Source organism: Brassica napus, chromosome A9 (genome assembly GCF_020379485.1).
Source record: "Brassica napus cultivar Da-Ae chromosome A9, Da-Ae, whole genome shotgun sequence".
In the NCBI taxonomy this organism is placed as follows: domain Eukaryota; kingdom Viridiplantae; phylum Streptophyta; class Magnoliopsida; order Brassicales; family Brassicaceae; genus Brassica; species Brassica napus.
Window position 1 is genome coordinate 35191362 of NC_063442.1, and position 545171 is coordinate 35736532.

The 545171-nt window shown below is 34.9% G+C and overlaps 102 protein-coding genes, 6 long non-coding RNA genes, 1 other non-coding gene and 8 pseudogenes across 133 annotated transcripts; 56 read left to right on the forward strand and 61 right to left on the reverse strand.

Annotated features, from left to right (window-relative positions):
• The first annotated feature begins 2304 nt into the window (after positions 1-2304).
• LOC106414362 (proline transporter 2-like) lies at positions 2305-4512 on the forward strand. Its single transcript, XM_013855028.3, has 7 exons — positions 2305-2374; positions 2780-3004; positions 3177-3271; positions 3362-3551; positions 3614-3738; positions 3810-4025; positions 4110-4512. The coding sequence occupies exons 1-7, from the start codon at positions 2323-2325 to the stop codon at positions 4488-4490; spliced, it is 1284 nt and encodes a 427-aa protein (XP_013710482.2). The 5' UTR covers positions 2305-2322; the 3' UTR covers positions 4491-4512.
• A 4059-nt stretch (positions 4513-8571) lies between these two features.
• LOC106414973 (60S ribosomal protein L35a-2-like) lies at positions 8572-10071 on the forward strand. The gene is made up of 5 exons (XM_013855561.3): positions 8572-8726; positions 8828-8863; positions 9199-9427; positions 9543-9585; positions 9868-10071. The coding sequence occupies exons 1-4, from the start codon at positions 8698-8700 to the stop codon at positions 9582-9584; spliced, it is 336 nt and encodes a 111-aa protein (XP_013711015.2). The 5' UTR covers positions 8572-8697; the 3' UTR covers position 9585; positions 9868-10071.
• Positions 10072-10639: 568 nt separating this feature from the next.
• LOC106414974 (LIM domain-containing protein WLIM2b-like) lies at positions 10640-12579 on the forward strand. 2 transcript variants are annotated; one of them, XM_013855563.3, is made up of 7 exons: positions 10642-10793; positions 10874-10913; positions 11079-11250; positions 11381-11480; positions 11583-11620; positions 11714-11803; positions 12139-12579. In XM_013855563.3, exons 3-7 carry the CDS (start codon positions 11113-11115, stop codon positions 12376-12378), a joined length of 606 nt encoding a protein of 201 aa, XP_013711017.2. In that variant the 5' UTR covers positions 10642-10793; positions 10874-10913; positions 11079-11112; the 3' UTR covers positions 12379-12579. The 2 variants fall into 2 exon arrangements, with proteins under 2 accessions (XP_048597130.1, XP_013711017.2); XM_048741173.1 differs by having other exon boundaries at positions 10640-10793; positions 11583-11803.
• Positions 12580-12827: 248 nt separating this feature from the next.
• On the forward strand, positions 12828-14583 carry LOC106414975 (glucan endo-1,3-beta-glucosidase 2). Its single transcript, XM_013855564.3, has 3 exons — positions 12828-12853; positions 12995-14142; positions 14379-14583. The coding sequence occupies exons 1-2, from the start codon at positions 12828-12830 to the stop codon at positions 14133-14135; spliced, it is 1167 nt and encodes a 388-aa protein (XP_013711018.3). The 3' UTR covers positions 14136-14142; positions 14379-14583.
• An 823-nt stretch (positions 14584-15406) lies between these two features.
• On the forward strand, positions 15407-16142 carry BNAA09G35370D. The gene has a single exon (XM_013855565.3). The coding sequence runs from the start codon at positions 15512-15514 to the stop codon at positions 15842-15844; it is 333 nt and encodes a 110-aa protein (XP_013711019.1). The 5' UTR covers positions 15407-15511; the 3' UTR covers positions 15845-16142.
• A 742-nt stretch (positions 16143-16884) lies between these two features.
• On the forward strand, positions 16885-19000 carry LOC106414977 (sedoheptulose-1,7-bisphosphatase, chloroplastic). The gene is made up of 7 exons (XM_013855566.3): positions 16885-17212; positions 17320-17445; positions 17540-17725; positions 17796-18099; positions 18186-18286; positions 18363-18434; positions 18615-19000. The coding sequence occupies exons 1-7, from the start codon at positions 17099-17101 to the stop codon at positions 18891-18893; spliced, it is 1182 nt and encodes a 393-aa protein (XP_013711020.2). The 5' UTR covers positions 16885-17098; the 3' UTR covers positions 18894-19000.
• LOC125578447 lies at positions 18632-19521 on the reverse strand. The gene is made up of 2 exons (XR_007316561.1): positions 19380-19521; positions 18632-18896 (listed from the first exon to the last, which is right to left on the reverse strand). It is a non-coding gene; the product is annotated as an uncharacterized LOC125578447 (long non-coding RNA).
• Positions 19522-23201: 3680 nt separating this feature from the next.
• On the forward strand, positions 23202-24028 carry BNAA09G35390D. The gene has a single exon (XM_048741175.1). It carries the CDS (start codon positions 23285-23287, stop codon positions 23897-23899), a length of 615 nt encoding a protein of 204 aa, XP_048597132.1. The 5' UTR covers positions 23202-23284; the 3' UTR covers positions 23900-24028.
• An 882-nt stretch (positions 24029-24910) lies between these two features.
• On the forward strand, positions 24911-26754 carry LOC106368129 (glycosylinositol phosphorylceramide mannosyl transferase 1-like). Of its 2 annotated transcripts, none has more exons than XM_013808024.3 (6): positions 24911-25145; positions 25245-25444; positions 25536-25932; positions 26069-26241; positions 26321-26391; positions 26456-26754. In XM_013808024.3, the coding sequence occupies exons 2-6, from the start codon at positions 25245-25247 to the stop codon at positions 26614-26616; spliced, it is 1002 nt and encodes a 333-aa protein (XP_013663478.2). In that variant the 5' UTR covers positions 24911-25145; the 3' UTR covers positions 26617-26754. The 2 variants fall into 2 exon arrangements, with proteins under 2 accessions (XP_013663478.2, XP_013663479.2); XM_013808025.3 differs by having other exon boundaries at positions 26078-26241.
• LOC106415770 (nematode resistance protein-like HSPRO1) lies at positions 26724-28344 on the reverse strand. The gene has a single exon (XM_013808023.3). The coding sequence runs from the start codon at positions 28115-28117 to the stop codon at positions 26840-26842; it is 1278 nt and encodes a 425-aa protein (XP_013663477.2). The 5' UTR covers positions 28118-28344; the 3' UTR covers positions 26724-26839.
• Positions 28345-45417: 17073 nt separating this feature from the next.
• On the forward strand, positions 45418-46541 carry LOC125578193 (protein FAR1-RELATED SEQUENCE 5-like). Its single transcript, XM_048740535.1, has 2 exons — positions 45418-45705; positions 45942-46541. Exons 1-2 carry the CDS (start codon positions 45418-45420, stop codon positions 46539-46541), a joined length of 888 nt encoding a protein of 295 aa, XP_048596492.1.
• A 2987-nt stretch (positions 46542-49528) lies between these two features.
• On the reverse strand, positions 49529-51874 carry LOC106363539 (receptor-like protein 47). The gene is given in 2 exon segments (XM_048741176.1): positions 49529-51079; positions 51081-51874. Coding segments are annotated over 2 exon segments (2061 nt in total). The 5' UTR covers positions 51773-51874; the 3' UTR covers positions 49529-49710.
• A 5181-nt stretch (positions 51875-57055) lies between these two features.
• Positions 57056-60780, reverse strand: LOC125578448. The gene is made up of 10 exons (XM_048741177.1): positions 60163-60780; positions 59417-59661; positions 59043-59316; positions 58745-58859; positions 58549-58673; positions 58195-58276; positions 58011-58122; positions 57785-57942; positions 57597-57717; positions 57056-57505 (listed from the first exon to the last, which is right to left on the reverse strand). Exons 1-10 carry the CDS (start codon positions 60422-60424, stop codon positions 57245-57247), a joined length of 1755 nt encoding a protein of 584 aa, XP_048597134.1. The 5' UTR covers positions 60425-60780; the 3' UTR covers positions 57056-57244.
• A 688-nt stretch (positions 60781-61468) lies between these two features.
• Positions 61469-64651, forward strand: LOC106368126. The gene is made up of 4 exons (XM_013808015.3): positions 61469-61903; positions 61985-62256; positions 63966-64149; positions 64358-64651. The coding sequence occupies exons 1-3, from the start codon at positions 61606-61608 to the stop codon at positions 64029-64031; spliced, it is 636 nt and encodes a 211-aa protein (XP_013663469.1). The 5' UTR covers positions 61469-61605; the 3' UTR covers positions 64032-64149; positions 64358-64651.
• Positions 64652-71736: 7085 nt separating this feature from the next.
• On the forward strand, positions 71737-73776 carry LOC106364957 (protein yippee-like At3g55890). The gene is made up of 5 exons (XM_013804430.3): positions 71737-71991; positions 72281-72324; positions 72419-72527; positions 72633-72688; positions 72826-73776. The coding sequence occupies exons 1-5, from the start codon at positions 71752-71754 to the stop codon at positions 72893-72895; spliced, it is 519 nt and encodes a 172-aa protein (XP_013659884.2). The 5' UTR covers positions 71737-71751; the 3' UTR covers positions 72896-73776.
• Positions 73777-74770: 994 nt separating this feature from the next.
• Positions 74771-76545, reverse strand: LOC106368125 (peptidyl-prolyl cis-trans isomerase CYP21-2). Its single transcript, XM_013808014.3, has 8 exons — positions 76292-76545; positions 76154-76207; positions 76010-76079; positions 75701-75748; positions 75575-75598; positions 75282-75464; positions 75109-75184; positions 74771-75036 (listed from the first exon to the last, which is right to left on the reverse strand). The coding sequence occupies exons 1-8, from the start codon at positions 76370-76372 to the stop codon at positions 74898-74900; spliced, it is 675 nt and encodes a 224-aa protein (XP_013663468.2). The 5' UTR covers positions 76373-76545; the 3' UTR covers positions 74771-74897.
• A 586-nt stretch (positions 76546-77131) lies between these two features.
• LOC106364955 (phosphoinositide phospholipase C 7) lies at positions 77132-80213 on the forward strand. Its single transcript, XM_013804429.3, has 9 exons — positions 77132-77574; positions 77862-78058; positions 78196-78331; positions 78415-78654; positions 78742-78974; positions 79054-79171; positions 79265-79408; positions 79487-79573; positions 79642-80213. Exons 1-9 carry the CDS (start codon positions 77275-77277, stop codon positions 79933-79935), a joined length of 1749 nt encoding a protein of 582 aa, XP_013659883.2. The 5' UTR covers positions 77132-77274; the 3' UTR covers positions 79936-80213.
• Positions 80214-84533: 4320 nt separating this feature from the next.
• LOC106368124 (putative serine/threonine-protein kinase-like protein CCR3) lies at positions 84534-87419 on the reverse strand. Its single transcript, XM_013808013.3, has one exon. It carries the CDS (start codon positions 87201-87203, stop codon positions 84783-84785), a length of 2421 nt encoding a protein of 806 aa, XP_013663467.2. The 5' UTR covers positions 87204-87419; the 3' UTR covers positions 84534-84782.
• A 4833-nt stretch (positions 87420-92252) lies between these two features.
• On the reverse strand, positions 92253-94099 carry LOC106368123 (CTD small phosphatase-like protein). 2 transcript variants are annotated; one of them, XM_013808011.3, is made up of 6 exons: positions 93681-94099; positions 93331-93459; positions 93128-93251; positions 92979-93060; positions 92731-92884; positions 92253-92645 (listed from the first exon to the last, which is right to left on the reverse strand). In XM_013808011.3, the coding sequence occupies exons 1-6, from the start codon at positions 93942-93944 to the stop codon at positions 92511-92513; spliced, it is 888 nt and encodes a 295-aa protein (XP_013663465.1). In that variant the 5' UTR covers positions 93945-94099; the 3' UTR covers positions 92253-92510. The 2 variants fall into 2 exon arrangements, with proteins under 2 accessions (XP_013663465.1, XP_013663466.1); XM_013808012.3 differs by having other exon boundaries at positions 93128-93248; positions 93681-94090.
• LOC106365486 (E3 ubiquitin-protein ligase SINA-like 7) lies at positions 94100-97123 on the reverse strand. The gene is made up of 2 exons (XM_013804904.3): positions 96753-97123; positions 94100-96620 (listed from the first exon to the last, which is right to left on the reverse strand). The coding sequence occupies exons 1-2, from the start codon at positions 96912-96914 to the stop codon at positions 95955-95957; spliced, it is 828 nt and encodes a 275-aa protein (XP_013660358.2). The 5' UTR covers positions 96915-97123; the 3' UTR covers positions 94100-95954.
• Positions 97124-97453: 330 nt separating this feature from the next.
• LOC106364954 (jasmonate-induced oxygenase 3) lies at positions 97454-100567 on the reverse strand. Its single transcript, XM_013804428.3, has 3 exons — positions 99741-100567; positions 99178-99514; positions 97454-97851 (listed from the first exon to the last, which is right to left on the reverse strand). The coding sequence occupies exons 1-3, from the start codon at positions 100253-100255 to the stop codon at positions 97603-97605; spliced, it is 1101 nt and encodes a 366-aa protein (XP_013659882.2). The 5' UTR covers positions 100256-100567; the 3' UTR covers positions 97454-97602.
• A 24389-nt stretch (positions 100568-124956) lies between these two features.
• Positions 124957-128176, forward strand: LOC106368121 (zinc finger CCCH domain-containing protein 47-like). The gene is made up of 2 exons (XM_013808010.3): positions 124957-126023; positions 126279-128176. Exon 2 carries the CDS (start codon positions 126331-126333, stop codon positions 127969-127971), a length of 1641 nt encoding a protein of 546 aa, XP_013663464.2. The 5' UTR covers positions 124957-126023; positions 126279-126330; the 3' UTR covers positions 127972-128176.
• Positions 128177-131576: 3400 nt separating this feature from the next.
• LOC106368120 (xylan O-acetyltransferase 1-like) lies at positions 131577-135094 on the forward strand. Its single transcript, XM_013808009.3, has 5 exons — positions 131577-132266; positions 132362-132533; positions 132647-132846; positions 132923-133081; positions 134586-135094. The coding sequence occupies exons 1-5, from the start codon at positions 131668-131670 to the stop codon at positions 134932-134934; spliced, it is 1479 nt and encodes a 492-aa protein (XP_013663463.2). The 5' UTR covers positions 131577-131667; the 3' UTR covers positions 134935-135094.
• Positions 135095-135667: 573 nt separating this feature from the next.
• On the reverse strand, positions 135668-138881 carry LOC106364951 (probable glucomannan 4-beta-mannosyltransferase 14). Of its 2 annotated transcripts, none has more exons than XM_013804427.3 (8): positions 137689-138881; positions 137504-137602; positions 137156-137408; positions 136957-137067; positions 136741-136877; positions 136540-136653; positions 136076-136458; positions 135668-135995 (listed from the first exon to the last, which is right to left on the reverse strand). In XM_013804427.3, the coding sequence occupies exons 1-8, from the start codon at positions 138001-138003 to the stop codon at positions 135836-135838; spliced, it is 1572 nt and encodes a 523-aa protein (XP_013659881.2). In that variant the 5' UTR covers positions 138004-138881; the 3' UTR covers positions 135668-135835. The 2 variants fall into 2 exon arrangements, with proteins under 2 accessions (XP_013659881.2, XP_048597135.1); XM_048741178.1 differs by having other exon boundaries at positions 137509-137602; positions 137689-137925.
• Positions 138877-139992, forward strand: LOC106368118. Its single transcript, XM_013808008.3, has 2 exons — positions 138877-139082; positions 139217-139992. The coding sequence occupies exons 1-2, from the start codon at positions 139047-139049 to the stop codon at positions 139802-139804; spliced, it is 624 nt and encodes a 207-aa protein (XP_013663462.1). The 5' UTR covers positions 138877-139046; the 3' UTR covers positions 139805-139992.
• A 1213-nt stretch (positions 139993-141205) lies between these two features.
• Positions 141206-143830, reverse strand: LOC106368119. 3 transcript variants are annotated; one of them, XR_002653979.2, is made up of 7 exons: positions 143380-143830; positions 143130-143280; positions 142919-143007; positions 142666-142827; positions 142394-142569; positions 141868-142050; positions 141206-141419 (listed from the first exon to the last, which is right to left on the reverse strand). It is a non-coding gene; the product is annotated as an uncharacterized LOC106368119 (long non-coding RNA). The 3 variants fall into 3 exon arrangements; XR_007316562.1 differs by having other exon boundaries at positions 142673-143007; XR_002653977.2 differs by having other exon boundaries at positions 142666-143007.
• Positions 143831-144065: 235 nt separating this feature from the next.
• LOC106368117 lies at positions 144066-145722 on the forward strand (annotated as a pseudogene).
• Positions 145488-150836, reverse strand: LOC106368116 (UTP--glucose-1-phosphate uridylyltransferase 3, chloroplastic-like). 2 transcript variants are annotated; one of them, XM_013808006.3, is made up of 17 exons: positions 149983-150836; positions 149374-149551; positions 149141-149290; positions 148857-149018; positions 148581-148753; positions 148421-148487; positions 147855-148021; positions 147505-147663; positions 147250-147341; positions 147071-147165; positions 146874-146951; positions 146639-146734; positions 146441-146515; positions 146258-146349; positions 146022-146184; positions 145872-145935; positions 145488-145783 (listed from the first exon to the last, which is right to left on the reverse strand). In XM_013808006.3, exons 1-17 carry the CDS (start codon positions 150675-150677, stop codon positions 145662-145664), a joined length of 2628 nt encoding a protein of 875 aa, XP_013663460.2. In that variant the 5' UTR covers positions 150678-150836; the 3' UTR covers positions 145488-145661. The 2 variants fall into 2 exon arrangements, with proteins under 2 accessions (XP_013663460.2, XP_013663459.2); XM_013808005.3 differs by having other exon boundaries at positions 145488-145789; positions 149983-150835.
• A 599-nt stretch (positions 150837-151435) lies between these two features.
• LOC106368115 (probable inactive receptor-like protein kinase At3g56050) lies at positions 151436-154288 on the reverse strand. Its single transcript, XM_013808004.3, has 6 exons — positions 153925-154288; positions 153787-153832; positions 152829-153235; positions 152540-152730; positions 152324-152456; positions 151436-152250 (listed from the first exon to the last, which is right to left on the reverse strand). The coding sequence occupies exons 1-6, from the start codon at positions 154037-154039 to the stop codon at positions 151655-151657; spliced, it is 1488 nt and encodes a 495-aa protein (XP_013663458.2). The 5' UTR covers positions 154040-154288; the 3' UTR covers positions 151436-151654.
• Positions 154289-157328: 3040 nt separating this feature from the next.
• On the reverse strand, positions 157329-166728 carry LOC106368113 (protein HOTHEAD-like). The gene is made up of 7 exons (XM_048741180.1): positions 166632-166728; positions 162045-162095; positions 161307-161948; positions 159735-159946; positions 158258-158449; positions 157628-158166; positions 157329-157549 (listed from the first exon to the last, which is right to left on the reverse strand). Exons 1-7 carry the CDS (start codon positions 166660-166662, stop codon positions 157486-157488), a joined length of 1731 nt encoding a protein of 576 aa, XP_048597137.1. The 5' UTR covers positions 166663-166728; the 3' UTR covers positions 157329-157485.
• Positions 164030-166616, reverse strand: LOC125578449. 2 transcript variants are annotated; one of them, XR_007316564.1, is made up of 6 exons: positions 165355-166616; positions 165153-165207; positions 164969-165027; positions 164695-164881; positions 164474-164613; positions 164030-164340 (listed from the first exon to the last, which is right to left on the reverse strand). It is a non-coding gene; the product is annotated as an uncharacterized LOC125578449 (long non-coding RNA). The 2 variants fall into 2 exon arrangements; XR_007316563.1 differs by having other exon boundaries at positions 164956-165027.
• Positions 166729-167031: 303 nt separating the features above from the next.
• Positions 167032-170380, reverse strand: LOC106368111 (protein HOTHEAD-like). Of its 2 annotated transcripts, none has more exons than XM_013807999.3 (5): positions 170076-170380; positions 169336-169977; positions 167900-168303; positions 167276-167814; positions 167032-167197 (listed from the first exon to the last, which is right to left on the reverse strand). In XM_013807999.3, the coding sequence occupies exons 1-5, from the start codon at positions 170176-170178 to the stop codon at positions 167134-167136; spliced, it is 1752 nt and encodes a 583-aa protein (XP_013663453.2). In that variant the 5' UTR covers positions 170179-170380; the 3' UTR covers positions 167032-167133. The 2 variants fall into 2 exon arrangements, with proteins under 2 accessions (XP_013663453.2, XP_013663454.2); XM_013808000.3 differs by having other exon boundaries at positions 169336-169964; positions 170076-170324.
• An 8849-nt stretch (positions 170381-179229) lies between these two features.
• On the reverse strand, positions 179230-182642 carry LOC106368110 (protein HOTHEAD-like). Its single transcript, XM_048741181.1, has 5 exons — positions 182381-182642; positions 181652-182296; positions 180345-180748; positions 179718-180256; positions 179230-179626 (listed from the first exon to the last, which is right to left on the reverse strand). Exons 1-5 carry the CDS (start codon positions 182460-182462, stop codon positions 179584-179586), a joined length of 1713 nt encoding a protein of 570 aa, XP_048597138.1. The 5' UTR covers positions 182463-182642; the 3' UTR covers positions 179230-179583.
• A 4909-nt stretch (positions 182643-187551) lies between these two features.
• On the reverse strand, positions 187552-188991 carry LOC106368109 (peptidyl-prolyl cis-trans isomerase CYP19-3). The gene is made up of 2 exons (XM_013807998.3): positions 188755-188991; positions 187552-188311 (listed from the first exon to the last, which is right to left on the reverse strand). The coding sequence occupies exon 2, from the start codon at positions 188281-188283 to the stop codon at positions 187732-187734; it is 552 nt and encodes a 183-aa protein (XP_013663452.2). The 5' UTR covers positions 188284-188311; positions 188755-188991; the 3' UTR covers positions 187552-187731.
• A 2214-nt stretch (positions 188992-191205) lies between these two features.
• On the reverse strand, positions 191206-192857 carry LOC111200606 (ferritin-3, chloroplastic-like). Its single transcript, XM_022691822.2, has 8 exons — positions 192504-192857; positions 192336-192419; positions 192135-192195; positions 191961-192048; positions 191780-191841; positions 191633-191698; positions 191466-191529; positions 191206-191384 (listed from the first exon to the last, which is right to left on the reverse strand). The coding sequence occupies exons 1-8, from the start codon at positions 192794-192796 to the stop codon at positions 191338-191340; spliced, it is 765 nt and encodes a 254-aa protein (XP_022547543.2). The 5' UTR covers positions 192797-192857; the 3' UTR covers positions 191206-191337.
• Positions 192858-197013: 4156 nt separating this feature from the next.
• Positions 197014-197894, reverse strand: LOC111200336 (PRA1 family protein B1-like). The gene has a single exon (XM_022691155.2). The coding sequence runs from the start codon at positions 197892-197894 to the stop codon at positions 197283-197285; it is 612 nt and encodes a 203-aa protein (XP_022546876.1). The 3' UTR covers positions 197014-197282.
• Positions 197793-202249, forward strand: LOC106368106 (tRNA (guanine(37)-N1)-methyltransferase 1). Its single transcript, XM_022691156.2, has 12 exons — positions 197793-198025; positions 199071-199215; positions 199352-199449; positions 199547-199651; positions 199999-200061; positions 200221-200294; positions 200386-200851; positions 200927-201001; positions 201091-201234; positions 201517-201623; positions 201737-201811; positions 201902-202249. The coding sequence occupies exons 1-12, from the start codon at positions 197971-197973 to the stop codon at positions 201956-201958; spliced, it is 1464 nt and encodes a 487-aa protein (XP_022546877.2). The 5' UTR covers positions 197793-197970; the 3' UTR covers positions 201959-202249.
• A 106-nt stretch (positions 202250-202355) lies between these two features.
• LOC106368105 (biotin carboxyl carrier protein of acetyl-CoA carboxylase) lies at positions 202356-204591 on the forward strand. 2 transcript variants are annotated; one of them, XM_013807993.3, is made up of 9 exons: positions 202356-202628; positions 202903-203058; positions 203161-203231; positions 203359-203412; positions 203527-203799; positions 203882-203944; positions 204022-204090; positions 204182-204227; positions 204315-204591. In XM_013807993.3, the coding sequence occupies exons 1-9, from the start codon at positions 202595-202597 to the stop codon at positions 204380-204382; spliced, it is 834 nt and encodes a 277-aa protein (XP_013663447.2). In that variant the 5' UTR covers positions 202356-202594; the 3' UTR covers positions 204383-204591. The 2 variants fall into 2 exon arrangements, with proteins under 2 accessions (XP_013663447.2, XP_013663448.2); XM_013807994.3 differs by lacking the exons at positions 202356-202628; positions 202903-203058; positions 203161-203231 and having other exon boundaries at positions 203345-203416.
• A 928-nt stretch (positions 204592-205519) lies between these two features.
• Positions 205520-208722, forward strand: LOC106368104 (leucine-rich repeat receptor-like protein kinase TDR). The gene is made up of 2 exons (XM_013807992.3): positions 205520-208203; positions 208276-208722. The coding sequence occupies exons 1-2, from the start codon at positions 205752-205754 to the stop codon at positions 208572-208574; spliced, it is 2751 nt and encodes a 916-aa protein (XP_013663446.2). The 5' UTR covers positions 205520-205751; the 3' UTR covers positions 208575-208722.
• On the reverse strand, positions 208681-212281 carry LOC106368102 (eukaryotic translation initiation factor 3 subunit C-like). The gene is made up of 4 exons (XM_022691157.2): positions 212104-212281; positions 211921-211977; positions 210096-211832; positions 208681-209794 (listed from the first exon to the last, which is right to left on the reverse strand). Exons 2-4 carry the CDS (start codon positions 211939-211941, stop codon positions 208865-208867), a joined length of 2688 nt encoding a protein of 895 aa, XP_022546878.2. The 5' UTR covers positions 211942-211977; positions 212104-212281; the 3' UTR covers positions 208681-208864.
• A 136-nt stretch (positions 212282-212417) lies between these two features.
• LOC106368103 (probable sodium/metabolite cotransporter BASS4, chloroplastic) lies at positions 212418-216088 on the reverse strand. The gene is made up of 14 exons (XM_013807991.3): positions 215817-216088; positions 215630-215723; positions 215423-215530; positions 215260-215327; positions 214941-215019; positions 214425-214483; positions 214263-214331; positions 213968-214081; positions 213798-213819; positions 213545-213612; positions 213183-213268; positions 212901-213027; positions 212729-212830; positions 212418-212650 (listed from the first exon to the last, which is right to left on the reverse strand). Exons 1-14 carry the CDS (start codon positions 215985-215987, stop codon positions 212570-212572), a joined length of 1248 nt encoding a protein of 415 aa, XP_013663445.2. The 5' UTR covers positions 215988-216088; the 3' UTR covers positions 212418-212569.
• Positions 216089-219882: 3794 nt separating this feature from the next.
• Positions 219883-221111, reverse strand: LOC125578194 (annotated as a pseudogene).
• Positions 221112-225168: 4057 nt separating this feature from the next.
• On the forward strand, positions 225169-230799 carry LOC125578195 (annotated as a pseudogene).
• A 6661-nt stretch (positions 230800-237460) lies between these two features.
• Positions 237461-239752, reverse strand: LOC106363537 (F-box/LRR-repeat protein At4g14103-like). The gene is made up of 5 exons (XM_022691158.2): positions 239612-239752; positions 239393-239484; positions 238343-239322; positions 238092-238241; positions 237461-238002 (listed from the first exon to the last, which is right to left on the reverse strand). The coding sequence occupies exons 2-5, from the start codon at positions 239451-239453 to the stop codon at positions 237691-237693; spliced, it is 1503 nt and encodes a 500-aa protein (XP_022546879.2). The 5' UTR covers positions 239454-239484; positions 239612-239752; the 3' UTR covers positions 237461-237690.
• Positions 239753-240149: 397 nt separating this feature from the next.
• On the reverse strand, positions 240150-242082 carry LOC111200607. The gene is made up of 6 exons (XR_002654271.2): positions 241836-242082; positions 241635-241728; positions 241486-241544; positions 241243-241382; positions 240968-241047; positions 240150-240419 (listed from the first exon to the last, which is right to left on the reverse strand). It is a non-coding gene; the product is annotated as an uncharacterized LOC111200607 (long non-coding RNA).
• Positions 242083-246632: 4550 nt separating this feature from the next.
• Positions 246633-248740, forward strand: LOC106368101 (staphylococcal-like nuclease CAN1). Its single transcript, XM_013807989.3, has 8 exons — positions 246633-246853; positions 247047-247102; positions 247190-247304; positions 247390-247500; positions 247587-247774; positions 247854-247910; positions 248094-248322; positions 248405-248740. The coding sequence occupies exons 1-8, from the start codon at positions 246737-246739 to the stop codon at positions 248501-248503; spliced, it is 972 nt and encodes a 323-aa protein (XP_013663443.2). The 5' UTR covers positions 246633-246736; the 3' UTR covers positions 248504-248740.
• Positions 248741-248910: 170 nt separating this feature from the next.
• LOC106364949 (protein LURP-one-related 14-like) lies at positions 248911-249798 on the forward strand. Its single transcript, XM_022691823.2, has 3 exons — positions 248911-249255; positions 249330-249560; positions 249664-249798. Exons 1-3 carry the CDS (start codon positions 249001-249003, stop codon positions 249796-249798), a joined length of 621 nt encoding a protein of 206 aa, XP_022547544.2. The 5' UTR covers positions 248911-249000.
• Positions 249799-249990: 192 nt separating this feature from the next.
• LOC106368100 (alpha-soluble NSF attachment protein 2) lies at positions 249991-252442 on the reverse strand. The gene is made up of 9 exons (XM_013807988.2): positions 252166-252442; positions 251869-251918; positions 251729-251801; positions 251516-251595; positions 251146-251297; positions 250747-250906; positions 250610-250657; positions 250436-250516; positions 249991-250354 (listed from the first exon to the last, which is right to left on the reverse strand). The coding sequence occupies exons 1-9, from the start codon at positions 252308-252310 to the stop codon at positions 250274-250276; spliced, it is 870 nt and encodes a 289-aa protein (XP_013663442.1). The 5' UTR covers positions 252311-252442; the 3' UTR covers positions 249991-250273.
• A 1257-nt stretch (positions 252443-253699) lies between these two features.
• On the forward strand, positions 253700-256448 carry LOC106368099 (amino acid transporter AVT6C). The gene is made up of 4 exons (XM_013807987.3): positions 253700-254141; positions 254908-255264; positions 255531-255999; positions 256092-256448. Exons 1-4 carry the CDS (start codon positions 253784-253786, stop codon positions 256210-256212), a joined length of 1305 nt encoding a protein of 434 aa, XP_013663441.2. The 5' UTR covers positions 253700-253783; the 3' UTR covers positions 256213-256448.
• A 5624-nt stretch (positions 256449-262072) lies between these two features.
• Positions 262073-264397, forward strand: LOC106368098 (amino acid transporter AVT6C-like). The gene is made up of 4 exons (XM_048741182.1): positions 262073-262481; positions 263093-263449; positions 263718-264183; positions 264266-264397. Exons 1-4 carry the CDS (start codon positions 262124-262126, stop codon positions 264384-264386), a joined length of 1302 nt encoding a protein of 433 aa, XP_048597139.1. The 5' UTR covers positions 262073-262123; the 3' UTR covers positions 264387-264397.
• A 123-nt stretch (positions 264398-264520) lies between these two features.
• LOC106364948 lies at positions 264521-266228 on the reverse strand. Its single transcript, XM_013804425.3, has 6 exons — positions 266069-266228; positions 265878-265941; positions 265238-265345; positions 265055-265153; positions 264846-264971; positions 264521-264757 (listed from the first exon to the last, which is right to left on the reverse strand). The coding sequence occupies exons 1-6, from the start codon at positions 266096-266098 to the stop codon at positions 264618-264620; spliced, it is 567 nt and encodes a 188-aa protein (XP_013659879.2). The 5' UTR covers positions 266099-266228; the 3' UTR covers positions 264521-264617.
• A 7638-nt stretch (positions 266229-273866) lies between these two features.
• On the forward strand, positions 273867-275361 carry LOC106368097 (transcription factor bHLH61-like). The gene is made up of 4 exons (XM_022691159.2): positions 273867-274054; positions 274608-274730; positions 274819-274992; positions 275110-275361. Exons 1-4 carry the CDS (start codon positions 273974-273976, stop codon positions 275203-275205), a joined length of 474 nt encoding a protein of 157 aa, XP_022546880.2. The 5' UTR covers positions 273867-273973; the 3' UTR covers positions 275206-275361.
• A 327-nt stretch (positions 275362-275688) lies between these two features.
• Positions 275689-277312, reverse strand: LOC106368096 (BTB/POZ domain-containing protein At3g56230). The gene is made up of 3 exons (XM_013807984.3): positions 276969-277312; positions 276684-276866; positions 275689-276363 (listed from the first exon to the last, which is right to left on the reverse strand). The coding sequence occupies exons 1-3, from the start codon at positions 277179-277181 to the stop codon at positions 275908-275910; spliced, it is 852 nt and encodes a 283-aa protein (XP_013663438.2). The 5' UTR covers positions 277182-277312; the 3' UTR covers positions 275689-275907.
• A 1544-nt stretch (positions 277313-278856) lies between these two features.
• Positions 278857-279943, reverse strand: LOC106368095 (copper transport protein CCH). The gene is made up of 3 exons (XM_013807982.3): positions 279723-279943; positions 279350-279425; positions 278857-279234 (listed from the first exon to the last, which is right to left on the reverse strand). Exons 1-3 carry the CDS (start codon positions 279729-279731, stop codon positions 278999-279001), a joined length of 321 nt encoding a protein of 106 aa, XP_013663436.1. The 5' UTR covers positions 279732-279943; the 3' UTR covers positions 278857-278998.
• Positions 279944-282582: 2639 nt separating this feature from the next.
• Positions 282583-284371, forward strand: LOC106368093. Its single transcript, XM_013807980.3, has 4 exons — positions 282583-283103; positions 283261-283396; positions 283577-283637; positions 284009-284371. Exons 1-4 carry the CDS (start codon positions 282665-282667, stop codon positions 284150-284152), a joined length of 780 nt encoding a protein of 259 aa, XP_013663434.2. The 5' UTR covers positions 282583-282664; the 3' UTR covers positions 284153-284371.
• Positions 284318-285400, reverse strand: LOC106368094. Its single transcript, XM_013807981.3, has one exon. It carries the CDS (start codon positions 285113-285115, stop codon positions 284501-284503), a length of 615 nt encoding a protein of 204 aa, XP_013663435.2. The 5' UTR covers positions 285116-285400; the 3' UTR covers positions 284318-284500.
• Positions 285401-293621: 8221 nt separating this feature from the next.
• Positions 293622-295723, forward strand: LOC106368091 (WEB family protein At3g56270). Its single transcript, XM_013807979.3, has 2 exons — positions 293622-293951; positions 294465-295723. The coding sequence occupies exons 1-2, from the start codon at positions 293799-293801 to the stop codon at positions 295575-295577; spliced, it is 1266 nt and encodes a 421-aa protein (XP_013663433.2). The 5' UTR covers positions 293622-293798; the 3' UTR covers positions 295578-295723.
• A 2879-nt stretch (positions 295724-298602) lies between these two features.
• On the reverse strand, positions 298603-299556 carry LOC106364946. The gene is made up of 3 exons (XM_013804423.3): positions 299158-299556; positions 298899-298962; positions 298603-298822 (listed from the first exon to the last, which is right to left on the reverse strand). The coding sequence occupies exons 1-3, from the start codon at positions 299440-299442 to the stop codon at positions 298641-298643; spliced, it is 531 nt and encodes a 176-aa protein (XP_013659877.2). The 5' UTR covers positions 299443-299556; the 3' UTR covers positions 298603-298640.
• A 780-nt stretch (positions 299557-300336) lies between these two features.
• LOC106368090 (alpha-galactosidase 3) lies at positions 300337-303043 on the forward strand. The gene is made up of 13 exons (XM_013807978.3): positions 300337-300711; positions 300836-300894; positions 300997-301053; positions 301137-301171; positions 301258-301361; positions 301458-301530; positions 301611-301669; positions 301746-301811; positions 301888-301971; positions 302064-302128; positions 302215-302297; positions 302378-302468; positions 302557-303043. The coding sequence occupies exons 1-13, from the start codon at positions 300512-300514 to the stop codon at positions 302868-302870; spliced, it is 1290 nt and encodes a 429-aa protein (XP_013663432.2). The 5' UTR covers positions 300337-300511; the 3' UTR covers positions 302871-303043.
• A 161-nt stretch (positions 303044-303204) lies between these two features.
• LOC106368089 lies at positions 303205-306142 on the reverse strand. 2 transcript variants are annotated; one of them, XM_048741183.1, is made up of 8 exons: positions 305414-306142; positions 305159-305338; positions 304984-305076; positions 304694-304876; positions 304496-304598; positions 304213-304395; positions 303697-304136; positions 303205-303620 (listed from the first exon to the last, which is right to left on the reverse strand). In XM_048741183.1, exons 1-8 carry the CDS (start codon positions 305657-305659, stop codon positions 303282-303284), a joined length of 1767 nt encoding a protein of 588 aa, XP_048597140.1. In that variant the 5' UTR covers positions 305660-306142; the 3' UTR covers positions 303205-303281. The 2 variants fall into 2 exon arrangements, with proteins under 2 accessions (XP_048597140.1, XP_048597141.1); XM_048741184.1 differs by having other exon boundaries at positions 304213-304392; positions 305414-306141.
• Positions 306143-307416: 1274 nt separating this feature from the next.
• On the forward strand, positions 307417-308695 carry LOC125578450. The gene is made up of 3 exons (XR_007316566.1): positions 307417-307856; positions 308220-308334; positions 308550-308695. It is a non-coding gene; the product is annotated as an uncharacterized LOC125578450 (long non-coding RNA).
• A 3989-nt stretch (positions 308696-312684) lies between these two features.
• LOC106368087 (tRNA (guanine(26)-N(2))-dimethyltransferase) lies at positions 312685-314486 on the forward strand. The gene is made up of 5 exons (XM_013807974.3): positions 312685-313339; positions 313445-313645; positions 313740-314040; positions 314123-314185; positions 314286-314486. Exons 1-5 carry the CDS (start codon positions 312717-312719, stop codon positions 314388-314390), a joined length of 1293 nt encoding a protein of 430 aa, XP_013663428.2. The 5' UTR covers positions 312685-312716; the 3' UTR covers positions 314391-314486.
• Positions 314487-314593: 107 nt separating this feature from the next.
• On the reverse strand, positions 314594-315723 carry LOC106368088 (40S ribosomal protein S26-3). The gene is made up of 5 exons (XM_013807975.3): positions 315598-315723; positions 315411-315503; positions 315241-315325; positions 315023-315156; positions 314594-314848 (listed from the first exon to the last, which is right to left on the reverse strand). Exons 1-5 carry the CDS (start codon positions 315598-315600, stop codon positions 314771-314773), a joined length of 393 nt encoding a protein of 130 aa, XP_013663429.1. The 5' UTR covers positions 315601-315723; the 3' UTR covers positions 314594-314770.
• A 2190-nt stretch (positions 315724-317913) lies between these two features.
• On the reverse strand, positions 317914-319273 carry LOC125578451 (superoxide dismutase [Mn] 2, mitochondrial-like). The gene is made up of 6 exons (XM_048741185.1): positions 318942-319273; positions 318801-318847; positions 318594-318719; positions 318378-318434; positions 318167-318244; positions 317914-318045 (listed from the first exon to the last, which is right to left on the reverse strand). Exons 1-6 carry the CDS (start codon positions 319249-319251, stop codon positions 317938-317940), a joined length of 726 nt encoding a protein of 241 aa, XP_048597142.1. The 5' UTR covers positions 319252-319273; the 3' UTR covers positions 317914-317937.
• A 1900-nt stretch (positions 319274-321173) lies between these two features.
• Positions 321174-322196, forward strand: BNAA09G35810D. The gene has a single exon (XM_013807972.3). The coding sequence runs from the start codon at positions 321369-321371 to the stop codon at positions 322038-322040; it is 672 nt and encodes a 223-aa protein (XP_013663426.2). The 5' UTR covers positions 321174-321368; the 3' UTR covers positions 322041-322196.
• Positions 322197-323835: 1639 nt separating this feature from the next.
• LOC106368084 (probable LRR receptor-like serine/threonine-protein kinase IRK) lies at positions 323836-327850 on the reverse strand. Its single transcript, XM_013807971.3, has 3 exons — positions 327611-327850; positions 325966-327451; positions 323836-325552 (listed from the first exon to the last, which is right to left on the reverse strand). The coding sequence occupies exons 2-3, from the start codon at positions 327375-327377 to the stop codon at positions 324085-324087; spliced, it is 2880 nt and encodes a 959-aa protein (XP_013663425.2). The 5' UTR covers positions 327378-327451; positions 327611-327850; the 3' UTR covers positions 323836-324084.
• Positions 327851-329179: 1329 nt separating this feature from the next.
• LOC106364945 (two-component response regulator ARR17-like) lies at positions 329180-332291 on the forward strand. Of its 2 annotated transcripts, none has more exons than XM_048741186.1 (5): positions 329180-329992; positions 330132-330217; positions 330332-330409; positions 330498-330568; positions 330672-330828. In XM_048741186.1, the coding sequence occupies exons 1-5, from the start codon at positions 329902-329904 to the stop codon at positions 330766-330768; spliced, it is 423 nt and encodes a 140-aa protein (XP_048597143.1). In that variant the 5' UTR covers positions 329180-329901; the 3' UTR covers positions 330769-330828. The 2 variants fall into 2 exon arrangements, with proteins under 2 accessions (XP_048597143.1, XP_013659875.1); XM_013804421.3 differs by having other exon boundaries at positions 329188-329992; positions 330495-330568; positions 330672-332291.
• On the reverse strand, positions 332077-333868 carry LOC106368083 (probable WRKY transcription factor 70). 2 transcript variants are annotated; one of them, XM_013807970.3, is made up of 3 exons: positions 333345-333868; positions 332913-333014; positions 332077-332685 (listed from the first exon to the last, which is right to left on the reverse strand). In XM_013807970.3, exons 1-3 carry the CDS (start codon positions 333680-333682, stop codon positions 332295-332297), a joined length of 831 nt encoding a protein of 276 aa, XP_013663424.1. In that variant the 5' UTR covers positions 333683-333868; the 3' UTR covers positions 332077-332294.
• A 12045-nt stretch (positions 333869-345913) lies between these two features.
• Positions 345914-353032, reverse strand: LOC106363536 (annotated as a pseudogene).
• Positions 352094-352816, reverse strand: LOC106364943 (putative thioredoxin H10). Its single transcript, XM_013804420.3, has 4 exons — positions 352778-352816; positions 352513-352665; positions 352316-352438; positions 352094-352228 (listed from the first exon to the last, which is right to left on the reverse strand). Exons 1-4 carry the CDS (start codon positions 352814-352816, stop codon positions 352094-352096), a joined length of 450 nt encoding a protein of 149 aa, XP_013659874.2.
• Positions 353033-353171: 139 nt separating the features above from the next.
• Positions 353172-355088, reverse strand: LOC106364925. Its single transcript, XM_048741187.1, has 3 exons — positions 354405-355088; positions 353753-354025; positions 353172-353675 (listed from the first exon to the last, which is right to left on the reverse strand). The coding sequence occupies exons 1-3, from the start codon at positions 354972-354974 to the stop codon at positions 353409-353411; spliced, it is 1110 nt and encodes a 369-aa protein (XP_048597144.1). The 5' UTR covers positions 354975-355088; the 3' UTR covers positions 353172-353408.
• Positions 355089-355255: 167 nt separating this feature from the next.
• On the forward strand, positions 355256-358103 carry LOC106368082 (autophagy-related protein 18d). Its single transcript, XM_013807969.3, has 5 exons — positions 355256-355482; positions 355978-356714; positions 356986-357217; positions 357530-357653; positions 357796-358103. The coding sequence occupies exons 2-5, from the start codon at positions 355998-356000 to the stop codon at positions 357884-357886; spliced, it is 1164 nt and encodes a 387-aa protein (XP_013663423.2). The 5' UTR covers positions 355256-355482; positions 355978-355997; the 3' UTR covers positions 357887-358103.
• Positions 358104-360259: 2156 nt separating this feature from the next.
• LOC106368077 (F-box protein At3g56470-like) lies at positions 360260-361912 on the forward strand. Its single transcript, XM_013807958.3, has 2 exons — positions 360260-360407; positions 360553-361912. The coding sequence occupies exons 1-2, from the start codon at positions 360376-360378 to the stop codon at positions 361583-361585; spliced, it is 1065 nt and encodes a 354-aa protein (XP_013663412.2). The 5' UTR covers positions 360260-360375; the 3' UTR covers positions 361586-361912.
• Positions 361657-365154, reverse strand: LOC106368075 (stomatal closure-related actin-binding protein 3). Its single transcript, XM_048741188.1, has 12 exons — positions 364131-365154; positions 363920-364048; positions 363729-363821; positions 363504-363650; positions 363348-363416; positions 363168-363251; positions 362904-363075; positions 362702-362818; positions 362572-362630; positions 362362-362493; positions 362125-362274; positions 361657-362038 (listed from the first exon to the last, which is right to left on the reverse strand). Exons 1-12 carry the CDS (start codon positions 364413-364415, stop codon positions 362012-362014), a joined length of 1464 nt encoding a protein of 487 aa, XP_048597145.1. The 5' UTR covers positions 364416-365154; the 3' UTR covers positions 361657-362011.
• A 2186-nt stretch (positions 365155-367340) lies between these two features.
• On the forward strand, positions 367341-368876 carry LOC106368081 (adenylylsulfatase HINT1). The gene is made up of 5 exons (XM_013807968.2): positions 367341-367591; positions 368026-368083; positions 368243-368332; positions 368416-368533; positions 368658-368876. The coding sequence occupies exons 1-5, from the start codon at positions 367482-367484 to the stop codon at positions 368723-368725; spliced, it is 444 nt and encodes a 147-aa protein (XP_013663422.2). The 5' UTR covers positions 367341-367481; the 3' UTR covers positions 368726-368876.
• Positions 368877-369319: 443 nt separating this feature from the next.
• LOC106368079 (pre-rRNA-processing protein ESF2) lies at positions 369320-371328 on the reverse strand. Of its 2 annotated transcripts, none has more exons than XM_048741189.1 (8): positions 371192-371328; positions 370568-370833; positions 370423-370486; positions 370282-370349; positions 370094-370183; positions 369863-369993; positions 369625-369774; positions 369320-369549 (listed from the first exon to the last, which is right to left on the reverse strand). In XM_048741189.1, the coding sequence occupies exons 2-8, from the start codon at positions 370818-370820 to the stop codon at positions 369532-369534; spliced, it is 774 nt and encodes a 257-aa protein (XP_048597146.1). In that variant the 5' UTR covers positions 370821-370833; positions 371192-371328; the 3' UTR covers positions 369320-369531. The 2 variants fall into 2 exon arrangements, with proteins under 2 accessions (XP_048597146.1, XP_048597147.1); XM_048741190.1 differs by having other exon boundaries at positions 370568-370857; positions 371192-371303.
• A 206-nt stretch (positions 371329-371534) lies between these two features.
• LOC106368073 (pentatricopeptide repeat-containing protein At3g56550-like) lies at positions 371535-373942 on the reverse strand. The gene is made up of 2 exons (XM_013807954.3): positions 372117-373942; positions 371535-371906 (listed from the first exon to the last, which is right to left on the reverse strand). Exon 1 carries the CDS (start codon positions 373876-373878, stop codon positions 372145-372147), a length of 1734 nt encoding a protein of 577 aa, XP_013663408.2. The 5' UTR covers positions 373879-373942; the 3' UTR covers positions 371535-371906; positions 372117-372144.
• Positions 373943-374090: 148 nt separating this feature from the next.
• Positions 374091-376455, forward strand: LOC106368074 (ribosomal lysine N-methyltransferase 3). The gene is made up of 5 exons (XM_013807955.3): positions 374091-374238; positions 374321-374693; positions 374779-374975; positions 375324-375612; positions 375699-376455. Exons 1-5 carry the CDS (start codon positions 374228-374230, stop codon positions 376347-376349), a joined length of 1521 nt encoding a protein of 506 aa, XP_013663409.2. The 5' UTR covers positions 374091-374227; the 3' UTR covers positions 376350-376455.
• Positions 376456-377701: 1246 nt separating this feature from the next.
• LOC106368078 (E3 ubiquitin-protein ligase RZF1) lies at positions 377702-379878 on the forward strand. Of its 3 annotated transcripts, none has more exons than XM_013807963.3 (2): positions 377702-377808; positions 378711-379878. In XM_013807963.3, exon 2 carries the CDS (start codon positions 378762-378764, stop codon positions 379695-379697), a length of 936 nt encoding a protein of 311 aa, XP_013663417.2. In that variant the 5' UTR covers positions 377702-377808; positions 378711-378761; the 3' UTR covers positions 379698-379878. The 3 variants fall into 3 exon arrangements, with proteins under 3 accessions (XP_013663417.2, XP_013663413.2, XP_013663416.2); XM_013807959.3 differs by having other exon boundaries at positions 377713-377935; XM_013807962.3 differs by lacking the exon at positions 377702-377808 and adding an exon at positions 378015-378113.
• Positions 379879-380061: 183 nt separating this feature from the next.
• Positions 380062-382490, forward strand: LOC106364941. Of its 2 annotated transcripts, none has more exons than XM_013804418.3 (7): positions 380062-380501; positions 380647-380822; positions 380906-380992; positions 381079-381270; positions 381349-381413; positions 381522-381688; positions 381795-382490. In XM_013804418.3, the coding sequence occupies exons 1-7, from the start codon at positions 380462-380464 to the stop codon at positions 382148-382150; spliced, it is 1083 nt and encodes a 360-aa protein (XP_013659872.2). In that variant the 5' UTR covers positions 380062-380461; the 3' UTR covers positions 382151-382490. The 2 variants fall into 2 exon arrangements, with proteins under 2 accessions (XP_013659872.2, XP_022546886.2); XM_022691165.2 differs by having other exon boundaries at positions 380650-380822.
• Positions 382491-385023: 2533 nt separating this feature from the next.
• Positions 385024-388044, forward strand: LOC106368072. The gene is made up of 5 exons (XM_013807953.3): positions 385024-385568; positions 386190-386302; positions 386382-386753; positions 386838-387549; positions 387648-388044. The coding sequence occupies exons 1-5, from the start codon at positions 385322-385324 to the stop codon at positions 387728-387730; spliced, it is 1527 nt and encodes a 508-aa protein (XP_013663407.2). The 5' UTR covers positions 385024-385321; the 3' UTR covers positions 387731-388044.
• A 229-nt stretch (positions 388045-388273) lies between these two features.
• LOC106368071 (phosphatidylinositol 4-kinase gamma 8-like) lies at positions 388274-390664 on the forward strand. The gene is made up of 3 exons (XM_013807952.3): positions 388274-388461; positions 388566-388608; positions 388675-390664. Exon 3 carries the CDS (start codon positions 388762-388764, stop codon positions 390349-390351), a length of 1590 nt encoding a protein of 529 aa, XP_013663406.2. The 5' UTR covers positions 388274-388461; positions 388566-388608; positions 388675-388761; the 3' UTR covers positions 390352-390664.
• A 2571-nt stretch (positions 390665-393235) lies between these two features.
• Positions 393236-396847, forward strand: LOC106367993 (probable LRR receptor-like serine/threonine-protein kinase At3g47570). Its single transcript, XM_013807859.3, has 2 exons — positions 393236-395944; positions 396265-396847. The coding sequence occupies exons 1-2, from the start codon at positions 393283-393285 to the stop codon at positions 396624-396626; spliced, it is 3024 nt and encodes a 1007-aa protein (XP_013663313.2). The 5' UTR covers positions 393236-393282; the 3' UTR covers positions 396627-396847.
• A 2492-nt stretch (positions 396848-399339) lies between these two features.
• Positions 399340-400100, reverse strand: LOC125578196 (annotated as a pseudogene).
• A 3636-nt stretch (positions 400101-403736) lies between these two features.
• LOC106368070 (WAT1-related protein At3g56620) lies at positions 403737-405751 on the reverse strand. Its single transcript, XM_013807951.3, has 7 exons — positions 405488-405751; positions 405312-405374; positions 405095-405211; positions 404736-404964; positions 404499-404657; positions 404250-404404; positions 403737-404148 (listed from the first exon to the last, which is right to left on the reverse strand). Exons 1-7 carry the CDS (start codon positions 405673-405675, stop codon positions 403926-403928), a joined length of 1134 nt encoding a protein of 377 aa, XP_013663405.2. The 5' UTR covers positions 405676-405751; the 3' UTR covers positions 403737-403925.
• Positions 405752-411342: 5591 nt separating this feature from the next.
• On the forward strand, positions 411343-413827 carry LOC106368068 (cytochrome P450 94B3-like). Its single transcript, XM_048741191.1, has 2 exons — positions 411343-411864; positions 412668-413827. Exons 1-2 carry the CDS (start codon positions 411416-411418, stop codon positions 413698-413700), a joined length of 1482 nt encoding a protein of 493 aa, XP_048597148.1. The 5' UTR covers positions 411343-411415; the 3' UTR covers positions 413701-413827.
• A 1134-nt stretch (positions 413828-414961) lies between these two features.
• On the forward strand, positions 414962-417954 carry LOC106368067 (exocyst complex component SEC15A). The gene is made up of 2 exons (XM_048741193.1): positions 414962-415200; positions 415389-417954. The coding sequence occupies exon 2, from the start codon at positions 415393-415395 to the stop codon at positions 417760-417762; it is 2370 nt and encodes a 789-aa protein (XP_048597150.1). The 5' UTR covers positions 414962-415200; positions 415389-415392; the 3' UTR covers positions 417763-417954.
• Positions 417955-418941: 987 nt separating this feature from the next.
• On the reverse strand, positions 418942-423643 carry LOC106368065 (calmodulin-interacting protein 111). The gene is made up of 10 exons (XM_013807946.3): positions 423237-423643; positions 422463-422606; positions 421609-422381; positions 421318-421522; positions 421029-421236; positions 420029-420946; positions 419859-419939; positions 419594-419784; positions 419319-419512; positions 418942-419124 (listed from the first exon to the last, which is right to left on the reverse strand). The coding sequence occupies exons 1-10, from the start codon at positions 423531-423533 to the stop codon at positions 419073-419075; spliced, it is 3063 nt and encodes a 1020-aa protein (XP_013663400.2). The 5' UTR covers positions 423534-423643; the 3' UTR covers positions 418942-419072.
• Positions 423644-424479: 836 nt separating this feature from the next.
• Positions 424480-426923, reverse strand: LOC106364940 (fatty acyl-CoA reductase 6, chloroplastic). Of its 2 annotated transcripts, XM_013804417.3 has the most exons (8): positions 426531-426920; positions 426340-426443; positions 426048-426247; positions 425862-425962; positions 425614-425785; positions 425380-425541; positions 424812-425282; positions 424480-424734 (listed from the first exon to the last, which is right to left on the reverse strand). In XM_013804417.3, the coding sequence occupies exons 1-8, from the start codon at positions 426829-426831 to the stop codon at positions 424575-424577; spliced, it is 1671 nt and encodes a 556-aa protein (XP_013659871.2). In that variant the 5' UTR covers positions 426832-426920; the 3' UTR covers positions 424480-424574. The 2 variants fall into 2 exon arrangements, with proteins under 2 accessions (XP_013659871.2, XP_048597151.1); XM_048741194.1 differs by having other exon boundaries at positions 426340-426923.
• Positions 426924-440690: 13767 nt separating this feature from the next.
• On the forward strand, positions 440691-460077 carry LOC125578455. The gene is made up of 2 exons (XR_007316567.1): positions 440691-441003; positions 459892-460077. It is a non-coding gene; the product is annotated as an uncharacterized LOC125578455 (long non-coding RNA).
• On the reverse strand, positions 445113-445843 carry LOC106368064 (sigma factor binding protein 1, chloroplastic). The gene has a single exon (XM_013807945.3). It carries the CDS (start codon positions 445747-445749, stop codon positions 445300-445302), a length of 450 nt encoding a protein of 149 aa, XP_013663399.1. The 5' UTR covers positions 445750-445843; the 3' UTR covers positions 445113-445299.
• LOC106368063 (arginine/serine-rich coiled-coil protein 2) lies at positions 450032-452381 on the forward strand. 4 transcript variants are annotated; one of them, XM_013807941.3, is made up of 7 exons: positions 450032-450277; positions 450362-450501; positions 450629-451153; positions 451231-451374; positions 451578-451669; positions 451755-451823; positions 451957-452381. In XM_013807941.3, the coding sequence occupies exons 2-7, from the start codon at positions 450375-450377 to the stop codon at positions 452335-452337; spliced, it is 1338 nt and encodes a 445-aa protein (XP_013663395.2). In that variant the 5' UTR covers positions 450032-450277; positions 450362-450374; the 3' UTR covers positions 452338-452381. The 4 variants fall into 4 exon arrangements, with proteins under 4 accessions (XP_013663395.2, XP_013663396.2, XP_013663397.2 ...); XM_013807942.3 differs by having other exon boundaries at positions 451234-451374; XM_013807943.3 differs by having other exon boundaries at positions 450033-450277; positions 451988-452332.
• Positions 455075-457576, forward strand: LOC106368060 (rhomboid-like protein 20). The gene is given in 9 exon segments (XM_048741197.1): positions 455075-455307; positions 455384-455484; positions 455796-455903; positions 455905-455937; positions 456068-456134; positions 456482-456633; positions 456722-456823; positions 456957-457082; positions 457165-457576. Coding segments are annotated over 9 exon segments (882 nt in total). The 5' UTR covers positions 455075-455282; the 3' UTR covers positions 457333-457576.
• LOC106368059 lies at positions 457516-459290 on the reverse strand. Its single transcript, XM_013807936.3, has 6 exons — positions 458924-459290; positions 458768-458860; positions 458457-458687; positions 458271-458373; positions 457967-458196; positions 457516-457882 (listed from the first exon to the last, which is right to left on the reverse strand). The coding sequence occupies exons 1-6, from the start codon at positions 459247-459249 to the stop codon at positions 457654-457656; spliced, it is 1212 nt and encodes a 403-aa protein (XP_013663390.2). The 5' UTR covers positions 459250-459290; the 3' UTR covers positions 457516-457653.
• LOC106368061 (calmodulin-2) lies at positions 459755-460854 on the reverse strand. The gene is made up of 2 exons (XM_048741201.1): positions 460612-460854; positions 459755-460281 (listed from the first exon to the last, which is right to left on the reverse strand). Exons 1-2 carry the CDS (start codon positions 460685-460687, stop codon positions 459908-459910), a joined length of 450 nt encoding a protein of 149 aa, XP_048597158.1. The 5' UTR covers positions 460688-460854; the 3' UTR covers positions 459755-459907.
• Positions 460855-462781: 1927 nt separating this feature from the next.
• LOC106364939 (heavy metal-associated isoprenylated plant protein 18) lies at positions 462782-463916 on the forward strand. The gene is given in 6 exon segments (XM_048740536.1): positions 462782-462831; positions 462949-463055; positions 463168-463288; positions 463403-463485; positions 463604-463866; positions 463869-463916. Coding segments are annotated over 6 exon segments (672 nt in total).
• Positions 463917-464959: 1043 nt separating this feature from the next.
• Positions 464960-467463, reverse strand: BNAA09G36090D. The gene is made up of 2 exons (XM_013807935.3): positions 466926-467463; positions 464960-465569 (listed from the first exon to the last, which is right to left on the reverse strand). The coding sequence occupies exons 1-2, from the start codon at positions 467380-467382 to the stop codon at positions 465031-465033; spliced, it is 996 nt and encodes a 331-aa protein (XP_013663389.2). The 5' UTR covers positions 467383-467463; the 3' UTR covers positions 464960-465030.
• A 711-nt stretch (positions 467464-468174) lies between these two features.
• LOC125578454 lies at positions 468175-470203 on the reverse strand. Its single transcript, XM_048741200.1, has 4 exons — positions 470011-470203; positions 469583-469927; positions 469171-469295; positions 468175-468567 (listed from the first exon to the last, which is right to left on the reverse strand). The coding sequence occupies exons 1-4, from the start codon at positions 470054-470056 to the stop codon at positions 468367-468369; spliced, it is 717 nt and encodes a 238-aa protein (XP_048597157.1). The 5' UTR covers positions 470057-470203; the 3' UTR covers positions 468175-468366.
• On the reverse strand, positions 470020-472139 carry LOC106368055 (ycf20-like protein). 2 transcript variants are annotated; one of them, XM_013807932.3, is made up of 4 exons: positions 472027-472138; positions 471570-471772; positions 470856-471266; positions 470020-470776 (listed from the first exon to the last, which is right to left on the reverse strand). In XM_013807932.3, exons 2-4 carry the CDS (start codon positions 471719-471721, stop codon positions 470770-470772), a joined length of 570 nt encoding a protein of 189 aa, XP_013663386.2. In that variant the 5' UTR covers positions 471722-471772; positions 472027-472138; the 3' UTR covers positions 470020-470769. The 2 variants fall into 2 exon arrangements, with proteins under 2 accessions (XP_013663386.2, XP_013663387.2); XM_013807933.3 differs by lacking the exon at positions 470020-470776 and having other exon boundaries at positions 470852-471266; positions 472027-472139.
• On the reverse strand, positions 470021-470215 carry LOC125578868. The gene has a single exon (XR_007316950.1). It is a non-coding gene; the product is annotated as a U2 spliceosomal RNA (small nuclear RNA).
• Positions 471720-474197, forward strand: LOC125578197 (L-2-hydroxyglutarate dehydrogenase, mitochondrial-like). The gene is made up of 6 exons (XM_048740537.1): positions 471720-471739; positions 472182-472563; positions 472736-473017; positions 473115-473545; positions 473636-473795; positions 473894-474197. The coding sequence occupies exons 1-6, from the start codon at positions 471720-471722 to the stop codon at positions 474002-474004; spliced, it is 1386 nt and encodes a 461-aa protein (XP_048596494.1). The 3' UTR covers positions 474005-474197.
• Positions 474108-476411, reverse strand: LOC125578453 (ABSCISIC ACID-INSENSITIVE 5-like protein 2). The gene is made up of 3 exons (XM_048741199.1): positions 474844-476411; positions 474691-474762; positions 474108-474386 (listed from the first exon to the last, which is right to left on the reverse strand). Exons 1-3 carry the CDS (start codon positions 475534-475536, stop codon positions 474303-474305), a joined length of 849 nt encoding a protein of 282 aa, XP_048597156.1. The 5' UTR covers positions 475537-476411; the 3' UTR covers positions 474108-474302.
• Positions 476412-479197: 2786 nt separating this feature from the next.
• LOC125578198 lies at positions 479198-481059 on the forward strand (annotated as a pseudogene).
• On the reverse strand, positions 481039-483090 carry LOC125574785 (ABSCISIC ACID-INSENSITIVE 5-like protein 2). The gene is made up of 3 exons (XM_048741198.1): positions 481767-483090; positions 481614-481685; positions 481039-481308 (listed from the first exon to the last, which is right to left on the reverse strand). Exons 1-3 carry the CDS (start codon positions 482484-482486, stop codon positions 481225-481227), a joined length of 876 nt encoding a protein of 291 aa, XP_048597155.1. The 5' UTR covers positions 482487-483090; the 3' UTR covers positions 481039-481224.
• Positions 483091-483503: 413 nt separating this feature from the next.
• LOC106368049 (UBP1-associated protein 2A) lies at positions 483504-486160 on the reverse strand. 2 transcript variants are annotated; one of them, XM_013807928.3, is made up of 2 exons: positions 484691-486119; positions 483504-483927 (listed from the first exon to the last, which is right to left on the reverse strand). In XM_013807928.3, the coding sequence occupies exon 1, from the start codon at positions 486053-486055 to the stop codon at positions 484712-484714; it is 1344 nt and encodes a 447-aa protein (XP_013663382.2). In that variant the 5' UTR covers positions 486056-486119; the 3' UTR covers positions 483504-483927; positions 484691-484711. The 2 variants fall into 2 exon arrangements, with proteins under 2 accessions (XP_013663382.2, XP_013663381.2); XM_013807927.3 differs by lacking the exon at positions 483504-483927 and adding an exon at positions 484091-484420 and having other exon boundaries at positions 484691-486160.
• Positions 486161-486317: 157 nt separating this feature from the next.
• LOC106368048 lies at positions 486318-489805 on the forward strand. Its single transcript, XM_048741195.1, has 6 exons — positions 486318-486482; positions 486880-488595; positions 488674-488749; positions 488827-489224; positions 489319-489417; positions 489530-489805. Exons 2-6 carry the CDS (start codon positions 486907-486909, stop codon positions 489662-489664), a joined length of 2397 nt encoding a protein of 798 aa, XP_048597152.1. The 5' UTR covers positions 486318-486482; positions 486880-486906; the 3' UTR covers positions 489665-489805.
• An 8585-nt stretch (positions 489806-498390) lies between these two features.
• Positions 498391-499440, forward strand: LOC106368045 (calmodulin-binding protein 25-like). Its single transcript, XM_048741202.1, has one exon. The coding sequence runs from the start codon at positions 498561-498563 to the stop codon at positions 499245-499247; it is 687 nt and encodes a 228-aa protein (XP_048597159.1). The 5' UTR covers positions 498391-498560; the 3' UTR covers positions 499248-499440.
• Positions 499441-502782: 3342 nt separating this feature from the next.
• LOC106364938 (heavy metal-associated isoprenylated plant protein 45) lies at positions 502783-504590 on the reverse strand. The gene is made up of 3 exons (XM_013804415.3): positions 503685-504590; positions 503511-503586; positions 502783-503222 (listed from the first exon to the last, which is right to left on the reverse strand). Exons 1-3 carry the CDS (start codon positions 503730-503732, stop codon positions 502870-502872), a joined length of 477 nt encoding a protein of 158 aa, XP_013659869.2. The 5' UTR covers positions 503733-504590; the 3' UTR covers positions 502783-502869.
• A 9477-nt stretch (positions 504591-514067) lies between these two features.
• On the forward strand, positions 514068-517129 carry LOC106368043 (aladin). Its single transcript, XM_013807922.3, has 14 exons — positions 514068-514301; positions 514366-514421; positions 514498-514662; positions 514851-514965; positions 515039-515138; positions 515234-515413; positions 515489-515547; positions 515751-515838; positions 515926-516007; positions 516206-516305; positions 516377-516428; positions 516513-516650; positions 516739-516826; positions 516914-517129. Exons 1-14 carry the CDS (start codon positions 514244-514246, stop codon positions 516959-516961), a joined length of 1329 nt encoding a protein of 442 aa, XP_013663376.2. The 5' UTR covers positions 514068-514243; the 3' UTR covers positions 516962-517129.
• LOC111200340 (50S ribosomal protein 5, chloroplastic-like) lies at positions 517084-517903 on the reverse strand. The gene is made up of 2 exons (XM_022691173.2): positions 517711-517903; positions 517084-517551 (listed from the first exon to the last, which is right to left on the reverse strand). Exons 1-2 carry the CDS (start codon positions 517784-517786, stop codon positions 517196-517198), a joined length of 432 nt encoding a protein of 143 aa, XP_022546894.2. The 5' UTR covers positions 517787-517903; the 3' UTR covers positions 517084-517195.
• Positions 517904-518274: 371 nt separating this feature from the next.
• LOC106363523 (probable protein S-acyltransferase 1) lies at positions 518275-521166 on the forward strand. Its single transcript, XM_013803245.3, is given in 6 exon segments — positions 518275-518453; positions 519080-519259; positions 519345-519620; positions 519707-519928; positions 520011-520196; positions 520198-521166. Coding segments are annotated over 6 exon segments (1008 nt in total). The 5' UTR covers positions 518275-518396; the 3' UTR covers positions 520285-521166.
• Positions 521167-521371: 205 nt separating this feature from the next.
• On the forward strand, positions 521372-524611 carry LOC106368042 (probable protein S-acyltransferase 4). Of its 2 annotated transcripts, none has more exons than XM_013807920.3 (6): positions 521372-521790; positions 522160-522348; positions 522429-522737; positions 523247-523480; positions 523558-524192; positions 524296-524611. In XM_013807920.3, exons 1-5 carry the CDS (start codon positions 521734-521736, stop codon positions 524188-524190), a joined length of 1422 nt encoding a protein of 473 aa, XP_013663374.2. In that variant the 5' UTR covers positions 521372-521733; the 3' UTR covers positions 524191-524192; positions 524296-524611. The 2 variants fall into 2 exon arrangements, with proteins under 2 accessions (XP_013663374.2, XP_013663375.2); XM_013807921.3 differs by having other exon boundaries at positions 521381-521790; positions 524301-524611.
• A 77-nt stretch (positions 524612-524688) lies between these two features.
• Positions 524689-526890, forward strand: LOC106368040 (magnesium-protoporphyrin IX monomethyl ester [oxidative] cyclase, chloroplastic). Its single transcript, XM_013807916.3, has 5 exons — positions 524689-525306; positions 525794-525858; positions 525941-526268; positions 526342-526440; positions 526520-526890. Exons 1-5 carry the CDS (start codon positions 524833-524835, stop codon positions 526781-526783), a joined length of 1230 nt encoding a protein of 409 aa, XP_013663370.2. The 5' UTR covers positions 524689-524832; the 3' UTR covers positions 526784-526890.
• LOC106368041 (probable aquaporin SIP2-1) lies at positions 526689-527993 on the reverse strand. Its single transcript, XM_013807919.3, has 3 exons — positions 527617-527993; positions 527264-527524; positions 526689-527193 (listed from the first exon to the last, which is right to left on the reverse strand). Exons 1-3 carry the CDS (start codon positions 527893-527895, stop codon positions 527029-527031), a joined length of 705 nt encoding a protein of 234 aa, XP_013663373.1. The 5' UTR covers positions 527896-527993; the 3' UTR covers positions 526689-527028.
• An 899-nt stretch (positions 527994-528892) lies between these two features.
• Positions 528893-530726, reverse strand: LOC106364937 (annotated as a pseudogene).
• A 141-nt stretch (positions 530727-530867) lies between these two features.
• LOC106363520 lies at positions 530868-532449 on the reverse strand (annotated as a pseudogene).
• A 5339-nt stretch (positions 532450-537788) lies between these two features.
• Positions 537789-541131, forward strand: LOC106364936 (phosphatidylinositol 4-phosphate 5-kinase 4). The gene is made up of 8 exons (XM_013804413.3): positions 537789-539006; positions 539173-539340; positions 539418-539583; positions 539665-539781; positions 539850-540043; positions 540218-540348; positions 540436-540508; positions 540586-541131. The coding sequence occupies exons 1-8, from the start codon at positions 537799-537801 to the stop codon at positions 540872-540874; spliced, it is 2346 nt and encodes a 781-aa protein (XP_013659867.2). The 5' UTR covers positions 537789-537798; the 3' UTR covers positions 540875-541131.
• Positions 541132-545171: the final 4040 nt, after the last annotated feature.

A 545171-nucleotide genomic window follows, 5' to 3' on the forward strand; every position in this document is an offset into this window, starting at 1 on the left:
TTAACAATAAGCCGACAAATAGTCATATTTCAAGCCACATCAACATTAACAAAAATGTGAATGGTAGCATGTTTAGCAACATGATTGGATGATTCCTCAAAGTTTACTCTTGGCTGTTGAAGAAAACATTTGAGTGTTAGTAGAGATTTGTACTTGTTAATAGAATAATCAGAAAACACTGTGAATTGCATTTGTACGCACATTAGATCCCAAGTTATGTTTTGAACAAAAGAATTGTATTTCTTTTCTTCAGAAGCACATTACTTCTCATCTTTTAGAATTTGAAGAAGTGTCATTAGTTCAAATGTTATTCATGGATCGTGTTGTAATACCTGAGATTGATGACTCAAAAACATTAGTTGATGTTATGGAAGTAGCAATGTATGATACTGACATTGGTGAAGATGTTTCAGCTAGAGTAGGTGGTGAAGTTGCCTCTGTCAAGGAAACAATTGAGAAGCTCTTAACAGAGTTATGAGTGGTGAGCCAAATAACGGAACAACAGAAGCAGATGGTGTAACGTTTTGTGACAGTCAGAAACACATATGAGCTTAATATAACTTTATCTTGTTAGTAATGAAAGTCGACTGCATGTGAAAATGGGATATCAATAATAATTTTGGTAAGACTTGCCATGTCGATCAACGAAACTAAGTTCCAAAATCATGACTCAAGTGTTTCATCATATACCTTTTTAACAACTTCCATCACAGATCATAATATCGGAAAGATGTAATAAACTGTTCCCTGAGTGTTGATTTTTCAATTTCCATAAAGTCAAGCTAAGTAGGTTGCGTAAAGGCTTTTATTTTAAAATTCGGTTTCTAGACATTCATTTTTACTCCCAACTTTAGCATATTCTAAATAATCAACTTTAGTAATTCACCTTCCTCACCGTAAGATGTTAAATATACGTAGTGTTTGAGATCTCAATATGAGTATTGGCCAAGTATTTTTTAAACAGTTTTAAGAAAGATATAATATTGACATTTACATAAAGTGGTTTACAATAAATATGATATCAACTTCCGAAAAATACCTTATTCAAAATAAGGTAAGTTAATAACAAACGAATTAACGAATGAGGTTCATTAAGTGCAATTACAAATAAACAATACTTTTACTATATCAATTTATATTATCTTGTACCTTATTCAGTTTCGTGATAAGGAAACTTGTTCCAATTATTCAATATTTTATTTAAAATATATCTATTATATTTTAATTAATATTATAAAATTTTATAATAAAAACAATTTCAATAAATTTTCAAAAATTAAAATTATAACTTTCTAAATATAAATTTTATATTTTTTATAATTTTATGATTTTTGATATTTTATAATTATATTAAATGTAAATATTATTAATTTATTATTTGACTGTTACCGCATTAGGTAGTTAACCAGTCATAAGTCACCCGCAAACGCACTAATTTTTAACCGCAGTACCAGTCGTACAAATCTCTTAAAACCGCTAGAAACCGTAACCACCCGCATCCACAAACTCCCGTAACCGCTGCGTTTGAACCAGTCAGGCCCTTAGTAGTCTATTAAGATAATTAATTTAGTAGCATCAAAAGTAGTCAAATAAATTCAGTGTCATTATTAGTAGTCAAAATAATCAAACAAAAGATGTAAGCTGAAGTCAAAGAAGAATTGGAATGAATTTAATATCATTATCTTTAGTCAAAAACAATCCAAACAAAAGATGTCAGCTAGACAGCTAGCGTGTGTGCTTCTCTGACCTTCTCAGGAAAGCCCCATTAGGGAGTAGCTAAGGAAGTAAACCAAAAAATTGGAAAAGGTGGAGATAGCAACCAGGAAAAATTGTAAGATACTTTATCCGTACTTGTTGCTTTGTGATTGGTTTACACTAATTATGTAATTTAAATAGAAGGATCTATTAAGTGAACTAAATCATTGACTTTCCAAAACTAAACAGATCTTAGAATCTTAGATATGCCAAAGATTCTTTTCTATTAGAGAAAAATATTCTTCACTGAAAAAACGTTACGTTGTCTATCTCTGGTTGTATCTCGTGCCAAAATAACTCTCTCACACACACATAGACGTATCAATCTTTCTGACACATCAATTTAAAGTTGACTAAAAGGATCAGACACCTATAAAACAGAATACTCCACATCTTTACATTCTCCATTTCACAGTTTTTCTATATTAATAACTTTGTTTATTACGCGACAAAGGCTGTCTTTTTATATATTTCTTGAAATCCAAAGAGGAAGATAGAGACAAGACTTAACTGATTCTTGTCGGAGTCATTGATACAAGTGAGGCTAAGAACCGTAAAGTCGTTGCAATGAAACAGTTCGATCTCGAAGTCCCTGAGACCGCTCACAAGATTAGCAGCGGTTCGGACTTCTTTCTCTTTGAAACTTTCATTAACTATTTTTGTCCTATGTTCTTTCTCTTTTCCCGTTGTTATGTTGAATAAACTTGTCGTTGATCTCGAGCTTTTTTAAAGAAAAAGATTTTCCTTTGTCTTTGGAATACCGAAAAAAGACTCAACAGAGTTTATTACCTATTTGTCGTCTTTGTCAGATTAACTGAAACTTTGTCAGTTTATTTTACGTGCATATGTCACTGATGCATGCATAGCAAGTGTAATATTTTTACTTCAGCTGCAGAAAACACTAAAACGTAAACCAACTGTGATGACTTTTATGATGCCCACTTGTGAAAAATGTTGTCTTTGGTGATTTTGATGGTGCCTATTCAGGCAAAATGTTATATTTTGGTGACTTTGGTTTGTATAGATTCATGGTTTCAGGTATCATTCGTTTTGACAACGAGTATAAACAGCGCCTATGTGTTGGGATATTCCGGGACAGTCATGGTCCCTTTGGGTTGGATTGGTGGTGTGGTTGGTCTCCTTCTCGCTACAGCAATCTCCCTTTACGCAAACTCTCTTATCGCCAACCTTCATGAGTTTGGTGGTAAAAGACACATTCGTTACAGAGATCTCGCTGGCTTCATCTACGGTAACAAAGTCCCATCTCTCTCTCTCTATCTCTTTCAAGTGTTATGTTAGTTTCAATGTTCAAAAATCATTAGGCTCTATATAGAGGATTTGTGCTTAGGTGAGCAATTTAAAATCAGTCTTAGAAAATCGTCTGGTTATAACCGATTTGCCACCTATGCTTGTTTGATCAGGTAAAAAGATGTACCGTGTAACATGGGGATTACAATATGTAAATCTTTTCATGATTAACTGTGGCTTCATCATACTTGCTGGTTCAGCCTTAAAGGTACAACAATAACAAAAAAAAAACTAATTTATTGCAAAAAACAAAGTTAAGTTAGTTTCCCTCATTGCTCTGTTCTTGCATTATCTGTAGGCTGTCTATGTACTTTTCAGAGATGACAGTGTAATGAAACTACCTCACTTTATCGCCATTGCTGGTGTTGTCTGCGCGATTTTCGCAGTCGGTATACCTTATTTATCTGCTCTTGGAATCTGGCTAGGAGTATCAACAATCCTCAGCATGATCTACATTGTTGTTGCAATAGTCCTATCAGTTAAAGATGGTAACGATTCTTGATATTACTTACAAACCTCATAAATTGTTCTAATAAATTGACTTCTCTAGGAGTAAACAAACCTTCAAGAGACTATACCATACAAGGATCATCAGTAGACAAGATCTTTACCATAACCGGAGCAGCAGCAAGTCTAGTTTTCGCATTCAACACGGGAATGCTGCCTGAAATACAAGTCAGTCTCATCTATTTTCATGCTACAATCTTTTCTCTGTTCTTGACACTAACTCTTCTGCAAATGATTAGGCCACAGTGAAGCAACCAGTGGTTAAAAACATGATGAAGGCTCTGTATCTTCAATTCACTGCTGGTGCATTACCTTTGTATGCCGTTACGTTCATTGGTTATTGGGCTTACGGGTCCTCCACCTCGACTTATCTGATGGACAGTGTCAGTGGACCTCTCTGGGTCAAAGCTCTCGCTAACATCTCAGCTTTTCTTCAGTCCGTTATCTCTTTGCACGTATGTTTATCTTCCTACACTTGTCTTTAGTAAAGCCTAAACCATATTAAAAACAAGATGAAGGTCTCCTTGCTGTTTTTGTAGATATTTGCAAGTCCGACTTATGAGTTTATGGATACAAAGTATGGAACCAAAGGAGGAAGTCCATTAGCATTGAAGAATATCTTGTTTAGAACAGCAACAAGAGGAAGCTACATTGCTGTGAGCACTCTTCTCTCTGCGCTTTTGCCGTTTCTTGGAGATTTCATGAGCCTCACGGGAGCGATAAGCACGTTCCCTCTGACGTTTATACTAGCAAATCACATGTATCTTGTAGCTATGGACAGTGAGCTTAGTTCCGTTCAAAAGCTATGGCATTGGCTTAATGTTTGTTTCTTTGGGTTAATGTCTCTTGCGTCTGCTATTGCTGCTGTTAGACTCATATCTGTTGACTCCAAGAACTTTCATGTTTTTGCTGATGTTTGAATGTCTTGTATCATTTGTTTAATGCTGTAATCTTTTGTAACAAAAAATAAAATCATAATCCTATTTATTATTACTTGTAGTCTCTCTTTACAAACGCAATTAGACATTTTATAGGGTAAACGCAAGCAGAGTACTTAGTATTTTCGCTATACTTAGGAAAATACTATGATTTAGGAAAATATGTTTTGGTTCATTAACAAAAACGAGTTTCAATCCAAACAAAGCCGAGTACTCGACCAATATGATATTTGTCTTATACTTTCGAGTAATTTAAATAGATTAATTGATATTCGATTTGATCAAACTAAGTATTCAACTTTATAGGTCAAAAGTAGCAAGTAATAAGTAATTGTGCCTACCCCTGCTTGCATGCACACTCTCCCAACTGATGATAAAGCAAATACTAGCATGGTATAAAAACATTGTATTGCATAAGTTGTATGCTTTTGTTAATGTAATTTGTATAAGTGATTGGTAGAGTAGTAAACTATATATAAAATGATCAGATTATAATGTATCATGCATCAGTTACAAAATTATCCAAACAATTTATATATGAGAAAAAAACTAGAATAACACCAAACCAAGTTTTTGTTCCCAAAGTAGCACTCAAGGCTCAAAGTCATAAAAATAGGTTTCATTAAAGAGGTAAATATACACTTATACCCCTTGGGTTAATTAATCCAAACCTTAGGGTTTAGAGTTAAGGGGGTGGGATTTTGGCATTAGAGTTTAAAATTTTATAAAAAATAAATATTAAAATAAAAAATAAAAATTTTTAAAACAATTTCAAAAATTATTTTTAAACTATAAAAAGAAAATTTGAAAAAAAATAAAAAAAAATTTCAAAATTTTTTTTTAAAAAAAATTATAAAAATTTCGTATCTGAAAACATATAATCTGAAACTATAAAAAAAAATTTCTTTTTATTTTTATTTTTATTTTTTTATTTTATTTTATTTTATTTTATTTATTTTTATTTATTTTAATTTTTTTTTGTTTGTTTATTTAATTTTAAACCAAGGGTATTAGGGATATTTTATCCTTTAATGAATGTCATTTTTGTGACTTTCTCATTCAAGTGCTATTTTTAAGACATAAAGGTGCTATTATTGACAATTGCCCTTTATATCAATACTATTAAAACAGAAGACCCTTTTTTGAGGTACCCTCCTATTTCAACAATATTTACAAGACATTGCCACTGGAATATTTTTAAATCTATATTTTTTTGTTATAAATATATTCATCGTGATCTTTTTTGTGGTATTAAATGGTGGGACCCGCCCCTCTATCATTTAGGATACAAAATGTTTTTGAAAACAAATTGGATTTTCTATTGTTCTCTTCGATTCTTCTGTTCTTCAGACTCTTCTTCGTCCCAGCCTGCTAAAAATATGCGACATTTTTTTTTGAACAAATATATGCAACATTTTCCGAAACAAAATTATTCTCAACAAACATGAATCATAATTTATCTGCACATTTCTAGACATCGAACATGAATCATATTATGTTATTATATTATGTTTTCATATGTCAATCATTTAAAATTGTCATAACTTTACCATTTTCTAATAGGGAAATAATATATTTTGTTTAACCTAAATATACTAATAAGTAATAATCATTGACCAATATCTCACATATATCGATCAATATGTATGAAAAATACCTAACAATATATTCTCATATATTTTTACAAAAAAAAAAAATTCTCATATTCCATATTTCCATGTCAAATCTTGACCACAGTTTTTTTTTTTTCAACAAAGAAGCAACCACAGTTTAAATAGTGCTTTTTTTTTTTTACAAATACATCCTACATTTATGGCAATTTTAATTTAAGAGGATAGTTTTTTAATAATCCCAAATTTATTTATGAATATTCCTAATCGTAACTAATGTACCTTATTGTACTCAAAAATCGGCATTGGAAATAGTTAAACTTATTTTAACAACAAATATTTTAATTCCTAATCTTCAAGAAAAAAATATTTTAGTTCCTAATCTTACGCTCAAGAATATCGTAACTATATCGATTATTCGAATGTATAACCCTTAAACCTGCAAATCATATGAATATAGTCATCACCATCTCCACAATTCAACTAAAAAAAATAAGCTTAAACGTGAAGATCCTACAGCTCAAACCTGAAAACACAGCCGTTGAGACCATTCACATGTCTGTATTGAGAATGTTCTTCTATTTTTGTTTTGTTTGCTTAGAATTGTTTACTTTTACTTTAAACGCAAGAGTACGAAGCTGTCTTTGGTAAGGAAGAGAGACTAAGGAAAGAAGGTAAATAAGCTTTGGCGAAACAAAGGACATTACTGGAGAAGACTAAACAAGAAAGGGACGAGGCTCTTAGCATCATTCTGCAAGGAAAAAATGATAAACAATGAGGAACTTGGACGCAAAGTTGAAACTGAAGAGATGTTGAGGAAGGAGAAATAAGAACACTGAATGTTCTAATGTCAGACGAGTGGTTGAATTTTATATTGATTTTATAAATTAGGGATGCAGTTGTAAAATGAACAACTGAGAGAGGAAAGAGCTGGAGGAATCAGTGAAGAAACAAGAGGAAGAGCTTGAGAAGACAAAGAAGGAGAAGGAAAAAGAGCTGCTTAATAAGCAAGTACTTGATACGTCTAATATGAAGACAAGGTAATTAATTTTAAGACTCAGTTCAGAAAACAAGAAGTTATATTAATCATCGTATCAAAATTCATTTTGACAGGTGAGGCAGAGGAGAGAGTCAGAAGAGTTATTCAAGAGAAGAACAGAGTAGCTTGAGAAAGTGAAAGGAGAAGCTAGCTCTCTAGGACAAAACTTCATAAGATTTTACAAAGAAGAAGCAAGAGGTAAAAACGTAATAGAGGAAGAACTCAGCTGAAAAAAACTTAGCTAGCTCAGTCTGTTTAGAGATTCTGCTGCTTTTCCGTAACTACACTCGCCGCCATGGAATACCTTCTGGATTCTCCGATGAGTATTCTGTTACTCCAGGTACTTTAAACAAAACCAAAACGCCAAACCGAGCCTGAAATGTGTATTTCTTGATATGCAATGTAATTTACACTAGCTAGAGTTTTTTTATAACAAAAAATATTATTTTTTGTTTTAAAAGGAAACAAAACTCTTATTGGTTTATTTATACGACCAACATAATAAATGACACATTACTAAATTATAAATTACAAAAAAATTCAAAAAAACATAATAAACTACAAATCGCACTGCATTTTTGAAAAGATTAGGACTCGACCAACAATAAAGACTTTCCATCTTGTGTAGTGTGTGAAAAAAATTCTTTACTAATATCATATGGTCCTATTTAAAGAATATTTGAACTATTGCAACAAACGACAGATTTATCAATATATTATATACCTCAGTATATTCTGAATATATTAACTTTATAATTTGTCACATCCATAATAAATTAAACATACCATCATTATAAATCACTATACCTCAGTATATTCTGAATACATTAACTTAACAAATTTTCGCACCCACAATCATTATAAATTCACACTTTACCATTACGATATATCATCGAAAAAAATATATCTTAACGTGTTTCACCAAAAAAATATTATAATTCTCATAATAGTTAGAATTGTTTACCGTTGAATCAGCTACGAAATAATTTTTATTATTTGTAATAGTATAATTAATCAGACGGCTAAAAAACGTGTTTTACCAAATCTACGGGTTCTATAACCAAAATAACATCTGTGAAATCAAGTCACAACCAAAACATTTATCATAACATATCGGAGTAGCTGGAATATGTAAAAATTTCATTAAATAAAAGTTTTATCATAAAGTTATCCCGCGCTTTCAAAGCGCGGGTCAAAATCTAGTATCTCTATTAATCGAATGAACTTAAAACTAGAAAAACCAAATGAGAATCGAAAACCAAAACCAAATGGTTAGTCATATGATCCCCATCAGACATAAATTGACTCCGGCCCAGTGTGCTACTTTTGTTAACTTCAATGTTGGGCAAGCTTTATTACTATTTGGGCCGAACAGTAAGAGAAAACCTAGACATAGGCCCAATAGAGCATCGTAGTGCGCTTATTTATGAATCCACAGATATAACGTTTGACCTAATAATCTCGAAGCTAGGGTTCTTCTCTGTAATTCGCTCGCCGGCACAAAAGAGGAGGAAGAAGACACCCAGCATCAGGAGTGAAAATGAAGGGACGCCAAGGAGAGAGAGTTAGGTAATTAGCGTTTCGGACATGAACAGACTTCTTCTCTGTTTCAAATGTAGTTCTTATTCGGCTGATCAAACCTGTGTGTTTGCTGTTTTTTTTCTTTGCAGATTGTATGTTCGAGGAACTGTCCTCGGCTACAAAAGGTACTTGCGATGTCCCTCTTGTCCATTGTGTTTCTTCGGTTGTTTTTTCATAACTTGATGTTGCATCTGTGGTGGGACATGATCATTGCTTGTACTAGTTGTGGTCTTGTTAGTTACATAACTTGCTCATATAATGCCTTTATGTGTTTTGTCATAGTCTTGCTTTTCGCCTACTTTGTTACGGTTGCGCCTTTTGTTTTTTTGATTCTAGCTGATGTATGCAGCTGTTTGCAGTTTATTGAAGTTATAAGCAATTGTTTGAAAGTCTTGTTTGATCATAGAGAGAGAGAGAGAGAGTTATAAGATTTGTTATTAATTATTAAGTGAATTTTCAGGTCGAAGTCAAACCAATACCCCAACACTTCTCTCATCCAGATTGAAGGTGTGAACACTACAGAGGAGGTTAATTGGTACAAGGGAAAGCGTATGGCTTACATCTACAAGGCGAAGACAAAGAAGAACGGTTCCCACTACCGTTGCATCTGGGGGAAAGTCGCTAGGCCTCATGGTAACAGCGGTGTTGTCCGTGCCAAGTTCACTTCAAACCTACCACCTAAGTCTATGGTAAGTTTATTTTTATTGGAAGATATTTTGGTTAATATGATGTTTTTTCTTTTCTTTTTTAATGGCTCAAGTCTGTGACTCATGATTTGTTTTTTTTTTGTTGTGTTATTCTCAGGGAGCTAGAGTGAGAGTGTTCATGTACCCCAGCAACATATGAGGTAAATTACTCTACATCCATCTTTGTAGCTTAATCACAGTTAGGATTACGTATCACTATTACTCAATAAGCATGTCTTGTGCATAGGAGATTAGTTTAGATTAGCCGTTTTGTTTCGTTTTGTTTCAATCGTGTCTTTATCATGTTAACTTATAATAATCGAAAGGTTTGAGACTGTAGTTTCAGAGCCATTAGATTCATCCATGTAATGTATTATTACATGATAGTGTTATCCTATGTCTTCTGAATCGATACAGATCCTGATTTTATTTCATGACTGCAGAAGGAGAGTAGATTCAGGACCTGGGTCTCATTTCACAAGTATCAGAAGGAAGCTCCCTTTATCATTTCCTAAAAGCTATAGTTTATCCTTTTATTCACATTTTGTCTTAAACTCTCTGTTGGTTTTGTTCATCTCTAGACGAATTAAAACATTATTTTTGATGGAATCCGAGCAGAAAAGAAATTATCTAAATGAGTTCTTTAATTGTTTACTAGGATCCCATTTATATTCTTCATCTTTTAATATCAAATTTACAGAAGAAAATGAAAGTGGTCAAATCGAAATTTCAAAACTTGATCATGATGGTAACTTGTCTAGACTCGTTCTTATATTCAACCTTTTAACGAATTGTATTAGCCATCAAATCTAAAAACAAATTATTATTATTTTTGCAACAGACGCTCACTAGTCGTCGCATATTTACTTTTGATTTCTCTGTGTACGATAGAGCATATTAAACTTTCTCTTTGGTACACGAAAGTGCTAAAATATAATATATTTTTTTTTTGACATCAGTGCTAAAATATAATAAAAAGACTAAAAATCATCATATTTTATGGTAAAAGAAAGTGCACGAAATCTAATAACAAATACTTAAAAATCATTTATATTTTGTTAGGTAATTTAATTTTGAATAAAACAACAGTTATAGTTTTCAGTTACCTAATTTTGGAATTTTTAGAAAATGGAACATAGTCCAGGAGAATAAACAGGTAATTAATCACTTTATTTGGTAAAATTACAATAAGATTAGTTGTTACATTCTCTAATTAAAAAAAAAGGAGATTAGACAAAAGCCAAAGTGGAACCCCACTGTCTCCTCCAGCAAATAGAATCCATAAAAAGGCGAGATTTTTCACCCCAATCTCCGATCTTTTTATTCTTCTTCATCTCTTTGATCGTCATCACACAGATCCTCCATTCTCGTAAGATTACGCAAAACCTCTCTTCTTTTACTATGTTTGACTTTTGCCTTCTCTCAATCTTCTTGGGTATGTTTTTGCAGTTTTCGTTCAGATCTTGGAAGGTCCTCAGCTCAAGGAGAGGTAAAAGATCCATCCTTTATACCAATTCCTCTAAAGGGCAATCATATGTTTCAGTGATCAAACGGATCGGTTTTGATTTTGAGCATTTGAAAGTATATATGTGTTTAAAATGATGGGTCTTGTTATCTTACGTCATTGTTTTATGGGTTTTGAATATTTTTAAAGGAGAAGAGGAAAGTAAAGGGAGAGACTTTGAAGGATGTCTTCATTCACAGGAACTCAGCAGAAGTGCAAGGCTTGCGAGAAGACGGTGTACCCTGTGGAGCTTCTCTCAGCTGATGGTGTTAGCTATCACAAGTCTTGCTTCAAATGCACTCACTGCAAATCCAGGCTTCAGGTATCTTCTTCTTCACTTTCCATCTCTGTGTTAGTAGTTGCTTTTGGCTGCAGGATCGAGTTTACAAAATGATCAGTTGTGTCAATAAGCAGATATTGATGAAGTCAATGTGGTTTTTTTTTTAATACAGCTGAGCAGATACTCATCAATGGAAGGTGTGCTGTACTGTAAGCCTCATTATGAGCAGCTCTTCAAGGAGTCTGGTAGCTTCACCAAGAACTTTCAGTCACGTATGTATTGTCCTCTTCTTCTTCCTGCTGCTTTCCATCTAATTTCCCTTCTTGTTGTTGATATCCTATTAATATGGTCTTACTACTTTTCTTTCCGCACAGCTGTTAAACCTGCGGCTGAGAAATCAAGTCCTGAGCTGGTAAATGTTTCGTTATCTGGTTTTGACTGTAAGCTCTTTAGATACATTGAAGTTTTCTCTTATATCGTCTTCTTCTTCTTCGTTTGTTCTCAGACAAGGACCCCTAGCCGAGTTGCCGGTATGTTCTCAGGGACACAAGAAAAATGCGCCACCTGCAGTAAAACTGTGTATCCTATCGAAAAGGTTAATATTTCATCTCTTCCCTCTTGCCTTTTCCATTAACTTAACCTTAGAATCACCTTTATGTCCTCTATGCATCTGTGTTAGGATACTTTTCAGTAAAACATAGTTGGATCTTTTGCAATGATCCCCACATACTTTCTCTTTCATGTTGCGATTAAGTACAAACTTCCCTTAATTACAAGGAACATAATGTTTTATTAAACAGATGCATAGATGCTGGAAACATTGATTCTTGTTGCTTTAGTTTGCGCATGTGCTTGATTCTCTTATAGCAGGCCTTAATCTTCTTTCTTGGCGAAATATTGACAACATGACTCTTTGGTCACGAACTGCAGGTAACAGTGGAGAGCCAGACGTATCACAAGTCCTGCTTCAAGTGCTCACATGGAGGCTGCCCAATCTCGCCTTCAAACTATGCAGCTCTTGAAGGAATCTTGTACTGCAAGCACCATTTCGCTCAGCTTTTCAAGGAAAAGGGAAGCTACAACCACTTGATCAAATCCGCTTCCATCAAACGCTCTGCAGCTGCTGCAGTTGCTGCTGGTGCACCTGCAGCCGCCGTTCCTGAATCTTAAAACTCAATAATCCTCTCTTCTCTCTCCTCTCTAGTCTAAAATTGAAAACTCAATGCCAAACTGATTCAGTTTGTTTTCTCTTTTGTGTCTTTATGTGTGAGCGTGTGTAATCTATCTCTTTGTTTACATTGTTATCTCCTAAAAAGCTTGTTTGTTGTCGTAACTTTGGTATCTATATATAAAAAACTGAGACTTTCCTTTTTCAGAAACTTTCATTTTATACAAAATTGTTGATTAGTCAGGCGCCTAAACCGATATTTAGAACGGTTATTCTAAACATTTTTTAGTTTAGGCTTTGATTAGTTTAGGCGTAGTGTAGATGGACTTTTATAACACTAGTTTCGAACTTTATTGTCACTAAATAATCCATCGTTGTGCTTAAGTAGAAAGCCTCTGAATCACTGAGAGGGTATAGATTCTATCGTATGACTTTTGGTCAAACATCTACGATGAAGACACGTGTACTCCCGTCAACGTAGGAAGTCTATAGTATCAAATATAGACTGCACCACACTGAATCTCTAACTCCTCTAACAGAATCCTCCCGCCAATTATCTCACAACTTCTTCTTCAACCTCTCTCTCTCTCTCTCTTCCAAGAAAGTAAGCGAGTGAAGAAAAATGAACTCCGTCGCGTTTTATCTCCTCCTCCTCCTTATCTCCGTCGCCACCCCGCCGTCAACCTCCGCAACAACGATCGGAGTCACCTACTCAACACCACCGTCAATCTCCACCACCTCCGCCGCTCTCTCCCCGGACAGAATCGCCGCGCAAGTCGTCTCCATGAAGATCCCGGCCGTTAGACTCCTCGACTCGAACCCCTCGATGATCCGCGCCTTCGCCTACACCAACGTCTCCGTCTTCCTCTCCGTCCCCAACCCCCTCGTCCCCCTCCTCGCCTCGAACCGCTCCCTCGCGATGCGCTGGTGCTACCGCCACGTCCTCCCTTTCTACCCTCGCACGAAGATCACCATCATCTCCGTCGGAAACGACGTCGTCTCCTACTCCCCCGACGTCTCTCCCTTCCTCCTCCGAGCGATGCAGAACGTCCACCTCTCGCTAGCTGATCTGAGGATCTACAAGATCTCCGTTTCAACGACGTTCTCGTTCTTCAACGTCGTCCCCACGGCCTTCCCTCCTTCCTCCGCGCAGTTCCAAGAGCCTACCGGAGAAGTCATCATCCGCCCGATCTTGCAGTTCTTGGAAAGAACCAACTCCTCTTTCTTGATCAACCTCTTCCCTTACAACATGTACCGCTCCAGCTTCTCGATTCCGATAGGTTTCGCTCTGTTCGAGGAGGGGCCTTTCAACTTCAGAGACGATCTCACCACGGGGGTGAGGTACCGTAACTTGTTCGATATGATGGTTGACGCTGTGATCAGCTCGATGGCTGTGATGGGACATGAGAATCTCCCGGTGATTGTTGCGGAGACGGGGTGGCCTAGCTCCGGGATTGATGCTGGTGAAGTTGATGCCACGTTGCTGTATAGTGAGATGTTCTTGAAAGCTTTGTTGGGGCATTTGAGGAGTGGAGGTGGGACGCCGTTGAGGAAGGAAGGTGTTGCGGAGGTTTATGTCTTTGAGCTTGTTGAGAAGGAAGCTAAGCAAGGGGTCAGGAACTGGGGGCTTTTGCATCATAACATGACTAGCCAGTATAGCTTTGAGTTCTCCGATGGTGGTGGAGGGAAAGGAAGAAGATTTGTGGAGGTTTTGGTTGGGTTCTTTGTGGAGGTGGTGATGCTTTGTCTGTTGATGTAGACGAGAGGTATACTTACTATCTCTGATGCTTTCTTTGGTGCTTAGGTTCAGATAGATTAGTGCTATGTTTTGCTGAAACTGGAGGCTAATTGTTTGTTGTGTTGAGTATTGATATGAACAAAGATGAAAGCTTTTCAAGCTTTTGGAGAGAGTGTTTGGATTAGTTAGTCAGGGAATTTCAGTTTGATATTGAGGCAATTATGTGTGAATCTTTTTACTAATCCTGAGATTGATCAATGGCAGATAAATATGCTCACATCAAAACCAGTGAAGTTGCAGCACACCAAGATTCATTTGACAGAGCAACCATGTCTTGTGTATTCTTAGCTTGAAATGGTAAAGAGTGTGTTTTCTGCGGTTTTACTTTTTCAGTATACTTCTTCTGCCAATAAACATTGTCTTTGTTATATGAACTTTAAAGAGAATTAAAAAAAAACAAATGTTTACTCATATGGAGCAATGGAATTGAATCATTTGGATGCAGTATAGCTCTTTTGCCTCATATACAACATATTGTGGATATTCATTGCTATAGTTATTTGGAATCCTCATAGCTTATTGCAACCAAAAAAATAAGCTTGGACACTAATTCTAACTCATTTTGTTTGCTTAAGGAGAGAGCTTGGAAACTTGCAACTTTATTTTTGTTTCCACCACTCCTGTGTCTTTGTTTCGGCCATGTTTTGCTTTGTTGTTTCACAATTTTACTTTCAAACGAATTCAAGTTTGTTTAGTTTCTTTGAGTTCAAGTGACCAATTGTAAAGTGGGGTTTATAAGCCGTCTAGCTGCATATATATGAGACAAACCTTGCAAAATAAAAAATTAACCAATTAAATCTATACAGAACCAACTCAGTAACAGTAGTCAGATCAATGGTTCTTACAGTCTTGATGGATTTGCTGTATTGGAAACTGAGGAGGATTTTTCTTGATCATTGGCGCATAGTAACGCGTTTCAAATAAATAATCAGGTGGTATAGTAAAACTTTCAAAGTCCACATTTGGGAGAGATGTTAGAGCATACTTCATGTGTTGTTGATTTTTTTTCCCATTGCTTAGAACGATTCAAACGTTTGACAGAAAAACGAGTAAAACATACAATTATTCAGTCTGCAAGGAACATTATATATTCATGTCTTTTTCTTTGAAAGTTCACCAGAATAGTTCTTAAAAGTTCTCCTACTTAAATAATAATAATAAAATTCAAAGATAAGACATTGACAGGATGAAATTCATATAAATAGCGATCTCCTACTTAAATAATAATAATAAAATTCAAAGATAAGACATTGACAGGATGAAATTCATATAAATAGCGATTTATAGAAAGCAAGGCAAACACATATTGTTCTTCTCGGTTAGTGATAAACAACAAAATGGCAATGTGCAAATCAATTAAACCAATGGCTCAGATGTTGCTATTACTACTAGCGATTCATTGGCATATCTTAACTGTTGGTTCAACAACCGAGACCTCTGCCTCATTCGCCAAACATAGTTCCGTCACCGTAAATAAACCGTCTTCTGAGATCGATTTTATAGTTTGGCGGCGAGAGCTAAGAGGTGGTGGAGGAGGAGGTCGTGGTGGTGGAGGCGGTGGAAGGAGTGGTAGCGGCGGTACAAGCAGCGGTAACTGCCTCAAGCACTATGGTCTGTCCAAAAGCCTATTATTCATCGGTATATTAAGCTATTTGCTTGGTGTATGGTAGAAAGTTTTAAAAGGTCATTTAACTTTTTAAGAAAAACTAAATAATGTATCAAGATGTTGATTATGTGGTTTGGTGCACTGATGCTTGATTTGTAATACTCTTTTCCATCGTATGTTTTCTATATTATGTAATAACCCAATACTATTGTATATATTGTGCGTCATACGTTTTGTAATAACCTAATACTATTGTATATATTGTGCGTCATAGGCAAACGTTTGCGTGTGTTATTTTTTTTTTCCAATATTCGTTATATTGCATTTATTAATTCAAAGTTTTAAGAGTCTTGGTTTCTAATACTTTGAATAGGCCAAATGATGTAAATGCAGAACCTCTGAATATGATGTTTATGATTGATTTTGGTAAAGGAAAACATTGTGACTTTGTATGAATGTTATCATGGGCTCTAGCCGGTTCAGGACCTTGTACAAATAAAACAATCCGGTTCAGGACGAATGTATTATTCGGTTCATTTTCATAAAATATTTGAATATCTAGTCTGTTTGGAAGCCCCGGCCAAGTCTTGAAAGGTCACACATATCATTACCAATTTTTTTAATCCTATTTTTGTGTTTAATAGCGGACGAAACCTTAGTTTGATTTCTTCTTAACGGTTATTTAGAAAACCATGTGGATCAAATCCGCAACGTATTCACATTTTCACATTAGTTCAAACGGTATATAAAATATGTAAAGGCGTCTATAATAGAAATAACTCAGATAAGACCCAGCAAATATTTGTTAAATATTCTAACATCTCCACTGTCTTTCCATTAGATTATATTGATAACAAAAATTGTTCTATCAATAAATCAGAGTGGCGCAGCGGAAGCGTGGTGGGCCCATAACCCACAGGTCCCAGGATCGAAACCTGGCTCTGATAAATTGGTGAACTTTTTTTTAATTTCTCGGTTAAGGATATAACTGAACCGAAATCTAGCGTAATTAGACCGTACCGGCCTTTATGATATAATCTCAAAATGATAAAACGGACCATGACCACACAATAAATGAATGATGGCAAATCAAAGCCTCAGCGAATCTCTTTGCATCACTCTCTCTCATTCCCCAATTGTCTATCACCAGAGCCATAACCATATCTTCTCATATTGCCACGTGTCAGTCTCAGCGTTAACCATCCTTTATCTTCCCCAAGACAACTTGAGTTTGGTTTCTTGTCTCCACCATTATCCTCTGTATAGAGCTCTCTGCTTCTTCTTCCTCTTCGATCAGCCTCTTCAGAAAACATTATCAATGGAGACTAGCGTCACGTGCTACTCACGCGGGGTTCTCCTCCCACGCGTGTCTTCTCAACGTTCCTCTTCATTGGTTTCTCCTCCTTCCTTCTCCACATCATCCAGCTTCAAGGTTAGTATCCTCTACAATTATACATATGACTTGACTTGAGTTCACACACAGGAGAATGTGTTCACTGCTAGACTAGAGAGTGTGACAACTTATTTTTATATGAGCAGGGTCTTAAGTCAAGCTCTATCTTTGGAGATTCACTCAGAGTAGCACCAAGATCGCAGTTGAAAGCCACCAAGGCTAAGAGCAATGGTGCTTCATCTGTGACCAAATGTGAAATTGGTCAAAGCTTGGTAACAAAAAGACTCAAATCTTTATTTCAAATCTTGTGATGATGATACAATCTTTGAGTGAATGTTTCTTACTTTTGAGTGTGTGTGTGTATAGGAAGAGTTTTTGACACAAGCAACACCAGACAAGGGATTGAGAACGTTGCTGATGTGTATGGGAGAAGCATTGAGGACAATAGCTTTCAAAGTCAGGACAGCTTCTTGTGGTGGAACAGCTTGTGTTAACTCCTTTGGTGATGAACAACTCGCTGTCGATATGCTCGCTGACAAGCTTCTCTTTGAGGTTTGTTTCAATAACGTGTTTCTCAAGTTTCATAATAATTAGGTTTTGATTTCTGTGTTTTGTTTTATAGGCTTTGCAATACTCGCATGTGTGTAAGTACGCGTGCTCTGAAGAAGTACCTGAGCTTCAAGACATGGGTGGTCCAGTGGAAGGTGGGTTTAGTGTGGCGTTCGATCCATTGGATGGTTCGAGCATTGTGGATACAAACTTCACTGTGGGAACTATCTTTGGGGTTTGGCCTGGTGACAAGTTAACCGGAGTCACGGGAGGAGATCAAGTGGCTGCAGCCATGGGAATCTATGGTCCAAGAACCACTTATGTTTTGGCTGTTAAAGGGTTTCCAGGAACTCATGAGTTCTTGCTTCTTGATGAAGGTACTCCTCTGCTTTTGTGTCTAATCTAGGGTTTAAAAAGATTCACTCTTTTGTAGCTTTAGACTAAAGGTTAAAATGTTTCTCAGGGAAGTGGCAGCATGTTAAGGAGACAACAGAGATCAATGAAGGGAAGATGTTCTCACCAGGAAACTTGAGAGCCACGTTTGACAACTCTGAATACAGCAAGGTTCTTGCTTTTTGTTCTGCTTTAATCTAATCACTAATCTATACAAATCTCTGAATGTTTTTCTTGTGAAAACCAGCTGATTGATTACTACGTGAAAGAGAAGTACACCCTTCGGTACACAGGAGGAATGGTTCCTGACGTTAACCAGGTTTGTTCCTTTTTGCCACTTAATACATGCATAGCCGGATGAATTCGGTTTAGTCACTACATGGCTTCCAAATTGTAATTTATTTAAAATTAGTTAATTTAAAAATATTTATGGCCCCTTAATCTCATATACTGACTGCAAAGAACTTGAGTTAAACACTTCATTTGTCATGGCATGTAGATTATTGTGAAGGAGAAAGGAATATTCACGAACGTGACTTCGCCTACGGCTAAGGCAAAGTTGAGGTTGTTGTTCGAAGTGGCTCCTCTTGGCCTGCTCGTTGAGAATGCTGGTGGGTTCAGCAGTGATGGACACAACTCTGTGCTTGACAAGACCATCGTCAACCTCGACGATAGAACTCAAGTTGCTTATGGTTCAAAGAACGAGATCATCCGTTTCGAAGAAACCCTTTATGGAACATCAAGACTCAAGAATGTTCCCATTGGAGTTACTGCTTAGAACCTCATTTAAAATAAAAACTGAAAGCATGTTTTTTTCCAAAAAAAGGATAATGTATGTACTTTTGCTATTGGGTTATATGAGAAGCAACAAAACTATTGCCATTGTTTTAACTAGGTAAGAAACCATGCAATATCGCGTAGAAGCTCATTTTATAAAATAAAAATATATCATGTTTTATATAATTACTTCTGGAAAATACATGAATTACAAAATTATGTTGCATACAGCTATATTTCTTTATTAATATTACTAAAAATCTATATTTTATTTTTAGGTTAGTTGTAATGAAATTACAAAGATTTTAATACCAAATAAAATATATGTCTTATTATCCGTTTAGCCGAGATATTTAGAAATCTCGAAAACAACTGAATATTTGAAACTAATTAGAAAGTAAACACATTCTAATATAATCATTTACTAAATTAGTAAGGTAACTTATAACGACAATGTGGGACTTGAAATATAATTACTGCTTAGAACCTCATTTAAAATAAAAACTGAAAGCATGTTTTTTCTCCAAAAAAAAAAAGAATGTTTATTTTTCCATAAAACGGATAATGTATGTACTTTTGCTATTGGGTTATATGAGAAGCAACAAAACTATTGCCATTGTTTTAGCTCGATATCACGTGGAAACTAGTTTTATAAAAAATATATGCCACATTTTATATAATTACTTTTGGAGAAATACATGAGTTACAAAATTATATTGCATGCAATTATATTCTTTTATTGATATTACTAAAAATCTATATTTTATTCATAAATTGGTTGTAATAAAATTACAGAGATTTCAATGCCGAATAAAATATAAGTCTTATTATCCATTTAGCCAAGGTATTTAGAAATCTCAAAAAACAAATTAATATTTGAAACTAATTAGAAAGTAAAAACATTATGTTATAATCATTTACTAAATTAGTAAGGTAACTTATAATGACAACTCGAATATTCATGATTCAGTTGAAACCATGTAAAACATGTGTGGTCAAAAACATGATTACCTGTTAATTTTAAGAGATCTTGTTCCTTAACATATGTTTCTTAACATATCACAATCATATTCTTCTTTTCTTCTTCCTTATTTGTATCTTTTATAAAAGAAAGTCATTTCAAAGAATTACATACTTACAAATTAATAAGGAAGTCTTGGTATAACAATACTCATTTATAATATTACCTTGAATTTCCGGAAGAGTGCTTATAAACCATCAACTTTATTATATTAAACTAACAAAATAATTAAATAAAATCATTTAAATTGATAAATTACAGGTTTACCTTTTTGAAATCATTAAAGACTTTTATTGGATCTTTAAATAGTATTTGAAGTCTATGTGATATTGAGATATAAATACTCTAGAACTCTATCGTTTTCTCAATCAAATTCTTCAATGTTAGGCTAAGATACAAAAATAACAAATAAGTTTTTTCATGTTGATATGTGTTTTTTAAAAGATCTTTGAAAATTATTTAACAACAAATATCTCCCTCTTCTAAGAGCATCTCCAATGTTCACCTCTATAATTTTCTCTAAAATAGAGATCTCCATTATAGAAGTAAAAATGCTCCAATGTATGCCTCTATAATAGAGTTTCTCTATTTTAGAGAAAAATATAGAGGAAAGTTACTTTTTGCCTCTATATTTAGAGGTGAAAATATCATATCTCTATATTTTCCTCTATAAATAGAGGAACTCTATTATAGAGGCATACATTGGAGCATTTTCACCTCTATAATAGAGTTTCTCTATTTTAAGGGAAAATATAGAGATAGAAATAGAGGTGGGTTGGAGATGGTCTAATCTATTGTGATTGTTGTGACTTGTCAATGTTCACAATTTCTTATATAGATGACTAAAGATGCCAAGGATTGATAAGCCAATCATTGCAATGGTTAGCTAAGGGTTAACATCAAAGTAGAAATGATTTGTTACCTTATACTACAATCACCAATAGTTTCAGTGGTTCATCACCAAAGATTGTATTGATTCTTCACTAAAATTTATATTCACCCATAGTTGCTATGTTTCATTTAATCATTTGCAACTGTTCCACCAAAAGATACAATGATTCACTTAATTGGTTGCAAAGTTTCACTTAAATCGCTAAAAATCATCTCTCATTTTCGTTTAATCAGTGATTCACTAAATAAATATCAAACTCATGCATAAAACAAATGTTTTAATTAATGCAATTCTTAGGATGAAAAGACATATATTTAGACATTTTGACAACTTTTAACCTCATACAATTAATATGATGAAGAAACAAATTGTTAGGATGAAAAGACATATTTTTAGATATTTTGACAATTTTTTTAAACAATGCAATTTTTAGGATGGAAAAACACATCTAGAATGGTAAGATTTGTGCATATATAAAAGCATAACTATAGACATTTTGACAACCGCTTGAAAACTAATGCAGTTTTTATAGTGAACACACACATATTTCGACTGATAAGAATGATAATGCATATCCTTAGACATTTTAAACCTCTAAAAACCAATTCATTTTTAAGGATGAAAATGCACATCATTATGAAAGACGTCTTAAAATATATCTTGAAAAAGTATAATTTTTTTGATGAAAAGACAGATTCTACATTATTTCCACACCTTAAAAATAGGAGGAGAATCTAGAATTAATTATACTGGTTACACTAAGAACAACTATCCATAACTACCTATTAATTCATGTGATTTTATCTTAGAAAACACACAAAATATAAAAGTGTGTATTACAATTTTAAGATAAAAATTCACATCATTATGAAAGTATAGATCTCTAGGCATTTTGATAACTTCTTTTTAAAATATGCAATTTTTAAAGATAAAAAGACACATCCTCATACATTTTAACAACTCTTTAAACCAATGTAAATCTTAATATGATAAGACACATTGTTAAGATGAAAAATTCTCTGAAAACTTCTCTGAAAAGAGCAATCATACAAACTTTGTACAAATATTTATTATCACTACAAAAAAAAAAGAGTGAAAGACGGTAATTAAAAAAAACTCTTTGGGCACAAAATCAAGTATTTATTATCACTAATTCAGAAATCTCTTTCATCTTCCTTGTATTTTGTTTTCAAGCACCGATTGAGGAAATTTTCTCTGAAGATAGTAATCGTACAAAGAAAAGAGATGAGAGAAATTGTAATTAAATACAAAGGCATGGTTTCTATTTCAACTACAATTTTCAAAAAAAAAAGAGAATGGAGAATCGTCTGAAGATGCTTGCTATTTAAGGTAGTAAACTTGGTTGTGAATGCAGCTCAACTTCATGTTGCAAAAATTCACGTTATAGTCGTATATCTTTTGCAACTCATCACTTTTGAGAGTTGCAGTCCAAGAAAAAGAAATGAGTGGAGAACATTCCGTTAATTTATATATTGTGAATACTTACATTGGTAAAGTGTATGGAGTCACGAAGCCGGTGCCGCCAACTACTCTTAAGATAATAATTAAAGAAATCGCCAATCTTAAAAGAACGAAGTATCGATCACACAAGGAGAGGGATAAGCTACGAGACATGTGAGAACTTTAATTTAAAAAATTGCATTTAAGTCAAATAATATAGTGAATAAGGTAATATTATGATTGAAAAAAAAATTAATATTGATTTTTATTACTATTTAGAGAGAATAAATAATGTTTGCGAAAAAATATGTAAAAAATAAGGAAGACATTAGCAAAAAAAAAAAAAAAATGATAACGAAAAAAATAAAGAGTCCGAATAAGATACATAATATGTGTTGGAAATTTAATGTGATAATTACATACATAATTCCACAATAATTGGTCATTACTAAATCTTCATTAGTTATTTTTACATCAAACTTATGAAAACTTTACGATTTAGAATTAGTTTGCATCAAACTTAAGGGAGTTTACTGCAAGGCAGATTTCTAAAGATTTTAAAAATATCAGAATCCTTTTTTATTGGTTAGCGGATTCTTAAATTCTTACTAAAATTCATTGTTATTGGTTAATAGATTTTTAAATATGCAATTTTTTTATTCTCTAATTCTATTAAAATCTCTGTTATTGGAAGATGGATTCTTTACACTTACTCATATACCAAAACATTCAAAAAATCAAGGATATACATGGAAAGAAAATTTTAATTAGAGCTATATTGTTGATGTTATGCAATTTTAAACGCTTTTGTGGTATTTTAAGTTTTCTCCAAAATATAATATTAATAAATTGGGATTCAAGATAAAAATATGAGTCGGGCCAAAACTGTGAGAAGCCCATTTAAATCCAAATAAACTTTTAAAATTACAACTCCTCGTTGACCTCCCTTCTTCTTCTACCTCCAACACAAGAGAGCTTAAATCGATGAGATCAGTGCAACACAATTAGAAGAAAAACGATGAGGAGACTTCTCATCAAGAAGAATCCAGTGTTCTTCCTATTTCTCCTCATCACTACTTCTTCTTTAACTATTCTCATCTTCTCTTTACTTCGATTACCGGAATCACCTCCGATCATCATCACCGGGAAACTTAGAGCCGATCTCTCCGACGAACTTGGATTCTTCGGGAACACGATGGTCGAAATGCTCCCCGAAGATCTGGTTTTCACTGCCTTTGTACCGTCAGAGAAAGCATTCAATCGAGATCTGGGGATGACGAAGCCGAACAACACAAGGAAATCAAAATCACTTGAAGACGAAGAAAACACATACGCCGTCGTATCGAGGATCTTAGGTTTCGCTGTTGTTCCGTATAGAGTGGAGGAAGTAGACGTGGGGAAAGACGAAACGGCGTCGTATGAGTCGTTGAGTGGTTTCACGTTGAAGATTTGGAGGAAGAGTAGAAATGGTGGTGGGCTTGTGGTGAATGGTGTGGAGACGGAGAAGATGGGGTTGAAGAGAGGGAAGATAATGGTTCATATCATGGATGGTGTGATAATGGATTCTGATTTCGCACAGTCAGTTGCTTCTTCTGATACTACTCCACAAGATGAAGATGAACCTAAGCCATAGAGACGAGGAAGCAAGTATAGAAACAATCCTTTGTAATTTGTTGCTAAAATAGGAAAGCATACACAAATTGTTTAAACCTGTTATGATCTGAAAAAACTTGTATTGACAATAGACAGTGACGTTTTAATCTTTGCAACCATCTCCAATAACCAATATAATACTCTAGTTAAGACATAGTGTGACTATAGAGATTTTACTCAACTCACCTGATTTGGTAATTTAGCAGTTTTGGACGAAACTAACATTACGTGTTACTAGTTTTGAAATAAATCTTAAACTCAGCTATTCATATTCATAAGATATTTGTTGTACTTTGATTGGCGAATTTGGAATCCGGGGATGACATTTTTATGGAGTCTTGACGAATCAATAAAAGAGAAGTTATGGCGTTATTGGTTTCAAAGAAAAAAGAATCTCAACGTCATGGATAGTTACAACAAAACATATTATCTCCTGCAGCGGGAGTGTTTGGGACGGATTGCGATGTAACAGATGGATCGCATCCAATGATCTTCTTAAAAGATGGCATTTACTCATAAGAACTGAGAGCCACAAAAAAGATCTTACAAGACCAAAAACGAAATGGAAAAAAGCTAGCGAATCAGCCTATCCTACGAATGCGTTAATAAGCATCGTGTTACTGCTATCTCTATTAAAAGTTTTCTTGATGTAATTTATGATTCATGTAATATATTACATTTGATTTGAAATCAATAAAGATAAGATATTATAAAAAAATAAAAAAAAAAATCTTAAACTCAGTTAATACGTCTTCTTCTATTTTTCAATAATTTAGCATCAGCTTAAACTCAGTATTATTTTTTTTTAAAGCATTTTCAACTCATCTTTACAACCACAGAAATTACTATTTTCTCTATATGTTTAACAGAAAAAATAACACTATTTTCTATTAAAAAAACATATATGAAAGTGAAATTTATTTTTACACGTGTAAGGATTTTCTATTAACCGTCTTACCTTCCACATTTTAACATAAGAGAAAGACAGTTTACGACGTCAACAAGGAATCGGGAACGTCAAGAACGTGGTTAATGAAGCTAACAGTAACGCTTAAAATCCTTACACGTGTCTATAAACTTCTCTCTTACCGTGCGCCTCGCCGCACCAGATAACTCCGTCGTCTCTGATCTGCGATAAGTCGCCGCGATGACCAAAAAAAAGAATGAAAAACCAAAAAAAAACTCCGCCTGAGAACGAAGACTGAGTCGACTCGCTCTTCAACACGGTTTGACCTCAAACTCATCTTCCTCTTCCTCTCAAAATCATACGCCTCGCATCGCATCTACTTTCTGTACGACCTCAAACTCATCTTCGTTATTTTCAGATGGGAGGAGGAGACGTCTCTAAAGAGATGGGAGCCTACCGCCGCGGAGATCACAAGCTGCGCAAGTTCGTGACGGCGAGGAGCACCAAGTTCCTCCTACTCTCCTGCATCGCCTTCGCGTTGATCACACTCGCTTGCCGATCTTCACGGCCGTGGTTCAACACTTCAATCGCCGTCGCGGATCAGATCTCCAGATCAAGGTGTCCTTTAACTGCAAATCTTACTAAGTTTGGTTTAGATCTATAAATAGCAACTCTCGGATTCTTAATTAGGAAAGTAATCTCTCTTCAGGAAAGGCTATACTCTGTTGATGAACACATGGAAGAGATACGATCTGTTAAAGAAGTCTGTTTCACACTACGCGTCGTGTTCTCGGCTTGACTCTATCCACATTGTGTGGAGTGAGCCTAAGCCTCCTTCAGAGTCTCTCAAGGAGTATCTTCAGAAGGCTATAAAGAAGAAAGCTAGAGATGGACATGAGGTTGAGCTTGTGTTTGATGTAAACAAGGAAGATAGTTTGAACAATAGGTTTAAAGAGATTCGAGACTTGAAAACAGACGCTGTGTTCTCGATTGATGATGATATTATATTCCCTTGTCACACGGTCGATTTTGCTTTCAATGTTTGGGAGAGTGCTCCGGAGACTATGGTTGGGTTCGTGCCTCGTGTGCATTGGCCTGAACAATCGGTATGACCCCTTCTTTAAGAAGCTTACAGTACCAAAATAGTAAAAAAAGCATTCTCTTTTAAGTTGTTTGCTCTTAAGAGCTCTGTTTGGAACCATCTTTCTTTCATTATACCTGGAATAAGAAAGTTAAGTTCAGTCTCTGCAGAGTGGTAAAGCGGAGTACTACACGTACAGTGGATGGTGGTCTGTTTGGTGGAGTGGTACATATAGCATGGTACTCTCAAAGGCAGCTTTCTTCCACAAAAAGTACCTCAGGCTTTACACGAACGACATGCCTGCATCTATCAGAGAATTCACAACCAAGAACAGGTTCCTTGTCTTGTTTTCTTTGTATGTCTGGTTATTTGATTGAACACACTGACTAAGCATGAGATGCATCTAATAATAGGAACTGTGAAGATATTGCAATGTCATTCCTTATCGCAAATGCTACAAACGCTCCTCCTATATGGGTTAAAGGTAATCCATTGCAACCCTTTTTTTATGAAGAGTGTATCCTGATCGTTTGGCATGATTCTTGTAGGTAAGATATATGAAATAGGTTCAACAGGAATCAGTAGCATAGGAGGGCACACAGAGAAAAGAACACACTGCGTAAACCGGTTTGTAGCAGAGTTCGGAAGAATGCCACTTGTATACACTTCAATGAAAGCCGTGGATAGTCGTAGTTTATGGTTCTGGTGATTGTTCTTTCTCTTCCACTGTGGTTACTGCTGCTCTTCACTTTCTAGCCTAGTGTATGATGTACCCTATTGTAACTGTTGTAACATTACTGTGAGAAAAGAAACTCGTTTTATGCTAAGTAAAAATGAGTTTTATATATATATTCGTATACTGATCGTTACATGTTTCAAAAAATTTCAGTAGTGTTACAATATCTGTGGATAGTGTTTTAATTTAGTCTGTGTCAGTGTCGGGAAACCAAATTGCTCCAGAACTCTCCTAGGAAAGTCTTTGCAGCGTCTAGGCTCGGGTAATACGTTGGCTCCATAAACACCTGAGTCAGCGAGTCACACGTCTCGTGATGACTCGCCGCCGTTCTATTCGCGTTAGCCTCCGCGCTTCCCATCATCGTCGCCGCTAGCTTCTGGTACCCGAAGAAGAATCTCTTGGAAGCAGACTCAACCGCCTGCATCCCCTGTAGCAAATGTATCTTCTCGTACTCAGTCTTACTCGAGTAAAGCTTCATCGCAGCTTCTTGCAACCTCGGACCTCCTGTAGGGTCCACCTCAACCTGGAGGACAGCTGGCACTTTCTGTCTGAGCTCTCTAGACATCTTGGCCATTTCCACTAACCCCTTGGACCTGAAACAAAACGCGTCGTTTTGTGATGTAGACTTGATCTTTAACTGTTTCTTGACCTTCAAGAAGTCTTCTGGATCCATCAGAATGTGTAGATCCTTTATCTCACTCAGAAGGTTCCATATCGTCTCTAGCAAGTACACGTCGGAAGACGCTTTTTCAAACTTCGCCTCGTCGATTCTTGATTCGATTCGGTTTAGGAGATTCAGTGAAACGTGAATCCAAGATTCAAGAATCTGGTGAATCGTGTAGAGCGTTTGGTTTTCTTGATTCCCGATATGATCAGCGTAAGGGTTGTTCTTGAGGCTTTGTAGCTCTTCCGGGCGGCAAACGACGTCGTATTGGAGATACGGTTTTCCGGCTAGGTTCGGTTCACCTAAACCGAGTGTATACTTACACCAACGCATTTCGTTCTCGACCGTACACAAGATCTTCTGACCAATGCTCTCCGTTGTCCGACACGTGGCTATCTCGGACAGCAGGCTCATTGAGCTCCAGCCATTGCTAACCGGTACGCATTCGTCATCGTCTTCGCAGAGTGACGCAACGATCTTTATCTGGCTTGTGACGAGCGAGTCCAAGCGTCGGGTCCACTCTTGTCGGTTGATGTATGGACGTGTGTCGGAAGCAACGGTCAAGATCAAACGGAAAGTGATCTCAAGAGCCTGAAGAGCTGGTTTGAGGACCGGCTCGGTGACCCATTGAGGAAAGCCAAGAGAGGACCAGATGTTTCTGAGTTCCGGCAAACGGAGGTAGAGTTCGTAAGCGGCGGCGGAGGATGAAGAGGAGATGGGAGAGGAGACGGAGATGTCAAAAAGCTCCGGAATGGTGACGTGGAGCTTCTTGGGAGATACCATCTTCCTCTCCATATCCAAATCAGCCATCTTCTTGAAATAACGATATGGTTTTTTGATGAATATATATATTAACAACGAGACGAGTATGCATTGTATATATAGATATTATGAGACCATGTGAGAGGGAAACAGATAGGAAACAGAAAAACACGTCATTTATGTGGAAAAATTATCAAAGAACAAAGATTGAAAGTCAACGTACAACAACGGCTGTTTCTCTTATTGTTCTTTCCCTTTTATTTCATTGTTTTTGGAATAATGGAAACTTTCAATAGTGTATTCAAGTATACATTTAGTTATATACGGTACGTTTACCTTACTTTTAGGGATTTATTCAAAATCTTTCTTTATACAGAAATGTTTTTTTCTTCTTCATTTGAAACTTCCTTTATAGAGGGATATCGAATGATCTGTAAATAAAACTTGTTAATTAATAACTAGGGGTGGACACTTCACCCGATATCCAAAGCCGCACCCGAACCCGATCTGAAAAATCTGAACTAAAATTTGAACCGAAGTAGCAAAATATTCGAACGGATATTGAATTAGGAGAGATTGGATATCCGAATCCGAACGGGTAATATTCAAACCCGAATGGATATCCAAAGATAATCGAACATGCATATGTATAATTAACCATATATTTCTAGTTTATATCTCTCATTTATAAAAAAAATATTTATATTGACACTACACATACTTTAAGTTCATATGATATACATAGAATTACGTAGAAAATGATTTGCTATTCACTTAAAATATATGTCAAATTTTTTTATTTGAAGAATTAACAAAAAGTTACATCCAAAATTTAAAAAAAATAACTAAATTAATGTATTTTTTAGTTTCAAAATGTTATGTCCAAATCTATTAACCATTCAATCTATTAAAAATAAAAAATTATTTAAGTGAAAGTTATTTTTTTAAGTACAAGAAATTTGAGAAATGAAAAATTTAATTTTTTTTTCAAAATCTAAATATTCGAACCCGATCCGAAATAACCGAACCCGAACTAAAAATAACCGAACCCGACCCGAAATACAGAAATACCCGAACGAGTTCTATACTTATATACCAAAATACCCAAAAAATCCGAAATACTCGATCCGAACCCAAACGGGTACCCGAACGCCCATCATTATTAACAACTACGAAGAATACCACCAAGGCACCAAATAGTGATAAGCTAATGCAAAAAGTTGGTTTGGTAAAAGTAGACTTATGCATATCATTCATAATTTTGAATTCTGCTAAAATAAAGTTAGCTAACTTATTTGTCATTTTTTATTAAGATAAATTTATAAAAAGTGGTACTTTCTTAATTTTTGTGCATTAACCTTAAATATCAAATAAGACGAAACAAAGAGAGTATTTAACTAGAAGAAACTATATCTTAAGATTTATTAGAAAATTTGGAGCAGGATTAACCATCAGTATTGTTTTTTCTAAAGAATTAGTTGGGTTTTGAACCATGCATTTTTATTAGGAAAAATTGTTTTTTTATGCCAAAAAATGATAACTATATCTCATTAGGTTAATTTCTATTTTGTACCACTTTTGCATCTAATGCCTTTTAGTATTTTAAAAAAAAATCAAATAAATAGTTTTACAAACTAAAAAAATTAGAAAAATAGTAACTACTGATAAAATACATATATGAACTTAGTGGTATTTTATTTCAGTTCTAAAAATATTTAAATCATAATTTCAAATTATGTTCTACATAAAGTAGAATTGACATTCTACTAAGTAGAAAATAAAATTCACTTTTTTTCATTAAATCTACTATGTTTAGAATACATGATCTACATAAATAATAGTACTCTAAAAATATTTAGAATACACATTCTGCACTTAGTCTATCGCTCTAAAATATGTAGAAATCGGAATCTACAGATCACTATAAATTTAAAACCTGTAGAAATTGAAATATATACATTACTATAAATCTAAAAACTTGTAGAAAACAAGTTCTACAGATTTACTGTAAATCTAAAATATGTAAAAATCAAAATCTACACATTACTATAAATCTAAAAACCTGTAGAAACCGAGTCCTACAAATTTATTGTATTCTACGGATAAGAATAATCAGTTTCAAAAAATATGAAAAAGAAATATTTGGAAATATCAGTTTCCATATATGAAAAAATAGAATTTTCAGAAGAAAAAAAATCATAGGACATAAAGTGTAGGTTTAAGTTTTTTTTATTCGAGGATTTTTGATGTTTTCTTTTATTTTAATTACTTTAACTATTTATTATATTTTAATATTTACAATTGTTTTGATAATTGTAATTTCGAATTTTTAATTGAATTTGAGGGCATTATTGTCATTTTGAAAATAATTAGTCTAGTGGGACATAAAGTATGTGAGATTAGTCTAATGAGACATAGTTACCATTTTTTTGGCCTAATTTGTTTTTCCTTTTTATTATTAAAAAGTTAAAAACAACCATGTGGAAAGAGTATCGAAGTTTTAATTTTGTTGGGTTTCTTATGGTTATTATTTTAGAACAAGGGATAAGATCTAACGAAGTATGACTTAAACTATGTCAAGTCTAGCGACCAGCATAAAGAAATTGAAAAATCAAGCAAAATAAAATAGGGAAAATTGTTTTTTTAGAGTAAAAAATGATAACTATGTCCCTTTAGACTAATATCTATTTTGTGTTATTTTTACCGTTAATACTCTTTAATATTTTTGAAAATAAATTTAATAAATAGTTTTACAAACAAAAAAAATTAGAAAAATAGTAACTTTTGATAAAATACCAATATGAACTTAGTGGTATTTTTTCAGTTTTAAAAATGTTTAAATCATAAATTTCAGATTATGTTCTAAATAAAGTAGAAATGACATTCTACGAAGTATAAAACAAAATCCACTTTTTTTTCTTGAATCTACAATATTTAGAATACGTGATCTACGTAAATAAGAGTATTCTAAAAATATTTAGAATACACATTCCGTGCTAAACCTACCGATCTAAAATTTTTAGAAATCAAAATCTACACATTAATATAAATCTACAACTCGTAGAAACGGACTTCAACATATTTACTGTAAATCTAAAACATGTAGAAATCAAAATCTACATATTACTATAATTTTTAAAACCTGTAGAAATCGACTTCTACAAATTAGTTGTATTCTACGGATAAAAAATCAGTTCCTAAAAATATGGAAATAAAATATTTGGAAATATTCACTTTCATATTTTGAAAAAAAAATCGATTTTTTATAAAAAAAACAAAAAAAAACCAAAAAAATTACAAATTTAAGGGCATTATTACCATTTTAAAAATAGTTAGCCTAATGGGACACAAAAGTATATGAGATTAGTCTAATGGAACATAGTTATCATTTTTTTGCTCTAAAAAACAATTTTCCCAATAAAATAAGAGGACACATGAGGTTGGTCGGAATCCCTTTGAATGGCGTTTAAGGACTTTGGTGAAAAAAGAGTGGAACGGGTCCTAATGACTTTGGTCTTCCTTTTTCCTGTTTCTTAATCCCCGTTTGTGTAAAAGTTCAACATTCCTAACGTGACGTTCCAATTATATATCTTTTTATTTTGTCGGTGTCATCCGTTATTTATTATTTACAAGGATTTGCACCCAAAAAAATAGTACATTGATTTGGTTATTAAAAAATTAATATCAACCCTCCATCTTTGAAAGTTATTTGTGCTTATCGTATCTACTTAAACGGGACCGATATTTGAAAATTATATACAGCTAACCAGATTTGTATCCCTCGTTTTAATAAAGCATTTTTAAGAAATGAATTCAACTAAACTTTATCACGTTTTTAGCTTTAGTTAACAAACTGGTCTATACCAACTAATTTAAAATATAACATTTAACTCTTATAATTGTTTCGTATCAGAAGTTAACATTTTATAGTTTTAAGGATCAAGCAATTGGTACGGATACACTAATGTATAGTTGACTCTGAAGAATATAAGAGCATGATCGACGCAATATACTTCCATTGTAGTTTGAAGTGGTTTATGGTGCAGAAGTGGACACCTAACTTTAGAGGTTAGATCTCGGTTATAAATGTCTACATAAAAAAAGAAGAAGGTGAAGCCTTTTTACATAAGAGAAAAATAAAGAAGAAGGTGTAGTTTAGTAATTGGTTGGATTTTTAAGGAATGTAAAAGCAAAAGAAAATTTATAATCACACGTCGAAGACTTAGAATACTACAGTAAGAAAATTATCGACAGTAATTATTATATTTTGAGTCAAACTATAATGACATCCAACTGGATAAAAGTAATTTTATGTTTGTCAACAGTGAAAGTAATTTATGGGTTTAGTTTATATATAAACATTAAACTTTAAACCCTATAATTTCATATGTAACCAATAACACCCAATCATACTCCTTATATTTCAATTATTTGATTCTTAAGGTTTTAACAAGTTGATTATAAAAATATGAAATTTATTTTAGTTTATTTCTTGTACACTTTTTATATTAGTTTATTTCTTGTACACAAAACATCATTAACTAAAACAAATTCAACTAATAAAGAGTACACTGCATAATAGTCATAAAAAAACAAATGTAACTTTAATATTTTGTAAATAAATTTGAAAACATCATTTTGTTAAAAAAAAAATAAAAAATTTAAAAACATCATTTAAAATAAAATTTTAAAATTTCCTAAAACATCAATTATATTAAAACGGATGGAGCATTATACTCCAAAGTCTTGCATTTTTGAAGATTCAAAAAAAAAAAAAGAACTCCCTGGTTAGACACTTATAGGTGAAGAGAGAACAAATTAAATAGAGAAAGGAAATCATTAATATCGCTTAGCTGTTATGAACACTGAAGATAAGTCATCGACATCAGTTGTGGTGATAGGATACGAATGGGAACGTATTCCATTCAATACCCAATATCGAAGTTGGAGATCATCATATTGAGCAACCAGCCACCTGTCACCGAGACAATATATGCTACTAGTTACTAAAGATTTATACTAGTATAAGCCAGTTACGAGAAAAAAAAAAAAGGATTTATACTAGTATAGTCGACATGCACACTACAAGAAAACATCGGGATACTGAGGGAAAAAATCGTCGGTATGTCGTCGGAATAACGCTATTCCGACGACATACCGACGAAAAAAGTCCTCGGAAATATCTCCTCGGAAATTCATACTTCCTCGGAATTCCGAGGAAACAAAATTCCGAGGAAACTCCGAGAAACATATGTTCGTCGGATGGTTCCTCGGAATATACCGATGGAATTCCGATGGTCAAATCCTCGGAAGTTTCGACAAAACATTCCTCGGAATGTTTATCGGAAAATTCCGAGGAACATATGTTCCTCGGAAAATTCCGAGGAACATATTTTCCCTCGGAATTTTCCGAGGGAATGGAGTTCCTCGGAAAATTCCGAGGGACAAAACTCCCTCGGAATTTTCCGAGGACTCCATTCCCTCGGAAAATTCCGAGGGAATTATGTTCCTCGGAATATTCCAAGGGAAGAAAGTTCCAAGGGAGGAACTCCATTCCCTCGGAATTTCGAAAAAAATTATTTTTTTTAAAAAAATTAAATTTTTTAAATTTAAATTTAAAAATTTAAAATTAAAATTAAAATTGAATAAAACATTAAATAAAACATAGTAGATAATATTCAAAGTTAAATAAAACATTCAGAGTTTTTGGTAAAAAAAAAAAAACTACGGGTCTTGGATGTTCGGGAACACCTCGTTCGGGTACATCCTCTTCATCATCTCCATCATCTGCTCGTTGAGCCTCTTCTGGGTCTCATAGCCCGCCTGTTGAGCTGCCATCTGGGTCTCCAACGCAGATATCCGATCATCCTTGTCCTTCAGCTGAGCCGTAAGAACTTCCGGATCAACATATGGCGGTGGTGCAGAAGAAGGAGCAGCCGACCGGGAGCGACGACCCAAACCGACCATACGTCCCTTCTTCTTTGGAACCGACTGAAATATAAAAAACCAAATTTAGATAATATAAATTGATGATAAAATAAAAATCAAGAAATAAATAAATTGAACTTTTAAAAAAAAAACTTACCGATTCAACGATTTCGTTGATTCGAACCCGGGACAAGTTGGTCGAAGCCGTCGAATCGTCATCATCGGTTTGAAGCTGAGACACTTCGTCGTACACCTGAGTTTGGACCAGGTCGACCACGTCCCTCACAAGACCATCATCAATCTGACCGGTCTTCTTGTTGGTATACGCCCTTTTCATTAGGGCGAGATCATCAACCGGCTCGCCCTCATTTTCTTCCGCCTTGAAAAAAAAATAAATTAAACAAACATTAGAAATTTGAAAAAATGCATAAAAAATAAAATTCTGAAACTTAAATAATTAAAGAAAAAGCGGTTGAACTTACCATGCGATCCGCGAGAGTGGCAATAGATTGGGCACCCAAGTTATGCTTGTAGATGCCCTTCCCTTTACGGTCGCTCCTGCGGTTGTTGGAGTTGGTGGAAGAAGTTTCTTTCGTCTCTTCCTTATCCCAATGCTCACACAACTCCTTCCATACCGTGTCGTTCATCGACTTTGGGACCTTTTAATTTAAAAAAAAAAAAGTTTAATAATTTAAAAAAAGTTTAATAAATTAAAAATTGTTAATAAATTAAAAACTACCTTGTTTACTTCCCACTTCTTCTTCCACTCGTACATCTGCTTCCCATAGTTGTCCATAACTTTATGGACAAAATAGTTATAGATAGAGAGCGTATCATCAGAATTCCAGTTGAATTCTTGCTGAAATAGTTTAAAAATAGTTTTTAAGCACAAAAATATAAATAGTTTAATAATTACAAAAATAGTTTTAATAAATAAAAAATAGTTTAATAAATATAGAAAATAGTTTAATAATTACAAAAAAAAAGTTTTAATAAATAAAAAATAGTTTAATAATTAAAAAAATAGTTTTTAAAATATTTAAAATGTTTAATAAATATAGAAAATAGTTTAATAATCACAAAAAATAGTTTTAATAAATAAAAAATATAAGTAAAAAATTTGAATACTTACCGCAAACTGACGAAACCACATATGCTGCTTCTCGACGGGGAAGTGAGTGAAAGTCGGATGTCCCTTGTCGAGGGCAGAGTACATCATACGGTTGATCCATGCGCTGATCCCGTTCCCGGATCGGTTGAACCTAATAAAAAGAACAAATTATTAATAATCAATCAAATTTTAAGGAAAAAAAATAAAAGTTTAATTACCATGTTTGACCATGTCCATGTGGATACTCAGTGAGATAGGGAAGATGGTCACGACCGGGCTGTCGAACCAACTCCGCAACACTCATCACTCCCGGAGGACCCGTAGGAGCAGGAGCGGGTATAGCAGCGGGAGCGGGAGCAGCAGGAGCGGGTAATGGAGAAGGAGATGTATGGTAGGAGCTGTGGGGCGAAACGGAATCCTGAACATGGCTGGACGAACCCCGAGACTGGCTCCCCATACCACCCCGGCTACGACGCTGGCGAGGCCGGATCTGATCATCATTAGACCTGTAAATTAAAAAAAAAATAGTTTTAATTAAAAATAATTTTTAATCATAAAAATATAAATAGTTTAATAATTAACAAAAAAAGTTTTTATAAATAAAAAATAGTTTAAAAATTAAAAAAATAGTTTTAATAAACCCCAAAAACAGTTTAATAATTACAAAAAATAGTTTTAAAAATATTTAAAATGTTTAATAATTACAAAAAATAGTTTTAATAATATTAAAAATGTTAAATAAATATAAAAATTTATATTTTATATATAAAATACATAAAACGTTTTATTACCAAAAAAAAATGATTTTGAATATTATATATATATGATTTTTAATCACAAAAAAGTTTTATAGATTTTAAAAATCATTAATAAATATATAAATGATTTTAAAATGCAAAAAATAGATTTTATATACAAAAAACGTTTTGAATATATACATATATAATTACAAATTCGATTTTTATAACCACAAAATCAATAAAAACCAAAAAAAAATCCAAATCAAGTGAAATACATAATCAAACTCGATTTTACACAATCCTACCATTCAACCTAACAAAAATCTATAAATCTCATTCCAAAATCATCAAATCTACTTCAAAACCATACAAATCTACCCTAAGAGAGTGGGATAGGGTTCTTACATGATTATGGGAGTGGAAATCGCGAGGGAGAAGAGAGAAATCGCCGGAAATCGCAAGGGAGAAGAGAGGAGTCGGCGGAAATCGCAAGGGAGAGAAAGTGAGGCGGAGAGAAATGGGGAAGAAGATCGCGTTCGACCTAATAAAATGACGCGTCCGACGGAAACTATCCGTCGGAATTTCGTCGGAATTATTTAATGCATCCGTCGGAATTTCCTCGGAATTCTTTGATTCAATTTTCGCGAAATATTTGGCGGCTTGGTTTACCCGGTTAAATGAAAATATTCCGAGGAACCATGATTCCTCGGAATACCCTCGGTAATTACCGAGGAAATTCTGAGGAACCAGGGTTTGGGGTTTTAAAACATCGATTATTTTCGCCGTATTTCATTTCTTATACAATTATAATGCATACCATTGAGGATTCTTTGTATAGATGATCATAAACCATGAAATAACACAATTTCAAAAATAATTGTAAGTATTCCCTTTACCGTTTATTAAAGTGTATAAGTGTTTCTCTTATGTTGTGTGGTTTTCGTTCATGGAATCGTAAAAGTGTTTGTTATTGGATAAAACACCAAAGTTCCTAGTTCCAAACATCATAATCTGGTTAAGACACTTAATGAAGGTTATATACATGTTATTCAATCCGTAAAACGTTGTTTTCGGTTTAAATTCCTCGGAAATTTCCGAGGGAATTCCGAGGAAACAATCAAATGCCCATGTTCCTCGGGATTTCCTCGGAAATTTTCGAGGAAATTCCGAGGAATTCCTTACTTCGTCGGAATTTCCTCGGAAACTTCCGAGGAGATTCCGAGGAAAAGGAATCTATAATCAAGTCCCTAAATCGAGAAGATCTATTCCGAGGAAATTCCGAGGAAAACCTATCTGTCCTCGGAATTTCCTCGGTATTTATATTTAAAAAAAAAAAAAAAAAAAGTCGACGCTAGTCTGTTTCCGAGTCGTCATCACCAGATGAATCTGAATCTGGATCTTGGTGAAACTCTCCAATCACTGGTTCATCCTCTACGTGAACGGCGGCTTTCTCTCCGAAGTCGGTTAAATCGACTACAAGGCCAACTCCACCTAAATCTTCTGCTGCACTTAAGTTGCCGGATGTGCTTGGTTGTAGTGGGTCTTCCAGCTCAGAACTTCCCTGAACTCGGCCTCTCGGGTTGAGTCTTGTAACAGTAACCCATGGATCATCTCTGTTCCTTACCCGGGGGTACTTGATATAACAAACCTGATCGGCCTGAGAAGCAAGAATGAAAGGATCATAATATTGCAGCTTCCGTCTTGAATTTACTGATGTAACACCAAATGCATCTGTTCTCACACCTCGATCTGGAGTGTTGTCGTGCCAATCACAATAGAAAACAGTACAGCGCAATCCAACCATGCCCAAATACTTGATTTTCAAAATCTCATTTATGTGTCCGTAGTATACATCATCTCCTGATGCAGAACAAACACCAGCATCGTAAGTCGTACTCGAACGTCTCCTCTTCTGAGTTGTGAATGCATATCCTCGAGTACAAAATCTCGGATATGACTTCACAACAAAGTTTGGTCCAACGACCATCTCGCGTATCCAATCGTCAAATGTTTCACCTCTTGCCAAACCATCACTCACATAAGTAAACATCCATCCACCAAATTCTCTCTGCTTCATTTCTTCTAGTTTGTCCTCTGTGGCGTATCTATATTCGAACCGCTTTTCTGCCATGAAAATCCTTTCATATTGAAGAACATCTTCGCAGTTGGTGAGTAAATATGTTTGCAAATGACTGCGCTCCTGATCAGTAAGTCGACGGTCCTTTGGTTTTCCGCTAAGTCGTCCAACGTCTGTGAAAATGTCTGGAACCTTCCAATGATATGTTGCCCGTTCGCCTCTATCATCATGCCGAGCAGGTCTTCTGTTTTTGGTCTGAACTTCTGCTGGAAAGTAGTACTCGGCAAAGTTTGAAGTTTCTTCATTGATCATCTGTGCGACTATAGACCCTTCCACCCTACTTAAATTTTTCACCATCTTCTTCAAATGGAACATATACCGCTCATACAGATACATCCATCTATACTGCACAGGACCACCAAGTTCCAATTCTCTTACCAGGTGAATAACAAGATGCTCCATAACATCAAAAAATGAGGGAGAAATATCTTCTCAAGGTTGCACTGAATCACAGCTATGTTAGTCTTCAAATTTTCAATACCTTCAAGAGTCACTGATCTTGTGCATAAATCGCGGAAGAAACCACTTATCCCTGCAATTGCTTCATGAACATTTCGTGGTAATAGTTCCTTGAAGGCAAACGGAAGGAGGCGCTGCATCATTACATGGCAATCATGGCTTTTCAAGCCAGTAAACTTTCCTTCCTTTCTGTCGATACAGTTACGCAAATTAGATGCGTAACCGTCTGGAAATTCCACATCGTTTGAAATCCAGTCAAAGAACGCATCCTTTCCCGCTGCATCAAGTCGGTATATGGGAAAAGGAGCCCTACCACTCTCATCAACATGAAGTTCTGAACGATCACATATATCGACTAAATCGAGTCTTGACTTCAAATTATCCTTTGTTTTACCTTGAACATTAAGGATCGTGTTCATGAGATTGTCAAAAAAGTTCTTCTCAATATGCATGACATCTAAATTATGCCTTAGTAGATGATCCTCCCAGTATGGCAGATCCCAAAAAATACTTTTTTTGTGCCAGTTATGTAGGTTTCCAACACCATCTACCGGAAAACGCTCATGTCCACCGACGTCTGGCGTCCTTTCTGCACCAAAATCTCTAAGTTGTGTCTTCAAATCTTTCCCACGAATTTCCGGAGGTGGACTGTCAAACACCCTCTTGTTCTTCGTAAACAAATTCCTACTTCTACGATATGGATGATCTGGTGGTAGAAATCTCCTGTGACAGTCAAACCAACACGTTTTCCTTCCGTGTTTTAGTTGGAAAGCATCAGTGTTATCTTGACAATATGGACATGATAGCCTTCCATGCGTTGTCCATCCAGATAACATACCATATGCTGGAAAATCACTTATTGTCCACATTAGTACTGCCCGCATTTGAAAGTTTTCTTTACACGAAACATCGTATGTTTCAGCACCTTGAGCCCATAGTTGTTGCAACTCATATATTAGTGGCTGAAGAAACACATCAAGTGATCTCTTAGGATGCTCTGGTCCGGGAACGAGAATCGAGAGAAACAAAAACTCTCGTCGCAAGCACAAGTTTGGGGGTAGGTTGTATGGTGTAAGAATGACTGGCCATAGAGAATACTGTCTTCCACTCTTGCCAAACGGGCTGAAACCATCAGTACATAATCCAAGGTAGACATTTCTTCTCTCATACGCAAAGTCGGGATACTTTGATTGGAAATGCTTCCACGCTTTTGCATCTGAAGGATGTCTGATCTCACCATCTGTTGAGTGCTCCGCATGCCATCTCATTGGTTGCGCTGTGCGTTCAGACAGATACAGCCTCTGCAACCTTTCCGTCAAAGGCAAATACCACATCCTTTTATATGGTACTGGAACTCTTCCACTCGTATCTTTATAACGAGGCTTCCCACAAAATTTGCATGAAACCCGCTGTTCATCCGCCCTCCAATAAATCATGCAGTTGTCTCTGCATACATCTATTACCTGATACGATAAACCAAGACCAGCTACGAGTTTCTGAACCTCGTAGTATGAGCCAGGAGCTACATTATCTTCGGGTAGAATACCTTTTACATAATCAGCAATCGCATCCACACAGTCTTCAGCCAAATTATAATCCGTCTTAATGCCCATCAATCTTGTAGCAGATGATAAAGCTGAATGACCATCTCTGCAACCTTCGTACAATGGTTGCTTTCCAGCATCCAACATATCATAAAATCTCCTAGCTTCGGCATTGGGTAAATCTTCCCCTCTAAAATGATCATTACCATCTGCTCAGTACCTACACCGTAATCTACATCCGTTCTAATTGGATTCTAATCTAACCGCTGGCTGAGGTTCGCTAGTACTACCATGTTCATAATCAGTTTCTCCATGATGATACCAAATTTTGTAACTTCGTGTAAACCCACTCAAATATAGATGAGTCCAAACATCCCATTGTTTAATAACTTTTTTATTTTTACAATTAGAGCAAGGACATCTTAACATACCTGTTTTTGCTTCCGGTTGTCGGTGAACTAACCCCATGAATTCGGTTATACCTTGTTGGTATTCTTCCGTAAGCAATCTCGTGTTCGGATCCAAATGAGGTCGATCGATCCAAGAACGAAAATAATTTGAAGAAGACATGTTTTTTATGAATCAAATTCGTGTGTAAAGAAAGTGAGAGGGAGGATGAAGATATGGAGTGAATGAAGAGGAAGAGGGGTGCTTGTATTTATAGTTGAAATCCTGCCGACAGTCCGAGGAAATTCCGACGGAATTCCGATGCAAACGGCTAGTTCGTCGGAATTTCCTCGGAATTTTTAAAATCCCCCAACGGCTCTCCAACGGCTCTCTAACGTCTATAATATTTCCTCGGAATTCATCGGTTTTTTTCCGAGGAATACTAGTTTCCTCGGTATTCCGTCGGAATATTCCGACGAGATGAATTTTCCTCGGAATTCCGTCGGAATATTCCGAGGAAATTCCGAGGAAGCCAAATTTTGTGTTTCCTCGGAATTGCCTCGAAAATTCCTCGGTATATTCCGAGGAATTCATTTTCCGTCGGAACGTCCGTCAGAATACCGCTGTTTTCTTGTAGTGGCAGTTCAACAATTCACGATTTTATACACGTTCCCATCGTGACATAACATGATGTCACACATTCCTCTCATGACGTAGACTCTTTGTGTTATCATGTTTTGTGTGTATTTTGGTTACCTAAAGAATGCCACAAATTAAAATATGTTTTTAGTTTTTTTCTTTAAGCTTGTTTGTCGTTAATTCGTTATATTCTATAAATGTCTCAAGAGGGATTATGTAACGCCCTGATGGGTCTTACGTCCGTTCACTAAACCTATAAACTTCATAACATGTGCTATGATCGGCATGTTATTTTTCGAAAGTTTAAGACATTTGTTAATTGATCATATAATTACCATATAACTTTTTCTGTGCTTTGGCATAATTCACATTATCTTATTCTTCCACTGTCCCAATTCAAATATGCTTAGCTTTGAAGTTTTTTAAAACAAATAACCGAAAACGTGAACACATGTTTGTAATATAAATAATTAAATTAATTAACATAAATTACCATATATCACAGACTGAATTTTTTTTTTGTAACACCAAACTTATATTAAAAAGTTGAAAAAAAATTTCCTACCTACACGAAGTTTACCATAATATGGTGAAAACCATCCAAGTTTAATAAATCATTAAGTTTAATAAATTACGGATTGACCCATTAACTTAGCTTAAAATCAATTAAACCCGATTGTGATGTTGCCACCATATTATTATTTACTTTGTACATGTGACATGTATTAACATAAACTTCGTGTAGTTATTGACATATTCTAATATATTGGATGGTTTCTACCATATTAGTGTAAACTTCGTGTAGCTAGAAAACTTTTTTTCAAAAAGTTCAAAGAGCATAAAAGTTTACAACTGAAGCAGAAGATCCCAGAGACATGCTCGACGGTAGAATGAAGCTAGAAAACATTACAAAACAACCATCTAGGGGCGAGTCATGCTTAACGAAATGAAGAAACTCAAAGGAAAGCTCCACTTTTGTTCCCATTGCAATTGTTCGAAAAAAATAATTGATAGTCGAAAATGACGTTGATACATCTATAAGAAATTGGAATGTTGACTGGCAAAAACTTTAGGTGAGAAGCTCCAGAACCGTAGGCAACATTGACAGTACGAAGTCCTATCTGACTTGATATGACGTTGAAACAAGCACAATCAATTTTAAACCCAACAAAGCTTACCGAAGAGATTAGGTGAATCTCAAGCTCTAGCTTTGCCTCCAAAGAGTCTTTTAGGATGAAGTTTGATGACAGAGCTGATGATTTAATTGGATCCAAACCTCGAAACTCAACATTAACGTGTCGAGTCCAATAGTTTGTAACCGAAAGAGATCTAAACATATACAGTTATCACACTTGTACAACCAGATCATGTGTGAGCAAACATCGGACAAGGGGTAAAAAGCTTCGGGATGGTTGGGTTTCCGTGCAACAATTCTGATTTAAAGGTAGCGTAGTTGACTATGTGAAGAATCGCCGATGTTTGAGACGGCGTATTGTGATGGAGGCGCAGCAGTGATGTAGTTAATAAATTTGGAGAATCCACACTCTTGCACAATAATTCTAACGATGAAAAGATCGAAAAAACTACAAATCCAGTTTTGTGAAGATCCGTTAGTTTAAAATTGCAATCTCATTTCTAGATACTATGACTATATATTACAGAAGTAATAAAAAGTTGTATAATCTTTGATTTCCTAAAGATAAACTTGATTTGAATTTGGATACGATATCAACTCCGTAGGTGGCCTTCACTCTAGCTCGCGTGAAAAGAACAGAATCATCAGATTTGTACGTGGCGAAAAATTATGACTTCGACTAGGAATCCATGTGTATTAAAAGTCGACCAATCAGGTAATATCGCGCGTGACCAAGCCAACACGTGGGGGCTCTGGTCAGTATTAAGTGCCACGTGGTGGAACCAAACCGAGTTGACGGCTGGAACCAGATAGCCACATTAGTAAATACAGCTAGCTTCACATCTCATTGGCTTTCTCTCTGCCGCGTCTGACTCGTGGGTGGACCCGGGACCCTTCACTCAGCAACCTTTTTACAAATGTTGTTGTCTCTTTTAAGCTGCTCTTGTCTCACCAAACAACCTTTTTTGCTTTATCGGCCGACACCAACAACTTTTTTAAAAAAATTGTAATTAAGTACGTATTTTGCATTTTACCAAAAAGTACGTATTTTGCATTGTCTTAGATACGACATGACAGAAACCATTGTCTTAAACCGTTTAAATTAATTGTTTGTTCAGTGTCTTGATGAGATCAAAGACTTTATCATACCAGATCAACGAACTTACGTTTCATATCTTCTGGATAGCATTCATTATCGTTACAATGTCACACCTTTTGATGTTCAATGGTCCAGTGTGAATTTAAGAGGCTAGAAGCAATGGTTCACCTAATTAAATTAACCATCCATTTTATAATTTAGTGTTTAATATGTCGACTATATATGTAACTGATAAATAATCAAATTTTATATTTATGTATATATAATATTTACCATGCAAAGAAAAACAGAGAACTTACCAGATATACGTTATCTCATTATCTGAAACTTACAGTCAGACTGAAATAGATAAGATAAGAGAGACTGAAATAGATAAGACTATTTTCGAGATCAAAATCGAGCTTTTTGGGAGCAGCCGAGTAGAACCAAGTGGTGGTAGTCTAGTGGCAATTTTTTGGGGCTTGGTGTATACCCACATCATTATGAGTTCGATTTCTCGTGGGAACTAAATTATCATTACTTGGTCAGTCTGGGCTTAGGATTCGGCCCAAGTGGTTTACATGGATCGTTTCACCCCCTGGCATTAGTCGGGAGACCAAATTTGAGTCAGACAATGTAATAGCCAGTCTACTATATAGCACAAAGTGTGTTCCTCCTGAAACCGATCGGATCAGACTTATCAAGCAGCCGAGCAGTATCAGCATCGTCTAGCAAATGATCTAGCTGTTCACAAGCTTAAGATCAAGTGAGTTCTAAGCCCAGATGTTCCAGTCTTGGGCTGGGCCTAGAAGTGACTAGCCTGCACTGAGGGCCTGAAACACATGTAATTTAGCAAGCCAAATTATTTGACAACATTAAAGTACAACATAAGCTAGGCCACAATATTGGCAAAAATAGCTAGGCAACAATTTTCTAGACGTACTCAAAAAAGCTTTGACCATCTAGCACTTGACACTCAGAAAAAAACATAGAAAAAGCTTGCCTTAAGCATCCGTATAGTATCCACTGAGAGATCAGAAACAACTAAAATACAATTAACAAAACGTTCAAATCACAGTACATGGGCTAAAGGAAATTGAAAATGAAGATTTTATAGAAGAATAATAATTAAGACCTAGAACTTGGTAGTCATGTAAAGTAAATTTTGAACAGATAGATAGAAACATCATAAATTAAAACCGGGCCTCATGGTCTGGTGGTAAAGGAACTTCGGCTGAGGTACCCGCCATCACGAGTTCGAGTCCCGGCCACATCGGATTTAACATGGTTTATGTTTGGCCTCCAGGACCTTCTTCGCCAGTTCTGGTTGGACGCGGAGGGATAGTCGGACTAAGTGAGAGGTCCGGATACCTGAATTACCAAAAAAAAAAACATCATAAATTAAGGACAGAACTTGGGTTCACCCCCTAACGTGAATTTTATAATTCACTCCACTTCTTTACACCAATCACTGCCACATAGGATTAATGAAAGAAGAGATTAAATTTAGAAGAAAAAAAAGAAATATAGCTTTAAGAAAAGGAACTAACGTTGTTAAGCTACGCCGCCGTTAGTTTTGATCTGATTTTTTTCTTCTTAATCCATCGGCGTCTTCTTCTTCTTCCCAGAAACTCCTAAATAATTTTTCACATAACTTACAGGTTTGTTTGAGATACGTCATCACTCAATTAACATAATTAATCTCAAGTTTAATTATGGTTTGTTATATACATCTCTTGATCATATTAGAGAGATTGAGTCAATTAGGTTTTATTGCTTTATTTTGATCGTGACAAAAAATCAATGACTAATGATTATACACCATTAAAGTCACAATTGTTCTGGCAATAACTAATAACTATGGGAAGAAAAGAGTTTTGATGACTAATGATTATTACGTTTAGTGGGGCTCCAGTGAATGAATCAAAGTTATTTATTGGGAGATTCTATTGCTTATCTTGTCATGGGAGACATCTTAAATTATTTTTCATCAATTCCCACATGCCTCTACGCCATCTGTTCATTTATTCATTAGTTAATTTTTCAAATTTTGATGAATTTTTTGTCATGTATAAGAGCACATAACTAAGGTCAAATCGTGATGTAAGAGCCTTTTTGTTTCACTCATAATTGTTCTATGTTATCTAGACTAATTTTTAACTACTTTTTATATTTTTCTATATAGTTGCAATGGAGAGTACTCATTTAAGTGGTAAAGAAATTGTTTCTGCTAATCAAGATGAATCTGGTTTGCAAGTCTTAGGTGAAACTAGTTTCTTAAGTCAAAATTCAGATGAGTTTTTAGCCGAGAAAAAAGATGCTACACTCAATGATGACGATGCTTTAGTCAGCGATGAAGATGCTTCTATCAGTGATTTCAGTGAAGAAGAGGACATAAGCAACAATGAGAATTATCTTCAGGTTGAAGATGTTGATGCTTTAGAGGCAAACAATGAAAATCAGAAAAACATGAGCTCTGTATTAGAATGGATTTCCGTTCTGATGAGTCTGCATATAAAGCTTATAGAAAATATGGAGGCAATCATGGTTTCGGCGTAAGGAGACAGCGGACTGCGAAGAAAAACAACAAGCTAGTAAGGATGGTTTATGTATGCTCAAAAGAGGAACTTAGGCAATAACCTAAGGTCAAGAAATCATATGCACGACCAACCACAAGGTGTGGTTGTAAAGCTCGCATATCTTGCTATCTTCAGAGTAACGGAAAATATAAGATTGTGAGTTTTGAGCCGAATCATAACCATGATTTAGTGAAGACACCTATGAAGCATTTGCTGAAGAGTAACCGAGCAATTTATATCTCTCAAAAACAACATGCTGATAATGCTGATATGTCAGGAATTTCAGCAAAAACAACCGTTGAAATGATGAGCAGAGAAGTTGGAGGGCGAGCAAATCTGAGTTTTATGGATAAAGTCCTGAAAAACTACATATACCGTAAGCGAATGGCAGCAATGGAAAAGAGAGATGCTGGAGCTGTTTTGGAGTACTTTCAGAAAAAGAAAGAGGATAATGCATCTTTCTTTTACTCAATGCAACTTGATGAGGACGATATGATCACTAATATCTTATGGGCAGATAATCGGTCAATTAGTGATTACAATCTTTTTAGAGATGTCATTTGCTTTGACACAACTTACAAGACCAACGAATTTGATAAACCGTTTGCTCCATTTGTTGGCGTCAATCATCATAAGCAGACTATTTTGTTTGGTGCTGCTCTCATATATGATGAAACCACAGAGTTTTTTGAGTGGCTTTTTCAGACTTTTCTTGGAGCAATTTCTGGAAAATAACCGCAAACAATTCTTACAGACATTTACCAATAGGGAAAGTGTTCCCTGAAACAAAACATAGGTTATGTGTTTGGCATATTTACCAAAATGCTGCAAAGAGGTTGAGTCATGTATTTCATGGACCAGATCAGTTTGCCTTAGACTTTGGAAAATGTGTATATGACCATGAGAATGAAGTAGAGTGGTTATCAGCATGGAGTGAAATGCTTGAAAAGCATGGATTGACAGAGAATAAATGGTTGAAGAATTTGTTTGAGTTAAGAGAAAAATGGGCAAGGGTATATGGTCGCCAAACTTTCACAGCTGATATGATGAGCACACAGCGTAGTGAAAGTATGAATAATATTTTGAAAAAATATTTGAAGCGCTGTCATAACTTGTTGCACTTCTTTGAACACTATGAGAGAGTGTTAGACGATCGGCGATTTAAAGAATTAACTGCTGACTTTGGCATGATGCATACTTCGCTGGTCTTATCGGCTCCTGTAGAAATGTTACAACATGCAGTGGATGTGTATACACCAGAAGTCTTTACCTTGTTTCAGAAGGAATACACAGCTATTGGTGATTATGTTGCCAAGAGGGTCAATAAGTCTGAGATGGTAAGTGCTGAATACAATGTATCTTTTCGTGGTGTTGGGAGAAATCATTTGGTTTACTATGTTGCTGCAAACGAAACGATACACTGTAGTTGTATGAAGTTTTCTTTTGCTGGAATCTTATGTCGTCATGCGTTAAAAGTGTTGGCCAAGAAAGATGTTAGAAGAATTCCACCTACCTACATTTTGAATCAATGGAGTAAAGAGCTAAAGCACGAACCATATCTTTTTATCATTCAGTGACACCTAATGATACAGTGAAGCAATCAATCGGAAAACGATATAGTCATATATATCGTACTTTTTGGGAGATAGCATTTGTTGCTGCTGAACATATAGAATTGACGTTGTGTGCAGATGAAGCTGCCTTTCAGTTGCTTGACACATTGAAAGAAAAGAAAAAGGAACTTGTGAAAGCTAATAAATGGATGCTTTCTACTTCAGATTCTGAACTTGTGGAAGAAGAAGAAGAAGTTCTAAATGCACGTGGAATAAAAAGAAAAAATCGTCCTGGGCGACCAAAGAACCAAAAAGTTGGTCGCCATGATCGGTATTTGAGTGTGCTTGAAACGAAAAATCGTGGAATATCAAAATCATCCAATAATGGTAGAGCAAAAAAGAAGTTATCGTTTCAGGTATTTGATATTTTTTTTGTCCAATATTCATATAATTTTGGGACTTAATCAATATATATATATATATATATATATATATATATATATATATATGTTTCAGGACTCAAGTCTTCCTCATGATACCCAGTTATCTGTTTCTGCCACTAATCTGACCTTATACAATGAGTCTTCTTTTTCACAACTGCTCCAGGTTAATACTTCATTCTTTATACTATATATATTTGAGTTATCTGTCATTTTCTAAATTGTTTTATGTCTCATTTTTGTAGGGATTTGACAAGAATCATGGGTTTGACAAGAGTCATGGTGGATCAACGTAATACTCTGCTATTTTAAATGTGAAAGGAGACAATAGTTATGTTTTTGTCAAACCGTTGTTCTTACTTTTGGTGTTTATTCATTATCATAATGAAAGTACTCTGTTATTTTGATGTCTTAATTAATCATACTCTGCTAGTGTTGTAATTGATGAACGTAGATTGGCTACACAGAACAAATTGGTAAGAGCAATTTTATTAGACTATTTAGTTAGCTAAGCTGTATGAAGAACATGATGGTGAACTCTTCTGGACGTTTATATGAGTCTCCTGGATGTCTTGATGAATCTCCTGGTCGCCAAGGTCTTGTTTGCAATTGATTAAACCAGTGAGCTTCCTTAAATAGAACCCATTCGGATGAACTGTATGTCACCTGACTTGTAAATGGTATATCTCCTAAACCATTAATATTTTTGGTATGAAACCAATTCGCCGCGTGCTCTGGTTAAGTTGAAAATCTATAGCAAGTAGTTTCACGGTCAAATTCCTTATGGTTGAAAAGATATAGCATTTTGATTGCACCTATGTCCTGGTTGGCTTCTTTAGCTTTCCTCAGCTTCATGTTCTTCACTGATTTGTTCCTGGTTCCTTTGATCGCTTCAGCTTTAGTATTTATCATTTTTAAAGCATGATCAGCTGGTGAGTAAGCCTCTGGACGTGGCTCCTCCTTACCTAGACCTTCGTCAACTTTCTGAACAAAGTGCAAGTGCATCATACTAGTGTTTGGATAAGTAGGATTAACCACTTTAATTTCAGAAATCACATTATCAAGTGTAGGACTTTCTTGCGCAGCAAGGTTGGGTTCTTGTTCCTTGATTTCCATGTTAGTACCTGAAACATTTTCAACCTTTTGGGCATTAGACAAGTGTGTTAAGACAATCATGGTATTACTAGAAACAGAATTAGACCCAGCTTTAATCAAGTTGATAAGATCATCAAACTTTTTATCTATTCTAGCGAAGGAATTATCCAAGCTCAACTACTCTCGGCCAGCCTCTTCATCATATTTGTTTCTTTTGTTTACTCACTCTTAGTCTCTATTTTTGTTCTCACACTCATGCTTCTTCTTCACTCTTCTGTTTCTTGCGGCTCAGGCTCTTCTTCTTCTTCCTTCTTTGTATTTTCTTCTCTGCTACTCTCCTTTGTAGCTTGTTTGATTTGGCTTGGAGAAGGTTAAACTGAAATAAGATTTTGAGAGAGAGAGAGAGAGAGAGAGAGAGAGAGAGAGAGAGAGAGAGAGGCCGCCTGGCTGGAGACTAAAGTCATGGAATCAGAGCTACATTATAAAATTTTATAGCATAATACGTAGATCCTGGGAAGTGAGGATGGTTCAGAGATCGCAACAAGAACGTTTTGAATGGAGATGCGTTACTTGCATTACTATGGAGGCGTGTTGCGTTAAGTGCCTCTGTGACAAGACTTCAGAGACAAAAATATAAAGGAAATCAACTCCACCAAAAAGTGCATACTCTCACAACAATACAACGAAAAATAATTATTGAAGACGTTACAATATAAATTCAAAACAATGGAGATGATTATAAGATGGTAGATAATTTGACCACAAAAAGAAAAGAAGAAGACAATAGATAGATACTATCCGGCAACTGATGCTCTGTTAAGCAAAAGAGTGAAAAATCCTCATGAACCAGTAAGGTTTATATAAAGTCAGAATGTGGCCAATGGTGAGTCCACAGAAAACAGCTGGTACATAGGCTATTGCAACAGCAATCCAGCTCAACACTTGATCATTTTCTTCCTTTACTATTTCATATACTTCTTCTCCTCCACTACCGCATGTTTCTTGAAGAGGAGCACCGCATAGGCCAGGATTCTCCGCGAATGAGGAACTATTCTGGCTTTGAATCTGAGTGCCTCGTGGTATTGGACCTTCGAGCATGTTGTTGGAGAAGTTCATCAACGCTAGAAACGAGAGTTTACCAAGCTCTGGCGGTATATTACCAGATAATCTGTTTTCGGACAGATCTAGTGATTGGAGATTGGTCAAGTTTGATATAGATGGTGGAATATGGCCAGTGAAAGCGTTGTTTGACATGTTGAGCACAATCAGTCCCTTCAGCAAACCGATGGATTGAGGAATATCTCCTTCCAGTCGGTTTCCGGAGACATCGATGGTTTTGTACATTCTGAAACCACTCCCAAGCAACTCCATCTCCGAACCTTTGATTGCTAGAACCACCGACTTGTGATAGTTCGAAAAGCTAAATCCCATAAACCTCTCTTGTTTGTTATCTGTAACGTATGCAACTGAAGACATTGCACTCCAGTTAGCAAAGTAATCCAACGGCATGACTCCAGTGAAGATATTTTTCGAAATATCGAAGATTCGAAGCCTGGGGAAACTCAGAGAATATATTGGCCCGTGGAACTCGTTAGAACGAATAACAAGAAACTGCAAATCAGGCAACAAACTCAACCAAGAAGGAAAAGTGTCGTTGAACATGTTGTCTTCAACGTTGAGAAACTCGAGGCGAGTGCAGTTCATCAAAGACCTGGGAAGCTCTCCTGATATCTGATTGCCACTGACATCAAGTGAAATCAATCCCACGCTGATAGATTCCTCAGGAAACTTACCAGAGAGGTTGTTGTTCCGGAGATGCAAGAGCGAAAGCATAGTGTTGAAACTCTTGAAACACCGAGGTATAGAGCCGATGAATCCGTTGTTGCTCAAAAGAAGCGTGTCGAGAGAAACCAATCCGCAGATCGTCGTCGGAATCTCTCCCGAAAATTGATTATCAGAGGCTGAAAAGAACCTAGTAGAGTTTGGTAACAAAGGAAATGGATCTTGAAAAGCGTTTGAACTTATATCGAGCATTTCTAATGGACTTGTCTGAATAGCATCTTTTGGTCCGTCAAAGCCGGTTAGAGCATTCTTCGAAATGTCAACGTACACCAGCTCTGACATCCATAACCAATCCGGTACTCGCCCTTTGATCCGGAAAATGAATTTGACCGACATCAAAGTGCACCAGTTTGGAGAAGCTACTCATGTTAGATGGGAGGTTACCTTCTAAATTGTTAGAACGTAGGTCGATCCACGTAAGCTCGGTTAAGTTGAGTAGTGCATGGTGAAAGTTCCCACTGAGCTTGCTCGTCGAGAGTAGCAGCTTTGTTAGTCGGTTTAGTTTGCCCATAGATTCTGGTAGCTCACCGGTGAAACCATTGCCTTGAAGATCAAGATGAGTGAGATAAGAAAGGTTTCCTATAGAAGAAGGAATATTCCCGAAGAAACCACATCCGTAGAGTTGTAAGACCGTCAAGTGTTTGAGGTTGCCGATGGAGTCCGGTAGAAAACCCGCGAGATTATTGGAGCTGAGATTAAGGCTCTGAAGATGTTGTAGTTTAAACACACCGCTGTTTGATAGCAAAGAGCCGTTGAGAGAACTGCCGCAGAGATCTAAATCGATGACGTTCCCTGTCTTGAGATCACAAGAGACACCATCCCAGAAACAACAATCAGTGTTGTTTAGCCACCTCTGTGTCTTCTCGTTAGGGGCCATCCCACTGAAGTGAAACTCACTCTTGAACTCCCAGAGAGCATCCCTCTGGTCTGGACGACACAAGTGCTTAGCAGGAGAAGAAGCGAAAGCAAGTATTGAGTAAGATAGTGAAAAGACTAAAAACGAGCTCCATACTATCATCTTCCTCAGAGAATGCATTGTTTTTCTTTAGCTTTTTTTTTTTTCTTTTTGTTTCCTTTGCTGTGAAACGAGAGAAATATGAAAGCTTGACTTAAAAAGTCTCCTGCGAAGTCTTTTTTAGATCAAAAGTCTCCCGTGAAGTCTTAGTCCATGAATGGTCCAAACAGTCATGGGTCCTCCACTGACTCTTATCATCATTTTGTGCCCATCTGGAGAAATTTTAGGGAAACTTCTTTCGGTTATTAACAAACAACTTATAAAACTACAAAGCTATAGTTTCCTGAAAAGGTTTACTATTAACGGTTTAGTGATAGCTTTATAGTTAATTTGTCTTCAAAACATTTAGGAGTTGCTTGTAGGCCTGGAATATGATTCTTTATCCGCGGGGCCCGGCCCATTTGACCCGCCGCGGGGCGGATGCGGGCCTAACAATTTAGAAAAATCAATTTGCGGGTGCGGGTGTGCGGATCATGAGCATTTTATGCGGGGTGGATGCGGGTTGGTGGATTTTGAAACGCGGGTACCCGCCAACCCGCAATTTTTTCAATTTTTTTAAAATATATATATATATATATATATATATATATTCGTAAAAATGTATATTTTTTAAAGAAAAATATGGGAATTTTAAAAAATAATAATCAAAATATTTTAAAATATTTAAAATTTTAATTATAAATATATTATTTATATTATATTTTACAAAAATTTAATTAAATAAAAAAAATTAAAATAAAAATTTAATTCGCGGGTCCCGCGGGTTACCCGTAAAATTAAGCGGGGCGAATGCAGATACAAATTTATTTGTTCGCGGATTGTGCGGATCAGATTTTTTGACAAAAAAAGACTTTGTAATCCGCGGGTTGGCGGGTCAGCGGGGCAGGTTTGACCCGCAACCTAGTCCTAGTTGCTTGGCCACAATATGTTTCAAACTTTTCAGGAAAGTATAGTAACAAACATCTTATTATAATGGTTTAGGCAGGATCCGGCCTAAGCCGAGATTCACGGATCTAACAGAAAAAAATATCCAATAAATTCTTTACTATAAATCTAGACCCGAACTAAACCTGTATTTTTGAGTCGGTTGCGGTTCAAGTTTTTGGATATAGGTAAAAATGTAAAATGACCATGCCTAGTTGACAAGTCATTCCACACACAGAACAAAAGACTATGAAAGTCTTTACAGGAGAGCTCATCTGTAGTGCGAGGATCGTATCTTCCAATCCAAGGTCAATAACAGTTGTCACGCTCACACATCTAGTCAAAGCATGTTTCCTAACTCTAAGAAGTGCTTCCCTACCTACTTTCATCAACTGAGATTTCTTGAACGAAGGAAGAGATAAGCTCCATCCCAGCATCGATCAAAAGACCCGTAGGATCTCCATGATCAGGGCATTTATCCATAAAAGCAAATGCCAACTGATTTTTACTATACGAACCACAATTTGAGAGCTTCTCTACAATTCAAAGTATTGGAAGCAGGCTAAGTGATATATCAATATACATTGCGCTTGACATTAGCATTATCATTCCTGATTCCACTAGTTGGATCTTTCGTTAAACTTGTAGATGCGAGTGAATGTCAACAAAGAGGAGAAAATAAAAGGAAAAGAAGTAGAGAGAGAGAACATCTGAGACGCCATCACAATTCTGATGAATATGTCAGTTTTGATAGAGATGTCAAAGAGTCACCATCCCATAAACCTGGTAATGATCGCAAAAAAGAATCAAGAAAGGTACTCCCAAGTCCCAATGGTTCCATCTTTACGATCGGGTCCTGAGCAAAGTTGCAAAATCTAGAGTGTTTTCTTTTCTATGTTGGTTTTAGTTCTTTTTATTTCAGCTAATTATATACAGAGTCGTAGCTTTGATCAAAAAAAAAAAAAATTCGTAGCCATAAACCACATATCACTAAACCGTTAACAGTAAGATGTTTTGAAGACAAATTAACTATACTTTTCTGAAAAGTTTGAAACAAACGGTGCACGAAGAGAACTAATATCTTTATGACAGTCATATCTCTTTCTAAAAACTACATAACAAAATGAAATACGTGGTAAGCCATAAGCAACTACTAAATGTTTCCAAATGTTGAAAGCTTTGTAGTTTTATAAGTTGTTTGTTAATCACCAAAAAAAGTTGTCCTAAGATTTCGCCAAATGGCCGCTAAATGATAACTATTACAAAACTTGTCCAAGTGGACGATGTAATACGAGCAAAATATATGGCATTATATTTGGTGACGCTACCCGTTGGAATAGACCAAGGTTCCTTCCTGCAACGTAAGCGAAGCTCAAAAGAGACACGAAGCTGATGTCGACGGTTCATTGGGCGCCCTTGCCCTCCGGTGGCTTACACATGGCTCAACTTCTTTTTGTTTTGGCTCAACCTTTTCGTTTCTCTCTGACTTTTCTTTTACCCTATGATTACAATGTTTTCAGTTATATTTCTGGCAATTTCGTTTTTTTTTTCTTATTAAAACTGAGTCTGATGTTGACAACATCAAAACACTATATGAATCTTATACCATCTTTGTCAACATACCAGTCGTTTTATTTAAATCACCAGATGAGTTTGTTCAAATACAGTAAATTACTATAAAACAATGCTAAAACTTTCAAATTTTATTAATATAAAACATTGTTTTAATTTTTCAAACATATGTTTATAATAATAGTATATTCAAACTTAAAATGTTAATAAAAATGATAGTATATATAAAACTGAAGCTATAATTCAAAATACGGATAAAAGTTATTATTTTATATTCTTTCAGTATATTAAATAGTAATTTATATATTATATTTGAATGCGGATTTTAGATGGATTTACAAAAATTATAATCTTATAGACAAATTCGAATGATTAGAACTAACATCATAAATATATGTGTGTATATATCAGAAAATGTAGAAATATATAGTATATAATCATATAGTCAAGATCCCTGAATAGGAAAAAAAGTTACATATGCAAATTTTTTTTTTGAATAGGAAAAAAAACTTACATATGCAATTTTCTTTTCTTTGAAAATATCAATAAATATTTCAATTGAATAGAATGGCAGCTACGTAATTAACATTTTTCAATAAAACAATAATTGATTGATTTTTTATTAATACGTACCCATAAAGGCCAATAGACATGCCTCTTGTGACTTGTGAGTGCATAGGTACGAAACTTCTTTCAAATTGCCTCTTGTGAGTTTCATAGCTAAGAAACTTCTTTCAAATTACTAGTCGCTAGTCAACTCCCGCGGCCCTCAAGTTACGCTTCGATACTTAACCTCGTTTTAAATGGGATGCTAAATTCTCAAGTCTACTTTGATCTTACAACATTTCATCCAAATCAATCATATACATATATCAAATTTTATTCAACTAATTATTTTCCTTTATAAGAAAACATGTTGAACTTTTTACAAGGAAAAAAAAAACATGTTAAAGTCAAACTATTTCTTGCATGCAAGATTAATTAAGGAAAAACATAGTTTACCATGTTTTTTGGTTAGTGCAGTCTCTTGAAGTAATCATTTTCGGGGTTCACAAGAAAAAACGTAATCATTTTCGATCTTGAGTTTCTAATATCACAACATTTTGACATGCATAATTTCAAAAAGTTATACAACTGAACCAAGCGAGGACGGCTCAGTCATGAGGGAGCTTTGGCCCCAGTTCGAATTCGGATTCGAATTTTGCTGGCCACCTTCGATTAAAATGAGGTAAAAAATGCGGTTTTCCATAATGTCTTCTATGGAGGTATATCTAGGCGCTAATCAGGTTCTTTTCGGGATGTCCGGATTACCTGGATTATTAAAAAAAAAAGTTATACAACTGTTTGTTGGTCAAATGTATTGAATAGAACTAAAATATACTTAGCTTAAAGATACTCTTTCAAACAAGTTACATGAGAAAATAGCGGCATGTGTTTAATAAGTGCTCACATGGTGAAATTGTTCGGTTCCTCCATATCAGCTTTAGTTTTGCTAACGTACCTCTTTCACTTTCCTACAAAATGTCTAGAAATAACAGTATTTTATAACAACATTTTTTCTTTCAATCAACGCCTGTGGTCATCTTTTAATTTATGTTTAAATACACTAGAGCCTTTCTTTGCGCTACGCGCGGAAAAGTGGGTTGATGGTGTACTCCTCGATGATAAGTTTCAATATTTCTGTTTGTAATAGGAGTGTGTTGATGGTGTACTCCCCGATGATAAGTTTCAATGTTTTTGTTTGTAATAGGGGTACTGATTTATCCAAAATGAAGAGAAGCTTGAGTGCCAAGCTTTATTCGGAGAAACCATTGTTGAGAAATGGTTGGAAGGAATGTAATCAGAGAACTGGTTGCCTGATGAATAAATAGATTTCAGACCGGTTGACCGGTTAATCTCAGGTATGTCACTGGATAAGGAGTTTGTTCATTATGCTAATGGTGCGTAAAGCCGAAAAGTCCATTATGGGTTCCTGAGTATGAGTTATATGAGGCACTAACGCAGTATCGTTTGTTATGTTTGACTGGATCGTGTATCTTTATTATTCTTGAACTATTATTACTTAACCAAAAACATATAAGATTTGAATGCTCGTAACCCGTTTGCGTAAAGCCAAAAACAGTAATGTTTTAGATCACAATATTTAAAAAAAAAAAAATTAATATATGTGAATGCATAGGTAATATATAACCCAATCCTTCAAACATCCAAACATCAATGATGTGGAAACATTCAAACATCACATATTCATTATAGTTCATTTGACTATGTATTTGTATTAATAATTAATTTTTTATTAAGTATTATTCTCAGCTTTTTTTTTGTGAATATATATTTTCTAGATCAGTTGACAAAAAAATCAATTAAACATTTTTTAACTTTATATAAAACATAGTTAATAAAACTTTATATAAAACATAGTTTAAAGTTCAAAAATATAACAAAGCTTTTATATTCAAATATAACATAGCTTACATATAAGTCGTAAAAAAAAAAGCTTTCATATTAAAAAAAAAAAGCTTTTATATAAAAACGGCTGCTCTCATAGCTACTACAAAATACTTAAAAATAATGTGCATGTATCTACTGCAAAATAAACACATTGACTGCATCACTTTCTTTTTTTTCTTAGTCATTTTAAAGTTTGATTGGTAAAACACAGCCATTCTCTGTGCCTACTAACAATCTTAGTTTCTTCATTTTCAGAGAAATGATTAAGTGCAGGCTCAGTTATAACATGTTCTGTTTAAGGGAGTATCGAAAGAAAAAAATCAAGCAAGCAAACTAAAAGTTAAAGGCTCAATCAAAGATGGAAAAAGCATCAGATATAACAAAAGTAAAATAACCAAACATCAAACTTGAAGAAAAAACATTAAAATGAGTGTAACCATCGTTATTTTAAGAAAGATAAGTTCAATGTTGCAAAACCAAGGTCTGAAAATGAAAAGAAATGAAGCATAGAATTTTAGTAACCATAAAACCACCACTAATCACACCTTAGCCACATTTGGCTCTCTTAGGCTCTTCTCCCTCAATCTTTTCAGCAGCCCTTTTCACCCTCTCACCATCGGATTCTTCTAAATTGACTCCAATATCTGGATCTTCTGGAGTGAGCACCTTTGTCACAGTCAAAGTTTGGGTCTTGCCAGTCAAATTGTGGGTTGATACCTTCACAATGAACTTGCGAGTCTGGCCTATGGTATCAATCAGAGCTTGAGGGACCGGAACCAAGTGATCAGATCCTTCATCCTCGTTGGCCTAATATACATTTAAACAATTGTCACTATACATTTTTAAATATATTGGGAGTATACAGTTAAATAACAAAGCCAGACAGGTTTGTAACTACCTCGAAATAACTCTCAACCAACTCAGAAGCCTTCTTCCCAGACAGCTCATGACCAGAGTCACCAAGGAGCACAAAAACCGCCTGGTCATTATTGTCGTACACAGATATCTTGGCTAGGTACCTGTATTATGAGAAGATTAATAGTGAATGCATCGAACGCATGAGTATAGGTAAAATGAATCACTTACTGTGCAACACCAACAATATCACTCTTCCCACACTTTTTACACATAAGGGTGGTAGGCCCTTTGGTTGCCTTTGTGTGGCACCCACCACAGCCTATGTAATACCATCCCGAACCATGTACAACATCACCAATGGTGGCTATGCACTCAAACCAAGCAACCTGCACAATACTTTTTATCAGAAACTAAGACTATCCTACTGAATATTTATACATTGATAATGCACGAACTTAGCATCTGCCTGCTTCATATAAGAAAAGAGCTCGCCTATGGTCACTGTCTCAGTCTTAGTGACAACGTCTGCATCAACTCTCTTAGCAACATCCAAGTTCGAGTTCAACCTGAGGACAACCTCCAAACATCAATTGCGATACTGAAATAACAAAAACGATATTTAAAACAGGAATGCTTACCAATTGAGATAATCTTGGGTTGCTTGAACATCACTGTCCATAAATATCCTTGACGACACCATAGAAGAGAGACATAGGGCACCTACAACGGTTGCAATGTTATAATACATAGGAAACTATAGTGTAAAACGAATCGTGGAGTTATGCATATATATATCTAACATTTGTTATTGCAGAACCTATTGGGGTTAATCAACTATCAATTATTCACATACTTTTCAAATGTCTCATAGCTGATAAGCTCTAAATTCAATTAACGCAGGTCTACTGCTCAAAACTAACCTAACCAGATAAGATTCCTTGACCATCCTATGCAACTTCTTAAAATGATAAGAAAAAGCTGATGATACAAACCTCCATATCGTTTCGGGTTTAAGGTGGTGACTAAGATAACACTCGCAGTTCCTCCAGACGCCTTGAATCTTTCACCAAAGTCTGAAGCAGCCTTGTCCCAGAGGTACATCTTCATCACCGGACCACTATAACATCCAATATACATGTGGTAAGAGAGTCGATATATGAATATGAAATGAGATATAGAGTAGCTTACTCATGTGTTTGAACATGAAGCAAAACTCGTCGGGTTGAAGCTATCTCGGCTTCATCTACCACGAGACTGTCATTGAGGACCTGCCCATTCACAAGTTTGATGTGGCCAACATAATCTGCAAAAGAAAAAAATCAAACTCAATACTTTATATTTTATAAACCCAGCCATGAAACATAAATACCTAAGACTGGATCAAAACATTATCATAGCCTAACAATGCTGGATATATTTCATCGAGTAAGAACACATCATATATGATTAGATTAAACATGATACTATACAAACAGTGAGAACTTACCATAAAGATCCCCTTTCAAGTCGCAGGCAGCATTGAACTCCTCATATCCATAGAATCGGAAACGGTCCTCAGGGAAACAAACCGAACTGTCCTCTAGATCAGAGAGGACAGAGGTCGATGAGAAGGTGATGGTGACACTTGGCTCGGATACCCGATACAATGTCTTGTTATTAGACCCGAAAAAATTATGGAGCCTGTAAATGCCACCAGCTCTCATGTGTGGCAAATAAGTGTCCATCCTCCCAGCTGGGATGAAGCCCTGAATAATAGTTTCCTGTTAACAACATTAAAGAGATTGAGTTGAATTAGAAAAGTTAGTCAGTAAATCTTTTTTAAAAAAAAATTATCATAAGCTTTGAATAAACGGCTTATACCTCTTGGTCGATGAGAAGCATTTCGAGACCGATAAGCAACTTCGTCCGAACATTGCGAGCTTCCCAAAAGTGGATCAACCGAAACCTCAACTCGCCTTCATGAGCTCCAAATTTCACATCTTTGAAAGACATCACTCTCCCAACGTTGGCGGAGACAATAGCTTTTCCCCTGACGCCAGAGGAGACAGCAGCTTTGCTTCTTACGCCTGAAGAGACACTGGTCTTCGTGGTCTGAATGATCGGACCTACAGAGAAATATGAGCGTTGCCATCATCATATAATTAGTTTCATCTCTGTAACACAATTGTATATGTTTTTGTATGTACCGTAGAAAAACTATTAGAAAAAAATTTACTTGTTTGATCTCACTGTCCTAAAACACAAACTCAAACTGAATAATTTTTTTTTTGGGTTATCAAAAGGATTTGGTCGGCTATATGGTATCAGAAAAAAATCATTTTCTAATATAATAGCTAGAAGCACTTTTAGCAAAAATCAAACGAAACGATTCGGTTCTTACCATTAACACAATTGTATATGTTTTTGTATGTACCGTATAAAAACTATTAGAAAAAAATTTACTTGTTTGATCTCATTGTCCTAAAACACAAACTCAAACTGAATAATTTTTTTTTTGGGTTATCAAAAGGATTTGGTCGGCTATATGGCATCAGAAAAAATAATTTTCTAATATAATAGCTAGAAGCACTTTTAGCAAAAATCAAACGAAACGATTCGGTTCTTACCACTGGGATTCTTCGAATTAGGTGAGCCGATCGAGACGCCGGAAGAGACACCTCTATTGCCGCTGGGTTTGGTCAGACTTGGAGAGGATACCAAAGCATCGCCTTTGGCTTTCTTCGAGTGGGGATTGCCGATTGAGAGGCCGGAAGAGACATCGTGTGTGCCGATAGGCTTGATCGGACCGGAAAAGTCGCCAGCCTCACCGTCTTTTGGTTTCTCCGAGCGGGAATCACCAGAGAACGCAGATTTTCCGTTGGAACTCATTGCAATAGCGATGTACTAATGAGAATATAGAACGAAGTTTGATCGAAATAAAACTTCGATCGAGAGCTTTATAAATAAAATCTTGATGAGAAGAGCAAAGCGAATCCATAAATGAGAGTAAAGAGAGACGAAGTGGAGGATGTATTGTTGGTTCGAGGATCGAATCGTGAAACGGAACGGAGAAGAGGAAGATCAAAAGGTACCGAATTGATAAAGGGAAGTAGGGTTGAAGGACTGACGAAGGATCTCGAGTCGGCACTTCTCGTTCTCCGTCTTTAGAAATAGTGGGCTTTATGGCCCAGCTAATATCACGTCAAATTTTTATGAAACCGCGAGCTTCATAGCCCAAACCATATCACGTTGGTTTTTAAAAAAAAATGCAAAGCTCAGATGACGTGTCAAAACATTATAAGGTGATTGGTTGATTAAACTGTCCGACGTGGACAGCGTTTCTGATCAGTATATCGCCCTTTTAATACTTGTTTGATGCCGCAAAAAATTTTATAGGCGTTGATTGGAAGAAAAAAAATTATTATAAAGTACTATATTAATTTTACATGCCGCAAATTTCTAACAAATTACTCTCTCTATTTTACAAATAATTTTTAATTATATATATTAAAAATAATTAATGCTCAAATATAAATATATATAGTTTTCACTAAACAATTTTCTATAACTAAATCAACAGTAATTTTTACAATATAACTTTTGTCGCTAATTATTTCTGATATCTAATCAAATTATGCCAGGACCTAGAAAATACGAAAGCAATAATAGGATTAAAAATTTACAGCTACATCCATTCTATATACCCAACCAACAAAATCAATCGGAAACGAAATGAAGCAGGCACGTATAGAAAGTTCTTGTCGATTAATTCCTATAACACGTACCCAGTCATATTATAATGTTCTAGAATAGATATTCCTTGGAAAAGACGTACAAAACAACATCATCTCAAATGTTATACTTCAACAGAAAAACGTCATTATCATTACCAAAATATTATTTATTTATACACAAATCACACATCAGCATTATCGTCAGCATCGTCAAATTGTTGTATTCTTCAATCCTTTTAAAAACCTCTCAAGAAAAGTCTCTTTAAAACAAATAACACTTGCATCAATTATAAATCCTCTGTGAATAACAAAAACCCTAGAGAAGAAACTCAAAACATGGGTCTGATTAGCAAAGAAGAAGTTAGCAAGACCAGAAGATATTCATCTTCTCTATGGAGAGGAGTCAAGACTATCTTCGTTCTCTTCACTATGCTCCTCTCTTTCATCCTCTTCTCTGCTCCTATCTTCCTCGCCGTCGCAGACGCCATCCTCCCCTCCGCCATCCTCTCCTCCTCCTCCTCTCTCCTACGCCTTTCTCCGGCGACTGTTTCTTCTCATCTAAGCAACTACGACTTCAGATACTCCCTCATCGATATTCCTATCATCTCCATCATTAGATCTGCCATTATACTATGTAAGTACCCCACAAGCTAAGTGACTAGAACACTAAAAGTCCATAGCTCTGTTCTTGAAGTTTGTATTTTTTGTATAACAGGTGTTTATGGGCTATGTGACGGACCAAAGTTATCAAGAGGTCCGTATCTGACAATAACGATGTTCTGCTCGATATCTTCGTTGATCTACGTGTCTTGTAAGGCAGCGTTTGTGTTTGGTGAGCCAGTGATCGGAGGAGGAAGTTTCAGAACAGAGGAAGTGGCTCTGTTTGTGTGTTCGTCGGTCTTAGCCATCGGTCATATCGTTGTGGCGTATAGAACAAGTTGTAGAGAGAGAAGAAAGCTACTAGTCTTCAAGATCGACATCGAATCCGTAAGTTTCTCAACTTTTTTATTTAATTATATCAACTTTAGCCGTTACAGAAACATTATGGGGAGAACATTATTAGTATTTAAAAATTAAAAGGCAGTTTTGAATTGCTTAATATTCAAATCTTGTATTATATATTTTGATTTAAAAATATATATGTAGATATGCTCTTCTTCTACCACTAATAAAAATCAGACTCGGTCAGGAATAGCATGTGACTTTAGATATTATTTATATAGTCAACGATTTGAATTAATTTACACATTTTTGGCACTATAGGGTTCTTGAAGTTCATATGTAGTTTATAGGTTAGAAAATGACTGGTCAATTTAGAAGGTTTGATTTTTCATCCCCAAAAAGAAAAATTGAATTTTGAGTAACAAGACACATTTTCATATTTAAAACAATTTAATTCAAACCTAATTGGATAGTGACAGTTAGGGGCCCTCAAAAGAATAAATCACATTAGAGTGAAACGGATGTTTCCGAGTGGGAACCGTGTGGGATGAATAAAATAAATCATGGGCTGCTTTACTAATCTTCTAAGATATTTATAAAAATTAAATCCCTTATATATTATTTGAGAAGCATTGCAACATTTTTTTGTAGCCACATGTCATCACTAGAATGATTTTTAGAATCCTTAGAAAAATAGGTTGGTCCATCTAAATATATAATAAACTTTTTATTAAACCACAATAAATACATTATTAATGTGCTTTATTATTTCCTTAAATAAGATTACGGAATTGCCTAATAAGGCTAAAGTATATATGACAATTAATGATTTTGAATAATAAAGATTTGATAAGAATAAGTGTGTATTATAATAATATTTGTTTAATTTTAAGCTATTAAAATAAATTAAACAATCATAATAACCATATAATAAAAATTAAAAAAATTATTTATATATTATATTTTGAATTTTTAAAAACGAGTATAAATTCACATTCAAATTTTGTGATCTATCATTTAAAAATTTTGTAGTTATGACATGATACAAATAATTAAAAAATAATATAAGTTGAAAGTCTCATTTAATAAGTATCAAAAATAAAAGATATATAAATATATGTATCATTTTAAATTAAACTATATGCCATATAAAAATACATAAATATCTTAATTTTGAAATTTACTTTGAACATTTTGATAAAAAATTTGAAAAAATATTGAGAACTTAATTTTTTAAAATATTATAAATTATTTAAACCATAAATCTCACAGTGAAAATTTTGTTATCACTAATTTAGATTTTTTGCTATAACAGATACAAATGATAAAAAAAAAATATGAGCAAAAAGCATCATCTAATAAATATTAATATTAAAATATGCCGTATATATGTTACTATCATTTAAATTTAGTTAAATTTATATATTATATGTTCGCACCAATTTAATTATATAAGTAATAGATAATGAATTTTTAATTATTCAATATCTATTTATTATTTCATAATATGTTATAAACATATAATATATAAAAATTATTTTATATATAATGTTCATTCCGCGCAAGGCGCGGATCTTAACCTAGTACTGTAGATATTAATAAAGCATTAGGACATGACAACGTCACTAACACCTAGGACATGCCACGTGATTTTAAATTTAACTGCGACTAAATAAACTTTTTTTTGAACACCTACTGTGACTAAATAAACAAATTAAGGTTTTAATCTTGTGTTTGTGGTAATCTGATTGCAGGTTTCAGCTTGTAAGAATGTGTTTCCTCGATACCAGAAGATCCTCCTACAAGAGAGACTCAAATAGCTAATAGTAGACAAACGACACTTGTACATATTTATACTTCCAGTACAGCTTTATGTATATAAATATAAGTATCAAATGCAACATCTTCTGAATTTTGGTCTCTCCTTTCAAGTTTCAGGTAACAAAATCCACCCCATCGTTGTTTATACTATTGATATTTTCATATTATGAGGACCACCAACTTGCATATACTAACTATAAACTTGATTATTGAATATAAAAGTTGCTTTAATTACTATCATTTTCGGAGTGTGAGTCATGTATAGTGGAGGTAACCAATTTGAGAATATTTGTATTGATAATGTTGTTTTTTTTTTTTGTAACAGAAAGGTCCAAAGGATAATCTGTAGAGGGAAGAACAGATAACGAATGGGGCTTACTATAACACACTATGCTTTTCCGTGTGAGAATACAAAAGACAATTCCAATGGATTGGCAGTGTTACTATATTATAGATTTTAAATTAGGTAGACACACACAAAAAACGAATCATTATAGTTTTGATTTACTCTTTCCTTTAATGAATGATCCACCGTTACACTTTTGTCTTTTTGTTTTGTTTGTTGTATAAACAATGTTTTCATCAAATGAGATAAGAAGCCGAAGGCATCTTTCTTCCACTCCTTTCTAAGCAGACAAATAAACAAAAAGGATATGTATGTTTGTAAACTTGTCTATGGACATTTTTGAAACTCCGCAAGAGAACGTGAACCTCGTGGATTTTTCTCACGGTTGAAATACTTCATTTTCTTATGTGACAGTCGAATTCAAAAACTTGTTGTAAAAGCGTGTTTTATGTGGTAAAGTACGTTAACTAATTTATTAAACAAGATCTGATGCTGAATTTAGAAAATATACTCACAAAAAAAATCCACAACTCAATACAAAAATAACATTATCGTTTATATCATCAATAGATACTATGACAGACTAGAATAAGGTTATGAAACCGTAATCAGTTTACTGGATCGGACTAATTAAGCCGTTGATAAGCTATACTTAGTTGGAGGATTTGGTCCAAATGTCTATCGTGTATAGTCCGTTAGAAACATGAGGTCGAGGGCCTTAAAACTGGACCTAACGATTGAGACAAATATAAATCGAAAACATGCTTTCCTCTACTTATTGTGGACAATGACAAAAGGAAAACTTAAGTAGACTTGACCCATGAGGAGTGAATGAGTGAAGATCAAAACAGTAAATGTTAAGAGGATAGCAATCAATACACACGCGAGGTTAACCGGAAGTCCACACGGTTTATCTGCGGAAATTTATCATCCGTTGATTCTTATTTGGTTTTTTCATATTTCTAAATTTTTGGTTCATATTAAAATGTTTAACTACACGTAGACTCTTCGAAACTTATGGATAAAAAAATGTTATGGAATTTTTCGTACGAAGAATAATTCGTATTTTAGAGACAATATTTTGTCATGAAAATTGTGAGAATGACCTACTTCTCTACTAGCTAGATTACGAACTAAGGAGCACACCAACAAGTGTTGACCCGGTGTTCACCGCACCACACCGTTAATTAGGCGTGGCCGCTATACCTCACCGGAGCTGGGATCGAACCAGCAATAGACTATATCTTCAACGTGTGAACTCACAGCTTGAGCCACCGTCTCTACAACTCGATCGCCTCGCTCTCTTTCTCTCTAAGAACAAGAATGGTGATTCTGATAAAACTGATCTAACAACCTAATCAGCTCAGATAATCAACCTTATCCACAGCTAACCAACCTTTATAACAACCAGGATGATTAACCGTCACACGCGTACAAACCACACGTATGTCACCTATGAGAAAGAGAACCGGTACAAATCAATTACAACTCAAACCAAACTAAACCCGTTCTGAATCTAAGCTTAATTGACAACCACCTAAACCGATCATGAGACTTGACTATAACCAACAAATCTCCTCCTTAGACAAGTCTCCCTCATCAAACAACTTAGACAAGATCTATGTTCCTCAAACTTGAAACATTATAAACCTCAGAATCAAGTACCTGATCCTCTTGCGAAGCTTCAACCAGCTCCTACCTGGAACCCATCACCGAGCTCCTCCTTGAGTCCTTAACCAGACTCTTATAGTTCTCATTCTTCAGTCTTTAGTTACCCGAAGCATCTTGAGTGCTTCTCGTAATTTGTAGACTGGCAGAACCTTCGTGAATATATCTGCAGGATTGTTTGCAGTAGCAATCTTCAAAACTTGAACTTCTCCCGCACTTATAAGATCTCTTATAAAATGATACTTGGTTGCAACATGCTTTGTCCTCTCATGGAAAACTGCATTCTTTGAAAGTGCTATTGCACTTTGCGAGTCACAGTACACTTCAACTGAGTCTTGTGGAAAGCCCAACTCCTCAGCAAATCTCTTCAACCAAACTCCTTCCTTTACTGCCTCTGATAGAGCAATATACTCTGCTTCAGTAGATGAGAGAGCTACAACCTTTTGAAGAGAAGACCTCCAACTGACTGGATTTCCTCCGACAGTAAACACCATGCCAGTGGTTGACTTCCTTATATCTAGATCTCCAGCGTAATCGGAGTCACAATAGCCTCGAACCACAAAATCTCCTTTACTCTTGAAACTCAACTTCGTATCAACTGTTCCTCTAACATATCTTAAAACCCATTTCACGGCTTGCCAATGTTCATGAACCGGTCTTGACATGAATCGACTTATGACCCCCACAACATACGCCAAATCAGGACGAGTTCCAACCATAGAATACATTATACTTCCCAGTGCACTCTGGTATGGAATATTCTTCATACGCTCTTCCTGTTCCTGATACTCCTTATCAGTAGGCGTTTTCAACTTGAAATGAGCTCCTAAGGGAGTAGTAACTAACTTTGATTGATCCATGTTAAACTTCCCCAAAAACTTCCAGAGATAATCTTCTTGAGAAACAGATAACTCTCTCTTGTCGCGATTTCTCGTTATCTCCATGCCTAGGATCTTCTTTGCATCTCCAAGATCCTTCATATCAAATTCAGAACTGAGCTCTGCCTTTAACTTCTGAACCTGACTCTTGTCGACAGAAGCTATTAGGATGTCGTCGACATAGAGTAACATATAGATGTAGACACCCTTCTCATTCTGTTTGAAATACACGCAAGAATCATACTCACTCCTGATATAACCTTGCGCACGAACAAAATCATCAAACCGCTTGTTCCACTGTCTCGGGCTCTGTTTCAACCCGTATAGCGATCTCTTCAGTCTGCACACTTTGTCTGGAAACTGTTTATCCACAAAACCCTCTGGCTGTTCCATAACTATAAACTCATCAAGGTTCCCGTGAAGAAAAGCCGTCTTCACATCCATCTGTTGAAGTTCCATGTCATAATAAGCAACAGCTGATAACATGTACCTTATAGACACATGCTTTACCACAGGAGCGAAAATCTCTTGATAATCCACCCCTTCCTTTTGAGAGTAGCCTTTAGCAACTAATCTCCCTTTAAACCTCGGTGGTTCTACCCCTGTGATGCCTGCTTTTCTTTTAAAGATCCACCTGCAGCCTATAGCCTTTTGATCTACAGGTCTGTCTATCAGCTCCCACGTATTATTTGCTTCCAGTGAAGTCATTTCCTCAAGAGCTGCTTTGTACCACTTGTCACTATCAGCATCCATCATCGCTTCCTGATATGAGTTAGGCTCCGACGCTGTATCTTCTGACAGTAGACACACGTAGCACGCAAACTGATCTTCACCATCAGTATCTTCACACACATAATCTTTCAGTCGTGCTGGAAGCTTCGTAATTCTTCTGGCTCTGTCTCTTGCCAACTGATAACCTTCTTCTTCATTTGTATTTGACGTTGAATCAGTGCTTGACTGTTCCTCAGAAGATTCTCCCAAGGTAAGACTCTTCTCTTCCTTAGCACTATCTTCACCAGACTCTAATCTGATAATTTGAGAATCTGAATCCTCATTCTCATGTTCTGTAAGTCGAACCTTGACTTCCTTATATACTTTATCTTCTTGAAAAACAACATTTCTGCTAATAACCATCTTCTCATCCTCCAGAAGCCATACCTTGAAACCTTTTGTGCCTTCAGGATAACCAGTAAACACGCCTTTCTTAGCTCGTGGTTGAAGCTTACCTTCCACTGAATGAACATATGCTATGCATCCAAATCTTTTTAAACCACTGAGATCAGGCATAAATGATGACCACCGTTCTTCAGGGACCTCAAAATCCAGAGCAGACGACGGTGACCTGTTGATGAGATAAACCGAAGTAGCAGCTGCTTCTGCCCAGAATTTTACTTCCAAACCACTCTCACTTAACATGCTGCGGACCTTGTTCATGATGGTGCGGTTTAACCTCTCTGCTATGCCATTCTGCTGAGGCGTATAGGTACACGTCCTGTGTCTCACTATCCCATGCTCCTTGCAGAAGTTGTCGAACTGATGATTACAAAATTCCAAACCGTTGTCGGTTCTCAATCTCTTTACTTTCCTCTCACTCTGGATCTCTACCATCTTCTTCCATTCCACAAAGCTTTGAAATGCTTCATCTTTAAATCTCAAGAAGTACACCCACACCTTCCTACTGTAGTCATCTGTGAATGAAATCAAATATTGCTTCTGACTTAAACTCGGAGGAACACTCGGAGAACCCCAAAGATCAGAGTGTATGTAGTCCAGTTTGTCTTTAGTGTTGTGCTTTCCTTGTGAGAAACTGACTCTGTGTGTCTTCCCCTTCACACAGTCTTCACAAAACTCCAGATCACCAACTTCGCTCTTCCCGAAACAGTTCTTCTTTTTCAATACTTCCATTCCTTTCTGGCCTAGATGTCCCAATCTGCTGTGCCACAGTTGAGTGTTACTTAAAGGCCGGCTTATTGTGGTGACTGAGCTTGATTCTCCCGATGAGAACGAATAGTTCTTTGCCTTGGCTTGCAAAAAATACAAAGATTGTCTCCGTGCTCCTTTCATGAATACAGTGCACCCCTTGATCACTTTGAGAACTCCATTAGCTGCTTTAAACTCGCAGCCTCTTTCTTCTAACGTTCCCATGGATATCAAGTTTCTTGAAATATCCGGCATGAACCTCACGTCTTGTAACAAGAAAGTTGTGCCATCAGGATTCTGAAACCTGACCGACCCAACGCCTTTTATCTCAGATACAGAGTTGTTTGCCATCCTAACTCTCCCTGCATTAGTCTCTTGAAGGTCGATGAACACATCCCTTCGTGGAGTCATATGGAACGAACATCCAGTATCCAACACCCATTCTTCCTTATCTGCTTCAACGGTATTTGCCTCTGCAACTAGCAGTCCAACAAGGTCTTTCGCATCATCTCTGGCCATAGATGCTTCACCTTTATCTTGTCCATGCTTCTGATCCTTGTTCCTTTCTAACCATTTGTAACATTGCTTCTTGAAATGACCCTCCTTTCCACATATCCAACAAAGTCTCTTACCGTCATTGCTCTTTGACCTTGGCCTGTTGTTGTACTTGCTTGTGGAGTGGTTTCGAGTTCTGCTCTCCGTTCTACCCCTCACATAGTTGCCTTCGCCACTTGACTTTGCAGGAGATGAATCTTTATACTCCATTTCCTTGGATTTTGCTGCGCTAGCCACTTCATCCAATCTGATAGCTTCTCTGCTATACTTCAGAGTTTCTTTGAGAGAGTCATATCTACTTGGCAATGCGTTGAGAAGCAAGATAGCTTGTACTTCCTCTGGGATCTCTATGTTGAGATTGCTGAGATCCGCTATGAGCTTGAGGAAGTCATCAACATTCTGATCAATTGTTCTGGAGTCTTGCATACGGAACGAGTACACCTTGAGCTGAGCATGTACTCGATTGGGCAGTGTCTTTGCCATATACAACTTATCCAGTAATTCCCATGCTTCCAACGCTGTTGTGCACTTATCAAGTTTCCTGAGAACATGATCTCCTACACTCATGAAGATTATGTTCATCGCCTTCTCATCTCTCTCAGATCTTGCAGTTTCTTCAAGATCTCGTTTCTTCTTGGACTCCTCGTCTTCATCGTCTGTCTTCGCCGTCACTAAAGCTTGTGATGGTGGTGACAGAGTGTCTTTCAAACCTTGAACGCTCAGGTTTGCGATCATCCTCTTCTTCCAGATACCGAAGTCACCTGTTCCATCAAACATCTTGATTGATATCTCCATCTTCATCTTGTGCGTCGTCATCGCAAGATCCTTTCGCGATTATCCGATCGAATCACCTTTCTTGATTTCCGACTCTTTCGATCTCGACGCTTCTTCGGAATCTTCGTAACCTCAGCTCTGATACCAATTTGTGAGAATGACCTACTTCTCTACTAGCTAGATTACGAACTAAGGAGCACACCAACAAGTGTTGACCCGGTGTTCACCGCACCACACCGTTAACTAGGCGTGGCCGCTATACCTCACCGGAGCTGGGATCGAACCAGCAATAGACTATATCTTCAACGTGTGAACTCACAGCTTGAGCCACCGTCTCTACAACTCGATCGCCTCGCTCTCTTTCTCTCTAAGAACAAGAATGGTGATTCTGATAAAACTGATCTAACAACCTAATCAGCTCAGATAATCAACCTTATCCACAGCTAACCAACCTTTATAACAACCAGGATGATTAACCGTCACACGCATACAAACCACACGTATGTCACCTATGAGAAAGAGAACCGGTACAAATCAATTACAACTCAAACCAAACTAAACCCGTTCTGAATCTAAGCTTAATTGACAACCACCTAAACCGATCATGAGACTTGACTATAACCAACAAAAATATATTTTATTATGTAAAAACAAAAGTAAAGAGAGTGCATTTTAAATTCCTCAGAGTGGGATTATTATATTCCGCTAACAACCTCGTCCTAAGAACCTCATCCTAAGAGCACCATCAATGGAAAGCGTTTGATGGAGTGCTTCTTGGTGGAATCCACCATAAAAGAAGAAAACAGAGTGCTTTAGACGTCTGATTAGGCGTCGATGCTTGAGCTGTTTTGCAGGCCCCACTGACATGTGGCGGCCCGCGATTGGTTCGTTTTTATTTTTTTTATTTTTTTAAACAGAGAAAAAGATAAAAAATAAAAATAAGCTAGGATTAATGATGGTCTAAGAATCTCCATTAATTATGTTCTTAGTCTTTCCTTTAAGATTGAGCTTCATAATGTGGTTTCTTAATTTGCGTTTGTTCTTTGCTTTGCTGATTTATTCAGTTGTTCTCAGACGTTTAAAAGAAAAACAAAAGTAAAGAGAATGTTACAAAAACTTATACAATTAGGTTTATTATCACGAGAGCCCCCCAGGATCTTCCATTTACGTGTTCTTCAAACAGATACACGTTCACATCAACAGAAAATGGTAACAATACAAAAGACTCGGGTTATTTCAGACTATCATAAACAAATGTTTTTTTTTCATCAACAAATGTTTGATTTCCGTATCTACCTAGTCAAAGGAGATTTTTCAATAAACGTTTGTATATTATTAATCGAAGTGAAGATTTTGTTAAGAAAAAAAATGTATTTACTAGCCCTAAAAGTAATAATAACTGTATGTGATTAAAGAAAAATCTTTTGGTCGCCTAATACCTCGGATATCTAGTTGTTAAGAGTGTAGTATCTTTACATTTGAACACCAAAAAAAAAACATTTCATATCCACGTTTCTTGCTATATATCACAACTTCCAAATCTTTGATTAGACCAAATCATCTAGGTATAACAACAGTATGTATACGCTACCGAAAACTACTCCAAAAGTCTTAACAAATCTCCCCTTGATTTCCTCACTTTCACTTTATAAATCAAAAGACTCAGACTTTGGGGATCATTCAATTCACAGTCGAGAGACACTTCTTGTCGTTTCAACCAAGATGGGAAGGGTTTTTATCGTGGATCTGGAAGGGCAAATCTATAGTTGCAAACACTGTAACACCCATCTTACAAAAGAACAAGACATCATGTCCAAGGTTTGATCTCTTCAATATCCATGATCTTCTTCTGGTTTCACATTAATATGCAAATGATATTTTCATCTAGGGTAAATTAAAAGGTTTTGATGTCATTCATCAATAACATATACTCCCTCTGTTTCGAAATGTATGATGTTTACAAAAGTTTTTGATGTTTTAATAAGTAAAATGTTTCATATTTTAGGTTGACCAACAGTTGTGCATTAACCTTAAACATCATACATTTTGGATCACATGGAGTAATATATATAGACTACACTATAGTACTGACATTGTGTTTGTGCAGTCATTTCAATGCAGGTATGGACAAGCTTATCTCTTCAATGAAGTGTAAGTTTTCTGATTTCTTATATCAATTTTGTACTTTTAGTTCGTTATCTCTATTCCTAGTTGCGTTTTTATTGTTGTTGTTGATGATGATTAGTGTAAACATTTCAACTGGAAATGAAGAAGACAGAATGTTGATGACGGGACTTCATACGGTAACTGACATCTTCTGTGTTGGTTGTGGATCAAACGTTGGCTGGAAATACGTAAGACACCAATTTTATTTAATTAGTTGTAGTCATAATAATAGTCTAAGTTCTATTTTGATTCAGGAGTATAGTTAATCTTGGTTTTGTGTTTAATGTTTTCAGGTGACTGCCCATGATATTAACCAAAAATACAAGGAAGGAAAATCAGTTCTTGAATTGTAAGAGCCCTTTTTTTATTCTTATCAAGCATTAATCACATTTGCAAGTTCTAACATAAACAAATGCTACAAGTTTTGATTCAAGAATGTATTTGAGGTTTGATCCCAAACATTTATATCTTTTGATTTTGCAACAGGTATAAGATTGTGGGTCCTTACGATAGCAACGACTTGGTCTGTCAAGAAATTTCACGACTTGAGATATAATAATCACATGATTCTGATGACTTCTCTTGAGCTTTTTTCCTTCGCTTTTTGAGATTTCTCTTAGAATGTACATTCTTCAATTTTAGCTTATTTTTATTTATTTCTTTTTGGAATAAGTACATTTGGTACCTGAAATGACGCCTAGTTTCATAGGTTTTAATTTAGAGTTTAATCTCATTTGGGCTTTTGAGCTTTTAACAAATCTATGCCTTTCTTTGATCTCTCTTTCCCTTTCTTTGTTTGAATTTTTTTTTCTGCTCCAATCTCTTCTTCAATTCTTGAATACTTGTCTCTAATCAAGAAAATGAACAAGATCAGCCACTTACCTGAAGCTCTACTTGTTCAAATACTCTCTTTGCTTCCAACCAAAGATGTCGAGTGTTCTGACTTAACGATGGAAGCATATTTGGAAGATGGTGCCTAAACTTATCTCAATCAAAGTCAACATGAGACGTTTTCAGAGAATGTCTGTAGGCTTCTGCTTTCTCATAAATCTTCGATCCTAGAGAGTTGGAGTCTCCGTTTTAGTTAAGATAGCTGCGATGGTATGGATTTAGGAATGTGGATTGGCATCGCATACGCACATCATGTCCACCAGAGATGATTACATTTCCTTGTAAATGTACTATCTTTCATCAGTTAGTACATTTGGAGCTAAGTACAGATAAAGCAGATTGGTGGAATCTACATACGCGCATGATCAATACGTCTCCTAGATTAAAAGTCCTAAAGCTTGTCGGTGAGTGGTATTACGGAAAAGTTGGTGTAAGTTGTAAAGAATTGAACCAATCGAAGAACGTTCCTACAAAGACCAACAAGAAGAAGAGAAAGAAGTTGCCAAAAAAAAAAAAAAAAGAAAGAAGTTGCCAAATACATCCTAAGAAACGCAAATCGATTGAAAAAAGCATGTATCTCCATAAAAGGGTTTAACTCGGACGAGAGACTAGAGATGTTTCAAGTATAGTCAAGGTTTCAAATTCATCATCATGCCGCATTCTAGTTGAATGAAAAGAAAAGAAAAAACTTCTATATTAATAACGAGTCTTCTTGTTTCTTAAATGTATTCTATTCAATCATTCAGTCGAATTTATCTTTGAATGAAATAACTACAGATTATGCTTTGATGATTTGATTTTTAATAAGGTGCAAATGAAAGTATGTTATGCGAATTTAACATTTACACGCAAAAAGGTATGTTATGCTAATAATCCCCACTCATGCAAGTCATCTTGCTGATTGTTGAGATTCGTGTGCTGAATGTGCCTGAGTAAATGAGTTATCACTTTACTTACTGTTGTGTTGATTGTTAGGATGAAAGTAGTGTTTTTAAACCTGTACCGAACCGGATTAAACCATATGAACCGTGAACATATCCGGATCAGGTGAATCAAAACTAGATTTGTTTATAATTTACTAATCAAAATCAATTTTAGAAAGGAATTGTTCAGATTTTTACCAAAAAAATGGTAATTTAAAAAAAACATACAAACAATTTTTATTTATTTTTCATTATATTTGTAATTAAAATATTAATTTTATATTTGAAGTCAAAATATTGATTTTATATTTTATTTTCATTTGGTTTATATTTAAATTTAATTTATAATTATTTCTATCAAAAACTAATAACTAAATTTTATTATGTTTGTAAAATTTATCGAAAATAACAAACCAAACATTTAAATGATCTTTTGCATGTAGATCATATACATTCCCATTAGAAGTAATTCAATTTGATGTTATAAAAAAAATCAAACATTTAGATTTAATTGTATTTTTATTCTATAATTGAACTCAGTTGAATTTGGTTGAACCTAACTGAATCTGGTCGAAACCTTATTGACGCGTAACCTAAATTTTTTTTGGTTCGGTTACTGGTCTGGTTTTAAAAGCATTGGATGAAAGAGTGTAACACTTGATCTTTGTGTGTGTTTCACAAAGATGAAGAAAACATACAATATGGTTTCGTTTTTGAAGTTTCTAAAACTGGAAGAAAGATAATTTACAAAGAAACTTCTCCACTGTCCAAAATGATAACTTTGCCTTTGGGCTCTCCACTGCTTTGTCCTTGAGCCTCGATCTTGCGCACTACTTTCATTCCAGACAATACCTTCCCAAACACAACGTGATGTCCGTCCAACCTTTTTGCCAAAACACCGTTAAAAATCTCATAATCAGATAACGCTGAAAACAGAATCATCAAGCCTACTTACCAACCCGTGGTGACGGTTGTGATAAAGAACTGTGAACCGTTGGAGTCTGGTCCAGAGTTTGCCATTGATAAGACCCCTAAGATCCATTTGCAGACTCAACCCCGTAAGCTTTTCTCTTTTCATTATGTATTGAGTTTTTTTACTAGCCTTAGAAGGTAGCTTTAGAGCGTTACCTGGCCCGGTGTGTTTGAGTTTGAAGTTTTCATCAGCAAACTTATCGCCATAGATCGACTCTCCACCTCTCCCATCGCCTCGTGTGAAGTCTCCACCCTGAATCATGAAGCTAGGAATGATCCTATGGAAAGTACTTCCTTTGAAATAAAGAGGCTTCCCCATGTTCCCAACTCCTTTCTCTCCTGCACACAAAGGAGAGGATAAAACATCAAAACCCCAAAAACACTCTTTTGTCTCAAAAGATTTAAAGACTACGAGTGTTAAAGAGGGGAAACAGAAGCTACTTGGCTACCCGTGCAAAGCGCTCGAAAGTTCTCTGCAAAGAAGGAAAAATCAATGGATTCATTAAACGGAAATCACCCCAGAGAGACAGACAATTTGAAGATGTTTCCCATCACTCTTTGACTCGAAACTGTACCTGCAGTTTTAGGAACTATCTTCCCAAAAAGCCCAATGAGAATCCTCCCTATATACATGAGAGACAAAACGTAAGCAAAAGTTTACTCTATGAGCATTAGCTTCAGACAAAACAGTCACAGTTTCACTTAGAGACAAGAGTGACATTGCAAAAAGGAGAAAAAAAGAAAGCAGTTTCTGATTCAACGACTTAAGGCTTTTAAATTATATCATACACTTTTGTGATTCAACACATAAAAATCAGATATATTTTTTTGGTTTAAAATTTTCCAAATTAAAATAGAAAAAAAAAGGAGGAAACTTTATGAACCTGCAGGTGAACCATTGATCTGAATATCAAAGTAAACTTTGTGGGTAACTCCTTCTAAATCCTCTCCTACCTGATAAATCTCAAACCTTTAATTACAAAGTCTGATCAATCAAACACACGATTGTTATGAGCTCGGTTGCTAACCTGATCAGGGACCTTCTCATTGACCATAGGATCAGCAACATCAGTCAATTTAATCTGATTTTGCATTAGTGAAGCCACAAAACGTAAGTAATGTCGCAGACACAGATCGAGAAACTACCAGAGAATCAAAGTTTAAACCTGGATGAGAGCAAGTGTTACGAAGAGGACGACTATCCACAAGAGAGTCAGAGATACCAATCTTGTCGCCGTTATCGCCATTACTTCGATTTGTCGGGGATCAAATCAAACTATGTTTCGTGCTTCTTTTGTTCCACCCAGATCTCTCTCCCAACAGTTCTGTTCCAACAAAGCAGATCCTCGTGTTGCAAATTTTGGGAAATATTGTAAATGTACCCTCAAGTTATAAAATGTTTTCAGTATGACCCCTTATTTAAATGGTTTGCAAGTTAGATACATATGAATGCCCCTCCATTATTATCATATTTACGTGGGCATGATTCGTACTAAACGAGACAAGCATTGAATAAAAGCGTCAGAGATTAAAAATTGGGAACTTTAGCCATTCTCATCAAGTTCAGAAGATGGTAGAGACATGTTCTTCATGGAAAGCTATAGTGCAATGAGATATTTTTGCTTCATTTTCGGTGATGGGCCTATTGAATGTGATAACGATATGGTATTGGATTTTAATTTGCGATTGAAAGAAGAAAATAGAGACTTCCATCCGAAAATAAATCAAGACACATTTTCTGTTATTTTTGACATTTTTATCCTTTGTTTTATGAATTAAAATATTTGTTAACAACTAATATTATACTTTTTCTTTACTAGTTTCCTCAAATACTTTACTTTGCTAAGCACATAACTCGTTCAAACTCAAATCTTTGTATACCTTTTCTGGCATTGTAGGCATGAAACGAACTTATCTAATCATTAATTAGAAAGAAAGTATTAAAAAAAAGTCAAAGAAATATCTAATTATTATTTATTATCATGCCGACAAACAAAAAATCGACGTGGACCAATAATGCAAATCATTCCTTACATCCCAAGTTTTATAGAAAAGCAATCTTTTTGCGATCAAAACCACCAAACGAGAAAGTTAAACTAAACAACTCCGATTCACATACAGATCTCTAAAGAATCGTTCTTCTGTTCCAATGTCGAAGCAAACATACAAAGTCTGTTTCTGTTTCCGTCGGAGGTACCGACACACGGCGTCGGTTGCACCGCCTGAGATCAAGACCATTTTCGATAACTACTCCGACAAAGGGCTCATGACTGTTGATCATCTCCTTAGGTTTCTCACCGATGTTCAGAAACAAGATCAAGCGACGAGAGAAGAGGCTCAAGCGATCGTCAATGCCTCATCTTCTCTTCTTCACCGCAATGGTCTCCACCTTGACGCTTTCTTCAAATACCTATTCAGTGCCAACAACTCTCCTCTTGCTTATCATGAGGTGATCTTCTTATTTAAATGTTAACATTATGCGATATTCAGGATTAGATTGAAGTTTTGTATTTGGAATGCAGATAGAAACATTCGTCATTACTCCCAAATTTTAAATAGTTATTATGCATAGGTCAAATAATCCTCAAAATTGTAAAACTTTTAAATTATTAAGATTAACTTTAAAATGTTTATGGCCTCTAAACCTCAGATGCTATCCTGGATAGGAATGTGATCATTAGTTTTATTTTTTTCCTGGAGATTGATTCTTATGACTATTGGTATGTTTTTTTGCAGGTGCACCAAGACATGGATGCTCCATTGTCAGATTATTTCATATTTACGGGGCATAATTCGTATTTAACTGGTAATCAGCTGAGTAGTGACTGCAGTGAAGTACCTATAATAGATGCATTGAGGAAAGGTGTCAGGGTTATTGAATTAGATCTTTGGCCAAACTCAGATGAAGATGGTATTGATGTTCTTCATGGAAGGTAAATGTATAATGCAATGAAATTTGATTGTATATGTTTGCCCGATTTTTAATTGTAGCTATTAGTCATCTAATGAATCATGGTTTCTTGATCTGTTCTTAGATGTTAAAACTGTATTTGATCATTTTTTTTAATAGGACACTTACATCACCTGTGGAGCTGAGCAGATGTCTGAATGCTATTCAAACATATGCATTTGATGTGTCAGATTATCCAGTTGTTGTAACTCTTGAAGATCATCTTACTCCAAAACTCCAGGCTAAAGTTGCTGAGGTGTGAGCTTGTTTTGCATTTCTCTTAGAACTTCTCTCTGCTATAGTTTCTCTTTATAATGATTTAGAGATGTTTTGTTCTAGATGGTTAGTGAGATCTTTGGAGAAATTTTGTTTACTCCTCCTCCTGGAGAATGCTTAAAGGAGTTCCCATCACCAGCGTCTTTGAAAAAGCGTATTATCATCTCAACCAAACCTCCAAAAGAGTACAAGAAATCGACAGATGATGAAGATGTGGTGAAGAAAGATAGGAGTTTGGGTGATGAAGAAGTTTGGGGGAGAGAGGTTCCAACCTTTACTCGCAAGGACACAAGTGATGACAAGGTTTGTGTAGAGACACACATCATGTTCATTCAGTTTCATGGGGGTTTTCATATGTATAAGTTGGTTTTTGTTTCTTTCTTGTTGTAGAATGATTCAAATGATGATGATGACGATGATGATGACGACGACGATGATGAAGGAGATAAGTTAAAAAAGAATGTGCCTCCACAATATAAGAATCTGATTGCAATCCAGGCTGGCAAACCGAAAGGCGGGATGGTTGAATGTTTGAAAGTGGATCCTAATAAAGTAAGAAGGCTTAGCTTGAGTGAAGAACAACTTGAAAAGGCCTCAGAAAAGTATGCTAAACAGATTGTGAGGTATTGCCTTTAATAACATGTCATGTTTCCAAAGTGTTCTAAGAAACTATGTTGATCATTCATGGAGTATTGATTGTAGGTTTACTCAGCGGAATATGCTTCGGATTTACCCAAAAGGAACTAGAATTACTTCATCAAATTACAATCCATTGGTTGGCTGGAGCCATGGTGCTCAAATGGTGGCTTTCAATATGCAGGTCTCCTCTTCATTTTTCTCATTTCCAAGCTATCTTGTTCCATTATCTTCAACAGAACATATTAAATTTTTGAAATGACTTATTCTTGTGAAGGGACAAGGAAGATCACTATGGGTCATGCAAGGAATGTTCAGAGCCAATGGAGGATGTGGATACATCAAGAAACCAGAAATTCTGTTGAAGTCTGACCCTGTGTTTGATCCGGAAGCTACATTACCTGTAAAGACAACACTAAGGGTCAGATATATATCCTTTGCGTAAAACCTCATGAACTTATAATATTTTTGATTTAAGTACTTGTATATAATTTTATAGGTAACTATCTACATGGGAGAAGGCTGGTACTATGACTTTCCTCACACACACTTTGATAGATATTCTCCACCTGATTTCTATACAAGGGTAAAAATAATTTGCAACCTTATAGGTTTTAGTTTTGAGGCTGAAACTGATGATCACAATATTTTCAGGTGGGGATTGCTGGAGTCACAGCAGATACGGTGATGAAGAAGACGAAAATGTTAGAGGATAATTGGATACCAGATTGGAATGAGGTTTTTGAGTTCCCATTAACTGTTCCAGAGCTTGCTCTCTTGCGCATAGAGGTACATGAGTATGACATGTCGGAGAAAGATGATTTTGGAGGCCAAACTTGCTTGCCGGTTTGGGAACTGAGGCAAGGAATACGTGTTGTTCCTTTGCATAATCAGGATGGGGTGAAGTGTAGATCCGTGAAGCTTCTTGTGCGGTTGGAGTTTGTGTGAGTTTATATGTATAAGAAATGTTCTCCGGGTTTAAGCACTTTAAACCGGATCTGGTACAGAAAATAAACCGAGTTTGTGATTGTGGTTGGATGAGTTTGGTAATGGTGAGATCGTTCCATATTGGTTTTTTAGTGTTGAGCTGTGAGTGTGAGTGAACAAAATTTTATGCTGATTTAAAAAAAACTGTGTTGCCATCCCATTACTTGCACACTTTTAGTTTTAGGCTTCTGATCCGTAACATTTGAATGGTTGAATGAAGTAAACATGATATAACTAAATACTTGCAAGGTCATTTCTCCGTATATATTTCTTTGATATGTTTTTTTCTTGCATCAAGGTCATTTCTCCGTATATATTTCTTTGATATGTTTTTTTCTTGCATCATAATGAAATTTTGAACTGTAAGCTACTAAGCTGCAAGTACGAACTGAGAATCTTTAAGAATTCTCCGATAAATCTTGAAATTAAATAATGTTAAAGTGTTATTCAAAAAAAAAAAGTTAAAGTATTAGTATTTTAAGAAATCTTTTATTATTATTTTTTAAATGTTGGATAATTATGTATTGCAAATCCTCTATTATTCTAGTGGAAGTGTATATTGTATTGCTGTTAGATCAAGTTGATTGTAAAAAAACTGTGTTGCCATCCCATTACTTGCACACTTTTAGTTTTAGGCTTCTGATCCGTAACATTTGAATGGTTGAATGAAGTAAATATGATATAACTAAATACTTGCAAGGTCATTTCTCCGTATATATTTCTTTGATATGTTTTCTTCTTGCATCATAATGAAATTTTGAACTGTAAGCTACTAAGCTGCAAGTACGAACTGAGAATCTTTAAGAATTCTCCGATAAATCTTGAAATTAAATAATGTTAAAGTGTTATTCAAAAAAAAAAAGTTAAAGTATTAGTATTTTAAGAAATCTTTTATTATTATTTTTTAAATGTTGGATAATTATGTATTGCAAATCCTCTATTATTCTAGTGGAAGTGTATATTGTATTGCTGTTAGATCAAGTTGATTGTAAAGGTCTGATATCAAATATAAAAACAATAAGTTAGACAAGAAGACACTTATTTGTTTGCCGTCCTTACCGCCATGGCTGCCCCACCACCTTACTGCCGCCACACTTCTTAAAAATAAGATCATCCGTGTATATCTTCTACGTTAGTTTATTCCGCGTGGAAGAACTTTTATTAATATGGTGTATATCTAAAAGTTAGTTCCATGGCCCATTGTAGATCATTAATTCAATTTTGAAGTTATATGGCCCATCATTTTTTCTTTTCTTTTTTAGATATGACTTTGAAGTTTAGTATTTTTCTTTTTGAAGTTAGGGCATCTCCAACCCCACTTCATATTTTACTCCAAATTTAAAAAAATGGAGTAATCCTTTTATTTTTTGTTCATCACTCCATTTTTCACTCCATTTTTTCCATTTTAGAGTAAAATATGGAGTGGGGTTGGAGATGCTCTTAGAAGGACCGCTCAAAGTAAATGAATGGGATTTCAGTTAACATTAGCTGTAACACCTGTTGTATGTGTTTTGATCCGGACTCTAGGGATCATGTTTTATACCGCAGATAATGTTGGATACTGCATTAACAAACCACACATTCTTTTGTTAGGATCAAAACACTTAAACACATGTTTGGAAGCTTCATCGAAACTCTACTTAACTTTGACTGAGATTGCCCTTGAATTTGACAGAATTATTGGAGACGCAAGAAAAAATTTCCGACCTTAATGAACTTATTATTTGATGTCTTTGTATAAGTTGACCTAATTTCTATCTTTCGTATTAAGATATATTATAATTTATATATTCATCATTCTAAAAATACATCAAACTATCGAATTATATATTTCTCCTTAAAATATTTTTAGTTCATATTTATAAAAAAAAATCAAAGTTCTTAGTAAAAAAAAAAAATTATAGAATAACTTTCGTCAAAACATAAAGCAAAACTTTAATGACTTGGAAAATTCAAAAAGAATAAAAGACGGAAGAAACTGTTGACCGCTAATAAATTGGAATCTTCCAACTCAACAGATTCGGGTTTGCTTGTCTGCATGATGACATGTCAACCTAAGAGACCACACACGTGTAAGAAAGGACCCACTTTTAACTTTTCCTTAAATTAATTAATAACTTCTCTTTCATGAAATGTCTATGGCTGCCTTCACAGAAAGAGAGTAGAGTATACATTATAACTAGGATAAGATCCGCGCTTTGCGCGGAATTAAGTTATTATTTTTATTATATTTTGGAGAATGAAACAATAGTTTAGCTTCATTTGGATTACGGGAGTTCAACCCGGATATCGGGTTAGTTTTGGTTCGGTTCGGTTTTTTCGGTATTTGGTTAGTAAAATATAACTACTATTCTAAATCCATATTTACTTTGACTTTAGTCTTTCACATACTTTTGAAAGATTTCAACTGGACGACTAAATTGATCAGCCAATCTTGTTGCTTTAAATCATTAGTGTTATATATATATATATATATATATTATTTAGTTTGAATATTTATTAAATAAAAATTGATATGCGTTATATTTTATGATCATTTGTAACTTATTATAACAAAAAAATAATCTATTGATCACAAAATTTTCAGAGTGGAATATTCAAATTTCTAATAATATATAGACGTTTTGAAAAATTCAAATATAACATATAAGAAAAAATATAAATGTTTTTATTATATATTTAATGTGATTTTTTAATATCTTTCAATAATATAAAATTAAAAAAAAAGAACTAAGATACCAAAATTGTTATCAAATATTTATTATTCATAATAATTAATTTTCATATATACGTTAATCATATTAGGTAATTTCGTAGCTTCTAATTAAGGAAAGTGCAAAAAAAATTTTGGTAGATTATTTATCAATTCGATAGTTAGTTTAATAAAAAATATAATGTAAGTCAAGATGGACCAACCTATTTTTCTAAGAATAGTATATTTTATATAGTCATTTATTAAATGAGAATTTATAATCATACAGTTCTATGATCATTCATATCATTTTATAACTGAATATTTAAATCATCGATAACAAAATTTTCAATGTGAAATCTTTAATAAGTTTATAATTTATAAATGTTTTTGAAAATTCATTGAAAGTTTTAATATTAAAATATTTATGTAATCTTATGGTATATAGTATAATCTATATATATATATAAATATATATGTTTTATTATTAAATGATATTTTTTACTCATATGGTTTTAAAATAATGTGTATCTTCTTATAATATTAAATAAAAGTTCATATTAATACAATTTTATGATCATTTGTAACTTATTATGACAAAAAAATAATCTATTGATCACAAAATTTTCAGAGTGGGGATCTTCAAATTTCTAATAATTTATAGACGTTTTGAAAAATTCAAAATATAACATATAAGAAAAATTATAAATGTTTTTATTATATATTTAATGTGATTTTTAAATATATTTTAATAATATAAAATTAAAAAACGAACTAAGATACAAAAATTGTTATCAAATATTTATTATTCATTATAATTAATTTTCACATATACGTTAATCATATTAGGTAATTTCGTAGCTTTTATTTAAGAAAAGTGCAAAGCATTTTTTGGTACGTTATTTATCAATTCGATAGTTAGTTTAATAAAAAGTGTAATATAAGTTAAGATGGACCAACCTATTTTTCTAGGAATAGTATATTTTGTATAGTTATTTATTAAATAAGAATTTATAATCATACGGTTCTATGATCGTTCATATCGTTTTATAACAAAATATTTAAATCATCGATAACAAAATTTTCAATCTGAAATCTTTAATAAGTTTATAATTTATAAATGTTCTTGAAAATTCATTGAAAGTTTTACTATTAAAATATTTATGTAATCTTATGGTATATAGTGTTTAATATATATATATATATTTGTTTATTTTATTATTAAATGATATTTTTTACTCATATGGTTTTAAAATCATGTGTATCTTCTTATAATAAAAATGTTAAACCATTGATCATTAATTTTTAACATAATAATTTTAATAGTTTTAGTCATTTATTGTCGTTTTTAAAAATTCAAAATATAACATATACGAAAAAATCTAAATTTTATTTTTATAGCTAATTTGATTGTTTAATTTATTTTAACAATATAAAATTAAACAAAAAATGATGGAGGAGATATACATTGTTATCAAATCTTTATTATTAAACTCATTAATTGTCATATATATATTAGTCATTTATGGTAATTCCGTAGGTTTTATTTAAGGAAAGAAAATATCATATCATATCATTATATCATATAGTTTGACCAATTTATGTATCTAACAACATATAAAAATCGAATGTGGACCTACTTATTTTTCAATTGAATGTAATTGACTACCTAATTGAGTGCCACCTATGCATTGGGGCCTCTTTTAATTAATACAAAATTGAGGTTACATCTTGTTCCTCAATTAATATATAAGGGATTCCACGCCAAAGTCATTATCCAATATCCATCGTCTCCCTACCATGCTGGTGGCTCTACCAGCATGAAACAACACACGGTTTGACCAGATGGTCCAAAACAACGACATCATAATAGTGTCACACAAACTTTTCTTTCTTTTCAAAACAATGATCCAATTTTAATATTCGCTCTCCGCTGTCCAGATTATACATTTCCCAACCAAAAGGTTAGACCACGAATGTTGAATATTCAAATTCTCCTAAGCAACTACCACTAATGATTAATTACAAAAACAATTATCCAAGAAAAACCAAAAAAAAAACTAGAAAAATAAATAAAATCCTCAGGTAAAAAAAAATCATCTATGTAAAAATAGTTTTAATCTCTTTCAATCTCGGAGACAATAGAGCAAATGCCACTAGAGATACTCCCATGACTATCTCCACACAACTCCAATGCTCTCTCCAAATTTCCGACAATATCAGTCATTGTCGGCCGATTCCTCCCTTCAGCATTCACACAATGCATCGCCGTATAAGCTACCAGCTCCACCGCATCTCCTTCCCCTAACTCCGGCGATCCAACTCTAGGATCCAAAACCCGACCCAGCTCACCCATAGTAATCGCCGAAACAGAGTATTCCACCAAATGCACCGGGACACACCCTTCTTCCACATCCCCACCGTTCCTAAAAATCGCTCTTTTACCGGTCAGCAGTTCCAACAACACAACTCCCAACCCGTAGACATCACTCTTGTCCGTTAAAACATTGAGACTGTAATATTCTGGATCGATGTACCCGACCGTTCCAGCAGCTTTCATCGGAGGGTGCTGATGATCTTTCCCTAGCTCCGGACCCATTAACGATAACCCGAAATCCGAAACTCTAGCGACCCAATTAGAGTCTAGCAAGATGTTCGATGACTTGATGTCTCTATGAATAATCGGCGGCACGGCGTAGTTGTGTAGATACTCGATCCCTCTAGCCGCGTCCAACGCGATTTTGATCCGCATTTTCCACGAGTTGACCAAACTGCTGTGTTTCTCCACGTTGTTCTTGTCGTGAAGATGGTCGTAAAGCGCACCGTTCTTCATGTAATCGTAGACCAGAAGCTTCTCCTCTCGCTCCTCGCAGTACCCAACGAGCCTCACCAAGTGCTTATGGTGAAGCCTCGATAGAAACGCGATTTCCGAGTCAAACGCGGTTTCTTTCTCCTGAAACTTCTTCAGTTTCGCGTTTATCTCGCCGCGTTTTATCGCGACTTCTCTCCCGTCGCTGAGTTTGCCTCTGTAGACAACACCGAAGCTCCCGGAGCCGATCTTGTTCTCTAAGGAGAAGTTCCCGGTGGCGGAAGCGAGCTCGGAGAAGGAGAACTCCTCGGCTTTATCCGCGTGTTTCATCGAAGACGTCCCGCTTCTCTGTCTCCTCATCGAAAACATTCTCGATCCTTGACGTCTTATCGTCAAGGACCGAGAAGGCCCCGAGCTGCTTGACCGAGTACTCGAACCGCCGCGGGTTATCGTCGGTTGAACCGAGTTATGAACTTTCTTCTTCCCCAAGAAACCTCCGGTCCACAAACAGTAAACCACACTGCAAACGCCAGCGAAAGCTCCAACTGATCCAACGATCGCAAACGCTAGTAATCCTCTCGTTAACGCCTTCGACGGCGGAGATGAGGTTGACTCTGACGGTGGTGGTGGGGGTGGGGGTGGGGGTGGTGGTGATAGTGGTTGTGGAGGAGGTGAGATTTTGCATTTGCTGCAGATCGAACCCGAGCCGGAGCACAGCTGATCAGATCGTGGATACACACCGCACGTGCAAAGAGATGATTCAACGCAAGGACCTGGTAAGATATCTTGGAAAGGAAGGAAGATTCTTGAGAAGTTATTAGGGCTCCAACACATAACGGATAGATTACCGGATATCAACCCGCAGATTAGACCCGACCCGGATGTAACTGACTCGAATGAGATCTTTTCGGTTACACTGTTGAACCTCTCTGTTCCTCCTCCCCAGCACGTTACGGAACTGTTCGAGCTTCGCGTCGCGCAAGTGAAGTTCGACCCGAGAGAGAGATCCGAGTAGAGATAAGGTTGACCCGATGGAGCATTAAGCTGACCCGATTCGTTGCTTCCGATGCAGATCAAACTCCCCGTGGAGTTTAACCCGCAAGCGTGCGACTCCCCGGCCGATATGCTAACCATCGTTTGGTTTCCGAATCCGGTTTGGATCTGACCGGATTTAACCGGATCCTTTCCCCAGCAGAGGACTCGGTTGTTTCGAACCGAGACGCCGCATGAGAACCCAACGCCGGAGGAAATTGAGTTCAACCCCTCGTTCGGAGGCGTTGACGGATCGTTTCTCCAGCATTTCACGGCGTTTGTTCCGTTAACGGTGGCGCAGATTTGACCATCGCCGACGGAGAGACTCTCGAGCAAGACGGCGTCGTTGTAGTAGATTCGCTTCGGTTTCAGAGTGTAGCTTCCGATGTTCTCCCAGCAGAGGAGGCTGTAACCGCCGGATCGTATCCCGCAGAGGAAATTCTCGCCGGCGGCGATCGAGGAGAAGGAGACGCCGGGGTTGAGAGTGAGGTTGGTACGGAGGCGCGTGTTGTAGCAGAGGATGCGCTGCGTGGGCTGGCTGGAGATCAACGCGCAGAGGGTGTCGGAGCCGTACACGACGGCGTAAGTTGAGCCTGAGCCTAAAGCGGCGGCGGGAATCGGGAGGAAGAAGACGACGATTGAGATAACGGCGACGGTGACGGAGAACGCCACGGTGGAAAAGATAGACCTTTTCATCGATAAAGGTTGAATTTGACTGCCGTCTTCGTCGATTCTAAATACGACTCATTCATTTTCATGAGTCAAAAACTCTGCTTGAGAGAGAGAGGGAGAGAGAGAGAGACGAAGACGAAGGGTGAAAGAAGACGAAGAAGAATAAATGTGTCTTTAAGAAGACAAAACAGTAATTAAATAACATATTAGTAGGATTTGGTTAAGAAATGACTTTTTGATATGTTGTGAGTCATGCATGTTTCTTTTCTTTTTCTTTGTATTTATTTACGTTAATTAATAGTATAACTGTATAGCAATAACTCGAAAACATTACTATTGCTAGATTTTAAAATGAAATTCAGGACTTTTATGAATAAAAATACGAGTGTTTTCTGGTTATTGATTAAGATATATTTCTATCAATGGCTTATATTTGATGGTTCTCAAACAAATTTGAATTGAAATCTTACGACCGTTTCAATATTTTAATACATCAACAACTACGTTATATGTGTGGTGTATATTATATGCTAGATTCATATTTTTCATGCAACAACCGCTCATTTGGTAAAAAGTAATGTGAATAATATAAATAAACTGAATTTCCCATGTAAACAGTAAATACAATTCAGTCTGACTATTATTATTAGTCCATGTTTCCAAAATGGTGATGGTTGAACTCATTTCTTCTTTCTAACTAATTTAATTGTCAATTTCTGTTTGTTGAACTATCTATGTTGAACTCATGTAAACAAACTAACGCAATTAATATCCACCCCTAACAATGGGTCAATTTAGGAATCAAAGAAATAATACGAAATTAAATATGACCATCAATGGAAATTTGTCTTACCATAAAAGCATATCTTTTCCTTTACACAAAATTGTGGAAATTAATTATGATCATATTAGTGGAAATCTTATTACCATTAATATTCTTTTCACGGATTCTCTTTCGTAACATTTATTTTTTTTCTTCTTCTTTTTTCTACCTGAACCGAGACTAATTTCTAAGGTCCATTGAAATTCGAGCATTCAACAAAACAAAATCATTAACCCATATCACTAGTATATGCTTTTCTGCTTTATAGAAGTATATACTCCTCCGCTTTTCTATAAATGATGTTTTAGATTGTGTACATAAATTAACAATATATTTAAATTTTTTATTTTTATAAAAATAAAAACATTATCAATAATTTAACTAACCACATTTCAACCAATAATAAAATATAAGCTATAATATCATTGGTTATTTACAATAATTGTTGATAAATTTTACATAGAAAATTTAAAATGTCATCTAATTTAGAACAAAATATTTCTTAAAAACTTCAAGTATCAAAAGAGGAGGGAAATCATCCATGTTTTTTGAGGAAATTGTTTCAGAGTATATAATTTTATATTTTAATGTATTTTTATTAGGTAACAATGGTAAATTATAAACTTTAAAGAGCTTAATTGTTTTTATTGAATTTTAATTGACTAAAATTGTAGAAAATAATTAATCACCAAAAAAAATTTATCATAAAAATTTAAGATGTTATAACAATATTTGTATAAATTCCAAAAACGTACATTTTGAAATAGATTAAATATTTTATAAAATAACACATTTTTACAATGTCCCAGTAAAAAGGACATATATAATTAAGGGACATTATTTTTTACGGTGAAACAAAATTGAAGAATTAAGACAAATAATTTCTCTAATACTAATGCGCATTTACTTTCTTAACGAGTTCCCGCTTTGGAAAAGAAAAAAAGAAAAATTCATTGACGCACGGAAAGTTAGTTCGGTAATGAGAGGACAATATTAAATTTGAAAAAGACAGAAAATTATTAAGCATGTACTAATTCAATGGCTGGCCGCATTTGACCAAAAAACTTCTAGTACTAAACAAACATAGGTGGCGTGTTTTTCTTAATTACGGTGGTTTATATGTAAATACAATAAAAAGCTTTATAAGTTGTTTGATGTTCATTCATTAGATACATGCCGCTTATTATAATTTATAAACAGTCTTATCGAAAAGCATGGGCAAGAGATCTACGAATACACACAAACTTGCATGATCTTCACGTCCTGGAATATTTTTTCTTTCAAAAGTAAAATACTTTATAAATGTGTTCAACTGTTCTGAGTGATTTACATAGGCTGCAGCTTTCATAAACTCTCTTGTTTTAATGTAATTACGAGTGCTGGTATTCGTTGCAGTAGTCCAATTCTAAAAAAGAAACACATGTGACAAATTATGTTAAACCATACTATACGGAACTTAAGTTAATAAATGGATGTTCAAAATGGCCAAAGCATTTAAATTGTTTTAATCATGTAACACGTTCCGTTTACCAATTATCATTTCGCATGCACAACTAGTTCTCAAATCGTCTGGAACTTGTGGTCAAGTTGTAAGGGGAAGGGTTGGGACGCCAACACGTTTTAAATTTGATCTATATGCTATGCGAAATTAAGTTACATTTTTCCTGGACATCTAACATGAATATTGGCTATTACTTTCGGTCCATTTAAATATCCGAAAAGAGAGTCTATCCATGGACTGCACTTCCCATTGAAAATTATTATGGACCCTTTCACAAATCCGGAATACTTTCAGATTAATAAAAAAAAAACTAGTTCTCAAATCTTGAAAATGCATAAAGAAAGCATAATTCTCGACACTAAAATGGAGCTCGAACTAAAGAAGCAAACACTCTGTTTCATAACACAGAGTTGAGATAAACGGTCAAACCGGTGATAAAGCCCAACGAAGTGAATACTCAAGTAAGGCCCAATACCAACTCTGTGGTTCTTCAGTCACTCAACGTAAACAAAAGATGCTCTGTTGAGCTGTAAAAAACGACAACGATGAAGAAACTGCCTCTCACGCTGCACAACAAATATGATCCTCTGCAATCCCTAAATAACGCCAGCTGTAGGGTTTTGGTTGTGTAGTACTCTGTATATATATAGATCCTTAACAAACATTGTAAGCGGTCAAGTCTGATATCAATAAAGAAGAGTTATTCAGAAAATCAACTGATCAACATCTTACCCTCGTCTGCGCTTCAGTTTCAAACCCCATTTGAAGTTCTTCATAAAAGAAACCAGACTACTCGTATCTCAGAGTCTTTGGCAGCGCCTGTTATCCGTGTCTGAGACCATATTCTGCTCACAAGCTTGAACCACGTTCCTTGTAATGCGTTTTCCTTGGATACAATGCTGACTACAAAGGATACCGATGTTTGTACCCTCCTACTGGCCGAGTTTACATAAGTCGTCATGTAATTTTCGATGAGAAACTGTTTCCTTTCACAGGTCAGTTTCAACATCTCATTCCTAAGTATCCAACAACATTGCTTCAAGCTTGGCAACAGGCCACAATGCCATCTCGCAATATGTCTTCTTCTCAAGCTCCATCAGAGATTCTACTACCTGCTCCTATTCAACCTACACCTCAGGTACCTAATCTCAATGCTCAGCCTATATCACCTGGCACATATGAGCATGGAAGTCAGAATAATCACGACGATCATATCTCTGATCAAGAAGAAGAAAATGGCGAGGTTGTTCAAGATATTCCTCAACCGAACTTGCATTCTATGACCACAAGAGCCAAAGCAGGAGTTCACAAACCCAACCCAAGATATGCTCTGTTGACAACCTCTGAACCACGGTCTGTCGCTGCTGCTCTAAAAGATCCGAGATGGACACAAGCTATGGAAGAAGAGATGGAGAATCAAAAGGTAAACCATACCTTTCATCTTGTACCCTATGAACCATCAATGAGTGTTTTGGGCAGTAGATGGATCTTCAGACATAAACTGAAAGCTGATGGATCAGAAGATAAATGCAAAGCCAGATTAGTGGTGAAAGGAAATGAGCAAGAAGAAAGGGTTGACTACTTAGAAACGTTCAGTCCAGTGGTGAGGACAGCTACTATCAGAATTGTGCTTGGTGTTGCCACATCTAAGAACTGGCCTCTCACTCAGTTAGATGTTAAAGCAGCATTCCTTCATGGCGAGCTCAATGAAGATATCAATATGACACAACCACCGGAGTTTGAAGACCAAGCTCATCCCACACACGTATGTAAACTTGATAAAGCCATTTACGGGCTTAAACAAGCTCCAAGATCTTGGTTTGATAAGTTCACAAATTTCTTCTTGGAGTATGGGTTCAAGTGTAGCACAGCTGATCCTTCTGTGTTTGTGTATCACACTAATGGTAAGACCATAATCCTTCTGCTATATGTTGATGATATTATTCTCACAGGCAGTAATAGTGATCAGATTCAGCAGCTCATTAAAGATCTAAGTCTACAATTCTCTATGAAGGATCTCGGCTCTCTGCACTACTTTCTTGGAATACAAGTAGAGTCCACACCAAATGGGCTGTTTCTGCATCAAAGAAAATATGCAGAGGAAATTCTGTTTCAAGCTGGAATGTTGGAGTGCAATCCCATGCCAACTCCCTTACCTCTGCAATTATTCTCCGATGCACCAAGTGTAGTGCATGTAAGTAGTAACATAATAACATCTATCTGATCTGATTCATGAATACAATGAAATATGAACCAAACAAAATCTAGAAAAATAGATAATTATGTTCCGATATCTTTCAAATGTGCAATACATGAATCCCAATTACTTACATTCCTGATTTTTTTTTTAAGTTTATTGATTATTGAGTATAATATTATGCCTTTCAAAACCACTCCACTTCAAAGGAAGGCAACATTTATTTATATTCTCATACTCCATCCGTTTTTTTATATATGACGTTTTATAGAAATTTTTTTGTTCCAAATTATTTGACGTTTTCAATTTTCTATGTAAAATTTATTACTAGTTAATACTAGATCAATAATATTATAGTTTTTATTTTTTTATTGGTTAAATTGTGGTTAGGTAAACAGTTAATGATGTTTTTGTTTAGAAATTAAATATTTTTTAATCTATGTGCACAATCCTAAAGCGTCATATATAAAAAAAACGGAAGGAGTACCAAACCATAGTCTATACTTTAGTTTAGACCATAACAAGGTATATCCAAACCAAACCGGAAAAGGAAAAAAAATAATACTTGATCATTAACAAAATTACAGAGAAAGCTAGAGAATTACATGAAATCAAGAATGTGTAACAGATTTTTATCTTTTAAAAAGCAATCTACCAAAGATTATAAACACTAGGAATGGTAGTTTATGTGCCCTTCTCACATATTTTTTTCATTGCTGAAACTACTGTACCAAACAAGTCCTTTGCCTTTTTTTGTGTGGACCAAAGATATATTTCCTTTTTTTCACCATTAGTTTCTGCTTAAACCGGTTAAGGATTCCAGCAAGAAGGTGGTATGCCTTGCTTCTCAAACCATTCAGGCATGCGGAACCTATCATAAAGTGTCGGTCTTACATCTTCTTCCTCTGAAAGTTGCTTCAGAAGTGGTAGAATAACGTCCAAAAGCTTCAAGTTTCACAATAGTTCTGATTAGTTTCAACACTAATAATAAACAAATGTATAAAGAGAAGAGTAGTAAAGTAATAGAGACCTGAGTGTCATTAGGCTGCCCGGCAGAGAATGCAATACATGGAATCCCATTTGATGGTTGCAACAGAAAACTGAAAGGATTGTTGTCAACGATTACAGTCCTAGACATGTTCTTTGATGTGGTTAACAGATCCTTCACGTGATCTCGGTATGGTCTGATTACAATGTACAACAAAAACCTCAATAAACCTCCCCCAAACCGGTTCTTGAAAGTACAAAACAGAGCAACCCTGATTAAGTACAACTTACGTGCTGACTGTTGAAGGTCGATAAAGCCGGTTACTAAGCACTTTCCTTGTATCTATTCTATCCACAAGCGGTCTCGCATAACCTGTGTTCAAGAAACATAGGTCAGGATTACAAATCTGAGTATGCATTTGAGGGAGAAAGTGAGAGACCTTCAAGACCAGCGGTAAACAGAACAAGATCAGCAAACTGGCTGAGTTTCTCCAAGAACTCGTGCAACCCTGGACGCTCAAACACCGTCACGTAATTGATCTTAGATTTACCGTCGCTTTCCTTCTAGACAACAAAGAGAGACACGTGTCATAAAAAAAACGCCAAACTCAAACTTGAAGATAAGTACCGGAAGCAAACAAACCTTGTCAGATGACAAACACTCAAGCTCGAACCAGTTCAATCCAGCCTCAATGGCTTGGTTGCGTAAAGCAGCAGGTAGACTAGAGGTCTCGTACGCACACACTAACGTCTCATCCAAGTCAAGAACTACCTACAAACACACACATCTTCAGTTACTAAGTCACCAAGCTAAGAGCTTCAAAAGGTCCCCTTAAAACATTTCACAGAAAGGGTAAAAAAAAATCAAACTAACTAACTCTTTCAACTCTCCACCAATCAAAAGGTTACACCTTTCACAAAGTCTTCAACACATTTTCACAAAAAGGTTTCACCTTTGAAGCAATGAAAGGCCTTTTGATTGAAAGCGTGTACCTTTAGTCTCTGGAACCGGTCTCCGGTGGCGGAGGAGGCGATTTCAACGGTGGTGGGAGATTCCGGCAACTCGATGGATGGCAAGGGTTTAAAGCCATCGGCGGCGGCTTTAGAGGAGGAGGAAGAGAGGAGAGGATGGTAGCCGACGGCGCGGAGGATCTGGAGGAAGATCTGGTAGAAGAAGGCGAGGCAGTTCATGAAAGTCTTCCACACTTGGAGGGAGCGAGGCGAGTAAACGACGTCGGACTGAGTCAACTCGGCCATGACTCGGTGGGGAAGGGAACTTGAAGAGGAAAGGAAGCAATCAAAGTACTTCTTCCTTCCTTTGCTAAAATGATATGTTAATTTAATTAGAGAGAGAGAGAGAGAGAGAGAGAGAGAGAGAGAGAGAGAGAGAGAGGTTTGCCTATGGCGATGGTTCGATGAAGTCCTTTAAAGCGACATTTTTATTGATTACGATCCACGCGCTCTGGGATTGTAATTATTGTTCAATAATGTTCTTGTCATAAGAAATAACTAAAGGATTAATTAAGAGAAATTTAAATACTATTCCGTCGTACAACAAGAAAAAAAACACCACACTCAAACATAACTAGATGAAATATAAATTTGACAACGAGTAATATAATGAACATTTCCAAACAATGATTTTACAATAAAATCCAATTTCATTTTAATGGATATTCTGGATTGGAGTATCAAATTAATCAAGGTATATTTCATCATTCATACTGATCTAACTAGATGGATGAAATGTTTTAATATATATTCATATTAGAAGGTTAGCAATATGCACACACACTATAAATTATAAGAAAATATGCACACACTAAAAATATAATATTTATAAAATTTAGTAATTACTGAATACTTTAAATAGTAAATACTAACTAGTATTCATATACTTTCCCAATTGCTCAAAGTTCAAAAGATCACTCAAATCTGATTATATTTTTTTTTTGGACATTTTAATAGATTTAGAGAACCAGCATTGATTATAAAACTTATTTAGTTTCTTTCACAACAAATTTTAATATTTACAATAGAGAAAGCTTAACAAACATCAAAATAGTTTCCCAAAAATTTGATACAGTAGATGACTAATTTGGACTATATAGCTGTACAAAAATGTTGAATTTTATCTGAGAATATTTTTTGATGTGGCTGTCTCTGCATTATATATAAAAGTTAAATATGAAAAGAAAAAAAAAGTATTTCTACAGCATAATTTTTATACAGTTTACAAATATTGATTTAGAAAATAAGGTTTCTAGCTACCATTTTAGATTATAGTTTTAAAAACTAATATAAAATTTGATTGATATTTTAAAAGGCTATAGATGAAAATTAAGTTAAGAAAATTATTACATCTCAACCAATAAATATTGTAATCTCTAAAAAATTTATATTTTGTAGTATTATCTTCTTTTTTTTTTTAAATATGAAGAGACTTACAGAAGCAAATAAAGCCTAAATATTTAAAACCAAAAGACCAATTGGAAAGAAGACGTGAAAGCATGTGCTTGTAATGAGAGTGGGAGTTAAAAGACAGATATTAGCCAATTGGAAAAAAAAAAAAAAAAACAGATATATCAATTGCACGAAGACGCTTCTTCGATCATTCGTTTTTTATTTATTTTGTGTATAATTTACTTTTCGTCCTTTTCTCCATGTACGCAACTTCCTTAACCTGACGTATATCCGGTTTGGTTTATTAAATTCGGCTCAACTCCCATTTTGTTTACAAATCATTTCTAAATTTTCTGTTATTGCCTACTCAATTCAACGGAACAAGATTGAACCAATTCGAGATACTTGACATATCAACAAATCGTTTGGCACTAATCTTCTAAATGTACCAATCCGTCAAAGTTGACCAATTCAAAACCATCATGTGGCACATGTTTCTTTTTTCTTTTAGATGTTTGCTCAATTTAATTTGATCCATTCATTGCTATTATGATGTTGAGACACACGTCTACACACACACGAGCACATGCGTACAACTTTAAATATTCAGTCGCTCTCTCTAATCCCACATCGACAATTATCATGTGAGATAGAAGGAGACATGTTTGTCCTATTTCCAAACCTTATCTTACATATTCATTTGGGTTGGTTACTTAAACAGTCAAAAGCTCGTTATTTCTTTCTAAGAAAAAGAAAGCTCGTTATCAAACTCCTTAAGCACAAACCATAGAGTAGTTAAGAGTAACAATGTGGCTGATGAAAAAAAAAACAATGTGGCTGATGATCAGTGATGAAAGTAGTAACTTATTCATCATCATCTTCAGTCTGCCGATTGATGCATATATAAAATTTGTAGTCAGGGCACATGCATGAAGGAACCAACATAAAATGCTCATCTGGTGGTTCATCGCTCACTTCAAGAACTCTTTCGAGATCTGATTCAAACCACAAGCGATCAGAGCAATATGAAAACAACTTGAAGGTGTAGGATAACTCTTCTTCTCCTGGTCCAATACAACTAGCATAGAATATTCGACCTTGTGGTGTGTCAAAACACTCTACAATAACAATCTCTCCTTCTCCTTCTCCTTCTGTAGTCTGTTCCTTGAGAATTACCCTCTTGCCACTCATGGGGTATATAAACACGGGCTTTCCACACTCAAACATATACGAGGACTCACAGTGTTTAGCAACGCTGTGTTCATATAAATCCTTGTTAAAGCAAACAAAGTCGCAGCTGGTGAAAGGGCAAGCACGTTTGGTAAAAGCACAGATCTCTAAATGTGTTGATGTTTCAGCAAAAGAGATAATCCCGGAGCAACCAAGTTCTACATTTGGACATGGAACTCTAAGTAGTTCAAGAACCCGTTCCATAGCTCTATTGCGTGAACGAGTTTTTAACGAGCATGTTGCACATTTTTGCTTCAACTTGTGGAGGCAAGTAAAGCATGCTATATGACCATTATCACACTGTATGGCAAAAAAATAGTTGTGTGAACAATGAAACGTATATTCAATAAAACATTTGGAAAACTTTGAATTTCAACTAGACGTTGTGAGAGAAGAAATGCATGTCATGTAGAAACATGTGAGAAATGAAACCTGGAAGATAGGAATGGTGAGAGGATTGAAGCAAAGAGGACACTCGATAGCATCTAGATCATGCAGCGTTGCCGTGCGTTTCTTCTTCCCCTTCGTATCACCCGAAGTACGTTGCCTCTTTTCCGATGTGCTGTTGTTTCCATCCTCGGAGAATCCTACCATTATCAGAGAGGCAAGGCTCGTTATCAAAATTCAGTATGAATGTATGATGAACCCCGAATCCAAAGCTGACCTAACTGATGCAGACAGGACCTAACTAAATGTGTTGTTGGGTTATTCAGCTACTGGGCTTTTTATTCTTCCTTTTATGATTTGAAAGCCCATTATCTTATAAAGTCCGAATGCGAAGGGGCAAAAGATTCTTTTTTATTCTTGTCTGCGCTGCCTCATCCTGAATCACAGGGTGAAATCATCTATTCCTGACAATACTGCTTATGCCATATTAAAAATCTCTTGTAAACATTTTTTTTAATTACGTCACCTGGAATTCGAACCTAGACCTAGACATAAAAATCTTTAAACATTGACTACTAAACCACGGTGTTTTCACAGAAAATAAAAAATTAAAAAAATTATATTATTTTCTTTCCTCGTCTACAATATTCTTCCCACCATTTCGAATCATCAGTCAAGTGTTATTGATCTATCTACATATCAGTAGAAATTTATGATCGAACGAAATTGAGTTAGATATGATCAAGAACTTAAAAGTATAATTCAATATTTATACAAAAGAAAACATAGTTCATTATTTAACATAATGTAACATCATATCTACATAAAATACACACAGTTCATTGTTTAGACAAGAAAAAACTCGTCTGTGTAAATTCAATGTACGCATGTTCTACTATCGAGGGGATCTAAGTTCGTCGATATGAGACTTGCTACGTGGACCTTGCGTACGTATGAATTGACGGTATTGATCATAGGTCGTGGAAGAGTAGAGAGCTGGTGAATCTTCGGTCACTAGCTCCTTCAATGGCTCGATTGGGATGTTGCCCTTTGGGTTGTAGAAGAATGCCAATGACAACCTCTCCTTTGCAGGGCTCACGATCACTCTGTGTTCTATGCTTTTGTATATTGAATTGGTCAACATCTAACCACACAACAAATTGCTCAATGTATGTTAAAAATTATATCAATCCAAATAATGCGAGATATTGAATATATATCCTGCAAAAACGACAATGATATCAACCAAAAAAGAAAGACCCCATGACATTTGTCTTTGGCCTTTAAGAAATTAATCTTTTTTTACCAATATGCAATTGTTAGATTTTGACCAAATGACACAATAATGACAAATACAAATAAACAATAAACGATTAGAAATAGAATCAACGAGCTATATCCCACGAGAAATATCACATAGAATCATATATCTTCCGAACTATGATCCAGCTGTATTTATCTCCAAAATAGTTTCAGATTTAATTTCCTATTTCTTAAAGTTCAAAATCTAAAATACCATAAACCATGATATTTGGTTTACTGTTTCTAAATTATACTATAAATCATGTTAAATAGATATCTAACCATATTAAAACTCGAATTAGATCAAATTATATAATCAAGTTCATGTTTTAATTTCAGTTAAATGTCAACTTAAAATGTTTACAATTAATATAAAAACAGTAAACCAATTATAATCACGTATGTGTCATATTAGTTTTAGATCTTAAACTTTGAAAACTTGGCTCAAACTATTGTTTCGTAGGAAATTAAATCGAAAAGTATTATTTTCAAGATATATAAAACGAGGTTATAATTTGGATGGCATTTGATATTATATGCTAGTTTTCTTGGAGAAATAACTAGTATACTCTTAAAAATACTATGCTTTGACTATGTACGTAGACGTGTTTGGTTTTAGCACGTTTAAAACATGTGAATATCTGTGAACTAGCGCAGTCGTTGAAATTGTTTTTGTCTGTTTCTTGATTTAGGACTCCTTTAATGGAGGCACATGCAGAATAAAACAATATTGCAGCGTGGCTTCATGCCAGCACCTAATTGACCCCATCAACATTATGTTTTTATATTCCATTAATTTTTTGACTAATTTATATTCCATATATTCCATTAATTTAATTTTAATAATACAGGAAAATAAAAATAAGAAGAAATATGCATGCACGTGCTTAATAACTTTATTAAAACTAACAACTTCAAGGATAAACGAAGACGAGAATCAAATCCCATCTACGTGATATTTACTCTATTTTTAGCCTAATAATAATTAAAAAAACAGCATAATAAAATTATATCGAGTGCTCGAATCTTCCCAACGAATGTTAATAAGTTAAACAACTAGAATGTCAGATTTTCTAGTAATTTTAGTGTCCGTTCAATGCTCCATGATCTAGTTATTAAGAAAATAGTTGATGTTAATTACACGAAAAAAATCAAAGAAAATATTCACCTGAATTTGGTCACCAATGTTAACGATGAGAGCATGAGGAGCTGGCTCGACTGTGATCCAAGCGTCGTCACATCCACGGACCTGAAGGCCGGCTACTTGCTCGTCCGGCAAAAGAATGGTCAATCCACCGGGATCGGAGTGTGGTGAGAGGCCGAGTGTTAACTCTGGCTGAGGGCACTTTGGGTAATAATTAACCCTTAAACATCCTCCAGGTTCCTCTTTGCCACCAAACGCATTTTGAAGGATGTCCTCTTGTAATCCCAAGTTTCTCGATAATATACTCATCAAGTTTTCGCACAGTTTAACCATTTCCTTGCAATAATCCTCCAATATTTCGCTATATACCTCAATAACAAGGTTACAATTTTTTAGTTTCAATTTGTCTCTTAAAATATATAGACCGAAATAAGTAGTATATTTCATCTTTCACTTGTGGTTGCGTTATAAACTTATAATTAATAATCCACTGATAAGTCGTACTAATGCGTCAGTGTTTGTTTTCTAAGATAATTATTTTGTATAGTAGCAACGTTGATTTATTAGAAGGTTTTGGACTAAAATACCGGCGATGAAGAGATAAAGAAGGCCACTTGGTGTAATCCTTCAAAGACAAAGGGCAGTAATGAAGATAATAGTAATCACTCCAATCAAGAATAGCTCCCTTCTCTACGCCAAGTCGGCTTCCATATCCCTCATAAGTTTTTGGCGAATTAGCATGCATGTTCTTAAGCTCCATGGGAAGATGAAAGAAGTCTCTCCATGTTTCTTTTGCTCGGTCCATGAGCTGAGGACTCATCCCATGGTTAACCACTTGAAAGAACCCCCATTCTTTACAAGCTTTTGAGATCTCGTCGAGTGTTTTCGCATGTAGAGTTATGTCGTTTGTGTATAAGCCACCTAAGTCAATGATGGGGATAGCGGCGGTGACAGGGTTGTGTTTGTTGTGGTGGTTTTGAGAGGGTAAGTTTGGACGTTGAGAGAGAGGCTTGACGTAGCGGTTTGGTATGGCTTTGAGGTTGCTTTGGGATAAGGATTGGACACGGACTATAGGCTCAGGCCAATCTTGGAACATGTTCATGGCTTTGGTTAGATTTTTGACTAAGATCTCAAAGAGATGAAAGAGGAGTCTGGGGATGAAACAAAGGAGTATTAAGAAGTTATATATAGAGAGAAAGATAGATTAAAAAGGGAGAGCTAGAGGGATTCATAATTACTAACTTGTCATATATTAACTTAAAAATAATATGTGCAATAACCAATATAATGATACAACGGCTGAAAAATTATCTTATCGAAAATAGGAAAACGGTCGAAGAAACATTTTGCTTGACTACATTATGGTGTCGTCTAACGGTATGTGGACTTTGGGAAGATTCAAATTCGAAACAACTTCACAACATTAAATTTGTATGAACACTCAGATATAAAATTAATTAATCAAAAATATTATAACAGAACAACAAATTTGTGTAACCGAAAAGGAGCATTACAGAAATAATTTTATAAATAATGTAGTATTTTACTTGTAATTTAATATTTAATTATGTATTCTAGTTATAATTTTATATTTCAGTATAAAATTTTATTAATTAAAATTACTGTAATATTTTATATATGTGCTAGTTATTTATAAAAATTCTATAGATTTACATTAACTAAGACAAATATAAGAACTAGTGTAAAATACAATTGATTTTAAAGTTAAGTTTAAAATTTTTTTTTTGGAAAACAATATTTTGAAATTTCAAATATATAGTTTTGCAAATTTTAAGATAGGATTTTTTTTAAAGATACTCCCGAATCCCGAAGAAAGTAAATTTAAAATAGTTTAAACCTCGTCATGAGAAGATGTAAATGAATACAAATCCCAAAACTTTTTAGTCATTAAATAAAGTTTTAAATTTTAATGTGTCTCAAGCAGACAAACACAAGTTAGGTCCATATGTATATATATCTCGATCAGTTCGGTTAGACTATAAATCTATACAAGTACACATACTAGAAGTCCTATTTTACTTCTTTTGTTTTTGTTTGAATAAATGTTAAACTAATTCAAAAAGAAATTAAACCGCTTTAGAACATATGTGACTCTGTTTACTGTAGGAAAGTCTCATCGGTAAAAGAAATTTATGTCCTCTTTTAAATATATTCGTAGTTATGTAACTTATTTTATTACTTTATTAGGACCAAAGCAAAACATTGGTTTTTATAATTGAGAGATTAGCTATTCAGCGAGCCACTGCTTAGACACATGCATGACAATGTAGAAACGACAACCGGGGAGATCTCAGGCACAGATGCTTACCAACATCATAAAAGTAAAATAAAAAGTGTCCAGACCGACGTTATTCTAAAATGTTGATGACACTTGTCGAGGAGGATCATTTACTGAACTTCACACGTTTTGTATTAGACTATTTAAAACAAGTAATACAAAAGAAAAAGAAAAAAAAAACACTTATTAAATTTAGATTTTTGGTGCAGATAATTTGAAAACTAAAATCATGTAATTGTGTGAGTGTGTAGAGATCGAACAAGCGGAATGCTTGTTTATACTAAATCTAATCTATTAAAAGAGGAGTACAAAATTAGATTATCCCTTAGTTTTCCACTATATTTACAATGGTATGCCACTAAAGTTATTAATTAACCTATCTTTTAGGATTTTTGTCTTTTCTCTTCAATTAATGTATTTCCAAAATCAAATTCTAACTAAAAAATCATGGCAACAATAATTAATAAACTTAACTTTTAATATTTTTTGTCTTTTCCTTTTTTAATTATACATATGTGTGTCTGAAAATAATTAATTCCATATATACATTTTGTAATTACATACCTTATACGGTAATTATTTTACTAATTCCACATATACATAATAAATAGTATACAACAATTTTATTATACATAATCATAAAATTTTGATCCATAAAACCAGTTTATACAACAATTTTATTATATATAATCATAAAATTTTGATCCATAAAAAATAAAAATACATTTGTGTGACTTTATATGTCATATTCTAAATAAATGGATGATATAACTAAGGGGTTACATGATAAAATAAAACTACTCAATATAAACTATAAAATTATTGTGTTTAGAAATGTCATATTAAAAAAAAATTTAAATATATATTATCATTTATACAAATAAATATTCATTTATAAAAAAAACTAACACCTGCGCGGGTGCGCGGGTCAAGCTCTAGTTGTCTGTTAGAACACTAGTTTTTCTATGAATTAAATTACAGTACTTAAATATGGAAATAATCATGGGATTCTAAGAAACTTGATCCTAATATAAGGTGATAGCTATCATTTGTTTTTTTTTTTTTTTTAAAAAGCTTCGATCATTTGTTGAGTCATATTCATATACAAATGATACTCTCCTTTTTATCAACAATAAATAAAATACCTCGAAAAACACTGATACAAAATCTTAAATCAATGAAACAAAATCAAAATAAATCATAACATAAAACAAATTTTGAGTACTACGTGCAATTTTTTTTCATCATTGTGTTTTTGATTTTGAAATATATTAGATTGCAAATTTAGTAAAACAATTTTTGAAATCCAAAGGATACTTTTTGGATAAACATTTCTAAGAGGCACTTTGAACATATTGAAAATCTCCAGTTTAGCTTAGGTAACAATTTATCATGAAAAAAATTGGAAACTTATCCATGAAACCTAAGCATTTGTAAGTTGAAAATGTGAGATTCAAATTTCACACAATATATATATATTGCAAATCTTGTTTAAGAATGGGAAAAACAAAAATGAAGTTACTATTTGTGTAAAGACAATTTTTTTAAAAAACTCATGTATAGCGTAGGACAAATTAGTTGAAGCTGTAACTATAGATTCTTGATGTATAATTAAAACTTTTGGGTTAAATGTATGTGATTAAAAAAGAAAGAAATCACACATTACTGGCTTTCTGTTGCCCTAAAACATCTCTACTATAAAGTGTAACAAATACTTAGTTTGTGAGCTATGTAGAGCCATTGCGTAATTTATTGGAAAAAGTCACTTTTCCATTAAATTGAAGGAGAATGATTGATATTGGCGTTAACTCTAACTTTCTAAACTATTAAAACAAAAATACAAAAAAAAATAACTCTTATTTTTCTTAAAGAATTACCATCCTATGCCACTGGATTTAAATACCATTGTTTAAAAAATTATTAAACGTCCATCCAAATTAAATTGATAGACTTAACCATATTATTAAAACCAATGATATTCCATAACAGCTCCTAACTAATATTACGATATCAATCTTTACTTAACATCTCCTATTTTTCAGCTATTAAATTTCCTAATGCGACTTCAATTTTTTTTTACTAATTCGAATTTCCTTTAAAACCAATATATTCCAAATATCTAATGAACAAATTGTATATGGAATTATCGGTTATAGGAATATTCCTTCTATTGTACCACAACCCAACTTAAGTCTTTTTAATGTTACAAATCTAAAATATAATCGCAACTAACCAAATCAGATTTTCGTAATAAATGTGTAAAGTTTTATAATAAAAAAAATCACAATACCTATTCATCTATCTTATTAAGAACTAAAAAAATTGCTATTAATAAATAATGAAATATTATAAAACAATACTATATAAACAAACAAATTGTTTGTTTTAGTTAATTCACCTTTAGTGTTATATATATCTATGTTTCATTGCTACCTCATCATGATATATGTATATATACATATCTATATATTTGTATACATAACCGAGTAAGACAATTTGACAGTTTAAAACAATTAATAAAATTGATGCAAATAGGTCTGTATTGGTTAGTCGTAAAACTATATACAATCAAGCATATAAGAAAAATTATGAACAATATAGAAATTAAAAACAAATACCCGCACAGACGTGCGGAACAGAATCTAGCCCCCCTATATATTAAAAGAGAAATCACTTTAGTGAGCTCTAGTGACGTGTCGCTCATAGGTGAAGTTTCAAAAAAATTGTTATAATTTGATTGGTCGATTGTTTTTAATTTTTATTTATTTAAATTAGATCTAAAAATTTAAGGTAAGTCTAAAAACATTTAACATCACTTGCCATATAATCTAAAGAATATTACAAATAAAAATTTATGGCAACTAAATCTCGAAATTATAGAAAGATTAATAATGTTATATTTATTACTTTTAATATTTATAAACTATGAAATATAATGAACGAATTTTTATATAAGATAATTATAATAGTTTTATACTCTACTTGATGAATTGTATTCGAATATAATTATATAATAACTATTTTTAATATTACAAAATCCAAACATGTTTATTAATATGATTTTTAAATTATTTATCGTTGTTTACAGATTAAATTTATCAGAATTTTAAAATTATTTATATAATATTATAAATTATTTATAAACATATAAATCCTACTATATATTGATTGAGAAGTCACATAAGTGATTTTTTATTACGTGTTGATCATAAATGAACTCTTCAAATTGTTATAATTTGATTGACCGATGATTTTTAATTTTATTTATTATAATTATATCTAAAAGGAAAGGATAATTCAATTACCACTTTCTAAATAATCTACATAATATTAGAAATAATTATTTATGTTAACTAATTGTTGAAACTATGAAAAAGTAATAATGCGATCAATTTTTTATATATTTATAAATTACATAAAATAATAAAAAGTGTTTATTTGAATTGATATAATTATTTTATATTCGTATAGAAAGAATTATATTTGTATATAAAGTATCATAATAACTATTAATGTATAATAATTTAATTCATGCTTTATAAATCATTTATAAAAATCAGACGTTTTAAATTATTATAAGAGGTTCTAAGTCATTTATAGAAGCTTATACATTAATTTTTTTTTTTTTTTTTTTTTTTTTGTCATCAAATACAGACTCATACTGACTCTGTAAACCACTCCGGTAGATTTTGATCCATGTGAACGACAAACAACGGTTGTTTCCTGGCACTGCGTGCTAGGCTATCCGCTCTTGAATTTTGCATCCTTGGTACATAGATAATCTCCGAACGTGTGAAAACCTCTTTCAGGGACTTAATATCTTCCAAATAACTTGCAAATGCGGGCCATTCTTCTGGTTCCGAAACCATCTTCACCAACTGAGAACAATCCGTTGCAAATGTAACCTGAAACTGGCGTAAATTTTTCATACATTCCATTGCCCAAAGTAGTGCTTCTATCTCCGCATGTAGAGGGGATAGACAAGCTCGGACATTCCTTGCTCCTAACAACCCATCAAAGCCTTCTAAAGTACTTAGCCAACCTTGCCCAGAGAAAACTTCATTCTCCTTCCAAGAACCATCTGTAAAACACCATCTCCCCGGAATTGATGGGAGAGTCGTAACCTCAACATGGGACCCTATCCTGGTCTCGGTCAATACATGTGCATTAGCCCAAAGTGTTGACTCTGTTTCTGCTAATTTGAGCGTGTCTCTTGGATCCATGTCCATATTACTGAACACTTTATTGTTCCTTCCTTTCCAAATATACCAAAGTATCCATGCAAATTGATGGTCCTCCATCGGTGGAGAGACTCTCCAGAAGAGATGATCCATATTTGTAAAAAGGGAACTCGTTGGGAACATAGTTGGATTTGATGGTATCTTGGAGAGAGCCCAAACCTGAAGTGCAGGAGGACATTCAAAAAACACATGATTGATCGATTCCTCCTCCGCTCCGCAACGTGCACAGCAGGTGTCACCTTGTATTCCTCTCGCTTTCAGATTCTTCTTGACTGCTATACAACCTGTAACCAATTGCCATAAGAAATGTTTTAACTTTGGGGGGCACCGTATTTTCCAGCAGAAAGCCTTCAAAGCATCAACCGTGGGTCCAAACTTTAAAGGTGGTCTTTCCCTGTCTGGATAAACCCGTTCGATCTGATATCCTGATTTAACCGTATACTTCCCATTGTTTGTGAAATGCCATCCATCCCTGTCCACCATCTGGGTTTTACTCAGTGGTATACTTTCTATAATTTTTACATCCTGGGGATCTATTATAGCCCTGAGTGCATGCGAATTCCATGTCCGCGAAGTAGAGTCAATAAGAGAATCCACTGTGAGGTTTGGATCGAAAATATATTGATTTTTATTTGCTGGTCTCGGGCGAGTGGTTGGAAGCCATGGATTGTTCCATACAGATATAGATGATCCTGATCCCACCCTTTTGATTAGTCCTTTGCTTACCAGAGATCTAGCAGAAACTATACTCCGCCAACCATATGACGGAGAATAAGAGCGAATCGGTTCCAGGGGTGATGCATTCCTGTAATACCGTCCCTTAAAAACCCGGGAAAATAAGCTTATACATTAATTTAATTTATAAAATGTATTTTGAAAATTTATCCTCCTATTACAATATTTTGAATTTTTTTTCATTTTAATGGTAAAAATCTTGAACTATGTTTACTTAGTGTAAAAACCCCTAAACTAAAGATTTACTGGTAGTAATAGTAATTATGACCTATCAGAGTTTAATTCATTAAATAAAGTTAGTTTAGGAGGTTTTTTATTAAATAATTAGTTTGAAGGTTTTTACCCAAAACAAACTTATTTGGGGGTTTTTAATGTTAAAATTCATTATTATTTCCTTATTATGTATTATTTAAATCCTTATAGTGAGATTTATTTTATCAAAAACCAGTTGCAATCAACTGACGAGATATCTTCTTTCCTAATATCATGCATTTAATATTTGAATATATATAGCAAGATTTGAGTTACCAAAATTATGTATATATTATAATCAGAATGTCTTTAAAAATTTATTAGAAGATATTCTATCTCATAGCTGAATTAAAATTTATTAGAGGATATTATATCTCATAACTTCTCTTGAAAACTAGGTCATTTAGATACTTAAACTAATTTGCTATATAAATATCACGCCATCCCATTAGTTTCACGCATATATCTTTTAAGTTTTCATATGTTTTTGATCGTTATAATTTAAATTCTACTTTTGTGATCTTGCGCAGGTGTATGATAATCAATAAGTAACTCATAGACAGGAACACCATTAGTGTTAATTTTATGAGGGATTCTTCTTCTCCGTTTATTTTTGTTCTCTTCCTCTCTATGTTGTATCTCTATCTATATATTTGCATCAGTAGTGATTCAACTAACAAAACAGACGACTATGTTTATCCAGACTGATCATCCCTTTCGAAAAATGTAATTCTTTTTTTTATAAAGTTAAATCACTTATCAAAAATATAATATAAGATATGTATGCTAATCAAGTGCAATTTATTTATTGTGCGTGATTCTCCTCAGTATGTTTGAGAGCCAAAGGTAATCTCAAAGCTTTTTAAAAACTTTGAAACTCATTGACATTCTCCTATTAATTATATAATGTGTTATCTTTTGGAGATTGTTTACATCTTTAAATATTGTTTTTAGAATTACTTTTTTCTGACTCAAAGCTTAGAGAAGGAAACCCGTAAATCATCTCTGCTGTTACAATGAAATCAATGATAATAATTCTCATGTAATTCAAATCTCTCTTTTATATTTCATGGTTAATTTTTTTATTGGGGTTATGCGTGAAATATTTGTTTTTTCTCAATTATGTTTTTCTTATGTTTTAAGATTAGTGTTAAATGTGATCGTTTTCTAAACGTTCTAATTTATTATTTGTGCATATTAACATAGTATAAATATCAATATGTAACATCAAATCTTTCATATTAATCATATATATGTAATATAAGTATTATATAGTTGTAAATATAATATCAATTTAATATTAATGTTAATGCCGCAAATGTTAATGCCCGCACATGGGTGCAGGCGGTCCAGCTAGTTATACATTAAAGCAAATATGATATAAACACATTCTTTTACCAAAAAAAAGATATAAATTTACACCCAAAAAAAAAAAAAAAAGATATAAACACATTTTCGGTGTGAGATGAACTTAAAAAAAAGGCTAAGGTGATCTGGAAACTGCATGTATGCATTTCGGCGCCGTAACCAAATTCAGCACGGCGTTATCTCAATTTTTTTTTTTTTTTTGCGTTATCTCAATTTTATGTATTTGAAATTAAAGATTTATCTGTACGTCCGGTAAACAATTCATCTCGCCGCCCACCTTCGTTTATATGCGTACTACCATACCCGTTGAGATTCCGACATGCAGCACTACCATCGTAATGTCGGTTTTTGCAAAGACGAAAAATGCAAGACATAACCAAAAAAGTACATTACAAAAATATTCGATTCCAACAAGTAACTAACTCTCCAGCAGTATAAATAATCAAGCTACATCTATCTATACTATTAAAAGGGAAGAATTTTTAAAAATCTACCTATGAAAAGTTGTTGGACCTATTTACTAAAAACTTAATATTTGATATTTACCTTAATCAATTAAAATATATCAATATCATTAAAATATGATCTTTCCTAATATTACTCCTACAATATTTCTGTATCCAACAAATTAATGTCGTAATCAGTTGAATTAGTTATGTTTTTGTCCATGTTATTTAGTTAATCACCAATATGCAATATCATTTACATATCTCCATTTACATATGATTTCCATTCCATCTCACATGCCTCATCGCCGTCAACTAATAAGTGGGTCTACATATGGATTCTATTAGTTTATACCACACAATCTTACTTGTGTGACACATCTATTAATCCACACATTGCAAATTTTCAAAACTAACACATACACTATTCTAAGTTTCAACCAACCCGATGCTAGCCATCATAACCAAATTGCACAATACTAATTTTATGTGAAATATATATGTTTTCCTATCTGAAAATCTCTCATACACAATATGCACATCTTAAATGTAACCAATTACAAAAACTATCACAACAAAGTATACCATTCTAAGTTTGTATACCAAACCATTATAACCATCCAGAATGATTTATATAACAATCTAACCTTCTTAAATAATTTTAATATTATTTTATGACATTTAATTATTCATTAATATTTTCTAGATTTAAATTTGACACAAAATATGACATACTCAAAAAAAATTGATAGGCAGTATTAAAACATAAATTATAGAAAAATATGACATACTCAAAAAACAATTGATAGGTAGTATTAAAATATAAATACATTTAACATAAATTATAGAAAAATGTTTAAAACATAAAAAAATTATCAATACAAAACAGGTTAAAATATATAATAGTTTGTTTTAAATTATACTATTAAAAATAAAATCAAAGCAAAATAAGTTAAACAAACGGGTTAAATAAATAAACGTGTAGGTCAAAATTATATGAAATCTTCAAAATTTTAGTCTAATTTAAAATAAAAAATAAATCATATAAATAACTTTAACGTAGATTATATAAAAGTTTTAAAATATATAAAATATGAAAAAATTATTTTTATTACATAAACAAAATTTTCAACTGAATATTAATCCCGCACTTTAAGCGCGGGTCAGAATCTAGTGGTTGATTAATATGCAATTACATGGTTGATGTCGATTGTTTTGTCATATTGGTCAAATGGGATTAGATTTTTACTAGTATAAATAAACATGACAATCTCGTTCCCATCCCATACCTATTTCGGAATTATATATATATATATATATATATATATATATATATATATATATATATATATATATTATTCCATCTATTTCTCACACTTTTATAACTAACTCAATACATAGATGAAATGAACGACAAAAAAAAAATCGTTACATATCTGAAATTGTCTTATTTTGTTTAACATATGTATATGTTTATTTTATTTTTGATTCATCTTTATGGGACTATAGTTTTTTGTTTAAAATTTTAGTTTTAAAGCAATATGATTTATTTTTCCTATCTTAATTCGAACATATTTGATGAATTGGAAGAAACATAATCAATATATATTTACGATTTGAAAATTGCAAGCATATTTACTTGTAAATTTTTCTCAGTTTTGAAATTAGTTTTTAATAGAAATTTTCGTTTTTACCTGGTCTCACTATATTTATTTTGTTTTCATCTCAATCTTTAGTGATTTTATAAATAATTCTATCTCTTTTGTCTTTATCTGCTCTCGAAAGATATTTTTTTTAAATAATCTCGAAAGATTTTGTTTTGATTGTTTGTTTGTTCATGTATTGGTTTTTGGTCAATTATGTATTTTAAAATATATTTTGAACTTTGATCAAGTATTATACTATCTCTATATAATAACAAATCTCATTCTAACATTCTTTTTTTCATTACATGAAAAGTGTCAATTTAGTATTTCAATGCAAAATTATATTTATTTTCACCTAAAAATTAAATGCATATTGTATTGATTTTATAAATGATTTTATTTATCTCAAATATTATTTTTCAGATATGTGTATATAATAAAAAATTAAATACATTTCATTAACTTTTTTAATCTTTGTAATAAATGTCAAAGTGTCACTTATTTAAAAACAGTAAAAGTACTAATTAATGAATATTTATGTCCTAGCGGTAAATCAATCTTACACATGCACGTCAAAAAATGTATACATAGAGAATTTTATATTTGTTCTTCAAATTTCTATATACGTATATAATTAGGTTCCACAGAAAATCAAGTAGTTTGTTCTGCATTTAAAATTTTTTCTATGAAACAAGTTATTCCACAAACATTGAAGAAGGATCGAAGGTTAAACAATTGAAAAACAAATAGAAACATATTCTCTTATATTAATTTTAGTTAGGTAAATAAATATAAAACCTTAGATAATGATACCAAGGAAAAATAATCTCTATAATATTATTTGAGAAGTCAGTTTCTTACGTGTCGCGTTTAAGTTAAATCTCACTATAGTTGATTACACTTATACCCTTAATGAATTAAAAATATTACATTTAAATACTATTATTGAATTTTTATTTAGTTTTTTTTTAAAAAATTTCCAAATAACATATATAATAAAAAAGAAAATTATAAATTAAAAAAAAAAATTAAAACGAAAATATATGTATATGTAATATGATTTCATTAAAAAGAAAAGTTCACAAAATAAAAATATTTCATTTAAAAAATATTTTTAACATAAAATATACTTTTGAAGTAATAAAATATTTCTTTATATCTTTATTTTCTTAGATGAAAATATATATTTTCATATAATGTGATTTCATAAAACAACATTCACACACATAATCTTGATATTAGAAAAATAAGTATTATTTTTTAAACATAATTTTAAACAATACAAAAAATAATTTTTTTCAAAGTAATAGAAATAATTTTTATATATCTATCTATTTTCTTAGATGATTACATAAACTTGTATATGTTTAATTGACTAAAAATAGTTTATAATCAGTATTATTGAAATGTTTTATTTATTTTTCATATATTTAGTTGACTATAATATCTTTCAATTACAGTAAAAAAATCTATAAATTGTATTTTACTTATATACTATGATTTTTAAAATACAATCACCCAATTTTTTCAAATTTCTTATTTTTAAGAGATATTGAAAATAAAAAGAATTAACAATAAATATTTTTTGATCTAATAATTAAAAAATATTTTAAAATAACATAACACTATATACTTTAACGAGGTAGATATATTATATTTAATCATTATTAAATTTTCTTTTAAATTTTATGTTTTTATGTTTGTGGAACTTAATATAACTATAATTAAAATACTAAAGCAAATATGAATTTTCAGTTTAAAGATTGTTTAAAATAAATTTCAGTTTACCTTTTAATAAATCCAAAGCATAAAATTATTTAGAATTTATAAAATATTTTAATTATTGTAAATATTGATATGTGTTCATGAGTTTCCAAAAATGTATCACTAACTTATGTATGTAACTTTATATTGATCATCGCTTTATTTTCTGATATTTTGTTTAAAAAAATCAACATATAATTTGATAAATATTATGAAACATGCACATTTAAACGATAAACAAAATTAATCTCACTTAAGTTAATTATAGGGGAAATTGTCACAAATACCACATTCATAATACCACTTTTTATGTTTACACTAACCACTTTTACCCTCACTTTTAATAAAGGGTAAAATACGATTATACCCTTAGGGTTAACTAATCTAGACTTAGGGTTTAGAGTTCAGGGGTGGGGTAGGGTTTTTGGAATATGAAATTTATGATTCTAATAAATATATAAATACTTAAAAAATATATAAAAATTTTAAAAAATAGTTTCAAACATAATTTTCGTTTTTCAAAAAGAAATTTGAAAAAAAAATTAAAAAAAAATTAAAAAAATTCGAAAAAAAATTCAAAATTTTTTTTTTATAAAAAGTTCGAATTTGAAAAAGTATAATTCGAAAACATAAAAAAAATTTACATTTTTTTTTATTTTTTTATTTTTTTATTTATTTTTTATTTTTTTATTTAAATAATGATTTATTATATATATAAATAACAATGGCATAACAGTCTTTTGCCACTTAATGAAGAAGGTATTTTTGAAAATGTCTCATTAGTGGTGGTAAAAATGAAAAGTGGTATCATGAAAGTGGTAAACATGTAATTTCCCCTTAATTATAATAAAAATAATTATACTTAAGTTTGAATCCTAAAGGATATATGTGATTCAATATACTCACAACATGATTAACTCAAGTAATCCAACTTATATCTAAAACCATAGATTTAACTATAATAAGAATATATAGTTTTATAATAATAATTTTTTTTATAAATGTAAATTATAGGATGACTCAAAACATATTAACAAATGAAACTAAAATATCAACCAACTGTTATAATTTATTTCTTTTGTAAAATTTATATATATGCATGAAATTGTAGAATATTATCGTTATATTAACTTACATAATTTGGAATCAGACACTTTTGTTTATTTTATATTTCATTCTAAGCACAATATATCTTAAGTTATACATAATCTTCTTAAATATATTCATATATCTAAGACAACAACCAATGTAAATGCAAATAAGAAAATTATTCATATATTATATTTAAAACAAAAAAAATATTATAGTTGAATTCAGAGAAATATATGAAATCAAATATACGCAAATGATAATTAAATCGACTATAAAAAATAACAAAACCAACTAGATATAACATATCTAAAATCATATGTCTGATTAAAGTAATATAATATTATTAATAAAAAATTTGCTTACAAATTATAAATTAATTTAAAATAAATAACAATCAATTATTATAATATATTTTTTTATAAATATTTATATCCGTGCATGAGCACGGAAAAATCACCTAGTTATATGTATTTAGGTATCACGAATAATATTTTGTAATAGTCAGATTTGATATTTAACAACAAAAATATTCCTTTTTCACTTTTCTAATTACTTGACAAATTATGCCATTAATAAACTGAGGGAAAAAAATACTTCTCATAATTTTGTGAAGCACGCTTAATGCATTTGCTTCGATGACAATCTATATTAATCATATAACTATGGCTGTCAAAAAAAAATCATATAACTAAACTTTAGTATTTTAAGGTTGTGTTTTGCATATGCTGATTTCTAGGTTCTAACGATTTCAGTGAATGCTCATACAGATAATTACTATTTGAATCGGAGTATTTACAAGATGATTATGGGTTTAGGATAGATTATTGTGAGAATATAAAATTTTACAATTAGAAGTTTAACTAAGACATGAATAATATATAAAAAAAATTAAAGTCAACTCTTTTATTATTAATTGATTTTAAATTGAAAACACATAATAAATCTGAATTTAATATACTAACAAAACTATATTAGGACTAATCCATTTAGAGCAATCTTATGGGTTGATATTGCATTGGGATATCCAAAACTAAAAAATATTGTTAGTTTAATCTGTTTTGTCTAAAAAAAATTAATTTTATTTTTAAATTAATTCAGTTGGAGAAAAATATATGGCCATGTCTATACTATTAAAAGAAAATCATTTTCAAAATCTATTTAAAAAATATTGTTCGACCTTTTTATTAACTAATTATTTTTTGGTTATATCTAATATTTTTCTAATTATCTTTACTTATACGGTAAAATTAATGTTGCTACCGATTCATATGCATTTAATAGTATAACACATTAAACCTTTTATAAATATGTTGATGACAGTAGCAATCACTTATGTCCTCAAGAGATTCACATACATTTAAAGTATAATAACACATCAGTAAGTACCAATTCATATACGTTTAATAATATTACACATCAAATAAATACCATTTATATATACGATAGCAATGGCTTCTATTTCCAGCCAAGATCTATAACTTCTGGTTTTTCTTCTTCTCCCTACCTCATTAACAGACAGCAAATTATTAATCAAACCACCTAAAACATAGCCTTCAAATCTCAAAATTTAAAATTTAACCAACGAACACCATAGCTTCTTCTCAAAATTATTTAACTAATTTGATACCAAATTAGGACTTTGGCTAAAAAAAATTATTATTATAAAATTAATTTTTTTATAAAATAAAGAAAATATAAAATTTTAAAATAGATTAACACTAATAAAAATAAAATAATATTGAATTATAAAATATTTTTATTTTTTAATCACTATTTCTACATTTTATTTATTGGTACATGAAAAATTTTATCAAAAATTAAGAATCACGAATCAAATAGTTTATTGGACTTTATTTATACTATTAAAAAAATCATTCTAAAATCAACTGTAAAAAAGTTGTTGCACTTATATATAACAATTTATTATTATTTCAAAATTGTAAATATTTGAAATGAATCATATTAATACTCCTTATTTCATATGATTCACTTCTTCTTTACAATATTTTTATCACTTAATATTATGTAGGTCCATATTGGGTTTGGATAGGTTATTTTGGATCCGGATCAGTTCGAGTCTATAATTCAAAATAAATTTTGGTACATAATGGATATGGGTCAGTTTGGGTATTTAGAATCAGAAAATATTCAAAGTATTCGAAAATCTGAAAAACCAAAACACAAGAATCTAAATAAATACCTCAAAATATTCAAATACTCAAAAGCCCAAAATTTTATACGAGGAACCAAAAATATCCAAAGTTTTATTCTAATAGTCGAAATATAATTTTAAAATTTTGGAATTTTACTGAAGCCCGAAATTATAACCAAAAATCCAAATCTAAAATCTAAAAAACTCTATAATACTGAAAACATATACAGAATATCCAAATATACATAATATACACAAAACATTTCAGGTACTTTGGGTAACTGGACTCGAATAAAGACCTGCAGGTCCAAAAACAAAACTCAGTATGTAGTTTCCTCGATCCCAAACATGTATTTTCGTGTTGGTTTCGGTTCAGTTTTTGGATCCAGGTAAAATACATGTGCCGTTGTCTCTTACTTTCTCTTCCTATCTCTCTCTATTTTCTTTTCCAAAATCTAATTTCTCTTTTTTTTTTTTTGTTATTTAGCAAAAAAAAAAGCCCAAAAGTAAACCGGAAGGTAATTTTTCTATTTTCATGGATAATATCAATAGCGAACAGATGATCCTGTCGGAAATTGGTCGTTTAGATGATAGACAGCTAAAAATTGGGAGCACCACCTGAAGACAAAGAAGATAGATAGTTCACAGCCCTCCAATAAATATAAGCCACGTATCACTGACTGCTAAGCGTCGCCGTGTGATTGGACTTTTATGATATAGGTTAATCTTGTGATATCGACTCTTATGTGGCTACTTGCTTTATTTGTGGCATTCTATAAAACACGCAGTAACATTTTTTTTTTTTTTTTTTTTTCAGAAAAATTTATAGCGACTTGTAGATTTTAGAGTTTTCTTTTTGGGCAGTGAAAGTATACAGCGGCATGAGCGTGTTAAATGGTGCGGAACTGAATAATAGTTTCCATTCACAATAGTTTTATAATTTATGCTCAATCGCACTTGATAAGATTTTATTGAACCGCACTTATAACTATAACACACCAATTATGTCGTGAGTTTAATTATTATAGTGCGGTACAACATAAAAATATATTTTAATTTTTTTCTTCTAAAAACTAAAAAACAGTGAATATCATTTGTATTTATTAATTCAGTTTTATTTGAGGCAAAATATTTAACTAAATTATAATTTTATTTTATTATTTAAAGATATATTATATAATGCAGTTAACTTTGTTACCATTCAAACTTTATTAGAAACTGATTTTTTTATGTTAACTGCTTATGTTCTACAATATGTGTTTTTCTTATAAAACCACACTTGAACCGTACCACATCATATTATCCGTTTTATCCGCACTGCTCAACTTACTGTAATCATTCGGAGCCTTGGTTTTGAATATCTGATTTATTGTCTATTCAAGATTATTTTAATGGTTTTTCTCAAGATTAGAAAACTTGTGTTTGTGTATTTTCACCAATTATCCAAGAAAAATTATAAACCGTATTTGCTTGGGGGATTTTATCTTCAAAATCAGCATGGTCCACAAAAGTTTTTTTTAATTATTAACTTGAAAATTCAAATGGATTGAAAACAATGATATATATTCATATTTATGAGTTTTGTTTACATAATTATTGAAGTCTGATATTATTTTGCAACTTTTGAACAATTAAATCCATCTCGCCGAAGATAAAAATGTAAACCTATAAGTGGTCGATTAATTTTTTCTAAAACTATGTATATGTAATATAAATAACTAAACCACAAGATATAGTATTTCTAGGATTTAAGGGTATTTAAATAGGAAATAGACAAATATAAAAGGTAATCATTTTAGAGAATTCTTTATAGTTTTAATTTTTGGGGATGTATTGAATTGAAATTTGAAATGATTTAATTTTTAATGAGTCTTTAGATGATTGTAGATGAATCTGAGAATTTAGTGTGATTTTTGTTAAATAACTTAAATTTTGTTCAATAACGGTAGATTTCAAAGTGTTTTTGAAATGACAATTTCAATAATACTGAATTTTAAAGTGTTTTTCAAAATCTACATTTGAATAACAGTAATTTTTTTATTTTAGTACAAATTACTTTAAACTCTTAGTTGAATATATCTCCTGTAGTTTCTTGTTATATAGAAAAGTATAGAGCATGGATATTTTAGTCTTTGTTTACGTTTTGTTTAGATTTTGGTATCTAAATATTTGTTTATGTCCAGGTTTTAAAAGTTTGTGAAGCACATCTATATATGTATGTGGCATTGTTATAAAATAAGAATTTAGGTCATTCATATACGTAGACCAAATATAATTTTCCACTTTTTCTGATATTAAAATGAAGACCTAGCTTGTACCAAATTGACTATTTCACTAGTTTTATATTTTAGCAAGAACAAAATTTTATAAAAGATATAACAGAAATATACGTTAAAAGGAAGACATATATACAAAAGCTAACAGAAGTGATTGGTTTAGCTCTAGATGCTTTTTGACAGCCAAAATATAGTTTATAACCATATATATATATCAACCAATTAAACTTTTATCTTGTTAAAAAAAAGAGCAAATTAGCTCAATATACTTAAAAGGGTGAGATACCATACAAATGGGAGAAAATGGTAATGATGGGGGAAGAAAATTGGAGGGATTTAGGGTATAGAATGCAAATAGGGGATACTTGGTGTGTAGAGAGTACAAATTCTCTATAAAAAAAATCAACAGAAAGAAATAAAAAGGCTACAAAGAGCTTTATTTTCCAGAGTAAAAATTAGTTATTTACAAAGTTACATCAAACAAAAATTACAGAAAATAAATTTACACTTTAAATTTTATAGCAAAAAACATAAAATTACGATTCATTCCGGTCATCTCCAAGATGTCCAAAAATTGATGTTGATACTTTATACAGAGAGTGTTGCTGGAAGCCATCTTCAAGTAGAATATAATTTCTTTTCATTATTTCTTACGTATATTCGTTAACTAATTAAGCACACATGCCACAAATTAAACAACCTTAATCAAGTTTTTTTGTTAATTATCAAAGTAATAAACCCTAAACACATAAGCATTGATGTTTGGAACAGTTGAAACCTATCCTACCGATTCGAGACTCGAGCAGCTATGAACCAGTCATCTGTAGTTGTAACAATGATTAGTATATTATAGCCGCGTATGTCAGCTCCTCTTCTGGATAAAATCATATTTAAGATAACAATGATTTTCCATATTGACGAAGCGAGATATAAAGTTGAAATGGCAAATATAGCTTTGGAATAGTACAAGTTGTATACGCAACTCCAAGATAAACTTCAATTTTCACGTGCTGTAAAAGATGAAAGCAGTTATTCAACAACTTGGTCAACTGGGTATTATGAACACACCAATTGGCAAAGCGGAAAAGTGAGATTAAGTGAAGCATATCGTCATCTTCAAATATTAGTGGTTTCTGAGTCATTTTCTATAACTAGGTCAAGATTCAATAACCAAACAATATAATAAGATTAATCAACCAAATAAACAAGTGGTTTTAGTTTCTAAGATCCTCTATAGGATCATTTAAAAAAATGTAACATTTAGTTTTTACTAAATTTAAAGAGACTCTACTAAGGTATCACTTAATTACTATGATAATTTAGCTTACGTGACAGCTAGGGATGTTGTCATGGGCAAAAAAACCCGGCCCGGCCCGAACCCAAACTAAACCCGCCCAGAAAATACCCTAAACTATAAAACCCGAAAAAACCCGGTACTATTAGGGTAACTCGCGAAAAACCCTAGAACTTTAGGGTTACCCACGGGTACCCGAAAAAACTCTTTTTTGAGTTTTGTGGTTTTTTAGTTAAAGTTTTATAGTTTTAACTTAAATTTATATGTATTGAATATTTAATTTTAATCATGTTTTGTATTAAATTTGATTAATTTTCAATTATCAAATTTATTTTCTGTATAAAGTAACAAATAAAATTTTCATCATTCATAATTTTCAATTTGCAAATTTATACTATATCCATAATGTAAGTAAATAAATAAGTTATAGAAAGTGCAAAATTTAATAGTGGGCATTGTATGTTTTGATTTATACATCTAATTTTTGATTTCAATCATTTAAATCCTTAAAAATTAGGGTAAAAGTAGTCCTTTCAATTATATATATATATATATTTAAAAACCCATAGGGTACCCGAAACCCGATAGGGTAAAACCCGAACGGGTAATTTATAAATCAAGACCCGCCCAAAATAAACCCGCGAATTTTGAAAACTGAATATACGGGTTTTGGTTTTTAAATTCCAACCGGGTTTAGGGTACCCTATGGGTAAAAACCCATTGTTAACATCCCTAGTGACAGCTTAAGAATCAATTGAAAAAGTGTTGTTCCAAATCCAATTACTAAGGAATATTATATTAACATAAAATATAAGAAGCATATATTTTTTCCTTAAATAAAAACTACGGAATTATGATTAACATATACTGATAATTAATGATTATGAAGAATAAAGATTTGATAACAATTTTTGCATTCTTCTTCATTTTTACTTAATTTTATATTATTAAAAAATAAACAATCACATTAGTAATATAATAATAATAAAAATGTTCTTATATGTTATATTTTGAGTTTTTTAAAATGATTTTAAATTACAAAAATGAGAAAACCTTACATGTTTTATTTTAAATTTTTTTAAACGACTTTAAATTACAAAATGAAGAAAACTTATATGTTATATTTTACTTATATGTTAAATTTTGAATTTTTTAAAAACGATTTAACTTATAAAAATGTAAGTTTTACTTAAGCATATGATTAAAAATATTAAAATGACATGTATCAATTCGATGGTTGTTCTGAAACATTTCAAAACCATATGGAAGATAAATATCAAAATAATTTAACTATGCAAACAGTACTGTTCATTTTTTCAAAAATGTGTTCGGTTGAAAAATTAAGGTTTTTGTGTCATAATTTGTTTAATGTCCAATCCGATCAATCCATGATATATTAATTATAGTTTAGTTCCACAATTTTTAAATAAAAATTGATCTGGTCCATCATAAAGAAATTATATAATAACAACAAAAAATATTGTATATGTATAAATAAAATGATCAAATATATATAAAAAATTATCGATAATATATACAAATAAACTCGTCGTGCGTAAGGCGCATGTCTGATCCTAGTTTAATAACTAAACAAGATTCGATAATCAAACAAGTGGTTATAATTGGAGAGAAACGAGAGAGACTTAAGAGAGAGAAAGTAGATCTGGTTCCGGTGAGCGGCCGGCGCGTAGGCAAGCGTGCCGTCGCCGGAACCTCTTGGTTTTTCCTTCCGTTTAAGCAGTCCGTATTTTTGTCGTTCTCTCGTCATCCTCCCCCTGATTCGCTTTGCCCGAGCTCTGATTGACTCTCATCCGGAGACGATAGCTTGAGGAGCGAACCGTCATCAACGGTGGCTGGGTTATTGGAGTGAAGGCGCGGTCGTGTGGAGGTGAAAGTGTGGTGAAGTTATTTTCCGGGAGGTGGAGGCTAATAAAGCTCCGCCGTCGCCGGCTCAAGTCTCCGGGAGGTGGTTGGCTTCTTCAGCAACGTCTCGTCGTTTTTGTCTTCGGGGGGTGAAGGCTTACACAGCCTTGCGTCGCCGGCTCTAGTGGTGAGAAGTGGTGGTTTCGTTTTTTTTTTTTTTTGGATCGGGTATAGCGTGTGTTGTATGTGTTGTTGTGGGTCGCGGCTCTCGTAAGACGGATGAGATCTCGATGAGATCGAGGATGCTCTCCGCAGAGAGTTCAGAAAGCTGAAGAAAAGTGGTGACGTTGGAGGCTCTCCGGTTTCGAGCTCCGGCGTAACGAGGGTGTCGGTGGCGGTGCTCAGGCGGTTTCTCGTGTAGGTGACGGTCAGGTTGAGGCATCGGTTGACGCGTGGCGTGCTGAAGATGAGATTTCAACACGCGTCCCGTCTCCTTGACGCGTCGGTCAAAAGGAGAAGTCTAGGCCGCCTAGTTTCGAGTTGAGTGAGGTGGGCTGCAGGCCCGTTTTATGTTTTGAATGGTTGTCCATCTGTTTGTGGGCTTTTGGTTTGTAACATATTGCTGGGCCCGGGTCCAGTACTGTTGGGTTCGGGCTTTTGTTGTTTGTTGTTTGTTTTTCGTTTTGCAATATTAAAAAAAAAAAACCTTGACGGAAAAAAAAAAAAAAAAACAAGTGGTTATAATTTGCTCATACATTCTGTCTGCAATTTTGTTTAATTATATTGTTTTCATCTCTCCTTTATTATGTAACAGGAGCTCACATATAACACAACAGATAATTAATTTATCATGAAAATGGAATCGCAACCTTCTACGAATCGAGCCCATTTTTTTTTCAGTGCGAACTGTTCCCCATAAGTTTCAACTGACATGACAATCAAAACTGCATTTAGTAGAAAACAATGTGGAGTGCCAATGGAAAAAAATCAAGTATATTTTAATAGTGGGGTTTTTCTTTACTAAATTAAAAGTTTAGTTTACTTTAAAATTTTCTCTTTTATTACACCTATGTGCTGTCACTGGGGTTTAGTATTCATAAATAGTCCATCTGTCCCATTTTATAAGATATATGTTTTCTTAAAAAATATTTACTTATGAGATTTTTAACAAATTTATATACAATAATGAAATGTATTTAGTTGTGTATTTATATTCTGCAGTATTTTTATTGGCTAGATTTTTTATTAAATATTATAGTTTTTAGTTTCCGAACATAATTAATATGATTTTTTATTTATAAAAAATAATTAATATGTTTTCTGAATCCATGTTTTTAGCCAAAAAGCTTGGTTCAAATAATCAAGACTAATAAAAAAAAGAAATCCAGAGTGGAATAATTTATATTCATTTAAGGATCAAATGAGTTCTGAATATTTTAGATTAAGAACATGCAGCAGGAGTCTCTCAGCTTTGCTTGTTGAGATAGACTATTTACTTTAGGTAGTCTCATGTATGAAAAACATGAAAATAACTTTGATACGGTTCAAGACAGACTGCTTGAACCTAGTGGATATGACTACAATCCCGGTGGATTGGCCAACATTCGCAAAAAAGATCGAAATGTTCCAGAAATTACATGAGGATTTCGAGGATTAAGCATATCTCATATTCTTTGGAGTATGAATGATCGGACGGACACATTAGTAAAAAAATCAAAGATCAAAGATTATATTTTTTCTATATAGATCAAACCCGACTAGATAAAAATGCTCTTAGGAAAATCGGTTCGTTCGTCTGATCATCATTTGATGGGCTGTCGACAAAAAGTTATGTATATATATATATATATATAAACGAGTTGTGGCAATAAGATTTGGGTCATTAAAAAGTGATGTCCTAGATATATGTCCAAAGCCTGATGTCTTTGGACATTGCTCCAAAGTAGCAGTTCTTTGGGTACATTGGGCCGAAGTAGTAAATTAAAACTAGTTTCCATTTTCCTAAAGTTAGCCTAACTTAGAGAAATGTGGTTGCCCACGTATAAGTGTTTTAATCAGGGTTCGGTAAGTTAAGTCGTACGGAGCGATAACAAATAGTAGATCATAACAAAACAAAAAAAACTCATAGGTCAGACAACTTGGTTCAATACTATAATTTTTGGTATAACTCTACAAATCTTAACTTAACTTTTATCATACTCGACGAACACTTCCAAAATTACATACTGCATAGCAAGATTACAATTTATATAAATTTAAAGTAATGATGTTCATTCAGTCCGGTGTGCTAGACTCTTAGTCCAATATATAGTTTCCCGGTAAGCTCAAGATCGGCCAAGAGTTAGCTTTTTTTGTTTTCAAATTAGATCTCAACCTCCTCGCATATATTTAATGGATAGTTACAGCCAAAAACGATATAATCCATCCATCATTTTTATATATCTTACTAAGTCTAACGATGTAGTTTATTTCATGTTATCTTTTATAGAGTAGGGGCCATTTGCAATAACCCAAGTGGGATGGGATAACCTAAAGAAACTGTTTTTCGTCAGTGGGGGATACACGAACTATTGCGAGGTCCAACAAAAGTGGCCTTTGTGATCGATGGTCACATAATAACTATATTCCCTACTCCATAGTTACTCTTTAATTAAGCACCCTTGATTTGAAAAAAAAAATAAAAAAATTAAGCACCCTTGCTTCCCAAAGGCCATAGCATATTTTCATAAAAGTTGTCAGACATATTAGAGCATCAGCATTGAGGCCAGTTTCTTCCCATTAATTTCTCATCATATAATAATAATACTGATGATTAATTTACTAAATTTTAAATAAAAATATAATTCAGCCAGTCATTATATGACAAGTGTAGAAACTTTTCTACAATCGATTCTTCACTACTGTATGTTTCTTGTCTTTTTCTTTAGTTTCACCTTTTCTATCTTAATTTTACATTGATTTTTTTCCGAGAATTTGGGAAAGAAACCCAAAGATGATCTTAGACCATGATTATCGCTATAAACGTAGTGCACGGTTTTTTATGCTCAATTTTTTATTTTTATTTTTATTTTTCTTATTTTGTTTAATTAAAAAAACGCATTAATCGTGAGCCGCCACATGTCAATGGGATCCGCGAACAGTGCAAGAAATAGACCAAAATCGATCCTTATTTCGTGACTTCTGGAACTGATTTTAGAGGTTTTTGTGGGGTTCAGATTATAAAGTTTGTTAAGAAACTCACTAATCTCCCGCGATAATCATGCTCTTAGAATCAAATATGACATCTTCATTTACAAAAAAAAAACAAAATATGACATCTTCGGCTAGGCCAATTCAAGTGACACCTCCTCCGTCGTAATACTTGTAAATTTATTTTATTTTTTGAGAATTAAAATACTTGTAATATTTTCGTAGTCCAAAATCTGACCTATCGAAAATGTTGTGGAATATATGTGAGAGATGAAACGCTAATAATTGGATGACGACATTATAAAATATTTGTAATAATGATTCTGACCATGAATGCATGCAGTCTCTATTTTTTTCAAGTAATGACTCTTCAACCCACTTGTACATATGATAAGATAATATGCTCCCAAGTTGCCGAAATCTATATAAGTAACGCCCAACAAGTCATGATTGTTTATAGCAAATAAAAACAATGATAAAAACAATCATGTTTCGTGTGATCACATTATCGTATAAAATTATAAGGGATTTGGGAAGAGTTAATTTGGTAGTGGGCAAATAAAGTAAGGAGAGTGAAGAAGATAATTGTGTCGCCCACACAAAGGGAACGACGATTAGAAGAACGCGTGCTTGACTCTATTTCCTTTTTCTCTTCCTCACTGCGCTCACCCAACGCGTATGAATCATCATCGCACGTACGCTTGAATTTATTTTTGGTTAATTCTGTATTCATTATTTGCATCTTGTTTTCTTCCTAAAATAGATGTGTTAGATGATTGTTTATGTTTTCTCGTGTATATATCCGTGATCATTTAAAATCTAAATGTTTATAGCTAATAATATTTATTTACTAGTGGAAATATTTGAAATTAGATGCAAGAAACCAACAGGCATATCTGGTCATTGGAATGTTCTTACTAAAATTAAAATTCATACGAATAACAAAATTTATACAGTTACAAACGGAATAAAGTTTGATTTGAGAGTTTATATAAACAAAATTAAAGCTCAAGATAACAACAATATAACTTTTAACTCAAAACTAGTGCTCTTTTTGTCAATTACCATATTTTTAACCAAGTCAAAATTACCCTATTTTGAAATAATGAAACGTCAGTCGAACAAAGGTAACATTTATATTCTGAGTTTCTTATAACGAAATCAAATTATATGATACGATACAAACTCGATTGAACTACAATTAATGAAAAGGCCGAACATAATCTCTCAGTTTCCACTCGTTTGGATTTGGCACTGATTTTGATGGAAATCAGACAGCACAGCTCAACTCAACTCAAAAGCAAGTAGTAGTAGTAGTAGTAGTAGTAAGAGTTTGACTGGCAAGAGTCTCTCTCACGTGTTCTTCAAAGCGCGTGTTTCCTGTCTGTGGTGGACTCGCACACGCGTGTTGAACGGGTACCGGTTTAGTCGGTCAGAATTTTTAATGGTGGGTCCTGCTTTATCACTCCCCAACTCCAAACTTACCATAAAAATATAATTAAAACTATTTTATTATTAGTGTTACAAAAAAAAACTATTTTATTAAAAAGAGTAATTAACTGATTAGTTGGTTTCCTTGTCAAAAAATATAACTTAAACTATTAACCATATCCACCCAGAAATATAATAAAACTATAAATTACAAAAAAATAAGTAGATGATTAGTTGATTTCCTTGTCAAAAGTTATAACTAAAACTATCAACCATCTCCACCGAGAAATATAATTAAAACTATAAACTTAGAAACAAAAAAACAAGTAGATGATTAGTTGATTTCCTTGTCAAAAAAATAAAAATCAAACTAGTAACCATGTCCACCCAGAAAATATAATCAGTACTATAAACTTATAAAAACAAGTAGGATGATTAGTTGATTTCCATGTCAACTTCACGAAAAAATACAAAAGAATTTAAGTAGAAAAGTCAGCAGAAGAGCGACATCCTCACCTTTGAAAGTTTGGTTTCAACTTTTTAGACTTTTTGACCTAATAAACCATTTCTATGACGAGGAATTAAAACTATATTATACTAAAAAAAATAATGAAATAAATAAAGAAAGGAAGAGGAAAGAAAGAAGGCAGCTTCCTCTCTCCTTCATCGCAACGAAGCCTTTAAAGAAAAGTCCTTCATAGTCTCTCTCAACCCCATTCTTCTTATAAACCCCCCATCTCTCCACTTGTTTCATTCATTCATCATCACCCAACTCTCTCCAAACTTTCTTCTACCATCTTCTCTCCCACTTTCAATTCCAAGGTTTGTATCTCCTCAATCTTCAATCTCCTTTAGTTTTCTTCAAAGGTTACAAGCTTTGATTTAGTTTTCTATCTTTGACCCCTTTTTGCTTTTAGAAGTTTTCAACGAAGAAGAAAAGAGTAGTAGTAGAAACGGTCGTTGGCTTGTCTTAGTACAAAAGTACTTAACTTTAATTATAAATAGAATCTTAGAAAACGGATAAAGTTACTAGAAACAGAGCTTTTAATTAACAGTTTCCTCATATATCATGTGCAGAGTTATAAGAAACAGAGCAAAACAGAGCAACCTCTGTTATTTTTTTTCCACAATGGGTCTCCTCGAATACGCCGCCTGTGATGATCTTCCATCGTTCCAGAGAGAGATCGAAGAGAAAGGTCTCGACTTTGACGAGCCAGGCCTCTGGTACTGCAAAAAGCTCGGGTCTAACAAGATGGGTCTCGAACAGAGGACGCCGCTCATGGTTGCAGCCATGTACGGAAGCAAAAAGGTTCTGACTTTCATCGTTTCCACCGGAAAATCCGACGTGAACAGAGCTTGCGGCGAAGAGAGAGTCACCGCGCTTCACTGCGCCGTTGCTGGATGCTCTGTTAATATGGTTGAAGTCATCAACGCTTTGCTTGATGCTTCTGCTTCGGCTAACGCCGTTGATGCTAATGGGAACCAGCCTTTGGATCTGTTCGTTAAGGTTTCGAGGTTTGTGGCTTCTCCGAGGAAGAAAGCTGTTGAGTTGTTGCTAAGAGGAGGTGGAATGATCAATGAACCTGTTGAAGAAGAAGAAGAAGAAGAGGTGAAGATAGTGTCTAAGTATCCAGCTGATGCGTCATTACCTGACATAAACGAAGGTGTCTACGGAAGCGATGAGTTTAGGATGTATAGCTTTAAGGTCAAGCCGTGTTCGAGAGCCTACTCTCACGATTGGACGGAGTGTGCCTTTGTCCACCCTGGCGAGAACGCGAGGAGGAGAGATCCGAGGAAGTATCCTTACACTTGTGTCCCCTGTCCTGAGTTCCGCAAAGGGTCTTGTCCTAAAGGAGATTCCTGCGAGTACGCTCACGGCGTTTTCGAGTCGTGGCTTCACCCGGCTCAGTACAAGACGCGGCTTTGTAAAGATGAGACGGGTTGCGCGAGGAAAGTCTGTTTCTTTGCGCATAAACGTGAGGAGATGAGACCGGTTAATGCTTCGACTGGCTCTGCTGTGTCTCAATCTCCGCTGGAGATGATGCCTGGTTTGTACTCTTCAGGTGTTGCGACACGTCCTGTCTCTCCGATGAGTAGTAGTGTTGGTTCTTCTCCGAGAAACGGAGGGTCGTGGCAGAACAGAGTTAATTCTCTGTCTCCACCTGCTCTGCATCTCAATGGTGGAAGTAGATTGAAGTCTACATTGAGTGCTAGAGACATGGATATGGAGATGGAGTTGGAGATGAGACTTAGAGGTTTCAACAATGTTGAAGAGACTTTTGGGTCTTATGTCTCCTCCCCAAGTAGGAACTCTCAGATGAGCCACCAGCATTACCCTTCTTCACCGGTAAGACAGCAACAGCCTCCTCCTCCTCCTCACCACTTTGACTCTTCAGCAGCTGTGGCAGCTGCAGTGATGAACGCAAGATCATCTGCGTTTGCGAAACGCAGTTTGAGTTTCAAACCTCAAGTAGCATCATCGCCGTCGAATCTTTCGGATTGGGGATCGCCGAGTGGGAAGCTGGACTGGGGAGTGCAAGGAGATGAGTTGAGTAAGATGAGAAGAAGTGTTTCATTTGGAATCCATGGAGACAACAACGGTAACAATGCTGGGAGAGATTATAGGAACGAGCCAGATGTTTCTTGGGTTAACTCTTTGGTTAAAGACAGTGTGGTGTCTGAGAGAGGAGGATTTGGGATGAATGAGAGGGTGAGGATAATGTCTTGGGCTGAGCAGATGTACAGAGAGAAGGAGCAGACTGTGGTGTAAACACACACACACACAGAAACTTGTTTATTCTTTAATCTTTTGTTACTTTTTTAATTGTTGCTGTTAGTATGTGATTTGTAGTCACTATGAGATAGAAAGATAACTGGACTAATAGCTTATTAGTCTCCTCTATATTTGTCATTTTTTCTTGTAATTTCAAACTATGAAATGTTCTAGCAATAATAAAAGACATTACTTCCGTTTATCTCTTCTTCCTGTTACTTGTACTGTTGTACATAATGATGACAACTGGTTTGTCCCGCTCCGCTGCAGGGTTTGTTGTCGGCCGGCCATAGACGTATGACGGGCATTCTTCCATTGTATGCACAGACCTACAGACTTGCACACGCCATAGACACATGATCAACATAAGTTTGAGCAAAACTTGTTGTTTACAAGCATTGATCATGAATTATAATAAGTTCGATTCAAGTTACAATTAGTCACTGTTATAAGAACGGAGACGAACTTTAGTCATACATTATTAAGGTTGATTGAAGTTACAAGTTGTCATTACTCATAAGTCATAACAAAAGTGAAGTCCTCGAATTGTACACCTATTTTCTTCCTACTTTGTTTGGTTTTCAAGTTTGATTCAAGTTACAAGTACTCATTGCTTCACGTGTGTAATTCAAATAACATTCTTATATCATGTCTACTGAGAAGAAGAAATTATACATGTGAGCCTCTCTTGTCGATGAATGGAAGAAATGAAGAAGAGAACTCAATGGAAGGGAAGAAGAAGAACCGTCACACTTGGCAAAAACGAGATGAATGGACTGATAAGAAAGAAAAAGCTCTGTTGTGTTCAGTTCTTCATCTCTCTCGAGCACGCAAAAATATCCAAATGGCTCTTCAACTCAACTAAAACTCAACCCAATTCCGGGCGGAATAGGCCTGCTTAATAATGAACATGGAAAAATGATGTCCAAACCCGCTCCACGACAAGCTTTTACGGGTATTTTACGGCCAGGCCCGCGGTCCATATCCTCACCTGCCCTCTCCACTTGTATAAATGAGTTTTCTTATGTTTTGGCAGTTCATACTAGTATGGCCGGAACGTTTTACACCAATAGACAACCAAATTTCAAGTGTATGCTTTTCTATTTTTGGGCTTTGATCAGATGTGGCCCATTATTGATCCATATGTGCGAGTTGTTTCCTGTAATGATCTTTATTTCGATTTTGGGATTTTTATGAGAATTTATTAGATTTTGGGCTCCTCTTTCGAATCACAATAACATGCACAGTACCAACCGCATGGATGTTCATGCGCCTAGTTAGAAGATTGTCGTTACTGTGGATCATAAATCACTTGCATTGAAATTATGCTCTCCTTTTGTGTGTCATAGTGTTATATTTTTGGAAAATATGATTAGGATTTCGAGGAATACAAGTTAGTATATGGACTTCTCTATAGACTCAAATCAAATTACTTCAACGAGACCGCGGTACACAAGCCATCAGAAGCTTTGCTGCATAAACGAAAAAACTATTTTCATTACTTTTGATATGACAAGTGTGTAAAGTAAAAGTACATTCAATTCTTAGTGTTTTGCTTGACTCCACCATATATTATATATCGGTTTATCATTCAGATTCTTTCATCACCTTCTTTTTCACATTATTCAAATTGACATATTATAAAGAGTGCAACTGGTTAGTCACTCATCCGAATAAAACAAGCTATTAAAGCAAATATTCTGATAGTGTGAGTGTGTCGGTTGTAGATGAAATAAACAAAACAAAACAAAACATTAAAGTGAAGATTAATTGTTTGAACAAAGCATATATATACTAAGTAGTGGAGCCAAGAACCCTAAAAATATTCATCAAGAAGAGGTCTTTTCGATGATGTAAAGAAATCCGCCACGAATGTAATAGTTGGATATGTACAATGTCTTTGGGAATGTAGAGTCTAGATTACCTTTGGTCATTTAGGAACATAGTTTCCAGCATGATATATTTGATCATTAAATAAATGGATAAGGTGAAGTTTAACAAAGTCTATTTTGAAAATTTTCATCAATATATATAGTAGAGTGTTCATAGTCTTAACTCTTAATAAGACATTGCTACAGATTTTATAGGACAAACGTGTGCCTCAGACACATCATACGCACGTGGTGAACTTCAAGCAAAATAGTCGTCGAAATAAAATGGACATGTATAAGTGTGTCAGTGTGTGTCTGACTCACACAAACCAAAAATACAAAAGGTTAGGGTTAGGTTCCTTTGGCTTTGGTTCGAAGCAACAAGGATTCAAATATTGAACTAACAGCTAAAGCTAAATGGAGTCGTATTAAAGTTGACAATACCTGCCAAAAAAAATAAAGATATGTTATAAATATGTAGAATATGATGATGTATATAAAATGGATTGGTAATGGTTGGTCTGTTTCTATAATGTATGTGTATTATGAAGAGATTCCTTAGCCTTTACTTTTCTCAAATAGAAAGCTTCATATATCATTTAGAATATCTTACTTATCCTTTTTAACTTTTACTTTTCCAAGCGGAAAATATAATTTTATCCTCTAAACGACCACGGATGCTTTACCCAACATGCGATGGCGGATGGACGAATGATTGTTACAGAAAACGAAAGAGTAGTTTTTTTCGAAAACGAATTATTAGGTTTGTGCTAGTCTAGTTTTTAAGTTGTGATTAGAGGAATAAATTATACGTTTGACACAAAATATGTAAATGTATCACAAGTATCAAGACTGCTGCTTAAGGTGAAGCTAATTTGGATTTAGACGCAAGATACATATTGCTTTTTTGTTTCCATCTCATAATTATGCTTATACGCATATTTGTTATGAAAAACTAGAAATTTTTTTTTTTAGAAACAGACAGCTATAAATAAAACATAATATTGCGCGCAAGCCCTTTTTCAAGAAATGATTGTGATGTCATAGACAATTTATCATGCACATACATCAATCTTTAATCGAACTTTGGTTTAGTTCCTAATCTACCTTTTGTAAACCAAATTTGCATACGTGAATGATGCTGAAACATGGTTACCTGGCACATGAGACATAACATTTCAGGTTTGATCCTAATTTTGAATAGAAAGCTATGTTTTGGAAACAAACAAATCCTTAGAGAAAAAAATTGTAATCCATGATCCGAAAATATAAATGGATAAAACATAAACTCAGGTTGTAGAGAAGTGGGAAATAAAGTGGATAGTGAAAATGAAAGGAAGTATGCTTCTAAAAGTGTTGAAGTATAAATGTAATCAATAAGATGTTGCTTCTACAATTTGTTCTTTCTATAGTCCTTTTCTTTAGGTGAGGATCGAGACAATCTTAAGAATCTTTGAAACCACTCTTCTCTCCAAACTGTATTTGCTATAACAACAACTTCAAAATAGATTAGTTAAGCGAATTAGATTACGTTTTAATGTCATTCAACAACTTAGTTTTTTTTTAATCAAAACCTTTGAAAACCAGTGCAAGATAAAAACCCCTCACCAAACTATTATAATCACAAAACTAATTAACGTTAACAATAACAATTTCATTTAAAAAAAATATTATTACCTAATCCTTTGTAAGTTGCTGATATATTTCCCTCGATCTTTCTCCCTCTGTCACAAACATACTGACATTTTAAAGAGCCTCTGAAGATTTTTTATTTTATTTTTTAAAATTCACTTCTCTTCTTATACTATTTCTTTTAAATCAAATGCAACCCTGGAGAAGAAAATTTCCATTGTTCGAAACAGGAATCACAATGAAACAGAGAAAGAACAGTAACCTCTCTATCTTCGCCGTCGTCTTCTCTGTCTTCCTCTTCGGCATCTTCTTGTACAACGAAGACGTCAAGTCCATCGCCGATTTTCCTTTCTCCAGCTCAAAACCTAGCAACGTCCAAGAGAGCCAAGAGGAGGCTAAACCGACCACGGAGATTACGTCACTACCAATTCAAGAACCGGTCAAGAACTCAGACCCAGCTCAAGAACCGGTCAAAAAACCAGAGCCGGATCAAGATTCAGTGAGAGAAACAGAGCCAGTTCAAGAAGAGGTGTCGAAAGCAGAGGAAGGGAAGAAGATTGAGCTGTTTGCTGTGACGGAGGAAGAAGACGACGGAGGTGACGTGGAGTTACCGCCGGAGGAGTGTGATTTGTTCACCGGAGAATGGGTGTTCGATAACGAGACGCATCCGTTGTATAAAGAGGATCACTGTGAGTTCTTGACGGCGCAAGTGACTTGCATGAGAAACGGAAGAAGAGATTCTTTGTATCAGAACTGGAGATGGCAGCCAAGAGACTGTTCTTTACCAAAGTAAACCAAAAAGCTCTGTTTTGTACACCGGTTATTGGAATTGGTTTAGTTTGGTTTACTCTAAATTTGTTTTGGTTTTGTTTGATTCGGTGAAGGTTCAAAGCGAAATTGTTACTGGAGAAGCTAAGAAACAAGAGAATGATGTTCGTTGGGGATTCACTTAACCGGAATCAATGGGAATCGATGGTTTGCCTGGTTCAATCAGTGGTTCCTCCCGGTCGAAAGAGCTTGAACAAAACCGGTTCTCTCTCCGTCTTCCGAGTCGAGGTAATTAACAACTATATAAGATAACGTATTTGATGGAGTTGCTGATTATGAGAGAGTAGTTAAGTTTGGATCTTTGCTAGTAATTAATATTTATTTTTTTTCGTTATGGAAAGGATTATAATGCAACGGTGGAATTTTATTGGGCGCCATTTTTGGTGGAATCGAATTCAGATGATCCAAACATGCATAGTATACTTAACCGTATAATAATGCCCGAGTCCATAGAAAAGCATGGAGTCAACTGGAAAGGCGTTGACTTTCTTGTATTCAACACTTACATTTGGTGGATGAACACATTCGACATGAAAGTTCTGTAAGTGCAGATTGCATTTGCATATATATGTTTACAAGCTATGAATTAATTGAGATTGTGGAATTGATGAAAACAGACGAGGATCGTTCGATAAAGGGGACACTGAGTACGAAGAGATCCAACGGCCAGTTGCGTACCAGAGAGTGTTAAGGACATGGGGAGATTGGGTGGAACAAAATATTGACCCTCTACATACCACTGTTTTCTTCGCTAGCATGTCTCCTCTACACATCAAGTAACCAATCACCTTAACTATCATTTAGATTTTACATTAAATTGTGTCTTGCTTAGTTGCTTAATCAACTGATCTGAACTAAGGAATGCTTTGCTTGCAATATGAAATTACTCACAACTTGAGTGGTCACACTCTCTAGACTCTAGTCTCCGTGTTTGACGAGTAGTGGTACCATTTTCAGAGAAAGAAACAGAATGTAATTTTGTGTGTGTTTTGAGTGCTATTATATATGATGTGTGTTTCTTAGAACCTAGCGCATACCATTTATTGATCTGACCCAGTGGCGGATCCAGAAATGTTTTTAATCAGGGGTACTATATATTTATAAATTAATTATTTTTAATCAATATAATAATATACAATAAAAATAACTAACAAAATTAAGTTTAAATTTGGTACCAGTATATTATAAAAAAAAAACTAATCTTAAACTATTTTGGATTTTAAAATTTTGATTTTAATATTTTTTTTTAAATAATGTAGGTGTCTTATTGTCTAAATATTTTATCGAAAAGTATAAAGTGAGTTTTTAACTAATTATGTAAAATAAATGTTATATATATATATAGAGAGAGAGAGATGTGAGCTAGGTAAATTGCTTAAATGAAATGTAAAAGAAGATAATTAGTTTACCAAAAAAAAGAAAGATAATTAGTTAGAAATACAAACAGATGATGTAGGAAAAAAAAGCCACAGGTGATAAAAATGAAAGTAGTAATAAGTTAAAGAGTTAGAGTTAAATGTAAGAAAGAGGCTGTTTTTAAATTTTGTTATAGTATCAAATGAGATTCACACGAGAATAAAAAGTAAAAAGAGGAAATAAGAGAGAATGGGTAAATTCATATGGGTAATCGACTCTTGGTCAAATATCTAATAGGGGAACTTCAAGCCACTGAGCTACGTAACTCATATTAGTAAAGCATGAAACGACATATTTATAAAAGTAGTCGGGGGCACATGACCCCGTACTTATAAACGTGCATCCGCCCCTGAATTCTGACCTGCTAAACAAGTATATAAATTAGAATTATATAGTAATACAATCTATTGATCTGCTTTGTTTCTTTAACATTTTTAATACATTTCTTGCTTACCATTTTTTTTTGTTTGCTTATATTTTTCTTTGTATTAGGTAATTAATAGATTGACAATTACAATGACACTTAGCTTATTCGTTTATTTATGTTATAACATATAACGTTTTTCATTGTCTGCCTCCCAAAGCACATAACAACCACATGTACAATAATTTATAAGGACCACATGAGAATATTATTAACCTCATGCAGACGTAACGTAACTTGAAAACCAAGCAACTACCAGAAAAAGAGATAACAAGTCTTTGTCCTTTGAAAACCCCATAAAATAACATAAAGCATAAATTCTCTATAATCTTGTATTTTATAGAGTTGGTGTAACCACCACATATAATATGTTTTAACCGTGCTGTGTTTATCTTTACGAATAGATTTATCTAATTTATTTGCTGTTGTTCATACCATAGGAGCTTGGATTGGGAGAATCCAGATGGGATAAAGTGTGCTTTAGAGACGACGCCGATTCTCAACATGTCAATGCCCTTCAGCGTAGGAACAGACTACAGGCTGTTTTCAGTAGCAGAAAACGTCACGCGTTCTCTTAAAGTTCCGGTTTACTTCCTCAACATTACGAGACTCTCCGAGTTCCGGAAAGATGCTCACACTTCGGTTCATACAATCCGACAAGGCAAAATGCTGACGCCGGAGCAACAAGCTGATCCCAACACTTATGCTGATTGTATCCATTGGTGTCTTCCCGGTTTGCCTGACACTTGGAACGAGTTCCTTTACACACGTATTATTTCACGTTCCTGACCAAAGAGACAAACAAAAAGTTTGGAATATCTTGAAATTGTATTATTTTGATATCATAATGTTCATAATTTTTCTTGAATTGTAATTGTGAAATGTTTTTTTTACTTATGGTTATTAGAGTGTCTATTAGGATGAAAATGGAAGGGACTTTTTAACTGTTTTTGTATTCTTGAACTTTGGAGTGAGGTGGTAAGCACAGGATGCCAAATGTTTTTGCCTTTTTGTCAATTGATTGGGTAAAACTTACCCAACTTCGACAGTGTCTTTAAGTGGTCGATATGCTATTTATGGGAACAATGGATTGTGTTCAAAAAGGTTTAAGACTGATGTTGATAACCAGCTTAAGCCAAAAGATAAGTTTTGTCAGTTCAGATTTGGCATAACCAAGTGAAATATTGACATTGAATCTTCAAAATTTTAGAAGCTAATATATAAATATATGCTTCATTTATTTAAAAAAATTGAATTAATTTTTGTACTAAATTGTTTATGGCTCCCAAAATTTTGATGTTATAGATTCAGTGTTTTAGATAAAATCATTGGTCGAGTGTCTTATCCCGAATAAGAAAATTTTAGTGAGTGAGAGGAAAGTAGTATTGTTGGGATGTAATGCTCGTGTGTAGATTCAGGTTTGATTGTCTATGATCATCAGTTTTGGCTAAGCATGTAACAAATTCTTGATCAATCAAAGTATTATTCAGATGACAGAAAAAGAAAGAGGGGTCAGTTGTGATATTTTGAATAAATTGTTAGGTCTTTATTTATGAAACAAAGAATCTTTCAATGAAACTGTATAACCTGATGACAAAACCACATCGTTAAATCTCTATACAATCGACCCTTTTGTAAGAATGAATGTGTAGTAGAAGAACAAAAAGAAGTTAAAACGTGTCAGTGATGATCAACTCGGAACCGACATACCAATATAGCCAACTCCAACAATAAAGAAAGCAGTGGACTGCAAGAAAAGGTATACATAAAGGTATGTCTTCCCAAACACAAAGTCATAGTATCCACATATGAATAGATACATCCCAACCATTATCTCTCGCCATCTGAGTCTGCAAAAACATTCGACCACATCACAATCACATCATTGTACTAACAACTTGTCATATGTCATGCAAGAAAATGATCAAACCTTTCAGGAAAGCTGTAGTGAGTAAGTAGGTTTTCTCTGAGAGTGTTATACTCTCCTAGCTTCTGTGTCACAACCCATTCTTTAACTCTACTAGTCTCTAGCAACCCAATGAGAGTTCCTTTACTCCTATGCATCGCCATAACGTTCTCAAACAAGATCCAATACAGTATTAGGTAGAATGATTTTGGTGTTGCAATGGCGTTGAGGATAGTGATGGTAGCTGGAATGTAGATAGTTGTCCACTTAGGAACTTCTATTTCAGGGAATATAACGGTAGCAGGCAAGATCAGACAGTAGAAGACGAATGTGAAGATGTGTACAACAATCTTCCTTACAAAGAAGAAGTTGTATATCAAGTAAGCCTTCTTCCATAAAGACACATTCTGTATCAAACAATATAAGGTCATATAGCTTTACTTGTGCTCCAAGAAAGTCAGTTTTAAGGGTTTATGTGATGTACTAACCTCCTTTTTGATGATCTCCATGGCCATTTTCTTGAAGAGGTTCGCTGGACCACAAGACCAACGATGCTGTTGATACCGATATGCTCTAAATGAGCTTGGTAGCTCGTTGCTCACCTGTAACCACAAACTTTTTTTAGGTCATTTACAGTACAAGTTAAGTCAATGGTCTTACTCCAAATGGGAAGTTTGTTAATTTTAGACCTTAATGTTGTCGACAAACACAAACTTCCAGCCGTTTAAGTAAGCCCTAACTGCTAAATCCATGTCCTCAACGATCGTGCGGTCCTGCCATCCACCAGCCTCATTCAAAGCTGAGATTCTCCACACACCAGCAGTACCTAAAAGTCAACGATGTTCCTTGAATAATGATCAGATAATACAAAACACACAAAGGAGCTTTGGTATTTGATGTTCCACCGTTGAATCCAAAGAACCCATGCATGGAGGATCCAGACTTCTGCTCCACAGCAAAATGGTAGTTAAGAGACATCTCTTGTATTCTTGTCATACAACACTCATCTGCATTCACTGTCAAACACACAAACAAAGCAAGATCAATTGAACAAATCGACTAGTAACCGGTCTTTAGCTAACTCGTGAAGAAGAAAGATCTTACCGTATTTCCAACCGGCTTGTACAAGAGCTATCTCAGAGTTATGTGCAAGAAAAGGAACAGTACGTTCAAGAAAATCAGATTCAGGCTGAAAATCTGCATCGAATATAACAACAAACTCGCATCCTTCCACATAACTATGCTTCATTCCTGCAGTGAGAGCTCCTGCTTTGTACCCGTTTCGACTGTCTCTAACCTCTGACTTTATGTTAATGCCTTCACTCGCCCATTTCTTACACTCTAATCTAACCAGCTCCTATTTTATTTCCAATAAAAACCCTTTGTCACATTGTTATAACCGAGGCTAAACACAAAGATCAATGAAGATTCAAACGGGTTTAAGGAAAAGACCTTACTGTGTGGATCAGTTGAGTCATCTAGCACTTGGACAATCATCCGATCCAATGGCCATGATAGCTTGCAAACTGCTCCTATAGAAAGTTGGCACACCTGTAGAAAAATTATCAGTAGTGAAACAGAGTGCTCTGTTTTTTGAAACAGAGTGCTCTGCTTTTGGGTTAGAAACCAAGTCAAACCTCTTTTTCGTTGTAGATTGGGATCTGGATGAGAACCATTGGATGATTACTGGAAGGAGCTAGCTCAACGTCATCGGTCTTGAAAGATTCCCATCTGAGAACTTTCTCAGGCGTTCGTCCACGTAATTTGACAATGGCTACAACTATAGCCATGTAAGATGCATCTATAAACAACAACAAAGAGATGACCTGACAAAGATTCACCAGAACATTCAGAATCGGTACGAGGAAGATGAATCTTGTTTGCTCTAGTACATATCCGATCACTCCCAAGAAGTTCATGTCAGCGAACAAACCATCCGAAGATGTCGCCATCGCGGAACACTTGAGACTTGACAACACAGACACAGAAGAGACAAGAGCAAAAGAGAAAGCTTTAAAATCTCTTCCCCCTGAAAGAGAAATGAGCTTCAGGGAGATCAGGAGACATTCTTTTTGGCTTTACTACCTTGTCTTTTTGATTTAGTAAAAGTCTTTGTCTATTTCATTAATATAATCAAAAGTAGACATGTATAGACGTGATCATAAAAGTTAAAATTAAATGTGTTTTGGTTGAGCTGGAATTGGTTGTTTCCACATCTCACCATGTCTTAGTTCTTATGTTGAGATTTGTATATTTTATGAGATAATCAGAATCTGACTTTTGTTTAGATTTTAAATGTCTAATTAGATTAGTAATCGCTGCATAGTTGGACCCGTCAATGATAGCTACTCTTTTAAATTAGTTTAAATGCTCATAACAACTACACCCTCAAGAGATAACTGATAGATATGCCCCCTAAGGATGGATAGCTATCCAAATTTTGTAATATTTGGTAAGAAAAAAGCTAAGAAAATACTATAGATTATCTTATCTTTCAATTTTCTTAATTCCAAATATATATATCATTCAATTATTTACATGTGTGAATTGTCACTAAAGACAAGCGGTTTAGATGGGCCCTCTCTCATCAATGCAAACAACGACTAATCACTTGCAAAGTCAATGATTAGTAGACCATAGCAGGATAGAAAAATGTAAAAGCTTATAAAAACTTGTTCATGAGCTGTAACTTGTACCTTGGTAAATAAAGTTTAAAAAAACAAGTTTTTAAGTAAGGCCTCAAAATTTACCCAAATAAATTAAAAAGGCCTAAAATGGGCTTTAAGTGAACCAGTTGCGGTTGTGTTCCTCTTCTACAAGAGATGATCACGTGGTTTCCACGCGCTCTATCTAAAAAGCGAGTGAAAGAAGAGAACCTAATCTTGTATTCTCTTCTCTGCTTAGAGCTTCACTGCCACAAACACACAAAGCTCTTTCCCTCTTCGTCTTCTTCCATATGCATCGCTCTTAAGAATTACGTTCATCTCTATTCAAAATGGCCGTCGCTGTCAACGCCGGCTTCAGTTCTCCGGTAAGTATTCTTCTTCTTCTTCGACTACGATAAGATTCATGGAACTGAGTTTAATCTTGGTAAAGCTTGATACTTTCACATGAGCTTTTGCTTGATTTGCTGAAACTAACAATACCAATCTTCTCTCTTTGAAGCTTCATAACAGATCCCACCCCGTTGTAAGATTCTCAACACAAGTCACAACGTTAAAGCCTTCACCTTTAACGTTCCACACATCTCCAAGTTCGTTACTTTCAAGCAAAAGGAGATTGGTTTTGTCTTGTTCGAAGACAAATGACGATTCCATCGCAACAACATCGGTCAATGACCCTCCTCCACCCTCTCCGGATTCATCAAGCAAGCCCGTTGAATCAAGCAACAACAACGGTTCAGCGAAAAGAGCACCGTTGACAGCAAGAGAGAGGCTAAGAGCAGCTCGTGTGCTTAGCCGATACACAGAAGCGACACCGAAACCATCAAAACCCAAAATGGGTAGCCAAATCCTGGAGGTGCTCAAGGAGAGTGACAAGAAATCGAATAGGAAACCGGGTTTACCCGAAGCTCCGACCAACATGCTTGATGATAGCAAGAGAGGTATGCCGAAGAAAGGATTAACCTTTGATCTACCTGGAAGTGCAGATATACTGGTGATTGCTTTTTCGTTTGTGTTTATAAGTACGGTGATGTTTGCTACCACTTATGTTGTCTGGAAACTTGGTGGCATTCACTTCAATGAGAACTAAAGACAAGTTTCCAGAGTTTGGAAACCTATTGAACAGAGATTCAAAGAGTTGTAGTTGACATGTATACTTGGGGGAAGTTTATCACTTGGCAAAGATGGTTTGATTGTATACTGTGTAGTAGTCGTTCACATAATTTTGTCATTACATAATCTCTTCCTGCTTTATATTCAGTTTTAACCTTTACATTATACCCAAGAAAAAGCCGATGCAACCATATGTTTGTTGAACCCTGACCCAAGAAAGAAGTCTTCAAAAGTATTGGTAGTTTAGTACTAATGCAAGAGTGTTCTTCTTTTGTGTCTTGAATGTAAACCATTTTCAATACAGAATGTTAATTTTTTAAATCATAGTTTTCAAAACAATAGACTTTGGACCTAGTGGGGCTTAAAAAGAAAAACAAGTTGGTTACTTCAAAAAAATTCCAGCCCTGAGAGAAAAGGGATGATACCAATGGGAAAATGAGTGTTTTACTCCTCAAATGGGTATGTGATCTATTCTACTAGGAACAAACTTAAGAATGAAAGACTCCTATACTAATGATTTAAGTTGCTCATAAAATTATTTTTAAATCAGTTGTTGACCGTGTAAAATTGAGCATGAAATAATAATCATTAACACATAAATGAAAACCAATGATTTTCAATTTTTCATACGTTTTTAATAGTTGACTGTCTCATGTTAAATTTCACAGAGTTAATAATTAATTTGAAAATAATTTTATACAAGCAATATTTGAATACTAAATGCGTCTTACTAAGCGATTACAAATACTTAAAGCATTTTCATCTCATCTTTATATTTACTAGAGATTTTTCCGGGCTACGCCCGGGGTATTTGTATAGTTTCTGTTGTGTGTTTTAACCCCACTTGGAATCCTGTAATTATGCACTTTTTCTTGACAGACAGAGTTGAGAAAGTATAAACTGAAGTCATTTATTGGATGAATGGAGAAGATACTTGTGTACTGCTCCAAGTAGAGAATTATTTGCAATACATTAAAAAAAAAAGAATATGAAGAAAATATTATGTATAAATGTTATAAGATTCCATTACTAATGATGGAATCTCTACGAAATAACCTCTACCTTTTTTAAATATATTATAATTTTACTACAAAGGAGAGTAGTGTTCTCCACTAAGCACATAAGTGTAATATTCTATCGCTATATTTGATGAAACATAGTATAAGCTTATAGTATTGTACTATTGACTTCTGATAGCAATTAGGGATTTATTAGTGAGAGATTTACTAACTGATCTACTTGCTACCCATAGCTTTTCAGTTGTTCCATTTGTTCGAAAGCCCAAAGGCAAATCATATTTCTGTTATATGGTTCTTAACTTTTATAACCTTTACTATAAAGGTAGATTCAGAACTTTTTGAAAATATTAGCCCCTTACCGAGACAAAGATACGTCACGTGGTAGAAACGCAGCTTGGGCACTGTCGGGATAGGTCTTGAGGTCAAACTCACTGTCGAGACAGTAACGCAGGAGTATTATGGTGTAGAAAGAAATCAAACCATATATAAACAGTATTGTAGTCCCAACCATCCTCCTTCTTTGGCAGCTTTAAACAAATGAAAGTATTTCAACTCCACATAGAACGTTATATCCTGCACATACCCCACATGTTATAGACAAAGATGATCACCATGAATTAATTGACTAAGAGAAAAAGAACAATTATTTTCTTTGAACCTAGACGTTTTTGGTCTTGAAAGTTTTGTTCATGTACGCTTCCATGTGGTATATGACAACAGATTTGAATGCTATTTTGTAATTTTCTAGCATTTTATAAAGATAAAGATTACGGTATTCAAGACCCTATACACACATGTCAGAATATGAAAGAATCTAAACAAAGAATCATATTCTAATACACACCATAGAATTCTTGTACAGTTGTACTCACGATCAAACAACAAAGAAAAGGTTGACAACTTTCATAATGATTTGCTCTCACATGTCACTACTATTATCAAGCCAATCACCTTTTAGACTTTCGAAGCTACTTTCTACAAATAGAAAACACACAAAAATTATGGTAAGTAAAAAGGTCACCTTGGAAGGATCATTGAAAATTCTCATGAGACCATGGTTGGTTTCTCGTCCTTCCACATTGAACCTCAGCTCGAAGGATCAGGAGAGAGCCAGGTCTGTGTTTGGAGCAGAATATGGGCTATACTTCAGCTTCCTCTGTTTCTTTTGAGAGCACACATATTCTTGACCAGTGACCACTTACACCTGAAGAGTTGATTAACAACACTCTGATAAGTATTATACACTATGCAATCTTCTTGCTCTCAAGGTTAATTATGCAATCCTGATTTGTTGTCTGACTCTTAGTCCTTACATGTTTGTATAGATATATATATAGGCACGAACAGGCATGTCAAATAGACTATAAACAGAGAAAGAAGAGCAGTTTAGCACACAGTTTCGGATCAATAGATTCAGCCAAAGAACAAAGACTGAAAAAATCAGAACTTCTCGGATCTAGAAGACAGAGCAGGAGCAACCCACTACCACTGAGAAAATAAAGGAAAAACAATATAGAGAAGACTTAGTCGTGGTCAAGAATAAGTACCTTGAATATACCACCAGAATTGTATTTACAACACTGACAACTTCATTTTCCCTTTTATTGAGCAAGCTGTGAAGAGAGAGAGTGATGAAAGATAAAAAAAAGAGACTGGATTTGAAAATCCCAGACTGCATTGGAGGGCTCTGCACAACTTGAATTGTATTTCCAATCATAACCAACTGCTTTCATGGTAAACAAACAATACATTAAAAACTCTTCAAATTTATGTGAGAGCATAACACTGTATTCAGAGAAACATTGAAGAAGTTAGTTACCCCATACATTGTCCCAACCACTGCAATGGCTCTAGGGATCTCTATGTAGTTCTGGTTTCCATGTAGGGTAAATGGAGTCCGTCAGACCCTTTTGGCTGCATCTTCATCTTCCAATACAAATCTGGCTAATTGTCTAATTAACATGTCTCAGCTATCACATAGCTGAGATAAAAAAATATTTTGAATGGATAATGAAACTATTAGAGGATGCAGTAGAAGTTAAGTTGCTAGAATAAAAAAAAAAAGAAGGGACCTGAAGAAGTGCAGAGATGAACATATGAAAAGCATAGTGTTTGGTTGATTACAAACTCAAAAATCAGCAGCAACACACGGCATGTGCATCTGACACGAAACAAAATCTTAACACTTAACGTTTTTCAACAAAATGAGAAAGGAAGGGTGAACGATACCTGCAAGTTTCTTTGATTTCATTAACAAAATAAGCAAGGAGTGATGAACGATACCTTCTGAGAAATGATTTCCAAAGACTGGTCGAGTGGAGTTTGCTCGAAATACTCATGCTCTGCTGAGATCTATTGAATCTGAGTTTTTGTTGTGCTCATCCAGTAGATCTTAATTTCTGGCATAGCTTGTTAGGGTTTCCATGGCTTGCATCTGGATTATATAAAGATACAAAGAGGAGTCGAAGAGGATTCATGATATCAATAATGGGAGAAGTAAAAAAAAACGCCTTTGAGTGGCAAGTAAACTCACGCTCTCTAGCTCTCTCCTCTTGTGCGGTGCTGTCTAGGGTTTTGGAGGTGGCAAGATCTATGGCTCACGCCGGAAAGCTTCGCCGCCTCCTCCCCTTCGGATTATGAACAACGTGACGGAGTAGTGGTCGTTTGGTGATGTCGTTGAAGCTTTCTCTCTTTCCATCTTGGCGGATCTGAAGGATCTCTGGTGCGGAGGTTCATAGGAGGGCTCGAAAGCTCTGGTGGCTCGTTCTCCAACGGAGTGCTCTCCCGGATTGAGGATGACTGGGAGACTGACGGTGGCGACTGGTCAGTCATTGGGGCGGCAGAGGCTCATCTGATTGTCAGGGAGTGAGATGGTGTCAACGGATCTACGGTGAGGCTCGTCTGCTTAGAATAAGAAATGGAAAGGTCATCAAATGGCGAATACAACGGAGAAGACGAAAAAAAAAGGGCTAGACTGGCTTTTGGACATCGTGTGTCTGATGTGGCGAAAACTGTTTTCTAATTGGCCGGTTTTTTAAAGTGACGTGGACACACTCTTTACTCCTCATATAACCTTTTAGTATAGGTTAGATCTCTATAATAGTATTTATAAGTAAAATCACTCTAATCTATTTCTAATTTTTCTATTATATAAAGATTGTTATTTCATTCTTTATTTACAAAAGAATAAACAATATTATTTATATTTTACTTAATTACTTGTTTTAAATAAGAAAAAAACAAAAATTAAATTATCAATAAATAATTACAATATGCTTCTTATGATATTCGGGTTCGTGAACTATGGTCAACAAACTTACAAGCTGTAAGATATATTGGTCACACTAATAGTTTTATATTAGAACAAATTCCATCTTTATTATAGGTTTTTGTTATCTTAGAAAGAAAAAAAAAAGCAGAATACATCGGAAATGGTTAAAGAGAATAAAATACATTCCTGTTGTTTTATTATGGGCGTAATAGGCCTAGCTACTCTAATCACAGGCCCATCGAGACTGTCTTCTTCCTTAATCTTCCAGTTAAACCCTACTACGCAAAATCTCATTTTTACTAATAATCTCCGGCGCCTTAAATTCGACGATGTCTCTTCTCCGGCGATACGTTAAAGAAGCAACAACCAATTCGAGATTCATCCTTCAATCGATCTCCGTACGTTCGTTCTCCACCGCAAATACCAATCCAATTACTCATCCTCCTCGTCGACGTACCACCACCGAGTTCGATAACCTCATCTACGAAGCAGGAAACTCCGGCGACTTCGAAGCCGTACGCCGTCTCCTAAACACCCGCGTCGTGAACGCCTGTTTCAACACCACCGCAACTTTCAAGTTCCTAACCAACACCGCTTCTTACGCCTCCTCGCTCGAGGATCTCCGCCGCGTTTTACCTCAGACTGACGCCGGCTACACTCGGAAGCACGCCTACGAAACGCTCATCGCTCGTCTCTGCAAGCTCGGCCGCGTCGACGACGCGCTGGTCCTGATCAACGACATGGCAGTCGGGAGATTCGGTCTCTCGTCGTGCACGTTTCATCCGATTCTGAACGCGCTCACGAAGAAGAGCAAGGTCGAGGAAGCTTGGCGCGTGGTGGAGGTTATGAGATCTCACGCGGTTCCGATGGACGTGACGGCGTATAATTACTTTTTGACTTCGCACTGTTACGACGGTGACGTGGCGGAGGCGAGCGAGGTGTTGAGGAAGATGGAGGGGGAAGGGATGGAGGGGGATACGCGTACTTACGACGCGCTTGTGTTGGGCGCGTGTAAGTCGGGGAAAGTGGAGGCGGCGATGGTGATCTTGAGGAGGATGGAGGAGGAAGGGTTGCCGGTATTGTACTCTACTCATGCGCACGTTATCGGGGAGATGGTGGAGTGTGGCTATTATGCGCAGGGTGTGGAGTTTGTGATGACGTACGCTGGGAAAGATCAGAGGTTGGATGAGGAGAGTATGGGGAGTTTGGCTAGTAAGCTTGTGAAGAGAAAGAGGTTTAAGGAAGCTAAGTTGGTTTTGAAGGAGATGAGTGTGAGAGGGTTGAGGATGGGAACTGCTTTGCGTGAGTTTTATGAGAAACAATGTGATTGATTCAAAGGGCCAAACATGCACAAGCGTGTCACTTAACAGTTAGAGACAGAACGGAACACATTGGATATAGAATGGTGGAACGATTGTGTTTAATTTACAAGGGAAGCAGCAACATTTACATTACAGGCAGACACTACCTACTGTTTATTTGCAGCATATGTGCTGTATTACATGAAACTTTCTACTCTGGGAGGCTTAGATTATTGGATAGAGTTAGTTTCGAGAAACATGTACTTGTTCAAGTTGAATGTGAGATCCATTGAGTTTGTAGTTCCAGTACCAGCTTCCTGTTTCCCTTACCTCTTCTTCTATTGCTTCCAAGTTGATGCTTAAACCTGAATCTATCACCAAATCAATCAATACTAGTGTCAGCTTTGCCTGGTTTCTTATGTATCATTGCTTTTTTTAATAGAGTTCACTGACCTGGACTTCTTCCTCGTGTGATTTTCAGTCTGTGGCCATCAGGTACTTCAAAAACATGGTTTCCCTGTATCATCCACCAAGAGAGAGTATATATCACTTCATTTAGAGTAGAGACTCTAATCTCTGTTTTGCACATTCGAGTTACTGTACCTCTATAGTTACATTGCTGGCTTCGAACTCTGCATTTCCGTGCAATATGATTTTACAAGTCTCGAGCCGGTTCACATCGTTTCTCCAGTAAACATTTGATTTACTGTTCCAATCGATTCCTCGGTTCACGACTTTGACGTTATGCAGTTTGCATTTCCCACACCTACCAAAAAGAATAAAAGTTTCTTGTGAGTTCAGAATGCAAGTACAAGAATGTTATCAACAACTGATCTAACCTTAGTCCGTATTGTAATATTGGTTCACCCTTTTCGTTAATTGTTGTTGAACCCATGGCATTTTCAGCATTGATGACCAGGCTACCATCAACCTATGCGACATGAGCTGATTTTGTATTTACGAAACTCAAAACAATGAAAGCAATGCTAAATATAGTTGGCAGAGAATAAAACTTTAAGAACCTCAACATTGTTCCATGAGAACTCTGCAATCTCTAGTTGCAGTTCTGAGCAACTGGAAATTGACCCTCCCTTGAACTGCAACAATGGTAAAAAAAAAAAAAAGAACAATTACAGTAAAGGCTTTGCTACGATTTTTGAAAAGCATAAAACAAAAGCAGAGTGCACTTTCTAGTGTCAAGAATCGACTTATTGACTTACTTTCTGTCTTGAAACTTCCCAAAGAGGACCAAGAGCAGGATGCAGAAGGATTAGATACGGTGGTGGGGAATCCACATATTGATCATTAGGTTCAACCTGGAGAAGTAGAATACCACTATTAATTCTTGAATTCCTTTTTAATAAGACACGTAAAACAAGTCGTATAAAGAGATGATAATAAAATAGCGATGATAATAAAAACAAGTCGTATAAAGAGATGTATGTATGAACTAACCATGGGAATTTTAATATCACATTCTGTAAGGAGGTCATATGCATTTCGGAGTATATCCAACAATGCACCATCTGGTGTCTGTAAGGAAAAAGATAAAGTTGAAAATTAGATCAATTACATTTGAGTAAATAAATTAACGCAATGATACAAGAGAATAAGACAAAGAAGGGCTACGCAAGTGGTAAGAGAAAGATAACCTGGTGTAATGCAGCACTTGCGTGTGGTTTCTTCTTCTTAGCTGATGAAGTGACCCTCCTACGTTCGTTGTACACAATATATGTATCCAGTTTGTCTGGTAAGATCATATTAAGAGAGTAATCAACACCTATTTTCAGGCATACAGTCAAAACTCCGCAACTTATTTAAATAACTCTACCTTCTAGGCTGCCCTGGCATCTAGATGTAAATTTATTTGAGAAACTGTCTGCTATGTTTTGCATCGTGCACTCCAATCTACCTCCCATAACGCTGCCCAAGAAGGAAAATAGTAAGAACGTTGCTGACTATAACAAGGAGTCCAAAGGAACTGGAATGATTCCATTTTAGCTACGCAGTAGTCTAGATATGACGAGAAGAATGGTGACTATAACAAGGGAACATAAGTCAGCATAAGTGTTCAAATCATACAAACCTGTGATAGTCTCCGTACTGATCAATGTACTCAATTCGCTTCTTTGTATTGAGAACCATGTTTGGCAAACTTTTTACGTTACTGCTCGACCCAATTGATTCGGCAGAATGTAAGTCTACATATAGAATGTTTGTATTGGCAGGGAAATCAGCCTGCAAACTTCAGAAGCAAAAAAATAAATTATGAGGATTGATAAAGGTTCACGTTAATAAGTAGCACTAGATCTAACCAGAGAACAGAAAGAACGCCTAAAACTAAAGTCAGCCAACAAAAGTGTAGATAAATTACAGCTAGAAGAAAGATAAATGCACTTTTAAGTATGAACAAACTCAATGACAGAAATCTCATACCCATTAACAGTTGGGGATCTGTTGGAGATTCCAAATTTATCAAATTCAGTGTACTCAATGCATGATATACCATACTCCCACTTCCCATCAAGATTCTTCTTCTCCATCAATACATTAATTCCTTCCGTAGCTCCAGCATTTCTTTTACATGATGCAAACCCAAGTTTCTGTCACATTAAGATTCACAACATATCAAGGTTTGTGGTAGTCTTTTCAAGCTCAAAAGGAAATCATTTCACTTTTCTTATCTTGAAATGGTAGAGAGGTGATAACCCATAGTTAATATAGTTAACTTCAATGAAAACTAAGTAAACAAAGTTTGAGGCCTATGACCACTAGTATGCGAGTTTGGAAAGCATAGCTCATATTTCTACAGGAACTTATCCATCACATGTACGCTAAAGAAACTTTACTACGTGATATAGAAATCTTTTTCAACCCCAGCGAACATGGGACCATTTGCAATCAACACCAGATTCTCATCCTTCTCGTCACCAAAACTGACATTATTAATCTTTTGTATCTATGTCTAGTGTGTGATTTCTAAATATAGAATGCAAGCCTACCTTCTTATACCGTAAACCAATCCCAGCGAGGGCCAAGAGAGTCACATCTGTGGCAGCGACAACATTACTGCAATATCGCAACTATCAACACTAAATCCAGAGTTCCAAGAAGTTCTGATTTTACTTTAGTGAACAACTGCACAAGGTATAAGTGACTAACCTAACTTGCCGAACCGTTGCTCCTTTTCTTCCATGGTCATTGAACCATTTAAAGACACCTTTGTCATAAGCCAATTTCCAAATCACACCATGACCACCAGGTTTACTAACAGGCACGAAGGGCTTTGATACTATCCATTGGCCATCTTCAGCGCTGACAGCTGGGACGAGGGGCTAAAAATCAAATGCAGTTTTAATCGTGAGTATACTGAAGATACAGCTGTAGCCAAAAAGGGTATACATGAAACAGAAGAAAAATTATGTACATTTCCTATACCTGTTCAAAGAGTTGGAAATTTGATTCACCTCTTCCGAACCATTTGAGCCTTTTACAAAGCGAGCTAACATGCTCATGGTTCTTCTTTGCAGCACTCGTCATAATGGCAACGGGTGTCACACATTGCTTTCGATAAAGTTTGAAGTAAAGGAACTCTCTGGCCTATAAATTACAACAAGTAAAAAGGATAAACAAATAACGTTACTACCTCACATGAACAAACACTGTTGTTCATATTCCCTTTCATTCACTCGAGTAATCTCAAGTAATAAGTGAACATGTACCTGAAGGTCTCTAATAAGCCCCTCCAACAAAGTTCGTCCACAATGGGTAAGCATTGCTGCAGGAAGACATTCTCCTGTTTCCGGATCAACCAAACCCAATCTGTCTGCTGCACCTCCTAGGGGATATATTTCACCAAGGTCTGGCAATCCCTAATACGCATACCAACTTATAATTCAGAAAGCAAAAAAACAATATTCAGTTTAACACTGAAAGAAATAGTACCCATACTAACCTCAATTCCCCATAGTGCAGCCTGGGAGGCATATTCTTTCTCTTTCGTAAGGTCAAGAACGCTAGGAGTGTGCATTTCTAAGTACTGGCAACCCAAAGATTCTTCAACAAGATGTGACCGGTTAGTATTATGCTTCTTAGTCGATTGGTGAAGAAGCTCAAGAACCATAACTTGATATCTGACAAACAATCATGCATGTCTTACTAGTGAATACATCAAAGAAAGAAATAGCATTCTAAGAGCATTTGTAACTGAACCCGAACCAAACCCCAACCGAAAAACCTAAATCCATACCCAATTGGATCATGTAGAACAGTACTTTTGGTTATAACCCAATCCGAACAGGAAAAACTTGAGCCCGAAGTATTATTAACCAAACCCGAACATATATAAACCCCCCAAATGGTGGGAGCCTAATGTATCCCGAATATTGATCCGAATCCGAAATATTATTAACTAACCAGAGCCAGACATAAATGCATTAAAATCCAAATGGGGTCTAAGAAGTTGTACCCGGAAACTCAAACACCCAGGCCTAAGCATTCTTTCTAGTTTCTACTCCTAATGGTTGATCAAGTTTCTGAAATAGAGGAGGTTAAGAATCGGTACCCGATGATTCCTCCAATGCAGTCGTAGAACTGTTCAATCTCACCCAGAAACGTCAAGAACTTTCTAAAGTGAGCAACGTTCTCCGCGTCTAAAACTCTACTTCTATCTTTATACCCACTACTGTTCACATCGAAACGCTCTATCATCTCAACCAACGCGTAAAGCGCGGTCTTCACGGAGCTTCTCACTGTATACTCCTCCTCCTCCTCCTCTTCCTCAAATGTTTCCTCGTAACCTACACAGAGCGCGTGTTCCTGCCCCGCAGCGATCACGCACTTGACGAGAAACATCTCTCTCGAATCCAAACCAAGCGAGCCTAAAACCTTCGATAAGCCGCCTCGATTCTCGCTGAAGAATCGACGGACTCTGGAGTCGGAGTCGATGACCGCTTCCTTCCTCCGTTGGTCGTTAGAAACGTCTAGTTTCGTTAGGAGAGACTTGAGCCGATCGATTTCCGATGAGAAATCGTCGGATTCGGGAGGAGTCGGCGTGGAGTACTCGACGGGCACGGTGGAGACACGTGTCGCCTGGTGGTTACATTGCTGCGAGGGAAACGACGAAGGGAGAAAGAGCAGAGGAGGCTTTTTGAAATGCGGAGAGGTGAAGGAAGGAGGAGGAGAAGGTGTGGCTCGGAAGCGGAAGAAGGAGAGGTGGTTGTGGTTGTGGAGAAGCGGAGAAGTTTGAGGATTAGCCATGGGCGAGAGAGGAGGAGGTAACAGAGGAGGAGGAGTGTGTGTGGGGTTTTTGAAGAGGACCCGGAGGAGGGATAAGGAGAGATACTCGAAGCATATACTCTTCTCCTCCTCCCCTAAGCTCTTTCGATTTTGCTTCCTTTTTTTATTTTATTTTTTTATTTGTTTTTTTGAATGTAATCCAATTATCAGCGAAGGAGCTGATTGTGTAGACGATGTGTGATTGTCGTGCGATGCAATCTTTAATCTGACGGTCCACATGGCATTGCTTTGGATTACGCCGATGGGGCCATGTTCATGCCGACTTCTTGGGTAGCATATTTACATGGGCCGATGGGCGTTTTATTTTATCAGCATTTTCCTAAATATGTTGTTTGATTATAAGCTACGAAATTTCGCATGTGTTTTTTTAAAGATAGGTTATGAATTTCACTCATTCAAAACTTCATGAATTCAGGTATTATCCAATTCTTGTATTTCTTTTCTCTCTCTTTTTTTTGAATAATCAGAGAACGTTTTGAACCAAAGTATCTCCCTGTCCGAACCCCTATCTGTAGTTTCTCAGGGTCCATTACCAACTTGCAGTACTTGTTTCGCCTCCAGCATCACAACAATCTATTGTACTACTTGGTACTAGCTGTATCAACGCCAAGCCTCATCCTCGGCTATATTTTCTGATCGAGAAATCTTTATGATGGTGTTTATCAATGGTACTTGGAACACGATTGATTGGAATTTGATGATAATAACTAATTTACAAATACAATAACACAAGAATATGCATTACCAAAAACGAGTATTACCGTGATCACGAATTCTTTCACCAGAATTTTTGAGTCGTTAAAGAAACTAGCATAGATTTATATATAATGCCTAAAGACAAGTAAAGAGCTCCCAACGAGACGCAAGAACACACACACAAACTTCACATTTATAATAATACTTACAGATTCGTTATGAAGCAACGTAGTACTCTTTTTTCACGCAGTGGACAGCACTTCCAGCTCTGCCCACCAAAGAGCTGAAAGTTTCGGAATAGCATCGTCCGGTGACAATCCTGTGATCTCTCGTAACCTCCCTGTGACTTCTTTCATCGTCGGTCTTTGTTTCGGGTCTGCCCTTACACAGCTTTTTACCACTTCGCCTATACTCTCAATCTTCTCATCAAAACATTCCAGCGTTGGATCCACCATCTCCCTCAGAGTCTTTCCTCTCAAGAAATCAGCCAAACCTGTATCTACCGAGTCACCTTTTCTAACAGACTCCGGGAGTTTCCCGGTCATCAGTTCGAATAACAGCAAACCAAAGCTGTGGACGTTGTCTTCTTGGGTTGTGACTGAGATGTGCGTATCTATGAGTGCATTGGTGCTGGTTTCTGTCTCCGATGGACCCTTTAGGTAACCGAAGTTGAAATCTGCGATTTTGACTGCGTAATCCTCTGTGAGTTGAACTGATGATGAGATAAGATTGCTGTGGACTATAGGTGGCTTAAGCCCGTGCATATGGTCAAGGCAATACGCTACACCCATTGATATTCTAAGCCGCATTATCCAGTCCAAGTGTTCTGATTCTTTATCTGCAAAAGAAAAAGTAATATTGTTAAGGAAAAGAGACAATTCATGTGAGTAAAGAGTTTTTTTTTTGCTTACAGTGTAAATGTTCAAAGACAGATCCGTTTGATGCATATTCAAAGACCAAGATCCTAGTGAAAGGCTCATCTTCTTCACAGTAACCGAGAAGGTTGACAAAGTTCTTGTGGTTTATCTTGGATAGCATTTCAATCTGAAATTATCAAAAGAACATAAAAAACGATAAGACGATGACCCTTTTTAGAAAATAGAAGGGAACTGGTAGACAGTGAATACCTTCTTTCTGAACTGCATTTCAATGTTATTAGTCCATTCTTTGGCAGAAGCAGTAGCAACAGAAGCCACTGCTATTTCCACCCCAGTCGATAGTGTCCCTTTGAACAATGTACCAATAGGACAAGATCCAATGACATTGCTGAAATCTTCACAAGCAGCTTCAATCTCAGATCTTTTCAGTTTTGGGACACCTAAGTAAGACAATCAGACAAGAAGTTTAACTTCAATATTCCAGAACAAACAATGCCACTTTACATGATGTATCAAGTGAGTAAGAAAATTGAATTACCAGTTATGAACACTTTCTGAAGCTGTCCACTAAGACCTGTACTCCAAGGATTCACAGATTTGCCAGCTTTACTTTTGAAAAAGAAGAGACCAGTAGCTAAAAGAAGCAAAAACACAGCACCGCCTACGCAGCCAGCCACAACGGGAACCATGCTGCTTGAAGAACTTCTTACACTAGGATTTTTTGAAAGAGGCACAGAATGAGGTGGAGCAGAAGAAACATGCAGGGCAGGTGGACTTCTCCGTGGTGGATGCAATGCTGAAGATTTTCTGGTAGTAGTACCTCTATGAGAAGGAACAGAAGATGACGCTGGTGCAAGAGCTGCCACAGGAGGACGGTCCTTGTTCAAATGGGTGTATGGGTTACGGAAACGGCCAAGTAACTTCCTGTGGAAACTAACACCTCTCCTAGAAGAAAAAAAGGTAAAATGAAAATGAGTTTACGACAGAGGAGATAGCAAAATGATTATGTCGACTAATATAAATGCACACACTGACAACAACTTCTTTTCTACAAAAGTGAAGATTCAAGATTTAGAAAGAGTATAAGTTCACTCTCTAACAATCTAAAAGCGTAGTGTTGAAGTAGTAGATCTACTATACCCAACTACATTGATGTTGATGCCCCAACCAGAATTCATTTCTCAACTTCCACATTCAAATCAATCAAGTTGCCATGTAAGCTTTTTTTTTTTCTTTCTATATGAAGTTCTGAGCACGTAGGGAGACCCAAACTATGTTAAATCAACTCTTCTTTTCGAAAACAGACGAACTTGAACATGTGAACTCTTAAACCCTTAAGCTAATAATCCAAGAGATTGAGCCACTAAACCAACTATTATTAGTTCAGTGCACATTAGATCTTCATCATCAAGAAGTACTTGTTTGCCTTCAAGATTGAACTTAAGTGAAAAGCAATCACATATTAAAAAAAAATCCAAAAAGCTGCTGAGACTTACAAATCTAAGGCGTATCTATCATCAGGCCGTAGATCTCTCGTCACACCTGAAAGAGGAGAGGAAAACAAGTTTAATTAGGAACTCGATTCCATTTATAGGTAAGGTGAAACAAAAATAGAAACGATAACCGATTGTTACCTTCTTCGTTTCCCAGCGAAAAACACGAATCGAAGCTCAAAATCGCTAGAAAAACCATTAGAGTACGCATTTCGAGCCTTAATCGAACAGATTTCCAGTTCGTACTCATCGTCATACCCAAAAAAACAACGAGAAGACGACAGACAGCTGGATATAGGATTTAAGCAGCACGAAGTAAGCTAAGTAAGTTGAGAAAATCGAATCTCGATCTGGGGAGGAAGAAGAAGAAAGCTAGCTAAGAGGTTGAGTTCGCATGGCTGCTGATTTGAGAGAGAGAGAGAGAGAGAGAGAGAGAAGCAGCAAAAACGACTTTTCAAGATTTTTATTTTTTTCTTCGGCACAATTAAAAGTATTTTTAAAGCGCGTGTCCCCGTGGTTTGGCCGATAATAAATTACTCCATAAAGGATGTAAGCAATAACTTCTTCTTGTTGACAAACACACAACTCTAAATAAAATAAATAAAATCTACAATAATTTTTTTTTTCTCATGAAAATATTTTTTTTTTAATTATGTTTAGCGATTATAGAGAATGAGATTAGCATTTATCGTTGTAAAGATTAATGTTTGATTCGCGGCATCTCTTTAAACGTGTAGGATAATGACGGTTTATATTATATTAACTTTAGTGTATAATAAAAACAAACACAAGACAACATGTAAAAAAAAGAGAGGAGAATCTATGGACCTAAAAGATGCCAGAGCTAAAAAGGATTCAAAAGAAGAGGCCAAAGCCACCCCACCACCGTCGATTAAGACTTTTGCCGTTAGCCTGTGGAAATGTTTTTTTTTTCTTTTTTTTTTGTAGGTTGTTTACCAGAAAATGAGGGAAAAAACATATAATAACGAAAATGATGGTAGGGTCTACGTGCCACGTGGTTTTTTGTTTTGGTGTGTGAGGGTATATGGATGATTGAAGTTGAATGATTGTGTTATTGTTATGGTCTTGTGGATTAATAATAGTATTTGAGTTAATAATAAGTACGTGGAGGAGTTTCTGACTAATTCAACGTGGAGGTTTTTGCTTCGCTGTTAGTTTCTTCGTTTTCAATCCAGCTTCGTTGCCATGTGGGTTAGGGGTGGGCGTTCGGGTACCCGTTCGGGTTCGGATCGAGTATTTCGGATTTTCGGATATTTCGGTATAGAGGTGTAGAACCCGTTCGGGTATTTCTGTACTTCGGATCGGGTTCGGGTATTTTTAGTTCGGTTTCGGTTATTTCAGATCGGGTTCGGATATTTAGATTTTGAAAAAAAATATTAAAATTTTCATTTTTCAAATTTCTTGTATTTAAATATATAACTTTCACTTAACTATTTTTTGTATTTTTAATAGATTGAATGGTTAATAGATTTGGACATAACATTTTCAAACTAAAAAGACATTAATTTGGTTATTGTTTTTAAATTTTGGATGTAACTTTTTGTTAATTATTGAAATAAAAAGTTTGACATGTATTTTAAGTGCATAGCAAATCATCTTCTACGTAATTGTATGTATATCATATGAATTTAAAATATGTGTAGTATCAATATAAATATTTTATATAAAATGAAAGATGTAAATTAAAAATATAAGGTTAATTATACATATGTTCGGTTATCTTCGGATATCCATTCGGGTTCGGATATTACCCGTTCGGATTCGGATATCCAATCTCTCCTAATTTAATACCCGTTCGGATATTTTGCTACTTCGGTTCGGATTTCGGTTCGGGTTTTTCGGATCGGGTTCGGGTGCCACTTCGGATTTCGGGTAAAGTGCCCACCCCTAATGTGGGTAGTATAGTCATGGATGTAATGGGAATACCCCCATTTTCTACGATATTTTAAGTTTTTCTAATACACAAAATAGTAGTTTATAGAAGTGTCCCATGATTGTTGTTATCAACACCGCCCACGTTTTGTGGTCTTTATCCTAATAAAATAAAGAAAAAATTACACACAATCTATCTATGACTTGCCGTCAAAAAAAAAAAAAAAATCTATCTATGACTTATATGTTTACTCGTTTGATGTTGTTTTCTTGGAGTCTAACACGAACCAAATGTAATCCGAAACAGCTTCTAGGAAGAAAAAAAATCCGGGCGAGTGGATAACAACCAATCTATGCATAAACATTACCATATTCAACAATTACAAATCTAATATGTATATATTCACTGTTTCAAACAAAAATGCATATGTTCATGCATAGACTTTTACCACATTTTGACATTCATCAGTTTAACTACTGTCTTTGATGCATCCAATGCAACTATGTTTCATGCATATGCTTGTTCGAGAGTGTGCATCAAAGAGGACCCAAAAAAGACTCCAAATATAATGACTTTGATCATATATGACCATCTACTTGCAAGGGCATATATATGAAAAATAAAAACTTAATAAAGAAAACCAATTTTTGGAATAAATTTAGATATAACAAGTAGTAGTATATAAGGTTGACTTAACGGTTTCGCCGTAATCTGAAAGCCATCGGAATTGATTGGGTGAAGAGAGACCAAATCATAATAAATATTATAATGTTTTGCAGTGCACCGCCATGTCCTGACAATCTAACTTCATCCTTACGTAGTATGCTGTCTTTACGTTCACATGTTGACCTAATTCGTGATTCCCTTTCGACCTCTAAACTCTGTTTTAACTTTTATTTTTGTTTATTTAGAAAAAAAAACAAGAGTGCATGTTCGCTTCCATGTGAATATATATAGCGCATAAGACATGAACTTTCATCGTGACTGCGTTTGAAATTTTTAAAAAGTTGAAATTGTAAAGGCCATGCATTCATTAATTTTGTCACTGGCTTATTAAGTGCTACAAACCATGCATATGGGAGCTCTGAATGGTCTAGGATCATCAACCATTGTCGTATATAAATATATTTGATACTATATAGTAAAATATTTTTCGGACCATAATAAAGTTTGTTACAAAGATCTGAAAACATTGAATAATTCTTTTAAAATAATATAAACTATTGAAGTTGCAATCACACGTTAGCGTACATATACATGTTACGCTGTTTTTCCTTACGTCAGATCTTATTTGTTTCTTATGTACCTCTATAATGGAATTTGATATGCATTCTTTCAAAACCTTATAAATATTAAAATAAACTAAATTCTGAAAATTCTTAGATTTCTAAGATCACATATAGCAAAAGTATACCCTATGTACTGGTATGTTACTGAAAACAAACCAATCAACAATGTCAGGTCGTCATTTCCTAATTATACTTTAAAAGTTTTAGTGATTAATTAAAACATCAATATTTACTCATGTTCCAGAGCAAAATAACTTAGGCATCATGAATGAATATTGATATTATTAACCACTAAACTTTTAAAGCATGACTAGGAAATGACCTAACATTGTTGAATGCTTTATTTTAAATTACTTAGCATCTTAGACCAAAAAAATATAAATAATAACTTAGCATCTTTAGATTTTAATGTTTTTCTTATATAACATTACATCACGTACAAGAGAAAATGCACATGCAATATGTGATCTTGCAAGCAACAGTCTCCAGTAACAAGAATTTTGAAGCATATTTAAATTATCATAGTTCTTCTTTAGTTTCGAGAAAATCCGCCCTCTCTCGAAGAATCTTCTGCCCCACATACCTACACAATTAACTTTCCAAGAATTATATATGTGATATTTAAATAACTTATGTGGATCATTTATGAGCAATTGTTTACCTTCCGAGCATCATGATCGTGGCTTGAGGATTAGTCCCCGGGGTCTTGAGAAATGTGGATGCATCGACGACTCTCAAAGCATCAACCCCTAATACTTTGTAATCATTGTCGACCACTTTTCCAACTTGACAACCTCCATGGTAATGATAAATAGTCATCACGGTATCTTTACAATATTGCTTCAAATCGAACAATGAATTTATGTGTCTTGGCCTCAGATTGATGGGAAGGGCAAGAATGAGATCCAACAATCCACGCCCGGTCACTCCAGGGAACTTGTACTTGGAGTAATTCTGCGAATTTATCACTTTAATTATAGTACTAAGTCCTTCAACACAGTTATTCAAATCCTCTGGGTCTTGGTAGTAGTTAAATGTCACTGAAGGGTTATCATCTGGATTCGTGTTCCGCAGCTCCAAGTGACCTCTCGAGATCGGTCCATACACTTTCTGAATCATCCCACCTGCTTGTGTTGTAATGTTGAATCGTAGATCCAATAATTTGAAAAAGTTTGAGAGGGTTTTGGTGGGAAGTTTTATCTGCATAAAACATCATACCAATTTTAACATATAGTCTTGTAAGTGGCAAAATTGTATAATGTTATAATTTAAACGTTAATTGATTATATACCTCATTGAGAAGATTTATAACACCATCGAAAAAGCTATGCGTCAAACTAATAGAGAGGCTTAACCCACTCAAACCTTCAATGTAACTACCAAAGTGAGGGATTCCAGCGACTTGGACAAGGGACACTTCTACGGGTTTAGGAGAAGGGATGACGACGGCGTTCATCGGATTATCACCCATTCCTTGTCCGACCACTACAAGAAAAAGCACCGCATGCCGACAGCCATCTTTGTCGGTAAGTAATAGGAACAAGCTCGAACCGATGGTCTTCTGAGAAAACTCAATTAGTCGGAGTTTGGGTCTCGGAAATGGATTGATGTCGGAGCTGTGTCGGAAATTTCCGACGAGATATATCCTCGGAAATTTTGTCGGAATCGTTTGTCGGAATACACCGAGACCGTTTCGATGAAATGTGAAGCCACAAACTCGTCGAAGCATGCTCGGAAGTTGGTTTGTCAGAAGTTAATCGGTATTTACCGAGGCCTTTCCGATGATACATGACATTGAATATACCGAGGAGAAATCGTTACTACAGTATTTCCGGTGAATCTGTTTTACACTTCTGGGAAATTGTTTGAAGACCACCGTAATACACTAATACATAAAGATGTTTTTTCTGGAAATTTAATAGATAAAGACGTTCTTAACAAAGGAACAAATATACACCATTTGATTATTATAAAGATATACACGGGATATATATTGCTTACAAGAAAAATACAGACTAAATAACTCATAAAAACTAAAAAGTATAAAGGTAAATGTATTGAAACACTAAAACTAAATTTTAAAATATTAAAAATATATCTTCTTCATCTTCGTCTTCTCCACACCTTCTGTAAACTCAACTTCTTTGTTGACAAGAAGAATCTCTTGATGTGCATACTCAAATAGCTTCTTAGTGTCTTTAGCCTTATCTAATCTCAATTGTAAAATCGATTTTCTGCAAACACTCGTATATATGTTTTCAAATTTCTCTAGTTCAGATCTACACATGAAGACACACATGAACGCTTATATAAAGAAATACTGAAAAAGCCATGGTTGGTTTTGCTTCGAATGGCGTCACATGTACGCTAGAAGCTATTATGACAATTTTCCGTCAAATCTTCCGAGATCAATTTCTCCTCGGTAACTGCCGAGAAAGAGCTCCGACAATTTATCGTCTACTTTTCCGAAGCCATACCCAGAAAATAATTGATTGTCGGAAATTGATTGTTCCGAGAAATTACCGTCAACATTTTCTGAGAACCTTCCCACAAAACCTGTTCCTCAGAAATTTTTTTGGTTTCCGACAAATTGCCGACTATGCATCTCGAGAAAACAGCGAGAAAATAGATTCATCGGTAATTTCCGAGATGATCCCGACATAATTCATATGTTATCGGAATTTTATCACAAACATGTCGTTACCTTTCCCACAAAAGAAGTTCTCGGTAAATTTCATCGGAGTGGCCATTGTTTTCTTGTAGTGGACCATGGGGTGATCTAGGATGACAGGATCCACCCCATGGTCTGCTAGATGGGCCGCAGGGCCAACACCACTCAACAACAGTAGCTGCGGGCTCGCGATGGCACCCGCTGATAAGAGCACTTCATTCTGTGCGTTATGCGCCGCTAGTTTTGCCGTGTGGAACACTCCATTCGCATCCTGGAAGATCACTCCATTTGCCTTTGGCCTCATAGTTCCTGTAAAAAAAAATCTTATCCGAAGCGTAGAAAAATAATGTGTATGGTGAACGACGGATGACAACGAACAAAATGATCACCATAATTATTGTCACGGCTCTGCATGTGTCATATAATTTTTTTTCCATGAATGTATCATATAAAAAAATTATATGATACATGCAAAGTCGTGCCAATGATTTTTGATGTCCCCCAAAAAAAATTTAAAATAAAATTGTTTATGATGAAATTATATGGTAAGTCATCAAAATATTTTGAAATAAAGTTTTGGTAGAAAGTATATAATTTTAGTTACCGTGTATGTTTAATTTATAAATATGAAACATAAACATACAAATAATTTTGACATAAACTAAGGTTTCTAGTTTCTCTCACTATGCACGGCTCTGGATACATTATTCCTTACAAACACTAAAGCGAACAATTGAACGTCAGCGCTTAAAATGAATATTTAGACAAAACAAGAAGTTTCTAATTTGAACCTTGAGTTTTTTTTTAACTATGTTTTTTTGTGAAACTTTTTTTATAACTATGTTATCACAAAATATGTTACTAAGTAGCATGTACTCGAAAGACGTCTAATAATGGACATAAAATCATAATTAGCAAACAAAGTGACGAGGTTTTTTCCCTTTCTTCTTGAGCTTGGTCTTGAAAAAATATATAGATAATTACTAACTAAAAATAAAATATTTTCCACCACACGTAATTTGATTACATGCAAGAGATAAGTCCTATCTCTTCCACACCTTACGGTCATGGTATCTCCTTCATCGATCATAATTTTGTATAAGCTTAATCGAGGAGTTTGTAGACTCAAATCCATACGTTTTCACATTCAACTAAAAGCTTTCAATATCTTTCCAAATAGGAATCAATCAAGGATCTCAAAGAAACATGGATTGTTTTTTGTTTCTCTTCCAAACGGGGTACCAAGCTAAACGCAAGGAGCATTTGGAGGGTCTGGAAGCTCACAACTAGTCCAAGATCCACTTGGTTCATCAATTTAAATTTCTTTAATGGAAAACCTAAGTAAAACCTCTAATAACTATTGATTATGCAGTAATTTAAATTTTAGTGAACCAATAAGTTGATATATACATTTGTTAGACGGACATTATATCTTTTAGGATTAGAAACCACATTTAGTAGATAAAGAAGTTTTCCGAAGAAAAAGAATATCAGGTATAGAAGTTGTATATATACGGATCTAAAGGGATGTAAATTATTAATTCACATAATCAATATACTAATTTTAAAATGAATATTTGCCTCAATCCAGTTTTCTTTCTATCAATATTTTTGTTTGAATCGTGATTAATTCACATTTGTTCATAACGGAAACTATCAATCAAATTACCTGTGGTGGTGAAGAGGATCTTATGAGCAGAAGCGTGCAAGTAGACAGTAATCTTTTTTGGATCAGCATACTCCAATAGATCCGCTGCCGTGTGTCTCCGACCATCCGGATCAAGTATCGTACCGCCAACTTTCGTCCCATAGATATGTTTGTACGTGAAACCATTGTATGGAGTCACTCCAGCCTCCAAAAGACCATCTATAAACGCCGTTTGCCATCCCTTAATCTGTGGTTCGAACACCAACTTCTTCTCGACCCACTCGTAAGCCGCTTCGACCTCTTCTCTGTCCCAACCAGACTCCGCAACGAAGTCAGCTTCCGCACGTGAGTAGAATCCAGCGTTTATCACCGTTCCTCCTCCTAGCACGCGTGCACGTGAGTTGAAAACGCCGTCTTCGGAGATGAAAAGCTGAGACCACGAGTTTGGAGTTGTGTTCAAGAATGTGTTCAAGAAGTTTCCTATGTCTGTAGCCAAGGGGTTGTCGTAAGGGGAACCACCGCGTTCAAGAAGTAAAACGGTGGCGTTTTGGGATAGCGTTGCTGCTAGTGCACATCCGGCGGTTCCTCCTCCGATGACTATGTAGTCGTAGTGAGATAAGGTTGGTGCTGATTTTGCATCTCTTAAAAAACTATAATAACCAGCTTCACATAACAAAATTTCATCAAAAATTTGGACTAAGTATATACTAGAAAACCTAAAATTTCATAAATGATTAGAGAAGGAGGTAATAATCGTACCTTTATCAGAATAACACGAGCCTTGGAAGACGAAAACTGCGACGCTAATAAGGGCTTTTTTCAAAATCAACCTAAAATTTGGAGTCAATTCCAAAACCAACCTCTTTTTTTTTGTCATTACTATTCATCCTTGAAAGTTCCAAATCCTCCTTATGTTTTTCAATTATTTACCAAAGTGCCATTATTAAATAATTATTTAATAATTTTGAAAATGAGAAAAAACCTATTACACCCTAAACATTTCTTCTTATTTACAACAATACCATTATCATCAATTTTCCAACCACCATAAACCACCATTTTTGAGCTCTTAAAACCTCAAGAATTCAATTTGTAACCACTTTTTTCTCTTTCTAAACTAACAAATCTTCATTTTCTCTCATTTCCTCTTCATTTTCATCTGAAAATCTTTCATAACTTCCATTTTTGTAATCTAAACTTTCATATTTTCGAGTTTATTCAGTGGTTAGTCGAAAAAGGTGGTTCTTTTTGGTCATATTTGGAGCTTGGACGGTGGTAAATGGTGGAAACGAGCTTTACACAAAAAAAAAGATAACTATTTACTGGGTTTTTGTCATTTTTCATATCTGTGTCGCGATAGTAGACTGTTTTGTATGTCTACTCTTATGTGTAGACGTACGATGCGATCTATTGTTCAACGCACAGGTTACTTTTGCAATTGACCAAAATAATTTTTTTTGTATAGTAGACTTCCTTAGAAGTCTGCATCTTAACCTTTGAAAACAAAAACAAAAAAGTAGGTAGACTTACTAAGAAGTTTACGTAAAGAGGTTAGTTTTTGCATTTGGCCAAACTCTATGCAACTTTTGACTTTTCATAGTAGACTTCACGAGAAGTCTACATTATGTAGACTGCTATGAAAGTCTACAAAAAGTCAATTTTGCATTTGACCAAAACTTTAACTCCGTTGAATAGGTTAGTTTTGTATTTGACTAAAAGATTATATAGTTGACCGAATCAAAAAATAGTGTAGACTTCATATTCAGTCTACTATTCTCAGGAAAAAAAAACGTAGATTGCATATGAAGTCTACTTTTTTATTTTGGTCAAATGCAAAACTAACCTTTCGAATTTGGGGTAGACTTCAGTTGAAGTCTACACATGTGTAGACGTTCATATCAATCTATTTGTACAAAGTCAAATTTGGTCAATTGCAAAAACTAACCTGTTTTAAAAAATTAAAAAATGTAGACTGTAAATGAAGTCTCCTTTGGAAAATCAAATTCTGGTTGAATTCTGGTCAATTGCAAAAACTAACCTTTTCAAAATGTAGACTGAAAATAAAGTCTACTCATATAAAATCATAACTTTTTTTTTAAATACAAATGATAACCCATGGATTTTTCAATTGCAAAAACTAACCCTAATTATAGACTAACTTGACAGTCTACAAACGTAAACTGAAAAAACAGTCTATTATTATGTAGACGGATTATAAAGTCTACATAGAAAAATCTATAAAAGATGGATTTGTGTATTATTCGTAATGTATTTTCAAGATTTTTTAGTTTGACAGTGTGCGTTAGTTAATCCTAATGGTCTTGAGGTATTTTGAAAATATAATCTTTTATAATTATTAAATTACCAACATTTTGATTTTACTATCTAGTTAGCTAATAAGTGTAGATGTCTTTATAAGTCTACTTTATAATTTCAAAAGTGAAAAGAGAATACTTGTTGTGGTTGAAGAATGTTAGTTTATGGAAGAGTGATATGTAAGATCATTTCTACGTACCTTGAGAAAAAAATCAGAAATATTAGAATGGGACTCTCTTATGTTGATTATTAGTATTTATGTGTTTTTATTTACTCCTTACCGCACATAATTTTACAATAGAGATAGACAAGTGTGAAACTTATAAACTTATATTGAATTTGTGGTCTTGAGTCAGTATTATGTGCCATGTTTTATTGCTTTTAAGTTGTGTTACGTGATGACATTTTGTTGAACTGTGAGTCTTAACTTTGATGTATTCATTTGGAGTTGTATTAAACAAGTCTACTTTCGGTCGAGTACACTTCAGTACAGAATATCCAAGAAAATTACATAATACAGCAGTGATACAAAAGCACAATACAATATAGCTAGTACAAAGGCATATAATACAAACACCTATTACCAAAAACTTCATATCCTCCAATTCTAGCCAAAAAATGGTTGCACAATCAGGGCAGTTGAAGCGGCCACAAAGAGTGCAATCAACGATAGAACATAGACTTGGCCAATGAATGTGGCCATGGCTTAAAATACAAGAACTCCATAGACATACTGATGCTGCAAAATTAAACAGAGGAGAGTTGACTTTTAATACACACTCATGGATCTATAAAAGCTATGTCTATCTAGAAAACATAAGTTCGGTAATCTAAAAATCAATTTGCATTAATAAAAGACAAAAATTAGAAACCTGCAATGTCCGTAACAGTTGGTTGTGATACAGTATTGACAGTGGATACAAAGCTTCCGCCTTCTTGCAATTTTCTCGTCTCAGAGAGTTTCAAGATCGCTATTGAAGTCTACAACCGGTGGAGAATCTCTCTTAAACGCCTGTTAAACAAACAAATAAACAAAGTAAGACTCAAATCTTTTTTTGCTCTTATGATTAACAGAATTAAAAGTGGGACCAACCTAGACCGAGCCATGCCAGGACTGTAGGTCAGTCCTCTAAAGTGAAAGTCCCAGCCTGATAACCGATAGGCACCTCACTTGCCAGCAAGCTGTCAATGCCGGTTATGGCAGAAGAATCATCACTACTCTAGCTAGATTGCTTATAGCCTACTCATGATTTCTCTTGAAAAGAGTAGAGAAGTTGAACCTGCAAGGAAAAATCAGACTAGAAATGTCAAGGGAAAACTCCAAGGATTAACTATCAAGTTCAGTGAATATTACGAGCTGAAGTTACAATATTGTTGTGATTAGTTGTTTTGAGGTGGCCCTCTTCTTTCTCAAGCCCTTCAAAAGCTGCAAAAAAACAACCACTCGAACTTAAACCAGGCCCTTACGGGTAAAACAAAACTGAACTCTGAGATTTATCGAATCAGTTTGTACATTCACACAAGACATGAACCAGATAAAGAGAAAATTACCTCAACAGTTGGATAGAGAGACATACATACACAATGTTCCTTCGCCGGCTCAGATCTGAAAAAAAAAGCAAAAAGTTACTTAACAACAGCACGACTACGACACGACTCTGACAACGACGACGAGACAGGACATCGACAAAGACTTCAACAAAGACCAAAATCTGTGAATCAACATGAAACAGAACAAATCGAAGACTACTACCTTACAGAGGGAAGATATAGCAGCAGCAGCGGGACGGCAACCAGTGTAAGCGGCAGAAACGGGTTGACTTCACCGGAAATCGCCCGAGAGAGAGAGAGAGAGAGAGAGTAACGGCCGCTAGGGTTTGTCTTTTTTTACCAAATGAAGACTAAAAATTGTATTTATATGTCGGGAAAGTTATCCGGTTAGGTTAAAACTTTTCTGGTTTAATACTTGTTAGATTATATTATTTTGGTTAAATTAAATTGTTTCCGGTTCCGTAGACACACAAGTAGGTCTACAATCGGTATGTCTATTACAATTTTTTATATATATATTTATATATTTATATAAATTATTTTTTGTTCTTTATTTATATATATAATTTATTTATTTTTTCTTTATTTTTATAATAAGTTTAATATATGATATCATTTCCGTTTCCATAAAAACAAAATTTAATCAATCTTTTTTGTAATTTCAGGTCTTATTAAACTAAAAAAGACGTCTACTATACCCTAAATTAATCAATTGTATCCTAGTAGACCAAAAAGACGTCTACTATACCCTAAATTTAATTTAAAATTTAAGATTTTTTGTAAATACCAATAAAATAGACTGAAAAGGACGTCTACAGATAAATAGACTTTATTGTAGGTCTACGAAACCCTAAACCCTAAACCACAAATCTCAAACGCTAAATGTTTTGCTTGATAATCAAAAAGTCTCAATTGTACAAAATATAAACTACTAAACATTACTATGCAGATTTAAGATAACAAAACAATAAAAAAAACAAAATCTAAAATCCAACCCTATGAAATCAACTACTAAAAGACATAACATGTAAGAACATTTTGTTTCTAAACTATGAACATTGTCTAACACATGATAACCAAATTAGTATATATTCTTCAAAATTGTTCAATTATATGAAATTTTAATTTATTTAGTTCATATTATCCATTATATTGATGATTAGTTAAAAATATCACAATAATTATTTTTATACATTTTCAAAATTAAATTATTAGATCAAATTAGAGTGTAGACTACAAAATAAGTCTATAAGGTAGACATCGTAGGAAATCTATATATATGTAGACTTCTTTTATTACGTGTAGACTTCCGAAGGATAGAAACGTAAAATACATTTCTGTTTTTTTGTTTGGTCATAAGGGTTAACTAGTATTTTCACTACCCTTTTAGGTTGGTTTTGCATTTGACTGAAAGTGGGGTACACTTTTAGATTTGACTTGAATATTTGGGTTGTTTTTAGCAAATGTCCCCGCTAATAAAACGAAATAATCGGAATATATGGAAATCCATTCTGGTGTAAGATTATACTCTAAGTTTCTTTCTACTTTCTACGTATATCTTTTTGGGGTAAAAAGAACTAGGTTTCATGCGATTATATAATACTGAAGTGTATATCATCAAGGTCACGGTAAAGTCTTATTCGATGGTGGTTTTGGCTTCTTCTAATAATTTTTTGTTTTTTTAATTTCCGACGCAATTAATTTGGTCCATATACACAACTACGTTCCTTGTTAGATCTGTTTGGTAAGAAAATTTCCACGTTAATTTTTTTTCCTAGTAATATATGGTCGATGTAGATCGGATATGGATCTAGCTTTTCAGTTTAGGTTCGATTTTAACCTAGTAAAATAACTTAGCATCTTTACATTTTAATTTTTCTTATATAGCATTTCATCACGTAAAAGAGAAAAATGCACTTGCAATATGTGATCTTGCAAGGAACAGTCTCTAGTAACAAGACTTTTGAGCATATTTAAATTTTCATAGTTCTTCTTTAGTTTCGAGAAATTCCGACCTCTCTCGAAGAATCTTCAGCCCCATATACCTACACATTTAACTCTCCAAGAATTACATATGTTATATTTAATAACTTTGTGTAGATCATTATTGCGCAAGTGTTTACCTTCCAAGCATCATTATCGTGGCTTGAGGATTAGTCCCTGGGGTCTTGAGAAACGTGGATGCATCGATGACCCTCAAAGCATCAATTCCTAATACTTTGTAATCATTGTCGACCACCTTTCCAACTTGACAACCTCCATGGTAATGATAAATAGTCATCACGGTATCTTTACAATATTGCTTCAAATCGAACAATGAATTAATGTGTCTTGGCCTCAGATTGATGGGAAGACCAAGAATGAAATCCAACAATCCCCGCCCGGTGACTCCAGGGAACATGTACTTGGAATATTTCTTCGAATCTATCACTTTAATTATAGTACTAAGTCCTTCAACACAGTTATTCAAATCTTCTTGTTCTTGGTAGTAGTTGAATGTCACTGAAGGATTGTCGTCTGGATTCGTGTTCCGCAGCTCCAAATGACCTCTCGAGATCGGCCAATCAACTTTCTGAACCATCCCACCTGCTTGTGTTGTCACATTAACTCGAAGATCCAATAATTTGAAAAAGCGTGATAGGGTTTTGGTTGGAAGTTTCATCTGCATAAAACATCATATAAAAATTACATATAGTCTTTTAAACAACTCTAGTAGTTAAATAATGGAAATATATTATATGAAATACCTCATTGAGGAGATTTATAACAGCACCGAAGAAGCTATGCCACAAACTAATAGAGACACTTAACCCACTCCCACCTTCAATGTAACTACCAAAATGGGGGATTCCAGCGACTTGGACAAGTGACACTTCTACGGGTTCAGGAGAAGGGATGAGGACAGCATTCATCGGATTATCACACATTCCTTGTCCCACCATGGGTTGATCTAGGATGACCGGTTCCACTCCATGGTCTGCTAGATGAGACGCAGGGCCAACACCACTCAACATCAGTAGCTGAGGGCTAGCGATGGCCCCGGCTGATAAGATCACCTCATTCAGTGCACTATGTGCAGCTAGTTTTGCCGTGTGGAACACTCCATTCGCATCCCGGAAGATCACCCCATTTGCCTTGGGCCTCATATTTCCTGTAAAAAAGCGTAAGAAAATCTTTATCTGAACCGTGGAAAAATAGTTTGTATGGTGAACGACGAATGATTGTGATGGATGACAAGTGACAACGACCAAAATGATAACAATAATTACATTTTCCTTACAAACACACCAACGCGAGCAATTGAAAGTCACCGTTTAAAATGAAGATTTAGGGCAAAGACGAAGTTTATAATTTGAATCTTGGGTTTGTTTTAATTATGTATCACAAAACATGTTATTAGCATATACTCTTAAGACATCTAGTAAATAAACATAAAAAATCATAATTAGCAGTAGCACACTTAGTTTATAATTTGAATCTTGAGTTTGTTTTAATTATGTATCACAAAACATGTTATTAGCATATACTCTTAAGACATATAGTAAATAAACATAAAAAATCACAATTAGCAGTAGCAAACTTAGTTTTTTTTCTTATTTATCTTGGTCAAGAAAAAAAAGAAAATTGTTAACTAAAAAACAAGTTCTGAATATTTTCTCTTTGTTTTTTTTCTAGAGCCATAATTTGATTACATGTAAGATAAGATAAGTCTATCTATATCTTCCACACCTTACAGTCATGTCGTCTCCTTCTTCAATAATAATTTTTTTAGTTATTAATCGAGCATTTCTAGCTAGACCAAAATTCCTACATTTTCACATTGAATTAAAACATCAACATCTCTCCCAAATGGGAAAACATTTGTTTCTCTTTCAAAGGCTCAACCGAAAGAACATTTGGAGTGTCTTTAAGTTAGGACTAAGCTAGCTAGTCTAAATGGTCGGTCATGGGCATAGACTAATCAAATACTGGCAAAAGGTCTCTAAATTTTTTGAAGAAAATTATATAGAATTAAAATCCTAAGTTTGTAAAAAAAAAAATTAAAACCCTTACTAAATTATCTACAGCCACAGAATCTCAAGACTGGCCCGCCCTGAGTCTAAGATCCTCTTGGTTCATCATTCTCGAACTTCTTATAATGGAAAACCTTAAAATGGACCTTTAGTTACTATTAATCAAATACCTGTGGTGGTGAAGAGGATCTTATGAACAGAAGCGTGCAAGTAGACAGTAATCTTTTGTGGATCAGCATACTCCAATAGATTCGCTGCCGTGTGTCTTCTACCATCCGGATCAAATATCGTACCACCAACTTTGGTCCCATGAACATGTTCGTAGGTGAAACCATTGTAGGGAGTCACGCCAACCTCCAAAAGACCATCTATAAACGCCGTTTGCCATCCCTTAATCTGTGGTTCGAACACCAACTTCTTCTCGACCCACTCGTAAGCAGCTTCTACCTCTTCTCTTACCCAACCAGTTTCCGCCACGAACTCATCTTCCGCACGTGAATAGAATCCAGCGTTTAGCACCGTTCCTCCTCCTAGCACGCGTGCGCGTGTGTTGAAAACGCCGTCTTCGGAGATGAAAAGCTGCGACCATGAGTTTGGAGTTGTGTTCAAGAATGTGCTCAAGAAGTTTCCGATGTCTGTGGCCGTGGGATTGTCGTAAGGGGACCCACCACGTTCGAGAACTAAAACAGTAGCGTTTTGGGATAACGTTGCGGCTATTGCACATCCGGCGGTTCCTCCTCCGATGACTATGTAGTCGAAGTGAGATAACATTGGTGCTGATGTAGCATCTTTTGAAAAACTGTAATAACCAGCTTCACGATAGCAAAAATTCATTAATTTTTTTAAGTAAGGATACACTAATAACCACCTAAAGATTCATAAATGATTAGTGAAGGAGTAATAATCGTACCTTTGTCGGAATAACACGAGCCATGTAAGATGAAAAATGCTACGCTAATCGAACGAAATAATCGGAATATATGAAAATCCATTATGTTGTATCTTTTTGGCATCAGAAGACCAGATTTCAGGCGCTTTATATAATGGTGAAGTGTATGTATATCATCAACGTTACTAGAGTTTCTCCTCAATGAAAAATTCACCAATAAATTACTAATATAATAATATATTTAAGTTAAAGAAACAAAAATGTAGCATAATTTTATGCCTTTTATTATTTTTCGAGCGAACAACTCTTTTTTTTAACTATTTTTTGCAATATTAATTTTTTTTTGTGTGTGTGTTTTTATGTGATTTTTACAAACCCACCCTTTGTCTTCTTTGAAAAACTAGCATGAACAAAGTCATAGTGGTTTTGTCTTCTTCTAATATTTAGACTTTTACAAAAAAAATCTAACACGATTAATTTAGTCCACATACTCAACTTCTCCGTTTCAAATTAGTTTGGTAAGTAAATTTCCACGTAAGATTTTTGTTTTATGATTAGTAACTAGAGTTTATCCCGCACATCGTGCGGATATATTTTTATTTTACAAATACTAGGGGTTTTCCGGCGCTACGCGCCGGTTTTGTACGTTTTGTTGTCTAATAAGTTGTAAAAGATTTGTTGATCCATTTTGGTATTGGTTAGTGATAGTAATATATTTGTATGTTTTGTAGTTGTTCACGCAAAAAATGAGTATCGTAAATGATAGGAGCAGTAAACTATAATATTATATAGGTGCCAGTTACACCAAAGTAAATATAATTTGGATAATAAAATGAGTGTGTATCTTTACATATATCAAGTGAAGGCTTTATGTATTGAATCAAGGACACCTCTAATCGACACATACTTCTTAGAGATATATTTCCCAACCAACACATATTTAAGCTGTGCTTCTTTCGTGGTCTAATCTAATTTATTTAAATATAACTTTAACAATACCACTCATAAGCGTTGCGTGAAAGTGAGTGTTTGTTTAGGTTGGATTTGCAGGAGTTTGGGCTGCAAGTTATTCTTGTAAAAAGATGTGGGATTAGAGGAGATTGCATGGGAACGCAAAGAGAAGGGTTAATAAGTATATAATATTATTGATAAATTGAAGTTTTTTTAGCACTTTAGAAGGAACGGATATTTAGAAAAAAAAAAAAGGAGAGCAGGAAACAAAGCATAAAGCTACAAAGTCAAGATCAACATAAATCTAGAAATTTATAATGGCGAGAAATAAAAATATCTAAAATGTGAGAAAGAAAAAGAAAAATATCAAAAAGAAAAATATCTAAATGAGGACAAAAGTGACATAAGTGATATTGGAAATTAGAACCCAATAAACTTTTTATTTTTTTATTAAGTTGGCATCATAAATTATTTTCTCTACATACCGAACAATTTATTTTTGTAGGAAGCCACCTGATCAATACAAGGAAAATGGAAATATTAAAATTTAAAAGTATGTATGTGTCGTTAATGTGGGGTTGTATGTGTTTTGATATTTTATGTAATAGCGATGAATGATTATTGTTCAGACAAAGTATAATAAGAACAACTCGAAACACTCAATTCTCACTCTAAACATGGTGAGAAGAGTCATAATAGTGAGGCCCTAATTATTGGGTGTAAAAGTCTAAAAGCGTATTCATATTTTCTTAGTTACTGATTACGATATCATGGCAAATTTAATTATGGGTATGAATACTTGTTAGAAAATACCACGACTTAAACCCAAATCAGACAGACTGCCTTCGTAAGTGTGTTATGGACTATTGGCATAACAATGACTCGAAGTCTCGAAATATGCTTATATTAATAGTGCGCTTAATTTAACCAACATACGTAATAGTTTGAAAAACAAAATAGAAATGCAATGACTGATAAATAAACCACAGCAACATGACAACATAACGCTTCCATATTCATCTAACCAATACAGGCCTCCTTATAAGCAAGCTCATTTGTCTTATAAGACCACAATATTTGTTATATAAATATTGTTCAGAACTAATTATTTAGTGTTGTAATGTTGTTCACAATTAGTCATTTAGAGTTGTTGAAATTCGATATTGAAGAATATGTCAAGCATAAAATGTTTTTATCAGTAATTGATGTTCAAAGAGAAAAAAAGAAAAAAATAAACATCTGTCTAGGTTTTGATGCTGCCCTTTTGAACGGTTAAAAAGTTCCATGTGACCTGTTAGATAAAAGCATGAGCAGCGTAAGTTGAGAGTCTGAAACTCCCTTCTCTTCCATTCTTCTTCAACCGTCACCGAGTTTAATGTTGAACATAACTCGTTTTCCTGATAGTCATTTCTTCATCTTACTCTTCTTCTATTCCAATCTGAAACATAGATGGGAGGAAATGGTGTTCCCAGCTTCTTGAGGCGAGATTTCAGTGGAGCAGCTTTGGTTCAATGAAGAAACTCACCACGTGAAATGTATTACAGCGATTCCCCTGCAAAAAAAAAAACTTAATGCTGGGACCATTTGCTTAAAATTTTATCACTTACTCTAATACTCATTTGCTATAAGACCATAATATGAACCATTTTGCACCACCAATTAATGTATACCAATGAATTTACTAAAGCAAACTATAAGTTCTCCTTAATCTTTTCCAATATCATTTTGTACATCAATATCATTTGTTTCCAAAAGCTAGCTATATAAATATCAATCGAAGACTTTGATGTAGTGTATCTGTAGATAGGAAAAGGTGCCTTGAATGAGCTGCACAGATCATAGTGGGTTGCAAAATAAGTTCGACCTTTTTTTGGTTAAGTTTTGTATATGCTTAAAGGTTAAAAACAGAGAAATACAGAATGTCCTATTGATTCGGTTTTGGGTATTTGGCTTGTAACTGAACGCTTAGCTTCATGTATCTTTAGTAAAAAAATTCATTTAAGAGAACTTATTAAAAACTTAACAGTTAAGAGACTCACTATTGTCATCTCCCGTAGACAATATAGTGCCAAAGCTTCTTCATGGAGGCCAGTTCTCTTTTGGCTCCTGCTGGTTGATAGAAACATTCAGTATCATAGAACAACAAACCCAATCGAACAGATCAGCCAAGAACTTTTAAAACATAAACATAAGAAAGCTAAGTAAAAAGGAAAAAAAAAATAAAGTTCTGGTTCAAGAAGAAGAAGATGACAAAGTTAAAAAAAAAATTGAGACTTTGGATAAGATCAAACTCTCATTACCGTCAAATTAATTTAATTTTAAAATTAAAAATTGAGAAACAGAAGAAGCTAAGAACAAAAAAAAAAAATTGATCTCTCTTCTCATGAAGAACAATAACACTAAAAATGGAAAAAAAAATACACAGATAAATTTGATCGGATAGAACATACCTTCCATAGTTGAGGATTCACAAAAAGGAAGTAATGGTGGAGATATTTTTAACGACAGCATTTAAGACATTGTTTCGATTGATCCTCGTTCTGTAGTCTCCAATTTTGGTGGCCGGTAAGATGAAAAGAAACAGAGCTTTGACGGTGAGAAGTTCCGATCAAGGCTGCAGAGTCTTCGAGAAAAAGAGTGTGTGGGTCTATTTGTTTGCCTTTCGAGTTTGTGTGAGTTTGGACTTTGCATGCTAGGAAGATCCGATATTTATAGATGTAGATTTAGGGGTTACAGTGGAAACGAAAAGGTACATCGAAATTTTAATGTGGGAGTTGTGGACTAATGAAGGGAAAATCCAAATTTAATGATGGATTAAAGGATTTGTGAGATGTTACGGTTATCAAAGGAAACTTTTGGTGTTCAATCCGGATATCGGTTCGGTTTCGGTTCGGTTTTTTTCGGTTTACGGTATTTCGGTTAGTAAAATATAACTACCATTCTAAATCCATATTTACTTCGGTTCGGTTCGGTTTATATACCGTCGGTTTTTGGTTTATTCGGTTTTATACCAAAAAACATAATTATTTTGTTTGAGATCATATTATATGAATTTTAGAGTCATATTGTCAACACTGTCATTTATTAAAAATATATTACATGTTCAAATAAATGAACAAAAAAGTAAAAATGCTTTTACCATCAAATAAAATAATCAAATCTATAACTAAAATCAAAACTTTAAATTTTGAAAATAAAAATATGAAACAAAACAAAAACATGAAAGAAAAGTTTTTCCACTCTTCCATATTTAGTGTTCATTAAAGTCATGTTTTTTCAATTGAAAATTTTCCATTAATTATTATCCATCAAATTTATAATCTTCATATTAATTTAGTGAAGACTAAAATAAAGCAGAAAGATTAAAAAAAAACTTAGAAAATAAGATGTCTGAATTGTGATGTATTGTTATTTAGTTATAGTTCAAGTGTTTTACAAATTAAGGTTTTTTATTACTATAAAATTATGGTAATAGTTATTAATACAAATTTAACTTATGTAACAAATAGATTTTCATGTATCGTTATAAAATAGATACATATTTACATGTTTCTACTTTTAATCGGTTTTGTTCGGTTTATTCGGTTTAATCGGTTATATACCAAACCATATCCAAATCCTACGGTTTTTATAAAGTTATATCCATTCGGTTTATATGGTATATACCAAAACCAAACCATATTGTCTATTTCGGTTCGGTTCGGTTCGGTTTGGTACGGTTTTACCATATTGAACAGCCCTAAAGGAAACTCTGTGTCGTTTCGTCAGAGAAGAATCAGCCGCAAGAAGGAGGAAGAAGAAACTAATACATATGGGCCTCAAATAAGAAACAGGCTCAATAAAAATAGAAGTGAAGCCCAAACTGAGCCTACATCACTTCACCGCAACAAACTTAACGCGCCCGAGTGTAAGGTATGACATGGCAAAATAGAAATCTCTTATTGGATGATTTTTTAGTCCAACGTGGACAGGCTAAAATCACTTTATATCTTCCTTTTAGTATAGGATAGATTTAATTTTGATATTATTATATAAATTTAAATATACAATTTATATGTTAGTGTTATGTATTTTATAACTCTTTAATTTTATTGTTTAGGTTTCTTATTACTTTATTAATATAGGGGTTTATTTTATACATGTTACCTTTTTTATTACGTTTTTGAGTTTTCATAATTTGAAATAATCAAATAAAAAAAATTCTTCAACATATGATTTTTGAAAATATATAGCTGTAGAAATAAATTTTTAACATATGTTAATAACTTCATTTGTATAAAAAAATCTGACATGATTAATAAATTTGAACCCGTTTTAGTGGTAGATGACAATTTATTTAAATGAAAGCATTATATTACTTAATTACGAAATTAATTAATACAATATTTAATAAAAATTATTTAAAAATTTATTAGGATTTTGTTAGATTTTTCTTAACAGATTTTGTTATAACTGAAAATAACATTCAAATCTATAGTTAAAATTAATTTATTATTAATATTCCTATTAATTATTATATCATATTATGTGATTAATGAAATGGTCCTAGTAGACTTCTAAATAGTAGATAAAAATGGTACTTTTCTTTTAATAGAGAAGATATATGGTTAACTAGGTGGTTTTCTGCATATTGTGCAATGAAAAAATTTTAAATTTAAATTATATTTTAAAATAAATTTTTTTACTGTTTTAGATTTTCTTATTTTTATACCAATATTATAATATAAATATTAATTATTAAAACATAAAATTATGATAAAATGATTAATTTGATATATTTAAAACTATATTTATATAGATTTTCATTTATTTTTTGGTAAAAATATATTAAATTAACTTGTATAAATTAAAAAAAAAAGATATTTTTTATAATTATCAAAATATAAAATTAAACAGACTCTCTAAAATTGGTAGATATCAAAAAGATAAAACGATATAACGATTAAAAATTTATATTTTTTAAAAAATAATGTATAAAATTTGGAAAATCTTGTTCATAATAAAAATTATATGATTAAAAATATACTTAAATAATATTTCAAAAATTTTAAAATATTTATATTTCTATTATTATATTATTTAATGACATATTTGAATACATTTATTTTAGTGATGATTTATGAATTATTACCGTATTCTAAAAAAATTACCAAAATATAATTCTACATTAAATGTAATTTCCATGTCATATTTATCATAAGTTATGTCATAAATTCTAACATAGGCATGTTAATTAGGGCTGAAGTCCGCAGTCCGAGCCCGTCCAGTCCTAAAAATTACCGGGCTTTGGCTTAGTTTTATAAGCCCCAAAAATATTGGGTCTTTTGGGCTATGCCCATTTGGATTTTGGGTTTTTTGGGCCTAAGTCTATTTGAGATAGGGCCCATCTAAAAACCCAAAATTTTATATTCTAGCTTAAATATTATTATTCTTACAATCAAAACCATTATTAGTATTGACATTTTATTTTAATATTTTAATCCAAACTCTAATAGAGCAAATATAAAAATTGTTAATGCACTTTATTGTTTGAATATTACAAGTGTCTCTTTTTAAATTTTGCAAATGTACCTTCTGCTTTCATGTACAACATATTTTTTTATTTCAAAATACAGAAACGTTTGACCATGTTTATCATAAACTTTGTTCTCTTATATGTTTAGTTTTAATTTATATTTGATTATTTAAATATTATTAAATTTGATTTGTTAATCATATTTTTTAAAGCATTCAAAAAAGTAAACATTTTTTATCAAGAAGAAAAGTTTAAACTCACTTTATATTTTAAAACAAAAAAATGAAACTATTTTTTTAATGAAAATTCACATGTATTAAAACGATAGAAATGACAATGACAAATTATTTTTGGAAAAGCCCAAAAAAATCCGAAAAGCCATATAGCCCTATAAAGGCCGGGCCGAACTTTGAATTCTAGACCCAAAACATTTCCGGACCGGACCGGGCTCAAATATTTACAATCCATAAATTAATATTCGATAAATTAATAAACACGGTAAATTAATAATTGTTTTGATCCCACGTTAGACTGGTTCAAAAATATGACCCAATCGATAAAATAATAAAAGGAAAATTACCAAAAATACCATATTAATTAATACCATAAATCGATAAACTAATCTAAACTTAGGGTTTAGAGTTAAGGGGTGGGTTAGGGTTTTGGAATGTGAAATTTAGAATTCTAATAAATATATAAATAAATACTTTAAAACATTAAAATAGTTTCAAAAGGAAATTTTGAAAAAAAAATCAAATTTTTTTTCAAAAAGTGTCAAATTTGAAAAAGTATAATTCGAACACATAATTTATTTTATATTATTTTTGTTATTTATTTAAATAAATATCTATATATATATAGTGAACAAGAGTATAAGAGTCTTTTGCCTCTTATTAAGAATGTAGTTTTGAAACTTTGGTTGTCGTAAACATAAATAATGATACTACGAAAGTGATAAACATGAAAATTCTCATATAGTTTATTCATTTGAGAAAATTCAAAATATCAAAAAAAAAATTTCAAATCAAGTATGATACATATTTCTAAAATTTTGAAATTAGCATATTATAATATGGTATATACTTTAGTTTAAACAATACTAACATAAATAATGTTTTTAATCTGAATATAAATTAGATAAAATTTCAATTTACTTAGTTTTATCATAATTTGTATCTTGTTATAAAAAAAAATTCAGTATAGAACTACAGTTTTAGTAATTTATAATCACTTTTATTATAATGTTATAATTAATGTGATTGTCTAATTTATTTTAATAATATAAAATTAAACAAAAATGAAAAAAGGATACACAAACTAATCAAATGTTTATTCTTTAGAATTATTATTTATAATATTTTAATCACATCAGATAATTCCGTAAATTTTATCTATGGAATTTTGTTTTTTGTAGATTTTAATTAATTTTATGATTAATTTTGTAACAAATATAATATATATATAGATGAACCAATTTATTTTTTCTAAAAAATCTAAAAACTATTATATTAATGATACATGTCATAGCTCAATGTTATAATGCTTTTCTTTTCTGTTAATATACACTGGATCTCGATTCGCACAATCGCGCGGGTTTTTATTTTCATTATTTTTATATAAATATTTTGTTTTTAATTCTAAACTGGTATATATTATAATATATGAGTCTATCAATTTTTAAAACATAATAAGTTTACGGTATACTTTTTTCATTGAATATATTGTTTTAAACTTTCACATGTATTTGTATCTTCTCCTATATATATTTTCGGATTATTATTTCATTATTAAAATCATAACTATATATATAAATATTAGTAAAATATTGTTTTATTGTCATATTCAAAGATATTGTAACATTTCACAAATTTAGAAAGTTTTTAAAAAATTAAACTTTTCGCTTCATAGATTTATATTATCGAGTAAATATTAAACATTTGTTTTTTGTTTAATTTTTAAAATAAAATATATAGTTTAAAATTTGTTTTCATTGGTTTAAGGTAGTACTAGTAAAAATTAATCATTGTTAGATAATATGATTTTTGTTATTTTAAAAAAAATTATAATTTTAAAAATTAACATCGACAAATATTTATATATTTAATTTATAATATTTATAAATCCAATGGATCATCTATTCTTTAAATCTAATTATTGATAGTCCAATAAAAATTTCTGGTAGACACAAAATTTAAATGATAAGATTACAGATTAAATGTAACATGACTTTATAAGAATAGGTTCGTTTTAAAAAAAAAAAATCACATATGAATCAAAGTTGTTATTTCTGTTATAATACATAAGAAGGGTTATGGTCAATGTTTATTTTTATCCATTCATTTCACAATGCTACATCCTACATGTTTTACACGTTCACGCGTTTTTTTTTGGTAGAGACCTTTTTTCATTAGTTGTGAACTATTTCACCTACCAATAACTACAAATATAGATTCAAAAATGCTATGCAATAGTTGCATCAGAAGTGCAAAAAAAAAGTTTCTAATAAACATGAGAATCGGAGTAATTTCTATTTTTATCTTTTTCTTTAACTAAATTTATTTTATCGTAGAGATACATTCCATATAAAATAATGATGAACTTGTTGACAATAAAATAAAATAATGATGAACTGACCAAAGCCAATTATGGGGATTGTGACGAGGTATGCTGGTCCAGTATATGTGTCTGTGGTCTTTATACACATTCGTCTTTAACTTCTAAATGGTGATTTTTAAATTAATTAGGTTCATACATAACAAAATATACGATGTAGACCAAAAAATAATCAGCAACTGCAGATCATTTTCTGGTCAAGATTACTAATAATTAACAACATCAGTAATCAATTTGTTCATGAACAAAATACCTTCACATATTTCCTGTTCAAAAACAACATTATACAATAATTTTTTTTTTTTTGTAGAAAAGAAGGGTTCAAAAACAACATTATACAATAAATTGATGCCATCAGAAATCTCTTATTCTTCAGACGTTGAAGAGGAGTGTTCTCATTCTCCAGACTTTTGACAATCATTAAAATCTAATGTTCTTCTTTTTTCTTTCTCAGAAAGCTTCCCTCTCTCGAAGAATCTTCTGTCCCATATACCTACACATTTTATAAGTCTCCAACAATCGCATCTTATATTGAAAAACACGTCTTGATAAGTTTGTTTCATTAGGTTTATGCATGTATTTACCTTCCGAGCATCATGATTGTGGCTTGAGGATTAGTCCCTGGAGACTTGAGAAACGTGGATGCATCGATGACCCTCAAAGCATCAACCCCTAATACTTTGTAATCATTATCGACCACTTTTCCAACTTGACAACCTCCATGGTAATGATAAATAGTCATCGTCGTATCCATACAATACTGCTTCAAATCAAACGTAGAAGTTATGTGCCTTGGCCTCAGATTGATAGGAAGAGCAAGAATGAGATTTAATAGTCCACGCCCGTTTACTCCAGGGTACTTGTAACTGGAATATCCCTTCGAATCTATCACATTTATGATAGCACTAAGTCCTTTAACACAGTTATTCAAATCCTCTGGGTCTTGGTAGTAGTTGAATGTCACCGAAGGGTTATCATCTGGATTTGTGTTCCGCAGCTCCAAGTGACCTCGAGAGAGAGGTCCAGACACTTTCTGAATAATCACACCCGCTTGTGTCGTCACGTTTAATCCAAGATCCAACGATTTCAAAAGGTTTGAGATGGATTGGCTAGGGAACTTTAGCTACATAATAAAAAAAAATAGTTTGTGTTAAACCAAATTTATAATAATTAGGTTATATGAAATCTCTATAACCTAATTAATTACTTACCTTATTAAGAAGATCTAAAACGCCATTGAAGAAGGTACGAGTCAAACTAATGGAGAGACTTAAGCCACTTCCACCTTCAATGTAACTAGAAAAGTTAGGTATCCCAACTACTTGGACAAGGGATACCTCTACGGGTTTAGGAGAAGGGATGAAGACCGGGTGCATTGGGTTATCACCCATCCCTTGTCCAACCATTGGGTGGTCTAAGATGATAGGATTCACCCCATGGGCTGCAAGATGGGCTGCAGGGCCTACACCACTCAGCATCAATAGTTGAGGACTTGCGATGGCGCCCGCTGATAAGATCACCTCACTCCTTGCGTCTTGTACCGTAAGTTCAGCTGTGTGGAACACTCCATTTGCATCTTGAAATATCACCCCATATGCCTTGGGCCTTGAGTTCCCTGTAAAACAAAAATATTCACATAAAAATGATAGATAAGAATTTATGGTTATGTTCAACAGCAAATGGCTGCAATAATAAAATGATACGTTATAACTTAGAAACAACAAAGCTATTAAAACCATGATTAATGCTGATTTCTTAGGATGAGGTTCTTATATTTTTTATTTAAAAAACTTTCTTAGATTTTTTAGTGAAAATTAATTTAAGAAATGTTTCTTATATTATATTACGTTAAGAACCTCACCCTAAGAGAATCACATTAATCATGCTCAATAATCGAAAGTCACCATTTCGATCTGAATTGAGATTTAGTATTACAAAAAGAAGTTTCTTTTGTAAAATTTGAGTTTGTTTAGTTATTTATCATGTCTTCATCTCGGTTAGTATTATGTACTTGTGTCATAACCAAAGTTTAAATTTGTAAATGTGCGTTTATGAATGATGTTGTAGGCTTGTAGCCGTCAGAGAAAAGGTACTATTCACATTATGGATTTACTAACTAAACATAATTCTTTAGTTATGGCTTAAAAATATAATATTACATCTTTCATGTTACAATATTTTTGAACAATATATGCTCTCATTAAATATAATGACACATTATTAGCATATCTAGCTAATGAATAAAAAGTTAATAAATTAAGGAAGTGTTAAAAAAAAATTTTGTTTTCTATAATTTGTTTTTTTCTTTCCTACTAGATATTTTTTCTTCTGAAAGGAACATGTCAACTACAGACACAATTTGTATCATAATTAAACAAAATATTAGTTTCGTGTAACCTACGCCATCTCTCTCGCCCTTCCTAACCCTCACGAGTCATCCCGTCTCAGTCATAAATCATGAAGACATGCATTATTTTTAGTTTGACATCGCATGCATGCAATTAATACAAATCAATACCTTTAGTGGTGAAGAGGATTTTATGGACAGAAGCGTGCAAGTAGACAGCAATCGTATTCGGATTAGCATATTCCAACAAATCAGCCGCCGTGTGTCTATGACCATCCGGATCAAATATCGTACCACCAACTTTGGTCCCATGAACATGTTCGTAGGTGAAACCATTATACGGAACCACTCCAGCCTCCAAAAGACCATCTATAAACGCCGTTTGCCATCCCTTAATATGTGGCTCGAACACCAACTTCTTCTCGACCCACTCGTAAGCAGCTTCGACCTCTTCTCTTACCCAACCAGTTTCCGCCACGAACTCCTCTTCCGCACGTGAATAGAATCCAGCGTTTAGCACCGTTCCTCCTCCTAGCACGCGTGCGCGTGTGTTGAAAACGCCGTCTTCGGAGATGAAAAGCTGCGACCATGAGTTTGGGTCGGTTATGTTTATGAGTGTGTTTGCGAAGTTTCCGATGTCCGTGGCTGCCGGGTTGTCGTAAGGGGACCCGCCGCGTTCAAGAACTAAAACGGTGGCGTTTTGAGAGAGCGTTGCGGCTAGTGCAGATCCGGCGGTTCCTCCTCCGATGATTATGTAGTCAAAGTGAGATAACATTGGTGCCGATGTAGCATCTTTCAGAAAACTATAATAACCAGCTTCACCAACAACAACATTTCAACAAAGGTTGAGTTAGTATACTAATGGTATCCTAAAATGCATAAACTAAATGGTAATCGTACCTTCATCTGAAGAACACGAGTCGTGGAAGATAAAAGTTGCGACGAGAATTAACCAAAATAATGGGGAAATGTAAAGATCCATTATACTGTAAGATCTTGGTTTGCAAACCAAGACTAGGGGTTCACCGAAATAATGGGGAAATGTAAAGATCCTTTATATTAACCCCATGGATACTGACCACGGACCATACGATGGTGGCTTTGGACTTTTGGTTTCTTCTTCTAGTTGTGCAACATGGTTTCTTCTTTTCAAACCTTTAATTTATGGCACCGTTAATTGAGTCTATATCTTCCACTGTTGGATAGCTTTTGTTTTCACTAATTAATATGGTAATAATAGTCAGCGTTACTATGCACTCCTTATTATGCACGTTTTCTCGTTTACACAAATTTGTTAATATGTATATATAAGTATGCGGACATATTTTTAGAAACAGCAATGATGTCAAGGGAGTCATGATTTGTCTAATTATTTTAATTTATATGGAATTTTAATTTACTAAATTAAGGATATTGATCATGGTTTGGGAGATAAGATTTGCTTTTCAGGACATTTATTTGATAAATTGTCCATTTTGTATAATAAGATAGCACATTGCATGAAAGTATCACATGTTCAAAATTTGTTAATTGACAGACTATTGATATTTTATTAGTCGGGGATTTTCACACATTTTTTTTGAAACATGCTTTTCACAGATTATCTGTCTAATCTACTCTGTTTGGCCAGATTAAAAATCATCGTTTGCATGAACACGTGAAGACATTAACAGAATATTAAAATTGTAAAACGTAAGTTTCAAAAGTTCAACTTACTTTTATAATGCAAATATTACATATGTAACATTAAAATTGACCATAAATTTTACCAAAAAAAACTGACCATAAACAAACTTGTTCGCTATTTCTATATATTTTATCTTTAAAAAAAAAACATTGTGTAAACTGTCAGTTAATTACAACACGTTGTTCATAGTTATGAAGACAATTAACTAATTAGGATGAATAGCTGGACATATTTTACTATATCCAGAAAAAGTGATTGGTTTGAGAAACACACACACACGTGTATATATATATATATATATATATATATATATATATATATATATATATATATATATAATACTCTTTATATTTCATATTAATTGTCATTGCGGAAAAAAATTCTCATTATAAAATAAGTGTCGTTTTTGACTTTCAATTAAAAAAAATTATTAATTTTATTCAATAATTTATTTTTCTATTGGTTGAGATATAGTTAGTTATATAGGTAATTGTGTTTTTATATAAGAAATATACAAAATTAATTATTTATTTAATTTGTGTGCACAAATCCAAAACTACACTTGAAATGAAATGGAAGGTGTATATAGTTTTTTGGTAAAATATATATAATATATATATACTTTACATTTATCAACATTTTTTAGTTGTACTCCTGTTTCAAGTTGTGATTTTTCTCTTTTTTAGTTGTGATTTTCTTGCAATTTTGATATTTTATATTTCTAACATACAATTACTATCATTTGTCTCAATTTATTCCTACTGCTTATATATTTTAATGAACACACTACAGTAAATATACATTATAAAGTAAAGATAACTGGCGATTACACATAATTTATCAATATGTGAGATAAAACTAAAACATAATAATTTGAGAGAGGAAGATAAATATTAGAATCTAATATTTCCAAAAAATCGTATTGAGATGGTAGAGGACGGCAGGTCTTCCGTTTGTGGTTGTGAAGATGAATCTTATATCATTTTTAATGGTGATTAATGTTAAAGATCAGAAAATAAAATATTGTCTTAATGTCATATATATTAACTATGTGTTGTCACCTCCGGTAAACCCGTCTCAAAAATGTCGCTGATATAATTGAATGTATTTAATACTGAAGCTATACTGCAAAAAGTTTGGTACACTTTTAATTGCAAGGGCAAACTGGTAGTTGGAGATCCTATAAGAGACCTGTAAAAATGTTTTTTTTTTGTAAAAAGAGACCTGTAAAAATGTTGCTGGATATTGTTGTATACTGATGATGAAAATACTCACATGGTAAAAGAAGGAAACAATAACTATATGATATATAATCCCCACATGATTAGAAAGCATGTATAGTTTTGCAGATAATCTTCCCATTTCACTACAAAAAAATAGTTATATTGTGACCAAATTATTTGTCACAATAAAACACAATTCGTTACAATAAAAACACTGTGACATATTTGTGACAATTTCATAGTGGTTACAATACAGTCGTCGCAATTTTTTTTTTTTTTTGTAACTTAAATCGTCGCAAATTTTGTTCGCAACAAAAATTGTTGCAATGTTACGACCATTACATATAGTAACTATTCTGTCACAAATAGCAACCATATATAAAAGTAATAAAAATGATACAATTACCAACTACAATTAACATAACAAATTTGTCATATTTTGTGACTATCACAACGTGCTAATTCCGTCTCTGATTACCACTGAAATATAGTCTCTAACCGTCACAAATAAATAGTAAGAACATTTCTTGTAGTGTTTCGAATATTCAACACTTCATAGTTTTTGCATACAAATTAATAGTAAAACTAAAACCAAAACATGAATCAGTCCATCAAACGTCCAAGATGTTGTCTCGGCTCTCTAACACATGATAGATTACAAAGATTACTGTATTTTGTTTCTTAAGTTCACAAACAATCTTCAATGACAACTGGTTCATGGATTGAATAATAATGAAAACAAAACTCATGTTAAAATAATGGTTAAATATTGAATAACAATTAAGTTATACCAAATAATTGGCTAGTTTTTTTTTGTTCTAAATGCACCTCTCTTATTCAAACAAAAACGTTTTCTTGTACCTAATATTTACTATAGAATTTTAAATTAAATACATATTTATATTATAAAGTAATTATGGAAGCAATATTATACTGTTATTTATGTTTCCAAACACCATAATTTACTAAATAATATAATTAATTTTGTGTTCAAACAATATAAAATATTATAATTTATGAAAACATTCAAACATTTAGATAATTAATTTTGTGTTCAAACAATATAAAATATTATAATTTATGAAAACATTCAAATAATTTATGAAAAATTGATAAACAAGAATAAATTATTTTGCAGGTTTAGATAAAAAAAAATCCAATCAATATAAAATCAATTAAATTAAAAGATTATTCTATTTATATTTTCATAAATAAAATTAAATTCATTTAAATTTAAATAAACTTTCATATTAAATTAAATAATTTATAAATAAAATGCAATAAAATGAAACCAGATAATTTTTTAGTCATAAGATTTATTTGATTTGATTTTATTGCATTTTATTAATATCAATTATTTAATTTAATATAAAAGTTTATTTAAATTCTATAATTGAAAATTTATGAAAATATTTCATACAATTATTCAAATAAATTAAAAATAAATTATTAAATATTCATAACAAAAAGAGTTGAAATAATTAAAAAATAAAATTAAATAATATCTTATAAAATTTCATATTTAATAAATACAAATAATATTATTATTTATATAAATATTCAAATACACTAAAATAAAAAAGTTAAAATATTTCGATTTTGTAAATTATATTTTCCTAAAAAATATTCCCACACTTTAAAAATCTACAAAAAAAACAGTTTATATTGAAATAACAAATAATCTGCATGGTCGTGCATATCCAAAAAAAAAAACATAAAATGATTGTACATATGTTTATTTGTTTTTTTTGTAAGGCTGTTAGATGATATCTTCAATTTAGAAATGGATAATTACAAAATCTGTTGGGCCAAATCTCTATTTATTTACATATCTGTTTTTTGTTGGGTGAATTCTTTTCAAACAAATCAGAATGAATGATTTCATAAAATAAATATATATACAAAAATAACGTTATAGAATATTATATAGCTAATTGAGTAAAATTTACATACATTTTAATCAATTAAAAATTTTAATTTTATTTTATAATAAAATATATAGAGCAAAAAAAATAGAGCATAAGAGTATGTATATGAAGTGTAATTAATATTATATATATGAACACAAAAATATATTCATATTTTTTTATATGTTAGCAACATCAGTTATTTTATATGCACTAATCTACAATCTAATAAAACATTATATAATTTTTTTAAGTAGTATGAGAATTCAATAATAGCCATTACATATAATATATGTATAAAAACATTATACATTGAAAATAACTACATTGTACAATATATATAATAACAAAAATCATTATAAAAATGTTCAAATATATTATCTGAAGTTAAGTGCTTAACATTAATTATAAGGAAAAAAAATAAACTGTTTAGTATAAACCAAGTTATTAGCAATATAAATTACACAAAATAGTTATAATAATGTTAATTAAGCTACATAAATAAATATTATACGTCTAAAACTTCTCTTAACACCAGACAATTTAAAATAAAATATGTGCTATCCCGCGGGACCATGATCTAATCTCTCTTATTAAAACAGAAATATTGCATTGATTTTGTAAGTTTTTAAATTAAATACTCCATTCTATTATAAAGTTAAACTCATCTGAATGTACTAATATTTCTTCCCTTATACTATTGCTTAGTAACCACTCCCTTACTTATACAACATTATACTCCCTTCTTTATAAAACATTAATATTTCATTCTTTATATTGATGGTTAGTAAATATCTGGTCCAAAAGCTGTATATCGTTTGAATACTGGATTATATATTATACTATTCCAAAAATTAGTATTCATTCATATTTGACCGATCCATCATTCTCTCATGCAGATTTTTAGGTTTACCGGTTTAACTGTGGATCCAAACTGGATAAAATTATTGACACATATATAATTCATATTAATAACATAAATATGTAAATTAAGATTTTAAAAAATAATATTTAATATCAACTAACATTTTTAATCAAAAAATCAATTTTACGCAGCTCAAAATCCAGTTATCAAATTAAAAGGCAAACTGGCCTATTTCTTTAACAAAGGTCTATTGTACACAAATACTGTTGACTATTGATGATACATTGTTTCTCACGATCCACGTATGGTTTCTATATATCATTTGGAGTACCACATTAGACAAAAGCATGATAAATTGAAAAGTTCTCGTAGTCCAATGAAGTTGAAAGGGCCATGAAATAAAGGAGTTTTGCCATTATTTTATTATCCATCCTACTCTTTTACATGGAGTTTTTGAAAATTAAAAAAATAAACTCAGAAGGTTTGGCCGCTTCATAAGATAATGATGTCAAACCCCAACGTTTTGATCTCAACGATCTTCACAACATAATGATCGAGGTGTTTGAACTCTATTCCTTGTTTGAAACTTCTTCTGAAGTTTCGTTCTTCAGCTCACCACAATCTTCAATCACAACTGGTTCAGAAGTAGCTCCCCTCTCAGACCCAACTTTCTCCATCGCCTTCACCACATTGTACCCATCAACAACTTTCCCAAACACCACGTGCTTCCCATCGAGCCAAGCTGTCTTATCAGTGCATATAAAGAACTGAGAACCGTTCGTGTTGGGACCAGAATTAGCCATAGACAAAATCCCCGGACCAGTGTGCTTCAACTTGAAGTTCTCGTCCTGAAACTTAGCCCCGTAAATAGATTCTCCACCGGTTCCATTCCCGCGGGTGAAATCTCCTCCTTGGCACATGAACCCTGGGATGATACGGTGAAAGGCTGAGCCTTTGTAGTGCAGTGCCTTCCCTGCTTGCCCAATACCCTTCTCTCCTGTGCATAGAGCACGAAAGTTATCAGCTGTTCTCGGTGTCACATCTGCGAATAGCTCCATCACCACACGACCCGCCTTCATCTTTCCTATCAAGATGTCAAAGAAGACCTTCGGGTTTGCCATTGTTATTCAGATCTCTTCACTCCAAATCCTGCCAATAACAAAGTCATGAATCCTAAGTTCTATCCATCAACCTAATGTAACGGTTAAGACAACAGAACTTGTGTAACAATATATAACCTAACTAACTAAGTGATACTGTTGTCACTAGGGATTCAATTATTCAGACCAGATCTATTCAGATTCTAATCAGTTTGTTAAAAAAATACAGAACAGTGAAAGAAAATGTCCCATTCATTAGAATTGTCGATAAGAAAGAGAGGGATTCTTATAACACAGAGATCTTTTTGAATCTCAATGAATGGTTTTAAGATTTAGCACAAGTATTGAGCTCGCAGGCGATTTAAACTATACGTTATCTACAAGCCTTCGATATGTGCTTTTACGCAATTTCAACGCAAGTTTACAGAGATATAAACCAACAGTGGGTCGAATTGAAGTACAGAAAAATTCAATACCGTCGAAAGGAAGTACCTTTTTGCAGATGGAAGTCGTCTTCTCAACACGGGTCTGTTGATTTTGGTTTTCTATGAAGCAGGTGAGCAGTTATATAACGGCTCAGTGGACTGAGGGAATTGGGAGCTAGGGTTTTACTAGGGCTTTTGACAGATTGAGACCGAGAGATTTATTTTCGCATCGGTTAATAGGCTCATCGAAAAGCCCCATTATATGATTTAGGCCCAACACTAGAATTACCATCTAAGAAAACTTGAGTTTGGCAATGGATAATGATTTTCTCCCTTTTATCTCAAAAACTAAAAAGGGTTTTACTGATTTAAACCTCTAACTATTTTTAGATCGTATGGAAAATCCTCAACTAAAAATTTATGTTTTTAAACTCTTAACTATTAAACCGTTAATGTCGTTAAATTTTCGTCAACAGAATCATCTTTTATGAACAAAGATCCGTTAAATTGAAATGCAATGTTTCATTTAATCACAGAAACGATATGAGATGCGTAAAATCCATTTGGGTTTTAGTGATTTAAACTTGCAACTATTTTTATACCAGATGAAGAAAAAAAACCAACTAAAATTGTATATTTTTAAACCCTCTACTATTGAAACGTTAATGCATGTAATCCTCCGTCGATTGTGTCGTCTATTCTGAACAGAGACCCACTAAATTGAAATGCGACGTTTCATTTAAATACATAAACGACATGAGATGTTTTAAAACAACACGATTGGTGTCAAAACGGCATGATTTTTAGGTGCATTAAGAACTTTAGTTTGGTTGTTCATGGTGGTTGGTGTATTGATGGTACACACAATATCGTAAATACTTGAAGATGAGGATGATAGGGTAAAATGTTCATTTTAGAAAGAAAAAAATAACAAACAAAAAGTAATAGTACTTTTGTGAATAATCTGATATTTTAGAATAAACAGAGCAAACGAAATTTCCAAAAAATTCATAAATTAGTTTTATGTTTGATTTTGAGTTTTGAGTCAGTTTTGCAAAAATACTAAGTTTATATTCTTAAATAAAGTTTTGTAAATTGTTCTTGTTGCGTGTGGTTGATTGGTACTATAATCTGCATCATAGTCATCATACATCAAACTGAAAAGTCACGAGAAGTTATAAAGTCAATTTAATTAACCATTTTAAACCTCGACACCTAGCTTAAAGAAATTCAAAAGGCTAGCATGTGGATTAAATGAACATGCATCATGCAGGTTTGAAGATGCCATACTGCCGCAGTAATGGGTTATCTTGTGGTTTGTTCTTGCGAGGCCGGGTCATTTTTTTCTTCCCATGCACATTAAATGTGGAGTAGAAATTTGGACATACTATAGAGGTATTATTGACATCTCACTAACCCCTGCACTCATGATGTGTATATATCACGAAGAAGAAGAGTGAATATGAAAAGAAATAAAACTCACAACAGACGAGAGAGAGAGAGAGAAAAATTGAGGTGTATACACTGTCACTTGTTTCAAGTTCTTGTCAAAGGAACTGTGGAAAGATTGCTATACCGTATCCCTTCGGAATTGGAAACAATGATTGGTACGAGTTCAAATGCAAGAATTTCGTCCCGTTTCTGCCCAGGATCAGCAAGGAAGTGTGGTCCAAATCGATCTTCCGAGACCATTAGCGAACGGAGATGACTTAGTCGAGAAGACTCTGTAGAGAATACTATGGTATTCACTACAAAGGAGTTAGAGAAAGCGATAGAAGGCTTCAGTTTGGGGAGGGTGCTTGGCCGAGGTGGTCGAGGGACTGTGTTTAAAGGCATGTTAACTGATGGAAGGATCGTAGCAGTTAAGAAATCCACGGGATTGGACGAAGACAGAGTTGGGGAGTTTATAAACTGATCATCCTGTCTCAGTTATCCCAACTGTTTGGGGCCTACTGGCTCTCTTTTTAAGTTTATGTTTTCTTCTAAGCTCTTGCTTGTGATACAATGTTTGAAGTACTCAATGACACAAATAAATATGGAAGAGTAAGGTATATTTAGATTCAGTTCTGTAAGTATTTTGAAATATAAGATGTGAAGATATTATCAAAATCGTTTTAAAGCCGATTTGATTCCCTATACTGTACTTTCTAAACCAAAAAAGAAACAAATTAATCAAAATCAGAAAATATGAAAACCAAAAAGAAAGAAAGCCATTGAACATCTTTAATCATATAGTTCACTGAATCCTTGTTGAATCCCGTGAGGTCAGTTTGTACCTTTGTTATGGAAAAATGAATGAGAAGTTGAGCCCAAAAAAAAAAAAGAATCCTTGATATATAAAGGATGAAGGCTTGTGTTTAAGGACGCCATTGTACACATTCGTAAACCACTGGAGAAATAAAAGAATAGGGTTCAAGCTTCTTTAGCATTTCAACGCTGTCTTGCACCAGACATATACCAATCAAACCATTGATAGTAAGATGTTGTCTACTCAAAACGTTTGTGAATCAGAAATGTGAACAAAAACTAAAGGCTTAATAGTCCAGAACCAAAACAGATCAAAGCAACAAGAGTTTATAAGAGATTACAAACAAAATAGATTTAAGCAGCAGCAGCAGTTCATAAGAAGAAGACTACACCAAAAACTAGATTAAGCTGCAGCAGCTTCCAGAAGCCCTTGATCGAAATGCCATGTTCCTAAACACATAAACAAAGCGTGAGTGGACGAAACGAGGAACGTGTACTTATTATTTTTAAAGTGAGAAAACAAATGGTTACCATGTCCTTTGCCGAGTCTTCTGAGCTGAGCTACATATTCAGAGATTTTCTTAATTGCTTCAACCTGCGAAAGTCAAATTTATATTTTAATATCGTTAGATCCCCTTTTGACAGGGCTTTAGATCATCATGTCTTTGCCACTAACATATAACGTGTTTTGTTTTTACCTGTTCGTTCAAAAACTCGCTCTCAATGAAGTCTGCCAACTGCACATCATCGTTCTTGGAAGCCACCTATTCAAATGCAACAAGTTGTTTTTAAAACATTAAACTTAAAAAGGACTTGAATAGCATAAAAACAAGAAATGGTCTTACACTGTGCACGTTGAGGAGCTTCTCATTGACCAGTTTCTCCAATGACAGAGCCAGCTCCATGGCTGCAACAAACAAAGAACCTCATTATGCATATCCTAACAAATTTCTAAAAATTAAAAGACACAATCTTTTGTTTTTTTTTCCTGATCCACAATCTCAGAAACGGCAAACTGAAGCTTACCATAGAGAGCATCTCCTTTCTCAGCGTGATCAAACTCAGACTGAGGCATCACCATAGGCTGTAACTTAACCCTCCCACCACGTTTGTTCTGTAAACCACATGACGAAAAAAGATGTTAGACACAAAACTCAAATCAAACAGGGCTAACAATATGAAACACATTGGTCAACAAACCTGATACTCCATCAACATCTCAGCGTGGTCTCGCTCTTCCACACTCGAGTCCTTGAAAAACCTGATAATAACAACACATCAAACAAACTCATTAATCAAAAACAAAGACACAAACTTTAGCAAGACAAGACACTAATCAACACAAAGACACAAACTTTATCAAAGAACTGAATTAAAAAAATCTAAACTTCTTCCACTTACTTGGCAAGACCTTTGAGAGCAACGTTGTCACGATCAAAGTAAGCGTACAAGGCGTGATACACATACGACACGTTGTACTCAACACTACAACAAAAAGAACCAATCTCATCAATCAACAACAGATTGAAAACGCTATAAACGTTAGAATCCACCACGAAAAAAGCTTACTTGATTTGCTCGTTGACGGCGGCTTCGCACTCTGGAGAGTATAGATGGCGAGCGAGCGAGAGCTGTGGATTCGAAGGGACGAGATCGAGCTCCTTCTTCACCTCCTCAAACGGCTCGAAAACGACGCCGCTCAGGGTTTGCGTGGAGGCAGAAACAGAGAAGGAGAGGTTTCTTGATTTTCCCGAAGAAACGGGAAGACTCAATGAAGAGGAGGAGGAGAGGGGAGAGGTGTCCTTGTTGACTCCTCCATGGATGTTCACGAGCGAGAAAGCAGAAGCGGATTTGAGAAGCATTTTTGTATGAATCTCGGACAGAGGAGAAGAGGGTTTTTGTGAGGCTGATGGTGGCGGAAGAGGAGAATATGTAATGCGAGGTTATGTGGATGATGACGCTGTCGATGATTGACACGTGGGTGGACACGATTGAGAGATGGGTGAAGGCGCGTGGCAGGCTTGTGGCGTTGTTGCTTTGCTGGAAGATTTTCTTTCCTTTTTTTTGGTTTGCATTGATATTTGCGTTAGATTTGGAAAGGAATCATATACTGGAAAATAGTAAATATCTTTTTTTGGGGTAAATAGTTAATATCTTTGTATAAATAGAAACATTCTTTAAGTCAAAATGCTTTCACCAATAAACGAGAATAGTAATAGGAAACTTAAATATTCAACTTTCTCTTTAGATATTTAAAATCTTATAAATATATATTATTTACGATTTGTCTCTATGATTACATTATTGATTTTTCCCTAGCATATATTAATTATACTAGGTATTTTCCTGCCACATGTGCAGTCATAATTTTTTAATTAAAATTATATTTAAAATAAAATTTTATTATTGTTTTAGAATTTATTATTTTCTTACTCATATTTTAATTTGAATTTAGAATTAACAGAATATAAAATTAAGAAAAATAAAAAAAATGTTTATTTTAATTTATATTTAAGAGTACATATGTATATATTTAAAATTATAATCTTCGATAGATTTTTTATCTATTTTTTGGATAAAATATTAAATCAACTTGTATAAATTAATAAAACAAAATTGATATAAAAGTTGTATAATTATCAAAAAGTAAAACTAAACAGTATTTCCAAAATTTATAGATATATAAAATAAACTATTGATATTACGATTAAAAAATTCTAATTGTTTAAAAAGTTGTAAAAATAATCAAAATTTTTTTACTAATAAAATTGTATAATTATAAAAAAATAAAATAAATAATATTCAAATTTTGTAAAGAGTTATTATATTTCTATTATATATCATTCAGTGTCATATTTGAATAGATTTACATTAATGATTATGTATAATTTACTACTATATTCTAAAAAATTACCACAAATATAAATAAACATTAATGTAGGGGTGTTAAAATGAGCTAGCTCAGCTCATAGTGAGTTCAGATCTTTCATGAGCTAGTTCAATTCAGCCATTTATTAGATGAGTTTCAATATGTAAATTCGAACTCAGACCATCTAGATGAACTAAACGAGCTAGCTCGCGACCTAATATAAAAAAAATTATCATAAAATAAAATATTTAAATATGTTTTATTAAGTTTTATAATATTAAAAGTATGATTTCTATATTACTTATCTATGTTTTATAAAATTTAAATGTAAAACAAAATATTAAGTAAGATAATTATGGGTGATTTCTAAATTATCTCTTAGGAATATTTTGATTTACATCTAAAATTTAAAGATAGATATGAGATGAAGAATATATAAAAAATCTTTTACAGTTTCTATATATATCTAATTTTTTTTGGTTTTACATTTTAATTTTAGAAGATAAATATGTAAAACAGAAATTATCTTTTTTTTTACATAAGATATATATAATTTTAATTATAAAAATGACTAAGCTCAGGCTCATGTTCGTTAAAGATCGTTCACATAACTCGTGATCTAATTTAAGCTCGCTCATTAAACTCATTTATTAAAAGAGCCTAAAAAATAGAATGCTCATGGAAAATCAAGTTGAGTTAAGCTAACTTATGAACTGTAGCTCAATTTGACACTCCTAATTAAATGTAACTAGCTTTTGATCCGTGCGGACTGTTCATGTTGTTAACTTTTAACAATCTCATGAACATAATTATTTATGTTCTTTTTATATATTTATAATTTTTGACAACGTTGTGTCATGTTGGATGTGTTTGGCTCCCATTTATAAACTATGAGATTGTGTTTATATTTTATTATGCTTTTATTCATTCTACTTGGTAAAGTAAAAATTAAAGTGTGAAGTATAAAAGTATAAAAGTTTAAAGTATATTTATTGGTTTTATAAAATTATAATATTAATATTTGGATTTAAAGTTGACATATTTTTAAACAAATACATTATTTAGAGAGAATAATTAATAATAGTGATTGCAAGTTACGAAAAACATACAAAAATAAACACATTTTTGCTAATTTTATTAAGCAAGCCTAACTTAAATTAAACAATTGGACCAATTTGTTATCATGAAAAATTAGGTACTTAGGGTCTGACTGGTTCAAACGCAGCGGTTGCGGTTGCGGCTGCGGGCGTTTGCGGATGCGGGTGGTTGCGGTTTCTAGCGGTTTTAAGAGATTTGTACGACTGGTTCTGCGGTTAGAAATTGGTGCGTTTGCGGGATACTTATGACTGGTTAACTACCAAATACAGCAGCGGTTAAATAATAAATTAACAATATTTACATTTTATATAATTATAAAAATATAAAAAATCATAATATTATAATAAATATGTAAATTATATTTTCAAAGTTATAGTTTTAAATTTTTTAAATTATAGAAAATATTTTTATTTTAAAATTTTATAATATTAATTAAAATATAATAGATATATTTTAGTATTTTTATAATTCCATTTTAAAAATTTTATTTTTATTTTTATTTTTGTATTTATATGGTTTTTAAAAAAAAAAGAAAAAAAAATTATCCTCCCGCAACCGCCCGCAACCGCAAACGCTAGCTGGAACCAGCTTTTGATTTTAAGAGGTTTGGAGCGGTTTGAAGCGATTTGTAGCGGTTTGTATGATTGTTTCGAAATGCTGTCAACCGCTACCAATCGCAAAAGCTGCATTTGCGGGTGATAGCGGGAAAACCAATCAAGCTCTTAATAACTTTACAATATAGATCGTCGTGGATATTAAACATGAACCAAAGTCCATGTATTTTTTTCGGGAAACAAAACAGAACAATAAAATTTCAAAACTAATAAGGAAAATAGAGTTTTGAGGTTTGGAATGAAAAAAGCATAATTAGTTTAGATTTTGTACTCAGATAAAATCTAATGATATATTTATTATACTAACTTACATAACAAAGTATTTTACAGAAATCATATATCGGCTAAACCATAAAATTGCTATTATTATATCTTAGATTAATATACTGCGTAATCAAAACCGATGTAAAGAATGTTAATTTGACTATATTATCTGATCTTTATGTACATATTATTTATTAGATCATTGTTTTGGCATGAAGAAATCAAATCTAAGTTACAAATTTCATGTTTTTTAAAACTTATCATTAATCATTTGGTTTGTAATGGGTTAGCTAATTTATAAAACTACTGGTCATGTGGTTTTGGTTTTGGAATAATATAAATAGTGATAGTGATTATAATATGGGCCTCGTATAATAAGCCCAAAAAAATATAACACTATTCGAAACCAAACCCACGACTTTACGGTGATGTCAACATAATGTGTTAGCGACTTTTTAGGTTAGGGTATAATGTTATAATTTTTGAGGAAAATTCAAAGGTATTTCATATTTGTACTCTTGTTTTAATAGTTTAGATTATTCATATCATATTTAGTCATAAATCATATTATTATTTTTAGTATATTATTCACATTTATGAAAATGATTGTAAAGAAAATCTAGGAGATTTGTTCCTAAGAGACAATTAAATCAACATTTGTCCACTCAAGCTTGAGAGAACATAGAGAATAGACTTAAATTAGCTCACCTTCTAGGGACTGCTAACTAGTTTACATGACCGACAGACAGACTGATGACGAAACGGTTAAAACACATTAATGAATACTTGAAGAATCAAAGAAGCTACATGTGAGTCTAATTTGAGATATTCGACAAGTTACCGCAAATGTATCCATATAACATTCTAAGTAAGAACCGTAGAATAGTGTCATTTAATTACTAGTGTTCTTATTATGAGCTGCTATTAGAGCAAAGGTATTGGTGATGTCGATAACACGTTAGATAATGTCATGACAAACTATTTGATTTTTTGTTTGTTAAAGACGTTCACGATGGGAGATGAACACACTATTAGCTAATGTCGTCTTGAGATAAAAGCAAGACTATCGACACCAGAATTAGCATTATCGGTATCTGGAAACAAATTCTCAATATTGAGAAATCTAACTTAATCAACCATGAATCACATAATTTGTTTTCTTTTTGTCGACTATCCAGACAGCTAAATCATGTTTAGTAAGAGGGTTGTTCCGAGGAGCGTCACCTGCACGAACATCACATGAACTAAGCTAAACATCAGAAACAAAACACGTTGCTCTGAAGGATCATCAATTCCCAAGAGAATGTCAGCTAGTCCAACGGGAATTCAATTGAATCACAAAGCTATTTGATCAACTTAAATAAATAATAAAAGCAAGAAAATCATACATCTGTTCCAAACGAGCAAAGACATAATCGACCCTAAAATGATTCCACGTAAGCAAAATAAACGATGAAGCAAATGAATCATGTTCAGAATCGAACCCACCTCATTGAAACAAACTCAAACTCTCCCGGAGGTAGCAGAACCACCAAGGAACGAGAGCAACCCAGCGTTAGCAGGCTCCTGATCATCCATAAACAAATCATCCGGAACCACAAACGCACCGTGCAAACAAACAATCGCAACCCCAATCATCAACGCCGACGTCAAAAGCGATCCAACGCTCGTCATAAACACCACAACGATCGTACACAGCGCAAGGCCAAGGAGCGTCTCTCGATCAGAGAAAGTCCGTCCAAACACGACGAGCGGCTGATCCGCCGGGCGGAAAACGTAGAGGAACATCCACCCGGCGAGGAGGCCGACGAGGACGAGGAGGGAGAGAGGGTGCGAGAAGAGCGAGAAGGCGAGGACGAGGGAGACGATGGCGGCGTAGTTCACCTTGAAGTAGGCGAGATTCTTCCTGATCCGGGATAAAGCGTCGGTGAGGGACTCGGGCCGCGCCATGGAGCTTCGATCCACGAGCTCCGCCCACGGGCGGCGCTGGGATAAGCCGTCGCGGATCGAGGTGGAGAGGCGTGAGAAGAAGGTGCGGAAGGCGGGTGTGTTGATTGGAGGCTGAGATTGGGCGGCTTGCTGATTGGTGACGGGGATCGTCGGTGGACTTGCCATGGCGGTGGCGCGTGAGGTTGGGTGGGGGTGACTTTGGCTGAGAGGATTCTCGATCTTAAAGATTGAAATAGAAACAATGATTGGCCGATTTGGCTGGATCCATGAAGGTTGTGCAGGTCTAATACCATCAGGTCACGTGTTCGAACAGATATCAAATATTAAATCAAATAACTACATTTATTTTCTAATTATTTAAAAATCATCATTTGAGTATAACCAGATAAAATGAAAATTTTTAGAGATAGACCTGGATTTTTAAAAATAAATTTTTTAAAAAAACTTATTCTAGTTATACAAATTAATAAATTACGTATATAAACTCATTTTAAATACTGTATTACTAGATGGTGATCAGCACTTCATGCATTAATATTTTTTTCACCGTTTCACGGACATTGCAGTTTTAAAATTTTTACTCATTTTAATAACAAATTTTACAATACCAAAATAATTTTAATTTAATACATAATTTATAAATAAAATTATTACTATGTATAATCTTTTTAATTAATATGAAGAATGAGTAAATAAAGTATAAAGTTATACACTATCTTTGTGAAACAAATAGAAATTTCAAAACTACTATTTTGTGAAATATAAATAGTATATATATCTAGTTGACAAAAAAAGAGTATAAATATCCAGTAAATTTTAATTTTAATAATATTTTATTTAAATCTAAATTATTAAATTAGTTAGACAAAGAAACAATATGTTTTTTTTTGTTGACAGTATTGTTATGAAGAAAAATTTATTGGTGGAAAGACGTTAAGCCAAAAAAAAAATATAACGGTATACATCATAATAAATATATATTAAATAAAATTTTATAATAATATTAGTTAAACTAATAATTTATTTTAAAATTATAAAGTAAATGACAAATCAGCAAAATTATTTCACAAATAATAATAATAAATAATAATATAGATATATTTTTAAACTATATCAATTATTCTTAGTGCATAATTATATATACAAAGTTCTTGAAATTGTGAAAACTATTATTTACAGTACAATGAGATAAAAAAAACGGAAAATTCATGGAGTCGAGTGTAATTTTGTAAAACGAATTTTCCCTTATTAGATCAATTTTTTTTTTAATCAAACCCTAAAAGACAGAACAGCTACGGCTTCACTTACGCACGTGTCTGGTCTGGTCGTTCTTTTGTTCAGCCGATTTCCTCATCTCTTCCTCTAGTAGTCTTCTTGATACCTGGAACAGAATGTTGGATGAAAGCAAGTTCGATGTCAATCTCAAGCTGTGGGCTCTTCGGATTCCCCGTGAACTCTGTAAAAGCGCAACTCGGATACTCAACGGGTACGTTTTCTTCACCTCCTAAAGATTCGATCTTTATGCTAAGGATGATATTAAGCTTCAAAAATTGCCTCTTTTGATTTGGTTTCTGTTCTTATTGATGAAAAAGGAAGTCTTATTGGTTGTGATAAACTTGTAGATACATGCTCAACATGCCTCGGATTAAACCCATCACTGAAGAATCTGGTTATGAAAAGACTCGTTTGGTGATACTGTCGGAAAGTGTTAAAAGTGCTGGTAAGTTTTGTTCTTTTATCTGGGAACGTGTTTTAGTCGATGGTGGAAAGTGGCGTGATTATTAGTATTAACCAAAGCTCTTTTTGTTATAGGACAGACTTGTCTGAGATACCAGATGAAAAACTAAACCAGCTTAAGAAACTAAGTGAAGTTGAAGTAGTTCCTCATTCTGTTACTCTTGGCTATTCCTATTGGAGTGCAGGTAAGACAACACATTCATTAGCACTGCTCTTCCTATGCGTTTGTATTTTAGATTTATTAGGACGTTTAGAAGATCTGCTTTTTTTTTCCTCCTGCAAGCTATTCTTTATGTTCTGTTTGAAAGAATCTTCTCTTGAGCTCTTTAATCTAGAGTTTTTAATACATGTGTTCTTGTAACTATTGTTGGTTCGTTTTCTTCTCCAATTGGTTTGTGGTACCATGAACTATGATACCCTTGTTGTCCTGGTTATTACTCATAGGCTATTGTTATATGGTCTAACTGTTTATTTAGTTCCTTAACCTGTTGGGTGTTTTGAAACCTTTCTGATATTGGTCTTTAACTCGCAGATCAAATATTGAAGAAGATACTGCCAGATGGAGTGGACATACCTTCATCTTTTGAAACCATAGTTAAGTATTAACTTTCTGTCTACTTGCAAGAACATTGTTTACATGAGTTTAGCAGTTTTCTGTCTAAAGATAATGGGTATATGTTCTTGCTAAGTTTCAAAGCATCATAAAGATTGACTCTCTCATGAGAACCAACATCTCTTTGCATATTATGTGCAGGTCATATAGCCCACTTAAATCTACACGACGAGCTCCTTCCTTTCAAAGACGTGATAGCAAAGGTTATCTATGATGTAAGTTATCTGACCTTCCTCTCATGACATCTCCGTGCCATGACAGCAAAGAAGTCTGATGTTTCTACTTGATCTTTTTTACATTTTGTAGAAAAACTATCCAAGGATCAAGACAATTGTCAACAAGGTCGGGACCATCTCCAACGAGTTCCGAGTGCCGAAGTTTGAAGTGTTAGCCGGAGAAAGTGGGATGGAAACAGAAGTAAAGCAGTACGGGGCGAGATTCAAGCTGGACTACAGCCTTGTTTATTGGAACTCGAGACTGGAGCATGAGCACATGCGTCTTACGTCTCTGTTCAAACCTGGAGAGACCGTGTGTGACATGTTTGCTGGGATAGGACCTTTTGCTATTCCAGCTGCACAGAAGGGGTGCTTTGTTTATGCAAATGATTTGAATCCGGACAGTGTTCGGTACTTGAAGATCAATGCGCAGTTCAATAAGGTTGATGAGTTGGTTTGCGTGCACAATATGGATGCTAGAAAATTCATTTCTCAGCTGATGAAGGTCTCTGATGGTGGTGATAACAAAACAAAGGAAGGAGTGGCTAGTCAAGAAGGTACTTCTTTTGATTTAAACTCAGTTTTTGGCATAACAGTTAGTATAGTTTTGACGGTTGGTTAAACTAATGTAGAAGAGACGAAGGCTGGAATTAACAGAGAGGAGCCTGTTGGTGCTAATAAGAAGCCATCTGGTGTTTCAGAGACAGGTAAGGAATGTTTCTGAAGGTTTCTCCAAGATATTTTAACTGTTAATGTGCCTTTTGGGAACCGTCATTGAGCTGTTGGTTAAATGCAGAGAATGGGGTAGGGAAAGACTGCAAGACTGTAGAAGGAAACGCAAAGAAGAGGTTGAAACAAACGGTGCTTCCAATCGCAAAGCCGTGGGAACATATAGACCATGTTATTATGAACCTTCCAGCTTCTGCCTTGCAGTTTCTCGGTATGCTACCAATGATTCTAGTTTTTTTTTTTGGTTCAAAATTTGGGACTATATTCTTGTGTTCTTTCAAGGCATTTACGTAAGTATGCAGTCCATCGATTGTTACATGTTGATTATGTTTTAGTGTGAGAAGAGAGTTTATCAATTCCAATGTGACATCAGCAAATTAATTAGGACTAGGATCATTAAAAACAGGAGATGCATCATGCATTAAGGCTTTGTTTGACTGTTAATTCTTATTCTCTAATGCGTATTGGCTAATGTAATTTGTGTTGTTTGCAGATGCTTTCAGTAAAGTCATTCAAAGGAAGTATTGGAAAGGACCTCTTCCTTTAATTCATTGCTACTGTTTCATTCGTGCAAGTGAAACCACAGAGTCTATTATTGCAGTAAGAATCAACCATCGACTCTAATTATGTTTCCTTTTGTTATTGCATCTCTGGTAGCATTATTTCTGCATGCCTCTTGGAATCTAAAGTAGAGGTTTTGTAATGTAATGAAGGAAGCTGAAAGTGCTTTGAAGTTCCATATAGAAGACCCTGTCTTCCACAAGGTCAGAGATGTTGCTCCAAACAAGGTAAGAAGATCCATCCCCATTGTCCTGTTATAGAACACTCAAGTACATCATGTGTAGCTACTGAGCTTGGAACTATTTGTTGGGTTGCAGGCGATGTTTTGCCTAAGCTTTAGACTGCCTGAAGCATGCTTGATGGAAGAAGACTGATCGAGGGAAGTGAGAAGAATCAAAAACACATGCGTTTGAATTTTTTTTGTTTCATTTGGTCTTTGGTATCATAAAATATTAGGAATGAATGAAAGTGATGAGTCTTGCGTCTCCGAGTCCTTGGTATCTTACAAAGATGCTAGCAGTTAGCAGTTTTGCCATTATCTGCAACTGCAAATTATGTTTTTATACTGAAGAAGCCATTTCCTTAATCTTGTTAACCTTTCACACTAATCACAGTATTGTTTGTTGATTGGCAAATGATCCCTTTAATATATAAGTTACCAGAAATATGAAGATTCTTATCACGAAAGCGAAAACAATTACTAAGAAACAATTTGAGTGAAGACATCTTGTAGTTCTGTAAAAATAGTATAAATCAGTGAAGGATGTGAGCACTAGAGTACGCTTATAATAGAGGCGTATGTTAGATAGAATAGTGACCGAGTGACAGTAGCTGCGTAGGACGGAGTTACCAAAGAGAAGAGAGAGCCGCTCAAGAATTAAAAAGTGACCAAACCAACCCCAACTGCCATCTTAGCTTTTATCTAACCACCACCCCCACCTTTTATCCTTTCTTGCTCACTCTCTCTACCTCCCTCCCTCGCTCGCTCGCTCGCTGCCTTGTTCTTCCCAATGGAGTCTTCTGCAGCTCTCGGATCTCTCCGTCGTGAGTCTCTTTCTCTCACTCTCTATCTCTCTGTGCTCATTTGTTTTTCTTGGTTTGAAAAACTAGAAATGGAGGGAACATGAGTGTGAAATGTATTAATCCCACATGTCCGTTAGCCGTCTGGTTCGTACAGTTACTCTCTTGTTGGATAGATCTGATCTCGATGGTTCGGATCTGTTCTGTCTGATAATTCTTTAGGTGTTTTGCAATTAGAAGAAGAATAAAGTGGATTTAGACTCCTTAACTATGGTTTATTCTCGCTCCATTATTACAGAGAGTTTAGGATCCACCGTAAATGTTCACTCGCTTTCTGGTAACTGGTCTGCCTCTGGTAATTCTTGTGCGCCACGGTGGAGTTTGTTCAACAGGAACATGCTTGTGTTGCGTGCAGACTCCTCTAAATCTTCAACAACAACAACCAAAACTGATGGTGAGGTTATTATATCTTTCACCACTCTTTGTTCTTTTTCATCATCTTGGAGACAGACTACACAGTGATGTTTTTAAACTGGAAAATCTTTTGATTTTGTAGAATCATCTGATGCCTCAAACGGGACTAAAACTAAAACTGTTCGAAGGACAACTTTCCCTAAAGAAGTTGAGGTTTGTTCTTTTGCTTTTCTTTAGAGATTTAGTACATGTTAGGTTTCTAGGAGTTGATTTTTGACTAAGTGTTATTTCTACATGGTGTATATTGTAGTTAGATTGAATATTTTATGTTATGTTACAGGCACTGGTTCACGAGATGTGTGATGAGACTGAGGTTGCTGTCCTCAAACTCAAGGCAAGTCTCCTCTCACTACTGCATTCCCGTCTTATTTGACTTGTGGCTCTGATACTGTAACGTAGGTTTCAACAATGTATCAATCCTCTCTCTGATGCTTTCTTTCACTTATAGGTTGGAGATTTTGAGATGAACCTTAAGCGGAAGATTGGACTGGCCGAAACTCCCATTCCCGTGCCTGATATTTCTCCATCTGTAGCTCCTCCAATTCCTTCTGAGCCCATGAACAAATCAGTTTCTGCTTCTGCTGATGCTAGCCCATCCAAAGCAAAGCCTGCCTCTGAAAAAGTGTCTCCGTTCATAAATGCTGCATACCGGAAATCATCAAAGCTGGCTGCTTTGGAGGCAGCTGGATCTAACAACTATGTTCTAGTCACATCTCCGTCAGTAAGTAAATGCTTTCATATTCTTTTTGATCTTTGTTTTGTCTTTTTTTGATCTGTAATCTTGTTTCTTCTCTTGGTAAAAGGTGGGTAAGTTTCAGAGAAGTAGGACTGTAAAAGGAAAGAAACAAGGTCCTACCTGTAAAGAGGTAAAACGACTCGAGATTCATTTAAAAATAAAAGATCAAAGATTGTCCTAATCTTTAGCAAATGATTTTTCGTGCAGGGTGATGCAATAAAGGAAGGTCAAGTGATTGGATACTTACATCAGTTGGGAAAAGAACTTCCAGTAACGGTAATATAAGCTTTTAAACTAATGTATCCATGTCTCTTCTTTGAAACTATCATATTGGACTCTCATCGATCTTTGCTATTTATGGAAACAGTCAGATGTAGCTGGGGAAGTTCTCAAGCTTCTTTCAGATGATGGAGGTAAAAAAGAGAGAACGTTCTGTGTATTCAAAATCTTCTCACTTTTGAGAAATGGTCCCAATAACTTTTCATGGTTTATGTGAACAGACTCTGTAGGTTATGGGGAGCCTCTGGTTGCCGTCTTGCCATCGTTCCATGATATCAACATCCAGTGATACTCATCCGGAGACTGTACTCTTTCATCTTCTCTTATCTTTCTTTTATGGAGTATGTATTCGGCTGATTGCAAAGAGCTTGAGATTCTATTTTGATCTTCATCTTGATCATGATTTGTGTGGAGATCTAATTCCTGAACATGTGACGCAGCTATATTGTTTTTTTGTCACTCTTTGGATTTTGGTTCGTCTTAGTATGGATTATCTTATTTTCTGCACAAGAGAAAAAAAACTATAGATTGTTGAAATGAGCATATAACTTCACTCTTTTGGTAAGTTGTATGTTTGTATCTAGGATGATGAGAAGCTATAAGATTCTCTAGTTGAAAAATACTCTTAGCTGGCCATAAGTAGTGGAAGATCCACAAAAGTTTTGGCGAATCTGTTATGCTTTATTTAGCAACTTGTACGCTGCTTTCTTTTTTTGGAGTTAAAAGGCTTTATCAACGAGGCTTATTGATAAAGAGAGAGCATTTTCTTTCTGTGCAGTACATATACGTTGATCTTAGGTACCAATTGAAGAATACTTTGAAGGCCTTTAATGTGATTTAATATCAGTTTCTGGTTAGGTAACTTCCAGATATGGGGGTAGTTCATTGAGTTCTCTAACGTTTAAATATATATACACCTGAATATGCTATCTATTTACTCAGTACCTGCAAAATGTTGTGAGCCGGATATCAAATACTTGTAGCTACTCTTGTCATATCATATTGACATATTCTTGTAAAAATACACTGCACTGATGCAGCAATGGATGGTGGACTCATCTTTTTATAAAGTTCTTTCAATGTTTATTGTCCCAGCTGCATTTTAGAAAACTTACTATCTGTTCCAAAAGTAATTATATGCTTATTCACCTCTGATGATAACACATGAACATAGAGAAGCATCATTTTGATGATTGATTGTATGACACAAATTCTTTTATTCTTTTATCCTTGTACTTAGAGCAGAAGAAGATCCTTTTTTTTCTCACAGGATGCTTATCTAATCAAAAGGACATTTAAAGTGGAGATCAAAGACATGAAGAGCAGTGCTTTCAACGATAAGACTTTGTGTTTGTTTGTTTGTTTGTTCTCATATGTGGGTGTTTAAGTTACATCTTCCAACGTATACATTTAAGTAATAAACATTTTACCTTTTGACCAAATGATTTGAAAAATCTAGTAATAAACAAATAAAACAATCAATGAGGCCACAGCTTTTTCACTAAAGAGCAGCAACACACTTCCCCACACACACACAACTTTCTTTCTTTTCGTCTCTCTTCTTCCACTGTCAGATTCTTCTTTATTCATTTCTGTGATCTTCTTGTTTCTTCTTTCACTTTTGTTTCCTCACAGATCTCTCTCTTCTTCCAACTCCAATGGAGTCTAACTGTAAACTCTATGCTTACTTCCATCTCTTCCTCCTCTTCTTCACTTCACTAACACAAGCAGCTGACCCTCAAACAGAATCCCTCCTCACCTTAAAATCACTACTCACCGACAACAACTCCAACACCTTACAAGACTGGTCCCTCAACTCCAACACCAAACCAGTCCCCTCCTGCTCCTGGTCCGGCATCCTCTGCAACCAAAACTCAACCTCAGTCATCTCCATCAACCTCTCCTCCAAAAGCCTCTCCGGAACCTTCCCAGCCACTCTACTCACCGCCTTCACCGACCTCCTCGAGCTCAACATCAGCGACAACTCCTTCTCAGGCTCGCTCCCACAAGAGATCTTCAACCTCACAACCCTCAGAAGCCTCGACATAAGCCTAAACAACTTCTCAGGCCCTTTCCCAAACGGTGCCTCCTCCCTCAAAAGCCTCACCATCCTAAACGCCTTGAGCAACAGCTTCACAGGCTCCTTACCAACCGATCTCCCTCTCCTGGAGAGTCTCAAGGTGCTGAACCTCGCTGGAAGCTACTTCACAGGTTCGATCCCTGCTCAATACGGTTCTTTCAAGAGCCTAGAGTTTCTTCATTTAGGTGGGAACTTACTCAGTGGTCACATACCTAAAGAGCTTGGGGGTTTGAAGAGTATGACTCACATGGAGATTGGTTACAACTCTTACCAAGGAGTGATCCCTTGGCAGATAGGCTTCATGAGTGAGCTCAAGTACTTAGACATAGCTGGAGCCAACCTCTCTGGCTTCTTACCAAAGCATTTCAGCAACTTAACCAAGCTTGAGTCATTGTTCCTCTTCAGGAACCATCTCTCTGGTTCCATCCCTTGGGAGCTTGGAAGCATCACTTCTCTTGTTAACTTAGACCTTTCAGACAATCATCTCTCTGGGACCATACCTGAGAGCTTTGCGGAGTTAAAGAATCTTAAGCTGTTGAGTCTTATGTACAATGAGATGAGTGGGACTCTCCCTGAAGGAATAGCTCAGCTTCCTTCTTTGGATACTCTCTTCATATGGAACAATTACTTCTCTGGTTCACTTCCAAAGAGTTTAGGGATGAACTCTAACCTTAGATGGGTTGATGTCTCCACCAACAGTTTCCAAGGAGAGATCCCACAAGGCATTTGCTCAAGAGGCTTTCTTTACAAGCTCATGCTCTTCTCCAATAACTTCACTGGGACTCTGTCGCCATCACTCACTAATTGTTCAGCTCTTGTTCGTATCCGGCTCGAAGATAATGCCTTCTCTGGTGTGATACCTTTTAGCTTTAGCCAGCTTCCTGATATCTCTTACATAGACCTCTCTAGAAACAAACTCACTGGAGGGGTTCCTCAAGATATCTCCAAAGCTAGAAAGCTTGAGTACTTCAATATCTCACATAACCCTGAGTTGGGAGGCAAACTATTACCGGAGATTTGGTCTTTGCCGCGTCTTCGCAACTTCTCTGCCTCCTCTTGCGGTATCTCCGGCCCTCTCCCTGAGTTTGAGTCATCATGCAAGTCCATCACTGTTATTGAGCTGAGTAACAACAACATATCAGGGACTATAGCACCGTCTGTCTTCTCTTGCCGGTCTCTTTACAAGATGGATTTAGCTGGAAACATCATTGCAGGTGGTGTTCCTGAGGAACTAGCAAAGCTTCCACATCTGAAAGTCTTGGATTTATCAGACAACAACTTGGCTGGTTCCATCCCTTCTGACAAAGTGTTTAGATCAATGGGGAAAGAAGCATATGAAGGGAATGCAAACTTGTGTGGACTTCCTTTGAAGCCATGTGCTGCTTACAGTTCAAGAAAGCTTGTGTCTGTTCTGGTGGCTTGTCTAGTATCCTTTGTAATAATAGTAGCTGGAACTTTGGGGTTGTACTATGTTCGTCATAGAAGTTCAGGGAGGTGGAAGATGGTGTCTTTCTCTGGTCTCCCTCATTTCACAGCAGATGATGTTTTGAGAAGCTTTGGTTCACCTGAAGAGCCTCCACAAGTATCATCCTCTATGTGCAAAGCAGTTCTACCAACAGGAATCACAGTCACAGTGAGGAAAATAGAGCTTCAAGGCAAGAAGAGAGGTGTTGTGTTGAAGGTTTTAACGCAGATGGGGAATGCAAGGCATGTGAACCTTGTTAGGCTGCTTGGGTTTTGTTACAACAACCATCTTGTGCATGTGTTGTATGATAATAATAATCTGCATACCGGGACTCTGGCTGAGAAGATGAGGACAAAGAAGAGAGATTGGGTTACTAAGAAGAGGATCATCAGTGGAGTTGCAAAGGGACTTTGCTTCCTTCACCATGAATGTTACCCTCCAATTCCACATGGTGATGTGAAGTCTAGTAACGTTTTGTTCAGTGATGATAACAACATGGAGCCTTGCTTGGGTGAGTTTGGGTTCAAGTACATGTTACATTTGAACAAAGGCTTGGTCTCTTCAGGTAATTAACCATGACGAAATTTTTTAGCATTAACTATAGTAGTTTCTAACACTAAACTCTCTAAAAATGCAGATCAGATGAACGATGTGATACGAGCAGAGCAGCAAAAGGACGTTTACAGCTTTGGAGAGCTTGTTTTGGAGATCTTATCAAATGGTAAGCTGAGGGATGCAGGTAGATTGGTACATAACAAGCCTAAGGATGTTCTTCTACGAGAAGTATACGCCGAAAACGAAAATGTTGTTGAACAAGAAGTTAAAAGAGTCGTTGAGGTCGCACTTCTATGCATATCAAGTAACCACTCTGACCGTCCCTCCATGGAAGATGCACTCAGATTTTTATCTGAATCACATAGTAGTAGGATTAAATAGCTACTGCAGATAGTTTCCCTTTATATAGTATTGTGTGACGTCTTTAGTTCTTTGTTTGAACCATATGTTATATTGATGATGTTGTTCTTGTATTAATGCCTTGGTGTTACTATTAAAACTGAGTTTGAATAGAAACAATAATGTTCAACTCTGAAACAAAACAAAGTAATTTAAAGTTCTGAAGCAAACTTATTAAAGACAGATCCAAACTTTAACCGACGACAAACAAAAAAAAAAACTTAAACAAAAAGGTCTTAAAAAGAAACCAACACTATCTGGAGAAAACTTCTTTAAGTGCGAACACCTCGGTTAAGACTCACCATACGGGTTGAGCCATCCATTTGCATTCCACCACCTCTGTTTCCTGAGCCAGCTCTTGATGCATATCCTCCACCTCGGTTCTGGCCCGACCAGTCTCTAGGTTGTCCTGGTCTTCCTCCATATCCAGATCTGTTGTTACCTTGTCTTCCTCCATATCCAGAACTCATGTTGTTGTCCTGCCATCTCCCACCACCTGATGCTGCTCCTGCATAGTCCTGATTGTTGTCCCTTCTTCTTGAGCTCAGATCAAGACCACCTCCACCGGTTCTTGCTTCCATTGCCCTTTCGTTACTTTCTGCCAAAACCGATAGTTTCTCGGTTAACTGGAAAGCCAACGACTGTAGTCTGCTGTGTTGCACTTCATGGAAGACGATGCATCGTGTTGGCTGGTCCCAGCTTGCGTGAAGCTCATCGTTGATCATCATCTTGCTAACAATGCTGTGAACCTGTGCTTCAGTGACATCAAACATCTTAGCCAGCTGTTCAAGGCTTAGGGACTCGTAGGAGCTCGAGTAAGTGAATAGGTAAGTCCTTAGAGCTTCTTCTTTGATCCTAGCTTTGACCATTTCTAGGATGCTGTCACGGTTCTTGAGCATTCTCCAGACCTCAAGAGAGTTCAGAACCTCAAACGCGGTCTGGAAATCTCCTTTGGTCAGGGCTCTGGTGGCTGCCATAACGTGATCACGTACATTCTCAGGTGGTGCATTGAACGCTTGCCTCTCGCTGATCTCAAGCAGGCGACGGAAGTTCTTGCTGATCACTCTGCGCCTGGCTTCAAGCGAGTTTGCTGCCATGTTTGGGACTTCAAGTAGCATTGCACCGATGAGATGAACAGCCTCCAGTAGCTCGAGGTTTATGTGCATGTGGTATGGCATTTGTCTTCTCCTCTCCATCCTTTCCTGTTAAATCAAGAGTTTTTTATATCACATATAAGTAATACTGAATGAGACAACATGACCATAAGAATCCATGTTGAAATAGAGAAAACAGATTTGTATGAAAAGGAAACAAAATGCAGAACCCATGCAGCAAAAAATATATACTAGAAGCTCAGGTATTTGAATAGTTGCTGCATACTCAATATGATAAGTCAGACTAATAGTGTTCGTAGTAATGCTTCAGTCAGAACTATATGATTAAGCAATTCATTCATTTTTCACATTCTATTTGTATCAGAAGATGACAGAAAAGAAAATTTACCTGTTCGGGTGTCTTCTCATGATATCGACTTTGCGAGACACCTTGGGCAAGCAACTCCCTCACTCTCTGACCAGAGTACAGCTCGGAGAGGCAGCTATGGGACTCAGTGATCATTCCAACACGGAAGGCACAAAGACCAAGCTGCGCCATGGTCCTGTTAAAGAGGATCTGTGTTGAGATGTCCATGTGCTGAATGTTGTCTTGGAGATGACTCATCAGCAACAAGTCTCTAGCAGTCCCAAAGTTGTCCATCAAAGCATGGTGATAGATATCACATAGCATTGCACGGGCCTTGGTCCTCTCATCTCCATTTCTGTAGATAAGGGACACAAGAAGATCCATCATTGCCCGGCCGCTCTCAGGGAAGGTAGGCTTACGGGGAACAACCTCTGGAACAACAATGAATGAAGAAATAGGTCCACTTTCCTCCTCGGCATCCTCAGCTTCTTCATCTTCTTCAACCAACTCAGCCAGCTTCCTCATAGCCTCATAAACCTCCTGGGGCTTGTAATAAATTGACTCAACACGTCTCAAGGCCACCTTTGCAGCAGCTTTGAAATCACCCATCCGCTCAAAGTAATCTTGGATGTTCTGAGCAAGGGCCAGGAACATAGGCTCATCCCTCAGTCTCTCAACATACTCACGGGTGTGAGGATCAATTGACTGCAAGCTCTTGAAAAACTCAGTGTCAATCCGCTCAATGAACGCAACCAAATTTCCCCAGACCCGAATTGTTCCATCATAATCTGCTGGCTTGGAAGTTTCGTTCTCCTCAGGCTCGATTGTGTCGTCCACAACGATGTTAGTGTACTTGACAAGAATGTCCAGTATGGTGAGCATGTTGAGCACGCACTTCTTCCAGACCTTGATAGGCATGTGTCCGCTGAGACCAGGATTCACATCAAACTGTGCTGAGATAACGCTGAACAAGATCTCAAGCTTCTGCGCAGGAGTCTTGGCAATCTTCGTCAAGTGTGTAAGCTGATCAACTAAGTCAAAACGAGCAGTCCCCTTCCTCCCACGAGCAGCCATAATCTCTTTAAACTTCTGGTTGACCCAATCCCAAGTGATCTCCTTAGGATCTTTACTAAGCAGCTTCTCCATCTGCTTATCTTTCTTGTTAAGCATCGTCTCCCAGCGAGTATCAGTAGTTTCATCCACCTCCTCGTCAGTCACAGCCTCTTTGCTATCATCGTCTTCCTCATCCTCGTCTTCCTCATCGTCATCATCCTCATCTTCCGGCTCATTCTCCTCCTCAACCTCCGGAGCCTCCCTATACTTATTAATCTCCTCCTCGTGCAGCTTATTGTTCTTCTTCAGCTTCTGCCTCATCGCATTCAAGGCCTTGGAGTTGCTAGGACTCATCTTCTTCTTGGCCTCCTTATTAGCCAAGGCCTCGTTCAAGAAATCCTCCAACATCACAAGCGTCTTGATGTACAAGGTGGGAGGCTTCACAGCCTCAGTGATCCTCATAACTTTCTCAAGCTGTTTGTTGACCTTGTCGAAATTCTCCTGGAGACTGACCCAATCGTTGATCTTCATAGCGTTCTTCATCTGCTCAACGGTGTGCGTCATCTCCTCGAAACGCTTGTCCTTGGTTGGCTTGATGACACGTTTGGTATCAGTGTCGTCGTCGTCGTCGCTGTTATCCTGGAGGTAACGGTTGTTGATGTCGTTGTTCTGAACCTCCTGGATCTCTTCCTCGATATCGCTCTCATCCTCGCTGTCACTACCACCCTGTGAACGAACATAGCAAACGAAATCGATTGAGAAACTGAATCTAACAAGAGAGAGAGATTCATGTGTAGCGAAACGAGAAGGAAACCTGGGCGAAAAAACGAGACATCTTCTTCTTCTTCTTCTTTAGCAGGAGAGCTTAAACCTGAGAACACCATAACCAGAGGAGCAGATTACATACAAATCGATCATATAAATTCAGATTCGAACGACTCAACAGTTTATCACGAAGAAATCGAATCGATTTACATCAAAGAGAAGGAATGAGTACCTCAATGGAGACGATGGAGATGAACGAAGGTAGAGATGCCTGATGAGAATCTCTGTGAAGAAGATAAGTGGTAGCCGTCGAAAGTGTTCGATTCGAGATTATTAATATATGGAATGGAATTAGGGTTTTCTAGTCACGAATTAAACCGACGTAGTTCTTGGATGGAGCTTAACCGGTCCGCTTGGTTTTTATGCGCAGTTAATAAACCGTAATTCTAATTGATATCTCAAACCGCCCGGTTTATTATTTACTTTTGTTCTTTACTGCTTGTTGGATTATCTATGAAATTGTGGATTGCTTTGTACAATTAACAATTTTTAATCACAAACGGTTTTGATTAGTCAATACAATAAATTTTACGACGTTTCAGAAAATTTATACAAATGAATCTGCAAAACAATAGGACTCAAACTCTTCCATGATCTTCAACACAACAATGGTTTCATAGCTTCTATCTCACGCTTTCTTAAGCTGTCTTTACATCAGTGGAAGAAGATGCATTACTCTTCCGGAGCCATACGTTGACAAGAATTGAATCAATCATGATCTACACAAAAGTATGTTAAACGATAAGAGTATGCACAAAAAAGTATCATAATGGAAGGGGGACAATACAACTTTGAACCTGGTTTAAGTGTGCAGCTACACAAGGAAGAACCAAAAGCCCTGGTTCACCAAATGCGCCACGCAACTGCTCCACCACCGCCACCATTACCGGTAATGTTTTCTATAGGGACGGAAACACCGAGCCATGACTTTCAAATTAAGAGATCAGATCGGTGAAATTTTGTTAGTACCTGGCTTGCAACGAGCAAAACTGCTGTGCCGTTTCCTTTGGAGTTCTTACTATTATAATCACCTGAAAGACCTGACAGGATGCGGATTGAAAGAGCATTGAATGCTAGTAGAGAAAGATGCAGCAATCTGTAGAAAGACATAAAGGTTCTTCTGTCAATACGTGTGTTTCCCAATTTCTAGCAAACCAGTCAGATGTTCTTAACAACCACACAACTAGAGAACATTCATCTTTCACATGTTATTAATAAAATGACTCATGTTAAAGAAGAATTAATGCATACATTCCAATGCCAATGGCGGCAAGAAAAACCTTAGGCTCAACGGATAGTAGCAGTGATCTTGACCTGCTAACTTGGATCCATGGCACCTAAAATGGTATCACGAGATAAGCATACTATCAAGTTCCTCCCCAGAAAAAAAACAGGTACATGCAATAACGAAATCAAACCATTTGACGTAGCGTGAGAGGAAGTGGTCTATTTTATAATTTATACTATTTGATTCAAGCTTTGGAATGGCATTAGGCACATCAATTCCATGGAGTAGTTTACTCTCAAGCTATAGGTGAGGATAAAGTTTTAACTTCAGGCGAATGAAGTGTCAACATTAAGATTCCTGCTACAAAGTGTTTAGAAATCTTTACCAAACTGAGGCAGATTGCGTTCATTCTCGAAAAGAGCTTGCGGTTATTGTCAACAAAGTTTGCGAAACCTGTAATCACACATTTCAACAAGAGATTCATTGTCACACTAAAGTGGCTAACTGTTTTCATTGGTTTGTGTCATTAGCATCACTTGTGTGTGTCACATTTAAAAAGTATTTGAGATGACTAACCATAGAGTTTATATATTCAATTAGTTTCACCAAAAAGGGAAGAGATAAGACATGAGGCTCACCTTTGAATGATTCCCGAATAACCTATAACAGATAAACACACAAATATGTCAAAGCCCCACTCTTAAGTGATAAAATAGCTGTTGGCAACAACCGCCACTGAATAGTAAAATCTGAAATGGAATCATCATTGCAATAACAAAAGGTAGGACACACAGAAAGATGGTCTCACCTTGCCAATGATTAAAGGAACTAACAGAGTAACTATAAGACTTCTGAATAGTTGGTCAGTAGGAAACGAAACCCCTACTCCTCCGGCTATGTATCTTGATACCCAAAACGGAATCTGACAAAATGGGTTAAGTCAATCATGTTAGCATCAGTGACTGGAATCATAAAACTTGTTCTTAAATACAGAGACGCTATGCTATTTTGAAACGATAACACCAGGAAGCAATATGACTAGAACTATCCTTGATTCAGCATGAGCAACTCCTAGTTTCAAATGAAAAATATGGTTTACTTACAGTTAAAATGCCTAACAAGTTGGATGCCACAGTCACCGCCAGAGCAAGAGCAGAGTTTCCCCCAGCAAGCTGAATTTTGGAAACATGGTAAGTCAGTGGAGAACGCAAGAAAAACAATTATGCACAAAATATTGAATTGGAAAAATATATCAAACTGAGTACGTGAGTGAGGGCAACACCACTTGATAAGGTGGTTGGCATACAGCAAAATATACCTAGCCCTGTAAATAGGTATGAGGATATAGTTACGTTTAGAGTCCTCAAATCTCTGCATCAATTAAGTGATTAACTGAAGAATAAAGTATCAAGAGAAAAGACTATAGGGCACTAACTAATCAAGTTGCATTTAATATTATGCAACTTGTATGCTTTTCCTGCCCGTCACTCTTAAATAGAAATTAAATAAGATCTAAACAAGACGTCAATGTGGATGCTGTTGGATACAAAATCACAAAGGAAATGAAATTGGCTCTTTGGTCAACCAGTATCATCAATCTGTCTCAGAAACTAAAACTAGTTGTACATGTAAAACTGGTGGCTATCTATCAAACCAGATACAAATGAACTCAAAACTGTAGATTTACTTACGGTAAACCAACGCAAGTCAGTATAAAGCAGTATCAATCAGGAAAGAGCATGATATTTATTCTAGTTGAAGAGAGAGAGGGACAGAGTAACCTGTAACAAGCTCCTGAGGTTGGAGTTGGAATAGCATAACTAGCCTTGAGAAGGATGGAGTGAGCAACAAAATAGAGGCCTGAAAAAAAAGAGAGACAAATCTTAATTAGGTAGTATATAACTAACATAAAGCTAAGGAAAATCACTACGAAAAGGTCAAACATTCTGCAAGTCATAAAACATGACTGAAGAAAAGTACATTGGGGGCAATAAGGGGTTTCTACTCATTACATTGTCTTATTAGCAGAGGAGATCTAAACTAGAGAAAAGATGAACCATTCAGAGAACGTATGAAAGCTAAAGAGGAAACAAAACATACCAGCCCGAAGATACCAAGAGGCCATCCTTTCACAGCAGCACCAATCGCTTCAGTACGTAACGTCAACCCTAATTCCACAGTACAGAGAATGAGTACACAGTGGACTTATCAGCTACATCAACATAAAAACAAAGAAATTGTACATATAGAATGAGAGAATCACCTGAGATAATAAAGATCCCACAAGTGCTGAACTTTGAAAGAGAGTATTTGTCCGCAAGACAGCCAAGAGTTGGGTTTGCAAAGCCCATTCCCACACCAGTAACAAGAGCTGTACACAATTAACCCCACATTGCACAAACATCTAACTGAAACATCAAGAAGTAACATTAAATCTTTTAAATAATGCTTAAACAGAGAGTGCATTCACCTAGAGGCAAGAAATTATCTGAAGCAAAACTCAGCAACTCATTCCCAAAATGGAAACTTTTAGCAGAAGCTGAGACCCCTCCTTCACCACCTACCTATGGAACAAAACAATTTGGTCTCCAACAAGTCAAAAACAAGTTATTTTCAACAAAGCTTAGATCTTTTCAATGGGGGCAGCGATGGAGAACCTTGTCGGGAGGTTGGCAAGCTCGAATGAATCTGGGAATGGTAGGTGTTCGCCTTCCGCAGGGCTCTAGGTAGCGGCGGAATACGACGGAGCGGCTTCCCGGATACAGTGGTTCGCGGAAGCAGGGGAATGGGTTTCGGGTTGAAGCTAGCATACTAGCTATGGTTGCCATTGGTAGAGTCGGAGTTGAGTTAGAATCAAATACTGAGCCAAATAAAGATAAGATTTTTATTTCAAAGTGTGGCTGCCTAAACCTTGCATTTCAGAGTTATCATCACATTATACTACTAGCGATGCTCTCTGTTACCATAAAATAAATGTTTGGGAATGCCGTCTTTACCATTTTTATTATTCATTTTTACCATATTTTCAAAAATATATTCCTTTAAGGAAAGTACCATAAATAATACATTCATAGTATCACTTTTCATGTTTACACTAATCATTTTTATCCTCACTTTTAATGAAGAGTAAAAGATACTTATATCCTTAGGGTTAACTACTCTAAACTTAGGATAAAGAGTTGAGGGGTGAGGTAGGGTTTTTAGAGTGTGAAATTTAGGATTCTAATAAATATATAAATTAATACTTAAAAAATTTAAAAAAAAATTTAAAAAAATAGTTTCAAACATAATTTTTTATTTTCAAAAGAAATTTGAAAAAAAAATTCGAAACAAAATAAAAAAATATTTATAAAAAAGTTTGAATTTGAAAAAGTATAATTCAAAAACATAAAAAATAATTTTTTTTAATACTTTTTTATACTTTTTTATTTTTTATTTAAATAATGATTTATTATATATATATAATAACAAGTATATAATAGTCATTTGTCACTTAATGAAGAAGGTATTTTTAAAAATGTCCTTGTAGTGGTGGTAAAAATGAAAAGTGGTAGCATGAAAATGGTAAACATGTAATTTCTCTTTTTTTTTAAGTATAAAAAAACTCTTATACAGTTATTCTCTATATATAATAAATAATTATTTCAATAAAAGAAAAAAATAATTATATTTTCGAATTAAACATTTTGAAATTCAATTTTTTATAAATTTTTTTTTTGAATTTTGTTTTTCGAAAATCGAAAATTATGTTTTTAAAATTTTTTATATTTTTTAAGTATTTATTTATATATTTATTAGAATCATAAATTTTATATTCTAAAAACTTTATTCCACCCCTCAACAATAAATCATAAGTCTATATTAGTTAACCATATAAATATAAATATCTTTTTTTCATTAAAATTGAGAATAAAAATGGTTAGTGTAAACATAAAAAATAATATCATAAAAGAAAGATAAATGAAATGAAAAATAATTAACGCCACCACAAATATTTCATAAGCATTTTCTTATAGTTAGTAAATGCTAAATAGTACTCTCTATGTTTCATATTACATGATATTTTACATCAATACGCACATATTAAACAAATACTTTTTATTTAATTTTTTACTAAAATATAATTAAAAGCTAACTTATTTAATTATAAATATATATAACAAAAATACAATTGGTTACACAGTTTTTGATAAAATTAAATTTTTATATATTTGTGCAAACATCATCTATTATAAAACAAAAAAATCTGGGGAAATTGCCACAAATACCACATTCATAATATCACTTTTCATGTTTACACTAATCACTTTTATCCTCATTTTTAATAAAGGATAAAAGACACTTATACCCCTTGAATTAACTAATCTAGACTTAGGGTTTAGAATTGAGAAGTGGGGTAAGATTTTTGGAATAAGAAATTTATGATTCTAATAATATATAAATAAATACTTAAAAAATATAATTTCTTTTTTAAAAATAGTTTCAAACATAATTTTTGATTTTCAAAAAGAAACTTGAAAAAAATTCAAAAAAAATTCAAAAAAAATTATAAAAAGTTCGAATTTGAAAAAGTATAATTCGAAAACATAAAAAAAAAATTATTTTATTTATTTTTATTTAATATTTAAATATAACAAAATTTGGCTCTTACATACATTGACCATTTATAAGGGATGAGAGGGGGACTCGAACCTAGGTCTGAACAATGATAAAAAAATTAAAAATAGTTTCAGAAATTTGAAAATTTTTAAAAAAAATTTAAAAAAATTGAATTTGAAACCATAAGTTTCGAAAACCAAAAAAATATTATTTTTAAATTATTTATTTAAATAATTATTTGAGAGAATTGTCATATTTGAATGAAACATTCATTAGGTATCAATAGGGAACAATATAGTTTCCTATTGATAGTTTCAGAAATTTGAAAATTAAAAAAAAAATAAAAAAAAATTGAATTTGAAATCATATGTTTCGAAAACTAAAAAAATATTACTTTTAAATTATTTATTTAAATAATTATTTGAGAGAATTATCATATTTGAATGAAACATTCATTAGGTATCAATAGGGAACAATATAGAACATAATCAACAAATTCCATACATCAACTAACAAAAATTGGCTTTTACATACATTGACCATTTATAAGGGATGAGAGGGGGACTCGAACCTGGGTCTGAACAATAATAAAAAAAATTAAAAATAGTTTCAGAAATTTGAAAATTTAAAAAAAAATTAAAAAATTTTGAATTTGAAATCATATGTTTCGAAAACTAAAAAAATATTATTTTTTAAATTATTTATTTAAATAATTATTTAAGAGAATTGTCATATTTGAATGAAACATTCATTAGGTAGCAATAAGGAACAATATAGAACATAATCAACGAATTGTGTTTGACATAGTTAATGGACCCGTTGAAATATTGTTCAGATTCCGTCATTTTTGACTAACGGGTAACTGGTTAATATATGTAAAAGCTGAATTTTGTTAATTGATGTATGAAATTTGAATATATTATGTGGGGATGTATTTTTCAGCAATTGGTCCGAGTATATGTACTGATCAAGACCGCGGTCCTCTGTTGATGTATGAATTGGCCGATTTCCCCAGCTTATATGCATCAGTTAAACAAAGTCCATAGCTAGGTTGCATGGAAGCTTCATCGGATGTTCGATACCCGCTTCAGAATCGAAATCTTGTGGAAGCTTAAAAAATCTCGCTTACAAAACGCTTCTAAATTATTTTCTTTAAAAACACTTTAAGATTCCATTTTCGAATCACGCTTCCGTCTTTAAAAAAAACGCAATGTCATAAATCAATAAAAAATCTAAAATCATAGTATATAAAATCCAATTTTAATAGTAATGAAATAGGGAGAATATAAATATACAGATATTAAATATCTAACATATATTCAAATATATTGTGTCAATAAATTTATGAAGTATTAAAAATAACTAATACAAAATTTCTTTTAAACTTAATTTATATGTATTTTCACAGTTTTAATATGAAATCATAACAAAATTATTATAAATGAATAAATGTTTTATTTTAAATTTAAATCATATAATTTTTAGTCCTAAATTTTATGAGATTTTCATTTATTTTTGAATATATACTTGTCTATTAAAGGATAAACACATAAAAATACAACCAAACTTATTGGTAAACAGATACTAGTGTCTCAAAAAAAAAGACATAGGATTTACTAGCAGTAAATGGGTAACGCAAAATATGGGTTTTGGAGCCATGGAGTACCCATATGCGATGATAATAGTTTGAAATGATAACATAATTGTTGATTGTTGCCATCGGAATTATGATCCTATCCTAGAATTCTGGCGGAAAAGCCGAAAATTCTATGCAATACATAACTTCCCATGAACTCTTGTTTATGTCCCATATTTTGAAGAGAAGGTCGCTGTCACCAAGACGTTTTATTATGTTTTTATGATTACATTGTTGTCCATCTGCAATCGGAGAGCAAACATGATGCTGCTAACGCCTATGCCGAAGCTGCTAAGTGCTCTTAACTTAATTTATATGTATTTTCACAGTTTTAATATGAAATCATAACAAAATTATTATAAATGAATAAATGCTTTATTTTAAATTTAAATCATATAATTTTTAGTCCTAAATTTTATGAGATTTTCATTTATTTTTGAATATATACTTGTCTATTAAAGGATAAACACATAAAAATACATCCTAACTTATTGGTAAACAGAGACTAGTGTCTCAAAAAAACACATATGGTATTTGCTAGCAGTAAATTTGTAAGGAAAAATATGGGTTTTGGAACCGTAGAGTACCCATATGTCATGATAATAATTTGAAATGATGACATAATTGTTGATTGTTGCCACCGGAATGATGAACCTATTGTAGAATTCTGGCGGAAAACACGAAAATTCTATGGAATACATAACTTCCCATGAACTCTTGTTTATGTCTAGACCCCATATTTTGAAGAGAAGGTCGTTATCACCAAGACGTTTCTTGAAGATGCATGGACGATGATTAAGAATACACATGCTTAATTCATGGCAGTCTCTAGACTCTAGACTCCAAATCCTGAGTAGAATAACTATGAAACGTCTCTGTGTGAAGATCAAAAGCTAGTAGATTACAGATGCACGGTTGGTGGTAACCCATCTCTTCCCTGTAGAAGCTGAAGCAGTAGAGCACTCCATCCAAGTGAATTATAGGTTGGTCAAAGTAAATTAGACAATTGGGTGGATCTACGTATCTCCAATTATTAGAATCAAGAGCAAAAACCTTGCACCTAGTAGATTCATTCACCAATCTGTCATCACAATGGAAAAACCATAATAGCTTATACTTTGGACTCACAAAGCTCTCTCTTCCGATCCCTAGCAAAGAAAATCTCGTTTGCCCATAAACTACAAAAGAAAACCAAATTTATACAAACAAAAAGAGCTTATGAAAGGGGTTTTGAATAATTAAGTGTAGATTGAGTTAATATTTAAGTACCTTCATCGAGGGTAGAGGTGGGCGCAGGGAGTATGCGGAGGCTATTGGTAGCAGGATTGACAAGGTTAAACTTAAAAATTTTGGTTTTGGTGTAGACACAAAACAAACCGTCGCAAGGCTCTGAGACATTGAAATCATAAGTAGGTCGAAAAGGTTTGATGGGTCGATATGGACAAGTCTGTATGCTTCCACTGCAAGGCGTGATCAACAGCTTTTCTAGACCGAGACTATTTCGTCTTTTTTTTCCTGATACTGACAGAATCCTCGCTCCTCCTAGAGATTTCTGATACCTTATCTGTTTCTCTATGAAACACGTTGATTCTATGCTTCTTCTCCATTCTTTCGACACTACTTTGAATCTCACCAGAGACTTCACAGGTACCTTCCCCAGAATCTCGTCTACTATGTCATGTGGAATGTTTACGCCTCTTCTTCTCTTCCCCTCCATCGCTACCTTTAATTAGGGTTGGTTACGTTTCTTTCTCTTTTTTTTTTTCAACTCTAGTTTTATTTATAAGGTTATACTAATGCACATCTACATGGGCTGAGTTTTACACGAATCACCCACTAATTACCCAAACTGGGGTAAAAAGGTCATTAAGACCGCCCAAGTATTGTAAATTGGCCTAAAAACCACAAAGTTTTCTCAGCTCTATTTAAGTTGACGAGGTTGATTTCAACCCTAAGAAGTCAACGTTAGCTAAACTACAAAAATCGTCAGCCTCCTTTTCTAAGACTCAATTTTAGGTATCCTGATAAACCATTGATTATCTACTTTTACACACACAAGCGAGAGAAACTCAGATTCTTCTTTACATATCTTTTTTCTTGCAAGAAACTCAGATTTCTACTGATATCTTTGTTTATTGTGATAATTTGATTGGTTAAAATTAGTTTTTTATTTATTGTAATTAAAGGCATCACTAGTAAGGGCGGTAACAACCTATACGAGCTTTTGCATCTCATAAGTCAACAAGACGCATGAAATAAACACATAACTGAAGAACCTTATATATATATATGTACTAACCGTACGTGATATGCTTGAAACTTTTTTCTTTTAAGGTTGGTAGATGGCAGTATAAGATAAATCCATATTCGGATATTACATTAATATATAAATATCCATTGCTCATGTATGCCTTGAAGACATAATACTACATTAAGATGTATTAGTCTGAATCTCTCAAGCTTGGTGCAGCATGTTCAGGTAAAAACTGTCACTGGAGAGAGTCTATTGTTCATTTGAGAAAGGGAAAAACAAGTTGATGATCAAGGTTTACATGACTGAGCATATATGTGTTCGGTCTGGTTATTCTAAGGTCTTGAAGACAATTGCACAACTCTTTGAAGACAGGTTACGGAGGAACCCGAATTTGACAGCAAGTGAAATGGTAGATGAAGTTAAAATGAAGTATAATCTGATTGCTAGTGCGGACCATGCAAGAAAGTAAAGACAAAACTCGTAGCGGAAAGGAAAGCTTGTCATAAAATATGGGATTATTATTATTAAGAAATAAATACATATGATAAAGGGCAGGGGTGAAGCCATGTTGCCTAATATGCTGGCCTGTGCACCCATAATTTTGTTTTTATATTTTAAATTTCATGAAAGAAAACATATGAAATCTGTTAGATAGAGTGGAAAAGTCGTGATGTACACCCACAGTAACCCAAGTTCAAAACCTTCTTCTGTATTTTTCTATTTTATCATCAATGTTGCACCCACTGGATAAATGTTCTGGCTTCGCCCTTGTAAAAGGGATGAACAGATTGTACAAGCAATTTTCCACGTAAAACGGCTCTCATATTTTGTTTTTTTTTTCTTGAAAAAATAAACGGCTCTCATGTTCCCACCAATACTGAGAAGTGATATTTTAAAGTTGAGTAAAAAGAAAAAAAAATTAAAGTTTTAGTTGATTTAATGCCACGGTTAACATTGAATTTTTAGGGTTGAAATGAACCTCGTCAACTTAAACTTCAAGGTTTTTTTAGAGCTGAGAAAACTTTGTGGGTTTTTTTGGCCAATTTGCAATACTTGAGGGTTTTAGTGACTTTTTTCCCCCAAACCAGTTAGTAATTGGGTGGGCTAAATGAGATAATATGGTTAAAATACTAATGAACGTGTACAGTTGAACACGTGATCGATTACTTGACTCATTTATAAAATAAACTAGATTTTGACCCGCGCAGGCGCGCGGGTGTATATTTTGAAAAATATGTTGATATTTGTTTTTCATGTAATTATTAGGATTTGAAAAAATGAATCCGAGGAACATAACCGATACCGATCCAAACATATAGTACCAAACCCAAACATAAATTGATTAAATATTCTAATTATTCAAAATTTTGTTATTTAGAGAACCGAATCTGATCCGAACCGAAGTATTTGGGTATCCGAATTTATCTAAAAATAGATTTATATACTTATATATATTAATTATTGGGATTTTTGCAAAATTGACCTACAACTTAAAGTCAAACACAAAACTAACCTCCTTTTTTTTGAAAATTGGTTTTGCCCTACTCACCCCACAAGTTCATATAATTTACGAAAATGCCATTAATTTTTTTTTTTTTTTTTTTTTCGAAAATGACATTTTTACTCTCTCACCTTCATCATCTTCAAGTAATTACAAGATTGCCATTGTCATCAATACCACAACCACCATGAACAACCAATTTGAAGCTCTTAATGCTCCCAAAATCGATTTACCCTTCTTCTTTTTCCATTCTTGTGAACTAAACACAACATATCTCTCACTTTTCTCTCCACAATGAGCTAAAAAAACCCAAGATTTTGATTCTAAATTTTTTATGGTTCATAGAGTCATAGAAGCTAACGATTATGGGTGGGTGACTTTCGTTTGTGATTTTGTGTGCTTGGAGAAGCCTTATGTATGCTAAGGAACTTATCTCACCAATTTAAGCTATGACATCGAGTTTTTTTTCCAGATCTGTTCGTCAGACGACTTACTTGGGAAGTCGTCTGGCTGTAGACGACTTACCTTTCAGTCGTCTGGCTGTAGACGACTTACCTGGAAGTCGTCTGGTCAACGCAGAGGTTATTTTTGCAATTGACTTTGAAATCTGTAACCTTAGACGACTGAAAGTTAAGTCGTCTACTATTGTTTGGTTTCAAAAAAAATTCCAAAGAACCTAGACGACTTACATTTCAGTCGTCATAGGTTACTTTTGCATTTGACTGGATAATTTCAGAAGTTTGACTTCCCCAGACGACTTACATTTCAGTCGTCTGGCGAAAATTAAAATAATAATATTTTTTTAAAAGCAGACGACTTAAAGTTAAGTCGTCATAGGTTAGTTTTGCAATTGAAAAAAAAAACTTCAAGATTTAATTATACACAGACGACTTATAATTCAGTCGTCCACCAGACGACTTAATTGTAAGTCGTCCAGGACTTTTTTCCGAGATTCTGGTCAAACCTCGTAAATCCTGGACGACTTACATTTCAGTCGTCTGGTGGACGACTGAATTATAAGTCGTCTGTGTATAATTAAATCTTGAAGTTTTTTTTTCAATTGCAAAACTAACCTATGACGACTTAACTTTAAGTCGTCTACTTTTAAAAAAATATTATTATTTTAATTTTCACTAGACGACTGAAATGTAAGTCGTCCAAAAAGTCAAACTTCTGAAATAATCCAGTCAAATGCAAAACTAACCTCTGACGACTGAAATGTAAGTCGTCTAGCTTTTTTGGAGTTTTTTTTTTAACCAAACAATAGTAGACGACTTAACTTTCAGTCGTCCGAAGTAACAGATTTCAAAGTCAATTGCAAAAATAACCTCTGCGTTGACCAGACGACATATAGTTTAGTCGTCTAGACAACTTAGATTGAAGTCGTCCGCGTCTTCCTCACAAAAATTTAAGTCTTCTACGTTAGTTTTTGAATAACTTGTATTTTTAAGAGTGATAAGTAACTTCAAGATATGTAAAACTCATATTTACAAAATATGTTCTCTCCCTTAGTTTTACTAAATTTGACTAAGTTTTTCAATGCAAACTTATAAAAAATATGATATGCTTTGACTAGTTACTATTGTTTGTTTCCATCTCTTACCAACATTCTTGTTTATTATGATGAGAAAAAGGCCATTGGAGTTTATTATTGCATATGAGATATCCAAAGATAAGAAAAATGCTACTGAAGTCTATTATTTCATTGATTTGTAAATGTGTAAACACATTGTTAGCACATTTAATACATCTTGGAAAACATTATTACTGATTTTACAAAAAATTCACAACTAAAAGAGTATACATGCAATTCACAAAACAGACCACAAACAAAACTATTATAGATCATTCATCTACAAAGACAAGCTTGGATTCCACTTGAGTAGACAAGACCAGACAACTTTTAAGAAGTCCAGACGACTTCTAAGAAGTCCAGACGACTTCCAGGAAGTTCAGACGACTTTGCCAGAAGACTTTTAGGAAGTTCAGACGACTTCCAGACGACTTCCAGACGACTTCCAGACGACTAACAAGTAAGTCGTCCCAGAAGTCTTCCAGATCTGAAAAACCTGCATATTAAATCCAGATCTGAAAAACCTGCATATTCAAAAACGTTCAAATGGCTTAAAAACAGAAAAAAATGAGTGGAAGATTAGATAAATCTACCTTTACAGAACACACAAAAATATATATCTAAAAATAATATATCTACCTTCAAATTAGTGGAAGATGAGAACCATCTAACTAAAAACCTGCAAAAAAAAAATAGATTAGTAAGAAAGACATGAGACAAAATTGAAAAATTCATATAAAGTTTGGTGTTTTCAAGTCAAAGAGATTAGAGTGGGTTTGGAGAGTTTTAGTTTGGGAAAAAAGTAAGAACTTTATACAACAAGAAGTTACCAAATGAAGAAAAATCAGACATAAGAACTTACCAAAAATGATACTTTTAAATTGGTTTAAATACTTGAAAATATATATAGATAGTCAAAAGTAAATATCTGAAATAGCTAAAGTATACTCAAATCACCAAAAATACTTAAAATTAATAATTATTGATTTCGTATCCAAAATTTTAAATCAAGCCAATTGATATGTTAAGCTTAAGTATTATGACATATGTTATTCAATTTTATACGTAATATATTATTTTATTTATACATTTTGAGAAATTTAAAATATATAATGATTTAAGACTTTAAAAATAATTTAAATTAGTTATCCAAACCCAAACCAAACCCGCAAAGATCCAAATCGAACTCAAACCAAAATTTAGAAACATTCTAATAAGGCTGAAATCTTTGACCCCGAAAACCCAAAATACAAACCGATCAGAACTAAACCCGTATGGGTATCCAAAAGCTCATCCCTAGTCATTATTATATATCGTATTTTATCATCATATAATTAATCGTATTTTATATGTACCATCATATAAGTAATCATATAATTAATAGTATTTTATACATACCATCATATAAATAATTACATATATTATATTTTTAAAACTTAATATGAAATATGAAAACCATAATTTGAGTTGGTATTTCAAATTGGGCTTTGTATTATATTTTTCTTATATATATTGACAATATTTTTTTATAATGGTTATTGAAAAATAGTTTAGTAAAAATCCATTTGTGAATATATGTATATTTTTGAATCAATTTTTGATATAAATCAAATATGAATTATTATTTTGATTTGAAATATGTATATAAAGTTTAAATTTTGTTTTATGGTTAGTTTAGAAAAAAAATTTTTAGGGAATTAGATTGACCCATTTTGGTATATTTTAAAAGTGGCCTAGATAACTTTCAATTTTAAAAAAAAACATAAGCCCATTACTTTTTTTCTTAATACTACTATCCTTGTTTTCAAACAAAAATATTTTTTTTTAAAAGACTGCAATCCATGTTTCCAAACACTCCAAATTTTTAAAAGTCCTATTTAAGTCTCCAAACACTCCAATTTTGTACTTGAGTTTTAATAAGATAGATGAGTTAATATGGTTAAAATTTAACTCATCGATTAGTTGAATCTTATTATTTTTGTTGCTTTTGTTGATGATTCCACCACCGTTTCATAATCATACTCATAGACTTACAGAAGCGTTCGTTAGCTTAGCTCATTCATCGATCACCATAACTTACTAAGTCAACATTACTGCACATGCTCTACAGTATTCACCCAAATAAATTTAGGTCAACACAAGCTCTACAGTATTCAGGTACGCAATATTATTTATCATCATCAATATATAATATGTGTAAAACAATCAACGGGTTATCGAATTTAATGATTTTTGTCATTTTATTCAAAACATATATATATACTGCAAACCTCATGTATGATGTATACATATATTCATGCATATTGGTATATCATCGCAAAAATCTGATTCAAAATGTGGATATCGAATAGTGGACTAGAGAATAGCATAACTCTCAACAATATAGCTTCGTGGACAGTACCATTGCTTGAAACTCGAAAGCTAAAAGAAAGATAAAATATGTGACACAAAGTATATAAGAATTGATCCTTGTTCTCTTGTTTTGTTAAATAAAGCGATGTGGCCTTTTTTATTTATTTACCACGTATAGTTTAATACATTGATCGGTTTGGTACCATGTTTATTATCTTTTGTTTTTTTTTGTTTCATAGTAATTCACAATTAAGAATAACTAGATTAAGACCCGCGCCTAGCACCTCTGCATTCACAATTAAGAACGTTTACATTTGAACCTCTCAAATTTAGTTACATGTTATTAATCACGTGATCCATTACTTGACTCATATTATTTTTGTTGCTTTTCTGCATGCACGTTCATCTCAAGCATCTTTTCTTCTTTTCCAAGCAATGTCTCATAATCTTGGTTAGAGAAACGTGTGTTAGCTTAGCTCACGAGCTGATGAGCACTTCGTTCTAACGTTTCTCCTTACCATTGAAAGTTATTGGAGAGATCTCTAATTTGTTATTTTTTCCACTATACAGTTGTTTTGTCAGGTTTTCCTTCATCTGCTTCGTGGCATGATCTCAAGGTGAGCATTTAACACTCTTAAGACGTCAGTGTGGATAAACTCCTTCAAAGTTGTTTGCATAATCATCTTTTTTTGTGTGTTTAGGATCACATGCGTAAAGGAGAAGAAGTCTGTTTCTCGCAAGTGTTCCGTGATGGATGTTATATATTAGGTTCCTGAAGGGCTTGGAAGTTATGCTGTGTCTTCTACAAAGGCTCAAGCAAACTGGTAAAAGACACATGATCATCCTAATCTTTCTTTCTTAATTGCATTAAAGATTTTTAGATATTACAAAACATGTTTTAAAGGTATGGAAAAATACGGGAAAAGTGCCAATTTCGACCCAAACTATTTCAGTCGTGCCAAATACGACCCGAACAATTGATCAGTGCCAAATACGACCTCAACTCAATTATAATTCAAAAAAACTAGCAAAACTTCTTAAAATGTGCCTAAATCTACATTGACTCTAACAGAAGTTAGTCAACCGTTAACAAGATAAAACGACGTCGTTTGATATACGAGGAAAAGTGCCAATTTCGACCCCAATACTCTCAATCGTGCCAAATAAGACCTGAACAAATGGTCAGTGCCAAAAACGACCTCAACTCAATTATAATTTAAAAAAAAATTATCCAATTTTTTCTAAAACGTGTCTAAATCTACATTAACTCTAACAGAAGTTAATCAACTTTTAACAAAGATAAGACGATGTTGTTTTGATATATGTATTTTTTTAAAAAATATGTTCATTTCGGGATTCAAATACGTGCTGGGATATCCTTTTAAAGGGGTACACTAACAACTAGACTAAAAAATTGTCACCAAAATTTAAAATTGGATAAGATGAAGAATAATAATAGTTTATATAATTTCAAATTTGTAATAGTATTTTAAAAAGTTACTTTTATCTAGTTGTTAGTGTGCCTATTTAAAAGGGTATCACAACATGGTTTTAAAATTCCATAAAATACTATTACAAATTTGAAATTATATAAACTATTATTATTCTTCATCTTATCCAATTTAAAATTTTGGTGACAATTTTTTTCTGATTTATATAAATACATTAACGTGTTTTTCTTATTTATCATATCTTTAATAAAATTATATCTTACTAAAATATAAATAATAAAATATTTATTATTATACGATCTTAAATATGCTTACAACTTTGAATTTATTTATACAATTTTCTTATATAAATTATTTTTAATTTTTAAAATTAAGTGGGAATTTTTTTAGTTTTCAAAGTTGATATTATATATTTTGATATTTTGTTCAAAAATGTTAAGAGGCCTTTTACCTTTCTTTCACTAAGATATGTTGTACAAAATATTAGACAAATTAAACAATAACTAAAATATATAAAGCAATCACCAAAGTTTTAAATTGGATAAGATGAACAAGAATAGTAGTTTATATAATGGAGAATTTCAATTTGTAATAATATTTCAAAAAATTATTTTAGTCTAGTTGTTAGTGTGCCCCTTTAAAAGGATATCCCAGCATGGATTTGAATCCCGAAATGAACATATTTTTTTTAAAAATACATATATCAAAACAACATCGTCTTATCTTTGTTAAAAGTTGATTAACTTCTGTTAGAGTTAATGTAGATTTAGACACGTTTTAGAAAAAAATGGATAATTTTTTTTTTAAATTATAATTGAGTTGAGGTCGTTTTTGACACTGACCATTTGTTCGGGTCTTATTTGGCACGATTGAGAGTGTTGGGGTCGAAATTGGCACTTTTCCTCGTATATCAAACGACGTCGTTTTATCTTGTTAACGGTTGACTAACTTCTGTTACAGTCAATGTAGATTAGGCACGTTTTAAAAAGTTCGGGTAGTTTTTTTGAATTATAATTGAATTGAGGTCGTATTTGGCACTGATCAATTATTCGGGTCGTATTTGGCACGACTGAAATAGTTTGGGTCGAAATTGGCACTTTTCCCGGAAAAATACTTGATGCATGGAAAGCAAACCAAGCCTCGGCCTCAGACCGATAGGAAGCTGCAAGGCTTGTTATCACGACCCTAAAGGGGCATAAGAAAGCTGATGTTCAGGTACTAATTATGTTTCAAAGTTGCAAAAATACTACACATTTTGTACAGATTTACTGAAATTTTGTTTGTTAATGACATTACCAGGGACTGTTGTCTTTCTATAGACTTCCTTCACCTGGTAAGCTCGATGAGATCCCTAATTAATCACCTGTGTCTGTATCTGAAGGACTTAAATTTGAGCTTCAAACACTTCTGGTTAGAAAACTTTATTAATTCTTATAAAAAAGGTTATTCTTTATGATGACAATGTTGCTGATCAAGACATGTTCTAATTGCAATAATAAGGTGGATCAAAAATCTGTGGCAGATGGAGATACAGTTACTGTGTATGTTAGTAGCACTGACCCTACTGTGTCATCTACACTTCCTAACGAAGTGAGTCTTTCAGCGGCTAAAAGAGCTAAGCCCGTGAGAACAAGAATTCCACAAAAGCAGATGCACTTCACAAAAAGATCATAGCTTCTGGTCATAGGTTTGTGTTAGTGTCTCAAATCAAATTGAGCTATGAAAATCATAAGTCTTATGACCCTTTTTCTTGTGTTTAGGATGATAAATGTTAACAATAAGGAAGTGCTTGGTAAAAAGTTCTGAATTAGACTAAGGTAAAGCACTCTCATCTTAAACCTCTTGAATCAATGCTATCTTGGAGTGTTTTTAAGAACAACTTGGGAATGAAAACAGGGGAATTGATGCACCGGAAAGCAAAATGCCGTTTGGAAAAGAGTCACATGATGAGCTACTTAAGATGGTTGAAGGAAAAAGCTTGAAGGTGTTAGTCTATGCAAAGGACCGTTATGGAAGATGTGTAGGAGATATATACTGCAATGGAAAGTTTGTACAAGAAGTAATGTTAAAGAAAGGTCTTGCTTGGCATTATCTAGCCTATGACAAGCGTCCGGAGCTAGCAAAGGCAAGCTTTTGTAAACCTTAAAGTCTCTTTGTATTAGTCTTTATTATGTTTAACTTTTTTTTGGTGTTTGAGATCAGTGGGAAAATGATGCTAAGCAGAAGCGTATTGGCTTGTGGGCAGCTAAAAAATACAAAGTATATAAGAATTGATCCTTGTTATCTTGTTTTGTTGAAAAAAGATAGGGCTGGGCAAATAAACCGAACCCGAAAACCCGAACCGAATCCGATCCGATAAAAATGAACCCGAACCGATCCGAACCCGACGTAAATACCGAATGGATCTTGTTTTGTGGTATTTCGGGTTATGGGTATTATCCGAACCGAATCCGAATCTAAATGGATATCCGATAGAACCCGAAACATTCAAAACCTCGAAAAGATCTTGTACCAAACATGATCTCAATTCCTAATATGTATCCAAAATACACTAAGAAATATTGAACATCTAAAATACTTATCTATTACATGAAGGTTGGTGGTTCTATTACATGAAGGTTGATGGTTGAAGATGGCCGTTGAATCTTGAAGTATTTAGATTTTGATTTTGTTTTCATTAAACAATGTTTTTCATTTCATGAGAACTTGGTTTTCATTTTATGCTTTTATTTATTTGGTTTTCTTTTTATCAGTAAATATGTTTACTTTTCGTTTGATTTTGAATGATCAAGGATGATGTTCCTTATTTTTGAATCGATTTTTACTTAAGTTTTGGTTACAAAATAGGTACAAATCAGGTATTTTAAAACTGAAAAACAAAGTTTACTCATGTTTCGGTTATAAAATAGGTAAAAAATCAGGTACTTTTAAACCGAAAAACCGATTGGGACCCGAACCCGAAAGTATATTGGGTTGTACCGGTTCTTTGAAGATTTACTAACCCCGACCCGAACCCGATAGAACCCGAACCGGTCCCGAACCGAACTTTCATATAATCCGAATGGGGCTGATTTTGATAAACCCGAAAAACCGAAACCCGATTGGATAAAACCGAAACCCGTTTGGGACCCCGAATGCCCAGGCTTAAAAAAAGAGATGTGGCCTTCTTTTATTTATTTTCCACGTAGTTTATTACATTGGTTTGGTACCACGCTTCTTATCTTTTGGTTTTTTATTTTCATTGTAATTCACAATTGAGAATAATTCACATAGCTTCATCATCATCAGGTCAGCGACATGATGACATCACCGTTATTTAATTATCATTCGTCATAACAAGTTCATAACCGATATTATTGGGACTAGCTCGAATCATCTCATCATCCCCATAACTTATGCATATCAATTCATAATTATTTACTGCGTATCATGTTCATTAGGAAGCTGAATAAAATTGTATATACGAACATGCCCGGAAACTAGACATGCAGTCAGGAGGAGGCCCAATTGATGAAGAATGTCAGTAAACAGTAAGGGGACAGTTGCATATCAGAAAACGAAGCGCCAGAACTAAATTTTTTATCTTGATCATAGTTTTTTTTTTTTTTTGATAAAGGGCTTATCTTGATCATAGTTAGGCATGAGAAATTAAACAATGGATGCTCAATTAATATATACCTTGCTAATCGGAAAGAACGGCTAGGATGCTATCAAACAAGGTCCAGCACAACCCAAATGCCAAGCAAACCAGAATAACAACAAGCCAAATTTGAAACTCCAATTAAGCTACGAGATCCATGAAAATATATAGGAAAAATCACATTTTAAACTCCGAAAATATCATATTCTCGCACTTTAAATACTAAACGTTTTTGACTAACATTTTAAACTTTGAAAGTGATATTTTTATCGTAACAAACCTCCAATGAAGTTTACTTGTTTTCTAAGTCAATTAGGTGACATGTACTGTTTATTGTACACATATGGTTTAACAGATTGCACAAGCAATTTTCCACGTAAAACGGCTCTCATGTTTTGTTTTGTTTTCTTGGAAAAATAAACGGCTCTCATGTTCCCACCAACACTGAGAAGTGATATTTTAAAGTTGAGTAAAAAGAAAAAAAATTAAAGATTTAGTAATTGGGTGGGCTAAATGAGATAATATGGTTAAATACTAATGAACGTGTACAGTTGAACACGTGATCGATTACTTGACTCATTTATAAAATAAATGAGTTAATATGGTTAAAATTTAACTCATCGATTAGTTGAATCTTATTATTTTTGTTGCTTTTGTTGATGATTCCACCACCGTTTCATAATCATGATCATAGACTTACAGAAGCGTTCGTTAGCTTAGCTCATCATCGATCACCATAACTTACTAAGTCAACATTAATGCACATGCTCTACAGTATTCACCCAAATTAATCTAGGTCAACACAAGCTCTATAGTATTCAGGCACGCAATATTATTTATCATCAGTATATAATATGTGTAAAACAATCAACGGGTTATCGAATTTAATGATTTTTGTCATTTTATTCAAAACATATATATATATACTGCAAACCTCATGTATGATGTATACATATATTCATGCATATTGGTATATCATCGCAAAAATCTGATTCAAAATGTGGATATCGAATAGTGGACTAGAGAATAGCATAACTCTCAACAATATAAGTTTCGTGGACAGTACCATTGCTTGAAACTCGAAAGCTAAAAGAAAGATGAAATATATGACACAAAGTATATAAGAATTGGTCCTTGTAATTCTCTTGTTTTGTTAAATAAAGCGATGTGGCCTTTTTTATTTATTTACCACGTATAGTTTAATATATTGCTCGGTTTGGTACCATGTTTATTATCTTTTGGTTTGTTTGTTTCGTAGTAATTCACAATTAAGAATAACTAGATTTTGATCCGCGCTTAAGAAGCGCGGATTTGAAGTTTTTAATATTTAATAAATTTTAAATCTAGTATAATTTTTTTGTTTTACATTATAACTATTGATTTTTAATGTTTTTATTATAGATTTGTTTGAAATAGATTTAAAGATGATATCTATATTTTTAGTAGTAAAGATATTCATTATAAAAAATATATATTTTAATTATTGAACTGTATTAACCAATGTTTTGAAAATCTGATCGGACCGTACGATCGAACCAGTCGGATCTTGACTCGCTCTTCTAACTTGTTCTGAGTTGGGCTAAAAACCGAATTTGAGTTAAATCGGACCTAATTCAATATTAAAACCCAGTTTTTGCAAATTCAAGTTAAAAAAAAATTGCAAATTTTAATAAGATTTCATCAAAATTTAATATTGTTTTCTACTACAATTATAAATAAATTAGTTTTAATTTTTAATTTTTTCATTTTAATTTTCCATATCAATTTTAAAATATAACATTGATATAAACTTATATCAAAATTAATTTATAGTTATACTTACATATATATAGTTACTTAATTTAAAATTAAATTAAAATTAAGCGGTTAAACCGGTCCGACCATTGATCCAGGTGCAATGTTGAATCAGTGTCCCGTTCGGTTTTCAAAACATTGTAATCGACCACAAGCTATCAATTTTAAATTAAAAATGAATTTTCCTTGCATATATTTATATCATAGTTACAACTATCAATTTACATTATTAAAAAACCAATTATTTTTAGTATTGATATAGTTTTCAATTTCAGATATTAAATTTGTGATAACATTTCATAAAAAGAGTCAAGAAATACATGAATAACATATCATATAAAAAGTGCAATGAATATTGTTAAGTTTGTAATACAAAGGTATGCATCATATGTTCGATAATCTATATGTAAGGTCCAAAAATATGTACATTAATATTGATCCGTTTGTTATGACTATTTCTTTAAGTTATTTTCTGTATTAAGAAAATAATAATAAAATCTTTACGTAAAATATCGTTGTTAGTTACAATATCTCTTTTTGTACATTAAGGAAATTATGAGTTGATGTATGGAATATTACTTTGACTTAAAATAGGCTGAATTATGTGGTGTTAGTCTAACTAATAAGTCCAAACAACCTTGCATAAGTAGATTTTTTAAGAATACTTCCCTTTTAATAGTATAGATACCAATAACCACATAGCTTCATCGTCATCAGGTCAGCGACATGATGACATCACCGTTATTTAATTATCATTCGTCAAAACAAGTTTATAATTAGCGATATTATTGGGACTAAAATCATCCCCATAACTTATGCATTTAACACTACTGCATGCGTATCAATTCATTATTAATTACTGCGTAACATTAGGAAGCTGGATAGAATTGTATATACGAACAAGCCCGGAACTAGGCATGCAGTCAGGAGGAGGCCCAATTGATGAAGAGATGTGGGATCAGTTGATGATACCACTAAAATAGGGAAAAGTGTCAATTTCGACGCGAACATTTTCGGTCGTGCCAAATACGACCCGAACAATTGATCAGTGCCAAATACGACCTTAACTCAATTATAATTCAAAAAAATTACCCGAATTTCTTAAAACGAGTTTAAATCTACGTTGACTCTAAAAAAAATTAGTCAACCGTTAAGAAAATAAAACGACGTTATTTAATATACGAGGAAAAGTGTCAATTTCGACCTTAACAATTTCAGTCGTGTCAAATAGGACCCGAACAAATGGTCAGTGCTAAAAACAACCTCAACTCAATTATAATTAAAGAAAAACTACCCAAACTCTTAAAACGTATATAAATCAACATTGACTCTAACAGAAGTTAGTCAACCGCTAACAAGATAAGACGACGTCATTTTGATATATATATTTTTTTAAAAATATGTTCATTCCAGGATTCAAACCCATGTCGGGATACCCTTTTAAAAGAGCACACTAACAACTATACTAAAGTAACTTTTAAAAATATTATTACAAATTGAGATTCCCTATTATAGAAACCACTATTTTTTTTCATCTTATCCAATTTAAAACTTTGGTGATTGCTTTTATATATTTTAGTTACTGCTTAATATGCCTAATATTTTGTACGAGAAATCTTAGTGAAAGAAAGGTAAAAGGCCTCTTAACATTTTTGAACAAAATATAAAAAATACATAATATTAACCTTGAACAATAGGAAAATGTCCACTTAAGTTTAAAAAATAAAAATAATTTATATAAAATTTTCTTATAAATAATTCAAAGTTTTAAGTATATTTAAGATCTCATAATAATAAATATTTTATTATTTATATTTTAGTAAGATAGAAGTTTATTAAAGATATGATATATAAAAAATATGTTAATGTATTTATATAAATCAGAAAAAAAATTATCACCAAAATTTCAAATTTGATAAATGAAGAAAAATAGTAGTTTATATACTTACAAAATTTGTAGTAATATTTCAAAAAGTTACTTTTATCTAGTTGTTAGTGTGCCCTTTTAAAAGGGTATCACAACACGGTTTGAGTCCCATAATGAACATATTTATTTAATTTTTATTTTTTTCAAAGATATATATATATATATATATATATATATATATATATATATATATATATATATATATCAAAAAGACGTAGTCTTATCTTGTTAATGATTGATTAACTTTTGTTAGAGTCAATGTAGATTTATGCACGTTTTAAGAAGTACTGGCAGTTTTTCTTAAATTATAATAAAGTTGATGTCGGTTTTGGCACTGACCATTTGTTCGGAGTCGAAATTGGCAATTTTTCTCGTGTATCAAAACGACGTCGTTTTATCTTGTTAACGATTGACTAACTTCTGTTAGAGTCAATGTATATTTAAGCACGTTTTAAAAAGTTTGGGTAGTTTTTTCGAATTATAATTGAGTTGAGGTCGTATTTGGAACTGATCAATTGTTCGGGTCGTATCTGGACCTAAATTGTTGGGGTCGCAATCGGCACTTTTCCCCACTAAAATATTATAAAGAAAAATTTGTAAACACTGTTAAATAATTAATTATGGTACGGCTAGTCTTGAAAGCACAGCAATTAACCCGAATGTGCCCTCGACATTTGAAGTTTTTTTCTTAAATTCAGTTACGAGTTAGACATGTATGATCAAATCTATTTCTTGTACGATACAATGGTGATATTATTTAATTTATTAATTTTACAGGACGTTTCCCAACTTTGTAGATTAATATGGTTAAAATGTAATGAACGTTTACATTTGAACCTCTCAAATTTAGGCACATGTTATTAATCACGTGATCCATTACTTGACTCGTATTATTTTTGTTGCTTTTCTGCATGCACTTTCATCTCAAGCATCTTTTCTTCTTTTCCAAGCAATCATGAGCAAGTCTCATAATCTTGGTTAGAAAAACGTGTGTTAGCTTAGCTGATGAACACTCTGTTGTAACGTTAACGTTTCTCCTTACCACTTATCAATCGCCGTCCTAAGCCGCAAGGTTCCGTCCTTATCTCTTAATCCGCTTAATTAGATAAGGCCCACTTGGGATATGATTAGTGAGAATATTTTCGATGGCATAAGCATAAATAAACAATTATTTAACAGTTCACTGAGCTTTTTATCCAAATTGACCAGAGATGGTTTGTGTGTTTACTGTTTATTATTCAACCATATAAGCTTTAAGGAAAACAAAACTTTGACGAAATGGCTAGCAGCTTGTTTTAATGCCGTAAGTGGCAAGGAAAGAAATAAAGTACATTAAAAAAAGGAACGAAGAATTTGATTTAAACATAAATGATTAGTTCAGGTCTTGAAGAATTTGATACAAAACAAACATTGACTACACCACAGCTTTCAACATAACAATATAGTAGTTCTATATGAATAGGTCCGAGGAAACAATCTTAGCATCTCTCGCCTCATTTTCAATTTCCTCTGTTTTTCTTTCAACATATATATGGTTGCATATTCTAATACTTTAGATCAAAGACGTAAGAAAATAAAAAAGCACAAACAAGTCATGAATAAAACATAGAACACAGCCTTTGAGTTTCACATCAACAACAGACTTTGAGTTTACACATCACAAAAGACCGAACATAAACATGCTTTGAGTTCAACATCATCAGGACAAACACCAGAAGAGAGTTTTAGAGGTTTAACATCAGCAGACAAACATCGGAACAGAACCATAGACAATATTAGATCTTTTAGGCAAAAGGTTATCTAGCTAGCACTCACGCACTTGGATCCTGCACATGGGTGAAGCCTTCCCTTGAATCCTTCGAATTCCTCTTGATAGGTTCATGCGAGTCTCAGCACTTCCATCACAGTAAACAAGAAAGCTCTCAAGGTGAGGCATGGTGACCAAGAAGTGTCTCACCATGCCAATGAAGCGGTCCATCTCTAGAGCGGCTTGGCCAACGTCGTAGATCTTCAAAACCTTGACCGGAGATGCTTGTAAGCAAGAATGTGCTGGAACCACACCACCCTCACACCTACACACGTTTCCACATGTGTTCTTAGGTTGATGAGTGAGTCCCTGAAATGATAAACAGATTTATGTTATAATCTTTTTTTTTTTAAATCTAAAAGCTATAAGCCAATGTCATAAACTTTGAGTTTGTTTACCATGAAAACAAGAGTGTGTAGCTGGGGGCAGTTGTTGAGCAGTAGAGGCACTGAATCCCAATCTGATAGTTGATCATGATGATAGCTTTCAATGATCAGCTCGGTTAGGTTGGGGAAAGGGTGTATCGTGAGGCAGCCGAAAGCGAGAACCTTAAAACAAAACGCAAATCAGAAACAAATAAGAACTAGCTTCTTAGACACAAAGACATGAAAGCAAATAACGTTTAAGGAGATCAAGTTTGTGTTTAAACCTGAAGTGTGTCAGCGTGCAAGAGGAGCTTCTGAACGTTGCATATTGCCTTGAAGAAGTCTGAAGCATCTTCTTGCTGTGGGATTTCCAGTTCGTCTTCATCTTCATCTGAATCTGAACCATCCCCTTGCTCTACCCTCAGGTGAAGACGGACTTCGGCTTCAACGAGTGAAGCAAAATCCAAAGCTTTGTAGTCTCCGGCTGTGTCGTCGTTGTAGTCCAGGTAGAGCAGGTTTGGTGTCACAAAAGACACACTCGCTGGACGTTGATGGCGCTCGTCTTCGTGCGCATAGAAGTCCCAACAAATGCTCAAGACCTTGAGTGTTGAGCTGCACACAGAGGAAGAAGACCATGCAAACCAGGCCAAGTCTTTCATTTCTAGTTCTTCGATGATTGGACAACCGCTCAGGAGGGTGTAGAAGCCTTGGCCGTCATCTCCGAGACCCACCATATCGAGCCTGAGAGACTTGAGACATGGTAGAAGAACACTCACGGTGGAAGGAAAGAGAGTAGCATGGTGGGAAGTGGCGATATGCAACTTCACCAGAGAGCTTGCTACGAAGATTGCTTCGGGCAGTCCATCATACTGATGGGGCAACTGATAGAAGCAGAGGGTGAGAATGGTTACGCCTTTGGCCAGTGAGAAGTTGATCCACTCATTGGCGGATTCAAACAGAAGGTTGCCTTGATCTGCTTCATGCCTATCAATCACCCTGTGTAGAGTGAGATGAAACTTGCGTAGAGGAGAACGATCTCCATCTGGTCCACGAATAGACACGATCCTGTTGACAAAGCTGATGAATGGAATCATGTCATCTGTATCATCGTCCAGCCTGAGCTTAAGAGTAGGTGTCATGCAGAACTCATCACGCCAATCTCTGGACAGGGAAGAAGTCAGAGCAGCGACACGAATAGGAAGAAAGGACAGGAGGTGACGCCGCATCTCGGAAGGCAAACCACTGATGATACCAACCATGGTTCCTGTAGAAGAAGGAAAAAACCACAGAGAAATGAGATAAACACAACAAAATGGAGAAATCAGAAAACCTACGGTTGTTGATGTGGGTGCCCTGAACCTCCTGGATCTCTTCCCTAGCGAAAAAACGAGACATCTTCTTCCTTCTGAAGCAGGAGAGCTTAAACCTGAGACACGATATCCAAAGATCACACATACAAGTTCAGATTCAAACGACTCAATACGATTAGTTCGTAACACGAAAGACACTCGAATCGAATCGCACTCGAACAGAGATGAGGCGAAATGGATTACCTCAACGGAGACGAACGAATGGAGGAGATGCCTGACGAGAATCTCTGTGAAGAAGATACGAGTAAACGTCGAAAGTTTCCGATTCGAGAAAGAGAGATGGCAAATGGAACTAGGGTTCAGTAGTGGCGAACTGAAGCGACGTAGTTATCATCGGATAGGGCATAACCGGTCGGTTTGGTATTTATTCGCGATAAATCATTTCTACAGTTTTAATTGATGTATCAAACCGGTCGGTTTGGTATTAACTTTTGTTCTTTCTTTACTGCTTGTTATTGAGATTATTATTACCTTTCTTTATGTAATTAGATATGATTGCTTACTACGCATGTAATTAATCTTCTTCTTTTGTCAACTTTTTTTTTTATTAATTCCAAACTGGATTAACCAAAAAGGTAAAGATACAACCTCGGGATCATACGGCTCCACAGATCTAGAAACTCAGCAACACAGACACTAAACTAAACACACACTTAAACACATGCAAGGACTACATGAACAAAGACAAGGAAAAATAAAAGACCCAAACCCAAGTCATAGAGAGAACGAAACCTTGCTGTATCGGTGGGGTACTGGTCGTAATTAATCAAAATCACAAACGGTTTTAGTTTAGTCAATACAATATTTTTTTCATAAAATTTATACAAATGAATCTGCAAAACAATAGGACTAAACCTTCTGCATCACTGTGGTGGGTTTTCATTGCTTCTATCTCCTCTCGTTCTTAAGCTGTCTTTATTACATCAGTGGAAGACGCCTTACTCTTCCCGAGCCATTCGTTGACTAGTTAGTGTATTGAATCAATCATGATCTACACATGAGAGATAAAGCATACTATCAAGTACTCCTCCCCAAAAAAAAAAAAAAAAAAAGCCAGGTAAGTGCAATAACAAAGTCAGGCCATTTATCCTTTTTAAGTGATCAACTGAAGAATAAAGTATCAAGAGAAAAGACTATAGGGCACTAACTATTCAAGTTGCTTTTATATTATGCTTTTCTTGCCCGTCACTCTTAAATAGAAATTGAACAATATGGAAGAAACCCATCAAGGTTTAAACAAGACATCAAAATATGAGATTCAGCTCTTTGGTCTACTAGTATCATCACACTTATATGTCTCAGAAACTAAAAACAGTTATACAAAGGCTAGTTATCAAACCAGATACAATTTAACTCTGACTGTAGATTTACTTAAAAGAGTAAACCAATGTAAGTCAATACAAACAAGGATAAAATCAGGAAAGACCATGATTTTTTCGAGTTTCTACTTCATTCTAAGTTGGAGAGAGAGAGAGAGAGAGAGAGATAGAGAGAGAGAGAGAGAGAGAGAGAGAGAGAGAGAGAGAGAGAGAGAGAGACCTATAACAAGTCCGTGAGGTTGGAGTTGGACTAGCATAACTAGCCTTTGAGAAGGATGGAGTGAGCAACAAAATAGAGGCCTGAAAATAAAAAAAGAAAGAGATAAATTGCTTGAGCTTAATTAGCAGTATATATAACTAACATAATGTAAAAAAGGAAAATCAATACCAAAAGATCAAACATTCTCATAAACAAAATGACTGAAGAAAACTAAATTGGGGCCAATAAGCAGAATATAGCAGAGAAGATCTAACTAAACTAGAGAAGAGATGAACCATTCGGAGAGGCTATGAAAGCAAAACAGGAAGCAAGATCATACTAGCCCGAAGATACCAAGAGGCCACCCATTCACAGCAGCACCACATGTGCTGAACTTTGAAAAGAGAGTTTTTGTCTGTTCGTAAAGTCAACCCTCCTGTTCCACAAGTACAGAGAATGAGTGTACAGTGAATCATTTAGCTATATCAACACTCAACAGAAAACAAAGAACATCACACCTAACAGAATGATAGAATCACCTGATATAATAAATATGTGCTGAACTTTGAAAACCCCAACCCCACACCAGTAACAAGAGCTGTAAACAATTAACCAACAGTAACAAAGTAAGGCAAAAGAAAAACATTTTAAAATCTTGTTAAGAATGCTTAAGCAGAGAGTGCATTACCTAGCGGCAAGAAATTATCTGAAGCAAAACTCAGCAACTCTTTCCCCAAATGATATCTTTTAGCAGAAGCTGAGAAGCCTCCATCACGACCTACCTATGGAGGAGCAAAACAAAAGGCATTCAACGAGCAGGTCAAAAAAAAAAAAGACAAGTTCTTTTCCACATATTTTAACTAAAGTTTAGATCTTTTCGAATGAGAACCTTGTTGGAAGCGGGTGAATAGTACGGAGCGGCTTCCCGGATACAATGGTTCGCTGAAGCAGAAGAATGGGTTTTGGGTTGAAGCCAGCATACTACCTATCAAAGCCTAGAAGGTGTTCACTAACGAAGAAGGATCACCTCGGAGATCTGTGAGATTCAGTGATGATGATAAACGATGATGGTAGAGAGAAGACTTGATGAAGAAATTTGCAGAAAAAAAAAAGACTTGATGAAGAAGATAATGTTGTATTTTTCTTGATTAATTTCTCAAATGGCAAACCGTGCCTTACTTAAACTGTTCTGAGATGATAAACCAATAACTAAACCAAAATTGATAAATGACATTACTAAACCGTCTAGTTACACTTTCTTTTTGTAATGGAAATGAACGATTCATTGCTTCGGACAAGATCCAGGTGGGACGCTGTCTGGAGGATCCATTTAATATTCCTTTCTCTTTATTTTTTCGTTACAAAAGAAAGTAACACAAAAACATCCGTCTTTCCTTTTACACTTGAGCCCTGATGCAATCGTTCACCAACTTTCAATAAATGTAGCTTTGTTATGGATTGGAGACTAATGTACTCCATACGATTTTATTATAGTGACTATAGTAAAACAAACCACAAAAACACTGTTAGGTTTAATTCTATAGATGTAAACGTACCTCCACGATCCACCTCTAATCGTAAAAATATGTGACGAGGGACTTTTTCATATGTGAACCGGACGTCCACCTATAAACATGATGGGTAAAAATATTGTTCACCTTATTTGTTAATCATCAATCAAACAAAACGTATGCTTAATTTATATTAGATTTACTAAACGATAATCCGCACGTATGCACGGAACAAACTTTTTTATACTAAATGGTTCTAATATTTTGCAATACTATAATATTTATCGATTGTAAAATGACAAATACAAATGTTGGTCTCTTAAATGTATCATTGTTATTGAAAAATTAACGTATTACAGCTCATTTTAATTATTTATAAGATTTCATATGCACAAAAAGAGATTATTTTTTGCAGCTGTCACAAATCACCAAAACCAGATAGGCAACATCGATTATAAAATGACAAAAATGAATTAAGTTTTCTGCTCTCGATTTGTTTACTATTGACTCTTAGTAAGTGATTTCATTTTCTACATCTATAAAATTGTGCTTTCGTTCTCATTTTGTTTCACTGATAAAAGTTTTGTTTTTTTTTTAACTTCTTCTATGAATTTGGTGAATTACATAAGTGTCAATTTAAAAATATGGATATATGTAAAAATTAGTTTCACTCCATATACATATGATCTTTATTTTTTGGAACAATACTCCACTTACATATCTAAGAATCAAATTTTTGAAGAAAAACACCGGCAAAATCTATTCACAACTTAGTGTTCAAATATAATATATCAAGTTGTTATATATTCATAAGTTCGGTCTAAAAATCATCTAATTCTAAAACTACAAAAATAAATTACTTATTTTATTAATCTACGCTTTTGAAGTTTAGTTACTTAAGAGTATATCGATAAATATATATATAATACTTACCATTCTATTATATGTAAACTATGTATAAGCTAAAAACTGTTGATTTATTAATTGATAAACCAGAAAATTTATAATAGATAGTTTAAATCTCTTATTCTTATAATTATAATAGCTAAATAGGATATTAGTGAGAAATAAACATTAGACGAATGATCAAATCTCTCATTCTTCGCAAAAGGATGTTATTGGAATGTTGTCATGATATTTCATTAAAAACGTTTTAGGAATAAAAATCAAGTTTAAATTGTTTAATCCGAATGAAATAATAGATACATAGGCTTCCAATATTAAAAATCACTTCTATTGAAGAAGTGTATTTTGGGATTGTCAGGATCAAATAACATATTAGAAATCACATATTTAAAAAATAATTTGTATACATAAAAGTATATACATTATAGTAGCACATAAAACAAATACAATCATGTTTTTGGTAGATAAATCAAAATAATCATTTTATTTACTGTATACAGTATATAATTAAACTTTAATGATATTGACATAAATATATATATAGAGAATATTTTAATATAAATATTTATTATTGACACTTTCTACTCATATGATTTTATTAATATTTGTACATTTTCTATAATAAAAGTTTAAACTATTGATCACAAAAATTTTAATGTGAGATTTTTCAATATAAACTGCAAAATTAAAATATTAAAATCTCAGTAATTTTTCAATGCAAATTTACATTTAACATATTTTTATATACTATATAATTTAATTTAAATTATATTTATATATATATATATATATCACAAAATGAGACTTCATCATTAAAGGTTAGTCATTTCTGTCTTGTGAGATGTTGACTCTTGTTCTGTTTGTTCTATTACAGAATGAAGAGAAACTTTGTCAACGACATGTTGCATTAGACTTTTTAGTTTCTTAATTCATTGTTTCATTATGAAATTGTTATCTCTGTTTTTATGTTATATGGTTAGTATCATTATGATTAAAATTATAGTTATTTTGAAAAATTACACAAATCAATTTTTTGGCAATTTTCATTTTCATTTTGATTAAGGGTTTAGCATATAGGAACACACTGAATTTATATGTGATCACTATCTTATAAGATAAGCTTATCAAACCTGAAATTTGTTTGAATGAAAGTGCTTAGCTTGTACAGATTAAACATATGGATTTAGTCTCACATAGCATATTTATCATTCAATTAACTTTATATTTTCACAACCATTTGATCAACCATATGTCAACTTTAAAAACCTTAAAAAATCTAATACCATAAATTTGAATCTGAGCATCATTAAGATGGTCTTCAAATTTGGAAAATCAACGTTATAATTATGAGTAATGATGCATTTATATTCTTAGTAATATCTACCAATAAAATTGTTTTCTTGCCACCTGAATTGTGAGTCTCAACTCATTTTGACAAATTAATTGTGATTTTGTATAAATCGACTAATACGAATTGGTTATTTTTCTTTACAACAATATATAAGTTTAAAAGTTCTACCATAATTTTATTTATTTTGTTCTAAATATGAAAATGAGGAGAAAGAGTTACGAAAATATAAAATATCAATATTTTGTCAAGGGAAGAGATTATGTAGATAGTAACGGTTATGTGAATTTTTTTCCACGACCTTGAAAATCATTCTTAGCACTTTTGTCTATGTCACTGTTTATCAAGTTGACGTCTCAATCTTTTAATTCTAAAGGGTCGGTAACCAAATTTTGGCATTTTCAATTTTTTTGGAATTGTGGGGTATGAAAACAGAGCTGAATCCACCGCTTAAACTGTCATGAAGAATTGTTAATTCTTCGGTTTAGTTGGTTTAGCTTTCGACTTCGTTTTAGTTTTTATGTGGGCTCAGGTTAGTTCTTTATTGGACTTTTTTCATTTAAAGCCTAGTGGAACTATATTTCGATACCATTTCCATAAAGTTTAGTATATACATGTTTGTTTTCATTTAATTAATGGTAGTTATTTAGTATTAGGATCACGAGCTCTTTGAGAATGTTTTTGCATTAAGCAACAAGTCACGTTTGATTCTCATTGTAGTCAGTGTTAGGAATTTTAATTCTAATTGTATAAGCAACAATTCACATTTTAATCGTATCACAAAAAACATTCATGTTCCTTTTGTAGAAGAGCCTTTCACATGATATCTAAAGAGAGCAATCATTCACCGACTTTCATAAATGTAGCCATATCCAAGAGTTGACCTTACTTGCTATACTCTTTTTTAAATCGTCTCAATTTTAATTAAATTAAAATTATATTTATCCCACAATTTGTGGATCCAATCAAGTTGATTTCGAATCTTGCATAAAAGAAATAATCTGTAAATAATTAGTTAGTGTTGGCAATTAACATATGACAATTTTTTTAAATAGATCATTTTCAAGTTTTGATCACAAAAATAGACCATAAAGAGAAAAATGATCAAAATATTTCATCTAATAGGTAAAAAGATTGTAATATCCTAGATATATAAAAAAATAAAAAAAAATTTAATTTTTTTTTTAAAAATGGTTTTTTATAGTTTTAGATTATATGTTTTCAAATTCAAACTTTTTTATAAAAAAGTTTTTTTTTTAGTTTTTTTCCAAATTTTCTTTTTGTAATTCGAAAATACTTTTTGAAACTATTTTAAAAATTTTTATTTTCAAACTTTTAATATTTATTTTTATTTTATAAAATTTTAAATCTCAATCTCAAATCTCCACCTTTTAACTCTAAACTCTAAGGTTTAGATTAAATAACCTTGGGGGTATAATTATATATTTACCTCTTTAATGAAACATTTTAGTCATTTTGATCCTTAAAGTCTATATTTGTGATATAATTTTTTTTAGTGCTATCTTAGCGTATTTCTCATTAGCATAACCTAAATCTTGAAATGAATTTTCAAAAAGAAAGAAAAAGGTTGTAAAAAAATCAATATTGTAAACTAAACAAAAGAGTCACTAGATAATGCGTATTATATGGGTTGTTTATTAACTTGATGATGTCTCCAAGTCCATTGATTTTTATGTTATAGTTAGCTTTGTAAATTGTTAGTTTTTTTACACAAGTATATAATGTTATTAGTACGTCATTAAAGATTGCTTAAACCCCAAATTGTGATTTGTGAGTTTAACATAAAGTCAATAAAATATAATCTGAATATAACAAGGCAGGCACCACAATACTTGCTTTACAAAAGATAACACATTCAGTTTCTTATCCAATAGTAAACTGCCACGTATATTAGCTTCTTAACTAAACAATCTAACTGCAAGACTCTTTCGTACCAGAAAAGAAGGAAGAAAGATCAAAACTCTTTCTTTGAGGTTTTTCTTGTTTTCAGATCGAATCTAAGAAATGGGCAACGCTATTAGGTTACTCTACCGGAAATGTTGCAGCCCCACGACGGACGATAAGCCTCACGGCGTTTCAGCTCTTTCACGTGATCTCCTTAGCTTCGAGACCACTTCTCAGGTTTCTCTTCATTGCTTTCTCATAAACTTTCTTTTGGATCAGCTTACTAGTTTTAGGTTTGGTCCCTATTACCATCTAAGTGTAATCTTGTGTAATGATCTTTTGTCTCTTAAGCAGAATCAAATACCAATTCACAATATTTTTTTCTTGATTCTTAAGATATTGATCATGATTGAAAGTAAATTGATCTTAGGTTCCTGAAGAGCTTGGAAGTTATGTTGTGTCTTCTATAAAGGCTCAAGCAAACTGGTGAGAGGAACAATACACATGATCATCTTGAATCTTTCTTTCTTATTTGCCTTGAAATCTTTTAATATTCCAAAATCTGTTTTTAAGGTATGGAAAGATACTTGAGGCCTGGAAGCAAGCCAAGCCTCGGCCTCAGACCGATGAGGAAGCTGCAAGGCTTGTTATCACGACTCTAAAGGGGCATAAGAAAGCTGATGTTGAGGTACTAGTCATGTTCCAAAGTTGCAAAAAATAATACACATTTTAGAAAGATTATTGAAATTTTGTTTGTTAATGACATAACTCAGGGACTTTTGTCTTTCTATAGACTCCCTTCGCCTGGTAAGCTCGATGAGATCCCTAATGAATCACCTGTGTCTGTATCCGAAGGACTTAAATTTGAGCTTCTAACGCTTCCGGTTAGAAAACTTTATTAATTCTTTATAAAACGTTATAGTTTATGATGACAATGTTTCTAATCAAGAAATGTTCTAATTGAAATAAGGTGGATCAAAAATCTGTGGCAGATGGAGATACTGTTACTGTGTATGTTACTAGCACAGATCCTATTGTGTCATCTACACTTCCTAAGGAAGTGAGTCTTGCAGCGGCTAAAAGAGCTAAAGCCCGAGAGAACAAGAATTACACAGAAGCAGATGCACTTCACAAGAAGATCATAGCTTCTGGTTACAGGTTTGTGTTTTCATCATAGGAATCATATTAAGCTATGAAATTCATAGTTCTTCTGACCCTTTTTTTTTCTTGGGCTTAGGATGATAAATGTTCAGAATAAGGAAGTTCTTGCTAAAAAGTTCAGAATAAGACTAAGGTAAATCACTCTCTCATCTTAAATCTTTTGAATCAATGCTTTCTTGAGTATTACGTTAGATGAAATGTCTAAAACTAATTGGTGAGTCGATCTCTATTATATATTACTTAAAATATTCTTTTTTAACTTCCGAACGTTGTCTCTAATATTGAGTGTCTAAAAACAACTTGGGAATGAAAACAGGGGAATTGATGCACCTGAGAGTAAAATGCCTTTTGGAAAAGAGTCACATGATGAGCTACTTAAGATGGTTGAAGGTAAAAGCTTGAAGGTGTTAGTCTATGCAGAGGATCGATATGGAAGATGTGTAGGAGATATATACTGCAATGGAAAGTTTGTACAAGAAGTTATGTTAAAGAAAGGTCTTGCTTGGCACTATCTAGCCTATGACAAGCGTCCAGAGCTTGCAAAGGCAAGATTCTGTAAACCTTAAGTCTCTTTGTATTATTCTTTATAATGTTTTAACAGTTTCCTTTTTTGGTATCTGAGACCAGTGGGAAAATGAGGCTAAGCAGAAGCGTATTGGCTTGTGGGCGGCTAAAAATCCAGAGAAGCCATGGGAGTGGAGAAAGAACAAACGTGGAGGAAATTAACACTGTGAACCCTAAGCGGCTACGTTGCTTCCTTCTCAAGTTAGGGTTTGTTCCAATTCTTGGGGTTCTGGATGCGACAGATACCTTCTATTTTCTATGTCTAGTTCGGTAACAAAAGTAACTATATTATTCTGTAATGATTAAAGATGTGATATGTTGTTGTAACTGTAAGAGCACTCTGTACATGTTTCATGTGTTGATAAGTTGTTGGCAATGGAGAATCTCTCTTTGAACCTAGAAATAGCAGCTTGCTTAGTTGTTCTGTTTCTAAATTTAAAGAACTAATTAGTTTTATTTTTAGGTTTAACAATCCAGGGTTAAGAACTAAAAATCTTACAAAGTTGTAACTTGTTTTCTAGTTGTTATATTTGCTAAAAAGTAATGTGAAAATAGTTTTTGATAAATCTTTATCATAAGGAGTGGATTATCAAGGGCTCTAGAGCCAGAGCCTTTCATAATCTTTTGCAATCTTTTTCTTCTTCTTTGAGTTTACATCGATGCCAAAGAATAAGAAAACAGAATGGCAAGTGGGAGATCCTGCAATAAGCGTAGTGAGTGGTCAGTTCTGTAATCCATACCCTATGGATCTAATGGTGAAGAGGAAAGTTCAGAATTTCTCAAAAGATCATTACCAAGTGTTTGATCCAAGTGGGAATCTACTCCTGCAAATTGATGGACAGGCTTTTGGGTTTAACCGTAAAAGGGTTATGCGTGATCCTGCTGGTTTCACAATCCTCACAATGCGCCAAAAGGTTACAAATAGATTCAATCTTTAAAATCACAAAAGGACTCTTGCTTGAGATTGTATGTGTGTGTGTGTGTATAGGGGATTACGTTGAAGAATAAATGGGAGGTGCATGGAGGAGAGAGCAAAGAGAAAGAAGACTTGTTGTTCACGGCACAGCAATCTTTAGCGGTGTCTTTGAAAACATCTTTGGATGTTTTCTTGGCTGAGAATAATAATGTCAAGAAGGGCAGTACTTGTGATTTTCATGCTTCTGGTGGATACTCGAATATTTCATTCAAAGTTTTCAAATCGGATGCTCTCATTGCAGGGGTAGGGGTCAGTTATAAAACATTTCTTTATTTATGAACTTTTGGTGCTTTTCACACATTGGTCAAGAACTGAGATGTTACAATGGATGTGGGGATGTTTGCAGGTGACACATAAGTTTACATGGGGAAGTTTCTGCAAAGGAAAATATAATTTCAGGGTGAGAGTGAATCCAGAGGTGGATTATGCTTTTATCATTGCTTTGCTTGTTATGGTTGATGACAATGAGAATTGGTGTTAGACTTTCTTAATCAATATCTTACGTTTGGTTTCATTCACATGCTGTCTGTGTGTATGTATTGATTTGTTTCAAGTTGTATGTAAGAACTTTTTCAATGTAACATCTGCTAATGCTTGTCAGAACTGAAGTGGCGCTTCCATTGTTTGGTCGAACAATGACCTTTCCACACAAAAAACTATTGTGAAAGTGTGATCGCAGAAAGATGAAATTTATTTGATGAAAACAATCTTACTAGATGTACACAAATCAAATCTCCAAGTAGTTGAGAAGTTCACAAAGATGAAGTAATGAGAGACAGAACAAATGTAGTCGTGATATCAAACAAACCCGTTTTGACCAAACCTCTTAAGAAACCTTAAAACTCATAAACCAGACACAATAAAGAGTCGAACATGAAGTAGTACGAACACAAATGATGAAAGCACACCAGTAATAATGAATAAGACCAAAGCTTCGGATGGATAGAGAGATGTGTTTAGGTAAGATCATCCTCTTCAAGCTCCTTTGCCTTCAGCTTCTCCTTCACCCTCAACAACATAGTTGTCTTCCATGAGTCCTGCAAGAATACCAATTCCATGATAAAGATCAGACCAAGGTAACAAGACAACATTTGTATGAGATTTATGGTGTCCCGTACCAGAGGAGTCATGCTATCAAATTCCTTGACAACGTCTGTGAACTTTGCGATGTCTTCTTCATCGATAGCAGAAGCAAGGTCCTATCCATGGGAATTAATGCACTTACTTTAGCATACTTTATGTAAAGCTACACTCTCTCATAATCAAATACAAAACTCAGTTTAAAGCCTTACAGATAAGAATTTGCATTCTCGTGTTCCAGTGAAAGTTGGATCCAGATCCTGCAGAAAAGTAGAAGTTAGAAATTATGCCATAGTTCTTCCAAAGAAAACACCAGAATGCTTGTGTGTGGAAGAAGAAGAAGAAGAACCTGATATTTCTCCAGAGCGTTGGTGATGGAAACGACATCAGCTTTGCAAAGGTGGCACATGCCAGCATTGAGAAGATGGCCCTTAACTCCATACTTAAGCAAGTTATTGCCGAGTGAATGGCGTGCTATTTCTTCATAAATCTTGATTGCCTTCTCATATCTGTCAAAAGATACATCAAAACTTTATCAATCAATCCATCCCAACCAAGGTAAACAAAAAGCTATCATTACTGCCGTGCATAGTGCACATGATGGATATGAACAATGTTGAGTTTATGGATTGGTCCTAGAATTTTAAAGTCAGGGGGTTCCAGCTGAGTATTGTACAGCATGTCAGCTGAGTACCAAAGGACGAGAAAGCCAAAAAAAAAAAGAAGAGGAAGGTTCATATAATCTTACTGCTCCAACTGGGAAGCATATTGCGCCACCTTTAGATTGCACTGGTTTGCAGAAGTGGTCACTTCTTCATTTTGAAAGAACTCAGCAGCCTTTTCAAAGTAATCAATAGCCTGCTCTATCTTCTGGTCTGCTTCATAATACTCAGCAATTTCCTGTCGAAATAACAAAACCATTGACGTACCTTAGTAAAAAAACATTCACAGAAACAAATCCGCACCAATATTACTATATAGTGTAAAAACACATATCCACTGGATAAAGGAAACAAGAGCAACGAAGGGGGTAATTAAGAAGTGGCCTAATTAAGCTATTGACTCAATATCTGTACTTAAAAGAGTGTAATATTCTGTTCATGCGCAAAAGAGAATACCTTGTAGTATCTTGCAGCCATGTTGAGCCTCCCTATCTCGCAGAAAATATTCACTGCTCGCTCTAGACAAGATGCAGCCTCTGCATACAAGAACATGGCTATATTAGGACACATGCATAGCGAAAAGCAAACTCACAAAGAAAGTTGATAACCAATCTTATATTAGCGGAACTGTCAATTCAAAAGGAGAATAGCTTTTGCCTATCTACATACCATTAGTGTCAACTTTCTTGTAGCATTTAGCAGCTTCTGCATAGGCGTTGGCAGCATCATGTTTGCTATCCGACTGCACATAGACAGCAATGTTATCATAAACACAATAGCTCTCAATATTTGTAGGCAAAAGAAGTTACCTTTAAGTGACAGTCGGCAACTTTAAGATAAGCCTTTCCAGCTAGATCCCCTGAGAAAATCATACATCAAACACATTAGCAAGACACACTTGTGGAATTGAACATTAATCTATTAAAAATCAATCAAAATTATACACTGAAATGTTGAACCTTTCTACACGTTACAATCAATCAATCAGCCACAAGTTTCTTACAGATCAAATAAGCCTAAACCCTACATGTGACATGATCACCGTAACCTAAGATCAGATCATATCAATTTCTCGGAAACCCCATAAAGAAAAACGAAAACTTTACATGATTTGGCGAGCTTGTAGGAATTAGCAGCTTTCTCGAGGAGATCGGCAGCATCCTCGTGCTTAGATCCGAATATTCCCCATCCATTGAGCTTCTTCTCTGCTTTCTTCTCAAATTCCTCCGCTCTCACCAGATGATCCCCCATAACTTCCCAAATCGACTCCGATCGTATGCTTTCGATTGTTCTTTCAGATGTCGTTTCCTTTAAGAGGGTTTGCTTCGTTGCAAATGAGGGAGGAGAAATCGATCGGGAGCGAAAATTCAGACTTTACTTCGCTGGACGAAGAAGAGATTTTTCCACCGGTTTAATTGGGCCGTATATGGGCTTTTAGGCCTTCGTCTTTGTTTATGACTTGAGCCCATCTACGAAATGCCTTTTGTATTTGTTAACTAGTCTAATTTCTCCTTATCTTCTTTGCAAAATTTGTACGGCTTCGAGTTTATTTAGTTGATTATTATGTCGTTTGTTTCTGATTATGGTTAATAACGTTGCCATATCACACTTTGGCTTAAGTAATCAACCGTGTATTATGGATTTTGTAGTTTATTTGGGTCATGAAACTGGACATATACAGAAATGTTACATGCACAAGTATATTCAGAACGTTTTGTATATTCTCAGCTTACTAAACCAAATGCATTTATGTTTTCTGTTCTAATTACATGCAAAGTCCCAAAAAGTTCCTAAATTAATCTTGAGATAACCAATGACCACCTAACTAGATAGTTGATATTATTCGCGAGAGATTGATTCATATATTATACGATATAAAACAAAACAAAATAGATTATTCTTAGTTCGTTTGACTGATCACGTCTTCTATTGTTTAATCGATATGCCATTTCGTTTTCGTGATCAAAAGTCTCAAAACGTCTGCTCTTAAGTTAATTTCTACACGTGAGCATATGGTTCCTGCCGCCTATGACAAATTCAAAACGAGTTTTGGGAGCTTATACTCGATTCTAAGTCCAATTAGACGAGAAGTGGTAATACACTTCTTAGCCATTTTCCCGTCTAGATACATTCTCTTCTGTAATGAAAATGAACGATTCATTGTTTCGGACAAGATCCAAGTGGGACATTGTCTGGGGGACCCATATAATACTCGTATTTTTTTATAAATGAACAATAAAAGAAAAAAAAATTGTTTATAATACTTATGTTTTGTAATAGTGCACAAAAATTAAAAAAAAAATACATTTCTTTAAAAAAAGTATTTTAAAAATATAATTTTAAACTCAGTTCAACCAATTAGACTCCTTTCAACTCGTGAATCCTGCGTCGGAACAAAAACATTATTTTCCAGATTATTTTTTTGTATTGTTTATACGTTTTTAAGTACGTGACGAACGATCATTTGGTGATCTCAGTGATGTGATTAGCCCAGCCTGTCTGTACCGCCAATGATCAAATATCATTCTTCCGATCTTACCCCCAACAGTGAAGCCACTATGTTAGACGTCAACGGGTGTTTATGTACTTTCATTATTTCTCCCTGTGGCTATAAGAAGCCGCCTCTTCGTGTCACACATTACAAACAAAAAGAAAAAAGAAAAAATAAAATAAAAATTTCCTTCCCGCCGGCGTGTTTTTCAAGTTTCTCCGGCGGTGGAAAAAATGTCTCCTCCGATCAAAACTCCTCTCTTGCCAAAGCAAGAACCGTCTTCCGAGAAACATGGCTCTACCTCCGGCGTCGTTTTCAACGTGTCGACGAGTATAATCGGAGCCGGTATAATGTCGATGCCGGCGGCGTTTAAGGTTCTCGGAGTAATCCCAGCTCTTTTGATCATCACGATCATCGGTTGGCTCTCCACAATCTCTGTTGGGTTTCTTATGAAATCAACTCTCGCCGGAGAAGCGACCACGTACGCCGGAGTTATGAAAGAGTCTTTCGGAAAGACAGGTTCTGTCGCTGTGCAGGTTGCTACAATGGTTGCTACTTTTGGATGCATGGTTATCTTCTCGATCATTATAGGTAGGCTTCCGGTTCGGTTTATTTGGTTATTGGGTTTCGGTTTATTCGGCTCGGCCACAATCCCACATAAGTGAACCAAAAAACTTGGTTTGGCTTGGTTTTTGGTTAATTTCGATTTTTAATTTTATTTCTGAAAAACTGATTTTTTTTTTGTTTTCGGTTAGAATACGGTATAATTTTTTTTAAAAAAAATCAGATATGTTTTTAAACAATGAAGTAAAGGTTACAAGCTCTCATCATTGCAATGCAAAATTGCTAGAGTAAAGGTTACAGGAAGGTACAGTTTGAAAATGATTGTAGCAAGATGATTAAAATCTTAAACAATGAAGTGCTTCATTTTACGGGATATAACTGGATTCGAGAAGTGAACTGGTGGAAAAGTAAGTTTGAAGACATATCATTTACGTGGATCGGAAGAGAAGGGAATCAAGTGGCAGATGGTCTAGCAAAGAAAGAGATTCCAAATAACATTTCTTTTCTATATCATCATTTTGTTCCTAATTGTATTACTCATCTGTTACATTACGATCACATTCGATCTTAAAGTTAATGCAAGTGAAGTTAAAAAAAAAAACCAGATATGTTTTTTTGTTACATTCAGTTATTTTGGTTAAATTAGGTTTGTTTGGTTATTTTGGTTAAATTCGGTTTGTTTGGTTATTTTGGTTTGGTTATTTTGGTAATTCGGTAAAGTTGAATCGTTTGTTACTATACGAAGTAGTAAGAAGAGATTGCTGAGTTTGTGTTTGGTGTTTTGTCATCTCAGGAGATGTGCTCTCAGGTAATGACAATGGAGGATCTGTTCATCTTGGAGTTTTGCAAGAATGGTTTGGTTCTCACTGGTGGAACACGAGGATCTTCGCATTGTTGTTTATCTACGCCTTCGTCTTGCTTCCATTGGTCTTGTGCAGACGTGTAGAAAGACTTGCGTTTAGTTCTGCGATATCCTTTCTTCTCGCTGTGCTATTTGTCGTCATAAGCTCGGTGCTAGCGATCTCCGCCTTGATGAAAGGCCAAACAAAGAATCCGAGACTGTTTCCGGATTTAACCGATGGAGGATCGTTCTGGAATCTCTTCACAGCTTCTCCTGTTATAGTAACCGCCTTCACATTTCATTTCAACGGTAAGAATCCACCTTTGTTCAAAAAATAGCTAGGCCGTAGTTAAGAGTTTTATAGAAAATTATTAACTAGGTTGGCTTCTAGACCTGTTTTTTCTAATGCCTAAACAGATTTTTTGTAAAGGTCATTCAAAAATTGTTTCATTTAACCCGACAGTGTAGACGGCCACCTAGACCGATTTTTAAAATACTGCTTACACCAAACGAGTCTTGTCTCTCTGTTTATGTCATGTTTCTGAGTTTGTTTTTGTTTTTTTTTTTTGGTGCAGTTCATCCAATTGGATTCGAGCTGAAGGATCCTTTACATGTGATCCCAGCAACTAAGATCTCTGTGATCTTGTGCGCTGCAATCTACTTCGCCACTGGACTCTTTGGATATCTCTTGTTTGGAGATGCAACAATGTCTGATATTCTAGTGAACTTTGACCAAAGTTCAGGCTCTTCCATTGGTTCTCTTCTCAATGACATCGTCAGGCTCAGCTACGCGCTTCACCTCATGCTCGTCTTTCCTCTCATGAACTTCTCATTGAGAGCAAACCTCGACGAGCTCATGTTCCCAACAACGAAGGCTCCATTGGCAAAAGACACAAAAAGATTTGTTGGACTTACTCTAGCGTTACTGATCTGCTGTTTCTTGTCTGCGATCGCTGTGCCGGACATTTGGTACTTCTTTCAGTTCTTGGGATCAACCACCACAGTTTCCATTGCGTTCATATTCCCAGCCGCCATTGTTTTAAGGTACATAAGCTTTCATTGTTTCCTTTATCAGTTGCTACAACTTTTCTTGTAGAACCTTAAACTCAAAGTGTTTTATGATTTTGAAATGGTAGGAATGTCCATGGTGTATCGACCTCAAGGGAGAAGATTGTAGCTGCGATAATGCTGGTTCTTGCTGTTGCCACTAGCATCGTCGCCATCTCGACGAATTTATACAGTCTCACATCAAACTGATTGTTTGAAAAAAAAGAGTTTTGGAAACAGTCCCCTCTATGATCACTTCAAAAGAAATCTGTAAAATTATTAGCTTCCCCTAGCATTTATATTTTGTTGTATCTTTGTGAAATAGAGATTTGTCAGAAAATGCAATGTAGTAGCTTTAGGAAGTGCAATATTTTGTTACTACATGAATCAGAGAAACCGAAACTAATGTAAAATTTTTGAAACTTATTCCTTATCTTGTTTTCGTAGACCAAAATTCAATTGAACAAATAACATTAGAATCAGACAACGAGGTCTCTTTATCATGAGTATGTTTGACATGTAAGTTGAAATATCTGAATCATCCGCTGAATCAGGAGTTGATTTGACGATAGAGAGTGCTCCTTTAGATACCAGGAAGTTGGCAGCTTCATCTACAGCAAAAGAAGAGGTTAAATCCAGCTGTATTTGGCTTTAAGCATACTCAAGAAGATGAACATCCTGAAATCCTTATATCAAACGAAATGCATAAGCAGATGTGATAAAATCAAAGTATCACCTAAAACCAGCACGTGACAATTCAAATCACAAAAAGCCTTTAAAAAAAAAAAAAAAAAAAAAAGCACACAACAACAAAATGTTCAAAGTGGACATTGTCTGAACCCATATTTTATTCTTATTTTTGTAAAAGAACAATAAGAGAATTAAAGAAAAGAAAAAGAGAAAATTAGGTGTAACTCGTGAATCCTGCGTCAAACAAAAATATTATTTTCCTGATTTTTTTGTATTGTTTATGCGTTTTTAAGTACGTGAAGAAAGATCATTTGGTGATCTCAGTGATGTGATTAGAGCAGCCTGTCAGAACAGCCAATGATTAAAATATCATATCCTCTCGATTTTACCCCCAGCAGTGAAACAACGGTGTCCAATTGTCAAAGGGTGTACGTACCTTCACTGTTTCTCCCTGTAGTATAAGATGCGGTCTCTTCGTGCCACACATTATGTTGAAATGTGTTTCAGTTCTGGTCAACAAAAGAAGAAAGAAGTCACGTATCACAAGCCACCGGTTATGTTGGTATATATTGGTTTGATATAAGTTGATTGTAATTTCCGGTTAAGTCCTTATTCATATAAAAGGATTAAACCGAGAGCTTTGGCACAAGTTGTACAGAGCGTAACAAACACTGTATCTCTTCTTCTTCGAGTGTTCTCTGATTTGAGAGAGAGCTCGATCTTCGTTGATAGTGGATTGCTGGCTCTGCCCAGCCCCGGTGATGTGTAGCGGCTTCTCCACATCGGAGAAGTGCGGTGAACACCGGGTGAACAAAACCTCTTGTGTCCTTTATTTTCTTGCTTCGTTTTCTTTCGTACAAACTGAGAGTGAGAGTTCTTGAGCTGAGAGAAGAGTGATCATAATCTGAATCAAACACTTAGGGTTTCCGCGTAACAAGTGGTATCAGAGCCGTGGTTTGGCGATTCATAGGTTCAATCGATTCACGTAGTTCATGATTCCTCGAGGTGAAGAAATAGAAGGATGAATCAAGTTTCGTCGAAGTCGGAGACAGAAGCAGTAAGTTCTTTATCGGCTTCGATGGAGTATCCGATGAGCAAGAAGAAGTTCGTCGGTGAAGGCGGTATCTGATTCGTTGAAGAGGTGTAAGTTAATTTCTTCAAGTCAGCTGTTCATAAACAAGAGAATCGACGAAATCGTTTGGTTCTGCATTATCGGGATCTGGAAGGAGGAAGATTCTGTGGCTGATCTTGGATTAATTCTTTATGGAATCCACGAGAAGGGGATATTTAGCGAAGAAGATTGGTTTTCTGGCTTTCTGGAAGATGGAATAAGCAAAGTCGTTGCTTACAGCCTGAAGTGCTACGAGTTTTGCGTTAAGTATCGCAAGTGGAAGTACAACAGACACTGGAGAAATCAAGATTCAGGAATCAATTTGATCATTGGTCACTAGACACAAAGCCTTGGAGAGATCTGCATATTTCTATGTGACTCCAAGGTAAAAGTATGAAACTGATTATTATTCATTAACCTTTTGTTTCTTGTTCTGTGATTGTCTTGGCAGATTCAGGTACAGAGAGATATCAATCTTGTGATGTGCATAAAAGAGAAAGGTCATGGAGACATGTATCTTTTATGGAGGTTTGCTGCTCATATTGAATTGCTATGAACTGATATAAAGTCATATATATATATATGTATTGTAGTACATGTTGTTAGATAACCTGTTGGAACTTCTTAGAAATTTTATGTCTAGGGGACGCCTTAGGAGTAAAATTTCTTGTGTTAATGACTGGTTTGACACTATTTGAGGCTTTAGGAACTCAGGGAAGAATTGCAGCTAAATGTGAATCTAAGACAGGGAATTATTTAGAACAAGAAAGGTTTAATAGATCTATAGTTTCAAAGTTATTTTGGCTGAGGGTTAATAAGTCAAATGAATGAACTTGTGTGGTGATGATCATGTTCTTGGTAGAATCTTTGTGTTGTCTCTGTACGTAAGAAAGTTTCAGGTACTTGGCAAGTCTCACATCAAGTTACATGAAGCTGGTTTGCTCGGGACAGTAATATTGCGGGTCTTAGCATGGATGAAAAACAGTTCTTTGCAGTGATTATTGATGTGAACTTGAGGCGGTATAGTAGACTGGAAAGATACTTAAAGCTAGTTGGTATATCAACACCAACAAGTGATCGTTGTGAAGCTGTTCTGGGTGATACAGAGGCTGCTCAAGTATTTGGTGTTTCAAGCTCAGATTATACTGATGCAGTTAAAGCTTCGTGGTTTACAGCTTGTGATGATCAAGGTTTATTTAAGATCATCAGGAAGGAAGCAGCAAGAAGAAAATACAAAAGAAAGAAACTGGATAAAGTCTCTTGTATTGGTGTGAAGCTTCCTGAAATTTTCAGAGATCAAGATATTTGTGTGTGCTACAACCAGTTGTGTGCTGGAACAGATGGTTCGTGTGATAAGAACAATTGGGAACTTTTTTGTGAGGTCTTGTACGTCATTGAGGCAGACACAAGTTGGAGTTCTCAGTGAGAAAATAAGCTTCGGAAATGGTTCAAAGTTTCTGCAACAGGAGCATGTGCAACAATTGAAGAAAGTCTTATTCAGTGGATGTTAACTACGAAGTGGTGATTGGCAGTGGAGGTTGCATATTCTGTGTGGAGGTTTCTCAGTTTTATCATGCAATGGGATATGCCATAGTAGTGTGTCGAAAGTCTTTCTAATATTGGGTGTTAGACGGCGTGTCTTGTTTGTTCAAACTATCAGTTTGTCCAAACAACGGTACACATTTGGTATATGTCGGTTTTGCTGAAGAAGAGGTCAAAGGTTTTTTTGGTTTCAGGTCTGAGGTGGAGATTGATGAAGAAATCAGACTTAAGGTTGTCTACAATCAGAATGTGTGAAAGGCTCCAAGCTAAATGCTTACTGAAGGATAAGGTGGCTCGTGATGTTTCTTCAAGTACATCAAACAACTTGATGTGGGTGCAGAGTTTGGAGAATTAAATCTAAGTGAGTGAAGCTAAGGTTGATTTAAAAATAAGCAAAGGAGTGTTCTTTATCTTCTGGTACAAGAAAAACTGAAGTGGCTGCAAGATGAAGAATGGTGTGTTTGGGACTGATATCCAGTACAACATGGAAGCTATTCATTCAGCCTGTTACACCAGGGTTTATAGTGGTCAAAGTGACAGTGAATGGATGTTCAGCTCAATTAAGTTTACAGAGACATGGAACTTCTAAATGATTCTTGGTTCCAGGTGGAGTGTTACATTTGGGTTGCTTCAGATAAATCAGTTGGTCTGGTTATGTGATCTGGTTTGTTCAAGACTAGGAGTTGGATTTGTTTACTGTGAAAGTTGAGGCTCATGGGTGTTCAGTGTCTTGAGAAGACAAAAGGTAATCAAGATCGTGTTAGTGTAAGATGTTCAAGCATGGACTGGTCTCATTCGATGACCAAAAGGAATGTCTTGTTGAGTTCGAGAAGGAGCTTGTGGATTTTGATAGAAGTATGGAGATACAAGTTGCAAGTTCTCTAAAGTTTCAGAGCAGATACTAGAGTATGAGCTTGAGATGAGGATAATTTGAAGTGTTCAGTGGGATCTCTGAAGAGATATTGAGGGAATAAATTCCACATTAGCATAAGCGATTGCAGGTCAGAAACTTCAAAGTAGCTGGAAGCTGTTATATATTCATCATAGTGAATATGCCATCTCAAGGCTGGAGATGAAACTAAAAGAAAAATCTCAGAAGAAGACGAAAAATGCATGAGAGATCAAATTGCATTTGAAGATAACGACTAGACGTGTTCTAGTGTCGGCATCATAAGAAGGCTTAGGGATCATCTCAGGGATCACTTACATAACAGTCAAGTGATGAATTCAGAAGTATCAGAGGCACAGTACAAGTGAAGCTGATTGGTTATAAAGAGATTCAAGTCAAGTAGTATCTGGTAAAGATACATGAAGCAAGTTTTATGGTGGAGACTGCATATGGGAGAATGTATTGCAGGATACTGTTACAGCTCAAGGTCATCATGGATTCTAGATGTGATGTAGAAGCGGCTGGAAGGAGTTGTCTCAGGATATGAGACAGAGTATATGAGTGCTAGTAGTGGGTTCCAAAGCTGCTAGTGGGTTCTGTTTTTTAACAGGATGATTGAGAAATCAAAGTGTTCAAGGTTATCTGGTTAGACAGGTTGTTGTAAAGGTGGATCTCAGGTTTCTGCAGTGGTGTCAGCTGTTGGTGAGATTGGTTACAGGGTAAATGGAAGAGTTTCAAGATAGAAACTTCAACATTTGGTGTTCTTTGCATCTGGTTCTAGTGGATTTAAAGGGTTTTGGTCTACATGCGCATGAGGAAGAAACCTAGAAGCTAGCAAGGTGATGTCAAAGGGATAAGTGAGTTTCAGTCACTGCAACAGGTCTGTGGTATTGACAGAAACTACAGAGGATACTGTGTGATTGGAGGGAGAGTTCATGAGTAGGTGGAGCTTATGGAGAATTCTGTTGTGATTAACAAGTTCGATCAAACAAACGTAACTTGTTAACGGGAGTTGCTGAGTGGTTCTCGCAAGTATTCAAGCTACAGCAGCATGAAGAAATCAATGGGGAGTTTTGCTAAAATACAAGTCAGTGTTAAAGCTGGTGTATAACTCAATAGAGGATTGGAGTGTTAGCGACACAGAAAATCAGTGCGGAGTTGACGTTCACAGAGAAGGTCTCGCACGTTCTATTCATTGATGGCGCTTCTAAAGGTCTACCGGTTAGCAAGCTCAGTGACATGTCAGACTTGCTCAAGGGTGTAGAAGCTTGAAGGAGCTTAAGGCTCTGTTGCTGGAGGTGTAGATTTCAGAAAAATCCACAGGAGATCACGAAGATGTTTTAACACAAGAGATGAAGTTGTTGAGAGCTAAAATAAGGTGGAGAATGTTGAAATGTGTTTCAGCTCTGGTCAACAAAAGAAGAAAGAAGTCACGTATCACAAGCCACCGGTTATGTTGGTATATATTGGTTTGATATAAGTTGATTGTAATTTCCGGTTAAGTCCTTATTCATATAAAAGGATTAAACCGAGAGCTTTGGTACAAGTTGTACAGAGCGTAACAAACACTGTATCTCTTCTTCTTCGAGTGTTCTCTGATTTGAGAGAGAGCTCGATCTTCGTTGATAGTGGATTGCTGGCTCTGCCCAGCCCCGGTGATGTGTAGCGGCTTCTCCACATCAGAGAAGTGCGGTGAACACCGGGTGAACAAAACCTCTTGTGTCCTTTATTTTCTTGCTTCGTTTTCTTTCGTACAAACTGAGAGTGAGAGTTCTTGAGCTGAGAGAAGAGTGATCATAATCTGAATCAAACACTTAGGGTTTCCGCGTAACACATTATACAAACAAAAGATAAAATACAAACTTACTCTTCCCGCCGGCGATTTAAAAATGTCTCCTCCGATCAAAACTCCTCTCTTGCCAAAGCAAGAACCGTCTTCTGAGAAACATGGAACTACCTCCGGAGTCGTTTTCAACGTGTCAACGAGTATAATCGGAGCCGGGATAATGTCGATGCCGGCGGCGTTTAAGGTTCTCGGAGTAATCCCAGCTCTCTTGATCATCACGGTCGTCGCTTGGCTCTCCACAGTCTCTGTCGGGTTCCTTATGAAGTCAACTCTTTCCGGAGAGTCAACAACATACGCCGGAGTTATGAAAGAGTCGTTCGGGAAACTAGGGTCCGTCGCTGTACAGGTTGTTATAATGGTTTCCACTTTTGGAGGCATAGTTGTATTCTCGATAATCATAGGTAATGCTTGAACCTTTTGGTTGTATCTGAAGTAGGCATGCAAGGACGTTTTTACTCCAAACTGAAATCCGAAACTTAATCTGAACCAAAAGAAAAAAACTGATTGGAATTGAACCTTTATATAAAACTATCCAGACGGAATTTAAGAGCTAGGTACTTTCAGATATGGGTATAACCCGAACTGAAATCTAATTTAGAATATGAAAATATCTGAAATTAGTTAAACATACTAATGTTTTTATATATATTAAAGTAATATAGATAGTTTAAAATATTTTAAATTTGTAGCTTATTTAATTTGTATTTTGAATACTTATTAGTTAGTTTAAGTAGGTTAACTAGATTTTAATTGAATTTTAAATAATGTATATATTTTGAGTTATTTTTTGGTTAATTTTTTAAAAAATTATTATAGATTTTTGGGTGATTAGACAATGGTTATAATCCTATCTGAACCAAATCCAAAAGATTTTAAACTGCACCCAGCCTGAAAATTAGTAAAAACCCTACGTATGAGCATAGTATCGAAAATCTGAAATTTCGATTCAACCAAACCGAATCTGTAGTAAGACAGGTTGCTGAGTTTGGGTTTGTGTGTTTTGTCTTATCAGGAGATGTACTTTGTGGTAGTGACAATGGAGGATCTGTTCATCTTGGAGTTTTGCAAGAATGGTTTGGTTCTCACTGGTGGAACACGAGGATCTTCGCTCTGTTATTTACCAACATCTTCATCTTGCTTCCATTGGTCTTGTGCAGACGTGTAGAAAGACTAGCGTTTAGTTCTGCCGTATCATTTCTTCTCGCTGTCTTCTTTGTCGTCATAAGCTCGGTGCTAGCGATCTCCGCGTTGATGAAAGGCCAAACGAAGAGTCCGAGACTGTTTCCGGATTTAACCAATGGAGGATCGTTTTGGAATCTCTTCACAGCTTCTCCTGTTATAGTAACCGCCTTCACATTTCATTTCAATGGTGAGAATCCATCTCATACACACAATATTCAAAAAATAACTAGGCAGTAATTAAACATCTTATAAAGGATTATTGATTAGGCAGACGTCTATGCCTATTTCCTAAATGACCAGACCGATTAGAACAAAATCAGTTAAAAATAATCGCTTCCTTTTGCCTGATTATACCGTAGGCGGACAGTTGCCGCATAGACCGATTTTTAAAACATTGCTTACACCAAACCAGTCTTGTTTCTTGTTTTTTTACATGAGTTTGTTTTTTGGTGCAGTTCATCCAATTGGATTCGAGCTGAAGGATCCTTTACATATGATTCCAGCAACTAAGATCTCTGTGATCTTGTGCGCTGCAATCTACTTCGCCACCGGACTCTTTGGATATCTCCTGTTTGGAGATGCAACGATGTCTGATATTCTAGTGAACTTCGACGAGAGTTCTGGCTCTTCCATTGGTTCTCTTCTCAATGACATTGTCAGGCTAAGCTACGCGCTTCATCTCATGCTCGTCTTTCCTCTCCTGAACTTCTCATTGAGAGCAAACCTCGACGAGCTCATGTTTCCAACAAGGAAACCGTTGGCAGAAGACACAAATAGATTCATCGGGCTCACTCTGGCTCTACTGATCTGCTGTTTCTTGTCTGCCATCGCTGTGCCGAACATTTGGTACTTCTTCCAGTTCATGGGATCGACCACCACAGTTTCCATAGCGTTCATATTCCCAGCCGCCATTGTCTTAAGGTACAAAAGCTATCTTTGTTAGTGTGTTTTAGTTAATCAGCTGCTTCAACTTTAATGTAAAATCTTTAATTTGAAATGGTAGGAATGTCCATGGTGTATCGACCTCAAGTGAGAAGATGGTAGCTGCGATAATGCTGGTTCTTGCTGTTGCTACTAGCATCATCGCCATCTCAACGAATCTATACAGTCTCACATCAAACTAATCGTTTGGAAACAGTCCCCTCTATGACCACTTCAAAAGAAATTTGTAAAGTTATTACTACTTGAATCAGAAGTCTGTCAGAAAATGCAATGTAATAGCTTTAGGACATGCAATATTTTGTTGCTACTTGAATCAGAGAAACCAAAACTGTTTCAAATTCTTTAAAACTTATTCCTTATCTTGTTTTTTATAGAGTACACCATTATTCAATTGAACAAAAAAAACATTGTAATCAGAGAGAAAGGTCTTTATCATCTAGCTTCTTGAGTATGTTAGACTTGTAAGTTGAAATGTCTGAATCTTCCGCCGAATCAGGAGTGGATTTGACGATAGAGAGTGCTCCTTTAGATCCCAGGAAGTTGGCAGCTTCATCTGCAGCAAAAAGAAAAGAGTTAAAAATCCTGATGCATTTGGCCTTAAGCAGACGAATCACAAAAGAATGTGTTAACACAAGACTTGCCTGATTTAGAGAGAGCAGCAAGAGCTTTTAGAGCTTCTTTCCTTGTCTTGTCATCTTTAGCAGCGCCCAGCATATGAAGAAGCTCTTGAGCCCCACCCAACTCTACAACCTTCATCCTCCTCTCATCTTTTATAGAACCAAAAACCAAAATGATTACAACACATCAGTTAGAAACAAAACCAGATCAGTTAAAACCGTCAAGGCTTTACCATCAATGGCGAAACGGGAAAGCCTAGAAGCTCCTATCCTCTTAAACAAGGGATCCTTCACATGTAAAAGCGAGACTGACTGCTGAATCAAAGTATCACCTAAAACCCCAGCAAGTGACAAGTAAAAAACCTCATCAGTAAAGCACACAAGCTGATTTCTGAATCATAGAGATGCGCACATACCCATATAAGGGAAGAACTGGTATCCAACATAGGTTGCTGTCCCAGCAAAGAAAAGCTTCAGCATCCAGCCTATCTTCCTCTCAGCTTCTTCCTCCAATGTAAGGTCCTCTAGAAAACGGAAGCAAACATCAGCAAACCCCCAAATCTAAGTCCCTCCTCTACTCTTATGTCTCTTATTTTCTCCACTGTAACTAAGAGTAGACTACAAATCTACCAACTGAAGTGACAACTTTGGAGTAAAATTACAAGTAAAATGTGATTATTCCGACTGAAACTGAGACTCTCCACTACTGTGAAAGTGACAATGGACTTGATTACTAGTTACTACTACTACTACTGAACCCAAAGCTCATCAATTATCAAGTCAATTGTTATTTTCATCACCGTAACTAAAAGGAGAGATACTAAAGTACCTAACTGATCAAACAAAGTAACCACTTTGGAGTAAAATTACAAGAAAATGTGATTATCCGGATTGAAAATCAAATCTTTTTACTACTGTTACTACTACTGAACCCACTCATCAGATTATCAAATCAAATGGATTCCAACTCTTATCTTAACCCCACAAGACGATCTCTCTAGGGAGATTATTAGAGGAAATTGAAAAATAAGACAAGAGGAGATCAAAAGGAGGCACCTTTCTTGGTCAACGAGGAGAAGTCTCGAGATCGAGGATACCCATTTCTCCCTCTGCGAAAATGCTGCAAATTTTAAAATTCAGATTTCAGACGAATCGGTTGTGACGAACGACCCGTTAAGCCCATTGATATGGAAAACAACAAAAAGGTACAGGGAACTTTGAAAAGATGAAGAGTCTTGGGAAATTACGTTAGCGAGGCGAGCAGCAAAGATTCGCATGACTTATCAGAGCTTGTGTGATTTTCGTCTCTCTCTCGTCTTCTTCTTCGACCACTCCACCTGTGTGTGTTGAGGTTCTTTGGTCCTAGATTGTAAGAAACTTAAATCTCAGGTAGCTTTGATGTAAATTATAACAAATTCGAAATAGAGTTTTTAATGGGCCTCTGTATTTTTCAATTTGAAACTTTGTATGGGCCGGTAGTCTGTTTTTTTATTCCATTAAGCATTGTATTTAATTAATATAACTTAACATTTAAGCTCATGTATTATTATCAAAATTGTCATTTCCTATGTGGCAATACCACAAATTCTCTCACACTTTATATTCAAATACCCTTTGTTAACTAGACTAATTACAAAAATTGTCATTAATCATTAGATTATAACTTGACATAATATACTATAAGCTTTGACTAACAAAACAAAAAAACACGTCAACATTTAATGCGCAGTCATTATTAGTTTCATATATTCATCAAAAATATTGACTCATGAATCATGATATATTTTCGTAATTATTATTAGTTTCCTTGCGGTATTTTATATTAACAAGGTTGAAGGATTCATATACTTCCCTCCTACACGAAAGATTTCATAAACCCTTATACTTGATGGTCCTTACGTTTTGTGAGTTTTTTCTACATAACCTAATTTATGAAGACGTTGATCAAGTTATGTAACTATATTCTTATAGTTAAATAGATTGAGACAAAAATAATGTTTTGGTTTTTACAAGTATTCATCATATAGCATTTATATATAGTTAGACATTTTGTATATATATATATAAACACAATTTAAGTTGCAACAAATTATGTCAAAAAAAAGTTGCAACAAATTAAATGTCAATTTATAAATATATGTTGTCTACAATGCATCAAATCACCACACCCTTCTTCTCGAAATTAATTATGAAAACATTATCGCAAGCAAACTCATGGCTGGCTTTAACTTCGTTTCCAATTTGAAACCTTTCAAGACAATTTAGAGAGTGATAGTGAATATTGAACCCAATGATCCAGAAATTAATGCTTTCAGAAAGAAGAAAATCATTTCGTTTAGTGAATTTGGTAAGTAAGTATGTTTTGTTTGGTAAACTAATTCTTTATTATTTCTCTCTACAGGATTAAAAACCAAGAGTTTTGAAGATCCTTTTCATATTATTTTAGTTTTATCAGTTTTTTTCTTTGTTTCTTTATAATTTGTTTCTTTCGTATTTTATTTTTCTATTACTTATGTTTCTTTTGATATTATAATGATAATTTTTATTATGAAATCTGTAATTATATTTCCTATGTTTTTTTAAAAAATTCATAATAAATTAATATAATTTTTTGCATACTATTATATATTTTTCATAAAATATATCTAATTTACACCTAACAAATTACACAAGCACTTAAAAAAAACAAATAAACTTACATTATATATACATGTACAATTTCGTTTGATATATATCATTAGATCTAATATTTGTGCATATAACTTTAAAATTTCTAATATCTATAGATTAAAAATTAATAACTTTAAAACCAGTCACATTATATATACATGCACAAATTCAAATTGATAATATCTTTAAATCTATTTACTTCGCGCAGAGCGTAGATTATCACCTAGCTTTTTTTGTAAACAAGTGTTGTTTTTCCTTTTTGAACATGCTATATTCGCTGAGCGACATGCAAATTTTCATACTCTTCAATAATGATCGCTCCTTCCAAGCTGGGTCATTATGTAATTAACCGACTAAAATGTAAATAAAACTTCTTAATAAACTACTAGATTTTGACCTGCACGTCCGCGCAGATGTATTTTTTCAAAAATATATTTTTATTTGTTTTTCATGTCAATAATTTTAGGTATGGGTAAAATACCCGATCTGAAGAACCGAACCGATCCCAATCCGAAAGAGTAGTATCAAATCCAAACCAAAATTGATTAAATATCCGAATTATTCAAAATTTTGATTTTTGAAGAATCGAAACCGAATCCGATCCGAGCCGAAGTATTTCGGATACTCGAATGTATCCGAAATATATTTATATACTTATAAATTAATTATTTTTAGATTTAATGTTTATATATATAATACTTTTAAGCTGGTTTAAATACTTGAAAATATATACAAATAGTCAAAAGTAAAAATCTAAAATAGTAAAAATATTCTTAAAACACCAAAAATATTTAAAATAATTATTGATTATCTATCCAAATATTTGAACTGTTCTAATTGTTATGTTAAGTTTATGTATTCTGACATATGTTATTCAAATTTATATGTAATATATTATTTTGTTTATAGTTTTTGAGAAATTTAAAGTATATAATGAATTTTAAAATTTAAAAGTAATTTAAATGGGTTAGTCAAACTTGAACTGAACCCCGCAAAAATCCGAGCGAACCCAAACTGAAGTTTAGAAATATTCAAATGGAGCTGAAATTTTTGACTCCGTAAACCTGAAACCCAAACAGACATGAACCGAACCTGATTAAATACCAGATAGATAGTTTATCATAATATAATAAACTTCTAATTTTTCTTAAAAATACAAGCCCATTCATTTTTTTAAATATACTGATATCTATGTTTCCAAACAAACCTCTTTTTTTTAAACTGCAGTCCATGTTTCCAAACAAACTTTTTTTTAAACTGTAATCTATGTTTTCAAACAAACTTTTTATAAAAAATTGCTATCTATGTTTCCAAACAAACCTAATTTATACTTGAGTTTTAATAAGATAGAGACTATACTATAAAATTTTGATGTCTTAAATTTTTATAAAGTTGTTTATATGGTTGTTTTCTAAGGTTGCTAAAAAAGGGGTTGTTTTCTAAGTTTTAACTCAGTTCAACTCTGACTCCTCCAAGTATTTCTCTCGGATAGGAGATATTTTTGAAGGATTCATTTTTTTCTTTGATAAAGACAAATTTACTGTCTAAAATGTATAAAACACTATATTGTGTAAACCCAAAATACTAGAAAAGCTAATAATATATTTTCTTCTATTGTATAATATATATATGCTATGTGAAAGATAGAGAATAAAATTATTTGAAAGAAAAAACAACGAGTGATGTTTGATTTGTAGAGAAAAGCCGCCCCCGTGACCTAACTCTCTAAGATAATTTTTTGGCACTTAGGAGAGGAGAGTGGGGCAGATTGGAATGGGTATTGTTTTGTGCACTCTTGTTAATATATGTTTTCAATGTTTAGTTTTGTCCTTTCGGTTCTTTCTAAAGTTTCAATTACGGTCCATGCAAATTCACATCTTGGAGTTTATAACTAATGAGTTGTCTTCTAACATCCATATGTCACGAGAGATAGAGAGAGAGACAGAGAGACATGGACAATGCAGCATATATATATACCAGGAAATATTTGTGGATTAAAGCCGTAAATGATAGAAGCATTTCGTATCATAATTCAAATGAAAAGTTGAATCACTCCGTTACGTATGTATAATAGATCATTACAATTAAATTGTATCAAAACGGGACAAGAAAATTTTTCCCGTCTGAAACTTTTTTATTTAATAAAATTCATCAAAGACAACAACAAAGAAGTTAATAGAATACAAGCATCAAAAAGTTTAAAACAAGATTTTAAGAAATACATCTAAATAATTAGAAATATGATATGACAAATGCAACTTCAGAAAAAAAACAGTGGTAAATCCAAAACTGAAATTAATGTGGGTTTTTGCCAATACATTGATATCATAATCTTGTCAACATTTTATGACAACATTGAAGTTATTTCCCGCATCACAACTGACTTCAGTCACGTTCATTGCATACAAAACAAAAGTTTACCGATCAACGGGGTTGGGCTAATAGTACTTGAAAGATAACTCTAATGCGGTGAATCCGCCTGTTGGTCACCAAGAGGCAAAGGATTTACAAATGTCAACATCGTAGGAACGCACAAATTAGTCGGTTGGCTTCCGTTACGGGACACTGTGGTTAATTCAAAAAAAATATCGTTTTAGTTAAATGTGTTTCGAAAAAGATCACTTCAATAAAAAAATCTAACTTATCAAAAAACTTACAACAACCATTACAAAGAAGATTAAAGCAAAACGAATGTATCTCAAATTACAAAAATTGAAAAGAAAAAAAGAAACAAAAATGTCTTCAAAAACTGTCGAGAAAACATAATAATATCAAACAAATAATAAGAAAAAAATAGAAGAGAAATTCTATCGCAGTGCTATGCAAACCACCAATGCGGGACGGCTAGGGTTTTTAATACCACGGATCATAGAATATGAGATAATGGAAAATTATTAATTACCAAATTTAAATAAGTATAACACGAACCGTATTCCTTAGAACAATGGAAGTCGTCTAATGATCTCTTCTCACGTGGACGTGGTGTAAGTCTAGTGCCTATGCAAGAATGTTGGATTTTTCAGTTTGTTTTAAAATCGCTAAACTAATAAATATATGCATTTAGGTGTCATATGGAATAATATTTGATTCGGAAAAGATAAACAATACATATAGAGAGCAGACAAAAGAAATATAGCTGTCACAAACACGAGACCCTCTTACATTTTTATATTTTGTTTTTATTACGGATAATACAGGGAGAAAAGATGAAGAAATGACGTATATAATTGTTTATATATTTATACTATATATACTAATCAAATAAGAAAAAAGGAAACTTAGTTTATTATTAGTCCCTTACCCATAGTAGTTAAATTATTACGTTATTTCTAAGCCACCTTTTTGTTGTGTGAAATGATTATAACAACTTGAATACAAATGTATATATGAAATGAAACTAGCAAACCAGAACCATATTCACTCGTTGCAACCTATACTCTAGTTATAATTCTGAATAATATCAGTGTTTATTTAATTATATAAAAATGTGTGGTTTCAACTTTCAAGAACTGAGTTTTATTCAACGTAACTTTAAAAACCAGTTGACATACTTCAACCAAAAAAGGATTTGTGACAATACCGTGATCAATTTTGTCTTCTCGGCCACTCCTCTCTTTATGTCTCTCTAGTCTCTACAGTACACCAAAGTCCACATTTGTATCAACCTCACGTGTCATATTTGTGTTTCTTACTACACACACACACATATACAGGGGCGGACGCAGGTAGTAACTAGGTGTGGCATGTGCCCCATACTGTTTTTGATTTTTCCTTTAGTAACTAATAGATAATTTATTTAGCTGTCCTCAATCAAAATATTTGTTACAGTGCCTGCCCCATGCTAAACAAAAGGCTGGATCCGCCCCTGCACATATATATATATGTGTGGAAATTATTTAGTAAACGATTTGACTGGCAGTGCAGCGCATTTTCTTTTAATGTGTTATCATTCAACTATTTTCACGGGATGATTTAATTTCGTTCTTATATTCTCGTAGAATGTATCGGAAGAGACAGAGTCTCTTTTGCATATGAACTTTTGATGTCCAAACTCTTTCGTTCACGTCCCTTTCTCTCTACTATACGTACGCCATGGGCAACGAAAGCCATTTATTTCCTCAGCTTTAAAGATTAATATGTTTTTTTTTCTTTAAAAAATGTATTGTCAAATTATGCATGTGAATACGAATGTACTTCCCGAAGTGAAAGTCACGTGAGTGCCATTTCTTTGCTAAATACGAGCAATTAAAATCCTAACTATCTATATCTAATTAAAAATAATTAAAGAGTAGAAAACAGACTGTAAAACTAGAAGAATATGAGAAATAGTAGGATATCGATGAGGCTATATGATAAGAAAGGGCTTGTCCATTGTGTAGAGTGTTTGTTATTTTGTGATGATATGATTAATCGGTACACATGTGACATGTGAATTGATGGATATTTTTATGTCCTTGTGGATGAATAAATAGAAAATTTCATATATTCGAGATCACATTTCTTATGATATCTACGCGCTTACATGCATACGAATATGCCTCATGTACAGTTGAATGTTTATAAAGTGGTATGTGAAGTAATCAAGAAAACTTTGTGTACTTATATGATAAATATTTGATGCGTTCCTAACGTAAAGAAGTTTTTTCCTATCTAAATTGTAATATTCAGTATCTTTTTACTAATTGTGCTTGAATTTAATCAGTGTGGCAAAGAAATGATTGCATCGTAACTACATGGTCTTGGTAGTATTTTAATGGGATAATAATAATTATGTATTCCTATACTTTAGGGATTTAGACTAATCTATATGTATTCTTATTCTTAGTTAGCATATGCGATACTCTTCGTATAAATACCACCATTGGTTTGATGAATAAATACACACTTTACATTATATTTTATCGTATCACAGCTACAGATCTCTAAGACCTAAAAAATTTCAAGACTACTGTTGATCATCTTTTCTACGACTACTACATCATCCATCAAAAATTGGGTGCTCGTTAAGAATTGGATGTATGTTTTATCGATGCATGCACTGATGCACATATGTAAGGTTCATATACGTAATAATACGTGTATAATTATTATATATAACCACTAATTAGATGGTGGATAGTGAAGAGTGATGAGGGAACTCATAAAGATGCCCGTGAGGAGTGTTTGGAGGCATTCCAAAATCGCAACTAACATTCTTCTGTTTGCTTTTATCCTCACCTTTCACTTCTTTCGATGCTATCATATATTTCAGTATTCTGTATATATATATTTAAAGCTTTATTCCTTCCCCCATTATGGTTCACTTCTTCGTTTCTATTTTGCCTTCTCCACATTTCTGGAAACCTTACATACTCAAGAGTCACTCACGCACAAATGTATATGACTTTAACGAGAGGTGGTCAAGATAAATTAAAACGAGACATGGACGATGAATGTAAATCATAAGCATAATTAGTGCTCACTAGAATTGGACCCTTGTAGCACATATACAATTGAACCACTTTTCTTGATTCCTTACCAGCCTTGAGAAATGAAGAAGAAGAGATCCCTATCCCAATCAGATAATCTTTTACCGGGAAGTTTTGCGGTTCATGATTGGAAGTTATGTCTTAAACGTGATGGCTGTATCTTTGTGTATTTATGAAATTCAAGTGTATATATGCCACAGCGGAATGACATAGGTAATGGTTTCCACTAGCTTATCACCACTTACAAAAAAAACATTGAGAACTTATTTTATTTTATGTTAGAAACAACGAAAATAAAATACGATATAATAGATAAAATAAAATAGAATCGCATACTTATAAATATATTTCTTAGCTAGTTACTATTTGAAGGCATATAAAATGTAAAAACAAATTCCTTAAATTGCATATATAGTTAACATATTTTTCCTTCAATAACAATAATAGTTCTTAATATATATATATACACACACACTAGCATTGGATATGCTTTCTAAATCAACAATATTAATATTTATGGGCCATTTAAATTTTATGTATGGGAGATGGTTTTCTCTTCTTGTAAAGAAGGTCATGTTGACTGAGTGTAATCCTATCTCTACTTTTTAATCGCTTCAAGTTAGTTCAAAGTTTATCAGTGATTGTTTCTAGATGCGCATGTACAAGTTCATAACACCAAAAATTACCCTCATGCGTTCTAAGTTTTCTAACGTAAGTACTGTATATATATTGATCAAAGACAAAGTTCTGTATATATAAAATAATAATATAATATGGAAAATCGTGTAACTAGACATAGAGGCAATCAAGTAATTCACGAGATACCAAAAGGATTTTTGTCCGTATGTATCACATTTTGTAGCGATGAAGAGATCATCAGACTATAAAGTAGACATGTGAGAGGCGAGAGGATTCTATAAACACTTAAGAAAATCAGATCTCTAATTCCTCTACATAACTCTCTCTATATATAGAAAAGAAACCGAAGAGGGGAAGAAGCAAGCATTGAAGAATATGGTTTCGAAGGAATACAAGAGAGATTCCTCTCTGCGTGAGAAGTTTCAATTGCTTCGCTCAATCACTAACTCACATGCTGTAATTAGATTCCACCACTCTCTTCTTAACTTTGTTTATATTGTGATATGATTCGATCTCTTCTTTATTCATAAACCAATTCAGTCGTACTATTTATATATGCACCATAAATCATAAAAGTTCCATTGATTATATTCAGACATATACCAATTTATCCGTGATCTCTATCTCTGTTTCTTTCATCAGCGATCAAACTCTACTCCTTTTCAGTGTATAACATAAGCTTTTTTTGTTTGTTTCGTACACCGATTAAATCTATATTTTAACTAATTCGGTTAGTGATATGTTATTTAATATTTTTTTCTTTGAGTCTCTTCAGTTTATAGTTGCCCAAAAAAAAACTAATCCGGTTAGTGATGTGTTATTTAATATTTTTTTTCTTTCAGTCTCTTCAGTTTATGCTGGATTCCTTCCCAACCATAATGAATATATATATTATAACAAGATACATAAAAGATCCCAATATGATAATTGAAATTAGAATTTTCATGGACTAATGTACTTGGAGAATCTAAACTCAACCAACCATATATACTTATCGCACATTTTTCAGGAGAGCGAAACATCGATCATAGAGGATGCATCAAAATATATCAAAAAGCTTAAGCATAAAGTAGAAAAAATCAACAATGAGACCACGTCTGAGCAATATTTCTGTGATCCTACCGACCCTATGGTATATAAACATATACGTACCCTTTGAGTCTTTGACGCATTAACGTTAAGAAGCGTCAGTTGATTTTGGAGTTTTGTACTGATGATAGGTTACAGTGGAAACCCTAGAGAAGGGATTCATGATAAAGGTAATGTCAAGTAAGAATGAGCCAGGCATGTTGGTTTGTGTTCTTGAAGTCTTTGAAGATCTTGGTCTTGAGGTTGTTGAAGCTAGGGTTTCATGTAAGGACTCATTTAGCTTGCATGCCATTGGAATATCAAATGTATACACACTAATCCCTCGTCCTCATTAAATACTAGCTAGTACATTATATATTCATTATATTTTATCACTAATGATTTATGGATAATAATTTCTATGTAATTTGAATTAATCCCAGAATGATGATTGTGAAAGCATGGATGGTGAAGCAGTGAAACAGGCAGTTGCAGTAGCAGTCAGTACCTGGAGTGATAGCCAGGATCCAAAAGGGTAAAGATGGATCAAGTATTCATGATTCTCTCTCTCTATATATATATATGTATAAATTTGTTTGACCTAAAAAGGGTTCTTTAGTTAGACATATGATCAAGGAAAAGTCAATTATATGTCTCTTATCTACTTAATAAATGTCAAGTAAATTTCTTTGGGATCAAGTTAGTAATTTCATCAAAATAAACATTCAGAATTCAGAAGGACACTTTTCTGTCTTTTCTTCAAAAATAATTGTAAATAATGAACTTCCTTTTTTGTCGTCCATTCGAATCACTAATATATCCATTTACTCATTATTAACAATCTTTTTTTTGTAAAAAGAATTATTTAAGTTTAGTACCGCAACGGACGAATTAGCGATTCGAATGGGGTAATATAGTGACAATGGACTACATAAATCTAACGGTACATGAACGATATATGACTGGGATAAACAAATTAAGTATGAGTACACATGAATTCAGTTTATACAGAAAAGCACATATTGATTACTAAATTATCTCGATGCTTATTTTAATATTGCTTCTTTTGGCATCATTCAAAAGAGAAAAAAAAAGTTGTAATATGAACGTGAATGTGTACAAGGGTCAAGGGCGAGTAGTGAAGTCATTTAATTTGCTATGGAGCTAGCTTGGAGGATTAAGAACATCTGTAAACAACAAAACATACAAAAGCTTATTACACTTTTTCATCTCTCACTAATTTAATCACGTCTCCTGCTTCTCATTTCCATCAAGAACGCCCTAGTAATTTGAACGCATAAATGCTGGTTTTTCTGAGAAAAAGCTTCGTAGTTATCTGAGAAAACAATGTCGTCCATGTTTCGCACCACAAAACCTAGAGCAGCTTCCTTTAACGTCTTGCTCGAAGCAAGATCCGAGACGTCAAGAACATCAAGAGCGCTAGATATTTCCAAGGAACTAAGCATATATTGCTCGCAGAACTCTTGCAAGTAATGAATCATGTACTTATCGGCTGCAACAAACAAGGCATACACATGCTTCTCCAACTTATCTGAAGCCAATGTGCCGGTGTATAAAAACTCCAAGAGAGCTTGAAGTTCCTCTGAGTTTAGTTCTTGCAGAGTTATGGCGTATTCTGGAGCGGTTTTGCAATCGTCTGAATCTAAAATATTCTTGAAGATCTCGGATTTTGAAGCCTATAGCACACAATTTTTTTGATATAGATGTAAGTCATGATTGAAAAACAAACTTATACAGTTGCATTATTTGTGTTTACATATTTATATCCCTTTTTCTTTTTTAATAAATAATAAATTTATTTCATTTATTTTAAAGAAAACAACCATATAAAACGCAAATAAGTTTTATCAAAGCAATATAAACTACGGTTTGATGCGAATGGAGAACACATTAATATACCCTATAAATGCAGAAAAACCACAAAATCCCAAACAAAAATAAAACTAGTGCATGCCATACATATATAAGAAACATAGCTAGAGAACATTGAATTTACCAACAAAGCTCTATGTGCAGGAATATGAGGTCCATCATCGCCAGGTTTTAGAAGAATATCAGTATGAAGTTGTTCTTTGAATCCCGAAACAAAGCTGCTCAAGAAGACTATTCTCTTCTTCTGTTCCTCTTCTGTTTCTTTCATGTTTTTTATCCATTTGATCACCTTTTGTAATGGTTGCGGCTGGAATATAACATATGAAACGGACAAATTGATGTATTTTGATGTATATAAACTTTGATAGCTTGTTAAAAACATACGTTAGAATAACTATATGAAGCGTACCTCGCGAGAAAACAAAGGAGAAGAAGAAAGAGAGGAGCAATTGTTGACGGTGGACTTATCGGTTGATTTGTCATGATCTTGATCTTCGTTCGCGCCCTCAAGCTTCTTGAGCAGCGCGATAGTGGTTCGAGCCCCTTCGTAGCATGATCCGCATATCGTGTTCCTCGGCGGTCGTAGAATAGATGGCATTGTGGTGCATATTGAGCAATCCATTTTGTGGTTTTTGGGAGAAAACTTGAGAATGTGAAGAAAATCAACAGAGGAAGATAATGGACGAGCAGTTTCTTGCTTTGAATTCAAGTTGTTAAAATATTGTTCAAGAGTTGGTTAGAGATGGCTACGTTCTTGAAAACATTTTTTTATATATATATTTCATTGATAATCAACTCGAAACATGATTGTTTCCGTAAAGAGTTGTTGAGCATAATTTAACAAATAAATGAAATGATTAAGTCATGAAGGAATCTTTTGTTGAGGGGGAGTTGTCTAGTTGGAACATGGAACCTTCGTTGAAATTAATATATATGAATTAATTATCATGGATATGCTTCGTATGTACATGAACGATGATACGTTGATTAATGAACAATTAATTAGAAAGGAGATAAGAATGTGGCGGTTTGAGAAATGATAGCTTCAAAAGCTAAAAGACTGAAAAGTTGGGAAAAGGAAAAGGACTTTCCAACCATTCAACAGCAAATATGTGTAGTGAAAGCACGTTCTTCCATCCATTCATAGATATAGCTCAATATTAATTTAATTTTTCGTAAAATATTAATTAACTCATAAAATTTACTAAGGATGAATATTGAAGTGTGCTTTCCTAGTCTTTTTTTTTTTGTCACTGAAATATTTCATTAGAGAAAAACTAATTTGAGTTGAGCTCCAAAGAATTCAATTCATGAAGTCCATTACAAAATAAAAAAAGCTGAAGAGCCTTTTTAGTTAAACTAGAGAAGTGCAGAAAATAAATTGTTGCAAACTCAGAGGAGATCGATTGGATGTCTTTCACAATTCCAATGATTTCTTTTGACTGAAGATTGCCGGAGATAGCTCGAATGAGCGTTAAATTGTCGGAGAGAACCTTGAGTGTGGAGAACTTCAAAATTAGCGCCATGCAAAGTACCAATCGAATCGTGATGGCCTCTACAATAAAGTGTGAGCTGATGAAGCTTTCAACCAAAGATCCATCGTTTGGAGTCTCCGGACCTGGACCCAAGAAGACCCATCCCAATCCTGTTGTTAACTTGTCTTTGTTCCAGGCCGCTTCAGTCATACATGATACGAAACTGCTGTCGAGATGGCTACTTGGTGCTTTTCTGACCCAATCTTGATGGAGAGAAGTTACTTTGTTTGCTTCCTTGGCTTTTCCTTGCACTTGAGACTGGTTCTGGGCTAGGTGAACCCTGTAACATGACACTGAAAGTAAACTTTGGGCTAGGTGAACCCTGTAACCTGAAGCTAGACGGTGGAAAGCATCTGAGCTGTAAACATTGAGCAGAACTGTAGCCACAAAACAACCCACTGCCAATGTACCAACATCCAAAGTGCAGTCCTCAAGACTTTGCTAGTCTTAGCACAATTTTATGTAACTTTAAAGCCACGTCTAGAAAACAACCATAGTGTAACTGAATTTGGACTGGTACAATAAAACCCAACCTTTAACCTTGTCTTATAATCGTTTCAGTTTAAACATATAGTCATTCATAGGCCACGATCGAAATTCTTAAGGCCGGATCATCTTACAATTGTCTCGAGTATGGTCCATTTTTTTAAAGAAAGGTGCATGAACGGTTAAGTTAATATTAATTCCCGTAGTATTTTATCAGTTAAAAACTTATAAAAAAAGAAGTTGGAAGAACATGGGTTTCCAACATCTTGTTTTCAATAGTTGAAAAGTATTAGGTATATAGAGAAACCATAAATCTCTTTGTTCTTACAATACATAGGCCAACGATAAAAGAAGCATTGCAAACACGGATAAAAAGCCTCATTGTCATCTTTAGTATTTAAACTTGCGATGGCTTAGTCTAAGCTTCTGCGAGTTTTGGTTCAGCATCAGCCTTTGCATCAACCTTAACCTCAGTCTTAGTCTCAACCTCAGCCTTAGGCTCGGCCACAGATTTTGGCTCAGCCTCAGCTTCCACAGGCCAGTAAGAAGTCTTTTTTCCAGTCTTTGAAACTGTTTGAAAAACTGCTTCAGGTTCAACATTACCTTTCACTGTCACTTTTTGCTCTTTTATATCAATGTCAAATGACTCAACCCCTGAGATTGTTTTCATTAACCCTTTAGTCAGCGAATTACAAGGCATAAAAATAAAAATGACTAATAGAAAGTATCTAAGAAAATAACAAAAAAGATTATTAGACGATTACATTACCTTCCATTTTCCCCAAGACTCTGTTGACGGCTCCAACGCAGCCTTGGCATGACATACCAACTTTGAGGACAACGGTCTGTATTTATTAGGCATTTTAATTCGAAAAGGTTAGAACCAAAATCCATATATATATAAACAGGTAATTTTATATCTACATCAACAATTAGTCCTAAACAATTTTTAGCATCTTTTGGAAACGAACATGGCATGCATGTTTTTTTAGTGGTCATTGGCTCTTCAAAACATTAATTTATCTATCTATAGCCAAGAAGAACCAGGCGTATAAAAAAAACAGATGTAAACCCCAAAAGATGAAAAAGAAAAAGATAAGAGACGAAGAGATCAAAGTAACATAAGAAAAAAACATAATTACCTGAGACATGGCTACAATTAGATGAAACGAAACGAGAAGCTTTTGAGATGGATGATCCGAATTAGATAATATATAAGATCTTTGTAATTTGTTGAATGAGAAGAGATGTTGTGTTCTTGATAATTTATAGCAACGCAAAAAGCAAAGATTCCTCAGTGTGGGAGTTAGCGTGAAGGAAACGAACTCATTATTAGAATGAATGCGCGTACCATATTCCAATAGAATAAAAAGTGTTAGGAAGGTTAGTTATACCAGTTGTGGAAAAAGGCATACCAACTTTAAAATCCACTAATGAATCGTACAAAGTACAAAGGAATGAAAGACTGTTGTGAGGTCTTCTTGTACTACACATTTTTTTGTAGTACCAAGTACTTACCTTTACATCTTTATATGGGTTCCTTCAGAAGTTCACATTCTAAGTTACTAAAAAAGAAATTACATTCTACGTTGGTTTGCTCTCAAGTCACAACTATATGTCGGTTTTGAATAGTATTGGTTGATGCGACAGACTAAACTGTTCTATTGAATTATTGAGTAGATAAAGCACACGAGAAACAATATATTATAAGTTTGCATTTTAGACTCTTTTTTTCTTTGTCGATTATGTTCACTCTTACTGTCACTATTAAAAATAGTGATTATTCTCTTATATGTTAATTTGCAATTCTAAATAGTAGATAGTAAAGATGGGACGGATCCGGATCTATGGTTTTTAGATATCCGGATTTTGGATATTCGTCTAGATATTATACTATATTCATATCCGATTCGATCCGTAAAGTCATTAAGATAATTTTTTAAAAAATAATTATATTAAAATTCTAAAATAATGCATAAATTAATATTTATATAATATTTTATATATGTATATAATAATATAAAATTACAATATAATATTATAAGACTAGTTTTATGTATAAATATTCATATAAAATATAACTATTAATAAAATTAAAATTAATATATTTTAAAAATACGGGTTTGGGTTCGGATATTCAGACTTAAATCAAGATATTTGGATCCAGTTTTGACGGATCCGAGATTTTATTATCCGGATCCGGACATTCTCCTATTTTCGGAGTGGATTTCAGACCGAATATGGATCCAAAAAATAAGTCTCAACCATTGTAATTATAACATTTTCAATAGAGGTATCAAATCGAATTTCTCAAAACTAAAATAATGGAAAGTAATGAATAGAGAGAAGAAATTGAGTTTTTCAAATGATAGACCATAAAATAAAGTTGAGAAACTCTTATAACACATACTTTTATTACATTGGTTTAGACACTTTTTATAATTTCAAATTTAATTGTTTAACTAGACTAAAAGTATTTTATTATATCGGTAAGATATCCATATGTGTTTCTTACCATTAATGATTCAATATTTTAGTGGAAGGTTTTTGATCAATAGTTGAACAAAACTTTATTTTTCTACACTTAATTTGGACTGGCTGATTGCTAAATATATTGATATTCATATAATAATATCCATATTTCCAACATGGTAAATAATGAAGCACTTATTCTGATTCCATATTTCATAAGTATGATATAAATAAAACTATCTACCATTAATGATGGTACATATAAAACTAATTAACTGTTGTAAAATAGTTCATAATAATTATTATTTTCGTCCTAAGGGATGTTAGTGAGATGTGAATTTCTAATAATTGTTAAAATTCTTAAATTCTAGTGATATTGACTAATGGATTCTAACATTTTTACTAAAATCTAGCGTTCTTGGTTTTATAATTGTTTAATCATTTACAAAAATTTTTGTTATCTAAAAAATTGGTTCTTAATGATTTTATAGTTCTGTCAAATCTAATATTATTGGAACTTGAATTCTAGAAAAATTTATTCAAAATATTTTTACAAAAAATATTGCATACAACTTCTAAATTCTTAAAATCATTAAACTACTACTCTAAATTCTTAAAATCATTACACTACTATATCTTGATTCTTATAATCAATTGTATCTTGATTCTTTAGCTGTGCTTTATGTTGATTATACCCACCTGTTTGGTTTTCCGAGCCGGGAAGTTTCTTATCATAGTTTAGTTATTGTTGTCAAAAATTACTCCCACTAACCCCTCATAAATGTTAAGATGTTTAATTAATACATCACTTAATATCAGAAAAAATGTTTTCTACAATATCAAATTATTAATGTAACTGAAAAACACCCTTTTTGGGATAGACATGGTATTTCAATGTTCTAAAATGCGGCCGCCGCGGGCGACTTTCCGGCGATTAAACGGTCGGCGGTCTCCTGGCGATTTGGTTGTATGCGGAGGATTAAGCGGTGTGGTACAGAAAGTTTAATTTTTTTGTTAATCTGAAGTCAAAATTGGTTTATATGTGGTAGATCTACAAGCTTATAATGCAAACTACAGTTAAACCCCAAAGGATTTAAAGATTAATCAAAAAAATCTATGGCGACCGCAAAAAGTTCTTACAGAAATCGTGAAGCCCTTAAAAAATTCTGGAGAAAACGATGAGTTATTTATCTAAATGCCATTCATTTAAAAAAATCGAAAAAAATTAAGATTGAGTTAAATGGGGAGTCAAACCCGAAGTTAGAGAGGAGGCAGAAATTTTTGTGTGTTTACATACATAGTATTATAATAACCTAAAAACAAGTCGGCGATTAATCTCTGTATACTCTTCTGTTTTCTATTGGGCGCTAGGCCTAGTCCAAGCGCCTGACTAACGTGTAGAGTAGTTGTGAACAGGGTATACATAACAATATGTATCGACTTTTGATTTTTAATGAACTAGGCCCACTAATAATTTACCAAATCGGGCCCATTGAACTCCTTTCCTCCACAGCTCTCAACAAGACTTCCTCAGAACTCTTCTCCTTCCCAAAATTACCTTCCCGCCAATCTCCTCCCCCAAAACCCTCAGATTCCGACTCACCGGAGAAACATGGAACCTCACCGCCCAATCGCACGAAGACTACATCGCAAACCCCTCGGAGACTGCACCAACACCGTCTCCCAAACCACCAAGCAACAGTCATCTTCTTCCTCCTCCGTCGTCAAATTCGCGAACCCGAGCCTCACTTGTTCTCTCAAGAGGTTAGTCGATCAAACCTCCCTCAAGGAGAGAAACAACAACGACGACGTCGATAGCTCAAAAGATGGTCCCGAAACCGCTTCCACGAGCTTAAGGGCCGTGACTCGCCGTGTATCCGCCGATCTGATTTTTCCGGCGACTACGCCTTCTCGTCCTTCGAAACCCAAAGATGTTGAGAAAACAGAGGCTGCTCCCACGCGCGGAAGGCCCGTGACTCGCCGTGTGTGTACCGATCTGGGGTTTCCGGCGTCTGCGCCTCTTCGTCGCCAAAACTCGCGCTCCGGCGAGGGTGAGTTGTTTCACCTGCTATGGGTTGTAGTGTAGCGTATCGATTACGATCTAATTGCAGTGGATTTGAAAATTTGTTAGGGTTTTCAATTGAATTTGAATTTGTTCTGTGTCTTTATTATATTAAGATGATGTTTAAGAGGTTGCTTATGCTTTAGGCGTTGGTGGTGAGAAGGAGGTTGCTGAGCCTTACTCTGTTTACACGTCTAGAAGGAAGGCTTCTTCTGGGAGAAAAAGGAGTAACCACGCAGTGGCTGCTAATCTTCGTCTTGACTTGATATCAAGCCCTGCTGGGTATGAAACTCTTTCAGTGTATATATGATTGTATGACTAATGGTATGTAGAATCAGGGTAGAACATAGTATATGCTCTCTAGTTAGTGTTGAACCCATCAAACTTGTTTAGCATTGTGTGGCCTGTTAAAATCTGAGATGTTGTTGTTTAAGTGAGTCTTTTTGAAATGTGTATTCACAGGAAGAAAAGACGTCAAGCAAATGAAAACACAGTCAAGCCCTCGAAACTGGCTCCCATAAAGGTGAGTTAAGGAAAGCTCTAGCTAAACTTATCACAAGTGTTATAGTTTCTGTGTTGCTCACATCTCTCTCTGTGTGGAAAAAATAGTAATTGTTTTGTCTATCGTTTTGTTTTGCCTCGAGCAAAATGTATATTACTGCATCTTATGTTTCAACATTGTTATGTAATCATTCCTATAACCGGGGTTACACATAGTTGGAAGATGGATGTCTAGTATTTCTATTGCGTTTATATTCTTCTCTTTATTTAAAAAGTGGACTTAGTATATTCTCATTAGGTTACTCTGTTTAATGAGATATAGCTTGTATCCCTTTGAGGGGCCTTCTAAGTGTTCTCCAGTTTCTAATTTCTGCATCTATGGTTACCTTACAGAGGCAGCGAACAACAAAGCATGAGGAAGATGATTTGGCTAACGGAGTTTCTCAGGATTACATCGAGAAGCAGAGAGCTTACTTTGCAGAGATCGATGCATTTGAGCTTGCAGAAGAAGAGGTATCTGATAGCGACTTAGACTAAGTGATAAACTATCTTAAGGATATCCATGACACACCTTAACACGTTCGTTCGTTCGTTCATATCACTGTATAGCTAAGGCTTCTTCTCACATGAAAGTATCACTGATCTATCTCTTAATACAGATGACATGCCAATATCAGTTTATAATCTTTGACTTGGTTGTACTGGGAGAACTTTATTGGTTATGCAATGAAAAATGCCAGTTTACACTTTACAACACAAGCTTTATAGATATATATATATATACATCATAATACATTCATACATCAAAGCATTATAACACTTTTTCTGTTCAAAGAGGCAAAGCAGTTCATAGGACGTAATCAAGAACACAACAGATTCACATACTCAAGCTTTGTTCACGTCGCCGGATCCATGTCTAGGACCAGAGAACAGAGCTCTCTTCATACTCCCCATTGAAGAAGTAAACCCTTTTCTTCCACCATTGGAGTAACACAGAGTCGAGGTCGGCGACGACGCAAGCTCGTGCTGTTTGTGGCTAGCGAACATAACCTGTGATTTGTTACCGTGACTGAGTGGTTTTCTCCAAGAATGTGGCGGCGAGGAGGAAAGGGAAGATGAAGAAGATGTAGACGTAGACGACCACGAATACGATGGCCCTGAAGAGACATAGTTGGTCGTCTTCTTGCTACTGTTGCTGCTCTTCCTGAGATCATGAAACAGAGACATCGACAGGATTCTAGTTAGTTTTGTTCTCACCTTGGTCTGTGACGTCTGTCTCTTTGGCGTCGACAAAATCTCGGATGAGTAATACGACGGAGGCGGCGTGAGAGGCTGAGAAAAAGAGCAATCGGGAAAGTGATTGTGTTTTGGTGTGCCTGGCCTTGACTCCCACGTGAATGGTATAGAGGCCCCGCCATAGTAGGAGGCTCTATCTTCTTCATCTTCTTGATCCTCATAGACTGCAGAGTACTCCATGTCATCTCTCACTCTTTCCGACATCTTTAAACAAACTCTCTGTTTGTGTTGTGATCTCTTATGTCTTTGAGTCGGGTTCTTGTCGGAGTTTAAGTACGATAATGGAAACAAGAAGTGCCAGATTCAAAGGTTGTCACACTAACACAAAAGTAAAGGGAGAGGAGCACCTTGTAGAATAGTCTTCTTTGCATGGTTGTAAGTGTGGATATTTATCATGGTTTGATTTTGTTGCTATTAAATTATTTTGGATTTTTCTATAGGGAAGAATTCATATGGATGAGCATATTACATGTATAAGAAACGATATCTCGAAATAACACATAGGGAAAGAAATGGTTAGATAATAAATGAAAGGTGGCTATCATACTGTTGGACGTGTATGCATTACTTAATGCTTCCCCATTAACTATGGGAGAGACGTGGAGATCACATTATTGGTAATGGTTAGTTATAAGTTTCAAAGCTATATGCATTGCTTAGAGTTTTAATCCCTTATATATTAATTGAGGAACATTTGAAAAGATGTAACCTCAATTTTGTATTAATTAAAAGAGGCCCCAATGCATAGGTGGCACTCAATTAGGTAGTTAATTACATTCAATTGAAAAATAAGTAGGTCCACATTCGATTTTTATATGTTGTTAGATACATAAGTTGGTCAAACTATATGATATAATGATATGATATGATATTTTATTTCCTTAAAGAAAACCTACGGAATTACCATAAATGACTAATATATATATGACAATTAATGAGTTTAATAATAAAGATTTGATAACAATGTATATCTCCTCTATCATTTTTTGTTTAATTTTATATTATTAAAATAAATTAAACAATCAAATTAGCTATAAAAATAAAATTTAGATTTTTTCGTATATGTTATATTTTGAATTTTTAAAAACAACAATAAATGACTAAAACTATTAAAATTATTATGTTAAAAATTAATGATCAATGGTTTAACATTTTTATTATAAGAAGATACACATGATTTTAAAACCATATGAGTAAAAAATATCATTTAATAATAAAATAAATAATATATATATATATATATATATATATATATTAAACACTATATACCATAAGATTACATAAATATTTTAATATTAAAACTTTCAATGAATTTTCAAGAACATTTATAAATTATAAACTTATTAAAAATTTCAGATTGAAAATTTTGTTATCGATGATTTAAATATTTTGTTATAAAACGATATGAACGATCATAGAACCGTATGATTATAAATTCTTATTTAATAAATAATTATATAAAATATACTATTCCTAGAAAAATAGGTTGGTCCATCTTAACTTATATTACACTTTTTATTAAACTAACTATCGAATTGATAAATAACGTACCAAAAAATGTTTTGCACTTTCCTTAAATAAAAGCTACGAAATTACCTAATATGATTAACGTATATGTGAAAATTAATTATAATGAATAATAAATATTTGATAACAATTTTTGTATCTTAGTTCTTTTTTTAATTTTATATTATTAAAATATATTTAAAAATCACATTAAATATATAATAAAAACATTTATAATTTTTTTTATATGTTATATTTTGAATTTTTCAAAACGTCTATAAATTATTAGAAATTTGAAGATCCCCACTCTGAAAATTTTGTGATCAATAGATTATTTTTTTGTCATAATAAGTTACAAATGATCATAAAATTGTATTAAGATGAATTTTTATTTAATATTATAAGAAGATACACATTATTTTAAAACCATATGAGTAAAAAATATCATTTAATAATAAAACATATATATTATATATATATATATAGATTATAATATATACCATAAGATTACATAAATATTTTAATATTAAAACTTTCAATGAATTTTCAAAAACATTTATAAATTATAAACTTATTAAAGATTTCACATTGAAAATTTTGTTATCGATGATTTAAATATTCAGTTATAAAATGATATGAATGATCATAGAACTGTATGATTATAAATTCTCATTTAATAAATGACTATATAAAATATACTATTCTTAGAAAAATAGGTTGGTCCATCTTGACTTACATTATATTTTTTATTAAACTAACTATCGAATTGATAAATAATCTACCAAATTTTTTTTGCACTTTCCTTAATTAGAAGCTACGAAATTACCTAATATGATTAACGTATATATGAAAATTAATTATTATGAATAATAAATATTTGATAACAATTTTGGTATCTTAGTTCTTTTCTTTTAATTTTATATTATTGAAAGATATTAAAAAATCACATTAAATATATAATAAAAACATTTATATTTTTTCTTATATGTTATATTTGAATTTTTCAAAACGTCTATATATTATTAGAAATTTGAATATTCCCACTCTGAAAATTTTGTGATCAATAGATTATTTTTTTGTTATAATAAGTTACAAATGATCATAAAATATAACGCATATGAATTTTTATTTAATGAATATTCAAACTAAATAATATATATATATATATATAAACACTAATGATTTAAAGCAACAAGATTGGCTGATCAATTTAGTCGTCCGGTTGAAATCTTTCAAAAGTATGTGAAAAACTAAAGTCAAAGTAAATATGGATTTAGAATATTAGTTATATTTTACTAACCAAATACCGAAAAAAACCGAACCGAACCGAAACCAATCCGATATCCGGATTAATCCAAATGAAGCCAAACTATTGTTTCATTTTCCAAAATATGATAAAAATAATAACTTAATCCCGCGCAAGGCGCGGGTCTTATCCTAGTATTTAGTATTAAATGTTACCTTATATATATTCTTCCCTCATTTGACGTTATTTCTGGTGTTCTTGTTATTAAGGAAATAATGATTAGACTAGCTAATCTCCACGTTTAAAGCTATAGCCTATAGACATGAAGACTTAACACCTAACGAAGTTTAAAAACCTTGTTTGTCGTAATAAGGAACTACTATGACCAAAAGTTGGGGTATGTTTATACCCAAAACGATATATGGTTACATTACATACTATTGAATTAGGATATGATGATAAATTAGTTATCGGATAATGTGTATATCATCAATTATATGAAAAGTTTATATATATTCTGTTACTCAACCGACCAATGTCTTGAAATATTTTATCACGGATATAGTAGTGATCAACCACCATAGCTATCAGTCGCGAAATATATATACTTTTTGTGTTCCTTCATTAGATTTTAAAGAAAATTATTTTGTTTCCGTTTTAAACTGTTTTATAAATGTATATGAAATTTTAATATTAGTTTGTATTTTTAACTCTCCAAGTCCTAAAGACCATTTTATGACTGCTAAAAAAAATGTTTGTAATTCATAGTTTATCTTAAAACTAGTTTATAACAAATTTGCGCGTTGAGAAATTCCTTAGGATAGCTATTTATAAGTTTTTTTATCACAAAATTAGCCATTAATAAAAAAATGACCAAAAGAAATTTTATTAAAGAGTAAAAATGCATTTATACTCTAGGGTTAACTAATCTAGACTTAAAATTTAGAGTTACGGGGTGAGTTTTTGAGAAAAAAATTTCAAATTTAAAAATAAAAATAAAAAATAAAGATGAAAGTTTTCAAAATTAAAAAAAAAAAGATATTTTGTCATTTTCTTTATTGAAAACTATTTTTGTGACAAAAACTTAAAAAAAATGTTATTTGAAAGTATTACCCATTTATCATATCTTACATTTTGGGGATAGAAAGATTATCTTAATGAGTGTGTACGAGGGAAGCACTCTTAACTTGCTTAAGTTTATTAACCTTGAATATTTTTTGTTTATTTTTAAGTTGTAAATGGGTTAATTAAACTCTTGAAGTAGAGAGAACAATCTATCGACAACTAGACATTGAAGTTTTAGATATGTACACAATTATATAGTACATGACAGTATGAACTAGACTATAAACTAGGGTATCAGTAGAGTGGTTGGTAACTGGTAAGTCCCAGCATTATTTGATTAAGAAATAGTTTGTCGGTTCTAATTTCATACATATGCGGAAAAAGAAATAGAAACGTGAGAAGGGTGATTAATGATAAAGTGGCGATGATGATCTTGATTCTTGAGACCGTTGGATGAAAGGAGAGGAAGACGGTTGAGACCGTATATAATTTAATGGAGGTATTGCTCGTATTTGTACGTGGTCCATTCTCCTCCTACTCGGATTGTGCATGCTTTAATTAGATGGAGAAATATGGCCACAAACTCTCTTTTTAATAATGAAATGTCTACAAAGTTGGTTAGAAAACTATATGAGAAAGCTCCACATATTTATTTCACGCACTCATTTTCTCTAAATCATAACGTAATATCCCACGGGAATATCATGTCAACTCCCGGATACTCCTATATATTAATCTTATAGCATTACAACATGTTTTTCTAGTCATATATCATCACTAGAAGTATTTTTAAAATCATTAGAAAAATAAGTTGGTTCATATAAATATATATTATAATTTTTATTAAACTAACTATCAAATTGATTAGAAGTGTACAAAAAAATATTTTTAATTATTTCCTTAAATAAAAACTACGAAATTACCTAATATAGTTAACATATAATGTATATGACAATTAATAATTATAAATAATACATATTTGATAATAATTTTTGTATCCTCTCTCTTTTTTATTAAATTTTATATTAATGCATAAATTTAGTTTTTTTCATATATGTTATATTTTGAATTTTTGAAAACGATTATAAATTACTAAAAATGGTAAAAATTCCATATTGAGAATTTTGTGATCAATGGTTTAATATTTTTTTGTTCAAACAAGATACAAATGATCATAAATCATATGAATATTAAGTCTCATTAATAGATATACATAATATATATATATGTATATATCATTTAAAATAAATTATATACTATATAAAAATATAAAAATATGTTAATTTCAAAGTTTTCATAGAAAAACTATTGAGATCTAAATATTTTACTTTTGAAAATTTTATTGATAAATCTCACATTAAAAAATTTATGATTAAAGGTTTAAATTTTTGTTACGGAAAATATACAAATGTTAATAAAATCATATAAGTAGGAAGTGTCAATAATAAATATTTATATTAAAATTTATATATATATATATATGTCAATATAAATAAATTTTAAATATATACCATATAAAGTAAATAAAATGATTGTTTTGATTTATTTAATAAAAACATGATTGTAAATAAACAAAAAGGGGTGTATTCGATTGAGAGTTTTAGGTGATTTGCAACAAAATGACAAATCTACTATTATTCAAACATGAATTTTAAAATCTCAGTTAAAATCTAATGTTATTAAACTTGACATTTTATAAACTACTCTCAAATCCAGTGTTATTGAAAATATTTTAAATTGTGGAGTTTTCAAGTGATTTTAGAGCGTTTGGGTGAAATTTTTTAGTTAAAAATTTTAAAACTCAAATCACATGGTTTTAGATGATATTCTGGGGTGGTTTAACAAAATTCATTTTAATTTCTACAATTCAGTGAAATCATCTAAAACTTCATTAAAACCAAATCAACTCAAATTTTAGATTGAATACACCTCCCAAAAGGTATTGGTTTGGATTTATGTGATTACTCTAATATACATATTTTTATGTATATAAATTACTTTTTAAATAGGTGGCTTCTAATATGTTATTTGATTCTGACAATCTCAGAAATACACTTTTTCAAATCGAAGTGATTTTTAATATTGGAAGCACTATATATATATATATATTATTTCATTCAGATTAAATATTTTAGTCTTGATGTTTATTCCTAAAAATCCTTTAATGAAATACCATGACAAGATTCCAATCACCTCGTTTGAGTTTGTTAGAAGAATAAGACATTTGATCATTCGTCTAATATTTGTTTTTGGCTATTATAATTGTAAGAATGAGAGATTTGAACTATTTATTATAAGTTTTCTTGTTTATAATTTAATAAATCAAATAGTTCTTACTTTATACATAGTTTACATATATTAGAATGGTAAAATATTATATATATATATATACTTTTATCAGTATACTCTTAAGTAATTAAACTTCAAAAATGTAGGTTAATAAAATAAGTAATTTTTTTTGTTGTTCTAGAATTAGATAATTTTTAGACTGAACTGGTGAATATATACTAGACATATATTTATATTTCGTGTCCGCACTTATATTCTATAACAGCTTGATATATTTAATTTGAACACTAACATGTGAATAGAGTTTACCGGTGATTTTCTTCAAAAATTTGATTCTTAATATGTATCTAGAGTGGAACTCATTTTTACATATGTCCATTTTTTAAATTGACACTTATGTAGTTCACTGAATTCATAGAAGAAGTTAAAAAAGAAACAAAATTCATATCAATGAAAAAGAAACGAGAACGAAAGCACAATTTTATAAAAGTATAAAATGAAATCACTTATGGAGAGTTAATAGTAAACAAGCAGGAAACCTAATCCCCTTTCAGCGTTTTACAATCGATGTTGTCTATCTGATTTTTGTGATTTGTGTCAGCCGTAAAGTTTAATTTTTTTTATGCATATGAAGTCTTCAAAATAATTAAAATGAGCTATAAAACGTTAACTTTTCAACAACGATGATAAATTTAAGAGACCAACATTTGTATTCGTTATTTTACAGTCGATCGAAATTGTCGTTTTACAAAATTTTAAAACCATCTAATGAACACACATTAGTATTAAAAACTCACTTTGCGCATGCGCGCGAGTTATCATCTAATGATATATTTGAATACAAACAACATAGCTTTTGTTCTATCAGAAAATCAGCCTACACTCAGTTTATATTGTAAGAACAATATGTAACATCTACAATAATATATGAAATGGTTTATAAAAAAATGACTACATAGATATCATAAAAGTACAGTTCTTTTGTCATACATGTAGATTTTTTTCAAAATTAATCACGTTTGATCTAAAATATATCAGTTAAAATTATGTCGGTATCTTGTGAATGAAGATAAAATATATAAAAATCATATAGTGATTTATTAGGGATATATATCCCACATCGTGAATTCTAATGGACATTAACTAATATATAAAGGGTTAGGGTCAATCCACTAATCACCGATTGGTTTTAAGTTGGAAGCCCATAATAAAATATGAATCTAATATAGTGTCAGAGCCAAGATCCTAAATACCCTAAACTCCTAATTAAAATTAAAATTAACCCTTCCGATCGGGTATAAAGGTTGTATTAAACTCGCTCGACCGAGTATAAATGTCCTAAAGTTTGAGATTTCTGGCCGATAAGAGCTATCATCTCAAGGAGGGGTATTAGGGATATATATCCCACATCGAAAATTCTAAGGGATATTAAGTAATATATAAAGGATTAGAGTCAATTTAGTAAACACCAATTGGTTTTAAGTTAGAAACTCATAGTAAAACCCGAGTCTAACATGATTACAATAAATATTTTTTCTATAAAAAAAATAATGCATCAACTTTCAGACGAAAACTGAAATTCACGAACCAAAAGAAAAACATGGGAGCTCACGCACAATGGCGGTCGGGGTTACAAAGACGTTCACATAATATGTAAGGGTATGATTAACTCCGGTCTTTTATTCAGAGTTCTTAATTCATGATTTGACATCTTTTAGTTTTTTTTACACTTTTCGGCTAAGAGACAGCTCTTATATCTCTTATTTAAGAGACGGTTCTTAGTTTTTCTTAGTTAAAATCTAAGAAAAACTAGGAACCGTCTCTTAGCCGAAGTTAAGAACTCCAGTTAATAGACTGGGGTTAATCATGGTCTAACTGTACCAATAGTTATTACTTTTTCTAGTAATGTTTTATGTTCTAAGGGCATCTCCATATCTACTCCATTTTTTCCTCTAAAATGGAGTAAAAGTGAATATGGAGTAAGGAATGCTCCAACCCAACTCCATATCTCACTCCATAATGAAAATTACTCCATAAATGGAGTAAACTATTTTTTGTTTGGTCATCACTCCATTATGGAGTGAGAAATGGAGTAGGATTAGAGTAATTTTACTCCATTTTCACTTTTACTACATTTTAGAGGAAAAAATAGAGTTTTACATTGGAGATGCTCTAAAAGTAGAGGTGCTATATTTGTTAAGGGATCTTGTCTTCGGTCCAAAGAGATTATGAGTTTAGCTCCAGAATTTCTTACAAAAATAATAAATATGTAACTGTATTTTGTGCTATCATATACCTTGTAAAGTTCATATTCTTATTTTATATACAGTAATTTTGGTCAACTTATACACAAGATTATAAATGACGAATTGGCGACCTAAATTCGTGTTTTCATAGGTTGGTCATGCCACGATACCTTTAGATACTTCCGTGATCAGTGGCCCAAGTTAGCTTCCTTAATCAACGGCCCAAGAACACCAAGTTTCACGTCAAGTATAGTCAAAGAGAGACAGCATACGTTGATTATGAGAGCTAAAGAACCAATCAACACAAGCCACGTACACACCCTTATTATCCTCATTACGTTTCTTTTAATCCTGCCTTGGTCGTTTTGACTCATTAACGAGAAAACACAATGATAGCGAATCACTAGTTCAAGAGCTCTTTTCTTTATAATGTCTCCTTCTGCGCAGTAACTATGATTACTGTGATGAGCTTCTCTTTAAATTTTCTTTACCTTTTGAGTTTTGACAAACCATTTTGTTGTTCTTGAGGCTGAGAATGGCTGAGAGGAGGCTTCAAAAGAACCCTGCGGCGGAGGCCATTCCCGGTACACCGAGAATCCGGGATGTGAGAATCGTATCTGGGTCGGAGGTAACCGGATTATGTAGTCGTGGGTCTTCTCGGGTTCCATTCAAACTCAAAGACAATTACGTGAGTTCTGTATTTCTTTTAACTCTTGTTGTGCAATGTATGTTTAAGTATGTTCATATGTTTCATGTATAAATTCATTGCCTGCCTAAAATTTTGGAGGCTATAAACAATTTAAGGGCAATTAGTGAGATTTTCATAAAACTTTTTTACAAATCTAGGAACTTTTGTTTATTTAAGTTATTTTAAAATTTTAGGAGCCATATAGATCAATGTTTCATTTACCTAAATCCGGACCTTTCCTCTTTTGATGTATTGTGTGACAGTTTCAAAGTCGTCTTGAATTGTCGGCTCTGGTCTGTGGTTAGGTTAAAATGTTATTTAAGCCATGTCTGAAAGTTTCAATGTTTACGTGCATATATGATGTTGTTGCTCTCTAAACCTGGCAAACTATATACTCATTTTTATTTTATTTAGCATGAGAATTATGTAAGATGCTACATTACAGTTACGTTGGTGTCTGAAGCATGAGAACATGGTTTATAATATGTTTTTGATTGTTTGTTGATTCTCCAGGACGGTGTGGGAGAATATGACCTAAATAAAATGGAAGAAAAAGCAGCAAAGCTTGAGAAGGATCTAATCATGAAAGAGTTAGAAACTCTAGATTTTCTAGAAGCTCTTGGATCAACAAAAAAGATCGTGAAAGACTTGAAGCTGGAGCTGCAGCAGCAACAACCCATGAGATGCATGGAGAGCCCTGAACATCTTCGTTCAGAAATCAAAGAGATGAACCATGATGAACGTTGCCATCGTACTCCCATGAGGTCTCCAGATATGATCTTCATGGAACTGAAGCAAGCCAATATGAATCTTGGTAAAACCATGGATGATCTTTCGATGATACGATCCTACGTTGAATCTTTGAATATGAATACGGTGGAACATAAAGATTTTCTTGGGGTGGCGTCTCTAGCTGAGGAGCTCAACAGTTTGAGGTTAAAACATGATGATGAAGAGAGATTCATTACCAAGAATGTATCCGTGAACCCGCAGTGCGAACAAGTTAAGATGGTTGTTGAAACCAATGATAACAAGCAGAGCAGCACATGTCTTAAAACCGCAAGAATGAGATTGGTTGCTGCAAGAAAAATGGAGGAAGCAGCTAGAGCAGCGGAAGCACTTGCGATTGCTGAAATGACCATGCTATCCAGTGCCAAAGACCAAGACGAGTTTTGCTTCCCAGAGCCACCAAGGTCACCTTTAACACTCAAAGAACAAATGCAAGAAGACATATCCATTGAGATCATGAGGAAGCTGGAGGAAGCTAATGAAGAAGTTAAACAAAGCCAACAAGCCTTAGAAACTGCGTTAAACCGGGTGGAAATTGCTAACGTGAAGCAACTTGAAGCAGAAGATGCGGTTCGCCAGTGGAACATTGAGTCATGGAAAGATCAGAAAGCTATTAAAGCAAAGCGGTCCATGAAAGATGATAACATTCCTCGACGCTCCTTCTTGAGCCATGTGAGCCAGCACGAGCCGCTTGACAATCTCGCTAAGCCGATGCTAAAACGTAATGTTTCAGTCGGCAGTGGCCTAAACCGGAAACAAGTCCCTAACACTGATGAGAAACATTTGAGGAGAAAGTTTAGATTCATGCACAACACGGTTCCTGAACAGACAGAGTAAGCAAAACCACAGCCTTTAATGAATGAAAACATGTTTTGCTCATTTCATTTCGTTTTTTTTTAATTATCTTTTGTTTCTAATTCGTTTGATCATATATGAGTGTTGTTTGCTTCTATTATAAACAAACCATAATGATTATTGTGAAATGTGTCGTCTTGATGCAAAATGTGACCAAAAGAAAAAAAATATTATGAAAAAGCCTAAAGCTTTTTGTAATGATAATTGATTATTGGAGTTAGTGAGCGGCACTGCTCATACTATGATTTAGGTGGTGAGCAACTTCATTATTTTATGAGATTTAATCAATGTATTAAAGGGTTAGATTAACTGTCTGATTTGGTGATCCGTAATGAATAAACTCAACTCAACTACTTTATATACTTTTTGTTCTTAGCCTTCAAAGGTGTATTTTTATCTATTTATCTTATTTTGAAAAAGTAATTTTCATACCTTTATTGCAAATTCTTGATTCTTAAATAGAAAACTGTAACATTCAGATTGTACTGTCATACTGTGGATAAAAAAGGAAACTGTAATTATTCTTTCTACGAGTTTGGCGTTGACGTCGATATCAGTTCAGAATGATGACGTGGCCATGACTTTGAAGACAATCTTAATAATCCAGTAATAAAATGCCACGTGTTTTTGTCTGCTACATTAGATATCGTCGTGTTACCTTCTTAATGGCTGGAGAGTAGGACCGAGGAGTCACGGACAACGAAATAAAGAAAAAGGGACAAAACCTGAACAGATAAATAAATAATTAAGAGCGGCGTGGGTTAGCAAAATCATGGTCTCTTATACTAAAATGTATCCAACTCCAAACACGTGGGCTGCACTTTTCGCCGTGTCGACGATCCGACGGTACGTTCGTGCTTTTTAAATTAGGTTGCTTTGCTGGTCTCGTGTCAATAATCCAAAGACAATGTCTTTCTCGTATTTATTAGTTTATATTTTAAAATGCTGTCGTTAAAGAAAATTGTTATAATACTTCCTGCTTTGCTTATATAAGGAGAGGATATACAGTCCATCGAGATGCAGATCAAACTCCATGAGATAGGGAAAAACGAGAAGGAGAAAGATTGGTCGTCCATTGTATGGCGGCTTGACCACCGTACATCTGGCTCGACGGTTGGACTCACTCTAAACCATGGTACCGTACGTATGCAAACACTCTGATTTCATTCTTGTTATTTCCTATAGGCATATAACGCATAATAAGTTATTCTGAGAATATTATATATGCAAACTATAAAATGCAGGTAAAAGTAATCTCAGGCTAAAACCATATGGAGAAGGAGAAGATCTTTTAGGCATGAGTGGGATTTTCGAGATAAAGGTGGAATATTCATATATTTAGTTCATGGTCGGATTATAATATAATTAAATCGGATTAAAGTTTTGATCAGTGGATTGCTCTGAAGTCTCAACTAAGTGGGGGCTCGTATTCCAATCTTGTATCAATGTGTACTTGGGGTCAGTAGTATAAAGCATAAGCATCAAAGTATTAGAATATTCTCCATCTATGTTTTGTTCATCCCGCATTAGTAATGCGGAGTTGCTTCTCTAAATGTGTGTCAAACGGCAAGTCATTTTTTCTGGCTATCATGTAATGCAGTATCGATTAGTTTTCCACTAGTTGTATCGATTGCGTTTTTATGTTTATCATCTCTGGTTAATGATTATTTTCTAATAAACATATCAGTACCAAAAAATCTCAAGAAAAGATCTTGACAAAACATATTATATTTAAATAATTATAAGCATTAGCACTTTAGCACATCTATAACTCACTGGATGAGTGTTTCCATTGCATATATCAAGCTTTTGAGTTCAGTACTGTAAATATTCAAACTGAAGGAGGACAAGACCATACCCATACACAGCCATTAGCTCATCTTATTCCATCATATTTAAAGTATTGGTTAATTATCAAGCATCAAAATCAAAACTAATTCATCGTCTCTCAATAGATTTTATAGTTCCCGATGGCACGGGGGTATATTGCTTTTATGGCTAATTCAGAGGAAGAGCAACTCTAGACGAGCGTCAAACTATTACACACTTAAGACAGTATTCTTCATTATATTAGATATATATAAATGCCCATTGATGTAATCTTTCCATGATATTTCTAGAATCTGGAATGGTTTCCGAGTAGAACTCGAGAACCTTCATCAAAAACATTATAATTTTGAACAAAGAAAGGCCTCGGAATTGGATAAAGTCAGCAGAAGCTTCATAAAAGAAGCTAATCAGTCCCGAAAGATGGTGTTCTTTTCTACATATCTTATCTCTTCACTGGCAAGCATAAAACGAGAAAAATGGATATATAGGTGTCATGGCCAGTCCCAAACGGTAAAGGCAGCAACGCCGCTCCGCAAGGCGACGGAATATGAGACCCTTCCGGCGATGCTTCTAACGGAGAAGCCCTTAGGCTCCTTCTACGTCTTTAGCTACCGTTTTTCATTTTATTTGTGACGTTTACTTTGAGGGTTCTGCAACCACTGATTCTAGATTGCCCCTTTCTCAAGTAACCGATTTCTTGGAGAGAAATCGCGTCAAATCATAAAGACATGTATACAAACAACACACAGACGTTTAAACGAGAGATAAAAATCGATCTTGGAGAGAAGAACATGTGTAGAACTTTGTTGTCTGCGTAGCAATATTTATAAAAACCCGGCGGAAACCCTAATACCGTTATTTTTAAAAGCCCATACAAAAAAAAAGGATTTAGTCAATGCTTTACCCAATACCCAAAAGAAAGAATGAGCCCACTGAAAGAGAATAAACTGGTTTGTCAAACTTGAGGGAAACAGAGTGACCTGACACTCTGACAGTAACATTTCATAAACAGTTGATTATCTTCATACCTTCAAGGCTTCAACTATTCTAGTGTTTTTTTTTGTCTATGTGTTTCTCAGGATCTCAATAGACATGATTTTTGTTTTTGGTACGCAAGTAAATTTCAGCTTTTATAAGATAACACAAAATTTGAAGAATAATTTAGCTAGCTACCAAAAAACAGAAACAAACATTCATATATTCTGAATTGGGAAATTAATCATCTCTAATGAAGAGTCTGGTGAAGAAATTTCCAGAAGGTTTTGAGGGATTTTGTAGACACGAGACATGAACATATCTCCCTAACTTGTCCACTTGTCTTGCCTCACCCCTTGTGTCCTTTTTGCATACCTTACATGTTTTGTCCACCCATCCTTCTTCCACATATTCTCCATCCACTATAAACAATTATTTCAAATATTCATAACAAATAAAACCATCATCACTTCTAGATGAATAATTCTCAAGAATTACCTTCAACGTATGATTTAAAAAAGTCCTTGTATGTTCCTCCTATTTTTCTTCTCAAAGCCCCATACTGTACCATTTCGAATATATCAAACACAATTCAATGGTAATACAATAATTATCATAATTAGATTTCTCATTCCAACATGGTTTTGTAAAATAGTTTTACATGAAATACATAAGAAGCAGTAAAGGATCGGTTGCTACGGTTACTTGTGTCTACCAAAAAAGATGTTAAGTGGTGTGGTTAAGTAAGAAGACTGACCTGTTCTTTGTTCATCTTGCCACCGGATTTGGTGGCTTCACGGGCCTCGTAGAGAAGCTCAGCGTCTTTCTCCGACCGAACCTGTGCGAAATCCAACGCATCCGTTAGTCTAGTGAACAACGAAGTCTCGTCTTCCTTCTTCTTCTCCTCATCTTTCTCTTGCTTTGCTGATACGACGACCCATCTAGGTTTCTGGCTTATCCTCGGCAAGGTTCTTGAGATCGGGACTTTGGTCGTGGCGACGAACCCACCGCTGTGCTGAAGAGGCAGTGCTCTTAGACCCATGTCTTCCGTATCAGCTCTCTAATTCCAAATAAATTAGATTGCATACTATATAGTAACACATATATGTGGTGTGTATGTGGTGGAGTTGAAATGGATTTGGGGCCACAAATGAATAATATGGTTGTGGTTGTTGTGTTACGTGGGAGTTTAGTGATCTGGTAATTTATGAGGCCTCGAATTTTATTTTATTGTGTTTATTAGAAGAGGTCAACTAGAATAATAACTTAGGAATAAATTATAGTTATTTAACGATTTCAAAAATTCATACCCATTTTAATGTTTTTCCTGAAATAAAAAGATTGTTGACCAATGACTAATGGTTAGGTTTATTAGTTAAATTGTTCTTGTGGATATTAAATATTAAGGAGTTGTAACTTACTGGGGTTATCATTTTTAACAGTTTTACTAGTTCAAAAGAGAAGTACAGCGGTAGATAATACAACAGTCAACTCCGAATTATCTATTTAGCATAATAATTTAAGAATAAAATGTACAATTAAAAGCCCAACTGAGGCCCAATCACAGAGAACAAACACCAAAAATTCCTATAATCCAGTTTTCCAGACAAAGTTGGTCTATCCTCTGTATATATATTAATCATTGTATATGTTTGTCAAAAAACAATATATTAATCATTGTAATAAATTACACAAATCTCTTACAACATTCGGGACCGGAGAAATCTTAATCCAAAAATGATGCTTAACTAAAAAAGTCTAAAAACACAATTTGTATGTATGTTTGCAGATTGAGAAATGCGATTTGTGTGTCAAACTAAAAATGATGCAGATTTAGATACACTCTCTTATTGTCAAACCATCTCCTAATTTTAATTTATATTGAACTTAAAATAGTAATAAATGAAAACGATATATGATGATTCGTAAGCATATTCTGGAACGAACTAGTATTATTATTCAATCCAACTCTTTTAGATATATCGATACGACTCCTCTATTATCAAAAACCACTCCTGTCTTCTTGACCATTTGGTTCACTCAACAAGGACACGTAGAAAAAAAAGAAGAAGAGAAACCTGTTTAGGACATCCCCGGCGATTACTACAAAGATGAAATTGCTCCTCGTTGTGCTCTTCTCTTTATCTGTTCTGGTCTCTCAGACGGTCGGAGGAAGAGTCAAAGCTCCGTTATTGCGGCAGAGCAAGACTAATGGATTGGTTTTCAGTAAATCATTCAATTCAATTTACGATACTTCTATGTACGGTCGATTGCAGCTCAACAATGGCCTCGCTCGTACTCCTCAAATGGGGTATGTGTTCAATAAAGGAACTAGCTTTTTTCGATTGTTCTGCTGTTCCGGGTTTTGATGTGAAAAAGGAACAACCTTTTTGTCTCTTCTTGAACTTTGTGTGTGTTTGGTTATAATCTGACAGCTGGAATAGCTGGAACTTCTTTGCTTGCAATATCAACGAGACAGTCATTAAGGAAACTGGTAAAAAGCTACTCTCACATGTTTCATATGATTACTTTTTTTGTTATTGTGTGTTCATTGTAGTTACTGATTTTTATTTTTTTTTTAACTTCAATTAAACAGCTGATGCTTTGGTCTCATCTGGCTTGGCTGATTTAGGATACATACATGTCAATATTGGTACTGTCCCCTTTGAACCTGCCTCATCATTACTTTTTTCTCTGTAACTGCTTCATGTTTCACAAGTTTTTGTTTTGTTGCAGATGATTGTTGGTCCAATTTGTTACGTGATTCTAAGGTAATATTACTTGTATTAGAGATTTTATGTTTGATCTTCAAAGTACTAATTTGCTTATGTTCTTCTGTAAAATGTTGAATTCTCAGGGACAATTGGTTCCACATCCTGAAACCTTCCCATCAGGGATTAAGCTTCTTGCTGATTATGTTCATTCAAAGGGTCTCAAACTCGGTATATATTCTGACGCTGGGTAGGTTCAAGATTCATGCCCCACCTCTTTTGTATTTATTACAAAAACTCAACAAACAAAGTGATAGATTAATAGTCTCCTCATTTCTTCTTTCAGTGTTTTCACTTGTCAGGTTCGTCCCGGATCCCTTTTCCATGAAAAGGATGATGCAGACATTTTTGCTTCTTGGGTTAGTTTTCAGCCACTGTCCTTCAAAACTTGAGTATTCAATGAACTAGTTACAAACAAAGATTTTGTCTTGGTTTGCAGGGTGTGGACTATCTGAAATATGATAACTGTTTCAACCTGGGGATAAAGCCAATTGAAAGGTTTGATCTTTTTGTGATCTGAGTAAAGAGTAAATTTTAGTAAAATAACATGTTATGTATGGCCTATGGTTTCCAGATACCCTCCAATGCGTGATGCTCTAAACGCTACTGGTCGCTCAATCTTCTACTCGCTCTGTGAATGGTACATCTTCACATAGACCGAGTAAGAGTAAATTTTAGTAACATTTATTTACTTTTTTGTGTGTGTGTGTTTGCAGGGGCGTTGATGATCCTGCCTTGTGGGCAAAAGAAGTTGGAAACAGTTGGCGCACAACTGATGACATCAATGATACATGGGCAAGGTGGGAAGTCTCTTAGCATTTGCTTTTAATAAGATTTGTTGCTTAGAGAGGGATTTGGTTTGTTTAAATCATGATCTTATTTGTTTTTGAAGTATGACTGCGATTGCTGATTTGAATAATAAGTGGGCTTCATATGCTGGACCTGGTGGTTGGAATGGTAAACAATTCATTTCAAGATCTCATAGAACTTAGTACACTTAGAGTCCTGATGTACTGATGACACTTGTTTCCATTTTGCATTAGATCCGGATATGTTGGAAGTTGGGAATGGAGGGATGACTTATGAGGAGTACCGTGGTCATTTTAGCATTTGGGCTTTGATGAAGGTATGTAAACTAATTTCATGGCTTATTGATCTTATTTTTGTATCCTTGATTTGATCTCTAACCTTGTGGCTCTCCTGCAGGCACCACTTTTGATTGGTTGTGATGTAAGAAACATGACCGCCGAAACTTTTGAGATTTTGAGCAATAAGGAGGTTATCGCTGTAAACCAAGGTGATCTTTTTAATGTTTTTATAGACTTGTTAGCTTCACTGCATACATGTTTTCTAACATCAATCTGAGAAACACTTGTGGTTTGCAGACCCACTTGGTGTTCAGGGAAGGAAAATTCAAGCCAATGGGGAAGATGATTGTCAACAGGTGTGGTCAGGGCCTTTAACTGGTGACCGTATGGTAGTTGCTCTCTGGAACCGTTGTTCAAAGCCTGCAACCATTACAGCATCATGGGATATGATCGGTCTCGAATCTACCGTTAGCGTCTCGGTTAGAGACTTGTGGCAGCACAAAGATATAACAGACAATGCGTCTGTCTCTTTTGAAGCTCAAGTTGAGGCACATGATTGTCACATGTACATCCTCACTCCCCAGGCGGTGGTATCACGCTCTGATGTATAGTCCCTTCTTGTGAGGCTTTCAAATCCAAAGATTGCCACTGTGTTTGTGTACAACTTGTTAAGTAACGCATGAAAGTTGTTATTATTCAGACGACTTTCATAGTGTCTTTTGTACAAAACCTAGAACATGTGTGTTCATGAAGTTACTACAATAAAGAAATGCTTTTGAGGTTATTTGTGTTTTCTTCAGTACCTTCCAATCTATAACATACAACTAGTGTATGTTCTGTCCTACCAGCAACAAAGAAGAAATCTCTCATGAAACATTGGTTCAGAAGAAAGTAATCAAGTTTCTGATGATGAATCTTTTGAATCCTAAATGTAGTTTGTGCATGTGGTTTAAAGAGACAAACTAGTTATATCCTGGAGGTACACTCAGACCAACCAAAGATTCTGTAACAATCATTAAAAGTCAAGAACCGTTCAACGTTTGAGATGATTTGCTCTCCTCTTCTTTGCCATTTCCCATGTCCAGTTTGCTGCTTGAAGATATAGAATCTACTAGTTCTTTGCCGTTTTCTGGTGGTGAAGACTGGCAATTGTCATCAACCTCCAAGTTCTCTGATCTTAGAGATTTCAAAACATTTTGATCTGTACAAGTCTCTTGTTTCACACTTTCTTCTCCTTTGATACTGGCACAAGAAGTAGACACTTGATTAGAAAAATTGCAGCAGCTACTGGCTCCATTGTCATCTGCTGCCTCGGCTGAAGATTCTAAATGATGAGTTGGTGATTTTCTGTTGTATAAACTCTGCAACAACCAAAGAAAAAGAAATTTAGAAGTTAAACTCCAAGCCAATAAATGCATAAGCTGAGAAGTCACATACCATGTCAGGAATATAAGTTCCCGTTCCTCTAGTTTTCCCCATGTTTTGAGAGCCATTAGTTAAAGAATGCAGTGGCAAAGACTGCACCGACGTAGAACCATTCAGACTTCTAAGATAAAACTCGTTCTTTCGGTAACTCACAAGGTGACGGACAACATCCCAACCACTTGCCTCCCTATGACTATGATACATTTGACCATACACAAGCCGACCAAAGTAACCTTCAAAATCTCCACTCAGTTCAGATAGTTCTGACCTTCCAGTACCAAACGCTGTAACAGGATCATTCACATCTTGTCTTTGTCCCTTACCATTCCTCTCCAAAGAATTGCCAAAGAACTTCTCCAGTCTCCAGCCCATGGTTTCACCAGGTAGTGAAAGAACATCTCTGAGCTTTCTAGCTCCCAGTGTAAAAGCATGCATTATTCGTTTGAAATTTCCTAACAGAATATCAAAAATAAATAAAATAAATGAAACTGATACAATGGTTATGAAAATTATAATCAATAAAAGTACCTTTTGTAACACTTTTTCCGAGGTTGTTGCTGTGTTTAAGAGGATCAACTATGTTGAGATGTCTGATAGGAAAATCAAGACCATTTGTTTCAACAGTCTTAGTTGGAGCAGAGTATAACTCTACACAGTCTCTTAAAAACTTCTCATCAAGTAATAACTCATGCCCATTTTCTGGAGAAGCTGCTGGAAAGAGAGACAGAGAATGCATCAAAGCAAAACGTTAAATAAAGACGAGAAAAAGCTTACAAAAAGATGAGTCTGTGATTTCTAACATCATCCTTACCAATAAGTTCTGGAAGACAAGATATAGGCACAGGACCACCGACACTGATGCAGTAGTTGCTCCAATCAAATGAACTATAGTAATCCAAGAACTTGTACAGAACCTGTTTAAATATATGAAATTAATCTTATATAATTTATATATATATATCACTAGATGTAGATGATGCCAAAGTTTCAGAGAAATGAGAGTGATTACCGCTAAAGGGCCGGATAATGATGAATGAAATAGGTTGATGATATACAAGACTAGTACTGCCAGTGCATACGTCGAGATCAACCCAGTGTTAGCACCAAGAATTCGACTCTCGTAATAGCACCAAGCTTTAGTTAAGATGATGCTACGCTTGAAAAGATGATCTCTCCCAAAGAGTTGGTCAACCTTCAGAATACATCAAACCACATATTAACCAATATACAAGAACCAAAGCTGGGGTAATGATATGTTTAGTAGACTACTAGAGCCTACTTTTGAAGAGGTGATGGTACCTGTTCCAGAAAACATAAAGCGCGAAGCCCAGCGGTTTGATTAAAGGAGATATCCACAGCAATGCTCCTGATGTTGCATTTTATGACCTTGACCTACAATCCAGATTTCTTGAGCAAGATTTGAAGCATTCTTGAAAACACAAAGCCATAACCAAAATGAAATAAATAAACAAACCTGTGCAGGGATAAACTGAACATCGGTTATATGGAATTCAGATTTCCCTTCTTCACTTTTAAGCGTATCATACAATTTTTCAAAGAATTCATCCTCCATGTTTCGCTTAGTTAGGACCGTTAGATCGATATCTCCATCTGGGAGATAGGTCTTTAGCGGCACTGAACCAAATGAAAACACCTGTAGATACAATTTGCCATTTAAAACTTAACAAAAAGAAAGCTTAACAAGCAAAGAGTTATAGGGGATTCTAACCTCAATTCCATCATGACTCTTGATTAGAGTATGTACGTAATCAATGATCTCATTCCTACTTCTATCTGAAACAATAGCAGGTTGTATAGTGCTTAGTATCTCGTGAGCTCTCTCTTCTGCAAACATCCAAAACTCCCCATCTATTGGCAATGAATCCGCTTTAGGTTGTGCAGTTGTTAATGACGATGAGCATGTTGAAGAAGACGAAGATGATGAAACCGACAATCTTTCTTGAATGTCAACCATGTGAGCATAACTTCAAACTAAAACATCAATGGATAATACACAAATCCTCAAATCCACTGAGACGCTTTATAGGAGTTTGACATCTACAAACCACATAGACAAGTTGAACTTTCAACAAAGAAGATAAAAAGAGTTGACTTTATTGTGATCATATTAGACAAAGAAAATGGCACTAAAGCAAAGGAATACAAGGTAAAAGCTGGCTGTTTAACTTCAAAATCACCATGGATCAAGAGAAAACAGAGAAGAACAGTTTAAAGATTAGTACCCCAAAAAAGCTACATTGGATTTCTCCAATTTTTCAATCTGATTAAAATATATATAACAAATGAATCTCATCGGGAGACTTAAGTGATATACATCCTAAGCAAAGAGAAGATAAAACCGAAACAGAGTAATGTCAATAGTGAATGCAGTATTTGTTAGTATCCTACAGATTTTAGCACCTCAAGGCAAAACCAAATACTGAACATGCTTATCTATCTTCTGTCATGATTAAAACCAAATACTGAACATGCTTATCTATCTTCTGTCATGATTATTTCTACGGCAAAAACTAGCTCACCATTCTTCCAAAATCAGATTTTTAACGCAGAGACTTATATAAAACTGATGTTTTAAGTTCGAAAGCGTACCTGCTGTGGATTTAGTCCATTTGTCCTGAGATTCTTTGGAGCTAATCTGTGAATATTCAATACGCTTTAATTTCTGTAACAAATAAATAAAGAAAAAAATCAAAACTTTGGAACATGGTTTGTGATTTTAACTATTAGACATGAGAAAAATAAGGCCTTTTGGAATTAAAAAATCATAAAAGTACGGCCTTTTCGTGTTGGTATCATCTTTAAGCTTTAACAAAAAAGGACCACGACCGATTGTTCCAGGCAAAAGAGACACAAGAAACGAGTCTCACGCCGATTCAATTAATTTGTTTATTTTTCTCTGACAATTGATATCAAGTTATCAACAACACAAATCAACAGAAACAAAGACACCCAAACAAAAAAACGAGACTTTTTCCATCTCACGCTCATTGAGAAAGGCTATTTCAACGTAGATTAAGATTAATTCACCTCTCCACAATGTTACCAGCGTTTGATTTTCAGATCTTATTGGATAGGCACAGACATACACGTTACACCAACTTTTTTTTTTCTAACCAACAAAAAATAATCTTACATGAAAAAGGATTCAGACAATAAGTAAACGAAACGGATAGCGAATGCTTTTTTTTTGGTATCAAGAGAATAAGAAACCGAAACGATGAATAAAGATAATGCAAAGGGATTTTATAAAGAATAATTAAAATATAAAAGAAAATTATGGAAGGTTCATAAAAGTGGGAGACCTAAAACAATCTTTCAGTCCAAGAAAAGAAAAAAAAAAAAGAGAGAGATTTTTATTTTACCTTCTTTCTTATTTCTCATTATCGTTCTCGGAGACTACAAGTCTTTTATCATCTTCATGTTCAACGCCTCCCAGTAGAATAACGTTTATGATTCAACAAAACCCTAATTTCCATTAACCCAGCAACAGTAACTCAAAAAAATTCCATGAAATGGAAGAAGAAAAAACGCGTATCGGGGTCTTCGGTGGTGTCGAGTGTAGACAATCATACGCGTTAAAAAAGTGGGACCTAATAATCATAAGCTTGATGACGTGGCTTAACACATCGGTGCTGATACGAGGTTACATCTCTTCCGTACACGTGGATTTATATCGAATGGGACTGATTTACTTAAACTATCTATCTATCTATATATATAAAGTGGAGTTTTCTCTCACTTCCTACTGCCACATCATCTCTATGCATAGGGCATTTTGTGCCACCTGTCCACTTCTTAAAAAAAACTATCGGCAAGTTTATGTTTTCACTGTGTTTTGTGTATTGGGCCAAGTGCATTGAATCATGTTTAATTCATAAGACCCAATAGTGCTGGTCCACCTCCGTATCTCCTCGGATCTCGACGCCTCCGGCAGCGGCTACCGTTTGTATTCTTCTGACGTATTAGATCAACCATTTACGTTTCAGTGGGCTTTAAATACATATGCTATAAAACAAAAGATTTCTATTGATGAATTTAAGAAACAGGCATGTAACCAGACGGTTGTTACACGTCTTCTATGTTTCTTGAGGCGCTTGATGTGAAAAGAGGGTGAGCTCATGGTCGCGGACATGATGCTTCTTGATGAAAAGGTATGTATCTATGTGATAAGCTTCTACAGTCGTTAACCCCAAATTTGCGGAAGGTTCCCTGCGTTCCAAGAAGTAGATTGTCAATATTTTTGATTTGTGTTCTTTTCCTTGAGTCCCTTGATAATGTGTTTTACATTGATTTGGTAGCCATATAAACAATTACCGTACTTTAACTTTCAGGTTCTTCCATATTTTTTTTCCTTAAGTTTCTAATGTATAATTATGTTGGTTTGAACAGCCCTACTGCAATTCGTGTGCTTAAAGCAGCACTCAATGATCAACATGTCAGAATTCAAGTATGTCTCAGATGCTTAGTTGTAGTGACAAACTCATTATAAAAGGATTTACAAACTTTTTTTCTAGGATGCCGTGAATGAGAGACACTCTTATTCTATGGAACCGAAGAAGCTACTAAAGAAAGAAAGTCTTACTGCTTGAAAACTCTGTTGAATTTCCCAGTAAACTCTTGACTGGAAAGGTACTTATAACTTTCCCTGCTGATATATAGTTTCATTTATCTGCCTCCAATGATCGTTATTGGTTGAGTTCTGCAGAACATGGCCTCCAAAAATCAATCAAAACTGTATGAGCCCATAGAAGAGATTGATATAATGTTGAACCAGACATCATCCTCACCGGAGCTCCATTTTTCTTTCATATCTCAAAGTCACCGATTGTTTTTTTTTTTGGCAGGTGAACCTAAGGAATCTGAAGTCACATTCCTAGCTTTAACATTCAGTTATAAAGTTAATCACAACACTGAGTTGCTACCTTTGGTACACTCCCCAAGTCCTACCAAACAGATGTATGTATTTTCTTAAGAAATATTTTTTCAAATCTTTGGAAGTGTTATTATATTATTTTCTTGACAATCTAATACATTAATCTTATTAGTATTTACAAAGAAAATGTTACATTATGTTTTATTAATGCATAAAACATGGATATAAAAAACATAAATATGTCCAAAGCTTAACCTGAGACGTATACATGCCCCTCTGAAGCTCACTTGAAAGAGTTTTTCATGTTATCTCTTACGTTTTATATTTATTGCTTTTATTTTTAACTTATTCATTTAAAATTCGTTAATAATAATGTATAGATAAAAGTTAAACTATCGTAAGATTATTACTGTCTGTTTGAGAGGGTGGTTTATACTTGCAAGGTTTGGGTAATTATAATTGCATAATTTTCAATAACATATAAGAAAAATTCATAAAATAGAAGTTAAGAGTGTCAATTAGCGATATTGTTTTTAACATTTCATCAACGTAACTCACCAAAAATTTTAAACATTAACTCTGCCAGTTTTTGTTTTCATTAATAATCATTAAACCCAAGATAATAGAAACTGACAAATTGTCAGTGACAATACATTGAGGAAACCAGCGAAAAATTAAAACATAATTGGAAAACGAAGGGTGACCAACTCGGGAAACAAACCGGACATAGCGATAAATTATAGGGATGTGTTAAAAACTGGGAAGTCAAGCTACGAAAAGACAAATCAGAAATTTATGAGTACAAATCAGAAATTAAGAACGAGATGTGAGACTGATTGTTCTGTACGAGCAATAATAGCTCTAACAAATGATAGAAAAAGTGGCAGAAGAATATGGCAATGATACTTTTACTTTAAGATATGCAAACATATATATATTTTAATGAATAATGATGCTTTCACTTTTAGAGATAGAAAAGGAAAACACATAGTATAAAAGAGAGCGGAAGCAACGCAGCTTGCATAATTGGAGAGGAAGGATGCTACAAGAATAAGTGGAGCTAAGGGAAGGCTGTTACTACTACCCACTTATGTGCTCCAATGTTCCAAGTTTGGTTTAGATCCAGTAAGGTCCACTATTATGTCTACTCTGTTTTTCTTTCATGTAATTTGAATCAAGATCAGTTAATAAAGACATAGTTTTCAACTTTGAAGAGTGACGGAAAGGTTGAGACATGATTTTCATTACGAGAAGATGATCAAATTTTGAGAACATATACCGATCGAGCTACTCACACTTAACGAAAGGCTATTTATAAAAAGCTAACATCATGTTTTTCTTAACATACTTTCTGGCATACTCATTGCACTTGCACATCACTAATCCTATATCATATTACATTTTCTATTCCTATATCATATTACATTTTCCTCAATAGAAGAAGAACATCCTTAAATATTTGGGCCAGTAAGTTTTATGGTCTCTTTGTAACATTCTTACATTTAAGCCGGTAGATATGGTTGTCAAATGAATAGAAAGATTAATAATGCCAAAAAACAGTTGACTAACTACTGGTCACTCTAAAATAAATGTAAGTCTATCGTCATTAAATTGAACCAAACAATAGTAACTGAGTTTCCTTACTTTTTCGTTCGGAGAACAATAGCATTTTTTGTCGTTTTGGTATTAAAGATCAGACGAGGCACTCAATCACCTACGCAATTCTGCAAATGCAAATTATCTTTGTGGTTTATTACTTTTGTGCACATGAAAAATCAAGAAGAAAAAAAAGTTCCTAGATACCCTAGACTGGAAACGCACACTACCTACATCCGATCGTTGCTGGAGAAAAATTAAAAAAAAACACTCAGTCTCTTCCTATTCAGCTGGAGGGCGTATATCTAAAAAATATGGCTAGACTCGAACCCCCAAAAAGTTGCGACCTCCAAAACATAAATCATCTATGCAAGAATTGTTACTACTTCATAAGAGTTGAGAAATTTGTCGATTACATTGTTCATAAATAAAAAAAAATGTCATTGGTTACTTTGATTTTTAAAGACAAAGCTGATTTTACATTTTTTCTATCATGAATATTTAAAAATCTTTAATTTATTGTTTGCTTTACTTTTGAAATTAATTATTACTCCGTCATGTACCTCCTGCCATCAACTTTCCGTTTAGGATAAACCCATAAAATTCAAAAAGTAAATAAAATTCTTTATACATACGTAAACCAAAAAAATACATTTCCCCCATAAGTTAATTTTTGTTTTTGCATTTTCACTAACATGTACTCATACAATCCATTATTAGTCACGACCCTCAATTCTTAATTAGCAAAAACTACTAATTCTAACTCGACTGGATAACAACTAACAGATGAAAAATGAAACTAATTGAATTCAAAAGAGAAAATAACGTCGAAACCCGGCGCGTTGCGCCGGAATACCCCTAGTAACTGAATAAAATATGCTTATCTCGAGACTTTAATTAGACTCAATTTAAAAAATAATATCGAATCTGAACCAAAGATTAAGATTAATTATTTAAATGGATCCAAAATTATAATATCCATAACAAAAAAAAACAAAACTGAATCGAATTTAAACCAAAATATTGTACATACTTAAAATTATATAAATATATTAATTATTTTAAATTTAATATTTATAAAATATTTTAAATACAAACTATATTCAAAAACAACTAAAAAACTTCACAAGTAAATATTTTAAAATAGCCAAAAAATTCAAAACATCAAAAATATATAAAAAATATTTATTTATTTTCTATTTCATTGAATTTTTAATGGATGGACATCTATATATTTGAATTGGAGTTTGGTCAATGTTATGCAACAAAAAAAATTACAAAGAAAAATTTAAAATTTTATCAGATGGATGATTTCCAAACTTAATTATTTCGAGAAAAATAGAATTGCTTTTTTAACCACTGAAGCTTTATTAATTTAGATCGTAAAATGATAATACAATAAATTAATCAACTAGACAAGAGAAATATGAAAAAACATAGTAGAACTACTTTGGTGAACAGTTTCTCTAGCAAGAGCATCCGCAGCTTGATTTCTTTCTCTATTTACATAATCCAGCGAGCTTTCCGGAAAAAGATCCATCCAATGACGAATATCACATAGAAAGTTCCCTAAGTCCACATGTTCCTTCACTTGATTAATAATTGAATACAACTCCTGGTTATCTCCGCCAACCCGAATCCAAGTTTGTTGAAGAGCGAGGAAACCCAAAGTTTCACCTTCTAACGATGTCTGCATCTTTTGTACTTGAACACATCCAGCTCACAAGAAATCTCCTTTATCATTTCTTAAAATCTAACCAATTCCATCCAAATTATTTCCAGAACAAGAGCTATAATCCAAATTACATTTGACCCCAATATCTTGGTGGGGGATCCCAGTTAGAGGATTTTACAGGTTTTCTTATAAACCCTGAGTTAACATGGATAACATTTTGATGCCATTCCATATTAGCATCAACAGCTCGTCGAACATTTTCAATAGGGTGGACATTCCTTTTACCGAAGAAGATAGCTCGTAAGAAAGAGTCTTCAGATTTTAGTTTATGTGTAATAATGTATTTTCTTCGTTTTAAATTTGCAATTGTCTGCATTTTAATTATTTTATTTGTAATGTTATATTTCCTCTGTTTCTTTCTGTTTGATGTTTTAGATAATATTTTTGTTTCAATTTGTATGATATTTCGAAACTTTTATGTAAAAACTATTATATCAATTGATTAAAATATTAAAAGTCAATGTGTATTTTTGTTTTATTTGTTCAAAATAGTAATGATTAACTACTTTTTATTATTTTTTGTAGTAAATAAGTGTTTTTAATAAAAATATATATTTTTTAAAAAATTGTGTGTTTATACTAAAACATCGTACAGAAAAAACATTTTTTTTTAATTTGTGTGTTTATACTAAAACATATCATACAAAAAGAAAGAGAAGGAGTATTTTATATGAATAAAATAGTTGTTACTTCATACCAAAAAAAAGAAAAAAATAGTTGTTACAAAAAAGACAAAAGAAAAGCTCCTACTCTTAATTTAAATAAAAGAAAAAACAAACCAATTCCCAGATTTCATTTCCCGCCGCAATGTTGTTAACCCTCTCTCCTAAAACCCTATCCTCTTCTTCTCCCTTCCCTCTTCACAAATCGCAAATCCCTAGACGCAAACCCCCAAATCCATCTCGATTCAACAGGAGATGCAATCCCATTTCCGTGAAATCGGAAGCCCAGATCGAGAGGGGACTCGAATTCGATCCCGGGGCGACGTTCTTCCGCCACGAAAGCGCCAGAGGCCGCGACCTCGGCGTGCTCTCCGCTTCGCTCTACAAGCGATCCAACGGAAGCTTACGAGTCCTCGACGCCATGTGCGGGTGCGGAATCAGGTCGCTCCGTTACCTCGTGGAGGCGGACGCCGATTTCGTGGCGGCTAACGATGCTAACGACGAGAATCGGAGGGTCATCACGGAGAATCTGAGTAAGATTGAGAGAGGTGAAGGGGACGAGAGGAGATGGGTGGTGACTCATATGTTGGCGAACAAGGCGATGATTGAGAGGTATATGGTTGGTGATTTCTTCGATTTGATTGATATTGATTCGTTTGGGAGTGATTCTGCGTTTCTGAGAGATGCGTTTAACGCGTTGAAGCTGGGTGGGTTGCTTTATTTGACTTCAACGGATGGGTACTCTTCTGGTGGTCACAGGCCTTATAAGTGAGTTTGCAGTTATAAAGTTTGATACTTTACAAGTGGGTTTAGGAGATTTGGAGGTTTTAAAGTTTAAAACATTTATTGTTTTTTTTTTACTGTGTGGTGTAGTTCGTTAGCAGCTTATGGAGCGTTTATTAGGCCGATGCCGTTTGGGAATGAGATTGGGTTGCGGATGCTTATAGGTGGAGCGGTGAGAGAGGCTGCTCTGCTTGGCTATCATGTTACGCCTCTTTTCTCATACTATTCTTATCATGGACCTGTGTTTAGAGTCTTGCTTCGGGTTCACCGTGGGAAGCTACACGAGGACAGGTTATTTATCTCTACGTTTTTGAATCTGACTAAAAGGTCTCGAGTTGTGGTTATGTTTAGTTCTAATTGGTGTTGTCTGGTGTTTTAACTGCAGGAACTATGGTTTTGTCACTTTCTGTCAGCTATGTGGCCATTCTGATACAGTGAGATGGGATGAACTTGGTCTGTTGGGATGTCCCTGCAGTGATACAAAGGCTTCTTCTTCATTAATAGTTTCGGGACCAATGTGGCTTGGACCGCTTCATGATGGATCGTATGTTACCGAGATGCTGGATCTGGCTAAGGAATGGGGATGGGTGAGTGAAGGCACCGGCATGGATTTGGAGAAACTTCTCAGCATAATGATAGAAGAGAGCGATCCGAGACTGCCACCCGGATATTTCAAGATGGATGAGGTCCTTAACCATCATAATTCACTTACATATATAAGAAAGACGCATTCGTTACATGATGATAAATTGTTTGTGTTGTGATCAGATGGCGAGCCGTGCGAAGATGAACTCACCTTCGTTGAAGAAGATGATGAGTGCACTTGTTAAGGTAAACTACTAGTTGCATTCGCACAGCTTTGATCTTTGAAGAAATAAATGCTAACCATTTGATAATGTAACAACTGCATGCCCTTTTGGAAAATTTGCAGGAGGGATACGCCGTTAGCAGATCTCATATTATATCCAATGGTCTCAAAACAGATTGTCCCATGTCACATTTTATAAAGATTGCCAAAGATGAATTGCAGAGTTGACTTTTGTTTCTCTTTTGTGATTTAGTTCAATGTAGCTGCTTAGTATCAGTGATGCTTCTGCTTTTAGTTTATAAAGTCCAAGCTATTTAACTCAAACTTGACTAAATCTCAAATGTTAGTTCATGATATAAAATAAAAATTAGTAGACTGTTGATATTCTCATTATAGTTTGTAATTTCTCTTAAAAAATGTATTGGTTTGAATGAACTATAAAAAAAATGTATTGCCAATGTCAAAATGAACTGATAAATAGTCTCAAAGCTCCACATGACAAAAATCATCTTTAACCAAATGTAGAAAACATGTTCAAAATTTTCGAACAACGAAGAGACTGAAACTATAACATAAAGGTGTTTGAGTTGCCAGCTTCTTGCAGTCTTTTAAGCACGAGGAGCAGCAGGGGCACCACCAGCAGGGCGAGGGGCCTGACCAGGTTGTCCCGGCTTGGGAGTATCCTCCTGAAAATTCATCATTTTCAAAACTACTCAGTTAACAATACGAACAACAAAACATAGAAGCTTCAACAATACAAATAATTTTAACCATAATAAAAAGCAAAACAGAAACATTTTTATCTAATTACTGATTATCAGAACTGAATGTTTATAGAAGTAATCGTGTTTGGAGGTTACCTTGCGTCTAGCAAAACGAGGAGGTGGGGTACGAACCCTTCGGTTGGTGCGGGATCGGACTCTCACAACGTGTGAGTGGATAGCGCATGAAACACAATATTGCATCTTGGCGTACAACTTTGGGAGAGTGTAACCTAACCATACAAAGACAATCACATTAGTTCAACGACAAATTTAATAACACACAAGTCCAAAATGAAAGATACTCAACAACATACCATCGTAAACACTGGCTTCTTGAACATCTCTGATAGCAGCTTGCTCAACAATGTTCCTGACAAGGAATCTCTTAATTGCCTTATCCTATCAACAGATGAACTGAACATTAGATCAAACATTCAGAAAAATCTAGCTTCGGACAATGATTAAACAGGAGACCGAACCAAACCTTGGGACAGCATTTCCCGCAGTTGGAACACCTAATGGGGTTCACATGACCACGGTTGTGCTTGTTCCTGCCACCGTTTCTACGCTTGAAAGTCTGCACAAGAAGACAACCCACGGATTCATTACACAATGCGAGCTTGTTATTATGTTCCTAAGCGATTAATCTATCAAAGAACAGGAAGACTTGCCATGTTGCAAGCAATGAGTTTCAAGCCTCTAGTGCGATCTCTTGTTTTCTTCGTTACGGCGACAGGCGGAAAGTTAACCCTAGAATTGATCGTTATATTTATATATATGCACGCACTGCGTGCCGTTTTAGGTTTTTATTAGAGTGGGCTTTGATAAGGTGTGTTTGATCCTTAAATGTAAGCCCGGACTTGGCTTGAAATTTATGCATTGTAAGTTTGTAACCATTTAGAGCACCCACAAATCCTTAACAAAAAATCCTTAACAACACCTTTTAAAATATTTTATTATTTTTTCTTTTTTTTTGTCCGAATTTTAAAAAAAAGATTGGCCAATCGCGGATTCCCACACAGCAGTAGAACCCACAGTGAAGAGATTATCAGAAATGAGAAGAGATTATCAGAAATAAGGGCCGTAAATAAAAACTAAAAGAGTCAACTGTGGCACAATCCTTAATAAAATGAGAGACTCACTAAATATCTTAATATTATTTTGCTAAAGATTTTGGCATAAAATCCGCTGTTGCGGTTGGTCTTAATTATAGATTACATTATATGATTTATCGGAACTTGTTTCACAGTATGTACAAATACAATCATCATTTTAAGACTACGCGGTATTATATCAACTTTCGGGATGACACATATTTAAGTGGCATTTTCTGAAAGATGTAGAGCAGCGACATGTAAAACAAATTAGATCCATCTCTTATATATTAAAGGAGAAACATTGTAATAAATGTATTCACACTATAATAGACACGTGGCAGCCTCACGATAATTTGATAATAAATATGCTAATGCGTTCACACTATATTCATAAATGTGTTCACACTATATAATTTATATTTTTAATATAAAACTCATATGCACGGTTCCAATAAAACTTTGGATTTTTCGTTTCGAATCAAAACAAATAACGAATCAAAATCTAAACTATATATATATTATTTTTATTGTTTACGGATAAAGTCAGGCAAAATATTTCTAAATTTTGTTTCCATTTGTTATCCGTTTTGATTTGAACAAAAAAATATGGATATCTGTAACTCTACGAAGCAAATCAGTTACTAAAATATAATTAAAAAAAAACAAATCACAAATTCCAATATTTTTAGGAACAGATATCAAATTCGATCTGTTATATGCATATATGTACATATATGTACAGAATTATATATATATATATATATGTTATATATATTATAGTTTATATAAGTTTACAATATTTTATGAATTAAATTTATTATAATAGGTATTAAAGTTTAGAAAGTTAAATAATATTTTATTTTGTAATAAAATGTTATTATTAAATTTTTCAATTATTTTATAAAATTTATTTTATTTACAGATCAAATAGGATATTCTTTAAAATTCTAAATCATTTCGGTTATCAGAGTCACCGACTATCTAGGTGGCTAAAGATTGAATCGACTTGAATGCCTCCAAATACCCAGATATTCAATATGTGCACACCTCTATTTACGGATACAATTGATTTTTCTTTATATGGAAAAAATTCACTAATGTCAAGGCCTTTTTAATTTTTAATTAATTTTAATTATATCTTTCATGTATTATTTAGAACAAAAATGTCATTTAATATTAATTAACAATATCTTTATATATTTGTCATTTATTCTTATATACTTTTACATACACATACATATGCACATTGATGTGAGCACCTTATAAGTATTTACCACCACTGAAGTATCTATTTTTTTTTGGAAGTTGAAATATTTTTTTTCTTAATGCTTCTTCCACTACCGACCAAATTGTAGTGAAATGATTTGTCTTAATAGTTTTTTTTTTTTCTTAAACTATTATCCGCTTACAAACTATGATATACAACTATTAGTTCGACATGACGATTATCTTAAATTTATAACATGAAAATAAACAAATAATAGTAATTTTTAGTTTTTTCTAAAAAACTAAAAAATCAAACATTCTAATAAAACAAACCAAAATAAAATATTAATTTAAAATAATGGTTATATTTTAGGAGATTAAAAACAAAAAAATAACTTAAAACCGAACCGATATCCAGATTAAACAAATTTAATGTGTTTTTATTAAAAATAACAAAACAAATAATCACATTCCGCGCAAGGCGCGGGTTATTACCTAGTAAACCATTATTTAACATCCTTATCGCAACTTTATTTTATTCCAAGGTAGATAACATTTTTACACATTATTTCATCTTCACTACTGAAACCTCCAAAGCATTCAGTTCTGTAGTAACTACACTTTTGAAAAAAAAAAAAAAAAAAACTACCAACTCTATCCACATGTTATATACACACATATGTTATATAAGCACATGTGTTATTTCATCTAAAACTCGTTTAGATCTCGGTTGTGCTTCTCGAATATGTCCGAAGCATATTTCCAGTTGATCACAGTCCATATGTTCTTCAAGTACTCCGCTCTTGCATTTTTGTACTATACATAACCCACACCAATTGATGAAAACTTCATATTAGTTGTGTACCTCGTTGTTGGCTACCAACAATAAGTTATAGTATTACTTTATTTCAAAGAATTACAAAAGTCAGTCGTGTACCTGTGGATAGTAGGCGTGCTCCCATACGTCTATTCCGATTAGAGGAACCAAGTGTGATCCTTTAGTCACCAATGGATCCTACAGTTTTTGTCTTTATAAGTTTTTCTCTATTTCCTTTCCAAAAATCTTGTGATACAGTATCATATATTTTTAAAAAATTGTGATAATCTGTTACTAAATAATCAACTTTATTATAATGAACTAAATATACCTGATTAGCTGTGGTCTCAACGACAAGTCTCTTTAGCTCTTTGTCTAGTCCAAACCACTAGAACAAAGGAAACACACGCACACGTTTTGCATTGTAAAGTTATTCACCAAAAGAGTACAAAACAATTGAATCTATCAAATAAACTTTTCACAAGCTGTCGTGACAAAAAAAAAAAACTTTTAACAAGCTGATGAGAGACTTTAACAAAACGCTTACCACCCATCCAGATCCCTGCACAGCAGCACCTTCAGTGTTCATCTTTTGCATTAATTCTTCTAAGGATCCGAAATGAGCATCTATAGCCGACGACAGAGGATCGTTTGGTGGCTTACCACCTCCTTCCTACATATTCAAATCAATCCATTAGTGAAAAAAGAATCTATAACAAAATAGTGGTGTGACGACAGAAAAAGGTATTTGTACATGAACAGGGGCTAAGTTTTTCCAGAAGATTGCATGGTTAACGTGACCTACAAGTAGCAAAAGTAGAGCGCAATCAGTCAAATTTCTTAAGATCAACAAGCACCTGATGGAAAGATAATAACAAGGGTTCTGAGGTTTTACCTCCGCCGTTGAACTTGATTTGGCTCTGAAGTTTGACGACGGAGGAGTGATCACCACTGGACAAGGCGGAGCGGAGATGGTCGAGGGCTTTGTTGTAATTAGTAACGTAAGTCTGGTGGTGTTTCAGGTGGTGCAAGCGCATGATCTCCTCGCTGATCGCTGGCTCAAGAGCATCGTAAGCGTAGGGTAGATCAGGTAGTGAAGCGGTCTTCATCGATTCGAGACACGGTTCCATGGTGGTTTTTCCTGTTCCGACGTCAAGGCTCATCGCAAAAACAGTAAGAAGGAAGATAGAAACAACGATGCTCATGGTTTTATGTATATATACACACTTGAAATGAGCGAGGGTGTGGATTTATATAAAAAGATGTTATGACACGTCTCCTTTGACTGCTCCACTTGTCTATCTCTAAGGCTTTATAGATTTAGGTGTTCTGCACAGTTGCTAGATTTGTGTCGCAACATAACGTTACAACTTTTCTATATGATGTTGGTGTAGTGTGTGTGTTTTTGTCGTTGTGTGTGTTTGGCACGAGAAAAGTAAAACTTGATCCAACGCTATGTTATATAAACCCAAACCTCAGTCAAATGATCCAATCCTTACATGTGAAAGATCAACGCATCTAACCATCCGATCAGACTGTTATTTACATAATGTATTCACGTCGTCTATCAATACTATTAAATTAGAAACATGACCTATTGATATAGTTTAGTCCATCTATTTTATCTTTTTTTTTAAGGAGTCACTGGACCTATTTTAAAATAAATCAAATTTCATAACCGTAACTAAAGAAAAACTACTTCTAAGCTGTATGCATATTTTGTAACGTCACCCTTTAATTCCAAAATATTAGGAATCCACTACTTTCAATATATAAAAAACTGTCGACTACTTTTGCCTTTAGTTACAAAACGTGCGAAGTCCACTAAATAGAAATTATGTCGTTTGAAAACAATAATATTGATACTATACTTTCAATAATATTATTTTCACTACAAATTAATGGAAATGAACAATATATGGTCAGTAATTTAATTAACTTTTTAAACATAATTTTACTTTGAACCGGACTACTTTTCGGTCAATGAGTTATTGGATTGACCGTGGAGAACTATGGTTAGTAGTTTAATTAATTTTAATATAATTATAAATATATTGATATTAAAATAAAATAAAAATCAAATATGAAAAAATTACAGAAAATGTTACATATTTACAGTAACATAAAAAACCAAAAAATTACAAACCAATACTATACATGCGGATCAAGATCTAAAACAGACAAATATAATTTAAAAAAACGGGTATACGGACATATGATTACAAAAAACTGAGCGATGCCGGATCAACTTTTAAATTTCTGTTACTTTATAAAATTAATTTTAATTAAGATTTATACACAAATATGATTAAAAAAAAACACAAATATAATTACAAAAAAAAAACACAAATATAAAAATTAAAACAAAAATATACCCGCCCTTTTAAAGGGCGGGTCAAAATCTAGTTTTCTGTTAAATCTCAAAAGTATGTATATACCTCCTAAACATGTTAATAAAAAAATTTGATTACATACCTCAACTTTTAGTGTAACTAATAGAGATATGCCCGAAAATATTTTATTCACTTTAATCAGGCTATCCACCACATGTTTCACGATGATTATTAATTCAGAAAAAATCTCTGGCGCTTGGAAAAAGAATCATTCATACTTGAAAGAGAAAAGTGTGTTATGGTAAATGCCATCTGGGGTAAATGAGGCAAAACCCAAAACTTTCTTTAAAATCAAAGGCCCAATCCATTACGATGGATGGTACAACTCGGATTCCGACGTGGCACATCCAAATGCTTAAATTAGGAAATGACGTGGATGACACGAGGTCACCGAAAAATAAATGCTGTATCAGCGCGTGGCCGCGCATGCCATGCACACAGCTAAACCGCGTCGCCACGTTCTCTTTGCCCATTATCAACTTCACGTAGTCACAGCCGTCCAATTTTGATCAACGGCTGCTATTACATCTTTATTGTGTCTCTTTCGTGAAAAGTTTCCAGCTAATTATCACCTACTTGATTTTGCATGAAGCATGAAGAATAAGTAAAACGAGATTTCGATGATCTATTAATCTCAACCGTCCGATCAAACTCTTACACAAGCCATGTCGGAGAAAAAACAAAGTCAAAAATATAATAATATAATAATAATATTAATATATATTAACACATGATTGCCATTGGTTGTGTGTGTGGCTGAGTCAGTATAACGTATATAGAAACACAACCATTGGTGTGATTAGGTTCTGTAATAGATTTTAAGGGAATCTACATAAGAGATTCATAACGTGAAGCAATCTCCAATTCGATTGCATCATCATCGAGTCTCTATCTATATATGCATTATTGTTTCGCCTCTGTAAGCGGAGATGGCGAGTATTCGTTGCGGCGGAGGAGGAGGAGGACGCGCATGTGCCGTTCGTTCTGATCGGCGAACTTTCACCGTTCGATCATCATGTGTGGTTCCGGTGCTTAATCGACGGAACTGGGCTGATACGGGGAAAGTTTCGATGACGGCGGCGGATATGGCGCCGGTGAAGATCGGTGAAAGGAAACGCGGCGGATCGGTTGTGTCGAGAGAAAGGATCGAGCAGTGGCTGAGAGATTCAGTTGTTGAGATCGTGAAGAATCTGAGAGAGTCGCCGTTGCTGGTGCACTTATACGCGGAGGCGAACGGAGGCTTGAGTACGACGGCGAAGAATCCGGAGGCGGAGGATTGGAAGGCGATGGTGGGAAGGTGGGGTAGAGGAGAGGAAAGGACGCCGGAGGGAGTGATCTTCGTGGAGAAGCTAGCTGACGATGAAGGAGATGATGATCACGGTGGATACAACGGTGGAGAAGGTGCAACAAGTGCTTGGGGGATAGTGGCCCAGGGAAGAGGAACGGATTGTGGACCGGTTTGCTACCTGTTGAAAACGACCCGGGTTGGGTCGGGTATGGGGACGGTTTGCACACATTTTTGCTTGGTGAAGGTGAAGAGTTTTAGGGAGACGGCTATGTTACAGTTGAATAACTCTTGGTTGGTGCAGACTGGTCAATGAATTCAAAGTATAGGTTTAATGGTTCCTTATTTAAAGGCTAATAAGGGATGGATTGATCGTGTAATTATTCTCTTTGGGTTTGAATTATAAAAACCCTTATTGATGATCAAAGTACCTTTGTTATTGTTACAGGCATATACATTCATCTTTCAACATTTTTTCAGAAACTTGGATTGGTGATTTAAGTAGTGGGAAAATTCTTTGGCTATGGGGTTTGATTTGATCAAGAAGAAATGGTATTTTGTTAGTAGCTGAAGTTATACGTTCCTTTACACATGAATACGCAAAGAAGCGGATGGATTGGATTTCAAATAAAAACTACGAACTCAGGATTCTAGATCTACTAATCATACAGTATTCCGGTGTAAGGCGGTAAGGGGTAAATTACCTTAGATATTTTACAAACTGGATAAAGTGAGATCATCACCTTGAAAGAGGTCAGCATTTGATTTAGTTCAAAGCCAATAGTACCACTTCTCCACAAGACAAACCACGTATGGGACCCGTGTACTTTTAACGTGGATATTTTAGTGATGGGTTTATATTATAGGCCCATAAATACATATCGTACTGAGACATTTATTCATTTGGGCTATTTTTTCTCTTTGGGTTTATATTTGGGCTAATATTACTAGCTTTAATGAATAGTGATACTGATAATGATAATACTTGAGGTTCTTTTCCCAATCCACAGCTCACAATCACACACATCTCCAAGTCACCACACATTATTAGACTACACACGTCGATCAGTTTTAAGTTATTCGGTCTTTCCCCAAAAATTACATGGACCATGGTTAATGTAGTATTAGCATTAGAAGTTATTTTGTGTTTCAACAGAAAAAAGAGAGGCAAAACATGTCAAAATCTTACCTAAAACATTGATAAATACATACAATTTGTGTTTGAGTGAGTTAGTATAAGAAGTAGATTAATAAACTGAAAATTTCTCCTAATCCTAACCTAGATCCTAACTAACGTTGTTTCATGTTTCATTTTTAAATGGAAAAAGGGTTAGAAATTGGCTACGAAAGTCAAAACATTGGATACCATCTCAATTTAATGCTATAGTTGAATTTCTTACTTACCGACAAAAAAAAACTGGAAATTTTTGCAAATTACCTAGGCTCTGTTTTTTGCTACTGACAACATAAATGTAGCAAACACATCGGTGTCTTCTATTCTTTTGTTGAGATTCTAAACTAGTACATACTTCGATTTCATGAATCTCTTTCTTTCTCAACATCGAGAAAGAAAAGAAAAGAACGTGGGTCTCGTTCACACAATGGCACGCCTCAAATCCTCTTTTTCTTGGCCATTGAAACTTGGGTTCTTCTATTGTGTATTTTATTACAATACCACTTCTTGAGACGTTTCCTCGATTTTCATAAATCCATTTAAGAAAGTTTCAGACTCATTAATTCGATGTGTTTTTTTGCATAGTCCCATGCACATGGTTGTTGCAGCAAATGAAGCTTCTTATTACTAATTTAATTTTAATTCAGACAGCATACATCACACCAACCATAGCCATATTTTTTCTCGATCTTTTGCTTTTATCCAACGGCTTACAAGGCACCTAAGTGGCAAATTAGACATAAACAAAACGATTTTAAAAAAAAATCAATCTAAGCATCAAAATTTGGTTTATGCATCCATATAATCAATAGTTTCCTATAAAGCTCCTAATTGCCGACTAGCGATTTGTTCAGCATTGCTTTTATTTTGATTACCCTAACTTTTCTTTTTTGCGTATCTCACAAGTTAATGGTAATAGAAAGTAACACAAGAAATGTAAGACCACAATCTTTGTTTCCTTCTTTAATAATTTAACTTTTCAATCAAAAGAGTCTTAACAAATCCGATTGAAAACCTAAATTGTTATAAAGAACAACAAATAAACATAAGAAGCTACACCCCATTTGAAACGAAGCTAACATACATAAAGAAAACACACAACTGATTATAAAAAAAAACAACAACACATACAACACAAGGGATCTCTCTTACAAAAACAAGTTAGCTTAATTTTAAAAATAAATTTTCAACTCGATCCCAACTCATCAGAGCTTCCTGAAGGACACCTGATCATTCTCAATATGTTAACAGCTTCTCCCATATGCGGTCTACTCGATGGAACCTGAGAAGTGCAAATCAACCCTAGCTTTATCACAGCAACAGCCTCTTCCACAGGAAACTTCCCCTGCAGCCTCATATCAACACACTCCTCTGCTCTTCCATCTTCAAGAGCCTCTCTCACCATATCACAAAGAACCACAACATCATCTTCCATATACTCCACAGGCTTCTTACCCGTAACCACTTCAAGAACCAACACTCCAAACCCATACACATCGCATTTCTCTGTGATCTTCACCGTCCTGCAAGCAAACTCTGGAGCCATGTATCCCAACGCACTCTGTATCTTGCTGCTAAGGACATACCTGTCTAGCATTGGCAACAGCCTCGCTAACCCGTAGTCTCCCACTTTAGGCTCGCCAGAGCTGTCTAGCAAGACGTTGCTTGATTTGATGTTGTAGTGGATGATGTTAGACTGGTGCAAGTAAGCTAAGCATTTCGCTGTACCGAGGATCACATTGAACCGATCGTTCCACGAAAGAGTACTGCTACCTCCCGGTGCTTCGTGCAAGTGTTTGTATAAACTCCCACCAGAGAGGAACTCGTAGATGAGTAGCTGAAGAGACGTTGTCCAGTAATAGCCTTCGAGCTTAACAAGATTAGTGTGTCTTAGCTTCCCAAGCTTCTTCACCTCTCTCTCAAACTCTTCCTGTGACTTGACAAGACTCGAGACAGTGAGCTTCTTGATAGCCACAGGATACTCATCTCTGATAACAGTTCTGTACACAGCTCCAAAACCTCCTCTCCCTAGCTCACAGTCTTTGTTAAGCAAAGCATGTGTCCCAGTGCTGAAATCAGGTTCACCAGAGAACATAACAAGCTTCCCTGAGTTGCTATCAGTGGTAGGAGACCGGCTAAAGTCATCTCCACCAGAGAACGCGATCGGCACAGCTGATCTTGAAACCGTTGTAGCTCTCACTCTCAGGTTAAGAACCGTGATGGCTATCACACCAACCACAATGGCAGCAGCAGCACTGATGGCTATCAAGGAAGAGATACTAAGTAGTATTCTTTTGTGGCCAACAGCACCAAGAGGCGTCGCTTCACCGGAGTCAGGATCAAAAGTTGCGTTGGGATTCAAGACAATGGGTTTAGGCGAGACGGCGGGGCATGACTTGTTGACAACGGCACCGCAGATTCCTTGGTTTCCTGAGACGGAATCAGGGGAGATGCCGTTGAAGAGTCCACCTGCTGGGAGCTCTCCGGAGAGATGGTTGTGAGATATGTTGAAGGTGTGGAGGTAACCGAGGTTAGCTAACTGTTTAGGAAGGGTTCCGGTTAGGTCGTTGAATGATAAGTCAACTTCTTGGAGGTTTGTGAGTCTTGCCATCTCTGGTGGAATAGCGCCTTGGAGCTTGTTGTGTGACAGGATCCTGTTGACATAAACATGACAGACTCATTAGGCATGCGGTTTTTCGGATATTTTTGGTTTCGGTTTATTCGGTTTAGCCACACTCCCACTGAAGTGAACTGAAAAAATCGGTTCGGTCTGTTTTTTTTTTAGTTTCCGTTTTTAATTTTATTTCCTAAAGTAACTAATTTTTTTGGTTTTCTATTAGAATTCAGTATAATTTTCTTTAAAAATCAGATATTTGATTAAATTCGGTTAATTTCAGTTAAATTTGAGTAGTTTCCTTTAGTTCAGTTCGGTAATTTCAAAACCCTAACGAACTCAAGACCTTAACCAAACCAAAAACCGAAAAATTTTGGTTTGGTTCCAGCTGGTTCGGACAAAATGCGCAGGCCTTTGTATAACTGAACACAAGTTAAAGGAAAGGAGACTTACAAAGACTGAAGTGAGCTGCAGTTCTTGATGGAAGATGGGATAGTTCCTTCTAACATGTTGTTTTCAAGTCTCAACTCTTCCAAAGAAACAGCTCCACCGGTTTCTTTAGGAACAGTTCCATTAAGCTGATTGTGACTCAAATCCAGGACCCCCAAATGCTTCAGGTCCCCAATGGTACTTGGGATAGGACCAGTAAGAGAGTTTCTCGACAGATTCAAACCCTGCAAGTCTCTAAGACCCCCAAAACCAGCTCCAATCACACCAGAGAAAGAATTGCATGACAAATCCAACACCTGAATCTTCTTGACACCTCCAGTGGAGTTACCATCTTGAAATAACCAAACCGGAAGCTTCCCAGTTAGTAAATTCCCACTAACATCCAATGCCATGAGGCTGATACAGTTCCCTGTAGAGTCAGGCAAGCTACCAATAAACCCATTACCAGAAAAGTTCAAAACTTTCAGCCGCAGGAGATTACCAATGGACCCTGGAACCTCCCCTGAGAACTTATTCATCGAAAGATCCAAACTTTCAAGACTCCTCATCTCACCAATCCACTTAGGAACCTCACCGTCTAGCAGATTCCTCCCCAAGTTAAGATAATAACACAAACTCAGCTGCTGAAACGTGTCTGGTAAGTTCCCCGACAGAGAGTTCTCACTGAGATCAACACTCTTCAGCAACATACAGCTCCCAATCTCACTAGGAATGGGACCAGACAGCCTGTTCCTACTCAAATCAATCGCTCTCAAGTTGTTCAACCTCCCTATCTTCGTCCCCAACTCTCCTTCCAACTCGTTCCTCGACAAATCAAGAGACCTAAGAGTGTTCAAACTCCAAATCCCCAAAGGCATCGAACCAGAGAATCTATTCGAAGACAGGTTCAAAGAAGCGAGAGACGAACACGACCCAACACTAACCGGTATCTTCCCGGTAAGCTTGTTCTCCGCCACGGAAAAGACCCTTAACGACCCACATTGTCGGAAAAACCCATCGGGAAGCGACCCGGAAAGCCCATTACCGCTCAAGTCGACAACTTTAAGGCTCCCAAGACTCGAGATCAAGTTGGGGTTAACGGTTCCGGTGAGGTTGTTGTTGGAGAGAGAGAGCTTGTGAAGAGACTGAAGCTGGAGCAGTCCACGGCCTATACGACCGGAGAGAGAGAACCCATCGAGGGTTAGCTCGGTGACTCGATTCGTCCTCGGGTGGCACTTGACTCCGTTCCAAGCGCAAGGAGTGTAGTCGTCTTCGTTCCAAGACGCGAGCTTTTGGTCCGGATCTCGCAAGTCGGACTTGAACGCAACGAGGCCCAAAACGTCGTCGTTTAGCGGCGGGTCTAGAGATCTAACCGGAGGGGGAAAAGGCAAAACCACCGACAGGAAAAGGAGTGTAAAAATCGAAACTTTATTCATCGTTTCGCCGCTAACTTCTTCAAAATGTGCTGACTTTAGTTGCTGGAGAGCTTCATTTTCTGGGTAATCTCGAGCTGGAATCAGAAAGAAACAAAATTGATTAAAAAGGAGTAAGCTTTGTTGGTTTGAGATTTGGGTTAGAAGCAAACAACAAAGATCTTTAACACAACGGCTACATTTTCTACAGGGAAGTAAAAGACAAAACGACGTAGTTTCAGTGAGTTTTGACTTACTCTTTCCGGCGAAGGAGAATGTAGAATTTCAAGAGAGGAGCTTCTTGTTGAACGTTTTGGGATGAATTTGTGGAGAGAGAGGAAGCAAATAAAGAAACAAAGGAAAAGCAGAGAAGAGTGAAAGAGAAAGGGGAAAGGCTGTGTAATTAAAAGCTGCATTTATCAACGAGCTGTAAAGAAGAGAGAGTGGGTCCCGGTTTGGATGGACGTGGGGCCCGAGGAAGGTGGGTGGACTCATTAACTCGGTTTGACACGTGGATTAATATCGTTGGGTCTTGATGATATGACTTGGCATAATGATTGGCCAACTCATAATGAAAACTGAAAATACATTACTAAATAGCCATGGCTAAATAGTAGAACTTTCTTTAATGGGATACACATGCTCTAAAGTCTAAACCTTCTTGGTTTTGATTCAATTAGCTAAATATCAATCTTTCACATAATATGTGATCACGGTTGTGCTATTTTTCATGCAGTGAATGGGCATTTTGGGTAGTATGATGAAAAAGACAGTGGTAAAATGGTCACTACAATTTTTTTTTTTGTTTTGAAGAAAAAACATTAAAGTAAGCTGGTGAGGATGGTGACCTGGAAACTAATTTTTGGTGGTGTTAGAAATCTATTGTTAGTTGTTACATTAATAATTGCAACAACCATACTACATCATTAATTTGTTTGCAACGTCCTACAAAAGCCGACAATGTAAATGGTGGATAAAAATTAAACCATGTTTTTTTTTTAATATATATCATAAACCCTAAGGATTTGTGGTTGACTTGGAGGAAGAACACATGTTGATTTGGGATCTTCTGTTTGTGCAAAGAATCATCCATTATATGAAACTTTTTACAGATTGAAATGCGGTTGAATAACTAAGTGTTAAACACTTGGTGCCACAAAATAAAACAGTTAGAAAGACAGATAATAGAACAGGAGTGAATTATAAAACAATATAATGCACTTGGAATTATTTTATTGTAGTCTTCTCTAGTTCTCTTCATGTGTGAGATTTGGTCCGCGTCAAGACATGTTACCAGACTTCGGTCTCTCTCTCTCTCCATGCCGATGTTTGAATTTTAATATTCCTTTTGACAGTAAAACTATTTATTTTAAAAGATTACAATGGAAAATGGAAAAGAACTCTTTTCCCTATGGAGAGAAAACAACCCATCATGGAGATTTTGGAATTTACTATTTGTTTCTAACAAAGAGGCTATTTTAAAACATAAAGTTGAGGGTCAATTTCCAGAGCTTAGGAAGTTTTTTGGGCAGTGTGAGTGAGCCGAACATAGATAATTCACATTTACTATTCTTGCACTTTCCCATCTAATGTTGTTTACTCTTTCTTGGTGTATACATTATACACTAGTATTTATGTCCATATTTATTTTCTTACTCGAAACTTCATCTGTCATAACAGGATTGGCATTTAGAACCAAGTCCAACCATTAAAAGATAGAAAATGAATTTGTTCTGCAGTTTCCAAAATTTCTTTATTCTCCATGGTGTTGATTGGTAAATAAATAAATAATTTTGATAAGATGGGTGTAGCGCCCGTTAGAGAGGCCTATCTAGGAGATGCCATGGGTTCGGCTAATTATTAAGGCCTATAGACAAATCAAATAAGGCTTAGCACTATGTGTAAGAAAAAGGCCTCGGCTGATTAGGCCTTATGTCAAGTGGCCCTTAAAAGTCAAAAGATTTGCGAAAAATGTTTGGTTATGATAAAGTACGGAGCAACAAGTAAAATCGAAAAAATTATATACATGATCCAGTAATCCAATATTTTAAAATTCAAAAAACTATAAGAATCGTGGGGATTTCGGATCCAAGATTCTGATTCAGATTTGTGATCCATTTTTAAAGAAATAAAAATGATTAGCATTTGCATCTTCACTATCTCCACGATTAGAAAAGCCAAAGGAAAAGGAAAATTAAAATTAATTTTTAGATTTTCGTTATCACCGTATATGATCACAAAACACTGTCACTGACATAAACACCAAGTTTCTTACCAGTTTCCAGAGAATCAATACCAAAGAACAAAAACACACAACTTGTTTCTTAAACTATAAGCAAGATAAAATCATATCAAATCATTTCTTGATACACCGTTATCCTATATGTCCATATATAAATAGAAAACATAATGTTACAATCATTATAAAATCTTCATACATTCATACTCAAGTCTTTTCGATTTGTCAATACTCCTCTTTCTTCATCTGTACGTTTGCTTCCGTTTCTTTAGGTTTATTTACTCAGCTGCTTTACTGCACAGAGTATCAATGGAGGAAGAGCTCCATGTTTTAGCAGTAGATGACAATCTAATGGACCGTAAACTTGTGGAGAGAATCCTCAAGATCTCTTCTTGCAAAGGCAAATTATATTACTCAAACTTCCAATTTTTTATTTTCCTTTTAAATCCCAAGAACCAAGATTCTTCTATGTTATGGTATTATGGTAATATTACCTCTTAAATTTTGAAAACTGATTTACATTTTTTTTCTCTTTGCAGTGACAACAGCAGAAAATGGGATCAGAGCATTGGAGTACTTAGGCTTGGGAGATTCACAACAGGCTGATTCATCAAGTACCAACAATGTAAGAATAATCTTCAAGTTATTTAATCCTCAGAGGACAACATTTTGATTGGTGTAGAGAGGATCCAATTGTGTAAATCCAATGACTTTGTGACATTGTGTTGTATTTTTACAGGTTATGAAGGTGAATCTTATCATAACTGATTACTGTATGCCAGGGATGACAGGTTTTGAGCTGCTCAAGATAGTAAAGGTGTTTAACAATTTTTCTTAGTAATGAAAGTCTTCTTGAGAAGATTCAGAGCCTAACATTTTATTTGGTCTTTTGTAATTGACAGCAGGAATCGTCAAATCTAAAGGAAGTACCTGTTGTGATATTGTCATCAGAGAACATTCCTACTCGCATCAACAAGTAACCTTCTTATTCCTTATGATATGACATATTGCTGTTCTGTTTTTTTTTAATGATTCAGTGGTGAATTAAGATTCTGTTATTTTCTTGATGATCTTTGCAGATGTTTAGCCAGCGGAGCTCAGATGTTTATGCAGAAGCCACTGAAACTGTCGGATGTAGAGAAACTCAAGTGTCATCTCTTAAACTGCAGAAGCTGAATATCTGCTCTCATAGAGTAATTTTAAAAAAAAGATTGTGTTCCTAAACAATGTCAAAGATCGTCTTGGTCATCTCAAAGACACTTCCTGTTATTTATAGATTTGTGAAAAAACCAATAATTCTCTCTCTCTCTCTCTCTCTCTCTCTCCCCCTCTCTCTCTCAGATAATTATATTTTGTGAGTTATAAAAGTTTTTTGGGGTCAGATTGCGAGGAACCTTAGACTACAAGAAACGTCTAGAATTCAACGAAGCAACAGTAGATAGAATCTGAATTCAAAATAAAAAAGCAACGAAATTAAACATCTCTTCCACCTATGATCTATGCATTTGTTGTTAATTTGGTGAGTGATGAGATGCCTTTCTTGGGCCGGTTTTTCACGTTTTGGGATCCGTACTTTGAAACTTCATTAAAAATACCTTTGATCATTATCACTTCGACCATGTGAATGGCCTTTTTGGCGATAACCAAACCGAACCCAAATTTAATTCGGTTAATTTCGGTATAGTTTTCAAAAATTTTGGTTAACCAAAAACCGACGGTTCGGTTTCGAAAAATCGAAGTCGCAGGGCTAATGGACACATTCCAAGCATATTGATAGGTGTTGAACTGTTGATTGTTTGTAGATTTTAAAATAAATTTTGGTTTTAGATTAAAAAACACTTGACAAGTCATTCAAAATTTAGATTATAGCTTCAGTTTTTGTAAAAAAGCTGTAAAGTTTTTTTTGGCAAAATTTAACAAATAAATTTCTTAAAGTTTAGGGAAATTAGTTTTCAAAGTTTTTCTTATCATTTTATGAACAGAAACCAAAATCCGTAAAGTTTTTTTTGGCCAAATTTTACTTTTTAAAACCAATAATCAAATGAATGTTATTTTATTTAAAACTCACATAAAATTTGCATGATATAATAGAATTTCTATAATAACATAAAATAAAATTTTAATATTTAGTTTTATGAAATAAATATATGTATTTTATCTATATTGTATTTTCTTTATTTTATTAATCATGAATCATTGAGGTATTATTTCTATATAATAAAATTATAACATAATTTGATACGTTTATTCAAATAAAACAACAACTAAAATCAAAAAGCATTAAATGCTCTATTATATTGAAAAAAATAAACTAAACAAATTATCATTCAAGCTTAAAAAACAAAATCTACAAAAACCCGAAAAACTAGAAACTAAAAGTTAAAAACTAAAAACCAAAATTATGTACACGGATATTTCGGAATGATAGTAACAAAAATAGTGAAAAGGATTGGGGGTATGAAATATTAATTAAAGAGACGAGAATATAAAAGTAGAGAGTATTATTACATATCCTACAATATGTACAATACATACACTCACTGAAGAAGAAGACAATATATTTATGCTCCATTCCACAAGCCTGATAATTATTTCTCTAGACAAGATGACAAAATATACATGTTCCATTGTATATAATGTAAGCTAGACTCGAACTTGGTTCGAGGTAAGAGAGCTGCTCATTGCAGTTGAACCGGAAATCACTACCAACTCCAAAGATCTGGGGAATCCAAACCATTGACACTAGTTTCACCACAACCATAAATAGCCTCATGATGATGCTGAAGATGTTCTTCTTCACACACCAATATTTCTTGCCACACTAATTGCAAGTCACTCTCAGTGGAAGAACCATGATGATGATTCTCTTCCTCTTCCTTCATCGTGGTCGTCAAACTTGGACTATCTTCAGAATGCATAATGATCTCATCATGATGAACACAAGGCTTGATCTTGGGTGATACTTCTTTAGTGTTACACGTGTGGTTTCCTATGTATGTGATGTTGAACATCTTGGATTCGGGCTCTAGCTTCTGCACTTGCTTTGTTGCCTTGCACCCTTGAGTGAATTTATGTGTGCACCGAAAGTAACTTCTGCAAAACATTAATGATAAAAAGAAAAATTTAGATCAAATGTATATAATCCATAACCAATTAAATACAGACAACATAGGTTGTAGATAACATTTACACCAAAAAAAAACATAGGTTGTAGATATAAATGCGCCTCATGTATAATAATATCCCGGCAACATGTCACATATCATCAATACACACATATCTCAAATATGGATGAATACACAATATGAGTAAAAAATAACCTTGGGAATATGGCATTAAGAATCTCCTTCTGTCCATACTTCCTCCATGAAAATGCGTCATCAAGTACGGTCGACTCTACAGTCCACGTCTCCGATCTCTTCCTGCTCAAAATGTTGTGAATAAATTAAATACATTTGGCTTTTTATGTAATTATTATTCTTGCGGCCTAAGCTAAATATCCTGTTTATTTGTGGACCAACTACAACACTAGATGCTTAATGATCGCCTTCTTTATTGGTATGAATCCAGATTGATATTTATATTGTATGATCAACATATAAAAGAAAATAGAACCACAAAAGATTATATACAAATTCTGTATCATTATGGTAAATAAGTAAAAACGGAGACGTAAGATTATAGCCTAATGGTTTTCATGTAATAATTAGCTCGGAAATAAAAAGAGGTAACCGAGAGAAGGTTAAACTTACTTTCTTTTGTAGCATCCTCTTTTACCCTTAACGGGTCCAAGTCTTTTCCGACTATCACCGGAATCCTCAAGCTTGCCGTCGTTGTCGCAGGAAGCATTTTGAGAGCCTTCAACGGCGGTGACAAGAGAGGAGGAGGAGGAGATGGGTTCTAAGGAATCAAGAGCAGAGATTGAGTTATTGAAAGATCCCAAGATTTTAGCCATCAGATCATCCGCTGAGTTAAGACCCAACCCATGTTGAAAGAGGAGATGCTGAAGCTTAGTGGCCACCTCGCGGCCTTGAACGAGTTGGTGCCTAGCTTTTAGCTTTATTGCTTTGTTATTATTAGCAACATCCATTTTGGTGAAATTGAGAGAGTTTTTGGTGGGTTTTTCTCTCTCTATTGGTGTGGGTGATATGATTAAAGGGAAGAGAAGTGTGTGTAAATATAATGGAGATAAGAACTTGCAATGATGAGATCTTTTTTTGGAGAGAGGAAGATGTGAGGAAATGAGAAGGAAGAGAGAGATGGGTTAAGACAAGAGAGTGTGATATAAACTTATCCACCCTTTTCATTTGCTTAGGAGAGCCCCGTGACGTTTTCCCGAATGACAGAGCGATCACGTCACTCGTCCCTTGGAACGGAATAATACATAGTTTTTTTTTATCAGCCTTGGATCGCAATTCGTATTTTCACTGATTGCATATCATTTTCTGAAATAGAATCCAACTCTTATTTGATCTAGTAAGATATTGATTACATAAATATTAATTAAGTTGAAATAATCATATGAATAAAAAGTAATATCGACTTTTTGCTATAACAGTATAACTCATTCGCTTTCCAGTTATACTAACCTACCAGGTAACTTCGTTAATTATAAAATACGGTGCATCAAAACTCAAAAGCAAAACGTCTCAGCTTCTACTTTATTTTATATTGAACTTTATTTTATAATCTTTTTTTGAAAAGTACTAGTCACTTTCGATGCATTTTCGTGAAAAAATATAGTTAGACTGATAAACCCTAATTTCTTTAATAAAGAGCATATGTTATTTTGTGAAAAGGTATAATAATATTAGCTTGTATTTTTATATCTATTTAATTTACTTCTTTTGTCGTAATATCATAGAAACTATTTTAAGAGGTGTTGATAGTCGACTCACTGGTCCCTCACTATCTTAATGCATCATCGTATAATACATCCGTGGATTCTCTTCGCTTAAATATGCCTACCTGGTATAGTCGCCCTCACTCATCTAACCAAGTTTTAACTAAAGATTGGTGATATTTATACAAACCATTGGAAAATTTGATAACGAAACAGTACAAAACTATATGAATCTGTAGACGTTTATCACTTTTACGGTTGCGCAGGTACATGAGTTTTACTGCAGTGTTGTAAATTCAGGGAACTAACACGATGAACTTAAGCCGAAAAATTTCCTTTTTGATTCCTTTATATAATTTCTAAAACACAATACTATAAGGACTATGTAAAAATGAAATTTCCTTTTCTTACTTACGGCGTGCTATATTTCTTTTTTTATCTTTATTTTTTGTAACTGGCGTACTGTACTATATTTCGATCCGCAGTATTTCTATTCTAATTTTAGTGGTCCTTATGGAAAAGCACTAGGATTTTCTAGTTAGGTAAACAATAAGTTGTAGGTATGCAAGAGTTAAATAAAAAAGTTGTATGCAAGTTTAATACTAAAATACAAAAAGAAGGTTTTTGTTTGTTTCAAATACTTTTTTTTTGTTTCTTATGATTCTGCCAGTTAATAATAATTTTCTTAAGAAATTTTCATTTATCTAGTATTATATATTTTATATTAATCAAATTTTTAGATGATGAAAACTGTGCTATCAATTTGCATACATAAATTCTTCCATGTTATTATCATTCTATTCTAAGTTAAGTTTATTTAAAAAGTGTTACTGTCGATTATGTTATATATATATATATATATATATATATGTATATATATATATATATTCTTATCGGTATATTCACATTATGTGAATTCTTAAAGATCAAACATGCGCACACGTTAGATAATCCATTGATTTTTCTTTGCTAAGGTTTTTATCTAGAGAATCTCTGATGTATTACTCCATTTTTATTTTAAAATGGGGCACCACCAAAAGAAAGTTGGGTTTTACTCGAATGTATTATTCCATTTTTTATTCAAAAAATATTTCAAAATGATTTCACTTTTATTTAATTAATAATTGTTAGTAACACATTCTACTTATAAAAATTATCAAATAACCCCAACTATCTTATGTTTATAAAACTTATATAAAAAATATAATTTATTTATATTAAACAATTATTTTAAAAAAGTACAATAATCATATATATATATATATATATATATATATATAAAAGATAGCATAGTTTGGTCAATAATGAGCATTGGAATATTATTTTTACAAATGGTCAACTAATGCATTCATAACGAATAATGAACTTTTTTATCTTTGATTTTTTTAAATCGAGCAAGAAAATGTTGAAACAGTCATTTTCATCGGTTGGACAATACTTCGTCGATTTTGGCAGTTCCATAAATGATTTACTGAATTATTAGATCACTTATTTTATGTTATATTTATTTTACTTTTTATGTTTAGTTTTGGTATTCTTATTAGTTTATGCATCTTTATGTAAAATTATTAAATAATCTTTTATAGAAATCATATTTCTTTTCATGTTATTATATTGTTTTTAAATTTAAATATGAAATAAAAACATTCAAAATTTAAAGGACTATCGTATAAATAAAAAAATTCAACTTCAAAATGAAATAATGAATAAGATTACTCCATAAATGGAGTAATACTAAGGGCATCTTCATCTCTACTCCATTTTTTTTCTCTAAAATAGAGTAAAAGTGAATATGGAGTAATGAATGCTCCAACCCAACTCCATAATGAAATTTACTCCATAAATGGAATAATCTATTTTTTGTTTGTTCATCGCTCTATTATGGAGTGGAAAATAGAGTAGAATTGAAGCAATTTTACTCAATTTTCACTTTTACTCAATTTTGAAAGAAAAAATGGAATTATACATTGGAGATGCTCTAACCATTACTCTATTTTGGAGTTAAAAATGGAGTAAAATTGTAATATATTTTATCCCACAATGATATTTAAAATAGAAAATAGAATAGGGTTTGGAGATACTTTTAGTAGACTAATTAAACTGCAAACATATGATCACTGACCAAGCAATTTTACAGCTCAAACTAAATAAAATAGTAACTACTGACTAACGACTACAATTAGGAAATAATTTTAGTTTTAAGTTATTTCGGGGTTAGCTACCATATAGTACACCTTCAGAAGCCAATAACTTCTGTTCAGATTTGAAGGCAGATTCATAAATGAGATGCATTATCAATGCTCTAAAGTGTGGTTGTTGAGTCACAACTTTTTCATTAATTGAAAAAGTTGGTCTCTAGTCGAAGTTTGTATGTAATGAGATATAAAACAATTGGCAAATTCATTAATACATATTTTAGTTATGTGGTCAAAATTATTAGGACGGCATTTTTCTAATTTAAGAGTCTTTGCTCACAACGCATCTTTAATATAGTGAGAATAGTCTCAGAGCTAGGTCGACCAATAGAAGAGATCCAATAAACTATTTGATAACTATTGATTTGGTCGCCCATCGGAATTAATTTATAGTGTTACAATACTGTTTTTCAAGCGGATGATGCGAGGAAAAGTCAATGGGAGAATATGTGTTAACAAGGAAATAAACAATAAAAATGATTAAAAGTATACTTGTGCTTAATGTAATCTGAACATTAGCTGTCTTCTTAGAATTTTTTTATTGTTACTTGTTAGTATCATCCATTAACAAATCGGTATTATAATTACATCGATTGAAAAGCTCCCCAGTGGTGACCTATCTTTTGTTTTGGAAGGCGGCCTATATATGTCTACTTTAGAAAAAGTACATTCCATTTGCATTATTTATTTCCTATGATACAGTATGATACACTTAAAAAGATATGTATTTTTTTGTCTATTGCATCGAATGCATTGGACATATATTTTCGGTAGATAGATAATTAGTTACTGTTTTGTTCAAAAAAAAGAAGATAATTAGTTACTGTTAAAGAACATTGAACCCACCTCTTTTTTCTTTCCTTTTCAAGATAAATGAACTCGCCACTAGTTGAAATAGATAACCCTAGTTATATAATTTATACTAGCTGGCGATATGGGTCCTGCGCGGAACAAGATAGTAAAATGTTTAAGTTACATACTTGTGATCACATATATTATAGTTTAGCTTGACATTATACTATATTTTATTCTTGTTTTGAAAACTGGACCGGACCGACTGATCTGACTGTGAATCGTCAATATGGACTGGTCTGACTGGTCTTACTATGAATCACCAATATAGCCGAGTCCGATTTAAGTTAAAACTCAGATGTGATCTAGCGCTAAAACTAATTGAAAACCGGCAAAACCAGTGACCACATTTCTAATTTGCATAATTTATTTCCTTTTTTGTGTTACAGTTTAACGCAAATATTATTATAATTTGTTTCGGAAAAAATTCTATTGTTACTCTTTTTTTTATTTCAAAGCAAATAAAGCAGAATTTGTTAAACCAATTCTCATTTAAAACAAAACTTATGATTTTTATATATATATATATATATATATATATTATTAGATAAACCCACAGTTATATAATTTATATTGTTGATATTAATCCCTAATCATTACTGCTATTATATTGCCTAGTTCCTAACCTATGCTCACACCTAAGACTAAGAACAAAACATGTTCCATCGAGCAAACTCTTGCCTACCATTGCAAACAAGTTAACTAATCTTAACAAAAACTATTTCTATTGTAATTCTACTCATACAGTTATGCCCACTTTTCTTTATTGCAGCAAAGTTTCTAACTGTTTTAAGAGAACATACTCATTTCTAAAGACCCCTAATATATATTCTCACATTTATCAGATCTTTTTAATATCTTCGCAGCTCCCTTTAATCCATGTATGTTGTTTTTTGAGCAACATCCATGGATGTTTATACTCTTAAAAACATTATGTCAAATCACTTGACACATGCATAGAGTTTTAAGTTTTAACTAATAAACGCTTTTTAGCCACGATAAACTTCAAGTTAAGTACCATCACGTTTTCTAACAGTTTTGTTGAGTAGGTTCAATATAACGGTCAACATATTGCACTTTTATTATTATAGGATCGCATCTTAAATTATATATTTTGAAATGTACATATGTATAGACATATAGTATATGGTTTAAATTTTCAAATGGATCAGCGTATAATTAATGAAATATAGTAGTATCATCAAGTTGTGTAGACAACTAGTATGTCTATTTATAATACTATAATGTATATGTACTCGAAAGATAATTTAATAAGGGGTGGAGGGTGGGGGCTATTGTCTGTGGATAAGCTATATATGGTGACTGATCAATCACTACAAGACAACACCCCTAGCTAATTAGCATGTTGGAGGTTGTACTAGTTTCAAGAAATTTATGGCATAAGTAATTTATATTACACACGTACTGTAAGATTTAGGGTTCTGATGATATTAATCTTCAAATTAATTGACCACACAAAAAGCTGATATATTTTATGAATAGTTTAAATTGAGGAGGGGTTGAAATTGTTGAAGTTGCTTATTAGTGTGGTAACTGTTATGTGATTAACAAACATTGAGTTATAAATTTAATCGATTAGAGTGATTAAGATTAACTTTGTTTAGCCATTCTATACGGCTCAACAATTTCATATGATTGGAACGGTCAGTGAGCGTGGATCAAATATGTACAGTTGATTGAGATGTGTTGATAGAATTATGACAAAAAGTGGTGAGTGGGTATCGTATGCTGAGGCCAATAATTGTACAAACAACCCAAAACATTTGTCTTTTTACCAAATTAATGTGGTGCGATCAAAAGGGAAAAATACACAAAGGAAAAATGGAGGAAGCTTCATATATCATGTCTACAATGAGAAAGTTCTCATTGGAAAGAGAATATTTTTTGTTTGTTAACATACTGATAAAAAGATTTATAAAAGAATTTACATGGAAAAATACAAAAAGGAAGATATAAATTTTTGATTAATTGTTATAAGAATAATCCACAAAGCTGAAGTCACAACGTTCTGGTAAAGAAACGGAAGCTTCTTCCATGACTCTCGTGCTGTCCCTAAAATATAGTCACAATCTCCATAGATTCGATTTTTTCTTCCAAACCCTAAAATCGAATATATATTATATGTTGTTTAATTGTTTTTAGTTTGAAAAATCATTTCAATAAATGTGTTCTCTTCTAGAAAATGACATGGCAACATTTCGAACGACTGAGAATTTTCCAACTCGAATTTATATATATATATATATATATATATATATCAATCATTTCAAGATGCGTTTCATTTTTTCAAAACATGTAAAAAATTCAGTGAATTTGTCGCACAAAATTAATATTAGAAAGTTATAATTTAGGGGTGTTCAATCCGGTAAAACCGAACTAATTAGAACCAAACCGAACCAAAATAAAGAAAGTGGTTTGGATTTAGTAATACCGAATGGATATTATTTTCAAGAAACCACGTACGGGATATGATTTCGTATATAAATTGATCAAACCGAATAAACCAATCAGTTAAAATCTAGTGGTATAATTATATGTAATTATATAATATAATTAATAAAATATACATAATTTATTTTACTGATATGATCTTTATACTTAAAATGTTGATTTTAGCAATTTAATATTTTATTTTAAGGTAAATTTTTTTTTATCAAATTAAACTAAACGTAAATTTTACTTTTTTTTGTTGACAAATATGTGTGCTAATATTCAGTTATTTAATAATATTATGAATTACTAATTTGTTCTTATTTTTATTCTATAAAAATTATTATTATAAATTTAATATGTTTACTAATTATTTTAAATAGTAGAATAAAAAATAAAATAGTCTATTTAAAAACCAAAATATTTTTATGTTATATTAAAGATGATATCTAATCATATAAAGAAAAATTCATAAAATATTATAGGGAAATTGCCACAAATATCACATTCATAGTACCACTTTTCATGTTTACACTAACCATTTTTACCTTCATTAAAAGTGAAGGGTAAAATACAATTGTACCCTTAGGGTTAACTAATCTAGACTTAGGGTTTAGAGTTGAGGGGTGGGGTAGAGTTTTTAGAATGTGAAATTTATGATTCTAATAAATATATAAATAAATATTTTAAAAATATATAATTTTTTTTGAAAAATAGTTTCAAACATAATTTTTCGTTTTTCAAAAAGAAATTTGAAAAAAAAATAAAACAAAAATTCGAACAAAAAAAATTCAGAAAAAAAATTCAAAAAAAAAATTTTATAAAAAAGTTCGAATTTGAAAAAGTATAATTCGAAAACATAAAAAAATTACATTTTTTTTCTTTTTTTTTATTTTTTTATTTTTTTTATTTAAATAATAATTTATTATATATATAAATAACAAGAGCATAAGAATCTTTTGCCACTTAATAAAAAAAGTATTTTTGAAAATGTCTTATTAGTGGTGGTAAAAATGAAAAGTGGTACCATGAAAGTGGTAAACATGTAATTTCCCCAATATTATAAAAGATAAATATATTTATGGTTTTTGGTATAAAACTGAGTAAATCGAATACATTATATAAATCAAATTAAACTAAAGTAGATATGGTTTTAATATGTTATATTTTTTTAAATACCAAAAAACCGAACCGATATCCAGATTGGACACCCTTAGTTTTTTTTTTGGATCAAATGACACCCCTAGTTATATATGAAACGCAAAGGAAACTACGGAATTGCACTTTCCGTCCAAAAGCTTAGGAAAGTTTTTTAAAAGATACAACTCAGCTCATGGTGACCTAAAACAACCGAGGATAGTCTTTTGAACCACGTAAAAACCCAACGTGACCATAAACCCATGCCTTGAGCTCATGTAATAAGTAATAACTAATAGGGTTGATTAAACTTTTAACAACTAGATTCATATATTTGTTCAAAAATAATAATTAGGTTCATATTTATCTAAAAAACAACTACGTTCATATACATGTGTGAGTGCAGTTCTGAACTTTTAACAAGTACGTTCATACATATATAGTACGTGTGACGTGTGAGTACTGCAGTTATGAACTTTTAACAAGTAGGTTCATACATAAATATTATATGAGTGTGGTTCTTGATAATTTTTAACATCATGCATGTTAGCATGTAAGGATGTGATAACGAATGCTGGTTATGCAACTCCCTCTCATCTCATTAAATAAAGGTCAATGAATTTTCAAGAGAGGGAAAATATTGCAACCAAGGGAAGTTGAAGATACTCCCAAACCTAGACTTGTAATCAAAGGTAAACTAGACTAGTAAATTAAGCATTAACTATATTTTTTGTTTTAGTTTTTTTGGGAAATTTAAGTTTTTATATTTTTGTTATTTTTTGTAATAATATTTGTGTTTAATATTAATTTATTTAATATAATTTTGATAACTATGTTAAATATGTCAAGTTGCATAAATATACACTTGTGCTATATGCATTTCAGAAATTATTTTTAGACTTTATTCCTAAAGTTTGCAACATATTATATTTTCTTAATAATTCTTAATATAATTAGTCAAGAATATTCGTACCCAAAAACTCTGACTCGGAATCGACCTGAAAATCACAGTCTCATACTCTATTAGACCTTGTGTATATACTTGAACATTTTTAAAATGTTATATCCGAAAACCAATATCAAAACTAACCCGAACCAAAATATTTTTAACATATTCTGTTAAATGTATGGCATTTGGTTAATATGGTCTTTACTAACTTTAAATAAAATCACATTTAATAAATATTTTTTAACCGAATAATCTATTTAAAATCGGTTAAAGTAAATGATTTTATATGAATATTTATTTTTATTAAATCTACTTGAACCCCATTACCAAAAACACAATGGTGAACATAATAGTGGACACGTGTAATATATGGTTGAAGGTAAAAACACAGATGATTAAAAATTCATGTGGGAAGATCACAAAAAATGATTCGTTGATAATATCAAACGGTTATTAAAAGGGAGTTGGGATTATACTTGTTGCCTTTATTTTTGGTAGTCCACTAAGACAAAAGTAGTTATAGTTATAAATATACTTTTACGATTCAAAATAGTTACATATATACAAATTGTTTGGACATAACCTTTATCAACCGATCATGTTCCTGTTTTAATAGAGTACATTATATTGTACTTTTAAAAGGTGGGATTACTCTTGTACAGAAGCAGTACACGCCGTGGGTTTTGGATTTGATTTTTGTTTGGTTTGTTTCAAACCCTACAAATGACTAAATGAGTAGTAGTTGACCACTTCCTGCACCCGTGAAGAAGAATGATATAATTACGTTAATTATGTACGACGATCATATATGATATTTGCTTGAATGTTCTAATTTCTTTTCTTCTTTTGATCAACTGAATGTTCTATTCTTTTGCTTAATGTTTTACGCAGATTGTTAAGAGGTTGGAACTCATGACGTTGCAATATGAGATTGTTTTACTTTTTTTCTGTATGAGAATCCATTTGCAAAGAGACAAAGGAAAAGAACTACTAAGCCAATATAAATAATTAATTACGTTATTAAAACAGCACGTTGTTCTACTGCTACATGATGTCTCCACCACTGAGATCAAACATGTGTTATTTGCAATGGCAAACAACAAATCTCCAGGTCGAGATGGTTATACAAGTGAATTCTTCAAAGCTGCGTGGGACATTGTTGGGGAGGACTTTGTGATTGCAGTACAATCCTTTTTCAAGACTGGATTCTTGCCAAAGGGGATAAATTCTACAATACTGGCTTTGATCCCAAAGAAAGAAGACTCAAGAACTATGAAAGACTTTCGTCCTATATCTTGCTGCAACGTCATATATAAAGTCATATCAAAGATCCTTGCCAACCGTCTGAAGATCATTCTCCCAAAATTCATATCTCCCAACCAGTCTGCTTTCGTCAAGGACAGACTGTTAATGGAAAATGTTCTATTGGCTTCTGAATTGGTCAAAAGCTATCACAAGGACTCGGTCTCAGCAAGATGTGCTCTTAAGATTGACATATCAAAAGCTTTCGACACTGTCCAATGGCCTTTCTTACTCTCTGCTCTTACTGCCCTTGGGTTTCCTAGCGGTTACATTGTCTGGATTGAGAAATGCATTTCGCTTGCCTCTTTTTCGGTCCAAATAAATGGCAAACTAGCGGGGTATTTCAACAGTAAAAGGGGGCTTCGTCAAGGGTGTGCTCTGTCCCCTTATTTATTCGTCATATGTATGGAGGTACTTTCAAAAATGCTTGACCGAGCAGCGGTTCAGCGGAAGTTTGGATACCATCCATACTGCCAGGACCTACAGCTCACACACTTAAGCTTCGCGGATGATTTGCTTATTTTCTCAGATGGTCGGAGAAGCTCCGTTGACGGCATTCTTGATGTTTTCAAAGGCTTTGCAGAGGCTTCGGGCCTGCATATTAGCATGGAAAAATCTACTCTCTATCTAGCCGGTTTAAATGATACAGAAAAACTAGACATGCTCAGCCAGTACACCTTCTCCAATGGTGATCTTCCGGTGCGCTATCTTGGGTTGCCATTGTTGACAAAACAAATGACTGCTCAAGACTATGCCCCACTCATAGAGAAAATCAGATCAAGAATAAGTTCTTGGACAGCGAGATTTCTCTCCTTCGCAGGGAGACTCCAGTTAATAGCTTCAGTAATTCACAGTCTAACTAACTTCTGGATCTCTGCATTTAGACTACCTAAGAAATGTATTCAGGAGATAGACAGTTTGTGTGCTGCGTTCTTATGGTCTGGTCCAGAGTTAAGCACAAAAAAAGCAAAGGTCTCGTGGAAGGATTGTTGCAAGCCTAAGGATGAGGGAGGGCTGGGCCTGCGATCAATCAAAGAAGCAAATGATGTTTCATGCTTGAAGCTGGTTTGGAGGATCATGTCATCTAAGACGTCGCTATGGGTTAGATGGATAAACAGATATTTGATTAGAAAGAATTCTTTCTGGTCGGTTAAGGACAGTAGCTCTCTGGGATCATGGATGTGGAAGAAAATATTGAAATATAGAGCACTGGCGATGGGGTTCTTAAAAGTGGAAGTCAACAATGGTTTATCGACATCTTTTTGGTTTGATCGATGGTCCCCCCTGGGCAGACTTATTGATCTAACAAATGGCAGAGGTATGATTAATTTAGGCGTCAAGCTTACTGATACAGTGGAGAAGGCCCTGCGTCATCACCGCAGAAGAAGACATCGAGAAGAAATATTCAACGTCACAGAAGAGAAGGTCACAGCTCTAAGACTGCAAGGCCTGAATCAGAATGAGGATGTACACTTGTGGAAAACAGGGGATAACAACTACACAACACACTTCAGTTCCAAAGCGACAGGGAATCTTATCCGTGCTGAGCAAGCGAAGGTCAACTGGAGCAAAGGTATCTGGTTCCCTTACAATACTCCTCGATTCTCTTTTATGGCTTGGATTGCGGTTCAGAACAGGCTCCCCACAGGAGATAGGATATTAAGTTGGAATACGACGGCGAGTACGGCCTGCTGCCTATGCCCGGAACCGCTAGAGACTCGTAACCATCTGTTCTACAAATGCAAGTTCTCTGAAGAAGTCTGGAAAAACCTTACATTTAAACTACTGTCCCTGCGTTATACAAATGAATGGGAAGAGGTAGTCCGGCTTCTAACAGACCAGACTAGCAACTCGACCCGTCTGTTCCTGATCAGATATGTTTTCCAGTCGACTCTGTCTGCTATCTGGAAGGAGAGGAATGGCAGACGACATGGAGAAAGCTCTCATAGCCCTGCAACTTTGATCAAAGGAGTGGATAAAGCAGTTAGAAACCGTATATCCAGTTTGCGTCTCCTAGGGGTGTGCAAGTATACTACAGCCATGGAAACATGGTTTTCAGTCAGATAAACTTTGAGTTATTTTTTCTGTCTTAATTCTTATAAAAACTCTCAACCTCTGTTGCATTCTTTGTAAATCCGATTTTTTCTTGAATAAATTTAACATTAATTCAAAAAAAAAAAAAACAGCACGTTGTTCGCTTATATAGGTCAAGTATGGCATGTTGTCTATAAACAAGGTTCGTCTTTTGAGAGAAAAAGGAATCATCAAACTAATTAATTACAGTCGCCGCCGGCTGGGGCTTCGCCGCTGCGACAACCACCGTCTGGATCGTCCAAGGACGAAATTTCCAAACTTTTCGATTTAGCTTAATCTCCTGAACTAAGATCTTTTCTCAGCTCATCTCTATAGTTTGAGTCTATAGGCGTAACTTGTTTAGAAGTTAGTAGGAAACAATTTGGATCGTTTTAATGGAAAGACGAAAGCTTTGATCTTTGACTGACCCATCACTTTGAAGTATAGATGAGACTTGTGATCAATGCTCTGCCCGTCTCTAGGCATGTGCTCAAGGCACATTTGCACAGGCACATTGAGTAAGTGGGAATCACATCTTATTTGAACATGTTGTTCTTTATGGATACATCCATTTGATTGGTTAAGTAAGAAAAGTTGGAGGTAAAAGTCTTGAAAGTAAAGAGGGAAAGACAAACTGAGCAAGCTTGGTGGAAAGAAATGCTTATCTGTTTTTAATATTGTCTTCAAGTTTTCTTTGGCAAGGACAATACATCAGAGAGTGATCCAGATGAGTTGGTGAGAGAACGCAGTGGTGAAACCATGTGTGAACGCATCAGGATATGCCGTGGGGAACCAATGGGAGTATCAATTGGTAGTGTACTAAGAGGTGAAGTTTGGGTTTGATATAACGCATGACGCAGACCCACAACCTCAGAGGTTCGTCTTGACTTCTCATTCTCTTTCTGGAAATGCTCTAAATGGTCTCTCAGTATCTCCTCTTCAGATAACACTAAACCTGATGCTGATGCTGGTGTTGGTGTATTTTCTTCAGTGTCACCTTGTTTAAATGTCTGCCTTAGGTTCACTTCCTTATCTTCTTGAGACGTCTCCAAATCAAACGTGACCCACTCTTCCTCAACTGTGTCATCAAGACTGAGCCTGAATATATCTTCCTTTGGTTCAACTCTCTGGTCCAGTAACATTTTTTCATTTTCAAACTTCTCCAAGTGCAGAGATGCTCCATCTTCCGCCATTACATGTACCTTAAGCGCTTTGGTTTCACAATCATCCACCAGCCAAGGATCATCATCCTCCTCCTCATGATCCATCTCTCTTTCTTTTGGAATTACATGGTCGTTTGGTTCAAGCAGTGCCCCTAATATCATTTCGGTTCTGCTATCGCTCATCACCTGGGGCTCCTCCTCTTCCTGGTGGAACACTGCTCTCAGCTTTGAACTTTCGTGGCTATTGAAGGAACCCGTAGAACTGGATTCCGAACTTCCATCGGCTTCATTGTCTGGTTCAAGCAGCTCAGGCTCATGCAGATAAAACTTTGGAGTGCTTTCTAATGTCTCTTCCAGTGTGGTTGATTCATATCCGCACTTGTCAAAGTGCAATGATGGTCCATCTTCCACCACCACACCAACAACTTGTAGCTCTTTGGTTTTGTTATAATCAACTAGCCAAGGCTCCTCCTCATGGTCACTGAAGGAACTGGATTCTGATCTTGCTTGACCTCCCTCTTCTGGCTCATACTCAGGCACATGAAATGTTGGAGTCGTCCATTCAAATGGGTTGCTGTAGTAGTTCTCATAGTTGGTTTCATATTCCTCCAAGTGCAATCCTGCTCTATCTTCCCTTCCATAAACTCCTTCATAGCAACTCTCGTTTTGAGACTCCATATCTTCCTTGTGGTTCAGCCAAAGGCTGAAACGCCTCCAGTTTCAAATCATAAAATTTGCTGTCACAGATAGAATCTCCAGTATACGGAGATTTCTCCAAAAGCAACCCACGTTTCTCTCCCATGATGTCTTGCCGTTTAAGCTCACCTAAGTCAAACTCCTGAGTGTTCTCAGACATTAGGTTTGTTTCACAGACGTGTTCCTTATTGTTTAGAGGTTCCACCAGTCTATCTGCATCTGTCTCAGTTGAATCACTCATTCTTTCTACTAGAATCTCTCCATCTCCAAGAAGAGATGCTTGAGCCCTTAACTTGTGGTTCCACTGAGGCTGAAACGTCAAATCTATAAATTTGCTTGATATGCTTCTTATCTCTTCTTTAATCCCCATATCCTCCTCAAACGTTTCCCACTTAACAGCATCGGTGCTAACATTGCAGACTCTATCTCCAGAGCCCTTGTCTGAACTCGAGAGATGATGACTATCTGAAGCTGAATCCTCAGCAAAACTTGTGCGGGAATCCACAAATCTAAGTAAATCAAGGAGAGTAGTATCTTCCTTCTTTGTAATAGATAACTGAGAATCATGCATCCGAGACTGCTGAGAAGACCAGTGATACTACTTTTGATCAGATGTCTCACCTTGGAAACGAACAGGTGAAGCAGCAGCAGAAGATTCTTGAAACCAGCCTTCTCGTTGAGACCCGTGAAAGGGACTACTAGTGTAGCCATAAGAAGAAGGGGAAGGAGTAGCACTTGTCATCCATTCTCTGCGGATATAAGCAGTTTTTGAATGATAACCTCTTTCAAACAAAGGTGATGATGATGCCCTCGAACTGTACTTTCGGTAACTACTTCTCATTGGAGTTTTACTACCACCACCTTCTTCAGATTCCATTTCCCAACTTTTTGCTGCATCCAAAGAAAGAAGACAAGAAAGAGAGGACACTAAGGACAAGGAAGAGTAGGGGTTAAGGGGGAGCTAAAAGAAGGCTATTATTGTACCTTGGAGAATGGAGTCGCATCCACTGCATTTGTAAATAGTCACATCTACAGGTTCTTGGAGAAACTTGTGGCACTTGGGACATCTCACGACTCTAGACTGAGAAGACAGTCCGGGCACGGGTATACTACTCATGCCTCTGATCATATGCTTCATGTCTTTACCACTTGCCAACTACAAATAACACAACAGAGCTCAAATTCAGAACCGGAGAACAACGGGTAATAGGAAGAAGAGAGAAAGAAGATAAATATAAGTCACCTTAGAATGGAAAATGGGGAGAAGCTTGGGTTCAAGAGTTTTCTTCTCGGTGGATCTACTCTGTTTCTTTTTCACCATCATGGTTTGAAATGATCTTTTTTTTTCTTCTTCAGGGTATAAACCTTTTTCATTGATGATCTTTCAAGCAAGCAAGGAGGAGAGATATTACTATATGAATCAGATCAGGGACATGAAAACTACTATAAGAATGTTGTAAATATTATGATCCGAGACAAAAGTTGAGGTCCAGTTCATAAGTCTTTTAACGATTTGGATTTGAAGATGGCCAAGAAACAACTCTTTATTAGCTCTAGATTCCTTTGTTTGTTTTTTTCTTTCAATTTAAAATAGTTTGCATGTTTCTTTATGAGAAACAGCATGAATCACTTGGTTATTCGACGTGCATCCTAGTAATTTGGCAACGTATGTCATATTGTTATTGACCACATTGCTCAGTGAGTTTGAATAATACATTAAACCTCTCTAACTTTTATATATGTTTTTCTTAACATTGGGAAATGCCTTGCGAAGGATTTTAGGGGTCTAGGTAAATTTTAAAAATAAACTTAGTTCCAACTGTAATGAAAACAATTTTGCAATACGACATATCAGCTTCACTAAATACACAGGTCAAACACTGTAAAAAAAAGTACATAAATTCAGAAAGTGAGCTAATCTACTATGTGGAAAGATTTAAAAAAAAAAGTCTAAACCACTAGATTAAAAATTATTTTTAATTTTGAGACCCTATAAATAGCATATTAATCGGGAGCCTGAGCCGGATGCTTTTTCAATACAATGTAAGCACGCTTCTGACATTGGGTACATCATTATATAGTCTTTATTTTTTATTATAAATAATTATAAACTCTATCTGTGATCGATGTTCTTCGGAAACAATTTCACGAGAATTTTGTTTTTTTATGTAAATGTTAAGATTTATACCAGTCTTTTCTCTTACATAATTGTGGAAAACCACTTATTACAACAAGAAGAAATAACAGAGCAAGCATTTACAAGGTGAAAAAAAACGTTACGGATCAGGAGGGGGCGGGCGGAAGTAGACGAGCATAGGAGACGGCGACGACGGGGAAGATGGGGGAATGGAGACGAGGCGATCACGCATCAGGCGATCAACACGTGAATAAATCCTGGCTTCGAAAGTAGACGTTTGCTGGAAAATGCACATGTTTCTCTCACGCCATATGCAGTAGACGATGCACTGCAGCAACAGCTTGATAACACCTGATAGAACCGAAGAAGAAGATGATTTGATAATATACCAGCAACCTCTAGGAATGATGAGGGCGCAGAAGGGATGGATTGTCCACAGAAGTGGGCCCAGACCCTTGCTACGAATGAACACCGGAAGAACAAGTGTTGATGAGACTCTTGTCCTGCCGAGCAAAGCACACACTACAAAGGAACAGAAAGACCCCAAGAAGCTAATCCTTTGTAGGTAGTCTCGATAGTATTGCCATCCATGTAACAAAAGAATATCTTGGTATCTCCTCCTTAAACCAGACCATAGAGTACCATGGGACTGTTGGAGCTGTCTTGCGGATGGAGTGCCATGTTGCCTTGGTAGAGAACTTAGGTACAAAATGACCCGCTCCATTGCGCCAAAGGAACCTATCTACACCTTGGCTTCAAGCAGGAGGAGTCATGGTAGATAAAACTATTTGCAAGGTTTCAGCTATTTCACGAGAAAGTTCTCCATGTAACATTTGGATTGACGTCTGATTTTATATGTATGAAATTTTCAAGAACATGCTCTAGCCACGACACATGACCACAACAAACAGTTTTGCATGTGTCACTATGAAACCTCCGATAAATTTACATTATATAATCTGCAAAAATATATATTCTTTATGCATGTTTAATAGCTATAAATTTCAATGGAAAATTCATTCTCCCATGTTTGACAGTTTGTTCAGGTTTTAAAATAGAATCCCTTATATACTAAAGCAAAAGTCACCTAACAAATCAAAATTTGATATATGGAAATTCTTTAAAAAGTCAAAAAAACAACTGATTAAAAGAAAAATATTTTCGATCTCTAATTTTAAACAACTACATCCTATTTTTTCTCAAAATATATCTCGTCTACATTCAAAGCAGTTGACCACAATTTTGACCTGTTTTCAAAAAAACAACAACAACATATTCTTTTTCTCTACTAAAATTTCAGTTTTGTTTTCCACCAATTTCTTTAAATCATCTTTCCTTTTTTATGCACCAGTTCAAAACTTTTGTTATTCATTTTCTGGACTTTTACTGTAAAGTTCATCAAGACAAGGTTTTAGATAGCAAGGGTTGAATAAAGTTGTCTTTGAACCAATTTCAAAGCATCAAGTGGATTGTGGCAGTGGAGTTTTAAATCACATTAGGAAAAAATTGATACTGGTATGGTCATTTCTGAAGAAATTGAGACTGATGATGATTTTAGATCATTACAGTATAGCTAACTTTGAAGCTTCCTTTATCAATTAAAACAGATCATGAAGGTCACAGATTGGAGAGATGGGGTGGATCATAAACAAAATTATTCTCGAGCAAAGCTTATAAAACTATACTCACGCAGTGATCTTCCACTTTACTAAAGGAACAAATCTCAAGCTTTGGCCTCACGAATAAGGTTTGCATGTTTTCCACTTTTTACTATTTTTCCTTCCCAAATTTAGATTTATTGGTTAATGTTTCCTTTGCTGAAACTTGAAAACAATAATTTTTCAGTAGTCATAACAGCAATTGAGTTCGACAATAACATTTTTGCAAGGTCGACTATGGCAATTTTTCATCAAGACATAACAGTTCACTATAATTTTATAAAAAGCAAACTAAAGTTGTAAATTTTAATCTTATAAATTCAACAAACTACAAATAAGCAATGTGGGTTAATTTTGTTTTGAATGTGTGCTTTTCAAAAAAATGTTAGGTAAAGTAAATAAAATGTCAATGAAATCCACATTTTAAACTGTAAAAAAATATAATAGTAAATTTATTTGATTCACCAAAACAAAATTAATATATATTAAGATACATTAAGCTTTTGTTATTCTGAAAGAAATCATTGAATAAGTTAATGGATCAAGTAAAGTATTTAACTATATTTTATATTTTATTTATTTTTGAAAAATCCTACAAGCATGTACCATCTTATAATAATATGAATTATTGTTGTACTTTTTCAACTGCTTTATTTTACTGCAACACTTCTAATATATTATGTGCCATTGTTCATATAATATTTTTGTAGAAAGTTTCTTCTGATTAAAAATTATGACAATGTTTAAATAATTTATAAAAAAGTTAATTAGACCGGGCCTAGCCGGGCTGTAATACTAGTAAAATAATAAACTACATACATAAAATTTTAAAATAATTTAAACAAAAATATACAAGAAGAAACTTGTTTACTGTTTGTTGGCAATACTGTAACCATTTGGTAAAATTATAGAAAGAGGAGTAGATGAAGTTTCATTATACTTACTTCATCCGCCAGTTAAGTTTATCTGAACAAATTTCTGACAGACAATGGAAAAAACCTAACTCTGCTCTGTTTCTGTTGTTAAGAGAATATGGTTTTCTGAGTTAGAGATCTGCAGCTGCAGCTGTTTTCTTCTGAAGTTCTGATGTTTCAGCACCAACGAGTTTATCCATTTGTCTCCCATCTTTAAGGAACACCACTGTTGGTGTAGCTTCCACATTCCATTCATTACTAAACTCCTATTTTGATTTCAGAGAACTAAATCTCAAAAATTCATCTCAACAGATTAATTTATCTTCTAAAACAGAAGTTTTCAGTTTACTTACAGCGAGCTCTTCAACATCAATGGTTACAAATATCATTGAAGGGTATCTAGAAGCAAGTTCTCTGAAGATTGGTTCTAACTTTTTACAAGGTACACACCATGAAGCGTTGAAATTCACCACAAGCTGTTTTGATTTAATGGTTATGTTAGTTATAATATAGTAGAAAAAGAGGAAACGTGTTGAAGAAGAAAGCTTACAATCTTGCCATTGTTTTTAGCTTCTGTGACCTTTTCTTCCCATATTTCGATCCTGGTTACAGGATAGACCATTCCTTTGGAACCATGTTTGCTTCTGGCTTGACCGTTGGTGTTGTTGATGTTGCTGCAGCAGCAGCATATACGTGACCATAACTGTAAACACATACATGCAGTTTTTATACTACTTCTTTCTTAACATAGATTCTTCATCTTATCTCTGAAGCTAATGGCTAATGAAACATTACATCTACAAGATGTATTATACCTTTCTACAAGAAGGAGTTCTAGCACAGCGATTTCCCATCAACTCTTTACAGAATCAAATCCAGATTTGCGTCTCATTCCCTGAATCAAAAGTTTATCAAACCAACCGTAAGGATAAACGAAATCTAGGTATGACAAAATAAGAGATCTTAGGAGAGGATTAACCTCTAAATCTTTCCAGCTTTTGGTGATTTGTGTTCTTGAAATTCAAAACAGCTTATAACCCTAAAGGCAAGAGATCGAAGGTAACAATTTTTGTAGGGAATACAAACACAAGAAGAATACAGATAAGGAGGGAATCAAATCACAATAAGAAACAATGCAACGTTTTTTCTTGTGGTTCTTCAATGGAAAACTATTTTCTTGACAATGCAGATGGATTTGATGATCCATAATAACCAATTGCTAATTTTGTAAAATAGACAACATAGATGTGATAGTCTCATACAGCCTTGACCTTTTGGATTCTGCATTGGTCACTTTTAACATTTTATTTTATGCTTAAATAGAAACTAACCGGAAAGACAGAAACTTTCTCTTCCCTCAAGCCAAAAACCGGTTTACGTAAGACACAAACCAAAAGCAGTAACATAGTATTCTGTTTATATCCACTGAAGATTTTAACAAAGCGACTAAGAGCTATCTTTTTCAAGCTTCTCGGTTTCTTCGCGTTGCTTCCTTTCAGCTTCTTGAAGTTCTCTTTCCTCGTCTTCTTCGTCTTCAATTCTGTCAAGATTATCAAACTCCTTAGCTGCTGCCATTGCTTTCACCACAGGATCTCTCAACTCAGATATCAAACCACCACCAACTCTGTACTCTTCTTCATCACCGATAAGGAACAAACGTTGATCAGGACCAGACGCCATTGGTATATCCACTGCCAGTAGCTTCATGTCATACTGAAAAAAAACAGACATAACCATCAGTAATACACCAAAACTCGTATGCAGAGGGAAAGTAATAAAAACCAACAAACCTGTCCTTTCTTCTTCTTGACTTCAACACTAACGAGTCCCTTTCTCTCAGCACCTTGAACCGGGAACAGAAGAAAGCAACGCTTGCTCCTAATTGTTGGCTTAAACTTTTTTAATGTAATGCCACCACCTGACATCACATAAGCACGTAAATCTGATCCTGTCAGAGGAGCACCCATAACTTCAAGAATATTAGCCGCTGTGTTGAGCTTCCTCATGGCAATCCTATACACTTTATCAGGATTTATCGTGAACCTTGCTCGAAGGTATAAACCCTACCAACAGAAAAAAACCACAGATAGTGGTATGAGCACTGATGACTTAACAACACAAGAAAAGGAGTTAGCCAAAGAAGTAACGATATTGCAATGGATTAACAAATGCAAGACTGATTCAAAATTTTACAAACAGAATCAGAATGTGCCTGTAGATCTACTCCTGGTTACCCTCAAAGCTATCTCAATTGCTCAATTTCACATCTATACACTATAAAACAGTACTCAATATGTTTGAAAACTAAGAACAGTTCCACATTTTCTATCACTGGACAATTATCTACCACTGAACCAATCCAAAGTTATCTCTCAAAGTTCTAGAAAATGCAAAAGTTATACGAGATGATGGGCACAGAGAGAGAGAGCCAAAACCACTTACAGCAAAAGCGACAATGGCAGAGGAGAGAGCAAGGAAGCCATACTTCGCCATACCCTCAGAGAGACCAACGAAAGTGCTAGCAATCCCAAACATGATCCTCCACAGGAAAATACAAACGAACACACCTCCTGCTCCAAACACCACAAGGCTATTCTTCTTCCAAAACGCATCAACGTGCAACCCTAACGCCACTCGGTATCTACCAACACTCGAACTAACAGCTTTCATCGGCTTCTCAACAACCTTTCTCGCGAAACTCCCGTCGACTTTACGAAACCCAGAGGTGGAAAACAGCCTCAACGCCGATGCAAAGTTCACGTTTTTAACGCCGGGCTTGGCCGAGGCTAGTCCGCAAATCTGGTAAAAGCTGAGGCTTTTCGTAGTGGGTATCGACGAAAAGTTGTGGAAACTGGATTTAGGATGAAACTGAGTAAACCCATTTGACGGAAAAGCCGCCGGAGACGACGAAACGAAGAGCTTTGAGCGGCTAACTGTGACGGGGTTTACGACTCGAGTGTAGTGCAACTGAATAAATCTGTGAACTGCTTTGAAATCAGAGGATTTCACCATCTTCTATAGAGTTTAAATCGAACGTAAGGAAAAAAAACTGTATGATCTTTCTCCTCCTTTTCGCCGTCGTCGGAGCTGCGAGAGTGGTGATCTTTCGATGTTGATCGAATTTGAAAGAGCAATATGGGCCTGGCCGACTTAAATAGTGAGCCCATTAATATAATTATATGGGCCGAGCCGAGTAGTATGGGAATAAGCCCATTAAGATAAATATCACAGTAGAGATTCTTTGCCTGTATTAGAATAAAAGTTAATTATTTATGACGACAGTTGACTAAACCCATACATATCCAACCTATTTAAAATATAATAAAAATAAAAAAATATCGGGAACTTTTCGACGAAGATAAAAATTGTGTACAAGTAGTAAGACAGAGGGAACCTATCCGTAGCGAAGTCATCGAAGAAGATAGAGAGAGGGAGAAGGAGATTGTTCATCGTTGAATCAGCCAGCAGCAGCAGCAGCAGCAGCATTGATCCTTTGACTCTATCGTTTCGTTTGTAATCGGTGAGGATTTTTAATCATCACGATGTTCGAATCGACGATCGTTTCTTCGTTATTGGTTTGATCGGAATCTTAGTTTGCGGGTAGATTTAAAATTGGAATCTGGCTTATTAGGCTTTTAGGAGTAAGAACTGTTGCTTGATGTGATCGTAATGTATGATGAATAGATACTGAGATAGTGTTTTCTTGTAGACGATGTTCTAGATCATGGTGGAAATTGATTATGCAAGTGGTCTTCTGATACATTGACTTGTTTTGATTGAAGAAAGCTTTGTTCATCTGTTTGCACTTTGCGTTTGATTAGCTTCTTAAGTTTATACAAGGCACTGTGTATTAGTGATTAGGATTGTGAAGTGGTTAGCGTTTTATGGTTTGATTATGACAATCAACTCTAACAATTGTCTTTGATTTGCTTTGTTCGATCTTATTGGACAGAGAGTCTCTTGAAGTGGGGATTGATATTTACTTTTTGTTATTTTGTTTTTTTTTTTATTTTAGCTTGCAACTGTTAAGGAACAATGACTTCAACTGTTTACAACTCGCAAGGGATCCTCCAACCACGAGGGTTTACGTCTCCAGAGCCAGGTTTTGGTGACAGTGATGGAGCAGAGTTGGTTTCTGTTTCTTGGAATCAGGATTACAGCTGTTTTTCTTCTGGGACCAGCCATGGTTTCCGGATATATAACTGCGAGCCTTTCAAGGAAACTTTCAGGCGAGAGCTCAAGGATGGGGGTTTTAAAATCGTGGAGATGCTTTTCCGGAGTAATATCTTGGCGCTCGTTGGCGGTGGACCTAACTCTCAGTACCCTTCGAACAAAGTATTGATTTGGGATGATCATCAGAGCCGCTGCATCAGTGAGTTTTCGTTCAGGTCGGAGATTCGTGCAGTGAAGTTAAGAAGGGATCGGATTGTTGTTGTTCTTGAACACAAGATATATGTCTACAATTTTATGGACCTGAGACTTCTTCATCAGATTGAAAACCTGGCGAATCCGAGAGGGTTGTGCTGCCTCTCTCACCATATGAATACATCTGTGCTGGCTTGTCCAGGTGTTCGTCGAGGAGAGGTCCGTGTTGAACATTTTGGGCTTAACATGGTACAGATCATTAACGCTCATGACGCCAATATCGCGTGCATGACCATGACACTGGATGGATTGCTTCTTGCAACTGCCAGTACAAAGGGAACTCTGATTAGAATTTTCAACACAATGGATGGAACTCGTCTGCAAGAGGTATTGTAACTATGAACTACTGCTTTCGATTTTCTTAAGAATCATCACTGCACCATGTGCTGTGTATGTCACATTTTCTTAGGCAATGGTTGAGCAAACATACTTATCTGTCATGATTCATATGGAAAAGACTTTGGTACTAGTTATTAACATTAAAGAATTAGTTTGATAGAATCTTATGCAATACGCAGCATATGCAGTTGTGTGACTTGTGTATGCTCATTGCTGATTGAGTAGTCTGCTTTATAAATCTAATGCTGCATTGTTACAGGTCCGAAGAGGAACGGACAGAGCAGATATCTATAGCATTGCTCTTTCACCGAATGTGCAGTGGCTGGCAGTATCAAGCGACAAGGGAACTGTTCATATTTTCTCTCTTAGAGTGAGGGTTTCTGGAGAGGACTCGCACTCCAATGAACACGAGACGTCTTCAAATTCCCTGCAGGCTCTTGTAACTCCAGCCAGTGGTGTCAACCCTGGTTCGTCATTGTCATTTCTGAGAGGTGAGAGAAAATCTAGGAGACATCTGAAAAATAATTATTGTTACCGTGAAGTATGATGTCCTGTTTCCGTTAAGAATTGCTTATACAGAGGAAGCGCAAGCCGCTAAACAATGTCAAAACAGTAAAATTGCTAAGAAAAGGACTTCTAAGGATCTTTTGTAGCTTGAATCCGTAAAAATCAGTGAACTCAATAGTAGTGTGTAGTCCGTGTTGCTTAGATGCCTTGGAAAATTCATGTGTTACTAAGAAAGTTATTGCCTGGATCAGCACATGCTTATGTCTTGTACTTAACATCTTCATACAATGTTGCAGGAGTTCTGCCAAGGTATTTTAGCTCGGAGTGGTCATTTGCTCAGTTCCATGTACCAGAAGTCACCCAATTCTTTGCAGCATTTGGTGCTCAGAACACAATTGCTATTATCGGCATGGATGGAAGGTAACAAGCCTTTCTAAATCTCTCTTAATACATTCGCATCATCATTCACAATCAATCATATGTGTTTGAATAATTCCGTAGTCATTATATCAATTACTATAAAGTAACCAACAAACTCACGTCTGAATTATCGGCCTTGCAGTTTCTACAGGTGCAGCTTCGATCCAGTGAACGGAGGAGAGATGACTCAGCTTGAATACGTCCGCTTTCTGAAGCCGGGGACCCTAAAATAGCCAGAACGTGTGTCGGGTTCAAGTTCTAAGTACATAACCACTGGCTTTGTATATACATTTGGTGAAACTGCATAAGAATTGATTCTACATTTCTACTTGATTAAAGGAATTGTATTCTTGATTGGGATAATGTACATACCAATACATGGACTCCTTGGTGAGTTTCCCTCTTACAGGATCATAAAGAACATCAACTCCTTTGAGTTTTCTAGTCTTACCACCTGTATGCCTTTGAGCCACGTCCTTGCCGTGAGCACAATATTTCTCGGATGATACAAATTGTTAAGGAAGGAATGATGTCGCCCATGAGAGCATTTTTAATAAAATTTTGTGTTTATATGTAACTAGTACTCGAAAAATTTTAAAATGAAAATACTAAAAAAATTGGTTTAAAATATAAACATAAGATCTAATAATAATAAGACAGATAGCTCCAATTTCCTTTGAATCATTAAAATGTCATCAGAATAAAACATACAAAACGAAAATTGTTGATCAATCTTTTTTCTTAAAATCCATGTTTATTACACAAATATTTATATCTTGTGTAAAATTTAAGAGTTGAAGTAAAAAAAATTTGTCGAGTTCTTTCGGTCAATAATTATACTTTGAATACAAGACGTAAAATAAATAAATAAATTTGTATAAAATAAAATTTTTTACAAATAATAATTAAACAAAATAGAACATTTTTAAATAAAATTAGAAATAGCGGTTGGACCAAACCTACTATCTATTTATAGAAAATAATATTTAAACTACAAAGCAGATCACTAAAAATATTTTACTACTAAATTTTTATATCTTGCTTTTTATACAATAATTTATATTATTCTCTGAGTTGTGTTAATTTGGTTATGTTATGTATACAATAATTTATGTAGTGTTAGTCGTGATTTTAAAACACTATAAATTTTTCACAGCAAAAACATTGGAAATACTAATCTTGTGTTTACTATTTTCATAAAAGGCCTCTTTGAACGAGATTGACCCCGCTGGTCTGCCTCCAGATGTGGTCGCCATCATGGCGGCGTCTTTACACAGAGAACTTGTCGCTGCGGAATGGAATACTATATTCAACAATGCTGCAGTTTTGGGTCCCGCCGTCAACCCTAACAATATGCCGGTTTTAACTGCAGGTACGGTTTCTTAGTATGATTTCTAATTAATATTGTATGAAATTTTACATCGGCTACAGAAAAATGAATCAAAATCATAAATGTAGTGTGTTATATTGTTGATTAAATTGATAAATCTCATATACATAAAACTTAATAAGCTTGTATATTAACAACTACATGCAATGATATAATTAATATATACATAGTTATTTGATTAAGCTTGTAAGAAAAGGAAACTTGAGATAAAAGTTAAAGACCTAATCATACGGAGTTATGGTTTAGTAAAATGATTAAAAAGAAGAAATTAAGAAATATGTTAAATTCACAGAGATTAGGAGTTATCTAATCCTAATAAAAATAGATGCAAGGTTGTTACATAACTTATGAGTATAAGTGTGTGTGATAGAGCTTAAGGTTTTGAGAAATTTTTAAGAGATTTATAAGAGAGTTATTCTTATTATTGTGTTTAAGTAATTACATGCGATATAATGATATATTTTCTTTAATACATATTTTGTGCAGAATTGTGAGTACTTCTTAAAATAATTAAGAAAACAAATTGATTTATTAACTTAGTTGAGTCAATTCCACTCGATTACAAAAATTGTTTTCTCAAAATTTTCTTAAATATAATTGTTTAAAAAAAAGGATAAATCATAGTGTTTCAAAAAAGTATAAATCATAATGAATGAGATTCTGCTAGCATCACTTACCACAAAAACGGATGGTAAACACAAAATTGACATGAAATCAAGAGAATAGAAAGATTGAGACTTTTGATCATTGGGTAGTTTCATTTTGGATAACAAAAGTCATATTTACTAAAATTTTGTGAAAGTAAAAGAACAATAAAGAAACTTAGATGATTGTTGAAGAAATATGTTCTAGAATAAGCCACTAGGTTTTCACTCTACTTTTGTGTTTACATACAAATTTGGCTTTTTATTTAAAATGGAAGATATCTCCTTGTTACAGTGTATATGCTTATTTGTTTATATTGTGAAAATTGGATTTTTCTTTTCCAGTGAGAGATTCAGTAATTTAGAAATGTTGTTGGTAAGAGAATTCAACTTGTTGAATTCCTCCATCATATGACCAAAAAAAAAAAACTTCATTTAATCAATTGATTAAAAAAGACTTCATTTAATCAATTGATTTGGCGGTAACCGGACTAAACCGAACCTATTTTACTCCAAAAAAAAGTCAACGATGACCATTTTTGGATAGCTAAGTGCCATTTTGTCGTTACTTTCAGACTTTGTATAAACTAATATTGAAAGACAGAGAGACCTAGAGGCTAGAGAACGATCATAGATCCGATCCCCTTCGATCCCAATCTAACGACCAGGAGAATCATCATATTTAGCCATGGAGTCCACAAGAAACTGCAAGCTTGGATCGTGAGTTCTCATATCTTTCCTTTGTCTGGATAAATCCGACAGTTATTGTTATAATGACTTGTAGAGTTTCAGAGCTTTTGTACTTTCCTTACCATGTTCTAGTTCTACCTTTGAGACTTTTAGACTTTGGCTTTTGCTTTTATAGGTCAAACGCAAAGGACCAAACACTCTTAGACTTTCCTTATGATCTCTTACAACTTGTAGTTTCCCATCTTCCACTGAAAGACAACATCCGCGCTTCTACTGTCTCCAAAACATGGCAACAAGCTTGTCTTTCCGTTAGAGTTCCAGATAGACCTCCTTGGCTCATCTACTTTTCGAAAACAGAGGAGTCATCATGTGAACTCTATGACCCATCAACGCAGAAAAGGTACTACCTCTCGTTTCCTGAGCTCTCTGGTTCTCGTGTATGTCACTCCAACGAAGGTTGGTTACTCATGTACAATCCCAACTCGTTTCAACTCTTCTTCTTCAACCCGTTTACTCGTGATCGCATCCCCTTGCCGCCGCTCTGGATGGCTTATGATCAGAGAATGGCTTTCTCTTGTGCTCCTACATCAAGTAACTGTCTCTTGTTCACTGTCACTAATGTCACTCTACATAACATCACCGTCAAGACATGTTATCCTAATGCTGAAGAGTGGAACACGTTTGTGTTCAAGAATCAGTTACCGGTTAGTACTTTCGAGCAGATTGTTTTCTCCAACGGTGTTTTCTACTGCTTCACAAACACTGGCCACTTATCGATCTTTGACCCGTCTTCAAGTTCTTGGAACGTTCTTCTTTCCGGACAACCTCTTAAAAAACATCATGGAAGCAACGGATGTTTCATGACACAGCACCAAGGAGAGATCTTTCTCATATACATGTTCAGCCACATGAACCCAACTGTGCTTAGACTTGACTCTACAAGCTGTGAATGGACTGAGAGGAAAACACTGGGAGAGTTGACAATCTACGCTAGTGGTTTGTGTTCTGAAACTAGAGCTGAGCAGAAGCAGCCAAGTGGAGTAAGGAACTGTTTGTGTCTCTCGGTGTTCCATGGATTCAAGAGGAGTTGTATATACTATGAGGTTGATGAAGAGAGTGTGGTTTCCTTGAAGTGGAAAAAGTCTGACCCCTATGCGAATATTTGGATCATGCCACTCTTAAACCCTATACTTAATCAACTTCTCTAATAGTATTAAAAGACATGTACAATATACTTATTTACGAATGCTGAAAATGGAATGTCTCATAAGCTTTGTAATGTTACAAACAACTCTATATTTCTGATCTCACACTCATAAGCTGATTAACAATGTTGTGTCCTAAATCATTAAAAAAAAAAATAGAAATCAAGCAAGCAAACCAAAACAAATCAGAAATGGAAACCATATCAAACTGATGAACTGGTAAAATAAGAGGAAAAAAAAATGAAATCTGCTGCCTATAATAAAACTCTATGCAGCAAGCAACATTGGATGATGAATGAGAAGCCAAACTTGCACCTTCCTTCTTTGGAACCACAGTGTGAAAAAAGACAAACAAACAAACAACACACAGAACAAAAAAAAAGAATCAGGTGGTTGTGGGTTAATGACATTGTCTTGTTCACCATTTGTTTAATCATCTGGCCCAAGCAGTGTAACCTGCAGAGGTAAGCAAGGTTTTCATGTAAAACCATAGTGATAACCAGAGTCTAAGAATAGCATTTAAACAGAAAGTTTTTTCTTACATTGCAATCAAAAGCGTATTTTCGAGCAAGGACTATGGCTGTGTTACGTTCTTGTTCTGACTCAAAGGTTAGTATGAAAGTTAGACTCTTTCTTGGTTGCCAGAACAATGCTCTTGCAGGAGCCTTGATGTTGCCTCTAACTCCACAGAGCTGGATAAGTGTAAGGATATTTCAAAGAGTGAGTTGCTTGATGTGAAACAGAATGAAGATACATGTCAGGTCAAAGTCCCTAGATACCTGCATGGATGTTGAGTATATTTCTCTCGCCTTTGTGATCCATCCTCGAGACAACTTTATCCTTGTCTTTCCAACGGTAAAGACATGAGTTCTAGATGCATAGTCTTGTCCATTCATCTGTGATATAACCACCTGAAGAAAGAGTTTGAAAATGTTCAGCTTATTAGAACATACACTCAATGTTTAACAAGATGAATATTGTAACATTACATTGAATTCACTCTTTGATTTTCGCATCAGAGACTCTACGCGGGATTGCAAGCAAGAATCTGCAGTTTATAAGCCAAACATTCACTTTATTGTCCACTTAAAATATTTGTAAGCGTCTGTAAAAACCAACCAGGATCAATTGGACCATCTGTTGTAACAGTGACTTTCTGTCCGTTTGAGAGAATGTCTGCCTGTAATATCCTCCCAACATCAAATGGTTCTGGAGCATATACTGATTGGTTTGCACCTGAGTCCCAAAACATGACCCCCTCAAGCTAAAATTTATTTGCTAAAAGGTGAACGATGAAAGCAAAGAGATAGGGACCCAGTACCAGATATAGGTTCCCTTCTACTTGTTTCACACGCTGCACGGTACCACTGGATTGAACAGTTTGAAAGATCTATAGCATCATCTGAGGAGACGTGGATTCTTAAGCAAGAGCCGAGACTTTGTGTGCCTTCCAGAACAAATGGACACGACTTTGATTCCTCAACTCTCTTGATCTTGAGATGTTTGTCAAAGGCAAGAACAAAGAGGTCAGCAAAGAACGAATTTAAGTTGAACTATGTTGAGTCAATGCACAAACAAAACATACCTCTTGATGAAGTTTAATAGAATTCAAATATTTCTCTTGGAGTCGACTTCTTAAACCATGAAGCTCATGTTGCATGCCCATCACCTACATTACAACAGAGCCTTATATAAACACATACAGTCTAATGAAGGCGTTTCCAAACTGACAAGGCTAAAGTTTTGTATGAAAATGATGGAGCACCTTTGTTGGGTGATGCATACGTTTGATCTGTCTAGCTTCCTGGACTTCCTCAACCAGTTTCTCCACATCCTGTTTATATGAAAACATAACTTGATAAGAAAGAACATAACACAAAAGAAACAATCAAAGCTTGAAGGCAAAGCGAATGAAACTCACAGGTCCCTGAGCTCTAGAAGCTTCAGAACTTCGCTCCTGTTCTTCAAATGCCTCTCCAAGTTTAAGCACAACGGCTCTCGCACTTTCAATCTCAGCACAAGCAAATGATTTTTCATGGTTTACCAGCTTCTTTGCATCTTCTGATGCCTGACATCATGAGAGCAACACTTAATAAGGGTCATTAATGATACTCACATTACCAAAGTAACCTAAAGAACTCCATACCTGCTTGAGGAAGTTTCCAAGTTTCTTCACTTCAAACTTTTCTTGAATCAGTTCACCTTCATTCTGAGTTAACTTTACAGCTAGTGCTTCAACCTATTCACAGTTTGATCTTCAATCTTTAGTTTCAGAATCATCAATCAAAAAAAATGAGATGAACAAGAGACTTATTAAGTTTAAGAACAAGTAACAACCATAGAGATAGCTTTCTCCACATCTTCCTTGTTTTGTCCATCCATGCGTCCTCTCATGTACTCTAAAGCATCCCTTAGCTTCTTCAACATAACATGTCCTTCTAAAGAAGCCGCTTCTTTTAATTTCGCCTATAATATTACCATAAAACTTCAACAACAAAAAAAAAGAGATAAATAAAGTGAAATCAGAAAAGAGAGCTTTGTTAGAAACCTCATCAGCCAAAGTAACAGCTGCAGCCAAGTTCTTGTCAAATTTACTAGCGAGGTCACGCACTGAGAGACGCTTGTGCTGATCAGACAACAACTCGCTCTCTTTCTCGACAGTGTCTTGAACTGATGGACCTTTATCATCTTCTTTTGGTTCTTCTACTATCTGGTTATCAGGTCCTAGTTTGTAGGATGGAAAATGATTAGAAGCAAAGCTCACATCTGCTGATACTGTAGTAACTGGTTCTGGTAATGTCATGTCTTCGATCTCAGGACACACTTTCGTCATTTTTATCTGTTTTAACAATTAAAAACAAAGAGCAAAATCATTTAATCCAAGAACATTCTCTTTTAACTAGGATACTGTATAAAACAGGAAAAATGCACTGAAGGTGTAAGTAGGTAACCTCTATAAGTGAAACTTATCACGGATCAAATGTTTTTTTTTTTTGACGATTTGACAAAATAAAGTTTAATTTTACTTTTTTGCTAATCTGAGAAAAGGATCAAGACATGACAAGAAAATGCAGTATAGAAACGACCTTTTTTTTTTGCATTAACTGAGAAAGACTCAGAGAATCAAAACAGACTGGAGACTAATAAAAGTGCAGACTTTCTAACTCCTGCAACTAAACCGTACATCGATGAAACATAATACGACAAAACACAGGAGGAATGCAAGTAGAACGAGCTCGAAAGATACAAACTTACTGATACCCTGAAGACCCAGAACCAGAGTATCTTTGGAAGAGAGATGGAATAGGAAGAAGAAGAAGAAGAAAGTGAAGTGGGTCTCTCTCTTTCTCTGTGTCTAGTCTTCGTCGTTGAGCATCTTTTCTCTTTTTTTTAGCTTTTTACAAAAGCGTCAAAGACGACAGGATAAAATGGAAAATGCAGAGAAGAAAAAAAAAAGAGACACTTTTATTTCTCTGAATCTTCTCTCTTCTTCTCTCCTATAACCAAAGCTGCTTACTTTATCTCTCTATCTCTCTTTATCTCTCTCTCTCCTTCACGCCATCATCGTTAAGAACCCAAAGAGTGCAAAAAAAAGAAGGATTATTTGTTGACAGTGGGGGTGATTGGTTGGGATTTAGCAAGTGACTTTAGCTTTAATTTTTATCTACAGCTTTAAAATCACCAATCATGCTTTACATTACTTTTTAAAGCTACAACCAAAAAATTAAAGCTACAGCCAAAAAACAAAAAAACTAGCTGTAAAAATCTTATTTTCTAAAGCTCCATCTTTTTGGCTGTAGGAAATTTTAAAGGTACAGCTCTTAAAGCTAAATCAAAAAATCCTACAGACAAAATTCTAAAGTAAATTTCTAAAGTTACAACTCAACCAATCACCCCCAGTGTCCCGGTCTGGTCTTTTTTTTTTTCTGTTGGACGACGCGCTGTTACATGGCGTTTGAGACACACGCTTGGCGCGAGTGGTGTGAATCGTTGTGGTGGGGCCCTGGTCCTTGGCTCCATAGATTTTCCTTCTTTCACTCTTTTTTTCACATTAATAATTTTTGTGTTTTCTAGTTCGCTTTGATTTGGAATCTAATCATGATTCCTTAACCACCATTATCATTAATCCCTCTGTTTATTTCATCTGCATCTTAAGCAAAGTATCTCAAGAAACCAGAGTTTTACAAATCCGATTTGGTGTGCTTAAGGATGTAATACAAGTAGGTTTTGTTTTCATGAGATTATTTCGTGAGTTTGGTTTGAAATTATATCTTTAAAATGTCTATTTAGGTTACTATGGTATAGTATATGTAAGTTAATAACGACTCATATATAATCAGTTTTTGCGTCAAATCATTCTGTAACTTCCAGTATTTTAAAATTTAAATCAGTAATCCAATTCAGGAGAGCTCAATCTCTCACCTAACCCATATGAAATTACAAAACCTTATTATAAAATCCGGAAAAGCGAGTTACAAACATTATTGCAACACATTTTGGAGAATTTGGCGGGTAGTCATGAGTACTATATTTGGTGGAATCTAATGTATTAGTTGAAAGGTCAAACTCAATTAGTTTTCCCCTAAAGAGACGCCGTTCACATCACGACTTTACATAGCCAATCTACTGGAAGTTAAAATCGTTTTCAAAGTAATGTTAAGTTTTAACCAAATCTTTCTACAAAAAAAAAGTAATGTTAAGTTTTATTGCGGTAGTTTGTGTGGCATATCAACCAACTGGTAATGGCACACTAATCGCTTCTACGCTATTGCTTTTGATATATATCTTAGCTCATTTGGTATCAAGAAGAGTTAATGAGTTGAACAATTAGTTAGGTTGACAGATATATATCTAGTTCAATTTATTAATTAGAGAAGTCATCACCGCATATTACTGGACAATATCATTAGCATCATTAGAGTGTGGCCTTGTGGGGGCTCTATCTCTAGAATCAATCAAGGACTTTAATTTTAAGGAATTTCCTTAAGTAAACTCCGAAATAAACAATACTATATTATATTTTCACCAAAGTGTCGAAAAAGGCTAAAACAGAGCATGTGATATTCTGGTCACGTTAACAAGAATAGACGGTTCAGACATCATAATCTCACTTTTACTTTCTGTTTGCGGTATAACAAGAGCGTACTACAAATCTACAATGAAAGATGCATTTTACTTTAATAATACTTAGATCTTGTTTTTTACGCTAAGCTGTAAAGTTGTGCTTCTTACTTAAATGTTAGATAATTATTCTATTTTTGTTCCTTAATTACGTGTTGTCATCTATGAGTCTCTATGACTATAATTAGCCCTACGCATTAAGCATCGTGTATGGGGTCCATGGAATCTTATCCCATGAGCTTGTTACCAAAACCCTACTCACCATCACTTTCTTTGTCTTTGTTTTGTTGGCTTTAACTTATTGTCAGAGTGTTAATACTTTGACGATTATACATAGTTAATAATTCTCTCGTATGTAATTGGCTTAATCTTCATATATAGTTCGGTGTAATCTCATCATAGATTAGCGTTAATTTTGAACTATCTAGAAAATAAAAGAGAGCTACTTAAACAGTACAAACATCATTTATTGTGATAGAAATCGTAAATTCGATGATGCAGAGATACCGTTTGAAGTTTACATATCTTCTAAATCCGACTATATGATATAAGCAAATTATGCTTATATTTGTTAAAGATAATGGTCCAGTTATCCACTTATCCATATTTGGGTGGGCTTTGGGCCGCACTAAGTAAAGTAGTTGCAGTGACTTGATCAAAACTGAGATACAGACAAAAGTGTGTATGACGTGGCATTATTTGATTGGATTAAGGGGAATAGATCGGCGGGTTAGGTGGTCGCAGCGTCGACGGATACTATAAAGTAACTTAGGGCTCCATGAGCCACCGTGTTGCGATTTTCTCTTCTCATATATCTCCCGTCTCCGCCGTCATGGCTTCCGAGAAAGAGGCTGCTCTATCCGCTACTCCTTCCGATGCTCCGACCATGTAAGCCTTTTTATTCTTCCTCTGTTTCGATCTTCCTTTTCTATTTTTTTCTGGTCGATGTGTTTTGATTCCACTTATGGTCGATTAAAGCTTCGATTTTGGGATGTGGGTTTGATCTCTATAGCGTTCTTCTTCTTTGACTGTACCGTTGGAATTTTTTTTTGAATGAACATAAGTAATGATCTTCAGGCAATGCTATGTGAGTTTTGTCTGTATCTTGTGAAGTTTGTCTCTTTGAACGGAACACTTTCTGTTAGCTAATGTAAATGATGGTATACTGTTCGGAGAGTAGACTGATTGTTGTTTTGTGCATAGAAGAGTGAAAGTGTTGCACATATCATAGAGATTCTCTCTGTTTTTTTTGTCCAAGATTTCGTTTTGCTGTGTTGAATTGGTGTTGGTATTTATTTTTGGTTTATGGTTGGAACATGCAGATTTGACAAGATAATCAGCAAAGAGATTCCATCCACTGTGGTTTATGAGGATGACAAGGTACTTTAAATCCTTGTAACCCTTTTTATATGTACTCTAAAGTAGCTCACTCTGCATGCCACTGTGAAAATTTGGACATTTAGTATTCTATGCTATGCATTTCAAGTAAACGATGGTCTCTTCTTACTGTTATATGGTTTTGCATGATTGATTATTCAGGTTTTAGCATTTAGGGACATAACGCCCCAGGGTCCTGTTCACATACTCCTCATCCCAAAAGTGAGAGATGGCTTAACTGGCCTCTCTAAGGTAAAACCTAATTCACTTACAACAGCCCTCAAACAAAATTCAAGACAGAGGCTAAAAGCATGAGAATTGTTGTGCTATTGCAGGCTGAGGAGAGGCACATTGACATCTTGGGCCGCCTTCTCTACACTGCCAAGCTTGTAGCAAAACAAGAAGGCCTAGATGAAGGTTTCAGAATTGTGATCAATGATGGTCCACAAGGCTGTATGTATTAACCAAATTTAGCTAGTAGCTCTACTTCAATTTGCATTTTCATATTTTAGACATACAAACAAAGGTACATATCATTTATTGATGCTAATCACCTCCGTGTGGGTTGTTTTTGCAGGCCAATCGGTGTATCATATTCATGTTCATCTCATTGGAGGACGCCAAATGAACTGGCCTCCTGGCTAAAAATGTTCTCATCTACTACTACTAGTGATTGTTGTCCTGCTTGTAAGAGGAACCGTCATGAGTTTCCCATTGTCTTCTTCTGTCTTTATAAATAAAAAAGTTTGAGACATAACTTTGTATGATCGTTATGCTAAAAAAAAACCTTGTTTTATTGTTCTGAAGAGAATATTTGACTGTTGCCTTGGAAGTTGGAACTTTTGAGAAACCAGAAAGCCCTCTTTAAGGAATACTACAGACGAGTTCATGAGCATCTGCACATGTTATGTAGAATAAATTGGGCGGGCCGCACTAAGCACAGTAGTAGCACTTGATTCAGAAAAGGCCCGACGTCCATATTATCCAATACAGCAGAAACAAGTCATGGTCCACAGACTCGCTCGATAACAACAACCAGTTAGGGAAGACATGCGTCTGTGCTCCAACAAAGCACGAAAGTTCATTCCGTTGCAGGCTCCACCAGTCAAAGTGCAGCTACTACACAACTTCATCTCCCAAAGCCCTTGCGTTCCTCTTAGTCATCTCGATGATTAAATAATATGTCACATAGTCTTTGCTATGCACTAATGCTAAGTACTGTATCCACATTTGTTCATGTGTGTCTAAATATCAAATATGCTCAAAGAAAATAAAAGTATCAAAATTTGTTTAATTCATATTCTTAGTAACAAAAAGCTAGAGAAGTGAATGTGAAGGTTCTCTCTGTTGACTTAAAAGGTAAATTCCATCCATACATATATATATATATATATATATATGATCAAGCTTTTAATCAAACCGTAGTTTCTTCACATGCCTCTTCTTAATCTTTAAGAACCGCCGAAAACCTGAATCAGGAAAAACAAAACCATAATTACAAAATAAGTACATCATTATCCTTTCAAGACAAACCAAGTACTGACCGATGCTAGGACATCTGTGGAGAGTCCAGGTTTGCTCTGAGACACCTCATTTTTGATTGCTGTCTTCTGTCTAAACTGACGAACCACCCTAGGCGGGAAGACTTGTGCTGGTTCAGCGTTGCTGCCTGATTCTTCCTGTATCTTTCGCTTCTGCTCAAACATCAAAAAAAAAGAGACCGGTGAGACATCCAGAGGGAGGAAGAAAAATCAATACAGTTCCTTCAAAGAGTGTGAGTACCTTCTTCATTCGTTCATCGATCTCGGTCATGGCACGAGACTTCTCCACTTTAGAGAGATAAAAGTCCTTCTCTCTCTTAGCAGCAGACAATACCATATTCAGTTTCTGTTCCCTTATTGCACTTTTGTATGCTGCCAAAAAAACAACAACCCTTTGAATATTAAAGATCAATATCAAAGTAAATGGACAAGCACGTCAAGTTAAACAAAGAAACTGAGCAGTTAAGAGTACCAATTTCATCGGTGAGATCATCCCATTTGAATTTGGACAAGTACTTGATGTTCCAAATATCATAGTATATAGCTGACTTCTTCTTTCCCCCTGAGAAAAGAAAAGGTGAAACATTAATAATCATATAAGCTGCGTAGATTTAAGAGTCTATTGACTATGAATACTGAAAAGAATCATTAAGAATATACCTATTTGTTCTCCATTAAGCATATCTGCGACTCTCTTAGCTATGCTTTTCTTAGCAAACTCAACCCACCTAAAAAGTTAATAAACATCTCGTAAACAATATAAAATAAGCAATCCATATTAGCACATTGAACCATTATTACCCTTCAGAAAACAGTTGGCCACGAAATCCACCAGCCTTCTTACGGTGAACTTGTGCTTCAGGATCTGAATATAAAATCCATGAATGCATCAGCTACTGATATGACGCAAGATGTGTGTTTTTTCTTTATACATTAAAAAACATACCTTCAGGTGCAAGATAAATCCTATCAATTTCACCAAACTGAGAGAGGATCTGGCGAAGTCTAACGTGATCCATGTGTGGCGGGATGCGGCTCAAGTAGCAGACTCCTCGATTGACAGCCTTAGTAGCTTCCTTGAGCAGCTTCTCTTTCAGCTTCTTTTTCTTTCTATCCGCCTTTTGACTCTTCATTGTTTCCTTACTCTCCTCCTTGGTGGATACTTCATTCGCAAGCTCGTGAGACTCCTCACTCTGCATCTTCTCTCAGCAGCTGTAGAAACAAGGGCAACAAAACCTATTATTGAAAAAATGCAAACTTTAACCTTCCAAGCTAATCACAAGGCCGTTGAAACTAAAGGTCTACTACTACAACCGACAATTGCATAAAGGTGTGGACTTTTCAATTCTTAGGTGGAAGATGAAAGGGACCCTGAAACCTAGACTAACGAAAGCAGCAAACTTTAATTGCTCATCAAAACGAATGTCTTTGCGATTCAATTTCAAAACCCATATAGATTATAAGCTCAGCAAGCACAAAACCAACCAAATCAGAGATCTTTAGAGATATTCAAGGTAGAAGGAAATCATGAACGGAGCAAGAGCAATCTTAATTCAAAATCTCTACTTACCGTAAGAAGAAGAAGAAGGAGGTAGTAACGGTCGGTTCGGAAGATGGAAGAAGACTACGCTCTGTAACTTTGCACGCTTCGTTAGGGTTTTGCTAAAGAGAAAGTGAGCTGCTTTCCAGAAAAAAACCCGGTTCTTATCAATCGCGTAATAATAATTGATACCATTCCGGTTATTAATAGACTTATTTTTACGGTTATCGATATTCGGTTATAAGGTACGAACCGGTATCTGATTACACTTACATTTGTATATGTATGTAGTAGACCTTAGCTTTAGTAGATTTTCTACACATTAGAGGCAAGATGATTTTTACATGGTTTTGGAGAACATTGCAATGAAGGAACACACAAAGCAACTAGAAACTAAGACGACACAAGGAAACTATTATACTCTATGCTTGTTCTCTACGTCACCTAATTGATTACAAAACGCTATATATAAAAGCTTTCTTATCCAAATCTTTCTGAGCAGGTCACCATAGACTTGATATGAGATCAGTCCTTCTTTGACGATTTCTTCACACAACAGCCCTGTCGGCTCCTCCACCATCAACATCTTTTGCTGAACCGCAGGAGTACAAGGCTGATCAACCTCTTGTGATGCTTCACCTCCTCCTCCTTCTCTCTTCTTCTTCCTCTTCTCGTTTTCTTCTTCCTCTGCTTTTTTCTTAATTCCCCTTGGCGTCATGTAGATCTTGCACATAGCATAATCCACCTAGTACACACAGAACACACAAGAATACGAATCCATGACACCCACAATCTTAATAACTTGCAAGCACCCTAGTAAACGTATGAACCTTGTTACAAATTAAGATTCTTAACGTTTAATTTATAAGCAAGTAATTAAGATTTAGTTTTTCTTCTTGAAAAAAAAAAATTAAGGAAAAATATTAGTAAAACAATAAACAAGCTTATGACAAACCTTGTTAGGCTAATCGAGAACAGTGTTGTCACCAGTAGTCGTTACAAGAACAAAGACCACCTGCAAAGTGATGAAACCGAACTCTATCCCTTACAATAATATCCCTACTGAATGCTTTCGACACACATTTTGTAAACGAATGACAATCTCTGCAAACTCTGAGATTCTTTGTGATCCTGAGAGCTGTTCCTGCAGGAGTTCTCATCAATCCATAAGCAATAGCCAACTTTTCACTGTGAAACGCAGATCCTAAACACCGATCAGAGAAACCTGAACCGGTTACGTTTGACACCTCTGGCTTGTAACCAGCTAGTACGGCGCGACGAACTACTTCCTTTAGTTCTGAGTAAATAAGTGCAGACTCCGGATGCATTTTGTCATCAACCACAAATTTGTGAACTTGATCACCAATCTCAATCCAACTCCAACCTGGAACTGTCCGTAACTCATGACTTCTCATTAGCTTTCTCATGCTAGCAAAGCCTTGAGCATCATTAGCTGCAGAATATATCGAAGTCATAAGCACATAGTCCCCTGCGTTGAAAGCCTTGAGCTGCACCAACTTCTTCATAGCCACTTCACCAAGTTCCAAATTCCTGTGGATCTTGCAAGAGCCAAGCAGGGTTCTCCACAACACAGGATCTTCATGGCAGGAGGACGCGTGTACCATCTCAAGCGCCTTATCGAACTCCCCTGCTCGTCCATAAAGATCCACCATGCATCCATAGTGTTTAACGTTAGGGCTCAGACAAAACTCAGAACTCATCATTTTGAAATGCTCAGCTCCTTCTTTCACCAGACCTTGATGACTACAACCCAACAACAATCCTAGGAACGTAATGGCATTGGGTCTAACCCCAAAAGTCACCATCTCTCTAAAGAACGAGATGGCATCTATGCCTTTCCCATGAACTCCATAACCCATAATCATCGAGTTCCACGTTGTAACATCTCTCTTACGCATCCCATTGAAGACACTAACAGCGTTCTCAAGGCTACCGCCTTTAGCATACATATCGATAAGAGCGTTTCCCACGTATACACTTCCCTCACACCGAACATCACAGGCCTTCCTGTGTAGCATAACTCCCATATTCAAAGCGCTTACATGAGCACAAGACGATAACAGAGCAACGATCGTGTACGCGTCGACGCACACACCTTCGTTCTCCATTCGTTTGTGCATACTCAGAGCTTGATGGTGTAAACCAGCATGAGAAAGGCAAGAGATCATCGCGTTCCAAGAGATCAAGTCTCTCACAGGCATTTCGTCGAACACTTTGAAAGCAATGTCAATGTTTCCAGTCGCAGAGTAACAACGAACAAGACCGGTGGAGACGATGTTGTCGGAGTGGAAACCAGACCGGATAACCGAACCGTGAATCTCCCGACATTTCGGAACCGACCGGAGCTTCTCGCATGCCTTTAGGGCGAAACTGAAAGTGTAGATGTCGGGGCGTGTGGAGAGGAGCATTTGATTGTAGAAGAGAAGGGAAGAGAGAGGAGTTGACGATACGGAGAAGCCGCGGAGGAGGTAGTTCCAAGCCGTCGTCGATGGATCAGAATCGAAGTGTTGGAAGAGGAGGAGAGCGTGAGATAAAGAGCCGGTGACGGAGACGGCGCAGAAGCGGAGGAGGTTGTCGAAGATTGGAGGGTGGTGTTGGAGACCGCTGGTGATGACGTGGGAATGGATCTTACGGAGCTTGGTCATGCTGTTGCAGCCTTGTAGCATTCTCACTATCACTCCAGCTTTCTCGCACATCGCCTCTCTCTCTAAAAAAACACTTTGATTTGAATTAAAATCGTTATATATTTTCTGAGGAATTGGAAACTTTTTATTTATTTGATAAATAATTTTTACACATATGCCACTTGAGTTAATGTCTTCGTGTCCGAAAAAACTTAAAAAGAGTTTAGAGTTCTGTCCAAAAAGAAAAGAGTTGTGTGTTAATTTGAAGGGTATTTCCGTCAATTCCTTCAAATGTTATACGGATGAAAAACCCTTCTTCATCTGATTGACGCCGTCCGTGTCTCTCTGCTCTATCCGGACGTTGTTTCTGTTTCTCTCCGGCAAAGCCATCACAGAGTAACTCAAAGAGACTTCGAAGATCATGGCTTCAAGGTTCTCTATCTCTCTCTTTATCTCTGAACACAAAACGTTCATTGCAATGCTTTCTAAATCTCTCACTCTCACTTGTCACCAGGAGGTTAATTGCATTCAAGAAATGGATGAAAGCAAACGGAGTCGATTGCAGCGACGCTCTCGACCTCCTCGAGGACCAAAACGACGCCGTATCCGTCAAAGCCTCACGTGACTTGAAGGAAGGAGACGTCGTCGCCAACATCTCCAAAACTGCTTGTCTCACCGTTAAAACCAGCGGGGCTCGTGAGATGATCGAATCCGCTGAGTTAGATGGACCTTTAGCTCTCTCAGTGGCTATCATGTACGAGAGAGGCTTGGGCGAAGAGTCTCCATGGGCTGGTTACCTTCAGATCCTTCCTTTCCAAGAAGATTTGCCTCTTGTCTGGCCCCTTGAGGACTTGGACTCTCTCTTGTCTGGAACTGAGATTCACAAGGTTCACTAAAGAGATTCACTTTATGTATTGGAATCTTTTTTTTTTTGAATTCATTACTCATCAGTTTGAGTTTTGTTGTAGGCAGGATGTGAAGAAAGACCATGGTCTTGTTTATGAGGATTGGGAAGAGAACATTGTGCCACTTACCTCTTTACTGCCTGAGAATGTTGATCCTGGTTCGTTTGGAATCAAAGAGTATCTTGCGGCCAAGAGCCTAATTGCGTCACGGTCTTTTGAAATCGATGATTACCATGGATGGGGGATGGTCCCTCTCGCAGATCTGTAAGCTTACCTCGTTTTTGTTTTGATCACTATCTGTCTTCTAGCCTTTATAAGCTAATATGTGTCAGCTTCAGCTGGTCTTACAATTGCATTATTTTGAGCTCGTATGTCTGTTATGGTTGTATTTTTAAGGTTTAGACTTGTTGTAACTAGAATGAATCTTTGATTATATTTTCTTGGGTGCAACATTTGCTTTACTTATGTTGTCCCAAGACATTTGATTTGAGTAGACTTTAAAGGTCTTATTAGTGATTGCATATGTTATGTTATTAGCCAGTTAATGTAACCTGATGTTTTACTCATTATCCACTCTTTTGAATCTTACCTGTTTACTACTACATATCGCAGCTTCAATCATAAAACCGGGGAGGAAGATGTTCATTTCACCGCTGAGTTACCTCACAGTGAATCCGATTCCGAAGTTGATGAATCTGACAACAGTGATGCTGCTAGTGAAGCCACTGATGAAGAAGACGAGCCTTCCGGTAAAAACTCTACCTCCCCTGAGCAATCTCTGGAGGGTGAAAACACTGACGAAGAAGCCAAGGAACAAGAAGAAGAAGACTCTTCCGTGTTGCAAGACGATGTATCCAGTTTAGAAATGATCATGGTGAAGAACGTCCCAGCTGGAGCCGAGGTATGTATCTTTTATTCATCTTTCAACTGTTCTCCTAAGAATCATTGTCATTTTGCATTGATGTTATTATAATTTTTCTTTGTTAGGTATACAACACATACGGTTTGATAGGCAACGCTGCGTTACTCCACAGATACGGCTTCACAGAACTCGACAATCTCTACAACATTGTAAACATAGATCTCGACCTAGTAACCGAGTGGAGCACATCCTCATTCACAACCCTGTACACTCGAGCCAGACTCTCCTTGTTTAAAAAGCTAGGCTACAACTCAGAGTACTTCGAGGTTTCTCCAACCGGAGAACCCGAAACCGAGCTCCTCATGCTACTCAACATCCTCCTCTTACCAGACAACACATACAACAAACTCGACCAAACAGGAGACTGTGTGTCTAAAGAAGGAAGAGAGATAACCATCGGGAAACACAAGGTCGTGTTTGGAGAGAGTTGCAGCAGTGACGTGCTTCTCACGGATGGTGTCTGTGAGGCTCTTCTTGCTATTGTGGATAAGAGAGAGAGTTTGTATGGGACGTCGAGTTCTTTTGAGGAGGATGTTGCTAGGGTGGAGAGCTGTGTTCTTCCGAGAGACAGGAGGTTGTATCATTCCCTTATGTTGCGTGTGAGTGAGAGGAGGATTCTTGAGAAGCTTAGGAGTAATGTTCGTGAGAGACTCGGTGAAGTCTCCGGCGGGAAACGCCGGAAGAAGATGAACTCTAAAATCTTAGCACGTGCGTAATTTACTTTCTTGAAAGTTTCAGTTTTTAGTCCCCCAAGTTTTGATTTTATTTCAATTTGTTCCCGTAAACATTGAATTTTATCTGCAAGAGCTTCTTTTTGTCCTATTTATAAAAAAGCAAAATAAAAAGCAAATAAAGGAATGTGTTTTCTCGTGAGTAAATTGAGTAACCTTCCGGCGGAAGCAAGGAGAGCGTGACAAAAAGCCGGCGACTGTCAGAGTGGCATAACTGTAAATACAGTGAAGTCTAGGGGTAATTAGATAAAAGGACACGTGGCACATGAGAGATAAAAGGATTTATTACTGAACTTATTATTACAGAGGGGGAAAATTCCTTAAAAATACCCAGACTGAATTTCTTTTGCTACTTTAATACACAAACTTTTTAGGCTCCTCATTTAAAATACAGACTAAATTGCGTTACCCATAAAATACATCAACTTTTGAATTTCAGAGGTTTCACACTTCGATTCTAACAGCGTTAACTCTGTTTAACAGAGAATCAAGAGGACGTTAATTTTTTAATTAGACACGTGATTGAATCGTTAATCCTCGGGTTCCTTCATCAAAAGCCCCAAATCAAAAAAAGAACAAACCCTAATTTCATTCAACTCTTTATTTCCCAGAAATCCCTCAAATCGATGGCTAAGAGTGAAGGCTCGAGTTCTAGTGCAAGGTCATCCTATAAGAAGAAGATCGACGGTCCGTTATGCTACTGTAATAAGAGATCGACTCCGGCGAAGGCATGGACAGATGACAATCCAGGTAGAAGGTTTTGGTGCTGCGGTTCTCATGGGTTCGTCGATTGGATTGATAAGCAGGCGCAAAATGAATGGCAGAAACAGAGTTTACTGGAGGCGAGAGGCGTGATGGATCGTCAGAGAGAAGAAATCAGAAATCTGAAACAGTTGCTTAGCACAGCTTCTGAACCAGCCACATCTGAAGATTCAACTGCATTATTGTTGGAGGAAGGGGACAGACTCGCAGAGGAGAAGAAAAACAATGTTTAGAGAAGAAGAACAATGTTTAGAGAAGAAGAGAGTCTAGAGCAATTCGATTGTGGGGTAAATGAAATTAGGGTTTGTTCTTCTTTCAATTTGGGGCTTTTGATGAAGGAACCCGATGTTTTAACGGTTTAATCACGTGCTTAATTAAAAAATTAACGTCCTCTTGATTCTCTGTTAAACAGAGTTAACGCTGTTAGAATCGAAGTGTGAAACCTCTGAAATTTAGAAATTGATGTATTTTATGGGTAACGCAATTTAGTCTGTGTATTAAATGAGGAGCCTAAAAAGTTTGTGTATTAAAGTAGCAAAAGAAATTCAGTCTGGGTATTTTTAAGGAATTTTCCCTTACAGAGGCTAAGGTGTTTTTTGTTTCTTTCTTTATAACTTTTTGTTTGGTAACACAGCCAATACTGTCAAAGTGTCAATAGAGTGTCACAGAGAGATTCTTCCAGGTTAGCTCTCTCTCTCTCTCTCTCTCTCTCTCTCTTTCGTCTTCTTCCTACAAAAACCAATCTCACCACAGCTTCAGCTTCAGCTTCTCTAGGGTTTCTTGTCTTTCTTCCTTCGGATCTATCTGAGGTATGTGTAGCTTATTGAGCTTGTCTTCTTAACCAAAGTTAAATGTGTCGCGAATCTCTTTTTTTTTGGTCGCCGGATTTCATTTTTTGCTGTCGTGTTTTTGGATCATTTTGGATCTGATTTGCTCAAAGCGTCGTCGTATAGAATGTGCATTAAGATTTTCCTTGGGATACATTTTGTAAGTTTGCTCTGTTATTTTCTGGATTCGATTTGTGGTTTTTCGTGTCTCGTTTTTTTCTTCCTGTGATCTGGTTTTTGATTAATTTTATTCTGCTTGATTATCCATCTGAAAGATGTGTTGGTTTCTGTAGATCGTCTGCATTGTACTTTCTTCATGGTTTAACATTCAATGTTTCTATAGATCGTGATATGACTCATTTAGAAATATTTTTTAGCTAGCTCGAAAGTGTTTGAATCATATGATTGAGCTACATTTTTGTATAAAGACAGATCACAGTTTAGGTTCGAAGATTATAGTGATGTTTTCATGAGTTAGAATGTTCTAACCTTAAAAGGTCTAGTATGTTGACGTAAACATTGATTATTTCCTGTTTTGGTGAACCATGTGTTCTATAAAGTCTTGTTTTTTTCTTTTTAAATTTTCTGAAAATTGATCTATAAATTACATTTGGATCTTGTACTATGCTCTGAGCTGAGATAAGCTTTGGAAAGTTAGGCATACAGCCAAAAAAAAAAAAAACTCTTTGGTTTACCAACTTAAGCAAAAAGTTAGCACGAGTTTGGTCACCAGCTCTCCTACTGTATTATTTTGCAGGCTATTAACTAGTACCCTGACTCAGTAACACGGCATAAAGAGATTGTGAGAATGTCTGGTCGAAACACTCATTGGTGTCACAGATGTCAACGTGGCGTCTACCTTCGCGGTCCAGATTCTCTCTGCACCTATTGTGGAGGAGGGTTTGTCGAAGAAATCGATGTATCTCCCTTTAGAGCTCACAGAGATGTTGAACGTGGTCCAACGTATGATCTCATGGAAGCTTTCTCAGCTTTCATGAGAAGCCGCTTAGCCGAAAGAAGCCACGACACGGGAAGAATCACCGCCTCTTCTGGTGGTGGAGGTGGTTCGGAGAGCTTCTCGAGCATAGCTCCTTTCTTGATCTTCGGCGGGCAAGCGAACAACACTTCGGTCGAAGCCTTGCTAAACACTTCCCCTGGTGGTATTGGTATCACTCGTGGCGGCAACGTTAATGCTGGCGACTACTTTTACGGACCAGGTCTTGAAGAATTGATCGAGCAGCTTTCGTCTGGGACTACGCACCATCGTGGTCCACCGCCTGCGCCTAAGTCATCTATCGATGCGTTGCCGACGGTTAAGATCACGCAGAAGCATCTCAAGTCGTCTGACTCTCACTGTCCGGTTTGTAAAGAGGAGTTTGAGTTGAAGTCGGAAGCGAAACAGATGCCGTGTAAACATATGTATCATTCTGAGTGCATTGTTCCGTGGCTGGTTCAGCATAACACGTGTCCGGTGTGTCGTAAAGAGTTGCCGTCGAGAGGGTCGTCTTCAAGCACAGAGAGGGATCAGAATAGAGGCAGCAACAGAAGGAGGAACGTTTTCTCTAGTCTCTGGCCGTTCAGGTCGTCTAGCTCAAGCTCGACGCAGAACCGCAGAGAGACAAGCAACACAGCCACTGCAGAAGAAGGTGGGCAGTATAATAATAATCATCACCAGCTACATCATCAGCAACAACATGAACAGCAGTCACATATGGGTTATAGTGGATGGCCTTTTGACTATTAAAGGGTAAAATCTAGAAACTTAACTCCTTGTTAAGCCCTTTTCACTTTGGTCTTTGTCTTATTCTGTCTCTCTTTCACTTTACTTTGTTTACTTGTAGATCTTATGTTCCTGTGGCTTATGGTTTATCAACTTTGTGTGTTTAATTTAATGGATTATAAATATCACACATGTTAGCATGTTACTGAGTTGGTATTTAAAAATAGTTTATGCTTCTTCTATAGATGAATGAATGTATGTTTCGGCTGGCGTCAACCAAACATTTACCTGTTTCTTTTTTAATTATTATATCACTTTATCATTTCATCTTCTTTAGATTGTTCTTTGCACACTTATTATTTTAGGTTTGTTTTACTTCTTAACATTTCGTAAGCAAAAGCTGATGAACGAGAACCTGGGAAGAATACTTGACCATTTTCGAATCTCATCTTATTAAAAACATATCTTTGGTTCAGTCACTAATTAGTTAGTATTTGATTTTGTCTCAGTTTAGACGAAAGTGATAGTTAGATAGCCAAAAATTGCATTAGCTAAATGTAAACGTCACGTCAGGTTATTAGATTATGTTTATTTTGTAGTCGTCGAATAGTATGTTTCTTTATAAGTTTAAACAATAAAGTCCCCTTAACAAAGTATAAATACGATTATTCCACAAAATCTTCATTACTCTCTCATTATTAACTAACCTCTCAGCAACTGCAAACACGTTCTTGTTCGAAGTTTAGCGTCATTCTCTCGCGATTCCTCTGTTCCACTGATTCTCTCTAATGGCGGACAAGAAAGACTTAGACCCAAATCATCCCGCGGGTACGTCTGTTCAAACACTTCTCTTGATGTTTCTTCACCAGCTTCTTGTACATTTTCGATCACAGAAAGACTTAGATTCCTCTGCTTTTCTTTTTTTCTCTCCACTAGTAATCTTGTTTATGTTACTCTCCTCCTTGTTATGTAGAAGATGGAACGTTTCTGTGCCCAGTAAAGAAGAGAGCAATAGCTGAAAGATCACTTACTGGGTTTGGTAGAGCACACGAGCCCGAGTTCAAGAAACAGAGACTCGAACAGCTCCAGAGGAAAGCTTATCACTCTGTTCTCCTTGCTTCCAAATCAGAATCCTCGGGAACATCACACGTAACGCTTTCCTCACTCTTCTTCTAATTCTCATATTCCATTCTGTTCCTGAATAGTGTGCTCGTGTTGTTCTTCCTCTTCAGAAGTCTCATATCATACAAAAGCTGATGAACGAGTGGAACATCGATCAAGAAACTCACATCTCTGTTGCGCATAAGATTGATAACTCTGTAAAAACTTTAATCATTTTCTTTTTACAAAATATAAGTCAGGATAGTTGATAACTTTATCTTCTCTGTTTTACTTTTTTTATCAGGATAAGAATGCAACTTGGATGATTCCAAACTCTCTTCCTAATCCAGAGTCTCTTGTTGGTAAACGTGTCCATGCAAGATCCCCTGATGATGAAGATGATGATTCACCAACGAACAAGAAGATCAAACTCCATAAACAGGCTTACGACCATGTTCTCCACGCCTTCAACGCAGAATCTCCAGCACTATCACACGTAAAAACAGCTCTTTCTATCATCTTCTTTCTTTTCTTACAATGTTGTGTGCTCATATGTCTTGTCTTCTTCTTTCAGTCAAGGACTTTGATCATGCAACACCTCCTTGACGAATGCAACAACAAAGCTCATATCAATAAGATGTGACCATTCTCTCTCTCTCTCTTTCACGTTTTTTTTGGTCAAATCCTCTTTTTCTTACACCATTGATAAACATTCTCTCTCTTTTTTTTGTCTTTGTTTTGTTTCAGAGTGGAGCCAAGATCCAGACTCTTACCCGAAGGCTTACATTTTCGTCCAACAGATGTTGAGATGGCAATCTTTTTGAAGCAAAAAGCTCTAGGACAGCCAATAGAAGCCTGCATCATACCTGAAGAACGTCACGATATCTTCTCAATACCACCTCGTGATTTGCCTGGTCAGTTTTACTTTACTTTCTTTTTTTTGTGTGTGGGTTTGGTTTCGTTTTCTTAAAATCTAATTGAAGACACTCTCTGTTTGTCTTTTGCTATTATCTTTCTCAGGCTATCCAGAAGAAACACATTGGTATTACTATTGCTGGAAATCTACGGGACAACAAGACCCTCGAAGTCTCTGGACACGGTTCCGTGAAGATACTGCTGTCTTCGATGAAGAGGAGAACTGTGTCGCTGTCAAACGTAGGTTTACTCTCGTTGAGCGGGAAGAAGAATGTAATGACGTTTTCTTGCCTGACGAAGAAGAGCCTCCAGTGGAAGAATGGTTCATAAAAGAGATTAGTCTACCACCAAGTGTTGCAGATAGTGAGTTTGTTTTGTGCCATGTCGTTCTCAAGAAAAGGGAGAAGAAGAAAGAAGAAGAAGAAGAATACTACGACGAAGAAGAAGAAGAAGAGGATTAAATCGTTACAATGTAAAACATACAAAACTGCTTTTATGATTTTGCATTTTACTTAGTTTTACTGCTCTTCTCATGAGAGAATCTTATCGTTCCATTTAGGTCGGGAGATGAAAAACTTGAAAACCAAAATGTATCTGTTGAGAAACTGTTTTAAGATATGTTGTGTTGGCACAGAAAAAAAAAAGATATGATGTGTGTTTAGGTTCATATACATAGAACAAACCTAGCTTTCTCCCTGAGAGTAGTCTCTCAGTCTCTGCTTGTGTTGTGGCCTCATCAAATGGTGTCTTTTAGAGTTGTGTTGATACACGTTTGTTAAGTAAAGCAACTTTGTGTGTTTATCTATGGGTTTTATATCACATGTTAGCATGTTACTGAATAATATTTATGTTTTGGCTGGCGCCAACCAAACTTCGATATGTTTCTTTTATTATTATTGTATCATTCTTCAGTTGCTTTTGGATTATATAACTTCTATCACAAACTTATTATTATTCTTTTTTTACACAAACTTATTCTAACGTTTGTTTTACTTACACATTTCGTAAGCTGATGTACGAGAACCTGAGAAGTATGACTCGCTAGCAAGGCTTGACTATCTTCTGGAATCTCTCGATCTCATTATTAAAATATTAGGTTTCGTCTCAGTACTTTAGACGAAAGTGATAGTTAGATAACCAAATTGCGTTAGTTCAATTGGTACCATCAGGTTGCTTGACGCGAAAGATACTAGTATAATACTCTATCTCTCTTGGCCATTACGAATGTGCTTTCCTAGAAATAGTAGATTCCTATATTTTTTTCCGATATAAAAGTGTTTTTCTGACTTTAATGTTTAGTTTTTTTTTTTCAGTTTAGAAAAAAAATATTTCAGAGCTACGACCAAAGTTTTTAAAGTGCAGAAATATCTCAACTTCAGATTTATGAAAAGTATTTTAGAAACAAAGTTCTTAAATCATTAGGTTTACTTTCATGAACATATAGTTTGACTTGATGCAAGGTTTATCAACCCATACGATAGCATTTAGAGCATTTCCAACTCCATACTATTTTTCACATTAAAATAGAGTTTAAAATAAAAATATTTCAATGGTATTTTATTTCTCACTTTATAGAATAAAAATGAGTTTACCTAATATATAGTAAGTTGTTTATTTACTATTTTACACTCTAAAATAGAGTACAATTGAAATATTATTCAGCGAGTTACTATATTTTATAGTGAAAATAGAGTGAATTATTAGAGATGGTATTAGAAAAAAAATAAAAATTTTGGACCATTCGGTCTATAGCAAAATTATATTTAGTGAAACCATAGCTAAAAAGAGAACTTGAAGTTGGATTTAGGACCCAATCAAAATTAGATTATTGAGGTAGAGTAAACAGTGGATAATGGCATAAGCCACATCACACATGGTATAGTTGAATTAGCAGTAGTTATAGCATTAGACACATCACACATGGATGGTGTAGAAGTGATGATAAACTCTTAGATCTTAAAATTTTAATGTCACCGACGGAGAGGAAGCTTTTAAAAAGACCCACAAGATTTCTGCCTTAGAGGGAAAGTGACAAAAGTCTTTGACCTAAACATTTTTTTGCCTTTGTCAGTCTCTTCCGTGATTGAAGTTGCACAACTACTTGTCTTCTCAACAAATTAAGTTACTTACACAATTTCCCATCCACCATAAGTTACTTGTCTCTTTTTCATATTTGTTTCCACTTTTCTTCTTGTCAAACATTCAAATACTGATCTAAACCAGTACTGGTGTTATAATCTAAATCCAAGTTCAGATATATCAGTGTATACAATGAGCAGGAAAACCATTTAGATATTTGATTTGCATGATTGTATGACTTATTTACATCAAACTACGCACCAAACACGTCTAACAAACAATTCTCCCTTAAAATGTTTACTAGTATAAATCTAGTATACAATTCATAATCTCAAGATAGCCTTTGCTAGCATTATCATATATCAAGAACACATAATAACATAAACTAATGTTAAGAAATATGAATTTCATCTTCTTTATAAAATATATAATCAGTCAATTTTTAAATTTTTACTATTCTCAAACGATTTAAAAAAAAATTTGTGCTTCAAAGTCAATGAAGATTACAAGTTATGAAGAGATCATCGAGAACTAACTACTCCGGCAATAACACAGAAAATACCTACATCTGAGGAAACGAGATGAATCCTACCTTCCCATGGTTATCGACAATGGTTGAGAATGATGATTAATTTTCTAAGAGTTTCGAAACTGTCTTAGAGAACGCGCTGGCATGGTAAGGTAGTGAAACTAGTCCACATTTGATTCCTGATTTGGGTTAATTAATATACATAATTAAAAAATGACTAAAAAAAGGAACGATTTACAAATATTTAAGCAACTGCATATATTTGGGGGAAGATGATGATGATATGTTTATGTCATTGTTTGTTTGTTTTTAAGGCAAATCTCCAAAATAGCACATTTCTAAGTTTATATCACAAAAATAACACTCAAAAACTAAAATGACCAAAATAGCATTTTATCTTTTGAAAAATTTAAGTTTTTTTTTATTTTTTAAAATTTGAAATCTTATCCCCAAAACCTCACTTCTAAACTCTAAACCCTAAACTCTAAACTCTAAATCCTAAACCCTAAATTCTAAACCCTAAACCTCACCCCTTGAGTGCTATTTTTGTGATTTTTGGCCTTGAGTGCTAGTTTGTGAACAAAAACTTGATTTAGTGCTATTTTAATTTTTTTCTCTTGTTTTTATCCTAAATAAATATTTATAAGAAAAGATAGAAATAAAAAAGTTTTTTTTCGAAATTTCAAAATGAACACGAGCTCACACACCCACTAGTACAACTGCTCTTAATTACTAAACAAATGTTAAAAGAAGAACAAAAAAAAAGATAAAGGCAGAGAGAGAGAGAGAGAGAAGGGAAGAAAAAAGAGGTTCCTTTCCTTTCCTATTGTCACTTACAGAGAGAGAAAGCTCCTTCTCCCTACCTTCTTCCGTCTCCCTGAGCCCTACATTCTCACCTCCGTCGTCACTAACCTCCTCCGTCTTCTCCCACTCCCACCAATCTCAATTGTTTATTTCCGGTAAGCCTTTTGATGGGAGCTGAAGAATCCGAAGCCGATCGGAGGAGCGTTTGAGAGAGTTTGTTATGGGGAAGAACAGCGACGAGGAGCACAATCTCCCTCCCAGGAGCGACGGAGGAGCCGCCGATACAGCTAGGAATAGCCAAGGAGGAAACAGATGCTCCTCTGCTCGGATCTCTAGATGCTTTAGTCTCAGATGCGTTTTGATTCTCGCTTTCTCCGCCGCTGTGTTTCTCTCCGCCGTGTTTTGGCTACCTCCTTTCCTCGGGTTATCAGATCCTCGGGATCTAGATCTCGATCCAAGGTTTAAAGGTATTAAGAATAATCGCAGCTTTCTCTCTCTCTCGAGAGATCTTATGGTGCAGATCTAGAGTTTCTGATTCACATTAGAATGTATGCGGAAACGAATCGATAGCAGTCTTTTGATTAAACCCTTTAATGGAATGTATGTAGTTTCATTGAGTTTTGTGGACTTAGAAATTGCTATTTTTAGGAGTTTTCTTTATATGTTAAACCCTTTGTTGTTGAGTTCACTAGTCAACCAAGGATGTGTTTGATAAGAACTCCATATTTAGTATTGTAAATTTGTAATCAACACCGCCTAAAAGTTTGGATTTTTTTTTTTTTTAAGCTTGGCTGAGCTTAAAAGAGTTTGCTTTACTGTTTTCTCATGAAAAGCAATGATTTGTTTCCGTTTATGTTTATTTTAACTTCACCAAAACCTCTCTCTCTACGTTTTCTTCATTTGTTACTTTACATTCTATTCTTGAAGCTCGTTGGTTGGTTGGTGGAATCAATTAAGAACGTGGTTTACTTAGAGGACTGTTTTAGTTTGAGCTATGCAACTCTGTTAGTTATCTAAATTTTGTTTTGGTCTATGTTTCATGATGTAGCAACTATGTCGCTTTTTTTGGTGTTTGTTTCTTTTTGTAGATCACAGGATAGTGGCGAGTTTTGATGTTGAGAAGCCAGTTTCGTTCCTGGAAGACAATTTGTTGCAGCTTGAGAATGATATCACCGATGAAATAAGCGTTCCCATGATCAAAGTAAACTAAGATTACCCACTCATTTATCTCACTTTCATGGATTTTATTTGATCATTCTGTTTCTTTTTTCTTGAGCCAGGTTGTGGTATTAGCGTTTGAACGATTGGAAAATCTGAACAGAACAATGGTTGTTTTTGCAATCGACCCCGAGAAGAAGAGTTCCAAGATACCTTCCGAAATCGAGAGTCTGATCAAGGCAGCTTTTCAAACCCTGGTCGAGAAGGAGTTGTCTTTCCGCTTGACTGAGTCTTTATTCGGGCAACCTTTCCTTTTTGAAGTGCTGAAATTCCCGGGAGGAATCACTGTGATCCCTTCCCATCCTGTATTCCCTTTGCAGAAAGCGCAGCTTCTCTTCAACTTCACGTTAAACTTTTCGATTTACCAGATTCAGTCTAACTTCGAGGAACTCACTAGCCAGCTAAAGAAGGGTATAAATCTGGCTCCCTATGAGGTATGACAGTTTCAATTGACAAGATCAGTCTGTTGCTAATGATTTTCGAAACTTGAAGTTCTCTCTTTGTTTGATTGAATGCAGAACTTGTACATAACCTTATCAAATTCCAGAGGCTCAACGGTGGCACCTCCTACTATAGTTCATTCTTCTGTTCTGCTCACATTCGGTATCTCATCAAGGTTGAAGCAGCTTTCTCAAACTATCACTAGCTCCCATTCGAAAAACCTTGGCCTAAACCACACCGTATTTGGTAAAGTTAAGCAAGTTCGTCTTTCCTCAATCTTGCCACGTTCACCTGTCCAATCATTACCCCCTTCGCCTTCCCCTCAACCTGAAACCCACCAACACTACTACCATCATCATCACCATCGTCATCACCACCATCATCATGAACTTGCTCCAGAACCTTTACCTGCAGCTAAGAGCTTTGCACCTGCATCTGCGCCAACCAAACACTTACATTTACACCGGAGAAGCCCACCTCCTTGCCCTTACGAGCAGAGGAGACCAAAAGGAAACAATGCTCTGAACCATCACACTGCAGCACCAACGCCTGCACCACACCGGTCTAAGCAACACGCACCAGCACCAAATCGGTCTAAGCAACACGCACCAGCACCGAACCGGTCTAAGCAACACGCACCAAACCCTACCCCGGCAAGTCATCATCATGCTATTCCAGTATCTAGTCCACTTCCCCACGTCGTATTTGCTCATATCCCACCTCCAGCGAGGAACACTCCAGAATCAGGACCAACCGGTGAAAAAACTCCGGCACCTTCTCTCACTCCATGTAAGTCTTTCATTCTTTTCTCACCACCTGATGCATCCATAGATTTGTTGATTCACTTAACTAAAACATCTCAAATCTGAAAACTGCTTTCATAACAGCTTCAGCGAGCATGGGTCCAACCTTCGAAAAGGCATCAACGAAGCTGCTTGTAATAGTAGCCGTTGTAATCATATGTCTGTAAAACAAAACAAAAAAAAAGCGCCGGAAGACACTGCTTTAAACGATCAAGCTGTAAAAAGAAGAAGCAGCAGTTCGTAAAAGCAGAACTCATCATCCGGTTACAACATCCCAAGGTAATTGTATAAAGGAACACAAGTCCAAAACAAAATGTATGTATGGAAAATGAAGAGAGTTTTTGTAAAAGAGTTGTTGAGGTTTGCAACACAAAAATGTGTTTTGCTGCACCTAACATCCGAGAAAAAGAAACAAAACTTATATATAAAAAATCTCTGTTTTTGTATATAAAAGTCTCATACAAATTGTGTTCTTCACATCTATAGTCAGTCACACATTCTCTCCACTGGAAGAAGATGATGATGATGATCTCTCGGTAGTATTGAGAACTAAAAGTTAAATTACATGATCACAAACCAAACACAACGGTTTCTTTAAAGTTCAATCTATTTCTGGCAAATTTTCATTTTGGTTGTTCTCTCCTACAACAGCGGGAAAGTCAGAAACGTAGATAAGAACAAAACATTTATAGCACCTAAGATAAATTTGGAAAAAAGAAGATGAAAAAATAGAAAAAAAAAAACTAAATTTGAAAAAAAAGACAAAAGAGAAGGAAGAAAGTCTGGGAGGGGAGTCCCAGAATATTGTTTTTTCTCCGGTGACAGTGTCGGTTCTCTGACGCTCTCTTTGTTCAATCTTTCTTCGTTCTTTCCCTGAATGCCTTCACCTGTATTCAGGGTACGGTTACATAAATACATTCATCAAATCATGTTGACTTGTTATTCACGCAATCATTCTTGTTTCCTAGGGTTTCTCTAATTGTGTATTCTTGAAATTTGCAGAAACTTGCGGTGATTTACAATTTAAGGAGCGAGAGATTATAAGGTTCTATATTCTCATTGCACATATATGTTGTTATCTTCAAGAACTGAATAGAGAAAGATTATGCAGGTGCTATGGATATTATTCAAAACCATTCTAAGAAATGAACATTTCAAATGATTGAAGAGTGCTACAATTAATCTGAGAAACACTGGCATGAACTGTATGGCCTTGGCTCTCGATCCACTAACCGACCGGTTCACACATTATAACCGATCTTCACAAAGATGCAGACTCCAATCTCTAACCAACCTCGACTTCAACTTTCTAGACTTCAACACCAAACCAACCACTCTCACCTCCTCACACTCCTTCAACCACAGAAGCGTCTCCACTCCATGCTTCTCCATCTCCTCCACAAATCAATACGCTGCTCCAGAGATAGAGATCCTCTGTGGTGGTCGAAGAGTCTCCACCATACGTGCCCTTGTAGCTGAAGTAACCATAGCTTTGGTCTCAGGAGCTCATCCTCTGCTCTTACCAAGTGGCTTAGGTGGTGCTTATCTTTTGCAAACCGGACACGGTCACAGCATTGCTGTTGCAAAGCCTGTTGATGAAGAGCCTTTAGCTTTCAACAACCCCAAAGGTTCTGGTGGCGGTTTAAAGCTCGGACAACCCGGTTTGAAACGGTCTATCCGGGTGGGTGAATCCGGTATCCGTGAAGTGGCTGCTTACCTCTTAGACCACCAAGGCTTCTCCAGCGTCCCACCAACCGCATTGGTCAGAATCTCACACGTTCCCTTCCATAGAAATGATGATGGTGAAGCTGTAGCCTCTTTGCAACGGTATGTAGGTCATGATTTTGATGCAGGAGAGCTTGGACCAGGGAGCTTCGCCGTTGGTTCGGTCCATAGGATTGGGATACTTGATGTGAGAGTCTTGAACCTAGACAGACATGCTGGTAACATGTTGGTGAAGAAGATACACGACCAAGATGATGAGAGTTGTTGTTATAATGGAGTTGGAGCTGCTGAGCTTGTGCCTATAGACCATGGTCTTTGCCTACCTGAATGTCTTGATGATCCTTACTTCGAATGGCTTAACTGGCCTCAAGCTTCTGTTCCGTTCACTGATGCTGAGCTTCAGTATATATCGAATCTTGATCCTATCAAAGACGCAGAGCTTTTGAGAACCGAGCTAGGGTCTATACAAGAAGCTTCTATAAGAGTCCTCGTTGTTTGTACTATGTTCTTGAAACAAGCAGCTGCTTCAGGGCTGTGTCTTGCAGAGATAGGTGAGAAGATGACTAGAGACATCTGCAGAGGTGAAGAGAGTTCTAGTCTGTTGGAGATTCTCTGCACTAAGGCAAAAGCAAGTGTGGTTGGTGGAAGTTATCAAGGAGAAGAAGAAGATGGTGATGATGATTATAGTAGTGAATGGGATGAAGTAGAGGCTGAGTTAGAGTGTTGTATTTTCAACTTTGATGAAGAATTTGAAGAGCTTACAGAAGAGATGAGTCAGGTGTCTAAACCTCCTTTGTTTCCAAGGGCTCCATCTTTCTCAGCCAATCTATCTGCTCTCATGATGTGTTCTTGGATTGGGACTCATGATAGGAGCCTAGTGAGGAGCAAGAGCCACCCGGTTTGTGTGAATCATGATGACACTGAAGGTGTTTATTTTGGAGACATGAGTGAAGATGAGTGGGAGATGTTCCTGCAGATGTTCCAGATGCTTTTGCCAGAAGCGCTTGAAGGGTCAACAAGTAAGGGACCAAAGCCAAGATTTGGTTCTTCCTGCAAATTCTAAGGAAGCAGTTATCAAAGAAAGTATACGGTGAAAAGAACAAACCAAAACAGAGATGAGGTTAAGATTCATGTGTTTATACTATTGACTTTAAGAGTGTAGGCTTAAAACTATTGACTTGATACCATTAGAAGGCAAATGGAAGATGAGACGAGCAAACTCGAAGGCCGTCCTATCCAAACTATTTCTTTTCTTCTTCTTTCTTGATGTTGATGAAATATTAATTAGATATCTACAAGAAAATGATTAATGTAACTGATACATATATATGCACTTGTGTAACTAAATTTCTATGGTTATTGTGTTTTGCCCAACGTTTTTCAGTTAATACAATCTATAATTATTCCCTACATAGACATATGTATAACATATGGTTATTTTGTTTTGCCCAACGTTTTTCAGTTTAGTAAAATCTATAATTATTCCCTATGTAGACATATAACATACCCAAAGCCATGACAGTCTTTAACATGTACAAGTAGAAAGATGGAATAGTATTCTGATTGTAAGAAAAATATTTTAATTTTTCAAATATTTATCCTCACATCAGTCTTTGAACATGTTTGGTTAGAAAAACTCTCTTTGTACAACAATAGGTTTGTTGTGTTTCCAAAAAAAAAGGTACAACAATAGGTTTGAAGGAATCATTCCTCCAAGTATTTTGTAGTTGTAACTACAGAAATTAAATTAGGGCAATTGTCAATAATAGCACCTTTTGAAGTTTATGTCTCAAAAATAGCACTAGAAGGAGAAAGTCACAAAAATGACAACCCTAATTCCAAAACCCCACCCCTTAACTCTAAACCCTAAGGTTTGGATTAATTAACCCAAAGGGTATAAATGTATATTTACCTCTTTAATAAAACCTATTTTTGTGACTTTGAGCCTTGAATGCTACTTTAGGAACAAAAACTTGGTTTGGTGTTATCTTTGTCTTTTTCTCATTAAAATTTTATAAAAAATAAATACTAAAATAAAAAATAAAAATTTTAAAAACAGTTTCAAAAAGTATTTTTAAATTATAAAAAGAAAATTAAAAAAAAAATAAAAAAAAATAAAAAAAATTTCAAAAAAAAAATTATAAAAGTTTCGAATCTGAAAACATATAATCTGAAACTATAAAAAAAAATTCTTTTTTTTTATTTTTTTTTTATTTTTGAGACATAAACTTCAAAAGGTGCTATTATTGACAATTGCCCAATTTTAAACCCTAATTCCAAAACCCCACCCCTTAACTCTAAACCCTAAGGTTTGGATTAATTAACCCAAAGGGTATAAATGTATATTTACCTCTTTAATAAAACCTATTTTTGTGACTTTAAGCCTTGAATGCTACTTTGGGAACAAAAACTTGGTTTGGTGTTATCTTTGTCTTTTTCTCATTAAATTATCAAAAATCGCTTAATACTAATTCAAGAAAAAGTGAAAAACAAACTCAATTCTCTCGTGTTTCAAAAATTGCTTAATACTAACTCGCTTAATACTAACTCGCTTAATACTAACTCAATAAAAATATCAAAAATCGCTTAATTCTCTCGTGTTTCAAAAAAAAAAAAAAACTAACTCAATAAAAACAAAATCTATATAATAGTCTCGCCGTGTGGGGCGGGTAGAGTTATATAATAGTCCCGCCGTGTGGGGCGGGTAAATCTAACGACTACTCTCACCACTTCTCTTGGGTATTACTTGCTCTTATTAGATCATCTCCAAAAAACGAATTTTATTTTGAAGTTTCCAAAACTCTATATATAAAGTTTAAATGTGTTCTTCTTCAAAAACAAAACTTCAAACTCAACTTCAAAACTATTTGTATCTTATAATATGGTCATTATATTTGTCATGACTAATTTGAATTTATAAAACTTTTATAAATAACTAGCACATATATAAACATATTACAACAATATTAATTAATAAAATATTCTATAAAAATTTAAAAATTTAAATAAAAACAACTTAATTAATATTTAACTTCAAACGAAATATCATATTATTCCATAAAATGATTTTCGTAATGCATATATGATCTATTAGTGCATTTTGAAGTAAAAATGGTTCTCTTTATTTTTACTTTGTAGATTACGAGCTAAAAATTGTTGAAATCAGGTGATATTGATACTTGTAAATACATAAGATTGGAACAAGAAAGTAAAAGAAAAACATAAAATATTGCTAAAAACTAATTTTTTTTATGATATTAATACTCGTGAATATATTTAATATGAACAATAAAGAATTGTACGAAAAATACATCAAAAACAACAACAACAACCATCTTCAGTTACACACAAAAAAATTGAACAACATTTGAAAACTTTGAAGGTTCCGGATCAAACTTACCTGACTATTAGTGTTGTTGTAATATTTAAATTTGTGTACTAGTTATGTCTTCATGTACTTTTAAAAAATCTTTTTTGTTAAGTTTCTTTTGTATATTATTGTTGTCTAAATCTAGTTTAAAATATTTTAAATCTTATTTAAAAGTTTTATTTAATTTTATGTGTAAACTTTAAAATCTGTAAAAAAAATTAAAATATATATGAGATCTAACTTTTTAAGGATTAAAACAATAAACAAGAAAATATTTATGAATCATAAAGGTGATGTGTGAGTGTAAGGACCAAAATGCAAATAAAAATATAAAACTTCAAATTTGAAGTTTTGAGTAGTGAAACTTCAAATATAGACTTTCGCTCTTCAAAACTTCAAATTTGAAGTTTTGAAATTTCTTTTTGCAGCGCAAAAAACTTCATATTTGAAGTTATAGAGTATATTTTAGAGAATTGCTTTGTCTTTTTAGTCTCGACCCTATCTGATTTTCAAAAAGTCTTCAGTATTTGAATGGGTCAATGTGAACGATAATAGCCCAATAAACGTTTGGAAGATATTTCATCATACTTTTGCTCATTTCTTTGTATTCATTTCCTGCAAAATATGAGAAACATGAAACTCTTTCTTTTCCTTTATCTGAGTGCTCTCATGTCACTTGAATCATTCGGGAATAGCCATGAAAGTGATAAGCAAGCACTACTCAAGTTCAAGTCTCAAGTTTCTGAGGAGAAACAAGTTTTGCTGTCTTCATGGAACAACTCATCTCCTCCCTGCAGATGGACAGGGGTTACGTGTGGCCGCAAACACAAGAGAGTTACTGGTCTGGACCTCGGAGGATTCAAAATGGGTGGAATGATATCACCCTTTATTGGTAATCTTTCGTTTCTCATATCACTTAATCTCACTGATAACTCTTTAGGTGGAACCATCCCTCAAGAGCTGGGAAAGTTGTTTAGACTTGAGCACTTGGATATAAGCTTCAATTTTCTGGGAGGAGGGATTCCACCAAGTCTCTTCAACAATTCTAGATTGTTGGAGATTGATTTATATTCAAATCATCTTGGACAAGGTTTTCCTTCAGAACTAGGATCATTGAGTAAGCTTGTTTATTTAGACCTTGGTCAAAACAACCTGAAAGGAAAACTCCCTGTATCTCTAGGAAACTTGACATCCCTCAGAGGACTTTCCTTTGGTGAAAATAAGCTGGAAGGAGAAATTCCTGATGTCATAGCTAGATTGACTCAAATGGAAATTTTTTTATTTGATACAAACCATTTATCTGGTGTTTTTCCTCCTGTAATCTACAATTTGTCCTCACTTCAGTATTTGACCATGGGTGGTAATTATTTCTCTGGGAACCTGAGGCCTGATTTTGGTAACTTATTACCAAACCTTCGAGATTTGTCTATGGGAGATAATTTTCTCACAGGAGCCATTCCATCAGCACTTGCAAATATTTCAACACTTCAATATTTGGCCATGGAGATTAACAGTCTGACAGGAAGAATTCCTCCGAGCTTTGCAAAAATACCATATCTGCAAGAACTATATTTTAATGAAAATTCTCTGGGAAATTTTTCAGCTGGAGATGTTGAATTTCTTATTGATTTGACCAACTGTACCCAACTGCAAAGCTTAGATGTGTCATGGAATAGGCTTGGGGGTGACTTGCCTGCCTCCATTGTCAATCTGTCGATGAACCTCATCGTATTTGACATTGAAAACAATTCCATATCTGGAAGCATTCCTAATGACATTGGGAATCTCATAGGCCTACAAGAATTTTGGTTGTCCGAAAATCTATTGGAAGGACCAATCCCAGCCTCTTTTGGGAAACTTTCAGGATTAATGGCATTAAGTGTCCACACAAATAGGATGTCAGGAGAGATACCATATTCTTTAGGCAACATCACTCGGTTAGAAACACTCTTTTTATCCAACAATAATTTTGCAAGAATCATTCCTCCAAGTCTTGGTAAGTGTAGATATTTGCTACGTTTACATATCAACAATAATAAGTTGAATGGTATTATACCTCAGGAGATTATGCAAATTCCAACCCTTGTTTCCCTAAACATGTCAAATAATTTATTGACTGGTTCTCTACCAGAAGATGTTGGACGACTTGAAAATCTTGGTGAGTTATATGTTGCTCACAATAAGCTTTCAGGGAATCTCCCAAAGACGTTGGGAAAGTGTCTCTCGATGGAAAAACTTGATCTGCAAGGAAATTCTTTTGATGGAGTCATTCCAGATATAAGTGGGTTGGTTGGTATTAAGGCGGCTGATTTCTCAAGCAACAATCTCTCTGGAAGAATTCCTGAATATCTCGCAAATTTTAGCTTGTTGGAGTATCTCAATCTATCCTTTAACAACTTTGAAGGAAATGTGCCAACAGAAGGAAAGTTCAAAAATGCTACTGTAGTCTCGTTATTTGGAAACCAAAACCTTTGTGGAGGCGTCTTGGAACTGCGACTCAAGCCATGTTTTACGCAACCACCAAGAAATTCAAGAAAGCAACTTGTGATTGGGCTAAGCATAGGCATATCTTTGCTTTTGCTTTTGTTCATAGCTTCAGTTTCTGTTTGTTGGTTAAAAAGCAGAAAGAAGAAAAATGTCAATGAAGCAACTCCTTCCACCTTGGGAGTTTTTCATGAAATGATAAGTTATGGAGATCTCCGAAATGCGACAGATGGTTTCTCTTCGAGTAATTTGATCGGGTCAGGAAGCTTTGGTACCGTGTTTAAAGCCTTTCTGCCGGCTGAGAACAAGGTTGTTGCAGTGAAAGTTCTAAACATGCAAAGACGTGGGGCAATGAGGAGCTTTATGGCAGAATGTGAATCCTTGAAACACATTAGACATCGTAATCTTGTGAAACTGTTGACAGCTTGTTTGGGTACTGATTTCCAAGGAAATGAATTCAAAGCTCTAATCTATGAGTATATGCCAAATGGAAGTTTGGATATGTGGATGCACCAAGAGGAATTTGAAGAGATTTTTAGACCCTCAAGAACGTTGACACTTTTGGAAAGGCTTAACATAGCAATAGAAGTGGCTTCTGTTTTGGAGTATCTTCATCTTAGTTGCCATGAATCTATTGCTCACTGTGATCTTAAACCAAGCAATGTTCTTCTAGACGATGATCTAACTGCCCATGTTAGCGACTTTGGTCTTGCTCGGATTCTCCTCAAGTACGACGAGGAAGGCTTTATTAACCAACTTAGCTCGGCTGGAATCAGAGGAAGTATTGGCTATGCGGCACCAGGTAAACCTATCACACATATAATGTTTTGAATAATGAGCTACTTCGTTTACGAAAGTAAGATTATTTATATTTGTTTCTTGTTTCCAAAAGATGGATTTTCTATATATTTAACGTAGTTTTGTATACTTTGAAACATTAATTGAGAATATCTGAATTGATTAAATATTATTGGCTGAAAGTGTATAGTAAAAGTAAATAATAAATTGAATTGTAAGCATTTGTTATATTTAATATGTTTAAATACTCTAGAAAAATTTTCTTTTAGGGAAGGAGAGAGTATATTTCTTGCTCCAATCTTGTTTATATGAATTATGGTGCAGAATATGCAATGGGAGGAGATATATCAGTACATGGTGATGCATATAGCTTTGGGATTCTCATTCTTGAAATGTTCAGTGGAAAACGACCAACCGATGAGATGTTCGGAGGAGACTTTACCCTCCGTAGTGGCATCAGGTCTGCATTGCCAGAGCAAGTTTTGGATGTGGCAGATGAATTGGTTCTTCAAGACGGCCTTAGAATTGGCTTCCCTGTTGCTGATTGCTTGACACAGGTTTTACAAGTGGGACTTAGGTGTTCTGAAGAGTCTCCAGCAAACCGCTTGGGAATGCGTGAGGTTGTAAAAGAATTAATCTCAATCAAGGAGAGGTTCTTCAGAGCCAGAAGAAGAGCTAGACGTTGAAGTGTGTGCTGTATGCTTGCTCCTCTACAAACGTGAAAATTTGTAGATGTATAATATTTCTTCATAATATGCTTGAACGTTGTGATTTGTGAACATAATGCTATGTTATTAGCGACAAATGATGAATGTTGTGTTAGCAATTTGATACTTGGAATCTAGAATTTCTATCGGTAAAACATTGCTTTGGCAAGTGAGATATACATGTTTACTAGATTTTACAAGTTGTAGAGCTTTAGCATTGCCTCCTTGAACTATCTCCACTCGCAATCATTCACATATCGTAATTTTGGATTTAAAGGGAAGAACATACTACTTCCTGAGCTAACACACAAAGCATAGAACAAACCTTGGGGACTTGCTTGGATGATTTTGTTCCTCAGACTGTTTCCTTTTTCAAGTCACCGTTTGTTTCCCGGCTTGGCTCAATCTTCGGTTCACTGAAAGAGCATGCGTTTTGAGTCCTAGTTACATCAACCGTAAACTATCTCAGGCCTTAGCGCGACAGAAACCAACCTCGAATCGATAGAAGGGTTGAAAGACTGAAACGACATGCGTCCTAACAATGCTCCTGGTAGATCATCAAATCACACATTACCAAACACATGTATCAGATACTGACAAATAACCAGACTATAAAAACAATTATCATCATTCATGAACACAAGGACGTAATTAACTCAAGAGCCCAAAACAATAAAACCAAAAGGGTAGACAACTACAACAAATTAAACATAAACAACAAGAGAATTAGAGAAGCAGTACCATTTATTTAAAACAGTCCCAAGGGAAGGAAAAAACTCCCATTAGGCTCTTCTTCTTCTCCTCTTTCACAGCAGACCTTTGCATGATACACTAAAGACAAAGAGCACCAATCGATGATAAGTTCAAGAACCACCAACTTTAGTGTATCTCACCCACAATTTCTATAGTGGAAGTTTGCAACGTTGGTCCCAAAAATCAACTCTATAACTGGTGATAAGCTCTAGGTTTCTTCTCAGATTACAGATTCTTTCACCCAACGACGAAGTCGCGGAGACACTTCGACATCCTTTCGTGTTATCGTTTTTATTTAGGTTCAGTTTCCAAGAAGCTCCCTCTAAATTGACTACATCAGTTTAGGTTTAAATTAAGGCCACCTTCCTTTGTACATCTGTAACATGCATCCAGATGGTCTATCCAGTGTCTTATCCAGATGCTCCATCTGGGTGTTGTTCCTTTCTTCATTTCGTCCAAGCATCCAGATGAATCATCTGAATGCAGCTATGTTTGTTTGCTTTTTATTTTTTAACTTCTATCTGCATCCAGGTGGACTTGTTAATAAATAACTAAAATATAATTTTTTACGTTTCGGCGGAAAAATAGCATTTTTATGGTTTTGGCAGAAAATATTTTTGCGGTTTTTGAAGAAATATGTGTTTTTCGCGAAAAATGCATTTTTATAGTTTTAGCGGAAAATACGTTTTATGGGTTGCGGTTTGGACGGAAAAAAGTGAGTTTTGAAGTTTTGGCGGGAAAAGTGTTTTTGACGGGAAAAGTTTTTTTTTGCGATTTTGGCGGGAAAAACATTTTTGCGGTTTTGGCAGGAAAATACATTTTCCGGTTTTGGCGGGAAAATACATTTTCCGGTTTTGGCGGAAAAATGTGTTTTTCCGGTTTTGGCGGGAAAATGCATTTTCCGGTTTTGGCGGGAAAATGTGTTTTTCCGGTTCTAGGGAGAAAATGCGTTTTCCGGTTTTAGCGGTAAAATTGTGTTTTCAGTTTTGGCGGGAAAATACGTTTTTCCGGTTTTGGCGGGAAAATTCCATTTTTCGGTTTTGGCGGGAAATTGCGTTTTCCGGTTTTGGCGGGAAAATTGTGTTTTCCGGTTTTGGCGAGAAAATGTTTTTTGAAGTTTTGGCGGAAATATGCGTTTTTTGAGTTTTGGCGGGAAAATGCGTTTTTTTTTGTTTTGACGGGAAAATGCGTTTTTCGGTTTTGGTCGAAAAGTGCGGTTTTACTGGTTTAGCCGAAAAATATGTTTTTATGAAAATGTGTGTTCTATGTTTTTTGCAGAAAAACGCATCTTGCGGTTTTGGTGGGAAAGTGTGTTTTTCAGTTTTTGCGAGAAAAAATGCATCCTTTTGTTATAGCGGAAAAATGTATATGCAAAAAAATATAATTTACGGTTTGGAAATAATATTTTGATTTTAAAAGGTCATTTTTGTCATTTATCATTTTGGACTGAATTAGATGCATCTGCATCCAGATGCACCATCAAGACTCACCTTCATTTGGGTGAGAATTTGAGATGAGTTTTTAAAAATTCAGCTGGGTGATCCATCTGGATGTAGCATTATAATGCACAAAACGAACATCAATTTATATTTTCACCCAGATGGATCACTTGGGTAAGCAAACGAACAGGGTCTACCTTGTAAAAGCTAACAGATTCAAACTGTACCAATTTGAAAAAAAAAAAAAGATATTGATATCCAAACCGAAATTAAACTGGTTAAGTTTTTGAGTATTTAAAACTAAACCGGAAGCTCTTTGAGGCTCTTTATGCTTCAAAGTATTTTGATATTTGTTGTCTTCAAGAGTTCCTCAGATTTGGAAGACTTCAGAAACAAGAGTACTGGACAACTTAGTTTCTTGACTTGGGTGTATCCATGACGATTTAGTATGGTTTATGGGTATTGTTCTTGCAGTCTCCATGGATACACCAAGTTCAGCTTTATCGGTCCCATAGTTCAGGAAGGGCTTCACGTATGTTGTGAATATGCTCCAATGCAATATCAACTCCTTCAGCTTTGTGTGAGGTCCCAACCTAATTATACAGTAACAAGAGGGTCAGCTTTGAGATTGATAAATGATAATAGTTCTGCTTCATTTACTTACCCATACGGTGTGGAGACCCACACGTTTCCCGGTTTGAATGTTACGGGTACTGTCATCATAGAACAACTGAAACAACCACCAAGGAGTTTTAGAACTTATTAAGGTTAGATATAAAAAGAACAAGAGAGGTAGGAGATTTGATTGTGTTCTTACTGTCTTGTGAGGATTGATGTTGGTCATGTTGAAAACCTGTTCGAATGCACCTTCAGATGGTTTGCACATAACCGGAGTCCCTGGGAGTTCAACGCTTGGGTCAGTGTATTTGCCCTGTAACTGCTTATGTCGAAGATCTCTCTGGCTTCAGTACCAACAGGAGACTCAGTTTTGGTTTTTGGGGTTCAGAATCTCGAAAGATATGATTCTTCCAAAGCAGTCCTCTAAGCGACTAAGCCTAGCCTGGCAATAATCTTGGCTGCATTAGCCTTGTTTGCATTAGTGAAAACCTGTGGCAAAATGAAGATTGCGAATAGGCAAGCTGAGAATAATGTTCCTCAAAATTGGGTCAGGCTTCAGTGTTGCGTATGGCAATCTCCCATGAACAAAACTGCGAAACAGAAAGAGGAATCTCAACTTCCAAAGAAGAAGTGGTAAGCACATATAAATGGGGAGGTAGAGCTGAGTACCGATGGAAATAATCAGCAAAGTATTTTAATACCTTTATATTTCCCAGTTTGCGGTTATATTGATTTTGATTATTGCACTAATTTGTTTATTGATTCTTTCTAAACAGATTCAAAAGTCAAATATGATTAACAATATCATTGTGATAAACAACACAACGATCTTTAATAGATTTGGTGATGAGGTTAGCAACAGTGTATGGCGAGTCGACATCTCAAATTGAGAATGGTCTACCACCTACGATCTTGTGTGCTATACAGATTGGAATTCTGATGTGTATTGGAATGTCCATATTCTATTAACATTAATGATTAAATTAAGTGTTATGGGTTACGAGTCTAGTGAGTCGACGCACCAAATTTATTTTGGTAGTGGTATGCCACGGTTGATTATACCAAATTCTGATCTTTATCAGATTGTTGTGTTAAGTGCCTAGTGCTATAAGCATAGGACTAATGCTAAAAAAGCAAAATATGTTTTTGGAAAAATCCAAAACATACATGTTGGATTTATTAATCAATTTGAGAGAACTATGAAAATAGTTATATGAAAAAATGTGAAATTTCTAAGATTGAAATACATTTTTTTAAGAAAATAATAATAATTTTCAAAATTACTTTTTATTTATTTAAATCTAAAAGAGTTGTAAATTAACTTTCTAAACTCTTGAGAGATGGTAAATATAAATATACATGTTTTTGAACTATGTCAAGAAATGAAGGGGAAGCTTTGCTTACCATATAAAGTTGTTGGCAAGAGGCTTAATGAACTTAGTGATAGTTATTATGATTTTTTTTTTCAAAAAATTAGTGTCATACACTGAGTTTTGTATATAATGGTTAATTGCATCTTAAAAAAAAAGATGACAAAAATCATTAAACAATTGATCTCAACTAATCTCAAAAGATTATGTTCACTGTAATGACAACCTAGGATCCTTTTATTAAAGGTGTGTCATGAGATCATATTATATATCATCAAAAGGAATGGGTAGCCTGTGAATTAAGATGAAGTTTGGCGGTAACTCTACCTAACTTACTGGAGATCCCAAAAAATAGGTTCAAGGAGACAACTAAATCAAATTAAATATGCCCAAAGCAATGTAAGAATTCAGTCTATACCCAGTTCCTATGATGATTAAATAGTGCTACATGTAAGGAATAGAAGATAAACATTAGCTTTTAATGATTTGTGTGTATTGTTTTGAAATATGAATGGAGTAGTACATGATACTCCTCTAAACAAAACAAATGGCAAATCACCTTGTGAGTGTGAAATGAGGCCATTTCTAGGAGAATGAAAGAAATGCTATATTTTCCAAGTTAACTCATAATTACCAAGAATGTTCACGATCAAAATGAACACAATAAAGAAATTAGTTTTGTGAAAGAATGAAGCTGTGTTATAGCTATTGTCTCGGTTTACACCAAGGTCCAGGGGGTTCAAGACATCATGGCCACCTCCTGTTCGAGTAAATCCGATAGCTATTAACAATGACTGGTTCAAGACTGAAAAATTGCTACCAACTCATTATGCAGTGGATTTTTCGCTCATACTCTCAAAAGTCTTTTTTTTTCTTGAGTCATGTGTATAGAGTCATTTCTATTCATGTGGAGAATTGTTGGAACTCGTTTTTAACAAAGTGGTGTGGACCATTTTCCGATGGGCTTTTCGACAGAGACGTCTGTCGGAAAGACCAAATTTTTGGGTACAATGAAATCTTCACCATAAGCATTATGAGATAATGCATTCGTTTGCTAAAATCGGAGTTATTTTGATTGAGAATAAAAATCCAAATAGGTTGCTTGTAAAGCTTAAAATATACATTTGCATAATTTCCTATATTGGAATATAAAGTGGAGAAAGAGATATCTGAATCGAGTATAAGTTTCGGGTTTGGAATTTGACAAATAGGCTTGTGGTTTAAAAATAAGAAAATAAACCAAAGTCATTTGTTTAAATTAGTGAATCAGAGATATCTTTCTCATTAATGGAGTTTGTAACATAAAATCGTGGACGGTTTTTTGTAACATATATATTAATGATGATTTTGAAGTGTGAAATAATTGTCATTACTCCTCCACTTTATGGTGAAAAAGAGACGTTGGGTTGGTGTGTATAAAACAAAGTCACTCTCTTCTTTCTTGGATTCATTCGAACAAACATAAAACAATTCCTCATATTATTCTTTTCCGTATTTCTCTTTGATTTTTCTTTTGAGTCCGAGAGTATACACAAAACTAATTTCGTCAGGTTTCTCATAGAATGGCGCAAATCAGAAGATTTTTTGCAGTTGTATCCAGTGGCGGATGCAAAAATGTAATTAGGTGGAGACACATACAATATTTTTCAGTTGAAGGCATTTCATACACCGTAAGAATTACTGAGGAAAATTTTAAAATGAGATGGGGGCACGTGACCCCATACTCTTGGCTGTACGTCCGCCCATGGTTATATCCTTAGATTCATTACGTTATCAAACCGTCGCACTACGAGACGAATTTTGAGTTAAAGAAATAGATAATATCTCGACTCTGCAGTTATATCATCATTTTCTTAATCTTTGGTACAATTTTATCAATTTTATTTTTTACAATATTCAGTTCTCCGTAGTTTATATAATACGATTCTATCAATCTTTAACTCAAAAAAATATCAAAGAGGAAAAAGAAGTATTGAGGGATTGATTTGTTTTCTCTGTGTCTATTATGAATGAGTTTCACGTATTGATATATAACTTCAAAAATCAAAACGTACGTTATGTGATCAATGAAGTAAACTATCGTAATAATGAGAATTGATTCTCCATTACTCACGTTAGTGGACAAAGTAATAAATGGTTTTGACCAAACAAATCAAAACCAAAAAATACTTTATATGGGTTTGCATTTTTATGTTCAAATAAAACATAAAAGATCAGCATTCGAAAGATTAAGTTATTCACAAATTGTCCAATTAACAAAATCAATTTCAATTCAAAACCCAAATATCCAAAGTGATCCATTTACTAAATGTTTTATACTTAGCCAAATTTAAAACTTTATAAGCATTGCATATTATTCATTTTGGAGCTCTATTTTTCATTCAACACAGCTCCGATTTTGACCGATTTTGACAAGCAAATACACTAACTCATAGTGTTCACGGACACGATTACACCGTACCCAAATTTCAGTCTTTCCGACAGATGTCTCCATCGAAAAATGATCCACTTTGTCAAAAACAAGTTCCAACAATAATCATAGTCAAAGTTATAATCAAATATTATTCCCTATGTTGACATATAACATACACAAAGCCATGAAAGTTTTTAACATGTACAAGTAGAAAGATGGAATAGTACTCTGATTCTAAAAAAATATTTAAATCTTTCAAAAGAATATATATAATTATAGTCTAAAACTTTAAATTGTTATTTATAGTTCCAAATTTAAAACTTCTAATTTCAAATATAGTTAAATGTATATAAATGTAGCTATTAATATCTAAGGTTATATTATTATTTTATAATATACAGTAAATATTTTTCTGAACATGGTTTATAAATAATTTGAGACCGCATAAGGTCAACCGCAACATCTTTGGGCGTGATCATTAATCTGATTGGTCTGATAGATTTAAAACATTTATTGAATATAACTCCTACAAAATAAGAAGATTATAAAACAAAATCTAAAAGCAAAAGGTTGGAGCAGAATATATAACAAATAAAAAAAAAATAAAAAGTTGCTCCTCTATTTAACAAAAAATTGGACTTTTGAGACATCTACTAAGCTCGTGAACATTTCTCTACTCACGAGACTACAACAAAGCCACCACGGTCTTAGCTTTCCTTGTAGATTGCATTTCAACATCTACTTCTTCGTCAATTCTTGGCATCGAGAGACTATTGTTTCCGCAGCCTTTATAACACTTGACAACTTCTACAAACACCTCCTCCTCATCGCTGTTCTCTTCTTCATCCCCTTCCTTTCCCCACAGAACCGCACAAACCCCCATCGTTAATATCACCATTCCAAGAACCCTAAGGTTAAAGAATTGGATAACAAAAAATTGTAGTAGTTTAGACGCAATATGAGGATGGAGCCATGTAACCTAATTAGTCAAAATCCATTAGTTGCTTACCCGCCAAGGTATAATCTTTGGCCAAGGACAAGGAAGCCAATGATGGATCCAAAAATGACAATAAGCGGGTTAAAAGCAGTGACAAAGACAGGGCTTTTTTGCTTCGCCATCATCATCCCTTGAACGTAGTAAGCTATGCTCGAAGTCATTATACCCTATAAAAGTATACTAAGTGCTATAATTCGATTTACTCCACAAAGTTATTATATATATATATATATATATATGTAACCATGAAGAAGGACTAACAGCGTAAGCAGAGGCTAGAAGGTTCATGTCAAAGCCGACGTGCAATGCTGAAAGGCTTGGTTCCATCACAAACGTTAGGGCTGTGGACTGTAACGTTCCCATGAAGCACACCATCGTGGATAGTGAAAGGTGAGATGAGTACGTCTTCAAAGTAGCCGCCTAAAGAAATAAATAATATATTTTCCTAACTTGTTAGAACAAAATGTTAATAAAAACTGCAAAATTAAAGTTACTTACCTGAAGAACGAAGAAAGAAGCCCAAGAAAGTGAAGCGATGAGGAGGAAGACGGTGGCCTTGAGGTAGTCCTCGCCGGCCAGCGACGAAGCATCGTGGATGAGGTGAGACCGAAGAAAGATGGTTAAAGGACTTTTGAATAAAATCATCAATATGGCTCCAACTACTATCACTAATGTCCCCACCACTTTTGCTTGGAATCTTACTTTTCTCGTCTTCACCTTCTCCATCCTTTTTTAATAACCAAACCATTTGAATCATACATTATTATCGACAAATCATATTGTATAAATTACCTATTAATCGCATTAACATGCTATTATTTAAAATTATTTTAAAGTTATGCTTTAAATTTAGGTACCTGAAAATTATGGAAATGATAAAGGTCAAAGCAGGCAAGATGCTGGTGACGGCGCCGGCAAAAATCGGTGAAGTGAGTTTAAGACCGGCGTAATATAGGTTCTGATCGATCACAGGCCTGTTTTAAACAATTCACAGAAATATATTTATATTAAAAAGTATTCATATACATATCAAGCCAATGTTTATATAAAGGATTCAAATCAAAGAAGACTAACCCAAGAAGAGCTAGTACAAATATTTGCATGAATATTGGGAACGTCATCTTCGGCCTCCCTTTCCTAGAGCATCCAAAATAACTACTTTTCTCAGTCATGTTTGAATGCTTAAGTATCTAATGAGCATCGAACTTTGCTTTGAAAGTTTCGATATATAGATAGAACTAAATACTTACCTCTCGGAGAGAAGGGCGAAAGGTGCGAGAGCGGCTGTGGCAAAGACATTACGATAAGCCACAAGGACGAAATGGCTCATGCCACGGTCAAGCACAACCTTGGTCACCAGGTTCATGCCAACGTATCCGAATTGGAGGCATACCATTGCAGAATAGGGCTTGGCTGATTCCGACATCTTTAACCCCATGTCAATAGCTTCTCTCTTTTTTTGTAAAGAAAAAACTTATTGATGGTTGGCTTGTGCTCTTTCCATGAACAAAGCGGTGAGAGGTTCTTTGTATTTATAGAGCATCGTATTCGGATGAGTTCGAATGCACTTTTGTGTTCTTTTCTGATAATAATTAATTTTTTCTTTTTACTTTTTAGTGACGTTCATATTTATTATTCTGTTTTCATTCTATTCGGATTATCTTCAATTTCTTTTTATTAAGGGACACTGCACCAAACTATTCTCAAGAGCCATACTAGTAGTATGAGATCAATAAACAAGAAAAATGATCTTAAATCAAAATGCTATCATATTTCAACATTTGAGATTATTCATTTTAAGATATACATGATATTTTTAAGCCTAAAAAATAAACCGATGAAAATGGACATAGAAATAAACACGTAATGATCAGTGAACACACAATCCCCTCCAATATCACGAAATAAAGTGGACGGATTGAGCTACAAGTGGCAGTAGAAACAGGGTGGGACCCAAGCTTACGTTCTTTGTGGGTCCCGTAGATGAAATAATATCTGTGATGTTGCAGAATGCTTTGAAGTGAGTGGTTTGGTTTTGCGGGGGCACTAACCAGTAACCATATCCGTAGAGATGTGATCACTGAAGCTTCCCCGTAAATGCTGATGCAATTAATTAGCAGAATCACAAAATACGTAGAAAGTTTAAATGCTAATTAGCTACCGATTGATACTAAAACACTACAACATCCTTGTTCTATACTCATTCCGTTTTGAAATGATGTATATCTTGGAGTTTTCACAGATAATAAAAATATCTACTCTATTAAATTAAAATTATAAATACATTATTTTTTGATTAACTGTTTTCCAAAAAAAAAATAGTTAATTAAAATTAATTAGTTTTTTAAAATTTACAATTTATTTTTATTACATAACAAAAATGCATTGAAATTGTAAAACAAATTAAATTATAATTTGTAAAGCAATTTTTTTCTTATCAAACATGAATTATTTTGAAACAGACAAGAATATATATTTTAATCTGACAGCTTGAAGAAAATGAAACCCAAATATATAGAACTAGACGAGCAGCATGCAATTGTTTCTAATAATGAGTGCTATTATAGATTTAATTTGTATGGACCGCATCAGTTATATACTTATATATCTAAAGTGTAGAACACAAAATATGAATTAACAAAGACTTATAAGAACATAATATATTCTCTCCGCTTATAGAAATTATTATTTTGACATTTTTTACACAAATTAATAAATGATTAAAATAAATTTATGTTTTAAATATTTATTTAACTAATAATATATAAGATAAATACAATTATTTATAAATCAATGCTTGTTACAGTTAATTATATTAAGCTTAAAGTAATATAAATTGTATTAAATTTTTAAAATAATAGTCTTATGTAATACTAAGAAAAAGTGCTAAAGTGACAACTTTCATGAACAAATTAAATATATTGAATGAAAGATCTGCACATCTTGGTAATTAATTTATTGTGATATGTTCTTTTTGAAACAAATGTTGCTACTTGCTAGCGCTTTAATTTTTGGGGAAGCTTCGTTATGTTGCTATAGCGGCTTTAATTGATTTAAAATTAAAATAAAATCAAGTTGGGCATGATCCATTACATTCTCTAGAGTATGCACTAATATTACTTTCTTTCTTTTTTTGGATCAAGCACTAATATTTGCTTTCACTGAGAGTATTTGGGATTCTTTACAAAGTTGGGGAAGATTTTTGCCAAACTCATCTCTCCAAATCAATTCGATATATGAATGAGTGATTCATACATATATATATATATATAACAGGTGGATATATCGTATATTTTGGCTAGACGAACTTGGAGCATAGTGAAATCTACTATCCACAATCTATGATTGTCTTTTGACATTATGTTAATGCCACTAGTAAATATATGTATGTTGAGGTTGAGGATGATGGAGATGAGGTAAAGTTAAGATTAAACACTGTTTTTGTTTTTACTGCAACAGCGTTGGTTACAGCAAAATGGTTGTCGTATATGCATCATACGCGCGTAGACACAACATTTAGTCGTTACATGCATGTGCGTAGACACAATGTATTTATTTGTACCGATCGTGTATGCATGTGTCGACGTACGTAACTGTTCAAAATGCTTCGATACATATCCGAATATATTCTAGGCTTGCAGATTTGGGAATACATGCTTAAAATTCATGGCTCACATAGATTCTTTTTTTTTTGGGTCAAACATGGCTCACATAGATTCATAAATCAAAACTATATCTGATTAATCACACTAGATGGACTGACCGATGGGAATAAAACATGGGTATTATAAAGATGCTGAATTCTCTATTATAAAATTGATATAAAGTTAGACAGACAAGAAGGATTAGTGGGATGAAGAATATGGGTGCGTTTTTGGGTACCAAAGAGAAATGGAAACAAAGAGGCAAACAAATCCAAATGGGCATCTAATCATATTCCAGCATTTCCAATTTCATCTCTACCCACTCGCGTTTTGGACCGACAATTTTATTTAATGACTTTTTTTTGGTATAAATTTATTTAATTTATTTAATGGCTTCCTTGTTGAAATTAACACATATTCAACCGATATGAATTTCTTAAACAAGAAATATTTTGTTCTCTTGTTATGGTTCTTTGCTTTTTTTCTCTCTTTGCATTCATGTCTAAGTCTGTATTTTACACTGCTTCCATTTCATATTAAATGTTATTTTAGCTTTTAAATTTTATTTCATTATAAATATCGTTTTATATCTTCAAAACAAATATTAAATATTTTTTCTAGTTCTTATCTTTATTTTTAGCTCACTAATCCATAAAATCAAATAAGATAATGTATTAAGTATGGGTAAAACAGAAAATTTAATCATTTTCTTAATTTGTGTGCAAAAACCTTAAACATAATAACATATTTACAATGGAACAGATGAAGTAATTTTTAACAGTATATTTATCATTACTGTTAGCACGATTCTCACGTGTCAGAGTTTTCTAAACTGACAAGATAAAGGTTTACAAAAAGATATAGATGAAAAACAAATTAAACATAAAATAAAGTCCAGATTCCACCGGCCTAAGCATGGAGTCTGTGAAAAAGAAGAAGGACAAGGCGAAAAAAAATGGGCGTCTATTGCCTCTTATGCATATATTTTTGTTTCCCTTACTCTTCAGGTTAATTAAGATGACAGATTAAAAATGTTGCTCGTGTAAACGGCTACCAATCTTTTTACCGAACATGACACAGTAAGAAAAAAAGGCACACTTAACAGTAATACCCATTTGACCAAAAAAAAACAGTAATACCCATTGTTCAACTCCAATTAAACACACGAATGATCAAATTTTTTGAGTAGATTCGACGAGATATATACCAAATACATGTGCTCTGCTCTCGGCTAAAAGATTCAAGAAAGGTTCACAATGTGCACGTCGTTACATATGCCTAAGATCATTACGTTAACAAAATTAGTAACATTTTTCGTTTTCTTTCCTGGACCATAACATTCGATCGGCTCCATATAGGTAGAACTGATTTGTTTTAATTATGATTCAATTTTAGTTTATATCCATTCAAACCGAAATGAAATTAACTTAAACATACAATCTGATTGTATTTAGTTCCTTTTTGTTGGGTATAACACAACAAATGATTAGTTTATGGAGCTGTTAAAATACCGTAACCAGAACTGTTGATGAATTGGTCAAAGATTAAGCACACGAGACTACAACTTTAAATTAATATATATAATTGTTTTCACTAAAAGAAACAAGTATATTATTTCAAAAGTGTTCAAAAAGAGAATTGCTTTTATAAATAATGAAGTTTGACTAATACATATACAATGCACGTAGATCAATCATAGATAACATATTCATAAGGATTTGTATGATCAAAAGTTATGAATTCTATATATTGTTTTCATCAAAGCAACTACGCACCCTACTTTTCTCGTTGTATGTTTTCTTTTTGCTTCTCTTTTCCATCGATAATAATAAGACACATAACAACTTCTAGCTTTAAAATTTAAAATGTGAACGTTTCTCTAGCAAACACATTTCCATATATTGTAGAAAAATGTGTATGTTCTTGAGTTTTTTCTCCATCTTTATATAACATATTATCATCCTTTAATTCGAAGAATTAGATCTTTGTTATTTGTCTGTGCCCATAACAAGTTATGGTATTTATTTTTATTTTTTGAACAACAACAAGTTATGGTATATCAGCTCCTATATGACTATATTTTGATTCTGTATCTTCAAGAACATAAATATCTAGTGGTATGTACCCATTTAAGGTACCACTTGATTTTTATTTCTAAAGAAATCAAGTCTCAAACTAGATAGATTAAAGTTGTTAAATTTATTTACAATTGAGTTGTGAGATATTGATCGTCAACTTTAGTTTTGATTTTGGAATGATCTACAAACTTATTGAAATATCTAATGGATGTATTGAGATATTGACATGAGTTGTGAGATATTGATCGTCAACTTTAGTTCTGATGTTGGAATTATCTACGAATTTCTTGAAATATCTAATGAATGTATTGGGATATTGACATGTAACGTAAAGGTTATGAGATTATAGAATAGAAAGATGCATGCGTGTGTTAAGAAAACACTGCAAAAGCAAAATCACAACCTATAAAAATATGTATTATGGAAACCAAATTTTCCATGTCTTGGTTGTAACATCATATCCTTTACTACTGCATATGATCAATAGAAAAAAGCACAAAAAGTGTTTGGTCAAAGAATACATTCGAGAAAACATAAATTTCTGAGAATAACATAAACATACATGACTCTTTTAAGTGTCCAATCATTTAGGAAACCTTGTCGACCTTATCTTTCAAATAATTGAAGTAGATCGTTTAAGGGTTGGACGTAATGTATATCTATCTACTTGTTAGCCTATTCTTTTTCCCTTTGGTTTAGCTAAATTTATAGAGATGTAAGAAAGAAAAATTTCGTCAGTAAACTCTATATATTCAAATATTATTGTATATAGATGGATTACAGCTTATGAAATAAAAATATTTACTATGGACAAAATTTATAACAAAGAGTTTGGCAAGCATAAACAACTAGCTTGCACTGTTATTGTTACTCGTATGTAGAATTGCAGTGTGTGACTATTATCATCTATGGTTTTGTATGATGTGAATGTTTTGGGAGTTTTCCCCTAGATGTTACACTCAACCTCAAGTCAAAAAGGACAATTCCACGGGAAGACTCAAGGTGATGGCAACAATCTAATTAAAACCTATGTATAGAGCCCCAATCCCATTACTTCCTCTCAAATTAAGGGACCAAAATAAAGCACATAATGATATAAGGTTGCTTTTACAACAAGTAACTCAAGATCTCTCTTGAACAAACCTCCTCTAATCATTTAAGTATCACAGACAGCCAAATCACAGGCATGGGAACCTCAACCAATAAATATGGGCTCTCTTGTACTCAATACTGTGCTTATATTGAGTACCAAATTTATATGGGCTCAAAATGTAAGTTGTACAAAAATAAATCCAATAAACCAGCTATTTTGAGCCCTAAAGTAATACTATTACTGTAATAGTATTACAAATGAGTTTTTTCTTCTTCGGCTGCTGTTTCACTTTGACTAATACTCACCCACCAGTAACACTTGCAAAAGGAAGAAACAAAAGTGAAATAGAAGAGGACAGACAACATGGAGCTTTTCATCATCTTCATCTTCGTCCCTATCTTCATCTTCTTCATCATCCCAAGACAATCTTCTTCAGACACAGGTTTCAAGTCGTACCCTATTGTCGGAAGCATACCTGGACTTGTGAAAAACCGTCACCGTTTCCTCGACTGGACTGTAGAGACTCTGTCTCGATGCCCGACACAGACGGCGGTTTTCCGGCGACCAGGGAAGCAACAGTTCGTCATGACGGCGAATCCTGCCAACGTAGAGTACATGCTCAAGACGAAGTTCGATAATTTCCCTAAAGGAGAGCGGTTCATCGAGATTCTTGAGGATTTTCTCGGCCGCGGGATTTTCAACTCCGAGGGCGAGATGTGGTGGAAACAGAGGAAGACGGCGCGCCACGAGTTCAGTACTAAGTCTCTTCGTGACTTCGTCATGACAAACGTCACACTCGAAATCAACACCAGGTATATTTTTACATATATACACTAATTATTGTTTTTTCCACAGGCATTGGCTTTAGGATTGGGTTTTCCGATTTAACCTCTTAACTTCCTTATTTTAGTTGTCTAGATTGATTAATAACATTTGGGATTCATATATAATTTGTAACTTATACCAAAACACATTTTGTTGCTACATTTGTTTTGGATTCAGGTCATTTCAGTTCGGCTTTGTATATTTTAGATGTTATATCAAAATAAACATATAGTTAAATATTTGTAGTTATTTATTTAAGTCTTAAATACTTAGTTAAGATAATAATAATAATTGAGTTTTGTTAGATCTGTTTTCTAGAGTTTTTTCCCATAGATATTTTGAATTTTTCTTGATATCCATTTAGGTTCGTTAACATTTTATATTCAGATATTATTTTATATCATCCTATAAAAAGTCGACTAGTATTTTCCTAGAAAACTATGGTATATCACTAAATCTCTCCGAAACTATTGCTTCCATCCCCGAAACTAAAGTTTTATACCTATTTCCCTCCAAGTTCATAGCTCGAGACCTTTTTCCCCACATTGATATAGTTCAATATCGGTTTATTGTTTTACCTGAGACTAAACCGAAATTAGGACCAGAAGTAATTTTACGTAGATTCAAAATTTTCGGTTCGAGGTTGCCCAAACCTACCAAAGAGCATGTAATATCTGCATGAGACCATAACCCGTAATAATTATTTCATCTCAAATGCGACCTCTAGGTTTTGCTTATGCTATATATTCACTTTCGTTCTATGATTAGCTGAGATTGTTCTCCGATCCAGGCTTGTTCCGGTGTTAGCAGCTGCAGCGGCCACCGGAAAATTGTTAAACCTGGACGACGTATTAGAAAGATTCACATTCGATAACATATGCAAGTTAGCATTCAACGTCGACTCCGCTTGCCTCGGAGACGACAAAGCCGCCGGTGTAGAGTTCATGAGGGCCTTTGATACGGCGTCCAAGATCATCTCGCAACGGTTTCAATCAGCGTTTTCGTATACATGGAAGATCAAAAAGAAACTAAACATTGGATCAGAGAGACTTCTTAGAGAATCAATCGTGACCGTCCATAAATTCGCAGACGATATCGTGCGTCACAAGATTGATCAAAGTAACAACAACAACAACAAGAACGATGATTTGCTTTCAAGATTCATCAGCACCGAGGAGCTGAACTCGCCGGAGAAACTACGTGACAATGTCATTGGTTTCATCCTCGCGGGACGAGACACAACCTCCTCCGCTTTGAGCTGGTTCTTCTGGTTACTCTCGAAGCATCCACATGTAGAGAACAAGATCAGACAAGAGCTGAACTCGATCCGAGCAAGAACAGGGGAAGCTTATGGGTTTGAAGATCTTAAACTGATGAACTACCTGCACGCAGCGATAACCGAGTCACTAAGGCTGTATCCGCCTATACCGTTAGACACTATGAGTTGTCTTGAGGACAGTGTATTGCCTGATGGGACGTTTGTAGGGAAAGCTTGGGGAATAAGTTATAACGCGTACGCGATGGGGAGGATGGAGAGTATTTGGGGTAAAGATTGTGATCGGTTTGATCCAGAGAGGTGGATTGATGAAACAAATGGTGGGTTTAGAGGTGAGAGTCCTTACAAGTTTCCAGTGTTTCATGCAGGACCAAGGATGTGTTTAGGTAAGGAGATGGCTTATATTCAGATGAAATCTATAGTTTCTGCGGTGCTGGATAGGTTTGTTGTCGAGGTCCCAGGGAAGAATGAGCGTCCTGAGATTTTATTGTCTGTGACGATTAGAATCAAAGGTGGTTTATTTGTTAGGGTACATGAAAGAAGCTGAGTTACTTGTTTGACAAGTTAAACTGTGGTTTTCTCTTTGATGAAACTTTATAAAAATGTGGCTTTATAATCGGTATTCTATAATGTGGACTTTATAATACTGTGGTAATCAATATTCATGCTGAGTATTTCAATATTTGGTTAACAGAAACAGAGGACTATGTCACTTGAAGAACCAATGTTAGTCAGCAGTTTTGCTTCTCTATGGGGATTAATTCATCTACGATCCCTTAAAGAGATGATTAGATTTCTTGAAAATTGTGAATAGAATAAGAAATTTAGTATGGGTTCAAGGAGTAAAATAAAATTTATACTTGTTATACACTGAGCAGAAAGATGAAATGATATTCTCCACCTCTTTCACCTAATGTGACCACAAGACACATAAGAAAGTTATTTTCCTCAAATTTTATGTTCCATTTTAGACCTTAAAACTACAAAATTTTTAATAAGAAAGCTACTATTATGAAATGGTCACTATCAATGTTCTAAAATCAGGTTCATATTACTTAAATCAGTTTTAAACCATTTAAAATTGGTATAATTTGATCTAAATTAATATAAATCTGTTAAATTAAGCAAATGTTAGTGAAAATTCATAAATTGGTCAACTATTTTTTGTATATGTAATTTTTATAATTACACCCAAAAACTAAAATATTTAATACAAATGTAAAACATATAAAAATTAATCAATAGTTTATTAACGTCTAAGCCCCAATTAGATTTGATAATTCATAGTTATTAGTCATCTACGAAACATCTAGGAATTTTTAAGCATATCATTATATCGTAAAAAAAAACAACATAATATCTAGAAACTCAGAAAAAGAAAATATAAATGTTAGTTGCATAAATTAATGAGAAAAGTTATAAATTAGTATAGTGAAATAAAATTGTGTGTTTCACTGAAGTGTAAATATAATAATCGAATCTAAATTTTCATAAAATAATACAATAGTTATAATTTTTTTATAATTTATAATCGAAAATGAATTAATATTGAATTACACTGTAAGAAAATAACTGAAAACATAGAAACTAAATGCTAAATTTATAATAAAAAAATACAATTTAATATCAACTATAGAAATTAATTAAAAATTGATAATTTTTATAATATAAGTAAAATTGATGAAAGTAGATAAAAATAATAATTAAGTGCAACTGCAAATACAGTATCATGAAAATTTGTTTTCATAATTAATAATAAAATAATATTAAAGTCGAAAATGACTTCTTCTTCTTCTTTTTCCAGTTAACCCCACCATTAAATGATCTCTCTCCTTTTTTTTTCCCAAATCAGCGATCCCACACTCAGTCATATTCCCATTTTTTCATTCCGTAGCGGCTGACACGAAGCTATATCTATCTGCCGGCGATCACCGTCGATTGATTTCCACCGTTGGATTCTCTTCTCTCTCTTCTTCTTCTTCTTCGTCATTATCTCCTCTGACTGAACCCTAATTTACAAGTCCCTTTGGGCGTCTTCAAATTCTGGGTATTTTCTTCCTTCTCTCTCATTTTTCTCTCCATCGTTTAGATCTCCAGCTCGATTACGTTGTTGTTTTCGTCGGTGTTTACCGTTTGGAATGCGTCAAGGATCACGCTTGATGATCAGATTGATTTGTTTTACTATTGTTAACCTTTTCGGCTTGTTTCTTCTCTTGAAAATTGCTATTCTGTCAGATTCATGGAGGCCAAACCAAAGAGAAGGATTGTTACAGAGAATGGAGATACAGGGGAGGATTTAGTTCTCGCAACCTTGATCGGAAACGGGGATGATGTGGGTCCTCTCGTTAGGCATGCTTTTGAGATGGGGAGGCCTGAGCCTCTCGTTCATCAGCTCAAGAACGTGGCGAGGAAGAAGGAAGCTGAAATCGAGGATCTTTGCAAGACCCACTACGAAGAGTTCATCGTAGCGGTTGATGAGCTCCGTGGTGTGCTGGTTGATGCTGAGGAGCTTAAGAGTGATCTTGCAACTGACAATTTTCGGTTGCAGGAGGTTGGGAGTGCATTGTTGGTGAAGCTGGAGGAGCTTCTTGAGTCGTATGCTGTTAAGAAGAATGTGACTGAAGCTATCAAAATGTCGAAGATCTGCGTTCAAGCACTGGAGCTGTGTGTTAAATGTAATAGTTACGTCTCTGAAGGCCAGTTTTACCACGCCTTGAAAACCATGGATCTGATTGAGAGGAACTACTTGAAGATTATCCCACTTAAGGTGCTAAAGTTGGCGATAGAGAGAAGAATCCCAGTGATCAAGTCACACATTGAGAAAAAAGTGTGCAGCCAATTTACGGAATGGCTTGCTCACATTAGAAGCTCCTCTAAAAGTATTGGACAGACAGCTATTGGCCTCATCGCCTCAGCTCGCCAGAGGGAAGAGGAAATGCTGGAGCGTCAGAGGAAAGCAGAGGAGCAAAACACAGGTGGATTGGGCGAATTGGCATACACACTAGATGTTGAAGACTCCGAACAAGATTCTGTTTTGAAGTTTGATCTCACACCTCTCTATCGAGCATATCACATCCACACTATTCTTGGAGTCCCGGAACGGTTCCGTGACTATTACTACAGTAACCGCCAACTACAGCTCGATTCAGATCTGGAGATCTCTTATGGACAGCCGTTTGTGGAATCATACCAAACGTTCCTAGCTCAGATTGCAGGATACTTCATCGTGGAGGATCGTGTGATTAGAACAGCTGGAGATTTCTTATTGGCAGATCAAGTTGAGACGATGTGGGAAACAGCAATTGCCAAAATAGTATTGGTATTGGAGAATCAGTTTGCGAGAATGGATTCGCCTACTCATCTCCTTTTGGTGAAAGACTATGTAACCCTCCTTGGCGCAACGCTTAGACAGTACGGTTATGAAGTTGGTCCAGTTCTTGACGCCCTTGACAAGAGCCGAGATAAGTACCACGAGCTTCTTCTCGAAGAGTGTCGAAAGCAAATCGTGACTGCTATCTCAGAGGACAGTTATCAGCAGATGGTAATCAGAAAGGAAGCTGACTACGAAAACAACGTCTTGTCGTTTAATCTTCAGACCTCAGAGATCATGCCGGCTTTCACATACATTGCTCCCTTCTCTTCTATGGTTCCTGATGTTTGCCGCATCATCAGATCATACATTAAAGGATCTGTGGATTACTTGTCCTATGGTGTCAACACCAACTTCTTCAGTGTTCTGAGGAAGTACCTTGACAAAATCTTGATCGACGTGTTGAACGAAGTTATCCTCGAGACGATTAACAACAACTCCATCGGAGTAGCTCAAGCTATGCAGATTGCAGCGAACATATCATTCCTCGAGAAGGCATGTGACTATTTCCTCCGCCACGCAGCTCAGCTTTGCGGCATCCCGAGCCGTTCAGTTGAAAAGCCTCAAGCGAGTTTGGCTGCAAAGGTCGTACTCAAAACGTCGAGAGACGAGGCCTATCACGCGTTGCTGAACGTGGTGAACACCAAGTTAGACGAGTTCATGAAGCTTCCGGAAAACATTAACTGGATTACAGAGGAGATGCCACAAGGCCCTCACGAGTACATGAACGAGGTCGTTATATACCTCGAGACTGTTATGTCCACTGCACAACAGATCCTCCCAACGGATGCTTTGTACAAAGTTGGAGTTGGGGCAATCGAGCACATCTCAAACTCCATCGTCTCTACGTTCCTAAGCGATAGCATCAAGAGATTCAACGCCAATGCGGTCTCTGCTATTAACCATGATCTGAGAGTCATAGAAAACTTTGCTGATGAGAGGTATCATTCAACGGGGTTAGACGAGGTGTACAAAGAAGGAAGCTTTAGAAGCTATCTGGTTGAAGTGAGGCAGCTGATAAACTTGTTGTCGAGTAGCCAGCCTGAGAACTTCATGAACCCGGTGATTAGGGAGAGGAACTACAACACCTTGGATTACAAGAAAGTGGCTACGATCTGCGACAAGTTTAAGGATTCTCCTGACGGGATATTCGGAAGTCTCGCAAATAGAAACACGAAGCTTACGGCTAAGAAGAAGTCCATGGATATGCTCAAGAAGAGACTCAAGGAATTTAACTGATGCTATATAAGTAAGCATTACTGCTGCACTAATAAGACCAAACCTTCCCACTCACATCATCATCATCACCATTTAGTTTCACTATTCCCTTAATTTGCCTGTTTCTGGTTAGCCTCTAGTTTGTTTTCTTTTGATGTCTTCATTATGTTCTTTGACGAACCATTTTATTAATCAATTTCAGTTTTGTCCTAATTGACAAATCTTCTACATGGCTTCTTGCTCAATCTTCGACTCTTTGTATGATTGATCTTGTGAAGGAGTCAATAGTCTATAAGTGAAAAACTTCTAGCTTTAGTATCTAATTTGACAAAAAAAAATTAAGTTGCAACCTTTGTTACTACATTGACTCCAGCACAGGGGATTGGAGGGTATTTTCTGTGATGAGTTATGCAATAGAAGAATGTGTTGTGTGGACAGAAGTTTCTTTTGTCTTCTAATTTGCCATATCCAAAACGTGAACACGTCTCTCATTTCGACATGGAGAATCTTGCATGCCTCTCCTACATTCACATCTTCAGTAAGAACAAGAGTAGCATGATTGGTGCATCGTCGCAACAACAAAAAGACCCTGAGCAGCAATGGCAGAGCTCACAGAAGACTCTCTAAACCCATTCTTGATTCTATCCAACTATAAAGCCACTCTTAAGAAATTAAAGAGCATGAGGCCTGTGTTGGGTGGTTGAGTTATCTCTCCTTCACTTGGTTTTATATGTAGTGTCTTGGATTCTAGGTTGTGTCCTGGCCTTTTTAAAGTAAGGTTTCCATTTCATGAAATACTCTCGGATTATCAAACTGTGTATGCTACTGTATTCTAAACCCTTTTTCAGTCATGCGGATGGAACTTGATGTTCAAAGGTTCTTACAGCAGCAGTTCGACTTCCAGCATTTTCCTATTTCATATCTTCGCCTTGCAGCTCATCGTGTTGCTAACCAGTATGGACTAGCTACACCGGTTCAAGACAGTGCTGCTGTGGATGGCAATGAGAACATAATCCTTGTGACAAAAACAGCGGCTACACAATCGGAATATCAGCACATGAAAGTTTCCATCAAGAGCCGACCTTCTAAAGTGTACCTGAGTGTTACATGTCCATAATGTTGGCTACTGAGATATCAATGCACGAGATACGAATCAGTCTTCGATGTCTTTTATATACGTTGATTCTTCCAAACTCGTGAGACGCGACAAAAAAATGTATTGACTTAAATAGACAAAAAATGTTACAGGTACTATTATATAATAACACTGCTTCCAACTGTTTTTTTCTGAGCAATACACACAGGCAAGATGAGATTGACAAAACCCTCGTTTACGAACCAATTTGGCGGCCAAGGAACATCACAATCGATTTCAATGGCGTCCTGAAAAACAATAACACCAATGCTTGTGACAAGTGCCAGGAATACTAGTAGTCTAGTATTGACATTAGATAAGGATACCAAAAGGGAAAGTATCCGTAAGAGAGATGATACCGAGTGTCCATGGAGTTGCAAGATAAATGAGTAACTTTCAAACTGCCAATGTAGTGAACAGATTAGATATAGAGATTGCTTACCATAGAGGAAATAACGGTCTTTGGTTTATGATTCCTTGCTGTTCAGCCTCCTCATTGTCTCTTTGTGGATCTGTGTGGACAAGTCTTTGGAATTTTTCAGACAGTGCTTTGTAAGACTGAATGTCTGTTGGTTCCACTTGGCTGATCGCTGCTTTTAAATGCCGCATGCTTATTTCTTCTGCTTCAAGACTCTCCTGATTGATTAAAAACAACTTGAGACACCACCGCTGCTAACAAGAAGAGAAGAAGACGAAGAAGCTGGAGAAGAAGCTAACCTCGAGTGCGGCAATAGCTGCTTCTCTACATATCAATGATATGTCAGCTCCTGTGTACCCTTTGGTAACTGAAGCGAGCTCTTTTAAACAAATATCAGAGCTGCAAGGAATTTTCCGCAGATGGATTTTGAGTATTGCTTCACGATCAGCTTCATTTGGAGGTCCCACATATAGCAACCGGTCAAAGCGTCCTTCAACGTTATATAAACATATTCAATGTCACAAAACGAACTTCCATAATTGTTTGAGAAAATCAAAAACCAACCAGGTCTTAGAAGAGCAGAATCGATCTTGTCAGGCCGATTTGTGGCAGCAATAACAGTAACACCAACTCTTTGATGCAGACCTGAGTTTTGAAAATCAAGCAATAATAATTTAAGCTTTTAGAACCTTTTAGCTAAAACAATCCCAAAGGTTTGATGTGATGTTACTAACCATCAAGCTCCACAAGAAGTTGGCTCATAACTCTATCTGAAACCGAAACACCATCATTCTCTTTCCCTCTAATGGATGCAAGACTATCAATCTCATCGAAAAAGATAATCGAAGGAGCATTTGCTCTTGCCTTTGCGAAAAGTGACCTCACAGCCTTCTCTGATTCACCAACCCATTTGCTGAACAGCTCTGGACCTTTGACTGCAAGGAAATTTAGCCTAGCTTCAGAAGCTACCGCACGTGCCATAAGAGTCTTGCTACATCCAGGAGGACCAAACATCAGTATCCCACTTGGTGGCCTTGTTCCTATCCTCTTGAATGCGTCTTGATGTTTTTGAGGCCATTCTACCGCTTCCATTAGTTGATTTTTTACCTCCTTCTGGCCACCAACATCTTCCCAGTTAACTTTAGGAACCTCTAAAATCACCTCACGCATGGCACTAGGTCTGATTTTGATCTTTGCTTTTTCAAAATCTTCAAACCCTACACTCAAGGCATGTTCTTTTTCTTTGCTAAGAATCTGTTCAGAACAAGAGTTGCCACTGTTTTCAAAATTGTCTGCCACTACGGAGACATGACGTGCCGCTGAAGTCGAGGGTGAAACTGTGAGACATGACGATGCAGAATCCGAACCATCAGATGACACGTCTGCCATATCTGTAGAGGACTCAGAACCTCTACACTCAGAAGCAGTAACAGGTGTTTCTTCAAGAGGTGAATTGCTAGATGAACTTTCCTGATCAAGATGCTTTCTTAAACAGACAAAGGCTGCCTCACAACACAGCGCAGCTAGATCTGCACCTACAAAACCATGAGTTCCCACAGCTAGTTGTTCAAGCTGCGTGTCTGAAAGTGAATGCTGCATCCCACTGAGAATTGTCTGAAGTATATCTAACCGTTGTGCAGAAGATGGCACACCTATATCAAATATTCGAACGAGTATTAAAGAGCAAGAATCAGAGCTATATAGAGGATGGTAACAACAAGGTCTCCGTCTTACCAATTTCAATTTCCCTGTCAAGTCTCCCCGGTCGTCTAAGGGCAGGCTCAATGCTGTTAGGCCTATTGGTTGCAGCAACTACAACGACGCCATCACTCCTACTTATCCCATCCATTAAATTCAGTAATGTAGCTACCATCCTCTGAGATAACTCTTCTCCTCCTTCCTCCCTTGCAGGGGCTATTGCATCCAAGTCGTCAATGAACACCTTCACAAGAAACAAGTGAGATTATCAAAAGATCTCAATAAATTTAGTTATATTATAATATAGAAGGTGCAAAATTCTAACCACGGCAGGTGTAGCATTGCTAGCAGATCTGAAAACCTCTTCTAGAGCTTTCTCGCTTTCACCCACAAACTGCCTTATAATCTCAGCTCCGTTCACAGAGAAAAAGTTGACACCACAATCACGGGCAAAAGACCGAGCTAAAGTTGTCTTTCCTGTGCCTGGAGGTCCGTGAATAAGCACTCCCTTTGTAGGTCGCAAACCAAGACTAAAATCATCATGACAGTTATAAACACATCAACATATTAAAATTAAAACAAAAGTCTAATAAGCTCAAATTACTGCAACACATACCTTGATAAGGAACTTTTTGTGGACGAGGAAACAACTATGTCCCTTAAAATTGCGTATTCTTTAGAAAGACCACCTAACTTTGAGATTTCACATCCCACGTTTTCTTCCCCATCATCGTCATCAAACTGCAGATCTTGCACAGATGCTAACGCCAGTGTGTGATGGAGGTATACTTTAGTTTCCCGGTTTATCACAAAAGCATGGTTTCTATTGGAGGTATCAGATGGCTTTTTGTTACCCCTCTTGACACAGAATATACAAGTTTCCGTGAGAATTGGTACAGCAACAAAGTTCCCATATAGGAGGCTACAAGGGTATAACCACGACGCTGCACAAATCTGCAAAAGCTTCTTCGAACTCTCGTTGCTCAAGACCTCTCTTAGATCAACCAAACTTTCAGATGAAAGCTGCTGCTTAATACTCAAAACAGAGTCGTCCCCTTTTATTGATGAAGCCGGAGAGCTAGGCTTTTGAAAGTTTGACGGTGTCTTAGGTGTTGAGTTCCCGTTTCCGTTCTGCTCATGAGAACTTTCACACGCAAGCTTCTCTGGTGGTAACATATTCTTAAAGGGAGTCAACTCGAGACACAACTCTTTGCAGGCAAGCAGAGAAAGATCATTCACATCATTTTCATGCCCTCCACCATTAACATTGAATTGATCACTTAAAGAAGAAGGTCTACCAACAGGATAAACGAAAACAGTCCTCCCTGCAACAGGACAACCAAGTCCATAGCGAAGATTCATTGAAACACGAACACCATCTTTCAAAACCTGCAAGAAGTTAGGTTAGGTTAAAATTCAATACTCACTGAAGAAAAGATCAGAACTGTAAAAAAGAAAGATTCTTGAGACCTTTGAAGAAGGTAAAACGGTGGCAAGAACAAAATAGTTCCCTGGTTCATCATCATCAGCAATCCTACTCTCGCATTCAACTCCATATTCAGCTTTAATCGAGCTGAGAGGGAAGCTGTGACTTTCTGTGCAAGCAAGTGATACCTATCATTGAAAATTCGATTTCTTTCAAATTAGTATTATGAAACTAACAAAGAATCAAACTTTGCAGCATCTGAATGTTAACTTAGTATGAAAAAAGCTTCACGTAAGCTCTAAACCTAAAGAAAAGAATCAAACTTTGCAGCATCTCAATGTCAACATAGTATGAAAAAACTTCACTTTAAGCTCTAAAGCTCAAAAAGAATCAAACTTTGCAGCATCTGAATGTTAATTTGGTACGATAAAAGCTTCAATTTAAGTTCTCAAGCTTCACTTTAAGCTCTAAAGCTCAAAAAGAATCAAACTTTGCAGCATCTGAATGTTAATTTGGTACGATAAAAGCTTCAATTTAAGTTCTCAAGCTTCACTTTAAGCTCTAAAGCTCAAAAAGAATCAAACTTTGCAGCATCTGAATGTTAATTTGGTACGATAAAAGCTTCAATTTAAGCTCTCAAGCTTCACTTTAAGCTCTAAAGCTCAAAAAGAATCAAACTTTGCAGCATCTGAATGTTAATTTGGTACGATAAAAGCTTCAATTTAAGATCTAAAGCTTCACTCTAAGCTCTAAAGCTCAAAAAGAATCAAACTTTGGAGCATTTGAATGTTAGTTTGGTAAAAAAAGCTTCGCTTTACCGATACAGTGGAGCCAGGGATGATAGAAGCAGCGACCATTGAAGTTTCCGACAGCCAAATCTTGGACCCTCTGATGGACTCGGGTGCTACATCGCTTACTCTTCCGATGATTGCTGATTTTCCGAGAAGACAAGGAAACGCAGCGGAAGCTTTTACGATACCTCGCCTGAGCTCCTCTTCGTTGATGTAATCTGCAGCTAGACTCGGTGTTGAAGACGTCGGAGTTCGTGGGGAAGCAGGCGGTTCTGAATTGGATAGCCGTGATGGAGTCCTCGGCTGCTTCTTCTTCGAAGGCATTTGTAGTTTTTTTTGTTCAACCAACAACGATATGAAGTTACAATGACAAAGAGAGAAACCACCGGCGATTGTCGCCGGAGAGTAGAGATAAAGAGACAAAACCTTAAATTTCTCAACTTTAGGGTTTAATTACAGTGACTTTGGTTTGGGTCATTAACCAACCGAAGCTCATATGTTTGACTCAATGAGCCCAAGCCCATGTATATTAGGATTTTTTTTAGTTACTACGGTTGCAAGTCACAAAGCTATTATTTCATTATCGATTTGGTTCCGGTTCGGTTCTTCTGAACTTTTGGTTTAGGATCCGTTTGGATAGTTCAAAAAATTGGTTGGGTTCTGATTCGGTTATTTTAATTTCCAGTTCGATTTGGTTAACAAAATTGAGAAGCTAGCTTATATCCGAAGTAATTTTGGATCTCATTCTATTCAGGTTCGTTTATTTTAGTTTTGTGGGTTAAAATCAAAATTTTAAGGTTTTCGGATCAAATATCAAAATTTTTAGGTTTTCAGATAAAATTTTGATAATTTTAAATATTTCAAATAAAAAGTATTCTAGTAATATGATTTTTGAGTATTTCGACTTATATATAATATTTTAAAATTTATTTGATTATTTTGAAACTAAATATAGTTAATATTTATAAATATATATAACATATATTATTGAAATTTAGATACCCATTCAATTCTTGGTTTGGTTTCAGTTAGATTCTAATTTGGTTTCAATTTTTTGTTCTATAAATATAAGATTCACTAGTATACTATCCAAATCCGAACCAAATCTTGTCTTTTGATTTGGTTTGGTTTAATTTTTTGGTTCTGAATAAATGTGTCCAGGTATATTCAAAGCTATAGAATTATTGAAGAGTTTATCTATTTAAATCTTAAAATATCTACGACCCTGTCGACCCACGATAGTCGGTAGGACTAGACGGCAATAAGATTAGAGAGACAAACAAACAACATTTGGTTGTAGGCTACAGTTACACTCAAATCTTAAAATAGGTGAACTCAAGCACTTGTAATATTTAATCACTCTCTTTAACGGGATCTTTCCTTAAAGAGTTCCCTCTTGAGACCTGGAAGATGAACATTCACAATGTAATGCTCCCAGTCAATGCCACTGATATCGAACTCAAACATCTTTCCCTCCTCCACTGACAGCTCCTGAATAAGTCTCTTTGTATTGGTGTCGTCAAACCTAGGATATTGACTAAGAGTCAATAATCTGATAGCATTTGGCTTAATAAAAGAAAAAGTCCAAGTGATATTATTTACCGAGCTTGAAAGAACGTGTAAGGCTCATATGTTCTTGCCAAGGACACAAAATAGTCCAGCCTCCTCTTTCCCTTCATGCTCAATGCGGTATGTGACTCTGCATCCCCTCTTTCATTCTTAACCTTTCTTTCATGTTTTGCTATTCTGTTGAACGCAGAGGAAGTGAAACCCTCTAAGGAACTGTGGAATTTCATACGCTCTAGCTCCATAAATGTTTCTGTAAATGGAGAGTCACACAGATGTTGATGAGAGAGGTCCATCAACTCGCCAGCTCGCAGGGGGCTCGCATGAGATGAAGAAGTGACATTGTAAACTTTGAGCTCGGAGACACCACGACTGTGTTTTGCCATGGCTGCTATTGTGGCGTTAACAACCATATCAACAGGTATAATGTCCATTAAAGATTTATAATCTCCCCAGAAGTCAGAAATTTGGCCTTTGCCATAGGCCAAGATAATTGGATCACTCATCCTGTTTTTGTCAAAACCAAATGAAAATATGAATTGAGAAGTAGCCAGAATCTAATCTAATCCTCTTTTTTTTTATTTAACAAATAAAAATATTTAACCTTATTCCTTGGAGCCAGCCAGGGAAAGGTTCCTTGTAAGAGCTTTCTATAACACTAGGCCTTATGATCACCACAGGCAGATCTCCTCTTTGGTTGTGGATTACAGACTCACCCATAGCTTTTGTGAAAGTGTAAGTGTTTTCCCAGCCATAGTGTTGAGCTCTAAGATATTGATTCAGATTCAGTATATAAGAATATGCAAAGAGTTAAATAAATTTTCTCCTTCATCCTCACCTTTTCATACCAAGTTCTTTCAGTTTCTTGATTTCTTCACTGCCATGTAACTTTCTTACCGCTTCTGAAGCTAGTTTCAGCTCGGATTCGATGTTCAAGTCAGAAGTTATGTTTTCTCCAATGCAGAGAGGAGTCTCTAGTATTGTTCCCTCTTTCTTACCAGTCACATAAGCTATATATAATACAAAAACCAAAACAAAGAAAATAGTTTTCGTTAACTTCTTTTACATGAAAACACAAACTCATACCAGTTGAAAAGTGGAGAAATAATTTCAGATTCTTGCAGCCCTTGCCAAAGCTTAACAGCCGACCAGGTCCAAGAGCGTTGACATTCAAAGCAAAGTCGTACCTGTATCAGTGTTCTTGAGCTATAAGCAAATTGTTTGTTTGTAATTAAGAAAAAAAAAAAAGAAAGTAGAAACATAGTAAAACACCTATCGTCAAATGTCGTGCGACCAGCACAGCTTATAATGACATCAATCTCACCACTAATCTTGGCTGCTGTTACAGGTTCGATCCCGAGATTGTCTTCTCCAATGTCTCCAGTTACTGGAATCAACTTACTTTTCATAAAGGCTTCGTAAGAGCTCCCGTGCATTTTTTTCAAAAGCTTGAACAGATCCGAGCTTATGATCTGTGTGTAACAGAGGGACACAGAATTGGAGAAATGAAAAAAAAGAAGAAAAAGAGTAGCGTAGAACGCAAGGATGTGATTGAAAACAAAACCTCATCATAGAGTCTCCTGTTGGCCGATTCTTGATCTGCGGATTTGATCAGAAGGAAGATCTTCCCAATCTCAGGACTTACCCTCAGTAATTTCTCAATCAACACTGCAACAAAAAATAAAAATAAAAACATCAGTCCGAAAATCAGTTTACTTGGACAACAAGAAAACCCTGTTTTAGGTTTTGTCTTACCTTTACCAAGAAACCCAAATGCACCGGTAACGAGATAGTTTTTTCCTTTTAAGAAACGTAAAATTTCAACTCCGTCACTGACACTACTTGTTTCTGTCTCAGGCATCTCAAACAGAGTCACAGCTTTCAATGACGTTTCACGATAACAGCAAGACGTTTGGACTCTACGTGTCGTCGACTGTGGCAAGCGTCGAGCCAAGAAGTGGTTGAGTTTGCCAGGGAAAGAAGAGATGAAGCTTACAGTTACAGCATCCAATTTGACAGCGTTGCTTGTTGCGAGGACATTTGTTGTGATTGCCATGTTTAGTAGTTATCAACTTAAAAAGAAGAAAAAGGTGTGAAGCTTTTAGTTTTGTTTTTGGTTTTGGAAGGCTTTTGTGTAAGAGAATATATATAGACAAATTACTAAGGAATGAATGCGGTTAGAGCATCCACATTGTTTAACTTTCTCCATCACAGTTTCTTATGCATTTATATCCCTTATGATCCGTTTCATAATAGATGAAGTTTTGGTTCTTTGCGCACCTATTAAGAAATTACTTTTTCTAAACAAAAAAGTCACTGAAATATAATTTAAAACTAATTATTTAATTATAAACAGAAATAGTAAAAACATAGTTGGCTACACAGTTTTTGATAAAGTTAAAACTATTTCGGTATCTAGAAACATAATATATTGTGAAACAACAACAATTGCCTAAAACATCATCTATATTGAAAGGGGAGAGTATTTTTAATAGAAAAATTACAACATTTGAGATAGTCATATGTCATTATCACAATAATTCTTAAAATCCTTAGAAAAATATGTTGTTTCATCTAAATATATAATAATTTTTTTATTAAACTAAACATAAATTAATTATTAATGTTTTTCATTCTTTCCGTAAATAAAATTATGAAATTGCCTAATGCGGCTAAAGTATATATGACAATTAATTATTTTCAATAATAACTTTTTTATAAAAAAATATTATATCCTCTATCATTTTTTTTAATTTTAACTTATTAAAATAAATTAAACAACCACATTAACCATATAATAAAATTTAGATTTTTTCGTATATGTTATATTTTAAATTTTTAAATCAACTACAAATTACTAAAATTGTTAAAAGTCTCACATTAAAATTTTGTGATCTATGGTTTAAAAGTTTTGTTATGACGAGATAAAAATGATTGCAAATCATATAAGTAGGAAGTCTAATTTAATAAATGGGAAATTGTCAAAAGTACCACATTCATAATACCACTTTTCATGTTTACACTAACCACTTTCACCATCACTTTTAAAGAGGAAAAATACATTTATAACCCTAGGGTTAATAATTTTTCGATTTTCAAAAAGATATTTGAAAGAAAAAAGAATTCGAAAAAAAAAATAAAAAAAAAATTAGAAAAAAGTTCAGATTTGAAAAAGTATAATTCGAAAACATCAAAATATTTTTGTATTTTAATTTATTTAAGTAATTATTTATTTTACATATAGACAACAAGGGTATAAAAGTATTTTCCTGTTAATGAAGAAGGTATTTTTGTAAATTTCTTTTAGTGGTGGTAAACATGAATAATGGTAACAAAAAAGTGGTAAACATGAAAATTCCTCTTAATAAATATTAAGACTAAAAATATATATATCGTTTAAATAAACTGTATATCATATAAAAATACATAAATATTTTAATTTCGAAATTTTCTTTGAATTTTTTTTCATAAAATCATTGAACGAATATTTAAAGCTTAAAATTTAAATTTTAAACTTTTCATTGAATTTTCAAAAATTTATAATTACTAAAACTATTAAACATCCCACAATGAAAATTTTGTTATCAGTAATTCAATTTTTTTATAAGAAAATACAAATAATCAAAATATAATATGAGTACAAAACATTATTTAGTAGATATTATTATTAAAAATATAATATATATCTATGTTAATATCAATTTATAAATTTAATTGTATACCATATAAAGTAGAAAAAGTATTTGTTTCGATTAGTAAATTTTATTTATATGTTCGCACCAATTTAATTATATACATAATAGTTACTGAATTTTTAATAATTCAATATATATTTATAATTTCACAATATGTAAAAGAATAATTATACATAAAAATAATTTATATATAATGTTCATTCCGCGTAAAGCGCGGATCCTAACCTAATCAGTATTATAACAGAAAATATTTATTTGATTAAACTTTAATAATAAAAATATAACTGACAAATAGAAAAAGAACATGCGTAGAATTGGTTTCTTCCCGTATATGCAAACTTTCTTTAAGAAGAGATATTTCTCATCTTTTCCTTACTCTCTTTCCTACTTTACTATATTTTATTATTCTTTTATGTCTAGAAACCTTCTCTATAAATCACTATTAATGGTAAGAGCACTTCCAATGAAGGGTTTTACCCATTAAAATTCTAAACATGTGTATATGTGTATCAGTGTATATATATACATACATATATTACACATATTTAGAATTTCAATAGGTAAAACTTTTATTGGAAGTGCTCTTAGGTCTCCGGTAAGATGTTATATAGATGATTCCATTGGTGGACCTTTCTATTTTTTTAATTGGGGTCAGATATAATAATAAAATATAGGTCATACAAAATTGTAACATCCGGTTTGGGGTATAAATTTAAAGGCTTAAAATAATTAATTTGGTTATCTATGTCATCAAAGTATATTTATTTTTTTGATCACATATCCAGAAAAAAAGAACTCTAAAATTAAGTGTACTTGAGCTGAAGTAATGAAATGATGTATAGCATGAAAGGATAGATAACATATCGGAAAGTGATTCGCGATATCTTGTGAATGAAGTTAAAATACGGAGAAAGATCATGTGGCTGTAGAGTTAGTAAACAAAGATTTTAAACCTCCAAAAAATTAACACACATTCTATCGCACGAGATGGAGCCGAATGAGCAAACATGAGAGGTCCATTAGTCATGGGGTCAGAGCCTTAGACCATGATTAATGGGAGTTCTTAGAGATGAGGTTCTTAGCGTAATTTAAGAATCGGTTCTTAACTTTAATAAAAAAAGAGGTTAAAAACCGGTTCTTAAATTAATCATGTTTCTACAGAAATATCATCCAAATTAAAGACACATTTTTCTTATGTTAGATTGAGAGAGATGATAACGTCCCTCACCTACCCAATGTCATGGACGCCCAATAAAACACATACTGAAATATCATTCAAATTAAAGTCGCATTTCTCCTATGTTAGATTTAGAGAGATGATAACTTCCCTCACCGACAAAAGGTCATGACCGCCTCTAAACTATAACGGATGCAATTCACATCTGAGAACAGAGAGGCTTTGAGCTTCCAAAACTCCCTTATGGTACTCAATATATTTACAAAATGGTAACTACTATGAAAGTTGCTAGCTCCAACAAAAACATAATTTTCTCTGACGACTTCTCACATGATGTCTGCCAAATTTAGTAAGGTTCACCAAAAGACATATCATTTATGCCGTTTATGGAAACAAAGATATAATTTGGAGCATATCCATCTTCACTACATATTTTACTCCAAAATAGAACGAGAAATAGAGTAATGAAAAACAATAAAAACAAAAATAATATTTTTATTGTTTTTCATTACTCTATTCTTCACTCTATTTGTACTGAAAAAACAAAAAAAAAATATTACTCTTTTATGTCATCTTTTTCCTTTGAAATGAATTTTCTTGAATAACCCTAGTATATATTATCGTTCTAGCTATACAAGGAATGAAGCTCGAAATGTAGCACCCAATATCTTTACTTATTCTGCTAGATTTAGGTGATTCACATCGTGGAATAAAACGTTGATAAGTATTTGATTGATAAACTATAATATTTCAAAACGGTAGGTGATATACACTTGTGAGTAAGCACAAGCCCCTTAAATCATTGGGGGTGTTGAATAGAAAATAGGTAGGTGATAGTATTCTTTTTAACTGAATCTTCCGCGAAAGAGTTCTCTTTTGAGACCTGGAAGATGAACGTTGACAATGTAGTGCTCCCAGTCAATGTCTCTGCCATTGAACCCGAACATTCTTCTTTCTTCCATTGACAACTCCTGTATCAGACCCCTTGTATTGGTGTCATCAAAACTTGTGTTGATTAAGAGTCAGTAATCAAAGTATATAGTTTTTTGCTTAGTAAAAGGACAAGTCCAAGTGATGTTACTTACCGAGTTTGAAAGAAGGTGTAGGGCTGATATGTTCTTGCTAAGGACACGATATATTTTAGTTTCCTCTTCCCCTTCATGCTCAGCATGGTAGGTGACTCACCTCTTCAGCTGCACATTGTAAGCTTTCATCTCTGAGACACCGCAACCATGCTTTGCCATGGCTGCTATTGTCGCGTTAGCAACCATATCAATAGGTATAATGTCACAAGAAGATTTATAATCTCCCCACATGTCAGCAATATGGTCTTTTCCATATGCCAATATTAATGAAGCACTCATCCTGTTGTTTTATATAGAAAAAACAAATAAAAATGTCAACTGAAAAAAGAAGTTAATCATGTCCTTTTGTCTTTGAGAAAGAAAATCTTTAACCTTAGTCCTTGGAGCCAGCCAGGAAAAGGCTCCTTGTAGGAGCTTTCTATAATACTAGGCCTTATAATCACTACAGGCAGATCTCCTCTTTGGTTTTGAATTACAGACTCACCCATGGCTTTTGTGAATGTGTAAGTGTTTTCCCAGCCATAATATTGAGCTATGGTTAGTCACAAGATTAAAAAAAATCAAGATATTAGTACATAAGAATGTGAAGTTTTTCTCATTGATCCTCATCACCTTTCCATGCCAAGTTCTTTCAGTTTCTTGATTTCTTCTCTGCCATAGAACTTTCTTAAAGCTTCTGAAGCTAGTTTCATCTCGGTTTCAATGTTTAACTGAGAAGTTAGTTTTCTCCAATGCAGAGAGGAGTCTCTAGTATTGTTCCTTCTTTATTACCAATCACATAAGCTATAAAAAAAAAGAAAGTCAGCTTGTGAGACTTCCCGTTAAAGAAACATTCTTGACCAAAGATAGACTCTTCTTACCAGTTGGAATATGGAGAAAAAGTTTCAGTTTCTTGCATCCCTTTCCGAAGCTTAAGAGTCTACCAGGTCCAAGAGCATTGATGTTTAAAGCAGAGTCATATCTGTTTTGGTTTGTTTGGATTAAAAGAAATATTAAGAAACCAAAACTTGGTTGGCAAGAAAAAGAAACAGGGAAAGAAAGCCTATCGTCAAATGTTGTACGACCAGCACAACTTATGATGACATTAATCACATCACTAATATTGCATGCTATTTGAGATTTTATGCCAAGATTGTCTTCTCCAATATCTCCAACTACTGGAGACTCCTAATATTACATTAATTTCTCTGTTGCTATCAAGATTTGTATAATTCATCATTCTGAAAGTACATCAAACTAGCGGACTATACATTTCGCCATAAAACATTTTTACTTTACATTTATTTTAAAAAAATCTAAGTTAAAGAATAATTTTCGTCAAAACATAAAGTAAAACTTTAATGAGTTGGAAAATTCAAAACAGTAAAAGACAGAAGAAACTGTTGACCGCTAATAAATTGGAATCTTCCAAGTCAAACAGATTCGGGTTTGTTTATCTACGTGATGACATGTCAGCGTAGGAAAGTATACACGAGTCAGAAGCCTTTAAACTTTTCTTTAAATTTACTATCCTCTCTTTCATGAAATGTCTATGGCTGCCTTCATAAAAAGAGAGTAGATACATTTATACATCCACGCCAAAGTCATTATCCAACATCTCCCTACGGTGCTGGCTCTACAAGTATGAACTATGAAGTATCGTCAACATTTTGACCAGATGGTGCAAAAGAACGACATTATAATAGTTCATACAAACTTTTCTTTCTTTTCAAATTTAAATATTCGATATCCGCTGTCCAAATAATACATTTCCCAACCAAAAGGCTAGACCACGAATATTGAATTTTCAAATTTTCCTAGACATTATTTACAAAAAAAAACATTGATCCAAGAAATAAATAAAAAATATTGAAGATTTATCAAATAAATTTTAAATATAGCCCCACTAGGCTTTAAACGAAATAAATCCAATAAAGAACTAACTCGATCCCGCATAAAAACTAAACTGAAGTCGAAATCTAAACCAACTAACCGAAGGATTAACAGTTCTTCATGACAATTTAAGTGGATTCAGTTCTGTTTTCATACTCCACAATTTGAAAAAAAAAAAATGCTGAATTTTTTTCCATCTTTTGAAAATGTTTGGTTTCCAACCCTTTGCATTAAGATTGAGAAGTTAACTTGATAGAAAGTGAGATAAACAAAAAATGCTAAGAATGATCTTATCATGTGCTTTCTATTTAGTTTTTGCTATTTATTTATATTCTTGCAATAGATCAGTTTTCTCTTCTTAAAACAATTATGACTCTGTTTTGTTTTTGTTGTTTGTTTCTTTTAACAGGAATCAACAGAATCAATCAATGTTCCCCAGAAAAAAAAGTAGAGATAAGTTTCTTCTTCTTAATATAGAAATAACAAAAGTAGAGATATGTTTCTTCTTCTTACTGTAGAAACAACAAAAGTAGAAACAAATTTCATTCTTCTGACTGTAGAAATAACAAAAGTAGAGATAAGTTTCTTCTCTTACTGTAGAAATAACAATGTCATACCCTTCATTGGATGAAACAGTATTGGACAAATGTTGTTGCATCTTGTGCAAGCTCCCTTCTTATTACACGCCTTTGTAGCCTAGCAGCATTCATCACTGCAATCTCGTTTCCTATCGAAAGCATGTAATTAAACACTTGCATGTTGCCCCTGGTACAGTGTCCTACCCAAACTTGACACTGCCCATGTGTTTCTGTCAAGCATGGATTTATTATCCACACGCCAAACTCCCTCAGTGTTAATTGGTATTAGTTGTGGGTTGATGATCTGAAATTTTGGAAGATCAATTCACAATCTGTTTATCTAACCCGATGTGAATATGTTTGTTTATAATTTCTTGTGCACACAGCTTAGATGTTTTAACAATAAATTAAGATGAATTGTTGTTTTGTGTCTAATACAAACCTAATTTTATTTATGTAGCTATACTTGAAAGAGTCATGCGTTGTTGAAGATTGTGTCACATCCATGCGCAGAGATCCACTGATCGAATAAATCGAGGAGTACATTGTCTACACCTGTAAAAATTACATTTGTTGCAATTCTGATTATTAATTGTAATATCTACTTATGTGAACGATGACACTGTTTACTAGCATTATCGATATATTGACCTTATTACTTGAAAGCAAGATATGAGATTCAACTAAATGATATACTGTTTACTAGCATTATCAGATATATTGACATTATTATCAGATTCGATCGATGAGATCCAACTAACTGAAATCAATAGATCCAATACCTTCGTCGTTGACCTCCTGAATCTGAAGGTTTGAGGCCGGCAAATTAACCAGAGGAATCTGTTCTATTCTACATAAATTGTGGGGAAAAATTCACATAACCTTTACTATTCTACATAATATATTCCCTTGACAAAATATTGATATTTTCTATCTTTTCAATTTTTTCTGTGACTCTTTCTCTTTATTTTCATAATTAGAACAATCTAATAAAATAAATAAAAATTATGGTAGAACTTTTAAACTTATTGTTGTAAAGGAAAATATAACCAATTAGTATTAGTCGATTTAATACAAAATCACAATTATTTTGTCAAAATGAGTTGAAACTCATGCTCCATTGATAGAAGTGGAAAAGAAAACAATTTTATTGATAGATATTACTAAGAATATAAATGCATCGTTACTCATAACTGTAACATTGATTTTCCATATTTGAAGACCATCTTAATGATATTGAGATTCAAATTATTGGTATTAGATTTTTTAAGGTTCTTAAAGTTGACATATGATTGATCAAATGGTTGTGAAAATATAAAGTGATATGAATGATAAATATGCATTTGTTTAATCTCTTGCCTCTGAGTTTTAGTTTAGTGCAATATTTGTTCATGAGGTGGTTATTGACACTTGTTCTGTCTTGTTTTATTACAGAATGAAGAGAAACCTTGTCAGGTACATGTTGCGCCATTGGGCTTGACCACGGAGAGCCACACTTCTTTCAAGACCGACAACAAAGAGACTAATGAAGCTTTGGTGTTGGCTATCCGTGATCTTGTAGAAGTTTGCTCTGATATCAGATTTTTGGTTAACAAAGTCCCACAAGTGCGTGATGCAGAAGCAAGCGAATTAGTGACTCCGAAAAGACCTTTGAAGCGTGATTGGTTTAGATCAAGGTCCTGGTCATCGGGCCTTAGGAGAAGGAACATGTCGCTGTCTACTCATCAGAGTTCGTTATACTACACACCAAATCGAGAGAGTTTTGCAAGAGAGAGAGAGAGAGAGATATTACCCCGGAGTTAGCTGCTGCTGTTGTGGAGATAACAACCCCAGAGAGTACGGCTGCTGCAACAGAGGGTGAAAACTATTGTCATCGCATACTTGCACAGGAGAAGGAGAAGAAAACCAGACTATGTGACCAGAAGACTAACATCATTGCAATGATTGTGGTGTTGCTTGCCACCATTGTTCTTCAAGCAGGCTTTAATCCTTCTCTCACAGCGACCTCTGTTGCCATAAGGATGGTGGTTCAATTTTCATTGTGGTTCGCTACTCTGTTCACCCTGAGAGCCATGTATATGGTTGTGGTCATCACTCCACTGAACTTTGGAATGCATTCAAGGATAATGGCGGCAACTCACTGTTGCATGGGGGTATCAACCTTCTTCATTCTTGTTTCATTTGGGACGGTCACTTTGGCTCTTTCTACGAACCTATGCTCTTGTCTGGTTGGTGGATTTGGGGTAGTACTTGCCATTCTTGACTTCTTGTACTTCGTCTCACCAAGAGTGAGGAAGGGCGTTTTCAAACTCACGGGCTTCTGGCTCACTGGATCCGCCGAGGACACTCCATACCGCAACATTTTCCCTTCAGGCGGTTGAACTGTCCACTTGAGAAGATGTAGAGACTCTCTCCCGTGTCTCACTTGAAAACATAACTCAATTCACCCGAGAAAAGAACTAAAACCTCGTTATCTGCATCTCATTTTTTTTTGTTCATTTGTTTGTAATAATGATTGAGACGTGATGTAATTCTTTGGGTTTGAGTGGTGACTCAAAAGAAGGAAGAGATTAGAATTTAGTATTAGATGAAAGAGGGTGATGATGTTTATACCTTTCAAGTTTGAGTCTTTCAGATTCTTAGTGTTCTTGTTGAGAATATAAAAAACAATCTTACAAACACTACAAGAAAACGTAGCAGTAACAACGGCGTTTTACGAGGAAATAATTTCCTCGTAAATTTACATACGCTGTACAACGCAATTACGACGAGACATAACTTCGTCGTAAACTCCATGGTAATTTACGACGAAACGTTTTCGTCGTAAAGTCAATGTAAGTTTACGACGAAAGTACGTGGAATGCGAAATAGTTGTAAACGTTACATCGACATTACAACGAATCATGTTACCGTTATATAAAGGTGAAAACGTGTATTCAATGTGCTTTAACTTACCTAAATTCGTTGTAAACGCGTTGTAAATTTTCCATGTAAAATCCATGTAAAACTTACCATATTTCTCTATATATATGTCATTTCCCACAACTCTCTTCCTCACAACACAAAACTCTCTTCCTCACAACACACAACTCCTCATTCAGCCACCAATTACTATTTCGAAGATAACGATAATGAACATGAGTCATTCGTCTGTCTGCCAATTCAGTGGAGCGACAAGGAGAAAATGGAGGGAAGTGCAGTTGGTTTATACTTGAGTGGAACCTCCGACCATCGTCAAAGGTTCCTCTCAAGTACAAACCAACTGCACTTCCGTCCACTTTCTCCTTGTCGTTCCACTGAATTGGCAGACAGACGAACGACACAGGTTCCTTATCGTTGTCTTAGAAATAGTAAATGGTGGGTTAACAACGCAATTACGACGAAACCAACGAAACCAAATTTCGTCGTAAACGCCATGTAATATTACGACGTAAGTACGTCGAAAAGAAAACTTTACATCGATATTACAACGAATCATGTTACCGTTATATTTAGGTGAAAAACTTATCGAAGTTCATTGTAAAGTCGTTGTAAAAAAACTATGTAAAATCCATGTAAAAGTTTCCTTGTAAAATCGTTGTTATATTTCAACTACCCAACTCGAAAATTTCTCTATATATATGTCATTTCCCACAACTCTCTTCCTCACAACACACAACTCTCTTCCTCACAAGACCCAAACGGAAAAAAAATTTTAAAAAAAAATAGAAGAAAAAATGGTCGGTGGCGGTAGTATTTACGAGTTACGAAGTTGGATGTATTTGCACAAAGATTCCAACGGGAGAGTGACGAATGCATTTCTGAACGGGCTAGAGACATTCATGCACCAGGCGGGCTGTACACCGATCACGCAGGAAAGCGGTAAGATGTTCTGCCCCTGTTCAAAATGCAAGAATTCGAAATTTGCACGTAGTGAAACTGTATGGAATCATTTAGTAAACAGAGGATTTACACTACAGTACTACATTTGGTATCAACATGGAGAGGGTTATGGGGGAAATGAAGCTAGTAGTAGTAATGCTAATTTTGAGGATGCTCATCATAATGAAGAACTGAATCATGTGCATAATGAATATAATTATCATCAAGAGGAGCAGATGGTAGATCATGATAGGGTTCAAGATATGATTAGTGATGCATTTTTAGAAACAACTACAACAATAGCAGATGGAACTGGAAATGTAGAAGAACCTAATTTGGATGCAAAAAGGTTTTATGAAATGCTAGATGCTGCAAATCAACCAATCTACACTGGTTGTAGAGAAGGTCTCTCTAAATTGTCTCTAGCAGCTAGGATGATGAATATTAAAACGTATCATAATTTACCTGAGAATTGCATGGATGCATGGGCGGAGTTGTTTAAAGAGTATTTGCCAGAAGACAACGTGTCTGCTGAATCTTATTATGAGATTCAGAAATTGGTTTATAGTCTTGGGTTACCCTCGGAGATGATTGATGTTTGCATCGACAACTGCATGATCTACTGGAAGGAAGATGACAAGTTAGAAGAGTGTCGATTCTGCAAAAAACCACGATTCAAACCGCAAGGCCGTGGGAGGAATAGGGTACCGTACCAAAGGATGTGGTACCTACCAATTACAGACAGATTGAAAAGATTATATCAATCTGAGAGGACTGCTGCGTCGATGATGATTGTAATGATAGTGATGAGAACGAAAACGATTTAGAGTGATGTAATAGTGATGACAACGAAAACGATTTAGAGTGATGTAATATATGTATCAAATGTTGGATTTCTCTATTGTAACATTTTCTAAAAGAAAGAGTAAGAAGTAGTATGAAATAAGATATGATGTTAGATGATATGTGACTTTGGGGTTTAGGGATTTCATTCTCGGTGTTTAGGGTTAAGCGTCGTAATTTCGTCGTAAATGGAAAAACGCGGGCCTGGTAATTTTGTCGTAAAACGAAAAACAAGGGCCTGGTAATTTCGTCGTAAAACGAAAAACACGGGCCTGGTAATTTCGTCGTAAATGAAAAAACGCGGGCCTGGTAAATTCGTCGTAAATGAAAAAACGCGGGCCTGGTAAATTCGTCGTAAATTTACGTCGCTTTTACGACGAATCCTAATCTATATAAGGAGACGCCGAGAGCGAGGCTGCCTCGCTCATTCCTCCCAAATTCCTTTGCTCTCTCTAAGGTAAACTCTCTCTTCTCTTTTTTTTTTTTTTTTAAATTAGTTTAGGTGATTAGTTAGGTAACGGAATTAGTTTAGGTGATTAGTTAGGTAATTAGTTTAGGTGATTAGTTAGGTAACGGAATAATATTTTTATTATGTCGTAATTGATTAAATTTATTTTAGTTTTTTTTTAGATGGCTCCTAGAAGAAAATCCAGAGCACCTACTTATAGAGATTTGTTTGGCGACGATGGTTCCGGTACATCTTCTTCCGGTCCATCGTCTTCCGGTCCATCATCCTCCACCGCAGTTCCAGACTCTCAGCATTCTCAGAGAGTTGCTTGGAGTCCTCCTCCACCGCAGATGCCTCCACCGCAAATGCCTCCACCGCATATGCCTCCACCTCCTCCTCCAGCGGCTGCACCTGAGCCTGTCCCAGAAGGTGCAGTTCATCCGGATTTGCGTGTGCCTTCATATGCCCCATTCGCGAGATATACGGTAGAGGATTTGCTTGCCCAGCCTGGACGGGAGGGTTTGGATGTTCTAGACCCCGAGGAACTTATTGGTAAGTTATTAATTTTTATTACATTAAAATTTAAATTATTTTTATTTTCTAACGGTTAAATTGTTTTCCTTTCAGGTTTGGGGCTAACAACCGTGTTGGCCGGAGCGTTTCGAAAACGATTAAGGGTTACTACGACGGGGCATATCCAAACTGGAGCAAGACTCCAAATCACGTTAAGATCACTTGGTTTAAAATATTTGCGGTAAGATTTTTAAATTTAATTAAATTTTCACTTTTAAATATGTATATATTTTTTAAATATTATTATTAATTGTAATTTTTTTAAATTTTTTGTGTTTCAGCAAAAGTGGCATTGGTCTTTGGGAATCACCGAGATGGTGAAGGCGGAATTCGTTGCAAAAGCAAAGATCCGCCTCTGCAACACAGTCTCCGATTGGAAGGACAAGTGGGAGCTCGACGGGTATGAGGGAAAGCCCACTGAGCTCACGAAGGATGTGTGGGATGGCCTCATCGCCTATTGGAAGCACCCCTCTTCGATCAAAAAGGCCAATTCGTGCTCGGCTTCTCGAAGAACAAAGGATAAAGATGGTAATTTGCCCATGCTTCACAGAACCGGCCAAAAACCACATGCAGGCATCCGTCTAGAAGTTGTAAGTTTTGTTTTTAAATATTTATTTTAAAATATTCAATTAATATAATTTTTAATATTTTTTTTTGTAGTTGGAGAAGAGGGGAGTCTTACCATCTCTGTATGACCTATTCAAGATGACTCACGCCACATCCGACGGAGTTTTTGTGGATCCTGCATCTGAGAAACTCGCTCAAGCAGTGGCTACTCGGATTGAAGAACGGGAGACGCAACTAACTCAGGAGTCTCCCGAGGGATTACCCGTCACATTGTCCACCGAAGAAGCCGACAGAATCTTCGAAGAGGTAGTACAACTAAAAAATTTTGTTTACATTATTTTTAATAACTATATTAATATATGTTTTAATTTTATAGCTGGCTCCTAGAAAGAAGGGACGAATAGTCGGTATAGGCTCTGTTAACCAAGTTGCAAGGGCAACTTCGTCATACACTTCGAGACGGGATGAAGAGACTTCTCAGATGAAAGCTCGAATGGATAGCCAGCAGGTTCGTTTAGACTCTCTTGAGGATTTGCTAGACGTGATGGCCGTGGGAAACCCGGTTATGCAGAGAATGTTGAGTCAGAGACGAGCCGCTCTTGGGTTGCCAGTACGAGATCCCCAAGAGTCCGATCCAACCCGTCAACAGCCGAGCAACCCCACCGACTACTTCGATGATATGTAGTTTTTTTAATATTTCGGTTTGTATTATGAATTTAAATATTATGACTTTTAAATGCTTTTTTATATATGTTTTTTATTTTCATATTTCGTTTTAAAATTAAAATTATTTAAAATTCTGAATTTTAAATAAATTCAAATTTATATATATATATTTGAGGTTAAAAACAATATTCAAAATATATTATAAAACGAAACGGCGATGTAGGCTCGACGTAAACATTTACAACTGATTACCGTCGAAAATATTTACGAGTCTTTTACATCGAAGTTTTTTACGTGGTCTTTACATCGAAATGTTACGTGGAGTTTACATCGAAATATTTACGAGGGTGTTACAACGAAAATGTTTACGTGTGCTTTACATCGAATCCATTACGTGGAGTTTACCACGAAATTTTACGTGTCGTTTACGACGAATCTCTGCCCTGCGCTTTACGAAGAATATATTTCGTCGTAAACTTAACAAGTCATTTACGACGAAACGTCGGTTACGACGGGCGTTTTACGACGAAACGTGTTTCGAAGTTCATTCGTCGTAACACCCCGTTTACGACAAAGTTACAACGTATATTACCCTCGTAAAAAATATGTTTTCTTGTAGTGAAACCACAAAAGACTTAATGCGTGATCCTGCTGGATTCATCTGGATCTTTTGCAAAGCCACTGATTCTTTTCTTTCTTGGGCACACCATCATCTGAAGCTACCGGTAAAAATGAGAAACCAAATCTGATTCTTCTTGATTCATTCATGTCTATATGTTCAGCGAAATCAAGAAAGGGAACAAAAGGAAGAGAGAGAGAGAGAGAGAGAGAGAGAGAGAGAGAGAGAGAGAGAGAGAGAGAGAGTTGGTGCCACTTGGTTTGCTCTTCTGTTTCTTCGAGTTGGAAGCAACAATCGTAGCAGTGATGAACCCAAAAAGAAAAGGTTGAAATTTTTGTGAAGAAATTGATGAACAGATAGACGAGAAAGGAGTTAAGTTGTGTAGTGATCAGAACACTCGAGTTCGTCTCCTGCCCATTGTCCATGCAAGCCTAGAAGAGTTCCGACCATGATAATAGCAGCTGTCCGATCAAAAACAGAACAGAGAAGATCGTGCAAGCTTTTGAGGAAACAGAGGACGAAAACAGAGAGAGAGAGAGACGATAAACCAGTTAGGTTTATCAGAGAACCGGTGTGTTATTGTAATCGAAACCAATTGGTTTTGATTAAATTTAACGGTTTATTTAGTGGTTTAGTTCACTAAACTTGATTCATGCCATTATTATATTAAAAGGTCTTGGGCACTTGGCGTTCGATGCATGGGTCTGATCGGTTTTCACAAAAAGCTTTTGCGGTTAACTTAAATGAATGTCATATTCGGTTTGGTTTATCATGCATGGTGGGTCTGATAAATTTACCATATCAACAGGTATAATAATGTCACAAGAAGATTTGATAATCTCCCCACATGTCAGCTGTCTTTTCCATATGCCAGTATTATTGGAGCACTCTTTTTTTTTCGTCAAGTTTTTATTTTAATATTAAGAACGGGGATAAACCCAACAAAACACGGCCTGAGATCCAACCATACAAACAACCCAACAACAAACCCAAACCCTAAGGGTCACAACTACAAGTTGACAGGCCTGAGGCCCAAACCAGATCCGTCCGACTTCGGTAGGCCTGCGCGTCAAGGAAGCCGGACGCGTGGGAGGATAAGACCCCATCAGCACGACACGCGTCTCTTCCGTCTCGACTTGACCGCCACCATCTCAAAACATCGCCGGAGCTGCACCACCGCAAACCTCGAGCTCAGAAACACCGAAAAGCCTCCATCGAAACCAATTCTTCTCTTCCATGCTTTGTCTTCCCTTCAGAGAGCTTCATCGATCCAATCGAGAGCTCATCCGACAGAACAAAGCCGTGGACCACTTGAAACCACGAACCAAGCAACACACTCAAAGCACCAACGGGATCCAAAACCGATCCAACTAATTGAGACCAACTAAAGCCGGCGACGCAAGACTGAGAAAGCCTTCACCCCCCGGAAACAAAACCGACGACGGCGGATCAAAAGAAGCGTCCACCTACCGGAGACAAAGCCAGCGGCGACGGAGCTGTAGGAGCCTCCTCTCCCGGAAAAGAAACATCAGCTGACTAAAAAACGATTAGCTTCACCGCGCCACACCTCATAACAACCGCGTCTTTACTCCAAAAACAGATTTGCCGCGGAAGGGACCTGAACCAGAGCTCAGACAAGGCAGGGGATAGAGGAGACGAAGGAGAAGCGCAAACCCCACATCTTAAGAGTATCTCTAGGGGCTCCGGCGACAGCACGCACACACACACGCCGACCGCTCGCCAGACCCAAGCTTTAGATCTACTTTTTCTCTCTCTACTTTCTCTCAAATAAATAATTACTTATTATTTTTCCTTGGAGCCAGCCAGGGAAAGGTTCCGTGTAAGAGCTTTCTATAACACGAGGCCTTATGATCAACAGGCAGATCTCCTCGTTGGTTGTGAATTACACACTCACCCATAGCTTTTGTGAATGTGCAAGTGTTTTCCCAGCCATAATATTGAGCTCTGGTTAGTCAAAATATTTTAAAAAATTTAAGATATTAGTACATAAGCATGTGAATGTTTTTTTTTATCATTGATCATCACCTTTCCATGCCAAGTTCTTTCAGTTTCTTGATTTCTTCTCTGCCATAGAACTTTCTTAAAGCTTCTGAAGCTATTTTCATCTCGGTTTCAATGTTTAAGTGAGAAGTTATGTTTTCTCCAATGCAGAGAGGAGTCTCTAGTATAGTTCCTTCTTCATTACCAGTCACATAAGCTATAAAAAAAGAAAGCCAGCTTGTGAGACTTCCCGTTAAAGAAACATTCTTGACCAAACATAGACTCTTCTTACCAGTTGAAATATGGAGAAAAAGTTTCAGTTTCTTGCATCCCTTTCTGAAGCTTATAGTCTACCAGGTCCAAGAGCATTGACGTTTAAAGCAGAGTCATATCTGTTTTGGTTTGTTTGGACTAAAAGAAAAATTAAGAAACCAAAACTTTGTTGGCAAGAAAAAGAAACAGTGAAACAAAACCTATCGTCAAATGTTGTACGACCAGCACAACTTATGATGACATCAATCTCATCGCTAATATTGCAAGCTATTTGAGATTTTATGCCAAGATTATCTTCTCCAATATCTCCAACTACTGGAATCAACTTGCTTTTCATGAAAGCTTCGTAAGAGCTCCCGTGCGTTTGCTTTATAAGTCTGAAAAGATCCGAGCTTATGATCTGCATATATTAGCAATGATATGAAACTGGAGAAACAGACAGAAAAAAGTGGATAAAGAGCTCAAGGATACGAGACTATAAAATAGAACCTCATCATATAGTCTCTTGTTAGCAGATTCTTGATCTTCAGTTTTCATTAGAATAAATATCTTACCAATCTCAGGACTTGCTCTCACCAATTTCTCAATCAACACTGCAACATACGATGTGTTTCCAAATCGAAATATCAGTTTACTTGTGGAAGACGAAACTCTGTTTTTAGGGTTTTATTACCTTTAGCAAGAAACCCTGTTGCACCTGTAATCAAATAGCTCTTCCCTTGTAGGAAACGAAAAATGCCAACTCTGTGACTGTCACTCTTTGTATCTGTCTCAACCTCAGACATCGTAATAGGTGTCCAAGGTTTTAACGACGGCTCGCGATAACAGCAAGAAGTTTGTATTCTTCGAGTCGTTTGTGACAATGGACGAGCCAAGAAGTGGTCTGGTTTGCCGGAGAAGAAACTGACGGCATTGATGGTGGCTAAGAGATTAGAAATAGCCATTTTTAGTAAAGAAGCTACTGATATGGAGGGCTTTGTGTGTGAGAAAATATGATATAAATAGCACATCTCCTTGTGACATCACTTTTATTAAGAACTACTACACCTCACCATCTCCTTCGACACCTTGACGATTCTCTAGTTTATTTATCCTTGAAACGTTCGTTATACTACACATATAGAATCTGCTGTCGAAAGGGAGAGATTATAAGCAAGGAAGTTATGTCAAGTGAGTTCCAGAAATGAAGCAAAGGTTTGTGGTTTAATTAGGCACACTAAACTGCAAGTTTGTACTGATCTTATTCGTTTATATATAATTGAGTGGTCATATCTCTTTTTTTTTTGAAACACACTTTGGTCATATCTTATAATAATTATATATAAGTTTCAAGTGTGTATGTAATGGGTGTGCGTGTTAATTGTAACATGCCTTGTTGGTTTTTGTGTTCAGTTTTTGGAAGTTACAAACGATTACTCTCGGTTATGTTAGGTAAAATAAGTATTTAAGTTTGAGTGTTGTCTTAATGTAAGTAACACAGATAAATTTCAGATTCTATATCTATATATCTCTGTTGTTCTCTCGTCCAAGTGTATTTATCCAGGGAAGTCAAGCAAGAAAGCTATTCTGATTACAGCCAAAGTCGTTTCTTATGCTCAAAGGAACCCTATAAGTATGCTTTGTACAAGAAGCAATGGCCACGAAAATGGTATAAAAGTTCTAACGTACGTACATCACATTTTGAAGAAAAAAAATATAATGCAGGTCATGACAACAGGATCTTGGAATGTAACACCCAACATATTGACTTTTTGTTTCAGATGGATTCTTGGTGATTAAAATGTTGATAAATCTAGAAAATTCATTAAGATTAGCTGGTACAGTACTGATGAGCGAACACAAGCATTTGTAACAAAATTATTGAAAGTTGTTTCATATCTTAATCATCTCTCTTTAAGGGGTCAGTACAATGAATGTGAAAGTGTGATATAGTACTGGACTGATTTGTGAATGTTTAGAAGATATAGATTAATGGAAGGTTGTGTTCTTAATTTTTTATCATGGATCACAGTAGATTCATAACTAAATTAAAAAAATTACTTCGTAGTCGTACATACCAAAGTTTTGATGAAAAGGCACTGAACAAAAAAAAATACATCAAAAGATCTATTTAATTTTTTTACAAGTGACTTAACTCTTATAATTTGCTTCACAAACCTTACTAATTAATATACCCATGTATCAGTTTATTTTTTGCTAAATCATGTATGGATTTCATAATTTTTATATATGTACTTGATGAAAACCCTAAAGACTCTGAAGATCGTCACACAGAATCGATTCTTCCAAAGTCATTCACATTGTAAAACCCATTAGAAAAAAATCCAGAAAAACCTGCCGACATCTGAGGCAAAAACATCTCTTCACCATCCAACGGCTCAAAGTACTCACACACCCGATCATCGAACGGCTCCTGGTCAAGAACACGTGGCGCAAGATTCTCCGGCGGCGGCGGGGAAGGGCTGAGGTCGGAGACGGTGGAGGGGGAGAACACGGGCTCCGGTTGATCGACGGCGTCTTGGCCAGTGAGCTCTTGTACGAGCTCTCTAAACTTGGAAGCACATGTTTTGACTTTCATGGGGTTTGATATGTAACGCACTTTGATGGCTTTGTTGGCTGAACCCGTCTTCTTCTTTTGCTTTGATGGTTTTCTCGAAACCGGAAATGGTTTTCCCTGGTCTAAGCTTGTGGCGGTGAGAAACGTCGATGAGTCCATGTTGTGTTTCCGGTGAGAGAATCTAGATGAGTTTGTGTCTTTTTGTTTGTTTGTTTGGACAAACAGATGAGTTTATGTCTTTTGTTTCTCCTTTCAGTTAATCTCTAGCTTCATATATATAATAAACCTTTTATTTTTTCGTTTTTTAATTTTTTTAATTTTTTAATTTGGCTTTTTGGAAGGAGCGTGGAAGTTAATGAGAAGGAGAAACGAAGCAAGAGAGGTTGTGGAGAAAAGGAAACAAACGAAATGGATGACGGCGCGTGTATCTTACATGGCCTCGGATAGGTGGAGCTCGAAGTATCTACAGTTGGATAGTGAAGCGTGTGTCCAAGCGCTTAAATAGTCGCGTGATGAGTGACAAACGATGAAGGGAAGTTGAGTGGTGACCAAGGCGATCAGGAGGCGGCTCATGGAGCTAATCGTTGAAGCTCCTCCACGTGAATACCACTTTCACAAGAAAAATGACGTCTTTTATGACATCACCGTATAGCATTCGAGATGACGTCACGCAACCAGTCATTATAGTGGAAAATTTTGATATTTTTTTGGGGGAAAATAGCACCTCATCCGTGATTCGAGTAACTTTTTTTCATTTTGTACAGGTTCGTTTGCCCTTCAATAGTCAAACAGATTCGGGAAGAGGAGACACCATTATTTCTAAGTTTTTGACAGGTGGTTGTGTGATACATTGCATTGATCTTTTTTCACGTAATGGTTTCTTTTGTTGTACTTGGAACCCACCCCACCTATTACTGTGTTTTAAATGTTTTAGTGTAAAGGCTCTGCGCTTTCAACTGTATAACACACAGCTATAGGATAGTACTCTGGTTCTAACCATCGTATATGCTGACAGATAGCAGATAGTTAAATGCAGATGATGCAGTGAAAGATTTGTTAACAAGTTAAGTGTGATACTTTGTAACTTGAAACACATGTGTGCTTAAATTAAACAAATAACACTAAAATTATTATTTTGTTTGAATAGCACATGAAACTACATTACACTTAATTAAGATTTTGCCACCTATCAGATTGTTTTTACAAATAAATATCCACCTTACAGCATTTCCAGTGGAGGCTTTTTAAACCAAGATAAATTGAGTTAATCAATATTTCCTTATTCTATTTTATTACTGTGAGAGCTTCTAAATTGAGATTTTTTTTTTCTATTGGAGACGCTCTTATGCTTTATGAGTACTTAACTTGTTAATAACCGTGAGGTGTATATTTCAATAAAACATAAAGCACATATTTCTTTGTCTTTTTAATCTTGCATTCCATGTCATAGCAAAAAGGGAAAAGAAAAGAATACAAGTGTGTGTATTCTAATTATCTAGTTAACCCTTTTCAAAATTTAAATATATGTTTCCAAGTATTAATTGCAAATTGCTATGTTAAAATGAAATGTATGTTTGTGTGTTTCTGAATACAAATGTTTTGATAAGAATGAGTAAATATTTTAAATGTACAATTATAAACAAAAATATCTGCCAGTTTCGTTAAAATGGATAAAATTATTAATTATAATCCATTTTTTCATAATATAATATGATGTTTTGCCTAAAATCGTATAAATTAATAAATTCACTTTTCTTCAAAAACATTTTTTAAAATATAATTTAAAATAATCTAATCAATTATCAAAAGAATATAAAATATAATTGGTTAAACAATTTCTAATATCTTACTTTTTGAGACAATAGTTTATCTATTTATAAATCTTATATTATGAAATATAGGATTATTATGAAATATTGAAATAAAGAAAATATTAATTATGGTACGAACGAATTAAGAAAAAGAAGTGTGAGGGGTCCAGGTGGGCAAGTGGGAAGAAAGCAAGTAGCAGCAGTGTGGTCTCATTAGTCACTATCAATCTGTCCTAATTAGAAACAAAATCTTTAATTAGTGTGGGTCCTTAATCTCCATACATGAGTGATTAATCTTTAATTAGCGTATAAATTACGGTGGAAATCTGTATGATAAGGAAAACAAATCGATGAAGTTTTCAAAAGTCAATATACATGACTCATGAACAAGAAAAGTTATCAAAAGCTTACTTATTATTAGTAGGCTTTTTTTTTGTCACGAACTTATTAGTAGGCTCCGAGAGGATATGATAAGCATCTTTTAAAGATCTTCGAAAGAAAGTCAAGTCACGTGTATGTAGAGCCATCTTTCCAGTTCTCCTGATAATTTATTAATTACCTACTTATCTCTTTGTCGAATAAAGTTGTGAGAGTACCACGAATATATATTTTCTTCCTCATATTTTATTTATTTTCTCCACAGTCATTTAATTAGTAATTAATTAGTAATTAATAAATTAGTAATCATTTTCTCCTCATATTTATTTATTTTAGTTACATAATCCAACTCCATATTGTTTATTCTTTCAATGTATTTATAGTTCTCCAGAATATAAAGTAAGTATTTATATATTTTCATAACAAATAAGAAATTCGAATGTATTGGAGCTTAACCTCATAAGTCTTTTCAATCTTAAGTTTGACATAGATAATTTTAGTTATAGCCTAATCTACAGAAGACTCAAAGTGATATTACCTTTTGTAGAATTGGTTGAAGTGCTGAACTAACTTTAATTCATGGGTCCTTTCTCAATAAAAAAGAAAAAAAAAGCATTAATTCATGGGTCTTATAAAACTTGTAATAAAATATCTCTGGATACTATACGTGGTGAATTCTGAGAGGGCAGTGAGCACGTGTGTTGACTTCCAAGTAAACGTCCCAAAAGACTTTTGTGTTCCTTGTGGAAAAATGGTGTTATAGTTCTTTTTCTTTCCCGCTAGGTGTAAGTTGGATGTTTCACAAAAAAAAAAAGGGGTGTAAGTTGGATTAAATCAAATTTACAAAAGGATAATAGAAAAGTGTCCCCATTCAACGTAGATTTTCTTAAGAAAGTTGCAGAAACTGGTGGAACAAAGTTGAATTTCTTAAAATCAACATCGTACTATATTAGCATTATTATTACAACCATGCATACGCGATCGTTATGACGTAATTTAGAACAGTTGAAAACTTCGGGCACGGAGTATGGGCAAAGTTTTACAAATATATATCCCAAAAAATAATTAGTCTTTGACCATATAATATAAAATACCGATTGTGTTATGCAACACCCCCTCAATTTTATTTTACCAAAATAAAATCTATCCATTGTATACATGATCCAAGAAAAAGAATTTCATAGTTGTGTGTTAGCTCATATATAAAGTTCTTTGGCAATGACATTGGATAGACAAATGTTAGTTATGTGACAATTTATATTGTTGAAAGATTTTATCAAAAAAAAAAAAAAATTATATTGTTGAAAGATTTATCATGTCGGTCCAATGCAAGCATGTCGAATACTAAAAGGCCTATGAAAGAGAATCAGAGTTACAGTAAGTGTATCTAAATCTGATTATTACTCCATCCCTCCTCCTCCGTTAGACAATAAATATCGGTGTGTGAATATTTAAACAAGACAGTGTTATGAAAAGCACCTCTAACCGAAAATTAACCAGTGCAAAAGCTAGGTTATCCTCAGTGGCGGAAGGAGAAAATTATTTTACATAAGCCAAACTCATAACACTTGTATTTTACAAAGGTCAGCAAGCTTAATTCTCTAAATTTTTAAAAATACATATAATTTTTTTTACAAAATCACATGGGTCATTTGACCCGCATGCCACTAAGCTAGCTCCACCACTGGTTATCCACACTTCAAATCGAAAATATGGCCAAAGATTTCTTCTATTATTATTATTGGTCTCTTGTGTATAAAGCATGGCCGTTAAGAGATTTTGAAAGGTTATAAACAATTTAGTAAAATTTCATATAAATCTTCTTCTATAAATTTGGGGTTATATATATGTAACTTTAAAAAAAAATTGGAAGTTATAAAACAAGGAAAATTTGAGCATATAACAAAAAAAATTATATATTTCACCAACTAACCATATTACCCCCCTTCTCTTCTCCTTTCTCTACATATCTCTCTCTACCCTCCCTATTATAAAACTAATATTTTTTCTAATATAGTCATTTAGCAAATTAACCCATAAGCCATTAATACATCACCAGCATAAGCGTAGGACCTGCGCCCTGTAACCACGCCGGTTTGTCTTAAGCTGAAAATGTGAAAAGACGATTTACTTCAGTCGATGAGCAAGAAAAAACTTAGTTATTTGATAACAAAACTTTCGTCTCCGAAAGTCAGCCCATATGCCCTAAAAAAACCAAAACCCTTATACTAATAACTGGGCTTTTCGTGGTCCACTAAGCCTCCCCCCTCTCATCGATAGAGAAATAATATCTTCTTCATCGAACCCTAACTTTTTCGCTTTTTTTTCCAGAAAAATGAATTGGATATTTCGTAGAGACGCATAGAGAATAGATGAATTGAAGATTTGTCCAATCATCCTAAATCCTTTGATCAGCTCATCTTCTTCGTTTCCCGATTCGATCTCCTCATCTCGTGATTTTGCTGGAGAACTCCACGAGTGATAGAAATTTCGCGAAGGTGAGCTAACTTCCTTTCGAGTTTCGATTATGATTACATTTGCTTACGTTGATTTCTGGAATCTGATAAATTTTTTTTTGTTAGTTGTGAAGCTTACATGGACACCGAACTGAACTCACCGCCGCATGAGGGCGGTGCCGCTTTTAAAAAGCCTTCCAGCGACGGCTCTGGCAGAAAGTATCGCCGCCGAGCTTTAGCTGACGATGGCTCTTCCTCATCTGATGGTTAGTCTATGAATAGGTCTTCGTGTTATTTGATTGATCATGTATTGTGTGCATCTTAGTGGCTTTCGACTTCATTAGTCTCCTATCCATAGCTGAGTTTACAACTATGGATTCTTGTTCTGTATAGGAAGTCCTGAACGTGATCAGATCCCTAAGCTTTCTAGGGCAGATGTTGGGAAAGTTTCTCATGCCAGGAGAGAAGATAGAGGGGAATCAGATGATCGCAGTCGTCGTTATGGTAGAGGTGGTATTGATAGGCACTCTAGGGATGATGATCATCACTACCGATCTAAGCGCGATGAGTACAACAGACATCATGAGAGGGATGGAGCTAGATCGAGCCGGGACTCAAGAAGTGACCATAGAAGATCAGATAATGAACATAACAGGTCAAGAAATGATTCAGACAGACATTCCCGTAGGAAACACGCAGACTCCAGGGCGGAGGATAAAGAGAAGGATTATGTGAAACGAGGTTCCCGCCAATCCCGTGATGAAAAGGCACATGAGGACCTTGATAACAAGGAGAAGGATGTTCATGCTAAATCCCCTAGAGATCGTCCTGATGGTGCAAGTACTGAGAACCGAGATGCTCATTCCAAGAAACTGAAGGGGTTCGTTTCAGAAAAGTTTACCCATGGCAATACTAATGGTAAGACTTTTTCATTTCTCTTTTTTTTTTCGAGTTCTGTGGTTTGTAGCTCCATGCTCTAAGTTATAGTAATGCAGCAGAAGAGAAACATACATCGAGGTTTAAGCCAGCCCTCGGTTCAGGGAATCAGGATTTGTCATTGCAATCTCATTCGAAAGGAGCTGAGCCTTCTGGTGATGTCGATGCTGCAAAAGTCGCAGCTATGCAGGCTGCTGAATTAGGTGAGCTCAGAAACTCCATTTTCTTCTTCTGTTGATCTAGTTCAGCTAATGATATGATCTTGCCATCTAAACATTTGAGGGGACTCATGCTTTTATCTTGAAACATATTGTTCCTGTTGAAGATGGTTACACAAAAGTCTAGTCTAGTCGCGTCTGCTATTACTTAGCTCTTGCCTAACTGTTTCCTTTGGTGGTGAATCTAGTGAATAAAAACCTTGTTGGAACGGGTTACCTGACCACAGACCAAAAGAAGAAGTTACTGTGGGGAAAGAAGAAAAGCACAGCTACAGAAGAGGTATCCTATTGACTCATGAATATGCTAATCTACTTATATAGTGAGATAAACCCACTTTGTTGTATTTTTTTCTCCTTCGAACCAGCCTGCTCATCGTTGGGATAGTGCACTAGTTGGTGACCGAGAACGACAAGAAAAGTTCAACAAACTTATGGTAAATCTCATCTTTACTTCATTTGATTTTTTCTATATAGCTAATGATCATCATCCAAATTTGCTTAGCCTACTGTCATATTATAAAAACTAATTGATTTGTGTATAAGGAGTAATACTAACACATTTCTCAGAGTCTGAGGTTGCGTTGGTGCATCATTGTAGGGTGTGAAAGGAGGGAGTGTAGTAAACCAAGAGCAGAACCCGAGCGAAGTCCAAGTCGAGAAGCAGAACGAGTTGCAGAAGGATCTAGAGAAACAGTACACAGCAGGATTAAGGAGGAGAGACGGACGTACGGTGGGGTTAGGTCTTTGAACATGTTTGATAAATTATCATCATACTCACGTCTTTTTGTCTATCTAAAGACTCTTGTGGCATCTCCTTTTTGTAATCTACTACTACTCATGTCAAAGCCCTTAATAACGGTGGTGAACTCCATGTGTGTAAGAATAACGTTTGGTAAACCATGTTTGAGACCACTCGAGCTTGAATTTGATTTTGATTCCGACCTGTAGTTTTTTTGTTAGAGTATCTCTAAAAGACTCTCTATAACTTCAAATATGAAATTTTTTGCGCTTCAAAACGAAACATCAAATTTGAAGTTTTGAAGAGTGAAATTTCAAATATAAAGTTTCATTATTCAAAAATTTAAAGTTTCATATTTTTATTTGTATTTTGGTCCATGCAATCACGCATCACTTTTATGATTCATAAATATTTTTTCGTTTATTGTTTTAATACTTAAAAAAATTATATCTCATAAATATTTTAAATTTTGTTTACAGATTTAAAATTTTACACATAAAATTAAATAAAACTTCAAAATAAGATTTAAAATATTTTAAACTAGATTTGGACAACAATAATATACAAAAAAACTTAACAACATTATTTTAAAAAATCACATGAAGACATAACTATTACACAAATTTAAATTTTACAACAACACTAATAGTCAGTTAAGGTTGATCCGGAACCTTTAATTTTTTCAAATATTGTCCAAATTCTTTTGTGTAATTTAAGATGGTTGTTGTTGTTGCTTTTGATGTCTTTTTCATACAATTTTTTTTTGTTCATATCGAAAATATTCACGAGTATTAATATTATAGAAATTAGTGTTTTAGCAATATTTTTATGTTTTTCTTTTACTTTCTTATTCCGATCTAATGTATTTACAAGTATCAATATTACCCGATTTCAACAACTTTTAGCTCATAATCTACAAAGTAAAAATGAGGAGAGCTATTTTTACTTCAAAATGCACTAATAGATCATATATGCATTACGAAAATCATTTTATGAAATAATATGATATTTTGTTTGAATTTTAATATTAATTAAGTTATTTTTATTTATTTTTTTTATATTTGAACTTAATATTTTATTAATTAATATTATTGTAATATGTTTATATATGTGCTAGTTATTTATAAAAGTTTTATGAATTTAAATTTGTTATGACAAATATAAAGACCATATTATAAAATATAAATAGTTCTGAAGTTGAGTTTTACTTTTGGAGAATAACACATTTAAACTTCAAAGATATAGTTTTGGAAACTTCAAAATAGAGTTACTTTTGGAGATGCTCTTTGGTTAATTTATAGTTGAGATCAATATAGTTTACGAGATGTCTGATAATGTTTAAATTGAAAATATATATGAACTCTCTCTAATATTCTGTAAAATTAATTTTCCAACAAAAATAATAAATAGCTGTAGAAATTGTTGATAAAATAGAAGTTATTTTGTTGGTTAAAAGAAAGAAGTTATTTTGTAATACAATTAATTTCTTCATCACAATTTTGTTTTAAATTATTGATTTATAGCACCGGGCCAAAGTCGCCCAACCCTATAGAAAAGCTTCTGTTCTGGACCGTTCTATAACAACTACTAGATTTTGACCCGCGCAGGCGCACGGGTGTATATTTTGAAAAATATGTTGATATTTGTTTTTCATGTAATTATTAGGATTTGGAAAAATGAATCCGAGGAACATAACTGATACCGATCCAAAGATATAGTACCAAACCCAAACATAAATTGATTAAATATTCTAATTATTCAAAATTTTGTTATTTAGAGAACCGAATCTGATCCGAACCGAAGTATTTGGATATCCGAATTTATCTAAAAATAGATTTATATACTTATATATATTAATTATTTTTAGATTTAACGTATATAAAACATCAAAAATGATACTTTTAAATTGGTTTAAATACTTGAAAATATATATAGATAGTCAAAAGTAAATATTTGAAATAGTTAAAGTATACTCAAATCACCAAAAATACTTAAAATAATTATTGATTTCGTATCCAAAATTTTAAATCAAGCCAATTGATATGTTAAGCTTAAGTATTATGACATATGTTATTCAAATTTATACGTAATATATTATTTTATTTATACATTTTGAGAAATTTAAAATATATAATGATTTAAGACTTTAAAAATAATTTAAATTAGTTATCCAAACCCAAACCAAACCCGCAAAGATCCAAATCGAACTCAAACCAAAATTTAGAAACATTCTAATAAGGCTGAAATCTTTGACCCCGAAAACTCAAAATACAAACCGATCAGAACTAAACCCGTATGGGTATCCAAAAGCCCATCCCTAGTCATTATTATATATCGTATTTTATCATCATATAATTAATCGTATTTTATATGTACCATCATATAAGTAATCATATAATTAATAGTATTTTATACATACCATCATATAAATAATTACATATATTATATTTTTAAAACTTAATATGAAATATGAAAACCATAATTTGAGTTGGTATTTCAAATTGGGCTTTGTATTATATTTTTCTTATATATATTGACAATATTTTTTTATAATGGTTATTGAAAAATAGTTTAGTAAAAATCCATTTTTGAATATATGTATATTTTTGAATCAATTTTTGATATAAATCAAATTTGAATTATTATTTTGATTTGAAATATGTATATAAAGTTTAAATTTTGTTTTATGGTTAGTTTAGAAAAATTTTTTTTAGGGAATTAGATTGACCCATTTTGGTATATTTTAAAAGTGGCCTAGATAACTTTCAATTTTTTAAAAAAACATAAGCCCATTACTTTTTTTTCTTAATACTACTATCCTTGTTTTCAAACAAAAATATTTTTTTTTAAAAGACTGCAATCCATGTTTCCAAACACTCCAAATTTTTAAAAGTCCTATTCAAGTCTCCAAACACTCCAATTTTGTAATTGAGTTTTAATAAGATAGATACATCAAAATAAAAATAATTATTTAATTAGCCCAAAACGAAATAATGTTATAATTGGAATCATTGAATTGAATTTCTGCAAACTTGCATCCTTCTCAGAAGAGATTAAAAGGTCGTTGTTGCCCCCGATCTCGTCCGAGATCGACTCGTGACGAATTCACTTACCGATTGTTTCTCCGTCGCCTTCTCTTCTTCTCCCGGCGAAGATGAACGGCGGTCCCTCCGGTTTCCGTACGTATCGCAACCACCGTCCTCATTTCGCTTGATCAGTTTCTTCTCACACTCGTGATTTTTGTGGAGTTTGCAGATAATGCTCCGGTAACGAAAGCCTTCGTCATCACGAGCGCTCTGTTCACCGTGCTCTTCGGGATCCAGGGCCGTTCCTCCAAGCTCGGTTTGTCTTACCAGGTACTCGCATTTGCTTGCTGTATGGATTTTACTTTAGAATTATCAAAAGTAGACTAAGTTTAGCCAATGTAGTTCGTAAGCATTCATCTGCACAATCTTGGAATCGCACCATTAGCAGTTATAAAGCTGTATGGTGCTCAAGTGTTTGAGGAGTTTGATAGCTTGCAATCTGATCATCTGTTTGTGTATGCCAGTGACCTAGCATCTGAAAAGATGTGTGATTCTAGCTTTCACGTTTATGATGCAGCTGTATGAGAATCCGATATCTTATTAGTACAATGTGGATTTACAAGCTTTTTAAAAATTTGCAGGATATCTTTGAGAAGTTTCGGATATGGAAGCTAATCACGTCGAGTTTTGTCTTCTCCTCCACACCTGAATTGATGTTCGGGTTGTATTTGCTATACTACTTTCGAGTTTTTTGAGAGACAGATTGGCTCAAATAAGTACTCGGTAAGTGGAGACTTGTTGCTAGGCTCTCTTTTTTTTTTTTAGGTAGAGTTATATCCTAATGCCTTTCGAAGTTTCACTAGTTTTTTTGTTGCTTGCGAAAGTTGCAAATAAATTGTCATTCCTGCTGCAGGTGTTTATCTTGTTCTCAGGGACTTTATCTCTTCTACTAGAGGTCACTTTGTTATCACTGCTTAAAGGTACCCTTCATTCTGTTTCAAGACAGCCTAAGTCTGCCTCTTTACTAGTTAGGATTTGCAACAATTCGGGTTACTAGTTAAGGATTGTGGTGCTCTGTATGAGAGCAGATGAATTATTTTAGATTTAGATACTGTGATGCTCATTATTGGTTTCAGTGATCAATATTATAACTATCATGAACATCTTTTACTGGATATTCACCTGTTCCATGATTTGGATTTATGTGTGTTTGACGGGTCGCTTCTGCTTTGGATTTAATACATTTTGCAAAACTTCACTTCACTAAGGAATATGATGTACCTTGTATATATTTATTATGGTAACTATGTGTTGTTTCTTATGACAGATACCACAGAAAATTTACTGACCTCTGGACCATACGGCCTGATATTTGCTTCGTTTATACCCTTCTACTTGGACATCCCAGTTTCAACAAGGTTTCGTGTATTTGGTGTCAACTTCTCCGATAAGTCATTTATATATCTTGCAGGACTCCAGGTAAATAACAACACTATAGGTTTCAGTGTATGAGTCTTGTTGTGTCCTTAGTCTTAGATAATCTTCTCGTTTCTTATTTATTTTGTAGCTTCTTCTATCTTCTTGGAAAAGATCCATCATTCCTGGAGTTTGCGGCATAATTGCTGGTTCATTGTATCGTTTGAACATCCTCGGCATCCGAAAGGCCAAGGTTCTACCTTTCTAATCTCTTCGTAGAAACAAACACTTCATTATTTTTCTCTCTGTCTGTCTTAACCATCAGCTTCTTTAAAATAGTTATCCAATGCCGCGAGTAACTTTTTCTATGTGTGAATGCATCACAGTTCCCCGAGTTTGTTGCTTCGTTCTTTTCCCGGCTTTCTTTGCCGTCCTTCAGTAGCTCTTCTCCTCCAACACCAAGCAGGAACATCGTTGGGACTATATCACCAAACACAGTTCGCCGAGCAGAGGCAAGGCTCCTTTCTTTTCTCAGTAACATCTGTTTTGTTAGCCAACTCTTTAATGTTATCTCAAACTCCTCTTTGTTTACAGAGATCTCAGCCAGCACCGATGGCGTCAAGTGTGGAGCCATCGGAAGAAGCCATAGCTACATTGGTATCAATGGGTTTTGACAGAAACGCAGCAAGACAGGCCCTCGTGCACGCCAGAAATGATGTCAACGCCGCCACAAACATCCTTCTTGAAGCACAATCTCATTAATTCAAAAGGAGTCTTTCTCTGAATGGGAAGGGGAGTTCCTTTATTGCTCTTGGACCAACCTTGGAGGCTTGGAGCCAACATGTCTCACTGTATATGATCAGACTAAAGACCTTAGCAACTTTCTCCCTTTCCATTTTTAGTTTAGAATGAGTTGCATAGGCTTATGTAGCACAGATTTGCGGGTTAAGAGAAACACTTCAAGAAGTTTGATCTATTTGAAACATCGAAAACATTACAAATCTTATTACATCTGTTATAACAGAACACATTCTATACAATAACCACCTGAAAACGGCAGTGAGTGTTTGTGCACAACACACTTTAGCTTGCTGCTTCTTTCCTTTCATCCATGGTATACACAGGTATCTCCCAGTTCTTGTTCTTTTTGGGATCATCAGTCAAGGTGAGATCCGTTTCATACTCTCTAAACGTTTTGAAGTATGTTCTGGCTCCCATCATTACCAGTCTCTCCACCATGAACAACTGGTAATTATTCTTGATTGTAGGATCAAGAATCTCGCTAAAATTTGACGAGTACGCCAGTTTGTACCTGCCGTATAAGAATCCACAAGTGAGTGTTAATGTTCGTTCTACCTATTTGAAATCAGAACATCTAAGAACTGAGTATCTTTACCTGACGGCGAGAGGAGAGAAGAATCCAGGAGTTCTCTCATTAGAACCAATATAAAGAGTCCTCCCTGGTGGAATCAGCTTCTCTATCCTGTGGAGGATGAACTCCGGTCGTGTATCTCTGTCTAGATGAGGGAACTGAATCCTTTCAACACCAAACCTGTCTTTTCTGGTTTTCAGTTTGTCCCCACGGCGAACGTGTATGGCATCATAATCACCGAGCTGTGCTTTGATCTGCAACAACACCAATTACTTACTCAACCTTAAAAGGCTTCCACCTCAAAATGCAGAGTAGTAAGCCACAATACCTTTTCTGCGGCGTTTCTCAAATTTGCAGCTGCCATATTAGGGAGAAACGAATAAGGAAGCATGACGGCACTACGATTGCCTCTATCTTTGCACTCAACGAACCTAAACCCAAGTTATCAACAATCTCAAAAGGAGTTAAAAGGGGACTACAAATAGCTTCAAGCAGCTTAATCATTGATTACTACCATGCAAGAGGACTTGCGGTTCGGTTAATGATCAAAAGATTCGAGTAGTGACTCTCTGTTAGCCTATGGCGACTAACTCCATAAACATGCGCAATCCCTCTTTCTTCCAACTTCATACTTGTGGATAGAACAAGATGCCATGTTTTGGAGTCATCCAATATCACAGGCACCTTCTCAGATATGAGATCAATATCATACAAGGAGTCCATTGCACATGAGCTCCCTACCCAACTAAGAAAAAAAATCCAAATGTGACATTTCCATTTAAAGATACAAATACTAAAAAATGAAAATGCATTCAGAGAACTAACCCTTCCTCTGTAGTTTTGTTATCAGAGCGATTCAGTATACCTTTCTTATTATGTATTGGATTAATGCACATTCCAGAAGGCATTACAAAGGTCCTGTAAATCAAAATCTCATTAGACCTCTTGTCATAAACCAGAGAGGTCTTAGTCATCAGTTACCTGTTAAGAAACATTGCTTCTTCAAGTGCACACCTTAGGCTAGATTCTTGATGACCCAAGCCTGCACATGTCTCGCAGTTTTTGCCAGGACAATCGATTCTGTTTCCCCAATACAGGTACTTCTCTGAAAGAGTGTGCTCTCTCTTCCCCCGAGAAGATCTCACGAAATAGTCGATTAGAGTTTGTTGATACGGTAAACCCAGTTTCCCGGTAGAGATCACTGAGGAGAGGAGGAGGAGAGATGCGAAGATAACTATGCATAGCAGAACAAGACGCTGAGATCTCGAAGTGGGTTTTGTCCTCTGAGGTTTGCTCATTGTCGCCATGTTAAGTGTTCAAGAGTGAAAAAAAGAAGAAGAAGAGATGGCTCAGATAGTGCTTTCCGGCTTTGCCGGCCATTAAAAGACTGCCTCGAGCTCTTGACACGTAAAGTTTGCCGCACAACAACGCCTGAGCGAACCGGTTTATCATGCCAAACCGATCTGAATTAAGAACAGTCGGTTTTCAGCAATAAACTTGGTTTCAGTTGATGATCCATCTAATTAGTGGTAAGCTTCTGCATTCCATGACCTCTCTCTTTCGTGTAATATCATGTCTGAACCATTATCTTATGTCGAACTGTAGACATGCTCCTACTGGGACATTACATTATATGTAGTGAAAGAAAGCTAGTGCTTGTAGACATGCTCCTACGTTCCATTACACTAGTGGTTCTCAAGCAATGTATGTATTCAACTTCTCATACAATGCTTTACTAGAATTAATAAGAAACCACGAAACTAGACGAAGTTACACAAGAACTTGCAAGAAAAAACAAAACAAAAGCAAGACTTCAGACGCAAAGCATAAAAGAGATAGCATTTGGTCTTAAACAACCAGAAAACAGAACCGAGAGTCCCATGAATAAAAATTTAAGAACATACATAAAGTAAATATAAGAATTACATAATAGTAAGAGAGAGAGAGAGGGAAACCAAAACCACATCACTTAGCCATCATGACCTTAACAAACTCCTCATAGTTAATCTGACCATCACCATCAACATCAGCTTCCTTGATCATCTCATCAACCTCTTCATCGGTAAGCTTCTCGCCTAAGTTTGTCATCACATGACGGAGCTCAGCAGCCGAGATAAAACCGTTCTGGTCCTTGTCAAAGACCCGGAACGCTTCCTTGAGCTCTTCCTCGGAGTCAGTGTCCTTCATCTTACGAGCCATGAGGTTCAAGAACTCGGGGAAATCAATGGTGCCGTTACCGTCAGCGTCAACTTCATTGATCATGTCTTGGAGCTCAGCTTCGGTTGGGTTCTGTCCGAGAGAACGCATCACAGTTCCCAGCTCCTTGGTGGTGATGCAACCTGCAAGCCAACCAAAATGATTGCTCATCGTTCACTATAAAACGACGTCGTCTCTCTCTATAAAGTTAGATCCAAAATTCTCTTTATTTTTTTATTTTTTTTTCAATTTAACTAAGTTCATAGCAGATTTAAAATTCCATCATCAAAACTTAAATTCACCACAGCACGATTGAATCCAGAAAGATAACGAGAATCTAAAGGAACAACCTAGAGATTCACGAATCGCAGATCCGTAACATCTACATCGATATAAGATCAATAACCAAACCAGCTGAAGCGAGATGATCGATCACATGTTTAGCAAAATCCTATGCGTTCACGAGAACGTACCGTCACCATCTTTGTCGAATAAGCTGAAGGCTTCCTTGAACTCGGAGATCTGATCGTCGGTGAGCTGATCCGCCATTGTTAGATTCTCTCTTCGTTAACTTTTAGATTTCTTGTTTTGTGTGTTTTAATCTGAAAATGGAGAATCGAGGAGGAGGAGGGAGAAGAAGAGAGTCGCAGCGAGAAAACGAGAGAGAAACCGTATTTATCGGATAACTTTAGCTATTAAACGACTTTTACTCCGACCCGGTGGAAGTAGGGTCTTCCGTACCGGGTCCTGAAATCACTATTACACCCTCGCTTTTTAGTAAATTTACGTTAGTGCCATTGACAATGATTTTTTTCGACACCGCCGGAGTGGATAAATATTTGGATTTTCGGATAATTTTAATTTTTTGGATAAAAATTATTCTAGTAATTCTTTTATTTTGTGTATTTTGGTTTATAAATTATATTTTTAAATTATTTAATTATTTTGAAACTAGTTAATATTTATAATATATATCATATAAATTTGGATACCAATTGATTTGATTCTCTCGTTCGATTCCGGTTCTTTGGTTCTAGAAATATAAAATTCCTTTAGATAATTGGTATGATCCAAATCCGAACCATATCTCTCTTTGGTTCTATTCAATTTGGTTCTTTGGTTTCAGATAAATATGTCGAAGCCGCCTAATATGTAATGAAAAATTTATCTATGTGCAAATATAATTTATCACTATATAAGTCATATATCTTATATACACATAATCATTTTTTCTCTTTCTGTAATATATATATATATATATATAGGAAATGATATGATTATCATTTACTCCTTTAATAAAAACATCTTTAATGGCTATTCGAATTCATTTCTCATATTTTTAAGTATATATTTTTCTTCATATAATATTTTCATTTCCTATTATCTATCAAAAATATTTAAATTCCATTCACATATTTCTTCTGATTCAAATAATTTAATAAAAGGATTTCAAGTATGTTTGTGTACATAACCAATATGTAACAATCACAAAATCATTGTAACTTCTTTAGTACTACGAGAAGTTAAATATCATCAATACAGCTTAATTTTTAGATTATTCAAATAAAATATAGGTCAAATGTATGATAAAAATATTTACGATACTGTATTAGCAGTTTATATACATTCACCAACCAATTTATATGATATTTACAATTAAAATATGTATATTATAAACAATATAAATAGGTTCATAAAAAAATTATATATTCGTAAATACAAACAAATATATAGTTAAGAAGTAATTATCTTAAAGAGTATATATTTATAAAGAAACATAAGTAGGAACGATAGCAAATCATCTTTTGGTAAAGTTTTCATAAAAATAAATGAAAATCAATATATTTTCTAATAATAAATTTATTATAGAAACCAAACTAATCAATAAAAGACGTAAATATAAAATCTTGTTTATAAATACAAAACTTGGATACACTGTGAATATAAAGAAAATAAATTAAGTAGTATTTCTTTCTTTTTGTTTTGTAACATCTGTATTGAGAAATATATCTATGTGAAAATATTATCTATATATAAGGCATATATCTTTTCAACCCATAGTCATCATTTCTCTTTCTGTAATATATATATACATAGTCATTGTTTCCCTCTCTGTAATACATATATCTATATGCAAATATTTATATATACAAGTCATATATCTTTCATACACATAGTCATCGTTTCCCTTTCTGTAATATATATATATGTGTGTGTGTGTGTGTGCGCAAATATTATCTATATGTCACAGATCTTTTTATACACATAGTCATCGTTAATATATATATATATATATATATATATATATATATATATATATATATATTGTTAGGTTTCAACCTTTTCATAAAGGTGTTATACGGTGAAAAGATTATTAGAACTGGTGTTTCTTGTTTGGAGTTTGAATATAGTGTGTAGCTGCTGGTCAAAGAGATCACCAAAAAATAATCAAGACAAGTACGTAGAGCAACTTATATCTTCACATTTCTATGTAATTTGAGTCAGAATTTTGAGATTTTATACTCTTCTTACAATGCTTATTGGTACACTTTTTTCTCCCTTGGAAATATATATATTGTTAGGGTTCAACCTTTTCATAAGAGGTGTTATACTGTGAGAAGATTTCTTATTTGGAATTCTAATATGGTGTGTTGCTGCTTGTCAAAGAGATCACCAAGACATAGTCCAGACAAGTATGTAGAGTGAATTATATATCTACACTTAAATAAGACTTTTGTGTGTTTAATACTCTTCTTATCATGCTAATTGGCACATTTTTTCTCCCTTCGGAAAAAAATATATATTGTTAGGGTTCAACCTCTTCATAAGAGGTGTTATACGGTGAGAAGATTTCTTGTTTGGAATGTGAATATGGCGCGTCGCTGCTGGTCAAAAAGATCACCAAAATATAATCCAGGCAAGTACATAGAGTAACTTATATCTCTACATTTTCTATGTAATTTGAATAAGATTTTTGTGATTTTATATTCTTCTTACAATGCTAATTGGCACACTTGGAAAAAGCGCAGAAGTTTTGACTATGACTAAGAAATCCGATGTAGTTCCAGAAAAGAATGGACAATCTAATATAGTCCCTAAAAAGGAAGCAAATCCAGAAATAAAGCAAACTGATGATAAACCTGAAAGGAGGTAGATAACTTTCATATTTTCAGTTTTCCATTAATGATTAAGGTGCCAGTCAATTTGTTTCTTGTTGGTTAATATACTATACATGTGTTTCAGCTTTTCTTTGATAAGTTCAAGTATACGTGAAGTCGAGTACAATTTAAGACCTGCGAGTCAGGAGCTCGAGGTATACATCCGAAAAGTGATTTCCAAATTCGAAGGTAATATAATATGCAACGTTTTTAAGAAAAATCACATAGTTCAGATATATAGATTTGGTGACAATATATTAGTATTTTATATTGTAGTAATTATTTTTTCTAAATGACGCATGGTTAGGGGTTGAAAATTGTGTGGTGGATATACAAAACAAAAGAATTGTGGTCACCGGTGACTTTGATCAAAAGAAACTGTTTGAAGAGCTTCAGAAAAAGAGGCGTAAGATAATAAAGAAAGATCATGAATTAATTGAGAAATATAGACGCATTCATGCCCGAGTAAGAAGTGGGGATGAAAAGGAGATGGCCAAATTTGACATGTCCAATGAAGAAAATCCTAATGGAGCACTGTATCTTTTTCTCCTTTTTATTTTTATTTTCTTATTTTTTTTATATTTTATCTTTTTATTCATATAGCTAGTCGAAACAAGTAATCACCATAAGTGTTTAAGTGTTTGATTCACCGCGCTATGATATGATAAGACAAATAGAATATGTTTTTTAATTACTTCTTTAGTATTTTTATGATTAATGATAAATTTTACATCCTCATCGTCTTAGTCTATGTCAATATATATGAAGAAGAACAATATAAATAGATTACATATATACCAAGCTTAACATTGTTAACAAATTCCTTTTTTTGGCACTTGCGAATAATACAAACATCTATATTCTTCTTTAAACCAATATTTTGCCTTGCTTATATAGTTTTCACATTTACGTAGATTTTTGATATTCAAAACAAATTATTCGTGGCCATCAAAATAACATGAAGTCAAAGACTTTTAGATCACAAACAACCTGGCGTCCACATTTATATTTTTCTTTATATTTAAACATTTTTTGTTTTGGTCGATAAATTGCTACGTCCAAATTATACAGTTTATTCAACTGTGAACTATTGAAAACCTTTTAGCAAAAAAAAAAACTATTGAAAATCTTGATCCACTGATTATAACACATGCTATGTTTAGTAAGGTAGGCATCCCTGAATAAGAGTCTTGGCATTATTCAGTAAAAAAAAGATTCTTGGCATAGAAATATGATTGTAAGCCATATAAACAGATCACCTTAAGTATATGAAGTGTAAGATAACATTTCCTTAACTTTTTTACACAAATATATTGATGATTATAACCATACACAGATAAAATATCTTTGTAGTTTACTTTTTATGAAGATCAATTATAATAACTCGTACATATATATTTTTGTAGGTACACATTGGGGTCCTAAAAGATACGATGTTTTATAAAGGTTTAAATGCTATTTTGTCGAGCAAATGTGAAAGATTATATTAGTGGCATTCATTGTAATGCTCTAGTAACTAAATGGTTTCTATATATTTAGTTTGAGAAATATGAGAAAATGATATATCAGTAGGTTGGGATATAAATAACTTGAAAACATAAGTTATTTTTTCTAATGTTTTTCAATTAGCATTTAATGGATTAATAAAAAATTAGAAAACATAAGCTGCAAAACGTGTTATTGGTGAAAACTGTCGTGCCTAAGACATACAAATAACCTCAGAGATCGATCACATCAGAACACTAATTTTCTTCTACATGCGTCGAGTGGGAGTGAGTTGGTACTTCCACGTCTGATGTGTCCACGTCCACTTCCTCGTCCGTAACAATTAGCAGAATCCACTGTCAACTTATGACACTCGTCGTCGTCGTAGTGGGAGAATGAGGATAGGTCGTGAACGGTCTCCGAAATCAGATCCCGGCAGATATGGTCATGAAGTGCCAAACCAATCTTAGCCACTTCTCTTTGTTGACCAGATGCTATGTCCTCACTAACCTCGTTCACGCTCTCCATCAAGCTCCGTCCTACCTTCCGCACCATAATTGGCGCCGTGTCACGTGACTCTGGCGTTGCTCTCTTGGGAATGACGTCGTGCATGGCGTAATGGTCGGGTCTAGTGATTAGATTAATGTGGTTGACTTTGTAGGTTGTGTTGTTTTTGTACTCGTGATCGTTCATCATCGTCGACAACATTGTTGTGTCAGTGTCTGTTTCTTGTAGTGTCGTCTTCGTGTTCTTATTCATTTGCGTCCCCACGACGGCATCTCCTACCACTGTTAAGCAAATAAAATAATTTTATAAGACAACCTGTTTCTTTCGTTAACAACTATTGTTATTTATTCATAAAAAGTACAAACAATAACCAGAAATACATTGAAAAACATAATTAATCTGAAAGAACAAAAACACATAGAAATTAAGTAAAAACTGATGATACTTCTCTAGAATAGGTCTTGTTATCTAAGTTTCAAACAGATTCACCTTGCCAGTTTATGAGTATATTATCCATTTATCATTATGTAGTTATCAAAACGAAAATTTATTGTTTTTGTCTAAATCATCTATTGTTGTCAATTTTTTAAAAAACAACCATTCTTGTGTACACACCTAGATTCCTATTAAATTTTCTTATTTTACATGAAAATAAGACCAAGCATATACCAATATTATAAAGCTGGCTTCATCCACAAATTTTTAAAAAATATTTTTAAAAATACCCTTTTGTTTTGAAATACTACAAAGAAACTTAACTATGCAATAGGGTGTAGACAAAATTATACGAATTGTTTTATTCTAACAACATAGGTATATACAATTTATGCTTGTATAATCATTTTGCTTAAAAAGTGATATTCTTGATTTGGTACCATCAAACAGTTTGTGGGGCTTTTAAAAAAAACAGTTTGTGGGTCAGAATCAGGAATAAATAAAATAATGGGTGGGGGCCTAAATAATGAGAAAGTAAAAGTGGGATTCAAATAAAGGAATAAAGGCCCCTAAAAGCTGCTTCCTTCCTTCATCATTTGTCTAACATGCCTCTTTCTTTACTCTCTTTTGCACTTTAATTAGCCATAAATTGATGTTAGATTAGACTGAGACTAAACTTCACCATTTGATTATTCCACCCTACCCTTTTGACTTAATATTAATTTAAACATTATCCTTATTGCCAATTGCCAATAAACTCTGGAGTGAACTCAACTGATGACAAATGAGACCTCAAATCAAATAACACCTTCCATGCATGCATGAATTTGTTAGAGAAACTACATTTGTTTATTATCTCTATCTTTTACTAATAAATAAGACAATACGATGAGACTGTCTTCCACTATTGGACACACTCATGATCTCACCACCAACCAAAGAGACAAAACTCTTTGATCTTTCTATTTACTCACTATTTGTTGCTGCTTTGACTTACACAATGTTTTTTTTTTGGGGTGTAAATGTTAAGAAACTTACACAATGTTCTCTTAATGTTTCTAACTAGAGTTTGTGATTATTGATTAGGTATCTCACGTTTGAAAATAATTAAGTTGAGTTTTATTTTGTGATTAGTAGGTAATAACTGGACCATAAACTTGATGAGAGAGGTTTAGTTAAAATTTGATCATATGGGAACTCACCGGTGCTTGAGAATTTGATATCATCACGCGCCGTCTCCGGTGAAACCTTCTTTTGCAGAACGTAAGTGGTTTTGAGGACTTCGATGGTTCTCCGAAGCTCCTCTAAGTCACGATCACATTTCTCTAACGCACCCACAAGACTCACCCTCGCAGCTTCTTGCTCCACTCCTTCGTTGGGTTGAAGCGGCGGCTCGACGGTTCCTCCGCCGTCTACGTTTGATGTATCTTCTGGAGGAGAAGCGTAAACGATGGCTATCTGTTCTTGTTTCTTAGATCCTAAGGTGATAGATTTGCGGCGGCTGGATGAGAAGTTGAAGGTGCAGAGGAAGAGCTTGAAGAATCCGGGGAGGCAGCCGGAGGATACGGCGGAGGAGTTTGAGTTTCTCCGGGAAGGGTAATGATTATCCCGCCATGAAGATGAAGGAGAAAGCAAGTTCTCTCGTTTACTCTTCTTCATATTCCCTTCTTTGTGTGTTTTTTTTCTTTCTCTTTGACCTCTTTGTTTTTCTATATAGCTGGAAACCTTAAATTCCCATTTACTCAATATTGTTTTTTTTTTGGGTCAAACACTCAATATTGTTTTTTTTACACAATTCCAACGGTAAAATTAAAAGATTATTCCATTTTGTGATTTAGGTTTTGCTTTTCTTTATTATTTTTATCTTTTCACTTTTATTTTACCTTTTTAACTTTTGTTGGTCCAATAGGCACATGGCAAATACTGATGCTTTTAAAATGCGATATATCATGAGCTATAGACATCATAATGTCTTTTATCTTCTTCTTTTCAGTTTATTAGTGGTTTACTAAGTTACTCTTTGTTTACATCCAAGTATCCAACTAAGTTCATTAAAGTGGTAAAATACATTGTAATAATGGCCCTAGCTTCTAAATTCAGATTCTGTAAATAATCTCTGTTGCTCCAAATATTGAAACATATAAAACAGTCCAGGAACAGTGTACTAATTAAAGACGACTGATTCCATCAATTAGAACCTTAATCAAATTAGCATTAGGAGCTTAACACGACGCTCCATGAGAAACAAAGGCCATGATTATGAGTGCTCCTTAAGATTCATGTCCATGTGCGTGCAGCATGCTGGTCAGAGTAGATATTTTTTTTTGTTTGTTGTGTGGACTAAGTGGTGATATCTTTAATGGCCTTCTGGTTTGAGACCTCACATCAATTTGCATATTTGTAGGTGACAATTTATGTTTCTAATGTAATCAAATCTTGCAAGTCCTGTAGTATCATGAAACGTAACAATGAACTCTAGACATTGGAAGTTTCAGGGTTAATAATCAGAGTAACAGACACTGACAAAAGAAACAAAAAAAGCCTATTCTATACAAATAAGAGCTCGAAAGAAAGAAACCAGAGAAAGCTGATTACATAAAAGACCAATGAAAATCCAAATGAAGAAACTAAACAAATATGGGATTAAAGATCTTTCCATACTTTGTAGTCGCTAGTTGAGCTGTTGTGCATATTACTGTCTTGGCAGCCGATTAAGAAAGTAGAACGCACAGGATCGACATTTACTATAGCATGTGCTGTGCCACTAGGGCTAACCGCTACAGCTACTTCATCCTCTCCAATTAACACTTCTGCATAGCCTTTTTCCACCTTGTGATTCTCCAGCTGCACGTATTCATTAAAGATAAATCCATAAACAATGTCAGATCGATGAGTTTGGCTCATTTTGACCCGAAGGTCAGTAGTAAGGAAATGGTAAACCAAGGCTCAACTGTCATAGACAAAGGGATTAGACTATGTAAGACGAGTCCATTTACCACATCACTAAGCATCTAAAAATAGTAATTCGTTTTTTTTTCAACCTAATACGATGATTAGTGGGTCACTGATCACTGATCAAGGATGATAGTCACAACATCTTTATGATTCAGAGTGATTATCTCCTACAACACTGCAGGATCAAAGACCAAATAAGCGAGAACCCAAATCAGAAACTCTACTCTAAGGTTTCTTCTAGAGACCCTTAACACCTCCAAAACCTCAAAACCAACCAAATACAGTCTGCTCTTGCATATGTTCAATCCCTACTTTATACTCGTCCAAAGAGTAACGTTATGATAAACATAGTTAGTTAAGCTGGCCTAATGCAATCTGTCAACGCTCTCTTCTATCTCATTTAACAATACATATCACTTTACCATTTGCATACTTAGATAAACAAAAAAAAACAGATATTCCTTCCTACCAAAGGTTTCACTATGGACTTACCCTGAATCTCGTCTTGGCTCCCCATATGACAAACGTCTCGTTACAAGTATGGTGTCTGTGGTTTCCCCTCAATTCACCAGGCTTAATTTCACCAACATGAATGGAAACACACGTGGCTGCTCCACCTGCAAACAAAGCAAAAACCAAGAATGTGAAAACTCCAGCTCCAAGTAAAGAGAAACCTTCTGATTACACAATTAATCAAACTTGACAATTAAGCAGTCACTATTCACAGACTACAAATGGATCAAAACTTATCATCCATTCCTATGTATAAGCTCTCTTCACTGACTCATTGGTGAAAGCTAATACATGCTTCTAAAGATACTTAGAACTCTTTATCTCCCTTAAGCTAAATGGTTTTCTCAGTTCCAATGTACTCAACTACGGAATCGAATCAGTAGAGACGAACCGTGGAGCTGAGAATCACGAGCAAGAGCAACGGGATCAAGCAACCACCCACGATCGTCTTTTCTAACAGGCGAGATCGACGCTGTATCAAACCGGATCAGATTAACCTTATCGTCTCCGTCGAGGACTTCCGAATCAGGATGATGGTGACTCTTCGCTGCTGATTTCGTATGCGAAGAAGACGAAGATAGGTGAGAAGAGTGCTGTAACCTGAGAGTGATCCATGTGAGGAAGAGGAAGAAGGAGAGAAGCAGAGGAAACGCTTGAGGCTTCTTCAGTAGATTGATCAACGGTGAGAATCTATGGTTCTCCGTCACTGTCCTCCTAGGGTTCGCCATCTTCGACTCTGAGGAACAGAGTGATTAATTTATAAAACTTTTATTTGTTAATGTTTACTTTAAACTTAATTATCGGATTAAAGTTATTAACTGTTGATATGGCGGGTTGAGCCAGTCCGTGCAATAGTGCAACGCATGGACGACTCTTGAAAGCCCAGATAGCAAGCTATCTTAGTGGGCTTTCTCCCTTAAAAAATAGAGTTAATATCGAGCGGACCGATGGCCCACATATCAGATATTAAACTGATAAGAACAGATACTACACTTGATCTTAGCCAAAAGGCCGAGAAAGGTATGATTTGTGAGTTGGGCTTCGCTTCTCTTTTATAGTGCTAAGGTTATACTAACGTTTCTCTGTCTTACCGATGTGGGACTTTTGGAAGGTGTTTAAGAACCGCCTAAGCGAGAGATATTCAATACGACGTCGAATCATCACTGTCTTCTTCCGTTATTCTGAAGGTTTGTTAGATACTTGTGTTGGGTCCATAAGATGTTTGTGAGCTTGTGATACTTCAAGTTGAAGCTAATTGATCTGTTATCTTGAAAAAAAATATATATATAAATGGGAGAAAATAACTCAGAGAATCAATGCTTATATTAAACGTAACCATCTGCAACGATGCAACCAAATACAGACAAGGCTATACAGACACGACTCTAGCACTGTTTGCAGGTGACTTGCCTTGTGTAGATCAGAGGGTTTGATGATCCCATGTCTTGCAGTGACCTGAGTTTAAGTCTTGACAACCTTCATGGCATAAAAGGAGACACAGCTTGTCAAATTTTGCTGGTCACTGTCCATTCTAGAGCGCCAGGTTTCTCGGTTGTGTTGCCCCTTCCAAGGTCTGAGCTAAAACCTGTAACGCAGCCAAGAGTTTTTTCATTCATTGGAATCCACAAAAGCTTAAAGATGAATGATGTGTCTAACTAACTTACTTGAACGAGTCAAGGAACAGTCCAAGGGCGAGTCCAGTCTTCCAATAGTTAAACATGGTTATCATGCTCCGCATCTTGTTGATTAAAGGAATGGATGCTCTGTACATTAAAGCTCCGATGCATTCCACTACGATCACAGCCAATGCAGCGGATAAAACATCCCAGTCTCCTGTTTGTCCTATAAACGTAGAGAAAGCAGTTGCAGAGTAAAATCCCACCAAGAGAAAGAGCAGTTTCTTGGGGAGATCTTTCTTTATCTCCTGAATTTTCACCAGAAGTTTAGTTCTGAGATCTTGTATGGCTTTGAGTAGTCTTGGACGTGTGGAGCTTTTATTACTCGAAGAACCGGATGGTGGATCTGTTCTGCTCCCACCAACCGAGCTCCTAACTGTTGTCCATGTCCTGGAAAATCTAAAAGACATTTAAAATTGGACATTAGAAAGATGAAATCATCGTCAGATCTTCTTTAAGACACATGAACCAACAAGCAGATGTGTGCAAAAGGGAATGCTTCCACAGGAATTAAGCAAAATCTGAAGGACCTTACTACTCTCCTTAGTACAATAAAGCAACAAACCATGGCTTGGATATAGTTCAGTCTGATACAATACAAGTACAAGCAATAGGCTTGCAAACTTAAGGACCTCACTTTACTACTCCTTAGCACAATAAAGTACCAAACCATGGCTTAGTTATGGTCTCTTAAGAACATACCTTTGACGTCTGACCAATGAAGGCCGAGCAGGATGAAGGAAATGACAGAGAGAACAAAACTCGAAGCAAACGGCAAGGGCGAAAGCACCCTTCCTCCTTGGCAAGAACTTAGTTCCACAGTTAGGTAATGCCACGGTGATGGCTAATCCCATGAAACAGATAGAAGAAACGTTGGTCTATCTGACCCACATGCAGCTTACTTCCTAAACCACAAAGTTTGGGCACATCAGTTTCACACCCAACAAAAAAACTCAAAGTGGATTCAATTCAAGAACAACAGTGGCTCAACATATCAAAAAGGTGCTGCCACCAACTACTTCTACAATTCAACTAGACATTTTTACACAAATACTTCAAAATCAAGGCCAAGATCAATCCTTTTTGGCAGCCTATTGATTAAAGGAACTGAATTTTAAATTTCGATTACAAATTTAAAACAGCAGAAAGAAACGGGTACCAGCTGGTCACGGCCATGGGACTTATGGGTTGTGATTGTGAAGGAGAGAAAGTACAAAGAATGAAAATTAGAGGAAGAAGAGAGAAAGTGCCTCACCGCTGAACTGAAACGGCAGCGTTTTAAGTAAAGCTCTGGGCTGGAACATGTAAGTAAAGCCCAATAAGAAAAGCCCATCAGCATTTATGGTATCTATGCACTACCACATTTGCTTCAGGAGAAGATTCAAAGAAGAAGAAGAAGATGCTAGCTTCTCTTGGTAGAAGATGGACGAGATTGTCAAAGAGGAATCTAAAACCAACCTGGAAACTGCTCAACGGAAGAGGAGTAAGCGGCGGAGCGGAAACTATAGCTAAAGAGAGAGTCGACGCCGTCGTGATCGGTGCCGGAGTCGTGGGTTTAGCGGTGGCGCGCGAGCTCAGTCTCCGCGGGAGAGAAGTGCTTATCCTCGACGCCGCGTCATCGTTCGGCACAGTCACGAGTTCCCGCAACAGCGAGGTCATCCACGCCGGAATCTATTATCCTCCAAACTCTCTAAAGGTACAACCTTTCGATCAAAGGGTCGCAATCAAAGTCCTCTAAAGCTGTATCTTTATCTCGAGGGTCGATTCAAAGTCTACTAAACTCTCTAAAGATACAGTCTTTATCTTAAGGGTCGCAATCAAAGTCCTCAAAACTCACTAAAGGCACAATCTTTTTGGATTTTGATCAGGCCAAGTTTTGTGTAAGAGGGAGGGAACTGTTGTATAGGTATTGCTCTGAACATGGAATCGTTCACAGGAAGATTGGTAAGCTTGTGGTTGCTACAGGATCATCTGAGATACCGAAGCTTGATCTGTTGATGCATCTTGGAACTTTGAATGGAGTCTCGGGTTTAAGGATGTTGGAAGGTTTTGAAGCAATGAGGATGGAGCCGGAGCTTCGATGTGTTAAAGCATTGCTGTCTCCTGAGTCTGGGATTGTGGATACGCATTCCTTCATGCTATCTTTAGTGGTACTGTATCATCTCCTCTGTGCTTTGATATGATCTTTGAGTTTATGGAGTAGGAAAGAGTTTTGATTCCATGATGTACAGGGGTAACTAACTACAGGGACAAGCAGAGAACAGTCACGCAACGTTCTCATACAATACAGTGGTTTTAAGCGGTCGTGTTGAAGAAGAGAAGATGCATTTGTTTGTTGCTGAAACTGGATCGGTTGAGTCTCGGTGTGAGGGAGTAGTAGCTGAGCTTGAGCTGATACCTAACCTCGTTGTTAACTCCGCGGGGTTAGGTGCTCAAGCTCTGGCAAAGAGATTCCATGGGTTAGGTCACCGGTTCATTCCTTCGTCTCACTATGCTCGTGGATGCTACTTCACGCTGTCCGGTGCTAAGTCTCCTCCTTTTGATAAACTTGTGTATCCTATACCTGAGGAAGGAGGTCTTGGTGTTCATGTCACTGTTGATTTGAATGGGCTTGTGAAGTTTGGTCCTGATGTTGAGTGGATTGAATGCAGAGACGACACATCAAGCTTCCTCAACAAGTAATGGTTGCATCTGTCATGAAAGTCTCCTCTCTCTCGTCTATTATGAAGTTACTAATGATATTTCTTCTTCATGCTGTTTGAATCCAGATTTGATTATGGTGTAAACCCACAACGAGCTGAGAAATTCTACCCAGAGATCAGAAAGTACTACCCTGATCTCAAAGATGGATCATTGGAACCGGGTTATTCAGGCATCCGTCCCAAGCTTTCCGGACCAAAACAGCATCCAGTAGATTTTATCATACAGGTAAACTTTTGTTCTCAAAAGCATTAGACATATAACTCTAACACTGTTCCCTATATCTTTGGTTTTGTTATGAAAGCGCTTGTGTTATTGATATGCAGGGAGAGGAGACTCATGGAGTTCCTGGTCTTGTGAATCTCTTTGGCATCGAGTCGCCTGGTTTGACTTCAAGCTTGGCTATAGCAGAACATATAGCAAACAAGTTCTTATGATGAAAGTTTAAGCTAATGTCTACATTTGAGAACAAAGCTGGCCCATTAGTATAAGGCTTGGCAAATTCAAACAGTTTTCCTCTTTGTGATTCATTTTTCAGACTGTCAACAAAGTGATGTTTTCAATTCTTATACTCGAGAAAAAGATTGTTGTTGAAACTAAAATAACTAAGAATGTTCTTAAGAAACTTAACAGAATTGCTCCAAGTCAAGAATGTACAAAGAAACAAACTGTTTTCCTCTCTTTTTTTATAAGCAAACCGACACAAAAGCAGAAGAAAAAAAAGAAGTTTTGAGATCAGAAAGGAGCTGAGCTTGTCCTCCTCAGCTGCCTCTTGGGATCAAGTGGTGGTGGTGCACTTGGGAGGATCTTCTCTACCTCCTGCAAAGTAAATAGAAAACAAACAATGTAACGGAAACTATCAATTACAAGTTTGTCATGAGAAAAAATATGTTGTAAATGTCGAGTGTAATGAGCCAAACGACTCTTACAAGAAGCAAACAAACAACAAAGACTTGTTCTCTACTGTCTACTATGCTTGTGCCCAATTCCATACTTAACTAAATCTCCTATCATCTACCATTCCTTCTAATTCGAATCCAAAAAAATAAATACATGTTCAATTTTAACACCAATCACAATCAATGCATGTATAACCATATGGGCCAAGGCTACAAAACATTACCTTTTGCCTCCTGAGTCTTTCGTTTTCTTCTTCTAACCGTGAAACTTTGATCTCTAGCTCATGAGTGTAAGCCTGCTCATCAGCACCCAGTATAAGATATGGCTAGACTAATAACAACACCACATTTTGCAATTACAGAAAGATTGTTGTCACCTGTTTCCTAGCTCGAGAACGAGCAGCAGACTCTCTGTTCTTAATCATCCTCTTCTGTTTCCTCTCTACAGTCTTCTCCACAACTTCCCCTGAAGCTACCCTCTTCCTCCCTGGAGTTTGCGTATCTGATAAACCACCCATCAAAGAAGACTGAGACACCATTGCTTGCATGTCTGCAACCGGATACGGCATGAACGACTGAGGCTGTGGCATTGACGGAAGCTGATGATACTGAACCCATGGGGCAACCTGAGCTATGTTTTGCTCCATACCAGCACTACCATTCCCATGGTTCGAACCAGGAACTGTCTCGGTGACCACTCCTGCTTTCAACAACAAATCCTCAAGCGTCATTTCACCTAAGGTAGGCTGCTTATCTCTCCTCTCATGACCACTACCACCTCCATTCTTATCCTGCTGAATGTCTTTCCAGACCTCTTCAACTGTCTTTTTGCTTAGATCCCGCGGTAAAGTCAAACTCCCCTGACGAGAGAGACCTTCATGAGCTGCCAAGGAAGATGGCTGATTACCATCAACAGAGCACACACTCTTGAGAAGCTCGTCAAGATTCATGCTTCCAAGCGCTTTACCAGAACTCCCCAAGTGGGTTTGGACCTCGTCGAGTGTTAAGCTATAGAGAGAGCCTTGCCTATTCAAAGACTGATGAGATCTAGCTTCCCTGTGAGAATCCATACCGCTTTTAAAATAAAAACACAACACAGATGGATAGATAAAACACGATCCTGACCCCACAACAAATCAGAAAACCCTAATCTCAGCAGCAAACGAAGAAGAGTTTCACCAAATTGAGGCAAAAGGTAACACCTTTTTCCCTAAGGTTGGTTGACTCGAGGAACATGCAGTAGAGGAACAGAGCATCGAAGAGGAAGAAATCAACGCGTTGAAGCAATCTGAAAGGGTGTTGGGGATTGCATGCAGCATCGGAAGCTATGGAATGCACATGCTAAACATGGTAATCGAGAAAGACAAGGTTTTTATAGAAACGCCTGCGAAGAAGATACTGAAAGCTACGATCTTTGGAAAAGGGTAAAACGAATTTGAGCTTGGAAAGGATCAGATCTAAGCAAGGGAGATTCGGGTTTCTCTGTCTCGAAGTGATGGAAAGAAGGATGAAACTATATGATAAGTTCAGAGATAGAGAGAGATTTACAAAGCGGACCTAGACTCTGTGTCTGTGTGAGACTCTCTCTCTCTCACTCTCTCTTGTTATGTTCTCTTTTGTTTCGCGCAGGATGAGAGAAAAAGGAGAAGAGAGAACCTTTTGATTGAGAAAGTGACACTCTGATACTGTGGCAAATCCGCCCTCTGTGTGAACTTTCAATGCCTTTCTTTTGCTTTTTTTAGAGTGCCCCTCGGTAGATAATTAAGTTAATAACGATGGCCTCAATAAGAAAGAGAGTTCTTTTTTTGTTTTATTATTAGAGTAACTGTAATTAGTGGCTAGTAATTACTTTAATGAAGGTGGATATCGAGTTTATTCCATCGGACTAATCACTGCTACATGTGCTCGCCGAGACTTCAATCAATTCGGTTTTTAATAGTAGTACTAGATTTAGTTTAAATTTTGAAATCCATTAAAATACAACAACCAATAACTCCTACTTAAACTATGTGTATAAGTTTATAGTGAATTTTTATTATAACTATCATAAATGGATACAGCCGAAAATAACCCCATCATTTATGTTTTAAGATATTTTTTGCACACTTATTTTATTTTACTTATTATTATAACTAAAGTAGAATGTAAATTTAAACTATAAGAAGTAAAATATATATAAATCAAATTAATCATATAATCTATTAAAAATAATAAAATTAAAATAGTGGAAGTTCGGGTTATATTCAACTGAGGGTAAAAAATATATTTCTAAATGTTCACTAAAATTTAAATAGTTTCTGCTTAGCAATAATATAAACTTTTAATATTATTTTTTTTAAAAAATTATCTTTCCAGTAAAAGAAAAAAAAGCTATCCTTGTTCTATATATATATTTGCATCTTCCCTTTTTAAGCGGTGACTTGGCTCTCTTTACGTTTTCTCAAACATTATTTATCAATCCCACTTTCTCGAGAATCTGCGAGCATCCCGATCTGAGAATCACACAAACAGATAGAATCATATATGATTGCTTCTTTGGCTACTCTTGAAAACTCACAATAAAACCAATTTGGTATATGAGAATATATAGAATGTAGAATGTACATGTTAAAAAAAAAAAAGAATGTACATGTTGTTTTTATCAAAAAAAAATAGAATGTACATGTTGACACATACTGAGGAGCCGCATAGCCAAATGTACCCATGACTCTTGTAATAACATAGCTTGTTTCTCCCTTTGGACAGTCTCTTGCTAAACCAAAGTCTGATAGTTTTCTATTGTAGTCATAGATTGTCATAAAGAACCACGTCAGTACCATTCTAAGTTCATTAAGACAGCACTGAGACTTCGGAAAGAGGGTTAATACCTAGTAGAGCAAGATCTTAGAAGGTGTATATGACTTAAACAAGGTCGTATGAAGAAATGCAAGCTCTTTAGCTGCATCAAGGCAACCTTAACACGTGTTAAGAATCAAAATAAGGGAAAAATGAACTTTTATATACAGTTGAGAACTTCCTCAAATTTCACACGTGGTCCCTTTCTGCATCTATTGTATATTTCTGATTCTGGCTCTTTATGCAAAATTTAATGGATTAACTTCAAGGCTTCAAGCAGTGGGTCATTTACCTCGAGGAAGAACGGTTCTTCAGTACGATCCCAGCGTCGCATGGAGCAGTCATGAGATCCTGTAACGAAAGTCACCACGATTGCTAACAGCGAAGCACCAAATCTCTACGTGATGTCTTTAACTACACATAATCTCCTTGAACATAATTAAAACATAAGAACAAACAATCGCCTGATAGTTTCAATAAATTTTGATTTATGAACTTACTTGTGAACAAACGATCCTCAAGACTCCTTATGCATAAACTCGTACAAAAGAAGCAGTTGTTCATCTTCCAAGCAATAACCAATCAGTTTAAATAAGTTAGGGTGACTTAACTGCACCAAGTAGTTGATCTCTACCAAATGTCACAAACAGGTCAGAGAATCAAACCATGGAAACTTGAGATTGGAGTGACATAATAGTAAAGACAATGTTGTGTGTACTAGACATTATCAGTGATCTTGAAATCCATCAGGGTTAAACACTTGGACAGGAACTGCAATACCTGTAATGGATCTAGTTGGAGTTAGAGTAGTCTCATCGATCGAACCTCTAGAGCATAACATAGTTTGATCTGAAGTTTATGGTTGGAAGTCTGAGTTCGTTGAAAGCTTTTGAAGATCGCTTTCCTAAGTATTTCTTCTTTTTCTTATGAGATGCCGATGATGATGATTGAACACTCGAAAGATGAAGGTCTTTACTGCTCTTATCTGCAGACACATACACAAAGGGTTGACTGAAGTCAGAACTAAGGACAACTGAAAAAGGTGGAAACTTTTTTACTTGGATCACATGAAGATTCTCACAGAGTTCATTTCTTTTCTCAGAATTTAATATTTGCAGAGAGACACTTGAAATTAAAAATCTCAATAATTTATGGGAAATTCTACAATGAAAATTAAAAAGGAGAGAACGTACGCTCAACACGAAATCTGAGGCAAGAACCCATTAATAGAGAGTGGAAGTAAACGAAGACTACATGCTTAAAGGGAGAAGCTTTCCCGCATCTGACAAACTCCGACTACAATGCCCGACTTTCAAGTGAGCGAGGAGGATAACAGACTTTGCCATTCTAATCTGCGGAGGAGAGAGCAACAGCAGATTTTTGCTTCTTCGGAATGGCAGATGAAACAGCACTCTTGCCGTTAGGTTTCGCCGCAATCGCCGAGGCAGCAGTGGACTTCCCGTGTGGCTTCATAGTCGCGGAGGAAGCGAATGTCTTTTCGTTGGTCTTCTGATCGCTGGAGACTGAAGAGTTGCCTTTGGAGATAGTTATCTGAGAGAATCTTATGGATTTTAATGGAAACATAAACTATGAAAAGAGATTTATAAATATAGAAACGAAGAAGAAGGTGAAAGGAATCCATTGATTAAAGTTCAATAAAAAGGATTGATTAGACCAGGTAGTGGTGAAACGGATCTGGAAAAGAGTAATGAAAGAGGTAAAAGGGGAAAGGCAAGAGAATAAGAAGTTACGACAGTCGGTGGAGAGGAAAAAATGATAGGGTTACGACTTTGGAGAGATGTTGATATTAATCTGATAGTGATGGCTTGCACTTGAATATTTTAAAAAACCCACTAAACAAGACCAATTTTATGACCCACACACAACGCAAAGACGATGGTGACGTGGAGTAACTAAGCTGTGGGATTGGTTGTAATTAGTCCTACGTGGACATCTTAGAATGCTCTTGACGTTTTCTTTTATAGAGTCTGAGACGGTTATACAAGACGCGTTTGCGCAGTGCATTGGTGGTTTTCTCAGCGTGGTGGTGCAAGAGCTGAGTGTGTTCATCCTGTGTGGAGAATTGGTTCGGTTAAAGCTGAAAGCTACCGGTTTGATTCGAGTACGGGGACTATAGGAGTTGGTGATCTCTACGCTGAGGAAGAGAGGAACTTCTTGGTGAATCTTGATGTTCCCGTTGTCAACGGCGTCGTTTCGGATCCTATGTCGTTGCTTAAGGTTAGATGTGTTTATAGAGATCCCGTGACGAAAGAGACTGTTGGTTTGAGTAGTTTCTCAGACCGGTGGTGATGTCGGAAGGGAGTGCTGTTGTCCTCAAAACTCTCTAAAGGCACAATCTTTTTGGATTTTGATCAGGCCAAGTTTTGTGTAAGAGGGAGGGAACTGTTGTATAGGTATTGCTCTGAACATGGAATCGCTCATAGGAAGATTGGTAAGCTTGTGGTTGCTACAGCATCTTGGAACTCAGAATGGGGTTTCGGGTTTAAGGATGTTGGAAGGTTTTGAAGCGATGAGGATGGAGCCGGAGCTTCGATGTGTTAAAGCATTGCTGTCTCCTGAGTCTGGGATTGTGGATACGCATTCCTTCATGCTATCTTTAGTGGTACTGTATCATCTCCTCTGTGCTTTGATATGATCTTTGAGTTTATGGAGTAGGAAAAGAGTTTTGATTCCATGATGTACAGGGGTAACTAACTACAGGGACAAGCAGAGAACAGTCACGCAACGTTCTCATACAATACAGTGGTTTTAAGCGGTCGTGTTGAAGAAGAGAAGATGCATTTGTTTGTTGCTGAAACTGGATCGGTTGAGTCTCGGTGTGAGGGAGTAGTAGCTGAGCTTGAGCTGATACCTAACCTCGTTGTTAACTCCGCGGGGTTAGGTGCTCAAGCTCTGGCAAAGAGATTCCATGGGTTAGGTCACCGGTTCATTCCTTCGTCTCACTATGCTCGTGGATGCTACTTCACGCTGTCCGGTGCTAAGTCTCCTCCTTTTGATAAACTTGTGTATCTTATACCTGAGGAAGGAGGTCTTGGTGTTCATGTCACTGTTGATTTGAATGGGCTTGTGAAGTTTGGTCCTGATGTTGAGTGGATTGAATGCAGAGACGACACATCAAGCCTCCTCAACAAGTAATGGTTGCATCTGTCATGAAACTCTCGTGTCTCTCTCTTGTCTATTTTGAAGTTGCTCAAGATCGATCTTCTTCCTGCTGTTTGAATCCAGGTTTGATTATGGTGTGAACCCACAGAGAGCTGAGAGATTCTACCCAGAGATCAGAAAGTATTATCCGGATCTCAAAGATGGATCGTTGGAACCTGGTTACTCAGGCATCCGTCCCAAGATTACCGGACCGGGACAGAAGGCAGCAGACTTTATCATACAGGTTATCTTTTGTTCTCAAAAGCATTAGACATACAAACACTAACATTGTTCTCTATGGCATCTTTGGTTGTGTTGTGAAAGCATTTGTTTTCTCATGTGTTGTTAATGTAGGGAGAGGAGACTCATGGAGTTCCTGGTCTTGTGACTCTCTTTGGCATCGAGTCGCCTGGTTTGACTTCAAGCTTGGCTATAGCAGAACATATAGCAAACAAGTTCGTATGATGAAAGTTTAAGCTAATGTCCTACATTTGAGAACAAAGCTGGCCCATAAGTATAAGGCTTGGCAAATTCAAACAGTTTTCCTCTGTGATTCATTTTTCAGACTGTCAACAAAGTGATGTTTTCAATTCTTATACTCAAGAAAAAGATTGTTGTTGCAACTAAAATAACTAAGAATGTTCTTAAGAAACTTAACAGAATTGCTCCAAGTCAAGAATGTACAAAGAAACAAACTGTTTTTCTCTCTCTTTTTTTATAAGCAAACCGACGCAAATGCAGAAAAAAAAAAGTTTTTGAGATCAGAAAGGAGCTGAGCTTGTCCTCCTCAGCTGCCTCTTGGGATCAAGTGGTGGTGGTGCACTTGGGAGGATCTTCTCAACCTCCTGCAAAGTAAATAGAAAACAAACAATGTAACGTAAACTATCAATTTCAAGTTTGTCATGAGAAAAAAGAGTGTTGTAAATGTCGAGTGTAATGAGCCCAACGACTCTTACAAGAAGCAAACAAACAACAAAAGACTTGTTCTCTACTGTCTACTATGCTTGTGCCCAATTCCATACTTAACTAAATCTCCTATCATCTACCATTCCCTCTAATTCGAATTCAAAAGTTAATTACATGTTCAATTTTAATACCAATCACAATCAATGCATGTATAACCATAAGGGCCAAGGCTACAAAACATTACCTTTTGCCTCCTGAGTCTTTCGTTTTCTTCTTCTAACCGTGAAACTTTGATTTCTAGCTCATGAGTGTAAGCCTGCTCATCAGCACCCAGTATAAGATTTGAAAAGACTAATAACAACACCACATTTTGCAATTACAGAAAGATTGTTGTCACCTGTTTCCTAGCTCGAGAACGAGCTGCAGACTCTCTGTTCTTAATCATCCTCTTCTGTTTCCTCTCTACAGTCTTCTCCACAACTTCCCCTGAAGCTACCCTCTTCCTCCCTGGAGTTTGCGTATCTGATAAACCACCCATCAAAGAAGACTGAGACACCATTGCTTGCATGTCTGCAACCGGATACGGCATGAATGATTGAGGCTGTGGCATTGACGGAAGCTGATGATACTGAACCCATGGGGCAACCTGAGTTATGTTTTGCTCCATACCAGCACTACCATTCCCATGGTTCGAACCAGGAACTGTCTCGGTCACCACTCCTGCTTTCAACAACAAGTCCTCAAGCGTCATTTCACCTAAGGTAGGCTGCTTATCTCTCCTCTCATGACCACTACCACCTCCATTCTTGTCCTGCTGAATGTCTTTCCAGACCTCTTCAACTGTCTTTTTGCTTAGATCCCGCGGCAAAGTCAAACTCCCCTGACGAGAGAGACCTTCATGAGCTGCAGCACCGTTGACAGCCATGGACGGTGGCTGATTAGTTTCAACAGAACAAACACTCTTGAGAAGCTCGTCAAGATTCATGCTTCCAAGCGCTTTACCAGAACTCCCCAAGTGGGTTTGGACCTCGTCGAGTGTTAAGCTATAGAGAGAGCCTTGCCTATTCAAAGACTGATGAGATCTAGCTTCTTCAACAACACCCCTCTGAGAATCCATACCGCTTTTAAAATAAAAACACAACACAGATGGATAGATAAAACAGGATCCTGACCCCACAACAAATCAGAAAACCCTAATCTCAGCAGCAAACGAAGAAGAGTTTCATCAAATCGAGGCAAAAGGAAGCACCTTTTTCCCTAAGGTTGACTCGACGAACATGCAGCAGAGGAACAGAGCATCGAAATCAACGCGTTGAAGCAATCTGAAAGGGTGTTGGGGATTGCATGCAGCATCGGAAGCTATGGAATGCAGATGCTAAACATGGTAATCGAGAAAGACAAGGTTTTTATAGAAACGCCTGCGAAGAAGATACTGAAAGCTACGATCTTTGGAAAAGGGTAAAACGAATTTGAGCTTGGAAAGGATCAGATCTAAGCAAGGGAGATTCGGGTTTCTCTGTCTCGAAGTGATGGAAAGAAGGATGAAACTATATGATAAGTTCAGAGAGATTTACAAAGCGGACCTAGACTCTGTGTCTGTGTGAGACTCTCTCTCTCTCTCTCTAGTTATGTTTTCTTTTGTTTCGCGCAGGATGAGAGAAAAAGAAGAGAGAGAAGAGAGGAGGAGAACCTTTTGATTGAGAAAGTGACACTGATACTGTGGCAAATCCGCCCCCTGTGTGAACTTTCAATGCCTTTCTTTTGCTTTTTTTAGAGTGCCCCTCGGTAGATAATTAAGTTAATAACGATGGCCTCAATAAGAAAGAGAGTTCTTTTTTTTGTTTTATTTCAGAGTAACTGTAATTAGTGGCTAGTAATTACTTTAATGAAGGTGGATATCGAGTTTATTCCATCGGAATAATCACTGCTACATGTGCTCGACGACGAGACTTCAATCAATTGGGGTTTTTAATAGTACTATATTTTTTGTGTCGGCATCTAGTGAGATGGCAAGGTTCGATTCGTACTTAAATTAACCCAAATTTTGATTACTTAACCTCGGACTGGAAGCACTTTCCGGATATCTAGAGAGGTCATTGCAACAAACCAACATCCTCACATGTAATGAGAGAAACACAGCTCAAACATTTCCTCTTTTCAAGTGTTGTGGAACTGCCTTTGGATACAGGTTTTGAAGTTACATACAATTCCGCAGCTATGTTGAAGCTGAGAACAAACATAGTTTCTTTTCCTATCAATCATTTGACTCAACCAAGATGGGATACAACAACCTAATAATGCAAAGCGAATAGGGAAGGAGGCTTCAAATTTCGCCATAGCTCCAGAATATATCTTGTGAAGCTTTTGTAGTCTTGGCTTGATGGGATCTTTTACAGCCTGCATCACAAGACCTTGGAATCACTCTCCGAACCAGATCTTCCCAGAACCAAGACTATCTAAGCAGTCATTGCCCGTACAGCAGCAGCTTCAGCTTCCAAACTGGACAGGAGAGAGGGATATGTCTTCCCTCCGAACCAGGTGACTGTACTGAGTCGTCCCTAAGAAGCCAAAACATATTACAAAATATTCGAGACTGTTGCGGCTAAGTTAATACAATAACTCTTATTACAAATATAATTCATGAATGATATATACTGCAAGCAGAAAAAAAATACATGTATGAAACCGTAAAGCATAGAGATCGATTAAAACTTTATAAAATTTGGAAAAACTTAGAATCAGATAAAGCAAGGGCTAGAAGAAACATAGTTATGTTTTTAGTTTTACAAGCGAAAGTTCTAACATGTTTCAGAAAACTGAAAACAAAGACATAACTCTGAAAATAGTACAATGATTTTTTTAGGAATAGCATAAAGAGAGTAGTTGGTGAAAAGAGATAAAACAAGTAGATGAAAACTAAAACTCCTTGAAAGGTTTTATGAGTTTGGCCTTATGAGCGACCAAAGAGTAAACATTTCATAAAGACTTCATTTGCATCAGCTCCTTTAAAACTTCAGAAGTATCACCAGGCCAATATTAAAACACTGATATCTGCACAATCAATTTAAGAAAATAAGAAAAGTTTTTTCACAATCTCAATCGCTGCAAAACACAAAACCCTTCAGCAAAAAGTTAAAAAGTAACAGTCTGTTACGTAGAAATTGCAAATTTTTAGCATGTGATGCAAAACAAAACCGACAGGAAGCAAACTGTGAGGGGTTTAAGACACAGAAAGTTCTTGTCTTCAGAAGTCAGTTCAATGTAAAGTATATTAAGTAATAATATAAACAAGTGAAGAGACGATGATATTCATTGCTCTACCTGAGTTGCTACATGATACATCTACTGGCCCATGTAAGAAGAGTAATGCCCGACACCATGTTGTCCTCTTCCTGCACCACCCTGACCAGGAGGAGGGGTCTGATAGCCACCTTGCAACCCAGGTTGTCCACCGTACCCAGGAATACTCCCAGGTGTCATAGGTTGAGTTCCATAACCAGTTGGCATTCCAACTCCAGCCCCTGGGTTTACACCTCCAGCTGCCCCCAGAGAACCCAACAAAGCCTGCCCAATAGCTGGGTTAAACGCCAAACCTCCCTGCGATGCTAACAAAGCTGTCAAGGCCTGCCCAATAGCTGGGTTCATCGCTTGAACAGGAGCACCCATCCCGGCTTGGTTACCAGCCATGAGATGTCCATGACCAGCAGGAGTACCGTAACCACCACTGTTATCATTCCTCTGGAAACGAGGATTGTTGTTAAACTGTTGCGGCTTGCCAGGTTTAGGACCATCGATAGCCTTCTGGCAATGCAAGATGTGGCCCTCAAAGCTCTTGTGTGGCTCCTCTAAAGCCTTCTTGGCGCTTTCAGCTGACTTATACACAAAGAGACAGAAGCCTTTAGGTCTCCCAGTATACTTATCAAGACCCAAAGGACCTTCCTCAATCTCCCCAAACTTCGAGAAAAACGCTAGCAGCTTCTGCGGATCCAGCTCTGCTCCAACGTTACTAACATAGATCTTCTTCTGCGTGTGCTCCGAGTTCGAATGCTGAGCTGGAGCAATAGAGGCACCTGCAGCAGCCACAGGGTTGTTTCCTCCAAAGACTGGTCCTTTAGAAGCTAACTGACACGCAGTCATACGACTCCCAATCTTCTTCTGAGGCTGCTTCAACGCGTTGCGAGCACCTGATCTAGACTTAAACAGAATAAAGCCATATCCTTTAGATTTCCCCGAGACCTTATCAAACACAGCCTTGCAATCTTCGATCTCTCCGTACTCCTTGAAAGCTTCGATCAGCGTCTCGGTTTTGGTGTCCCATCCAAGTCCGTGCACGAAGATCTTCCGATGAACGGGATCCTCGTCAGCCACTTCGCGGATTCGATTGGCCACATCGTGATGCTTCTCCGCAGCTTCTTTGAGAAGACTCAGCAGCTGTTCCTTCGAAAACGGCTCCAACAGATCTTGAATCGGCTCATCGTCGTCGTCATCTAGATTCCCAGATCCAGACGTCGCCGCCACCACCATGCGATTATCGTTTTCCTCCTCCTCCTCATCATTATCGTCGTCATCTTCGTGCTCTTCCTCGTATTCAACTTCTTGTTTAACCTCATTGTTAATTGCGATCTGCTTCTCCGACGGCTCAGAATCCTCGCTGAGCTGCGCTTCGAGCTTTCTCTTCTTAGTCATGGCGGCGTTAAGGTCGAGTTAGGGTTTCGAATTTTCCTGAGGTTGCTGATTGATCTCTCTCCCCTTATCTACGCCGCTTAACTTGCGATATGAACCTCATGTCCTATCTCAAGAATTACATTTTTGCCCTTGCAATGAGCTTAAAGGCCTATTTCGTTCTTATTGGGCTTAATCCAAAAGGTTAAAGATCCCGCCAAGTGTTCCCCGCCAGAGCCTTCACGGCCAATAAAGTAGTGGCTCCTCCTTCACCGAAGAGCTCCAGATTCTCCTTCTCTCATCTTCTTCGTCTTGTTTTAAATCTCTCTCTCTCTCTCTCTCTCTCTCTCTTTCTCCCTCTTGTGTAAACCCTAAAATTGACTAGTCACGAGCTCGAAGCCAGTATTCAATCTTCAGTTTCTTCCATTTAAGTGTTCGATTACGACTTAAGGTAAATTCATCTTCATCTCTCCGATCTCTGTTTGATTACATCCAACTATTCCACCTGGATCTGCTAATTATCTTCTCGATTTGTTGCATGCTCCTTAGTGATTTTTGTTTTCGACTAGATCTCGGATTTATCCAATTGATTTTCCATGAAATGAGTTTCGCCTTGTTAATTGTTAAACCCCTAAACTAATCGCTGCATACTCAAATTCAGATTTGGGTTTACTGTAGCTTTTTTTTTTTTAATAATCAGCTTGAACACGATTCTGTAAATTGTTTGTTGACTTACTTGTTTTAGTAAGCTCATTGATGTTCGTTTCTATGCTTGGCTTGATGAAATTTTAGGTTATTGATTGTTAGCCTATGTCCCTTATCAACAGTTCATTTGGTTTAAATTTCAGGTTTTTCGAGCTTAATCTGAAGTTACAATGGTGGAGGTCAGGAGCAGCACCCATTTGAATTCCCAGTTGCATTATATCCGGGCCACTAAAGACGGATCGATCAGAATAGTGGCGAATGTGGTTGCAAATGGGAAATCAAAGCTCAAGTTTAGACCTTTGGTTGATGTGTACAACCGGGGAAACACTGAAGATGAAGTGCCGATCTCGAAAGTGGTCAGGGAGTTGGAGAATGACTCTGAGATGACACAGGGTTCTGAGGTGGATGCCAATACTGATACAGAAGATTTTGACATGACGCTGCAGAAGGTTCGGAAACAGTGCAGAGAAAAGAAAAGGAAACTTGGAAACCGCGGAGATACTGAGACAGTTGCGCAGGTTAAAGTTAAACAAGAGTACTCTACGCTTCATACTGAAGACGAAGAATGTGAAGTTGAGGAGCCTCTTAGCCGCTGGAATACGAAATTCTCCAAGAGAAGAAAGAAGAAGCAAGAGTGTAAATCAAAGTGTGGTTCTACTTCCTCTCCATCTGCGAAGGAAGTTGATTTGCCTGTGTTCTGTGATGTCAAGCTTGAGGCTTCCTGGGATGAACTTGTGACTGTGGATGTGAATGTGGAGAATCAAACTGAAGATGAAGGATGTGATGTTGAAGAGCCTCTTAGCAGTTGGAATACGAAGAGAAGTAAGAAGAAGCAAAAGCTTAAAACAAAGTGTGGTTCTACTTCAACTCCATCTGTAGAGAAAATTGATTTGCCTGTGTTATGTGATGTCAAGCCTGAGGCTTCTTGGGATGACAGCTATTTGGTTCCTGCAGCCATGTATATCATTCCCACTAATCCTTTACTAGATTCTGACAAAGAGCCGGAATCTATTTCAAATAAGGAGCTGGTGGAAGAGATTGTGCATGATTTTTCCAAGGACGCAATACCAGTTTTACATCGCAGTCCAGAGCCAAATTCTCTTGGAATTGTAGCCATTGAGGAGCCCATAACTACAAAGCCGGTTGACAAAACTGTTGAAGATGCATCAGAAGAGTTCATCGAAGCAAGGAAAGCTCCATGCTGTCTTGTTGGTAACTTTGCTCTTGAGAACGTTTTGTGCGGTAGTGCGTCTAGAGAAGAGGATGAATTGGAGACCACTGGCTATGTCAAGAACTCTTCCAATACAAGCTCGGTGACCGAAGAAGTTAGAGAGGATGAGGAAAGCAATGTATCAAAGCCTAACGTAGACATGATCACAACTGGTTTGGAGATTATGAAGTTAGACGCTCCAGAAGTACTTGCTAGCTTAGACATGACCATAATTGGTTCGGAGATTGTGAAGGCTGATGCTCCACAAATGCTTGCTACTGATATCTCTGATTCGCTCACCGTAGATTATGGGGTAAGAAACACCGAGCTTGTATGGGAAGACGAAGACATTGCTAATGATGAGCTACATGAAGCAACTGATATTCTCCCGTTGACCAGCTGCAATGATTTAATGAATAATTTGCATTCAGCTCCTGATGACAGCACAGTTTCATTAGAAGAAGATCATCTGCCAGAAAGATTACAACAATCTTCATCCTCAGGGAACGTAGTAGATGAAGCTGGGGACAACAAATCATCACAACTCTTTCAAGCACCAACTGACGAGGCTAAAACAGCTGAAGAAAGTGACAGTATCCAGCAACAAGAGCTACACTCTCAACCTGAAAAACTACTCTCAGGGAGAAAGGTTTGCCCTGTGTGTAATTTTCTCATATTATATTCGATCTCTTAAAGCAGTTACTCACAAGATATATTTGGTTTTCAGACTTTATCTCCCACCTCTCAAGCAAACCTTTGCAAAGCAATGGAGCACTCCGATTCATCTGAGAAGATGTGTAAAAGTAAGTGAATTGACACAATCTTTAAATGTACTTTTACATTTTCTCTTTAGATTCTTATATAATTTTACAAAATCCAGAATCCAAAGGGAAACTCTACTTCAGTAGCCACAACTCACATAGGATACTTAAGGCGCATGGGCTGGACAGTATCGACCGAGTGGAAGTTGTTCCAAATCCAAAGCAAGCCATTCGAAAAGCAAAAATTAACACTCGGCAAACGCAGTATCAAAGAGCCACAAACAAGTTTTCCCGTCGAGATACTCAAGCAGCAAAAACACAGCCTTTTAGCACTGGACGCACCTCGTTACAAGGATGTACAGAGAAAGCTATTGCCTTCTCTCAAGGGCAAATGCGTGATTTCCAATATATCACAGCTAAGCTCACAAAAGAGCTCAAATCGATGAGACAAATCACAAAGAGATGTCTCCTTGCTGAAAGCAACCCCTCCATCATGCCTGAGTGTAACTTGGATGAGGTACTTTAATCTAGCAAATGAAGTCTCGTTTTCAGTGTCTAACTTCACTTTGTTTTCTCAAAATAATCTTTTGTTAATGGATGTCTCTTGTCAGGTGAAAACTTTGATTGGAAAAGCAGAGAAAACTGAAGAGAGTAGCAAGAAATGGCTTTCGATGATTGAACGGGACTGTAATCGGTTTTGCAAACTTATGGTTTGTTTCTTACACTCATACATACATTCACAGACACCAAAGTTATATGAAACTATGAATCTTCATCTATGTTGTGTTCCTAAATTTTCTGCATTCACCTACTTTTTCACAGGGTATGGTCAAAGAAGATTCTTCAGATACTGACAATATTGTTCAGAAGAAAAAGAAGATTAAGTTTGCAGATGATGCAGGAGGAGATCTTTGCCATGTCAAGGTTTTTGAAATTGATTTGGAATCTGAATCATAAACTTAAGTGTGTAGAGACTTATTGTAAACTATCTCAGCATTTTTGTACATTCGTGTTTTTGTGTTTCACTTGATACAAGTACTGTAATCGAAAACCAAGATAGTGTTACTTAATTCTCACATTATAACTTCATTACAGCAACCACAAAGTTAGGCCTGGGCATTCGGAGTCCCGAACGGGTTTCGGTTTTATCCAATCGGGTTTCAGTTTTTCGGGTTTATCAAAATCAGCCCCATTCGGATTATATGAAAGTTCGGTTCGTAACCGGTTCGGGTTCTATCGGGTTCGGGTCAGGGTTAGTAAATCTTCAAAGAACCGGTACAACCCAATATACTTTCGGGTTCGGATCCCAATCGGTTTTTTTGGTTTAAAAGTACCTGATTTTTACCTATTTTATAACCAAAACATGAGTAAAATCGGTTCTTCAGTTTTTAAATACCTGATTTATACCTATTTTGTAACCAAAGCTTAAGTAAAATCGATTCAAAAATAAGGAACATCAACCGTGATCATTCAAAATCAAACGAAAAGTAAACATATTTACTGATAAAAATAAAACCAAATAAATAAAAACATAAAATAAAAACCAAGTTCTCATGAAATGAGAAACATTGTTTAACAAAAACAAAATCAAATCTAAATACTTCAAGATTCAGCAGTCATCTTTAACCATCAACCTTCATGTAACAGAACCACCAACCTTCATGCAATAAAACCATCAACCTTCATGTAATAGATAAGTATTTTAGATGTTCAATATTTCATAATGTATTTTGGATACATATTAGGAATTGAGATCATGTTTGGTACAAGATCTTTTTGAGGTTTTGAATGTTTCGGGTTTTATCGGATATCCATTTAGATTCGGGTTCGGTTCGGATAATACCCATAACCCGAAATACCACAAAACAAGATCCATTCGGTATTTACGTCGGGTTCGGATCGGTTCGGATTCATTTTTATCGGATCGAATTCGGTTCGGGTTTTCGGGTTCGGTTTATTTGCCCAGCCCTACACAAAGTCGTCAGAACTCAGAATGATCTGGTGATAACTGATGAGCAATCAATAAAGTTAAAATTCAATCCAACCTTGACACAAGACCCTAAAGTAAATCCAATGCTAACGTTAACAATTGGGCCTAGATTTTGTTAGTCCCATAGATTTGAAGGATGCTCACTCAAATCAAGTGGACCTATAAATGCGTCCAATCCATAAGTAAACAAGACAACAAACTCAACGACATCAGTTTTAGGAGTAAGAATTAGAACTGAATCTGTTAAGAGACGTTTTTAATTTTATCATGAAAATCTAACTAAAGATTTCCTCTGTTTAATTTGTAAGGAAGAAGTTACGTTTAAAATAAATAAATATAAAGTGTGAAATGCCATAAAGGAGCAGTTACTTTTAGATATTTCTTTGGTTAGATTCGTAACTTGACCATGGTCTTGAAGTGATCACTAAACTAAATTATTGTTGAAAATAGTTATAACGTCCCAGCCGTCTACGGCTAATGGATTATCCATAGCCACTCTTTCGACCTGTAGATTTCATCCTGTTCCAACGATCGGTCCGTTAATTTTTATAAAAGCTCAAAATTATTGTTTACTGATCCTGCAATCACCATCCGATCTTTTCACATGCTTTGGCCTCACTCGCACGCTATCGTGAATCACTTTCCGATAGATCACTCATCCTTTTACTACTTCAGTTCAAGCATGCTTAACTCTAGAGTTCTTTAAGGATGTACTCTGAAAAAAGTAAGTCAACTTTAGTGACACAAGTAACTAAATCAATTTTCTTAAGTCTAAGTAATTAAATCAATTTTTTTAAGCATTTTTCACATATCACAATTCGAAACGTTACAATAGTCTTCACTAAAACAAAACAAAAAGGAATCTTAAATTGTTTAAGACGAGGAAAGCTTGGGGAGCAAGAGTGGGCAGTGTCTAGGTAACGGTGAGGAAACCTTGGGCGCAATGCACTTTGACACGACCGCTTCTTCAAAGTCAACATTCTCACGTGTCCCTCTTATTTTAAAGCATTACTTTACCTTTTATATTTAACACTTTAATTAAAGTGGAGTGCTTTAATTAGATTATTATTAATAATAATATAGACGCGTCTCGTCATGATACCGTCATGATTACATCGTTTTTAAAGGTGACGTCACCGCTGGCGTCTCTTGACTTTGCTCCTCTTATTAGATTAGATTCAGATACTGCATTTTTCTAATGACTGATCAGAAAGACTTTCTGCTTTATTTATTTGTGTATTTTATATTGCAAACTAATTATTTCGTAGGAAACCATATTTAATTTGATTTGTTTTATTTCGTTACAATTTGTGATTTTTGAACCTTATAACAAAGAAACTCCAAGGACTGAACTCTAGAAATTGTGAAATGAAAATCCAGTGTGGTATCTAATTATATATGTGCACTTACACTTAAATTTCGCTAACTAGGTTACCCGCGCTTTGTGTCTCTTTCTAGGTCTCAACTTTGGACCCCTTCAACGGACGTGAGACGTCAGTGCTCTCGATCTGCTATATACTACGAATTTGAATATATGAACCCATAATAAACTTTAATACTAGTACTACATTAGCATTATCTACTTGGCACCAACCTAGCTAATGGAAGATCAGATAGATGGGTTATATATGTGTTTACTGGTGATATTGATCGCTGCTTCTCGTAATTGTTAAATTTTTTTTGGTAAAAGTCGTAATTGTTAATTGTCAATGATCGGGACTATATAAGTGTTGTACAACTAATATGATGCCCAAAAAAAAATATGATGCCCATCCAATCTATTTTAAAAATTCTACAAATGTCATTTTCTTAGATAAAATCAAAATACCATCATTTTCACTCTTCACCTTCAAATATTAACAAACGTTAGTTTAATATTATACGTTTCCATGTAATAAATTATTTAATTTTTTTTATAAATTATTTATTTTTATACTAAAGGATACTAAGCTTAATTAATCAAGCATATTTGCATGTTGAATGAACAATGCCGATGTCATCCAAACTTGATGACTTCAATAATTGACACTAAAATCAAAGGCGCAATGATGAGACTTATGTAGAAGATAGGTCGATCTTTTTTTCTTCTTATGGTCCACTTATTCTATTTTAGATCATAAATCATTTGTTTGGTTTCTCTTCTGTATTGAATTTTCTGACCCATGTTTTCGTATATGTATTAGTAAACCAAATTAATATAGCTTTCTTTACGCAATCTCTACATGTCTCGATTTATTTCAGGCTTCAAATGGTAATACATAATTAACAGTAACATTTACATATACGTATATATTTTTATTATTAAAATTGCACTACGCTAGTTCTACATATTAACATTCAAAATCTGTAATCAAAATATTTAAGTTATAAGTTTTATTATACCAATTACTTTTTCATTTACATAACATATGACATATACCAATTAACATTCACTCTTTTGTTTGTTCACAATTATATAATTCACTATATTTTACGATAAATTTGTAGTAGAGTTGGAAATGCTTTAACTGATATTCGAAAACAGAAAACAGACGTAGTATATACTAATATTATTTGTATTTGACATTGTATATATAAGACCAAGATTCTGGGGCTTGATAATACTGGGAATTTGCGTTGAAAGGAGCATGTGACAAGTTGTAAGGGACAATATTGAAAACCACGACTTGTGTATGCTTTTATTATGTGTGCTAAAACAATTCGTAGGTGAAAACAACAAGCTGATCACGTTGCATTAAGAAAATACGGAAACTTTAGTTACATTTCAATGTTCATCCTTTAGGTTTTCAATTTTAGTGAACTCGATAGATTAGAAGAAGTTTTTTTTTGAAAATGCAATTGATCTATTTTAGTTAGAAGACTACCTACATATATATAATATTTTTTTTTGAACGACTATTTAAATGGGGTGCAACACAAAGACTTTCTGGAAAGTCACTCATCTTAGTATTACTCTCGTCCAAGCACGCTTAACTGCAGAGTTCTTAGTTTAGTATATACATTCAACAAAAAAACTACTTTGATGCGTTAAAAAAACAAAGACGTGTGCAAATGAAATAGTTTTCGTATTGAAAAGAAAAAAGGAGAAAAATAAGAATGGTCGGAGGGGACAGTCAGACAGTGTAAGGAAGTGACATTGGGAGACGAGAAAACGCGTTTGGAAAAAAAAGTGGGGCTAATAATAATAATTTCAGATTGCCCATGCATGATTCATGCATGGCTCACAGTCACTTACAGTTTCATTTATAATGATTACTGATTTGATTACAGATAATACAAACTACTCTAAATGAAAATATACTTAGAATTAGGTTAATTTTTAGTTACAAGAATTAGGTTAATTTTTATGTATATGCTCAGAATTATACTGAAAAGAAGTAGATTTCCAATCTTGTGCATGCATGTGTGATGTATACAGGGGCAGCTGCCTACCATGATTATTTCAGTTAGCGTAATTTTGTAAAGAATTTTAGTGATGCCCCAATGAAAATTTGAATTTGTAAATGTATTACAAATGCTTTATAGTTTTTTTTTTTGAATTATACAGAGGTATCCTAGCCTCACAGAAGTGATCCAGACTAGTTACGTGTTGCCACGTGTCGGTCATCTGTCGTTGGCGATGCCAAAATGTTAATGCTTTATAGTTTTGCCACGGATAAAAGTTATTCCTAGATCCGCTACTACTGCATGTATATAAGAAACTTAAAAAGTAAAATTCATTATTAAATGTGCGTTTCATATAAAAGATAATCATATTTCATATGGCATCTAGCACTCACATTGAGTTTCAAAAATTAAATAAAAAATAGCACTCACATTGGGGAGATCATGTTAATTAAATGACCAATCCTTTGATATATATATATATATATTCAGAATATATTCTAACAAAACATAATTCAGCTTAGGTAAATATCTTAAAATCTTACTTTAAAAAATATATAGCTCTGATTAATATTTATAATAGAAACAATTATCTGACTTCGTCGTATATCAATATCGTTTTTAAGACATTCACCTTTGTTAGTAGGGAAAAGTTTTCTTTGTCAATGATTGTTAGTAGGGAAGCTAGGAATACAAAATAAAAACTGCTAAAGCAAAGGTTCGTAATTTTATGCGTCTGTGCAATTCACTAGAAGTCTAGAACTACTCAAGTTGGAATGTGTTCATGATCGGCCGTTCATGATCAAGCTGAGAGAACTAAAAGTTCAATTAGCATTTTATAAAGTGATAGTCAAATATTATACAGTTTGTTTATCATTTTAAGGAATTTTTGGTGTCAGCATTAATTATCTATTCGATAGTGAAACTCAATATATATATATATATACATATACTATTAAATTACCCAACTTTAACTAGTTTTTATTTACCCAGTTGACAAAAAATAAAATTTACAATTTAAATTGAAGTATCTGACCAAAACATCATAATTAATTTATAATTACCCATTGAAAAAATGAAAGCTCACAATTTAAATTTAAGGAAATGACAAGAATCGTTCAATAGGTCAGACTATTGATATGTAAATAACTAAATATTCTTTTGTGATGATCAATAAATTTAACATTTCATAAAAAAAAAAACTAAATATATATCCACAAGAAAAGAAAAAAAGAAGAAGAAAATGACTTGATAAAAAACTAAATATGATCACGTAGTATATTTGTTGAATGGTCAAACCATGGATGGTTGGAGTTATTATCATCAGCTATCCTTAATTCCTTTAATTTTCTTCCTTGTAATCTACGATATGTATATGTTTCTTTCGTTGTTTGTAGGTTGGTATGAAGTTAGTCGGACAAAAAAAATAGATAAATAGATATTGTCCCACTATAAAAATAAATAAAATTTAATAGTCATACGATGGTCTCTCGCTGACCATATATTTGAATTAACACAAAAACACAATCGTTTAAAGATCAGATATATCCCCTATATATTATTTGTGAAGCATTGCAACTTTTTTTTGTAGCCACATGTCATCATTACAATGATTCTTAGAATCCTTAGAAAAATAGGTTGGTCCATCTAAATATATAATAAGCTTTCTATTAAACCACAATAAACACATTATTAAATGTGCTTCATTATTTCCTTAAATAAGATTACGGAATTGCCTAATGTGGTTAAAGTATATATGACAATTAATGATTTTGAATAATAAAGATTTGATAAAAATAAGTGTGTATTATAATTATATTTTTTTAATTCTAAACTATTAAAATAAATTAAACAATCATAGTAACTATATAATAAAATTTTAAAAAATTATTTATATATTATATTTTGAATTTTTAAAAACGAGTATAATTTACTAAAACTGTTAAAAGTTCCACATTCAAATTTTGTGATCTATGATTTAAAACTTTTGTTATGACATGATACAAATAATTAAAAAATAATATAAGTTGAAAGTCTCATTTAATAAGTATCAAAAAGAAGAGATATATAAATATATGTATCATTTTTAATTAAAATATACGCCATATAAAAATATAAAAATATCTTAATTTTAAATTTACTTTGAACATTTTTTTGATAAAAACTTTGAAAAAATATTGACAACTTAATTTTTAAAAATATTATAAATTACTTAAACCATTAATCTAACAGTGAAAATTTTGTTATCACTAATTTAGACTTTTTGCTATAACAGATACAAATGATAAAAAAAATATGAGAAAAAAGCATCATCTAATAAATATTAATATTAAAATATATCATATATATGTTACTATCATTTAAATTTAATTATATATCATATCAAATAGAAAAAATATTTTTTCGATTTATAAAATTTATTTATATGTTCGTACCAATTTAATTATATAAGTAGTAGATAATGACTTTTTAATTATTCAATATATATTTATTTATTTCATAATATGTTATAAATATATAATAATATGTTATAAACATATAATATATAAAATAATTTATATATATAATATTTATTCCGCGCAAGGCGCGGGTCTTAACCTAGTAATATAGTATAACTCTTCATTTATATATAAAGACACATTTTCTCTTAACATTTTACCAAAAAAAGAGAGACACATTAGCTAGCTATATGGTCTCGTTGGTCTGGAGCATAGATAAAAATCGATAGTTTAAGACATTACAATTTTAAATGACATTTTAGTTATATGTAGACTGTTATGAAACTTTTATATGAAAATAATTAAAGACACAAGTTTTTATTTAAACATGACATTATAAATTTTTCAGAAATATCACTGACACTGTTATATATATATACTAGGGTCGGTCCGCCCTACGGGCGGGATATTAGTTAATTTGATATTCACTAAATGCTCTAGTTAGAATTTGTTTTAAGATTCAAGAATTTGGTTATCTGTTATGTGTTATTTATTAGTATGCGGTGGTATAGTTGTCTTTCGATTATTATTGCTTTGGTATTGTATCAAATTAACTAATTGTCCAACTCATAATTATAGATGTACAAATATGGATTTGTGATAAAGTTTGATGACAATACTGTTTTTTTTTTAATTTTTATTCATAGCGGAGTGCGCATGTGTCAGAAAGAAGCCTATATCAACTTTTATGTTTTTGCGTATGGATTTTAAATATATATTATTTTGTATAATGCATACTTACTCTACAACATTTGTAGACTAAAAAAACTGTTCTCTATATTTTTAAAAGAGAAAATATTTAGTCTAGAATATAACATGGACATATGTATTGACTATATATAGAAATTGAGTGTTATTTTAAAATGACATATGTATAGAGGTTTTTCAACCATTACTTCACTGACACAAAACATTTATAACTGCAAATATTTTCTTTTAAAAGCAAAACTAATAAAAGCGTGTATAACAAATGTATTTTGATATATATTATATGCATCAAGTTATACATTTGGAGCAAAGTTTTTAACTTTACGATCTTCATCTTGACGTCAGTTCTGTGCCGGCCCTGGCCACAAGCAGAAGAAGCATGAGCTTCCAGCCAACACGATAATAAGTATTTTGAGGCCACATATTTATAAAAAGTGACTTTAGCCTAGTGATTCTAAGAGAAATTACCAGTGCTGGAGTTGTTGGGTTCAATTACCCCTGACAGCCTTTTGTTTTATTTTGGCCCCAAATATGAAATGGGACACGTGTTACTCCCATAACGCATGACTTGATGACGTGGCATCACAGGAGGGAGGCGAACATATTTTTATATATATAGATTCCACTTTTATGTTCTACCTGCATTTACGTAACATAGCGTCTCTCTTACGAAGTTACGAGTACTTGTTTCAAAAGTTTGAATCTAAACGGTTTCGACTGAGCAAGCAATATTATCGGTGCATGACAAGTTACATCTGTCTGTTTAGTGGAGTTAATAGAATCATAGTAGTGCAGTTAATTAAAATGAATTCAAAACTTCAAAACACGAATAGTAATGATGCAATTAACACGGCTTAAAGAACTCTCCACATGCAGAACCGAACAAAATAAGATTCAAAAACATTGTTTTCAAGCCCATAGTTGTGAAGGGTGGTTTTTTTAGTTGGTCAATAAGGCTAAGAAGAGACAAAACAACGTACGTCATTATCCTTAATCACTCATGGGTTTAGTTAATTAAGTTAAGACCATAGACGAAGCAGAGCTGAGTCAGTCTTCCGTACAACTCTGCTGACGCGTGTCTTAACGCGTTTTCTTTCTCTCTCCGCCGTCCTATTTAATATCTCTCCTCCGTCTTCATTCCTTCACTCTCTCTCTATAACTTCTTCTCCACTCCTATAAAAATAAAATTTCAAGAGTGCTCCAAAATAATTAATACATTCTCTATTCGATTTCAATTTTTTTTTCACGGTTGTTAAAAAAAAAAAAAAAAATCATGGCGTCGTCTGATGGATTAGCGAGCGTTGACCCTTGGTCGTTCCGACAAAGCTTCAACATCGACTCGTGGTTACTCCCTGATCCTTTCTCTCACGACAGTGACGTACTCGCTAAAGCTCTTCACAAATCCATCTCCGACCCTTTCTCTCCTTCAGCTTACTTCGATTCCGCCGCCGTCTCCGACCTCTCACCTCCTCAAACCGTCTCTAACGTCTCCTTCGGCTCAGATCCGGAGATCGCCGGCGGTGGCGGTGGTGGGGCGAAGCGGAAGCGTGGTCCTGGTGTTGCCGGCGGTAAACCGGCGAAGCGCCGTTCTCGAGTTTCCACCAAGAAGTCTCAGACGACGTTTATAACGGCGGACGCGGCTAACTTCCGGCAGATGGTTCAGCAAGTCACCGGCGCGAAGTATAACGGTTCTCCCCACGGCTTTTTTGCTCCGGTTGTGAAGCCGGAGCCGCATAGGCTCGCTAGCAGGCTACCACCGTCTGGTGCTTTTGATGGATCCTCTGAGGTTCCGACGCTGGATACGTCGTCGTTTTTGTCTAACCATCACCAGGAGACTTTGGTGACAGAGTTGGGCTCTGTTTCAGCGCCGGGGAGTTCGACGGGGGTTGGTGGTGGATCCGCCGTGGAGTTGGATAGTTACCCGAGCTTCCCGACGCTTGAGTCGTGGAAAGTGATGTGATCTAATTCGGATTTAATTTTAGTGTTTTGTAGATGTAATCCTTTTTTTAAATTAAAGACCCTTTAGATCCTCTTGTTTCTCTCTTTTAATGTTATGAGTATCTTTGTTATCATTTTGAGCTTTGTGGCTAAGGAGTCTCTTCTTGTTCATACTTTTGGGGGAAATCAATGGTTAATGAAAAAACTTTTATTTATTTTGGAGAATAGTTTTGTTACATTTGATGAAATTGGAACTTTCCTTAGCATCCTTAGTGATGGTGATACTTGGATTCTACGAAATAAAATTCACATTATAGATTTGAAGTTATTGCTACTTGTCCTCTATCATATAGCTTTCTTTTTTTTGTGCACCCTCTATCATAAATCTTTACATTACATATATAAAGATAATTATGTATAATCTGTCACTTTAGAAGGATGAACCATTTGAAAGTCAGCAAAGTGGTCATCTTTACTTTCTTCATCAAAAGGTTTATTTGTGCAGAGCACATGTAATAGAGAATTAGTAGAACATTGATTTTTTTTTGGTGTAACATTGATTTTTAGTTCATACAAGAATATCTCTTTGCTTTTAACCGCCGGTAGGAGGATAGAGGATTAGATTTTTTACTCGGATGCTAAAGAATATCTTTCTTGATGGTCCCATTGACATATGTTGTCATTTGTCAATATCACACAATAAGACAATCAATCATATACGTTACCACCACCATAATTAAATGTCTCCATTACTGATACAAAATCCCATATAATTTTCTTTAATTTTTTGAAATTTATCTGTTTTTCCAATATAATGCTAGAAACTGGTACTCACACAATAAAGCAGATAGTGTAACGACAAGAACAGTTTATCCAAAAGAGAAGATAATCTTCCAACAACTACACCTATAAGAGCATGTCAAAGTAAACGATAGTGCTAGAACCCAAGTCAAAAAGATTGCATCGTGAAATAAAAGGTTAAAAAACTCTAGTGATGGGTTTGGTGATCAGAAAGAAACTAAAGTAAAAGAAAATGTATAGTAATTCTTAATTAATTTCTTTACAAAGAATAAAGAAATATGATGAGAAAAGTCGCAAGAAAATTGAAGTTGTTCAAAGTTTCAATTTTAAAAGCTGAGTCAACGTCAATGCCACAAAAGAGGAGGCAGCGATCATCCCATCATCACTCATGTTCTTAGTTTTGAGTCTTTTGACAGTAAAACGTCACTTGCGTTGAATTCTTTACTTCTAAACAACACGACACCACTGCAGTGTCCCGTTGAGATTAAACTCATCCCATTTAGTACCAAAACGTAAACTTAAGACAACGCTAGCTTAAAAATTCTGAAACGTGGACATTACTAGATTTGGATGAACTTAAATCGTTTTATTGGATCTATGCACAACGAATTACGTATGCGAATCTTTTTAGAGACAAAACAAAAACTGGACGGTGGAAACTCCCGCAATAAATATAAGGAGGGACCATAGGTTGACCAAGCGATCTTATAATTAGTACAAAGACTAATGCAAGGGCTACAAATATAGGTGGTTGTTGGCTGCACCTGATAAGGGGGTTTATGAGGGAAACATCATCTTCTTTGTTTGAAATCAGATTCAGACACTTATCTTTCATCTCATGTGGGTCGGTCTTTGGACTTCTAAACAGAATGAGAACGACATAAATGAACATTTTTTGAATCGGTATGATATATAGAAACCTTATACACCTTTAAAACTTCATTTTGGTTATAACACCTACATCTTCACGTGCTTTGCTTTGTGATGAGTTTACTGTTACATGGCGCTTCTTCAAATGATTTCTGAAAAAGTACAAAGCGTAAATGAACCAGACAATATACTCATACTTTGTGTATCTATCACATCATCCACCAGTTGATATCTTTTTCTTTAGCTTCATCAAGTTATAATCATCCGTTCTTGCTTAGCCTAGCCTGTATAACACTAGCAAAGCAGCTACAAAAGTTCCTCCATGCGAACAACGGGAGTTAAGTATCGGGCCTAAAGTCATGACGAGACTTATATTGAGCCTATACTTAAACATTAGGCCCAAAACATATCACCTAAACTCAAGCCATATAGACTATTTTGTGTTTGAATTCTGAAAGACCTTGTGATTTGCTATTGAAGTAACTAGGATAGGATAAGACATGAGCGTAAATTTATATGAAATTTTTTAAAGAAATATTGTATGGAAAAAAATTATATTATTGATCGAATTAATATATTTGGCTCTTAAACAATTTTTAAAACTTTTTTTTGTTAATTACATAATTTGTTTACTAATGAACTGATCTCATTTTTAAAAATATTTTAGGTTAAAAAATTATTTATCGCATAAAAACCTAATGTTTAGGCCGAAGAATCTCATGCCTACTATTTAGTTACAATGAAACTATGTCAGCTCGGTTTTATATCATGATTTAGCAATTTAAAAGTTAATTATGGTTATGAGAAGTTTACGTTCACGTGTCAATTCTATATATCTTCGATATTTTTCTCATTTTTCTGTTATTTTGGTTATTGTTCGATATAAATATTGATTTTTGAGTTTATTCTCATTTATTTTTTTTTATTTTGGCATGAGATTTAGAAAATATTTAAGATTCAAAATTATTAAGAGATATATATTTAGGTTAAGATTTGTGTCTTGTGCAGAATAAATACTTATTTTATATTTTTCTGCATATTGTAAAATAATAAAATAATAATTATATATTAAATAACTAAGAAATTAGTTACTATTATTTAATAAATTGGCTTGCACATATAAATCAAATGACCGCTCTTGTTTATTCACAATCATTTTAGAATAAATAAATCAAAACAATCAATTTTATCTATTGTATATGATATATAATTAAATTTAAACGATATGAACTATATATATATATATATATATATTAACATAAACACCTATTAAAATAAATTTATTTATTTATATGATTTTATTATCATTTTATCTTATTATAGAAAAAAACTAAACACTGATCACAAAAGTTTATGTAAGACTTTTAACAGTTTTATTAATTTATACTCGTTTTAAAAAATTCAAAATACAACATATACAAAAAACATAAATTTTAATATATGATTAATATAATTGTGTAATTATTTTAATAGTAAAAAATTAAACAAAAATGATAGAAAGCATACAAATTATTAGCAAATCTTCATTATTTAAAATCATTAATTACTATATATATCATAACCACATCAGTTAATTCCGTAAGTTTTATTTAAAGAAATAATATATAATAAGTAGTCACATTGCTTTAGTTAATATCATATGATATCATATAGTTGATATTAAATGTTTCTAGTGAGATATAAAAATCGAACTAGACCAACATGTTTTTCAATTTCAATGTGATGCTGACACATATGACTAATTAACTACCTAATTGATTAACACATAAGCAATATATATTTTTTAATTATTACAAAATTTAGGTTACATCTTTTCTAATGTTCTTCAATTAATATATAGGGATTAAAATAAAGTAAATATATCAAAACAAACTTACATTTTAGAGGGACAAAAAAGAATACGATATTTATTTTCTGTGATTACAAAATGAATGAATGAATGAACTGAAAAAACAAACAAATAATACAAAAATTCACATGACAGCACAAGCATGTACATTATCATCGCTAAAAAGATGAAGAGCATTTTCATCAACTTTTTGTGTTGGACGAGGATAATTATAACCGGTTATAGTAGATTCGTCATACGAATCATATTTCCCATTGTATGAAATAGTATTCTCTGCATGGTTTATCTTCTGAATCGGTTGTTCCAAGTATTGAGAAGGATACGTATAATAGTCGCCATAATATCCATTGTAAGGAAATGGCCAGAACTCTGCTGCTCGTCCCGTTCGTTTCACCATGCTAAGAACATCTTCCCGATCAACATACCCTGTGACAGTCACTTTTTGTTGATCCACGTCTATCTCCACCGTATCCACTCCTACACATATAGATTGATGATTACTAGACCGTTAATATATAAAGCCATTCCTGGCCAAAATGCGATGAAACATTCGTTTGTTTTGGTTCCAATTTTTTTTAAAAATATCACACAATGATCCTCAAGTAGAGTTCCTCTGATATTATTAAAATTCATTTTAAAATGTTTATGGTTCTTAAATCTCAGGACCGATTTTGCCGTCAACCATCAATAATAATATACAATGTTATAAGATTTGTATACGACTTAAATCCATGTATAATTTTGTTTCTTTGTAAGTTTTCTTACCATCAAGTTTGGAAATAGCTCTTCGGACTTTCTTTTCACATCCTTGGCAATCCATATCTACCAAAAGCTCCACAACCTTTAAACAACAGAAAGCATATACGTTAGAAGACTATAACTCTATAAGATTATAAGATACATAAACGACTTGTTGAAGAACATATATCATCAACGTACAGATAAAGCGAGTGGTAACCGAGAGTTTCCATGTATCCAATCAAGCATTTTCTTAGGTATCTTTCGGAGCCTTGTACGTTTTGTGTTAAGATAAATTTTTTTTTGCTTTCTGTAAGATCTCTTGGTTGTATAATATATATAACGTATGAGTTTATAGATATATATAGGGAGAAATGTCTGCGCGTGTTGGGAACACTTGGTGTATGATTCCAAGTAACCGCGTTTGCGTCTTGTGAGATGCAAAAAGCTTATGTCCTAAGTCTAACATTACCTTGTGTGTTCGGTGTTGCCAGGGTTTTTCTTTGTCTTCTTATTATTTTATTTCATTTTAATCATTGTCTTATAGCCAGCGTAAGGTTTCACCATTTCATTTCCAGTTTTAGGTATTTTCCAGCTAAGAAAACATAGGATGTGGTTAGATGCATTAATACTTTTTTTAATGTTTTATAAACGTTTCCTCAACTATTTTTGTGTTTTAGAAATTTATGAATATTCTAACAGTTAAATTATCTTTAAAATTATATAAGCTTAAAAATTATAGAAGAAATATCTGTTTTATGTTTAATATTTGTTGCCTCTTATAAAGTAAATCTCTGCATCAAACTTAAAATTATTGATATTAAAAGAGAATTAAGATAGTAATTTAAAACTTAACATGATGCAGAAGCACGTGACTTGTATCAATATTTTATTAGCGTTCTTTGCATAAAAATATGTTCGTAGAGTAATAAAAAAAGGAATTTCATAAAAACGACTTTGTTTTTTGGTTGGGACAACCAGAACCGCAGTGGCAATCATCTTCAAAAGTCAAATTCCTGCCTACTAAATGGTAGATGTATAGACACAGTTACAGTTATATATTAGCTGATTAATGCATGTTTATAGAAATGTAAGTGTGAATAGCCAATTCTCTAAAAAAAAAGAATAGCCAAAAAATTTGTCAATGTGCTGGATTTCCGTCTGCAAGAATCTTGTAATTAACAGAATCATAATAACTCGCTTTACCACTTACGAAAACAAAATCAAAAGGTCAAAAGAACACATTATGATGCAAGATGTGTGTCATATAAAACAAAAAAAAATGTGTATCATATAAGTTACATAGGAAGTTACCATCACATATATAAAGAAGAAGAAACACATTAAAGGAAAACCGTTTCTTGAAAATATAAAATAGCTTTGGTTCCTTCCCCTCTTAGTTTTGTTACTAGTGAACACAAAAAAATATTAGGAAAGTTGGTGGTGGCCTAGTCCGGTCCGACCCGGCCCCAATTTAATTCATCAGTGGTTTAACTTTCATCTATAAAGTTTTTTTTTTGTCATTGTAGTGTAAAAACCAAACGTTTAGGCCAGTCAATTGAACTGGACCTGAGTACAAAGGAAACTGAAATACGAATATCAATAGATGCTAAAATAAAGAAGACCAACAACGCAAGAAAGAAGAATGCCACCCAACCGTACTGTGAATACAGTATCTGTGTGAGGGAGCCTTAAGCGATACCGGAACGGAGCTAATACCCTGCTTCTGCCTCGAGTAGAGAGGACAACCACTGTGGTCCACCTTGATATCGTCCGTCCCTTGTAACACTACAAGCGATCTCCATGGTTATCATATTCACAGCATGAGCTATCACGTTCAGACATGAACGACACTCTTTGAACTTCTTCAGAATGCTAATTACTTTGAAAATATCATTAGGAAGGTCTGGAAAGTCCTGAGGATTATGTAGAGCCACCTGAAGCTGAGAGGACGATGTGTATATATTTTATTTGAATTGAAAATGTCTTGTTTTTTTTATCGTTGAGCATGTCTTGTGTAGTCTAAAGTATATAGAAAAATATAAAATACATAAAGAAGTAAATAGTGACCCTCAACGAAACGTTACTAAGGGGACGACTGGTTTTCCCGCTACCACCTACGCAGCTTTTGCGATTGTTGGCGGTTTGCAACAATCACTCAAATCGTTCTAAACCGCTTCAAACCGTTTTGAACCTCATAAATTCAAAAGCTGGCTACAGCTAGCGTTTGCTGACGGTTACGGGAAGATATTTTTTTTTCTTTTTAATATATATACAAAAATAAAAATATTTAATAAAAAATTTAAAATTGAAATTATGAAAATACTAAAATATATCTATTATATTTTAATTAATATTATAAAATTTTATAAAAATATTTTTAATATTTAAAAAAAAATTAAAATTATAAATTTTATTATATAAATTTTATATTTATTATAATTTTATGATTTTTAATATTTTTATAATTTTATTAAATATAAATATTGTTAATTTATTATTTGACCATTACCGCATTTGGTAGTTAATCAGTCATAAGTCTCCTGCAAACGCACCAATTTTTAACCGCAGTATCAGTCGTACAAATCTCTTAAAACCGTTAAAAACCGCAATTGTCCGCAGCCGCAAACTTTCGCAACCGCTGCGTTTGAACGAGCCAGACCCTAAATTATTTGTTTCCTCTCCCATTGAAAATTGCTTCATAGCCTTTTCTTCAATATAATTTTGGTTATCTTAATTATTATTTTTGGTAAGCTCTCTGTTTCCGTGGATTACAATTAAGTTTTCAAGAGAAATATATGGCTTTATTTTCTTTCCCACAAACATATCTAATGTTTTTTTTTTTTTTTTTTTTTTGACGTCGAAAGGCTATTCTATTACTCAAACTTGAGGTGGCCTGGGTAACCAAACCGGAATAGAACAACCAATAAAACATAACTCCCTATGGAAGGATCTAGCAGTCTTAGCCAAAAAATCAGCCGTCTGGTTGCGTGCCCGTGGGACGTGAGCGATTTTAAAATCCGGAAAGCATATCTGTAGCGTCTCTATCCTCTCCAATTCCGTCGAAAAGCTTGGCCACGCCTGAGGTTCCTTCACCATTGCTATCAGTTCCTTACAATCTGTCCCGAAGCTCTGACAGTTCGAATGTTGCAGCATATTCTCCATCGCCCATCGCAGTGCCTCTACTTCCGAGTGCAAAGCTGATTTCCGCCGAGGGAAATTCCTTGTCCCCATAAGCTGCACATTCCCAGACCCATCCATCCACGTTCATCCGCATCCACTAAAGTTAGCAGAAGATGTCCAAGATCCATCTAGCAAGCAAATATTTCCCAAGCTTAAGGCTTGAGACTCCTCATCTGTATTAGCTTGTGTTACAGGTTGTACCACTTCATTAGCATCAAACCAGGCTTGACATTCGCTCTCCGCATGTCGGACTAACTCCAAAGGATCTCGATCTATGCCCCTGAAGAGTTTCTCATTCCTAGCCTTCCAAATGTACCATATTATCCAGGGATAAGAGTCCCTATCACGATCAGGCTCAAGAATGCTATTTTTCCTCCAAAAGAGATAGTCCATATTCGTGTAGATGCTTGATACTGGAAAGATGTTCGGGCTTGTCGGAGTCGAAGCTAAAGACCAAACTTGAAGAGCTGGTGGGCATTCAAAAATTGCATGTGTGACAGTCTCCTCTGCTTCTCCACATCGTGGGCAGTAGTTATCACATCTCATATTGCGTCTTACCAGGTTCCTTGTTACTGCCACATGACCAGTTAACAATTGCCATATAAGATGACATATTTTCGTAGGAGCCTTCAGTTTCCACGCAAACGCTTGGAGCTTGGTAATACTTGGGTCCAAAACTTCCCTTTCCTCTGTTTTATTCAATAAATTCTGAGCCACCCAATATCCAGACTTGACCGTGTACTGACCATTCCTTGTGAAGTTCCAGCAGTAAGAGTCTCGACGATGAGTTGAGCTTATGGCCAAACTCCTAATGAATGGTATGTCATCAGGATGAACATAGTTCTCCAGTAAGCCCACATCCCAATCCTTCGATTCCTGATTAATAAGATCGCTTACTCGCATATTAGGATGCATCACTGGTGCCATTGGGGCAGCTGGCCTCGCGGGATTCGTTGGAATCCATGGATCCTCCCAAACCTTGACCTCATATCCAGAGTGTATCTTCTGTCGAATGCCCAATAATAGCAGATTCCTTGCAGCTGAAATGCTTGTCCACACATAGGATGGGCCAGTAGGAGCGTTTACTCTCAGTGGAGAACTCAGCCTATAATATCTCCCCCGTAGCACACGGGCCACCAGAGAATCATGGAATTGTACTAGTCTCCATAGTTGTTTTGCCAACAATGCCAGATTAAACTCATGGATCATGCGAAAACCAATCCCTCCCTCTTCTCTGGATAGGCAAACCTTGTCCCATTTCGCCCAGTGTATCCCTCTTTTTGGTGGATTCGAGCTCCACCAAAACTGAGCGATAGCACTAGCTAAGTTCTCACATATCTCCAATGGGAGAAAGAAGGTCGACATGACGTATGTCGGAAGAGCGAGCAGAATGGATTTAATCAACACTTCTTTTCCACCTTTCGAAAGCCATCTACCTGTCCATCCATTCACTCTATGCATCAGCTTATCCTTCAGGAATGCAAAAAGTTTGCATTTAGAACCACTTATGTCTTCGGGAATGCCTAAATAAGTTCCCATTCCTCCTTCATTCTGTATCCCAAGCATATCTTTTATCTCATGTCTAGCAATTACACTAATCCGCTTACCGAAGAGTAAGGACGATTTATCAAAGTTGATACATTGACCTGATGCATGACCATATTTCCTGACTACTTTCATTATTTTTTCACATTCACGGGGCTCCGCCTTACAGAAGAAAAGGCTATCATCAGCAAAGAGAAGGTGGGATACCGACGGACACGCGCGTGTGACACGCATCCCTGTTATCCTCCCTTGATTCTCTGCATGATTAAGAAGGCTAGCGAGCGCTTCCGTGCATAGAATAAAAATGAAAGGAGACAAAGGATCTCCTTGACGCATTTCTCTACCTGGAGTAATATTTCCTCTTGGCTCTCCATTCATAAGGACCTTATACTTTACCGATGTAATACATCGCATAACCCAGCTGGTCCAGATCTCTGAGAATCCCATCTTACGCAGAACAGCTTCGATAAAGGACCATTCTATCCTGTCATATGCTTTGCTCATATCTGTCTTGATGGCCATCCTTTTATTGCGCCCACTTGGTTTGGTTCTCAGAGCGTGAAACATCTCCTGAGCAATCATGATGTTATCAGAAATCTGTCTCCCAGCAACAAAGGCTGACTGGGTTTCCGATATCAAACCAGGAAGCACTTTCTTTAACCTCTGACATAAGACTTTAGAGATTATCTTGTAGATGACATTGCACAGACTAATGGGCCTGAACTGAGTCATCGCATTGGGCTTCGTTACCTTCGGGATAAGACATATATTTGTATCATTTAGTCCATTCGCCATCATTCCCTCAAAAAGAAATTTGTTAACCATAAGAGTTAAATCCTCCTTCACAATATCCCAGAATTTCTGATAGAAAAGCGCAGTCATCCCATCTGGTCCTGGGGCCTTCTCTGGATGCATGGCAAAAAGCGCTAATTTAACCTCCCATTCAGAGACCGGAGCTGTAAGGTCATCATTCATAGCCCCAGTGATCGTCTTTGGAATATGAGCTAATGCCTCCTCAATTTCCTCCGGTTCAGATGATTCGAAAATCTGCCTAAAATAGCTAGTAGCAATGACTATTAGACCCTCATCATCCTCAACAATATTTCCATCCTCATCAACAAGCTGCGTGATCTTATTCCTTGCTCTTCGTTGCTTTGTCAAGGCATGAAAGAATTTTGTATTCCTGTCTCCTTCTCTCAGCCAAAACACCCGACTCTTCTGTTTCCAGAACATTTCTTCTGATTTGAGCGCCTCGGAGAGTTCCTTCAGGGCTGCTGCAATCTCCTCAGTCGTGGCACTATCATCGGCATACAAACCTTCCACTTTCTCTTTAAGGTCCTCTACTAGTTTTGCCGAATTGACATTATTTTGCCTCCTCCATTCACTCAAAGCTTTCCTGCAACTTGAAATATGTTCCATGATAGTCGCATTGGGAGGAAGATCGGGAGACTTCCAGCCCTCAAGGATAACTTGCCGCAGCTCTTCATTATCCAGCCATCTCTTATCAAACTTAAACTTCTTGGACCACCTCGTTGGCTTTGTGAGTATATCTGCAAGAATCGGACGATGGTCCGATCCCCATAACCTCATATACTTAACAGAAGAGTGGGGAAACCTCTCATGCCAGTCCGCATTTTCAACTGCTCTGTCTAAACGACATCGAACTGTTGATCCTCCTGCTCTCTTCCCCACCCAAGAAAGCATGTCCCCTGTGAAAGGAAACTCTAACATTCCACAGTCATTAAGCATCTGCTTAAAAGGAAGGAAGGAACTATCAGCGCGTTGTCTTCCTCCCACTTTCTCTTCGTGGCATGTTATTTCATTAAAATCACCTATCATGAACCAAGGTCCATTTCTTGTTGTTGAGAAACGCGTAAGACGTTCCTAAACCTGATCTCGTCGTTCTAATACAGGGTCTCCATAAACAAACGTCATATAGACTTTTATTCCATTAATGGCTGCCTCAATGTCAATCATACGATTATTAGAAAATAAAACATTAACTTGAAAATCATCCATAAAAAATAAGGCTAAACCACCGCTGAGTCCAAGTGGCTCAACAGTAAACAAATGATCAAATCCTAGATCAGCCTGAATGTTTTGCAACAGCGGCCTCTTATTCTTCGTCTCAGAAAGAAACACAAGTCCTGGGCGATGCTTCTGACACATCTCCGTTAGGCGTCGAACTGTGAGGTTGTTTCCAATCCCTCGACAGTTCCAACTGAGCGTCCTCATTGATCCAAGTGGGATGGGTTTTTGGATCCCATCGAACCAACACTCTTTGATGAGCCAGGCTTCTGTTTCTTCGAACTGTGGTGATGACGTCGCCAACCTCCAGTTCCACTAGGCACCCGAACTGAAAGAGACGAAGATGATCTCTTCTGTGGAGATCCTCGAAGAAGAATCTCAAATTTCTTTGTCTGCCCACCCAAGGAAGCACTGGACTTGTAACCATGTTTGATATGTTTCGACGATCTACCAGACGGCTTTTGTGAAATCTGCTCAGCACCGTGGTCAGCCCTTTCATGACCACTCTTCTCTTCCATTTCTGCTAACTCCAACCCCATCAAGTCATCATTTTGCATCTCACAGTCCATCATCCCACCATCTAGCTGCTCCGTTATATCCATGTCATTAAGAGCTTCGATCACCTGCTCATCCTCTGTAGCTGGCTTTGGGTCCTGCTGTGTCAAGGTTTCAAATGCTAAGGACCGAGGAGTCCCTTTAAAACGTTTAGTCACATTCCCATCAGAGTTACACCCCGGGAAGGAGTAACAATAGCACTAGCTATTCTCTTCGGAACACCCACACTCCTCTGCTCAGCAAGCATAGGCGCTTGAGACTGCAGTGCAGAAGCTTCACGATCCGCCTGCATAGACTTAGCACTTTCCCTCGGCAATGGGGAGGCAACCCTCATCTGATGGCCATACGAACCATCAGGACGGCCCGGTGATTTCCACTCCAAGCGATCACGAACCACAGTCTCCTCACGTACCTCCACCCTATCATGGCGGGTCTGGGCCTGGGGCTTCTTCTCACGCCAGCTTGCTCCATTATACCTATCGTACGGCTTTGCCTCCTGTCGCGCACCTCCATATCTTTTCCTCCCGGGTTGCTCATCCCTCCAGCGAATGATCCTATCATCATGTCGTTTGTAAGCCTCACGGGGAAGGTCAAGACGATAGTTGCGAGCTCCACTATCAAACCTCACAGCAGCATTATTCAAGTGCGACGCATTAGTATCCTTCTTACCCAAAGCATGTGAAGACATCGATAGCCGATTCTCCTGCGTCTGAACCCGCGCAAAGACGCCTTGACGCTGGAGCGAAGGACAATACTCCTTCTCATGAGTAAGCATGCCACAAGTAGAACAATGCTTGAACAACATCTCGTACTTAATTTCAATCGTGACCTCATCTCCTTCAGGAGATTCAGCCTTCCTCGCAAACTTGAGTGGTCTTCGGGAGTCAATATCTAAGAGCATCCTTCCTTCGATCAGCTCTATTGTATCTTGATGAACATGGCCCAGACGAGATCCTATTTCTCTCAAGTTGTTCTCAGTCCATAGATGCAAAGGAACACCTATCAGCCGGGTCCAGAACGGGACTATCCAAGGATAATCATCATGTACAATAGGCTCCCATCGAACCAGTACGAACATAGGCCCTGCCGAAGAACAGAGGCCAGCTCCTCTTCAGTGGAAAAGTTTAGTAGAAACTTTCCATTGCCCAAGTCGTTTGCGGTTATACGTTCCTCCATGCCCCATTGAACTGGCATTTTCTGAAGAAGCTTCTCAACACTTTGTTTCTTGTGAATGAGGATCTTTCCGATCAGAGACAGCTTGAACTCATCAATGTTTTTTGAGGTATCATGATCAGTTAGCTTGATCGGTTCGTCATCATCCTCATAGAGAATTCCCTTGCCTTTGATATCAACCATATGAGTTGATTTGGAACGGTACGAAGATCCCATTCGATAATCCTGGACACCAGTACCGCTGCTGCTCTGCGATAGAGGAGGACGTAACAGAGCAAGCGGAGATCGAACCCGTCGAAACGAACCGTAGGTGGACGTGTAGATGAACGTGGAGATGAAACAGAGCAGATCGGAGATCGGAGAGGAGATGAACGTGTAGATAAACGTGGAGCGAAAGACGGGAACTATGATCCACACGTCAATGAACGTGGAGATCCAGTCGATAGCCAAGTTTCAAAGGAAACCTCAGCCGGAGATCGTTGCGTGGGAGAGACGTCAGGAAGAGATCGTTGCGTGGAGTGTCCGCCGTACCACAAGGAGTGTATGGTAGTCTCCCTTGCGACACTGCAGAGCCGCCGGAAAGCTGGATCACCGTCGGAGATGAACAAACCTGAGAATCGCCTTCTTCATCCCTCGAGAGCACATATCTTATATATTAAAAGAGAAGTCATGACTTCTTTCATGTGTGATTTTTTTTTAATTTGGACCATCACTTAGAAATCTTATTAAATGTATTTTATTAAGATTAATAATACATATAATCTTTAAAATACTTTAATCATAATATCTTTTTATATTTTTTTATATCTTTTTATTTTAAATATAAATATATTTATTTTAAAAATCTAACAAATCTGTTTTAAAAGATTTTTACAAGATCTTCATTTTCGAAATTATATAAATATTTTTCACTAATTTTGAAATTAGTTTGAAATATTATTATACATTAATAAATTCAGTAATCGCTTATAAAATAAAAAATAAAAAATTATGTAATATTTTATATATTATATAATCATAATCAATCATATTAAAAGAAAATTATTATGTTGAGCTAAGTATAATAAACTTTTATTAAATTTATAAATTTTATTTTCAGAAGTATAAAATATTTATGTTCAAAAATAAAATCTAATACGTTGGTAAGATGAGTTAAGCAAAATATATAATACATGTATAAAATTAACATGTATTTCTTTAAAGCTTATAATATAAAATCTTTGTAACTACTTTAATCATAATATATTTTCATTTTAAATATAATATATATTTATATATTATATTTAAAAATTCTAATAAATCTGTGTAAAAGTATTTTAACAATAATTTAATGTATTTTAAGTTATCGTTTATAAAATGAAAAATAAATAAATTTTATCCTATTTTATCCACTTTATAGTCATGATTATGTTAAAATACAATTATTATACTTTAATAAATATGATAAAAGTATATAAATATTATACTTTCATAAATATAAATTATTTATTTTAAAAATATAATATGATGATAGAACGGTTTAAAATTAACAAACCTTATAATACATGTCTAAAAATTAACATATCTTAGACTTTTGTATATACAATAATATATTATCTAAAATGAATAAGCATAAAAAGTATTAGTAAAAAGAAATACAGTTTTGAAACACGGGTCAGAATTTAGCATAAATTAAATACAAAATAATTTTCAAATATGTTTTCTCATGAATATATTAATTTGCTTAATAACTAAATGCAAATACAATAAGATAAACATATAATAAGAAGTGAAAATACATACGGTTTTAACCAAATGATTAATTATAAAATTATTATATTTGAAATAGTTATATAAACATTTAAGTATATGATTAATGCTAAAAAAATATACCACTAATGTTTAAAAATAATAATTGATGTATAAAAAAGTAAAAATAAATACCCGCGCGGTTGCGCGGATCAAAATCTAGTCTAATGTTATATTCGTCCATTCGAGAGAAATATATCGCTCTTTCTGAATTTTCAATAGTATATCACATAATTATTGTTTAATTTTTATATAACGGGAAATGGGAATGACTGCATGCATATATATATTTATGATATTTTCCAAAAAAAATAAAATAATACTGAAACAGCAATATTTTATTAATTTAAGTATATACCTGCCCTTTGTTTACAACCCAAAACCCCTAAATCAAATTTCAAAACCCTAAATCAAATCAATATCCCTCGCTTCGAGTTTCTCAGGCGAGTTGTGAGGTCACCGTTTCTGAGTCGGAGAGAAAAGTGACAATGGCGTCATTTCCTCATCCCGGTTCCGTCACCGTCTGCGAGATCAACAGAGACTTGAGTAAGTAAAAGCTTTCTCCTTTCTCACTTTCCACCCAGCTGATTCGTTTGTTAACTGGATGCAGTTACGGCTCAGAGCTTGTCCGATGATCGAGCTCAGGAGACTTACGGAAAGATTCTCGTACGTTTACCCTTTTCGTACTTGATGATACCCGTTAGCTAAAAGGGCTAAAGTTACATGCTTTCCGTCATAACAGGGAATGGTGTTTAGCCCTGTTTCGTTCGAGGCTGGACCTGCGTCTCTTGAGGAAAGCGAAGGTCAAGAGAGTGGTGATAAGGGAGTTGTTGAGCGAAAAGGACTGGTGGCTACACTGCAAGGGATGGTTGCAGACTCTCTTAAACAGATTCTACGCCCCATCGATGTAAGAACTTTGACTTAAGGACCATGTCACCATGCTTTAGCATTCTGTTTAATTACAAAAGTTAAATCCTTTTCGTATGTTTAATGTGTAAGGTCGTTTAGGATTGGTGTTCTCTGCAACTTCTAGTTGACATTTTCTGTAGATGTTGGTATGAATCATCTTTTCTTTGATGCACAACGTGTTTCTAGGTAAGTCTTTTGTCAGAGATTGATCTTCAAGGAGTGAGTTGGCATCAAGGGAAGCATATTATTGCCTTTATATCTGGTGCTAATCAAGTATCAATTCGTGACTACGAGGACAAAGGTCTGTATTGCTTCTAGTGCACAACGTTTTGGAGAATCGTATGCATACGGTTTGATATTCTCCTTTTGCGCAGATGAGAAAGAGCCTTGCTTACTGACAAGTGATTCTCAGAGAAGTGTTAAAGCCCTTGAGTGGAGGCCTAATGGTGGAAAATCCATCTCCGTAGCCTGTCGGTGGGTTCTTATATGGCCTCCCCTGAATACAATCTACTTTCTGTTATTAGGTAGTTTCATATATGATCAAGTAACAATTGCTTCTACTGAAACAGGGGAGGGATATGCATTTGGACTGCTTCCTATCCAGGTAACATGGCTTTGGTTAGAAGTGGTGGTTCTTCATTGAGGGGGAGTCTCTCTAGAGGATCTGGAGCTCGCTGGATCTTGGTGGATTTTCTACGGTGTCAAAATGATGAGCAGATCAGTGCTCTCTCGTGGAGCCCCTGTGGACGATATCCTGAAAATGTTTATGCTATATTGTTTTGTTTTTTTCTGTTAACTCATGTTATCCCTTGACATATTTTCACATATTTGGCATCAGCTTCATATGACAGCTCATCTTTCACCATATGGGATGTTTCTCAAGGTAATTGAAGGAGCCTTAATAACACTTTTCTCAATGCTTCACCTCCACATAGCTCTGGAAGTATAAGTAATCATGTGTAAATCGTTAATGGGACATAACTTGTTTTCTTGCTCTTGTATAATACTTTCTTTCTTGGATGAGAAGAATACTTCCTGCATAACTGGATTTAGTTTTCTGACTGTGATCTATATTACATCTTGCAGGGGCAGGGACACCTATTCGAAGGGGGCTAGGTGGCATCTCAATGCTGAAGTGGTCACCCACAGGGGACTACTTCTTTGCATCAAGATTGTAAGACATCGACTCTCTTTCTTATTTTCCAGATGTCGGAATCAGTTTCATGTTTGATGTGTTTCTGTGTTTCCTTTCTTATTACAGTGATGGGACATTTTGCCTTTGGGAAACAAACACATGGACATCAGAGCCATGGTCTTTGTCTACAGGATCTGGATCTGTCACGGTAAACTCTATTGTGGCTCAATACATAGGACTGTTGATTGATAAGCATTATTGTTAGAAGCTGTTTTGTTGCATGAGGGCATGCATTGAATATACTAAGCATAGAATGTGTCCCTTTTTTGATGTATGAAATTACAACTGTGTTTCATTTTCTGTGTAATGGACTAATCTATGATACTTACTGACACTTGTCTAATAGGGAGCATTATGGGATCCGGAAGGACGTTTCATCTTGATTTCGTTTTCAAAATCTTTAACACTGGGCTCTGTTCATTTCTCATCCAAGCCACCATCCTTGGGTATGCATAAATGTTTTGAAGTATGCGTACTTAGTTAGCATACCAATCCTTTTGTTTTGATATTTTTTCAGATGCCCATCTGTTACCAGTTGAGTTACCAGAGTTAGCTTCTATGACTGGCAGGTAAATGATCTGCTTACTGTTAAAACTAAATCCACAGAGATGCCTTTGTTTGATTGTTTTCTCATTTATGTGGTTTTCAACCAGCGATGGAATCAAGAAGATAGCGTGGGATGCATCTGGGGAGAGATTGGTTGTGTCATACAAAGGAGGTGATGAAAATTACAAAGGATTGATTGCTATATACGACACTCGAAGGACACCTATTGTATCAGCATCACTTGTGTAAGTAATATCTGAAATGATTTCAGTCTTGCCCTTCTTTTGTGCATAGTCTAAATGCAAACAATAATCTATGCTTTTATGTTCATAGTGGTTTCATCAGAGGCCCTGGAGAAAACCCTGAAGCTCTCTCCCTTTCATTCCATGACAAGTTCAAGCAAGGTCCTCTCCTCTCCGTGGTAAGCCATATGCTTAAAGTAAAATCTCTTACATTGCAAAGTATATGTTTTCTTAATCAATATTTTCAAAAATGAACTTTATTGCAGTGTTGGAGCACTGGATTCTGCTGCACCTATCCTCTTATCTTCCGCTGAGATGTTCTTCCTTGATAACAAAATGGTTCAGTGCAAGCTCCAAACTTTTTGCCTCCATCTATAAACTACCATCTCTTTGTAATGGTTCTATCTATAGACTGTTCACTCTTTGTAATGAATCCTTTTAAATAACTCACCTTGAGATTAATCCAAAACAATGGTTCCAGAAAGTTTACAAACAACATTACAAAACAAATTCAAATAAGAGAGAGAGAGAAGAGATCAGCATCAGCTCTAAACATTCTTGAGCTTCTTCATCTTGGAAGGTGGCCAACGACCCTTCTTCCTCAGCTTACGCTTACGAACCAGACGTTTCCTGCGTAGCCTAATCTTCTTGGCTAGCTTCATCTTCATCCTCTGTTCCAGGAGTAGCTTCTCTTTAGCTTCTTTCGATTCCAACGGTAGTTTATCAACTGGAACAGCAGCGACGACAGTCTTAGGTGGTTCCTCATTGCTCTCGGGCTCAGCTCCGTCAACTCCAGAAGCAGCTGCCTTCACAATCACAGCTCTTCTATATCCACTGCTCAAGTTGTAAGCACCGAGAGAGGCTCTGTTCTTAGACTCGACGGTGTTAGGTTTAAGGCTGAGAACTGAAGATTTAAAACAATTAAGAAACCAAAAGATTAGAGCTTTCACGAGTAAACTTTAACAACAACCAGAAAGATCGGAGCTTTAAGAAAGCCCAGGAACTAAGAACGAAGCTAAAGGCAATACGTAATGGGACTAGAGAAACATGTGAAGATGCGTACCTGGTGAAGAGAAAGACGAAAGTTGAAGCCTTGGAGAAGAGAGAGGAGCGAGAGGATTGAAACAGAGAAGAGCCATCTTCTTCGAATGGAAGAAACTTCGCCTTCAGACATTCATTTGAAGTTTTTTTAGTTTCTGGATAAGCTTTTAATGAACGGATTGGATTTGATCCGAACCAATCCGGTTTGCACTTTGGTATGGATTCGAATTTCGGTATTTATTGTTGTTACTCCGGTTTAGTTTTGATTACCGGTTCAATTATAAACCGAACCGACCTTTTGTTTTCAATTCGGGTTGGTTATGTTTAGCATTGTTTGATTCGGTTTGAACAGAAGTTATAAAACTCATGACATTTGGCTTTCCTGTTGTGAGATGGCGAGAAAGCTATGTTAAGGTTGTTCCAGAGAAATGATGTTGATGATGGTGTCGAGGAACTTCCAATGGAGGAGGGCATATCTATGGAGGGAGAGAGAAAAATATCAGATCTTTCAAACACAAAACCATTATCAGAAAAAAATAGGAAAGGGTTCTTGACATCGCCTGTTTCATTCACAGGCGGCGAGAGAGAGATCAAGAACACGGCAAGAAGAAACAGGAGATGAACATGTGGGTGTTTTGATCGTGGACTTTTAGACTGGAATAGCGAAGAACAATCTGTCAGTTTCATTCCCCGACCAAATAAAACGCCATGTCTTGTCAGAATCATGAGCGTAAAAGGATTTATCAAGTCTGGCCCGGCAAAAATGTAACACATCTTCTTGTGTTCTGTCTTACTAATTCATATTTTTTTTCTGTAATGACTCATTTGGTTCTGAATGGCAATGGAAGCTAAGAATTACCCCGAGTTTCTAGTTATTATGGTTTCTCTGTTCTAGAGTTTGTGTTACTTAAAAGAGCCGTAAGGTCATTTTCATATGTTTTTAGCCTTTTAACCATCTCCAACCCACCTCTATTTTTATCTTTATATTTTCCTCTAAAATAGAGAAACTCTATTATAGAGCTGAATTTGCTCCAATGTATGCCTCAATAATAGAGTTCCTCTATTTATAGGGGAAAATATAGAGATTTGCTATTTTCATCTCTAAATATAAAGGTAAAAAGTAGGATTCCTCTATATTTTCCTCTAAAATAGAAGAACTCTATTATAGAATCATACATTAGAGCAAATCCACCTCTATAATAGAGATTTCTATTCTAGAGGAAAATATAAAGATATACATTGGAGATGCTCTTAGTTTTGAAATAGCCTTATAGATCCATGTGTATATGACTGTTTCTTGTTTCACACGTGATTAGAGCCAAAGCAAGATCTTTATTGCTGTCTATATTGGTCTGAAGTGGACTTACCTCTAGCTATTGTTATGTGTTCAGAAATTTTTATGCGGCGGAAGACTAGTGTTTGGTCCAGACGCATCTTCGCTTCTTCTAACCACATGTATGATAGGAGGCCCATCTATAACTTTCTGCATCAGAATAGCTTTCTTGATCGGAGATCGCCGCCCGTTGTTCCATTCTCTGATTATGATTGGTGCAGCTCTTCTCACAATCATGGTATAAATCTCTTACCTTGCAATCCAAGCAACATACTTAAAGAGAGCCAAGTTCCTGCTTCTCTTACTTCTTGTTTTGTATCCAGGACTTCACGATTCTCTTCTTGACATCAACGAGAGACCCTGGTATCATCCCAAGGAACAAAGAAGCTCCTACACAGGCTACACTTGAATGGGCGAGTAACAAAGCAAAACTACCTCGAACGAAAGATGTAATGGTGAATGGCTTCACCGTCAAGGTTAAGTTCTGTGATACATGTAAGCTATACCGTCCTCCTCGCGCCTCTCACTGCTCAACCTGCAACAACTGTGTCCAAAGGTTTGATCATCATTGTCCGTGGGTAGGTCAGTGCATCGCCTTGGTAAGTCTTTATTCCCTCAAAAAACCATTTCTTGTAACCTAAGCAAAGAGCTGAGTAGGATCTTCTTGATGTTTTTTTTTTTGCAGCGTAACTATCCGTTCTTCGTATGTTTCATATCATGTTCCACACTCCTCTGCATCTACATATTTGCCTTCTCATTGGTCAGCATGCTTGAAGTCCATGGCCAATTCTATCTCCTCATCGCTGATGACTTAATACTAGGTGTTCTCGCTCTTTACTGCTTTGTTTCCGTATGGTTTGTTGGTGGACTTACTGTCTTCCACTTCTACTTAATCTGTACCAACCAGGCAAGTTTCTTTAGCTTCTTCAGCAAGCTACACTTATCAAGTATTGTTGTTTGTCTGATTCTTTTTGTTATGTGTTTTTCAGACGACAAGTGAGAGTTTTCGGTACCATTATGATAAGAAGGAGAACCCTTACCGAAAAGGTGTATTAAAGAACTTTAAGGAGCTGTTATTGGGTAAAATCCCACCACCTTTGGTAAATTTTAGAGATTGGGTGCAAGAAGAAGATGTGGAGGTGGGTTCTATTGCCTCAGAGGTGGTCAGAGCCTTTGGGTCTCCGAGACATGGAAATGAGCAGTAGCAAACCAGGTCATGGTAGCTGCAATTATGGGCCTTCAGAAGCTGGAGTATGGAACTAACATTGAGACAACTGTCAAGAAGATAAGTGTAGATGAAGGCGCTGCATGGATTGGCACGGTTTAACAGAGACCAGGGAATTTAAGGAGAAACTCGAGGGCGGATGTGAGATCAAGATAGGGCAAAACAATACCAAACAGTTGTAATTCAAAGCCATGTACCTCTGTCTTTACTCATCAAAATGTCAAAACCTTTTCGCATTTAGAACAAGAGCTAGGAGAATTAGTGTATAATATATAGTGCTGTCTTGTGTGGTAATTCAATTTGGTGTATTTTATTGTATAGGGTTTATATACTGCGTGGTGTTTCTTGGATCTTACAGTGTTTTACAATAAAAAAGAGAAAAGACTGAATACAACGCAGAAATATTTTATCACAGTAAAAATATAACTAGCAGGGGTTGTTAGTAAACTTTTCGAAGGATTTAGGTAGAATTTAAAATTTATTATGAATTTTGTTAAACCACTTACTAATCTCATCCAAAACTATAAAATTTTAATATTCATTTTTAACTAACAAACTTCACCAAAATACTCTAAAGTGATTAAAATAACTTAAAATATTTTCAAAAAAATGTAAATACTTGTTGACATTTTATGTAGTAATTCTACGTTAGACAAAAGACTCAACATACTTTTACCAATTGAACAAATCCTGTATATATAACATCCACTAGTCACTATCATCATCTTATTTTATTTTTATAATCTTTAATCAAGTTGACTTCCTTTCTGTTTGACTATGAATGTTAAAAAGGTTTTGGATGTAGACTCCTCCTATATAATAGAACAGACTAACAAATAAACCTTTTAATCTTGCAGAAGCTAAGCATTATTTAAGGAGACTAATAAAATAAGAGAGAGAAAGAAATCTATGTGTGAAGCACGTTTGATGAAGGCATGGCATGGCTTGAACTTGTCTTTCACAGCTCACCAATTTATCATTTTTAGATATATATAGTTGGCCGACCATCAAATAAACAATTAATTAAAGAAATCTAAACACTAAACAAGAAACTTACAAACATCCTATTCGCATAATCCACTTTTCCTTATTACAATACATACCATGTTCTCGTTAAGACATGAACTCCAATCTAATTATTCGGCAATGACAAAGCGAATAAAATAAAAAAATATTTTTTTTTTTTTTTGCAAAGGCGAAAAGGGATCGAAATTTGCGAACATCTGAAAGTAATCTTCTTGTGATTTCGAGTGAGAGAGGACAGCTTCAATATTCCTGTTTCTCTCCTCTTGAACTACAATCACATTCAAGTGTTTTGAAATTGTGAATCAGAGTTTGCTCCTTTCTGGGTTTTAATTTTCTTCCTGATTTGATCCTTTTTCCTGATCAGTTTTGGATTCTCCCATGGGTTTCTGATTCTGGGTTGTTCGAAAGTTCCTTACTTTGGTGTTTTTCTCTTTCTGATTTCAACCCTTAAGGCTTAAGCTATGGCTTGGAATGAGACTAAACTAAAGAGGCTCTATCAAGTTTGGAGGGGAAGCAATGTAAGTTCTCAACTTTCTTTTGTCTTTTTGCTTTCGTTTCAAGTTTAATCTTCGCTTGTCTGGAGAATATTGATCACACAATATTTTGACATGAGACTCGCATAGTGTTCTTTGAGTCCAAGTCATAGACTTTCAGACTTTTGATTTTGCTACTTTTGTTATTAGATACAAAAGATGTGCTTTGATTCAGTTTAGTTGTTGTGTTCTTAGATCATTCCTTAGCATTGTTTGACTAGTTTCAGTTGTATAGTATCTTTGAGTCTTGATTGATTCATATATGGAAACTTTAGGCCATTGCTAGTGATTACACTGCAAGCTCCTCTAAGCTTTTCATGCTTCTTGATTCTTCATTGACTTTTGATCCTCCAGAAATTTCTATGTGGCGGGAGGTTAATCTTTGGTCCAGACGCATCATCTCTATATCTAACAACCATCTTGATCCTTGCTCCCTCCGTGACGTTCCTTGTAAAAATGTACTTAAAAATGGAAGATCCTCGCACCAAGCATCCAAAACTCTCTATTCCAATTCTCGCCGTGTCTTGGATCCTCACCCTTTTGGTATGTCTTAATCTTTCCAACGCTATAGATGATGACTTGACTGTCTTAATGAAACTAAAGTTTCAGTAGTTTTCTTACAGGACATATTCTTCCTATTCATGACATCTGGTCGAGACCCCGGGATTGTCCCTAGAAGTTTAAAGCCTCCTGAATCAGATGATGTACCTGATTCAACTACTCCTTCCATGGAATGGGTTAGTGGTAGAACCCCGAACATAAGGCTACCAAGAGTCAAAGATGTTAAAGTTAATGGCCATACCGTAAAAGTCAAATTCTGTGACACTTGTTTGCTTTACCGTCCACCTCGTGCTTCTCATTGTTCCATCTGCAACAACTGTGTTCAGAGATTTGATCATCATTGCCCTTGGGTTGGTCAGTGCATTGGATTGGTAAGTTAGTAAATGTCTTTAATTCGAGAGTTTAAGGGAACTTTAATAATATGTAAAGGGCTAAAGTCAATCCATTTAGTGTCGATTTGTTTTAGTTTAGAATTTAATTTAATTTAACATGGTATCTGAGCCTAAATCCTAGATCCTGAACATTCTAAAACCCTAATCGATATAACTTTCCCGACCGTATAACTGTCGTACTAGACCCTCTCAGCCGGTTATAATTGTCGTACTAAACCCTGTCGACCGGGTTTAAAATGTTCTAAGTTCCAAAATTTCTAACTGATAAGAGCCATGGAGATAGATATGTGGGATAAATACCCCACATCGAGAGTTTAAGGAAATCTAAGTAATATATAAAAGATTAGCGTCAATATAGTTACTGTCAGTAGATTTTAAGTTGAAGCCTATGATAAATCCGAATTTAACAAAAATGAGTTTGTTTTTAGATGTTTCTTGAGAACTATGTGTTTTGAGAATGTTCCAACTCTTTATTTTTTTTTTTGCAGAGAAATTACCGGTTCTTCTTCATGTTTATATCAACATCAACCACTCTGTGCATATACGTGTTTGCATTTTCTTGGTTGAACATATTTCAAAGACATATGGATGAGAGGATTAGCATCTGGAAAGCTATATCTGAGGATGTTTTATCGGATATTCTCATAGTTTACTGCTTCATTACCGTTTGGTTTGTTGGTGGACTCACTATATTTCATTCCTATCTCATCTGCACTAACCAGGTGATTAGAAAGATCTATCTCTTTATTCCAATCTTTCGTGTTTAAGATTCATCTAATGGCGAATCTGTTTTGTGCAGACTACTTATGAGAATTTTCGGTACCGATATGATAAGAAGGAGAATCCATACAACAAAGGAGTTTTAGGGAATATATGGGAGATATTTCTCTCTAAGATTCCTCCATCTATGAACAAGTTTAGATCATTTGTGAAAGAAGAAGACTATATGATGGTTGAAACTCCTACTTCAAACCCAGGCCAAAGTCTAGTTAACTCGAAAGAGAAGATAGATATTGAAATGGGAGGTGGAAGGGTTGTTGATGAGGGTAGAAAAAGTTACTCACTCCCTGAGCTTCTCAGGAATCTAAACTATGAAGACCTTGAGGATGATTGTGAGGAGGATGACTTGAAGTCCAAAGATCATCAGCACCACCACCATCATGATCAGAATGAGGGAATCATCCCTCCTTTTGACCCTTTTTTTACCAGTGAGAGTGGTGTTAACAAGGATCAGAGAGAGGGACAAGAGTCAAGAGGATCTTCAAGTGATGATGATGGATTTGCAGGGAAGCGCGTTGGAGTCTCGAGTGATGATGAAGAAAAGAATGAAGGGTATGAACAAAAATGGAGTGCCGGAAGTGTAAATACAAACGCAAGATCTGAAGATGGAGCAAGCTCTCCTCAATCTACTTCACCAATGCTTCGTAAATAGAGGTAACAAAATTAAGACTCACCTCTCTTATCTATGTGTTACTTGCTCTAGAAGAAACCAAACAATTGTCTCAGCCCTAACAGTACTCTTTTTGTAACTTGCTAGAGAAGTGCTTGAAGCTGGAGAGTGGAGATCGTTCTTTATCATTCTTTTAACTGTGTTTCATATAATTGTTGAGAAAAAAATCCAGAAATAAGAAACATTGTAGGTTTTGTGAGCTTGAGCATTAGATTTTTTTTTTTTTTTAATTATTAGGTGTGTTTATATTACCAGAATGTCTCATCTGGATATCACCAGCTCCACATATTTTCTCATATTTTTGTTTTTAAAAAGATTTGGACCACGAATTTGTAATTTGTAATGTATACAAATTGTATTTCTGAATTATTTTCCCCTATTTATTTACATATTGGTTGGTTGATTTTAATTTTATATTTGTTAATTTTTTCATCTATCACCTATTTATTATCAAGAACACAATGCAATCAAGAGTAACCAACAACATTTCGCCACGTGTCAAGCGCCCACACCAGAGCTCAGATTTTCACTGGATGAGATTTTTTCATTACAAAACTCCTCACAGCCTCACCTTCTTCCTCTAGCTCCTTGCTCTCTCTCTCTACTGCTTCCGAAACTCTAACAATGGCAGCTGAAATGATGTTAGTGAAGCCAATCTCCAAATTCGCATCTCCAAAGCTCTCTAACTCAAGGACATGCCTCACCAACCGACGTTTCTCCACCGTGATCAGAATGTCAGCCACCTCCACGCCGCCGCCTCCGGCCACCGCAACCTCTAAGTCCAAGAAGGGCACGAAGAAAGAGATTCAGGAGTCGCTTCTGACACCGAGGTTCTACACGACGGACTTCGAGGAGATGGAGCAGCTTTTCAACACGGAGATCAACAAGAACCTTAACGAGGAAGAGTTCATTGCTCTGCTTCAAGAGTTCAAGACTGATTACAATCAGACACATTTCGTGAGGAACAAGGAGTTTAAAGAAGCAGCTGACAAGTTGCAGGGACCTCTCAGACAGATCTTTGTTGAGTTTCTTGAAAGGTCTTGTACTGCTGAGTTCTCTGGTTTCCTTCTCTACAAGGAGCTTGGTAGAAGACTCAAGGTATCTTTTGAGAATTCAATCCAAAACCGTTAAGAGAAATTCAGTTTTATCAATGTTCAGCAAATTTCTAGGCGTTAATTATTTTTTTTATAGGGGATTAGTCCCCTTTTTTTTAAAAAAAATAGCATTTTTAAAAAGTAGTTTAGTGTATATCTATATAAGATAAGATAGAGAACTGAAATAAAATAATCTTAGAAATGAAAAATGTAATGAGAACTGAAGGCTATTTAGACATTTTTGATATTTTAATTTGTGTGAAACTGTTGTAATTTGTAGAATTTTACTAAATCAAAGTTTTTGAACTAGTAAGTAGCTTCTAGTTTCAAAAGTTGTTCTTGGTTTAGTGTTTCTTGTCTATGTTATGCTTCAAAGCCTTAAGCTGCTCATTAGGTGGAGACAGAGTTAAGGACAGATGAGACTTGAATGTTGTTTCATTTAGTCCCTTTAATTGGCTTGGTCTTAATCTTTTGATCTGATGGCATTGCAGAAAACAAACCCTGTTGTGGCTGAGATCTTCTCTCTTATGTCCAGAGATGAAGCTAGACATGCCGGGTAAGATCTCCCAACAAAGGAACCTGTCTTCTTTTATTTGACTGTTTGTTCTTGAATTGGTAAACAAACTTTTTTCTTGCAGGTTCTTGAACAAGGGGTTGTCTGATTTCAACTTAGCTCTTGACTTGGGTTTCTTAACAAAGGCAAGGAAATACACTTTCTTCAAACCAAAGTTCATCTTCTACGCCACTTACTTGTCCGAGAAAATCGGGTACTGGAGATACATCACAATCTACAGACACCTCAAGCAAAACCCTGAGTTCCAGTGTTACCCAATCTTCAAGTACTTTGAGAACTGGTGCCAAGACGAGAACCGTCATGGAGATTTCTTCTCTGCTTTGATGAAAGCTCAGCCTCAGTTCCTCAATGACTGGCAAGCCAAGCTCTGGTCTCGTTTCTTCTGCCTCTCGGTTAGTAAACACTTCAACTCTCTTGATTCCTCTACTTCCAAATCCTAACCGGTAAGAGGATTGGTTTTTGCAGGTTTATGTGACAATGTACCTCAACGACTGTCAAAGAACTGATTTCTACGAGGGTATTGGGTTAAACACAAAGGAGTTTGACATGCACGTCATCATCGAGGTAAAGTAACTTGAAACCAGAAAAGATTAATAGTAAGTAAGCTGTGTGTGTGTCTGAAAATGTTGAGATTTTGTTTCAGACAAACCGTACCACGGCAAGAATATTCCCGGCGGTGTTGGATGTTGAGAACCCTGAGTTCAAGAGGAAGCTAGATAGAATGGTTGTGATCAATGAGAAGCTGATGGCTGTAGGACAAACCGATGATCCTTCCTTTGTCAAGAACCTCAAGAGGATTCCTCTCATTGCTGGTTTGGTCTCTGAGATCTTGGCTGCTTATCTCATGCCTCCGGTTGAGTCTGGATCTGTTGATTTCGCTGAGTTTGAGCCTAATCTTGTCTATTAGTAGCTTCAATGCCAAGTCTTTGAAGGCTGGTTCTTGATTTCTTGTAATTGAATTATCTAAACTGAGAAACCTCGTTTTATTGTAACAAACCAAATACTTTTACTGCATCCTACCAATCACAATCACCAAAATTCAGGTTTTTGAACTGATTGATATAGTTGAATTTTACATTAAAAAAAAAAATACATTATGAGATCTAATAAGAAATGATTCACTAAATTAATATGAGAACTAAAATCATTTACTCATTCAGATTTAGCCTTAGGTTTCTCATGTTCTTCGGTAAGAGGCTTTAACACAACATTGTAGAACCAAACAGCAAGCAAGGTAGCCATCACAGGTCCAAGACAATACACAAGTAAATGCTCTTTTGTTATATGTTCACCGCGTGCATAAGCCCATCCCATAACCTACAAAGATACCACACAAAGCAAATAAACAAAGAGATAAATACTTTGTCACAAATACTATTTTTAATACCGCTGCTGGATTCATGTATCCGCCGGTTAGATCAGCTCCAAGAACATGGAGAGATAACTTAGCAATACTACTAATCCAAGTCTTCATGAAGAAACTTCCAGGGATCTTTCTTGATAGTTCCATTGAGATCAGTACAGTGAAAAAAGTTAGTACCCCCTCGGTTAAAGCGCCTTGATGGATTGATACGTTTAGTTTTGGTCCTTTTCCAATCTCAGGGAAAACGTGAATGATATGCTTAACCGCAAGGATTGATCCTATCACCTTTGAAAAACAGAGCATAAAACAGAGCCTTTAACCTCCTCACACAATGTGGAAGATCGAGAGATCACTTAGAAAAGTAAACGAAACCAAACCTCGGCGGGGACTCGAACCATGATGGTGAAGATGAAACTGCCGAAGCCACCGGAAGCCAAAGCGGCCACAGGATTATAATGTCCGCCTTTGGTGAGTTTCTGAAGAAAAGCGAAGATGAACATGGAGATGACAGAGAATGTATATCCGACGATCTCGCCGGTCGTTACATTGCGGCTAAATCCAAGTACGCCGTGGACTAAGATGCTGACAAGAACTCCTGACCATATCCACATGAAGGACAGTACCAGATCAGAAACCACTATACTGATTCGACTCATCTTTGATTCCAACTATGAGAAACAACAAAAAATCTCAGAAAGAAACAGAGAAGCAAACTTTTCCATAGTGGATATTAAAGATGGCGTGTGAGACAAGTAAGGACCGTTTAAGAGAAAAGAATCAAGATTATGATTGGTTCTTAGTGGCTTGTGAATTAGGTTATAATATTAAATAATAATGTTGGTGTGAGTCAGCTTTCCGACAATAAGAGTGTTGGTGGGAGTCAGCATTCCGACAATAAGAGGTTGTGTTCTCTTTGGTCCTTTGGCTTTGTCACCATGAAATAAAAGATTCTCGAGTTTGGGAAACGAGTATAAGGGTATGACTGGTTTTCCCGCTACCACCCGCAAACGCAGCTTTTGCGGTTGGTAGCGGTTGCTGGCGTTTTGCAACAATTGTTCAAACCGCTCTAAACCGCTCCAAATCGCTCCAAATCGCTCTGAACCTCATAAATTCAAAAGCTGGTTCCAGCTAGCGTTTGCGGTTGCGGGCGTTTGCGGGAGGATAAAATTTTTTTTTTTTTTCCAAAACAATATAAATACAAAAAAAAAAAATCAATAAAAAAATTAAATTGAAATTATAAAAATGCTAAAATATATCAATTAAATTTTAATTAATATTATAAAATTTTAAAATAAAAATATTTTATATATTTTTAAAAAATTTAAACTATAACTTTCTAAATATAAATTTTATATTTATTATAATATTATTATTTTTGATATTTTTATAATTGTATAAAATGTAAATATTATTAATTTATTATTTAACTGCTGCTGCATTTGGTAGTTAACCAGTCATAAGTATCCCGCAAACGCACAAATTTCTAACCGCAGAACCAGTCGTACAAATTTCTTAAAACCGCTAGAAACCGCAACCACCCGCATCCACAAACTCCCGCAACCGCAACCGCAACCGCAACCGCTGCGGTTAAACCAGTCGGACCCTAAAGCGTCAGCGTTTGAAAGACGGTAACGAAACGCGGAAAATAAAAAAAACACAATGAATGTGAAAGATTAGTGTAGATATCATCTCGATTATCAATTATTCAAAAGTATTGTCTAAATCTGAAAAATATCAAAATTAATTTTGACCCCACAAATATCTGAAACTTGAAAATTAACCATAAAGTCTCAAAAAGTGCCTAGTCAACCAACAGAGTCTCCACGACAGAGGAACCATTGATCATGCGAAACGTCACCACCAAGTCTCCACCCTTACAGATCTCCTTCTTCTTTGCGACTTCCACCGCGAATCTAACCTTCTCCTCCGTGGACCCTCCCGTCGCTATCACCGGAACGATCCCACGGTAAACCAAACCACGACTCGCCACACTAGCCACCGCCTCAGGGCACTCCTGGTCGACCACCGTCAGAATCGGAACGCTAGGCCTGTACTTAGCCACAAGCTCCGCCGTGTATCCGCCCTTGGTGACCACCACGATCGCCTTCGCGTTCAGCTTCCACGCCGTCAAAAAGTCTGAAGCAGCTTCGCTCTCGATTGTGGATAACGGCAACGGAACAGCTTCGTAGTCTAGATATACTCCTCCGCCTCTTTGCAGATCATCGACATTGTTTTCACGGCAGCCTCGGGTGAGCTCCGGCTGCTGTTTCGCCGCTGAGCATGACGCAGTCAGTGCCGTCTAGGACAGCGTTGGCCACGTCTGTGGCTTCGGCTCTTGTCGGACGAGGAGCTTTTGTCATAGACTCGAGCATCTGTGTAGCTGTGACGATTGGTTTCCCGAGTGCATTAGCCTTCTCGATCATCTTCTTCTGAGCCCTAAATATCTTCCACGTCGGAATCTCCATCCCCAAGTCGCCTCTAGCCACAATGAACGCATCAGTCTTCTCCATAATCTCATCTACGTTCGCCACTCCTTGATTTTCAACCTGCCACGTCATCAAATATCATCAAAACATTAGTATATAACCAAGAAAAAAATATATTTGATAATACCCTATTGGTAGCACTTAGGGCTAAGGAGTAGACTTGACTACAAAGAAAATAAAATTTGTTTTATTTATTTTACCACTCACCTTTGACACAAGCATGATGCTCTTTGCGTGCACTCCAAGAAAATCCCTGACCTCATCTAGGTCAGATCCTTTACGAACAAAAGATAAAGCAATGATGTTGATTTTGTTCGGAACTCCCCATTGAAGTATATCCTCTTTGTCTTTCTCTGTAAGTGTCGGGAGATCAACTACTATTCCAGGGAGATTAACGTTCTTTCTTTCTCCAAGAACCGCAGAGTTCTCACATCGGCAACGGACAAGACCGAGATACGTGTCACAGGACAAGACAGTTAGAGAGATTGTTCCGTCAGAACAGAGAACCACGTCACCAGGATTGACGTCCTCCGCAAGTTTCTTGTAGCTCATCGAGATAACGTTCGAGTCTCCTTTTATAGTGTAATCGATTGAGATTGTGATCTCTTGACCTTGGATTAGTTCTATCGGTTTGCCTTCCTTGAGAAAACCGGTTCGTATTTCAGGACCCTACAAAACAGAATTAAACCAATTGTTAAAATTAAACCCACCATGCATAAGGATATTTTTAAATTTAATAAATTGTGTGTAATATATTATACCTTTGTGTCGAGCATGACGGCGCAGAGAATACCAGTGTTCTGCATGGCGGTTCTAAGATTATCTCGGGTTTCTTGATGGTACTCGTGAGAACCATGGGAGAAATTGAACCGGGCTACGTTCATGCCGGCTCTAAGAAGCTTCTCAATCATCTCAACGGACCTAGACGCCGGTCCAAGTGTGCAGACGATCTTGGTCTTTGACGCTCCATTCCTTGTTTGACCACCAAGTAGTTTCTCCATTGTAAAAGACTGTCGTCACCTAAAAAGTTTGAGAGAAGGTGAATGTGATGTGTGTTTGTGAAGGTTTGTGACTTATGAATGGAGTCACGTATGTTTTTTTTTTTCTTATCTTTCATCATTTAACTTATAAACTGCTCTATCATAATTCATATATTTATCATATTTATTGGAGAAAATCTTCATACTGAGATGCCCTTGTCCACAATAATGGCTTCAACACTCTTGCAAAACTACAATTAACATTAGTTTATCTTGGCGAGAAACTGGTGAAAGCATCTTACATTTGTAAGATTAGTGATTCCTCTGACTTGAGTTTGAGATAACTAGATAGAGATGTGCGAGAGAGAGAGAGACCTCAGAAGCGTCTGATCTCTTTGGGAGGTCTGAAGTTAAGAGGATGGGTTTCAGGAGTTGCGTTGTCGTCTTCCTTCCACATCTTTATGGTCTTGTCTGCCTCACACGTTACCAGCCTTGAACCCGTCTGATCGTAACACGCTGCATATATACCAGCTTCACTCTCCAGCGAACCAGGCTGTACAATAGCTTCCGCCTGTTGGAAACTGTGACCACTCTTCCAATCCCAGAACCATAAGCTTCCATTATCACCTCCAGTGACCATTACGCCATCCTCATTCACAGCCACTGCGTTGATTGTAGCTCTTTGCTGAGAAAGCATGTTGTGGCGAAACTCTCCCTTAGGATTAAGGCTAAACTTATTGATGTTATCAGCCGATGCAGAAACAAAAGCATTCTCATTCTCTTTTGGATGGAGCGCCATTGCTCTGACAGCTTTCTTATGATTCGTTAGAGTTGTCATTGTTCTACCATACCGAAGGTCCCAAAATTTAATGGTGGAATCATGAGATCCGGTAACAACTTGAGGAGGGTGGGTTGGAGGGGTGAAGACGGAACAAACGTCTTTGTCATGTCCCGAGAGTGCGAAACTCTGCGTCTTCGTACGGATATCCCACACCCTGCAGACAGAGTCTCGCCCTCCGGTTAGTAAAACGTCCAGAGTTGGATGAAGAGCTTATTCTGCTCAAGGTCCCAGCATTTGACTTGCTTGTCATCACCAGCAGAGAACATGTAGGAGGTATCTTTGTTGCTTACAGCAAGGCCTCGTACTTGCCCAATATGTCCAGTAAGTGTGACCTTCAGAACTCCACTCGCTACATCCCATACCTTAATGGTACCATCAGCTGAACCAGTGCAAAACCATTCATTACTTGGGTCAAATGCAACAGATCTAACCCACCCCAAGTGCCCCTGGATCACCCTGTAGTTCTTCCATGGTGCATGCCACTCTCGACGGGGCCATCGACTAGGTGGTGCTTTTGCCTGCGTGAACAGTGTTGTCGTAGCTTCTTGGCGGTAAAGTAGGACCGACAACTAAAGCGCCCTGTTTGGCTCCTTGTGGACCTGGAAGGGCAAGGGCACTGGATGAAGCTATCTGCTCATTATTATTATATTCATCTCTACGTATAGACTGCTTACTCACGGGCTCTACACCTCCAAATGCAACTTGAAACTTGTGAGAAAGCCGAATCTTTTTGCTCGCTTTACTGATTTGAGCGGGGGAGAAAAGATCAAGAGCTCGCTTTACTGATTTGAGACTCAGCTTTTGCAGTGACTGTGGTTCGATCTCCGTCGTCATCGTCGTTTTCCTTCACTCGATTAGGGCTTTTACACGAAAAAGAAACTAGTATCTGATGGTTTATATAGAGAATTAATTTAGAAAGAAAAGGCAAAAATACACATTTTCCTTTTTTGTATATTCGTTAAATTTGCTTTTGAAAAATATGACTTAAACGGCTAAACCTTAAAAGGAAAAGTGAAAAAGGAAAGTATTCGTGAGCATCAAGTAATTATAATTATACGAAGTAAATACATTAGGAAAAATATTCAGTCTTGTTAACCAAGAAAAAGGAGATATTCAGACTAATTGTTTTTTTTTTCATTTTAATATAGAATTTGGAAATATACCTTCTTATGAGTTTATATTTTGAAGATTACACTGTGTTTAACTGTTTTTGAAAACTACACTTATGAATAGATATAATGACAAAAATATCCAATTTATATGTATCAATACTATTAAAACAGAAGACCCTTTTTTGAGGTGCCCTTATGTTTCAACAATATTTACAAGATTTTGCCATTGGAATATTTTTAAACCATGATTTTAATTACATGGGTTTTTTCTTTTAAATTAAAAATATATGGAAATTGTATCGAATATCTTTGTTTACTTCGTCACTTTCGGCCAAACTGACAAATCTGAAAATGGCTCTGGCTAAAAAGAAGCGATTTTTCTAGGGTTCGGAGAAGATGAAGAATAGTTTGATTTCATCTACTGCGTTGAAAATTTAAACATATGGGTTTGTTTTGGAAAGCATGGCGAGAAGTATTTCTATATTTGCGGTTTCATTAGGGATCTTTCGATGTTTTTGACGCTTCATCATCGGTGGATATAAGATTCGGGAATGGAAACTTCTAGAATCTGGATGGGGGTTCAAAAAGGAAGATGAGACAGTGTGAGTATTACATATATATTTTAAGATTGAAGAATTTTTGGGAGTGAAGCATATGGGAAAAACCTGATTCGCAGGAGAATATTTGGGATCAAGGGAAGATCAGGAGAATCGGTCAATTAAATCAAAGTTGACAGAGGTTTTACAAGGTACAAGTTTTTATTTTACTTTGGTGAATACAATACTAGAACGATATAGGTTCAGCAGGTACTGTAAACGAAAGACTGTAGTTTTGGGATTTGGCAGGAAAAGATAGTCTCTGCTGTCATATTGAGTATTAGAGATTGCATTGCCTTCATCTATATAAAGGCTCTATGTCTAAGGTTTTTTTTCTTCCATCTATTTTGTTATTTTTAAGACTGTGTTGTTGGTTGCTTTGCTGTTGGTGTCCTTTTTATGTTGTTGAGTTTGGAAATGCTATTTATAGCTTCAAGGAATAATAAGAGTATGATATGTTCTTTTATATCTGATTCTGTCAGAAATATGGTTTCTTTTAACTTGGATTGCAGAGAGAAGATGGACAATTAAGTAGTATGATCTCTATCTATTTGTACATTCTGGTTTTAGGTGAAACAACTGGTTTTGTTAGGTGTGGAGACGGATGGATTAATAGGGATGGTGTGGTTCTTTATCTGAAAAGAGGAGAGACTTGAACTAACTTTTCAGAAAAATTGGAAAACTTTTACTATATATGGGAGATGAAGGATGGTTTTAAGAGGAAACTATGAATATACAATACTACTGATACTTATCCCTTTCATGTATTTGGTTGCTATTATTTGACTGAGGTGATTAGATGGATATGTGATGTATGTAGGTTTATGTGTTTCTGCAGTGACAAGGACTATTTATCAAGTGGATCATTGGGGAGAAGATTAGAAAACAGTAACGAGGATGCTTGGTACCAAGATTTTTCTTTATGCATCAATTTGGAGATGAAGTTATAGGTGAAGAAAATACACGGGAGATTTACTCGAGATCGGGGCAGGTCCAAAGAAGTTTTGTATTATAAAAAGGAGTTTGGTTTCTCAAATATTATTGTGGTTTCTTCGGGTTATGGATATCCAGCTTACTTCTCTTAATTTTTACATTTTAAAATTGTAATTTTTTACATGCATACACATTTTTATTAACGATATTAAATAAACAATATGTTTGTTATTGCTTATCGTGCTCCAACACTAACGATTCAACATGTTTTCGTTTTTTTCAAATTGACATGGTAATATATATACATAAAGCTTAATATGTTAGTATTTCGGCAGTATTCAAAATTATGAACTCCTAACATATTTGATCATAACTCAATAAGTTCTAATTTACAAAACCTTAAACTCCAAATCATTTTATTTATTTTCCTCCGAATCTATTAAAAATAAACAAACAAACTATTTACCCCTATATATATGGATAAACTATTACATGAAAGCCGATATATAAAAAAAACAATATATAAAATACGGTTTGTGTATCATTATAGTTGTAAATCTTCTTTTCAAATCAATAATAAAAAAATAGAAACAAGAAAATCAGAAGTTCCGAACATTTGTATCAAATATACTAAATAACAAACTAGCGGCCAATCATTATAGTTACCAAAATCTTCCACATATCAATAACAAGAAAATCAGAAGATTTTAACAAACTGTCAAATATAATGATTCAAAAAATCTTATTTTCCATAACATAAATTAGCTTGATGCTACAAAATACTTTCTAACTCTATTGAATCAGTATAGTTAGCTTGAACATAAATTGAATGAAAAACTGGTAATTTAAGATTTTATTAATATTGTTTTTATCTATACTATTAAACACACAATTTTTTTTGGAGGTATCCTTGTGTTTTGTAGGTATTTACAGTTATGCCACAGCATTAAAAATTTAATTAAAATATATAAAAATTATTAGAAATATCTATATATGAAAATTTTCTTTTTCTTCCTTAAAAGAAATAATAAACCAGATTTTTCTCCTCTTTACATATCTATTTTTTTAAAAAAATTTTTATTAATAGCATCAAATTTTAAGCGATTTCCTAAATAGACATTTTCAAGCCTTTTCACAAAAAGAGTTCTTAAGGAAAAAATGATCAAAATGTTTTATTTAATAAATAAATAAAATAATAAATCATAAATAATAAATATTTTTTATAATTTCGAATTATATGTTTTCAAATTCAAAATTTTTATAAATTTTTATTTTCTGAATTTGTTTTTCTCAGTTTTTATTTTTGAAATTTTAAATGCTTTTTGAAACTATTTAAAAAGTTTATTTTCAAATTTTTAATATTTACTTTTTAATTTATAAATTTTTAAACCTCAATCCCAAAACTATATCCCTTAACTGTAAACCTTAGGGTCTACATTAGTTAACCATATGGATAAAAATGTATATTTACCTTTTTTAATAAAATATTTTGATCATTTTGATCTTTAGATATTATATTTATGACACACACTTATGGAAACAATTTTAATTTGTTCACCATTTATTCAGTTAATTAATTTCAAAAAAATTACTTATAATTAACTATGCCATACTTCTAGCTAGGTTCACGTTGGGTTTTATGAAAAAATAAAAATTTGGCTCGAACCCAACATTGCCTGAACAATCTGATCCGAAAAATGTATGGTTCATAAATGGATCCTAAAACCCCAAACCTAACAATTTGAAAACTTAATAACTCTAACCGATATAAACCTAATATCTGAACCCCCATCACTATGAACGTCAAAATAAATTACTTCCAATTATAGATATTAAAACTGAAATATTAAAACTCAGACAAAAAAAAATTAGAAACTTTCAAATTAAAAGATTTAACTAAAATATTACCCCGTGCTTTCTAAGCGCGGATCAAAATCTAGTTCTAATATTTAAATTTACAGTGTTTATGAAGTAAGTCCAACAACAGTCTGGTTTTATATTTATCTTAACATCTATATAAGATCTCATTTAATTAATTATTCGACGCCACAATGTTTTATTATCTCTTAGAAGAAGCTTAATGTCGTCATCATCATAAAAATATTACACAAAATACTATAGAAAAAAAATCTAAAAGTAGTGCAGAAAACATATTAGATCCCTCACGAGAATTTAACTAAGAAAATAAATCAAGTATACAGAATCTAAAAAGTGGCAAAAGCTCGACGAGCTCCACTGTTGCTTCCGAAGCAAAAATGCTTTGAAGTTTTTCATCACAATTCACCATAAAATGCTTTGAAGCAAAAATGCTTTGAAACAAAAAGGCGGATAGACTAGCACACAGTGTTAGAAAGCAGCCGTCTTTCGTCGTTCACATGGATGCAGATCACCCAGTTTAGTTTACAGAGTCAGTATGAGTCTGTAAATGTTGATGACAAGAAAAAAAAATTATTGTTTTTAGGATCCTTTTAGAACAGAAACTAATCAATCAAGATATAAACTTCTTTAGCAAATACTAAATGATCCCTTCAAGATCTTTCTTGTCTTGATATAAACCATACACTCATGAAAACAATCCAAGAAATATAATAGCCAAACGGTGCCTTGATGTATCTCTTTTCTTTATGTTACAGTTTATTAGTTACCGTAACATTGTACTTTGATTAGCATGATTATAGGGAAGAGATTATATTTGTGAACTTTGTGCATATTGGCACATAAAAATTCGTGTAGTTGCAGTACATCAACATGGTTTAATTCGTGGAGTTGCAGTAAAGCAACCTGGTTTAATCCATTTCGTGAAAAACTAAACCCCAACAACACATTAAGTGTTTATCTCAAACTTAATTTTCACACACATGAATAATAATAATATTTTCATATTTACATTTTGGTTATTAAAACGTGTAATATCATATTAAAACCAGAGTAAATATGTCTTATCATATATAAGAAAGTGTAATGTTCAAAAAAAAGAAAAAAAGGAGTATATTTTTCAAATTTTAAATGATAAACAGTGTATTTTTCAAATTATCCCTATTAATTTTCGATTTTTGCATTTAAGCTAATATCGAAAATGGAAAAAGGAAAACTTATAATTGAAAATTCAACAGTTTAATCAATGAGCTTAAGCTGTTCTTGACAGAATGTTTCACTGAGTTCGAGTTTCAGCTATCTCTGTCGCCGATAGCTCCCACATTGGAGACATCATCAGTTTAGGCTAAGTTGATCAGTTATTCTAAAATTTTATTTTAGAGAAAATGTGAGATGAAAACTCGGAAATGCTAAGAATAGAAAGAAACGAGTCTAAATTTGAAGGCTTTCAATGGTTTGAGGAGATGAACGGTTTCTTCTTTGAATTACATAATTAGTTAAAAGAGGAAACGACAAGAAAAGATGAAATGTAGAAGAAAAAGGCACTGCAGATTTCTTCATGCTGCTTTTGATCGAATGATTTTAGGTTTCACATTTTGTCTTTTTCAGCATATAGTTCATGATCTTCTCTTGTGTATGTGTACATCCATATGATTTGTTGTTTAGACAAGTAAACATATGCTTTCTTAGGTATTGTTCAAGGTTATATATAAGTCTCTAGAAAAAAAGAAGCAAAAATGAGCAAGGAACAAAGCTGTGTTCTAAAAGCTTGGGAGGTGACGATGAGAAAGACCCAACAAGCCAAGAAACGTGCAAACAGTATTTTTGGGACGGTACCGGTAGCTCTACAGACAGATGATGATGCTACTACAACAACCGAGGAGAATGATGATCATGAGAGCAGCACTAACACAAGCAGCGTAGGTGAACTGTACCAAGAAGAGAGAGTGCTTCCCAATGGAGACTATTACACAGGTCAATGGTACGATAGTTTTCCCCACGGGCACGGTAAATATCTATGGACAGATGGTTGCATGTACATTGGTGAGTGGTACAACGGGAAGACTATGGGGAAAGGCAAGTTCGGTTGGCCTTCTGGTGCCATGTATGAAGGCGAGTTCAAAAGCGGGTACATGGATGGGACTGGCACTTACACAGGTCCTAGTGGAGATACTTATAAAGGCCAGTGGGTGATGAACTTAAAACATGGACATGGGATCAAGAGTTTTGCAAACGGAGATGTGTATGACGGTGAATGGAGGAGAGGGTTGCAAGAAGCTCAAGGGAAGTATCGTTGGAGAGATGGGAGTTATTACATTGGTGAATGGAAGAACGGTACTATTAGTGGCAAAGGCACTTTTGTCTGGTCGACGGATGGTGATAGATACGACGGGTTTTGGGATGATGGTTTCCCTACTGGTAACGGGACATTCAAATGGGACGATGGGAGCTTCTACGTTGGTCATTGGTCTAAAGATCCTGAAGAAATGAACGGTACTTACTATCCATCAGGGAACGAAGGGGCTCTTGATTGGGATCCTAAAGACGTGTTTGATAATCTGAGTGAGTACAAGATTTGTAGTGGAGAGAGGCTTCCTGTGTTGCCTTCACAGAAGAAGCTCTCTGTTTGGAACTCTTCCAAGCGTGTTGAGAAGCCAAGGAGGATATCTGTTGATGGGAGGGTAAGTGTTGGTTTGGATAGAGCGTTTGAGAAGATGAATATGTGGGGAAGTGAGAGTGGTGAAGGCGCTGCTGATATTGATTCCACCACAAGGAGAGATTTGGATGCTGAGATAATGAGACTTGAGGCTGAAGGATTGATTCAGAGCTTGAGACCTAGTCCTGTGCCTATGAGATTGCCAAAGGCAGGGAAGAAGCAAGGCGAGACAATATCGAAAGGTCATCGGAATTACGAGCTTATGTTTAATCTACAGCTTGGAATCAGGTAACTATCTCACTTTACCTCCTCATAAGTTGTATCAAGGTTCAAAAAATCGGTCTAGTCGCCGCCTAACCACTAGCCCATACAAAATGCATAAATACTGTCCAGCGATTTTTTTACATTGAGTTATATTATAAGTTAAAGCTTTGTTGATGTTTTGGTTATGCAGACATGCTGTTGGAAAACAAGCTCAGGTTGTGTCTCTTGATCTTAAGCATTCAGCTTTTGATCCAAAGGAAAAGCTGTGGACAAGATTTCCACCAGAAGGAACCAAATACACACCTCCTCATCAATCTAGTGAATTCAAATGGAAAGACTATTGCCCATTAGTTTTTTGGTGAGAGACCATTACGCTAACCTCTCTCCTTAGCTCTCATTGGTGCGTATTCTTACAATAAGTTACCTATCTTTCAGGAGCTTGAGGAAGCTATTCAAGGTAGATCCAGCTGATTACATGTTATCAATCTGCGGTAATGATGCCCTTAGGGAGCTATCATCCCCTGGTAAAAGTGGAAGCTTTTTCTACTTGACAAACGATGATCGTTACATGATAAAGACAATGAAGAAGTCTGAGACTAAAGTGAGTTTAAGTTACCATATAAAGAATGTGTAGCTGCTACATATATTAACTGCTTTATTTAATTATAATTATATGATGCAGGTGCTTCTGAGAATGCTTGCAGCTTATTACAACCATGTTAGAGCATTTGAGAACACTTTGGTGATTAGATTCTACGGTCTCCACTGTGTGAAGTTGACTGGAACAATCCAAAAGAAGGTAAGAAGCGAGAACAATGCTACCTTGGGTGCAGCTTGGATCTTGATTGAGTTCATCTCTTTTTGCAGGTACGGTTTGTCATTATGGGGAATCTATTTTGTTCAGAGTACTCTATCCACAGACGCTTTGATCTTAAAGGATCTTCGCTTGGCCGTACAACCGATAAGCCTGAATCAGAAATCAACTCAAACACAATCTTGAAAGATCTTGATTTGAATTTCATTTTCAGGCTACAGAAAGCTTGGTTTCAAGAATTCATTAGGTTAGTAACCAACTACCAATCAATCACTTTACTTCACCCATTACATTTTTTTATATATACTATCGGTTGATCCGGAAGGAATGCACTTAGTGCTGAACTTGTCAGCTCCGGAAAGATCCATTTAGTGGTATAGAGTGTACCGGCTACCACACTGACCATTGTTTTTATTTTCAGACAAGTCGATAAGGACTGTGAGTTTCTAGAACAGGAGAGGATAATGGACTACAGTCTTCTGGTTGGGATTCATTTCAGAGAAGCATCAGTCGCTGGAGAGCTGATACCTTCTGGAGCACGCACACCTATTGGTTTGTATGCTTGAAATAAATAACAAAAGTCATCTCTCTCTCCATTAGAACGTACCAATCAAACTATGTGTTCTTTCTCAACTATAGGTGAGTTTGAAGATGAAACAGCCCCTCGTCTCTCCAGAGTAGACGTAGATCAGCTTCTCTCTGATCCCACAAGGTAAGTAAAAACATAACAAAAGTTGAACTCATACTTTATCTGATTCTGGAGTCCAAGAAATGTGCTGATTGTTGCAGGTGGGCTAGTATCAGACTTGGTGGAAACATGCCGGCTCGAGCAGAGAGGACAATGAGAAGGAGCGACTGTGAGTTCCAGCTAGTTGGGGAACCAACAGGAGAGTACTATGAAGTTGTCATGATCTTTGGAATCATAGACATTCTTCAAGACTACGACATTAGCAAGAAACTTGAACATGCTTACAAGAGTATCCAGTACGATCCTACTTCAATCTCAGCCGTTGATCCGAGGCTGTACTCGAGACGCTTCCGTGATTTTATCTTTAAGGTCTTCACTGAGGACGATTGAAACAAGTCTTCTCTGTTTCTGGCCTTTTAGGTTTCTTGTGCGCCAAGAAATGAAGGCTTAGGTTTTATATACTCACATTCGGCAATGGTTATGCAGCCACTACTTTATTTTATTTCATAAACTGTATTAATTCTACAATAAACTAAGGGGAAAATCGCATTTTAAACCCTGAGAGTGTCACGTTCTCACACTTTAAACACTGAAGGTTTTTGACTAACACTTTAAACTTTGAAAGTGACATTTTTATCATAACAAACCCCCCCCCCCAAATCAATTAGGTAACCTGTACTGTGCATTTTGTGATGATGTGACAATTTTTTTTCTTTAAAAAAAATAAAATATATAGAAAAATTGAAAAAAATTGAAAAAGTCGAAAAAATAAAAAAAATCGAAAAAAATCGAAAAAATAGAAAAAATCTAAAATTTCAAAAAATATAAAAAATAACATTTCAAAATTAAAAATAAAAAAAAATATTTTTAAAAATTAATCCAGTTATAAACCAATAAGTATATATAATATAATAACTTGAATGCTGATTCTAGATTCTGGTTTTTGGTTTTTGATTGTTTTTTAATTTTTTGATTTATTAATACTTAACTTGTTAAATTTTCAAAATTAATCCTATTATTGGTATTATTTATTAAATGATATTTATTTTAATAATTTTAAGTTTGTTTAAAAAGAAATTAACTTATAAGTGAAGTTCTTAAAAATAGTAAATAACTTTGAAATTAAATAAATAACTAATCAAACTCTAGAGAAACTAAAATATATGTTACTTATCTAAGAAGCTCCACTCATACCAAAAACTAACATATACAAATCTAAAGACATTCCTCTCTATCTCTTAATTATATTTCAAACTAACTTACAGTATTTTATTTAAGGTCAAAAACATTTTAAGTGGTCTATGAGATATTTTCTTGCTTCACAAAAATTTAATAAGTTAAGTATTAATAAATCAAAAATTTTTTAAAAAAAATCTAAAACCAAAAAAACAGAATCTAGTATCACTATTCAAGTTATTATATTATATATATTTATTGGTTTATAACTGGATTATTTTTTTAAAAATATTTTATTTTATTTTTAATTTTGAAATGTTATTTTTATATTTTCTGAATTTTTCAAAAAAAAATCAAAATTTTGAATTTTCTATGTATTTTATTTTTTTTTTAAAGAAAAAAAAAGAAAGAAACCAACACGTCATCGTAAAATGAGTAATACATGTCACCTCGTTGACTTGGTAAACAAGTAAATCTCATTGGAGATTTGTTATGATAAAAATGTCACTTTCAAGGTTAAATGTGCTAGTAAAAAATGTTCAGTGTTTAAAGTGCGAGAATGTGACACTCTCAGGGTTTAAAATGTGATTTTCCCTAAGGAAAAGTGTTTCAAACAAAGTAAAAAATAATAAGTACGTGACAAAAGTTGACGTCTTTAGCAGTGGATAATTTTTATGAGAAATTCGACCTAAAAAAAGATTTTATCACAAATATAGACCTTGAAAATAAAAATGATCAAAATAGACTTAAATATTTTATCAAAAGAAATAAATATACATTTTTTTATCCCTAGGGTTAATTAATCTAAACATTATGGTTTATAGTTAAGGAGTGGAGTTTAAGGTTTAAGTTTAGGATTTAGGATTTATGGTTTAGAGTTTAGGGTTTCAGGTTTACAGTTGAGGAGTGGGGTTTTGGGATATGATTTAAAATTTTAAAAAATAAATAAAATTTAAAATTTTCAAAATAAAAAAATACTATTTTAGTCATTTTAGTTTTTGAGATCTATTTTTGTGATACAAACTTAAAAATGTTTATACGAGAGAATTGACTTTTTTTTTTATTTCACTTCTATTTTTTGTTAGGATAAATACACTATGAACTAATCTTCTTTTTTTTTTACATCCACTATGAACTAATCACATAAACGAGTTCTCACATATCTCGTACAGCATCTTTTCTTTTTTTTGAATTATACAGAGGTATCCTGGCCCCACAGAAGTGATCCAGACTAGTCACGTGTTGCCACGTGTCGGTCCTCTGTCCCTGGCGATGCCGGTACAGCATCTTTTCACGTAACGCTTCGAAATTCATTTTGTAATAACTATCCGTGTTTTCCATTTGAAGATGAAACGTGTAGAAAAGCCTTTCCTCTTGCGACCTTGAAAATGAAACATCCACAAGAACAAACCCCATCTTCTTCTAGTCCAGTTAATACATTGGATATTGAGAAGTTATGAATCAATTGGACGATGAAATTTGGACCATCACTTCGTTGTCTCCAAGCCTAGTAACGGGAACAGTGGATATATAACTTGACACTGCCTTTGGTTGTGGCTTAACGTAATGTTCAATGCCTCTTTGATCCGATACACGAATTAATCAAGAGTTCTTCCTTATTCTGTAATAACTTCTTCGCTTGCTCATGCACCTCTGGTATGTACTTTAAGCCCCGTGAATTGGTTTCAGAAATACTTAGCTTCCTCTGCAAGAAAGTAAAGGAAAAAGGATCTCAGCATTTTTGTTCTAGATGGTATAGATGCAAACACAAACGTATTTATTCTGTTAAATTTATGGAGTTCCAACTTAAAATTAATTGACGTGTAACTTATTGATATATTAGATATCCTTTTGTATATTACTGTAGGTCTTATCTCACTGCAAGATTCCGAGCACATTCTTTTAAAACGTCCAAAATATAAGGGACGCCAGAATAGTTACTTACCGATTGATCTAAGGTTGGAAGACTTGAGCGGAGAGATGAAAATAAAGAGTTGATCTTCTTGCGACGGTCACGCTCACTAGCATTGCGATTACGCTTCTTGATAACAAATACATATATTATAAAGCTGCGTTAAAATATGTTATAAAAACTTTTTATTTTTTATAGACTCTATTGGCCGGTTGGCTCCAGGAAAAACGTATTTAGTGTTTAGAGTGGATTAGTCCGAAATCATACCAACGTGTATGACCCAAATTTAAACCAATTGTCTGTCACGGTCTACATGTTCACCATCTGTGACGAAACCCAAGTCCAAGTTAATTAAACAGTGATAATTTAGTTTTCAGCAGAAATGAAATTTAAAACCGATATGGATACACACCGAGTTCAAAAAGATTACAATCAAACTACCACTGCTTAATTTTGTTTTGGTCAACTACCACTGCTTGGTTAAAACCTCTGTTCATTAAAATTATATAAAATTATACATGTATTACATATAATACATGTATCAAAACTATAAGAAGATTATTTATTTGTGTATTGAAAGATGAGTCATCTTAAAGAAATTGTTGGCGTTTCGTTGAAATCAGGTGGAAGATGCTTTGGGCATTCTCCTCGTCCCAATCATTTTCGATGGTAAGCCTATACATGAGCATCCACATGACATGATGTAAGCCTATACATAAGCATTTTTGGAATTTAGTGGTCTTTCTTAAATACATGCAGCCTCATTATTTAGCACAATAAAGCCATTACAATATTTAGGTCAACACGATGCCCATCTATGTCTACACTAAAATATGTTCTGATTTAGTTATTCTTCCAAGAACTGGTAAAAAATATTCCCAAACTCTAAATGTGAGCCAATGAGGTTAGATAGATTCTTATAGTGACCCACATTTCCAAACTAATATAATATTTTGAAAGGTACACCGTACACCCACCAACCTGTAAATTATTCTATTTGATGTCATAAGTATGTTTTAAACCAAGCCAAAGAAACCAAAATTATCTAAAGCTTTTTATTTTTTACTTCACCTAGATAAACCAAATTCAAAGATTTATTTATTTATTTATTTTTTACTTCACCTAGATAAACCAAGCCATAACCAAATTAATAATAAGTGTTATACAACTTATCATACCATAAAAATAAATATTTGGTTCTATAAATAGGGTATGTAGCTTCTTGATACGAGCCAGCAGACCCAACCCGAAGCATGGGCGAAGCCAGCATCATTTTTTAGCGGGTGCACAAACTACAAAAAAATTGGAAGTTCAAAAAGGGAATCAAACCTGAGATATTAAGGTGGTGCACTTATGCATTAAGCCATCACAACTAACAGAGTTCTGTGACTATTTACATACTAAATCAGTGTTACTAAAAATATTATGGGTACATGTGCTACCATAGGGGCTTTACTTGCTTCGCCCCTGGAAGCATGGGCTTTCAACCCTAAAAAAGTATATACTATTTTTGACCGATTATGTTAAATTGTTTCTTTAGTCTAGTGGTTATTAGTGAAGTTGGAACCCAACACCATAAGTTCAAACCATGGGTAGATC

Coding starts and splice junctions, on each gene's coding strand:
- LOC106368113 (XM_048741180.1), bottom strand. CDS start 166,662: ATGGATTTCCATATATTCCGATTATTTCGTT. Junction 159,947..161,306: donor GATCCTCTTCACCACCACAG/GTAATTTGATTG, acceptor TTTTTTTTACAG/GAACTATGAGGCCAAAGGCA. Junction 158,167..158,257: donor TTATAAATCTTCTCAATGAG/GTATATAATCAA, acceptor TGTTTTATGCAG/ATAAAACTTCCCACCAAAAC.
- LOC106368123 (XM_013808011.3), bottom strand. CDS start 93,944: ATGGCCGAGTTGACTCAGTCCGACGTCGTTTACTCGCCTCGCTCCCTC. Junction 93,061..93,127: donor GTTTACCGCTGGTCTTGAAG/GTCTCTCACTTT, acceptor TCTTGAACACAG/GTTATGCGAGACCGCTTGTG. Junction 92,885..92,978: donor CGACCTTCAACAGTCAGCAC/GTAAGTTGTACT, acceptor CATTGTAATCAG/ACCATACCGAGATCACGTGA.
- LOC106364954 (XM_013804428.3), bottom strand. CDS start 100,255: ATGAACATGTTCCAAGATTGGCCTGAGCCTATAGTCCGTGTCCAATCC. Junction 99,515..99,740: donor TCTTTATCTCTTCATCGCCG/GTATTTTAGTCC, acceptor TGAGGTATATAG/CGAAATATTGGAGGATTATT. Junction 97,852..99,177: donor ACATTGGTGACCAAATTCAG/GTGAATATTTTC, acceptor TTGTGTGGTTAG/ATGTTGACCAATTCAATATA.
- LOC111200606 (XM_022691822.2), bottom strand. CDS start 192,796: ATGCTTCTCAAATCCGCTTCTGCTTTCTCGCTCGTGAACATCCATGGA. Junction 192,196..192,335: donor GCTCTCAAAGGTCTTGCCAA/GTAAGTGGAAGA, acceptor TGTTATTATCAG/GTTTTTCAAGGACTCGAGTG. Junction 191,699..191,779: donor AGCTCCTCAACGTGCACAGT/GTAAGACCATTT, acceptor GCATTTGAATAG/GTGGCTTCCAAGAACGATGA.
- LOC106368082 (XM_013807969.3), top strand. CDS start 355,998: ATGACTTCAACTGTTTACAACTCGCAAGGGATCCTCCAACCACGAGGG. Junction 356,715..356,985: donor ATGGAACTCGTCTGCAAGAG/GTATTGTAACTA, acceptor GCATTGTTACAG/GTCCGAAGAGGAACGGACAG. Junction 357,654..357,795: donor ATTATCGGCATGGATGGAAG/GTAACAAGCCTT, acceptor TCGGCCTTGCAG/TTTCTACAGGTGCAGCTTCG.
- LOC106364951 (XM_013804427.3), bottom strand. CDS start 138,003: ATGGCGACATCTTCGGATGGTTTGTTCGCTGACATGAACTTCTTGGGA. Junction 137,603..137,688: donor CAATCTACAACGAAAAAGAG/GTTTGACTTGGT, acceptor ATTTTTCTACAG/GTGTGCCAACTTTCTATAGG. Junction 135,996..136,075: donor CACTACAGCTTTCCTGAAAG/GTTTGATCATTT, acceptor ATGTTTTTGCAG/ACTCAGATGGCGAGAGATAA.
- LOC106364949 (XM_022691823.2), top strand. CDS start 249,001: ATGCCAAAGAATAAGAAAACAGAATGGCAAGTGGGAGATCCTGCAATA. Junction 249,256..249,329: donor TCCTCACAATGCGCCAAAAG/GTTACAAATAGA, acceptor GTGTGTGTATAG/GGGATTACGTTGAAGAATAA. Junction 249,561..249,663: donor CGGATGCTCTCATTGCAGGG/GTAGGGGTCAGT, acceptor GGATGTTTGCAG/GTGACACATAAGTTTACATG.
- LOC106368049 (XM_013807928.3), bottom strand. CDS start 486,055: ATGACTAAGAAGAGAAAGCTCGAAGCGCAGCTCAGCGAGGATTCTGAG.
- LOC106368106 (XM_022691156.2), top strand. CDS start 197,971: ATGATTGGCCGATTTGGCTGGATCCATGAAGGTTGTGCAGGTCTAATA. Junction 200,852..200,926: donor AGGAGTGGCTAGTCAAGAAG/GTACTTCTTTTG, acceptor AAACTAATGTAG/AAGAGACGAAGGCTGGAATT. Junction 201,002..201,090: donor ATCTGGTGTTTCAGAGACAG/GTAAGGAATGTT, acceptor GGTTAAATGCAG/AGAATGGGGTAGGGAAAGAC.
- LOC106368094 (XM_013807981.3), bottom strand. CDS start 285,115: ATGTCGGAAAGAGTGAGAGATGACATGGAGTACTCTGCAGTCTATGAG.
- LOC106368070 (XM_013807951.3), bottom strand. CDS start 405,675: ATGGGGTTAAAGATGTCGGAATCAGCCAAGCCCTATTCTGCAATGGTA. Junction 405,212..405,311: donor TTTGTACTAGCTCTTCTTGG/GTTAGTCTTCTT, acceptor TGTTTAAAACAG/GCCTGTGATCGATCAGAACC. Junction 404,965..405,094: donor ATCATTTCCATAATTTTCAG/GTACCTAAATTT, acceptor TTATTAAAAAAG/GATGGAGAAGGTGAAGACGA.
- LOC106368129 (XM_013808024.3), top strand. CDS start 25,245: ATGGGAGGAGGAGACGTCTCTAAAGAGATGGGAGCCTACCGCCGCGGA. Junction 26,242..26,320: donor GAATTCACAACCAAGAACAG/GTTCCTTGTCTT, acceptor ATCTAATAATAG/GAACTGTGAAGATATTGCAA. Junction 26,392..26,455: donor TCCTCCTATATGGGTTAAAG/GTAATCCATTGC, acceptor TGATTCTTGTAG/GTAAGATATATGAAATAGGT.
- LOC106368068 (XM_048741191.1), top strand. CDS start 411,416: ATGGAGCTTTTCATCATCTTCATCTTCGTCCCTATCTTCATCTTCTTC. Junction 411,865..412,667: donor ACACTCGAAATCAACACCAG/GTATATTTTTAC, acceptor TCTCCGATCCAG/GCTTGTTCCGGTGTTAGCAG.
- LOC125578197 (XM_048740537.1), top strand. CDS start 471,720: ATGAAACAGATAGAAGAAAC. Junction 472,564..472,735: donor ATCCTCCAAACTCTCTAAAG/GTACAACCTTTC, acceptor GATTTTGATCAG/GCCAAGTTTTGTGTAAGAGG. Junction 473,796..473,893: donor CAGTAGATTTTATCATACAG/GTAAACTTTTGT, acceptor ATTGATATGCAG/GGAGAGGAGACTCATGGAGT.
- LOC106368077 (XM_013807958.3), top strand. CDS start 360,376: ATGGAGTCCACAAGAAACTGCAAGCTTGGATC. Junction 360,408..360,552: donor AGAAACTGCAAGCTTGGATC/GTGAGTTCTCAT, acceptor TTGCTTTTATAG/GTCAAACGCAAAGGACCAAA.
- LOC106368104 (XM_013807992.3), top strand. CDS start 205,752: ATGGAGTCTAACTGTAAACTCTATGCTTACTTCCATCTCTTCCTCCTC. Junction 208,204..208,275: donor CAAAGGCTTGGTCTCTTCAG/GTAATTAACCAT, acceptor CTAAAAATGCAG/ATCAGATGAACGATGTGATA.
- LOC106368072 (XM_013807953.3), top strand. CDS start 385,322: ATGGGGAAGAACAGCGACGAGGAGCACAATCTCCCTCCCAGGAGCGAC. Junction 386,754..386,837: donor TAAATCTGGCTCCCTATGAG/GTATGACAGTTT, acceptor GATTGAATGCAG/AACTTGTACATAACCTTATC. Junction 387,550..387,647: donor GGCACCTTCTCTCACTCCAT/GTAAGTCTTTCA, acceptor CTTTCATAACAG/CTTCAGCGAGCATGGGTCCA.
- BNAA09G35370D (XM_013855565.3), top strand. CDS start 15,512: ATGGCAATGTGCAAATCAATTAAACCAATGGCTCAGATGTTGCTATTA.
- LOC106364925 (XM_048741187.1), bottom strand. CDS start 354,974: ATGGTGAAATCCTCTGATTTCAAAGCAGTTCACAGATTTATTCAGTTG. Junction 354,026..354,404: donor CTGCCATTGTCGCTTTTGCT/GTAAGTGGTTTT, acceptor TTCTGTTGGTAG/GGTTTATACCTTCGAGCAAG. Junction 353,676..353,752: donor TCAAGAAGAAGAAAGGACAG/GTTTGTTGGTTT, acceptor GTTTTTTTTCAG/TATGACATGAAGCTACTGGC.
- LOC106368096 (XM_013807984.3), bottom strand. CDS start 277,181: ATGGATTGCTCAATATGCACCACAATGCCATCTATTCTACGACCGCCG. Junction 276,867..276,968: donor CTCCTTTGTTTTCTCGCGAG/GTACGCTTCATA, acceptor GTTATATTCCAG/CCGCAACCATTACAAAAGGT. Junction 276,364..276,683: donor CTGCACATAGAGCTTTGTTG/GTAAATTCAATG, acceptor TGTGTGCTATAG/GCTTCAAAATCCGAGATCTT.
- LOC106368095 (XM_013807982.3), bottom strand. Junction 279,235..279,349: donor AGTCTTGGGGAAAATGGAAG/GTAATGTAATCG, acceptor AAACAATCTCAG/GGGTTGAGTCATTTGACATT.
- LOC106368120 (XM_013808009.3), top strand. CDS start 131,668: ATGCAACCCTGGAGAAGAAAATTTCCATTGTTCGAAACAGGAATCACA. Junction 132,534..132,646: donor TCTCCGTCTTCCGAGTCGAG/GTAATTAACAAC, acceptor CGTTATGGAAAG/GATTATAATGCAACGGTGGA. Junction 133,082..134,585: donor ATGTCTCCTCTACACATCAA/GTAACCAATCAC, acceptor TTCATACCATAG/GAGCTTGGATTGGGAGAATC.
- LOC106364936 (XM_013804413.3), top strand. CDS start 537,799: ATGAGCAAGGAACAAAGCTGTGTTCTAAAAGCTTGGGAGGTGACGATG. Junction 539,007..539,172: donor AATCTACAGCTTGGAATCAG/GTAACTATCTCA, acceptor TTGGTTATGCAG/ACATGCTGTTGGAAAACAAG. Junction 540,044..540,217: donor TGGTTTCAAGAATTCATTAG/GTTAGTAACCAA, acceptor TTTTATTTTCAG/ACAAGTCGATAAGGACTGTG.
- LOC106368089 (XM_048741183.1), bottom strand. CDS start 305,659: ATGGTTGACATTCAAGAAAGATTGTCGGTTTCATCATCTTCGTCTTCT. Junction 304,877..304,983: donor CTTTATGTTTTCTGGAACAG/GTACCATCACCT, acceptor TGTATTCTGAAG/GTTGACCAACTCTTTGGGAG. Junction 304,137..304,212: donor CGGAAAAAGTGTTACAAAAG/GTACTTTTATTG, acceptor ATATTCTGTTAG/GAAATTTCAAACGAATAATG.
- LOC106368097 (XM_022691159.2), top strand. CDS start 273,974: ATGGTTTCGAAGGAATACAAGAGAGATTCCTCTCTGCGTGAGAAGTTT. Junction 274,055..274,607: donor CAATCACTAACTCACATGCT/GTAATTAGATTC, acceptor CACATTTTTCAG/GAGAGCGAAACATCGATCAT. Junction 274,993..275,109: donor ATGCCATTGGAATATCAAAT/GTATACACACTA, acceptor AATTAATCCCAG/AATGATGATTGTGAAAGCAT.
- LOC106368101 (XM_013807989.3), top strand. CDS start 246,737: ATGGGCAACGCTATTAGGTTACTCTACCGGAAATGTTGCAGCCCCACG. Junction 247,501..247,586: donor TTGAGCTTCTAACGCTTCCG/GTTAGAAAACTT, acceptor AATTGAAATAAG/GTGGATCAAAAATCTGTGGC. Junction 247,775..247,853: donor ATCATAGCTTCTGGTTACAG/GTTTGTGTTTTC, acceptor TCTTGGGCTTAG/GATGATAAATGTTCAGAATA.
- LOC106364955 (XM_013804429.3), top strand. CDS start 77,275: ATGTCGAAGCAAACATACAAAGTCTGTTTCTGTTTCCGTCGGAGGTAC. Junction 77,575..77,861: donor CTCCTCTTGCTTATCATGAG/GTGATCTTCTTA, acceptor GTTTTTTTGCAG/GTGCACCAAGACATGGATGC. Junction 79,574..79,641: donor CACCTGATTTCTATACAAGG/GTAAAAATAATT, acceptor CAATATTTTCAG/GTGGGGATTGCTGGAGTCAC.
- LOC125578453 (XM_048741199.1), bottom strand. CDS start 475,536: ATGGATTCTCACAGGGAAGCTAGATCTCATCAGTCTTTGAATAGGCAA. Junction 474,763..474,843: donor GTTCTCGAGCTAGGAAACAG/GTGACAACAATC, acceptor GCTGATGAGCAG/GCTTACACTCATGAGCTAGA. Junction 474,387..474,690: donor AAAGACTCAGGAGGCAAAAG/GTAATGTTTTGT, acceptor TTTACTTTGCAG/GAGGTAGAGAAGATCCTCCC.
- LOC106368093 (XM_013807980.3), top strand. CDS start 282,665: ATGGAACCTCACCGCCCAATCGCACGAAGACTACATCGCAAACCCCTC. Junction 283,397..283,576: donor TTGATATCAAGCCCTGCTGG/GTATGAAACTCT, acceptor GTGTATTCACAG/GAAGAAAAGACGTCAAGCAA. Junction 283,638..284,008: donor CGAAACTGGCTCCCATAAAG/GTGAGTTAAGGA, acceptor GTTACCTTACAG/AGGCAGCGAACAACAAAGCA.
- LOC125578448 (XM_048741177.1), bottom strand. CDS start 60,424: ATGAGTTCCAACGGAAAATCTGCGTTCTCTGGTGATTCCCGCTCGGAG. Junction 58,674..58,744: donor CTTCATGTTCAAACACATGA/GTAAGCTACTCT, acceptor TGGATGTTATAG/TGGTCCGGTGATGAAGATGT. Junction 57,506..57,596: donor TGGTTGAGAGTTATTTCGAG/GTAGTTACAAAC, acceptor AATGTATATTAG/GCCAACGAGGATGAAGGATC.
- LOC106365486 (XM_013804904.3), bottom strand. CDS start 96,914: ATGGTAGGATTCTCCGAGGATGGAAACAACAGCACATCGGAAAAGAGG. Junction 96,621..96,752: donor TCACCATTCCTATCTTCCAG/GTTTCATTTCTC, acceptor TTTGCCATACAG/TGTGATAATGGTCATATAGC.
- LOC106368102 (XM_022691157.2), bottom strand. CDS start 211,941: ATGTCTCGTTTTTTCGCCCAG. Junction 211,833..211,920: donor TGTCTCGTTTTTTCGCCCAG/GTTTCCTTCTCG, acceptor GTTCGTTCACAG/GGTGGTAGTGACAGCGAGGA. Junction 209,795..210,095: donor ATGAGAAGACACCCGAACAG/GTAAATTTTCTT, acceptor TTGATTTAACAG/GAAAGGATGGAGAGGAGAAG.
- LOC106364946 (XM_013804423.3), bottom strand. CDS start 299,442: ATGGGTCTAAGAGCACTGCCTCTTCAGCACAGCGGTGGGTTCGTCGCC. Junction 298,963..299,157: donor GCAAGATGAACAAAGAACAG/GTCAGTCTTCTT, acceptor GAAATGGTACAG/TATGGGGCTTTGAGAAGAAA. Junction 298,823..298,898: donor TTTTAAATCATACGTTGAAG/GTAATTCTTGAG, acceptor AATTGTTTATAG/TGGATGGAGAATATGTGGAA.
- LOC106368059 (XM_013807936.3), bottom strand. CDS start 459,249: ATGGCGACAATGAGCAAACCTCAGAGGACAAAACCCACTTCGAGATCT. Junction 458,374..458,456: donor ACCGCAAGTCCTCTTGCATG/GTAGTAATCAAT, acceptor ACTTGGGTTTAG/GTTCGTTGAGTGCAAAGATA. Junction 457,883..457,966: donor TTCTCTCCTCTCGCCGTCAG/GTAAAGATACTC, acceptor CTTATACGGCAG/GTACAAACTGGCGTACTCGT.
- LOC106368079 (XM_048741189.1), bottom strand. CDS start 370,820: ATGCAGAGTGAGGAGTCTCACGAGCTTGCGAATGAAGTATCCACCAAG. Junction 370,487..370,567: donor GATTTATCTTGCACCTGAAG/GTATGTTTTTTA, acceptor TTTTATATTCAG/ATCCTGAAGCACAAGTTCAC. Junction 370,184..370,281: donor GCTTAATGGAGAACAAATAG/GTATATTCTTAA, acceptor TTCTTTTCTCAG/GGGGAAAGAAGAAGTCAGCT.
- LOC106368116 (XM_013808005.3), bottom strand. CDS start 150,677: ATGGCTAATCCTCAAACTTCTCCGCTTCTCCACAACCACAACCACCTC. Junction 149,291..149,373: donor CTGCACTATGGGGAATTGAG/GTTAGTATGGGT, acceptor TATGCGTATTAG/GGATTGCCAGACCTTGGTGA. Junction 147,342..147,504: donor CAGTACGGAGACTATCACAG/GTTTGTATGATT, acceptor CTTCTTGGGCAG/CGTTATGGGAGGTAGATTGG.
- LOC106414975 (XM_013855564.3), top strand. CDS start 12,828: ATGAAGACACGTGTACTCCCGTCAAC. Junction 12,854..12,994: donor ACACGTGTACTCCCGTCAAC/GTAGGAAGTCTA, acceptor AAGCGAGTGAAG/AAAAATGAACTCCGTCGCGT.
- LOC106414974 (XM_048741173.1), top strand. CDS start 11,113: ATGTCTTCATTCACAGGAACTCAGCAGAAGTGCAAGGCTTGCGAGAAG. Junction 11,481..11,582: donor CACCAAGAACTTTCAGTCAC/GTATGTATTGTC, acceptor CTTTCCGCACAG/CTGTTAAACCTGCGGCTGAG. Junction 11,804..12,138: donor CTGTGTATCCTATCGAAAAG/GTTAATATTTCA, acceptor CACGAACTGCAG/GTAACAGTGGAGAGCCAGAC.
- LOC106414362 (XM_013855028.3), top strand. CDS start 2,323: ATGAAACAGTTCGATCTCGAAGTCCCTGAGACCGCTCACAAGATTAGC. Junction 2,375..2,779: donor CGCTCACAAGATTAGCAGCG/GTTCGGACTTCT, acceptor TGGTTTGTATAG/ATTCATGGTTTCAGGTATCA. Junction 3,005..3,176: donor TCTCGCTGGCTTCATCTACG/GTAACAAAGTCC, acceptor TTGTTTGATCAG/GTAAAAAGATGTACCGTGTA.
- LOC106364945 (XM_013804421.3), top strand. CDS start 329,902: ATGGAGGAAGAGCTCCATGTTTTAGCAGTAGATGACAATCTAATGGAC. Junction 329,993..330,131: donor CAAGATCTCTTCTTGCAAAG/GCAAATTATATT, acceptor TTCTCTTTGCAG/TGACAACAGCAGAAAATGGG. Junction 330,569..330,671: donor ATTCCTACTCGCATCAACAA/GTAACCTTCTTA, acceptor TGATCTTTGCAG/ATGTTTAGCCAGCGGAGCTC.
- LOC106368118 (XM_013808008.3), top strand. CDS start 139,047: ATGGCCGTCGCTGTCAACGCCGGCTTCAGTTCTCCG. Junction 139,083..139,216: donor ACGCCGGCTTCAGTTCTCCG/GTAAGTATTCTT, acceptor CTCTCTTTGAAG/CTTCATAACAGATCCCACCC.
- LOC106368064 (XM_013807945.3), bottom strand. CDS start 445,749: ATGGACTCATCGACGTTTCTCACCGCCACAAGCTTAGACCAGGGAAAA.
- LOC106368063 (XM_013807941.3), top strand. CDS start 450,375: ATGGACACCGAACTGAACTCACCGCCGCATGAGGGCGGTGCCGCTTTT. Junction 451,154..451,230: donor TACCCATGGCAATACTAATG/GTAAGACTTTTT, acceptor ATAGTAATGCAG/CAGAAGAGAAACATACATCG. Junction 451,670..451,754: donor AAAGCACAGCTACAGAAGAG/GTATCCTATTGA, acceptor CCTTCGAACCAG/CCTGCTCATCGTTGGGATAG.
- BNAA09G35810D (XM_013807972.3), top strand. CDS start 321,369: ATGGCGAGTATTCGTTGCGGCGGAGGAGGAGGAGGACGCGCATGTGCC.
- LOC106368045 (XM_048741202.1), top strand. CDS start 498,561: ATGGCGTCGTCTGATGGATTAGCGAGCGTTGACCCTTGGTCGTTCCGA.
- LOC106368040 (XM_013807916.3), top strand. CDS start 524,833: ATGGCAGCTGAAATGATGTTAGTGAAGCCAATCTCCAAATTCGCATCT. Junction 525,307..525,793: donor AGCTTGGTAGAAGACTCAAG/GTATCTTTTGAG, acceptor ATGGCATTGCAG/AAAACAAACCCTGTTGTGGC. Junction 526,441..526,519: donor ACATGCACGTCATCATCGAG/GTAAAGTAACTT, acceptor ATTTTGTTTCAG/ACAAACCGTACCACGGCAAG.
- LOC125578451 (XM_048741185.1), bottom strand. CDS start 319,251: ATGAGCATCGTTGTTTCTATCTTCCTTCTTACTGTTTTTGCGATGAGC. Junction 318,848..318,941: donor AATCAAGTTCAACGGCGGAG/GTAAAACCTCAG, acceptor TGCTACTTGTAG/GTCACGTTAACCATGCAATC. Junction 318,245..318,377: donor TTGAGACCACAGCTAATCAG/GTATATTTAGTT, acceptor CAAAAACTGTAG/GATCCATTGGTGACTAAAGG.
- LOC106364938 (XM_013804415.3), bottom strand. CDS start 503,732: ATGCTTGATTGGATACATGGAAACTCTCGGTTACCACTCGCTTTATCT. Junction 503,587..503,684: donor GGTTACCACTCGCTTTATCT/GTACGTTGATGA, acceptor TGTTGTTTAAAG/GTTGTGGAGCTTTTGGTAGA. Junction 503,223..503,510: donor AGCTATTTCCAAACTTGATG/GTAAGAAAACTT, acceptor CTATATGTGTAG/GAGTGGATACGGTGGAGATA.
- LOC106368065 (XM_013807946.3), bottom strand. CDS start 423,533: ATGCCTTCGAAGAAGAAGCAGCCGAGGACTCCATCACGGCTATCCAAT. Junction 422,607..423,236: donor TCCCTGGCTCCACTGTATCG/GTAAAGCGAAGC, acceptor TTTCAATGATAG/GTATCACTTGCTTGCACAGA. Junction 419,940..420,028: donor ACTTCTTGTGGAGCTTGATG/GTTAGTAACATC, acceptor TTCAAAACTCAG/GTCTGCATCAAAGAGTTGGT.
- LOC111200336 (XM_022691155.2), bottom strand. CDS start 197,894: ATGGCAAGTCCACCGACGATCCCCGTCACCAATCAGCAAGCCGCCCAA.
- LOC106368071 (XM_013807952.3), top strand. CDS start 388,762: ATGAACTGTATGGCCTTGGCTCTCGATCCACTAACCGACCGGTTCACA.
- LOC106368124 (XM_013808013.3), bottom strand. CDS start 87,203: ATGAAAAGGTCTATCTTTTCCACCGTGGCGTTCTCCGTCACCGTCGCC.
- LOC106368105 (XM_013807993.3), top strand. CDS start 202,595: ATGGAGTCTTCTGCAGCTCTCGGATCTCTCCGTC. Junction 202,629..202,902: donor AGCTCTCGGATCTCTCCGTC/GTGAGTCTCTTT, acceptor CCATTATTACAG/AGAGTTTAGGATCCACCGTA. Junction 203,800..203,881: donor TTCTAGTCACATCTCCGTCA/GTAAGTAAATGC, acceptor TCTTGGTAAAAG/GTGGGTAAGTTTCAGAGAAG.
- BNAA09G35390D (XM_048741175.1), top strand. CDS start 23,285: ATGAGGAGACTTCTCATCAAGAAGAATCCAGTGTTCTTCCTATTTCTC.
- LOC125574785 (XM_048741198.1), bottom strand. CDS start 482,486: ATGGATTCTCAGAGGGGTGTTGTTGAAGAAGCTAGATCTCATCAGTCT. Junction 481,686..481,766: donor GTTCTCGAGCTAGGAAACAG/GTGACAACAATC, acceptor GCTGATGAGCAG/GCTTACACTCATGAGCTAGA. Junction 481,309..481,613: donor AAAGACTCAGGAGGCAAAAG/GTAATGTTTTGT, acceptor TTTACTTTGCAG/GAGGTTGAGAAGATCCTCCC.
- LOC106415770 (XM_013808023.3), bottom strand. CDS start 28,117: ATGGCTGATTTGGATATGGAGAGGAAGATGGTATCTCCCAAGAAGCTC.
- LOC111200340 (XM_022691173.2), bottom strand. CDS start 517,786: ATGGCTCTTCTCTGTTTCAATCCTCTCGCTCCTCTCTCTTCTCCAAGG. Junction 517,552..517,710: donor TTCGTCTTTCTCTTCACCAG/GTACGCATCTTC, acceptor TTAAATCTTCAG/TTCTCAGCCTTAAACCTAAC.
- LOC106367993 (XM_013807859.3), top strand. CDS start 393,283: ATGAGAAACATGAAACTCTTTCTTTTCCTTTATCTGAGTGCTCTCATG. Junction 395,945..396,264: donor TATTGGCTATGCGGCACCAG/GTAAACCTATCA, acceptor ATTATGGTGCAG/AATATGCAATGGGAGGAGAT.
- LOC106368115 (XM_013808004.3), bottom strand. CDS start 154,039: ATGACGATGAGTACGAACTGGAAATCTGTTCGATTAAGGCTCGAAATG. Junction 153,833..153,924: donor TTCGCTGGGAAACGAAGAAG/GTAACAATCGGT, acceptor CTCCTCTTTCAG/GTGTGACGAGAGATCTACGG. Junction 152,731..152,828: donor TCAGAAAGTGTTCATAACTG/GTAATTCAATTT, acceptor TGTCTTACTTAG/GTGTCCCAAAACTGAAAAGA.
- LOC106368074 (XM_013807955.3), top strand. Junction 374,694..374,778: donor CTGGAACTGAGATTCACAAG/GTTCACTAAAGA, acceptor TGTTGTAGGCAG/GATGTGAAGAAAGACCATGG. Junction 375,613..375,698: donor ACGTCCCAGCTGGAGCCGAG/GTATGTATCTTT, acceptor TTTCTTTGTTAG/GTATACAACACATACGGTTT.
- LOC106368048 (XM_048741195.1), top strand. CDS start 486,907: ATGGTGGAGGTCAGGAGCAGCACCCATTTGAATTCCCAGTTGCATTAT. Junction 488,750..488,826: donor ATCTGAGAAGATGTGTAAAA/GTAAGTGAATTG, acceptor TACAAAATCCAG/AATCCAAAGGGAAACTCTAC. Junction 489,418..489,529: donor ATCGGTTTTGCAAACTTATG/GTTTGTTTCTTA, acceptor ACTTTTTCACAG/GGTATGGTCAAAGAAGATTC.
- LOC106368055 (XM_013807932.3), bottom strand. CDS start 471,721: ATGGGATTAGCCATCACCGTGGCATTACCTAACTGTGGAACTAAGTTC. Junction 471,267..471,569: donor TCATTGGTCAGACGTCAAAG/GTATGTTCTTAA, acceptor AATGTCTTTTAG/ATTTTCCAGGACATGGACAA.
- LOC106368083 (XM_013807970.3), bottom strand. CDS start 333,682: ATGGATGTTGCTAATAATAACAAAGCAATAAAGCTAAAAGCTAGGCAC. Junction 333,015..333,344: donor AGAGGATGCTACAAAAGAAA/GTAAGTTTAACC, acceptor CATTTTGAGCAG/GAAGAGATCGGAGACGTGGA. Junction 332,686..332,912: donor CTTAATGCCATATTCCCAAG/GTTATTTTTTAC, acceptor AATGTTTTGCAG/AAGTTACTTTCGGTGCACAC.
- LOC106368078 (XM_013807963.3), top strand. CDS start 378,762: ATGTCTGGTCGAAACACTCATTGGTGTCACAGATGTCAACGTGGCGTC.
- LOC106368061 (XM_048741201.1), bottom strand. CDS start 460,687: ATGGCGGATCAGCTCACCGACGATCAGATCTCCGAGTTCAAGGAAGCC. Junction 460,282..460,611: donor ATTCGACAAAGATGGTGACG/GTACGTTCTCGT, acceptor GTTGGCTTGCAG/GTTGCATCACCACCAAGGAG.
- LOC106368073 (XM_013807954.3), bottom strand. CDS start 373,878: ATGTGCGAGAAAGCTGGAGTGATAGTGAGAATGCTACAAGGCTGCAAC.
- LOC106414977 (XM_013855566.3), top strand. CDS start 17,099: ATGGAGACTAGCGTCACGTGCTACTCACGCGGGGTTCTCCTCCCACGC. Junction 17,446..17,539: donor GTGAAATTGGTCAAAGCTTG/GTAACAAAAAGA, acceptor GTGTGTGTATAG/GAAGAGTTTTTGACACAAGC. Junction 18,435..18,614: donor TGGTTCCTGACGTTAACCAG/GTTTGTTCCTTT, acceptor CATGGCATGTAG/ATTATTGTGAAGGAGAAAGG.
- LOC106368088 (XM_013807975.3), bottom strand. Junction 315,326..315,410: donor GCGGGAAATGCTGTCCCAAG/GTTTGGTTCGGT, acceptor ATCTGTTGATAG/GATAAGGCAATTAAGAGATT. Junction 315,157..315,240: donor AGAAGCCAGTGTTTACGATG/GTATGTTGTTGA, acceptor TTGTATGGTTAG/GTTACACTCTCCCAAAGTTG.
- LOC125578454 (XM_048741200.1), bottom strand. CDS start 470,056: ATGCGTTGCACTATTGCACGGACTGGCTCAACCCGCCATATCAACA. Junction 469,928..470,010: donor CTCAACCCGCCATATCAACA/GTTAATAACTTT, acceptor TCTGTTCCTCAG/AGTCGAAGATGGCGAACCCT. Junction 468,568..469,170: donor GAGCCAAGACGAGATTCAGG/GTAAGTCCATAG, acceptor GAATACGTGCAG/CTGGAGAATCACAAGGTGGA.
- LOC106368109 (XM_013807998.3), bottom strand. CDS start 188,283: ATGGCAAACCCGAAGGTCTTCTTTGACATCTTGATAGGAAAGATGAAG.
- LOC125578193 (XM_048740535.1), top strand. CDS start 45,418: ATGGAGAGTACTCATTTAAGTGGTAAAGAAATTGTTTCTGCTAATCAA. Junction 45,706..45,941: donor ATCAGAAAAACATGAGCTCT/GTATTAGAATGG, acceptor TGCTATCTTCAG/AGTAACGGAAAATATAAGAT.
- LOC106368103 (XM_013807991.3), bottom strand. CDS start 215,987: ATGGCAACCATAGCTAGTATGCTAGCTTCAACCCGAAACCCATTCCCC. Junction 215,328..215,422: donor TGGGATCTTTATTATCTCAG/GTGATTCTCTCA, acceptor CTGTGGAATTAG/GGTTGACGTTACGTACTGAA. Junction 214,332..214,424: donor GTGGTGTTGCCCTCACTCAC/GTACTCAGTTTG, acceptor TCCAAAATTCAG/CTTGCTGGGGGAAACTCTGC.
- LOC106368081 (XM_013807968.2), top strand. CDS start 367,482: ATGAGCCACCGTGTTGCGATTTTCTCTTCTCATATATCTCCCGTCTCC. Junction 367,592..368,025: donor CCTTCCGATGCTCCGACCAT/GTAAGCCTTTTT, acceptor TGGAACATGCAG/ATTTGACAAGATAATCAGCA. Junction 368,333..368,415: donor GCTTAACTGGCCTCTCTAAG/GTAAAACCTAAT, acceptor GTGCTATTGCAG/GCTGAGGAGAGGCACATTGA.
- LOC106368043 (XM_013807922.3), top strand. CDS start 514,244: ATGGCGTCATTTCCTCATCCCGGTTCCGTCACCGTCTGCGAGATCAAC. Junction 515,414..515,488: donor TCGTGGAGCCCCTGTGGACG/ATATCCTGAAAA, acceptor ACATATTTTCAC/ATATTTGGCATCAGCTTCAT. Junction 516,651..516,738: donor ATTGTATCAGCATCACTTGT/GTAAGTAATATC, acceptor TTATGTTCATAG/TGGTTTCATCAGAGGCCCTG.
- LOC106368100 (XM_013807988.2), bottom strand. CDS start 252,310: ATGGGGGATCATCTGGTGAGAGCGGAGGAATTTGAGAAGAAAGCAGAG. Junction 251,802..251,868: donor TTGCCGACTGTCACTTAAAG/GTAACTTCTTTT, acceptor GTCTATGTGCAG/TCGGATAGCAAACATGATGC. Junction 251,298..251,515: donor TGGCTGCAAGATACTACAAG/GTATTCTCTTTT, acceptor TTATTTCGACAG/GAAATTGCTGAGTATTATGA.
- LOC106368091 (XM_013807979.3), top strand. CDS start 293,799: ATGGCTGAGAGGAGGCTTCAAAAGAACCCTGCGGCGGAGGCCATTCCC. Junction 293,952..294,464: donor TCAAACTCAAAGACAATTAC/GTGAGTTCTGTA, acceptor TTGATTCTCCAG/GACGGTGTGGGAGAATATGA.
- LOC106368125 (XM_013808014.3), bottom strand. CDS start 76,372: ATGGCGATAACGGCGACAAGATTGGTATCTCTGACTCTCTTGTGGATA. Junction 76,080..76,153: donor ATGAGAAGGTCCCTGATCAG/GTTAGCAACCGA, acceptor GAGATTTATCAG/GTAGGAGAGGATTTAGAAGG. Junction 75,185..75,281: donor ACTCAAACACACCGGGCCAG/GTAACGCTCTAA, acceptor AATGGATCTTAG/GGGTCTTATCAATGGCAAAC.
- LOC106414973 (XM_013855561.3), top strand. CDS start 8,698: ATGAAGGGACGCCAAGGAGAGAGAGTTAG. Junction 8,727..8,827: donor CGCCAAGGAGAGAGAGTTAG/GTAATTAGCGTT, acceptor TTTTCTTTGCAG/ATTGTATGTTCGAGGAACTG. Junction 8,864..9,198: donor ACTGTCCTCGGCTACAAAAG/GTACTTGCGATG, acceptor GTGAATTTTCAG/GTCGAAGTCAAACCAATACC.
- LOC106368041 (XM_013807919.3), bottom strand. CDS start 527,895: ATGAGTCGAATCAGTATAGTGGTTTCTGATCTGGTACTGTCCTTCATG. Junction 527,525..527,616: donor TGGTTCGAGTCCCCGCCGAG/GTTTGGTTTCGT, acceptor TGTTTTTCAAAG/GTGATAGGATCAATCCTTGC. Junction 527,194..527,263: donor GATACATGAATCCAGCAGCG/GTATTAAAAATA, acceptor GTATCTTTGTAG/GTTATGGGATGGGCTTATGC.
- LOC106368067 (XM_048741193.1), top strand. CDS start 415,393: ATGGAGGCCAAACCAAAGAGAAGGATTGTTACAGAGAATGGAGATACA.
- LOC106368099 (XM_013807987.3), top strand. CDS start 253,784: ATGTCTCCTCCGATCAAAACTCCTCTCTTGCCAAAGCAAGAACCGTCT. Junction 254,142..254,907: donor TATCTTCTCGATCATTATAG/GTAGGCTTCCGG, acceptor TTGTCATCTCAG/GAGATGTGCTCTCAGGTAAT. Junction 256,000..256,091: donor CCAGCCGCCATTGTTTTAAG/GTACATAAGCTT, acceptor TTGAAATGGTAG/GAATGTCCATGGTGTATCGA.
- LOC106368084 (XM_013807971.3), bottom strand. CDS start 327,377: ATGAATAAAGTTTCGATTTTTACACTCCTTTTCCTGTCGGTGGTTTTG. Junction 325,553..325,965: donor TGCAGCTCACTTCAGTCTTT/GTAAGTCTCCTT, acceptor TTATGTCAACAG/GATCCTGTCACACAACAAGC.
- LOC106368090 (XM_013807978.3), top strand. CDS start 300,512: ATGAAATTGCTCCTCGTTGTGCTCTTCTCTTTATCTGTTCTGGTCTCT. Junction 302,129..302,214: donor TGGACCTGGTGGTTGGAATG/GTAAACAATTCA, acceptor ATTTTGCATTAG/ATCCGGATATGTTGGAAGTT. Junction 302,298..302,377: donor GCATTTGGGCTTTGATGAAG/GTATGTAAACTA, acceptor GCTCTCCTGCAG/GCACCACTTTTGATTGGTTG.
- LOC106363537 (XM_022691158.2), bottom strand. CDS start 239,453: ATGTCTCGTTTTTTCGCTAGGGAAGAGATCCAGGAGGTTCAGGGCACC. Junction 238,242..238,342: donor TGCACGCTGACACACTTCAG/GTTTAAACACAA, acceptor TTTTGTTTTAAG/GTTCTCGCTTTCGGCTGCCT. Junction 238,003..238,091: donor TACACACTCTTGTTTTCATG/GTAAACAAACTC, acceptor TTATCATTTCAG/GGACTCACTCATCAACCTAA.
- LOC106364957 (XM_013804430.3), top strand. CDS start 71,752: ATGTATACGCTACCGAAAACTACTCCAAAAGTCTTAACAAATCTCCCC. Junction 72,325..72,418: donor GCTTATCTCTTCAATGAAGT/GTAAGTTTTCTG, acceptor GATGATGATTAG/TGTAAACATTTCAACTGGAA. Junction 72,528..72,632: donor CAAACGTTGGCTGGAAATAC/GTAAGACACCAA, acceptor TAATGTTTTCAG/GTGACTGCCCATGATATTAA.
- LOC106364941 (XM_013804418.3), top strand. CDS start 380,462: ATGGCGGACAAGAAAGACTTAGACCCAAATCATCCCGCGG. Junction 380,502..380,646: donor AGACCCAAATCATCCCGCGG/GTACGTCTGTTC, acceptor CTTGTTATGTAG/AAGATGGAACGTTTCTGTGC. Junction 381,414..381,521: donor AAAGCTCATATCAATAAGAT/GTGACCATTCTC, acceptor GTTTTGTTTCAG/AGTGGAGCCAAGATCCAGAC.
- LOC106364943 (XM_013804420.3), bottom strand. CDS start 352,816: ATGGGAAATCGCTGTGCTAGAACTCCTTCTTGTAGAAAG. Junction 352,439..352,512: donor CTAAAAACAATGGCAAGATT/GTAAGCTTTCTT, acceptor AAATCAAAACAG/CTTGTGGTGAATTTCAACGC. Junction 352,229..352,315: donor TTGATGTTGAAGAGCTCGCT/GTAAGTAAACTG, acceptor AAATCAAAATAG/GAGTTTAGTAATGAATGGAA.
- LOC106368042 (XM_013807920.3), top strand. CDS start 521,734: ATGGCTTGGAATGAGACTAAACTAAAGAGGCTCTATCAAGTTTGGAGG. Junction 522,349..522,428: donor CTTGGATCCTCACCCTTTTG/GTATGTCTTAAT, acceptor GTTTTCTTACAG/GACATATTCTTCCTATTCAT. Junction 522,738..523,246: donor TTGGTCAGTGCATTGGATTG/GTAAGTTAGTAA, acceptor TTTTTTTTGCAG/AGAAATTACCGGTTCTTCTT.
- LOC106368075 (XM_048741188.1), bottom strand. CDS start 364,415: ATGACGAAAGTGTGTCCTGAGATCGAAGACATGACATTACCAGAACCA. Junction 363,076..363,167: donor CTATTAAACTTCATCAAGAG/GTATGTTTTGTT, acceptor AAACATCTCAAG/ATCAAGAGAGTTGAGGAATC. Junction 362,275..362,361: donor TATACTCAACATCCATGCAG/GTATCTAGGGAC, acceptor ACACTTATCCAG/CTCTGTGGAGTTAGAGGCAA.
- LOC106368121 (XM_013808010.3), top strand. CDS start 126,331: ATGGGTCTCCTCGAATACGCCGCCTGTGATGATCTTCCATCGTTCCAG.
- BNAA09G36090D (XM_013807935.3), bottom strand. CDS start 467,382: ATGAAGAAGAGTAAACGAGAGAACTTGCTTTCTCCTTCATCTTCATGG. Junction 465,570..466,925: donor TATCAAATTCTCAAGCACCG/GTGAGTTCCCAT, acceptor TTTGCTTAACAG/TGGTAGGAGATGCCGTCGTG.
- LOC106364940 (XM_048741194.1), bottom strand. CDS start 426,831: ATGGCAATCACAACAAATGTCCTCGCAACAAGCAACGCTGTCAAATTG. Junction 425,963..426,047: donor CGCACGACATTTGACGATAG/GTGTTTTACTAT, acceptor ACACTGATACAG/GTACGACTTTGCTTTGAATG. Junction 424,735..424,811: donor TACACGTTCTTTCAAGCTCG/GTAAATAATATC, acceptor TCAATATCCTAG/GTTTGACGACACCAATACAA.
- LOC106368087 (XM_013807974.3), top strand. CDS start 312,717: ATGTTGTTAACCCTCTCTCCTAAAACCCTATCCTCTTCTTCTCCCTTC. Junction 314,041..314,122: donor GATATTTCAAGATGGATGAG/GTCCTTAACCAT, acceptor TGTTGTGATCAG/ATGGCGAGCCGTGCGAAGAT. Junction 314,186..314,285: donor TGATGAGTGCACTTGTTAAG/GTAAACTACTAG, acceptor GAAAATTTGCAG/GAGGGATACGCCGTTAGCAG.
- LOC106368126 (XM_013808015.3), top strand. CDS start 61,606: ATGGGTCTGATTAGCAAAGAAGAAGTTAGCAAGACCAGAAGATATTCA. Junction 61,904..61,984: donor TAGATCTGCCATTATACTAT/GTAAGTACCCCA, acceptor TTTGTATAACAG/GTGTTTATGGGCTATGTGAC. Junction 62,257..63,965: donor TCAAGATCGACATCGAATCC/GTAAGTTTCTCA, acceptor ATCTGATTGCAG/GTTTCAGCTTGTAAGAATGT.
- LOC106368111 (XM_013807999.3), bottom strand. CDS start 170,178: ATGCCAAAAAGATACAACATAATGGATTTTCATATATTCCGATTATTT. Junction 169,978..170,075: donor CTCGTGTTATTCCGACAAAG/GTACGATTATTA, acceptor GCTATCGTGAAG/CTGGTTATTACAGTTTTTCA. Junction 167,815..167,899: donor TTATAAATCTCCTCAATGAG/GTATTTCATATA, acceptor TGTTTTATGCAG/ATGAAACTTCCAACCAAAAC.
- LOC106368098 (XM_048741182.1), top strand. CDS start 262,124: ATGTCTCCTCCGATCAAAACTCCTCTCTTGCCAAAGCAAGAACCGTCT. Junction 263,450..263,717: donor CTTCACATTTCATTTCAATG/GTGAGAATCCAT, acceptor TTTTTGGTGCAG/TTCATCCAATTGGATTCGAG. Junction 264,184..264,265: donor CCAGCCGCCATTGTCTTAAG/GTACAAAAGCTA, acceptor TTGAAATGGTAG/GAATGTCCATGGTGTATCGA.
- LOC106368110 (XM_048741181.1), bottom strand. CDS start 182,462: ATGGATCTTTACATTTCCCCATTATTTTGGTTAATTCTCGTCGCAACT. Junction 180,257..180,344: donor TTTTAGATCTTCTTAATAAG/GTAAGTAATTAA, acceptor TTTATTATGTAG/CTAAAGTTCCCTAGCCAATC. Junction 179,627..179,717: donor ACAATCATGATGCTCGGAAG/GTAAATACATGC, acceptor TAAAATGTGTAG/GTATATGGGACAGAAGATTC.
- LOC106364948 (XM_013804425.3), bottom strand. CDS start 266,098: ATGCGAATCTTTGCTGCTCGCCTCGCTAAC. Junction 265,154..265,237: donor CCAGTTCTTCCCTTATATGG/GTATGTGCGCAT, acceptor CTGGGGTTTTAG/GTGATACTTTGATTCAGCAG. Junction 264,972..265,054: donor TTCCCGTTTCGCCATTGATG/GTAAAGCCTTGA, acceptor GTTCTATAAAAG/ATGAGAGGAGGATGAAGGTT.